Source organism: Centropristis striata, chromosome 24, assembly GCF_030273125.1.
Source record: "Centropristis striata isolate RG_2023a ecotype Rhode Island chromosome 24, C.striata_1.0, whole genome shotgun sequence".
NCBI lineage: Eukaryota > Metazoa > Chordata > Actinopteri > Perciformes > Serranidae > Centropristis > Centropristis striata.
The window spans coordinates 7,336,154-7,801,677 of record NC_081540.1 but is presented as its reverse complement, the minus strand read 5'-3'; the positions used below and the strand labels follow the sequence as shown (position 1 = coordinate 7,801,677).

Sequence of the window (465,524 nt, the reverse complement as noted above, 5' to 3'; positions counted from 1 at the left end):
ATTAGATCTTTTCCTTCCTTACATGCTTCACACCTTAATCGGTAGTCACAATATAAATGTCACAACATCCTGAAGCAGACAGGGGGAGTGAATATACTGTATTAAATCCAATGTGGTGGAATAATAGGAAGGGACTAATGAATAGGCCCTGTGTTTACATTCCTCACTGCTTAGACTCTCCCCCTTAATAGCCTGGCTACAGTCGTATCGCTCAGCACTTGCAAACATCCTCAAGAGGTATCTTCGTTAATATTTTACTCAGTAGAGATAGTAAATAACAAGCAAGGCATTTCCAGAGAACAAGAGCAAACAGAACATAGCGAGCGAGAGGAAGGAAGAGGCAGAAAGAGGGAGAGAGGACGGCTGTCTCCAGGGTGTCAGCCACAATTGCTTTCTCATTTTTAACTTGTCAAGTCGGCTTTATCTGTTTTATCACCAATGGAACTCCAAACGCACCAAAGGCTAAGGCAGCTTGACAGAGCAAATATGGCTATTACAAATTTCGATGGGGCAGCAAAAGGAGATTTGAGGAAAAAAAAAATGCCTGCCGTGCATCAGCTCTTTTTCGCCGCTCCTCAAAGCGAAATAAAAAATACAAAACAGAAAATAAACAAAAGAGAAGTTCTCATCCGGGCTACACCGGTTTCTTGGAAACCATGCTAAATGGTGTTTGTTCAGCAAGGTATGAGGGAATAAAAGGAAGTGAAAAACATCCAGAGAAAAAAACCTTCAAACTGAATTTAAAGTGTCTGCTCCCTGTGACAAACAAATAGAAATAAATAAATAAAGCACAAATCGAGCCAAGGTTGAAGTGCACCTCCCATCCCAGCACAGCAGGTGAGTGAGAGATAAACATTTGTGCAAAGTCGGCCCGGTTTAGTCAAGCGGCTGCTACTCCTGGTTCATTTGCAGTTGCCAGCGATGTGTTAAATGGCCATCTGTGATGGGGTGAGAGCCCCTGTAATGACTTCCTGTCTGGGAAGGAAGACTGGCGTGTAGGGAGGGCTGAAACACACAATCCGTTTGAGAACATGAAAGGTGCAGTTGGGAGCGGATAAACAGTGCAAGTTCATGCTTTTTTATGTGATAAATGGCCAGTTTGTGTGGCCTCTGAAGTTATAGTTGACATGAATTCTCAAAGTGACTTGAAAGAAGTTCAAAAGAGGGCATGCTGATAAAAGAAATCTGTCTTCTCCACCCAAAAATATCAAGGCAGATATGATTCATTTTATATTTCCAATGGATAAATGGCATTTATATGTATTTTTTATAACTGCTTTTAACGGTACAGTCTAAAATATAATCAAAATATGGAAATCAGAATGTTTTGTTAAGTTCACCTTGATCAGAATATCATACACATGCCTCTTATCCAAGGCTATAATTCTTGTGAAATTATTATTATACACAACCCACATATGTGTGTGGGCGATCCTGTGCACTAAAAAGCAATATACATGTTCACACATTCCAAATATATTCAACAACATAAGTGAACAGCACGGATGTGGTCCTTAAGGAGATTATGGCATGATTGAAGTTAAGTTGTTTTATGTCTGAGCTTAGTGGGTGGCCATCTCCAAGTTTCTAATGTTTCTGGTGGATGAGATTTAAGCAAACTGAATATTTTGAGCTGAACATCCAAGAAAAAGAAAGTTATGTTGAGGAGACACAGAGTACTTCAAAGATGCACGTTAAATGTTTGAATGGTGATCTGACGTGGTCTGGATGGGAATGTGTAGAGGACGAATGTTCAGCAGTGATAGGAAAAGGATTTAGATTCTTGATTTATAACTGTTTGTTACTGATTCCTCTATATGACCTACATATGCAAACTGAGTCCCTGTGAAAACGATTTACAGCATGCAGATATGAGGAGGCAATGTTTTCATGTTCCCAATCAAAGTCTGGCAGTGAGTAGCACGTTGGCCAGGGAAAAGAAGAAGATTTTTCTTTAGAAAGTTTTATTTTTATGCTATATTCTGTGGTTTAGGCTGATACTGAGGGAGGAAAACAAAAGAATTAGCACCTGACTGATATGGGATTCTTGAGACCAATACTGATCAATAACCGATAGCCACAAGCTGATGTCATAATTTCTTGAGCTTGAATGAAAATAGACCTTTTTTTTTGTGGATTTGCACCAATTTTTCACCACTCTGAAAATGTACCCAGAGAGCCACAAGCATAAAACTTTATCAAATAATACTTAACATTATTATACATCAAACAAACAATGTATTTCATTGTCAGGCAATTGAATGACAACTGAGAATATCAAGAAAAAACAATGATAGAAAATAGCTAATTACTGTTCAGTTTCAGTCAATTCCTGCCCATTTAAAAATAAAGAAATAATACAACGGACAGTAAAAAAAACTGATCCTGATGTGGAAGGTCTATTTTTTTTTTTTTTTTTTTAAATGGTATTAAACATGCGTCCTTCTTTCACTAACACAGAAAAAACACATCAAGATATCTTCAACATAAAACAGTGCTGCTTTTGTCCACAGGATGTGCCAAAATCAACTGAAAATAAAAGTTCCTTTAGTTGCTTCAAGAAAAAATTGCAAAAGGATTTGCCCATTTTATACAAAATAATCTAATTAATCAATTTTTTCTCATTTTTTAAAATGTATTTATTTCATCCTCAAGCCACTTGCCCCAAGTACCATCTGTAAAATGAAGTTGTCTATATGCAGACTTGATCTCTAAGTATTATATTATTACACATCCAATTATATGACATGTTAACAAAATTGTAACCTTTTTTGTAATCTGTTGTGTTGTGTAGTTCATTCTGTAACAATGCATCATATTTCAAGAACAGATCAGGTGTTTTTGACATCGTAGTGGAGTATAATAATTCCCTCTGAGATGTAACAGAGTAAATGTGAATGTAAGTATACCTCAAAGCGTAGTGCAGTACAGTACAGATAGGTATTATTGAGCAGTAAGAGGATTATGATGCTAGTTATGCAGGAGAGAGTTTGCTCTAAATGATATATAATCTATTATTCTTATACATAACCACTTAGAGATTGTATTCATACGTGAGATATGATAGTTACCATGAACAAACACAGCAGATGCTCGTCTCTATTGCTATTTGTGTGTCCATTCCAGCTAACCTCTGAAATGTGGAAGGTCTCCCCTTAGAGGGCATTTGCTGCTGCATAATTGCCCATAATCATCTTTTCACCCAGCTCGCTGTGTAATTTTATAGCTTGACAGCTCTCTACTTTTGTGTTCTACTTCCAGCACCATCAGCACTTCTGTGTTCAGGTTCTGTGGCAGTAATTTAGCTTTCACTCCAGATCTTTCACGCCTATCAGTGTGACTCATGATCTAAATTTAAATAGGATCTTCGCTGTGACTGAGAGAGATGGACAGCCAATGCATGAGACTCCATCTCCAACTGTGTTGTTTTAGAGTCTGGAGTCTGTATTTGCATATACAAAGTCTCTATTTGCAAACCTATTGCATTTGCATGAGCATCACTTTGTACTTGAGAAGAAAAGAGTCAAGAGTTGTGAGAGTTTTGTTACCGATCACGGAAACGTTTGCGGATGTGGTTGGAATTAAATTTGACCATTTCAGTGAAGATTTGCACTGATATTTAGAGACCGACCAATATGGGACTTTTCAGATAGATGCTGATACTGATTTTAGAGGGGAAAACTCATCATTAACCCATATGGTGGATGATATAATAATTTTTTGAGCTGGAATGCAAAAAAGGCCTTTTTTTATTTGGATTGTGCACCAATTTTTCATCACTCTGCAAATGTACTCAGAGAGCTACTTTCTCAAATAATATTAAATAATATTTAACACTGTTATGAATTATTATATGTTATACAAACAATTCATTAGATTGTCAGTCAATTCTATAAACAGTAACTGAGAAAATAAAGAATACATTGGAATAGAAGAAATAGTCAAATCAACATCATTACTGTTCAGTTTCAGTCAACTACTGACTATTTAAAAAATAATTTTAAAAAATTATGCCAAGCTACATTTTCTGCATTATATATTGTTTAAAAAAAGTTTTCATAATTGCCATATCGGACACGATACAAATAGGCCAATATTGGCTGATAATATCTGTCAACCAATAAATCTGTCACACTCTGTTGATATTGCACCAATATGACTATGCAAAGTACTCAGAATGCTGCTTTCTTTTCCATAAATCAGTCAGGCTCAAACAGCATTTAGTTAATTCATACGGCTGATTTTGCAAAACACAGCAAGCACAAATGTGTTAAATGAACTCTAATGGAAGCAGGGTAATGCAAATCAAATTAACACTGATAACTGAGCTTTTCTGACACTCAAATAACAGCATAAACATTGCCAAAATTAGGTGAGCATATCTTCACATACATCTGTCTGTGCAGCTGAGTGAGTGGGAGGAATCTTGCCTGCCTGACGCTGCCTGGATGGAGCTTATTCCCTCAGAAAGAGGCAGAGTGAGGACAGGCGCTGGCCGCGAGCGCTTTCCACTCAGCCATGAAAACAGCATCGCTGTCCCCGCTGCTCGCCTGTTTAGGAGTCTGCCACCAAATCAGACTTTGCTGATGACACATGACCCCGGGACGGGGCCCCTCAGGGCTGGTCAGCGGCTCGCCTGTCATTTTAAGACCCCACCATGCACCATTATACTATCCATCTCTGCTGCCTCTCACTCACACATACACAACGCTGCCTCTGAGCACAGTGAACCCAAGGCTCACCTGTCTGGCTCGGCCTATTAGAGCAATGTTTTGGGTAATATGCTGCAATTCAGTGGGAGATGGCAGCACGAATGCTGATGCGTTTTTTATGTGTTCTGTGTTATCGGCATTATTCAAACAGGCGATTACACTGCAACCACTGTGGCTGAATTCAAAAGCAAATAATTTCCTCTGGTGCATATTGTTTCACTATGTCTTGTTTCATATCAGTTTTCACTCAGGTTACCCTTTAATTTAATTTATATGTGCAATATTCTCCGTGCAATGGTTGCATCTTCAACTGTTGACTCTGTTCCTTTTGTTTAAATTGTTAATACTTTTTACATTTCTACTTTCTACTACTCTAAATTGTCAATACCTATTTATATGCTTTACTTGTTTAACTGTTAATACCTTTCTTATATTTCTAGTTTATACTGATTGTTTACTATTTATTGTTATTTTTATTGAAGCTCCTCTCTATCTTGCTATCCACTTTGCTGCTGTAATACCTGAAATTTCCTTGTTGTGGGACAAATAAAGGATATTTTATCTTATCTTATCTAATCATAGAAGTCTATGGGAACGCCAACAATCTTTACCATTGTGGTACAAACTCAAAACACTAAATTCAGAGCAGATTCAGAATGCATCGTTGTGGCAATTAATTCTTAATAAATGACACATTAGGTTCACTTCTTCCGCTTCTCCCCATTTACACTTTGTTTTAAAATTTGTCTGGGGTGATTGGATCACAAGTGATCTGTGTAGAATCATAGACTGTATAAAATATAGAATACAGTTAAAACAGGGTCCAAGATGCATTGTGATCGAAACACTCGGACCTCTTTAAAACCAAGTCTAAACAGGGTCTGAGACAGAAGGAAGACATTAACCTGTATCCATGATTTAAAATGTGCAGTCAGAAACTAAAGCATGATGTCATCTCCGCAAAAAGGTCAAAGGATTGCACCAAAATGATAAAAGATAGCAATAGCTTCAGACCTGTCCTATCCTATCCAAGACATTTTTTGTCTCTAAATTAGAAATCACAGGAAAATGTTTTGTTAAATAAGGCAACACAGACTAATTGCCTTCACTGTACACAGATTGATCGTGCCTCATCACCGCCCCAGAGACATATTCTGAGCCAGGAAAACCCTGCCTGCTCACCCAGAGCTCCAAATGACCATCACATATTTGCAAGGGTTGGTGGTGTGTTGATGACTGCCAGCCACCAGCTGCTGAGTTTCTACAACTCACTGTCCTCCCTCCTCTCTACCAGGCAGATGCTAAATGATGTCATGTCACCAGAGAACAAGAAAAGTCATGTTTGCTCTCAAGCCAAAAAAGACACAAATAAGGAGACACTGTTTTTACCCTAAGTATAATGTCTTTATATCTTACTGTACGTAACATTAGATTACATCCAAAGTCAGTTGCAATTCAACTCAAAGCAGAGAGTGTAATCTGTGTTCTCAGTCTGCTCTTATGGAAATGTTACTTCTGCAGGCACCTGCACCTACTCAAAAAATGTTCTGGTATTATGTTAATGGTTGTTTGTCTTTTGTGTATTAGATTGTATTTATTTATGTTGTTCATATCTGCAAACATGTAATTCCACTACAATTATTCAGTGTTATAATAACAGCTATTCAGCAGCAAAGTATGCTAATGTGACATGATGTCAAGGTCTTACAATGCTATTGAAAACTGGTCTTATTTTTTAATTATTATTTTATACAGACTTATAGCTCTCTCTCACATTCACAGTGTTTAATGTTGGTGCATATTTCAGCAGAATTATCGTGAGTGAAAATTTAGGCATAAAATAGGCAATTGATATTTGCATTGCATTGCTTTTTCGACGCTCTATACATGCCAAATAGCTAGCTTTTTTTCTTCCTGGTGGTGTTGTAGCCACATACACCAAATTATGCATTACTAATACATAACATGGTCACACACACACTCACACAAAACATGCATATTAATAGCCTTATCCAGAGAAGACTTGTTAAGCATGAATGACCCTTTTGGTATGCAATCCTAATGAAGTTAGCTTCCCATTTTTATATTTTAACATTATTATTTTCATTATTATAGCATGCCAGCCATATGTTGCCCTCTGACACCTATGCAGCTGTAGCTAAAGTGTGATTGATGTGTGCTTTAGGTGTGTCAGGAGTGTGTTTAGACTAAAACCTCCTGGTTAAGGTGACCTCTGCACCCAACCTCGCGCTGCACAACACTGGAACTGCATAACAACTGAACACTGCCATTTTCTCATTTAGTGCAATAAACATTATTTGCACATTTGTTTGTGGATGACTGTGTTTCAGAGGAAGCAGCAGAACCTTTGCTAAGTGTTTTGCTCTTGATTGCAGATAAAAGGTCAACAGAAAACTAACAATCCTTTAATTCACTTATGTGCCTGTTTGAATGTGCCACGGTGCATTTGCATCTTTTTGGCTCCGGGCACAAAACAAACACCTCTTGCTGACCAGCGCTGGATATAAATGAACAAATATAATAAAATATGAATAATAGTTATAATTGTATGCAACAAAGAAAAAACTTCTGGACAAGTGTTGTCATTGTTTTGCATTGGGATCAAACCAGGCCACCTTAGAAAGGTGACGAGCAAACACAAGAAGAAGAAACGAATTGACAGCCGTGTAACGACGAGCAAAGCCCAAATACAGAAGCGCCTCGTAAAAATATCAGCCTTGTAATTAATAACTTCACGCATATTTAACATCCTCTTTATTCATGAGCACCTGCTTCCAATGACCTAAGGGCCACACAGAACCAACCTGCATTTTAAATATTTGCAGTTGAGAGACTAAAATTAGCAGCCAAACATTTTAGAGTCATCTAAAACAGCTTGACATGATTAGTTTTGACAGTGCCATTACGTGGTGATTTTATTCCCTCAGAAACACATCCCGCTGAATGATGCGCACTCTTTGTCAGTGGTCAAAGACATTTTAATATGCTTAGAGTCCAAGTCACATAAATATCTGAGTCCTTGTAAAGTTCATCCACCTTAAATATCTGCCAAGTTACCACAGAGCCACAATTTTGATGAGGTAGGTGGAACGGGGAAAGTAACACGATGACCCTAGAAAACAAACACAATTCCTTAACTTAATTTATATTCTGGAGACGAGGAAGATTGCTCCTTGGATAAAAGTGCAGACTGTGGGTTCAAGTAAAACTTGTGACCTTTGTTACAAGTAATTCCTCATCTCTGGCTCTACCATCCTGCCTGCTTCTCTCCACTGTACAGTCAAGAAATATTCTTAAAACAAAGGGGCGTATGTCATAGTAAAAACTACACATCCTTGTGTATTTTGAGTCCAACTGGACTAGTTTTCAGGATTTGATCGGGCTCACTCATTTCTCTTGACCTTTCACCACCGAACAAATTGCTTCGCTCTTCTGTAACCGAAAACCTCCTCTCAAGCAAAAATCTAAGCTCCCTCGGTGGAAATATCCAGAGTATAAATGAAATGTTTTTTCCATGCAAAAAACTTTTGGCACCAAAGACTCAACAACAATGAAATAAAAATCGACATATTTGTAAAAAAGCGGTCCCATTGTGCAGCTTTGAAGTGCAGCTGACAGAGAGGTCTCTGATTACATTAGCATGTGAATTTTTCAAATTTGAAATCATGCTGCAATGCCAGAGGGACAAATCTGAAAAAGATTATTTTAATGTGAAGGAGGAAGTCAAGATATTGTTGATGCTTCAGTGACTGTGACTTGATTAAAGAATAATTTGACATTCATTTGCTTCCTTCCTTGTAAAAGACTGACACCGATGTCATGTTTGTGTGTTCAATAGAGAGCAAACAAAGTGACATAGGCTATTGAGGATTCGCCTATAGGGTTTTTGCACTGGATTTTGAAAAAAATCTCTGTGTCAAACACACATTTCTGATGCTTATGGGTTTTGTCCAGCAGGATAATATTCACAAATGATCACCACTACTGTTATTCTTCAGACAATCTCCAACAAACTAACCATCGGTTTCAACAAGCCAGTGAACTATTCGCCTAATAAACTGATATCAACCTGATCTACAATCTACAAGAGTTTGAAAGACCACTAAAAAACACGACTAGAGGCAGTGAGGCGGACAAGTCAGAGAGTTCCTGTCCGTGTCCGGTGTGATGGCGTCTCGGACAACCACTGTAGTCTCATTTAGCCACTTGTTAGCAACTGCCTTTTTAAGGACACGTAAAAACTTCAAATACACAAGTTGGAGTATTTACTAATGTATTTTATGTCCTAAAGCACAATGCAAACATCTCTTCAGCTAATGTAAACCACAGACCTTATTTCAAGCTTCTAACCACCAATCAATTCAATATCCTCACTGAATTGAGAAAGAAATTATTTCGTCCTGTTTTAAAGTTGCTACCTTATTTATTTATTTTTTTATTTTATTTTATTTTATTATTTTATGTTAAGCATCTTTGAGTGTCTAGAAAAGCGCTATATTCATTTTTTATTATTTTCATTTATTATTATTATTATTATTATTATTATTATTATTATTATTATTAACCAATCAAGGCAGTGGTAGACCAACTACTCCCAGTTACCCAGTCGGGAATGGCTGTCTGAAGGTAAAGAAGGTAAAAATAGATTTTAAAAAATAATATTAAAAATAAATAGATACCAATATATCTGGGAGAGACCAACCGATTTACTGATAAACAAATATTTTAGTCTAATAGATAACTGCAGGAAAAGCACAACTGTTACTAATATTATTAATGGCTCTGTTGCATTTAGGTGTCCCATTAAGCCAGCAGGCAAAACCTCAAAACCTTGAAATTTCAACACCTAAAAGGAAGGCCGCCACATTTGTTTTAATTGCACCTGCTCTGACATGTCAAATATGAAAAAGGTCTGCTTAATAATTTAGGATTTAGGATGCATCATAAATGCAAATGAATGTCTGAGGGACCTTTGTTCAGATTTTCACACAGTTTGAATTAAATTTCAACCATTTATTTGTTGCACTTCTAAAACCCTCCTTTGTGGATTCTACAGCTCTGCTGCTTTAAAACTGAATACTCTTATTAAAGCTTATCTGAATGTAATTCTGACAATTAGTGACATTTTCTTCCACAGTGATAACCCTATAGGGAGAAACTGGGTCATGAAAGTGTGATTTATGTAAATGCAGAATTTCTAAGGGATCATTAGATCATCAATCTGAACCAAAGCACTGGTTACTCTCCTATTGTAAAACACTATTTAACTTGAAGAAAATAAGACTGTAAAGGTCATCTCCAGTACTGTGGCAGCAAGTTTTGTTCTTGCTGATCTTATCAGTGTCCTTGGTACCTGCACAGGTCCTTGGATTTATCATTGTAATTCTGGCTGCATGGCATCAAAATGCTGTCTTTCTTTCAGCTCTGTTTGCCCAAGCTGCAGCGACAGATGTTTGAATGTCAGTACAGATGTCTGTGAGAGGAGTTTAGCTGTGTAAGACTATTCCAGTCATGTACAAACACTCCGTCACTGTGTTTCTCATTCTCAGTCGCTTCTCTAACTCCTTGGGACTCAGTAGTGCTGCTTTTCTATCCTCACAGCTCGTTATTTACCGTTAATTACACTCACCTGGCATCCCAGGTGTAAATCAGCCCCTCAATAGAAGGCTGAAGATGAATTCAAAACCACTAATGTAAATCTCACGTTTCACCCAGAGGGGATTAGTCATTCCACAGGAACACGATCCATCTGTGATGTCCAGGGCATTACACGAGCTATTTTAGCATCAAGTGTTGTAACTTACTTTTTTTTGGGACACACAATTTCACTCACTCTGCCTCACATATTCTGTAGTTTTGGATTTTCTCAGCAGTATAAGAAAACACATTTTGTGTTGTGCAGTTCAGGTTCTAGTCAATGTTCTCTAATCAACTGCAATGGTGCATTCAGGTACCTCGGAAAGTCTCGAGATACAAATGGCATGTTTTCAATTTAAATGATACAGTCATGGAAAAATGATTAGACCACCCTTGTTTTCTTTAATTTCTTGTTCATTTTAATGCCTGGTACAACTAAAGGTAAATTTGTTTAAACATTTATAATGACAAGATCAAAAATAGCTCATAAGAGTTTAATTTAAGAGCTGATATCTAGACATTTTCCATGGTTTTCTTGATAATAGCCAAAATCATTAACGAGAAAACCATGGGAAATGGCTAGATATCAGCTCTTGCATTAAACTCTTATGAGCTATTTTTGTTATCATTATATTTAAATTGCCAAGTTCATTAAATGAACAATAAATTGGAGAAAACAAAGGTCTAATATTTTTTTCCATGACTGAATGTAATTTTCTGCAACTAGGGGTGTCTCAACCAAAGCAATAATATAACAATAAGTTATAAAAACAGAGGTCTCTTCCTCCCCAAAACAAACAGAACTGGTCAATAAAAGAGGTAAATAAAAAATAAAAAAAACCCTGCATAAAGTAGTTTCACCTTAAAAAATCAGTGATTCTCTGATGCTGTTCTGCAGACACACGATGTCTCAGAGGGGCTGCCAGGAGCTCACGTTCCCTCAGCTTGTTTCTTTGATAACTTAAGATCTTTCATCCAATTAAAATATATACAACCCCTATTTTAAAAAAGTTGGGAAGCAGTGAAAAACTTAATAAATATCCAAATCCTTTGCGACCTACATTCAATTGAATACACAACAAAGACAAGACATCTAATGCGCAACAGTTATGTAAGTATATATACTTATTGCAGTTAAAACAACAAAATACAACCTTAACAATGCAGCTTAAAACTGTATAAAAAATCTGACACATGCACAAAAATCATGTTTTTACATAACTATGTCACGCCAGCTAGTAGCATCCTCATAACTACTTCACTTCCTGCAGTTAAGTACATTTCTTCTCCTTTTTAATCTCTTTTATAACCACTTTTTTTGCCCTTAACCTAGATCAGTGGCATATTCAGTCATTTAGCTTGTAGATCTTGTTATTGAAGGTGTGATTTCTCAAAGTTTGTTGGAATAATTGGGGACAATGTAGGTACGAAACTCAACAAAATATAAAACATAGGTCTAGTCGTTTTTTAGACATGTTAATGTGTAAAGTTACATATTACACCTTTAGTATCAAGTCAAAGCATGACAAGTTAAAACATGTAGTTAGTAATTGTCCTCTGTGGTATGTGTGTTATACGTGTTATGCTCTGAAACCCTTAGTGGCAGGACAGTATCGTTCCTTCGAAACTGTTACATAACATTTTTGCCAAAATTGCATAGCTAAAGTGAAGTCTTAGGTTAAAAGCAACAGCCAAGACATGTCGAAAGTGCATCACTTTCTATAATAAATTGATGAGATATTCTAACATTCCCTGCAGGGTCGACCTCCAGTGACAGACAGAATCGGGAGCAGAGCTGATTTTGGGTACGCTGAATGCAGCACTGTCTGGGGTAAAATATAGAATGTACTGTGCTATGCAGAGAGACAAACAAACAGGGAGGTCTCTGTAGCTGGTGTCTCTCTGATCTTACTGCTGTAGTGAAGCATCCGAGGCACAGGGGAGCAGTAATGCATCCATTGTTGTTTTCTTTATTTTTGCAGCCATGTCATAATAATAGCATTTTAACTTCCTTGGACCTCTGTAAAGGGCTGTTTCTTCTACAGTGCCAGGGTCAGTAAGCTGCTGTTTTTATTACAAAACCCTCCTGGTTGCACTTTAGAGGACCCAAGAAATCCCATAAATCCCACTTTACAAAACATTTACTTGGAGGAGTGATATTATGTGAGAAGCAGGCATACGAGAGATAGCTTCAAGTTCTACGATTAAACAAGTACGCTTAAACAAAGGAGAATTTGCAGTGATAATTTTGACATTAACTGCAAAACTGTCTGTGATGTTGCATATTTATTTCTCTAACACCAAGCTATGAAATTGTATTTATTGTGATGGCTCAGACGAACAATGTGCTATTATCTTTTTTTTTTCTTTTCTGTAATTAGAGGCAACAAAAAATAGAGTAAGACTCTCCGTCTCTCAAGAGAAACTCCCATTATTTAGGCCAGTACATGTGGGCTCAGCCGGACCGTTTTAATCTCCAATTTACAGATTACAAACCAACACTATATATAACTATGAAAGTGGGTTGGTCACATTTACATATACTGAGTTGCAATCACTGCAATATTACTATTCTGCACTCTTGCATAACCCTAGAGACAAATTATAATCCTATTTAGTACAAACAGCAAACAGAACCAAAATTGCTACACAAAAATGTAGATATCAAAGAAGTTCAAATCCCCAAAGGGCAAAAATGTCACTCTAGATGTCCCTATATGCATAATAAAGTGATATAACAGTTAATTCCTTATTTCTGACAGATAAATTGCACAGCGGGAAGTCTCCATGTCAGCCAACAGCTCCTCACCCTATCAGCCTCCTACTCATTATCTGAAACCCTAAATAGCATTTAAAAATGATTTAATATTCAGTCTGCAGAGTGCCATGGCAACAGCTGTTTCTACAGTGGTATTAACATTGCTTCTCCACTGAAGTCACATGCATGAATCTGATGAGTGACACCGGATGGTGAGAAACAATGCAGCGTGGGCTCCACCTAGTGGTGTCACATGGTAACTCTACACATGGCCAGAGTGGACAAATGATCAATCCATTGATCGATTAATCCAATTATCTACGACAATGGCCCACCTTTAAGAAGCTGCAGTCTCCAATAAAGGTGCTTTACAAACTCTACAGTCCACAAATCAGCAATCCCATCCTACTGATCAACAGCCACTGCCTACAAATCAATCGCAGACAAAAAAAATAGCATACAGATTTGTAAGGTTGGGGGAAAAGCATGGAAATATACTGCAGTTCTGCAAGAAAACCCAGCTTTAAATCCCACACATGGTAAGAAAGCATGAGCATGCACTTGTGGTCTTAAAGGTCTTATGCACAATATGAAATACGTATTCTCCTATTCACTATTAGATGCCTAATAAGAACTTGAACTTTTTATATTTCTATTTATTTATACTGGAAATTGTTAATACTTTTTGTTTATTTGCAAATACCTCTTATATATTTCTAGTTTACACTGCTGTTTGCCATTTATTGTTTAGCTATCCACTTTGCTGCTGTAATACTTGAAATTTCCCCATTGTGGGACGAATAAAAAATCTTAAACTTAATCAGATGAAAACTAACTATAAAACAGTAGATTTAGTTTTTAGATTTAGATTTTAGTTTAGGTACATATTAAGGATTCTGTGAAAAGAAAAAATTGACCAGTATATGAAAAAAACTGTAGTGTCACGCCTAAAAAGAAGAAATTAAACCTATCCATACTCTGGAGTTTAATAGGTGGTGTCAGCTCTGCACAGATAAAGTAGATTCTTTCTGCTGGATGACATGAAAAGAGCATAAACACAGAACACGTTTTCAATATTACAAAAGTAACAACTTTATTGAAATTAGGCATCTATTTTATCAAAAAAAATTCAAGTTTTTTAGGACAAACAGCAACAGTGCAACCAGGGACACAGACAGACGATTCTCAATAAACAAGACAAACATATAAAACAGAACTATTGTCAAAGATTGCGGAGGCCAGTTTCAAGTAACAAGGACATATAGAGACACAAACACCCTTATAAAGCAACAAGAAAGGCCAGTTCCTCAATGCAAACGTTATTCTGTACAAAGTTCTAAAAATATACAATCTTATTATATCATGTCAGCACCAACTGAGAATTTCTCACAATGTGAATTCTCCAAAAACATTTTTCATCAGAGGCTGTTACGTAACGAGCATAACAATAATCAAGGCTAGATTGTGTCGTGCAACAAATCATCTAAACACCCACCTTTACTTTCAAGTCCATATAAAAATGCAATGTGATTAATTTAGAGGTTTCATTGCATTTTTAACCCTTTCGTGTGTGTTTTTTTTTTTTTTCATTTTGAACCCTGCATCATGTGGCTCTCCTGCCCTTTGGAAGAATACTGGAGTGGTTTTTCCAAACAAACACTACCATGTACAATTTTTTTGGCCCTGTACCACATATAAATTATCTAGGTCATCTATGAAGCACACTTTTCACTGGGGTGTTGGCAGCTGCTTAGATAGTGTTTTTTTCATGTTATTTTGTGTCCATGGCGGAGTCATCGGCGCATCCCATAATCCTTTGCAACTCCTGGATACAGGGCACGATTGACTGGCTGTGTGACTGAGCCATATTCAACCTGGAGAGAGAAACACAAGGGTCATTTTCAAGCAGGTTTAAGTACTAAACCAAATAATATAAGACTTATAAACCGTTAAACATCACATTTAAGTCGTTATTATGAATGCCATTGTAAAAAATAAATATATAGCCGCAGAAATCAGTGTCCCTCATGACTGTTCATTTATATCTAGATCATTTAAAGCTTGCTAATTCCCAGAGTAAAGGATCAACAGAGGAATTATCTACCTATAAACAATATATTTATATTCAAGCAAACAACATTGAAGACACAAAAAATACAACTAAGCATTTTCCAAACTTTTAAGACTTTTTACATAATCTGAATGCACCCTTTAAGTTTAACATTTTGGCTTTATAGTTAATGATGTTACCTATCTGCTACAATAATTAAAATTATTGATAAACAGGACACACATTGTATGCACAGGGCTTAATTTAACACCTGGGTAAAGAAAGTGGAACTTATAGAAAAAGAAAGAACCCAAGTTGCCCAGCTGTAGGTGTACCAAGAACTTACATTGAACAGGTAGCAGGACAGGACTCCAGTAGGATGCCCATGTTGCATTGCTGTCACTGGATATTTAAGTTAAAAATCGGCTGCCAAAACGTCAGCATTCAGAACAGAATCACAGTCTAAGCTGCGATTTTTCTTTACCGACTGCGGTGAAAAATGCTTAGGACAGATTTAAGGTAAAATGTTTGTAACGCAAGCTTAGCTGTAGCCTGATTTCCACAGACACCTGAGTGGAGCTTTCTTGTTTAAGGATTTTGGTTGAAAATGATGTAAGCAGCGTGCTGTACACATCTTATTAATGCCACAAAATAAAAACAGGAATTAGGTGACTCAGCATTTGGTTCACTCTGACTTTCCAGCTGTGTGCATCATGGAAAAATACTGAAATAAAGTGACATGCTCTAATAATCCAAAGGACTGAGCAAGAGTTGATTTTCATGATGTTTCATTCTGTGTTCCTTTAACCCAGGGATGGGAAACTTGAATGCTGGAGGGGGCCACAAGTTTTCATCGACACTACCACAGGGCCACATATAGGACCGTGCACTTAACCAGATATGATGAAACTGCTATTTTAAATATGTTTACAGTGCCGTAACTTAACATATTTCATGCTCAAATGCATGTATAACAGTATAAATAGGAATACAAAAGGTTTGAAGCAAATAAAAAATAACCACTTACTGTGATTTTTCTTTTCAGTGCAAGAACAGCAGACCAACATTAATTGCAAGAAGTAATTTTGTGCATTTTTACACTGCACTTTTAAGATTTCATGCTCAAATGCATGTAGTTGTACTGAGGGCCACTTCAAGTGATGGTGCAGGCCGTATGTGGAACCCCGGGCCTCCAGTTGCCCATCCCTGCTTTAATCTGATATGAAGGATAAATGTATGTATAGTTTTGATGTGTGATTATTACCTTCTGAGCAGCTCTCGTCCTCTGCTGGGCTCAGGGTGGTAGTGCTGGAGAGCAGTGAGGCTGTGTGCTGCCAAAATGCTGTAACACTGTTCTCGGAGCGCGTTGTGGTTCGCTGTATCCCACTGCGGCAGCTCGCTGGTGTAGCGCCACGCCATCAGTGTGTGCTCCAGCACGGCGTCCCACTCTTTGTTCCTCAGAAGAACTTGGCCCCACTCCTGACACGAAACCTGAGTGGGAGGATAAGGAGGTAACAGCTCAGGATGACACAATGAAACACTCGGCTTACACAGCCAGGTAACATATGGAGCGGTTTTTAATATATCACTGACAAGGAGAATTCCCTTTTATGAAGACAAAAAGCTCTACAAGAAAAGAATAGCAGGGAGTGCTTTAAGAGCCAACAACTCATTTTAAAATGCATCACTTCCCTGCAAACCAGACAGTAAAATGAAATCTGCAGGTTTCCAAAAAAGTGTCACAATTTGTACAAACATGGTCATACTCACTTTGAATGCCACCAGGTGAGGATAGGCCTTTCTGTAGCAGTGAGCGTCCCTGTTGGAGCCGAACCGGGAGTAAGGTATGGACCGGTACACGTTAGCTTTCTTTAGGTGCAGGTCTTCATGGAGATACTTCAGGTCCGATGCGAGGATCTCGGGCTCTTGACTCTATGATGCAACACATAATATTTTAGATGACAGTGTGTGGGGAAGTCTCAGTGTTGAGTAGTACAGGTGCATCTCAATAAGTTAGAATATCATCAGAAAAGTTTATTTATGTCAGTAATTTTAATTCAAAAAGTGGAAATAACACATTATATAGATCCATTACACACAGAATAAAACATTTGATGCCGTAATTGATTTAATTTCTTCTAATTATAATGATCATGGCTTACATTTAATGAGGACTTAAAATGCAGTGTCTAAAAAAAATAGAATATTACAAAAGACCATTTTTTAAAAGTATGTTTAATATGGAACGTATGTCCATCTATATGACTCAATACTTGGTTGGGGCTATTTGACTTGAACTACTGGAAATGGACTTTTCCATCATATTCTAATTTATTGAGATGCACCTGTATATCGTATTAAACATATTGAGTACTAAAATTCTGCTCAGGATGAAGCCTTGTCCACGGCCAGGATAAATACCTGCTCGACTAAGATGAAGGATCTGATGAGCTGTACGAGCTGCTGTTTGGAGAGGTGCGTGTGGTGCTCGTCCATCTTCTCACACTGCTCTTCTATCCTCCCACTCCACATCCCACCAATGGACAAATCCACTGCAAAGCCAAAAGGATATAATTAGGAAAATAATAAACCAGAGATAGAAGGCCAAGGGCAGAGAAACAGTCACTGGGCTAGTCATGAGATGGTACGTCAAAGCATTTATTTAAGATTTTTATTTGTGGATTAAAGTTGCCAAAGTATTGACTTTTAAATTCAGAAGATATCCATAATTTTTATTATCAAGTAGGTTTTCACATACAAGGAGGAAACAAAAAAAAACAAAGTACTAAATATAATTTAATTTAGGAAACTAGTACTTTAAGTCAAAAAACAGCAGCATGAATAGAAAATATAAAGAACAGAAGTCAACACACCAACAATATCTAAAATATATATATAAAAAAATATAACATGATTTTGATTGAACAAAAATGTATACATTTAATATAATTTTTTATTATATCTATATTATTTTGCCGTGGAATCGAAAGCAGTATGAAGTATGTGTTTTTTTATAACATTAGTATTGTGTCAAAATGTAAAATGAAGAAGCAAAACTGCATTAATTTTATTTTAATTTAATGTTCGGTTTCACATTTAATTCCAAAGAAAAATGGACTTGTAGAAGACAGCACACTTAACACTCTCACTAGGTTTAATTTATCACACACATTTCCGTTTCCATTTCGTTTACTATAAATTCAACCCACAAATTCAACCACAGACAAGATTTACACTAAGACTAATGATAGTTTCACTTTAAACTTACGTGAGTGCACACGCTTTGGGTTTGTATTTGTGTTTCTCCCTCTTGGAAGTGGAGATGGAGCCAAACGAGCACTTAGAATTTCTAGATACGACCTCCTCATTCGAGCTGTGGGAGAGAAAAAAAGGTGTTTCTTACAACTTTATCATAATTTCACATACAATATGGTGCATTTTTAGGGTTCATACACATTTTCAGTCACATTCATGCTTTTACAACACCTTGTCGCAATTTTTTTAATCCATCTATTTATTTTTTTATTATCTTATCTCTGTTTCAGTCTGGCTTTTAATATGGCTTTATTTGTTGGTACATTTGTCTCATTATCTACTGTATTTTACTTTTTAGTGTAGATCCTTAAAATAATAATACTATATTTTATCAATTCAATTGTTGTTTTCTATTGTTTGTCTTAGTATTCAATTTAATATTTTATCAACCTTTTTTAATTTAAACTGTTTTACCTCTACCTACTACTGTATCATATAAAGTCTGATTGATTGACTGATTGAGTCAGTATACTAATGATTTCAGTTCATCACATTAAATTAGATATTAGTTACTGTGCCATGAACAACAGGGTTTTGTTACAGCATTCTGGGTCCACAACAAACACCTGTTTGTACATTTATTTTACATTATTTCAAGTTTTAATCACTTTATTCAGAATCCAAGCACTTGAACAAACCTTAAAAATGCAACATAAAACGTTTAAGGATTTCAAGCCCCTGTATGAACCCTGAATATTACAAAGCGACTGTGAAATGCATTTTAATGTATAATACATGCTTTCAAGTGATTGCTAACAATAACATCGTCACATTGTTAAAATAATCGTCTATGTCATTTTTTTTTTGTCAAAATTGTTTTTTGTTTTTTTGCCTAAATCTTCTCCTCATGACGCCACCTATGGTAAATTCACCTCCATCCTCAGTTGATCAGATCATGTGATTTTACCCCTTTCAGATAATGGCCTATGTCAAGTGTGTGACTTAAGCGGATTTATTATGCCTAAGTCAAAATAAAATGTGACTTAGGCAATTTTTTGAACATGCCTTTGTGACTTAAGCAAGATATGGTCACACTTTATTTTGAAGGTGTCTACATAAGAGTGACATGAGCGTGTCATAAACATGACATGGGATGTGTCGTGAACATTAATGACACTTTGAAGTAACATTAATGCTCATGATACTTGTCATGTCATGTTTCTGACAGGCTTGTGTGACTCTTATGTAGACACCTTCAAAATAAAGTGTTACCATATCTTGCTTAAGTCACAAAGGCATGTTCAAAAAATTGCCTAAGTAATTTATTTCTCTTAAGTTACATCATTTACACACAGTGTTATTACTATGCCAATAGCCATCCTTTTGTTACATCCTTTTTGAGTGAAATGATCAAAAAATGTCATATGTTACAAGTTTTTTGTGTTTCCTGCAAAACTTGAAAAAATGAGTTAGGCGATTATTTTAGCAGGGTGACGACATATAAGCAGCTAACCCGCTTGTTTACCCTGTGGGCGCGCGCTTGTGATATCATTAGCATGATAGCATGAAGTGGCTCAACCTGCACAAAGACCACAAGTTACAGCAAAATTTGCAGCCTTAAATAAAAGCTGTCACATTTCAGACTTACCTGCAATTTTGGGCTGCGGGGCAGGTATCTCCACCAGGGCACGACGTGGCTGCCACACAGCTGCCATTGTGTCCACAGGAAAATGTAAAGATATGGAGCTACTATTAGCTGAACTTTAAACCCCACGGGGTGCCCGACACTAACTTTTCCACGGTGGTTAGTTGTCTTCAGCTGGTGAACTCGGCAGCACCTTCAAATGAGTGGACAGCGAGCTGACTTTTATCCAGGTACAAAGACAGACTTCCTTTTAATTTAACTAAGAAGTAGAAAGCCTGATCTTGTAGGTTCCCTCTGAAGGACAGACTGGACTGGCAACTTTTGTCTGTCCGCCGCCAATACAATGCTGCTGATGAGGCGCGCGGCACGAGTTGCCGCGCGGGCGTGGTTTGCTGCATGCGATGATCTGATTGGTCAACGTCACGCCATGTGGGCTGGCTCTGCAGTATATAAGCCAGATATCTGAGGTTTGTCTCTCTCTGGTGGAGGAAAAGCTGCACTGAAAACCACTGCCTTCAAAAATTAAGCATGTACAGGTGCATCTCAATAAATCGTCACCCTGTTAAAATAATCGCCTTAAACTAATTTTTTTCAAGTATTGCAGGAAACACAAAAAACTTCACCAAAAGTGTAACATTTTGTTCACTCAAAAAGGATGTAACAAAGGATGGCTATTGGCATAGTAATAACACTGTGTGTAAATGATGTAACTCAAGAGAAATAAATGACTTAGACTGTCAGAAACATGACATGAAGTATCATGAGCATCAATTTTACTTCAAAGTGTCATTAATGTTCATGACACTTCCCATGTCATGCTTATGACACACTCATGTCACTCTTATGTAGACACCTTAGAGTAAAGTGTTACCAATATTAGTGTGAGAAACTCTGTGAAAATAAATGGTTGTAACAACATTAATGTTAATATATTTAACAGTGTTAAAAAGCATCCAATACATACATTAATGGAATAAATGGTCTGGAATAAATCAGGTGCCGATGACCTAACATCACATTGACAGCCTTCAGTGTGAAGCACATATTCTCCACAAGGGGGAGCTGTTGTTTCCTGTCAGGCTGTAAAGTCAGCCAACAGCACAGGTCCACTGTCCCATCAATGGAAAAGTGATCTCTTTAACCATTAAAGTGATCACTTTCATAAACCTCTGAATAACAACTTGTGTCCAAACTTTTGACTAATTCATTTAATATCAAGATTTTCCTAATGCACTTGTACTTCTTTGCACTAAAACAAAGGGGGAAAACATGGACTTATTGTTATTTATAGGTAATTATGCTATGATCTTACTGGTCCGGCCCACTTGACATTTTATTAGCCTGTATTAGGCCCCCTGAACTGAAATGGATTTGACACCCCTGGTCTAGATATAGATCCTTTATTAATCCTTACAGGAAATTATAGTGTCAAAGCTGCTTCAAGACAGACATAAGTGCAAAGTTATTTTTGTGCATTATAAAACCTTTTAGCGGTTGGTATAAAGACCTCCTGTATCTCAAATTGGTGCAATTAGTCTCTGACTGAAGGTGCTGCTATTGATCGGCTGCAGTGTGTGGAGTGGGTGTGCAGGGTTGGTCATGATTGTACCCAGTTTGTTGAAGGTTGTGGCCTCTGCCACCTGCTGGACAGTCTGTTGATAGAGAGACTTTCAAGGGCACTGCATAACAGTATAAAAGAATGCTGTAGACAACTTTAGAACGACTCTTTTATTTTGAAAAAGAAATGTTAAGTCACTTGTAGCTTTGCCTTAAACACTATCACCTCCAATTTCATGTATTTTTCTTTTTAATTCCTTTTTATAAATTCGAATGGTATATTATGCATGCAATACCGCATTAGCCGCTTAGGTTTTCATCTTCCACAGAAAAGAAAAAAAGATCAAACACAAAAAATCCCTTAAATGTCCAGATGAAGCTGCTTGGAAAAGGGTGGTTGGAGAAGCCACAGCATGAAGCGATGTACACAGTTTGCGGTTGCATAGTACAGTACATGAAGTTCCTCATTTTAAAACAGCATGCCGTTTTGTATTGCACATTACTGAAACTTTGTATACTGGACCTTGCTGCTGTTCCAAGTGTCCCACATGGGTCGTCGACGTCTCATTTCAGCACATGTATACAGCAAATAGCATCTCTCAAAGACATTATGTACATTTATTTGTTATAAAAATAATCGCCAGCAAATATTCATCTATTACTTTTCTACTGGAATAAATATTTGTTGTTTTGCTTCTTTTTTCCCCTCTTCATCTTTTGTGTGTGTTACCAAATAGAATCCTCCCTAGATGTTCTGTATTTTGTGGCCACATTGAGATTTAAACCTTGAAAAATAACGAGTTGTATTTTGAGCCAAAGGTGAAACAAGAGTAACAGAAAGCAAAGACAGGCAGTTTTTTTGACGTCTGTGAGTGATGTTTTTTCCGATCTAATTCCACCACTCAAGAAACATCTCATCATTTTCATTCACAAAGAGAGGGATGATGGGACGCTGGTCTGGAAATCCCTTCTGATTGTCTCAAGCAGCCCAGCTCAACATTGGTTGGTTTGATTCTGAATGGAAAATGGCTCCCTGTTCAATCAACCAATGGGTTCATGCTATGGGGCAGAATGAGACACGAGTAAACAATAAAACAACTTGCTTTTTTCATTTGCAGTCTTGGAGTTTCAGTCCACTAACAACAAAAGAGATTAACAGGGAATATGGGCAAAGAACTCAACTGATTCTTAATAATATGTGCCCTTTTATCACATTCACATTGTGGGAACAATTGCTCAAAAAACACCTTTGTTTTTTGCTTTTTCTTTTGTGCTATACACGTTTCCCCCCCTCTCATCCAGATCTATACAAAGTGATCTATTAAGATACCATATTTTGCATTTAAATCAATAAATGAAGAGCTGTCGGGATAAAAAAGGAGGAGGATGCTGCATGTTCTCTTTTCAAAGTTGCACTAATTAGGCCTCGCAAATTAGGCCTTTTAAAACTGTGTCAGGCTGTGAGTTTTTCAGTGACAGTCAAATAAATTTTATATAGGACATCTGAAGATTCTGAATTTCTTACACAGGAAAGTTTTTCCTGTTAGCAGCAAATCTTAACTTCTTAGACAGCACTTTGTATAGATCTGAAGCCAAAAAAAAAATCATTATAGCTCATTATATTTAGGGACAATATTAATTTTCTGAGCATTTTGTTCAAAGTTTGTACATTATGTTGGTCAGGAGGGAAGGGGGGCTCAATGACTGTGTTTACATGCACACTAATATTCCACTATTATTCAGAATATTCTAAATTTGACACTTGTTATAAGATATCAACAGGGTTTTTTGGGGATCTGTGTCCACATTTTGATGCCGTAAACATGTAACTAAGCACATTTACTGTACTTAAGTATAATTTTAAGGAATATTTTCCAGATATGAAACTTTATACTTCTACCTCACTACATTTTTAGGGGCAAATATGGTGCTTTTTACTCTACTGAATTTACTTTTCATGTCAAGATTTACATGAAAAAATACAATCAATTTAGAATGACTATGCATGTTTATAAATTAGACCATGTAAAAGTATATTAGGTGGTTAAAATGGACAACAGTAAATACATAAATGATTAAATAATATTGTGAGTAGGGCCATTCTACATAATGAGTACTTTTTCTTTTGATTTACATAGGGAGTAAGGGAAGTGAATACCAGCACTGAACAGCTGCATGTAAATTAGTGGAATATTCATTTTTATTAGCCATGTAAACATCTTTTGTTCTTGTTGGTTTTATGGCCGATAAGAGCAACAAAAATAATATTTTGTGCATGTAAACGTAGTCACAGTTAAAGAGAAGCTTCAACATTTGCCTAAACATGCCAAATTAAAAAAAAAAAAAACTTCTGACAAATACAGTCTCTTATACTGTACAATTTTGATATTTGAGAGCAAATCAGGAGAATAATCCCTTGTTTGGCATAAAAAGACCCTGGCAGTGTGTTTTTGGAGGCTTGAATGTGAAGAAACCTGCTGAATGTTGAATTAAATTATCTTTATTTATGTCAGGTTTGGTCCTGCATGAGTAAAGAAAATAAGTGGAACATTAGGATCATCTAGTGAAAGCAAACCAACGATACAGCACACTTTCCTTCTCATGAACCAAAGACACACTGCCAGGAGGACACATGATTCTGATGACATAAATATTGTAATACCTCTACACGACAAACTGTGTTCTTGTGGCTTTCTTATTTCAACAACTTAACTATCTCATTATTTCAAGATAACGAATGCTTACTTTCTCCTGATGCCTCTTTCTCTCACAGAGGTGAGGAGGAATGACTTTGTGGCTAGACTACAAACTACGGAAGACCTTTTTCATGTGACAATAAGACAAAAAAAAGTAAGCGCTCGTTTCAGTTTAATGCTCTGTTCAGCCAAAGAAGTCTCTTTTAATGCTCAAAATTGTTTGGCTGGAACTGTTTGTTATCTGGAGATGAGATAATTAATCACAAGTTAAGTTGATATCTTAAAGAAATAAGATATATACAGTATATTATGATGATAACAAGCCTTAAAAACATTATAAAGCAGCTCTGCTTCCACACAAAGTACCACGTGCGTTCTGTAAACTCTTCTCCATGTTATATTTAATTAACCTTTTAGTGAGGGCTGTTTCCAACATAACTCTGAATTTATAAAAACTATTACCCACTGAAACTCTTTAAAACTTCCAGAGTGACTTCGTGTATTGAGTTACAAACCGCAGGGATCCAGAGATATCCTTCATCTGTAATTCGGGCCATCTTTTTCTTTTCTTTTTTTTGTGCCCTATACTTCTACAAACATCGACTTGATTACAGTAGGGTTTCTATTTTACGTTTGGAGGGAACATGCTCTGCAGTCAGGACAACATGCCAGCTACACAGAGAATGAACATGATGCAACCGATCCTGCCGTGTCACATTTTTAATGCTTTAATCCCCTAAAACCACAGGAAGGAACTTCCAAGGACTTCGCCACCATCTGTACCTTTGTTTTAATGCGAATAAATGCAAAAAACCTGCAGCAGCAGTTTCTCTTTTAGGTCTATCAAACAGAAAGAAAAGAAAACCCAGATCCAAGTCCTGGTTCTTCACACTGGCCATAAACAGGACATCCCAAAAGGTTCTCACAGCAGTCTAAACAACATCAAACAGCATCTCAAGTAGTATTTCACTATTCTATCCGACTGTCTAAGTGCGAGCAGTATTGCCTTCTCCTACAGTGTAACCGAGATCTGATCCCAGCACCATCAGAATCTGCCCCACTTGTGACGGTGAGGGTCTTCACCCAAATTAAATCCTAAAGCTATGCTACAGAAAAGCTGGCCTTGCTCAAAGTGACTTTCAAATAGCAAAATAGTTTGGGAATGTGAAGCACCAGTTTTCAAAACTAGCAGCCAGTTATCACCAACGCGAACCCCCCGCCACCAGACGCCGTTCCACACAATCAGGTCTTTTAGAAAATTGGACCTCCGTATCTACACCTCATTATAAGAGAATCCAGAATGCTAGGTACAAAATATCAATGGAGTGGATGCGGAGGTTGGTCATCTATCAGCATGCAATAAGCTAAATGGTGAGAGGATTTATACATGGCCCAGGGTGCGGGTCAGCAGCCTTCAGCCGTCTGTGTGCAGTGGACTTCCCTCCGACCGGGTGCGATGTCCCAGGCACTTAGAAGCCCATACACCATCACCATCTGACCACTATCCATAATTAGCTTGCTGACCGAGGCAACAAGCCCAATCTGCGCTGCACGTCTGCTGAGCTTTGTGTTCCCAAAAGGTCCCAGAAAAACAGAAATTAAAGGAATTCATTTTACAGCATTGTTGGCATCCTGAACCTCTCCAAAAAAAACAAAAAAAAAAAAACACCTGAAAGTGATTTAGTTGGAATTTTAAAGAGAAAAATAGCCAGGTAGACGACACAAATTAACTGAAACTAAAAAGGTACAATTTGGGACTGTCTTGGCTCTGTTGCAGCGTTTGTCGTGGTATCTGGGCCGTCTGGGCCCCGGTGATGATGGAGGTGGGCTCAGAGCCGGTGCCGGGAGTCATGGCTGTAGCTGCCGGGTGAACTGCGATTGCGATGTGGCTTGTATGCATCCTGATAGGGGTCCTGGTAGTCCTGGTAGGGGTCCTGCTGCTCTCGGCTATGCTGCGAGCCAGAAGACATGCGGTTGCGTCCCTTGTGCGCCCGCTCGTTGTGGTAGTTTTCGTCCGATGTCATCAGGTTGCGTCGTTCGTTCGGGGTGGAGTGATCTCCCGTGTGGTTGCTCTGTCGCATTCTTTGGCTCTGCTGATCACATGAACACAGCAAGGACACAGTGAGGATCAAGACTGGACATCAGTGCATGTTAGCCTCCATACAGAAGCATTAGGGCCATCTTTATGTTATGGATTTCTTTGAAATTTCAGTCAGTATGTGCTTGCTAATATTATCAGTTTAGACGACATAATTGTGTATCTCAATACAGGATTTTTTTTTTTTTACTTCGTTTTTATTAAAGCTTTCCTGCAGTCATTTCACAGTACAATTCTTCTACTTTTTCAGGTATTTTCCAAAATTATTTATGGAAAAAAAAAAATCACAAAAAAATAGAGTAAATTTATAAAATATATTAAAAATAATTATATAGTTATTATAATTATAATTATAATATAATTAAAATATAATAATAAATAGAATTATAATACATTTAATTGCTGCAGTTAGCAAATATTTGTCGAAGGTATTTTTTTTAAAGCCAACTGAGGTAAATCCCAGCAATGCCACCTTTAAGTCTATTGTGTCTCAAAAAAAGTCAATATATATTTTGAAAGATCGTCATATTTAATTACTGCCACCCTAACTGCAGGAGTAACCAGTGACACAAATTATTACAAAAGCAAAAGGTGAAATTCATAACATTTCTATGAAGTTTAAAATTCAAGAAGCGGTCAGTGTAACGGTTGAATGCATTGCTACTCCAACATGGCCATAAGGGACCCTGGGGCCGGGTGATGTGTACCTGCAGTCCAGAGATGCTGGTGGGGTAGGGGGTGAGGGTGGTGGGGCCCAGGTTGCGTCCCAGCAGGGGGTTCAGGGGCGTCGCCATCGAGGTGTGGGTAGCTTTCCAATAGGCCTCGAGGTATTCGGCGAGATGCTCGCAGGCGTCCTCCAGCTGGTTCTCGTCCAGGATGATGTCAAACATTTCCTGTTGGCAGCAGATGGTCAGAGGGAGGAAGGGAGGTTTGAAGCTACTTGTGGAAATCATCTCCACACTGACATTGTCTGTAGGGTCCTGGTGTGTTACAGGTAAAAACATCCATTTCTTTCATGTACTGGTCAATTTTGAGGTTCTGGGCTATTTTACTTCCATTACACATCTTCTTTCAGGATAGTGGAAAGATCCAAAACAAACATTTAGGTGTATATTTTGTAGATTTTGTAGATTTCTCCTAAATTCACTAAAAGTTAGGTCTGTTGCAACATGTAAGATACAAACTAGAATACAAGGATGGTGACTTACTGGAGGACACTGGGCCAACTTGTCAGCTGCCACAAGCTGGACATTCAGATGTTTGCTCTGGGACTTCCCTCTGGATTTGACTAGCCTCTGCAGAACCTAGATGGCAGGGTGGGAAAGTACATGATGCTCCAGTTACACTGAAACAAAAGTATCGCAACTTTGGATGCAACTCCTCCAGGTCACCCAGTACTCTGCTTGTCTTGTGATGGGTGCAAAAATGAAGGGATGCCAGTCCATAAAGAGCAGTGAGAGACACAGAAAACACCTGATGGTGCAGCTGTGGGTGCACAGATTTAACAGTGCTGGTGAAGAAATGTTGCGCTCACGTGATAGGATGGCCTACTTTAATTCATGTTAATGTTCCAGCACCGTTATTGGTGAATGTCAACATGGCTTGAGGAAAAAAAGTTTCAGTTGTATGATTTTGTTATTGGTTATCAGGGCTGTAGCTACCTCTGAGTTCATATTCTGGGCTTTTAAGCAACCTGACAGGAGTTAAAAGTCTAAAACTTGCAAATAAAATGAGAAAAAACAATCAAATTTCAGGCCAAAATGAATGACCCACTTTATGGCATGTCTTCTAGTTTTACAGGTGATATTGCCATGCCTGATTTTTTCTGCAGACTGGTCAGTTGTCCTAATCAACTTATTGCAAAACAAGCACTTTGCATGCTGGAAGAGGTGTGGTGTAAAACAAGTGTGAAAAGTCACCGGACCGGGTTGTGACTGTATCTGAACGAGTGCACCGTTTCAAGAAACATCCATTCTGATCTGTGGTCGTATTCTGGAGGTCCTACTCTTCCATGCAAAAGGTGCCGTGCTGCAGTTTACTGACTCAAAACGGCAAAACGACTGAAACGTTTTTCATGCTGGTTTTGTGTCTGTGTTGAGCTGCTGCACCAGTGGAGGGGAAATATCAACCTAACATACCTTTTACCTTTTTTGTTACCTTTAACATGTCTTGTTTTCTGTCACCACCAACTGATTGAGCTGTGGAGATCATATCACATGCTTTATATTCCTATACTGAGTTTTGTTTCGTGCACACTTTTCTATATTTTATGCACATTATGATAAGGCTGATTAATATGGGACGTTATTTCAAATTATTAAATAAATAAAAAATAAGCCTATGAAATAAATATTTTTACTTTTTATTTGTATTTTTTAAGAAGTTTTATTTTGTTTTTAGTGGACTTTTATTTTATAGTTACACATTTAATTATTCAGGGGACATTTGATTTAAAAATAAATAAAAGTAGTTAACTTATATTTAATTAATAATATAAATATAAATAAATGAATAAGAGAAATAAACGTATATATTTATTGCCTCATTTATTTATTTTCAGATTTACTTCATAGCCATATTCATCAGCATATTAAATTATTATTTTTTTGTTGTTGCTACAAGTCTTTTTTATTGATGTTTATGCATAAAGAGGTAATGTACAAAGTACATAAATTCAGAAACATAGATGATATGAAATAACAGCATATTAAATTATTGAATGGGAATAGCTGTGTATTAATTTATTGAATATTGACATAAATGGCATTCCACAGATTAGTCTATGTATCTCACTAAATAAAGACGGTTTGAGAATAAATATTTGATGTATAAATAAATAAAAACAGTTAATGTATGTTTTAATAAATAAAAAAATACAAATGAATACAAGAATTAAATGTATGTATTTAACAAATAATAAAAATATAAATTAAATAAAAGTAGTAAAAAAAAATGTTTATAGCCATATTTATCAGCATATTTAATTATTTAACGGGAATAGCTGTGTATTTATTTATTGAATATTGACTTAGATTAGTTCATGTAACTCACTACATAAAGAGGGTTTGTAACTAAATAAAACCAGCTGCTCTGTTAGTATTTGCTATGAAATAAATTATTTTATGTAATTCTGTTACTGAGCTTATCACGGAGAGTGAAACTGATCTCAGATGTATTTTTCATGTTTGGCTGTGTCCTCAGAACACTCGGTACCTTTGGCGAGGAGACTTTAACGTGAACAATTATGGGGGCGAGGGAGGTCTTGAGGAGCTGAGCTGGATGGTTGATGGTGTCAGCGTCCAGCACCACCAGCTGCAGGGAGCGGGCCAACTCAAAGATCCTCTCGATCTCACTTTGCACTTCAGCTGACGAGACAAATCCAGAACACAACACACATTTAGACATGGTTGTAAACCAATTATGGATATTTAACTTTAATAGTTAAAGCTTTCAATTTATATTATTATTGTCATTTGTTTACTTAAATTCAGGCAAAGTTGAATTAGCTTCGGTAATTTTTTTAAAGTTTCTACATGTGTGCCAGTAATAGCAATAGTAACAGTAGTTTTTCCGTTTAAAAGTGAGAGTTTTCTTACCTAAGCTGGAGCGAGTGTTGGATCTCTCGATGATGGCCCTCTTACTGGGGTTGTTGAGAACAGATCTCTTGGCTAATGAGATATCGGCTGTGACTCGTGTGATAGATATCCTGCAGAGGAGTGAGAAAAGAAAAAAATATTTTAAACCTAAAAACAACTTCACTTTGATTAATTAGTCAGATCATCATTGGTGTGCAGACACAAACTAAACTAAATCAAATTTCTCAGTGATGCTTGATGTGATTGGCCCCATAATAAACATTATAGTATATGTGCTATGTTTGTAATATGATGCAATTTAAACCTGCTAAAATACAACTTTATCGTTCAAAATATGACCAATATGTCACTACAAAGACTTAATTATTAACATTTTGTCATCTTTGTCTTACCTGCCATCAAATCTGTGCTTGAGGAAGTCAAACAGTGCTTTCTGCATCATGTCTGTCACCTGCATAGAAAAATAAAAAGGTTAAACATAGAGCCTGACAGACGGATCTGTTGACAGATATTATCGCCTGGTATTTATTCTTTATTTTCTCAGTGACCGTTTATAGAATTGGCTAATTGGCCAATTATTTGTATTATGTGTGACAATGTTGAATATTATTATTTAGTATTTAATAAAGTCTGAGCAAGTAGCTCTCTTAAGTACATTTGCAGAAAAAATAGTGTAAAGAAATATACAAAATATGTGTAAAATATACACCTTAATGTTTGTTTTGGATATTTTTTTCTCACTATTCTAAAATAAGACTTAGAGTTATAGGAGAAAAATAGCCAAAAAAACCTCAAACGTGAGTGTATGAAAAATAACGTCTACATTCCCACCACCGTGACAATCATACGACTGGATATATTTCCTATCAGTTTGTGCATTCCTTGCATATTTCTAAACAGTAATGGAAGCAATGAGACATTTAAAATCCCAAATCTGCCAATTACACAACATATTTTCATCTGACCTCTTTGTCTCCTCGTTAGTCTGGCTGCAATCTGGATGTTACGTGGGCGCTGACACACTCACAATTAACTGCGCCAACAGGGAGCTATTTTGGGGACTACAGGACTCATCTCCTTTCAGTAATCTTGTCCCTTCTGCACTGGAAATCATCTCATTTCTGTCCAACGCTACAAGCGTTCGCAGCTCACCTCATAACCTTTGAGCGAGGGTCCCACCAGCACCACAGGCCTCATGGAGGGAACCACGTCATACGGGGGGATGTGCTCCGTCTGTTCACACAAATAGCAGCAGATTCATTAAAAAATAACACAATGGCTGAAAATACCTTCAAATAAATCACTCAGAGCAGACAGCTGTGATGGCCTGCAGAGTTGTGCTGCCATTAAATGGTACACTTCCACACTTAGGAAAAAATGAAACTATTATTGATGTAATTTATCCCCTCAAAAGGTCAGATTAGTTTAATTGTCTTTCCTGACAACACATTATTAAATGAATTCAGTTTTTTATCATTTACTACATGGAATGATGGATATGATGTTGTAAAACACTCACAAAACTTTAATCTTACAAGTAAATTTAATCAAGTACTGTACTTAAGTAGAATTTTGAAGTACTTTACTTGAGTTTTTCCATTTTATGTAACTTTACACTTCTACTCTGCTACATTTTAAAGGCAAATATTTTACTTCTTACTCCACTACATTTAGCTGACAGCTTTAGTTACTTTTCAGGTCGAGATATAACATAAAAACATGATCGAAAATAAACTCTATCTTTACAAATCTAAAGTGCTGCTTACATAAATGCATTAATATATATATATATATATATATATATATATATATATATATAGACACACACATACATATAACAATCTGCATTTTTCTGTCAATAAGTGGAATTACTATAGGTAATCCCCTTAATTCTGTTGTTTGACATTATTATTTACCTATTTACTGTATTATTATTTGCATCAGATGATGCTGTCATGTTTAGTTTTTCCTGATACCTTATTTAGGTTAATATATGTTTTGATATTTTATATTTATTTTTTTTTAAAATCACCTTGTACAGATCACAAGAAAGATATTTGAAACAGAATATAGAAAACAATCTGAGTGAGTCCATTCTGCATAACGAGTACTTTAAGTTTTGATACTTTAAGTACATTTGATACTTTTGTACTTTTACTTCAGTAAGTTTTGAATGAAGGACTTTTACTTGGAGAAAGTCTGCAGTGTGGTATGAGTACTTTTACTTAAGTATTTGTCCGGTATCTTCTACATTTGGACTGAAAAGTGTCACTCCAGTACTTTGGCATCACAGGACTGGTGACGACTTCTGGCTGAAGTGTAAAGTGACTTCCTGCCACTGGCTCCTGTTTCTGTTTTAATTGAATGAGGCTGCAGAAAGAGTCTAGTGGATGGTCAATGAGTGGGTTTTACCGTCACCAACTTACCACTTTCTGTTTCTGCTTTCCTGTAGGAGGGGAGAGAAGACTGTCGTCAGTAGCTGCTGCCAGAGAAGGCGTCGCCATAATATTTCAGAAACATTAAAAAAAAAAACATGCTTCACATATGCATCATAATTCATAAAGAAATGAAACCTAACAACCGGCATTATGAACATATAAAAAGTGCTTCTATTGTCCTAAGGTTATATTCACAAAGTCACATGAGTGCAGTTCAGGGGGGGTTCATAGTCGTTCATAGTCGTTGGGTTCACACTGTGGTAAGCCCCAGTCTCAGAACGCCTGCAGTCCTCAACTGGAGGAAGAGGAGGATCATGGGAAAATGTACCAACAACTCTACGCAGTGAACTTATGCTCTATGCAGAGACAGGGGAAGGATTTAGAGTCTTATTCTCTATGTTGTTGCGGTTCAGGAAGCTGGGCTCTAAGCTGGCAGCTGGCTATTAACTGCCCTCCCCCCCTGTCTGATGTCCTCACCTGCTGAGGATATGAGGGGTCGGATAGAGGCAGAAACCTCATCCTCTACACTGGAAGAAGAGTTCCCTCCAGACTTACTGGAAAAGACAAGAGGGGATAAAGAAAGACAGAAACACACCTTGGTATTAATGTGGAAAATGTGAAAAGAAAAAAAAAGAAAAAGAAATTAGGCTTAAACTAATTATCTACTGCAGAGGAAAGTTGCAATATTATTGTGTTGCAGGGTTTAATTAAACATGGTGCATTCAAGTCATGCCACCAAATACAAGCTATCAACCACAAAAAATGTTAGTGTAAAGTCAAATTCTCTGGCTTGTTACATCTTCTACTTGGTAGCACAAAATGTGAGGTTTATCCATCTACTGATGTTAAATTATAGTCACAGTAATACTGACTTCAACATGTGGAGACATTCAGTTTGTATTTAAGGAGCATCATGCATGCTCCATGTACGTTAGCGACCCTAACTGGCCGAACACGGGATGACAAAATATGAGGAGCATGCGGTGAAAAGGCCAAATGTAAGTAACACTGAGTTCCAGACAGAAGTTGGTCAGATACAGAGGACCAAAATCCAATAAAATAAAAAATAAAAAAAATTGATTAAGAATGATTTGTTGTTGTTATTTTTTTTAACATTATTTGCATTATTTTATTGCATATATTTTTAATCACATTGTATTAAATTTATCATATTTATGATAATTTTTCTTACATTATATTTTCTTACATGTTTTTGTTTTTTTATTTATTATAAGATAAAAAAACATGTATAAAATATAGTTATAATAAAAAATAAACTTATAGAAACTAGAGTAAGACGTTTTTTATTTTGTATTATTTTATTACATGTTTTTATCAGTTTTTTATTTTATTATGTTATTATTATATTTTATAATGTTTTTATCAGTTTTTAATTTAATTTAATTATGTTATTATATTTTTATTACACATTGTGTTTTTTAATTTTATTATGTTATTATTATATTTTATGCTTTTATCTGTGTGTTATGTATTTATTTTATTATTGTCAAGGGGTGTCTATGACTTGGTAAATACATTTTTTGTCTTTTTATTGGGTTTTTAAAGTCTTCACCGCTTATCTGAACTCTTTTAACTTTATTAACAGAACTCTAATCATTTTTTGCCAAATTCTACCTTCAGCATGCATTTGTAATGTTTTTTCCATAAGGTAAACTTTAATAGACATATTTCCCGATTGGGATTAACAATGTGCAAACCTAACTTTTTTTCCTGTTTATTAATTATTCTAATTTTTCAATCAACAGAAAAAACATTTGAATCATTTCTTTGTCTTGTCTTTTGTCGTTTTTATTTTTAAGAATAAGAAATTGTCTTAGAATTGTATAGCGGGTGTTCTCTTTTTCATTTACTGATGTACATTTGCAATTAACTCTTTTACTTTAAAAAAAAAAAGTCTTATTATTTTAATTTGAGACTTTCCAACATCTCTGGAAGACAGCGTACCTCTCGTGGGGCTAATGGGGTTCAAATGCCTCTCTCTGTCTGTGAGACTCCAAGCTAGTAAGTGAAGCTCTGAGGCCCTCCAGTCTGCTAAGATTAGTGTTAAACTCAACAAAAAGGCTCGAGGAAGTGCATGTGAGTTACTGTACGAACTCCGGATGACAGGACCTTCAAGACACATTACAGACACACGGAAACTACGAGGCTGGTCGGAGCGCCAATTACAGCTACTGACACGGTTTCACGAGTACAGTCGGCACGAGAAGACGTGATGGAGTAAAGAGTCATGAGCAGACCTGGGTCAATTCAAAATAAATCATCGTTAGAAAGCTCCCACTCTCCTGCACAATATCATGCGTTTTACATGTTTTATAGTGTTGTTGCTGTGAATTAGATTCAATATTTAGTCATTTCCATTAAGAATGTATGAAATCTTTAAAGCCTGTTTTCTCAAAATGAGTTTTTTCTCATGCTCTGAGCCATACATCTCAACTTCAGCTCAACTTACAGACTCCAAACTTACCATTTTTAACTATATTCTGAAGGGTTTATCTATATATCATTCTTACCCTGATTTATAGAACATTTTGTAACTAAAAACATGACGAAAATTGTTTTTTTAATGGCTTTTGACACTATTTTCTGACTTATCAAGTGATAAAAGGCGATTTCCTTATGTAAAACTACCAATTAGAGGCATGTTGGACCCTTTTTTTTCTCTGTCAAACAGTCAAAACACCCACAAAGTCACATGAGGATTGAAAATCATAAACGAAGGTGATGGGATAACGTGGTGGGGAAGCTGTACTACCAGTAGCTGCAGAGAAGAGCAAAGCTGGCATTCAGAAGTTGTTTGAACATACAATGGCACAAACTTTCAGCATGGAGATGAAAATAAAGGCAATGAAAGGAATGATTGGATGATATTTATGCTGAGAGTCATAGGGTCAATTTCAGCCCTGAGCTGCTATTTAAAGGCTATTTATAAGCAAGAAAAGTAGAAGTGTGTGTCTTACTTTGCTAGGGTAATTTATTCCTTATTCCTTTTACTGATTTTAATTTTATCGGATTGTTGTTTTTCACATATAAAACTACATATAGTTTGCTGTACGGTTGTCAGTTTACCAATAACCATTTCTTTGTGTTAACATTTAAGGGATAGTTCAGATTTATTGGAGTAGGGAGTTTGGAGAAGTAGCCAGAAATACTGACACAGCAGCTAAACAATGTACAGCTGTGGATTAAAACATATTTGAGGGGGGAATCAATATCAGCTTAAATATGTGCTTTATTTTGGAATATTTCACCCCTTTATCCTGCTGCCTTTCTCACAGAGAAATGAAGCTGTTATCAGTTCAAAGCCACCAAACTCCTTTCACAAAAACAAACCAAAGACACAAAATAATACTAACAAACTAACCGAGCAAGGGTGTTTTTGTCAAACAAGTCTGGTGGCTTTGAAGAGAGCAGAGAACACTCAGTGCAGAAACTTACACAGGCCCATCTGACGGCAAGGTGAAGCGGTGAAAGTATTCTAAATATAGCGTACACTCAAACTGATACAGATTCTTTAAGGTGACCAAAATATGTTTTGCTGCTGCAGTGCATTGCTGAGCTTTTGTGCCACTACTTGGAGGTAATAAACTAAATAGGTAAGGACTTGCCTCTAACTGGTGTGTGTCCATATGAAGCTTAGTTTATGGGACAAACAGTGTGCTTTTCTGTTACTTACCCTTGGACTCGTCCTCTCTTTTGCTCCTGCTGGAGTCGGATGTTCTCGAGCTTCAGAGGGCTGGGGATGAAGCCGATCTCACAGCCCTCCTTCACTAACCGACCGATCCACCAGTCATTGTTGAACTTCTGAACGCGGTGAACAAAAACCACAATGAAAAGTTCATGCTTCACAGAGGCTTGTATTCACAGAGTGGTTCATACAGCAGGTTTAAAAATACACACGTACCTCTTTTATGTGGAGGAAATCCTTGGCGTCAAAGGAGATGGCTGTGGCTGGGACTGGAACATCCTCATCCAGTGCACCACAGTAGCTGACGTTGGTCCTTACAGCAAATGCCACAGGCTTAGTCTGGAGGATAGAAACATATGCACCTACTTAGAATATCTATCAGCCAGTTCTCATTAGTATTTCCAGCATTTAACCCCCTTTAACCAACCTTTTGTTTGATAATGATAGACCAAGTAAACCCAAAGATACAGACAAATATATTTAGAATCAAAATATATAACGAGATGTTATCCTCATCTTACTTCTTATATTTTATATTTGCAGCCTGTGTTCACATTTGCAGCATTTCAAATTCTTCACTGAGCATGATTGTGTTTTGAAAGTAAAACTAAAAAGTATATATAGATTTTTAAAATCAGATTTTTATGTCTTTTTGTTCAAAATGTTGATCCAGTTAGTCAAAGTGAGAAAAAAAATATTATCAGATCATAAAGGTGAGGTAATGCTTAAGAGAATGATACCAATGTTTAAGTATATAGAACCCTTTGGTATCACTTTAATATACTACCCTTCAAGACCATTAAGGACAAAAATGTCCACTTCCAAAACGTCGATAAAAACATTATATATAAATATTTTTCCAGCTTTTTTGGGTTAAATCTTTCAATCAACTTCAGTCAAGATCAAAACTACCAAATATGTTTTTTTAAATTGTCATTTTGACCCTTTAAATGCCAGTTTTAGTACATGATGTCAGTGTTGTTTGTTATGAAATAACAAACAAACTGGCCTTTAAAGGGTCAAAATGCCAAAACTGTTTAAATATTTGGTAGTTTTAATCTGGACTGAAGTTGATTAAAAGATTTAACCCCAAAAAATTGTGGGGAAAATATTTATATACGTATTTATCATCATATCAAGTTTTTGGAAGTGGACATTGGGTAGTATATTTGTACACAGTGTATTAGAGAACCATTAGAACTTAAAAGATGAGAAAAATCAAGCCATATGCGTCCAAAATAAAAGTGAAAAATTAGGGTTAAACACATTTTAGTGGTATATACAGGCAGAATGAAAAGTATTCAAAACAGCCTAAAACCAGAGGGTTAAGCAAAAAACATTACCTCCAGTATGGTTAAAGCTTGCCTGTGTATGTGCCACAGATTAATCTGGCTAAGTAGTGTCACCTTGGCTCTCTCCAGTTGAATGGTGGCCTGCTGCTCCCTCTCCTGGCGGCTCTGTCCCGGTCCTTGGCTCTGGCTTGGGCTCTGGCTCTGGACCTGGGCCTGCACCTCCCGCTCCTCCTCCAGGGAGACATCTGAGTCTGATGGTCTGCTAGTATATGAATCAGCTGAGCCCTGCAGACAGACAGCACACGGTGGGTTATTGAAGCTGAATAACTAGGATGCAAACTCACAATGTTAGGATAGTAGTGAAGGCTCATGCTTCCCACTCTCTGTCCTCACTTCCTTTACTGACATTAATTCATACAACTTAATGTCCAAAATCTTGATCTATCCCTTTACTAAATTACTTTTGCTAAATCTCTCACTTTCTCATACATCAACACAATCAGTTGCATACAACCAGGATTTCCAAAAAGTTGGGCCATTGTGTAAAAATAAATTAAAAACAGGATGTGTTTCCCAGTTTGAGCATTGCAAATCTTGTCTTTGTACTGTTTTTTTATTCTGGAATATGGCTTTTATTTTGTTGCTGCTCATCAACTGCAACATAAATATGATTTGACATTTTTTGAAAAGTTCCTCCAGGACAGGGTGAAAATATGTGTTTAGGTGTTGAGTTCAAATATCTTTCTCCAGAATCACTGACAGTCACTTTAAAACAGTAGCTTTAAAAAAAATGAAATGTTGCATTAAAGAACTGTTTTTGAGCAAATAAACAAAGCTGCATGAACATACTTTGGTCAGAAGATGGCAGTGTAATGTGTTGCTGTATGCTAAACTGTCAATAGGAGAAGAAGAAGAAGAAAAAAAACGGTTGCTAATCAGACAGCTTTGGCCACCCATGAGAGAAAATGGGAAGAAGTCTTGAGGAATTGGATTCAATTGGGCAACTTATAATTGATCTTTCATGTCTGCTGTTCATGCTGCTAATATTTTTGATTCCCCAGTACAGTGGAGCAAAAGGAGAAGACCACAGCACTGAAAATGTGTTATCAACACGGCTAATGCAGATGAACATTTTGCTTCTCATAAGAAGATTCAGCGAGACACTGTTCCAGTATCAGACTTAGTCAGAAAAAGTGTGGACTCAATGACCTAAATTGTCCGTCTGCAAAGACTAAAGCACACAGGCTCTAACATTATAAGAGAAGGATATACTGTAGCTTCATCTCATTGACAACCAAAGGACCAGAACTGCAAAGCACAATGAGGGCCACTTAGGAAAACGCTTCTTTATGGGCCCATTGACTGTCCTGAGTTTTAGGGTTCACATCCACTTGCATTGCCAAGTCCAGACCGGTGGCTTGGCACCCTGAATGCAGAACAGGTGAAATGGATGATGCAGAAAAGAGCCGACTGCCAGGAGCATCTCAGACAAAGTGGAATTTCCATTCCTGTGCTGTCAGCAGTTAGTATGACCACACACAGCCAATCTCACACTTCCAGACAATTCTGGATAGTGACGACTTTGATCACCGCTTTCAGTAAGAGGCAGGCCGATTCCTGCTTCTCCTGGACCAGAATGTTTAATTTTTCTTTCTCTCTTCTCATAGAATCGCTCCATTCGGTTATTAAAAGTGATCGTGACACACGCGGGGCAGCCTGTCCATGCCTTGTGCACATTTTGGCAGTAGTTGGTCATGATGATATGGGAGACCATTTCTGCCATGAAAAGGAAAAATAACTTAGAGATAAAATTCTAAGTTTAGAGTATACTTCACCCACAAAATGATTTGTATATTAATTGTTCACCCTTTGTTGCATTGTATTGTGAAGAAACCTTTGTTTTTCTTGCACGCCTCCACAGTGAACAAAGACTCAAAAACATTTAGATTAACGACAGTACAACAACTCAGTGATTTTACAAATAATTTCATGAATAATATGGATAATATCTGTATTGTAAAAATATAAATATTTCAAGAATAAAAGGTTTTTCTTTGTTTGTTCGTTTGGCAACTTTGCTACCAAAGTTTTACTGTAAGAAAACCGTCTTAATTTTGTGAATTTTTTTCTATTTTGTACAAAGAATTCACTGAATTTAACAATTTTTAATTTGTACCAAAAGTAAATTATATTTTTGCACATTTGCACGAAACAATAAAAACCCCTGGAAAATATTTCTGGAAAATATATATACACATTTTTTTTTTTTAACCATGGAGGCTTCGTCGGCATAAGTTTAGCTGCTTTAAATTTACTTTGAAAGCCTTTTAAATATGATATGAATGTCAAATAATGGAAAACTGTACCCCGATCAATAATTAGTAGCACAATTAACAATATAGGAGCAAGAAAAAAAAAATAGTGTCTTGTATTTACATTTGTTTCCATGCCGTCTATTTCCTTTTAGGCTGTGAGGGATTTTTTAGTGCTGGTAGACATGCTTGACTTGCAGTAGTGCATCCTGCCACAAAGTGAGAATTACAGTAATGCAACTTTTTTTTGCTGGGACATGACTGGACCGAGTGCTTCCTTCTGCTGTGTTAACCTAAACAATCAGCCACTAATGATGATTCAATTAAAGAAGACCATTAGTCTCAAGAAGATCAATCAAGCTGGTCATCACAGCTAAGCACTTTTCAGGGGGTTTTTTTTACAAGCAAGCAGCGGCGAGGTCTGACTTCAGCACACTCTTGGTCTGGATTGTGTGCATTTAATCACAAAGTGGACCGTTTTCGATAACTTCAATGGTCTCTAATTTTAGGTAATATGAAGCTCACAGTGGCAGATATTCGTCACTCTTACAGGTAAACAGTCAAATGATTCTGCTGCTGTTTTTGTCTAATTTTACACTACTCATCCATTCCCATGCTAGTCAGATTGGTTCCCTTTTTTCTGAGTTGGGAAATCTTTCTTCCAACTTTGATGTGTTCCTGAGCTTTCAGTCATAATGCTACAAAAACAATGCATTTATGGGATTTTGGAGACGGATGCCGATACTGATTTTAGAGGGGGAAATTCATCAATAACCGGTATAGTGGCTGATATAGTATTTATATGTGACTTTCACACCAATTTCTCACTCTTTTTTATTCATTATACAAACAATGTATTACATTGTCAGCCAATTCTATACAGAAAAAATAGGAATAAAATAAAATGCTAAATAAACATCATTACTGTGCAGTTTCAGTCCATTGCTGACTATTTAAAATTGATATATAATATAGGAATGAATAAACTTTCAACTTGAGGGGGCGTTCATATGGATTTCTCCATCATTTCTCAGATTATTTGAACACATGAATGCAAGAGAAGAGTCTATAGAAACCGATGTTCTGGAGGAGCTTTGTGAAGTCCATAAGAAAGAAAAAAACCTTGATGATGTCATGATGATGTCATAGTGATGTCATCAGCGTTATCTAAGGTTTTTTAAGCCTGCATGACAAACTGGGGATGTGGAGTTTTAAGGATGTGGGTAATTACAAGGCAGCGAGGGTCTAATGGAAAATGATAGTGAGTTGCATTATGGGAAATGCAGTATTATGTGTTTTTATGGTTTCACCAATACTGGAGACTGAAAGTGAGGACATCTCTGCTTCTGCTGCTTCCAATGCAAGCAGGCTTCTTTTCAGCCATCACAGCTCACAGCTTCAATATGGAAATATAAGACTAAACTACTGAAATGCTGCTTTTACAGTCACAAATCTAACAGATTCCTGCACACATGCATAAACATACAAGAACATTTTGCCTCCATTTTTGTAAATCTTTCAATCTAACACGAGCAAGTCATTCTGAAGATCATTTCATGCATCTGTGTGGAGGTTGTACTGTAGCATCGGAGCTATTATCCAATGGAGTAGCTTCAGCATGTGACTCATCAACATCAGAATCCACTTAATGACATCACGATGCATGTTTCTGCGAGCCTCGGCAGAGCCTATACATCACGCAGTCACACGGTCAGATGAAAAACACCCGGCTGCATTTTTTTTTTTTCTTTTTTGCAGAAATGTGACTGTATCATTTGAATGTGATCATGTAATGGGCCTTTGGGGAGAAATGGGTGAATAACATCTTTCCATCTTCCTCTTTGAATCACGGATCGGTCCATCTCAGAGAGTGTGATGAACACTAAATGGCTCCTGCTGGCTCTGGTGGTCTCCTGACGTCTTATAGGCAGATATTAGCCACATTTACAGCACACACACATACAGATAGAGGGACATTTATGCAGAACTGTGTGAATGTCACACGTCAGAAGCCATCTGCCTAATGTGCACCCCCGTTCACACACAACACCCACCCACCCAACCCCCTTCTAGCCAAGCATAGCCCACGATCACGCTACGCTGTACCGTTGGCTAACCCATCAAAGGCCTCTTATGTGTGTGTGTGGGTGTGTGTGTGTGTGTGTGTGTGTGTGTGTGTGCACAGCTGAGCTACTTTCATCAATAAACACACAACAAGAGACCGCAAAAGCAGATTCTCACACACACATCCAAAACACTCACCGCCTCCGAGTCTTCAAATCCATGCAGGTACAAATTGTCATACATGGAGGTTTGATATTCCAACGAGCGCCTCTAGAAGAATGAGGGGGAAAAAATGAGAGTGGAGGCGAAGGAGGAAGGAGGGGGCACCACAGAGAAAAAAAAGGATGGATGGGGGGATGACGACAATCCCTTCTCTCCACAGCAGAGAAGAATATTTTTTTTTTAAATCTCCCCTCCCGTTGGATCACGCCTGGTCCTCCGGAGGCCCGTAGCTTGATGGATGCAGCTTCTCCCTGATCTCACAGTGCTGCTGGCTGGCTCACATTATAGGATGGAGAGGCTCTCCCTGGAGGTAGCCCAATCCTGGCATTTCATTTCATCAGGCTTCCACGCACACACACACACACCCACACGGACACACACATATACATATACACAACGAGCAGCAGAGGCGGCAGCAGCGGCAGCAGCAGAGCAGCGGATCCTTCCTCAATATCCAAGCCTGATGACAGAGCCAATGTGCAAGGAGCTGATTGGCTGGCTGGCTGTCCACTCAGCTTGGATGAGCACTCTCCTTGATTTTTTTTTTTTTAGCGCGGGGAGGTAGCGGGGATCGGGGGAGGGGGATGGAGGAGTAAAAGAAGGGGAGCAGCATCCTCCATTTCCCTGTTAAAGCTCATCCTCACTCTGCTTATTTATTCTTCATTCAATCTGGTGCTGATAATACAAGGAGGGCTCATTCATTTACACTGGATCTCTGTGTTAAAGAATGCCTATTGTCTATTTTCACATGAGAATCAAATCATCAATCACATTTCTAAATCTATTTCAGGCATCACATGTTTTGGTCTCGAAACATGTGCACATGTATTTATGTTTTAGGGATTTTTTCAAAATTAATTAAAATGGGAGACTTTGGTCCAGTGCCGGAGCAAGGATTTTAGAAATACTGAGACCTGATTCCCCCCACTGCACCCTTCCTCAATTTTTCATTCATACAGTTAACTCATTGACAGATTTTTCCAAATAATGACAGAAAATTAGGATGCTGTCAGTCATTTTCACAGACTAGAAAACTGGGCTGATTATACATTCATAACTAAAGTAATTCACACTCCTGTCCAGCAGGTGGCGTCAGCATGTTAATTATCTGTTGTATTGTCTTTTCTGGATCTCACAAGAAAAGCTGTGTTGTTGTCCAGCTGGCAAATATTTATTCTTTTTTGGCATTGCGGTGTTGACATTAAAAAAATGATTAAAACTGCATGATTAAGGCCTGTAAGATTTTACTTTATATTAATTATAAAAAACGATCAAAACAGATTCCTAGGCTCTTTTTAGGGGCGTGCTATATTGTATTGTTTATGTTATATTTGTTCCACAAAAACTCCCCCACTTCTAACACCAATCACTGTCCTGCTGAGTTCACATCAAAGAAAGAAAGCTACAAAATACCACTACTGTTACTTTATTTTGATGTTATTGTTTTAATTGTCTTATTGTTTTAGTCTGATTTTTAATAGAGCTTTATAAGCTATATATTCGCTTATTATATTATTTTTAATATGGTCTTTAATTAGGTTTTATGATAGACACTGAGTTGTATTATATACCATAAATACTGCACACTCTATATGCAGACTACATTGTGTTGAAGGACAAACACCTCCCTCCTTTCCCCTCGATACTTGGTAATATGAAACACTGACCATCACATCAGGGCACAGTCTGCACACGAGTTGGGCATTTGAAAGAAAACACTAAAAATACAAAGAGTGTTGAAATGAGGACATAAACAAAAAGTCTATCATGTCGTCTGTTTGCAAATTACCAGCCCCTGCAGTCAGCAGTGACGTGCATCACGTAACCTCATGCATGTTGAGCCTGCCCTGAAGAAAGAAAATGCACATGGCTCCGAGAACAACCTTTCTCATGCCGTACAAATGTGTAATTTTTGCCTTTTGCATGTGCATATTTCTGCATACTGGGGTCACTAAACAGTGTTGGAGTTGCATAAATTGGGTATGACTGGAAAGCTGAGACTCTTGTAAATTCAATTACCTCATTTTTGTGTGTGTGATGATGTTAGTTGCCATCGTGGCATTTCATAGTAGTCAGAGCATTTTTTAAATTTGACTTGCTGTATAAAATGACCTGCTGTGACCTCTAGGATAATCACAGCCTTATGAAACTTTACAACCACAAACTAGAGTTTTTCTTTTTTCTATTCCCAGTCTTTCTTTGCATGTCAGTACCTGTCTGAGGATGAAGCTGGTGGAGGTGGTGCTGCCATCCGACCTCTTGAGACGACTCCTCCTGGAATAAGTCCCTCGATTCACCTGTAGGCAAAAAAACAAGATCAGAAATACTTGTGTAGCTTTATTGAGCCACATTAAGCCATTTTGTAATACACAATGCAAGGAGACATTCATATGCATCAAATTTGACTGATCCCATTTCTAGATTGATTTAACTCTCTGAACCCCAACGAGCCTCTTCAGAGTATTTTTTGCTCTTTAGACATTTTACTCACTGTGGCCTTGTGTTTCATTGCAGTATATGAAATATGAATAAAATCTATAAGTCCTGCAGCTTTATGGAATCAGCACAATCATGGCTAGATGTGGGAAGATCTCAAAAATCTTTTTTGTGCAGAATAACAGAGTGAGAATGACATATATCATGAAAAAAAATGCAAGTTGTATTTCTCTGATAATTTTTTATTTTTTTTAATTGGAATAAAATGTCATTTATATATACAACATTTTTCCAAGTGCCCACAAATGTCATGAAGTTTGTAAAAAAAAATTGTGTCTGCACATCCTATACATATTACATTTTTATAACCTCTCCTGTCCTCTCCTCTCTGCTCTGTGTAAATGTCATGTGACCGAATCAATGGCTTCACGGTATCTCTGAGGAGCGAAGAATGTAATGTCAGAATCTAGTTATTCCAAACGGTTTCTTTTTAGTGACATTTTAAATGAGGGTGGAATGTAGAATAAAGTTATTTTGACAGAAATAACACAATTGTAAACTTTGTTTTGGTTACTTTTTCTAATGGAAACTTATGATCCATTCAAGGACTGTTGGAAAGTTCAGACATCGTCGATAAAGTCTGTTTTTTACAGTTTCTTTCTACGATAAACAATGTATTTTTGACGACCTCTTAAAGAAAACAAAGTTTTCATCGGGATGGTGGGGTTCAGAGGGGTTAAATAGTTTTCATGCATGTAAGTTTAAATGCCACAATACCATGACATTGCATGTAACATGACCAAACGTGTCTCATTTTGGTTGTTTTTTTGCATTACCTACTTACTTTTCTCCCCACATCCTGACTTTATCTCTCTTTCTGTCTCTTTCTCTCCCAAAAAGTCCAAATATAACCAGCAGAGCTAATCTCTAGGGAGCTAAATTAATTATCTGCCAGTGATTTGCCCCATTTCTGTTCAAGTCTCCAGAGTTAATGACAATGTCACTGTTAAAAAGTCAGAAACCTACTTCACTGAATTTATAAAACCGGGACATTAATCTGGGTCACCATCTCTCTTCTGTCTCTCTCAATACAAGCCAGCGGCCAAAAGCCAGGAAGAGATATGAGGGATAAAGTTGGCTAACTAAAAATACTCTGCTATTAATATCAGGCTGTTGCCTCCAATGATCAATCGAGCAGAATAAAAAAAACAACTTAGAGTTAACACATTATACACCAGATTTAAATCCTCATAGAAAATGATATGTTTGGCATGAACTGTTGCCCACCTAGCAGCATTTAATGTTTATAAAGTGTCAAATATAAGCAATAATAGTACAATATGACTATTAAAACATCAAGTGTTGTACTTCAATAATTATTTAAATCAAGTCTGTCTTCTGAGTCATTTAATTAATCAATGACATTTTAAATTAAAACCATAATTATCCATCCAAAATATAATAGAGTTTTGATATAGAGATATGATACTACCTCATACATTTACATATTTGACATAATATGAGATCAAATATCACTTCTTTTAATTACTTTTAATTTAAGCATGTATTTATTATGTAGTTATATTGGCTAAAGCTTGAAGCACAAATTTGGGGGAAACTGCTTTCAGTTTTGCAAAAAGACACTCAAACTTAACACAATAGTACCTGCAGGAGATTTAATTTAATGTATTGTATTGTATTCATTTGGGGGAAATGAAGAGTATATTTCCCCCAAAACACCTTTTTTTTTGTTTTAATCTTTTTCCAGATGTATGCAAGTTTAGTAGCATATACATATGGGAATGATTGTATGCCTACATAGCTAGTAGTTAAGAAAGTTTTTTTATACAGCAACTTTCAAGAGTAGAGATGTCATGAAGTGTTTTACAGGGTAAAATAATCAAAAACATGCATATAGGAAACACAATAAAAACAAAAAATAAGCAATGACACAAATAAGCCTTAACAAATAAGCTGTCTACGTGTCTATTATTGTAGAAAATAAAAAACAATTTAAAAAAAATTAGAAAACAAAATTATTTCTGTTCTATGTTTTGTTCAAATGATCCTGTAAAATAAGGAATAATAAAAAAAAAAACAATAAAGAATTAAAAAAAAGGGAGAAAAAACGAGGGCTTGACCTCAATGATGGTTAAGTTAAAAATTCAATTAAAAAATGTTTTTTTCAATACAAACACTTCTTATGTAGCTAGACAAAGTGACTCTCTGCTTTTAAATGCAGAATTACACCAATTTAATTTGAATACTTATTCCAGCTTTAGTGTGAAAAGGTCAAAGGGAACAAACAAGTTGTTACAGGGAGTCGTGGCGTTTTTTCCTGTTAGTAACTTTTAGTCGACGGTGTTTAAAAAGGTTTACACGAAGACTTTCTCTAAAGTACTTTCATAAGCAGGAAACTGTCATATTTCGACGGTAATTTAGTCGCTAGCTCACCTGAAAGATGGGCGCTTGGATTCCCTCGCCAATTTTGTTCCGTATGTAGATGTGTCGGGACATTTCTGCCAGGACATCGGTCCAGAGGGCTGGCTGCTCCGGTCCGGTCCAGCGGAGGGGCGGCGGGTTGCGGGCTGCGTGCTCCAGCTTCACGCCACACAGCAGAACATGAGCGCTCACGAGCCGCTGCTTCCTCTCTTCACCTGTCCGCCTCGAGAGACAGGTGTGCCGCTGGCTCCTCTGCTGCCTGGCGCGCGCCGGGAGGTTGTTGCACACTGCTGCCGCGCGAGCCACTCAAAACCAGATGATGGACGGAACTATTTTAGAAACCAGGAGGGGGGAGGGAGCCTTAAATTAGCCCAAAGAGGAGGACACCTGCCTTAAAGAGGCACATGGGACTATTTTAGACATCGTGAGGAACTATTTCAAGCTCAAACCAGCAACATGGAGTCATTACTTATGCACATTTCACGCACAATTTAATTTAAGAATACATTTTATTTAACTAAGTACATGCACTCGTGCACTGGACTTTACCATCTGAATTTGGATTGGAAAAAAATAGAAAAGTTTTCTTTAAAGGATTGACAAAAAGTACACAGTTTATCGTAGAAAGCAACTGTCAAAACAACAATATTGTTGGATTATGAACTTTCCAACAGTCCTTGAATGGATCATATGTTACTAAAGTTTTCATTAGGAAAAAAGGAACCAAAACCAAGATTAAAACTATGATATTTCTGTCAAATCAATCACTTTATTCTTCATTGAAATAGTTGCTAAAAAAAATTAAATGCTCTTCAGCAACACGAAGCCATGATTGATTCTGCTGAGACAAACGGTCACGTGACAAATATTCACTGAAAATCAGACTTACAGATTTGCAGGCTGTTTACACAGAGCAGAGGGGAGAGGACAGGAGAGGTTTTACACGTCCAAATAGTTCAATATGTATAGCATGTGGAGATCCATTTCCCCCCAGTATTCATGACACTTGTGGGTACTTGGAAAAGTGTTATTCCATTTTTAAAAAATAGTTATCAGAGGAATTCAACTTGCATTTCTTCTTTTTTATTATGTATCTCATTATGACTGTAATTCTGCACAAAAGACATCTATGAGTTGCTTCCACTTCTAGCCATGACTGTGCTGATTCCATAGAGAGAGAGAGAGAATATAAAAAGAGCAAAAAAACTTGAAACTGAAATGAAACTGGGGATCAGGGGATTAAGCCAGGAGTGTCAAACATATGGTCCTCGGGCCGGATTAGACAAAAGGTCCAATAAGTCAAACTAACTCAACTTATTTTCCAATTGAAAAGATAACCCGAGCTGGAAATAATTCTGCATTTGCAAATCTTAATCCATTTTATGTGCCTATTTAACTGATATGAATTATCAGGGAAAATGTCAGTAATTTCCGGCATGATTTTGACCCCAATCAATCTGACTCCGCTAGTACTGAAGCATGCAATTAGTTTATCTATAATTATCTTTTTTGGACTTTTGGATTTTTGTCTGCAAACATTCAGCTGATATTTTACCCTCACCAGGATATTTTTCAGAATGTATTCTTCCCTTTATACATGCACAGTTCTTCCTGTACCACTGGCTGCCACACAAAGCATAACAGATCTATATATAGCTCTATTCCCATGCTTAACTGTTGTGACAAAGTTATTTTAATTAAAAGCTTTGTACAAATCCTGCTTTTCCCCAGACTCGCTGTTGGCGAGAGCGGCCAAAAAGATCAGTTGTTGTTTCATCAGTCCTCAACACTTTGTTCTAATACTTCCAACACTTTTTTGTTTGTGTTGAGATCACTGGTTAAGTTTACGTCTCATGATACTTCCATGCAGATTGTGAAAAACCTTCTGATACCTCTTAGCAGCACTTGGGGGTTAAAGGTGTCTTTATTTTAGTAGCTAATAGAGGACAGCAACACAGCACGTCCTCAGGAAACTGTGTTGTCTCTCTTTTTGCCCAGCAGATGGCAGCATTATCAAAATAAAAGCATCAATAAAAAGCAGCTGAGGATGTTTTGAGGATGCAGGCAGGATGAGGTGTGTTTTCACTGCTGCAGGACTAGAGGGGGATGTTGTTCCTGAAACTGAACCCTTGCAACACTTAAAAGCCAACATGTAAGGCATTGATCTTGCTCAGATTATCAGAAAAAAAACATTATTGTTTTGTTTGTTGGTCTTCCATGACAAAACCCTGATTCAGCTACACAGGGGCTATTTTTTAAACCATGTCTTTACTTTTTCAACCCTTACGGTGGACAAGAATAACCAAGAACACTCTGCTGTTGATGAGGGAAGTTCTTCCATCCATCTCCACGACTCATTCAGACATCAGGGACGATGAGTGCTGAGTGTCTGTGCACTCACCTGGCCAGCAAAACGGTTAGATGGACAGCCTCAAAATATCTTAGTCACTATGCTTTGAATAGCCTTCTCCTCCTGTTGAACCTGTGCATGTGGAGGAATGCTCCACATATAGACCACTTTGTTGCCTAGTGAATCCCTTTAGACAACCTCATGGTCCAGTGGCACGGATAACAAAAGTAGAGGAAAACTTTATCTTAGTCATATTCAAAAGCCACATGATGAATGATTTTTCTGCATTTCTATGCTGAACCCTCTGAACCCAAAATTCATTTCAAAGCTTTATTTTGTTGTTGCTCTTTTTACATTTTTACACACTGTGGCCTTGTATTTTACTGCAATATTTGGCCATATACTGCCATGGCTAGAAGTGGGAACAACTCAAAAACGTCTTTTGTGCAGATTAACACAGTTCTAATGACATAAATCATAAAAAAGAAAAAAGAAAATTGAATTTCTCTGATAAATTATTCTTTAAAAGTTGGAATAAAAGAGAATTTATATATACAACACTTTTCCAAGTGTCCACAAGTGTCATGGATACTGGAAAAATGTTGGCCCCTACATGCTATATATATTGAACTATTTGCATTTGAACAACCTCTCCTGTCCTCTTCTCTCGGCTCTGTGTAAACAGATTTTCAGTTAATATTTGTCACGTGACCTTTAGTCTCAGCAGAATCAATCATGGCTTCATAGTATCACTGAGGAGCAGAATTTAATGTTTTTAACAGGATCAAGTTATTCCAAACTGTTTATTTTGGGGCATTTTAAATGAAACATTTTGACAGAAATATCACAATTTTTAGCTTCATTATGATTAAAACTTTTTGTAATCTGTTCAAGGGCTGTCTGAAACATAAAGTTTCTTTTCATGATAAATGGTGTATTTTTAAGGGTTAAGAAAAAGTACAAATACCACGCTGCCAAATTTATCCACTACAAGTGAAATTCCCACTTTGTTTCATGGACTTATGTCTTCATGTATTCAGAGACACTTTGATCAGATAAATCTTCTGTGGGTGGATTAAAAAGTGGGAGGATTAAGATTTTCTCCCTCTTTCTAGCCAGCATTTAAGCAGAAAGGTCACTCCACTACAACTGCAAAATATTATTTCCAAATATTAAAAGGTTAGGAGGCACACAGCCCAACACTTCAGGAGTTAAATTTGAAGGGGAGCCAGCTTTTACTAAAGGGTATTTTCTTGAGTGCATCTTCTATGTTATGTGTAATATTAATGGCTTTTCCCAGTTGCTAAATGGTAGGGAAAAAGGACATTAAGATGAATAAATAAAATATAGTGCATGAGTGACCCAGTGGTTTTACCAGCAGACTAAAGTCTCAGATAGCAGAGCGGTGCTGCTCACTGGACGATGAACAAAAAACACTGGAGTGCAGTCTGTTCAGGGCAATGATGTGAGAACTAAGTGGTTTGAAATATTTGGCAGTAAATGGGTAGACACTGTGTGTGTGGGTGTGTGGCTGCTAGTGTCATGGTCAGACTGTACTGCTGAACCACCTGCAAAAACACAGACGGGACTACAGCCTCCAAGATGGATTGTAGGATTTCCAAGAACCAAGTCTTAGTTCTTTATCTCACAGACGTGTTAATCTCTAAATATGTTTAACCCTCTGGAGTCTATGATTGTACCGTCTTGATCAGATCATGTGACGTTTAACAAAAAAACTGGGTCACATGGAGCGCTGCTATCAACTTCACTCCAAAGTACAGACTTGAAACTTTCTCTCATTTTTTGTTTGACATTCCTAGGTCATGAAAAACCAAAGATATGATAGTTTTAATTTGATGGTACAGAAATATTTGAGCGTTTGTGTAGCTTTCTGTGTAATTTTGCAGTTTGTTTTGAAGAGTTGCAGCTAACAAGGAAAAAAGCCTATAAATATACATGTTTTTATAGGACTTTTTTGTATATATTTTATTATATTTAAATTTGTACCTGTAATATGTTCATATTTGTATCCTATGTTTACATTTCCAAGTTCCCAAACAGTTCATTGAGCATATTTGTGTTTTTTATTGTAGCAAATAGTATAATTTTTCAACTCTGATTTCGTGATTTTTGGGCTCAATATGTTGATAAAGTAGGTTAAAGTGAGAAAATAATTGTCAGATCATATAGGGGAAGAAAAAATGGATCCCAAAAGTATTCAAAAACGGCCAAAATAGGCTCAGACCCCAGAGGGTTAAAGCTCAGAATTCCACTTATATTCAACATCTGTATCACTTCCTGTACACATCTATAACACAAACGGTCTTAGGCCTTTGCGGAGCCCTTATATTCCCAGCTAAATGAACACCACAGCACTCTCATTGTAAGGTACCAAATGGGCCCCTTGTGTCCATTTGCAGTGGAGTCACTATGGATTTGTTGGCCTCTGTCCCTTTTCTCAGATTGTTTGTGGTATTCATGAACAGGATCTCAAGGTGCAGCTGAGGGGAGGAGAGGTTTCGGTGACCTCCGAATTGCATCTGTTTTTTTACAGATCATGTGGTTCTTGTGGCTTCATCAGGCGGGGACCCTCCAACATACATTGGGGGGGTTTGAAGCCGAATGAAGCTGTCGGGACGAGAGTCAGTAGCTCCATCTGGGTGGGGAGAAAGTTACTGCCCCAATTGATGGAGTTCAAGTATCTCTTGTTCACGAATGAGGTTAGAGATGGAGTGAGATGGACAGGTTGTTTTGCAGGCTTTGTCCCGGACCGTCGTGATGAAGAAGGAGTGGAGCTGGAAGGTGAAGTTCTCAATTTACTGGTCCATCTATGTTCCAACCCTCACCTATGGTATGAGCGTTGGGTAGTGGCTGAAAGAATGAGATTGAGAATACAAGCGGCTGAAATGAGTTTCCTCTGTAGGGTGGCTGGGCTGAGCCTTAGAGATAGAGTGAGGAGCTCAGACATCTGGAGGGAGCTTGGAATTTGCGTTGAAAGGAGTCAGCTGAGGCGGCTCCTGTTAGTGGTGTTCAAGGCACGTCCAAGTTAACAGCCCTGGGGAGGACCCAGGACACGCTGGAGGGATTAAATCTCTCCTGGGAACGCCTCTGTGTCCCCCAGGAGGAGCTGGACGTTGTGGCTGGGGAGTGGGACGTCTGGAATACTTTGCTTCGCCTGCTGCCCCCGCGACCCGGCCCCAGATGAAAACTGACAGATGGATGGATTTTTACATTTTTCCCTACAATCCCAGGCCAACGACGATTTAACTAAATTAAATGAGTGAACAAGTAACTGCACAGGTAGCTTTAGTGTTCTGGTTCCATCTGAGCACTATACAAACTGCCCTTCCCTCCACCAGGTGCTTCTATTATTCATCAGCCCAGATCTCTTGACCTGCCCGCATGAAAAATAGAAACATAATCACCGTGGTATGGGGGACAAAATGGTGAACCTGATGGCTTACCTGCACGACCGTCTTCTCTCAAGTAACCTCAATTATTTAAGACATGAGTGAAGCCAAGGAAGTAGAAAAAAGGCCTCATAACCTGTGTCTTCCTGCTTGTGCATCAGTCAAACCACTTTAAAGACAAAAAAAGGGGAAAAATTAAACAACGTCCGACAGAACAAAAAGGCTACTAGCATTCAACTCTACATTTTTGTTTCCACTTCTGAATACCAAAGTATACATATACAGATTTTTATTCACTGTGGCCTGTTTTTCACTGCAATCTATAAGTCCTGCAATCATGGCAAGAATGGGAAAAACTCAAAAATGTCTTTGTGCAGAATATTTATGTAGTAAATTGGAATTTATATATAAAAACACTTTTCCAAGTGCCATAAACATTGGGGGGGAAATTGTTCCTTCACCTGCTATACATATTGAACTACTCACATTCTTTTTCCAACCTCTCCTGCCCTCTCCTCTCTGCTCTGTGTAAACAGCCTGCAGTTCTTTCTGATTTTCAGTGAATATTTGTCACCACCAAATTTGTCATTTGTGACCAGAATCAATCATGGCTTCACATAATTGCATGTTTTTAACAGGATCTGTTTTTTCCAAACTTTCTATTGTTGGCGATGTTTAAATGAGACATATATAATAAAGTGAATTTGATAGAAATATCACAATTTTAGGCTTTGTTTTGGTAACATTTTTATCACCGATGATGTGTTCAATGACTGGTGGAAAGCTAAAGTTCTAACAATGCATGTTTTAACAGTTTTTTCTATGATAAATGGTGTATTCACTATTGGGCAAATGTGAGAAGTCTGGTACAAAAAAAACAACATATAAAAATTGAAGTTTGAAGCCAGGGCTTCATATTAAAAACCTGATATATAATATAATGCATGATTTTATGCTGTAGTTTTTTGTTCTTAATTTTTGTGAGTGTCTGTATTATAGAAGCTGCGATTTTACCTCTAAAATTTGTAAAAACAAACAAACAAATCAACAACTCACACCCTTGCTAAAAATGCAAAAGGGTTAGATCATGGTTCCATTTTTAGCATGGATAACTAACTAATATTGGCAACAAATTGATTTATTCATCCTTTTTTTTTCTTTTTTTACAGTGTACATTATACAAAAATATAGAGTACCAAAAGTTCACAGTGTCCAAAAGGCAGTGTTAAGTCAAATTCACATCAATCATATTATAACAGCAGAAGTGTCTTATTGGAGCAAAACAAATCCAGTTCAGGTCTTTAAATACAAAACACAGGGGGAGGATTACCCTTCAAAACTGAATATTTTGTCCCGTCAAAAACACATTTGTACAGTTTCAGATGTACTGTTTATCCATGTAAGTGTCCATACATGCAAGCACCCAAATGTGAACATATTATCAGGGCTGTTTGTTTCATGCTACATAACACTGCTAATGGTGAGAAAACACCTGAATTCATGTCTTGGTATTTACAATTTAGAATCACAACATATGAAATATACATTTTACAGCATGGAGTAACTTAAATATGAGCAATACTGTTCTGTTTTAATAGCCTACTTAAGTGAAAATGTAATGTACTTATCTGGAATTTCAGAATAATTTTCAAATTTCGAAAACACTTAAGTCTTTTTAAGTATACAGCAGGTCAGCTGAACATGCAAAAATGTCATAAACGGAGAATTAGGATTCTTATAATAAATACAACATAATAATACATTTACTTTGAAGCATTTGTCTTATAATTTGTACCAAAATTGAACTTTTTCCAGTTTTTTTTGTTTGTTTTTTGAACAGGGAGCATGTAACAAACATAATGTGGCCATATTTCCACAAAAATTTGAAAAACATTTTTATACAGGCACCAGTAATTTTACCTCATATACAACAAATATAGATAGACAGCCATTCACTCTCACATTCACATCTGTTCAGCTAACCTGCTTGTTTTTGGACTGCGAGAGCTAAATAACGTGTCTTTTCTTCTGTTCAAATTTACACACGGTTACTTGCATTCAGAAATGTAAGAAACAAATTCCACCAATGCTTTCCTTCATTGACAACAACAGTGTTAAGCATATTTTATCAAAGGAAAAAAAACCCTCAAAGTTATAACTTACTACAATGCTGCAGAACATTTTCTACACACAAAAAGACGCTTTTTCCTGCCTTTGTGCAGCCATTGTTCCCCATTCATTTCACTACACTGTAAAAAAAAGTGTAGAGACGTGCTGGAACAAGTTCATCCGTCACTGTTATACACATTGTTGAGTTACCTTTCTGTTGCATGGCACTGCAGCTGAAAAGTCTGTGGCTGATTTATTTATGGTGTGTTCATGCTCTGGTGAGAAGCTCTGGAAAATACAAGTGCAGCGGTATTATATTTGGTGGTTTTTGAACAATAATGCATTAATAATATCTGAGAACATGTGAGTGTGACTGACAAAAGAATGCCCCATAGGTTTAAAAAAAAAAAAAAATCAAATAATTTTGTTTCAGCAGATGTGAACACACCTTCAATAATCCATAGAATCTGCTGACTGAACAGTCAACTTTTATTATTAACACTGTACAGTACATAGTGAGGAGAGTCCGTGTCCTCTTCAGTGTTGTTTTTTCAACTCTAAACATGAAAATTAAAGCAAATACGGCAGAAATCTCTAAGTCCATTTCTTCACACACGTGGCATTTAATTTGTCCTGTTTTTATCACAGATGTCAGTCTTTGCTGTGTCAAAGTAAAATATTTTACAGTTTTACTGAGTCCTCTGAACTCACCTGCTGAAAAAGAAGAAAGAGGAAAATTCCCACAACAATAGCCAGCAGATGAGTCTCCTCTCAGTCCGGTGGACATCCACTGTCCAAAAAGTCTACCTGAAGGCTAGTCGTACTGTCCTGAGCACCTCAGGAGAAGCTGCAGGAAGGGGGCACCTGTCCTGGACTTTGGGTACTGGTTTTATTTAGAGAACAAATAAAAACATGGAGGTTAAGACTGCTGCAGACGTCTTGCGTTGGCATTGTGGCTTGCACACAAATGCATCCCAAACAAGGACTGTGGTTGACGTGTTCCTTGTAGATGGTCAGTCTGTGTGATCAGTCTCACTTCTTCTTCTGCCTCAAACAGAAGGAGCAGCCATATTTTGAGGAAGAACAGCCGAGCAAGTGTCAAAACACAGAGGCTAGAAAAGCTCCAGAACATAACACTCACGGTGTGGCAACGACAGCACTAATGTGTATAAATATTCAGTGATTCAAAGATGTGTTTCCAGTTTCGCCATGTAGAGTTCATCTTATTTTGTGGAATATTACACTACCGGAATACAAACTGCAGCAGTAACGTGTGGGGATTTTGTTGGACAGAAGGCTAATGTGACCAAAGTCTCAGGTGGCTAACAAACAGTGTCGATTTGCAATGACAGTAGAATATACTGTATGGGTAATTACTTTTATATACTGCATGTGGGATATGGTCTTAAAATCCCTTGTAAGCTGTAGTGTGATGCTGAAGGGATAGTTCAGGTTTTTTGATGTGGTGTTATAGGAGGTACTTATCCATAGTAAGCAGACAGGAATACCAAAACGGAAAGTAAGCAATGTACAGCTATGGATGATGAAAACAACTAAACACTCACTCACCACTTTTACGAGCCAGAAAGGTGTACCTAATAAAGTGGCTGTGCTGCTGTAGCCCATCTGTGTTGTACATTCAGAGATTCTGCATACCTTGGTTGTAAAGATCAGTTATTTAAGTTACTGTTCGTTTAAATCTGGCCTCAACAAGGCATTGAGGCCCAGATAACTGATGCCTACTGGATATTTTCTCTATCATCGGACCAGATATTTTTTATAACGCAGTTTGTGAAATAAACAGACGTCACTTAAATCACCTTTCTTCCCTGTTCTGATGCTCGCTTTGAACTCCAGCAGCTCATCTTCACCATGTCTATATAACCTAAATGCATTGAGTTGCTGCCATGTGATTGACTGATTAGATATTTACATTAACAAGCAGTTAAACAGGTGTACCTAATAAAGTGGCCGGTGAGTGTTTTTTAACCACATTAAGAATATTTACCTCATCTTCAGACAGCACACTCTCAAGGGGAACTAAACCTGTTATACTGATCTATGCTCTTTCTTTAGAGCAACCAGACTCCATTGACAAAAAGTGTAATTTAACCTCACAGAACACAAGAGTTGTTGCCTTGATCGGTTAGTTTGTTTGTGTTATTGAGTGACTTTGGTGAACCCAAAAGAAACCCTTTTAACCACCAAATTCACACAATAACACAAACAAATTTCTCTTAAACAAAGGAGGCAGACCAGCAACTCCTTTGTTCTCTGAGGTAAAATTATTGTTAATGGAGTCTGGTAGCATAGATGAATAAAACCGCTTCAGTTCCTCATGGGAAATCATGTTAATTTTTTTCATGTGGCTTAAATACGTCTCATCATCCACACTAGTACATTGCTCAGCTGCAGTTTCAGTACTCCTGTCTGCTTCTCCAAACTGGTAACCATAGTCAGTGTATGACCTGCAGTACCTCATACTACAACATTTAAAAAATTCCAAACTATGCCTCAAAGGAAACACTGTTTTCCAATAACAAAATGAGATCATAAAAGATAGTAAAACTGGTCTACAAATTTGTCTGGGACATGAGAATGTATTTTGTGTTAACTGTTTTCGAGCCTGGCCTCCTCTCAGCTGTGCATGTAGGTCCTGCAGGGGGAGTCTGGGTGGAAGTCGTACTTGCTGAGGCTGGGAGGGTAGTAGGTGGTGGTGAACATGTTGCTGGAGGGCAGCGGGGACGGGAAGTGGTTGCACGTCTCGTCGTTCACGTGGAGATTGTTCTTGTTTAGCGTCTGTACAGTGGAGACAGAGAAGGAAAACTGTGTAATAAAGGTGAAAGTGCTTTTAACTGAAGTATATAATGACAATATTAACCCAGCCTTTTTGGGATGATATTGTGAAAACCATACAAAGGATACTGGGACAACAGGTTCCTCTGCCATTTACAACTCTTTTTCTAAGTGATATACCAGATGGGATGGCAGAAAATGATAGATACCTCTTAAAGATAATGTCTGCAGCAGCAAAAAAAGCTATCACCCGTAAGTGGCTGCAGTCAGACCCACCCACAACCTCTGACTGGTTAGAGTTCATTAAAGAAATTCACCAGATGGAGAAACTAACCTTCCTGCTCAGACTAAAAAAAGGCCTGTAATATGCAAAATGGAAAAAATGGACGGCGTTCTTGACAAACGCCCCTTCTACTTTTATTTTATTGTCTTGCTAGTGCTCTGTTTGACGTGGTGTATAACCGCCAGATACTTTCCAAGGGACATATACTGTTTGGACTGATTAGAGCAAAATTTTATATGTTGATCATCCTCAAGTGATCCAGTTGCCTGGCTATGTTATTTTTCATTTGAATGTACTGTGATGTTGTCATGTTTGACTATTCCTGACATAAAAAACTAACAAAAATATATTAAAAAAAATAAATTAACCCAGCCCACCTTAAACTCCATGGGGATGTACTTCTCATTCTTTGGCGTGGTGTTGCCCTGCTTGTTGTAGGTGAGGTGGTTGGGTGTACTGGGGTGGATGACCGCTGACTCTGCTGACGGTCGGTTCAGCTGGTGGCAGTAGGTGAAGGCCAGCGCCGACAGTAACGCCGCTGCAAAGAAGCTGGCCGAACCCACGGCTACTAACTGGAACAAAGTAAAAGCTGGGAAGAGAGGAGGTGGAGGGAAGAAGAGGAAGATGAGACAAATGCCAATTCTTTCTTTTTAGATGTTTATATATGTTTTTGTACAGTGGAAGTGGAAACTGGTACTTTAAGGAGGAGGGGAACATTCTTGAAACGTACTACAAGGAGTTTTATATAACAGCCTCAATTTAATACTAATGCCTCCATATGAACCACATAAGCAAACGAGGCCATCAGCGAGAAGTTTAGCTATTTCTATACACTTTTTCTTAATGCCTTTGCCTGGCTCACACCAGAAGAGCACATTTTTGCATTTTCCCAGGCAAAGCTTCTCAGTAGTCCCTTTCTGACTGCTGTTTCAAGCCGTGATATTTAAGCCTCTGTGACATTTCGCCTTTAGTCTGAATGTCCCAGAGGCGTAACGGGGGACCAGGTGATCCCAGCTCTGTACCGCCTTCAGAGGCAGTAACATAGGTGTTCAACTGGCGAGACTTTATACGTATGTTGTTTGTGCGACCAAAAGAAAGTGGATTGCATACTCAGAAACAGTAATCAAATCATGTTGCACAACAACTTTGCTTGAGTCTGTAGAATCTCTACAGAGAGAAACAGCATGACAGGCAGTTCTTCTGCCATTATTGTTTTGAATGCACTCACACTTTTTTGTAGAAACACAGTATGAAAAAGGCTTGTAAGTGCTACATTAGCTAGTTCAAGGAAAACAGGAGATTTTTCTCTAAAGAATTTCTGTTTTTTAGCTTGTATCTTGCTGGATTATACTGATAAGAGTTAAAGAAAATAATTGCCTGAAGAACAAAAAGAAAATTGGAGGTGATACAGCACTGGTCGGGCATTTAACAGTTGGAGAGACGACCTGAAATGTCCTCTCTCGCTCCTAGACAGGTAGGTAAAATGTCTACTTTGTTCATGAAACAAATTGTGAGACGTGGTTTTAGGAATTTGTAAATTATGCTTCCAAAATAAGTGCATGTGCAGCCAGATCAATATCTAACATAATCAACACAAACACGAGTCCTACGGAGGAGACTTTTCTTTATAGGATTTCTGTTTTTGACCTTATATTTTGCTGGATTATGCTGGAGAAGGATCAGCAAAGAGTAAAAGAAAAGAATTGCCTGAAGAACAAACAAAAAATGAAGCTGAATTGGATAGTGATAGAGCACTGGTTGGGCATTTAACAGTTGGAGAGACGACCTGAACTGCCCTCTCTCTTCCTCCTAGACAGGTATGTAAAATGTCTACTTTATTAATGAAACACATTGTGAGACGTGGTTTTAGGAATTTATGAATGATGCTTCCAAAGTAAGTGCATGTGCAACCAGATCAATATCTAACATAATCAACACAAAATACAATTCCCTTGTAGTTGTTTTAAGGAAACAGGGATCCCAACAACAAAGTCCAGTCCAGCCAGTAAATGCTGAGATTTGTCTCCCGGGACTAAAGTCGAGGAAGGTCAGACTGACATCCTGAGGCCCTGCTTGATGTCACGATCAAACAACCATTACCGCCCCCTCATTTCACCCAGTCCCATTGGGAAAAAGCCACAAACAAAAGTCAATATACTGCCAACTGTGTGCTTCACATCAGGTAAAGAAGAACACAACAATAACTCGACTGCTGCTACGTGTTCAGAGACTGCAATTTAACCGAAGTGACATTGATTTACTGTGGAGGCATAAAACCCAGCAGAATTTATGTGGGGAATTGAAGAGGTGTGTGTGAGCTGGGAACAAAGTATTATCATTTTGAGAGACTAAATAGAGAGAAATCACTTGTTTTCACTCACTTCCGCAGCTTTGGTCCTCCTGTCCGGGTAAAATAACTGGAGAGAGACAGACAGAAATGTAAAAAAAATGAAAAAACATCAATGTGGCGAAGAGAAATCACTCCAGCTCCGAAAAAGATCAAACACAAATGACAAGAGCACTTAATTTCTCTCAAAGGCTTCACTGTTCTCGAGGTAGGCAGAATGCTGACATCTCCATTAATTCATCTTTTTAATTTCTACAGAGTGAACAACTCAGCATTTACTGGGTCTGATTAAACTTTTGTAGAACACAAACTGGATTTTTCCAGCTTATATCAGCAATTTAATATATGCAGCAACTGTGTTTTAGCAATTTATTAACGAGGGTCTGCGCTTACCTGGCACCTCGTGAGGCTGGCAGGGCCTGGACTGGGTGATGTTCCCCTGGCAGAGACCGGCCTCGGCCTCCTGCTCCTCACTGCAGCGCCGAGTACGATGCTGCAGACCCTCGTCATCACAGTCCCCCCAATCTGTCCACTCGCCCCAATCTGAGGACCAAGACAGGACAGAAATAATGGAAAAAGAGAAACTATAGATAAAATATATCACCTTTTTTAGAGTCACTTCATTCGCTGGCTGTTTGCTTCAGAATTGATTTTAAGATCCTTTTATTGGTCATTGAGATGTTTTTAGTGTATGAACAGTATGATAATAACCCTATCATAGTTATATTAGTTGGTTTTCTGTCAAGAGAGTTGTCGGGGGAAAAAAATTGGTTGCCATTGCTTTGCGGTAAATCAAGGATTTGTTTTGGACACAAACCCATTTTTATTGGCTGAGCTAGCAGAAATGTATGGCCAAACTGCCCATTCTGAACAATAAACAAATAGAAACACCATAAATTGTGAAAAATGCCTTTTAATCTGTTGGCAGAGGTAGAAAAGTTTGATCATTGTTAAATATAATGAGCAGTAAATGCTGATGTTTTATCTGGTAAAGATGCAGCATCAGCATATCGCCAATAAATTATTTTAAATATCTCTACTTCAAAAGAAAGCTCCTTCAAAATCATAAAAGGCTTTTAACTAGAATGTGACTGAATTATATAACCAGACGTGATTCATGACGGTTTTCTCTGAAAAAGTTGAGGAGCTGCAGTAAGTAATTCAAGTCCAGCACAGAACTTCAGTCGCCATCAGTCAACAGAAAGTCACAGTTCAGCCGACTGGAGCTCCTTTGTTTTCTGCACAAAAGCTTAAAATTACACCAATTTAATCTCCATTTCTCTTTGTTTTTGAAAGACCAAAGGAATAAAAGGTGCACACAAGCTGCACCCATCCATGTTGGGGCGAATCGTCAAATTTAAGGCTGCTTTATAACCTGTTTTATGTTCGGTTTATTCTCTGCCTTTCATCAAATTCATGCTGGACTAAGCTCCAACAACCTGAACCCAAATATTGATTCACCACTTGTTGTGTGGGGGAGATTTCCCACCAGTGTCCATACAAACACCATTATTTATTGTAGAGCGGCAGGGTGAATGTAGGGAGCTTATTTATGGTGTAACAGTAAAGACAAACGACAATAAACTTGTATAGCCCTTTTGAAAACAAAGCAAAAAACTACTTCACGAAGCAAAAAACAGCAGAACAGGGATTAAAAAGGCACAAAAGTGTTTTACAAAAGTTAATAATGACCTCTACTAAGGCCAACGGGTAATATACACGCTCCTAGATATTTTTTTGCTTAAGTGTTTAAACAATGTGTTGATAGCTTGTGTGACAATAAAGAGCAACATAAACAGATCAATATAGCAATGAAATAAGACCAGGAAATAGATTTTTCCCATTATTCAGACACTACATGAATGCAGCATAAACGCCTTACATGTTTATAGCTGTTTTCAGAATTTGTGTGACAACATTAAGTAAAAAGGAAACAAATCGGGCAAGTAATTTCAGTCAAAGTGAAAATGAATTATTGTAACAGTCCTGTGACTCAAATCAAGTTCTTTCTTGGTTCATGCAAAACCAAAGCTTCATGAAAATTGGGCCAGTAGTTTTCATGCTTACAAACAGACAAACTGCACTGAAAACATAACTGGTTGCTCGTTTTACATAAAAAGCTTGCATATTTTACCTTCACAGGCATGTGTGTTGCAGAGTGCCTCTTCAGTGTGCAGGCCGATACAGATGTCTCCTCCACTGGCTGGCGGCGGGTTGCTGCAGGTCCGAGTCCGCTGGTAGTGTCCGCCCCCACAGCTGGCGGAGCACTGGGACCAGGAGGACCAGCAAGACCAGGCCCCATTCACTGAAACACACAGATAAGAAACTTTAGCCAGATGTTGTACATATTCTGCTTCTGCAGCCAGGCTGACAGACAGAGAGCCTCCCCGCTACCTTGGCACGGCTGAGTGTTGCAGTCCTGATACTCCACCGGAGATCCGACACACGCGTTGGGGTTTGTCCGGCCCTCCGCTGTCGAACAGCTGCGTTTCCTGGTTCGGAAGCCTCTAGAGCACTGCTGAGAGCAGCTGGACCACGTTTCCCACAATCCCCAGCGCACGCCTTGGGGCTGGGACAGAGTTCGCCCGCTGGTCTTCACCAAGTCTTCAACCAGAGCTGAAAGATATAAGAACATTTTCTTTATTAGAATCTAAACAGGTTGGCTTGAGATAAACCAAAAATGTTCGTTTTTTTTAGTTGTTGTAGTTTTTTTTTAATTGATCTGATAGGTTCAGTTATTGCCAAGTGCTGAACAGGCACATTTGAAAAAAATAGAAGATGTTACCTGTTAAATGAACCTTCAAACATACATTTTAGACTAATTTCTTAGCTTATAATAGCACTGGAAGGCCAATATGCATGTTTGAGGCTTCATTTGAAAGGTAACATCTTCTCATTTCTGCTGAGCATGTGACTAAAACACATATTTTGCCACATCAGTTAAAAAAAAAGTTTTTGGTTCAACCCTACCCCTACCAGCCAGTGGGCAGGTAGGTTTCAAGAGGTTAAAATTCACCATAAAAAGTTGTTTAAGATCCCTTTCATATGATGAGAAATGCACTAGAGTGGTGCTAGAAAGAAAAGAAACTTTCACTAATAAAATATGAGTGGAAGTTGATCCCATCATCTTTTGCTCTCCCCTGCTGAATGAGTGAACGGCGCCGAAAGCCAAAACTTCTAAAGTTTCAATGAGTTCAAACATGAAGCGCAGAATTGTATCTTTTTTATTGCCAAACTCTGCAGACAGACAGCCTGTTATGAAGCATTAATTAGTGAGGTGTAATCTGGGCCACGTTGAAAAATGAACTAGTTTTCCGTTACACCCTCCACACACACAGAGCATCCACAATCAGAAATTATTTACATATGAAAGAGGAGCACTTCCTGAGGCTTTCAATGGGGACAGCAGAAATATTTCAGGACGAGAGCAGTTACACAACCGGAGAAGAAACAAAAGATTTTCACCTTGTCAGTGTTACCTATTTGTAGTAAATACCTAAACTGGCATGTTTCTGAATTAAAAATATTCCATTAAGAGAAAGAGACAGAAAGGACTGGACATGTGCTTCCCCATGATGTTTAATCAATCTGCTGACTGATGTCTGCATACAGTTTAGCTACATCCTGCTTTTGATGCGACCAGCTGTGTTTATTGTAGCAAACTGGGAGCTCAGCCACCAGCAGCAGAGCCCAATCAGATGCAGATCTATTCAGCAGGTTTTACTGATGCATTATATTAAACTGCTGTGTAGAGTTAGACCAGGCTAAATGCTGTTTTTTTTGGACTGAAGAGAGCCGACCTCGAAGCCGACGAAGAAGTCTACTGTCAAAGGATGGACATGAGTGAAGATTACAATTTAAAATGGGGAGAAGACCAAATCTACATATTACAAGAGATAAAGAGAAGGGAGAGAAAATGTTTATTATCTATTATATGGATGTACTATATTCATTTATTTACTTAATTTCTTTCCTTATTTCCTATTTAATATATATTTTTTTCTCATTAATTCTAATTTATTAAATTATTTTTTTAAATCTATTTATTATTATTATTATTATTATTATTATTATTATTATTATTATTATTATTATTATTATTATTATATATTTTTTTCAATTCACCTAATTACTATCCAGAGCTGTATGCTATATAGAATGACATTTGTTTACTAAAGAAATGGCAATAAAACATGTAAATTATAAAAAAATAAAGACCCATTTACACTAGTTAGTTTGCCATTTAATCCTCACGTTACAGAGGCATCTGGCACCTGCTGTCAACTGACAAAAAGAGGAAAACAAGGCCACATTTGTGATTTGTTCACAAAACTGCAGAGTGAGACAGTCACACACTCACAGTCAGTCTGGCAGGCTCCAGACCCGTCATTGGGGCAGAACCGGGTCTCCATCTTCTTCTTGCCCAGCTGGAGCTGCTGGGGGTCGGGCAGCAGCGCCCGGCAGGTGTACCTGAACCTCTGCTCCTGCCTTGACCCATCTTGACTGACGTTGACCGGCATCCAGGGGGTCCAGGGGGTGTTGCGGCGCACCTCAGGGCAGGCTTCCAGGTTACAGGCTTTATACTCCTGCAAAACAGGATGGAGGAGGATTATCATGAATGCAGATGAAACAGAGCTACACCTGTCTGTTCTACTGCAGATTCTTTATCTCCCAAAGCTCTAGGACCCCACTGTGTCAGTAATTTACTGCAAACAGTCTGCAGAGACACACTGCTGCCTTGTTCTTGCACAAATAATTAGAGGGAAATAAGAAAATCTTACTTGGGGAATTGGGTTTACTCTTAGATTGGATGGAATTCGTCTTGCATGTTAAAATAACTTGCTGTCAGGTTTTAGCTCCATCTCTGTGGTGAGGTCACATTAAATCATCCCTGTTCAGGTGCTGGTGGGTCGGCACACCATGGTGCATTGCAACATTGTGCAGAACACAGCAGGCTGTGGTTATTTTGTATGTTTGTTCATGTTTGTATAAAGCTCGCCATCCGTCACCGGCCTTTCAGTGTCCTGATAAAGTGCTCCACCAGTGCGCTTCAGTTTAGGGTTATCAAATTAAAAGCTGGATTTCTGTTGAAAGGTGATAATGCAAACTCCAAACAAAAACCCATCGAACCATTCTGCAGTGCACAAGAGTTGCATGCTCCCCCCGGCCAGCGGGACAGGTGTGTGTGTGTCTGTGTGTGTGTGTGTGACCTGATCATCTTTAGTTAATGCAAAAATAGTCAAGTCAAACAAGTCAGCTTTTCTGTGTATCGGTGTGGAACAAATCCACACACCTGAATAAATGGGAAGTATTATAATATAAGTTATTAAATGTGTGTTATGCACAATTGAGGGTCAAATATGTGGCCCAAGAAACACAGTTGGCCTTGTTTGTAGGTGGAAAGTCAGTGAAGGATCATGCCATTTTTGCAGCATTAGAGACTACTACTCATTGGTCCTGTGAGGAAGGAGATGGATTATTAGAGGGACAACATAAATGTGCGTCATCACTGTGAAGCTTCTGACCAGCAGGGGAAACGCAGCAGCTGTGGGACTCTACACATTCGAGGGATTTGGCAGGGCCATCGCACAAAAGAATAAAAATTAGAGAGAAAAAAACTGTCAGAAAGAAAAATCCAATAATCCAGCTAGTTACAACTTGCACAGCACAAGCATGCTCTCAGGGGGATTAATCGTATTTTTATTATCCCAATAATCCATCTTCCAGCAAGTAAAGATTAAACCATCTATTATTTCAAATACAGCTTGTAAATAATGAATTCTCTTCAGAGAAACATGAATGAGAGCAGTGTTTCCTTTAAATAAATGTGAGTAAACTAATTTGTTCTGTTTGAAAAGGCCAATATTAAAGTCACATTCATATATTGTGTTTCAGAATACATTAAAGTGTTTGCTATGAATCAATGTCAGTGCTGGTTTAATCGACTAAGATTAAGCAACAAAAGGGAAGCAAAGCTGTAAATGCCATACAACAGCAGAATGTAAAGTCATTTAAATATTGTCTGGGCTGCACTTCTGGGTTTCTTTATAGTCTTTAAAGTCACGTTAACCTCATTTCTTTAATAAGAAGCACAACAGTACCATGGCGCATCCAGGACAGGTGTTGCCATTCTCACAGGTTCTGGTCCTGGAGTGGACGCCCCCTCCACATTCAGCACTGCAGTGAGCCCAGGGACCCCACACGGTCCACAACACGGGCAGGGGGCAGGGCTTCTTCTCATTACACAGCCTGCAAACACACAGACTCAGCTCACTCTGATCTAAAGTTGTGATATTTTAATTCTGTCGTGTAGATTTCTCCTGGTAAAGAAACTGATGCAAACAATATTCCATCTCACCTCTCCTCTCGACCCTGGCCCACACAGATCCGGCCTCCGTGGCGAGGCGAGGGGTTGTTGCAGGACCGCTGCCTCACTTCAAATCCGATACCACAGCTGCTGCTGCACTGGCCCCACGAGGACCAGGGAGTCCAGCCGCCATTCCTGGGGAACAGGACCAGGAATCAGTGTGTTTTATGACAAAAGAAAACAATAAACTTGCTCTCTACCTTCTGCCAATCACAAAATTGTTCATCTCGTGACTGAGACTCTCATCTTGGTCCTCTTTCTATGATACACTCTCAAAAGCCCTCAACAAACCTGTTGTTGTCAGACCTTTGACCTCTGTTTTTGGTGTCCCGAAAGAGCAAAGTTTTACTTCCAAGAAGAGCAATGGTATTGCTTCCTATTCTACTTCAATGGAAAGACAAGAAGCCCCAACCTCCTTATTCTTTATTAAAAAAAGACTTGATGTATTAGAGGATGCCCAAATATTAAAAAAAACCTTGGGATCCTATTCTCTCCTTTGTTGGAAGATTAACATGATGTATCTAGTATCATAGAGTAAACGACCATTTCGAACAAAATAAAAATCGATATAAATTAATTTATCTTGTTTGTTGGGGTGGAAAAGTTTGTATTTCATACAAGTTTGAGTTATAAAACTGGGTGTCATGTACTTTAAAATGTACATTTCTTATCTTTTAACAACCCAATAAAGATGCAGGTTTAAAAAACAAACAAACTCCGTGGGCAAATACTCGAATCGAAAGATTATGAGCCACATATTTCACAACTAATAAATTTAACTTCGCAGGCTGCACAACTGGCTTCACTGTCTGTTCAACAGTCCGTTATGACTTCTGATGAGGAGCTTAAATCATAAAGGAGCAAGGCAGCATTGATTTACTGCTCGGGGTAACTGACGGATCATCCTGCATAAAGAGACTGTACCTGGAACAGTTTGCCACCTGGATAGTGGGGCCTTTACATTCGACCCCGCCACATCGGGCCAGAGGTCCGTCACACGAGCGGGAGCGACACACGCAGCTGCTGATGGAACCCTCGCCGTCGTCATGGTTACAAGGCTGCCATGGCGCCCAAGGACTGAAGCCCCCGTCCTGCGTCAGGTTCCTCACCTCCAGAGAGGATTGAAGAGGATTAAGAGGGATATATTCTGCTCAATGTGAAGTTCATAATTGTATTTTTGAGGTTTGTACGAAAACATGTGTACACGCTTTAATATAAAAAAAACATTATATGTATGTTAACTACATGTAACTGAACTTGGAGTTAAACTACAATTTGCAGTAGCTGGCTGGATTTATATTTGTGTTGTGTTTCAAGAAGTTAAATTTGTTTTTTGTGTAGTTGTCGACTGAAACTACAGACTAGGAAAGAAATATTTCTTTTATTATTATTATTTTACCATTAATTTTCTGAGCTGCAGCTACAACCACACACTGGACTTCAACTTTGAGAAATGTTATTCAAGTAAGGTTAATATTTTTTGTGGTCAGATGAAACAAAAGCCAGAGTTGTTTACAAAAATGCTGCCGGATTAAACCCTTTTATTAAAAAAATAAAAAGTGGGTTTGTGAACAAAAGACTTTTATATTTTTCTATCCGAAAATCTTTTTTCTAGTTCTAAATGGGATTTGTAGGAAAATACACACAAAGAACAGACAGTTAAAGTATCAACATTAAGATTAAACACTACTACTAAATGGCATGCTATAGGTATAGACCATTTTTCATCAATATACATCCTATATCAGCATCTTTTTATGCTGTTTAACTGATAATTAGCTCAAAAATGTTCTGAACTTGTATTCGGCAGTGTGAGCTTTGAGGTATATTTTGTCAATTGGATGATTTTTTTACTAATTAGTTTGAACTAAATTTTCTAAGTAGCTTTAGTCGATAAAACTAGATTTCTCTCTTGGGTAGCTTTATTGTAATTCATCTTCTTCTAGTGGGAACCTACTGGCTGCTTGCAAACTCTGCTTAAAAACTTGATTATAAGAGTGTAGACAATATATTTTTTTAGCGTTGAACAATAACCGAAATCCAATCAAAGAAGGTATGGATGTATGCTGATTTTCAGACATGTCTTGATAAATAAAGTGTATAAACAGTGGAGACCATAACACCAGACTAACTGTGTGTATGTGTATATACACTCAAAAAAATAACTTGTTCCCAGAACGAAATAAAATTATGGAAATAATTTCCACCTAAATAAAATGCTTTAATTTAGCGAGAAACAGTTTTGTTGAGTGAACAAAATGTAAATATGTTGAGTCAACATGATGTATTTGCGTTACTGTTTCTTAATTACCAGGGGTCAGTGCAACTAGATTTGTAAGGGTAATTGTAACATACTAACGTAATTTTCTTGGGCCATTTAAACTTGTATGATATTATTAAGAGTTACTTTATTTAATAGGGTAGTTACAACTACTTTTTAAAATAGTGAAGTACATGAATTAATGGTGCTGAGCCAACAAAACAAAGTTAGGTTGAAGTGGTTTAGCCTAAAAGATTACCTGAAAATGAACATAATAGCAATTATTCAGGAAATAAATATTTTTTTATGTTCAGCAATTTAATTAGGTTGTTTTAACATAAAGTACTCTAGTAAATTTTAAAGTGTTGCATTTTAAAACTACATGTTTTAAAACTGTTCAACCACAAAACATAATTTTATTTAGTAGAAGCTACATGTTAGACTAAGGACAAGCTAACAGACACCCAGTTTGCTTTTTTTGAGTGTATGTGTGTGTGTGTGTGTGTCTTACTGGGCACTCAGTGATGTTTTGGGTCCACTGGTTCATGTTGGAGCTCTCCTCGATGGTGGTGCAGCGTTTCTGTCTGTGATCCCAGCCACAGTAAGGGTCCCGAGCCTCCATGCAGTGACTAATATGAGAGCAGACAAATCGTCAGAGATTGTTGCAGCTGCAGAATAGTAATGTTTCTCCGAGATTCAGTGGTGTGTTCTGAATCAAAAACTCCAGCAGTCTGCACATTTCCGCAGCGGGCAGTCAGCAGAACGTCTTAAGATAAAAATTGTTTTCTTTGTGTTGAAGGACTTCTTTTGTGTTTGGAGTACAGTAGCAGCGCTGCCGAGACGGAGACGTCACACAACATTTTGTGATTCCCGTTGCGTCAACAAAGTCATTAAATGCCTGCTTATGTAATGTCTGCTCTGAGTCTTGCCAAAATATGGACTGACAGTTCAAAAGCAGTTTCTATACAGGGAAAATAAACTGGGCTCTTAAGATAATCATCTTTGTCAGCGTTTACTGCGTGCCTTTCAGACTTGGCCACCCACACGTGTTTGTCTCTTTTAATGCGACTCAGTTCATCAATCTTTTTAAGTATTTTCAAGTGGAGTTAGTAAATTTCCATATGATCCTACAAACTGAGCTGACTAATGACACTTTTGCCAATTATTGACTGCAAAAGCCAGATTTGCTTTAATATTTATATTGTATCCTTTTTATGTTAAAACAGCCAATATTTGCTTATTTTTGTTCCCCAGTTTCCTTCTATTCTGTTCAATAATAAAATAAAACTTCTGATTACCTGAAAGCTGCAGTTATATTTCAGAGCAATCGCTTTGAATATCAATACATCTGATTATTTCTGAGCATTTCTGTGCAAATAAGAGCCTTTTTTTAGGGCTGATGAGTCAATTAATCGATTATCAGACAATCAGATAATCAATTAATTCAGTTTTTCAATCTCAAATGCTGCACAATTCGCTGTTTCTTGATGGATATTTCTCATGTGGTTATATTGTTAAACCATAAAAAGGATGCATGCTCCAGTCGCTGTATTGAGCAGAAAAATGACTTTTAAAGATGATAGCTGTGTTTATGTAATATTGAGCGAGTTTATTGTAATTTATGGACAAATTATGGAACATTTTCAAAGAAAAGAAAGTGTTTGAGGCTTCAGAATGTGATTTTCTTCCTCGGGGCAGAAATTGGTTTGCTTTTATTTAACCAAAGCACAGAAGTTAACTTGCAGAGGCTTCAGATTTTCTAGATTTCCAGAGTTGTAAAAAGTTTTTTCTTTCCTATCGTTGATGATGGATGATCCTGTCGGCTCAAACCTGATCTAACTGGTGAATCACTTTATCACGTCTCATGATGATAAACTATCGTACCAACCTGCCTGGTTATGCAGACTGGAGTGAAAGCGTTGGAGGTAGAATCTGCCAATATTTTGTTAATTCTAGGTCACTAGTTTCCTTCTATTCCGTTCAATTATAAAACAAACTCATTATCTGAAAGCCCCAGTTATTTTTCAGAACAAATCGCTCTGGAGGCAGACATCATATTCATCGTACCGTTCAGTTGGATAGCTGGAGCAGCGCTCTAATGGGATCTTCACCAGTCTGTCATCCAGCCCAACAATCAGAGATCTGTCACTGTGGAGGATCTGCAGGCTCTTGATTGGTCCGATTTTCCCTTGAGGGAGGAGCCTGAGCTCCTCCAGGTAGCAGCCTTGAAGGCTTTTATTGGTTGTGGAAAGAGACTTCAGGATGGTGCCGTATTCTGATTGGACAAAGGACAAAATTAGATCAGATACTATTTTTATTCTTGCCCAAGCTCTCAGCCGTCACGCTCACCTGTGCCGATGTACATGACGTGGTAGAGGGTGTCTCGGCCCTGCACGATGTCCACCACCAGCTTGGAGAAGCGCAGGTTGTCCTGGGTGAGCAGAGGGTTGACGGTGACCGGCTGCACCACGTCGTTCATGAGGAAGAGTCGCTGGGCGTCCTGGAGGCTGCGCTCTGTCAGGTTCCCCCCGGGGCCTCCCTCCTCCAGCGTACCGCACTAAAGGACCACAGTCAAGTGTTTAGAACATGGGGATAGTTTTCAAACATGTCTGATCTTTTTTTTTTTTTTCAACAAAACACTCCAGCGACTTATTTTTCAACCTGGGAGCAAGGTTATTATAGTTAATGAAAACTAACAAAAATAACGAAAACTAAAATTGAAAAAACATTTTCGTTAACTGAAATCAAAATAAAAACGAGTTTTTTTAAAAACGATAACTAACTGAAACTGTATCTTGTGGTTACAAAACTAACTAAAATTAACTAAAATTATAGTGAAAATGTCCTTAGTTTTCGTCTTTGGCAACTTTTTTCATACATAATTCAGTGTTTCTATTTCAACATGCAGGAACACATGGTAAATATGTTTACTGAGACTGGGATGTCTACACTTCAACCAAAATACAAAACACCCCGAACTGTAAGAGTTAATAACCTTATTGGGGCTGAGATGGATAAACCAAAAAAAACTAAAACTAACACTAAAACTAATAAAAACTAAACTAAAACTAAGCATCTTCAAAAAATAAAAAATAAACTAAAACTAGCAAACTCACTCTAAAAACTAACTAAAACTAACTGAATTTGAAAACAAAAATTCACAACGAAATTAAAACTAAAACTAATGAAAAATCCAAAACTATTATAACCTTGCCTGGGAGCTAAACTAGACTAATGTGCCGATCATACATGCACCAAAATAAAAAACTTTTTGCAAAACATAAAATAAAGAAAACAATGGTTACAGTGATTTGAAAAATATTGTAACTATTTATTGTATATCTATCTTTTATTTAAATGCAAATTGAGGGATACTGAACATGCAGTACTACTGTTTATTTAGGTATTTATTTTATTTATTATTTTTATTTATTCTTTGTTTAAATTGTTAGAAACTGACGGAACTTGCAGTACTGCTGTTTATTTATTAGTGGTGTATTTCTAGAATTGGTAGACAATGTAACATACATTGGAATTTTAATGTATAATTATATAAAATATTTTTCTATTGATATGGTAATTTTGTTTCATATTGGTGCAAAATCGACCAAAACTTTTTGTTTTTATTCCACTTAAAGAAATCACTATATTGGTTGTCATATCGGCAATCTGTGAACCTTTCCCCTTCAAAATCTGGCTCTACTAAAAACAGACCATTGAGTCAAATGCTGCTGTGTGTCAGAACAAGTCTCTTTGTTCTGTTACAGTGCCTTCATAAAGGTTTTTAGTTTTAAGTGGGTTCTTTTGGTTTAAGTAAAAAAAACTTAGATCAATATGAGCTGCAGAACGCTGACTCACTGACAGCAAAAATACATGTTAAACAAATGCAAGTCCGAGATTAAAATAGCAAAACTATTGCATAGGAAGTGCAGAGATTACATACAATGCAATGTCAATGCATTGTCCCTGCAGCCTGATTTGGGATGCATTATGTATATGTGTTGGGAAACTTGCCAGGCGCTTATTGTTGGAGGTATATTTGATGGAGCTGAGCTTGATTTTCTTTTTGTGCTATACTGCAATCTCTGTACTTGGCACACTGAGATGAAATGACTGTCAGTCTTCTGAAAACTACTTAGAGGGACGGCTTGGAAATTATGCAAGGACAGAATTTTCTGTTTCACATCTATCAACATCGTGTTATCAGAGAGAAGCAGCTACGTGGATCCGGTTCATGTAGGTTACCTGGAAATTGGGGATGGGGTTTGGGGTGGAGAGCCAGGCGGTGCGGGGGTTTTCCTGGTAGCGAAAGGGTCCGTTGAAGGCCTGGGTGATGGCGCTCAGATTAAAGGCACAGACAGCAGAAGCTGATATACTGTTCCTAAAGGAGGGGAGGACATGATCCAAGTCAGAACTCAGCAATTTAGAGGGGAAAAGAAAGACTGAAAGAAATAAGATGGCTCATAGATGGAGCAGATAAAAAACCTTTTGTTATAGATTACATTACATTACATTACATGTCATTTAGCTGACGCCTTTGTCCAAAGCGACTTACAATAAATGCATTCAACCTGAAGGTACTAGACATAGACCACAGGAATCAAGTAAGTACATAACTTTAAGAGCTAACTGTCATCGCTACAGGAGTGCTATATGTTAAAGAAGAAGAAGAAGAAGAAGAAGAAGAAGAAGAAGAAGAAGAAGAAGAAGAAGAAGAAGAAGAAGAAGAAGAAGAAGAAGAAGAAGAAGAAGAAGAAGAAGAAGAAGAAGAAGAAGAAGAGCATTTTTTTTTTTTTTTTTTTTTTTTTTTTTTTGTAAATATATATGTTAGGTGACCATGACTTAACCGAGGTATTGTTGGAAGAGGAAGGTCTTCGGCCTGATAGATGAAACTAACCAGTGTTTAATCAGTGTTTTATGAATGAACATTACTCACACGTTAGTGGTGAAGATGCCGTAGATCAGGTCCTGCTCCGGTAAGTAGAAGGTGCTCTGCAGCTCGTTGTAGTAAAAGGGGATTTCTCCTGAGCGTGAGCAGTTGAGTCGGGCCTTCATGAAGGTGGTCCAGGTGTCCTCCAGAAGGAAACGCCCGCCCATGTCGTTCTTACAGACGCGGGCCACGCGAGAAAACACGATCTTCCCGCAGTCGTTTTCAACTGCGGTTTCTCTCAGGAAGAAGTAGGCGAAGCGACCGATCTCATAAACAGACACGAAATTAGGCTCTAAAAGACACAAGAGAGAAAAGATATGAAACCAACAATCAGAGACATTCTTATGGCTGAGAAGTCAGTGTGGTGTTTGGTTTACCGTTGAGCCATTTGGAGTTGTACTGGGCGGAGCGCAGTGGCGGCATGTTGCCCAGGCTCCTGTAGACGACGGGGTCACGTCCTGAGAAGTCGATCACCGTAGCGGCATACAGCTCGCCCCGCTCCGTCACCATGGCGGTGGAGTTGTGGCGCGGGTCATAAGGACATCGGGCGACACCGTTCACTGTGTCCAACACCTGGCTGATGTTAGCAACCTGACAGGAAGTGTAAACACGACACATGAACAAATAATTGTTGAATAACTGAGTACCGGCCCTTTTTTTGTCTAAATGAATACCTTTACTTCTTCCTTTCTTTCCTTGCCAGTTTTTTTAAAAGATGATAATTGTGTTTATGTAATATTAAGCATTTATCATACTTTACATGTGCTTTACATGGACAATTAAAAAATTTTTTTTTTTTAAAGATTATTTTTTTTGGCATTTTACTGCTTTATTAGATAGAGACAGATAGAAAGGGGGAGACAGAGGGGAAGACATGCAGCAAAGGGACCTCAGGCCGGATTCGAACCCGGGTCCACTGCAGCAAGCACACAGCCTTCATGGTAAGCGCTCTACCAGTGTGATGGAAGTGTTTGAGGTTTCAGAACATTTTTTTCCTCCTCAAGGCCGGATTCATTTAACTCAAGCACAGAAATTAACCTGCAGAGGCTTCAGATTTTCTTGATCGAGCTGTTAAAAGTTTTTTCTTTACTATCGTTGATGATGGATGATTCTGTCGGCTTACACCTGATCTAGCTGGTGACTCATTTCCCACGTCTCATGATGATAAAGTGTCGTACCAACCTGCCTGGTTATGCAGACTGGAGTGAAAGCGTTGGTCCCACATGTGAAGAGCGTCCTCCCACTTATCAACAAAACCCGGATGTAGTTTTGACATTCCTCCTGCAGACAAAAGTAAATAAAACCTTAACAATCAAACGGTCATTACCAGATTTTGAATGGGGTGAACAAGTTATACATTATATGACACAACACATTACCTCAGACTTCCCTTTGCTCTGACATGAGCGCTTTGTGTCTTCATCAGGAGCCCATTCTGTCGCCTGGGGAAAAAAACAAGAAGCTTGTTTACAACTAAAATAATATTATGAGCATCTCAGCACAGTGAGCAATTCAGTGCACTCCATACAACATTAATAGTCACTTCCATTAAGAATGTATGAAATTTTTAAAGGTTGTTTTCTCGAAATTAGCTTTTTTCTCACGCTCTGGGTCAATAATCTCAACTTCAGCTCCAATTACAGACAGCAAATTTACTAGTTTTATCCCTAACTATATTCTGAAGGTTTCTACTGAAGGGTTTCTCTATATATCATTCATACCATGATTTATAGAACATTTTGTTCCTAAAAACATGACAAAAGTATATATTTCTTATGGCTTTTTTCACAGTTTCACTTTATTTAATATATCAGCTAAATAAAATAATAACTTTGAAATTTGCTCTATCCAATCTTCAGATTTATGCCCTGGAAATATATGCAAATGTGTGCATATTTAATTAGTTAACACCTCATTTGCCTATCTAAACATAACTTTCAAGAAAACGTAAAAAACAATTTTTTGGCTTAATGTAAATAACAAACTGGGTAAGTTTCATGGTGATATCTATATGTTTTAAAAAATCCTATTCATCTCATATCAAATATTGTTTCATTTTCAATTTTATAAGTATGAAAGAAAAATGAATTTAACCACAAACTGTTGTTACCTGTATAAGCGAGGCATTGCTCAAACTCAGTCTGAAGATAAAGTTTCTGTGAAAGAGATTTCTGGTGTTAGAGGTGAAGCAGCAGAAGAAAGAAACCTTATCATGTACATTCCTGTTAAAACGCTGTGTGTTGAGTTATTCATCACCTTGCTCCCACAATGAGCTGGTTCCTGCTCAGGTCCAGAGCCAGCTGGGAGAAATCCTTCACTCCGGGATGGGAGAACTCTGACATCCACGGCCTCAACGCTGCAAAGGGAACAAGAACAGGAAGAGGCGACTTTAAGAGGGAAAAAGAGGTGCAGAACTGTGATGTGAAGTGCGTGGGAACCTTTCTTCACCAAATGGTACCTGGCTCACAGCTCCAGCTTTTTTTACTAATGTGTCACATTTCTCTCCAGTGAATCACCTGAGCTTGCAGTCTGACAGCTCTGCAACCTCCCATGAGCCTTTCAACCCCAAAACACTACAGACCATAGATGCAGATTTGATTGCCAAAATTGGAGGGAGCAGGATGCAATCAGAGTCGGGAGGTCTGGGTGCAAAAACGCATCAAACCGAGACACTTGAAAACATCTGACAAACAATCCTAAAATACAACAATTTATGAGTGAACAGAGACAGAGATTGATGTTTGTTCGGCAGCAATTTCTCCTGCTTAATGAGCCCTTTGTTGGAAAAAAATAAAAAGGTTGGACGGATGCTCATTTTTCATTTAATTTTCTTGCGGTCAGGGAGTGTAGCTGTTTGAAATAATCAGAAAATTAATAAGAATACTAATAAAAAGCAACGTCCTTGGTTTGCCACGCTTGTCTTATTGCAGTACATTTTATTTGATTTTTTTTAAAAACCTTGTAAAGCATGCTGTTGTTTATTAAGGTACTGTATAAATAAAGTGTATTATTATTAGTATTATTATAATGCATTAAATTAACTGGTATTGATTTAAAACCTTGAGCCAGGCAGGACGACAGCGTTCTTTGGTTGTTTTATTATCTTTGAATGAAAAAAACACAATAACTGAATCTCTCCCAGTGTTTCAGAGGAAATTACTGATGTCAAAATGAATGCTGGGTCCTTTTCTCCTGAGCTTGTGGGACAAATGTATCCAAAACAATAACAGCACGGTTTAGCAGAAGGACACTTTGAGCTGAATGGAAGCTGACATCCTGTCAAAATAATATTATCAGGCCCTTTGACAGTCGTTGGACAAGAACACTTAATGAGGCCAGTCTGCATATATTCAAAATAAACATTTATTTCTGTTAAAATGTCCAAGAAAAGTTCCAAAACACTGTGTTAAGAACTCCATCGCTAACACCATTTTTGGACAGTTTGGAACCAGAAATGGACACTTAGACTACATGAGTATATGACAAAAAATAAGTCATAATGACTGTGTTTACATCTTTTTATTGTTTTTTATTCTTTTATTTGGAATTACCTTCCCTCATTATATCTGCAATTTAAATGGATATAAGAAGATTAAAGGATCGATAATAGAGTGAAAGATTCTTTATAAAAGGGAATCCCCAGTTGTATGCTTTTTAAATTATTATTATTTATTTTTATTATTTTGTATGTATATGTACAGTACCAGTCAATATTTTAGACACACCGTCTTGTTTTTCTTTATTTTCATTGTATTTTTTACATTGTAGATTAATATTAAAGACAGAGAAACTTTGATGGAACACATATGGAATTATGCAGGAAAAAGTGTTAAAATAACTTTTTTTATATTTTATATCTTCGAAGTAGCTGGAAGTTAGCATCTCCATGCGGCCTATTGAGAATTCCCTAATTTTTGCATTGGATTTTGGGTCATTGCAGAAAATAAAGGCAAAAACATTCTGATGCTTGCATCTAAGCAAAAGCTCATTCAAAGTCCTCACTGAGTTTGAGAGGAGAGACCCCAGGGTGCTTACATGCTAACTTAAAGAACTCATTCCTGCAGGAGATCAGACTAATGTTGACGCGCTCACCTTGGTATAAGACAACAGGATGCTCCTTTCTGCTGCACTCTGCCGGTTTGATGTGAGGCTGCTGGGACAGACACACAGAGGAACAGACGACCAGCAGGAGGCCACAGGGGGAGAGGGCCCACGCCCCCCACCCTGACCCAACCATAGCTACAACCACATCCAGTCTTCTCTTAGGACCTCAGGAAACACCTGTTTGAACAGAGGAAACATCTCAATTTAAGCATGTGATCAGCAAGAATCAAAAATATATAAAATCCAAACCAGACTTTGAAAATCCATATGCATTAAACTTCTTCTGTGTGCATGTCCTTGCTCTCTGTCCGCCCGTCCATCCATCAAAATTAGTTTTGCCAGTCCTCTGAGCCCAGCGGTGTCTGTCTGCTCTGGGTGTCCAGCCCCTCAGTGTCAGCAGGACTCGGTCACGGCTAATTCACCTCAAAAGGCCAGAGCCGCCAATCTCTGTGCTGCCGACACTGGAAGCGAGGGCGCAATCAACAGAGATCTTTATGACTGAGGAGACCTATTCACCAACCAGCCTGGGCCCGGAGCCAAACACGGACTGTGAACTCTGAACTGTGAGCCACATGAAGGGTCTTTGTGTCAACATCAAAATCCATTTATGTACATCAAATCTGCTCAGGGATTATCTGCAGATGATGACCAGAGGCCCAGGGGTCATAGCAGAAGCCCTTTGTGTCACAAAATGGCATAAGAATGCTAAAAATTAGCTGATGCCTCGTGTACACCAGTGCCAGCACCTGTGGACCTTTATAGACTTGTAATCACTTTTCTACATTTGGTCGTAATGTCAAACTTCATTTACAGCGAAGAGCTGAGAAAGCAACAATGAGGCCAAGAGGTAAAATACGGCTGACAAATGGAGCTCTTGTCTCACTACTGTGTGAACATATGGGCATCCAGGTAAATAGAACGATGCCACTTTACTGTTACAGCACATTAGTTTACAGTGGGGATGCATGGTTTATATTTAAGAGACTTTTATTGTATGAAAGCAGTTGAACTATCAGCTGAAATCCGTAGAAAACATTAAGTGATAAAAGTACACCTTTTGATCAAATTGAAGGATACACAAGTTGAAAATTGCTAATTTCAAACTTCACATTCACTTCACTTATTGCAGCAAGTAGGGCTTTCCATTAGGACATGGAGCAGCCATTCAGTGGGGAAAAAGTAGCAAGCTAGGGGAGGTTTTGCTGTAAACATTTTGCCGTAAAAAGCCCAAATTTGGTGGCTTTTCACACATTCTAATGCCACTATTCCATCACACATCCATACACTGAGGTTTACCCTATCAAGACACGATCATTCCATGAATGTACTGTTTCTGACAAACATACATTCACTCTTATTCAATCGAAAGTAAACAACAAAATATGTGAATGAGTTGCTTCAAAATAAGATAATAAACTGAATAAACTTTTAGTCATGCTGCAGCCATCAGATGAGTAGCTACTGTGTGTAGAGCGTGATGAAAAATGGAGGAAACTCGGATGATTTCAACACCAACGAAGGCCAAATTGTCTGTACACATAAGGCAGTTTGCCAACTTTGTAAAAAGCAACTACCTTACAGTAACGTTCCCACGACAATGGATGGAGTCACCTGTTAGCTCATCACCCAAAGCGAGCTTAAGGAATCACTGAACTGACAGTTAACAACTTCACAGCTGCCTATATCACGCTAAATAACTTGATTTTGGGAAAAAGTGACAGCCCAAGTCTGCTATTGGGTCTTAGAGGTGAAGCAATGTAAATAATTGGCATTTATTCATTTGTTCAGTCATTAACCTGTTGGAAAATAAATTGCTGAGAGAAACACAGAGCATGTGGGGACTGAAACAGACAGGCAACATGCTGGCATTGTTTTGAAGCAGAGAAGAAAGGGTGTAAAATGTAGGCTACATGCTGTAGTGAATCACAACTTGTTAATCAAAACTATTTTATAGCCTTATACAGTAGCCGGCTACACTTGAGTGTTTATCCTGCTGTTTTGGCGCTTATGAAAAGCTCTGCTAAAGTCCCTCTAAGCCACAGTTCATCAGATTTGTTTAGCTTCTCCCACTCTCATTTAACCCTGAAACCAGTTTCACTGCAGCTGCTACGTGATCAGGAGGACGGAGGCGGTGAATGTCTGCCTGTCTGCTGCTCACCAGGAGGACTGAATGTGTGTGGAGGCAGAGGTTTTTCAACCTGCTGGGTCTGACATTGCTGCTTAATGAAGCGACAGGAGCAGAGCCTCCACCGCTGGCTCCGCTTTTGTTATGTGGCTGTGCTCCTCTCACCGTGCAGAGGCCGGACAGTGAGAGGTCTACTGTTCTGGGACAGTACAATGAGAGGGACGTCAGTCAGATTCTTCAGGGGCAGGAGGAAATGTTCAGATTCTCACTCGTGCTTGTTTAAATAAGGCCTCATATAGAAATAATACCCTCCATGGGCGCTTTCAGATCCACTATCATTTGTTCAGGTTCGGTTCAGTAGCTTAAAGGAAAACAACATTGACTTTTGGGAGAGACGACCTGCAAACTACTGTATTAAACACTTGGGACATGATGGGCACCTCACCATCCACCCCCACTGTCTGCCTGAGGGGTTTCGCAGCATTACGGTGATTCCGCCATTGTTTTTACGAGAGAGAGAGCACAGTCATTACAAGTGGTTGCTTGTCAGGTTATGTAAATTTAGGGCTTCTTAAGAATTTCAACCAAGCTGCAACCTCCGGGTCTAAGGAAGTGAAAGTGTCTTAAGCCTGCATTTTTTCTAATGCCCAGCAGGGGGCGACTCAACTAGCTGTGAAACGAAGTTTATGAGAAAATGACACTACTGCTCACTTGAGTTTTTATTAACTCTGAAAATATTTTCCTAATGACTTTATAGTCTCAATCAAGTCTTTATCAACACAGAATTATTTTAATTTTGTAAATTATGATCCCATTTAGAGTAAAATAGACGATAAAACAGGATAGTTTGAGGATGACAGGTTAAGTTTGTATCCGTTTTAGATCTCCTACTCTTAACTGTGTGTTTTCACTTCTTGAAAGTTAATTGAAATGTCAATACAGGGGATTTCTGGCTCCAAAGAAAACGAGATGAGGACGGCCAAAATGCCAAACTCAAGTCTTCAAATTTAACAAATTTTCGATTCAGTTTATTCTTTGGTCCAGTCTATGATAGTAACAAACATCAAAAAATGTATCTGTGCTGTTGGCACTAGAGTATAATACTGTAGGTGATAAAGTGGTCCTTTGATGATTCAAACTGTGGCCTGAGTGATCACAATGTGTACTTAAAGGTTTTGAGTGCTGTTGAATCAGCCAAAACATAGTCAAGATATTTTAGATTTGACGGAAAAAAATTAGGAAGTACAGGCGGGCTAACATTCAAGTTGTTTTCCTGAAGCAGTGAGCGTCAGAACACACATTCATTCATGTCGCTGCCTGTGTTGGAAAAACACCATAAAGCCTTAACAACCTGTGAGGAGATTAGAAAAACAGAGTCTGCGATTCATGTGACCTGTATGTGTTTGGACTGTGGGAGGAAAACCACAGGAACACGGAGCGAACATGTGACCTCCACATTCAGAAAAACACTGCCCAGGTTTTAACTCGTTCAGGCTGGTTTCACTGTATCCATAAAGCTAAATACGATAAGATAAATAGTCATCATTTAGCATCTATTACAGCTTGAATATAATCTCTTTTACTTGTGTATCTGCCTGGCGTTCTTCTGAGAGTAAAAGGTCTTTATTTTTAAGTTGTATACTTTTTTTCAAATTGTTAAAACAAGTTCTTGAAGCAGAAATGAATTGTTAATGAACAGTGGCCTATTTGAAAGGATAAAAGCTTTCATGACTCACAGAGAGATTCAACACCATGCTTCTCTGCACCTCGCAGCAGTAGAATTACATTGCAAATTTCAGTTTAGATTAGACAGAAGTGGTGGTTACAATCCTCAGACTACATATCTTCTGACTGTCTGAATGAGCCAACTCACTCTGACTGTGTACAGGAGTTGTGTGGACCAAAACAATGTTTACGATTGACCTTTAAGTCATTCAATGCGTCCTTACGCTGAAATGGGGCTTATTATTCACCACTTCTAAAGTCCCAGGAAACAAAACAGCTCACTGCTAACTTATTCTTCAAAACCCCATGTCCATACATAGACAGTTTACACGTGGAATCATCTCCACTAATATGTAGTTTATTAAATTGTATTTATTTCTCACAATCCAGATTATAGCTATACTGATACTGGATTTTTCATGCTGATACTGATCTTACAATTAATTCGGTCCTTTAAATCAGTAGTTGTGTTTCCATTAAAGTCGAAGCAAATTTTTAAGGAGGTTGCATTTAAATAAAATGCAAATTAGGGATGTTTCTATCAAGTGGTTTAGAGCAAATAAACTTTGGCCACCTTAGAGAGAAAATAAAGAGAAGTCTTTAGGAATTGGAATCAATTGGGCAACTTATAATTGTTATTTCATGTCAGAGCTGAAACAGCTGATCAGTCGTGTGAGTTAAATGTTCGATACGTCAGAACTTACTGAGAAGAAAACACCTCAAGCTTGTGTTAAAAACTTTTTTGCACATTTTCAAAATGTTTTATCAAATGTTGTTTTTTTTAGCTTTCCTCATGCAAATTTTCTAAATGTGCAGAGACGTGTGTTATTGGATAATCCTTTTGACTTGTCACACCTTAAAAAGAAGCTATGTGAACCTCTTGCTACAGGTTGATACATCTACTGATGCTAGTCAGTTCATCCAAAAGGTGATTTTTCTTTGAGGTGGGCATTTTTACATGTAATGGGTGTTAATCGGTATTGACTCCCTTTTGCAGCCAGTTGAGGAACTGTTTGATACTTGGCTTCACTTTTCAGCCCCCCGGTGGTTGCAGCTTGCGTCTGGCGAAAATGCTGTGACACATTAAAAAGTGTTTGGACAGCGTAGTGGTGTTCCTGCAGCACCTCATCACAGTTGTACAGAGTTTACACACATGCAAAGGTTTTTGGCACATTTTATAAGACAATGTGCTGCCTGTAAATGGAATTCAGAGTTGGGAGGATTTGTGTCAGCAAGCTCTAGACATACCTGTGTTAAGATTTTAAAGCTAAATAATAATAACGAGTAAGTTCCATCTTACTTTTATTTCAAAGTAAGATGGAACTTGGGTATTTTTGTGAGCCTCCCTTCCAATTTAAAGAACTTTCTATTCAAGCTCTCTGGGCTTTGTCTTCAGAAGCAGAAGAACATTTCAGTCTTTTCAGGAGCCCAAGGGATGGCCCTCCCATGGTGTGTGTCACTTGGATACCTTCAACCCGCTGCCTATATATGAATGAGTTGATTCGATGGAGTGGAGAGTAAAGCATGGATGAACCTCTTTTGTAGCCATGTGACCACTAAGCTTACTGAGTCTGAATGTGCCAACAGGGCAGCCACACTGACACTGTGAAAGTGCTATTTCTTATTCTGTCAGGATGAGTAAAACCTCTTCAGTCATTTCTCACAAAACAGCTATTATCTGGAATTATATGTTGTGATCTGACAACAAAAGATGCACAAAGACCTTGAAAATGCCTAATAACACTTGCGCCGGGATTACACAGGCTACAAAATGAGCATGCTGTGACACTGGGTCTACATGTTAAGTGAGCTTCATTAAAATCCTGACAAATCCTCTTCACTGAAGTGATATATGACAGGGAAATTAATTACAAGTAATTATTTCCTCATTCAGACGCATTGTGAGTTGTTCCTCCGTGGCATTAAAAATAAAGGGAGGGAGTTCAGCATTTGACCTTTGTATATCAGCCTCTTGTCTAAACCTCTTGGACTCCATCCAAATATCACCAAAAGAAACAGCGAATCCCCTCCCCACCTCCCTGCACCAAGAACCTGGAATTCCTCCTGAAATAAAGAGGGCTCACAAAACAACAGCTGCTACCAAAAGCAGCTCTCTAAAACTCTCTCTGACTGTTACAGCAACTTCTACCTGCCCTCACCTATGAAGTAGTAATATTAATTACCAATAAAGTCAGTTCAGTTGGAGCAAACGGACGCAGAGAGGGCATCCAAAGTCTCTCCATCAAAATATTCAGAGAGGACCATTTCCGAGGCAGTGTTCTCAGCTCCTTCCTACCGGGGTGAATGGCCTCTCTGTGCAACCTGCCAACTATCTGCCAATGGCCGCTCTCTTTTACAAGTGAATAGACTGAGTTTAGCCACAGTTAAAAGACACACTAACGTGCCATGGCTGCGCCACAATGGCCGCTCGGGTAATTTGCCAAACCTAATGATGCCGGTTTGGCCCCGGCTAGAGGAGGTAGAGAGCAGGAATCCTAAAGAGGCACACAGCTGCAGCGATCCCTCTCTTCCTATCTCTAGTCTCTCTCATCTCCGTCTCCCTCCGTGCTCTTATCATGAACTCCATTTCTCCTCTGGAAAAAGACACACCACTCTCTGAAAATTACAGGTCTGCTCGACCATTACTGACAACATCCACCTGCAAACAGCAGACACACACAATTAGGGATCAGCCGGTGAACATAGTGCAGCTAAAGAGACAGATATTATTTATGATAAAAGACAAGTAAACATTGGAATTCTGTTCATCAGGTGGCCAGAAACACGACACATGGCTTAAAGATGCTGCTCAGACTGTAATAATCCAGCTTGTAGTTATTACGAGACTGATATCAAGCGCAAAGACAAAGTTCAGAGGAAAAGGATGTCTCGCCTATATTGAAATGGTTGTAATCTATAAATAAGGCACTATGCAGAGGCTATAAGGCCTGTCTCCACAGCACTAAAGAAAGGTCTGGCTGCACCTATTACCATTCTGGATAAAAGACAAAAATGCTCCAGCTTGTTTATATCTAATTAAAGCACAGGATGCATTGCAGTGATGGTGCAAAATAGATAGCAGAGATAGCAGAAGGGAAGGAGAATTCCTTCAGTGTCATTGGAGTCAGACCAGGCTGTCCCAAGCAGCATTTTTGAGGCTTCAGAGCTTCATGAGAATCACCTGCAAATATTGAAGCATCCACAGTGTCGGTTGCATACTTATTTACTTTCAGGAGTAGAACAAATATAAAGGAAAAATCAACAAAATCTGCAAATCTGCAAAACTGGTAGTGAGCCGTGCAGAGGATGAAAACTTGGTCGCAGCCTGAACAAGGTTTAGCTGCACCTGGTACAGTACGTTCTGCATTTCGTCTCCATCACTCAAGACCGGAATCAGGTTTTTCAGTTCCTTCCTTGCTTTGACAGTCACCGTTCTTATATGATTGGACTGAGAGACAATCAAACCGAAAGATGCAGCCTCAAAAACATCTCATGCACTTCAAACCACACCAGGTGTTATTATTAGGAGTAAATATTGTCTCCAAAACGTCTACAGGACAAAACAACCACCTGCTTTCTCCATGAGCCAACCACTGAGGAATGCCATCAGATGAGGTTCAAAGCGCTAGAAAAAACAGTCTTTAACCATAATAAGTTTCACAACGGTTGCATTATGCACAGTTATTGTGTTTTTGTGTTTACAGTGTTATACACAATACTGTCCACCCCTCAAGGAGGCCTCGAGACAAGACAAATATTGAAGCAATTATGTTTAAATGCATGTGATTTTAATGGTTAGCTGCAGAATGCTAATTATATGTTAGGGTTTTATTATCTTAGAGTTCAGAGTAGTTTGTGTTCTACTTGTCAGATTTATTCTTAAATGCACCATTAAGTAGATATTCAGCTTTTTGTTCCCCTGAACTGTACAAAACCTGCCCATCTATTTATTGTTCAAACTATGATGCTCCAGAAAAGTCTGGACATGGGCATCAAAAGAAGAGGAAAGTTGTGAAACACCTGTTGGGACATTCCACAGGTGAAAAGGTTAATTGGGGCACCATTAATGGAGAAAGGTACAGAGATTTTGGAGCAACATGTGCTGCCACCCAGACAACGTCTTTTCCAGGGACATCATTACTTTTTTCAGCAAGACAATGCCACATTATACACATGTTACAACAGCATGGCTTCAAATGAAAAGAGTGCCGGTACTAGACTGATCTCATATTGAAAGCGCAAAATTCAACAACAAGGAAGCGGGACTGCTTAGCAACTGAAGTCATTTAACAAGTTCAGAACTTCACTTATTAGTGTCCTCAGCTCCTGAACGTTTACTGAGAGTTATTAAAAGAAAAGATGATGTAACACAGTGGTAAACATGCTCCTGTCCCAACTGTTTTGGAACGTGTTGCAAGCATCAAATTGAAAATGAGTGTATTTTTACAGTAAACAATAAAGTTTATCAGCTTGAACATTGAATTGATTGTCTTTATACAGTTTTCAGTTGATGTTTTATTTATGGTTTGGACAACATCTAAACTTTCTGGAATCAGAGTTGCAGAATTACGTCAACTCAGGCTGTTTTTGCCTCTGAAACTCTCAGATGACTAACAGTCTAAACATTTTAACGATTAATCCACTGAATGTAATTGATGCTGTTGTCATGGAGAATGATCCCATAAAATCAAGTCCTTAATACAGTAAAGCACATTTTTCAGTAATGGCTCATGCCTCGCTCGCCATAAAAGAGAAAAAACCCATTAAAGATGTGCAAGTCAACCATGAGTCATCTAATATCAACCAGGAGGGTTGCCAGCCTTGTTGGTAGCAATTATTTGTTGAAAAAGGGAGATAATAATTGCAATTTGTACATACAAATTGCGAGGTACCAGCAGCTGTGAGTAGAAAATATTCATCAGCATCCCAAAAATGTTGGCCGAGGTTACAATCAGTGCAACATGTGGCTCTAAATGGCCAATTGCTCATCTATTGAATGGTCAGGCTCACAAAAATACACTCATTCAGACATAATTTTTGAATCCAGACTGAGGCTATTGATTCAGGCTTTTCCCTTGTCTTCCCTCTGCTTTTCTCTCCTAAACCATCCCCATGCCAATTTCAGCACCCATGCCTCAGACAGAACAAAGGAAATATCCACTACACATTACCTTAACACCCCCCCACACCAAATATTAACACATGCCTGTCCGAGCTACTTGCAGCCTCCGCGGGGAGAGACATTTCTGTCTCTGCACGGAGAGGGGAGGGAGAGGTTGAGGGTCATGTTATCGACCGTTAAAGGAGAAATAAGCCTGCAGAGAGGGAAAAGACAAACTGACAGCCACCAAAAGTGGGCGACTAGACAGAAAGGACACAAAAGAATAAGTAATTGCACTGAAAGAGCCAGCCTCCACATGGGAGATATATGTGCATGGACACAGAAATCTACAGCAAAATAAACTTACTTGTTCACCATCACCAAACTGATCCAGGAGACAAACGGGTGGCACGGATCCTTCACATGGTGAGAGAGAAAGAAAGAAACAAGAGGGAGAACTTGTTACACATCGGCACACAGTGGCACGCTGACCAGAGTGTGTGCAGGGAGGTGGAGGGGGGGTGAGAGGGGTGTGTGTGATGGGGAGATGGAGGGGGGCGAAGCATTCCTGTTTGTGCAGAGCAAACTCCCAAAAGAGAGGGATGACTGCCCAGTGTGAGTGTGTGTCGGCCTTGTTATCCTTGTGAGATTCAGTCTTAGATTTTGGTTAAAATTAGGTCCCATTAAGGTTGTAATCAGCTAAACAACTGCCAAAAACACCGGTGTGGAAATGGCTTCAGAATGCCAGAAAAAAAAAAAGAAACATCCAAGGATCCACTTAAAACTTTCAATGACACAAAGATTTCAAAAATGTAATTTGACTTTCGCACCTTGCAACCTTGTCTCCAAACAAACACGTTCACACAAAACGAAACAGCATTCTCAATTTGAAAGGAAATGTATTTCTCGTGGATTACGTTTGCGTTTTTTAAATGCGGTTAATGTTGTGAAACAGTCGCAGTTTGGTAAGGTTTGGTTAAAATAAGTACATTAAGTAAGAGACGTAGGTACACATGTTAAAATAAATCAATGTTGACGTTCGGTTTCACGCAGGACATGAATAGCCGTCTCCTTGATGAAAGTCCTGTGTTTGTTTCACCCTGACCTCCAGCCTGCACTGACTTGCAGACTTTGATTAGAAATTAATTTGTAAAAGGTCAAAAACAAACATAAAGATGGAATATAAAAATTCCAACTGTGATGGAAATGTACAGTATTTTCATTCATATGTATTTCGATTAAAAAAAAAAAAGTTTTGCATGGGACGTATAGTGGTCAAACCAGGATGTGTCGCCTTGAATAGAAGCCATGTGACACTTTGTTGTTACAATTCAAGACCTACTTCCAGTCGTTTATCAACCAATTTGGAGCTCTACCTCTACAACCAGATGTGATGATTTTGCATTGTGAGAACTGCATCTGGAAGTACAGTCATGGAAAAAATTATTAGACCAATTATTAGACCTCATGTTTTCTTCAATTTCTTGTTCATTTTAATGCCTGGTACAACTAAAGGTACATTTGTTTTGACAAATATAATGATACCAACAACAATAGCTGATAGGAGTTTAATTTAAGAGCTCATATCTAGACATTTTCCATGGTTTTCTTGATTATGATTTTGGTTATTACCAAGAAAACCATGGAAAATGTCTAGATATCAGCTCTTAAATTAAACTTGTATGAGCTGTTTTTGTTGTTATCATTATATTTGTCCAAACAAATGTACCTTTGGTTGTACCAGGCATTGAAATGAACAAGAAATATGAAGAAAACAAAGGTGGTCTAATATTTTTTCCCATGACTGAGTTGAATTTCCAGTTTGGCTTAAATTCGTCTAAATTAAATTTAATAATATTACATTCAGTTGAAAGTTTATTGGAAATCAATTCTAACTTGTCTGTTGGCCGCCTATTTCAGAAGTTATTCTCCTCCGCTTCCCCTAACTTGGGTATCTATTTTGCAAGGACACCATCTCTGTACCCTGGGTTTAGCATCACCCAAGACTATTGAAACTGGTTTGAAGAGAAACAAACAACATCCAAATAGAAGGGCACTTTGGGAACAAGACCTTCACCAATGCATGCTCTATATGCTCTAACAGTGTTATGGGATATTTCTCGGTCCATGCTGCACCTTTCCACCAAGTTTTTGTGTCATCATGCTGACAAACAAACAAACAAACCAAGCTGAAAACATTATCTCCTTTGAGAAGGTAAATATAAATTATTCAAATTCAGTTTCTTGTGACACATATTTCTGCCCATATGGCGCCTCCAGCTTCTCATAAATGAAAATTTGCTTTTGTTTTGTAAGTCAAAACATTTTCCTTTTACAACCTTCTCTGCAGTATGAAGTGTGGTTTCTTTCTGTGAAATCTAGCACTAATTGTGTTCTTATAACAATTTAGATGCACTGAGCTGCTGAAGCTAACTTTTCCGCAGTCAGCTTCAATCCATTTAGATAGAAAATGAACATTGAATGTTGGTCGAGCACAGCTGCAGTATCATCAGCGTGCAAATGAACGAGGAGGCAGAGTCAATAGCAAATGCCATTAGCTCAGACAAACATTTTGTTTGCCTAAACAAAGAAACCCAGTCTGGCCTCCAGAGTTACCTGATGGCCAGCAGAAAGAGTCATCCTGTTTACTTCTATATTTAATTGAATGTGACCCATCAATGACAAAAAAAAACACCCACTCCCTGTATGTGTTGGCTCAGTTTCATGATCTTGGGTCCATCCAAATCCCATTCCATAATCTCATTTTTCCCTTGTGACTGAAAGATTTTTGGTTTGTGATACATTTGTGATATTTACTCACTATCCAACACAATTGGTGGCATGCTGACGTTGTGAATCATCCCTAAATGCAGCATTAAAGATGAGGGATAGCTGAAATAAACACCAGAAAGAAGAAGATTTTCTGTCTATTTCCTGCACTATAAGAAGCCTGCTCCTTCCACAACTCAGCGCTGGATTGTTAACTACCCATGTGGTATAGTACCTCAGTCTCAGATTCTAGTTGTGAACTAATTTTCCCTCGTAGTACTTCTCTTGTGTTTTTCTCCCTGATCTCATCCCGTGATTTGTTCTCATGTTTTCAGTTTTTTTCCCTGCAGACTTAGAAACCAGATTACTCACCACCATTCTTATATAATAGTTCTTACATGAAACTGCTCATAGAAAGGTATGTTGATTATCTTGAGTAGCTGGGTCATGACTTCTGGAAAGAGACATTGTTGTTGAGTTTTTCAAATATAAAGTATTTTTTGTCACTTTGACCACCACAACCTAAGTGCCATATAGTTCCATTATAGTCAACAGATGACACATCTTTATGGCCTACATCTCAAACAAAACTCAGACTAAAACAATCTGGGGAAAAAAACGCTACAGGGAAGAGCAAAAAATGTCTATTTTAAATTTTTGGCTGAACAGTCTCTTTCATAAATAAAATGTCAGCTTTTTTCTCGTTATTTCAGCCACCTGTATGATCTACAATACTTACTGCACATAATACATGCAGGATTCCCCAAACATCCTTATTAATAACAGAGGAGATTTATTTTAGATTTCAGAAGGTGAAGCATGAATGAACTTTTTGTGATAAAATATCATAAACTCAGGGAGTAAGTGAACCTTTAGATTGGGCTATTTTCCTTCAAACAAACAGTGTGCCACGGGTCAAGAATGCAGAAATAAGTTTTCTCCCTGTTTTCACCTTTTGTCCTCACTAGTTTTTCTCCCTGAAAACCTTAAACTGTTGGAAAACAATGAGGTGAGCCTGGTCAGGGACCGAGACCTTTACGCAACTGAAAAACTTGAAGTTTTCAAACATATTGTCTGAAAATGTACCGTCTTAGTGTGGACATACTTTGTGTCAACAAGCAGGAAATATGACAGGTTCTCGTACTGTTGACAGCGACACCAGTCAGGCATGGCTACAGAAGTGCCAATCTGAGAAGGCGAAGGGGTGACCTCCTATTCAGAAATTAATGGCACCAATAAATCATATCCAGCGAAAAACGACAGGATCGTTTAGCTTCCCGTGTGCCCAGCAGAGCAGAAGAGACAAATAACACTTCCCGGCCTCATCCCCAACCTTTACAGAGCAGGACATTCATCTCTCTCTGCCTCAGTCTCGCCACAGCAGAGTACCAAACCCCCCTGAGAGGATGAATGGCTCGATCCTGTGCAAACTTCAGGATGACCTCCTCCGGCTCTGTTTTTACAGCCCTCCTGTCACTGCTGAGGCTGACTGATTACAGGCACAGTGAGACGCAGGGGGGTGCTGAGCAAAAACCAAACCATGATCAGTGAAAGATGAACATTACAGAGACCAGTGGACTTCAGGGGAGCTAAAAGACGGCCTCCAGGCTGTCAACTTAACCAGTGAATATGATAGTGACTTCTACATCACCTTGGATAAGTGAAAATGTTTCAGTGCTACTTTAGAGCACATCCAGCCACCTGTGATTGCCTCTAAGTGCCTGCGTCTTTTGAAAAGCCCAAATTATCTGTGGTGCATCCAACTCGGAGCACATTAGCTTAAATTCAAGTGGCTGTTATGAGCACCTTTTTGTACCATCTGCATTGTATGCATTTGATTGCCTGTCTTTTGTAGTGATAATTTCAGCCTCTGAATAATAAAACAGCAAACTTAAATCAGTTTGTCTCCAAATCGATGCTTTAAACCCATGGCTGTTTTGCTCTGTTTGTTCCCCTTTTAATCACAGGCTTTTAAAGTCGCAATGTTTCTTAGTTCTTCATGTTTTTGGACCTTGTGAAGTTTTACGCTTGTAGTCATCGCTCTTGTTTTTGTCTGTTAGACCATAATACCCGCTTTCAAGCGCAATGCAAGCAGAGAACGGAAAAAACTTTTGGCCGATTCAGACACAGGTGAGTCATCTCTGGTAGTTATACATCTTTAGTTCAGGCATGTTGGATTCTTGCAAAGAAGAAGAACTATGAGGAATGAGATTACCTGCCTCATGTATTACTCTGGGGTTTAAGGGTGTCACAATCTCCATTCTGAGTTGAAAATTGATTGAAAATTAGCTTTGCTTTGTGATATATGCCAGAAAAATATAGCAGTTATTTTACACTTGACACTATGTAGCCTATGTAGAATTTAAAAATCTGAATGTTCGGGGCAACAAAAAAAAGAAGTGTTGATCTTTAGGAATAAAGACTTGATAGTCTAACAATGGAATAGACTTCAGTGCTGAAAAAAAAATTGAAATGAAAACTGAATCAAATTAAGACCTTAAAATCAAAAGTCCAATCATGGATTTTGAGAATTGTGACACCCCGTCAGGATATAGAGAGAGTTTCAACAAATACGACAAAAACATATTTATTTATATACAAGCTCCCAACTTCTAGCTTTAACTCCTAAATGTTTAAACCTACATTAACTGTTTCTTTTAGCTTCCTGGGGGCTGGGGCAGCATGCAAAGGTTATTATATTATTGAATAATACAGTTTATTTTCCAAGTAAACTGATCGTTAAATTGTAAAAAAAAAAATAACAAAGTTTCTCAAAGTCTAAGGTAATACCTTTAAATGTCTTGTTTTGTCCATCCAAAACCCAAAGATATATTCAGTTTACTATGATATGAAACAGAGAAAAGCAGGACATCTCCGTATATTAGTCTTTTTTGCATGAAAAATGACTTAGATGACCATTATTTTTCTGCTGATTGACTAATCTATTAGAAGACTAATTGTTGCAACTCTATCATTGGCAGCAGCAACAAATTTCACATTCTAAACAAAATTGATTCGTGCAGCTTAAACTACCCCAACAAGGCTTTTTCTCTCTGTGGGTTTTTAGAGTTTTAGAGCTAAAATCGACTGTTTGTTGTGTCTGGACAACAATGCTAATGAGAGCTGTGCGACTGAGCCATAACACTGTGGCTGAAAGATGCTAAAACCCTCCATAGAGCTGCTCCAATGATTTCTCTTAATCCATGACCAGCTGCAAAGGAGGCCTACAGCGGTTACCCAATAACTCTTAACCCCGAAAAACCAGCTCCCGACCCCCACCCCCCCAACGTCACAGCCCTCAATGGATGCCTTGTGCAGCACATAGCGCTCCACTGTGAAACAGCTCTGTGTGTCACAAAGAAATATTGACTTTTAATGCTTCAAACATTCAGCTCGCTCCGTTTTAAACAAACCTGGCTGTGTTGATTTTTTAAAAACCCAGCAGTCACTGAGGTTTACCTTTCTACTGGAGCAATAAAACTGTGCTTACAGGAGTCACACACACACACTAGTGGAGGAGCAGTTTAGAGGTTAGAGAAGCAGTCCAGTGGGGACACTTAAAAAATCATCATATCATAGTTAAAACCGACTGTTTGACATTCTGGGGGAAAATGCTAATGTGAAAAGTTATGAGAAATATGCTAAACATGAAATATCAATTCAACTTAGCTTAGCAGAGGTCCAGGACGTGCTTAGCATTAGCTCAGTGCAGGGAAAAGCTGCAAGCCTAGCACAAAAAAAGGTGTATAAACCAGTCTTATTTATACTTCCTGTCTTGTTTGTTTACTTATAGAAATAGAAATGTAAAAATGTGAAATGGTTTGAGGAGCAGTTTGCGTTGGAGCTATTTCTTGACCAAGGGTTTGGGTTATCATACCAAACTCTTAACCAAAGCTGTCACTCACTTTTGATTGAAAGGGTGTTGGTTTAAATCCCTTAACGGGTGCTCTCCTGTCCCGCAGGAGTGCTATAATAGCCCAAGGTGAATCTCATACACCAACGTTGGAAGACTGTGGCTTTCCACTGAGTTTTTTATTCAGAGAAAACCCAACTTTCTCTGAATAAATGAAGGTCTCAGAGGGTGAATTCTGGGCTGTGTGAGTGGAGAAAACCTTAACACCCAGCCGCCTGTCCATCAGCCCCTCAGCACTGAACTCCCTCTTTCTCTCCTCATCCATCTTTCTCTCCTTTTCCACTTCAGCCTGACCTCATGTGAAACTGTGGAGGTCTGTGGGTAACACTCTCAGGCGTCCAGTTTAATGATTTAATGCCACTTCCATTTAGGGGGTTATATATTAGCTGCAGTAAGTCCTTATATGTAGCGAAGCCTCTTAACAGCTCTGTTTCCAGTCAGCTGATGTTTGAAAAGTGGCGGAAAATTAAATAAAAAAAAATCTACTTTAACCATAAACTATCAATTAACATGTCTGATATTTCCTTCACAGTTAGTCCTTGTCTGTTCATGAGCGCTTGCTAACTAGATTGCAAAGTTTTGAATGTTTTTCCTATTCAGCCATTGACTTCCATTAATTTTACTGCAGTATGAATAATTCAATAACTGACAAAAAAATTAAACATGATGGATTACAGTTGATTAAAGTTAGAGGTCATCGGAATTTCAAAAGTTCTCATGACCCCTGAGACTAGAACACATAGGTAAATAGTACCCAAATCAGTAAGAATTTCAAATTAAAGGTTTGAATACATGTTGAACAAACTACATTTGTCTGTCTAAAGTAAATAATGTGGTTCAGACAGTTTCATTACTCAGCTTGTTATTCTTTTGTCCACATAAACTGATCCTTTCTGTACAAATATGATTGACAAGGAATAACAATGGATACAATAAGCTTTGTGATTTGTGAAGAGAAAATACTGGAGCAACAATGTGTGTTAGATTTATCAGGATCAGCTCTAAGTTCTTACATTATCATACAAATTACGAATCTTGATTGTGTAATGAATAATTTAGTGTAATCTGTTAATAATAGTTATTGCACTTCTGCAAACCCAACTAGAAGAGTTATGTCAATATCTATCAAAACGTGGCCTGTTTATTTGTTTATCAGTATACAGAAAGAATAAAAGTACTTTATTATATTCATGAATAATTATGAGCCAGCTTCTGCAGCAACCAAACTACTTTTCTTGCAATTCCAACACACTTCCTTCACTGTAATGCACCGTGGTAACCAACAACAAATCAGGTCAAAAAGTAGACACATAAAGCAGTGTTTGCTCGGTGTCTATGCTATGCCGAATTTACCAGAGGAGCCCAACATTTATATTAGACGTATTTTCCCCCACTGCATTAATAGAGCATACATTATGATTTGGTTTACAAAAAATACATTGTACTGCATTGACTTCTGCTTGGTAAATTTAAGCCGAATTATACAGCAAACCCTTACAATGCTTTGATAAATGTTTTAATTTCAAATGTTTTCTTCCAGAGAGTTCCGGACCAGAAATGTGTTATTTTTTTAATGGAGTTTGGTGTTAATTCTTCCAGCGCGCGGGGGCTAAAATGGAAGATAAACGGCAATAAGTGGGCTACTATCTTTTAAAAGCGTACTCATGAGATAAAGTTAAGAGAACTGATTTATTCTTAACCTTACCTTTCACTTTTAATTCATCGCGGGGTTCCTGCTGCTGGTTTAAGTTGTCAGGTCCGGGATGGTGCAGGTTCACGGCAGTCCGCTATCCAGAGGTCTGGACTCTGCTGCGGCTCTGAGAACAGCAAGTTACAGGTTTAATTCAGACCAGTAGGGGTGCTGTCAAGAGCCACAGTGGGCTAAATGAGAAATAAACTCCAGTATTATCTGTTAGGAGTCTCACACACAATGTATGAAAAGTGTGTAACAATCTGTGTGATGATGAAAATCAATCAGTGCGCAAAAACCGGTTAAATAATTCTGCCAGAAATCTACATAAACAATAAAGATGTCCTTTGAAGAAATAGGCTCTAGTTTAATTGAAAAATGATGGATTTAAACTGAAAATATAAAATATATATTATTTTACACTGGATAAAATAAAGCTCAGAATGTATTAGACAGTATTACACTAGTTTGACTAAGAACATTGTTTTTTACTTCTGACAAATACAAAAAAAGTATTTACCATTTAAAAAAAGTAGGGGAAAAATAAATAATCACACATTGATAGCCTATTATATCTGCTTGTTTTAACACCTGATTAAATGATGCTTATATTGACATTTTTTGTATCCTACATATGTAAACACATGTTTCCCACATGGCTTGTATGAGTAAAACAAGTTGTCGAAATCGGAGTAAAAAAATAAAAAAATAAAAATATAATTTGATGAACTGGAATTAAACTAAGTAACCTAGGGAAGAATAATAAAATGGGCAATGACATTGACATTAAGAAAATAAGACAAAAAATACCAACATGTACTCAACTTTTCTTGGAATGAAGGCATTCACTCCACTCCTTTTCTTTTCTGCCCTGCAAACACACAGGTGATTTCACTGGCAGAGGTTTGCTGGGATCATTGGAGGGAAAAAAATCATTGCAAAAAGTCACTGGAGAAAAAAAGCTTGGCTGCCACCTGCTGGGACATTGCCTTGCACAGATATGGTTTGGCTGTAAACAACGTGTTTTACTCATACAATGTGGGAAACATGTGTTTACATATGTAGGATACAAAAAATATCAATATAAGCATCATTTAATTAGGTGTTGAAACAAGCAGATATAATAGGCTATCAATATGTGATTATTTGCTTTTCCCCTACTTTTTTTTAATGGTAAATATTTTTTTGTATTTGTCAGAAGTAAAAAAAACAATGTTCTTAGTCAAACTACTGTAATACTGTCTAATACATTCTGAGCTTTATTTTATCCAGTGTAAAATAATGTATATTTTATATTTTCAGTTTAAATCCATCATGTTTCAATTAAACTAGAGCCTATTTCTTCAAAGGACATCTTTATTGTGTACGTTTTACAAATGAATACTGAAAATTTGTGGTTGTATTTTATGGACTTATGGGCAGAATTTTTTTCCAGTTAAAAAGCATAATAACACCATAACCTTGATCATATCACATATCATATTTACATGTGAAAGAACAAGAATCTAAACTTCACTAAATTCTATATTCTACATCTCCATCCAAAATGTTGATTTAGATAGTGTGAAAAGGCTTTTGAAACAGCATACTGTTTACTGTTAACAATTAACTTAATAAATTGAATATAACCAGTCAAAAAATGTAATATAGTTTAGTAGTAGGCTGCAACTAAAATAACCCGATTTGTTCTATGAAGTCTATTCTTTATATTTCCCAAATAAGCTACTGTCTTTTGACTTAATCTATATTTTAGTACTTGTTGTTCTTATGCACCATTACAATCACAGCAAATTCATTTTATGTGAAAACCTACATGGCAATAAAAACTATTCTGATTCTGTCATAAACAATAGTTACTTTACAGATACTTAAGTACCAATTCCAGTGTTAAAATACTCCTTCAATCCTTCATTCAAAATTAAAAGTAACTAAGCTAATATAATTTTAGTGGAGACAAAATGACAATACTTCCCTTTGAAATGCAGTGAAGTAGACGCCTTAAGTAGCTTAAAATAGAAATACTCAGAACCGCAACATTGTACTTAAGTACAGAACTTGAGTAAATGTACTTAGTTACTCTCCACCACTGCTAATATCGTCACACTGTTAAAATAATCACCTAAGTCATTTTTTGTCAAAATTGTTTTTTTTTTGCCTAAATCATCTCCCCATGACGCCGGCCACCTATGGTAAAATCGCCTCCATCCTCAGTTGATCAGATCATGTGATTTTACCCCTTTCAGATAATGGCCTATGTCAAGTGTGTGACTTAAGCGGATTAATTATGCCTAAATCAAAATAAAATGTGAATTAGGCAATTTTTTGAACATGCCTTTGTGACTTAAGCAAGACATGGTAACACTTTATTTTGAAAGTGTTTACATAAGAGTGACATGAGCATGTCATAAACATGACATGTGATGTGTCATGAACATTAATGACACTTTGAAGTAACATTAATGCTCATGATACTTGTCATGTCATGTTTCTGACAGGCTTGTGTGACTCTTATGTCGACAACTCCAAAATAAAGTGTTACCATATCTTGCTTAAGTCACACAGGCATGTTCCAAAAAATTGCCTAAGTCATTTATTTCTCTTAAGTTACATAATTTACACACAGTGTTATTACTATGCCAATAGCCATTCTTTGTTACATCCTTTTTGAGTGAAATGATCAATAAATGTCATGTTACACTTTTGGTGACGTTTTTTGTGTTTCCTGCAAAACTTGAAAAAAGTTGTTAGTCGATTATTTTAACAGGGTGATGATATGCATGTATAATGCCAAAGCACTGCCTTTATTTTGCTATCACTGGTTCCCGCGCTTTGGTAATTCATTATTAGCTAACAGGAACATTGCATTCACTTTTCTGTGTCGATTTCATCCAATAGGCGTCGGGAAGCCGTGTGAGCCAATGGCGTGCGTTTGACAGGGCTCTCTGGACCAATGAGCGGCGAGTAGAGTTGATAAAGCAAGCCAATGGGCGGTTAGCAGCATTGTGTGACCGAAGCAGGGTCTGCCGGGCTCATTTCGCCGCTCCTTCACCCGGCTGGTCTTTTTGGATCTCACTGCAATGGCGGAACAGCAGCAGCAGTTCTACCTCTTGCTGGGCAACCTGATGAGCCCTAACAACAACATCAGGAAGCAATCAGAGGTGAGAGAACAACAATGTAGCTGGTTTAATGGGTGACAAGTTGGGCGATTGTAGAAAGCAGTGCGAGTAGCTTAGCAACGGCCGAGCTATCCAGGCTGGCCGCGCGCTCAGGGGGCTCTTACGTCAAGCTCGGTAGCCCACGTGCAAAGTGAAGCCGACAGTGAGTTACTAGTCAGCTCGCGCTAACTATCTCCACCATGTTGCGTAGTTGTGTGGACAGAACGTAGAGCACACAGATTCGAACCCAGCCTTGACACTGTGGTAGTGTGTGTCTGTGTTACAAGCATTGGGGTTGGTTCAAAGTGAAATGTCTCCAGCTGACAGTGAAGCTAGCCCTCTAGCTAGTAGAAGAGCCCTGTAGAGAACAGGAAGTAGCATGAAGCTAAGAGGCTACTATAGTGGTGCTAGTTTCATTAGCCGACAATCCAGCGCTGATTAAAGTAGTTTGCTATAAAATAAAAGGTATTCAGAAATGTAATAGCTGCACACATGTCATGTTATGGGTGTTATGAGCAACAAAACAGCAGCGGGTGAGGTTAAAGTTGGAGTCATTCAGAGGCCATGTTAGCAGTGCTATGCAGTGGCCTTCACTCATTTGATCTGAAAGTCAGTTTAACATTACTCTTTAAAACGTGCTGTTGATCCTCCTCGTGTGGTTTGATGTTTCTCACCAAACTAATTATCCCAGTTTCAGACACGTCATTAATAAAGGCTCGTCTCAGTTCATCCCCTCACTGGATTAGTTCTTAGAGGATTTGTTTGGGCTCAGTTTAGCTGGCCTATTCACTTTCCCCACCACGATTAGCCTCTTGTAGCGGCAAAGCATTGTTACCAGTTTACCTCTCCAACACCCGACTCTGGGATGAGTTGGTTGAATCTTATCACACTGCCCTCTCACTGGTGGTCAGCGTTTTTCATTATAAACCACAGACTGTCTGTCGCGATACTAAGCTCATCGGAATTCATCCTTTTATAGAAACTCTCTCTTTCTGTCTTACACGCACACAATAGGAATTGATCCGTCTGTACAGGACTTTAAACCCATATATTAACAGCTACACACTGCAGCTGACGAACATTTGTAGGTGTCCAGATCCCTAGTTGACCCCATTCATTATATGATCGGGGAAGCAATAAAGTACAGTGGACTTAAAGTTATGAAGTGACTAAACAAAGTGTCTGAGGGTTGTGCTGGTTTTGTCTCTTTAGTATTTTGGGAGATTTTACAAAAGTAACTAGACATGGTTTCAAGGTCCCACAGGTTCTGGAAGTCCTGGATGAGCATGATGAGCATTGATTGAAATTTGGGTTATATTGGATGGAAAGTCTATTTGCAATGAAGTGAAACTTTTTGAAACATGACTTTTTTTGTGTTTTTCCATCAATTTGTCACCCTTTTGTAGAATAATGCCATGGATCAAACCTTTGGTTGTTTATAGCACAGTGATATCTACTTTAATGTGACCAAGAAGTACAATATTAACTATACCACATAGACTGTAAATATAAATATATGTATATATATGTTTATCACAACTGTAGTGGTTTGTAAAGCTTCAAATTGCTAGAAAATGCTTAAAAAGTTACTGAAGATGGTAGTTTGCCCTACTTATCGTGTGGGTTAAGGCAGGTGTTACATTTTGTGTTTACAGTTTCAATTTAAATGTTTGTACAGTATTCAGGTTTCTCTGCCACCATACTGCTGCAACTATGATGCTCCTCCCGTCCTGTATTTGTGTTTAAAAGAGTCCTAATTGGCATGACAAAGGAAACAACGTTCCTTGTTTACCATTGACACCACTTGCACATCATCTCATATTTTCCTTGGAGGACACACCCAAGGGTCCACTGCATTTTCAAAGAGTATCAAGTGTGTTTGCATTTCTTTTGTGGCTTTAAAGAAGCAGCTTGCAGACACTGGGACCAAAGTAAATGCACAGAACAACTGGCCTTATTTATGTTAATTTTCAACACTATGTCCCGTGGTGTCAGAGATTTTAAGTGTCCAAGCTGCAGTGAGCACTTCCTGCAGCTTGGAGTGCAGCTTCCTTTCTTCTGGTCTTGCCTTGCTATATTTTAACACAGACTGGCAGATGGGAAGTGTTTAAATGTTAAAGTGATTTTAAAAAAAATGTAAACAAATAAGGACATAAAATTTAGATGCAGAATTGAATGATCGTTCTTATTGCCAGTTCACATAAAGTCTTCTTGTGGCCTGTGGCAAGCCTTAATGTAAAGCAGCCTCTTGGTGTTAGAATATTAACTCAGCAATGAATGCCATTTTAGCATTTGATTGCAGCTAAAAGTTACCCGGAAACCAAACCACAAACCAAATAAAAAAATTATACAGCAATTTTGATTTAATTTTTATTCAATATGTTTTTGTAATTGTCTGTGGTAAATGGTGTTTTTTTTTTTGTATTTATTTAAAAAGGACATCTGTCCCACTTACTTTACCAGTGAATAAAACTGGTGGCCGACAGGATAACCCCAGTGTTTGAGGCTTATATTAGTCAAATCCATAAACACAAAGTGAATAAGACAGGCTTTTGACACGCATGTAACTTCATCCACAAAAGATTAAGGAAATTCTGAAGCAAATTTGGCATCTGTTCCAGCATGGATTTTACAGGTATGTGCGAAATGGCATTTCTTTGTGTCTGCAACAAAGTGAACATGACTCTCTTCCGAGATTCATTTTTCACAGGGCTAAAATGGTGCATCAGTGGCGCTTGTATGTAAGGCATGTCTCACCCTCAATGCTGTCCATTAATTTTCTTTGTAGGAGGCCTATGACACCATCCAGGGCCAGACCAAGATCACATTCTTGCTGCAGGCCATCAGAGATGAATCTGCAGCAGAGGAGGTTTGTAGACTGCACCCTGACATATCTGTGGGACGACATGTTGAACACGTGTTAAACTGAGAGAATGAAGTTAATGCAACAAGGCCTCGGTTTAAAGCCTTGTCATACCAGGAAGGAAGAGTATTTTAAGATAAGAATCTTCATACAATCAGTGTTGGAAAGACGAGAGAGGGAGCATCATGTCCACTTTGCTGTAACAGATCCACTTTAAAAAGGTGCCACATTGATGGCATTTTAAGAATGTACTCCGGCCATCACATGTGGGCCCACACCACAGCCTGACACTAGGGCTCGTTATGAGTCACAGATTTGGCATTAGGTGGTTATGTTTACTCCAAGTCCACCAGCTGCTTGGTCCCTCAGGCTTCCTCTCCTTTTCTTTACCTCAAGGCTGATATTTTTAGAGTCTTGAAATGGGAGCAGGCAGAGAGGTGCTCGGCCCAGGGAGAGTGACTCTGCCTTTCTGGGATGCTGCAGGTTTTGTCAGAGTAGTTATTGACCATTGACTCTAAATATATCGGTTCATTCCACTCAGTCTTCCTGTACATGTTTGGCAACAGCAATCATGCGTTTGTCCAGTGACACTTAACTGATATCACTGTGTAATTAAGATTGTTAAATGCCAAAGTAAATTTTGAAATGGGTCACATTTTTCCCCCCACAATTGCCTTTCTAGTAACAATTTAGAAGTGGCAATAAAACTTTGGGAGTCTGAACATTTGTTTGTTTAAATACATTGAAAGTGTTCAGAAAACTCAAGCAGCTCTGCCTGACTAGAAATGAACAGTCCTGTTAAAATATCATGCTGAGAATCATGACATGACACCAAATGTTTGGTCCACTCAGGTCAAACAGATGGCCGCAGTGCTGCTGCGGCGGCTGCTGTCGTCATCTTTCGAGGAGATCTACCCGGGCCTGACTCTGGAGATGCAGACTGCCATCAAGACTGAGCTGCTGACCAGCATCCAGCACGAGACCTCGCCAAACATCCGCAAGAAGGTCTGCGACATCGCAGCTGAGCTCACTCGCAACCTCATCGGTAATGCTCCTCTTTACATTTTGTAACTGTCTGTATGTTTTATTGTGACAAAATTGTTAAAAAATAGGGTGTATGTTATAAAACTGTTTCATTAATCTTGGTTGTGGTTTATTTAATCCAGATGAACATGGGAATAACCAGTGGCCAGAGGTGCTCAAGTTTCTGTTTGACTCGGTCAATTCAGACAATGTTAACCTGCGAGAATCAGCCCTACACATATTCTGGTGAGCCCCTGTTCACTTTATTCCTAATCTTTTATGTAGCCCAAATAGTTGTAAAAATAGTCAAACTGCTTGTTTGTTCAGTGTGAAGTTCTACATGCTGATGCTTTGTGTTTTGCCCTCTTTAGGAACTTCCCAGGGATCTTTGGCAACCAGCAGCAGCATTATATGGAGGTCATCAAGCGCATGCTTGTTCAGTGCATGCAGGACCAGGCCAACCCACAGGTAAGTTCCAACAAGAGGTGATTTCCAGCAATCCATTTCCTTATTTATGACTGTGCATTAAATTCTTTTTATAATTCTTCAGATTCGCACCCTGGCGGCTCGAGCTGCAGCATCCTTTGTTCTGTCAAACGAAGGCAACACGGCGCTGCTGAAGCACTTCGCTGACCTGCTGCCAGGCATCCTGCAGGTAAGATCCCAGGACCCCTGCGTCTTCATCCTGAGTAGCTTTGTACATTTTTATGAACCTTGTGTGAGACGGCCATCCCTCCATTAGTTACGGATCCTATCTGATGCTTCCTACAAGCTTCAGAAATCACTGAGCAGTATTTTGTGTGATGCCTGTATGTAATCCCTGCACCAGTAATGGCTTTTAAGCAGTCAGGGAACATCTCTAAATTAGTCTATTGAGACCCATTAATGCAAGCTAAATGTTACATGTCCTGTAGTGTGATATGGATGCATTAGCTAATGGCAGTAAAATGTGTTTGACTCATAGAACTCATTTGTGGGGGTCTTGTTACTGTCTATACTGTCTGCATAAATGTATAAATTCAATATGTGGAACGTAAATAAGGAAGTGCATCTGCAAATTGGAGCTGGAATTTCAAAGTAAGAGTTGCACTACCGTACTTACTTGCAGCTTGTTTGCCTTTATTGTGAGGTGTAGCGAGTCTTGTAGTTCTGTCAGGCTGCGTAGAGATGACACTGTTTGCTTTGAGAAAAGAATAAAGAAGTTCAGTTAGGAAACAGCTAAGCTCTATTGCAAAAGTGTTTAGTATTGTCTGGTAGGTGGAGGGTTAGCCCGCAGATTGTGGTGACCATGCGAGTTCGCCAATAGCATGACTGAATGTATTTGCAACACTAATCCCAGCTTCTGTTTTTAATCAGGCGGTGAACGAGTCATGCTACCAGGCAGACGACTCTGTGCTCAAGTCCTTAGTGGAAATTGCAGACACCGCACCCAAATACCTGAGACCCAACCTGGAGGCCACCCTGCAGCTCTGCCTGAAGGTGAATTCAGTAATCTCATCAAGCCCACATGACTGCCTCATGAATGCAAATTTTCCCATGAAAACCACATATCTAATGCAAAAATTAATTCATTTTACATTTGTTTGTTTTGAGTGTAAGCTTGTGTGACCAACATGTTGCCGTGTTTCCCCAGCTGTGTGCCGATACCAACCTGACACCCATGCAGAGGCAGTTGGCACTGGAAGTCATCGTCACTTTATCTGAGACTGCTGCAGCCATGCTGAGGAAACACACAGCCATTGTGGCTCAGAGTGGTGAGGATGTGCTTCATCAACAATTACCTATTGTTAAAAAGAAGAAAAAGGTCCACACGAAGATCTTGGGTAGAATAGTTTAGATGGATGTAATATGCATTTTTTTTGTCTGCAGTGCCCCAGATGCTGGCTATGATGGTGGACCTGGAGGATGATGATGAGTGGGCCATGGCTGATGAGCTGGAGGACGATGACTTTGACAGTAACGCCGTGGCGGGGGAGAGCGCTCTGGACAGAATCGCCTGTGGTCTGGGAGGGAAGATCATCTTGCCCATGATCAAGCAGCACATCATGCAGATGCTACAGAACCGTAAGTCAACCTGCTGGTGAATTAAGCAAATAAAACGTGCAAACATAATCCACGTGTACATGAGATAAACCCAGCGTGTGTTGATCACCAGCTGACTGGAAGTACCGCCATGCTGGGCTGATGGCGCTGTCGGCCATCGGTGAGGGCTGCCACCAGCAGATGGAGGCCATCCTCCAAGAGATCGTCAGCTTCGTCCTCCTCTTCTGCTCTGATCCTGTAAGTAACATCACTTGAAACTTTATGGTTTAATATGAAGTTGCAGCACATGGTCATCTTACCTCAGCACAGTTTAGTCACAGTGAGTTTGGCTTCCTTTTCCCTCCTCAGCACCCAAGAGTACGCTATGCTGCCTGTAACGCCATCGGACAAATGGCCACAGACTTCGCCCCGACCTTCCAAAAGAAATTTCACGTCAAGGTAACTAATATACCAGTTCAGTTTAATGTGATAGACAGGGGTAGGAAACATGACTGGGTTCACATTTCAAAGTAAAGGTTTACCACTGAACTGAAGACTCCTCCTCCCTTTAGGTGATCTCAGCCCTGCTTCAGACCATGGAGGACCAGAGTAACCCTCGGGTGCAGGCACATGCTGCTGCCGCCCTCATCAACTTTACAGAGGACTGTCCCAAAACACTGCTGATCCCGTATCTGGAAAACTTGGTGCAGCACCTTCACGTCATCATGGCTGCCAAGCTGCAAGAGGTAAAAACTAATCTCCACACTAACACACTATAGGGCAGGGGTGGTCAACCTGTGGCTCCAGAGCCTCATGTGGCTCTTTAGGCGGCCTGCAGGGGCTCCCCGTGGCTGACACAAAAATATTATATATATATATTTTTTTTTACATTAAAATGTTAATTTATCAATGGTGTAGACCAAAAACTATTTGTATTCTTCAATTGTAAAATTGTATAGCCTTTTTACAGCATATTAAAAAAGTTTGGACATTTAAGTCAACTAAAATGTGCTTCATAGCTTACGAAAGTCTGCGGCCCGGCGCTTTAACCTTTACGTTTTGCCAACTTTGAGTTTAGTTTTGAGTTCCCCGAGATAGACTAGTTTTTTAAAATCATATTAATAAATGCTCAATATGACTATTAATAATGTTGGTAGGCTAATTTAGACTTATTAGGCTGTTTAATTTTCATTTTAGGCTCAATATTCGCGGCTCCATTCCGCGATTTTCTTTTTTTTTTTTTTTTTTGCCAACAGTGGCTCTTTAGTTTGTAAAGGTTGCCCACCCCTGCTATAGGGGTTATTTTCTGTTGTCAGGAGTCTTAACTGTGTCCTCTTCTCTCCTCCCAGTTGATCCAGAAGGGCACCAAACTGGTCCTGGAGCAGGTGGTGACATCCATCGCCTCGGTGGCCGACACAGCTGAGGAGAAGTTTGTGCCATACTACGACCTGTTCATGCCCTCGCTCAAACACATCGTAGAAAACGCCGTGCAGAAGGAGCTCCGGCTGCTCCGTGGGAAGACCATCGAGTGCATCAGCCTCATCGGCCTCGCTGTCGGCAAGGAGAAGGTCAGCTGCACAGGACGGAAAACTATTCACTGAGATCTTTAATCAAGGATGGCTGCCACTAAAACCGTGCCCTTCTTTTTCTGTTCTAGTTCATGCCGGATGCCTCCGCTGTCATGCAGCTGCTCCTCAAAACCCAGACAGACTTCAGTGACCTGGAGGATGACGATCCTCAGGTGGGAACAAAACTTAAAACAATCCAGTTTTCTTTATTGCCGTCACAGTATAGTCAACCTGTTGTTATGCTTCTGTTGCTTTGTCTTTTAGATCTCGTACATGATCTCCGCCTGGGCCAGGATGTGTAAGATCCTGGGGAAGGAGTTCCAGCAGTACCTGCCTGTGGTGATGGGCCCCCTGATGAAGACAGCCTCCATCAAGCCTGAGGTGGCCCTGCTAGACAGTAAGTACAGCTCCTTTCCCACTGGACAAAATCCCCACTAACATCTAGCTTTTCTGCAAGAGTGCCTCCTTTTTACAATGCAATCAGCGCAGCAAAAGAGTTTTTGAATATGTGCGTCTGTCTTACAGCCCAGGACATGGAGAACATATCAGAGGATGACGGTTGGGAGTTTGTCAACCTGGGAGACCAGCAGAGTTTCGGCATCAAGACTGCCGGCCTGGAGGAGAAAGCCACTGCCTGCCAGATGCTGGTGAGTAGTCCAGTACACTACAACAAGAGAACAGATTTATCAATGTCCTGCTAAACTGTCAGGATCCTGATGGGGTCTGAGGCAAATTTGACACCAGGTTGCAGCATTTAAGTAAATGCATTGCTTTTCTATATCTCAGCTCTATTAGTGAGATAATCTCTTGTTTCCAGGTGTGCTATGCCAAAGAGCTGAAGGAGGGTTTCGTGGAGTACACGGAGCAGGTGGTGAAGCTGATGGTTCCCCTCCTCAAGTTTTACTTCCACGATGATATCCTTTTTATTCCAAACTTTTTTTTTTAACATTTTTTGAATTGTAAATGGTGGCTGATATGTATTTAAAAGAATATGAGGCTTGATTTCCTTAACTGTCTCACGCGTGCGGGTGGCAGCAGCTGAATCCATGCCCCTGCTGCTGGAGTGTGCACGGGTCAGAGGACCGGAGTACCTCACCCAGATGTGGCACTTCATGTGTGACGCTCTCATCAAGGCCATCGGCACAGAGCCGGACTCGGACGTCCTGTCAGAGATCATGCACTCTTTCGCCAAGGTAACTTTAGCTCCATTTTAAGGATATCGGAACCAGGTCCAGTCTCTGAGCTGACTGTGTTTGTTTTCTGTCTGAAGTGCATTGAGTTGATGGGAGACGGCTGTTTGAACAACGAGCATTTCGAGGAGCTGGGCGGCATCTTGAAAGGAAAACTGGAGGAGCATTTTAAGAACCAGGAGCTCAGACAGGGTGAGACCTCATTACAACCATGGATTACACTTTTCCTTTTTCTCAGTCAATACAAGGAAGAGTGTGTTTACACATAATCCTCACTCAACACTTCTTTGTCCTTCACAGCTAAGAGACAGGATGAAGACTATGACGAGCAGGTGGAGGAGTCATTACAAGACGAGGTAAATATTTTTACCTCAGTAAAGGAGCTGTTAGGAAAACCTTGAGGTGGTTTTGTCCAATAAATTTCTTGTCAAACAATCTTGTGAAGGATCTAATCCAAGCCCTTATTTTTCCTCTTATCTTTTTGTTCTACAGGATGAGAACGACGTGTACATCCTCACCAAAGTGTCGGACATCTTGCACTCAGTGTTCAGTAGTTACAAAGAGAAGGTGCTGCCTTGGTTTGAACAGCTGCTGCAGCTCATCGTCCAGCTAATAGTAAGTACTTCAGCGGCAAATAAATCTTTTCAAGTTGTCTGCAGTCATATTATCCACATTAGTATTCATTCTGCCACTTAAAGTCCAATAAAAGGTAAACTGACTGAAAGGCCACCAGACGGATGGTGTCAGTCTGTGATTATGATGCACGTCACATACTAAAGTTGTCTTGCTTGTCTTCAGTGTCCCAACAGGCCGTGGGCGGACAGACAGTGGGGTCTGTGCATCTTTGACGACGTGGTGGAGCACTGCAGCCCCGCCTCCTTCAAATACGCAGAGTATTTCCTGCGGCCGATGTTGCAGTCCCTGTGTGACACGAGCCCTGAGGTCCGGCAGGCAGCCGCCTACGGTGTGGGTGTCATGGCTCAGTATGGAGGAGAGAGCTACCGCCCATTCTGTACAGGTAGGACCCAGCGCTGCTCTCATTGGTGTTTTGTTGGCAGCTCAGTGCTTTGAGTTAACTTGATGTCTTTGTGTTGTTGATCCAGAGGCCATCCCCCTGCTGGTCAGAGTCATCCAGGCACCTGACTCTCGCTCCAAGGAGAACGTCAACGCCACAGAGAACTGCATCTCTGCTGTAGGAAAGGTCATGAGGTTTCGGCCGGAGTGCGTAAACGTCAATGAGATCCTTCCCCATTGGCTCAGCTGGCTACCGCTCAATGAAGACAAAGAGGAGGCCGTCCACACGTTTGACTTCCTGTGTGACCTCATTGAAAGGTAGGGCAGTCTGTCAAAAAATACCTTTTTTTTTTTTTAAATGTTTAGTATTTTTAAAAACTTGAGGATGTGTCCTAATTTTTCCCTTCTATCTTCTCTCCACAGCAACAACCCCATTGTCCTTGGACCAGACAACGCAAACCTTCCTAAAATTTTCCTCATCATCGCAGATGGAGTCGCAAACGAATCGGTCAAGAGTGAAGACGCATGCAGCAAACGGCTGGCAAATGTCATCCGTCAAGTACAGGTGAGCCGTTCTCTCACAAAAACTGATAAGAAACCAAAACATCACAAGCATGACTACAGCACCTGAATCCAAAATAAACAGATTTTGCTGCAACTTCATTACGATAAACAGTTTAAAGGTATACAGATGATGCATCATGAAGCCAAAGTGTAAAAAGTATGAATTCCTGCTTTGTCAGGTCTGTCTGCACAACAAGGAAACAACTTTTAAAAATTTTCTGAATGAAGTTTTGATCAATCTGGCCTTAAGTTTACTAAGTTTAGTCTGACAAAGTTTCAGTTGACATCGTCCTGAGCTTGAACGACTTTTAATTGGGCCTAATTCAACTGCATCAACTGAAAATGAGTCAGACTAACTGAAATAAGCCTGCATTATTTGATAGACTTGCTTTATAAAACATAAAAACAAAGTCACATGAAAGCTGAGAAATGTCATCATTTGTCAACTGACACAAGTCTTGCATTTACACCCTTCTTTGACTTTGTATTTAATTGTGCTAAATAATCTGGATGATAATGTGGAGGTTGACCCTTTTGTCTTGTCCTCCAGGTGTCAGCAGGGTTATGGACACAGTGTGTATCGACACTGAACGAGACGCAGCAGAAAGCCATACAGGACCTACTGAATACTGCCTGAGCCTGAACCCCCGGTCACCTCCCCGCTCTTTAAAAAAATAAAGCCCATGAAGAAAAGTTGAGCTCCTGGATCTCCTCCATACACTCCCTCTTCTTCCTCCTGCTCTGATCTGTAGTGTGTATGGACGCCGGCTTCACCCCCACCATCACCACCCTGACCCCACTATTGTGTAACTCCATCTACGTTAAGCCGACTGGGGGAGCAGGTTGGACATTTAAGACAATGGAGGACATTGGCCATCCACCTCAAAGACTTTCACCCTGTATTCAAGGAAGTGGGAACCAGAGTAAAGTGTCCATAGTCCCCGTCTTATCACAATCTTCTATCTGGACGTTTTTGTTTCCAACCATTCCCTGATGTGTGTCGTCGTGCCCAGAGGGACTCATTCTCCACTTCGCCCAACATAAACTCATTGGACAGTCAGGCTCAGAGGGCCAAAGTGGGGGGAAATGGGGACAGGACATTCTCGTGGACTGAGCAATTGAATGAGATGGATGTGCACACTGGGCGATCACTGCCTCTCTCCTGTGAATTTTTTTTTTTTGTATTTTTTATTTTCTCTCGTACCGTGTTCCCAGTGTTACCTGGGGGGGAAACGGCCTCTGTCTGCCACAGCCCAGAGGCTTTGTTTCAAAAAGTAACGGCATGTTAAGTGGCTAACTCTAGAAAACCTAGTTAGTGAATTTACATCATCGTTGTCTGGGAGAGTTGATTTTAAGCAGCTTTCCTCCATAGCCTTCCCAATAGCTGTTCACAGGATAAAGAGTCTGAAGATGAAATGTTCTACAATGTTAACGGTTCTAAGCCCTGTAGGTAGCAGTGTAAAGACGATGGGGCTCTCAGAAAAGAAGAGCAATAATCTGTAGTTGGTCACGGCCACATGGCGTGTGACAAGTCGGAGGAACATGAATTGTAGAGTATTTGTAAAATGTGTGCTACCATACTCTTAACTTTATGGTTTGACCCTTTGCAGCCCTGCAGGTATGTGATGGAAACTACAACAATAAAATTCCATTTGAGAATTCTGAAACATTCATTTGATTTATTAACAACAAACTGTTGTAAAATTAACATTTATTGTCTAGCCAAGAGTAAGATTAGATATACTGATACCACTTTGTTGGTTTTAATCTAGAGCCAATAGACTGTTTGCTTAGATTACCATAAAGATTGTAAGTGGGGAAATGCCAAACTCAAATGTTCCTACATGTGCCTCTAGAGGTATTTAACACATTGTATGTTTAATTGGTACAAAAACAAGATTGTAAATAAAACAAATGATTAAGTTCAGTACTACAAGTAGTATCCAATCAAACAAGTCATGACTTCTTCATTCTCTGGAAGAAAAACTGGCCTCTGCTTTGCCAGAAAAATTAGTATGGCCCAATACAGTGTGAAATGCAATATAAAGACCAGGATGTCCTACATCTGGTTGCATTTTGCAGTATGCAAGCCAGCATGCTTTTCTGGCTATTCTTACCCACAATCCTCTGCATGTCAAATACAAGCAAGAAAGTCAAAGTGCAAGGTCATGACAAAGTTCATTCCAATTATATGCACACTGCACACAACTTGGAAAGGGCAGCTGCAGTATGTTCTGAAAGTGGCCATTTCTGGGTTGTCTGTCCTCAAATGAACACCATAAATCAGGAATGCCTTGAGGGGATTTCTTCAAATTTGGCACAATGAATTGATTAGATTTCAGTGGTCAAATGTCAGTGACCTCACAAAACATGTCATTGGCCATAACTCAAGTCACACCAATTATGAAAAAAAATTCACATAACTGTCTGATAGGATTAAAATAAAGTGATGACATCATATCCAGAAGGTCAACTTCTGTGACAATGTTCTGCAAAAACAACTTTTCTGGCCATCATTCAATGCCATAACTTGGTAAAGACTGTTTTTAAACTGTTTTTTTTACTGTTTTTCACAGGAATCATAATTTACATTTCACTCCAGAGCTGACTGAAGATTTAACAGTGCCAAATTTACAATTCTGTCAGGCAAAAATCATGTTAATGTAGTAATAACTTATTTTTTCCCCCTTGAAAGTCATACACTGTCATGCATCTGGACAGACATTGATAGAAACTGCAACTTGACTGGTTAAAAGAGGCATAAGCGTGGCTGTCCTTTTTTGTACTGTGGAGAAGGCATAAGTTGTGCTACTTTGTCCTACTCTGCCTCTGATTGGCCTAATCCAAACCACTCACTCCTCATGCCTAATCATAACCAACAAAACTGAAAAAAAGGCAACAAATACCAGACGATCAGAGGCAGAATAGGAAGCAACTGGACTTTTTCAGCCGTCTACCCATTTCCAGTTCATTCAGCTAAGCTAATGACCTTATGACTTGAACCAGTTCTCTCCATGCTTTTTGACCACACACGTAGTAGATATGTGTCCCCCCAGGCACTTGACAGACATCGTTTCAACAGAGCAGCCATGCTTTATTAGGACATCTAGACGAACAGCAAAGAAATGTTTAAATTAAAGCTTTCAACCAAACTCAGACAGTCATGGATGGTGACCCCGGCCCCTTCTGTGGACAGTTTGAAATGTGTTTTCCACTTTTACAAAAACCCCAAAATATACATATGCATGTTGTACAGCCTAGTAATGTAACTACACTCATCTATTGTGTAGTTGCACTAGTTGCTTCAGCAGGGATAAATGCATTCTGTACACACAAGGATAGCATTTAGTTTTCTCTATATTCACTTGGGGCTATTTGAGAATGTTAAAGTTGGCAGTTTAAATCCCCAGACCAGCTGGGAACACCTGGCTAGGGTGGGTGAGAAGCCTGTTCAACTTCCAGGTTGCCTTCAAAGAACCCTCGACTGCTTCTTATACTGATGACTCAATTGTGAGAATGTGAAACTGGACTTATTTATACAACTTGGGCAAATGGAAAGTATCCTACTGTAAGGCAAAGTGCAATTTATTTACCAGGACTAGAAGCAAAAAGCCTCTGACATAAAGAGTACTGGTCTGGTTTGTCAGTCACATTAGCTTAGATATGACCAGAAAGGCCATGCTGGACCTTAAGAGGTGAGTAGTGTTCAGCAGGAAGGGAGGGTGGATTAATTATAGTGAGCTACACTATAACAGTACTATCATGAGTGCAGGTAGTCTGTCCTTGAATTGCATGGCTGTCTAAAGTGACAGAATTGATTGTAATCCTGATTAAACACTGACGACGTGAGCAGATTTGTGCCACATAGAAAATAAAGATTTTTAGTTTAAATTAACACTACCGGACCAGAGAGGGGTGTAGCCAGTGTCTGAGGAGATAATACAGTATTTACAGTGATCTGTACAAGCTGGTTAGGGAGGTGAACGTGCCTGACAGGAAGGTAAGAGGAAAATGTCAGAAATGAGGAGCTTCACATTAAAATATGGTGATTTAGTCTGAGTGATTCTCACAGGACAAACGACTACAGAGCCTCCAGTCTGCTTCTCCCTTTCATTTTTTTTCAGCTTCATTTGCCACCATCCATCTAGTCTCTTCTCACATACAGTCCTTTCTTCTCTTCTTTTTATTGGAGCATGTCCACAAAAGCGTCAAACTCATCGATGTTTTTCTCATAAACGGCCAGTTTCTCTGGCAGCGAGTCCTGCAAACGAGAAAATACAAACAACTGTAAAGACTGATATGTTTTCAGCTTTGCACCAAATTAAAAAGGGTAAAAACAAGAAGTTACCAGGTCATCGGCCATGGACTGGGAGCTGATGTGTAGTGAGAGGCTGGCCAGTTGAGGAGGGTTTTGAAACTCTCTGTAGAAAGTGCCCAGATCCATCGGCAACAAGTCGTCTTTAGAGAAGGCTGGACGCTGCACACACAGGTAGAAAGATAAAAGACAGCTGTGCAAATACAGATCTATATTTACGACAGTTAGAAAACTGTCACTGTACAGTGTGGTGTTTTCCCACAAGCAGATCTTTATCTACATAGAGCTAGACTTAAAGGACCGGTTCAACATGTTTAGGGAAAAGGCCCTCTCATATCCGCCTACCAGCACCTCTAAAGCTCACTAATTAACATGTTGTATACTCCAGCACATAACTGCTGTCTGGAGTTAACAAATGACATGCACTGTGTTAACTAGTGAGCTTTAAAGATGCTGGTGTGTGGATTATGTGAGACAGAGCGAGCTGTTTCCCTCGCTTCTAGTCTTTATGCTAAGCTAAACTACCTGGCTGCTCTCTGGAGCTTCAGATTTTTAGCGTATAGACATGAAAGTGGTGTCGATCTTCTTATCTAACTCTTGGCAATACAGTGCATTTCACAAACACAGAACAATCATTTACATTTGATCCTGACCAGAAAGAGAAAAATGTCTGTTCAGGGCTCCACTTGGATCCACTGGCCAAGAAGCACATACCTGTCCCTCAGCTAAGACAAATGCTGCTGTAAACTGTCTTTATCCTGCCAGGCTGTAACAGACATCTGAAATCTCCCATCAGATGACTTAAAGCAGCTGTCCCTATGAACTCCTGGTGGCTGTCAAAGTCACTGCTGAACTCCGTTTTCACTTTGTGCACGAGAGGATCGTTTGCACGGCAGAATAACACTCACTAGTTCAGACGCACCTCGCTTTTAAAGGGAACGGGAGGTGAGAATCTGATTGGTTTGATTTGAAACACAGCTATGATAATTGCCTCTTGTGGCTAAAGAATCAGGACACATTTGAGACTATAAACATGTCACCTTTTTCAGGCAGCAGTTGAATCTAAAAGTTAATGTGTAGCATTGAAAGTCAGCCCCATGATGCATCATGAAACACTTCTGTGTTGCGACATATTGTGATAATATCTTGTTATACTCAGAAGAGAAAAGAGCAATAACTACGTACAAAGTCGACCATGACAAAGTCATCCTGCTGCCCCGATCCCTCTGAGCCCTGAGAATGGAGGCTGGCCTGCAGGGGTGACGGGCAAGGAGGAGAGTCTGGAGGCTGCACCTGCACACACACACACACACACACACACATTTGTCAACCTAAAACGCTTGGAAGTACAAGACTCAACATGAACATTTTGGATACAATCAACATCTAACAAAAGTGCCCTGCTGTTATAATAGCTACCATGGGGTCATTCTCCTCTGAGTCCAGGCCTCGAGGAGCAAATTCAGCAAACGGCAGGTCCAGACTGGCTGCTGTTATCTACAAACACACACACGGCTAAATTTAGTGTACTCTTCAGCAAAACAACTAGGACAGTTGCCTACGTCTGTTACAAAACGTGGGAAACAAACATAATCTATAGTATGAGTCATGTTTGATTTACTTGTGCATTGGGTTTATTGACAAAGGCTCCAATTTTCCTTGTGAATGCGTTGAGAGACTCTATAGGGTCAGAGGGAGAAGCGCTCCTCCTCCCTTCATCCCTCCTTCTTTCTCCACTGTGCGACAAGCCGTCATCGTCACCACTTGGAAGACAGACAAGTTATTGTTTAGATATTGTTTAACAATCCAACATCTGCTAAGTTTTATGAGTCAGTATTTCAGGTAAGGTATGTAGGAGCTTTGCAGATGCTGAGTTGAAGTGAAGTCAGGAGAGTGTTACCTTCCGCCAGGTGTGTTGGCAGCGTGCTCTACTGTCAGATGGGCATCAGCTCCGTGAGGAGGCTGGGCAGGAACCAACACAACCCCGCCATGCTCCTTCCCAGCATGCAACGCCTGAGGGGGAAGAACAGAAGAGAGTTATAGAAAATAAACCTGGGATTTAACCCTTGTGGCATTTTTTCCTTTTTAATTGTTGGTTTTTCTATCATTTTTATGACACAGCAGAAAAAATAAAGATGCATTAAAATGAATGTTGTTGAAAGTTCCTCCTTGCAATTTTCATGTGCAGAAAATAATTATTTTTTTGTGTTTTTCCCCAACAGTGGTATTATGTAAACACACTGTCATTTAAAGGGTTAAAATGTCTGAAAATTAATGAATAGTTGTTGGTTAAGAACTAGACTGAAGAGAAGGTGAAAAACCATTTAATGGCAGTTTTTTTTTTACATGAAATGGCCCACACACTGCAGGGCTCCAGTGTTATTTATTACTCCTCAGTGTAACCAAGCAGTGTGCGGGCTGCTTATTCATCTGGTTTATGGTCTAATTTTCGCCTCAGCACCTGCCCTTATTTGGTTTGGACGTGTGTGCATACTCCATTTTGAATCAGTTTCTGTGACGTGGACATTTTTTTTTATTGAAAATATGTCTGTAGTTGATTATTGATGTTTTAAAAAATGTTAATAATTTTATGACAAGGCAATGATTTACAATTAAAGCCAAGGGTTTTAGTTTCAGATTATTTTTATTTCATATTTCTATGTGCTAAAGAGGCAGATAAAATTCATTATTTAGGAAATGTTCACAATCCGTGCAGCACCCTCAGGTTTTGGGAGGTGGTTTTGAAACAATGTTTAGGTTTTAGAGGGTGTTTTTTGAGGTGGTCTTTATGGGTTAAAGGGATTTAAAAAGGTTTTAGATTGCCCACTTCTATGTAATGGAAGCACTGTCTCTTAATTACCATAAACAGATAATGTCATTTAGCAGGCAACATATCACATATATATCTATATGTATATGGATGTGGTGTATTACCTGGTTTGGATTGGCAGCAGGGTGACAAAGCTCAGCAGCTCCTGTGAGAGCTGGAGGATGATATGATAACCTGGAAGCATACAGCTACAGGGACAGACAGAAAGAAGAGTTAATATTAATCACAGAACACTGCATTTTTCACTTTGATGACATAAACTGTGTTTTCTCTACTGTGGAACACGTTGTGGAGACGATAAAACATCATGATGAAACAGGTCTGCAGTGTATAATGGTCTTAACACACAGTCAAAGTTATGACGTTAAAATGATTCAGCTCGGACGCAACAATGAGAAACACACAACATGAAACAAATGAAAGTGTATTTCAATGCAGTTTCAGGGTGTATCACACAGTCAAACTCTCACAGTGGCCAGTATAGACTCACAGTGTGAGTGACAAGTCCAGGAGCCAATGGAAGCGGCAGACTGTCCAGAGGGAGGGGCTTGGACAGTTTAGAGGGCGAAGGGCTCAGTGTGCACACACACTGACAGAGTGCAGACACACACACACGCACACACACAGATAAACGTACAATAAGAAGACAACAGGAAAGAAAAGAGAGAAAAGAGAAAGTGAAATAAAAACAGGTATGAAAATGGAGAGAAGAAGTCACAGGTTAAAGAAAGAGACAGTGGAGAGGAGTGAGGGAGTGTGTCCTCTTACTTGTGAGGGAGGGGAGGTGGAGAAGGAGGTGGTGCAGACCTCCTGTGAGTCCTGAACCCCTGCATATGGGCCTCCATCATCCTCATCTGGAGCTCTGAACGCACACATGCACACAATAATTGAGCTGATTCAAGATAATCAGATATGTTGATAGTTGGGATAGTTGGGTTTATTTCCACAGCTTCAGTAGCTACCTGTAGTTGCAGGGGTGTCCCATGTTGGCAGGACGCTGGCTGCTGCCGGGAGGATCCACAAAGTGATCCACGATGATCCCCATGATGGGAGCTGACGGCTCAAACTGTCTGCACAACACCAGATATCAACAGCTGATTAGTTATGCTAATTTTAAGTTTTATAAGGAAATTATATTTATTCACTGACATTTCTTAGCGACTCTTTTTTACTGATTTATTTAAACACTTTAGTATTATATATATTGTATTATACTTTGCCATATTACATAATAGTAAAGTATATAATTCAATTCATACTAACTCTAATACAGAAAAGTGCAGTATAAGTATAGTATGAATTAAATATTTGGTGGAATAGTAATAATAATTAAATATACAAAAAATATTTAAATATAAATGAAATCATTAATTAATTGATAGAACATGACATAAACCACTGTTTCTGTTTTCATATTTATTTCTAATTATTTTACTTGTTTACTTTTTCTGTATAGTTATATTTATATTATACTCATTCATTTATTCATTACCATTAACCGCTTATTTTTCCTTTGCATTTATATTACCATTTATTCCACCAAAAGTTTTAATTTCTGTGATATTAATATAGTTTAGCTAGCTGGTTACACACAGTATATGTAGATATAGATACTAGACCTGCTGCCATTAATCATATGTGTTACTTACCTCGTAACATATACTTATACTTACTTAAACTAGTTGTATATCTATTTATTCATCTTGTTTCACATGTTGCTTGTTAGTTACCTGTTGGACATGAATGCCAGGTTGGTGCGGTAAGCACATGATAGTGTGATTGTACCAACAGGAGTGCCAACAACTCCGACACGCACCGTCTGAAAACCTTAAAAAACAAACAACAAACTTCAGTGAACGAGCACGTCAGCTAATGTAATGCAATGAATTAGATTACATTTAATTATTAAGTTAAGAGCCATTTTTAGTATAACTTCTAGTTAGTATATCCTAAATGTGCGGTTGGTCTCATATTGTTATGCTAAATTATGCTTGCTATAAACAACCAGAATTATGTTTTATGACAGCATTCTGTGACAAACCCTGGAAATGCCACATTATAATTCAAGTGTTTAAGGATTTTAAGCACACGTAGGAACCCTGTAATATTTTATCGGCCTCCTGGGCAATTTGGGAGATATTTTATGTGTTAAGCACCAGAAGGCAAAAAAGACAATTTATTATAAAAAAAGGGAAAATACTTTTATCTTTATTTCACACTTCAGTCAGTAAGGATTTACACATGCAGTGTTTTTTTAGAGCCTTGTGTTCAGTGATTTACGTCATGTCAGTCAGAGTTTACAGTTACCTTCTCCTAATCCACTCAGCTGGACTTCCCCGAAGTAAATCCTGAATATGAGGGAGGACACAGATGGTGACACTATGTCATGCATAAAATAAATGTAATATGAGACGGATCAAAGTTGGTGGAGCTCGGCAGTAAGGCAGTCAACAAGACAGGCAGAGTCTACTCACCTGTATAATATGACATAGTCGTGTCCCTGCTTTCTGGACAGTTTATAGGCGGGTGTTACTCTGGTGATGGCCAGCAGAGACTTCAGAAGGACAGACAGACGGTTGTAGACTGTATAGGACACTTTAATGTCCTTATCACACCTACAGGAGAGAAATAAATGTCAACTCAAGCTCAATATGAAGGCAGGATCAAAGTTTTCTTTTAATGGTTACCCATAGTTTTGTATATATTCTAATGGAAACTGACATTCTGTAGTTATATATTTAACTTAAAGCACCTGAGACACTGTCAGTATCAGCACTTTCTTTACTTAAACTGCTGGCTGTGATTTAAGTCCATTCCAATGATCACGTGTACACAAAATTGTAGGTTACTTTGTGTCAGACAGCAAAGTTTTGGCAGAGAGAAGCTGTTACATGATGAAGCAACCACAACAGCACAGTATTGAGGCCCAGATTCAGATAAGTGGTGCTTGAAGCTATGTGTATAATGTATAATGTCATAGAGGCAAAGACACAGTGCCAGCAATGACAAATGTCCAAAGCTACGGTCAGACTGCAAGCAATAGTGGCCAAAATGTGTATGTTTTCTGCTCAAATGTGACTCATATCTGTTTTTTTATTCAATAAATTCCATACACGCTTCTGTACAGAAGCGGCAGCCACTGCTCAACACAAAAAACATCATTGAAATAGTTGGTGCCCTGAATTATCAACTGATAAATGAAACTGTAAATGATAACCTTAATATTTCACATACGAAAGCATGCTGCATATGATGTCTTTATTATTGTTTTTTGCACATTGGGGACAATTTAGAACTGATCAGTTCACAAAGGAACATGATATTGGTCTTATCAGTGTGAACATATTAATTTTAATCAACATTTCTAACTAATTGGTAAACTAAAACATTGAAAAACAAGAAAAATCCACTCACTTTTCATTCATCTCCAGGCACCACGTCTCTAACTCCATTGAATCCCCCTGAGTGAGACACAGACACAGACAGATGAATATAGGGACATGAAAGTGGACTTAAAACTTTTTGAAACATAAAAAGGAGTAAATGAAAGTCTGTATCATGTCCAAAATGTATAACACTGAAGATATTTATGCATAGGGGTAATTCTTTTTTTGCTCTGTGTTTCAGCAGAATATGTACACTACATTCTGTTGAGAACAAAGATCTAACTGACCTCTCATACTGAAAAATAAAACAGAATGTGATCATTTGCTAATCTTCTTTGGCATAAATTCCACTAAAACTGTACAAAGACAATATATCTAATGTGAACCTCATCATCTTGATGGATTTTTGCATCCCAACTGCTCTGGAATTAGGGTTGTAGAATATATCCTGATACCTGACTTGAATTTTGTTATATTTCAGAGTTTATATCAAAAAGCCTACATGGTTTGAGGTCCTGTGAGTGAAAAGTCATTCAAGAAAAGAAAGAAAATGGACAGCATCAGATGATCTAAGGTAGGTTTTTACCTCTGATGTCTTCAGCGAAATCTCCACACACATGGAGCGCCCGATGCCTGGAAGCTGGCCAGCCAGTGCCTTCTTGGCTTCATGAGTCACCTCTGGGATGTCTTTGATGGCCAAATTAAACTACGGGGAAAAGAAATAACACCCCAAATTATGCTAATTAACAATGAACACACAGTCCAAGCCAGCTACAGAGGTCTACGGCGAAATTTAAATCCAATCAATAATTTCAAAAGGCAGAAGAATGACTAAATAATTTTACCCAATCAGAGCCAGTCGGCGAAGAGGACGAGCGAGTGCAGATCTTCTCTCCAAGACGTGCTTGGACAATCACCTGCACAGTCTACAGACAGGACATAAGAAATCATCACTAGTAAGTGGCAAAAACAGTATCGAAGGCAGTTCAATATGTAAATTAAATGTCATTATTCAAAGCACTTCAACAATAAAATATATCTCCATTATACTGGTGTGGAGGCAGAAATATCAGTGACATAGTAAAAGTGGAAGTAAAAACAAGTAAAGAGAAACCAAAAAATAAAACCAAGACTGTCCGCATGGGTGTACCAATAGAGAAATCAACTCAGGCTTCAAAATGTCCTTTCAGAAATATCCTCTACTGGAAACAGGAGCATCATAATGTTCCTTACCTTCAAGGCAAAGAACTTTATGAATTTGTCCAAGTCTTTTTTATCCTGGGGACTCAGGCCACTGTCCATGTTGTCACGACCCTGCAATAAATGTGACAACCCATTAGAGATTTAACACACATATGACATTTTCTGCCACTAGGGGTCTCTTAATCAAAACATTATCACAATATATACAGTTTCAATATGGGCCAGCTGCAGCCTGAAACACCTGCAGTCACTTCTCCTGGTTAGGATCCAAGCACTGCATTCAAAACGAGAAAGTTCCAGCATCAAAAGTCCTTGATATGCTGAATATCCCTGCTCACAAAAATGTCTAATCACTTCAAATTAATCAAGTTTTTCATGTTAAAACTTGACCAAAAAGTAACTAAAGCTGGCAGCTAAATGTATTGGAGTAAAAAATACAATATTTGCCTCTAAAATGTAGTGGAGTCGAAGGATCAAGTTACACAAAATGGAAATACTCAAGTAAAGTCCACGTACCTCAAAATTGTACTTACTTGGGTAAAATGTACTAAATGTACTAAAATGAAACTTACATAATTTATATTGTAGCATACTAATAACGGCTGGGAACTTATGAATAATTGTAAGCTATAATATTGATTAATTTTCACACAATTCGTTGACTTTTCTGAAAACAAGACACAAAAACTGCCACATTTTGACCAAAACAAGCCATTTGACCTCATATTCAGTCCTTTGCTCCCTCGCAAGTTATCAATTAACGTTACTAGGTGGCAGCAATGTGCAATAAAATGAGATCGCTGCCTTTGGTATAAAGAGGGAATATAATAAAGAATATTTTTATGAGAGTCGTTTTAATGAACCCAAAACCTGTTTATGTTCCAGGTTAGCAAGTTAGGCCTCCACGTTGACATACAATAATATCTGGAGGTAATATTAACCGATAGAATACTGACAACTACTTTACATGCTGCACTACACCACCTGGTACATTAAAACAGCACAATATCTTAATTTAATTGATAATTAATCAACCTTTATGTCTCAGAAAGAGGCACTGGATAGGTGACTCACTGCTCAGCTGCCGTTAGCTTGTGGCTAATGTTAGCCTGAATACCACGCACTTTAACCTCACACAAAACAGCAAAACTTACATTAGCTTCTCCCGGAGCAATGTAGCGTCAATAAAAATGGGATTAATCTTAACAAAAATGCCACAGAACCCTGTTTTCCACAAACATTTACACGACCAATTCGGATGTACACAACGTCAACAGCGACTGGGCTACTTTTCTGTTTATCTTCTCCATGTCGACGTGTTTGGCTAGCAGCACGTTCACACACGCACTTTCGTTCATTTTCTTTTTTATTTATATAAAAAAAATACTGTCACTAAAACACACAATAAACATCATATCTTTGTTGTTTAACTATTAGCAAGTCAAATTATATTTTTTTAAATTAATTTTACCATAAAACGAGAAATAAAACACATTCCAGTGTCGAATCTGCGAATGAGCGTCACCAAGATCCTGTTGTTTTGGTTTTGACAAATGCTGCAGCTCTTCAAAGGTAAGAGTCATTTCCCTGCTGCTGCAAAATTAATTTAAAACGCTTTGATGCAGTTTAATGCAGCTGTTCAGCCACGTGTGTTAGTAGAGTTGTCTCTGCAAGCACACGTACCTGAAGCTAGGAAAGCACAAATGCTAGGTTGTTAGCTCGGTAGTTAGCACGTTGGCTTGATTCAGTTAATAACTCAAGATAACGCGCTTTTATTTAGAATTGGGGGTTTTGTGCAGTGGATTTTTAGGGAGAGATAGCAGGTCAACAATAAATGCCACATAGAAGTGGTGTTTATCATGTGAAAGCTGGGGATCTGAAGTTTAATGTCAGATGCAGCTTCTGGTCATAAATCTCTAACTATAATGACGTAATTATGAAATGAAGTAAACCAACTCTATGCTCAACTATGTCCCATACGTTGTTTTTACAATTTTACTTAATTGCGCAAAATAAATGCTTTTCTCTGGTGAAATTTCAACTGTGGAGTCCGTCTTTATCGTATATATTGTTTCTAATTGTATAGTTCTTATTGTTTAAAGTGTTACTTTTACTTTTCTTTTTGATATTGTTTGTTGTTTTTTGGGGTTGTATTTTTGTTGATGCTTTTTTCAATTTTTTTTGCTATTTTTTTGCTGCTGTGACACTCGAAATGTCCCCATTGTGGGACTAATAAATGAATATTCCATCTTAATTTTTGGGTTTAATACACTAAGACCTTTGGAACAACAGAATGAGAGATTTCTGTATTTTTTAGGATGGGATGATGAGCAGTTCTGTTATATAATAAACCTAAAAAAGCCTGAATGCTCTAAGTCTCTAGTTTGTTGATGTAAAGTTTCATGAGTCACAGCAGCTCATTTTATACAGTGAGGTCAAGATTCCCGCATCCGTAGGGTTATGTAAATATACCATGAAATGTAAAATAACAATATAATGAGAAGCTTGTCATTTATGGAAACTATTCATTGATGTGAATGTGTTACTGCCCACAGCATGGCGATCCCAATAGCGATCTTGGACTGTGATCTACTCTTACACGGTCGAGGTCACAAGACTCTGGACCGCTTCGACCTGGACTCTGTCTCGGACAGCTTCCTCCTCTCACAATTCGGCTTCCCCAGAGAGTTTATTCTGTATCTGGTGGAACTACTCAGAGAGGTGCGGATCCCCAGTTTTGAATAATGACATCCAACTAATTTAAATGTGTTTTGACGTGGATGTGTTCTTGTGTTTCAGGCTCTCTGCAGACGTACCCAGCGGTCCAGAGCCATCAGTCCTGAGGTCCAGGTGTTGGCTGCTTTGGGCTTCTACACATCTGGCTCTTTCCAGACATCTATGGGAGACACTATAGGGATCAGTCAGGCGTCGATGTCAAGATGTGTGTCTAACGTGACCAGAGCCCTGGTGGAGAAAGCGCCCGAGTTTATCACGTTCAACAGGTAAAACTTAACACAAAATCAAAACATTAAATATGGAAGAAAAGGCTTCAATAACACCATGTTTCCTAAATAGAGATCAATCCAGCACAGGGCAGTCCTTCCAGGAGTTTCAGAGGGTGGCTGGATTCCCAGGAGTCCTTGGGGTGGTGGATTGTGTTCAGGTTTATTATATTATACTTTATTAATACTTTTTATTATAGCTTTGTATGCATGTGAGAGCCCCACTGATGTTCTTTATTCTCCAGGTCAATATCAAAGCTCCGAACAGTGAAGATTCGTTGTACGTGAACAAGAAGGGGTTTCACTCTGTGGCCTGTCAGCTGGTTTGTGATGCCAGAGGATTGTTGCTCAGCGCAGAGACGCACTGGCCAGGAGGACTCAAAGACACAGAGGTCCTGGCAAAATCTGCTCTTCACAAACAGATGCAGGACACAGCAGAGGGCTGGCTGCTGGGTGAGATGTGGATTTCAGTCTTTTTTGGCCATCTGTGCAGTCTGAAGTTTCCAGAAAAAGGAAAAAGTCTGATTTCTGTCTGTAGGTGACCGCCGGTACCCTCTAAAGAAGTGGTTGATGACCCCGATAGACTGCCCAGAGTCCCAGCCGGAGTTTCGGTATAATATGTCCCACACTGCTACACATGAGATAGTGGACAGAACCTTCAGAGCCATCCAGACCAGATTCAGATGTTTGGACGGCACCAAAGGATACCTACAGGTACGTTATTCCACTGGTTCTTGGGTCTTCACTGGGTCTTTAAAGCTTTATTTTTATGGTGAGCCACAGAGCTTTTTTGATTCTTAAGGGTGCAAGACAACTTTTAAATCAATATATACAGCTGGCCTGCATCTCAGCAGACATGAACACAAGCTTTGATTCATAAAGCCTTCCCATTCTGCTAAACAGTGTCATCCTGCATGAGAAAAGTACACGGTTGAAACAACTTAAGAGCTGATAGTACATTGGCCAAGTGTCCGAGAAAAGAAAATATTGAATTAGTTAAAAATAAAGCCCAGTAGCTGCCTTCACTATTTGGGTTAATTGTACATTTTATAAGTTGTTTTCGCCTGTTATTGTTATGCATTGAATATACAGTAATAAAATAATATGTCAGGGCTGGTCAGTCAGGTGAAAAGCTAAGCACTCCTGTAAAAAAACAAAATAAATATTAAGGTTATATAAGCTCCTGGGACTACAAACTGAATAAGATCATGGTGAATGCAAGTCCTTGTTTAAAAAGGTACACAGAGCAGCATTGTGCTGACAAATGTGTCATCCATCTTATCCTGTCCTGCAGTATTCTCCAGAGAGGAGTTCTTCCATCGTGCTAGCCTGCTGTGTTCTCCACAACGCCTCGCTGCAGTCTGGCTTAGACGCCTGGACCCTGGAGAGAACAGACCCTCTGGAGCAGCCGGAGAGCCTGGAACAGAGACCGGAGGACCGCGACAGCCAGGCAGAGGAACTCCGCAAACAGCTCATAGTCAACCACTTCAGCTAAACTGCTGGGCGATCTCAAAATCAAGTAAAAAGACTGGGACCAAAGCAAACCAGTTAAACAAATGACATTCACAGTAAAACAAGAAAGTCCACAGACACAGAGTTGCTGATGCAGGTTTTTTATATTTTGCTGGTTTCTACTCTACTGACTACACTAAGATAACATAGTTGTATATGGAGGAACATGCAAGACGCTATACAACAAACCAAGACAACATTATACCCAAACACATTTCAAATAACAGGAAAGTGCCTGATTATTCCCTCTCAATCATATTCATGAAGAGGTTGGAATAATCAGGCACTCCCTGCTGTTGTACAACTATTTAAACTGTGTGCAGCTGCTGTGTTACCAAGGATTTTTTTTTACAAGTGGTCTCCCTCCCTTTATTTTTTTAACCCCTCCCCAATTTACATTATCTCCCAACGATCCAATGATTTTCTCTCGTTATTTCTCTCCACAGGTTAAAATCTTGGACTATGTCACAATACAAAAACAAGGCCCTTATTTACAACAACAACTGCACATTAGGGTGTCATTAGTTATGTACACTGGTGCAATAAGACTGTTACGGGTGAGAATGACAGGATGTTTGTGCAACGGGCTGCAGTCACATGATGTTTTTGTGTACGCACACAAAATGAAACAGACAGAGATGAATAAGAAAAACAAAAAAAAACTTGTTAATTGTGATTTCATGAGTCAGAATTGTGATTATTTCTTTCAGGATTTTGACTGGGACAGCGAATCGTTATAGCTTTTAATTTGAAGGAATTTTATGACATTTACTTGTTTAATTTATTGTTGTTTTTTCTCACATTGTTGGAATAGTGGTGAAGAAATAAAGACCTTTTTTTTCTTATTTAATGTCCCGGTGTTTCTTCAAATTGTGGAAATTACAAAGCTAGTGGTGTTTTACTTCCTGGAATGTATAAGTCCCCTGATTGGCTTCATCAATATATACACACTTTCTACAAACAGGAATAAATACAACATATACTGCTGTCGCATGTTAATGTTTCCTCTGCTGCTAAATTTGAAGTTAAAGAGTGCATTTATTACATAAAAATATCTACATTAAGCATTATGGTTAATGCTTAATCATTTTAAATTCTGCAGTTGATTTGTGGTGGATTTATTTGGCTTTTGAAGTCAACAAACTGTAGCTTGAGGTTTAATTTTACAAGCTAATGGCATTTTTTTAATGATGAGGGTACAAAAAAAGCCCTCCATGCGACAGCAGTGAAACATAAACACTGTATTACAGTTAAACACAAACACACAAACACATCATGTCAAAGTTTTACACTCCAAGAAACGGCATGTAAACGACACACCAACATGTAAAACTTCATCATCCTAAATGTCAAAACACAACATACAATTCCTTTTTTTTTCTTGCATAAAATAAATATGCTCTTTTTTTGATGCTCAGAATATATTATAAGTTGTATTTTTGTTTTGTTTTTTGTAAACATTATTTAGAAAAACAAAAAAGTAACATAAAAACACGTTTGGTATTTCTTCTTTTTTTGTTGCATAAATTAAATATGCTCTTTTTTGATGCTGCAAATATATTACATATACAATTTTAATTCCATAAAAATACTTTTATGTCATGTTTCCCAACCTCTGTCAGGACCCCTTGGTATGAAAATATGCCGCCCCTCCCCCCCAAAATTATGCAGAATATGGACATAAGAAAATGACTTAAACTTCTGAGATGGATTTAAAAAGTGTAAAAATAAAACATATATTTTCTTTTAACTCCTGGCTGCAAATGCATTACACAACTATTTTATAAGCAAGTGTGTGTGAAGTGTTTACGTCCTAATGTATGTGAAATTGAATATTTCCCCCAAATAAAATCTTGAACATTGATCCAGTTTATGATTACTTAAAAGAAACTAAAAACAAACTAACAGTGTGTCATCTATTTGGACATTTCCATGTTTGTAGCTGCATGTGTGGGCTTTCAGTATAAGGCCAAGTTGGTTATATCTAACTAAAGTAAGTGGAAGGCACTTTTAAAAATGGCACAGCTTCCTTTTTAAAAGGGCAACTTTATTTTCCTTAAAAATCACTAAGGGCGTCTTTTCTTTTTTTTTTCGTTTACCATTTTGGCTGTATGAATTAATTCAGCATACATTTTGGAAAGGCTTTTAATTGTTGTTGATTGCTTTTTTAATTTTGGAAGATGAACCTCAGCTCCTATAATAAGTCCATAATGAGCTGTGTAGCCAAATGGAGCCATTCAGACCCTTAAGGACAAAGATGTCCAGTTGAAAACACATTTTTGACCCCTGAATTGCATTAAAATATGTGTTGTTGCTAATCATTGAGATATCAAAAAAAAAGTGAAAAAATAAAGAAATCCTTAGCATTTAGTATAAAGAAAATATATTTTCCCCCATTAAAAACAACAGTGGCATTATTTAAGAAACCAGATTATAATTATGAAAATTCACTAATTTTTTTTTTCCTTTATTTGGATATTTTTGTCCCCTAAGTAAATCAGAGTATTCTTTTTTTACAGTGAGGTACATGGTTTATTATTTTTGTAAATATTAGGAGCAAATCTTGTTTCATTCATTATATACTATTATGAACATCAAGCTGAAACAATTATCCAATTCAAGTGAAAATTTATCAGCAACAATTTTATTGTTACCAAGAAATAAAAAAATCTGTGGCTCCTTCTTTTGTAATGTTAGGATTCATTGATGAATCAAGAAACGTTTAATTGATAATCTAATCTAATGTTAGTTGCAGCCCTTTATCAACATGCTGTATATGATCAGTTAAGAAAGAAAGCACTGACCCGATATAGCGCCTTGTAAGTAGAACACAACATGAACTCCCACAGTGGAGGTCCATCAAGTATCCAGATGCTGATTATGTATTTATGTTCACGAAAAGGTGCAAAGCTGTATCATTGTGTTTCTCTCAAAATGAAGACGATATTTCCCATAAAGCTCATTGCTTACTTTTGTAAAAAGGAAGCTGCTTTCTCTCTAAATAGCAACAATGTACAAACATGTTTTGCAGAGAAAGTGAGGAAACCAAAAGCAGCTAAAAACTGCTTTCAGTCTGTCATGGCATAAAGGGTTAATATTTTTTTTCACATGATAGAGTGGCTCATATCTACCTTTCTTTTGACTAATTTCTGGTGATACATTATTTCTGTTAAAATGCTACAAATGTCTGTCTATGTTTTTAATTCTATCTTTAAAATATTCTTTACATCAGTTTAAACAAAAAATAAGAGATTAGTTGGATAACTAATATTACAATGAGATGGTCCCTTTAAAGTCAAGCATATTCAGGTGAAGCAGAGTCTGCTGAAGCAGAGAAGTGAAGCACCATATACAGGCAGTGTACCGGCTGTGGAGGATGGGAGAAAGTTCTGTCTTGAGGCTCACTCAGAGAGATGATAGTTGGGTGTATATACGAAGCCCGCTGAGTTCAGGAATCTGGAGGTTTAGGGCTTTCTCGGGGTCAGAGGTTAGAAGTCATGGGAGGAGGGGTCAGGCTGTGTCAGAAAAACTCGGAGACTCCTTCTGGTTTTGTTTCTCTGAGGGGAAAAGAGGCACCCATTTAATACTGAAACTATTAAAGTTTGTTGACAATCAATCAATCAGCATCAATATATTGATGTGTCTACCTCCGGTCTAACTCGGGCCCAGTTGTCCTGTTGCTGCTGTGTGCGTCAGCTGTGTATCGGCTCGTCTGGATGCGGCCCTCTGACGGTAGCCTCTCCCCTTCTGATGTCACTAAACTCTCCTCCAATGGAGCCTCTTCATTGTAGAAGAGCAGGCTGCGGGAGCGGACTGCAACACACAAACACACTGGATTTAATGCTCATGTCTTTATGTCCTTTTCCAACAATTGTATATCAGGTTGTAATGAACTTAATAGCCTCTAGGGGGCCCCAGCAGGGCAGAATTTAATCCCCTGATGGGTCCAGTCGAGCAGAGTTTTTCCCTCAGACGATGGATTCTGGCAGAAAGGAGTGCTACTTAATGCGATGACAGCCTAACCGCTGGTTTCAAAAGGGCTTTCCCAAGGGTGAGTGGTTAAAGGAAGTGAATTTATAGGGAAGTGGAATGTAGTGGAGAGTGAAAGTTGATACTGTCCTCTTTACAACACTAAACTTCTGGGATCTTGATCGATCTTCCTTCTTCTTCTTCTTCTTTATTACCTCCACCATGGAGCTCATGTTATCGGCTCGTTGTCTGTCTGTTTGTCAGCAGGACTACAGAAATCTATTGGCATGATTTTTATGTAACTTGGTGGAAGAGTGCAACATGGGCAAGGAAAGAACCCATTTGATTTAGGAGCGGATCTGAATCATGGTGAGGATATACACATTATTATTCACATTGCAAGATAGGGCGTGGTATTGGGATCCCATGGGACAGAAAATTAAAATAAAATCTTGCAGCAGCAGGCAGTTTTAAGTTTGCTGCAGGTGGGAGCCATTGATGCACAGTCCTGCTCTGAGCTGATGTCTCTATCAGAAGAACTCCATTAAAAAAACAAGCAAAATAACAATGTGGCTCTAGTTACCAAGCAAATGTAGTAATAAAGTTAGATTGACCACTTTTTATGAATATATCTAAGCATCTCTTGTAATTTGGCAAGCACATAATCCACCATAAGTAATATTTTAAATGTCATGAGACACGGCAGTGTTTCTCATTAATGTGAAATGGACAGAAAGGAAAAGCAATCCAACAAGATAGACATTTTGTCTTGGAAGGCTCTTGCCTTCTCTTGTAGGAGAGTAGCAGTATGAGACATGGCAAGAGATCCACCTGAACTATTAAAGAGTTGTATTTTCAGTTAATTTTTTATTTTTTACATTAAGTATTCTGTTACTCACTTTGTTATTGCTCCTACTCTCTATCTACAAACTCAACAAGTCCTCAGTCTCTTTTATGGGTTTATGTGTACACTAAAATAGTTACATATTTTTTTATTTGCTTTATCATCATTTTTATAATACGGTTGAATAATAGGTGAAATGTTGGTAGACTTACCCTGAGTGGTGGTATAGAGGTCCGCTGACGGAAGAGGAGGAGAGGAGGAGGGATGAGAGGAAGCAGAGGATGAGGACAAAGAGGAGGTGTGAGTGAGGAAGGAGAGGGGAGAGAGGCAGGGAGAGAAAGAGCCCAACACCAGGACAAAACACACGGCCACCATCTGCATAGAGAGAATAGGAGAATAACAACATCAACAACAGTATCCAAATGCATGTGTGTGAAGAGCTTTACAGGAACTACACTTACCATGAGGCATGTCCCTGTTTGAGTTGAGGCCATTTTACAAGAACGGGGAACAAATTTCCCAGAAACCAATGACTGAAGCTTCTGGAGCTGCTGCAGGAGAGACCTAAAGAGAGAGAATGATGAGATGAGATTTAAAGAAGAATACTTTTTTTATTTCCTTGAATTGAGACTCCTAGCATCTGACAGATCTGTGCAGCAGCTCAAGGAAGTAACAGCAGTTAAATTCTTATATTTCATTGTCAGCCATTGTCCCTTCCTGAGGTAATTTCTCTCCTCTTGTACTCCCGAAACCCCACAACACGCCGACACCTTTCAAAGGCATATTCTTACACAATTAATAATAAAGTCATAAACAGACATTTTTGAAGCTAAGTGAACAAATCTGATGTTCCTTCAGGAAGAAACACCTAATCAAAGCTTAAAACGGTTATATTTTGTTGTTCTTGTTTAAAATTTTGACAAAAATAAACCATTTGCATTAAGCAGATCCTGCAAAAAAAAAATACATTTTGTGCTCCTCAGTGCAACAAGGAAGCCATGAATACCTGAGAACAACAGTTACGTTGCAAAATTAAGTGAAACTTTGACTGAACTGCAGGCTGTGGGAAAACAAAGCCACGCTGAGGAAAATGTGACAGGAGAAACTGAAATAGCTTGGGGTTCTGTAGGGTTATTAGGATCTTTATTATAAACTTTTTGAACTTTATAAACCTGATTTACTGTTGCCGTGTCAATTAGCCAGAGTGAGTAAAGAGTCCCGTGGAGTTGTACAGACTACACCAGTGTAACCAGTTCAATAAAGTGTATGAGTGGGATCTGGAGAGCAGGGTTCTGATGGTATGAGCTGCCACTGGCTGTAGGGACCCACTCTGACCACTAAGTGGAGACAGAGAACCAGTTAGTGAGGTGAAGCAGAACCGTCTAAGCTTCTAATAAGTCAGAAACGAAACCAGACAATAAACCAGCTAATTAGTCATTCAGGTGGCAAACTAAACAGTGTTTCATGTGTCCCTGCAGATGTCTGTCACATGCACCAGACTGTGAGTTGCCAGCTCTAATAAACTTATACGGGATGATACTGACCAGCACCACTCACACAGGACTTTGATGTGAAACCACAGTGATTTACTGTTTAAGTTATTACTGTTTAAAGAAACTGGGTTTCCAAAGGTCATGCTGGCTGACTCGCTGATGACTGTGTGTGTAAATATTTAGCACGAAGATGGAAAATTTAATACATGTATTATGTTTATGCTTTTTTTTTTACTTTTAGGGGGGCTGGGCTTGCATTTTCCCCCTGCTTCCAGTGTTTGTGCTAAGCTAAGGACACAATGATGAAATATTATCAATCTGACTCAACATATTAACATGTTTTTGCGCCTGGTTAAGCTATATATAAAAATGTGTAATACATATTTAATGCTACATTCAGTTGGAGTTAAGTTTATTTTTGCACAACTAATAAGCCAGCTGCACTTCACTCAATTCTGAGTGAATCAAAGTGGACATGCAGTAAAGAGAGAATTGCACAGAGAACAAAGCGACCACTAATAACTGCATTTGGCGCATTTTTAGAAACAAGCAGCTTAAATTTAGTTTATTCGTTCAAAAACTTTTTTTTAGACCTGCACATATTCTGGGCTTTATGTGAGAGTGAGCGTGCTGACTCATGTTTCCCCAGTTTGTGCCAACTCATTGTTCCTCTGTGTGGTGGTTTAACATATTCATCAGTGTGTGTGTGTGGTGGGAAGGGAGGGAGGGGGTTGCCTTACATGATGAAAGCTACTGTTAACTCACAGCTTTAATGACAGGCTCAGGCCGCCACAGACAGACAGACAGACAGACGTAGAGACAGACAGACCCCCCCTCCAACTCTCAGCCCACTACCCCACCCACCCACCGACTCCACGATAATAGCAGATTGGTTTCATATTGTTATAATAACAGGGGAGACAGACGAAGCTGGGTGAGGCTGCACTTTGCCCATGAAGCAGACAAATTTCTGTATAAATCTAAGTCTAACGTGCAGCATATAAACAGAGAATATTATTGCACATGCAGCATAAATACTAATATGTATATTAGGGTGATTTAAAGCCCTTTAAAGACTAAATGACTGCAGCTCGGTCTGCTTGCAGTAATCTAATATCCCTCTAAGAAAGATTAAAGAAAAAGATGCAACACAGGTCATTTAACTCTCAGTTTATCAAGTTGCATTCTTTGCAAATGTGTTTCTATTTTAAGTTCCAGTAATCCAAACATCATTACGTGTCAAGAGTGGCAGGTCTGTGCTATTAGTGTTTGGAGCCAGCTCGCAATAGCTTCAGTTTGTTCAGAGACAAAACTACTAGACTAAAAGTGAAACGATTAGTTGACTCATCGATCATAAAACTGACTGCCAGCTATTTTAAAAATGGCAAAAGTCATTTTTAAAGTCATTTTTGATCCAAATATGTGAGAAAATGTTGTTTTTAGCCTGCTTTTCTCTGTTTTATATCATATAAACTTGAATCTTTGGATTTTAGACAGACAAAACATTTAAACTCCATTTTCTGACATTTATTAGGCCAAACAATTAATCAATTACAGATGTGTATCAGCTAGTGTGTCTGTGTGTGACTCACCTGTTGGCGGTCTCCAGGTTTTCTACTTTTCTCCACAGGTCGCTGTTTTCTGACGTGTAGCTCTCCACCCTGATGCACACAAACACAGATACAGGTTTTGGTCAACATCTTAGCTCTGACTTAACATTTCCCTCTTTGAGAACACACAGATTTATATTTGTGGAGCTTATTTCCTGCAAAAACTAAAACAACCAAAACACGTTTTAATAATGCCCCAAAATTCACTAACGACGTGAGAACAAAGTGTGATTTGCAATTACAAGACTCCATTAACTAACTTGTGCATTTTGTTTTAAGAATACCAAGCATATCTATTCAACTAATACACATATTGTGAATACATCATGCTTCAGAAACAAACACAGCATGTCTTACAAGTACAACAAAATATATCCTGCAGGGACAATAAATATCAAAAGACTATTGGAAAAGGGAGGACGCATAACTCAGCAAAACAAGGCAGAAGGACTGTGCCAAGAGCCATGGGATATTGTTTTGTGTTTCAAAGATATGTTTTTGTTCTTGTCAGACTGTATTTCTTTGTGAAGCGTGACATATTAGAAATATGTTGTGTATTTTTTTCATATCTGCAAAACAAAATGCATTAGTTTCTTAATGGTGTTTTGGATTTGCAAACCACACAGATGTAATATCACTCAACACGGGCTGGATTGGGAACATGCCACAGCTGTGAGATAAACCAAACAATCTGTTTACTTGAGTTGTGACATTTTGAATTCAAATTTTCAAGTTAAATTCCCCAAAAGATCATCTTTTGCACACAAAAGGATTTGCAGGATGAGAGATGTTCTCTTCAAAACTGTCCCCTCATCCCTCTTCCTTTTCATCTCCTGCTAATCCTGTTGATATCTATATATTATCAACTAAACATCTTGTTAATCTTGCGCTCTATTACTCATAATCCTCCTGATCTCCTCCTGAATACGCCTCATTCAAACACGTTCCTTTCAGCAAGTCGTCCTGCTGTTTTCTCTCTGCAGTGATCCTCCAATAATCCTGTCCTCATGTCCAAAAAAGACACGCAAAGAAAGAGAAAGATTTCTGTTGTCACACACCTCGTCCACTTTTCTCGTTCCCTTCTCTAATGGGATTAACAGAACATTTTGTTACCACCTTTATGAACCTCTTTGTGGTACTTTTTGAGTACCACAAAGAGGTAGTGTCATTATAGCAAGCGTCATTATAGCAAGCCCACATTTTCACCTCTGCTTCACTCTGCCTGTCAGGGAATCTGACCCATGTGTTGAGCAGGTTACTGGAGTCCTGCCATAGTGACGAAAAGCCAGAATAACAAAGGGAAGTAGAGAGGATGGAGTATCTGTTCACATTTAGTGATAAAATACATCCTGTAAGTATTATGTCCTTATGTGGACGTTTGTACCTGAACCCACAAGAAGCCATGAGTTTGCTTGCATTCGGTTTATTCGCCTGCAGATTGTGTGTGTTCCCACACTCAGCTCTAAATACAAAACCTCTACATACAATAACTACTTCTTCAGCTGCCAAGTTCATGACAGTATTACACAAATCAATCTTTTCTCTTTTTTTGTCAGTTGCATTTTTTCTGCTTCCTTCTGTGCCAGCGATGCACATAAAAAGCACACAATGTTAAAAAGGCCTTTGGTTAGAGTCAACTGAGGGGAAACCTCACTGGTCAACATGGCTGCGCTCTGGAATTAATGCAACACGCAACATTGTTAGACAGTTTGAGAAGTGGAAGAAAATGTCATTCAGTCAGTTTCATAGACATTGTAACCAGCTGTTCAAGGGTTTCCAAAATGATTATGATCTGATTGAATGAGAAACTGAATTTTAAAAAGGATCATGGATTATTCCAATAACATCAGAGTAAAGTATGAAGCTGAACTTTGTTGAATCTGTTCAAAAGATTTAAGAATTTAAATTGTAGAGCCCGACCGATATGTGATTTTTGGGATAGATGCAGATACTGATTTCAGAGGGGGGAAATTCATTAATAACCGAGATGGTGGCTGATATAATATTTTTCTGAGCTGGAATAGAAATAGACCCTTTTTATGTGGATAATGTACTGATTTCACCACTTTCATCACCGATTCTCTGGGAAAATGTTCCCAGAGAGCTACTTTTTATCACTGTTATACAAAAATAACTGGGAAAATAAAGACTAAAGAGGAATAAAATAAATAGCTAAATAAACATAAATACTGTTCAGTTTCAGTCAGTTGCTGATTATTGAACTATTAATCTGTCAGCCTCTATTAAATTGATTCAGTTTTTTTGACTGCACTATTTTAAATAGTTATGACTACTGGTCAACTGTAATACAGTTTCTCTACAGGGGAGTAATTATGCTTTGCCCTATATTTCCCCTTTAAATGTAATAAAAATAATTAGCAAAAACCCCTAACACTGTGTTTACATTACAGACACTGCTACATGTAGCTGCATGCTAATGTCAGGGAAACCTATATTCTTGTAATATCGATGTTAGCAATTTTTTTTCCCAATTTCAGATCCTATTCCTGCTGGAACAAAAGTAGATTTTGGTTTAGAAGCTTTAATTGGTGATTTTTCACAGCAGATAGTGTCACTCATTTCCCAGTTGCAATAACGTGCACACACGGACCAATCAGCGATTGGTACTGAAAGAGACAGGCGCTCGGATGGAGCGTTTCACAAAGAGGGTGAATACAGGTATAATCAGAGAGACAATATGAGAAAAATAATGTTGTTGTTTTTTTCTTTAAATCGTGTTTACTAGTTCTGATATGTGTGATAAGTGTGATACTAAAAATGAGCACATGTCCCCTTAAATACAATTTCAGGAGACTATAATGAGAAAAAAAGGGTTTGGAAATCTCAATACAACAGCCAGATACAAAGGTAAACCAAAAGGAGTGGAAAAGGAATGGAAACATTGGGACAAAGATTTGTTCCAAGCCTTACTTTTTCTCCAGACATTCCACATACTCTTTCTTCTTCCTCCGACTCTCCTGAGCTGAGATCTGGGCAGAAAAAGAAATATATCAGAAAGATGCAAAAGCTTTTTTAGGTGGCTAAGTCTGTGTCATGATTTCTTTTTTGTAAGCCTTTCTTAGTGTTAATAAATGTGCTCAAATGGAGTCGGGCTTATAGTAAAATGAGATGTTTAATAAGACTGTGAGTTTACCTTATTTTTAATCTTCCTTCTGACCCTCTTCAGTGCCTTCTCTTCACTCTTGGTGAGAGGAAGTTTGTTTGGGACCGGGTAACCCTCAGCAACCAGGGTCCTCTTCTCTTCTTCTGTCAGCAAGAGCGGTCCTGAACCCTGCAGCTTCTGTGCAAAAAAAACAAGAATCGTTATCAACATACCTATACCCATTCTCAAATATGTCTGTTAAAAAAGAATCTGAAGGCAACTGACTAAGCAGCTTTTCCTTTAAACAACACTGAACAACAGAGCCAGTTCAGATGCATCATAAATGCGACAAATCAAACATTTTTGCTGACGTTGAACAGTTCTGTTATTCACGCATAACACTGGCATCAAATGTGGTTCATTTGTTCAGAGAAAAGCAGCTGAATCAGACGGACAATGCTTGCGGAATTGACTGAATTTGATTGAAAAGCTCCTATTGTGTCAGATTATCAGACTTATTTAACCCCATGATGGCAGCTGGTTCATACACTACTTACACTAAGGTCATTTAACTGTACGTATTGTTGTACAGAATCATTTGAAGCTATATATTTATTTGAATGCTGTACAGATTTTTTTTGCATGTCTATATATTGTGTTTAAAGCCAGTATTTCTGCACAGCTGCAGCTCAAGATTAAGCCGCACTGATATTATTATTAAGTATCAAAATACATGGAGAATTAGATTCCAGTAGCGGCTGCAAAGGATTGTTTCCAACTGACCCAAACATTGACAATAAGTCCAGTCCTGAGGCAAAATGTATTTAAAAAGACAGATGTAATCATTTCAATAATTTTTTTTTGAATGAAATATTCTGCTTAATCTTTTGGCTGTTGGCATTTGGTCACCTGTATTAATGGGGCTGTCCAGCAGCAATATAGCAGCAGCATAAATTACATTAATGTAACTACAATAATGTAAAATCAATTTCAACTCTTACATAATTTCGTTTTTTGCTAACTCTCTCATAGCAAAAAGTTGTTATAAGCCTAGGGCTTCATGAAACTGAGAAGTTATTTTATTAAGTCGAGTAAGACAAATTAATTTAATCCAATACAACTGACACAAACATACATTTTTTAGTTAGAATATCTGAAGTATTAGGGGAAGTTATTAAACTGAATAAGTACATATTTTTAAAACATTTGACTTTAAGAATGTTAAGAATACGCTTTTAAGAATACGTCTATTTTGTTTCGTGTTTGAAAATTGTGTACTGTCACTTGAAGAGAGCACCCCTTAGTTTATAATATCCAGCAAGAGGATTCTTTGGATTTACCTGCTTGTGACATATGAGGAATAAATGTTGTTAATTTTTCCAACTCAACAACTGACACTGAATGGATTTTGTAAACTATCTCAGTGGCACATGTGTAGCCCTAACCACTGGCTAAGATGCTTTCTGCAGTAACACAATGAATCACTTAATTCAAAGTAAGGATTTAGTTTGAGGATTTCTTGAGGGGGGTAATGAAGTTATAAAATGTGATGACAGAAGTGCTGAATCAGTGTGGGAAAACGATGGATGAAAGAGTTCAAAAACTTTTGTTCTTTTCTACTCACATGTGGTGCAGTGAGGAGAGGTGAAGAAGAGATGGCTGAAGAAGAGGAGGAGGAGGAAGAGGAGGAGGCCCGACCTCCTGGCCTCTGTTGTGGTTGAGGGGAAGACGGTGGCAGAGGGAGGTGTGGGGAGGAGGGAGGGAGGGAGCCGTCACTGTCCCCGTGGTTACTGCTGGGAGGGGTGGGCGGGAGCTGGAGAGCATCGTCTAAAGGGAGAGGAGAGTGATGAGTGATGAGTGATGAATGAGTGCTTCTATGAATAAATGCACTTCGTTTAAATCTGCTGCATTATGTTTAAAGTGTAAAAGCTGTAGAATCTGCAGTGGTCATGAAAATAAATGTGAGTGCGTGGCGTGGTAAAATAAATAGATTCACTTGTGCAATTAGTAATTTTCTGCCAGCATTCTTCTCAGGCCTTATTTCCTTTTAGCAGTGATAATTTCACTTTTGCTGGAATAATGCTTTTTCTTCTCCAATGTGGGAAATAAGCAGCATGCGATCAATCAATTTTGGGCAATAGTAGATTTAAAGCAGTGTTAGAATGTAACTAAGTACATTTACTCAAGTACTGTACTTAAGTACAATTTCAAGGTACTTGTACTTTACATGAGTATTTCCATTATATGTAACTTTTTACTTCTACTTCACAACATTTTAGGGGTAAATATAGTACTTTTTACTCCACTACATTCTGACAGTTTTAGCTACTTTTTGGGTCGAGATTTAACATAAAAAAACATGATCAGTTTAGGTGATTAAGTGACATGTTTTCCAATTAAACTTCATAACAGTGTATAAAGTAGTTGAAGTGAGACCTGTCTCTCTTATATCACTGCTCATATAAATGCATCAATACAATAATCTAATAATATATTTTGAATATATTAAACAATCTGAGTGGGTCCATTCTGCATAACAAGTACTTTTACTTTTGATACTGTACGTACATTTTGATGCTGATACTTTTGTACTTTTACTGGAGTAAGTTTTGAATGCAGTATTTTTACTTGAAGTGAAGTAATTTTGCAGTGTGGTATTAGTACTTTTACTTTAGTAAGTGATCTGAATACTTCTTCCACCACTGATTTAAAGAGGAGCCTGGGTTATCTCTGATCGTGGCTTTAAGCTTTGTTGAGTAAGCTACGGCAAAGAAAGTCTCTGTTAAACTTAAAGTTCATGGTACACCCCTTTAGAAAAGAATTTGATATTTGTGGGGATTTGAAACATTTGTGTCGCTTCTCGTGAATTGTGATACCACTGTAACATGTGTGTGTCTGTGTACCGCTGGGCAGGCTGAGGTACTGTCCAATCTCTCTGGGTTCATCTTTTATGGCTACTGGCTTCACACTGTCTTGACTGGGCTCCTGCAGAAACACAAAAACAACACTTAATGCTCACCAGATAGCACCAACAACAGCATCATTTGCAGTCTTTCTTTTTTCCCGATGGATGCTAACCGTGTGTTTCCATTGCGACCCTCTGTGTGGGGGGGCGGGGCTTAATATGAGAGGCGGGCCTTCCAGAGGCTGAGGATCTAACCTTTGACCCACATCTGGCTCCTCCTGTTTCACCAAGATGGCTGAAAGGTCCTGACTGAAGCTCCATTCAAATTCTACGAGAAAAAAACAAAGTAACACAAAAAAATCAAAATCAATGTATAAAAATCCATTTTTGTTTTTACACCAAAGCTAAATGCGTCAATTCGGCAGCAGCTGTGTTATTTTGTAGGACCTAAACTTTATCTAAAAAACTCAAACACAATAGTTTGTCCACTGGACGGAGAGTTTAACGGTGTATGGTAAAACATTATGTAAACTACTTGAAATATAAAATGTTCATAACTTTCTGAGCATCTTAAGCATCTTCAAAAAGTGATCCTTATGGTCTTTCTGTTCTGGGACCTTCAGGGAGGTCTTCCAATGGGAAGTAACTGGTAGTGTATAAATCACACTTTCAAAGAGCTTCCCCAAAACATATGAGCACTTCCTGACAAAACTGGTTATTATGGACTGCTGGACGACGGCGCTCTGGCAACTGTGGTGCATAATTTGTCTCCAGTAAGTGTGTATCAACCCTGAAATAAAAGATGGGCTGAACCAACAACTCGTCTTCGGTATCCTTCCTGAGAGAAAACACACTTGCTGCATTTAAACACTGCAGAAAATATGCATAATTGAGTTGCCCGACAATGCAGAAAGAGTGCAATTTTAAAGGAGGTTCCCGAAAACACAATGAGGATATATATATAAGAGCATCTCACAGGTAGTCCATTGTTTAGTCTACTGTGAGCTGCAGAAAGTATTTTTAGGTGCATAAATGCCACTGCAAGGCTGCAGGACAACTATTCACAAGCTCTGCTGGTATATTTGGTTTCTGAGTGGGCAAGTTGATGAGAAGGCTCCGGTTCTCCCTGCCAGGACCAGCCAAATGACCTCCGACAACCCACAGCCCACAGGGATTGGCAAGGCAAATTCATCAGTAAAAACTAAAACTCGCTCATCTTTCACACCAGTCAGTAAAAAAAGTTAAAAGTTCCGCTAAAATGCTAACTTACCTATTTAGAAACTCATTCCTGTGGCGCCCTATTAAGGGTATTTTAAAGGTGAGCTGATTAAGCACTGCTCCCAAGGGAACCTCATTAGGCCACCACACAGTCTATATGAAAGCTTTCTAACTTTACATTTCACTTTAAATTGAAAAGAATCTATGACTTTTGAGAGGTAAATAGTAACAACAAAAGTTACTGCAGGTAGAGACGGCGGATTGTGTGATGAGTCGGCACTTTTAAATTGAGTACCAGGACAGACACTTTGATGTTTGTCACAACACACACACAACCAAAAAGCTCCCATGGTGTATGGAAAGAGAGCAGGAGCAGTTTAACAAGACAAGTGCTGCTGCTGCTGCTGCTGCTGTGTGTGTGTGTGTGTGTGTGTGTGTGTGTGTGTGTGTGTGTGTGTGTGTGTGTGTGGGTGTGTGTGTAGGGAACGTCATTTTAATCACCTCCTGGTTTCCTAGCAACATGTCTGCTGGTAAAATGCTCTGGAGTTTACAAGCTGAGTGTGCTGGGTGGAAGCAGAGGGGGACTGAGGTGTGTGTGTGTGTGTGTGTGTGTGTGTGTGTGTGTGTGTGTGTGTGTGTGTGTGTGTGTGTCCGTCAGAGCTTTATCCTGTCCACCACTACAGCAGGGATCAGCACAGAGAGAGTCCATCCTAAAAACAAAGCCCTGTGGATTTTAGGTACCAGATCATTGCTGCAGTGTGTGGTGTCAATAACAGGTATAAACACTGACCTCTTAGGTATTTTAACTCAATATTTATTGCACAATGGGCACAAATACTGTTAAATTTGAGTCAGTAAACTTCATTGCAATCTGCCGGAAAGCCTATTGTATAAGGACTTGTATAGAAGTGAAAATCATTACTATTAGTTGTGTTTAGCTCAGTTGTTAGACTAGGTAGTATATGAGTACATGGTGATTTGGTTTATCAAATGTCAAAAAGTTCCTCTAATGGCCACTTGAGTCCCAAAGGGAGCCAATCCACATTAGCAGAAATGAAAACCCTGATACAAACCTTGACCGTGACAACTGAGAGAGGTTGAGTTTTAATATAACTCACCCATTGAAATTATATTTAAGCTAAAGTTATGCATGGTTGTGGGTATGGCCAGCTCAGCTCAGCTACAGTCCAACTCTTTGACCGTTTTTGGATTACTCAGGGGATGGTGATGACCAGAGCCACCACACTGACCTTCACATCATCTCTTCAGAAAGGTCTTGGTGATATCATGGAGACTATGTCCATGTTTTATTCTGGCTACTGTATGTCTCAAACTACCCACAATTAAAATACAGTGATGGAGAAAAGTGTGTAGCTGTAACATGTTAGATATGCTTAAGGGACATTTATCACCGCATGGAAAACACAGCTGCAGCTAATAAAATAATAATGTGCACATCTGATTTAATGAGCAAGCAGCTGAGACACGTCATTATTTGGCAACCTAGCTACCAGTTGTCAAGATATCTTGCTCTGAATCATATTGTTGAATAGACAAAACCACTTCAGCACAAATAGTGTGTTATTAACTCCAACCAGCTCATCTGAACCAGCACTATAATGGCCCAGTTTTAGTGCTTTGTTGCAAATATTCCAGTAGACTTTTAATCGTCCAGTAGACCACTGAACGATTAAAATACTCATTAAAGTTTTTTATAACCGCTACCTCCAATATGTCATTTGTCACTGATGAACAAAATCTTTCAGGAAATTACTGACTACCTATTAAAGTAAATTAGAAGTAAGACGTGAATTCAGTTTTGGGGTGGATCCACCATTTACTTATTCCTCACATCCTCTCTGTATAAGACCCTCAGAAGCCTCTCGTAATGAGGCTGGCCTGCTGCTCGTCTGAGCCTCGTTAAGCCTGAAGTCTGCCCTTGTTAAGCCAGGGCTTGATTGGAAGTCCTCTACCAACATTTTTAATGAGTACCAGAAGCTGTAAGCCAATGCATAGGAAGGCTGTCTTGTGTATTTGTGGCTACACTGATAGTAAGACACATCTTTAGAAGGAGGTTTGATTAAAAAGAATCCTTTTGATTGAACAGTGTGTGGACTGTTTTCTGTCTTTCTTTTTTGTTCTGGTATTTCAATAATACTAAAGTCAGTGAAGAGTAATATCCATGTCATTGACTTGATGATAGAGCTTTGATTTGCACATTGACTTCATTAAGGCGTACTTGACAAAAGCCAGATCTTAACATAACTCTGAGGAAAAGGATACTTTCTAAATAACGAAGAGCTCAGAAAAGTATTTGCAGGGGATATAAATGTAATTTTAGACATACTGTTTGTATTTTTGTCCTGGGTTAAGTATATCTAAAAGGTACTTTGGACAAAGTAACATTGTAAAACCTGATCCTCTCCTCTTTCTACCTTATGGGATCTTATTGGATGCTGATGGTAAAAGAAAGTCTGCCGGTGCAGCTAGTAAACCCAGGTGATAAATCCTATCATAGAGTAATGGCTAAGGACCAAAGGCTCCTGGCAGTCGTCACAGGGGGTTAACAGTGGAGAGGTGGCAACTATGTTTGATCTCAGTGGGACAGCAGGAGTATTAAAACAATAGATGGAGCAGCGCCGTAGGAGCGGCAGTAAAACTCACAGTGCCTTTTGGACTGAATGAGAGCGACAAGACCACAGGCTGAGAGGGAAAGAGAGAGGCAGAGATGGAAAAAGTAATAGGGAAAGATAGGAAAGTTAAAAAATCCAAAGTCAAGCAATAACAAGATACGTAATAAGTACTTCAGTAAAGATCTGTAAAACATTAAGTGACCCCTGTCAAATCCAACATATTTGATCCATAATTGACAAAAAAAAAGGGTGAATTCACTGTTTCACACAAGTGGCAACCATCTGGGCCGAAAAAGTGAAGCCAATGCTGCTTTCTTTCTCATGGCCAGCAGGGGGAGACTGCACTGGTTGCAAAAACAAGTCAGATTGTATGAAAGTCTATGAGAAAATGACTCTACTTCTCAATTGATTTATAAGTATAGCATGATACAGTAAAGTAAACATTTTTCTAATGAGTTTATGGTCTCAATCACTGGTTCCCAGTCTTCTATAATACAGCATGAAGTTATTTTTGTGAATTATGGTCCCATTGTGAGTCAAAGAGATGATAAAGCAGGGTACGCTACCTTTATTTGTAAATTAAATAATTTGTTTGCTGAAAAATGTCTTGTTCAGTGTTCAGTTGTAGTAGAATGATCTCCTATCATCTAAATTTAGCTCCAACCTCTCATCCAAATATCGTCACTTCTAGCCAAGATGTCAACCGCTCAAATGCAGTAGTCCACAAACCAATGTGTGACACCCGTCCACAGTCTATAGATGCATTTAGTTGCATTCAAAGAGAACAAACAAGAATCCACAAATTCCTCCAATCAGACTAAATTGGCTTCCTGAAAGGTCAACAGCTTCTGAGATCCCCAGGTGGCTAATTAACCTGACTTATCAAGACAAAGAAGCAGCTGCTTGTGTTGTGGTGCATTGACTGGATGCTGAGAGGGTCTATGAAAAGGCACCAAGTGCAGCGTGCACAAGGATCCTCTGCCAGGGCGCTTTTCTCAAACCTGCACTGTGCGTCACTGGAGATTAAGGTTGAATACCAGGAGTTGAGATCCCTGTATTTATGGGCAATTCTTGCCAGAATCTAAACTCTTTTCAGCATGTGTGCCTCTGTATTAGCAAATAATGTACATCTATTGAAACAAAGTTGCCTTCTTCAAACCTCAAAAAATGGTATGATGCAACTATTGTTGCTAAATAATTTCAAAACTTACAAATACAACCTTAAAATGCCATTATTATGGTGATGGATTAACCTCTCAGCTGCAACAGTATTATCATAATACTTTTAATGCCAAAATGGCAGCAACAGTCCAGCTGTTTCAAAAGAAATGTGAAGTGCTAAATCTAAAAATGAGAACTATGCAGCAGTCACTTTATAACCGTGTCATATGATATAGTTGTATCACTCTGTTCTTTATGACTTATGTTTGTTGCGTCACATTATCATTTTACAAATTGCATATTTTAGCATTCTTATCAGGATCGCCATTATGAAAGTTTTATTTTATTTATGCCCATTACACAAAAGTGTGGAGTGTGGAGCAGTATTCAACAAGTGCTAATGCAGAACATATGACACAAAATCCAACAAAATTAAAGGAATAATAACAAAAAAAATTAATAAACTCCCTTTTTGATTCATTATCTGCTGTTTTTTGTTTAAAATCTTCATTAAAAATACATTTTGAGAGCGATCCAGGAGCCTACTTGAGACCTTATGAGGCTTAAAATCTTTTTATAAATGTGAAAAAAATTTAGCTCAAAAAACTATGATAATGCATGTGTAAACACACACACAAATATATATAAATGTACATATAATCATCCATTTGTGGTGTGGATGCATGCAGAGACATAGAATTGGGGGAAAGTAAGAAGTTTTTAGTCAGGCTTATGTGTAAGAATATGGAAGTTCTACGGTTGAGAAAAAGTAGTGCCGAATGAATCCGCTGTGGATAGCAACAAAAATCGGTGGACATATCAATAATATAGGGTTAATATAAACAGGTATGACATTTTTAAGATGGTCCTATGGTTAGATGGTTAAAATATGTTTTGTTGCAGTCCCCGTCTGTAGCTATGCATTCATTCGTTACCTGCCTGGAGCATCTGGATCTCCAAACATGGAATGTGCAGATCATCATCTACTGCAGGTAATACATTGACTGTACCTCATATAACTGCCACTTAAAAATATCTGAACTATCCCTCTAAGCAGCAGATGCCGTTTATGAAATGTACTTTGGATTAAGTTCAATATCAAATAGACTGGAATCGAGTCAAGTACTGTACATATAATATGTGTGTGTTCCATATGTGAGCTTGAGACAACAGTTATGCAGCTACAGACGGAGGCAATGAACCAGAAAAATATATAAACCACCTTGAAATCAAAGCTGTCTAAATAGTTTGTTTTATGAGGTAATATATTATGTTGATTGGTTCGTGCTTTAATATGTAATTTCGTAGTTTTTATAACATCCTGTTTGCTTTGGCATGAGTGTACATTTACATTCTAAATAAAGCACACATGATTCTTTGGAGTGATTCTAACTGGATCTATTTAGCCGCCGTTATTTTATCCTCTCTAAAAAGCAAAATTTGTAATAAATAATTAACTGGAAACATAAGACAGTTGTTTTTTAGACGCGAGCTAGAATCTTTTTTTTTTTTTTGCTCAATGTGGTATTTTGGCAATCCAGGTAATCTGATCTCCATACCAATAAAGTGGATTTAATTGGATTAAGGGAGAAAGAGAAGGAGAGAGAGAGATAAAAAACAGGAGAGATATAGACAGGACAGAGAGAGGGACAGAGAGAGAGAGAGAGAGAGAGAGAGAGAGAGAGAGATAACCTGACAGAAGAGAGAAAGAGAGTTTCCGCTGGCCTCGGCTAAAGCTGCAGACTCAAAACCATATGCTTGTCATAGCCTTGTGTAAGTTTGTGTGTGTGTGTGCGTGTGTGTGTGTGTGTGTGTGTGTGTGTGTGTGTGTGTGTTAGGTGGGCAGGGCTTAGCTGGAGGAAAACTGCTCAGACTTGGATCCTGCTGCTCAGACAGCAGGATCCCCGGGACAAATGGAGAACAGACAGCATGCAGACAGACAGACAGACAGACAGACAGAGTGAGGAAGACAGGTACAGACAGAGGGAGATAAAGATGGGCAGAGACGCAGACATGAGGAGATAATGAGGACAATGACTCAGAATGATAGACAGAAATATGCAAAATTCTTATATTGCATTGCAGGAGGCACTTGTTCCTACAGGCACTTTTAACATTAAATATAATAGACTACTAATTAAGCCAATTACCAAGCATATTATATGACAGACAGCGGTTTCAGCCAATCAGATTGTACACCATTTGACATACAGCAGACAGGGTCAAACTGCATGTTAAGTATTACATCATACAGACACTGAGTCAGATAACCGGGGGGGACAGCCGGGATGATAAAGAACCAGACTTAACATCAACAGAGTTTTAATTGGCTGAGCAAGTTTCCAGGTTTCCAAAGTTTTTTTTCTTTTTTTAATGAATATGATAACCTACCAGACTCGTGGTCCATTTTGATTGACAGGGCTGGGCTCTGGGGGGCGGAGTCTTCACTTAAAGAGTAGCTGTGCTCTGCTTGAATATCTGTGAGATTCAAAAGCCCTTTTTCAGACATGGAAAACACAATACTGCTGTCGTTATCAATCTGTTAAAGTGATGGCTATTTGTCATTCTGACAGGTGTATGTTATGGAAATGTTACTTACGTCTTAAATGAGACATGCTAGAAAACTGAAATTACTATCACTAACAACATCGAAATCGCAATGATTAGTCCACATGTGCACAGGTAGTTTTAGAAATTAAGTTGGCCTTACGTGCATATGCAAACTGCGCTTTGGGTCACTGAAAATATAGCTTATAGCTTAGTTCCAGGGTGAAGATTTTCAGTTTTTGCTGTAGACAAAGACCCCGTTTACTCTTGGTTTTAAAAATGCATCTTGGGCGATCGGATCAGTGGTCAGCACTAAGTGTAAAAGGGTCCAAAATGCATTGTGATCAGGTGGTCTAGGACGCATTTGACCACATACAATTTGTAAACAGTGATGGGAAATATATGATCAGTGCAGGCCGCATGGTGGTCGTTTTGATGACAGAACACCAACGGTCGAAAAATGTAGAGAAGAACTGATGTACGTGGTTGGGCTGCAAGCGAAACCAGATGTCTAATCTTGATTTGAGCAGAAGATTCGACTTGAGTTGTTGTTGTTACGCGACGTAATAAATGTGCATTGGGCAATTTTACCTTCTAGCTTAAGTGATGTAGGTAGTAAAGGAATCTGAACACAAGTGGTCGGCTGGACTTCTTGGAGACACGTGATACACACAGGTGGAAACGACGAGGTTTCTCATCTGTCCACTTGTTATACGATTTACAAAGACACATTTTAAAAACAAGCTTAAACAGGGTCGAAGAAGAGGTTTTTTTCTTCTAACTTCAGAGTGTGCAAAATTTTGTGCAATGGCGTACATAGCCAAAATAGTGCTAGTTCAAACCTTGCCAACAGGACTTTATTGTATTCACACATCAGCGTGATAAGAACTAGCTAAGTATCTAGGATTATTTTCAGAGGATGAAAAAAAAATGTTTTAAATCCATGTGCATGTGGACTAGGCCGTAGTGACCATGACAACGCCTGTCAGGGACACCAATTTGTCTCAAGTGATGTGTGTGACATTTAGTGCTGCAAGCTGATCGTTCTGACAACTTCAACAGACTGAAATAACCTACAGTACAATAACTCTGAGCGGGAGTATCAGCTCAGTTTGCAATGAGTAGCTGGTTGTAGCACCTGCAAGGTGAGGGGCAGAAGTCTTGTGTGTTTCCGTCTGGTTAAGAAACAGAAGGGGTTTTGGAAGTCACAGACTTTGGCAACAGGAACTGGCTCTCATATGGTGGAATTTGAGCTCTATGGGGATGACTGAGCCGCAGTTTTGGCTTTCGAATCCAACCAAATATTGGGATTGTCTACTCAGACGTTTGCTGAAGAGTGGAACAATTGGCTGCTGCACTGCTGGAGGTTAGCAGGGGAACAAGGTCATCCAAATGTGACGATTAGTAATGGAGAGGAAACTTTTTGGGCTGAAAACCATTTCAAGGCAAACATCTCCAAGACAGTGGTTGGCCCTTGGAAAGGGTTCCACCAACCAGAATTAACCTGCTTCTAGACTTTATTGTAAAATTGGGAACTCTGGAGAAATGTTATTGGAAGGAACAACCACTGCGATAAAGCCACTGGTGCATTTATATTGAACTTTTTGTACAATTCTAACAGTGGGTTCTTTTGTTTAAATACTGTGAGGAGCTGTGAGGAAAGTGGCATGTATATTGGTTTAAGGACAAAATAAAAGTAGAGCCGACCTGGGCTGCTGTCCTCCATGTCCATGTGTAAAGGTGAAGGTCTGTCTGCCAGAATGGGCCGCTCTAATAGATGGTCATCAAAGAAACTGCTGAATAATTCACTGCTGAAGTCGTCCATCTGGTCACCTGAGAAAGGCTGGAAAAACATGACGGGAAACACAGAGACAGAAATAGAAATTGTTATTTTATTCACAATAATAGTGGTTTTCCATTGGAAGTTATATTTTTATTTCAAAGTTAGTCAGTTGCCACTCCAAATAAAGCCATGCACTGTTACTTTCATGTGTCTCCAAGTTTGGTGATTGAAGGATTAGCGTTTACCTTTGTGGGTGAGTCAATTCTCCTACTTCTTAAGTTAAATAAACCCTTTAAAACCCACTGGATTATCTGGGAAAAAGCCACAATGTTTGGGAACTGGGCTGTCTTTCTTAGCTCAGGAAAAGTTTACGTTATAGAGATACAGTTAGCATTTGTGGGTACACTAAACTGTTTGTGTGAGTGAAAAGTTGAGGTTTCTGCAAAACCAATGACTTATTGTTCAGACCTGGAAATAGATACTCTGTCTGTAAAGTCAAAGGTTACCTCTTCAAACAGTCCAAAATCCCAAAAATATATATAATGATCATGATTTACAATGATATGAAACAAAAAGCAGCAAATCTTAACACTAGAGAGGTTGAAACAAGAAAAAAAATAATTTTTTTGCTTGAAAATGGACTCAAGCAAATGTTAAAATAGTTGCAGGTTCATTTTCTGTTGATCAACTAACCAAATCAACTCTTCTGTCTTTTGATCCCACAAAACTACAGACACAGTCAGACACCAGACTACCCAGACTGTGTTGATGGCATGAAAAGTCAGTCAATAGGAAACAGCATTGATACATTCATCCTCAGCCTGGATGAGATGAGTCACTGAGCTGAGAGATGATGCTCTGGAAGCCTGGGACAGCATGGTGTTCTGATTTCACTGGTTTTAACACACACAATCACACATACACACACAATATGAGTCACCCTGGTCTTGAGCAAACATGCACAAAGCAGTATAACAGCACACACACACACACAGATGGATTGGTTGGAACCAATTGAATACACATAACAAGTAAACTCTGCTTGAGGCTTCTCAGACAGACACAGCAACAGAAATAACTTGATTTAATCAACAGTGAATACAGAAATAGATATACATGCTTTTTTTCCTGGAAATTAGCTGAAACTCTTCTCCTAAATCTGCCAGACGTGTCACCGCAGATTAAATCAGTCCATTAACAACAATAAAGACACCGCTGGGATAATAAAAACAGAAATGATTTCAATATTTTTTTCATATCAACAATAGAGAAATTTAAAGCTTTTGGGCCTCTTTGCACACTCTACCCAGCACCAGCACTAATATAAAACATTATTATGTTTCGTCTAGACTTTATGAGGCTAAAAGGGCAAATACTTGTAAACATTTTGGTGTGTAGTTCAATTTTGATAGGTCAAGCTTGATGGATTTTTTTTCACCTGAATTGCAGCTGTTAGGTAGTAATTACATCCATGCATTAACACACGATCTGGAATTTCTAAATGTATAAACGTTGAAGGTTTGCACAGGATGACTAACAGGAATCACTGCTGATGTGCATCATTCCTACAATATTCTTTTATAATCTTTGCACAAGTCAGACAACATTTACAACATTCACACTTTCGTGCACATGCATTATCTCAGTGTGTGAAACTCTGCAGCTGTCTAATGAAAGCATGTGGAGTACACACACTCATACTCACATGCACATGCACACACTGAGAGGCTAGACATACAGATGGTGGGTAAAGTAACAGAAGGATATGACACATGAAGAACTGCTGATGTTTTGAAACTCAACTGTGAACTATGTTAGTTTTGCAGACATAAATGTGGCAGTTTACCAACAGTGAGCTGGGAGGAAGGTTCAGGATTTTGTGGGCATAAAAGGCCTTTTTCACACTGGACATTTTAATTTGTCGTTAGTAGTAAACAAACAGGTTAAACTAATAATTTCAAGGATGGCTCTGTTCCATGTAGATGTTCTTCACTCTCCTACAGTCATATCAGCGATATAAAGTTACTGCCAATTCAACTGATAACTCAGATTGTTACTGCTTAATGTCAGAATCAACTGCTTATAGACTGTATAAAAGAAGTGAACATAGCCACTGGGTTGCCTTAAATCATCTAGTTTACAAAATGAACATCATGCTGTTTTGAGGAAGACCTGAAACTACCGATTGAGACCATAAACCCATTAGGAAAACTGTGACTGAGGTAATAAATCAAGTAAAAAGTAGGGTAACGTTCTCATAGACTTTGATACAATTGGAGTGGAGTCGACCCCTGCTGGTCATTAGACAGAATGCAGGTTTAATACACAATGGCTTCCCTTTTCAGGCCTGCAAAATGTTTGCTTTTATTTTGAAGTAGTCACAGGAGACGCAGAATAACTGTCACAGAAGTTGGCGCTGACAGCAAGCCAGTCAACCATATCAATGTTTGTATTTGAACAAAATCTCAAGGCTCAACAGAGCTCGCTGCAGGATAAAGCAAGTGGCAGCCACTGCTCAACAAGGTGTGTGCAAACACTCAGTAACCATGCTCTATCAAACACAAGTGAATACCAACTCATTCATAAAGTGTGCACCCACAAAAAGAAATAGTAATCCTGACAGAGCAGCCTCCGTTCTCCTGCTTCACTACATTTTGGAACAATATCCCTTTAAATAACCCGGTACTGTCCCTTTAACTCTGCTCCATTTGGGAATATAGGTCACGTTTAAACTGGGCCACTCAAAAATAAACAGTGAAAAGTTTCCCATATGGAGAAATGTGGGTGAAACTGTTTTGATGCTGGGAGAATTTTATATGATCTTAAATTAGCAACAAGTAGCTGAACAACAAAGTTAGCCTTTTTGTTGCTATGTAGGCTACTAGCAGTGCTGACATTCAGTTGAATAGAGTTTAACTTGTGTAGGTCTATTAGTGGCCTTTTAATTCTTGTTTATCTACATGTTAAGTACTTGTATTTAGCTCCAGCTGTTACAGTACAGTAGTAACCTTTAGTTGGAGTTGTTGTTATACACATGCTCACCTCCAACACACCTGCAGCCTGTGATACGGCTCTCACCTCAGCCTTGTTAGCACCTAATCTTTTTCTTATCCATCACCTGGCATGATGATGATGTACACATGGCAGTGTTGATGTTTTTCTTTCACCTAACATGTTCAACTATTCTGGCAGATAAGATCTCCTTCTTTCAGGATTGGACAAGTACAGAATGTTTCACTGACACCTCCTTCCCTCTCATGTTTTAGTTTAATAAAGATGTCAATTAGAAATTCTGCTCACTTTCTGACTGATCCATGTGGCCAAACCCTGCAAGGAGACAGATGGATGATGACACTGATACATGTTTTGTTTTTTATGTCATTACAATTTGTGTTTTGGGAGCTCTCTCACTTCTGTTATCATAAATGAAACCATGTGCCGCCATGCAGCGGCCAGAAGTAATCATTAAAATGATCAGAAGCTTGCAACATTCCTCATGACTTCAGAGACAATGTAGTCCTTTGGATTAATTTTTCTGTCACATTCGTGTACGTACAACAATAATGAGGCCCAGAAACTAAATTATTGTCTGATAAAATGAGCTTATCAAGAAGAAAATGTCAGTTAATCTTCATCCACATTTGCTGCACCTGGCTAATCAATTCATGTATTTAAAGTACACGCACATAGTGGGAGCTGCTTGTGTTGTTATTAGGACAGGAAGTTTAATGAGCACAGTGTCAAACAGAGTTAGCCGGTTGGTGAAGGAACAGCTGCAGTCAGTGTGAACAGAGGACCAGAGGTCTGGACCTTTCATTACCTGGACTTCTCTGCTGGGAAAAGAATAACATTAGGGAGGAAACGCAGTGTTAAGAAAGCAGTTGACAGTTTTTCTAGCTTATTTCAGTGGTGCTGTGTCATTAGGGGGGATGGGGCTGAGATGTAAACCACACAGGGAAAGAGCTGGGAAAGACAGACGCAAGGAGTAATTATAAAAGCAGAGAGCGACTCTGTTATGCCTGTAATTAACAGTGTTGAGTCTCAACATATCACTCTTCTCTCCTTTCATTTGGATTCCTCACTGGTTTCAGGTGAAATAGGCAGAAAAAGACCAAATCACCAATGTTGGTCTGCATGTTTAGATATGTACTTTCCTTGATGCGGTGATGAAGAAAAGCACGGGGATAAACTGGACGGAGAGCCAGGCCAAAAACTTGATGTCATTATGGCATGAACGCTGCAGTGGAAACCATCGTAAACTCCTCAGAACATCATGTAAAAGCCAAAGGGAAATACGCTGAACAACATTTTTTTCTCAACAAGTCATGTAGTCTCAAATTCTGACATAAAGAGCCAACTCCAGTGGCTCTGGTTCAGCTTATTGTAGTTGTTTATATATCTTGGTTTCCAGTTCTCAACATCATAAAGCTTTTTATTTGGCTGCTATTTATAAGGCTCTGTCCCGATACATTTATCCCGTTGACAGGGTCAAAGTGTCAAATAAAGCCTCTGCATTCTCGTTAACTTGTTTCTTAACTGATTTCAACGTTACGCAAGTAAGAAAATTAAGATTTATGCTGCCATAAACAAAGAGTCAACATGTCATATATTACTGTAACTGGAGATGTACTAGCAGTTACTACTGCACCCTCAGGCGTCTAAGTCCAGGCTGTAGAAAACGCTCATGTCATGTTAGAAAGACTTCTTCTCTGCATGCATGACTTTATTTTCACAATTAATTCCACAATTCTGAGCAATAGCTTAATTTCAGCCTTATCATAAATACTGCATTATGCGTGCATATTTTGCTGGACATGCAGATGGTAACAGACAGACAGAAACAAAAGGAGAAAATTTATAAAATATATGTGGAATAGGTTCAATAAAGCATGGCCTTCAATTTCAAACTACAAATTCCTGCACACTTGAACTCACTCCACCACAGTCAGTGGTATCCTAAAAAATTACCATTCATTCAATGAAAATGCTGCAATATGAAGTGGAAGATGATCAGAAAAGAGTTGCAACAATGAGTCAGCTATTCTTCAAAACCTCACAAACTGCTGGTGGGTTTGAAAGGCATGTTTGCTTTTCCTTTTTAATTGCCAAAATTGCCATTTATTATACTCAGAAGCTGTAAAAACAAAAGTTTTCAGCAGATTTTCAAATTTTAGACGGTCCTTGATCATGCGTGAAGAATGCTTGTGTCAGGAAAAAGAACCGAATCTAAGCTAAAAAATAATGATATTTAAATCAAAATAACTTTATTCTTAAGCTAACCAGATCCTGTAAAAACATGAAATTCTGCTCTCCTCAGCGCAACTGGGAAGCCATGAATGACTCGTCTGAGACCAATAGTCACGTAACAAAAATTCAGTAAAACTTGACTGAAATGCAGGCTGTTTACACAGAGCAGAGAGGAGAGGACAAGAGAGGTCATAAAAATGTAAATAGCTCAATATGTGTAGCATGTGGGGGCCACATGTTTTTTTTTTTAACCTAATAATGGTCAACAACATCTATTTTTCTTTCGATCTTCAAATAATGAATCAATGAAATGTGTTCATATGTTTTTTCCTTTTTTATTATTTATTGCATTACATTTAATTATTTTTTATTCTCCCTATGTCTGTTTACATAGAGGTAGGGGACTTGTATATTGCAATGATAATTAAGTCACAGTGACAATGTGATAGGAGCAAAAAAGAGAGTTAATTGAAAATAAGGGAAAGCAAAATATATATTATTTTTATGCTTTTCCTTGTCACACATGATTATAAACATAATATCTTTGGGGTTTTGACTGTTGGTCAAACAGTGGGGTATTATGACAGGCATTTTTCAATTTTTTTTGTTCACATTTTATATTTTTACAAATTGCTGCAGCAAAATGCAACAGTATGAACTGGAAGATGATCAGAGGTAATGCAAAGTCTTCAGGATTTTATAGTAAAGTAGCCTAAAGCCTAAACATGTAAAAACACTAGTATGATCTTTTAACTCTGAAAATCCAAGCAGACTTTACAACTGGTTTTAAACAAGACATTTAAAGTCAATAAAGGACCAAATGGCTGGTTGAGACAGAGATTTTTCGCAGTGTAAACTGAAATTGTGAGAGACCTGAAAACATCATGTCATTATCCTATAACACTGGCTGCCACAGATAAGAAAATGGCAATGTTCTCTACTGTATTTGGCTTCATGCGGTGGTGTGCGGCTGCAGTGGGTTGGCTGTGTTTGGCTTCACTTGAACGGAGAGAGGAGTGAGCTGAGGTTACTGTGTGCATGTGTGTGTGTGCTGAGACTGAAGTGAACTCAAGTATAGTTCTCAGTTGAACAGTAGAAGAGTATTTTTCCTTCACACACACACGGACTGCTGCATGCCTGCTCACATTCCATCTGGAAGCTCAGCAGCCAATCTGCAACGAGCATGCAAATGAGATGGGTGTGTCTTTTTAAAGCTGGAGTACAGGGTCTGAACGGAGTAGAATATAGTAAAATAGAAAGGAGAGAAAAGAGGGAATAGAATATGAATATAGACAAAACAGTACATCGATAGAGGAAATAATGTCCAACTTTGTTTTCTCTGGATTAGGTTTTTGTGCAAATACAGACGAGTAGAAAAGACTCAAATAGAATACTGCACTGTGCTTGCTTGACCTAAACTGAAGATTTCAAGACTCTTAAAGCTCTTAAATCACTTCTGTATTAATACAATAAATGCAATTACTAAAAAAAATAAAGTTTACTGAGTTGCTTGATATGCAAAGCAACTAATGCATATTGTAACTTTGTAGCTGTTCATATCAACTTTGATTTGTGTGATGCCATTAACCACAAGTAAATAGGACTGAATAGGATTCAACCACCAGACTTTGTTCAAAATTAACTACTTTGAAGGACTGTAAATTTGAATTACAGCATTTTCCTAGCCTTGAAGAATTACAGGTAAGATAAAGTATTTTCCAAACTTGCAAGACTGTACAAATTCTGTGTTAATGTATTTTTTAGTCCACTGATCCTTAGTCATACAAAATGAAAAAAATAATGATTATTTCCTCAATTAAATTGCAATTTCACAGAGTGCAAATGGAGTTTTGATTGATAATTGATATTTTTTGAGTTTTGTGACTTAAACGATTAATTGAATAACTGAATAGTTGCCAATTACTTTCCCGACAAATCACACAGTCAATTAATAGACTAATTGTTTCAGCTCCACATCTAAATTAGTACACATGTTTTGTAGGCTGCAGAATTTCCATAAACACTAATGTTCCAATTATACAATCTTATCAGCGTGTTTTAAACTGGAACTCAGATGTGATTCCAAGTAACTGGCAGACGGTTAATGAAAGGTCAACATCGCCTACATCATCATGAGTCTAATCATTACTTGCAGCCTACTCATTTCTCAGACGGTGTGTAGGAAAGCTGCATACAGAGCTGTTGTAACCTATTAGGTGGAAATTATGTTCATCCATTAATGATCCTTGATATTGTGATGAGACGGTTCAATGCACATGATGTACAATTTTAACTTTAGCCAAGGATTTTCACGTTTTATGGGAATTGCCCTGTACAAAAAAGAAAATAAAACAGTTATGTATGCATGTAGTTCAGGAAGCATCTCAGCAGTGCATCTTGAAGTTGGAGGATTTTTTTCTTTCCACTGAGAAATACAGAGATGCCACAATAAATTTGAGATCCCATCCAGCCTTTGTATCAGGTGGAGAGGTAAATCAGTGCCAGGAAAACTTAATTTTACACAGAGAACAACTGTCTTTATCCTCTTGTTAGTAGTTTGCTTCTGTTTGGAGTGTGGGACTGACAGGGATAAATATTTAAGGTCAAAATAATTCATTAAATTAAAAGTCCAGTATACAATTTATACAGTGTATATATAAGCATAGACTATAATGTAATAGATCAGCCCCAACTGTCACCGATACCTGATCAAGTTATTGAGGTCAGTACTGGCCAGATATTAGATATCAGAGCATTAATACTGAATTTTCTCTACTCCTGGTGCTGCCATAATTGAATCATCAGAATATCTTCACAATTCACTTTCCTACTGCTTGATTGCATTCTCTTCTTTTAAAATACTGGGATAGATAGTTAATTCTATGAAAAATAATAAATGCAGCCATTGGTCCCACGATCATGAGGATGATTGTCAATTCACTTTTTTTCTGAAGTAATCTCCATCAACTCTGTCATGCCCACTCCTATTCCTTATCTGCACTGAGTATTTCCTATCGGTTATCTACAGGGCACAGAGTGTACTGAAAGAGGTAAACAAAATACAGAGCAGGAAGTGTGTATATCCCTGCTGTAGGGCACCACCTTAATAGAAAACAATAATCTGATATCCCCCAGTTTTTACCCATCTCTAGCCTAGAGACATCAAAGACAAAACTGCACTCAAACAGTGTCTGAATAGGATAAACGGTGCTCTCCTGTAGTGCACTCCTCACCCAACATTAAAGCTGCTTTCATCAATATTTCATTGTGAACAATGAATGAAATGACAGTGTGTAATGTAATATATTCAATCATGGTCATAAGCCAACACAGAGTCTGTAGTTTCTCTCAGCTCTCTGGTGCTTTTATAGCATCTTTATGCTCCTTGTTTTGGTTTTATGCCTCACAACTTTACTGTTTTGGTTCAGTCTAACCTCTCTCATTACCATCACTTCGACTTCTTTCCACCAAATTTAGTGCATAAATGCAGGGTTTTTTAAAAATATGAAATACTTTTTTCCAGTAGACGAGTAGGCCTCTCTGGGTTTTTTTCTGGTGTGTCACAGACGTGCCAGAAAACAAAGTTAGTCAAGAATAAAAAGCAGCTTGGAGGTCAGTGAAATTGGTCCTGGGGGTCCTTCTTTATTTTACCCAGAACATTTTCAGTTTCTCTTTAAACAGACTAATGTTCAAGTTGCTGCTTGGATGGAGATGCACAGAATGTGTGGCTGAGATGATAGGTTCACACCAAAACTGGGCAAAATTTAGCAAGTCTTGTATGCTGATTTGCAGACGTCTGGGAAAAAGTATTTTTGGTCCCCGGAAGTTGTAATTCCACGGTTTGGCCATTATGTCAAATTGGCTTTAAAACCTTGCGCTGTCTCTGGAGACTCAGTCTACCTGGGTTTTTATGTTGCCATCACTGCCGATCAGAGGAGGAGCTGATAAGTACCTGCTGCTACTGCAGAGTTATTTTTTCCGGGAATGGATGCTGATTGTAACCTTCCCCAATAAATACAAAAGCCAGATGTTAGTAGGTGTTAGTGGGGGTTTTGTCCAGTGGAAAAGAGGCTTTCTGGATGCAGTGGGCAGTTTTCTGCAAAAAATCTCTGATAATGCAGCACCAATGACAGAAGGAAGTCTCTGAAGATGTGATTCATCATTAGCACCTGTCCATACAGCACAGCTGCAAATTTTAGATTAAGGAGAAATTAAAATATATATAAGCATGCCATCTACAGCTAATGAGCCATCCTTTCCCATGTCCACAGTGGTACAGCCCAGCCTAGTGGCTTCACAGCGGAGTGGACTACTTTATTTAGAACAGAGACGGGGGGGGTGTAAACCACAAGCAGACTGCTCGGCTGACTCACTGAATAGAATAGAGGTCTGCTTTAAAAACCTGGTCTGTTTAAAAAAGAAAAGAAAAGAGGGAATGACACAGAGTGGAAAAGGAGACAGCTAGAACTGAAATAGAGAAAGAGTACTTCCTGCTGATATTGTGATATTTATCATTAAACTCACATTGTGCAGCAGTATATCTGCTCTCAGTCTGCTTCCATGAATTAAGAGTGCAAAGCTCGGTCAAGCATGGCGTGCACACACACACACACACACACACACACACACACACACACAGGGTACGGCAGTGCACTTATGGCATTTTGTGGCCTGAGGTGCACCGCACACATGCAGTTGGAAACAGGGTGTGATGAGCAGGAATACATTGTCATACATTAGTTACTTAATTACTTCCGGTTGCACCAGTTTTGCTTCTTCAATGATTATTATTATTATATTCTGAACAAGCCTTTCTCTGCCCTACCACACAGTTTATTACAGCTACAGGTTCCTTTTCATGCAAATTAAAGATTTAATGCCTCAGGTGTCACAGAAGATAATATATGCAGCTATTGCCCCCAGGAAACGTATGCTTTTTGATGAGAATATTTAGACAGGATCGGTGACAACAGGTGGTGTTTAAGGAAGTTCAGTGATTTATATTGCAACAGTCTGAACTGTGCATGTAGATTTTACCGCAACACTGATTATTTTTGCAGCAGCATTGAGCTGTTTGGACAGGATTTAATTACAGTAGATACTGCACGCATGATTTACGATCCAACAGTGCATTTCTGTCTGGGATACACTTCATATAGATAGTTAAAAGAAATCAAAGCTAATTTACAACACATCAATCAATTAAAAAGTGATAGTCATTGGTTTCCAGAGCCAAAAGGCATCTTTAAAAATCTTGTTTTAGTCAGAACAACAGTCCTTAACTCAAAAGTATTCAGTTTGGCGTCATAGAAGATTAAAAGTGTCACAAGTATAATTTTGCCATCTTTTGCCATTTTTGCTTTAACAGTTATTTAAATGATTAACTGATTATCAAAACAGTACGCTTAGATCAAGACTATTTGTAATTAATGTTGGATTAAGACAAACACTGGAACAATTAATTAGAAACTAAATATAGCCAATGTATTTACTGTGTACTGGTGATTCTCTCTCTCTCTCTCCCTCTCTCTCTCTCTCTCCCTCTCCCACACACACACACACACACACACACACACCAGCTGTGCACAAGCCAGATTCTGTTCAGGGCATGCCCAGTCCCACACACAAACATACACACATAATATTAATAGTCAGGTCTGCTGCTGAGGACTGCAACACCTGCCCACCACAGACACACACACACACACACACACACACACACACACACACACACACACATACACATAGTTAACCAGTAACTCGCCAGACTGTGTCGGCGTTCCCAGTCTCACATAATGGTTTGCACAATTAAACACACATACGCACGTTGGTTACGAGCCCCGGATCTCAGTCAGGATCTTAGTAAGTGCACCGCCCTCCTGAGGTCCGGGTCCGGGCGGAACAGGCAGCAAAGGTGCGTTTGATTTAAGGAGCTTTAACTACTGACAGCTGACAAAGAAACAGCACGAGTGGATAGTTTCTAGGTGAATATGAACTGTGGTCTCACACGTGCATGTGTGACAACTATGACAGGTCAAGTTAACATTAATTAAATGCAATAAATAAATAAAAACTCACCACATTAGTGAGGAAATCTCCGTCGCTGAGTTCCTCCAGGTCCAACAGGTTGGTCCCGCCGGACGGATACAGCTTCTCAGCTGTTAAACTGTCTAAGATAGACTCCATCATGACTGTGTCTGTGTGTTTAAAGCTATCTGGACGCTCAGTAGCCAGTTAAATTAGCCGCAATTCTTAAATTCAACTCATTAAAATGAAGCAGTTTGTTGTCAGATGGCTGCAGCGTGCTGTGTCAGTGTCCGGCCGGTTATTTACACCACCTGTATGTAGACCCGGTGAGTTAAGCTGATTCCAGCTGCTGCTTTGTTTTAGTGCCAAAACTTGAAAAATGTGGATAATTCACATCCTTCTCCCAGTGCGGCGGGGACGCTGCTCTCCATCCAGCTGTGTGCGCGCGGCTCAGCCTCTCTGCTCGCGTGCGCTGCCTCCCCCCCACGCGCCGATGAATATTCAGCGAAGCCCCGCCCCCGTAATGTTACGTCACGAACACGCCCAAAACACACAAAAAAACCACATCAATTTTATGTCAAATTCTGTCTTTGCAGCAACATTTATTTGTTGTGAAAAAGAAATAATCGATGTAATGAGGTACAATTTTGAGGTACTTATGCTTGGGTTTTTTCCATTTCATGCAACTTTTTAATGTCTACAAGAATGAAAAAGTCCCAGTTGTATCAAATGTAAGATTTAGTAGTACCTTATTCTATGTTATTGTCCATAAAGAGGACATTTACAATGAAAGGTAAAAGTTATAAGCATGCAAAATGATTAATCAAGAGTTATTTTATATTACATAATAGCTTATTCCAACAAAAACAATGGAGGATTGATATGCATACAATAAAAATAAAAAACAACAAACTAGAAAACATTTAAACTTTCGGATACAAAACTGTGATCGTGATGATGATGACTCAAATGCAGCACCTCAACCAACTATACATTGCATTTGTGATAATAATCCAATTATGTAATAGTACACTTTCAATTGGGGCCATTTTACATGCTGATAACTTTTACCCTTCATTCTAAATGTAATCTTCATAGATAATACTTCTGTATTTTGAATGCAATAAAACAGAGTACATTGTAATTGATGCATAAACTTTACCTTGAGGTTTATTTTTGCATTAAAGGCCCTGCACATGCACACCCAGTGCATGTGCAGATATTTTTACTTATTAGATGCCCTGTCAGGACAGTTGCATGTACAGACTGGTTGACTGACATCTTCCTCACTCTCCTGTTAGCCTGGGGGTAAAAAATTACAGCTTATCGGTACAACAAGTACTAACACAATTGCTAGTACAACCTAAGCAGAGCCGGGGTCTGATCATACAGTCTAAAAACGGCCTTAAAGAGTCCATGTTTTGCTCATTTGTTTTGTGCATCATACTGACTGGTATGACTTCCTGGGACACTTGAATGAAACCGAGCCCTTGTTAATGTGATTAGTTCCACCTGGGCTTTTCTTGTTATGACAAGTCCAAATGTCATTGAAAAAGGTCAACCAGTTGGAAATGGAGATTGCAGGAGACGTAATATTACCCCCTTTAGGTCTGAGGGAGTTATTGCCATTTTGAGTTATATATGTATATATATATATAGACACACACACACACACACATATATATATATATATATATATATATATATATATATATAGTATAGAGGTAAACAAAAATAAGGCAAAAAGAGTTGAAGAATGTGTGTTTGTGTGTGAAAGAAAATACTAACAGACAGACTGTTTTGACATCCCGAGATATTGCCTGCAGTTACAACACACACACTCCCTGCAAAGTGGGAATGAAATAGATATTTCTTACTCTTCCATTATTGCTCAGGCTCGCCCATCTCATTCCTCACCTCTCATCCTGCCCCAAATAGCTTCTCTTATGAGACGCAGAGAGAGGCTGAGACTCTATCCATTGTGTTGCAGGTATCAGGGGTGCATGTGTGTGTGCTGCAGCTCTGACCTGTTACATAATCTGGGTAGATTTCAGTGAAAGAGGCTTTTAAGAAGGGCATCTCCATGTGTTGTTTACTTACAGTATTAAATATCTCAACAAGTGTTGAAAGGAATGCCATCAAAATTGGCGCAGACATTCATGGTGCCCTGAGGATGAATTCTAATGATTTTAGTGATCCCTTAATATTGTAGGGTGTGTGTTAAAGAGTGGTTTTGGCACATTGGACTACAGTGATTACCATCAGGTACTTGTGTAAGTTTTATGTTCCTTTTCAGACAACAGTTACGAACTGTTATGTAATGATCTCCTGTTACTCTTCATCCACTCTCTACCTAATTTTTTCTTATTCCCTTCCTGGTTTTTCTTTTTTTCTGCCTTTTGCTTATCGTCTCCTTTCTCCTTCCAGGTATCAGTTTACGGTGGTATCCCACCTCAAGGGACAGGGTGTCTCTGTTTTTCTCTCACACACATCGGTGTTGGATAACTGTGGTGACCTTCCATTGACAACAATAAAACTATCGAATCCAAACTCAACTTAAAGGTACAGTGTGGATATTTATCCACTATGGGCGCTGTGGAACAATTTATGACGTCACAGCCTCAAACTGTTTTCTTCAGTGCTCTTGCAAACCCTTGTAGATTATGTGAATAAACAGTTTAACTATAGCATAATGTTAGCTTTTTCTTCTGTTGGCTGCATTAACGCTTCAAACATCATTAAAGTGGTGTTCATATGTGAAGATTATCCTGCAGAACAAAGCACGTCAGCATCGGAAATGTGTGTTTGCAACAGAGCTTATTTTCTGCAGTGATCCAAAATCAAATACAAAAATCCCATAGTCAAATTATATATATGACCTGATGGAGATGCTAAATTCTGGGATGACCTACAAATATATGTATCTTTAGCTGTATAAAGATGTAAAAATGTTCCCCAAAAACGAGCCAAAACATCTTGATCGCCCCCTGGTGGCTGGCTACAGTATAAGTCAAAAACTCCGCCCCCTCCATATTAGCAAATGCAACATGAGCCCAACAAATAAAATAAAATTTGGTTGAAATAAATTTCGCCCAAAGATGGTTTCTGTCTCTTGGCGTAGTACCATTACACTGATGTAATGTTCATTTTTCTGATACATTTTTTAAAAATTAGTTATTTACAGCTCACTCTTCTGCACAACATTATGTGTGTTATGTGTTCTATATTGTTATTTTTTATTAATTAGATATAATATTTTTCAACTTCAACCAGGTTTATTCCTAACTATATACTGAGGGTTTTTATAGAGGGGTTTGTCTACATATCACTCATAACCTGATTCAACAAAACATGTTCAGATTTATGTGCTGGAAATATATGCTAATGAGTGTATATTTATAGAGTCCACACCTCATTTGCCTTAATGTCCATATACTGACACAAAGTAAATAACCTTACCTTGTATATAAGCTCTCTGATTGGTTGTTTCTCTGTTGATGCATGTTGTGACAGGCTCCTCTGTGATTGGCTGCTGCTGTGACGATGCAACGATGACTCATCTTCTATTCTGAGCCAAAAAGGTGACTCTGGGTTCTGACCTTTCGTCTCCTAGGTGATCCGTTGTGATGTCATCCCGTCTCCCCACATTCATTGTTGTCATCATCCTCTTCTGTCTCTCAAACCCAATCAGGTTTTACTGGCTGCACAAACAACCATCACAGCATCGAGGTGGACAACACATACTTCACATCTGTCTGTCTGTCGGAGTAAATGATAGATTCGCTCTCCATCACACAATCACGACCAGAAAATTACTATTAGTCCTCACATCATGTCTTTTTCTCCAGCCCTTTGCTGACCCTGTTAAGAGGCCTGAGTGTATGCACTGTTGCACCGACTCATGATGCTGAATATAAATTCAAACTTTGATATTAATGATTTATGTTCCCAAGCAGTCTGTCAGGGCCGACAAAAGACTGTTTGGGTGCTTATAGCAGGAACTTATCACCCCACCTGAAATAAAACTAGTGCCTTATGTGTTGATATATACAGAAAAATATAGAGCCCGACAGATATATTGGTTGACAGATATTATCAGCCGATATTTATATTACATATATTGGTGTATATGCTGTCTGATATGTGCTGTTATGAAAGTTTTTTTACACAATATAGAATGCAGAAAATGTTGCCTTGCATGATTTAGAAATGGTGTAAGCTATCATTATTAAAAATTTTTGTTTTTTACATTTTTCAGTCAGATTTTGACTGAGACAGAACAGTAATGATATATATTCAGCTTTTTATTTTATTCCTATTTATTCTTTATTTTCTAATATGACAATGTTAAATATCATATCATAAAGTTTTATGTGTGAGAAGGTAGCTCTCTGGGTACATTTGATTATTGATTAATTTTCGCCCTCTAAAATCAGTATTGTCATCTGTCTCATATAAAATCAGTATAGAAAGGTTTAATAAATAGACCCTTGCTTGCTTTTCCTGCAACTTTTAAACTGCATCTCACAGTCTTCAGGTCTTTGGAAATAAGCTTTTAGGAGGACTTTTTGTCAAACTACTGTTTTAAAGATGAAATTAAACTTTTACACTCACAAGTGATTTACAATGGACATCCAAATCAGTATATAAATGTTTTTTTGTCTTTTTAAAGAGTGAGAGATGGAGCTTCTGTCCATCCAGCTTCTGTCTATTAAAAGAAAGGTCAAAACCTGATCGTGGCCCGCTTTTTCCGTCCAGCCCCAACAAAATGAGTAGATGAATGGAGAGAAAAGAAGTTTAGATAGAGAGATACACACATTAAAAGCAATGTACAGCAGAGAGGGCTAGATGTTGTAAATTCACTTAATGCAGTATGCATATCAAATTCCACTATATTTGCAACAACTTCAATGACATATTTAGAGAGATAGATTAAAAAAAAAGAAATGCAAAGTAAAAAGAGAGAAAATAGTAATACAATAAAACAAATAAATAAAATAGAATAAGATAAAAAAAAATGTATTGTGTATGTATAGTGTATTTAGGATTAGATCAAACTGGGCTATTCTCATGTTACTCAATGTTGATCTTTTAGTGATGGAGACAAAATATGTTCCGGCTGCAAACCAGACTACTTCTTAAAAATTAAATGCAACCACAGAATTCAAATAGATAGAATTGCAAAGGTTTAAAAAGTGCAAAAGGTCTGCTATAATGAATATCTTAAGGATTGTAACATTAAAGCCCTAATCTGTAACTATCTGCACACTTTCATGCTCTGTGTTTGTACTTGGAGCCCAGTGGGGCTCAGTGGTTGGTAGTCTGGTTAGTGGTAGTTGGGTGGAGTAGTTGATGTATGGTAAACGGTCATGGGGGTGGACACAGTGGTGGGATGGATAGTAATCACACAGTCAATTTTCCCATAATGCCTTTCAGAGTGGCAGTAGCTGGAGCAGTGTCTACAGACAGCAGCTCTTCTTTCCTTTTTCTGATCCTTTCGGACAAACAAGATGCCAAAGAAACCCAATGTTTTCCTGTTCCAGTTATAGCCTCGCTTATTTTCTGTGTTGCTTTTCACTGTGTCTCTTTTTTCAGATGATTGTGAAGTTCAAAAGTTCAGAGTGAACAATGAGGACAGAGAGAGACGTATAGAAAGGAACATAGAGTCAAATAATGCCAAGACTGTAATCAAAGCCAGCTTCATTCTTACACACAGTTATGCTTTTTACACAGTCCTGCTGTGAGCTTCACTGGCCAGAACTATGTGGACACCCATATGTGATTAATCATGTTATTCAAATACCAAGGGCTTCTTTCATTTCAAACTGGACAGGGAGTTCTATATAGTTTTGGACAAATATCTCTGTCATAAGCATTTGACATTCTGTACTGTGGTGCTGTGGTGAGTCTGCACCAGAAGTAATGACTGTACTGCCCTCTGCTGGAGAAAAACACACATAACAGAGTTTTGTTCCCAGAGTTTGTATGTTTAGCAGTGGTGGAATGTAACTAAGTACATTTACTCAAGTACAATTTTTGAGGTATGTGTACTTTACTTGAGTATTTCCATTTTATGTAACTTTCTACTGTTATTCCACTACATTTAGCTGACAGTTTTAGTTACTTTTCAGGTCAAGATTTAACATAAAAATATGATCAATTCAAAAGTATTAGACTAATTAAACTTCATAACAGTATATTTAGTAGTTAAAATGAGCCCGAGCTGAAAAATATTAAAACACTGCTTGCATAAAGTGATCAATAATAATAATAATAATAATCTAATAATATATTTGGAATATATAAAACAATCTGAGTGTGTCCATTCTGCATAATGAGTTCTTTCACTTTTGATACTTAAAGTACATTTTGATGCTTATACTTTATCCACTACTGATTTTTAGCCAGTTTATCTGAAATTGTCTTATTAAACTCGCCCCCAACAGTCACCTTCATTTTTTTATTTACAGGAATTTAATCTTCTTCTTGGAACTTTTTTTCATTTGTACATTTTTCCAAGATAATCCTTTGTTAAACCTCAACAACCATGAATCCAGACAGCCAGAAGCTGCAGCTAGAAAACAGACAAATCAGTGTTGCATTAATACTGTAAACTAGATGCCTCGAGTGTCACTGTCCGACCTGAAAAAGATCTTTATGCTTCAATAATTACTCTTTTAGTGCTGATGTCATAAAATAAGCCTGGAAGTAAAACTGCAGTGTTACTAACACTCAGTTTCCACAAATGTCCCACTGTAATAACTGGTGTCACCACTGCATGGTCTTAGAGCGGGTCAGTTTCCTGGTCAGAGCGTGGCGGACGGTCAGCATGTAGGAGCGGCGGTCAGGAAGAGGTCGCTGCTGGTCCAATACCAGCCTGTCACACAGCAGAAACAAAACATCACCAAACTAAGCAACACATGCAACAGCTGTACATATGCACAGTATGTCCCATTGTATGTCCCAGTATGTCCCATTTTTCCTGTAATTTATACTGCAAACTGCATGAAGAGTGAAGTTGTAATAAAGCTGAATCAAACCTGATGAGTTGTAACACGGCTGCATCCACAGCTAAAACAGCTTCAGCCACCGACAACTCCTTGAAACTGCTCCTACACACACACACAATGATTACATTGGTTATAAAGTGCATATATATATTAAAATATGAAAGAGAAATTAAATATTTTGCAAATGCATGCAAACCTTAAATCCTTGGCCAGTTTCTGTCCTTCCTCTGTTGTCACTTCCCTGCCGATTTCCAAGTCTGCCTTATTGGCTACCAGCACTGTAGGCACAACTGACACACACACACACACACACACACACACACGCACACACACACACACACACACACACACACACACACACACAGAAAAAAAGTCAGGATGATGCTCTGGCATGCAGAGTTGGGAATTTGTATTGCTGCTAACACGTTACCTACAGATCACAGGCTGGCTACCAAACATGGAATATATCTGCTCCATCTGTGTGTGTGTGTGCGTGTGTGTGTGTGTGTGTGTGTGTGTGTAAAGGTGACAATAGACAGATGTCAGACGGAGTTAGAGCACAGACTAACAGAACTTTAAGAGCAAACATAGTGAACACAATGTTCCTGTGGAGCTCATACTGCTGGTTCAGACACTGCAGCTGAATAGGGATTTTAACTTTAAACGTATAGATATCACCATGAAACTTCTCTGGTTTGTATTTTATATTAAGACAATATTATTTGCATTACAAGTTCTCTAAATGTTATGTTTAGATATGCAAATGAGGTGTGGACTCATTGAATATGCACTAATTTGCATATATTTCCAGGATATAAATCTAAACATTGGATAAAGCAAATTTCAAAGTAATTATTAGATTTGTTGATATTTTAAATTATTTTTTTAACAGAAGAAAATTGGGATATCTCCTTTTAATATTGAATAAATCAGGAAATTCTGTGAAAAGCCATTTTAAAAAAAATCAATTTTCGTCATGTTTTTAGGAACAAATCTTTTTATAAATCAGGGTGTGAATGATATACAGAGAACCCCCTCTGTAAAAAAAACCCTTCAGAATATAGTTAGGAAAAAAACTAGTAAGTTTGGTGTCTGTAAATGGAGCTGAAGTTGAGATTTATGAGAAAATCTCATTTTGAGAAAATGGCCTTTAAAGACTTCATACATTCTTAGTGGAAATGACTATTTGAAGACAAAATATTGAATCTAATTCATACCAATTACAGAAGTCAAACCTCAAACATCCCTAGTTATTTACTTACATTAAGACAATACTTTTTTGCATTACAAGTTTTCAGCAAATTCATGTTTAACTTTAATAAAGAGTACCCAGGCTCTGTTTGGTTTGGTCGATGAGTTTCTTGAGTCGAGGGACCTCCAGGAAGCTGAGACGCTGTGTGATGGAGTAGAGCAGCAGGAAGCCGTCTGCCCAGCGGATGGAAGACTCCAGAGAAGCCACAGAGCTCTCCTGGAGGACATGTGTTAGAAAGTTCAACCTCTTTGGATTTAATGGTGCAAACAAAGGAATAGTTTGGGGAAAATAAGCTTACTTTATGTACCTTACAAGCTATATCCAAAATCTCCAGATCAACACTTTCCTGGTCCACCACCCGGCTGCATCTGTAGGTCACCTCTGTGGAAAAACACATACACATTATCTTTATTTTAGGGGGAAAGTAATGCATGGTCCAATTCAGTGGTGGAATGTAACTAAGTACAGTACAGGCCAAAAGTTTGGACACACCTTCTCATTCAATGCATTTCCTTTATTTTCATGACTATTGACATTGTAGATTCATCAAAACTATTAATGAACGCATGTGGAATTATGTACTTAACAAAAAAGTGTGAAATAACTGAAAACATGTCTTATATTCTAGTAAGCAAAGGGTGGTTACTTTGAGGAATCTAAAATACAAGACATGTTTTCAGTTATTTCACACTTTTTTTGTTAAGTACATAATTCCATATGTGTTCATTCATAGTTTTGATGCCTTCAGTGAGAATCTACAATGTAAATAGTCATGAAAATAAAGAAAACGCATTGAATGAGAAGGTATGTCCAAACTTTTGGCCTGTACTGTACATTTACTCAAGTACTGTACTTTAGTAAAATGATGTACTTTACTTGAGTATTTCCATTTTATGCAACTTTATACTTCTACTCCTCTACATTTTGAGGCAAATACTGTACTTTTTACTCCACTACACTTAGCTGACAGCTTTAGTTACTTTTCTACTTTTGAATGCAGGACTTTTACTTGTAGTGAAGTCATTTTACAGTGTTGTATTAGTATTTTTATTAAGTAAGGGATCTAAATACTTCTTCCACCACTTGTCCAATAATTTCCTCCATGTCAATAGTGTTTATCGTAAAAAATATTTACCCTTTTTATGGTCGTATTCGCCGATGAAGCGTTTGGTTATGAAACGAACACACAGTGCTGGAGACACAAAACAGACACAAACATTGTGAACTGCCAGAAACATACACTGACTAATAATCCTCTTCCATACTGTGCACCTTATATCTACACATGTGCATCTGATCTGCAGCCTCCTGTACGTCCATGTGTCATGTTGTGTTGCACTTGCTGTGAGGATTATCCTCTTGGTAATGGTACCTGCCTTGTTTAAACAAATGCAGAAGTGCTTTCTCTGTGTTTGGGTGGAAGCAGTCTGGAGGGTTTGTTTGACGTCGGTGTCTGGTGTTCGAGGGCTCACTGTGTTTCCTTTTGGCAGGACACATTAAAAGGTTATTCAGGCTTGTTCCAGCTGTTATTTGAGCCTTAACAGCTGAAAACAACAACGCCCTTTGATGCATTTATAAGATTTAAAGCAACCACTGTCACATCTGTATGTCGCCATGCAGATATTATTTTTGGTATATTATGTGCTGGGTTTGGAATAATGTCATTAGCTTACATTTCTGATATTTCTACAGAATATCATCAAATATGTACATAATTGTGATCTGCTTGGACGGGGGGGGAAAAAAGGTCCAATAGGTGCATTCAGTGGGGCAACATGATGTTGTTGTTTTTTTGCTTTATTACACTTTCTACAGACACTACATTATGTTTTCTCGAAATGAAGAGCAACTTATCATGTTTTCTCCATTTAAGGACACCCAAGCAGGCAATTCATTAGGTTTTCTCAACTTTCAGGACACCCTAGAGGCCACTTAATCAGGTTTTTTTCAGTGAAAGGACACCATAGAGGACGCTTTATCACTTTCTCTCGACTGGAAAAAAACCTAGAGGTCACTTGCTAAGCCCTAGGAGTGATTTATCATGCTTTTTCGACCATAGTGGTTTGCAAGAGGGCACTTTGGTGGGTTTTATGTTTGTTACCCCACCCCACTAGGCCATTATCTTGGTTTTCTTGATAATAACCAATATCATCATCAAGAAAAACATGGACCATGGCTAGATATCAGCTCTTAATGAGCTATTTTTGTTGTTATCATTATATTTGTCCAAACAAATGTACCTTTAGTTGTACCAGTCATTAAAATGAACAAGAAATTGAAGAAAACAAGGATGATCTAATCATTTTTTTCCATGACTGCAAATCTATTGTAAGGGTCCTCTAGTTTTGCAGTCCAGCATATCAGCAGCATTTAAATAAAGGTTTACACTGGATTTAATGGCCAATGCAAAATATGAATATAAACTTTAAATTGTTTTAATTTACAGTACATAACCTCTAAGTGATAATGTAAGAGGTCCTGTTTTTACCCTGGAAAAACAAACTCATAAGTCACTTAAATCACACTCCTCTTCATATTATGCAAACTGTTTATAATGAAGCAGTTTATAATGTAACCATGTAGGAAAACAAAGCCGTTTCTCACTCTGATCTGTTTCCCACCATGGACGGATTTGACAAAAGCCACAAGGCTTTAGTAGTTTGACATTAAAACAGAGGTGGCTGGCTGGATGACGATACACTTCAGTGATCAGGAAGAGGGGTCAGCTTTGTCCATATTTAGCAAAACCTTTTAATCCGCGACCAAAGTTTCACCCTCAACTTAACCTTACCAACTCAACTATGTGAGTGCTTCTAACCTAAACTGCTGTTACATAATCCACACACATCTTCTTGTCTACATGTGTTTCTCTGTGCATTAATGTTTCTGTCTGTAGTTTGTGATCATCTACCTGTTTTTCCAGTGTTCTGAGCTCCCAGAATGAGGAGTTTAACTGGGACCATTTTCCTGTTATTAGTCCCGTTGTCTGTCCCTGCATGAAAACCCTACAAAGAGGAGAGGATAACTTTAAGTCACAATACACAGTACAATATATACATGCAAAAATAAAAAGTTCTTACATAGGTTGCAATAATACTGACCTTTGAGTCCAAATCTATTCCAGAAATGGAGAGGGGTAAAATCCAGGGACCGGGGATAAAGAGATGGGACTGTCTTCTCTCTTTTCTGTGTCTGTGTCTCTGCTTCTGTTTGGTTATAAGAACTCTCTCTCTCTCTCTCTCTCTCTCTCTCTCTCTCTCTGTCTCTCTCTCTCTCTCTCTCTCTCTTTTAGGGAAAAGACGAGTGTGAATTATCTGGAGGAAATGTGTCCAACTCCAGACACCATTATCTCATTCCGGATCTATTCAAGACACAAATACACACTATTTTCAGGGGTTTCCAATGACTTACAACTATTCCTTAAATCCTGAGCTATAAATAAACCTGCTCACGTTCAATACTTTTTTTAATCCAAATTTTCCTCCTACTACGCTATGTTAGTTTTGAGCCTCGCTGGATAATCATACACAGTTCTGGCTCAACATGTCAAGTAGGCTGTTATTTACCCCAACAAAATCAGGGAGTGTCTCTGTGGCTCGAGTCTTTTTTTGAAAGTATTTTGATGGAGTTGAACACTAAAAATAACTAGACTTTTGTTATATGTTTTGTTTTATTGCATCATATCCCATTTGTTTGTGTGTCAGTGTTGTAACTGTCTGCCAGAAAATGTCATAAATACCCTTTTTTATCTAAAGTTTTTATAAAGTTTATTTTATTTAAATTTTACAGCCATTTTTTTGTGATACAATTTTCTATCTTGGCTGTTTTTAACTATATATTTTAATCAGATGCAGGATTTTAGTCATCAGATGTCTGGATTTTTAAGCTTTCAGAGAAACAGGCCCCAGAAAGCATCAGAAAAACAGTGATTTTTCATGTGAAATTGATTGATTCAATGTTTTTCCAATTTTTAACATGAGGTCTGTTTATTTTGGACAGGAGGAGACGGCTCCTGTTAAAAACTTCCTGAATGACGAAAACTGAAGGAATCCTTACTGGGAGAAGCTGACTGCAATGAAGGCAATTGTGGAAAGAGTGAATTAGAGTCATGGGAGCAGCAGAAATATACATATTCATCAAGAAATCAAATGAACATATCACAGTTTATGTGTTTTATAGGGATCTGTCCTGTCAGTTTATTCCTGAAACTAGAAAATGTATCATAAAGCTTTTTTATCTTTCTTCCTAGAAAGAGCTCTACAACCAACAGTCCAAGTCATTAATTTTCCCAATGATTTACCTCTCTGCTGCTGTGGACCTGATCTGACCTCTGGATTCTGCGAAGACTGCCTTCTTTCAGACCTCCTGCATGTCAACAGGCCTGTGCATGAAGCCAAACCTGAGCATATTTCATGGGAGAGTGTTTGGCAAACGACGCCTGGAAAGTTTAAGAAGCCAGACATTTTAATGTTTGAGGTAAAACAGTTAAGATATTTGTTTTCTGATGGAGGGGGAGAAGTTTGAGGTCTCTACCTAAAGATATAAAGATGGGCTAAACTGCACCGAAAAGATACTATGAGAAGTTTAAGCAGGCATGCAGCTTTCAAAGATGTTTACACATATCTAACCACACACTCACAATAATGTGAGTGTTAGTTTAAATGCATTTGTAAAACAGGAAAGGAATAAGTGAGTGGTTCCCCACAGTCATGTCAGATTAACTTATTAACCACTTCATCGATTAACAATTTTTGTTCCAATTGTGTTTTTAATACACTTTACCATTTGGTTACTTTTAGCTAGTTAAGCTATACAAACCCCTTATCCATTGCTTTTAGCTCACTGTTTGTCCATTTATGCTACTTAACTACTAGTTTTAGCAGACTATTTCAACTGTTTATTCTTTACTTGAAGCTAGCCATTCAACTTTTAACAACTGCTTATCCATTAACCATCCTTTAAGCCATTTCAACCATTTATCAAGTACTTTTTTCTCATTTTTAATTGCAGAAATATACTTAGTTATTCCGATGATGTTCTTTGTGATTGCAAAAAAAACAGCAACTTTATTTCTGCACCCACCCTTCATTTATGGTGAATCAGGTTAATGAAAGTGTACAGTGTTGAAGAAATAATGGCACAACTACATGTAAAGGCTTAAATGTTTTACGTCTTTCCATGTTGATTATGAAGCTTTGCATTAGTTCATGCAGGACACAAAAGTCATTCGCCCCAGCTGACAGCCCACTGATTGAATCATTCCTTATCTGCCACACCAATCACAGCCCATTCTCACAATAAGGCTGTCCTTTTAAAAGGATTCCTCACTGGTCCGTCACACAATGTTGCTACAGCTGCTGCCACTTTGCAAGGCTGCTGCCACTTGCAAATCTCCGTAATTAAAGCTAGAAACCAGTGGTTGTTGATCGCCCCCTGCTGGTGGTAATCTTTGTGCTTCTTTATACAGTTGATGGATTTCACGTACTGTAAAATTACTCAAATTTGCATCAGCAGACGCACGACCCTGTAGTTCAGGTATCCCTAGTTAGTAATCACTAATGTGAGTGATTTGAACCAAAAGTGCAATTAATAAAAAAAACACCCTAAACAGAGTAAAGACATTTGTAAGATTTATTTATATTTCCATAGGTTTTATACGCTTTATTCAACAAAGCTTGTTCACAGGAGTGAAAACGAGTTAACTGTATAGTACAAGCATCAAGGACAACTTTAAATTAAGGAGCGACACAGAGTTTCTTCAGATAAGTGTGTTGTTTCAGCAGAGGAGAGAGTTTATCTGTGTTTGTGTGTTTTTTTTTTTTTGTGTGTTCAGCAGACTGACGGCTCGTCGACAGCGGCGGCTCCTTCTGTCACGGCTTTCACGCATTTGGCCATCGTCTGGGAAGCTCTGCTGATGGAGTCTGAGCACAGAAAGAGGGGTGGAAAAGAAGATTATTCTAAATGTTTATATTGCAATTTTTTCACATGCATTACCAATTAAAAGAAAAACACACACTGACCTGTCATGTAGAAGTCCTTTGCAGATAGTTGAGGTGGCACCAGAGGAGCAGCGATGAGTTCCTGGTTCACAGCCTGAGAAGAGCAGAATGAGGAATTAGAGAGGCAAGTCATGTTTTATCTGCATATTTTGAAGATTAAAAAAGCTTGATGGAGAAAAGAAAATTTGCTAAAACTTCAGAAAATGTGCATAAAAGATTTTCGCTTGAGGGTTTTTTTGTCTTTTTTTCTAAATAGATGCACTAAATAAGAGGTGGAAACGCTGCTATCATCTGACCAAAGTAGGTTTATGCAGCTTTGTTTATTCGCTCTAAACCAGTTGATGGAAACGTCCTTAACATGCATTCGGTTTCATGCAACATGTCATAATTTCAAAACCCAATTTTTCTCTTCCTTGGGCATTAGATGTAACCACTTGTACCCCTCCCTTCTGTCTTTCTCTTTTCACATTCTGACCCCATGCATGCTTGTGTGAGTACCTGAGAGAGTTCATTAGCCTGTTTGAAGTAGTTCGCCTCCTCTACATCATCATAACGGACCAGATTAGGAGACACCTCGGCCAACCTGGATCGGACCTCATCCAGAGAGTCGTAGGGCAGCGTCACACCAGCCAGCTGCAAATACAAAGTCATTACTTTTAGTGCTTCATGGTCACATTAAATGTTAATAACAATAATGAACTGTAGTATGTGCTTCATGAGTGACTTTCTGCTTACCTCAGATACGGCCCTGAGGATCTTCCAGTCCTCTCTGGCCATTCCAGGAGCAGTGACAGCCACACGGGTGTGCTGGCTCCGGCCTTCAGTGTTGACGTAAGTGGCGTTTTTCTCTGTGTATGCAGCTCCGGGGAGGATGATGTCTGCCATTGGTGCTCCTACATCACCATGATGACCTGGGGGAGTTGGAAATTATCTTTAATATATTTTTAGAAAGTAAAATTGTTTTATTTCCTACTGAAAGGCTTCACTTGCCTTTTTTTTTTTTTTTAAACTTTCACGCTCTTACTTCCCAATGTGTGTGTGTGTGTGTGTGTGTGTGTGTACCCTGGTAGATGATGAGGCTGTCTTTCGGCAGGTCTGCTCTGGTGATGCAGCCGGCATCAGCTCCCAGCAGGAACAGGACTTTGGGTGGATTTGCCCTGATGGCGTCCACACCAGGCTTGTAGCCCAGGTCCAAGGCAGCCACCTGACTGGCCACTCTGCTCACACACACAAACACACAAATGAGCAGGAAGCCTCTACTGCACCTCACGGAAAGAGACTGACTGTGTATTGGATCTCACGCGACTCAAATCTGCAGAAAACGTCAACGGTCGTACCTGTGCAGGACGTTGAGGACTTTCCAGCCCTCTTCCACTCCGCTGCTGGTTCTGGCGTTCTGAGCGATGGTGGACACCGCGCTCATAATAGCGGCTCCATCTTCTCTCTGCAGAGCGCTGCTACCCACGACAACGACCGGGCGCTTAGCAGCTGACAGGACCTGGACACAGGGAGAGGAAAAATTCAAGTACAAATTGCCAGAAATTCATCTGCCAAAAAAGGAAAAGTCACAGCAGTTCATAAATCAGCACCAAAGCTTCCTTCAAAGTGCAAATGAGTCCATTACCTGGCAGAAGGGGTGCGTGCCATTCGCCAGCTCCTTCAATATTGAAGCCTCTTCTCCCAGATGGTCGTATGAGTAACTCAGATCAACCTGGTGACCCACCATGGCCACACTCAGCTCATTGTGGAGCCAACTGAGAGTGAAAAAGGAGGAAAAGAGAGAGACAGAAGGGAGGGATACAAGCGATTACATAACCTTGATTTTATCCAGGAAAAACTCAAGAAAGAGTGCTGTATAAAAAAAAAAGTATTTTGCTGCAACAAAACTATTTCCAGGAGGTGTACGAGTTTACCTCTTGCGGATTCGGGCGTTGAACAGCGGGGCCTCGTAGCGCGGGTTGGTCCCTACAAGCAGCAGCAGGTCACAGTCCTCGATGCCGGAGATACGAGAGTTCAACAGGTAGTTGGAGCGCAGGTCAGTGCTGCAGAGGGAGAAAGAAAAAACAGTGAAAACCTGCACAGCATATACTGTGACGGCCCTGCTAGCTGTGTGTCTGTCTTCTGTAAACCTGAATTACTTTATCTAAGCTGTCAGCTGACGCAGCCTGATCTGGAGCACCTGGGCCCGGTGCTCCACAGGAAATAAAAGGCCCAGTTTCCTGGAGCTCTCTCTCTCCCTGATGCTATTTTGTTGCAGTTTTGTTAGCCGTTTATTTGTGCATCAAAACACCACACACACATTTACACACATCCATATGCACACTACTGATGTTACGGAATTTCACACCTCATACTTGCATTTACTTTACTTTATATATATATATATATATATACATATACATACTTTTGGCAATAAACCACGTTGCTTACTGGAATTTTGTGTCTCTTGCTGGTTTTTATCATGACCTAGAGCCAGGTTTATGATTTTAATACTTATTCTGACTGAAATCCATCCCAACAACTGGCACACAGTCTTACCCTGCCCCCGCCATCGGGAAGAGCTCCTCAGTGCAGAGGTTCTCCGAGTCGAGTCTGTTGAGGAGGTCTTTGAGGGAGACCAGAGCTTCAGCGTCGGCCATCCCTCCTGCAATAGCTGCTACCTCGCTGCCCTGCACGCTCTGCAGCTACAAAGACAAAATACACACAAACATTTATACCGACATAATACAACCAACACGAGATGCATGAGGCCTAAACATCACCTGTCTCCTGTGGACATACAGTATCTATAAAAAGAGGAATAAACAGCAGATCCAGTGCAGAAGCAAACACACACTTACTGCTCCAGCAACACGAGTGAGAGCGTCCTCCCAGGTGGTCGGGATCAGCTGACCTGCATCATCTTTCACCATTGGCTGAGTCAGCCTCTGCCTCTTCAGACCATCATATGCAAACCTGAGAACACACGTTTGAGGATTCAAGCTTTATAGCAATATTTCTGATGTTTTTGAGTACATCGAGCATAAAGGACAGATTTTGCTTCTTGATTTCAGTCAGAAACATGTTGATGTTTCTCTGTATTTTACCTGGTCTTGTCAGAGATCCATTCTTCGTTGACGTCTTCGTTCAGCCTGGGCATCACCCTCATCACCTCCCCGCCTCTTGTGCTCACTATGATGTTGCTGCCTACAGCATCCAGCACATCAATCGACTCCGTTTTCCTGCAACGACGACAGAAGATTAAGTTAAAGAAAACAGTATGAACACAACCTGCTGTAACAAATGACTCGAGGAGAAGCTCAGTGACTGTCTGACTGCTCTGTTTTTGATAAATCCCGTCGTACCTGGTCTCCCATGGTCGTGCGGTGAAAGCGTACGGTTTGGAAGTGAGCGCTCCAACAGGACAGACATCGATAACGTTTCCTGACAGCTCTGACATAAACATCTTCTCCACGTATGTCCCGATCTGCAGGTTGTTTCCTCTTCCTGTTGTTCCCAGATCTTCAACACCTGCGATCTCACTGGCAAAACTACACAGGAATGAATAAACGTGCTGTTAGAGGAGCTCATTATTACTTTATTCCTCATGGACATAAATGTGCATGTTTATGATGCACTTACCGGACGCAGCGGGTGCACTGGATGCAGCGGGTCATGATGGTTTTGATCAGCGGCCCGATGTTCTTGTCCTCCACTGCTCTCTTCCCTTCTGTGAAACGACTGCGGTCTGACCCAAACTGCATGGACTGATCCTGAGAGTGGAGCAGGCAAAGTGTCAACATAACACTAAATTATCCTTTTTTCAAAAGTTCAGCCGACCCAATGCCTAACCTAAAGGTAATTATTGATCAGTTACCTGCAGGTCACACTCTCCTCCCTGATCACAGATGGGACAGTCCAGTGGGTGGTTGGCCAACAGGAACTCCATCACTCCCTCTCTGATGAGACACACACACACGTTCATGAAACCATAGTTTTTTTCTGATTTAAGGGGAAATTTAAAAGTATGTGTAAAGTTTTAGAAAAATTCAATTAGTACCTGGCTTTGCGTGTCTTCTCTGAGTTGGTGAGAATGTTCCAGCCTTTCATGACGGGCATGGCACAAGCTGCTACCGGCTACAAACACACACACAACAGTAAGTCTTCAGTACGGCAAGAAGCATTTCTATGCAACGGTATCTAGTCTAATGTTTTGAACTGTTCCGTTTAATGCACGTTCAGCCTTGCAGCTACTAAAGTAATCTGCCTGCTGACCAACTAGATAAACTCTGTTACCTTTGGAGCTCTCTCAATCTCCACCAGACACATGCGACAGTTTCCCGCCACTGAGAGGCGCTCGTGGTAGCAGAACCTCGGGATCTGGACGCCTGCCTTCTCACAGGCCTGGTGAGGACAGAAAACAGTCAAGATCAGGTGGGGTCAAATTATACAAACAAGACAGCAAACAACTGACTCAGATCTACCATATTTCACTTGTGTCCATATTAATGGACTTATTCACTGTCACGACAACACACTTACATAAAAGAGCCTATGTATGTAAAACATACATGAATCACTTGTATTGGTTTACACAAAAATATTCTGATGTTTCTTACCTGCAGCACAGTAGTTCCAGGCTCCACCTCATATGGTTTCCCGTCTACAAACACTTCCACCATGTTGCTGGCAGCACGCACTGGAGTACGAACTGTAAGTGGAAACACAAAGGTCACATTTAGAATTAAATTATACTGTAGTCCTTGAACAGATCATGAGTGAGGAACAGTTAAAAATGTAGTACACTTTATGTATGATGTATAATAATGTAAAATATTCTTTGAAGTTATAATATTCAAGTTATTTATTTAAGATAGCAGCCTCGTGAATGCCATTTCAGTGCATAATTTGTGCACAAAGCACATAAAAAAGTTCTATTTTAATTCCAGATCAAAATTGAAGTTGCCATATCTGTAATATTTGTGTACAAAATATTAAAGTCTTACCTGCGTTTGAGGGAGCCAGGCTGCTCTTGGCAGCTCCGGCCAGAGCCCGGCCGACGGTTGGCAGTCGCAACATGACTCTGTGACAGGAAAACAGAAAGACAACATTCAACATGTGAACCAACTTTATTCTGATATTATGATCGTTTATCGATTATTTGTATTCCTGCAGATTACTCTCCCTTTAAACTAAACTGACTTGTTGTTTAAGCTCAATCCACTACTCAGAAGAGTGTGTTCAACATATCTGTGTGTCTGTTGATTGGAAGAGAATTTCTTCCTACGTTCCCAGCTTTTTCTGCTACGAAATTACTTTAATTTTAAATGTCTGACATTATATGCCTTCTGTTTCATGATATTGTTCATGATATTGTTTCTCATCAAGAATTTTTCTCAACGAGATTATGTTACAATGCATTGTACGATCATGTTGCATATCTCAGATTTATGCAAGGCACAACTGCAGGTTTTAGACATTAATATTTATTTGTTAAAAGTTGTATTCAATCTGCATCTCAATATGCCTAATATTAGCTGCAAAGGAATACAAAACACAATGAAAACATCTCTGCACTCCAACAGTATGATGAATTCAGAGAGATCTCCAACCAATCCAAAGTCAAATTCAAGTATCAAATGTTTGTTACAGCTTTCTACAGAAGGGGGAAATATTAAAAGGAAAACACACCAAACGTTTATACTTAAAATAAATGTCTTGTCTCATTCAAAATCTAAGCACTTTCAGACCTTGGAAACAATGCATTAACATTCAAGTGTTTTCAAGGAATTCCAGCACATCCAGGAATACTGCATGTATAATATTCTTTGGGCTGAGGTCATACATTAGTAAATAAAAACTACATAACAAGTGCTAGCTAGCTTAACATATGTAACTGTCAACAACAACAAGTGATGTTGCCACTCAACCACGTAGTTCACGTTTCAAGGAGACAATGCACAAGAATAAAATATCAAATCCGACAAATACTGACGTTACAAAGTGTTGGGCATGCTTAAGTACTGTTTTAAAGCAAAGTGGACAGAGGCAGATCGGTATCATGGACCTTTCAATGTGGTATCCTTGCTTGCAGGCTAATAGCGTTAGCTTGGAGTACTCAAGGACACGGCCATTGCAATGTTGTTAAGGGTTACACTGGTTAATGAGGTCAAACACGTACTTTTCCACGGGCTTTGCACTTAAATAACAAATAGATTGAAACGTCCATAAGTGCACAATATGTTTCTGGTTCTTACCTTTCGCTATTTGGCCTTCTTGACCAGAACAGCGGGGTGATCCGAGTTCTACTCCCAGTTAAAAAAACTATGGCGTATTTGGCGGAAATAGCATAGAGTCCAACTTCCGTTTGAAATCAGTTCTCAAACTTCACAATAAAAGCATCATTTAAGAGATTTTATTTTGTAGGCTCAACATCACCACTTTTTTGTCAGTATGCCACACTCACTGGCTATGATTAGTCTCACTTTTTCTGGGGATGTCAGAAACTTAACCCATTTTGGGGAACTGTACAAAACATGATTAAAGACATCCTGGGTTATGCAATACCTAAAGAATGTAGTGTTATGTATGTATGTATGTGTGTGTGTGTAGAAGTGGACGTGATGACTGTGTGGACACAGTTGGGAATACTTGAAATGTATCTTATTCACATTCTTTTCTCTTGGATCTGTATCCAGTGAAATTAAATAATGGACGCATGTAGCCACGACTGCTTCTCTTTTCAGTTGTATGTATCTGATATTTTCAGCCGCACCACCCATAGAATGTAATACATGGATCTATATGTATACTTTGATGTTTACATGTGGAGTTCTATAAATAAGTATAAACCACAGTCTTGCTGCATTTATTTAATTATTGATTGTGTACATTCAGTGACTTGCTGTACTGGAAATAAAGTGTATACACAAAATTGGTTTACATCACAGAAAAAAATAGCATACAAACCATATAATCTATTTTTTTAATCATAGAATTTATTTTTTTTAAACTGCTATTACTGTTGTTTGCCTTTTCCTGTTTGGATTTATGTGTTATGTATTTGTTTTCTTTTATATTTTCAATATTTATATACATTATATTTGATACATATTCTTTTTCTTAATTATTTCTAAATTGGGCTTTTTGTGCGCTTTCACATCCGACTACATTTCCCATGATGCACCGGCTGATACCGGAAGTAGCTACGTGTTCGTTTTCGCGACAGTTCAGGAAGCATCTACAAACAGCTACAGAAAAGAGAAAGTTGGTGCTATCTCCTGTATAGGAGTACAGCAAAACAGGTAAATACCATTCAGAGTAAACACGATCAGATTTTTTGCTAAAAAAACCAAATCGTTAATAACGCAGCGAGCGTTTATCAGGTCTATTACAACTAAGCCTGACCAGGCCTCGTCTTCTTATTGGACAGGTTAGCATCGAGCTAACATGGTCAATTTATAAGGAAATTACATATATAAATGCTTGTTGGGGGTAAACCTGTTACTGTGCAGTAGTTTACTGTGTTATTAGTTTAAATATAATGTTACATGTGCGTAATTTAGAGGTTTTTGTGGCACCCTAGTCCAAATGTAGCATAAGATTGTAATAGCATCCTCTGTTTCTGTGTTGTCATTCTTTTTTAAGCTGTTTCAGAAACAATGTTTGATAATTTAAAGTGAATTTAAGTTAAAGGACACATGTAACAAATTTAGAGGGTGTATTATAGAAATCGGAGATACACGATTGTGTTTCTTTTCGTAAAACTGTCATAATGGAGCCACAAGACTAGATAGTGACTTCTCTCTGAATTAGTAGCACAGTTGTGGCACAGCTAAGCAATTTAAAAACATCATGTCAGCTCAACCAAATGTAAGCTATTCTCTTATTCTAGAAACCCTTAATCCCAAAACTGCCAGTGTTTTTATTTTGTCCAAACACACCATACAAAATAATGCTTTAAAGTTTGATAATTACATGCAACTTTTGAAAGGTTATATTGCCTTGCTTATCATAGTTACAGTCATTTATTCAATTCAACTCAACTTTATTTATAGAGCGCATTTCATGCACAAGGCAGACTCAATGTGCTTCACAATGTATATATATAATTACAGTTAAAAAACAAAACAAAACACAGAAAAACAAACAATTAAAAAAAAAAATCAATTTCAAACTAATTGAAGAGTGCAGGTAGACAAGCTATGCCATTTTCACCACATATACACTTACTTACTCACACATGTGCACCCACTCCCACAACCACACATGTACACACACAGTTCAACCGAATGCTGTTGAAAAAAGATAGGTTTTTAATCTGTTTTTTAAAATGGCTACTGATGTGGCCATGTTTAACTGTGTCAGGCAGGGTGTTCTATTTAATATTTGTTACTATTCCTCACTTCCTCAGGATGTGTGCAGCAATTTAATTCTAATCTAATCTAAATTCTAATTTAATTCTTTCTTGTTCTCCATCTTCTTTTCTTTCTCCTTTTTCACCTGAAATCCAGCACCATGTTGCCGACCACTTCCAGCAACGGCGGCCTCGGTACCAGGGATGCCGCGCGTCACACGGCAGGTGCCAAGCGCTACAAGTACCTGCGACGGCTGCTCCACTTCAGACAGATGGACTTTGAATTTGCTTTGTGGCAGATGCTTTACTTATTTACGTCACCACAGAGAGTCTACCGCAACTTCCACTACAGGAAACAAACCAAGGACCAATGGGCGAGAGACGACCCTGCCTTTCTGGTCTTGCTCAGCATCGTGCTATGTGGTAAGTCTGGACTCAGGTGAATGTTTTCACTGATGTTCTCGCTTTACTACAATTACTTAACAGTCCCCCTTTTCCTCTGCAGTGTCAACAATAGGCTTTGGTCTGGTGCTGGATATGGGAGCTGTTGAAACCCTAACGCTGCTGCTGTGGGTGGTCTTTGTTGACTGTATAGGAGTTGGTCTTCTCATATCAACTCTTATGTGGTGAGTAGAAGGTTTGACTAGTTGAGATGGAAATAATAAATGGTATTTTCATAATTTTTTTGTTATTTAGGCATGTTTTTGTGCATAAATGTCTTATTTTCTATAGTTGAAATTGAACTCCAAATGGTAAAAGGACTCTAAGATGTACCCTTTATTGCTTCTGATATATTATTTTGTATGTTTTTCCAGGGTTATCACCAACAAGTACCTGCTAAAACATCCCAGCAGAGAGTACGATGTGGAGTGGGGCTACGCGTTTGATGTTCACCTCAATGCCTTCTACCCGCTTCTCGTCATCCTGCATTTCTTGCAGCTCTTCTTCATCAACCGTGAGTAGCTTGTGACTCTGTCTGAGTTATATCAGCACATCTGAAATGACATCATCCAATTCAAGGCATAAAATGATCTTTTACCACAGTTATTTTATTTGTTAAATGCAAACAGAAAGGCCTCAGGGCTATTCACTGTTCTACATTGTTCATATGTTTAAAATTGTGTGTTAAAAAATGTGATTATAACAATCAACAATTTATAAGGTTTTTATTTAATAGGACATAAATGTCAATTAATTAAAAAAAGACACTAGAGTTTTGTTTGCATGTCAATTGATGGACTGAATTCATTTGGTAAAAAATATGTTTTTCAAAGATTCATGTGTGTCCTTTAAATGTAAATAAACAAAACAGTGTAAAACAAATAGATAATAGATTAATTTACGAGACCTTAATGTTCAACATTTATATTGATCACCCCTTTTCTATTATGAAATATAAATACGAACTGATATATTGATGGTGTAAAAAAAAGCTGGACCCAATATGTGACTTTATTTATTTGGAAAAAGCAAAAGACAGCGAGCTGTACAACCTCTTTAGTTTACTTCATCAACAAAAAATTAAAACTCATAATAATCGTGTGACTGCAGTGAAATTAACCCTCTTTTGATTACACCTGCCTCTTTTTTGTGTGCGTTTCAGATATTGTGGTCATAAACTCCGACTGGTTCGTGGGATACTTTTTTGGGAACACACTGTGGCTGGTGGCCATTGGTTATTATCTCTACATCACATTCTTAGGGTACAACGGTAAGTCCCATTGAAATACACCGAGCTGGATCATTTTTTAAGCATTTTAACTATAAAGTATTGCAGTGAATATACAGTTTCTGGATCTTGTGTTTGGCACATAATTGGGTTATACATGCAGGGAACCTGGTCTCACAGGAATCCGTGAAATAGCCACGGATTCGCTTAACTCAAAATCCGTGGAATAGCCACGGAATCACTCAAATTTCCGTGAAACTGACACGGATTTCGCTACAATGCAAGTTAATGACAGTCATATCCCGTGGCTATTCCATGGATATTTTTTCCTATTGGTTTGTTCCAAGTCACATGACTTTCAAGGTCCCGGCGGTCAGAACAAAAAACATGGCGGACACAATCAATATTTTGACTTAGTTTCTGTATAAAAATGGATTTTGATCACATTTCTAGCGAGAAATATATGTTTTATTTTCTAAATATTCACTCAGTGAATGTACATAATCACTTTGTATGTTGGAATAGCCACGGGATATGACTGTCATTAACTTGCATTGTAGCAAAATCCGTGTCAGTTTCACGGAAATTTGAGTGATTCCGTGGCTATTTCACGGATTCCTGTGAGACCAGGTTGCATGCAGGAGTTCTGGTTTATTTTCTGTTAAGATGGGAAGTTGAAGTAGGACACAAAAAGTAGGACTCTAGTCACTTTATATATCTGTAATGTTGGCACAAAGTCTTTGCTGTCTGTTAGTTTGTTGACACATTTGTCTCGTGTGATCCACACAGCTCTACCCTTCCTGAAGAACACAGTGTTGCTGCTCTACCCCTTCGCTCTGCTCGGCCTCATCTACATCCTCTCCGTCTCTCTGGGCTGGAATTTCACAAAGGGTCTCTGCTGGTTTTACAAGCACAGAGTCCAGTAGGACCAGTTCCTCTCTGAAATTGGACACTACTTGGCTCCAGGCCGACTCAGAATCTGTTTTCAGCTCACATCTAGGTGACAACGAATCCATTTCCAGCTTCCGTCAGTCAGCATCTGGTTGGGAAGGACTCTGGCTGCCTCTCAGTAAACCGGGACACTGGGCTGTTTGATGCTGAGCTGCTTGACTGTTGTTTGACTCTCAATTGACTCTGTTGATTTTCCGTTTGGCTCTTATTTTGAGCTCTGAAGTCAGGGAACAGGGATGTGTTTGGACTAGTTGCAGAAACAGTTGGACGGATGATATACAGCTTTTATTGTTGTTCTTTTTGTATGATTTGTAAATATTGTTCTGGCAGGTTGTAATATATACACAGATGATTGTTTCTGAAGAGGAAAAAAATTTGCTTTGTTTCTTTGAGTTTTCTTATAAAAAAAAGAGACTGAAAAAACCCTGCTTATTGAAGAGAAAAAGGAAAGTGGAGGAACATGTGACGGAAACTTTTTTTCCTTTTCTTTTTTTCTTAAAGTGTACATTCCAAAGCACTTTCAATAAAAGGTTTTATTAACTCAGGCTGCCTCAGTTTTACTTCCCGAAATAATAAATGCCATCCTATCACGAGTCCTAACTGGATGTTGGCTCTTGCCACAACATTATGTCATAAAAGGCCTCACAGTGGCGCTCTTGATGTTGATATTGTTGCACATGATTCTCATTATAATGCTGGAACATTACAAGCTATTATTACATTGATGCTTCTGGTTCATACGACAATGCAGATGCACACGGGGGGCCTCTTTATGAGACTCTTTGTCACTGAAAACTCTTATTAGATGTTTTTTAATTCATGGTGTGATCCTTTGTCTTTACATTCAATTTCTGTTTTTTGTAACATGGAATATAGAAATGATTTTTCCTGACATAGTGAACATTTAACTCCCATGACTGATCAGCTGATTCCTCTTACATGAAAGAACAATTTTAAGTTGCCCAATTGAATCCAATTCCTAAAAGACTTCTCTCCATTTTCTCTCATGGGTGACCAAAATCTATGATAAGCAACCTCTTTTTTTGTTGTTTTCTCTCTTCCCTTCTCTCTACTGATAGATTAGCCTACAGCAATACATTACACTGCCTTTTGCTGACCAAAGTACAATCATAGAGCTTTGTTTATTCGCTCTAAACCACTTAATGGAAGTACTGGGGAGCATTGCATAAACATCAAATCCTACGGCTTAAGTTTTTTAGCTGAAGTCTTTTACAGAGAAATCAGCCCACTGGCTGTTACAGGCAATTGACAAAATCAGGAAAGGAATCCGTTTTTTAGTTATGTTGCAGTCTGTTCAGAAATTGGCAATATAACACATGTAAAAAAGATATACATAGAACCTTTAATCATAGGGAAATACAGAATGTTCTGAAATAATAAAAATATTTTTTTTCAGCTCATTTATTTGAATTTATTTTGAGAAAGAAGCAGTAAAATACATTGAAGTTTTGTACATGCATATACTGTTCACAGATGATGATTTCAAGATTAAATTAATTAATTAATTTGTTATCTTTCATTATTTGATCGTTGCAGGCAGAAAAAAAAACAATCAGTAATGTAACAAAAACATCCCTGACATTAAAAAATGTGGTTCTTAGGATATTATAGAAGCCCAGAAACCAAAAATACTCAATGGTAATTTGGAATTATTACGAAAGAGTGGTATATAAAATCTGTCTGGCTCAGAGATGTCAGGCTATTTCAGTGCATTCATCAACAACTGTTTGAACTTCTCCTGATCAATTTTCTTCATGATGACGACCTTGTGTTTCTTCTTCAGCAGGCCCAAGTAGTCCAGGACCATCATGCCTCGGGTGTGGGTCCCCTCCAACTCTACCGTCACTGCAACCTGGAAGAGGAGGAGCAGAAGTTGTGTTTCTGGTGGAACTGACTGAATGTGTAGATATTAAAGGGAATGGAAGCAGTTTTGTACCTCTTCACTCTCCGTCAACAGATCGTCGTCGATGGCTGCGGCCAAAGCATAAGTGTCGCAGGAGTTGAACCCGGGTCCTGACACCAGCTCCTTCTGATACCGGTCAGTCTGGACCATCTGCAGAGACAACAAGTGAGGCATGCATGAGATTTATCCTGAATTATTTTGGGAAGGGACCAAAAAGATAAAAAATGACTACAAAAAGACACAAAACAGCCATAAAAGACACCAGATGAACAGAAAAGTATGTATAACAACTGCAAAGATGCAAACATTAACAAAAATATATTTTTTTAAAAGACACAAATGACTACAAACAGAAACAAAACAACTAGAAAGGTGCAAAAAATAACCCCAAAAGAGATAGAATTACTATAAACAGCCACAGAAGAACCGAAAAAGACACAAAATGACTATAAAGAGATACCAAATGACCAGACAAGGACACAAAGCAATTACAAAGATGCAAAAAAAAGACACAAAATGACTGACTAATTAAAATGATTAAGATAAAGACCCCAAATGAAACAAAGAAACGCAATACGACCAAAAAGGACAAAAATATACACCCAAAGAGAGACAAAGTTATCAAAAAAAAAAGATAAGATAAAAGCAACAGAAATAAAAAGAGACACAAAACTATTTTTAAAAATGCACAATGACAACAATAAAATGCAAAAAGTGCACAAAGTGTGTGTGCCCAGGGGCCCGTTGACGAACCTTCCTGGTGTGGCTGTAAATCTTCTCCATGAAGCGAGCCTTCTCTGTGTCCTGGGCCAGCCAAGTGTCGCAGAAAGACTGAGCGAGAAAAAAAGACAGGAAGTGAGTCATGCAGTAATGTTTTCAATTATGTGGTCTAGATGATCAATTTCAAGTTGTGTCGCAATCTAAATTCTTCTAACAAACTGATTACAGACCCACGGCAGGCTGTTCCTGCAGCTGAACTCCCAGGTGGCGATGTAGGTGGGGCAGGTGTAGCGGTCCAACACGACGTAGGCCGCCTCAGGGTCAGCCACGAAGTTAAACTCTCCACACACTGTGGTGTTTCCTCTGGCTGCACACACAAACGCACACACAATACATTCTCTACATTTGCACACAGAGTTTAACATTCCCAGTGGATGTTAATAAACAGATACATACATTCAGTGTTTCCTCCCATGATGTAGAGTCCCTTCAGGTTCTTATGGAAGTGAGGGTTGGTTTGCACAGCAACAGCCAGGTTAGTGAGTGGTGCTGTAGCAACCAGAACCACCTGCATGCGGGCCAAATGAGAGAAAAACAGTCAGTGCAGCATAACCTTTAACCCCTGTGCATGTGCCATCTTTCACAATAGCGGAAAGAAAACATCAAAAACAAACATTTAGGTGTATATTTTACTATATTTTGTAATTTTTTCCTAAATTCTCTAAAAGTAGCATTCTATCGCAGCATGTAGTACAGCTATAAACCTCGTCATCACAGGCATCGTTAGAAAGCTCCCATTCTCCTGCACAATATAATGTGTTTTACATGTTTTATAGTGTTGTTGCTGTAAATTAGATTTAATATTTTGCCTTCAAATGGCAGTTTTATCAAAATGAGCATGTTCAGAGCCATAAATCTCAACTTCAGCTCCACTTACAGACACCAAACTTACCAGTTTTATTCCTAAATTTATTTTGTTTTTTACAAAGAGGTTTGTCTATATATCATTCAAATCTTGATACATTTTTTTCCTAAAAACATGACGAAAATTGACTATTTGGCTTTTGACAGAATTTTCTGATTTATGAAAAAATAAAAGGAGATATCCCAATTTCCTTCTGTAGAAAACCTTTTATGTGATATATATACATATATATATAACTTCGAAATTTGCTTTATCCAATGTTCAGATGTATGTCCTGGAAATATATGCAAATTAGTGCATATTTAATAAGTTAATACCTAATTTGTATATCTTAACATTACATTTGAGAAAACTTGTAATGCAAAAAAAAATATTGTCTTAATGTAAATAACAAACTGGGGAAGTGTCACGGTGATATCTGTAAGTTAAAAAAATGACCCTATTAACCTGTCACGTCACTTAAAACACACATTTCCACCATCTACCCACCTCTCCAGGGTTTTGGTTGACCATCTTGACGATGGCCTGTGAAGCTTTTCTTTTCTGCAGCAGCTCCAGGCCAGGAGCGTCTGGATCCGGGGCGTCGCCAAGTCCATCCTTTCCGTGAAAATCTCCTGCATGGCGTTTTCGTGCCAGCAGAGGCTCTGCACAGCCGCGGTACACCGGGATCTGTGGAGCATTACAGGATTATTGCGAGGATTCCTCAACTTCACATACAAGCTTGAACATGGCACCACTTACATCCAGCCTGTTGCAGGTTTTGAGGACACGGAGTGTGTTCTTGCAGGCGTTTTCCACTCCTGTGTTGCCATGTGTGCAGGTGATCCCCAAGATCTCCACGTTAGGGGCTGCGAGGGCGATCATGATGGCCTGAGCATCATCCACCCCTGTGTCCACATCAAGAATCACCTTCCTCTTACCTGGAAAGAAATGGGAAAAGGAGGTTGATGTGTATCCAAAAGATATTTTTTTCTTTATCTTCAGATGGGAACATTTATCCTCAAACACAACCAATAACCGTATAAAAAAAGAATAAATCTTGAATCTTGCTGTGAGCTGATAATTGTGAATGTTGTCCTCTGTAATCCAAACAGCTTTTGGAGTGATTATGTGCCACATCTACACATTCTACTGTTAGCGCATACTTGCTATACTAAGTCAGTCATCTGCATGACTCCAGCTGCTGAAAACACCAAATATGTCGTGGATCAACATATCATGTTGCTCCAGTTTTGCACATTGTTGTTTCATGCAGTCTTGATCAATCATTCTTAAATAATCAATGAAAAACTAGGTTGAAAACATGCAGTGTAGCAAATGCAGAGCAGAGAGATAAACTCACCCATCAGGACGGTCTCAGCAACAAGTTTGTCCAAATACCACAAAGTCTGTGAAGTTAAGTGTCTCTCTGAGGGGAGGGGTTGTTATTTTGGAGTTGTATAACAGTGTGTCATCTCCTCCTCTTCCTGCTACTCCTCCCACTAAAAATCTTTTGTTTTATATACATATATATGGTTCCATTCTTCCATTCTTGTTAATTTGTGCATAAATGAGGTTATTGGGATAAATTACTCTTTATATTTGTACTCTTTTCTTTTGTGCTTTTTTTTGGTAAAAACAGACAAACTATGCCAACTTTGAGATGACTAACATGTCTAAGATTTTCTGTTGGCTGTATTTTCATTACTCTTATCACTGCTCTGCAACATTTGGTAAACGCCCAAAAATAACTGACAGTGAGGGAATCTCCTGCTTTCAATGTTTTGCACATGAAGGCAATTTTTGAAAAAGGAAGTGTTTCTCTGGTGAGACCTGATTAACATCCACACAATGACAATGAGCCACATAAAAAAACAACAACTTAACAAATATACGATTTTTTCACTTTTCCTTTATTTGTTTTTCTCTTTCGTTGCATTCTACTTCAGTGAATTCATGAACATTTTACTGTTTTTATTGTAGCTCGTATGGAACTCATTTGTATGGTAATGGGTTTTTATGTGTGTTTTTTTGTTTGTTATGTTTTTCTTAATCTCAACTATAATAAAAGTTGAATGAAGTTATTTTTATTCATGTTGATGAAACAGTTGCAGTATCATTCTACTTGAGTGAATTCATGAACATTTGCTTCATCTTCTCCAAGTCAACTTTTTTCATGACGTAAGCCTTGTGTTTCTTATTCAGCAGCTCCATGTAGTCCAGCACCATCATGCCTCGGGTGTAGGTCCCCTCCAGCTCCACTGTCACAGCAACCTGGTGGAGGAACACAAGATGTTGTTGTGTAAACATTTGAGCTGACATGTTTTTAAAGGCATAAAAGCAGCAGATGCTCACCTCATCCCTCTCTATGATGAACGAGTCATCGATGGCTGCAGCCATGGCGTACGTGTCGCAGGAATTGAACCCTTTTCCTTCTGTGATCTCCTTTTCATAATCTTCTGACCTCGCTTTCTGCAGAAGAAACATTTAGACATTTTGTGACGGAGGCAGTTAAAGCAACACTTGCACTGCTGCAACCGCAAACACAGATGTTGAACTTCTTTCTCCCACATTTCTGCACACTCTTACCTTCATGGAGACGGCTGTGATCTTTTTCATAAAGTCGGCCTTATCAGTTTTTTGGGACAGCCACTCGTCACAGAAAGACTAAGGGAGGGAAACAGACAGTGTTCAAAATGTTTCCTGAGGTAAAAAATCAAGTGAGAAGTAAGGCAATTTTCTCATAGATTCCTATACAATCAGAATTTTACGCCCTCTGCTTGATGAAAAAAAAAAACAAGACTCTTTTGCACACACCCCTTCTGCTTATGTTAAACAAAAACTTTGTCAAACATGTATTTCAGCCTCACCCAGGGCAGGCTGCTCCTGCAGCTGAACTCCCAGGGGGCGATGTAGGTGGGGCAGGTGTAGCGGTCCAACACGACGTAGGCAGCCTCAGGGTCAGCCACGAAGTTAAACTCTCCACACACTGTGGTGTTTCCTCTGGCTGCACACAGTCAGAAATCTTTAGAGATCACAGAGGCAGAGCTGGGTGGGATAATTGGGTTTGAAATGCAGGTAACATACAGTTAACGTTTCCTCCCATGATGTAGAGCGACTTCAGCTTCTTAGGGAGGTCAGGATCCAGTTGCACAGCGACAGCCAGGTTAGTGAGGGGCGCAACAGCAACCAGAGTCACCTGCACACAGAGAAAATAGATAAGAAACCTCACACCAACATGGCGCTCCACCCGTCAAAATAAAAGCATTTGTCTCACCTCTCCAGGGTTTTGGTTGATGAGTTTGATCATGGCTGGAACACCTTTCCTCTTCTGCAGCAGCTCCAGGCCCGGAGCATCTGGATCTGGAACGTCGCCCAGCCCATCCTTCCCGTGGTAATCACTGGCGTGGCGTTTATTGGCCAGCAGTGGACCTGAACAGCCGCGGAAAACTGGGATCTGTGGAGTGTGACAGATTGTGTCACAGCTGCTGACATTAACTCACTAAATCCAAGTCACAACTGTCAGCATGCCTCAAAAACATACACCAACTTACATCCAGCCTGTTGCAGATTTTCAGAACACGCAGTGTGTTTTGAAGGACGTTTTCCAGGGGTGTGTTGCCAAAGCAGCAGATGATCCCCAAAATCTCCACATCAGGGGAAGCAATGGCCACCATGATGGCCTGAGCATCATCCACCCCGACGTCTGCATCAATGATCAGCTTCTTCTTCATCCTACAATTAACAACAAGAAAAGCATCTTTCGGCTTGTTGTTCTAACTTTATAAAGCCAACAATCTTACTGATGTTTGGTACTCTCAGCTTAGAAAACATATACATTTTAATGATAATGATAGTATAAGAAGGCCATTCCCATGCAACAAGAACAACAAGACACTGATTAAAAGTCCTGGGTTGGTTGGTGCCATCCAACTATCCACCCAGCAGCCAAACTGAGGACCACCTGACAAAAGGCATGTTGCATCACAGTGTTTTATTACAAAGACCCTTTTTACACTTGGTTTCAAAATGTGTCTTTGGCGATTGGATCACAAGTGGACAGATGAGTGTGTATCCTGCATCTCCAAGGGTGTCCAGCTGACCACTTGTGTTCCGATTTTGTTTCTACCTACTACGCCACTTCCTCTAGAAGTTGAAACTGCCCTGCACACATTTAGGTCGGATAACAACAACAACTTGAGTTCAGTCAGACAACTCACGTTCTGCAGTAAATGTTGACAACAGCAGAACATGTCTCACTCCTTGAGCAGTTACATGAGGTATTGAGGAGTGATCGGCAATACAGACAGCAGCAGCAGCAGCATTGGCAGGCAGAGGGAGTTCTTGAAGATTATTCTCATCTTAAATAGATAAAGATTGGATAGAGGCTGTGTTGGGTGGAGGATGTATGAGGAGTGGGGGCATATCATGTTTATGGCAGCACAGCTTGAGTTACCTGCCTGAACTAGCTTGCAGGCATTGCTTCTTTCGCTAGATGCTCTCTTGGCTTGGTAATGATACGAGTCCCACCCACGCAAGCACCCTAACCACATACATCACTGCTTCTCTCCATTTTCATGACCGTTGCAGCTCTTTCAACAAAACGACCACCACATGGCCTGCATGGTTGATGACTGCATGTTTTTTCATGATGCATCAGGATGCATTGGTGTTTACTCTACAAAACGCCTGTGGTCGAATGCGTTCTAAACCACCTCGGCAAGTGGTTTGAATGATCCGATTTACACTTGTATTTAGCCCTGACCATTGTGATCCGATCACCCATAATTTATTTTAAAACCAAGTGTCAACGGGGTCAGATAATCATTTCATATCAACGTTTCTGTGGAAATAATAATAATATATAATATATATTATTATTATTATTATTATTATTATTATTATTATTATTATTATTATTATTATTATTATATATATAATATAATAATTAATTTTATTTAATAGGGCGCCTTTCAAGGCACTCAAGGTCGCCTTACAGCATGGAAAAAAACAAAAAACAATGCAGAACATCATACACATCATACAATCTAAACAAATCAGAACATTTACAAATACAAATAAATAAATAATAACAATAAAGGAGGGGAGTTTGTGCGTAGGATCAGATGGAGTGAGCGAGTCTGAACAGGTAAGTCTTGAGTTGTGATTTGAATTGATTGAGAGATGTGGTGTTGCGAAGGGAAGGGGGAAGGGAATTCCAGAGCAAGGGAGCAAAGCGACTGAAAGCCCTGCTCCCCATGGTAACCAGACGGGCAGGGGGGACGGAGAGGTGGGTGGAGGAAGAAGATCTGAGTGGGCGGGCGGGTGTGGCAATGTGGAGGAGGTCAGAGAGGTATGGAGGGGGAACCTGGTCTCACAGAAATCCGTGAAATAGCCACGGATTCGCTTAATTCAAAATCCGTGGAATAGCCACGGAATCACTCAAATTTCCGTGAAACTGACATGGATTTCGCTACAATGCAAGTTAATGACAGTCATATGCCGTGGCTATTCCATGGATATTTTTTCCTATTGGTTTGTTCCAAGTCACATGACTTTTAAGGTCCCGGCGGTCAGAACAACAAACAGGGCGGACAGTTCTCTCATTTTTAGTGAAAAAATCAATATTTTGACTTCTGCATAAAAATGGATTTTGATCACATTTCTAGCAAGAAATATATGTTTTATTTTCTAAATATTCACTCAGTGAATGTACATAATCACTTTGTATGTTGGAATAGCCACGGGATATGACTGTCATTAACTTGCATTGTAGTGAAATCCGTGTCAGTTTCACGGAAATTTGAGTGATTCCGTGGCTATTTCACGGATTTCTGTGAGACCATGTTGGGAGGGGCGAGGTTGTGAATGGCCTTGAAGGTGAGCAGTAGAGTCTTGTACTGGATGCGGTGTGTGATTGGGAGCCAGTGGAGCTGCTGGAGGATTGGTGTGATGTGGTGACTGGATGGGGTCCTTGTGATGTGGAAATGTAGAATGCCAACATTTTTTGCCGGCAAATGTGCTGAAAAATCCATGCTGTGATTTGATATAAAAAATAGCTTTGGAGGCCCCTTTCTGAGGGCAGAGATATCATGACATGGTAGGTATCAATGGATGCATTGGGTGTCAAAGACTTTGATCTTTTTCATAAAGTCGGCCTTATCAGTTTTTTGGGACAGCCACTCGTCACAGAAAGACTAAGTGAGGGAAACAGACAGTGTTCACAGTTTTCAAAATGTTTCCTGAGGTAAAAAATCAAATGAGAAGTAAGGCAATTTTCTCATAGATTCCTATACAATCAGAATTTTACGCCCTCTGCTTGATGAAAAGAAAAAAAACAAGACTCTTTTGCACACACCCCTTCTGCTTATGTTAAACAAAGCAGAAGGGGTGTGATAGTATTTTTAATACTATCATTTGAATAAAAAGCACCAAATAGTTTCGAAACTGTTTGTTATGAACCTCTCAGATAGTCTGGTAAATAAGTTTTCAAACTACACATGAAGACCCAGCGTTCAGTTTCTGTGCAGCACATGATCTGGGACACACTCCAAATATATTTGAAGTCTGCTGCAACAAAGCTTTAAATAGTAAGCCACTGCCTTTAATTAGAATACACTAGGTTTTAAGTATTTATTCATATGTTGCACTTAACTGTCATTTTCTATGTGTTTATTTATTCTGTTTTTATTACATTTTAGCTTAGTTTTATCATCTTTGTCTTTTGAATTTTTATTTCTTATCCTACAAATGCATTTTTATATCTAATAAAAAACAATTTGAGATGCCTTATTGTTGAAATGGGGCTCCATGAATAATCTTATCTTCCCCTGTCTGTACAACATCAGCCCCAAATAATGGAAAATATTAAATAAATTAAAGGTTGTTCTTTGTAGTTTAAAGGTTGAGTTAAATATGTTGACATACTTGATAAAGCCACAGTCTTACAGTCAAAAGCCCCTGGTTTGAAACAGAAATAACATTAAAACACTCACCTGGTGATCGGAGCTTGACTGATGTCTACTGCTGTCTGCATTGAGAGCTGCTGGCTGCCGTTAACTGCAGAGCAGCCTTTTAAAAGCCATTAGGGCATTCAGGGGCGTCGCTTATGCAACAGGCAGGAACACATCCCCAGCTGGATGTGTTCCTACAGAAATGTCGTAAAAAAAAAACCATATATATATATATATATATATATATGCTTATATATATATATATATATGCTTAGTATATATATATATATATGCTTATATATATATATATATATATATATATCTTTTTTTTTTAATCTTTGGTTATAGCAGCGGTTGTTGACTTCGGGGGAGAAGATGGGTACATTTCAAGTGGTAGTTTAAACTTTGAAGTAGATTTTTGACTTTACAACAATGTATGTTTTGTATTGTAAGATGTAATTATATGTGCCTCTAAGGCTGTCTGTAATGGAAAACACATTGGTTACTGCTTTAAAAGGAACAACAGCATCAGTCCACCAGTCCATCTAGTATTTACAAAATACTGTAGTAATAATCAACAAGAACCTTTTTTAGCCATCTAATAGACGAGTAATGGTCTGTTGGATAAAAGCTTACATCCAAAGGGAACAGTGAGTACGAAACAAACATCTGTAAACCATCTGTACTGGTTTGAATGTAATCTCATGCAGATTTTTGGGATTCCAGTGCATCAATAAAATGTCTATCCCTTTATAAAGCTGCATGTTTGTGTATTTTCTGGTATGTTGCAATGATAAAAACCGAAAATACTGCAAAGGGAGAGAAATTGTGTGCTCGCCCTTAATTGCTTCGATTTATGACCTATTGTATGTGAGCCAGCACCCAAAGCAACACACATTAAAAGTACTAAGAAGCAGCTCAGGCAGGACTCGAACCAGTTCTTTGCATTTTGACAGCAAAAGAACTGGCTCTCTGCCAGAAAAACTGGTTTCACCAATTCTTTGTTTGTCTTGAACAATGAATTGCTTTTGTCAAGGGCTGGGGGCGGGGTTATTGACCTAACAAGACCAATAAAAAAATTGTGACCGCCACTTTTAAAAACAAAGAATGTGAAACACAAAAACAATAAATGTCCATGCTTAATAATGAGTACTATATAAACCCTTAGAGGCCAGTGAGAAAAAATAATTATTGTGATCCATTTATTTATTGTCCGGAATGTAAGGGTTTATTGTTGTAATACTCATTTCGGCCACAAGAGGCTGAGGCGCACCATTATCTCACATTTAAAACAGGACCAAAGGCATTCAAATTCTGCATGGAAAGATTAAAACTCACCTGGAAGAAAACATGGATGCTTTTAGTCTATAGGGTAGTGATGCGATTCAGTACCTTGTGTGCCAAAAATGTAGAAACATAAAATTATTCAATAACAAAAAAAAAAACATTGCAAATATGAAAAGACACATTTCAAAGTACTGTTTTTATTGTAGCTCGTATGGAACTCATTTGTATGGTAATGGGTTTTTATATTTGTTCTTTTGGTTGTTATGTTTCTCTTAATCTCAACTATAATAAAAGTTGAATGAAGTTATTTTTATTCATGTTGATGAAACAGTTGCAGTATCATTCTACTTGAGTGAATTCATGAACATTTGCTTCATCTTCTCCAAATCAACTTTCTTCATGATCACAGCCTTGTGTGTCTTATTCAGCAGCTCCATGTAGTCCAGCACCATCATGCCTCGGGTTTGGGTCCCGTCCAGCTCCACTGTCACAGCAACCTGGTGGAGGAACATAAGACGTTAATGGGTCACCATTTGAGCTGACATAATCGAAAGACATAAAAACAGCAGATGCTCACCTCCTCACTCTCTGTGATGAATGAGGCATCGATGGCGGCAGCCACGGCGTACGTGTCGCAGGAATTGAATCCTTTTCCCTCTGTGACCTCCTTTTGATATTCTTCTGACCTCGCTTTCTGTGATAGATGCAATATATCATAAAAGAAACAGGCTGTGAGGAGGCTGCTGCCACTAGAGGGCCTGTTATTGTCGTAAGGATTTAACATTCTAGATTAGACTTTCACAGGATTTTCATGTCAGATGCTCCAACAGTGATTAAGACGAATTTCTGCTTGAAAGCATCCTGCAGGGTCAGAGCAAGTCTCTGTTAATGTGCACCTAACATTCTAGAACTGTAACTTAACATTCTAGAACTGTAGCTTAACATTCTAGAACTGTAGTTTAACATTCTAGAACTGGAACTTAACATTCTAGAACTGGAACTTAACATTCTAGAACGTTAACTTAACATTCTAGAACTGGAGCTTAACATTCTAGAACTTTAACTTAACATTCTAGAACTTTAACTTAACATTCTAGAACTGTAGCTTAACATTCTAGAACTGGAACTTAACATTCTAGAACTGGAACTTAACATTCTAGAACGTTAACTTAACATTCTAGAACTGTATCTTAACATTCTAGAACTTTAACTTAACATTCTAGAACTGGAACTTAACATTCTAGAACTGTAGCTTAACATTCTAGAACTGTAGTTTAACATTCTAGAACTTTAACTTAACATTCTAGAACTGTAGCTTAACATTCTAGAACTTTAACTTAACATTCTAGAACTGTAGCTTAACATTCTAGAACTGTAGCTTAACATTCTAGAACATTCTACAACCCTACCTACTATTATATACTTGTAGTTCACAGCACAGTATAACTCAAATTTAACATTCCAGTACAGACAATTCTCAATGGCAACTTAACATGACATAAGTGTGACCTAACATAAAACACTTGTTATTAAGCATTCTAGAATGGTGACCTAATGTTCTAGAATGGTAAGCTAACATTCCAGAATTTTGGCCTACCATAAATTACTTGTCATTTCTTAATTTATCGGTCAAGAACGCAACTAAACATAACATTCAAATTTTGTGACCTGTCATTAAATACCTCTAACTATTCCTCTGTGTTCTAGAACTCTGTAATTAGATTTTTTTTTAAACCAAGTGATTTACTATTAACAGTTATACATCTGAATAATAATATGCTTATCAGTGCTTTTTTTGTTGTGTATATTTTCACTTTTGGCTTTTGGTTGATTTTAGCTATAATAGATTTAGCTGTTGCCAGCATGATTTGAGGTGATGGTTGGAGGGGACATTCTGTTCGGTGTCCACAAAAAGACTTGTGGCAGCCATGTTAAACACATATGAAATGCTGTATAATGATCAGAAAAAACTTTTTTTAACGAGTACAGAGCATTCAGCTGAAAGGGTGTGGTGCACAACAACCCTTCTTAGAACAATACATAGCTTAACTTGTGCAGACATGTTGTTGGTGTTAATTAGATGTACATTCTTACCTTCATGGAGAGGGCTGTGATCCTTTTCATAAAGGCGGCCTTCTCAGTGTTTTGGGACAGCCACTGGTCACAGAAAGACTGGGGAAAGACACAGACAGTGTTTATTTTAATTCTCTATCAATCCAGATACACCCTGTGTATAAAAAAATGAATAATGTTTAGACAAAGCTAATTGCAAGTGATTATATGTAAGTGCTGTTGAGCCTCACCCACGGCAGGCTGTTCCTGCAGGTGAACTCCCAGCTGGCGATGTAAGTGGGGCAGGTGTAGCGGTCCAACACGATGTAGGCAGCCTCAGGGTCAGCCACGAAGTTAAACTCTCCACACACTGTGGTGTTTCCTCTGGCTGCACACACACACATTCATCATTCTCAGTAATAAGTGCAGAGAACAATATAACAGAGATTTGAAAATTAACAACAGATAACATACATTCAATGTTTCCTCCCATGATGTAGACTGACTTCAGCTTCTTCGGGAGGGAAGGGTCCAGCTGCACCGCCACAGCCAGGTTAGTGAGCGGTGCCGTGGCAACGAGAATCACCTGTAGATGGCAACAGCAAAGCAACATGTGCAGTCTTGTATGATCCTTTTTTTGTCCTAATAAAGAAAAAATATGTATCATGTATATACAATGTAGCATTTTTGTAAGCCAACCCAGAAGTTAGCATCACCATGGGGTCTATTGAGAATTGGTTTTTGGGATTTTTGCATTGGATTTTGGATCACTGCAGAAAATATGCTCTGTGGGAAAAACACACGTTTCTGATGCTTACATGTATTGTTCTGCAGGATAATCTTCAAACATGAACAGCACTTTTTATTATAATTGAAGTGTTAATACAGCCGAAAGTTCATCCTAAATATTAGCAATGATATCATCATAGTTTGAGCCAAAATGTATCCAGCCTGAGTAACTTTGGATGAAAATTAGTTTCGTTTTTTGGTGTGAACACACCACGAGAGTACTTTTTCCTGAACTGATTCCACCATGAAGTTTTAAATGCTGGTGTGACTGGGCCTTAAAAATGATGATGTTACAGAGTAGACTTCTCATATATATTTTAGAGATTCCCAGTAGCTTGTTATGAGCCAAACAAATAAACCTCCCACAAAGGAAAGTCCCAAGTAGGGTTAAGGTGTTTGCCTCACCTCTCCCGGGTTCTCTTTCACCATTTGGATGATGGCCTGTGGAGCTTTTCTCTTCTGCAGCAGTTCCAGGCCTGGGGCCTCTGGATCTGGGACATCGCCCAGTCCGTCCTTCCCGTGGTAATCACTGGCGTGTTGTTTACGGGCCAGCAGGGGCACAGAGCAGCCACGATACACTGGGATCTATGGGTCATATTTTCATTACTTTACCGTAATAAAACCCCTTACAAAACCCCAAAACAGTGAGAACAACAAACTTGTATGGATATGGGCTCCTTCCACACACTTACATCCAGCTTGTTGCAGACTTTCAGGACACGCAGGGTGTTCTTGAGGACGTTCTCCAGGGGTGTGTTGCCATGGCAGCAGGTGATCCCCAAGATCTTCACATTGGGGGCGGACAGGGCCACCATGATGCCCTGAGCATCATCCACCCCAGTGTCCACATCCAGAATAAACTTCTGCATCATGAAAAGAGACAAGAGCCCCACAAGTGTCCAGCTGAAGGACAAACCACAGACGCCAGTCAAAAAAAAGTTTTGTTATTGTTTTGGATGAACTCAAAGCACTGGAAACAGACACATTTAGATGTTTTGTGAATCATTTTTAATCGATTTTCTTTATAAGATTTAAAATAATTAGGATATTTAATATGGTTAGATATCACAAGTATGGCCCATGCATTGAACATGTTTTTCTTTCTGCCGTAGTTTTTCAATCTTTGGTCCTCTGGAAAATATATTTTATCAAATAATAAGTATGTTATGATGACAAACTGTCAAATCCCTTGTTTTCTACTGTTTCACAATCAGCTTTCATCTACATTTTAATTTCCTCACATCTGTTTTAATACGTTTTTTTTTATTTTTTTTATTTTTTTATTTATATTTTTCAAATAACTTACTTACTTACTTACAATTGACAATTTAAATTTTACTTATTTATGCACTTATATTGTTTTATTATACAATAATTTATTTATTTTTTCTTTTAAAAATACTGCCATTGGACATTGGTATCCCTTTGTCTTGCTTCATTTATACTGTGTAATGAAATGAGTTTGCATCATGGTGAACAATATAAATTTTAATAAAAAATATCCAGACTACAAGTAGAATACATTTGATTTTTTTTCCTGCTACTTGCAATATAATCCTTTCAGGATGTAAGTATTCCTGAGAAGCATACCTGCGATATTACATGAGATGGAAAAATGTAGATATTTGTTTTGCATCATTAGATACTAATTACAGTCCTCTACTTTGTGTCCAAACAATGTTTGTTTGCTATGTATCATTCGGTTTAGCAGGATTAAGAAATTATTTCACACTAAAAAGACTTCATGCAAACATTTTCATGCAATTCAGACCACTTTAAAAGTTCAATTATATACAATAACAGAAAAGTGTAAAATCCTCACCTGGCTTGCTGATCGTGGTGGGTGTTGTGTGTTGACGGTGGAGGTGTTGACTGCCTGAGCCAGAAGAGCTTCCTCGTAAATAAATGTATGTAGACTCTTCAGGATGGTGCAAATGATGGTGCCGTTGTAGACACGCCTTTAAAATGGTCTGGTCTCATTTTGGAGAACATGAGTGAATCATCAGTGTTCTTGTTGTTTGATAAGACTCAGAAGTGTCAGCTTACATTGATGTAATTATATATTATAAGACACATTGTGTTGAAAATAAAACTGCATTCAGCTTGAGGGAAGAAAAAGCATCACTAAACATGCTGGGTTGGGCGCTTTTGGTTACCAAGATGAAAAAAACAACCAAAACAGGTTAAAGCAATGTAAAATTGATAATAAAGCTGAATGGGTGCATCAAAGCATTAATGCTCATCTTTAAATTGTGGCTAAACAGAACAGAAACTTGCATTAAACAAATGTGGATGTAATGTGTGCTCATACTGTAAGTCTCTAACTGACTTCACAGATTATTATTGTAATTATTGCTAAGTCCATAATTCCTTGTGTTTAATCAAGTATGTGTGGGAAGGCGTAGTCCAGTCCAGTCACCTGTCTTGACTCGAGCAGTGATTGAAGAAGTACTCTCTCACTTCAGTTAAAGTATACGACACTGTGAAATTACTCCACGACAAGTAAAAGCATTCAGAACAAAAGTACAAAAGTACAGTAAAAGTACAAAAGTTTCAGCATCAAAATGTACTTAAAGTATCAAAAGTAAAAGTACTAGTTATACAGAACCCACTCAGATTGTTTCATATTTTGTAAATATATTATTGATGCATTCATGTAAGCAGAATTTAATTTTGTAAAGATTATTATTTATTTCATTTTTTTTCTAATTTTAACTACTTTCTATACTGTTTTGAGGTTTGATGTTTGCAGTCAACGATGGGAATTCAACAACTTCCAACTTCATTGAACATTTAACAGATGGCAATCAGTTGCACATTATGACTTGTTTAGGTCTTGAAAGTCAAACTTTAGAACTTGGGACTGCAAAAGACATGCAGAGTCGTCATTTTGTCCAGTGACTCTTTGCTGCTTCCTTTTCAATAGGATTTAGATCAGTGACACTTTGGCTGTTTGCTGCATACTTTTCAAACCTGCTAGAATGGTATTTATGGCATCTATAGGTTTGTTATTTAAATTAAATAACTGTAACGTAATGCTCTCGACAGAGGCAAGAAAGAACTTGAAGATCCAGTTTCATGGATCTGTAAAACTAAAACTGGCCCAGACATGATAGTAATATCTAATTATTACCCACATACCTGATGACACTTCCTGTCACTCACATCTTGCTCCAAAAGATCTGGAAGCGTGTCACTGCAGATGCAGGAACTGAGTGACAGTCTGCAATTAAACTTGACAGGTTTGTCCTCAGATGCTCTAAAATGCAGAACAGAGTGTCCTTCTGCTGAGCTCCATGTGTTCTTGGCATCTGTTCAGATCTATAGTCAGCAGATAGGCGATGCTTTTCATAATCTGTTTAAGCATTTCTTATTTAATGACACACATAGATAAAACAACACAGAAAGTGTAGCTTGTCATTGTCTTTAATAGTAAAAAGAATAAAAAATATATAAAATGTATTTCTTCTCACCATTGTGGTAGTTTGATTTGTTCAGGAAATGCTCATTTTAACTTAAGATGATTTTATTTGAGAAAACACAAATATATTATGACATCTTTCATCAGCATTAGAACAGGACGCATCGCACACTTTCATAACTCAACCGGAACATGTCCTTGTTTAAAAACCAGAGTCCGTTTGATTAGCAGGGAGCTTAACTTTCTAACTCCCCGGCTCCCTCTGCCTTCTCTGCGGCAGGTTTGGGCTTGGCCAGGTTGGCTCTGACTCGAGCCTGGTCCACAGCATCCAGCAGGTTTTTGGAGTCCAGTGCCAGAGTGTGAGCAGCCGCCAACATCTGCCGCTGACATTCCTCCTTCAGAGACGTCACGGCGTTCTGCTGGGCCAGTCGCATCTTATTGATCAGCTCTCCTAAGTCCTTGTTCAGCAGCCTTTTAGTGCCCTCAATCTGAGTCGGAGAGAAGATCACATGATGCAGAATGGTTAAAGTTCAGTTTGTCTGTTTTAAAACTCACTGTATGCTGTGAAGGCAACCATTGGTTTGTGGTTTAGTGTTGAATGTCTTTAGTTTTGCATTTTGCATGTCATCATCTTGGGGTTTTTTTCGGGTTAAAAAACATATACCGCACTTTATCTGCTATTTTTCTCTAAATTGGGCCATAGAAGAGTCTGTATAGATGAGGACTTGAAAACTAGTGACTGAGACCATCAACTCATTAGGAAAATGTTTACTGAGATAATAAATCAAGTGAGAAGTAGTGCAAATCTCACATTTACTTCTATACAATCTGGCTGCAGTCGCCAGAGAGGATTTAGGAAAACAGATGGATCTCCAATTCAACATCTAAAACAGATAATAGAGCTCATTTAAGCAATGATGCAACCATCTTCTTCTTCAAGTTCAGCACACAGAAAGGGAAATGATAGCATCACAAAAGGCAAGAATGCAGCAGACAAAGCAGCCAAAAAAGCAGCTAAAAGGCAGATAGCGATCCTAGAACCAGTGGTTTCACTACAGCCAGTCATAACCCCAGAAGATATCATTTTAATGCATCAGAAAGCAGGCTCAAGTGAGCACAGTGTGTGGTAGTAAAAAATGTTGATGTCAAAGAGCTGTTGCACAAATAGCATGGATTATCATGTTGATTTCTGAAGTGCACAGTGTGGATCAGTGTGCAATAAAGGAGGAAATAAAGAAACAAGACAGGAGGGTTATTGGTCACTAAGCAATGGTGGATGAGATGTTGGTACAATGTAAAATGTATGTGCTCCAAATAATGTGAGGAAGGAAGGGAATGAAACAACCAGGGTGGAAGCTACATCATCAAACGATTTGGTATCTGAAACAGTTCTTAAGTTTCTAATAAGAGAGGTGATTCCATGGGTTGGCATACCGTCAGAAATAAGTTCAGATAACGGAGCAGCGTTTATACAAAAGGTACTCAAAGAAGTATCTGGGATTGATGCTATGATATGCATATTCTGCAGTAAGAGTTAATGTCCTGAATTACTTAGCCATCTAGCCATCAGCTGGAACAATGACTGTGCCAGTGATAAGATCTGGAAAGTTGAAAGTTCCCAGAACTACTGTGTCAAAATACCTTGGTGGCCAAAAAGGACACACATGATTGCACACACACACACACACACACACACACACACACACACACAAAGGAAACTAACTATTAGTAGTTATTTCAGTTGTTTAATTTGAATTACAACCTATAGATGCCATAAATACCATTCTAGGTTTGAAAAGTATGCAGCAAACAGTCAAAGTGTCACTGATCTAAATCCTATTGAAAAGCAAGCAGGAGCATTGCAGAGTCACTGGACAGAATGAGGACTCTGCATGTCTTGCAGTCCCAAGTTCTAAAGTTTGAATTTCAAGACCTAAACAAGTCATAATGTGCAACTGATTGCCATCTGTTAAATGTTAAATGAAGTTGGTAGTTATTGAATTCCCATCGTTGACTGCAAACATGGATGTAATTAAACTTCAAAACAGTATAGCAAGTAGTTAAAATTAGAAAAAAATAAATTAAATAATAATCTTTACAAAATAAAATTCTGCTTACATGAATGCATCAATGATATATTTACAACATATAAAACAATCTGAGTGGGTCCATTCTGCATAACGAGTACTTTTACTTTTGATACTTTAAGTACATTTTGATGCTGATACTTTTGTACTTTTACTGTACTTTTGTTCTGAATGCAGGACTTTTACTTGTCGTGGAGTCATTTCACAGTGTTGCATCCACATCTGCCACTACAGTACCATCTCCATTCAAGCTACAGTGTATCTGCATGTACAGGTGAAGGAAGGTGAATGGGGCCTACCTCTGTTGTGACAGAGCTGTGCAGAGACGGCAGGATCTCATCAACACTCTGGATCAGGCTGCGGAGAGTGATACCAACCGTCTGAAGGGAAAATCAAGAGATAATGAACAACCTTAAAGGAATAACTTCGCAGCTTCTTGGAGAACAGACTTGTTTAAAGAGATGTGAACAGGTGAGGTACTTTGACAGCGCTGGGATACTCGGATGCGGGCAGTGTGTTGACATCATTCTTGAGCTGGACGACCTGCTTCACCATCGCCATGACGCCGGTGTAAACCTGATCACCTGACCGGTCCAGCTCAGCTGTGGGCCGAGGCTACAACAACACAACACAGAGCTTTAAAGACCGAATTTAATATCTATTTTCAAAAATGTCAGCTATTTTAAACCACTGGAGCTTTTGTAGTTGTTTATAGAGCTTTAATGGTATATTTTAAACCAGATTCAAGACAGAATGGTGTTTTTCTGCTACCTGTGTGACTGACGGAGGCATCGGGGGCTTCTCTGGAGGACCTGAAGGAAACAGAGAAAGCTGCATATCTGTATCTGCACATTCTGTTGACCCACACAATTTCAACATTCTGCTGAGTTTCAATGTGAGCACAACATTTCTATATTCCATATACAATATATGGTGGAAATGATGCATCTTTGTATCTAGTTTTTATATGTTATGTCTTTGAATGTTTGTATGATGGTGTATTTGGGCCATTGTAGGTAAAAAAAATGTAAAAAAAAAAAAAAAAAAAAAAAGGAGCCAGGGGAAATTTACGAGAAAAATCTCACAAATTAACAACAAAAATACTCACACATTAACAAGGAAAAAAATCTCACAAATTTGCAAGAAAAAACTCACAAACTCACTTTTTTTTAACCTACATGGAGCCATAGTGAATGTCTGACTAAATGCAAACTACTATACATGCTGTTTTTTTTATATTATGAAGCATAGCATAGCTGTTGCTCTTTACTGTTTTATACTGCTGCATTATGATGCATTAGATTGCAAGATATTTGGAACAATAAATGTTTAAGAAAGCTTTTCATCTGGACTCACCATTTTGTGGGCTTTTTTCAGGAGGCTGCAAGAAAAAAAAAGAAAAGTGAATGTAAATTTATCAATTAAATGGGTTTGAATTTCAAACTGCAGGTCTGGTTAGAGGTTGGGTTATTGGAGAGGTAGAAAAGAATAAGTTGTCAATGGTGCTGCTGTTTTGGACATCTGCCTTTCACTCTTAAGTTATTATACAGTACTTGTCGTAACTTGAAGCATAAACATCATTCAGAGTGCTTTTAATTTGGACTAATTCTGGCAAAAGGTGTGTATCTGCCCCCTAGTGGTCAGAAAGTATTCAATACATCTTTAATCTACCTCTCAAATAAGCACAAAATGAAATAAAAACAAAAAAATTTACCTTGGTTTGTGCATCCACTCGACTGACGGGATCCTACATTAAAAAAAAACAGAAGTCAGTGAATGCAGCATGGTCTGTGTTTGCATAATGTAGGTAAGGTGGTGATTTCTGTGTCATGTGCTTGCCCAAGATCTTCCGCTTTTCAGACGTGTCCCTTTGACTCTTTCATCGTTTCGTCACACTGCGTAGGCCACAAACTACTTCCTGTTCTGAGCAGCTCAAGGCCTGATAGGGAGTGTGTGTGTGTGTGTGTGTGTGTGTGTGTGTGTGTGTGTGATCCCTCACCAGTTGTCTCTCCTCCTGCTCCAGCCACTGTTTATCCATCAGCATCTCTCGTCTTTGTCTCTGTAAAGTGTCCTCCACTTGCTCTTTCTCTTTCTCCCACACTGGTTTGGTGTCCGTGTCTTTTCTCTACATGTACACACACACACACACACACACACACACACACACACACACACACACACACACACACACACGCACACACGTATATGTATGAACATGTGTAGGTTTTGTTCAATATGTTTTTTAGGAAGTCACAGCAGGGGTTGAAATAGCTCAGTTAAACCCAAATTTGGTCAGAAATAAAACACAATGCATGTCTTTGTAGCGTGTGTGTTGAGTGTGGATACCTGTGCGTGTGTGACCCGAGGAAGTGTGTTGCTTTGTAACCTGGATGGCTGGTGACAAAGAAAGAGAGAACATGTGTTTTTTTAAACGGGTGTCAGGTAACATAATGGAGTCATTAGTCCTAAGAAGTTCCTTAAATCTGCATTGTTTCGAATGGCCAGCAGGGGGCGACTCTACTAGCTGCAAAAAGAAGATTGTATAGAAGTTTATGAGAAAATGACCCTACTTTTCGCCTGATTTATTACCTCAGAAAACATTTTCTGAATTAGTTTATGGTCTCCAATTGCAAGTTTTACATCTTCTTCAAAACAGCATGATGTTTATTTTGTAAATTAAGGTCCCAATTAGAGTAAAATAGACAATAAGGAAGTTTTTTTTAACCTGATAACTCTGACAGCCCCACCCTCTTGTCCAAATTTTGGTTATTCATTATTCTTCAATTGGATCCCCCTTAACCACAGAAATGGTGGCCTGTGGTCCCTGGGATATTTTTTTCAAATCATGATATCAAAATGAAACAAGATAAAGACTTGTAACATAAACAGCAGAAAAACATGTGAACATGCAAAATGTTACAGTTACATAATAAGCTAATTATTAATTGTCTTATTAAGTCATTAAATCATCACTGTTTTGTAAATATAAGCGAGCAGATACACATGCTGATACAAATGAAACTGACTTTTGACATTTAAAAGAGAAGGAGGTGAATTTCCCATTCACTTGACTTGACTTGACTTGCCCCAGTACAGTACGACAACAATAACTTAATTTCGGTGTTGGCCTGGTGGTTTGGTCGTACCTTGGGCGGAGGCTCTGTCTGGTTTGCCTTACATGTTGATGCAGCAAAAGGTAATCTGTCTCGCCTCCCCTCCTGCTCCAACTCCATCCTGTGGATGTCACTGTCAAACATATCAAACACACGTCGACAGTTAGTGTGTGAGGTTGAATAATATTTACATTTAATAAAATATTATCTTAAGTTAATTTCTGTTCTTCAAGATGAACTTCTGTATTATTTGACATGACGCCAAACCCGTAATTTCACATATTTAGTTGAAAATTCATTTACACACACACACACACACACACACACACACACACACACACACACACACACACACACACACACACATATATATATATGAATATATTTATCTATCTATCTATCTTTATCTATCTATCTATCTATCTATCTCAAAAAGGATTGTTCAGAAACTTTGTCTTTATTTATTTATGTACTTTATTTATTTTTTATTTCCCTTCATTATCATCAAGATTATTCTAATTTTTGTAAATAAAAATTCAATGTTTTTAATTTTTTTATTTAATTTAAAATTATTATAATTTTAAAAACAGAATCAGAAATACAGGAGTACTTTATTTTAAAAAAATGTTCTCACTTAAAAGTATTGATCTTGGACAAAGTTCATGTATGGATGAGTAAATAAATAAAAAATATTTTTTCTCACTCATTACTTTCACTATTAAAACATATTCAAGATATTACCAAATGCAAATCCTCACAAAGAAAGAGAGTTAGCAGTAAATGAAGTGTTGGGTTCAGCAGTGATAGAAGAGGATAAATCTGTGATTGTACCTCAGGGAGCAGACGAGCTGCATGAAGGTGGGCCGGCCGTGTGGCTCGTAGGCCCAGCAGCGTGTGAGCAGGGAGTAGATGGTGGGCGGGCATGCCTGCGGCTTCGGGAGTCGAATCCCAGACTCCAGCTGGTTGATCACCTGCCCGTTCTCCAGCCAGAAGAACGGCTGCTGGGCCATCGAGAAGATCTCCCACACACACACACCTGGTCGAACAAACACCATTGTTATTCAAGATGTGGAATTAAAAGAGCAGCATTGTTCTCGCATGTTCGCCCCCACATTATAGCATCAAAAATAAATAAAAATGTAATTTATATTTTGCTCTGTTCTTGAACAAAATGTTATTGTTATACTTGACTGTTTATATGTTGGAGTGTATTTTAGTACAAGTAAATGTTGAGCGAGACATTTATCGGCAGCCAGAATGTTGAATTACTTTCATGATTTGAAAGAAAACCTCTGGTAAAGGATATAAAAACACATTTCTTTAACATTTGAATTATTTTGCAGCCAGTGGAGTCGCCCCCTGCTGGCCATTTAAAAGAATGCAGGTTCAAGGCTCGGAGGTTGCTTCTTGGTTAAGACACACGTGTTTATGTGCACACAGACAACTGTATTTCTCACCATACATCCAGACATCACTCGCTGTGGTGAAGCGTCTGAAGTTGATGGACTCAGGTGCCATCCATTTGATTGGTAATCGACTGACTGAGGCTGCACACAAGAGGGAGTTATGTTAGATTGGACATTTATATTTGCTTTAACAAAGATTAAAATAATGTGAGATTATGATGGATAACAATTACTGCCCGAAATAACTCTTGGAAAGGCAAAAATATGTGAGGTTTGACACACTTGAATGAATTTCCTCTACACCTTGAAATGTTAACCACAGACATCTGTGTGCAAATGAGTGTGAATGTGTGTGAATGTGTGTGTGTGTGTGTGTGTGTGCGCTAACCTTTATAATACTCTTGTTCATCAACGTAGCGTGACAGGCCAAAGTCACCAAGTTTAACACATTCAGGTGTCGCCACCAAGACATTTCTCACTGCTATATCTCTGCAGGGCACAGACAGAACAGAAACCAATGCAAATTATCATATTTTTAAAAAAAAAGCACCACTTTTAAAGACAGCAGAGTGTCTCTAGTGCTCTAGGTTTTCTCTCAGGTAAAATGTGATTAATGCACAGGGCTCTGTTACCTGTGCACCATGTTGAGTCCTTCCAGGTAAGCCAAGGCTTTGCAGATTTGCAGACAGTACAGGATTAATGTAGCATTGGTCACAATGTACTTTTCCTCCACCAGATAGCTCCCCAGCTGTCAGGGAAACACAAACACCCACTTTTTACAGGACAGTGTATAGTTTGCATCCTTGCATCACAAACTTGCAATTGTATTAACTTCATAGAAGAGGCATGTTCCCAATTTATGTTCTTATGATTATATTGTTAGCAGGCTAACAATAAACTAAATAAAAGTAGTGAATGCAGCCTGAAAAGTGAAGCCAGTATGGAAGTGCCTTAAACCGTCTTTTCAGTGGCCAGCAGGGGCAAATCTACTGCCTGCAAAAAAGAGTCTGCCTGCATAGAAGTCAATGAGAAAAAGACCCTACTTCTCACAGGATTTATTACCTAAGTAAACATTTTCTTCATGTGTTCCGTCTTAAACCGTCTTTTCAGTGGCCAGCAGGGGCAAATCTACTGCCTGCAAAAAAGAGTCTGCCCGCATAGAAGTCAATGAGAAAAAGACCCTACTTCTCACAGGATTTATTACCTAAGTAAACAATTTCTTCATGTGTTCATGTTCAATCGCGAGTTCAAGTCTTTTAGAAAGTATTTTCCTCTATTTTTCTTGTAAGTAAATCTTGTTTGAGGCATGTTTATGGGTAGCTAAAAAAGCATCCCAATGATCAAAGTTAATGTGAATTGTGGATGCACCTTGCTACCAAGACAGGGAGACAGACTCTCTAAAAAAACAAAATAGCTATGGCCTAAATATGCAAAATTTATGGCTTCAAAACGATAATCCACACACCAATGGGTGACATCACACTGTGCACCTTTAACAGACAGTCTATGAGTTAAACATAAACAAACAAACACAACAACAACAACAACAACACACCTCTCCATGTTCAAGGAGCTCCATGACGATCCAGACCGGATCGACCTCGATGACTCCGATAAGACGCACAATGTGGGGATGATCCAGGTTTTTCATCAAGCCTGCAACAGACACAGCAGCTGAGATCAATAAAATAGCTCATTTAAATCAGAGGAAGAGAAAGGAAGAGAGAAAAGACCGAGAGGAAATGCGTGAGGGGCTCAGTGGGAATAAAATGAAGCGTTCCTCGGCTCGAGAAGAAGCCAGTCGAAGACTAACCACAAGCTTTACGATTTACTTGACAGGAAAACCATTATCAAAAGATCAAATCTAACCACTGTGTTTGTGTGGCAGAGTTAACAAGAATATTGTTCTTTAAGAATAGCTCTCACTTACTTATTCATACTTTTATCAACCAAGAGCAGTTGAGAGCAAGTTCAAAAGCTCTAACATCCATTAAAGAAAATTAGGTACGATTCCATCAACACATTTAAAAAAAAATTAAACTTCATAACAGAATACTAAGTAGTTAAAATGAACTCTATCTTAACAAAAAGAAAAATGCATCAAAATCCAATAATTTATTTTAAATATAGGCTATAAAACAATCTGAGTGGGGCCATTCTGCATAACGAGTACTTTTACTTTTGATACTTTAAGTACATTTTGATGCTTTTCTTGAATTAAGTTTTGACTGCAGGACTTCTACAACTGCTCCCACTCTGAGTTCTTCTATCTGAGCTTTTTTTAACTTTCAGTTTTCATTTTACAGACTGACAGACTAAAAAAAAAGCATGACTTGCTTAAAAAGCATGCTGTGAATTCCCCTTTATGTCCACAATGTTCCCAGGAATTGTAGTTGTTTGGCTGTTGTCTTTCGAAACAAACAACTTGTAAGTGACTTTTGGGAAAATTTAAATCTCAAAATCTCAATATCTCTTGTGTCACCCTGTGGATAAAATAGCCGACAGCCACAACCAGGCAAAAGGAAGTGGCCTACAGCAATCTTCTGTCTGATGAAACATGTAAAAGTCTGAAATTTTCCAAACTCAGATTCTCCACTCTTCTGTCATACTTTGAAACGGCTTCCTTCTACTTCATACCAAAATTGACTCTACGTATTGTAGTTTAGGAAAAGTTTTTCACACTTCCTGTTATGAACATCTGCCACACTAGCAGTTGCATCACACACACAAGAATCACTGCAACATACTCACCAGCTTCACTCAGGAACTTCTCCTTTACTTCAGCTGAAGAGTCTTTGCAGGTTTTGATGGCCACATGGATCCTCTCTTCAGTCTGCACACACACACACACAACACAACACAATTTCAATTAAGAATGTATAAAAACCTTTAAAGGCCGTTTTCTCAAAATTTGTTTTTTCTCATAAATCTCAACTTCAGCTCCACTTACAGACACCAAACTTACCAGTTTTATTCCTAATTATATTCTGAAGGTTTTAACACCTTTATATGATGATACTTAAACAGTAGATGAACTCACTGGGCTTTTATAAACGCCGTCGTGAACCTCTCCGAAGAATCCCTCGCCCAGGATCCGACCCAGAACAATGTCGTCTCTGGAGATCCTGTGCTTCTCTGAACACACAGTTGTTGAGAAACAGACAGGAAGTTTAAATATCTGCTCTGTTAGAGACATGCTTTCAAATAGGATACACTAAAATACATCAGCAGTGACATTTATCAGCCTTTAGATGAAACTCCTCTCACCTCCAGAGTTGTCTGTGCCCTCTGGAATCTCAGCGTAAATATCCGAACCTGAAGTTAAAGAAATGTGAGGAAATTAAAGTTTTTCTGTATGTGAATTTGCAGCTGTGTAGTTGTAAATCATTTAATAGACTCATACCTCTGCTAGGACCACTGGGAGCACTACTGGAAGAGAGAGAGAGACATTTTCAATGGACTTGTGTTAATGCATATGGAATATATAATATATGGATAGACCCTTCTGTGAGTCTGAAATAAAGATTCATAATGATGATTCTATTATATCAGTCTTTATATCTAGAGCTGTGGCTTCAAAATTGTTCTTGAAAAAAAAAATGTTTCAAGCAGATTGAGACATTTTCTCATATAAATACATGCTATTTTTTCTGGTTTCCATTAAGGTTATTGCTGGTGAATTTGGAGAACTTCATTAGTACTTTGTTTAGTACTTCCTTAACAATAAAACTTATTCTGATTCTGATATTTGGTAGTTATAAAAAGTAGTGTATTGTATTTTTGATAATGTTTTTTATTTGGACATTTTTGTCCTCTTAAAACTTAAAGAGTGACTTTTTTAAAGTGAAGCCGAAGAGTTAAATTTCTTCTGTAAAGCAACTACAGCTTGTTTTACAGCATTACTTAAACACCTGTGACCTTTTAGTCCAACAGACATAAATATGTAAATATGACCAGAACATAAATATAAAGGAGAAGAAGGTGTGAAAATGAAACACAATGTATATTTCCGCTGTGTTTCTTTCCATTGACTCATTACACTCACCATTTAGGGATATCAGGTAATTTTGGTCGTGCCTCTCTCGCTAAAACAATCAGATAATTAGTTCAGTTGTGAAATATCACTTCATCATTCTTATCAGGTGTGAAAATGAACGATAAAATCTTGTGAATTTGCAGATTGATGTTGTAAAAATATCAGATATGCTTCCTGTGTTTTCTGCATTTTGACTCACATTTACCTTTGCTGGGCCGGACGATGAGCGAGCTCTTGGAGCTGCCTTCCAGCCGACAGTAGCCGTCTATCAGGTCGGCCATGTTTTCTGCCACAGCGAGAGAGGAGGCGTGCACTGACAGCGGCTGGGAGGGTTTGAAGATACGAGATGTTCAGAGTTCAGAGTGTTTCCACCTGCTTTGCACTTTCGTCTTTAATCTCAATTGACTCTTGTATAAAGATGCAACTTAGAGGCCAGAGCACATTTAGTATGTGTGAAACTGGAGCCAGACAGACCCTGTGTAAAGGTTCTCTAAGGTCGATGCACTGTTTGAAAAAGAGTTCCAGCATTTAAACATTATGTCACATGCATGTGTGTGTGTGTGTGTGTGTGTGTGTATGCGCGTGGCTGTTTGTGTGTGTTTGTGCGAGTGTCATTGTGTGTGTGTGTGTGTGTGGCTGTGTGTGTATGTGTGTGTGTGTGTGTGTGTGTGTGTGTGTGTATTCGCGTGGCTGTTTGTGCGAGTGTCATTGTGTGTGTGTGTGTGTGTGTGGCTATTTGTGTGTGTTTGTGTGTGTGTGTGTGTGTATGTGTGTGTGTGTGTGTGTGTGTGTGTGTGTGTGTGCGTGTGTGTGTGTGTGTGTGTGTGGTCTGTGTGCGTAATAATAATAATAACAATCATAATTATTATTATTATTATTATTATCATTTTAGAGTTATATAGAGTTATTTTAATTAAAAAAACAATTCAACCATTTTTTCATTGTCTTATTAACTGTCTTATTATTGATTTCTGACATACCTGCAGAGCACTTCTGTACTCACCTGTATAAAAGGTGCTTTTAAAGTAAAGTTTGACTGACTTTTAACTGATCTTGTAAGTTAAGGTAAGTTACCTGCTGGGCTCCCTCGATGTGCACGGTGAGCAGAGCCCGACCATCGGTCTCCGCAGAGCAGGAGATACTGCGCACCTGAGAGGGCGTGGCCAAACAGATCGGCTGCAAAAGAGACACAATGTTAATCACTGTCATCACTACATAAATACACATTATAACAAGCTCATTTTAAAAATATTTTCCCCTAATTTTCAAAGTGCTACATACTGTGTATTTTTGTGTGGAAAGTGTTTCATCTGGCTGCTTACTCATCATGTCATACATTTACTGTATGATGTAATCCAGTGTTTCATACATTTGTGCTATTTATACCAAGAAGCTTTCAACAAAAGTGGAGAGACAGAGAGTGTGAGCTCACTGTGGAGTTTTCAGTTTGCTGGCTGATGCCTTCAGGGCCGATGACCAGTTTCATTGTTAGATTCCAGCCGTGCTGCAGACACAGGACACACAAACCAGAGACGTAAGAAAATATTGGTACACTCGAGTGTCACAGTGTGAACTGTGAAGTAACTGGTAGCTTCAAAATATTGCAATATATCGGCTTGTTTACAGTTTCACCAGATTCTTACCAGCTCTGACGCACAATATTAAGCTTTGAATATGACAGGAAATAACCCATAAAGTCTCACCACCAGCTGGCAGGCGAAGCTCTCCTGTGTGTAGCTGTAGCACTGAGCCAGAGTGGTGAAGAAGCGGCTCATGCACTGGTCCTGCTTCAGGGTGGAGTAGCCCTGGAACGTCTGCTGGATCAGCCGACGCAACTGTTTGGACTGATACGATGCACACATTAAAACGCTGTAAAGTCACTGCATCATGTGTTATACTGTGGTTGTTTTCAGCTTATTACCTTCATGCTGTCAATCAGCTCTCTGGGGAAGAACAGGTCCAGCCCTACGTCCTTCCTAAAGGAGGGAAGTCTTGATGTAAACCTGCTGTTGCACTGAATAGATTTAACATATATCATCATGCGTTACTTACTCCAAGAGTTCAAAGTTTGACTTTTTCTCCAGCCCGTTTGGATTCATGTCCTTGTAGAATCTCCTGCAAACATTATGTATGAACACAATAAATGTTTTGTTGGATCCCGAACACGTTGATCCTTTTTTTTAAGAGCTCGATGAGATTTATAGCCGTAATGTTACCTAATTTCCAGACAACCGAGCTGTAGAGCCATCCCATCACTGACTTTTGAGGCGTACTGCTGCATGTAGTCACTTCGTACCTGTGGAGAAACACACACACACACACACACACACACACAAATTTGTTTTAAATCTCAACTTCAGCTCCACTTACAGACTCAAAACTTACTAGTTTATTTCCTAACTATATTCTGAAAATGTATTTTCTTTTATGGCTTCTGACAGTATTTTCTGATTTATGAAATGATAAAAGGAGATATCTCAATTTCCTTCTGCAAAAAACTTTGAATCTAATATATCAACAAAATAAAATAATAACTTTGCTTAATCCAATGTTCAGATTTATGTCCTGGAAATATATGCAAATTAGTGCATATGAATATATATTTTTTTAAGATTATTTTTTGGCATTATACTGCTTTTATTAGCTAGTGACAGATAGCAAGGGGGAGACAGAGGGGGAGACATGCAGCAAAGGGACCTCAGGCCAGATTCGAACCCGGGTCCGCTGCAGCAAGGACACAGCCTTATTGGTACGCGCTCTACCAGTGTGAGCCACCGGGACGCCCCCATTAGTGCATATTTAAGGAGATAAATATAACATTTCAGAAAACTTGTAATGCAAAAAAATATTGTCTTAATGCAAATAGCAAACTGGGGAAGTTTCATGGTGATATCTATAAGTTTAAAAACGACCCTATTCACCTGTAATGTCTCACTTTACTGTGTGTTTATATATTGTTACCAATTTGTTTCTTATTTTTGTACATGTGACAGACCTGCTGGTAAAAGTAGAGCATCGTGGTTCTGTCATCATTGAATTTCTCCATGAAGTCTGCTGGGATGTATCTGATCCTCAGATCATATCTGTACAAAAAGAAAACACTTTTACTTCACTTTCTATGCGTAATAATAAACCTATACAAAGACAAAGCCTGAAGTACCGACCTCCACTCAGCCTCCAGGTGCTGCTGCTCGTAGCGCTGCGTCAGTTCGGACATGGTCAGGTCCGGGTGCAGCCAGTGGATCTCGGAGGACTTGAGGTGTTTGAGGAGGAGGCCGTAACAGAGGCTGTGATTTATGTCTGGACCCACACAGCCGCTGGACAGCACCATGTTCACAACATCCTGACACAGAAATATACAGTCATGACTTGTGATGCTGGCTTGTAATGTGACTGTGAAAATGAATTGATAAAAGATAATTTACTATGATGGAGCAAGTCTTATCGTTAACTGGCAGATTTCATTATCTCAAATATCTAAACCTGACTTCCTTTTTCATGTCTGTGAGTTTAACACATTAACAGCCCAGTGATGTGAAGTTCAGAACAGAATAATTACACACAGCAGCCCTGTCAGATAACACTATATAAAATGGATATTCTTAACTTTTCATACAATAAAACAGTCAATATTTAGCTTGGTTTTATCAGCAATTGTCGGCTACAGTTCGACTTGGAACGAAGCACAACTTAGAGCTAACTATTTCTACTGTTTTCCTATATAAGCTAATGATTTTAACGGTTTAGTCAGTATTTTTAGCTATTTTTTCCTCACATTCATTCATAACCTCTAGCTACCTGTTTACTTCTGTTCTTACTTGCCAGCTAGTGTTACTACTTAGAGTGAAGCAGAATGTGACGCTACCTTTAGCTAATTATTTGAACTGTTTAGTCAGTACTAGTCGCAAAATTCCAACCTTTTTCTTTCAGCTAACTATTTCAACCGTTTTGAACTGCGTAGTCAGTATTTTTAGCTGGTTATTTCTCCCATCTATTCATTACTTTAAGCTACCTGTTTACTTCTGTGCTCACTTGTCACACACTCTATACTTATGTGCGGGGAAAAAGCAAAATAAAAAGAAACGTTATTTCAAGTCATGTTGTGGGCAATGTGTTCCTTCCTTTGGGGACTATGTGTGTGACAGTTTGAGCTTTATGTTTTTAGATGGCCTGTTTGGCAAAGTGGATTCTAAATTTTTGTTTAGGGGATAAAGACGGTATCAGACTGGTATCTGCAGATACTCAAGGTTGCCAGATCGGTATCTGTAATGGACCGATAAATTGGCCTGTAATAGTATATAGCATAATGTTGGTTAAGTAGAGCACAGTACAGTATAAATACAGCTGTAGAGACAGTTTACCATACAGTCAGTGGTGGAAAAAGTATTCAGATCCCTTACTTTACTTGAGCAAAAGTACAAAAGTATCAGCATCAAAATGTACTCAAAGTATCAAAAGTAAAAGTACTTGTTATGTAGAATAAACCATCTCAGATTGTTTTATATATTCTAAATATGTTATTGGATTATTATTATAATGTAAGCAGCATTTTCATTTCTCATTACAGAGAATTCATTTTTTGTTGTGTTTTTAAAACTCCATATAGTGAAGTAAAAAGTAAAATATTTGCCTCAAAATTTAGAGGAGCAGTATAAAGTCGCATACAGTCATGGAAAAAAGTATTAGGACAAATATTTTTCTGCAATTTCTTGTTCATTTTAATGCCTGGTACAACTATAGGCACATTTGTTTGGACAAATATAACAAAAACAACAATTTAATTGAGACATTTTAGCCATTTTCCATGGTTTTCTTGATAATAACCAAATCATTATCAAGAAAACCATGGAAAATGTCTAGATATCAGCTCTTAAATTAAACTCTTATCAGCTATTTTGTTGTTATCATTATATTTGTCCAAACAAATGTACCTTTAGTTGTATCAGGCATTAAAATGAACACAGAATTGAAGAAAACAAGGGTGGTCTAATCATTTTTTTCCATGAGTGTATGTAGAAATACTCAAATAAAGTACAAATACCTCAAAATTGTACTTAAGTACAGTACTTGAGTAATTGTACTTTCCACGTACAGAGTAGAATAAACACTAGAGTACCTTGACAGTCCATCCCTCCTCACAGCGGACCAGTTTGAAGTTCTTGCCCAGGTTGGAGCTGTTGCTGAGAAAACACACTTTGATGATCTTGACGTGGGAGATGGGGTCCCTGGGGACGGTTGTAGAGGGAGACATATCCGAGGAGTCTGACTGGCTGGTGGGAGACATGCTCCTCCAGGACAGGGTGCTGGTGTCTCCTGACATCACACACTACACTACTGCATACAGACGTACATCTCACTGTGTGTCTTCTCTCTCACACACACGAAGGGACGCATCGAAGCTGGGGACAGACAGGAGTTGGGTATGAGTTGCATGCTGATGATCAACTTCTGCTGCGATCTCTGTGTACTCACCAGTCTTGCACACGCTCCTCGGCCCAGCACCAGAAACCTGCTGTCAGTCTCTAAAAGCAAAGACAAACCGGTAGCAGCTCCACACTGCAGTCATGTTACTCTGTTAGGTGCAGATTTGGTCTTTTTCTTTGGCGTACTCGAAGCTGTCCCCTGAACAAGAACTGCATCAGTAAGCAAAAGAGGAAACAGCACTTAAGGGCAAATAAGGAAGTTGAAGAGCAGAAAAACTGACAGGACTGATGAAACCGCCGTGTCACCCCCTGTTTCTCATGCAATGGCACAGTCCATCGCCAAACCACAACACACCCACAACTGTACAAAAGGGGCATGGCCTCCAGAGCGCTCACTTCCTCTTCTGCACGTTTTGATGAGCAGAAACACAGAACAGGTGCAAAGTGTGCCTGAAGGAATGAATGATACAAAAAAGCACTTTTTTCTCATTGGAGATTAATGTCTGTAAGGTTACCATTAATTAATTATTCTGTACTAATTATAATTTAGTACAGATTTTTACTGCTTTGCCAGCATGAACCAAGCATTTGGCACAAAGCAGGGCTATGCATCAGTAAAGGTTAAAGGCTACATAGGCAGAGTAAATGTCATTTATTCATAATTTAGGGCAGTGGCACTAATACCACACTGCTAAATTACTCCATTACAAGTAAAAGTCATGCATTCAAAAGTTACTTTAGAAAAAGTACAAAAGTATCAGCACCAAAATGTACTTAAAGAACCAAAATTAAAAGTATTTGTTATGCAGAGTGGGCCCACTATTATTATTTGATGCATTTATCTAAGCAGCGTTTTTATTTTGTCAAGGTAGGGCTCAATTTAACTACTTAATATACTTTTTAAGGTTTAATAAAGACAAAATGCCATAATCATGTTAAATATATCATGTTTTTATGTTAAATCGCAACCTGAAAAGTAACTAAAGCTGTCAGCTAAATGTAGTGGAGTAAAAAGTACAATACAAAATGTAGTGGAATAGAAGTATAAAGTTACATAATACTCAAGTACATTCCACAACTTGTTTAGGGTCATATCTTATTGTTACTTTGCACATCATTATTCTTAAATAAAAGCTGCTTTCTCCAATATAAAAAGCATTGTTGCAGAGCTGCAGCATGACTGCAACGTCGCTGTGGTGTCAGTGAGACCGCTGCTGGAAAATTCTGTCTATTCTTTCAGATTCAACCTCAGTGGTTTTTTGTTCTGCCTCTGTTGACTCTGAGTTAGCGTTAGAAGGCGCTTTTTGAGAATGTCATCTGGGTCACGGAGGTAGAAAGAATGTGCGCAGGTAACCACTGCCAGAAACAGTCTGACCTCTGTCACTTTCAGGAAACAAAAAGGATTTCTATATTCTAACTTTAAACCAATTTGAGGCTAGTAATTTGCATGTAGATTTTGCATACACTGACAGTAAGAAAGACAAATATCACACCCTGGATTACTGTGCTACTGACAACCATTGCACATTAAAGTGACACTTCTCTTCATATGAATACCGAAGAGTGTGACATCCTGTTATCAACAATGAATACTTGTTTCTCGCTCAAGAAGACCCAACCTATTTTTCTACTAAACACAGCATGAAAAAACAAATTCCCTGAAATGGCTTCAAAGGCCATTTTCTACCACAGTATTGCATATTGGGAGATTGCAGATCAACAGTCTGTTTCTGCCTCCTAAACCTGTTTTTATCAAGAATTTAGGGCATCTAAACTCAACTCAACATTTGAATGCATATATTGGTATGTAATAGTTAACAAAATTCTGATATTGAAAGAGTATTTTCAGTTTTGCATGTAGCAAAAATTCTACTCCTAATATCTCTACGTGATTCCAATATTTTATGGGTTTACAGTTAAATTAAATATTTTCCACTTTTTTCTCGTAATTAATTCAATATTTACAACTTTATTCTCATAATTAATTAAATATTTTCAACTTCATTCTCGTAATTATTAATTTTTTCTAAATGTGTCCCTAGTACTCGTATGTAATAACTAATTTACTTATTTTTATAAGGTTCACACTCTATCTGTAGTCTTTTCTTGTGTCTTTGTGGTCATTTTGTTTCTTTCCCTGGTTGTTTAATGTCTCATGGCAGTCTTTTCATGTATTTTTGTGTCATCTTTGGTCATTTTGTGTCTACCTGAGGTCATATTAGAAATCTCCAAACTGACCACTGCATGAAAAAAAACCAATATGTTTTTGCTGCGAGTTCTCTACTATCAGCAAATCTTATAACCTAGACTACCCGACAGGGGGCGACACAGCCCACTTTAACTCGCTATAATAAAGGTTTTCGGTCAATGAATTAATAATGTCATGCCCTTGCAGTCACAGGAAAACATCGACTTAACACGGAGGTTATGGTTCATTGAATACACATGTGCATTGGCACGATTTAATCTCACTGCTGACATTTTATGAACACAAATAAGCCACTTCTCATGGTAACTATCATCAAAACGACGCTTGTTTTAATTAATAATATGTTTTAACTGATTGTTCCTACAATAATAATTTTAAAAAATGTTAAAACAAAACGCAGCGGTTGTAAAAGTTAAAATAAAAAAAAGCATTCATGAGATTAAATGTGACTGCAGTTGGTAAGTGTTAAATAAATTAGCCACATGTTTAAATTCGTAGATTTTTCAATGGAGTTTGGCGCTGCGCACCTAATTTATCTGTCCATCATCTTTCTAGAGGAACATGCTGAATATATAAATACATTTCATTAAGAAAATACTGAAATGTTATGGTGTGTTTGTGTCTCTGACTTTATCAAATGATGCCCATTGTCCATCTTCGCTGCGTGGGTTTATTAGCCTGTTAGTCATCAATGGGACGGTCCTGAGAGCTGCTGCGTCAAACTCAACAACGACAGCAACACTTAAAGCGGAAGTAAGATGGATTTGTCTTCAAAGTAGAAGTTAAAAAAAAAACTAAATAAAAGCAGTGTTTTCAATTGTATGTGTCAAGAAAGAGAAGTCAGTTTTATAGCTTTGTATATATCTGGATATGGAAATAGACTCATGTCCATATACAGATGCCTTATTGTTTCCCTTTATACATTTCAAAATAAAAGTAGTTCTGCAAAATCCATTCTGATGACTCTAAATTATCACTGATAATGAACACTATTACCTAGTTTAGGCCCCTTGAAAAGTTCAGAAAAAGACACAGGAAAGATTTACATCACTTAAAACATTGTGATTGACACGATATGTATAAACATAAACAACATAGCACAATGCATGGTGCACGATACAATAGTTTTGTAGATAGTATGCATCATTACATAGAAAGCAGGTTGTCTTACAATAGGACAATGCAAGTCAAGACAAGACAAGACAAGATAAGATAAGACATGATAAGATCAACTTTATTTATCCCACATTAGGTAAAATTGCCCAAGAGTCAAAAATGAGTAGTAAAAAAAGATTTTTAAAAATAAGACAAAATGCAAATAAAATATGACCAAAAAAATCAAATTAAATGAAAAAAAAAAAGCTGTATACCCTATATAAAAGACAAAAACAACGAATTAAAACCGTTATATATTCTATATAAACCATTTAAATTTGGTAACTACATAGAGAAATACATACACAACATACAGTACATGTTGTACTGTAATTATAGTTACAAAAAATGGTCATAATTTTAACAAAAAATGGTGTACAAATAAAAAATAGAGAAATAGCGACGATACTAGACTGTACATATATATTTTATTTTGAAATCTATCAAAGGAAACAGCGCGTGACGGTGCCTCTCTTCACTGTTTGTGCTGCTACAGTTGTGCACAGAACCAAAGGTGATGCCAACATCCGCTGAGAGAGAGACAGAGAGAGAGAGAGAGAGGGGAAGAGAAAAGCAGCTGTTAAATGAAGGAAGCACCTTTCTCATTCCCAGATCTATTTTTATGTGTTTTGGAACAGCGGTGATCCAACCAGTGCGCTGTGACTGTAATGTTGAAACAAGGCGGGGCTGACCCTTCCTGTCTCATTCTGGACGGACCACCAGTAGGATAACACGGACCGTGGAGAGTGCTGCTGCTGCTGCTGCTGCTGCTGTTGTTTCAGGACATTAGAGATCCAGGGATGAATTCTGCCGAACAGACGGTAACGTGGCTCATCACGCTGGGGGTCCTGGAGTCTCCCAAGAAAAGCATCTCGGATCCAGAAGCTTTCCTCCAGACCTCTCTGCAGGATGGAGCGGTGCTGTGCAGGCTGCTGGAGCGACTCAGACCCGGGACGGTGGACAAAGTAAGTGCATGGAGGGCTAGAGGACAATGGAAGAACAATGGGATGAAATTCAATTATAAACATAAGCAAAATAGGAAAAGTATACCCCAGACATAGGAATTAATAAACCTAATTATTTCATTATAACAATAGCATACTTCATAATAAAATATTCAGTGGTTTAAGTGTTTTTTCTGTTCATAAACCTATTGAAAGTGAAGTTTTTGCCACTTGTAAATAATAAATTGTTTTAATAGTCAGAATCAGATTCAGAATTTGTTGGCATCAAACACAGAATAAACTGAGGAATAAGTTAAATAAAAAGTGCGCAAATAAACAACAAACAAGAATGTACATACATACAAATAATGATTAAATAAACTATTTATAAAAGTGTTGGATGATTGGTCCAGTGTATATTACTTATAGACCCACTACCACTTGCATAATGAGTTATTATACCCTTTTTGTGCTCTCATCATAAAAAATATAGCCGACATGCTTATTTGTTATTGTTATTTTAGGTAGAAAGATAAAAAGGAAGAGAGTATGGCCTATGTGGCATGCATGAAAAATATACCCCTGTGCTACTAATAAATTAATTCTGATAGAAATACTTAAATTCAACTACTTATAGGTTATTGAATGTAGGTTCATTCTAGTACTAGTGATCTTCCTACTTTTCTGTTTATGTCTACCATTGCTTGATACTGCTGCTGGGGCTCAAAGTAATTTGAATCTAAAATTTGAATTTCTCTCTCTCTCTCTCTCTCTCTCTCTCTCTCTCTCTCTCTCTCTCTCTCTCTCTCTCTCACACACACACACACACACACACACTCCATACAATGAACCTGTAAACGTCATATCCTCCATTGGCTTATCCAACTTCCCTGTAAGATTGTAGATCTTAATCAAATTGGCTTCACTGGCTTCAGCTCAACACACAGTGAGGGAACTGCTTCTTTCAAAATAAAAGCATAATACCAGTCAGCAGCGGTGGATTATCCCCTTCAGTATACATTTTACCTATAGGAACACCTCTGCCATAGCCTGTCCACTTCTGTGATGGCATCAGACATAATTTTAAGTTATAGCACATATATTTGTCGCTGACTTTTTTCTTGTGGGCTCGGAAGTCAAGATAAAAACTGTAATTACACCTCAGATATAACTGACACAATAAAGATACCCTAAGCAAAACAACTAGGTGTATTTCTATTTGTTGTAATAGTATAAGGGTAAATATTATTAGAAGAATAAGTCCAATTTTTATTGCATATGGAGAAGGTTCGATATGGCATGATGGACAGTCTTAATACATTTTCAGAGATATGGCAGCCATTTCTGGCTCACCTTGATAAATGCAACACTGATCTTGACTAACAAGGGAGTTCATAGAGTGCCATCCACCTTTGACATCTCTGTTTAGTACTTGTGTTAAAATTCTAATGTCAGTGATGCAGCAGTGTACTTAATTATTATTTTTTATTTATTTATTTTAAATATGCCCTGTTTTTTTTTATTGTGTTATTTTTTGCTTGTTGTTTCTACTCTGTCTTATTTCTGTGTCCGTTTTCTGTAACTTGTCAAAAATACAAAATTCCAATAAAGATATATTTGAGAAGAATTAGTCCAATTTTAAACACAAAATGCTTGAAAATATGTAAATGACTGCCTTATTTTGAAAGCAGAAACCGGAAGTGAAGCTTATTTTTATAGCCAGCTTGATACAGTAAGCAGCAAGTGGCAAGTGCACTAGCAATGCCTGGAATAAGATTGTTTTCATGATGAAAAAAACCTTTTAGACCTTCACTAAGTCTTTATTAATAATTCGTGTAAGTATTCGAAGCTAATTTAGTCACTTTTTGTGTGTAGTTTTTCCAGGAACCGAGGGGCGAGAGCGAGTGTCAGAGGAACATTACCGAGTTTATTAAAGGCTGCGGGGCTTTCGGTGTGGAGGTGAGTTAACATCAATAATGTATTAATTAATGCACTTACACAGTATGAAGCCTGGAAAACACATTAACACAAGCATGTTTGTTGTTATACCACCTATCTAAGTATCTTAATGTTAACAGTGAAGCCTCTAATACTGTCACGTTTAGCCATTACTCCTGTTTACGTCACGAGCAACAGGTATTGTGCTCACGAGCATATTATTTATAGATAAATATGACCATGACGGGAATTACATTTTCAGATATTTCTTCACGATTAGCAAGTATAATACAAGTACTTTCGTCTCTGTATAGTTAATTAGATTTAAAAAAATAATAATTAGCCATTCAAATATATAACCACATACAGTGGTAAACACAAATGTGACCTCCTATGATGAGTTATTCAGAAGACAAATAGACACTAATGTAAGCCAGTGTTAGAAAATTTTAGTTTTTCTGCACACTTCTCATAGGTCACACTTCATAAGGGGTTTATATAAATCATGTGCCAGTTCTTTATCTTTGGCTGTTGGTATGTTTGTCTAGAAAAGATCTCTATTGTTCTCAGAGTGCATAAGGGCGTGTGTAGGTACATGTGTCTGGAAATATGCTTCGTCAGGTGTCAGCACCCTTCCAGGTTTGCACCAAGCTCCATCCAGCTGAGAGAACTAGCCTGCTTAGGAGGATTTTAAAAATAGAATTTGTTCAAGAAAGATTTCAGGAGAAAGCTAATAAAAGTGGACCAGTTTTAGATGTGCAGTCAGGTGTGACCTCTGCACAGTTTGGTGTTGGTGGAGGGGAAGCAGCTTCAGTTTAAGAGCACTAGCTCTGCCTATAAGCAGAAGGGCATTGCATACACATTGATTTGTAAAACTGCTATCATCTGAGCTAATTAGCTTGCTTTTTAGGATTTTAGAAAATATTTTGTTGTACAAAACTCGTTCCAGAATAATTCAGGGACAGAACAAAACCCTACAGGTTAGTGTTTGTCTCTACTGCTGGGTTCACATATGAAAGTTTCCACATTTTTGCACAAATAACCAAAACATTATATCGTTGTTGCAGGACCCACTCCTTGCATGATCCAGAAGTTTGTTGCCAAATGTAGCCTAATGGATAAAGTGTCTGACTTTGGATCTAAAATCATGGGTTCAAGCCCGTTCTCGGTAGAAATCTCTACCTCCTGGTCAAATTTTGTGAGATCTTTGTTGGCAAAAATGCTTCGTTCCAGGTTAGCTTCTGTGGAGGGGAATTGTAAACTGCTCCGTTCCCATATAAGAGTTTGTGGAATTATTTCTCACATCAAAATCAACATACTCTATATCATCTCAGTTCCCAAAACATTAGCTTAATGCGCCAAATTGCTTCCACCATGATTCCTCATATCCAGCTGGAGCTTTCAACCACAAAGTGACTTGAACTCTCAATCTTCTGATCTGAAGTCTGACGCCTTGTCCATTAGGCCACGTGGTCATATAATGCATCATTTTCACAATTTGATCATTGCATGTTTTTCTAAATAGCAGAGCTCTAACCTTTATTAGGCTCTGTTAGGTTTATTAGCTTCCAGGTTAGCGCCACGCTGTAACCATCTGAGCGAATTGATCTGCTATTGAAGGTTTTTTAAACAGTGACACAACAGACATTGTCACAGAATCAGGTACAGACTGAACAAAAAGTTAATGTTAATCAGGGCTGTTTCAAGCTATCTAGAGTTCAAGTAAGAGTAAGATTTTGTGGAATTATTTCTCATATTGTCCATAATATATGTTTCTGCAGACCAGAGCAACATACATATTTCAGTTCCCAAAACAATGCACAAAGAACCATTTGGCAAATATGCATCCTCCACAGTTTCTCACAGCTGGCTGGAGCCTTCAACCACGAAGGGACTCGAACCCTCAATCTTCTGATTCGAAGTCAGACGCCTTATCCGTTAGGCCACGTGGTCTCTGAGTCTGACTCACTAGTGTGATCATAATGTTGATAAGTTGGAGAGCACTAACCTCAGGTCAAAGGTTTTTTAGTTGAAGATACTCATTTTGTGTTTGGCTGTAAAAGATCTGTGTTGTTATCAGAGTGATTGGGTTTGTGCTTGTGTCTCTTTGTTTGCACAACAGTGTGTTAAGCCGGGTTATTTCCTTCCCCACAGTTGGTGTGTAGAGAGAGCCTGTGAGTGAGTATCTTGTGGTAAAAAATGACACCACAGACTCTCTCTCACTCACACACACACACACACACACACACACACTATTGATCTTAGCCGTGGAAAAAGCTATGTAACCATAATGGGAAAAAAGCAGATTATGCAACAATGAAGTCCCAGCCTGTAGACCTATAACAAGGTTTTGCAAGTCAATATTGACAGGGCTGGCTTTGAACTGAATCCTGAATCTGCCAAAAAGTAGAAATGGAAAGAAAGGATGAAATATAGTGCAGGAGAAGAGTGCGCTGATGTAATGCAACACGTCAGGCAGTCAGTGGATTTTCCAATCAGGTTGATTAGAAGCATGTCAGCCATGTTGCTGGAAGCCAAGGCCTCCATTACCAGCAACCTGACTGACATCAGCGTAGTAATTCTCCCAGACACTCATCGGACGGGCAGAGGACGAGTCAGACCGGTCCAATAGAGCCGGATTACTGAGTGGTCGGCATGAATGCGGTTGAGTTCTGACTCCTTTAGTAACCAGAGCTGCACAATTAATCAGATCATAAATTTAGCTTCTGCTTTTAACTAAACTTAATCGGGTGGGATATTGATTCTTTACCGTCTCTGCTGCATTAAATCAAGCGATCCCTGTTAGCAGGTAAGCTGTTTGACCAATCACAAGCATGCAGTGGTTATGTGCTCGCTGCTTCTCACAGCTTTTTTTTTACTATAACCTGCAAAATTAACATAACTGTACTTACTTTTTGCTTTCTAATTGTTGCAGCTTTACTGTTGTAGTTTGTCAAATTGTATTTATATTAATGCATTTCTTAAAAACTATGATTTGAGAGTGTTAAACTACTAATTTGGAAATAAATACAGACTCTTGTTACGGGAAAGAGAAAAGTTAAGTGCAGTAGAATGTAATTTATTCCTAAAGATGAACAAATAATCTACATTATATATATGTATTATTTAAAATTATACTGGCTCAGACATCAGTGGCAGCTCATGTATACTGTATAGGATGAGATGTCCTTACTGAGCCTGCCATGTCATTGCTTTAATTATGATAATTAACTTATATGTCATGCAAAATCTACCATTTTTTCTGCCGGAATGCATAAAGTGCTATTTAATATTTCACTATCAAATGGACTTTTTTTTTATCCATCACTGATGTGTAAGATTCTTCTGCAAGTGCTTTTATTTTTGGAAAAAATTCAGTTTTTATCGTTTCTATTTCTGTACTGGAACAGCAATGCAATGTTAGCAGTGGTACATTTCTACTGCGGCAGTGACTCAAAAGCCTCATCATGTATCTTGGCCCACTGCCATTGGGAGAGATGGAAGTGTGTATTAACTGTTGGGTCCATACTGCCCTGACTACTAATCAGCCTGTGTATATAAATTAGCCTCAGTGGGTTCTTAAAAACAGAGTACATTGATCAAACGACTCCATGTTGTTCCGTTTTTATTATATTAAAGAGACCAAATCTATAAAGTAAAGTAGATTTAGGTTTTTAGGAAATGTTCAATTATTCTGAATTTGTTTTAAATCAGGATGTTTCCGCTCTGACCTGCACGCCTCACAATGCTCCACCTTTGTGCCTTGGGAATGTCGAAGTTAGTCAGTGTGTGGTACACAAAAGATTAGGGGCTTCAGGGGTACTTTGATTATAACTGTGTGTGTGTGTGTGTGTGTGTGTGTGTGTGTGATGGGGAGATTACCAGGAGAAGCTCAGACTTTGAGTAATCCTGCTCCAGACTGCAGTTGGAGCAGGGATGAAACCCCCACTTAACTTAGCATTTCTTCATTTTGAGGTTGTCATATGTTTCTATTATGCATATTTGTGATGACAACTGTTGCAAGCTAAATAAGCTAAAACTTATTTTTCCACCTCATTTCTAAAAATTTGATTTTTGCAACCGGTAAGCCGTATAGTTACAGTTTGTTTTAGAAAGCTATCTTTACTGTTGTTGTTATTGTTGAGATCAGATCTCTCTCTTCTCTTTGCCTCCACATCTCTGTGTGAGATAAATGCCTGGAAAAGTCAGAAAGGACGCTCTGTGTCCGTGTTGACATCCAGCTCTATAAATTTATTATGAATGTATCCAGCTCATACATCTCCTCTCTGCTGTATTGCTCTTTAAAAATGTATTTTATATATTCTTTATTCTATTTTCCTTCCTTCAGCCTTTTGAGGTCAATGACCTCCTGCAGGGGTTGAACTTCTCCAAGGTCCTAAACTCCTTAGTTGCCCTCAACAAAGCCACTGAAGGTAAGATCATTGTGTTTGTGTGCATGTGTGTAAGTAATTTCCCCCCATTTCTTTTTCTAACTTTTCATATTACAGTCTTTTAAATTTTCCCTTCTTTATCTATTTTTTTTATCAAACTTATTATTAAAATTATTGTGAAAAGTAGTCCTAATTATCTAAGTATGAGTTATATTGACATGTGATATTGTTGTCATATTTGTACAGATGGTCTTCTATAATAAATTTTAGCTTTTTTAACTGTTTATTGAACCACTGTGTGCAGATTTAGGCGTTTCTGAAGACAGTGTGTGTGTGCCCCACTCCTCCCACTTGAGGATCAAGTCATTTGACTCTCTGAACACTCAGAATCGCTCTTCTAAAGTGCTGCAGCCTCAGTACCGCAGCCTGGTGAGTTACTATCTCATGAGTATTGACAGTAGACAAACACTGACTGGAACCAGATGCACAAAACTGATATAAGTCTGTTGTGAAAACTCTGTTTTTGTACAGTCTTTGCCTCAGTGAACAGCTCCACCAGATGAATATCTTGTGTTCATGCACACAGGCAGCACATTGTACATGCACTCAGTCCGCTCTGTGCTCCTTGTTCTCTTCCTCAGGACATGTCAGAGGGCAGCGGGAGTGGCCACGTGCTGTTCAAGGCGCGCTTTGCTTTCCAGAAGACCAATGAGGACGAACTCTCTTTCTCCAAGGGCGACATCATCAGCGTGAGCCGGCAGGAGGAGGGGGGCTGGTGGGAAGGCTCCATAAACGGCAACTCTGGGTGGTTCCCCAGTAACTACGTGCGGGAGCTGAAAGGAGGCGGTGGGTGCAGCTCTTATTGCTCCTACATCATTTTTCAGGGAAGTGGGGGAGTAACTGAAATGCACAATATGCATAGAGGGGGTCGCTCTAGCAAAACAGCAACAAAAGACGGAGTTTGGTGAAAATGTTCCGTAGCGTGGGATGATGGGAGTTGTCATCTTGTCGACAGCTTCTCCTGGTTAGGATTCCTTCAGATGTCAGTGTTCAGGAGGTTTTTACTGGAAGACAAATTATCTGCAGACATCTCCTCTCCAAAACAAATGGACTTGTGATTAAAACAGTGAATAAAAATCAGTTTTTTTTCAATGCACAGGACAGACGAGACAGTGACATAATAAAATCCTTCATCTCGTTAACGTTTTTATTTAATAATGACTGAGATCTTAAAGTGTGTTGTAGACAACTTCTGGAAGACAATGCATGCAGAAAGAGGATATGATGCCAATAACAGGCAACTCAATGAAAAGGAGTGTAACATGATTTTAATTACAAATTTCTCTGGTTTGAAAATATTCCGAAACATTTTAGATAATGTAAGTTCACAACTCTGTCTGCAATCTTCTTCAGCATACAACAGCTTGTTCATAATACATTTTGCATGTGCTGTCATCAAGACTGCATAAGAATTCTTAATAATATATTTGAAAATTTTAATCTAAATTGCAGTTATTTAACCTTGAACCGTACTGGAACTGAGTGCTGACTTGTGTGTAGCTTTGATTTTACTTCATAAGATCAGAAAGTCCTCACTGGTGTAACTCCTAAAACATAAATGTAATCCTGCATAGAAATGAGGGATTAAGCATTTTAATAATTTAATGTTTGAAGGCAATTCATCCGGAGAGTTTATATTAAGCAGTGAGTGGATATACTGAGAGAAAATGCAGGCATTTCAGCTATTTTGTGGGTTTGTTAAACATCTGAATCAGCAAGAATTTAAATATATTTTAAACTTATTTTGATTTATTCACAAACCTGATGTTTTTTGGGGAATTGCGTTTTTTTAACTTGGTGTAAAGACTTAACGTAGAGCACTATTTCCAGGGTGTTTCTTGAGTTTCTCTTAAGCCATATCCTTGGGGTTTGACTGTGCTTGTTGCTTTCTGAGGAGGGAAGGCAGGAACGGAGGAAGGAAGCTCCACAAGCACACAAAGACAGGAAGTTCCTGAGTTGCTGTATAGAAAAGAGCTTCCTGACTTGAATCTTTCAGCAGAAAACAGGGACGATGGTAACAGTGCAGCGAGGAATGGCATTAAATTCATATGGCCTGTGGGAGTCGTTCGATATGGGAGATAGGAGGCTTTCTGTGATTGTTTGTCAAGTAAACCGTTGTGACTTGAAGGGTGCACGTGCCTGGTTTACTGACATAAATCACTTTTATTGAGACTGACACATGAGAAGCAAAAAAGGTTACACAGCAAGAAAAAAGCAGAAAAAAACCTCTTTGTATCTTTCGTAGCATCCAGATTCCACTTTACTTTCTCTTTAATGAGTCAGATAAGTCTAAAAAGTACATTAAATTACCCATTATCCAGAAAAAGCTTCTGGCTTTACATTGCAATGTCTGCAGAGGACAATAGTGAACTGAAGGATATGACAGCATGCACTATTATAGGTCAAACAATGCTGAAAAACAATAACCAGGTCAGTGAAAAGACATTGTGAAGTAAATGAAAGCATTCAATCATTGGTTGTCTCACATTTAGTAGGATATACGGCCTCAATGTTGCCCTGGAGTCAGGAAATGCTCATAAAAGAGATGTTTAACTTTACTGAATGCAGATGACAGTTTCACCATGAGAGTTGTTCTCATAAGACACACCACAATGAAGTTAATGTAGTCATTTTGCTGTTGAATGTACCCATTGTCTTTTTTTCAGACCTACAGTATTTAAACTAACATATATGTTGGTGTATTCAGTTTTCATGCCAGTGAACTAACCTTAAAGAGCTTTGATATGGTTTAATCTGAAATTACACAAGGTGAGCAGAACGTTTTTTTTTTTTGTATTTTCTAATTTTAAAGTTTGAGTTTTAGAGGCTCCACTTTATCATTACCTATGCTGGTTGCCGCTGATTTAACTGACATACCCAGTACTTTTATACATTTTCTTTTTTAAATCTACACAAAACAAAAACATGCAATAACAGTAACTTACAATGAGGAGCAAAACTTACACTTTAAAACAAAATACAGAAATGAAGGTGCAATGGGTGACATTCCCCTTAACTTGACTATATGAAATAGAAATTGACATTATAATGTGCAAAAAATGACGTTTAACATGTTTAAAATTGACTTGTTAATGCATCAATTTTCACATTAAGAAATTCTGTTTTATATGTCACAGCAAAGTGGTTGTTCAATATTAATAAGGGTATTAGAAAGGAAATCTGAGGCTCATGGATAGTTCTGGGGGGTCTAATTTGTGGAGAACACAAACCAAAATATTGGGCTCAGCTACGGTTCACCATGACTTACTGTAGTTAAGGTTGACACGCGTCCTGTTTAGTATTTGATTTTCCTGTATTTAAAATAAAATGCACACTTTTAATTAAAGTGCAACTTGATGTAACTTGCTTGCATCTTGTTTTTGTGTCCATCTGGTCTTTGAAATTCTTTTTTTCTCATTTGGCAGACAAGACGTCAGACAAGTCAAAGTCTGGGACCCTGAAAAGCCCCCCCAAAGGTTTCGACACCACCATCATCAGTAAGACCTACTACAACGTGGTAAGCATAATTAAATCTCTATCACTCTGTGTGTCTGCCTGAGTTAAAACTGTCTTTTTTCTCTCACGATGACCAAATGTTCAATCATGTAAAGAGGAGGAAAATCTCCCATTTAAACCAGAATAGCTTCGGGTTAGGACTATTTTTACGATTTTAATTTGAATTAGTTCAGTTCAGGATACACGTCAGATTTCTGGGTAATGTTATCTTTTGCTCCAAAAAATAAAATGTTCTGTCTCTCCTGGTTTAGACCGATGGAGTGAACTGAATAAACAGTTAAGTCTGCTTTTGTGCAATCAATGATTTCTCATCCGCACAGCCAATTAATGATTGTGTTGCTGTGTATGTGTGTCTATACAGCACATGTGATCGTGTGTGGACCCCGCGTGGCACCCCTGTGTGAGCGTGTGTGTGTGTTAGAGTGCAGCAGATGAAATGTAGGTTATTTCTTCCACCCCAGTGGTTTCTGGGGCAGCCTTGCCGCAGGGTTGGATTCTGCCGGTGTGTGTCTATGTGTGTGTGTGTGTTTTAATAATGCAACAAGCTGCCACAATCTCTCCAGACTGTCCATCCCTGGTTGGGGTCTCTCTCTCTATCTGTATATCTCAGTCACTTACAGACACTGCCTGAAGTCAAAGCTGTTCCCAGACAGAAATGCAAAACAATTTTTTTTTGTCTTTCTGCTAATGGACAGAACAGAAGCTTGTATAAGTCGAAGATTCAGACTTTAGGCTATTTCCTTTGTGTTCTTTTTGTTTCTTTCTTCAAGGCCAGGCTTGTGTTTCAAGCTTGAAATTAAAAAAATATAATGAACCATAAAAATGTATTCCAGATAAATAATTTGAGTTAATTTTACTACCTGCAGACCTGAGGGGAGACACAGCAACGTGTGGTTAAAATGCAACATTTCATTTACAGAGCCCTCATTCTGAGAGGTTGTGGTGTTGTGGTGAGATTAGTCAATTAGCCAGTGGAAAGCTACTGGAGCCGCTGTTACAGCTCCCAGAGGGTCTGATATCTCTCTCCATTTGCTTATTACGATATATCTCCTGCATTAAAGCGAACAGCTCACAGTCATTTTAGATAGTGGTCTGACATAAATCGAGGACAATGCGGAAGCTGATATTAAAGACATTTTTATAGAAAGCTCCAAAAGAAGAGTCTATTAACCCATTTTTAACTTCCAAGAAGCGCTTACTGATATTAATATATTCTAGGGTTGCACCAAATGTGATTTTTTTTCTTTTTACACTCAAAGCTTCTTCTAAGGTTTCTGAAAGAAGCTTTGCATCAAGTGACTCAATTGATTTCAGGAGTAATATTATCTTCTTTTTACTCCATTACAAGTAAAAGTCCTGCATTCAAACCTTACAGAAGTAAAGTACAAAAGTATCAGCACCAAAATGTACCTAAAGTATCAAAAATAAAAGTACATCTTATGCAGAATGGACCCACTCAGATTGTTTTATATGTTCCAAATATATTAATAGATTATTTGTATTCATGCATTTATGTAAGCAGTGTTTGGATTTTGTAAATATAGAGCTTGTTTTAACTAGTTAATATACTGTTATGAGGTTTAATTAAAACAAAATAAATCATGTTTCATGTTAAATCTCCACCTGAAGAGGAACTAGCTATCAGCTAAATGTAGTGGAAAAAAAGTACAATATTTGCCTCAAAATGTAGTGAAGTAGAAGTATAAAGTTACATAAAATGGAAATACTCAAGTAAAGAATTGTACCTAGTTTTTACCTAGTATCTTAACATTTTACGTAAGTACAGTAATTGAGTAAATGTACATTCCATCACTGTTCCATAATGTGCTTTATGGTGCTGTTGTATTGCTGCTCGCCCACCTAATTACTGCAGGTTCATGCTTCCCTTTTGTGTAGTGCAAAAACAAGAGCAAACATTTTTTTGACTGCAAATGTGAAAATGTTGTTTTATAAAAGCTAATAGCCAACAAATATGGATTGAAGTAGAATATCACTTGCAGAATTTTGGAAATAATTGCATCTATATTTTTAAATTAATTTGGATTTTGGACTCGGCAATGCTGGAAAACGTGAGATACAATTCGAGGTTGTGAGTCCAGAGTTGAGAATCTTTAAAGAGACTTTTAAAGTTGTCTTTGAGAGAGCTGCAGCTCTGCTCAGACAGGGTGCTCCACTGATTTGTGGCGTCTACAGAAAAAGCTGACTGCCCAAATGCAGCGCAGCGAAATGTTATAAAACTGCTCTCATATTCTTTTTCATTACTTATACTTTATATCACTCACTGTAATTAATTTAAATATGGTCTCTGTCAGGTCCTGCAAAACATCCTGGAAGCAGAGAATGAATATTCGAGAGAGCTGCAGAGTCTCCTGGGCACATACCTGCGCTCCCTTCACCCCACAGACAAGTACAGTTATTTATACACTTTTTATTGTTTTATTCAACAGCTTTTAGAGGTGGTGGAACATATAATAATGTTACCTCTCCTCTCCTCTCCTCCTGTTTGTGCAGACTCAACAGCATTGACATCAGTCACATTCAGGGAAATCTGGAGGAGATCTCAACCTTCCAGCAGATGTTGGTTCAGTCCTTGGAGGAGCACACAAAGTCAGTGCACCAATCTGTTAACCCTCTGTCTGCTGGAGATGCTACTGACATGTAGTGTGATGATGAACTAGTCTTTTCATGTCAATAACTACCTAAAAAGGCTTTTTTATCATGCATTGTTGTAATTTTTAAGTGATAAGTCGTACAGTATTAATAGCAACGCTAAAAGTTGCCAAAAGCAGTTATGGAAGCAGCAGCTATAATACAGCAATAACAAGTTTATTGATTACATTAAATTAATTGACTTTAATGAATGTATTAATTAATTGAATGTCTGTTTTTAGCTTTTAAAATGTGTGCATTTGCAACTTGTATTTGTCTTGTGACACCAAATTTTCCATCAATGGGTTTTTAGTTAAACAAAGCAATAAATCTGAGATTATTTCTTGGTTTCCTGCCAATATTTTCAGCTTTTTTCCCCCAACACAGCAAGGGAAAGAAAATTGTTAATAAGAAATGTTTTCAAGAAAAAAACAAGATTTTTCAGTTGATTTTTCTGACAGGTTAGAGACCACATAACTTATTGGTAAGTCTAGAAAATAAGTTGAAGCTAAATCAATAATGAAAACAACTGGTTGCAGCTTGAGTTGTAAATTTACTGAATACAGTTTTACTTTTATTACAGTGTAACAGTGTGTTCAGGAGTTAATGTTATTGGGGGTTTTTTTTACTTCCAGGTGTGAATAAACTCTATTATAGAGCCTTTAATTTTCAGAAACCTGCACAGAGCCCAGATGGGTTGTTCAGGCTAACATCCTGTATGGTGCAGAAAAACTGTAGAGCTACAGTGACATCTAGTGGTAGAATAAAGTAACAGCAAGCCCCATAAAGATGCAGTACAGAGAGATACAGCAGGCAAATTCTTACAAATGTATGAGTTTAACATTGACTATATACATTTTTAATCATTTAGGATTGGCTGATGTTCCATAATTATAATTATGTGTGGTTAATTGCCAACATTGGCAGTTCTTATCCAGTCTAACATGTCATTTGTGTGTGTAGACTCCCAGAGAACCAGCAGAGGATCGGAGGGTTCTTCTTGAATCTGATGCCCCAGATCAGGATCATCTATGTGGCTTACTGCTCCAACCACCCGTCTGCTGTCAATGTGCTCACTCAACACAGGTAGTCAGACTGTGTTTGAATGGTTTGAAGGCACATGCGTGCTCTTTTATAAAGTATGTGAATGTATTCTGTGTGTTTGTCTGCACCACAGTGAGGAACTGGGGGAGTACATGGAGTCAAAGGGGGCGTCCACTCCTGGGATCCTGACTCTGACCACCAGTCTGAGTAAACCCTTCACCAGGCTGGAGAGATACCCGACGCTGCTGAAAGAACTGGACCGACACATGGAGGTTAGCCTGAAACCAAATAAACCAACAAACCAACAGGATGCTTATCTCCATGTGTGATATTGAAAAAAACATTCTTTTAAATTAGTCTTTTTCTTTGTCTTTATCCTAGGACCAGCATCCTGACAGAGCGGATCTCATTGCTGCAATGATGGACTTTAAAAGCTTTGCAGTAAGATGAAAAACACACATAGACATTATTTATAGTATATTAGTTGGATGGATCTTAGTCAAGCTTATGAGTTGAGTCTCAAAGGCAAATAGATGTGTCCAATTTGTGTCTTAATTAACACTTAAAGCTCCCTTTAAGTCCCCCTCGACTCAAAAATGTGTTTGTCAAGGTGTTTTCACATTTAACTGAAGGGGGAGGTGTCCCTAAAACCTGGGATTAAGACTCCAAATGTCTCAGAGTCAAAAGTACGTCTGTGTGTGCGTTTAGGCTCATTGCACGGAGGTGAGGAAGAAGAAGGACCTGGAGTTGCAGATTTTAACAGAGCCAATCAGAAACTGGGAGGGCGATGACATCAGAACCCTTGGCCCTGTCCTCCACATGTCGCACTGCACGGTCCACACACAGAACTGTCAGGTAAACCTCAGAACTATTGACCTGAACAGGTGTCAGTCATTTGAACGTGTCCTGAGTGTCTCTTTCTGTTTTTCAGGAGTCAAATGAACGCTACCTCGTCCTCTTCCCTCACACTCTGCTCGTTCTCTCTGCCAGCCTGAGGATGAGTGGATTCATCTACCAGGTAGGTTTACAGTGCATTAAAGAAACTGACATAATGTTTAAATACCATCATAATCAAACAAAGTGTGTTTCTGTGTCTCTGTAGGGAAAGATGCCACTAACAGGAATGCTCATCTCCAGAATAGAAGACGGAGAAAACCTGAGGAATGCTTTTGAAATATCTGGTCAGCAATTTAAACAAAATCAATATAAGTTCAAGTGTTCAAGCTATATCTAGAATATTTTCACTGCTTTACTTACAGACACAGGCAGAAACTGAAACTGAGCTCTATTCAAAGCTACCAGAATCCCTTGACAAAACCTGCAATTTTACCTTGAAGAACATGAGAATTGCTGGTTTCTTTGTGTTATGTGCGAATTTGGTGGTAGGGTAGACTTTAGTGTCTTTACACCGGATACCTGAAAGTTAACAAGTGTAATTTGTTCCTAAGAGCAGTTTCCAAATGACTGTGCTTACATTTGCAGTCCTTTATAATGTAAAGGAATGGAATGGAATGGAATAGAATAGAATGGAATGGAATGGAATAGAATGGAATGGAATAGAATGGAATAGAATAGAATAGAATAGAATGGAATGGAATGGAATGGAATGGAATAGAATAGAATGGAATAGAATAGAGTGTCTTTAAAAAGCAACAGTATTACTGAAGTAAGAAAAATCCCTAAATACTGTAAAAAGGCACCATGACTTTAGACACAAAGTCAGAATGGTGTTTAATAGTAGAAAAACTTTGTTGTTTGTCTGTACATTTAAACATTTGCTTTTGTGTGTGTTGCTGTTGTTCAGGGGGCCAGTGTGACCGGATGCAGGTGGCTTGCAACAATCAGCATGAGCTGCAAGACTGGCTGGATCTCCTCACCCAACACACACACACTCCGGCCGCCCACACCCTGTCACACAAGCATCTGTCCGTCTGTCACACAGTAAGTCAGTGGATCAGTCCCCTCATGCTCTATCTGTCTCTTCCTCTGCGTCTATCTTTAACCTCTCCTCTGCTTCTCCTAGCTGCCCTCTCATCCCGCCACTCCCACCAGACACTCAGAGTCTCGGGGAGGGAGCAGTGGACACACCTACCACACCCTTCCCCATCCCTCTTCATATGGGATCAGTGGAAGCCCAATGTGGGGGCCCCTGGAGCCGCCAAGTACCCCTAAACCCTGGAGCCTGAGCTGCCTTCGCCCTGCGCCTCCTCTCCGGCCCTCGGCGGCTCTCTGCTTCAAGGAGGTGCTGCTTATCATAAAGTTTTCCAAGTCCTGTTAGATATAAGTAGAGCTACATTCACACTTAACATATTCTCTGTTTGTGTTTGCAGGATATGAGTAAGAGTCCCAAAAACATGAAGAAACTACTTCCTAAGAGGAAGCCTGAGAGGAAACCTTCAGAAGAAGACTTCACTGTCAGAAAAAGTAAGGCTGCAACTCACACACTGAAATATGGAGATGTTCTTTAAATGTCTTGGTGCAACACAATTCAAGTGATAAGTGGCGAATGTTGAGTCAAGATGTCAGACCTTTGTTTAATATGTGTTCTATTAAGTACCAAAAGTTGCAAAAAATTGCTGCAATGACATTTAAAACAGTAGGCTAGTTCATTAGCGATAATAAGCCAGTCACATATTATTTGATTAATGGTCATAATAAACTTAAATGAAACGTGTATGGTTTGCTTTAAACTTCACAGTAGTGGTCCAGTTTTAGTTCCAACTCAAAACTACTTTCAGTGAATGCATTATTATTGTTATTATTTTAAATAAGGCTTTTATTTATTTAATTATACACAAACAAAGAGTATTATGACATTGAGTTATAAAATAACTCTTGATGAATTCACATGTTTAGAACAACCAACACAAATAAATATACAGCAATTTTAGCAGTAAAACCAGATCACGACAGCAGGAAAAAATGGTCCCATGACCTCTTTAAGTTCTCAAATTGACTTGTTAATTCATAAAAATAAACAAATAAAACAGCATGTGTCCACAATAAAACCCATGTTTCAAGAACACTCTATAAACTTCACTTTCACTACAATGGTGAAGTTCATCTTCGGGCAAACTTCATAGTTGATTCCTCACTGCTGAGTTGAAGTTATAGTTATAGTTGGGTGTGTAGATAAATGTCCTGTTTGCAGTATTGAGGGAGACTTTGTCTTTGTCTCTCAGGTACAGCAGCTCTAGAGGAGGACGCTCAGATCCTCAAAGTGATTGAGGCCTACTGCACCAGCGCCAAGACACGACAGACGCTCAACTCCAGTGAGTACAAAAACATACGCGCGCACACATCTGTGTGCTAACACACTGCTCGCTGTCTTATTGCTAACTACTGTTTGTTCTCTTCTTTCAGCTCTAACAATGTTTTTCTCTCTCCTCTCTTTTTATGTGCACTCCTCTGCTTTCCTCATCCTCCACACTCTGTTTTTTTCCCATTTCTTCTGTTTGGTTTCATCACCCTCCCTTTATTGTGAATGGCGTCTTAATCTTGTTTTTCTTAAATGTTACATTGTTCTTCCCACACAAACCATTTTGCTTTTATTTCTGGTTGCATTTGGTTCAAAACTCCTATTTATGTTTTTTGCATACAAACCCTCATCCTTTATCCGATATGGTTTATTTACACTCCTCCCCTCATCCCTCCAACATTTAATTTGGTTTGTTGGAACCCGTCTATTGCTGGTTACTTTATGGTACAGCCTGGCAAGGGACTGACCTCATGCACAACCATGTGCTCGCTGACACCAGCCTCACCGTTGCTGGTTTTCCCGGCAACCTGCCTTGTTCTGACCAATCAGAGGACTCGGATTATGACAGTCTCTGGACCGCCCATAGTTACAGGACTGCCTCGTTTTCTCGTAAGATATCGGTGTTGCAAACCACTGACATGCTAGCAAAACAGCTAGCTTGTAAGTAGGGATAGATGCATATCTATAGATATAAATATATGTATGTATATCTTCCCAAACCCTTCACCTGCTGTGTGTGTGTACAGTATTTGTGTGTGAATCTGTGTGCATCCCCATGAGTAGGTTAGGTAAACATATATCCCCTAGTGCAGCATAATTAATGGCTGTTTGTTTAGAGGTGTATGTTGTGTGTATGACTTAATAATTCACCTTGTTTTCCCTGTTTAATCAGGTTCCAGCAGGAAGGATGTACACATGTTGTTCCCAGAGGAGGAAAAGATCATAGTGGAGGAGACCAGGAGCAACGGACAAACTGTGGTGGAGGAGAGGTAAGAGAGGAGCGATGAATGTAGCATAAAAATGTGAGGTACTAATACGAAAAATAGAAAATGGTAAGTAAGTAAGTGGACAGTAAGTGGAAACTATCCAAATATCAAAAGAAAACTTAATATGATCTAAACTAAATAAATAGCATATTCAAACAAGCCACATTGTGAATAAGAGAAATGATGATGTGTGTCTGTATCAGGCTGCAGTGAGAGTGTGTTGAGGTAAAGTTGTGTTGTTCCTGCAGGAGTCTGGTGGACACTGTGTACAGTCTGAAAGATGAGGTCCAGGGACTCAAACAGGTGAGTCTGCAGTATTATTATTTTTTAATGTATTACTAACCTGCACATCTGTTCAAATATCCAACTTTATAGGGCTTTTATTTGGATGCAAGGACCTGTAGAAGTATTGAAGGGATGCCAGAGGAAATGCATCCTCTGATGGTTAAGAAAATGAAATTATTATTGTTGTTCTAGTAATAGAATTTCTGCTAATAGCACCACCTGCAGCACTTTAACACAGGCAATTTAACAAAACACATTTTAAACAAACAGAACCTAAATGTGCAGAAATATGATGACATTAACAATCAACTCCTGGTCCAAACATTCAACCTTTGACTGAAAGTGTGTTGTTGTAAACAAGCTGAAATAAAAAAGCTACCTGTATAGATCTTTTTTTTTAAGGAAAACTCGCCAGCAAACACAAACAACAAACTTTTTTCCATGTTCAAATAAAAATGAACATTATAAAATATACTGATAGCATTCAGTTAATATTTAAAGCATTCAGTTGATGTTAAAATTATAGATGAAAGCAGAGCAACTTATTATGTAGTTTACAGTTGTGTGTGTTGGGTCTGTTCCATGTGCACACCTTTTTTTACTCTGAAGCCAGTTCATTTAATTGCTCCTAAATTTAATTTCACATGGTATTAAAAAAGTCAGCTGGGAGCTCTTTCCTGCATGTCTTTCTTTCTGTCTCACCCTTTCACTCTCTATCTCTACCAGAGATCTGTTCTATTGAATAAGGGCAAAAAAATGCATCAAAAATGTCTTAAATCTAACTTGGCCGATCCTGTAGAAACTCTATCTCTTATCGGTTCATCCTGCTCTCCTCTTTCTCCTCATGTTTCTCCATCTAGGACAACAAGAGGATGAAGAGGACCCTGGAGGAGGAGCAGCGAGCGAGGAAGGAGCTGGAGCGGGTCGTCAGGAGAGTCCTGAAGAGCATGGACGACCCGACCTGGGACGAGACGAACCTCTGAGACCAAATTCTGACTTTTTAAATGACCAAACGAACTGTTGTTGAACCTGCGTGGACAGAAGCTGCCAATCCTTCATTCAAAATGTCTTCACCGTCTCCACTGGCTTTGAGCTTCACAGTGACCTGTGGACCAAACTGTGGACCAGGAGAAAATGCCTGCCAGACATCAGCGAAACCATCCCAACCGACCGTAAAGCTGTGAAGCCAAATCAACTGGTAGGCATGATGACATCACTTCCTGTCATGCTCCTTTACTTTACCAAACAGCCTTCTTTGGAGCCCTGACAAACAAATCAATTCTTCTCACCTACTTGTGTATTTATCTTTAATCCATTGTGCTTATTTGCATTACTTATGAAGTCTCACCATGCCAGGACAGTATTTGATTGACTGGCCGAGTGCATGAATAACAACACTACGTGGTTTAGACATTTCAGACAGACTGAAACTTGAAAAATACATTTTTTTCCACGCTCCTCCTCTCATTGGCAGCATTGTTTTTGTATTTAATGATATGTTATTGATTCTAACCAAGTGGTTTTATTTATTATACCAAATGTAGTTTAAAATAGACTTTAAATTTACCAGCACGTCTAAGCGACAGGTTGAAGTTATAGTGATTATTGCAGGACATCATCATACATTGCCTCATGGGATATGCAAATATCTGGGGTGATTATTTTCAAGAATATGATATTTTTGGTATTTTAAGCTTTTAAACCCAGGTAAATAAACTACAAGTGAGTTCTAACAGAAACAGACAATATCAGAGAGATTATTATTATAATTTTTGCATCTACTAGGACAGTTCTTCCAAATCCGCATACAAGAGATTTGTATGTTGCATGTATGTTTTGGAGGCAAAAGGCTAAAGACAAACAGATAATTATTTTTTTTTACAATTAACTTTTTAGTTGTAAGTGAAGTTAAGACACGTTGTTTTTTTAACAAAAAAACTCACCAACAAGCGGCAAGATTAAGCACGATTTTCCTAAACTTTTACTAATTTATGTTTATTTTTTAACCAATTTTTTTTTTTCTAAAATTGCTCCTTAATGTTTATTTCACATGGCATTTAAAGAGTCTTGAATCTGAAAAGTGGAAGCTGGAGGGAAAGTTTCTCTGAAATAAACTATGAAATATTTGTATTTTTTTCAGTCATATTGAAAGTTTAAGGAAACTTACAATCATACTTGTGTCAATTTATGTTGTTATAAATAAAGTATGGGTGTTTCTATTCTAATAGATACAAATAAAATCAAGACAATGGAAGAAATAATGCAAATGACCTCAAAGATGCATAAACTATGCTTTAAATTAATGAAATCCACACTGCCCCCTTTTTATTGGAATAAAGTCCTTGGAAGCTAAATGTATGTGTTTCACCTGTAGAAGTCAGGGTGTTTTGAGTTTTATATATGTTGAACTTGTTTTTTAAACTTGTGGACCTACTGTATTGTCATCTTGTTTTGCTCCAGCTGTCAATAGTATTTGGTCAGAAGGATAAACTATTATTACTATTAAACTGTGTAATGAGATACAATCAAATACTGCACAGCACTGACACTGAGGCGTTGATTTGCAAAAGAAAATATCAACATTTTTGAGTTTATCTTAACTTCAGGAGATACAAGACCAAAGTCCAAGCAATAAAACACTGGAAAATGTTTTTATTTAATGATTTTTATGATGTCAATATGCAACTTACTGTAGAATGATTTCTTATTTTTATATTTGTGTTTTTATTTGATTTGATTTGTAACTTTTTTTCTACTGTCCTTGACCTGTTTGATCACACTCAAGATGATTTGTACAGAAAACCACATATTTCTCATGAACGTCAGGAGACGTGCCTTCCTTGAAAAGAGGAACATTTCCTTTGCTAAAGTTATGAAGTATAAAAACTTCACCTACAGCTGAAATATGACTGAAATTAGAAACCACAAGATTGCTAACTTTGTGATACAGTATGTCAATTATTGAATCTAACTTATGTATTTAACGGAAAGTGACTTATGTAATTGTATTGTGTGTTCAAATGTTACGGTGATGAAGGTGATTACAGTAGTTACTATGACAACAATCATCCCCCCTCTATTTATTTTACCCATGTGTCTGTGAATAAAATGTTGAATCAAACCGTTGAATCTAATGTTTTTAATAGATCTCTATATCTATACATCTATAGCTATCTGCAGCTAAAAAGCAGTATAGTTACACCTACATGAAGTTACTTTTTTTTTAAACTTTTTTTTTTTAATATTAAATATCTGAGGAAAGCTCATGACAGTAAACATATAGATATTATATTAAAAGATCCGGGATGAAAATAAAATTAATTAAACAATGCCATAAAAGACAAATTATTTTTCAAAATAAGCTAAAAGAAGAAAATAAATAGTAAAGTAATTTTAATATGGACAAACATTAGAAAAGAGCAATTCATTTAAAATATTAAATTTGGAAAAAGAGGGAAAAAAGGTGGTGAACCATAAAACTTCTGTTTATGAATTTTCACAATAAAATAAACAACATAGGACAGCGAACATATGACATATTTTAAGTTATATTAACAGTAAATTACATTTGTGATATTAGAACATGATCATTCAGATCAGACCAAAGTTTAATTGTTATCTTCAACTGAAAGAATAAATTGTATGTATCTTTTATATATATATTTTTATTTTAAAACTTTTATATATTAATTGTATATCTTTTATATATATATGAATACATTTTAAGTAAAATTAGTGTCACTAAAACTAAACTAAAATTGTTTCTTTCTCTTTACTTCTTCCATACTGCAATGAGTGAAACAGCGCCCCCGTGTCAGTGGTCAAACCAGGTATTACATCAACTAAAACTCCGCCAGGTGTTTGTTGTTTCTGTTGATTTCAGTGTTGTGAAGTATCAGACAAACAAACGCGGCTTCTGTAAGGACACTAGTAAACTATGAACAGACACCTCGCTGGAAAACAGACAATTAAATCATGTTTGAAATTTCAATATTTACGTTGCACTTGAGACTAATTACTAATGATAGAAAACAGCGTACTGTTAATGAAAAGTAACGACCTTTAGTTTTTATGTGCTAGCTGATGCTTCGGCTAACGGGCTCAGCCTGCAGCGATGACAAGGGGACTTCTGTCAACAAACAAACAAACAAACAAACAAACAAACAAACAAAGAGGATGAAGACTTCTGTCAACAAACAAACAAACAAAGAGGATGAAGACTTCTGTCAACAAAAACAAAGAGGATGAAGACTTCTGTCAACAAACAAAGTGGAAGAAGATTTCTGTCAACAAACAAAGAGGATGAAGACTTCTGTCAACAAACAGATGAAGTGGAAGAAGACTTTTGTCAACAAAGAAAGAGGATAATGACTTCTGTCAACAAACAGATAAAGTGGAAGAAGACTTTTGTCAACAAAGAAAGAGGATAAAGACTTCTGTCAACAAAGAAAGAAAGTGAAAGAAGACTTTTGTCAACAAAGAAAGACGATAAAGACTTCTGTCAACAAAGAAAGAAAGTGGAAGAAGACTTTTGTCAACAAAGAAAGAAAGTGGAAGAAGACTTTTGTCAACAAAGAAAGAGGATAAAGACTTCTGTCAACAAAGAAAGAAAGTGGAAGAAGACTTTTGTCAACAAAGAAAGACGATAAAGACTTCTGTCAACAAAGAAAGAAAGTGGAAGAAGACTTTTGTCAACAAAGAAAGAGGACAAAGACTTCTGTCAACAAAGAAAGAAAGTGGAAGAAGACTTTTGTCAACAAAGAAAGAGGATAAAGACTTCTGTCAACAAAGAGGAAGAAGACTTCTGTCAACAAAAATGCCTGTCAGTTGCAGTTGGACATCTCCTTGAGTGAACTTCGGCCACACGTGAGTAAGATTTACTTTCTGTCTGTCTCCATATCTGTTTGTTTGTTGATGTTTACATGTCATGCTGTGGCTGCCTGCATGTATTTAACTCTTAGCAGTGCACTTGTTGATGTTATATAGTTTATATTCGTTTCTTTGCTTGAACTTTGTGTATACGAGTGGGTAAAACATGTATTTAATGGATGCACTGACACTGTCGAAAATACAAAAGTCACATATGCATTGTTTTTGTTTTGAATGAAATGTTCTATAAATCCAGGTATGAATGATACATAGACAAACCCCTCTGTAAAAACCTTCAGAATATATATGAATTTGAGATTTATGGCACAGAGCATGAGAAAAAACTAATTTTCAGTAAATGTCCTTTAAAGATTTCATACATTCTGAATGTGGATTAATATTTACAGACACAATATTGAATGGAATTAACAGCAACAACAATATGGAACAAGAAAAACAATCACAAACACAAAACATTGTGGTCAGAAATGTTGTGATATTTGATTTTATCCATATGGCCCAGACTTACTGCTTTATATTCATACCTTTATTCATTGTCAGTCGTCTATAAAGAAGTTTTTTCTTGCATCTGATCTCCACACATACATTTGTGATGTTTCACAGTGCATCACTGACAGTTTGATGGCTCCCATGTAAGCTGTCTGTTATCAATGCAATCAATAGCATCACGTGGCTAAATTGCCAACAGGTTTTGGCAGGGCACCAGTGAAAAGCATTATTCCCATCACAACAGAGGAGAAAGGAGTCTTTGTGGAGTTGTCCTTACTAAATTGACAAGGCCTTTTACAGCCTTTGATACAGGGCTGGCTGCCTCACACAATAGAAGGCATATAAATTTGCAGATGTCGTCTGGAAAGCTCAAATGTCAACGCTTTTCACAACAGCACCAGGGCCCTGCAAGAGGAATAATTGATTGGTTCACCTTTTGTCTCGAGCCAAATATTCATCCACGAGAACAAAAACAGGAGGCAAAGCAAAAGATGAAAGAGCATCTTCTGCAGTCAGCGTGTGCTGATGCTATTCATCTTTTCTCTTTTAAGAATAGTTTTCCTCCATATTTTACAGGCCACTCAGTGTTCATGTAATACATATGCAGCAGTCTGTCCACCCATTGGACTCCAGTCAAAGCTTTTAAGCTCATCATTGTCCTAACAGTGTCCCTCCTCCTCTGCTGCTTGACTTATTTTTATATGAATAATAAGTCATCTCTGCATCAGCATGTGCTGTTAGATTCAGATCACATGTTAATAACAGAAATAAACTAAATAAGTTGTTGTAGTTAGGTGATTGGTGAGGTTTTCAGTAACTCTTGTTCTCACTTGTCATACTAATATTCGTAGAAGGGTGTGTTTTATTGATAATTGAGTCATCTTTTAATTTGCAAGCATGTATTTCTTCTTTCAGAAACCTTGGATACATGTGTGCTTAGACTAGAGCTGCACAATTAATCAGGATGTCATCGAATTTGGAAGATAAAGAATAGAAAATACGTGTCAAAATGACGTTCTGAATGAAGTATTCTGGTACTTTAAGATGTCTCAGCTAAGAAATCAATTCTACAGACCTGAGAAAAATCTTTGTTTGGTACAGATCCTTGCAAAAATGATCATAAATCAAGTAAAGTTCATCTTTTGAAAGAATAGATTTCTTTGTTTGAATAATGATGCAAAAATGCTAAAACCCTCAAATATCGTGAATCATATCACAATTGCAATCTCAGTTAAAACAATTACAATGAGATATTTTTCCCAATCATGCAGCCATAACTGTATATAACCATTAATTTAATTGTCGACTAATCTGCTGATTATTTTCTCTATTATTCGATTTGTTGTAGAGTATATACATTTTTTGAAAAAGGCGAATCAAATCAAAAGTACGTTCTTAAATGTCTTGTTTTGTCCACAACTCAAATATAATTATTTTACTGTCAAAGAGGAGTAAAAAAACCCTGAAAATGTTCACATTTAAGAAGCTGGAATCCCGAAAAGAAATTGCTCTATCCAATTAATATCAAAATAGGTGCCGATTCATTTATTAAATGTATTAATAAACTGGGAAAAACACCTCAGTTAAGTTAGGAAATGTAGAATTTTTGACCTGAAAAAAAGTAACATTTTTAAAAAACTGCAGGAAACAGATCATCCGAAGATAAATAACAGCATTTATATAGTTCTCACATGAAATAACATCTATAAAAAATAAAATAATGTAAAAATGAGACCCGGGGTCTGAGATGCAATCGTTATTTCTGCCAGCATCCCTCTCCAAACCTGCAGCACAGTGAAATGGACACTCACAGACTATCGACAGGCTCATTGTAGATGCAATGACAGTGAGTCACTGGGGTTGTATTGTTTTGGGCCATGAACCCAACAGGTGTCTGTGTTTTTGTGAAAGATACTCCCACAACACACACACACATCCTCTGGAGCCGTACAGTACCTTTCTGTCACTTCACTGTGTTCAATAGCTAGTGATAATTTAGATTTGACTTGTATTGTTGCATTGTGGCTCCCTCTCTTTTCTCTCTCTCTCTTTCCCTTCAAAGCCCTGCCATGAATTTTCAGCCTCTGCAATTTTCCTCTCCAGTAGCAAAAAGGAGCAAAAGAAAAGAGAAAGAAAAGATGACAAAGACAACACAGGACTCCTCTCTTCCCCCGGCCCTGTTATTGTACAAAATAGCCAAGCAATAGTTTTTTTGTCATTGGTTTACTCCTAAAAGCCCATTTGACGTCGGCCATGAAAAGAAAGCAATAAAGAAACCTTTTCAGTGGCGTTGAATGAGCGAGAGAAGGAGGAATGAATCCCTTTGGGACGCTGCGCCCAGAGAGGCCTTTTTATTGTCTTTGCTCTGGTAATCAAATGGAGCTGAAATGAAAATGGAGTTTTCTATGAAAATAGGGGCCTTTGTTGGCTTTGGAAGGCTAGTAATTCATAAACAATAAGCCGGCTCCTTTTGTTTGGGTTATAATATATTCCTGCTGCTCTGAAAGAGGTCTCTCTCCGCACACACATGCACGCACACACACACACACACACACACACACACACACACACACACATTGAAGCCAGGGTAAAAGCCAAAGCGAGGCAGCAGGGGAAGAGAGAATATAAAAGGAGGCAGAGAGGCAGTCTTTTCATTCATCCTCCTGGCCGAGAGACGGCAGGATGCTCCACTCCTCACTTCTCCACCCTTCAGCTCTCTTTCTCCCCATCAACCTCTCTCCCACTGTTATGACTAACACCATCATTCCTCTCACACCTCTTAGTCCCTTTTTCCCCCGCTGCAAAAGTCAAACTTCACCAACAGGTGTGTATGGATCACTTCTCTTTTCTTTTTTTTTTCGCCAAGGAAAGGATTTCTCCTCATTCGGAAGATTATGGATTACTTGAAAAGATCAAAGCTTCTCTGATTGACCTTTTTTTCCCCTCATGCCATCTCTGGTTTCTCTCAGTATTGGAAGATGACAAGAAAAGAGAAAACACAGAGGAAGATAAGTGATGCAGGTCGTGAGGCAACCTGCAACATCAGCAGCATGATGGGATTACAGCAAAGTCCCACTGGAGTCAACAAACAGGACTCTTTCCTGTCAAAATCATGGACATTTCACTGTTCTAACACCTCAGTATGTGGAGAGTCATTTGTCTGATTGACAGAGGACAACTTCATAAGATGACAACTGCTATTTATGGACTTTATGGACGCCTGTGGGACAATTTGCAGTTCGTTTACGGCATAAAAAAGGAATATAACTTAAAAAACAAATCTGAATGAGGTTGTTCTGCCCATAGAAGGAGCTCCTGACCATAAAATGTTCCCCTGGTGACTGGAAATGGACCCTTTTATTGTCATACTGAGCTCCTTTTAGACCAAATTAACTTTGCAGATGCACTTTTTTCATGTAAAGACATATGGATATTTACATAAGCATGGATTTGGATTGAGACAACATGATGTAAGTGCAGCATTTTACACATTTCATGCTGTATATACATTCCCTGTCAGTCTTTAGTCACCAGATAGACAGAGAGAGAAACTGATGTCCACTATGGAAAGTTTTTAATTTGAGATGATCACAAAATTAGCGCAATTTCCATGTAAACACTGGCATTTCCATTATTTCTATTTAACCTGTTGGAACCCAGTTAGACCAAAATATATTTTTTAGCAAAATCTTATAGCAGAAGAACTGTACGGCCAAAATGCATGTCTGAGGCTTCATTTAAAAGGAAACATCTGGTTGTTTCTGAAAATGTGCTTGTTAAACTTGTGGCTAAAACACAACCTAAACTGTAGAAGTTCAAACAAACAAGTTTGTTTGTCATCTTGGGACACAGCTTTTGTGTTTTTCATCAAATTGATCAGATTTAAAAGCCATTGTGTCAGCTTATTGGTATAACCACCATACAGCCAATGTTGAAGGTCACTTAAGTTTTTGCCAAATATATTATGGAGGATATTTAATTTTGTGTCGAAGTGGTCATAGTGAGCAAGTAAAGAACATGCTTCAAGTTTCTTTTTTTCTGTTTTTTTTAATTGAAATTCAACATATACATATACATCGACATACAAACATGCAATATAAATTCCCCCTTGTACGGTCACATATTCACATAGACCAAAAAATTAAATAATAAATTAGTTAAAAATGACAAAATAATTACAAAATGATAAAAGATTATAAATTAACTGAACCAACTTAACAATTCATTAAATAAATATAATCAGTAAATAAATATAATGGTAAAATATTAATATTAATAATAATAATGCTTCAAGTTACTTATTTAATCTGGATGAGTTGCTTCAACATCAGGATGAACATATTCATCATGCGTCAGTTGCCACAAGGTGTATTTTAGTAAAACAAATCAAAATCAAAATGACTATTCATCCCCGAGGGGAAATTCAGTAATGATAAATGACAGTTTAGCAAAAAGTTTTAGAATGAACAGTTTTGTATGTCGAGCTATTTGCTTCCTCACTCCGCCACTCTGCAGTCACGTGACCTTTTGTGCTATGTGGGCGTGTCTTTGCTTGGCTTTGCATCAGCCAGTTGGACCGTTATAATGAGGAGGTGATGGCTGATGACACATACCTTACTCATTTCCCAGACAGAGCCTGCGCCAGGAATAAAAAGAAATGGGAGCATACTTTCAATTTCCCTGCATGATTACACTGTTACCTAGGTTTTACAGCCTGCTGAATGGGAAAGGGTGTATCAACCAGAATATTTAGTTAATTTAATGAAAAATTTAAACTTTATGGGTGAGTAAAAGATGTTTGTCTTGACAATTTTAAATTCATAGAGGGTAGAAACACAAAACGACACTAAAAAGGGTGAGAAAAATGTGCTAAATTGACTGAAACATTAACAGCAGCAAGCAAGGGCTGATGTAAGTTGAAACTGTTTTTTACTGTAACAAACCTCCACTTCTCCTTGTCCTTGTTCACTCTTTCTTTAGTCATCCATGGTCACTTTACACGGCGCAGAATGATCCGTTATATAAGTTGCTTTCAGTTGGTTTTGAGATCTTACACTCATTCTGTGAGGATTTGAAAGAACCATTGGCATTTTTTAATCAGGCAAAAACTTTGCTGTAAATGCATCTTACTGCTCTCCAGTTTCAAAATGTTCCTTTTTTCAATTGATGCTAGGAAATTCACAGTTTGGTCTTGTCACTTTTAGTATTTATCCCTGAAAAATATATTTTAAAAAAGCTTAACTGTCATATCTAAGTTTTAGAAGACTGGTGGCGTTAAACTTTCCTAGTTGGGTTGTTATTTATTCATTATCATCTGAATAATGAATGAATGAAAGTTGCATTGTTAGAATTAAAATGATATCTTTGGCATCCTGTAACTGAAGTCAGCTGAGAGGGAACCGGCCCAGTATTTTAGATAGTCATAGTTCTGTTTTTTATGATAAAATAGCTGTTTATGAGAACACGTTTAATGACGAGCCCAGCTGGGATCAGACTTAATAACTGGTTCAGCTGGTGGGGAAAATGCTAAAGAGGTCATCTGGTCACAAAAGGCAGATGTTAACAAATGCCACTTACAGTAATTGCTGCATCTCTGCAGCCTTTACCTATTTATTATTCTAGCCCCATTTAGAACATATTAACTAGCTTTTCTAAAGAGCTGTATGTCTTTAACCTAAACATGTCTGACATTTACTACTTGGGGAAAAAAGTAATTTATTTAAGAGTTGAGACTAAAGATAGTGAGCTATATTCATGCCTTTTACCTGTAACTGTATGTCATTAGTCTGCAATCATCTTTGAAGTAAGTGCAGGTCAAAGCAGTTAGCCTGATTTGAGTCCGTGCAAATGCAAAATGCAGATCTGATATGTAGTTACTGCTGGGAGAGGTTTTTCTCTTCAGCCACGTTTGTCTTGAAACATCCTGTAAACCACTTGAAGTCTGACCTGACTTTCTACTGTCATTTGAACATATATTTTCACACATTTTCTGACTATTGTGATCTAGTGAGTCTAAAATATTTCACAATTTCTGCAGGATAGTACATGCTCATTCTCTGAGGCATGGTAGTTTTTATTTAGCAATAAAAGTTTGCATTTAACAGATAGTTATGCTTGATAATGGCAATATTAATAGTATTAATATATATATAATATAATATTAAGTTTGGTATTATTAACACACTTTCTCACTGACTCTGGAAACATGATTTTCTTGAATTTTACTAATATTTCAACAACAAAAACAGATGAAAACATTGATGAAAAAAAATTATAAATAAAAAAAAAAATATATATATATATATATATATACTTTTTATAAATATAGAAAAATATATACTTTTAAATCAACAATATATATATTTTATATATATATATATATATATATATATATATATATATATATATATATATATATATATATATAGACGAATGAGATAAAAACAGCTTTTTTGTAATGTAAGTGCACTTTCACCACCACAGAAAATGAATATAATAATGATAAAAATAATGAAAATATTAATAGTAATGTGAGACGTTGAACAGAGTCTGGTTCCAGCTTTAGATGCAGTTTGCTGATGTTTTTGGACTTATCAGATTTAAAGTCATGTCCTATACATTCTGTCGTCAATGGTATACAATCTTAAAAGAAAACAAATACAACAAATAGATTTATTTTCCCTGCTTGACATCTGAATGTTGAAGACAGTGCTGGTGAAAAAGAAACGCTGTATGTTCTGATTTCACCACTAGATGGCAGCACAGTCTAACAAACAAACAGTGATATTGGTGCGACGCTTGACTTCTTCAGGCGGAAGCTTTGAATTTGTCAGAATAAAAGCCTATTGAGTATGTCTAATTGTTAAAAAATACATAACTAGAATAGAATTGTATTCATAAAACTCTCTGATGCAACATTCACAGGAAATAATTGGCTTAGAATGAATCCAAATCACTCATCTAAACAAACCTCCTGCAGTTGTGTTCACTATTTTAAATAATAGAGAAAAACGTTTTAAACCGAGATAGAAGATATTACTTTTTCAAAATTTAAATTAAATTCACAACTTTGATTTGTTGTTAAATGTGCTGTAAATTAGATTCATATAGTCATTTCCATTAAAAATGTATGAAACCTTTTCTTAAAAAGAGTTTTTCTCGTGCTCTGAGTCATAAATCTCAACTTCAGCTCCGCTTACAGACACCAAACTTACCAGTTTTATTCCTAACTATATTCTGAAGGTTTTTACAGAGTCGGGGTCTGTCCATATCTTATTCATACCCTGATTTATAAAACATTTTGTTCCTAAAAACGTGACAAAAATTGACTTTTTTATGGCTTTTGAGACAGTATTATCTCCTTTTATTATGAAATGGTTAAAGGAGATATCCATATTTCCTTCTGCAAAAAAACTTTGAATCTAATATATCAACAAAAAAACCTTTGAAATTTTCTCTATCCACCATTCAGATTTATATCCTGGAAATATATGCAAATCAGCGAACATAACATTTCAGAAAACTTTTCTTAATGTAAATGACAAACAGGGGAAGTTTCATGGTGATATCTTTTAGTTTTTTTTTTCTTCATTGTTTTTATTGCAGTTTTTGTTTCCATTCAACAAAACAAAATTGTCTACAAAACTAGACAAACATCAAAACAAACACAAAACATGACAGCTCTTACATAAAAGATGAACATATGGCATTATACACAAGGTGGTGGCAGTCTTACATTACACAAAGTTATTCAGGTGCACATCAAATCTTTTAATAGAGTGGAGGAAAGGCCAGGTCAGATATAGTCCAAAAATGGGCACCACACTCTGTAGAACTGATCTACACTGTGATCTATGACCTTGGTAAGATATTCTAAAGGGATCAGATCAAAAATTATTTTCCGCCAAGCACACAGAGGGAACCTTGTCACTGACCCATTGCAAAAGGATATTTTTCCTAGCTGCAAACGTTAGAATATTGTACAATCTTTTGTTGACTGCTGTTTTCAAATAGTCACTTGGAAGACCTAGAATCAGGGAAATGGGGTCCATTTCTATGTCGATATCTGTTAGTTAAAAAAAAAACCAACCTAATTCATCTGTAGTGTCTCCCCTGAAGATGGTCCTGCGATAAAAAGCTCTGCTCCTTTAACTTCAAATTGACTTGAGAAAGTGATGTTGTTTTCTTTGGTGCAGACATAAATGATGTGGACTCTCCACTAGAGGGAGCTTGATATCCATCTTAAAACTGCTTGTTTAAACCTCCGGGAGGCCACAGAAGTCCTGACAACTATAGTCCCCTGTGAACACAAAGTCCCGTGTTTATAACGTCTGCAAACAGCTGTTTTCCAGACACTAAAAATCAAAGACTGTCCCAGATTTGTCTCATGTGATTGTCTGTCCCACTTTACTCTATCAGTGTGCTGTAGCAAACAGCTGGAGGACAAATAATGTCACATCAGGAGGACATGTGATAAAAAATAATTTGAACAGCGCTAGTTTTCATGATGAAGTTGAGAAATAAAAGCTTTTCTTTTCACTGGCTGTATGAAAGATTACATTAATTAAGGTCACCATTAAAATGTATTTTTTTATTTAGAAATGCATCACATTTTCAGAGAAACTGTTAATGTGCAGCCGATTATTTTTCTTGAATACATTTTATTTTAGGAGAGGACATTTTAATTTTATAACATTTGTTCTGCACATGTTCTGATTAGTTTTGTAATTTTGGCTCATTTTGACAGAAAAACTGGCATTCAACATGTCCACAAACCTTTTTTTATTTCTCTCAAAGTGCATGAAAACACATCAGAATATTGATTGATAAATGTCCACACCACAGGGTATTTGGTTTATTTTTTAAATCCTACAGCTTGCAGTTACTAAACATGCATACTGCTGCATTCTGGTCGCCCACTGTAAAAGCAGAAATCTTCTTCACCACAGACAGACTGTATGGGCTGTTTTTTTTTTTTCCCAGAAGCGGAGAGATTAAAATATGAATAGGCAGGTATCACTTCCTCACACTATGCAGGCATTATGCCATTTGTTCGGCTGTTATTTAGACTAACTGTACCATAATGGCCAAACAAGCTTGAGTGGAATAAAGACTGCCATTATGTGAGCTCAGAGTCTCGACCTGTTGATGCTCCATTAGCTTCACTTCTCAAATGGGACGAGACTATTCGACTGTGTATTTCACTCCTCGCAAAGACTTAAGGTCAACCGGGTGTAAGGAGAAAAATAAGATGGGAGATTGTGGTGTCGCCCAAGACGCTGCAGGAAAACAAAAGGAGCTATGACTCCTTTTATGTGGAACTAAACTGTACAATTAGTAACTTTTTGCAGCATCAGATACACGGTCTTGCCTGCAAATAGCATCAATGCAGCTAACATGTTGTGAAAACAGGCAGATTTGAGCGTTTCACGCCAAATGTTGCCAAATATGCTGCAGGAAAAGTCTGAGCTGGGACTTTCTTTATGTGGAAATAAACTCTACAATTAGTAACTTTGCAGCAAGAACTCATTAGGGTAATTTTAAACAAGTTAAATTCAAAATCAACTGAAAGATGCTAAACGTTTTGGTAAAATAAAGCCAAATTGTAAGACTTAACTTGAACTGTAAAAGTAAATTAGTAAGGTTCTTGACTGCAAATGGCATTATATTAACACTTTATAAATGTTTCCTTGCACCACATAGAATCAGTGCAGCTAACATGTTATGAAAACAGCCAGATTTGAGTCATTTTAAGCAAATTAAATTCAAAGATGCTTAAAGTTTTGGTAGACTAAAGCCAAATTGTAAGACTTTACTTGAACTGTAATGTGAATAATAAAACACATAATTCAAAGGCAGCTTTAAAACCTTAGTAAATGTGTTAGAAAATCATACATACACTTATTCGATTGATGAAAAAATGGAAAGGTTATATAATGTAGCATGACGCGTTAAAGTTGTTGCATGTCTCGGTCCAAATTGTTGAGGTCAAACCAGCCGATCAAAAGCAACACAGTTAATGTTTAAATTAGCTGACGAGGAATATATAATATTAGTCCTCCGAGCCTGCCACAAAATGTAACTCTGTAATGAACATTTACATAGTGTAATAAAAATCCAGGTCAAAACCTTTATAGATTTTCTTTTAATCATATCAATGCTGGAAGTCACAAAATTCCCAAAAGCTTAATGCAAATCTTATTAGATATGTTAGAAGTCTTGGTGTACTGTGATATTCTGCTTCCAGTTTGGATGAAAGAATATACAGCCTGTTATTTAAACTTTACTGCTGACTTTTATGGCTTTAATGGCTGTGCTCCAACATAAACCTCTGATCCGTTGACCGTTAAAGCTATTATTTAACTTGTTTGCATTAAAATTATGCTCTATATTTATTATTAGGTCTTGGCTGGTTAGTTATGATGTATTTTCAGTAAAAAGCCCCTATACTTTAACTTTAAAAAAAATATGTCATCCTTTTAATAGGAAAAACTTGGTGAAAATCTAATATGCCTCTTTTAATTCCCCCCCTTCACTCATTTGCTTTTTCACTTTGTTGAGAATAGTTCTATTGAAATAAATTGAATATATTGGTCCTTTTTGATACAGCGTTGAAGTTGATGTTCATCAGTTCATGATGCCAGTGGTGCCTACCTGCAGAATATCATAATTTTGCAACATTTAGTTTGTAGTTTCTTTACACAGGGCAACAACGCTCTCCAAGCCCAAGTTGATATTTCACTAAAAGAGGTAAGAGCAATGGTTACAAAGCCAAAACAAACAGCTTTACTGTAGAAATCAATAAAACAGCAAAATCTACCACCAGCACGACGACGCTGGGATTGTTTTTAAGTGGCGTGCAGCGTTCAGAACCATTTGCAGAAAAGGCAGGGACCAGTGGGATACGAGAGCCTTCCTGTGAACTGAATTGCCTCAAAGTGCCAGGCTGCTATCAAACCGCATTAATGTGATGGATATCCGGCATTCTGCATTCATTCTCCACGCAGTAAATGTGGGAGCTGACAAACAGATCCTGGTGAGAGGGCCTCCAGCACAGAGCAGCCGCTCAGGCAGGAGCTCTCTGCCTCTAATGCATCGACAAATATAGCCTGGGTTCAAGTACATTTTATGTAAAACTCACACAAATAGGCACACTTTTCCTTAACCCGATGATTGCAGTTTCCTAAGAGTAAGCAGCTCAGTGCTCTACTTCTCTTTCTGGTAGTCTTTCATAGGCGGAAGAGAGGAAAAGATCCCTTTTCCCAAACAGTTTTTATAGGTTACCCTGCTGGATGATGTTTTGTGAAATACAGTGAATTCATATATATGCACACATCCATGTTTTGATTGCTGTATGCCAGCATATAATTCAGTTTTTTCAGGCATGAAACTGTGTAACTGATTATTTAGGGGCTGTAGATTAGTGCTTAGGGATTTAAAGTAGAGCCCGACCACTATGGGCTTTCTGAGACTGATGCAGATACAGATTTTAGAGGAGGAAAATGCATCGATAACTGATATGGTGGCTGATATAGTCATTTTTTGTGTGAATGAAAATATACCTTTTTGTGTGGATTGTGCACCAGTTTTTTTTTTTACCACAATGTACTCAAAGAGCTACTTTCTCACACATAAAACTTTATTAAATAATATTTAACACTCTCACACATTATACAAACAGTGTATTGCATTGTTTACATCCTTACACCTCCTATTTGTCAGACTTGGAAAGCTCTCTCCGGATGTGTAAAAATGGTGGTAAATGCTTTTAATTCTAAGAGAAAATACGAAGATCCTCTTGGTTATTCTGTTGATCAGCAGTTACTCTGTTTGGTGTCTAAAATGTCAGTAAGTGGTGAAAAAATGTCCAATTTAGTCTCTCAAAGTACAAGGTAATGTCTTTAAATGTCATGTTTTGAGAGTCCAAAACCCAAATGTATTAAATATGATATAAAAAAGGAGAAAGCAGGGAGTTGCCTGAGTCTGAAAGCAGCATTTTCTGCAAATTTTGCATGAAAAACTACCTTTTTTTCACTCGACTAACTGATAAGTCAACTATTTGTTGCAGTAGTATTCTTCTATCTATTTCGGATCAGAAAAGTTCTTACTCTAAAGCATCAATTGCAGAAGCAGAAGAGCTCGGTTGATCTGCTAAATGACACGTCACCTCTCAGCTGCCTGGTTGACGAGCATCACGAATGCAAATCTGCCTCTGTATATATTTAAATAGATTTCCCAACCATTCACATGTCAGTGCTCCTCCCATTATTCAGACCGCCTCACTATAGAGGAACTACGCTGCCATCATCACACCACTACAAGCATTACACAAGATGTTCAGTCAGACTAAATGGTCCGGCCAATTACATTGATTTTAGTGGAGTAATGTTGTTTGCATTAGCGGAGGAAAATGGACTGCCATTTTCCATGTTGTTGGGTGGAAATTGAGAATTGAGCTCTCGTCAGGATGTATAATGGATAGAATACCAATCAGCCCGCTTTTTGACCGCATATAGCATCATATACTTACACCATTTGAACGTCTTCTCAATGCATTTTGAATTACATGAGGTTATTTGTTACATTCAAGCATTGCGTGTAGAGATAGTTTGAATAATGTGGACTTGAGGTGAAATAATGAAACTATTTTCTCATAGAGATACCTCATAATGCATGTGTTTAGACTGAGTTTGTGTAAGAAGTCTCAAGGCATTCATTTTTGTCTCTTTATTTGAATGAAAATGTATCTTTTCTGAAGATCAGATCTGAAATTTGCTGTAGAAATGCATCTTATTTCAGCACGAAAGACCCTCACACAGAACTTGAATATTACTTGCAAAGAACAAAGCTGTATTTTTATATTCTTTATGAAAAAAGGTCTGATTTTGCATCACGACATCAACCAATCATGTTTTGATCTATGAGGATATAAAACAACACAGAGGCTCTGTAGTCCAAAACAAGACAGCAAACTTTCCGTTGTTACCTTTCACAATAAAAGCCTCTGGATATATACACTTTACTAGAAGGAACTCATATTCACACAGAGTAATTTGCTCAAAGGAAACTCAATAAAACATCAGGATACGCGGCTGTACAACATCTATTTAGACCTTTTATTGAGCAAGTGTCGCACCTGTCGCAAATCTGCATCCCTGAAGGTTTAAATATTTGCAGGCAAGTTTTTGAATTTTCATGCAAATTTCAATGAATGAAATGGAATTCACTGCCTCAAATTTATTCAAAATATTCTGTAGTTCCAGCCTCTCAAATGTGACTATTTGCTTTGTTTGATAAAATTGCAAATTGAATATCTACTGGTTTTGGGCTGCTGTCCGGACCAAAGAATAAATTGAGGGGTGTTTTTATGATAAATCGAAATATAATTGACACTGTAAATAATTGTTAGTGAATTCTCTTGAAGTAAATGTTGCCACTATGAGCAGTTAGCATCTGATTATGTTTCCAAATGTCAAATAATAGACAACAATTGTACAGCCAGCCGCCACTTACACGGTTAGATCTCTCTCTGAGGCAGCCCCCCCTCCTGACACGCAGGCACACTCACACCTAAAGCAGAGTGCCACTAAGTAAGAAATCAAATGTCAGTCTTGGGGCCAAGTCGATTTCAATCTCTATTTTCAGCTTTTTCCAAAATCCATAAACGCGGCTCTTTAACACAGAGCTGGGTGAGCAGAGGGTTAAAGGAGGTCCGGGGCTCTGGAGGGCTCGGGTTAACTGCTGTGTCAAAGTGGCTTTTGTCCTCCGAACAGCGCGGGGATGATGATGCGTGGCAGACAGAGAGTTGCTGGTTTTAATCTACACAGTAAACGCTGCTCAAGAGCCTCTGATGTGGCTTTATATTAACCCTTTTCATAGGAACAAAGTTCTTTTTCATTGCTTTAAAAGGAGCAGAGGGGGTGTTTTATAGGTCTTGTCACTCACTAAAGACAACTATTTGGTTGTATACGTTGCTGTTGTATGATCAAAATGCTTTCGGGACTTATAGCTGGCAATAACCACAACAGAAATGCCTCTCCAGCCACGTATCATAGCTGTCTCACAACAAGCCTCGCCTCAAAATAATTTCTTAATCCATTAATTGGCGTGGAGCAGCATTCGGGGCAGGGCTTTTTGTTCAATATGTTTTTCAGAGATGCATACTAATCATATAAAGTGATCCTTTGTACTCAGGTTGACAGCAGCGACGAGGGCTTTTAGACGCACACACACACACACATACACACACACACACACACATACACACACCAAGGCATGTGTCTGGGAGCGCCAACGGCAGAACGAGTGTATTATTTTCCCTGAAGAGTGTTATTTTCCTGTCAAGGCTTGATGGCAACGTGCCAACAGATGTGACAGGGAGCGATCATCCCTCCTTCATACTGTACAGAGAGAGAGAGAGAGAGAGGGGAAGCAAAGAGGGATGGGTGAGGACAGAGAGAGTAAGACAGACACACAAGCTGGGTTTCCATCCAGGCAAATTTTTTATGCAAATTACAATGTATCGAATTTGAAAAGCATCATGGAAATGGCCAATTTTAATGAAATATTCCTCACAAAGTTTTTCACTGAAGCCTGGAAGTTTGAAATTGTAATGTCATGCTGATGCTCATCTGTCCACCCCTATCTCCCAACAACCACCAGCTGCTGCTGCACCCACATAGGCTTCTGCACATGTGTTCATTAGTTACAGCATTAAAATGTAAAGATTTCATGAGGTGAAAGTATAAAATGTGTCCAGCATTCATTTGGATCCAGTCGGTTCACCATCAATGCAAACGATTGGAGCTCATTCGCTGTTTTTTTTTTTTACTTCTGGGGACCAAATATGAAACCATATCGGTTATATTTTAAGAACTCAATGGTGGAAGAAGTATTCAGATCCCTTACTTCAATAGAAGTACTAATACCACACTGTGAAATTACTCCACTATGAGTAAAAGTCCTGCATTTAAAACTTACTTCATTAAATGTGCAAAAGTATCAGCATCAAAATGTACTTAAAGTATCAAAAGAAAAAGTACTCATAATGCAAAATGGATCCACTCATATTGTTTTATACATTCTAAATATATTATTATATTATTTTTATTGATGCATTTATATAAGCAATGTTTTAATTTTGTAAAGATAGGTCTATTTTTTAGTCTCATCAATGTGTAATTGATGAGACTAAATTTTTTAATGTTAAATCTCGACCTGAAAAGTAACTAAAGCTGTCAGCTAAATGTAGTTGAGTAAGAAGTATGAAGTAAAGTACAACTACCTCAAAATTGTACTTAAGTACTGTACTTGAGTAAATATACTTTGTTTCTTCTTATCACTGGAAGAACTCAACAACTTCTTTTCAGAGAAATGTGTGAGATGCTCACTCTGCAGCCAGACGAAGGTACGAGCAGGAATCCTGTCTCGAATATTTTGTCACTAAAGATGCAACCTTTTGTAGATACTCCCCATCGTCTGGACCATACAGCCATTAATATAAGTTTCAAGCGAAATTATCCACCTTATTCCCAGCCCCAGTAATACCTGAATTATTGTCATGACTTAGTCTGCACCAGAAGCTGCTTCTTACATGGTACCGTAATCCTTTTTCATAGAACGATTAGGAAATTAAACATGTGAAAACACCACCTGTTACACTAAGAACGGGATAATGTGATCATACTTCTGCCTTCTATTATTGAGGCATCGGAGGACGACCTGAATAAGCGGCCTCAGATAACGTGCACTAGCGTAATTATTGGTTAATGACTCGGTTGCCACAGAGCGTAGAGTAACAGCGGCCGGTATGAAGAAGCAGGCAGGAGTAAAATGTATTTTAGCCACCTAAAAAGCTAAAAATCAGTTTATTTACACTATATTTTTCACCATTTTACCTTGCTGCTAGACAGGCCTTAACCACAAGGAAAGCCGCCAGACTCTTTTGACCAAAACAGACATTTTACCTCTCAGAACACACAGGAGTCTCTGGTCTCTCACTGCAGCGATCAGCTATTTTGTAACTTTGTTTTGTTAGTTCTAGACCTCTTTAAACACTAAAGTCACACAATAACATACAAATGAACCGATCGAGGCAACGGTAGACCAGCAGTGCCTTGCTCAAGCTTTTAAAAGTTGACTACCGGTGCTCATTTCTTCTCATTTTTTATTTTTTTTAACTGCAGTTGTTATCTTCGGTGTGTAGTACGTGTGAAAAGTATTTATAGTGGGCACATTATGCTTGAAAGTGACCTTCAAATGCCAAATGTCCAAGCCCAAACCTGTTTATTTCTGATAATCCCATACCCCACATATACATAATTAAGCACACATTTCGCCCCAGCAACATTTCTGGTATTTCTTTGAAAACCGCCTTCTGTAACCTTTTTTTGGTCCAGTTTTTTTGCTCACTAACTACCGAAAATTATTATTTTTCCCCCAACGGTAGGGGTTAATTATTGACTCTTTTGCTGAATGTTTGGTTTGGGCATAATGGAGTGTGTCTGTGTTTGAGGTGACTGACAGCTCAAGCTGTATTTATGGTTCTGGTTTAGAGATGCTGGTTGGGATTATTGTGAAATCTACATTAAAGGGGAATCTCAATGGTCATTTTTGTTCGCTTCCTTCCTTTGGTTCGGACTGCATTCTCACCTGCAGAGAACCAAACTCTGGTGCACTTGCAAGACAACTGAGACACCCATTTTTTTAGCGGACCAGAGTTTGGTTCTTTGGTCGCACCAGAGTTGGTTTGGGCTTTTACAGCAGCAAAAAACAAAAAAATCTTGTATTTTTGCTCGAGACTTCATCATGTTATAAGTACCTGTCGTTAGTTTTTGAACAGGGTGATAACCAGTTGCTACAAATCCACAGGACTTCAAGTAATGGACTTGAATCACAGTTAGATGTTTCTCCTGCAGACTAAATTTGGATTTCCACTCCACACCCTGTCTGAGTAATCTGATCTCCTGAGCCAGCTCCTCCTGAGAGGCAAACAGTGCCTCGCAGATCAGCGCTGCTATTCACAGCTACCTGATAAATAACAGCCGCTGCAGATCAGATTATAGTGTGTGTGTTAATGGCACTGTTCTCTTTTGTCATGCGGTAAAGTCTGTAAGTAAACTGATTCTCTCCGTTATCTCCCTCTCTTTCTGTCTTCCTCAATATCTCTCTGACTCTGCTCCTTTACCCTCTTCATTTACGTCTTCTCTGACTGAAAAACAAAGAAAAAGCAAAACAAAGCAGAGGAAAACAAAAGGAAAGCAAGAAGAACATGTCATTACTGGTTTTGTTTCTACAGCGGCACAATACCCTGACCACCCTCATCAAATGATAGAGAGAGATTGCTTGCATGCAGGCGAGCAAGAGAGAGAGAGATAGAGCTCCTGTGTGACGAAAGGCAGTTTAATTTAGATAATTATCTCGCAAATTAACCACAAACTCCTTCCCTGTTAATTACCTGTCTTGTGGAGCGGTGCAGGAAAACAAAAAGTAGAGCCAGGGAGGTCTTTGTTCAGATCTTCTTGGGGGGGCCGTAAATTGGTTACGCCCCTGCTGAAAGGCCAGATAACCCTTTGAGGGAACAACCACTAAAGCATTTGATAGGCTAATGGGGAATACTGTTAGCATCCGCGTTTGTAATTGGACGTCATAAATCTGGAACAGGTGATGGGGGAACAAAAGAGGGGTTTTGTGTGGGTGTCGAGGCCACGGTGCGACTTGTAAATCCTTCCCTCTGCTGAATGGCGCTATCTGATGGTCCACATATGGCTCCAGCAGGATCTCCCACATCGATCCTCTGTGAGTGTGTGGAGTATTTATGTGTGCCCATATACACAACCACAGTTATACGTACGTGTGTGAACGAGTGTGTATCTGCCCCGGCAGTGCTAATAAAAAGACATTTTCTTATCTTGGTGTCTGCTGAAGGTGATTCTGTCAGCAGCTATTAACCTTGCCTTTATAATGACAGCTCGTCTGATTAGTTTCAACACTTAAAGCCTCGACATTTTCAATTCCACTCCGGTATTTCTCTTCTTCAGGTCTTTGTCACAGTCTGAAATACATTCTGTATACCTTTATCTTCACTAATAATGACTTATTAGTGTTGTTAGTGTGCCTCATTAAAAAACAACATTAAAGCTTTATTGTTTTTACCTCTTGTTTTTGGTCAAGTGAGGAGTAGCAAACTTTAATGAGTAACATTCAACTTATTTTCAATGTGCTTAGAAGTAGAAAATCAAAGGGTGAAATAAGCGTTTCATTAAATTTGAAAGTGTCCTTTTAAAGAGAAAACACAAAGAGACACAGTAGGTGGTCAAACCACTTAAAAAATCTTGGAAACAGATTATATTTTTCGCTTGTGTGAAGAACTTGACAAGGTTAGTGGTTTGACACAAACTCCTCGGCATAATTTCCCTCTTAAGTGCTAATAATCTTTGGTCAGTGTCAGGGAGGTATTTTGTTATCTCCTGATTTCAATGACTTTGGAGACACAGTTGAATACCATCAAGAAACTGGGATGTTTGAAACCTTGAGTCTCTTTAAGCGAGAAGGACACATTTAATGGCGTCCTCTTACAACACCTGTACAAGGTTACTACCTCTGTCAGGTGAAATGTGTTCATATTGTCGTGCTCCTCTATCGGCTGAATCATTTGGACCCGTTTGAAAGCCCCCTCAAACTAACAGGAAGTTAAGATAGAGAGAGAAAGCTGCCTTTGTGCCATAAAAGCTGATATTTAAGATATTTAAACCAGGTGTCGTTTACCTTGAGAGGACGTTTGCACATGTGTTTGGTTAGGAAATCTCATCATTCTCATCTCACAGCACTGTTGTTAAAGTTTGATTATATTTGCCATAAACACATTGCAGTCTGGATTGAAATGACAACACAAACTTTTCCAGGTTTGTGGCTTAATTTGCTTTATTTCCATGCATAGTTCTAGTGTGCATTTTGAAGTATTGCATTTAAAACGCTGACTGGGAAACTGTGCAAAAACGTGTTTTTTACTTTTGGCCAAAAAGAGATGATGCACTAGATGGAATATGGATGTTTCCATTTCCAGACAGCATGAAACTTGAACTTATTGAACCAAATGCCTAAAGACCTCTCCCTCTTTTTCTCTTTTAGATGGGTTAGACGGCCAAGGCAACCAGTTTTATTCCCAGTTTGCAACCTTCCCTTCTTCCACTCTGTACTGGTGGATCACAGCGGTGAGTCACCTATTGACCTACAGCAACATCTACATCAACACGTTCAAAAGATTGCTCAAAATTTGCTCAAAACTCTGGACTATATGTTCTCTTTTACTCCAGATTGCTCCAATTGCTGACGGTGGAACTGAGCACTTCTCAGGACATCTACTTTTATTTGCTACCAACTACTTTTATATCAGGTAAGAACTGACAGTTTACATGCATATTCGCATTCACAACCCAAAGTTTAGTCTGTTTCAATCACACTTTGACCAAAACTAGCGGTCCAAGACCACTTGCACCCATCTGGGCCGAAGAACACATGCAGGAGATGCTGAATAAGGTCCACAAAAACAATGACGTGCATCAAGTCTTTCTGTGTTTATATTCTCCACCGCCAACTTTCCAACCAATGAGAAATAATACTGCATGTATATTTCCATCTTCGTTCACGCCCCTTCACAAATCAATTTTATTTTTTTGTCAGCAATGTGAACGCAAACAAGGCTAAATCCAAAAAAAACCCCAAAAGTTTAAATTTCACTCTGATTCGGACTAACCGGACAGACTTGGGTTGTGAAAGCGCCAGAAATAAGATGTTTCCTCTGGTTTATTGTACATCATTTGTCCCTCAATCTATCTGTGTTTACTCTGCAAAATGTTGGAGTTTACCTCCACAATTCAAACTTTTTATGTGTCATTATTTGCCGTATACACGATAAAACAACTGAGGAGTGTCGTACAAAGAAAGTTGCGAAAGAGCCAGGCTCAACAAAACTTTTCCATGGGCTCTGTGTTATTTTCCATAAAAGAGGATGTTTTTGTTGCGTCATGTAACTCTTCTTCTGTACATAATGGGCAAATTGTGCGCTGCCAATAAGGAATTTTTTTTTTTTAAATCATAGAAAAAGTAACAATATTGCTGCAAATAAAGCAAGAAAGGGAGGCATAAAATGATGATTTGTGTTAAATAACTAAAAAGAGATAACGTATGTTATCTGTGATTTAAGCGCTTTGTTAGACAGCACTGTAATGTGACGTTACAGCTTAAAAAATGGGCATAAATAATGTTTTCCCTCAGCTGAGAACCTGTATTGCTAATATTACCAGACAATGACGCTATTTCCAAAAGGGTTGATCAGTGAAAGGTGCTTTTTTTTAGCAGATTTTAAGCTGAAACTCTATCCTTGTGGCGATAGAAAACCACACACACACTCATTAACACTGTAACGGTGACGACACTGGCTTTGCAAAGCTTTAGCCACGTTCTCCAAACCAGGTGTGAGACACATGAGAGCACACACACACACACACACACACACACACACACACACAGACACAGACACACACACAAACACACACACACACACACACACACACACACACACGTTCTCTCTCGCCACAGTGAATATCGGAGCTGCACCAATATTTGTGTTTTGTGGCTGTCACGTATTTGTCCAAGTCCTTGTCACTGCTCTCCACATCTACCGGCAGCAGGTGTGAACAACTCTTGTGCTGAGAGGGACACACTCTACTGCCACCCTGTCAGAGAGCGAGAGAGAGACATAGACACACGGCCGGGGGAGGAGAGGGGGAGAGGGAGAGGGAGAGATCAATAGTAGTGAGTGTGGAGTTTGGATAATTACAGTTGTTAGCAGGGAGAGGAGAGCAGCTATAGTGGCCTCTCCACTCAGAGTCTCTTATCACTCTCTGGCCTGTCATTACAGCTTTAAATGCTGCCGAAGCAAAGTGGCAACTCTCTGTGTGTGTTTCTCTCCTCTCCTCTCCTCTCCTCTCCTCTCCTCTCCTCTCCTCTCCTCTCCTCTCCTCTCCTCTCCTCTCCTCTTTTACATCTCCTCTCCCTCTCCCTCTACTTGTCTACTTCTCCTCTTAAATCTTCTTTCCTCTCCTCCTTTCTTTTTCTCTTTGTAAGTAATCTCCTCTTTTCTTGTTCCCTCTCCTCTATTTACCTCCTCATCTCCTTTCCTTGTTTCCTCTCCTCTAAGTACCTTCTAATCTCATCTCCTTTCCTTGTTTCCTCTCCTCTATTTACATCCTCATCTCCTCTCCTTGTTTCCTCTCCTCTATGTACCTCCTCATCTCCTTTCCTTGTTTGATTTTCTCTATATACTTCCTCATCTCATCTCCTTTCCTTGTTTCCACTCTATGTTCCTCCTCACCTCCTTTCCTTGTTTCCTCTCCTTTATGTTCCTCCTCATCTCCTTTCCTTGTTTCCTCTCCTCTATGCACCTCCTCATCTACTCTTTCCTTGTTTTCTCTCCTCTGTGTACCTCTTCATCTCCTTTCCTTGTTTCCTCTTCTCTGTGCACCTCCTCATCTACTCTTTCCTTGTTTTCTCTCCTCTATGTACCTCTTCATCTCCTCTTCTCTTGTTTCCTCTCCTCTTCTTTCTTTTCCTGCTTTCTTCTTCTCTTTTGAACTCATCTCGTCTCATTTATTGTATCTCCCCTTTTCTCATTCTTCTTGCCATGCATCTTCTCCCCAAATAATCTGTTTTTTCTCAGATTTGTATCTTTGTTTGTTGCTCCTCTGCTCTTATAAACACCATAACTTTTCTAAAACTGTACACTGTTCGTCTGGCTGTTCTCATGTTGCCATGTCTGAACCAGGTTCACCCCGAGACAGCTAGAAGTCTCTGTTCAAACCTCCCACAGAGAAAAGCAGTGCAGATGTCAGTGAAGTGTATCGTGCATGTGGTTAAAACGGATTGTAGAGCAGGGAGTCACTGCGCTCTCTGTCACACTGAAGAGACTCTCTGTTGCAGCTCTGACTCACTTGTTTTGGTGACAGATTTTGTATTTCTGGTCCAAAATATTGCACAGTTCATGTTTGCCTCGTCAATTTTCTAATGGCAACACAAAGCATCTGGCTCAGCAGAAGGAACAGAATTAATGTTTTCTTTATAAAAATGGTGACTTAGTTTATACTTTTCTCCCCATCACCTCCTCTCCTCTTAATCTCTCCATTCCTTGACTTTGCTCTTCTCCTTTCTTTATCTCTCCTCTTGCTCTTCACCTCCTCTTATGTCTTGAAGATATTTTATTTGTATCTCCTCTTCTATTTATCTCAGATCCTCATCTTGTCTTTCCACCACCTCCTCTCTTACGTCTGCTCCTTCATCCAGTAATCTCTCCTTTTCCTCACCTGCTCTCTCCACTTTTCTCTTTTCCTCGCCTCTCATCTCCTTCACATCCTCTCGTACATCTCCTCTCTTCTCTCATCCACTAATCTCTCTTCATCTCTTATCTCCTCCTTCTCGCTCCTCTACCGTCTTTGTCTCTATCCCTTCTCCTCCTTTCTCCTTTTCTGACACCACCGGTGGTGCCAGGAAGGGGAATTTATTCTGGAGATCCACGCTCTAAATTTCTCAGAAAGAGACAGAGAGAGGTTTTGACTGTCCAGCCAGACAGGATTTTCTTAGTTGTTGAGTCTTGACACGCGACACTAAAATAGGCCCAGAGAAACTGGAGTTAAATCCCCTTTGGATGGCTGTTTCACCATCTCTCTCCACACACACACACACACACACACACACAGTTGCCGTTCTGTTGATCTCCACTGATGTTGAGGAGCCTTGTCAGACATAAGAAGGAGATGAGAATGATGGAGAGAAGGATTAGATGGGCCCAAAACAACGGCGGTTTGTCCCCCCCGGGCTGTTTGCTCTGATTTAGATGGAGCAGGATTAGCTGAGGATGAGGAGATCAGAGTAGTGTGTGTGTCAGTACGTGTGTGTGTGTTGAAGAGAAGTGGGTTGGTGATACGTAGACGCTTGAGGCAAAGCTGTCAGATATTCGACCGATTTTCTTGTTCCGTAGGTGGTGCGTCGTACACCATGAAGGTTGCACACACACAGCTCATGCACTGCATCGAGCGCCGCAAAACATGGCAAAAATAAAGTAGAAATAAAGTTGCAAAGATGCAACTCGGCTGACATTTTTGGTGCAAATTCTGCTCCTTTTCTCAAAAACACGACAAAACATTCATAAAATCTGTCAAAGTGAGTTAAAATATTCACATCTTGTGGCTTCGGTGCACTCGCAGATGGTCTTAAACTATAAATGAGTGAATGACGTGCAAGTTATTGAAGCCGATCAGGAAACGGAACTACGTGAATGTGGTTTTGATCGTCAGGAAGCGCTAACATGGCGGCACATGGAACCAGACTGTCAGCTGTCTCTCAAACCCCGCTGTGTGTTCAAGTGTGTGTATGTGTGTGTGGTTGTGTGTGTTACGAGCATTGAGTCGAGTATCACAATGAGACAGGAAATCACTGCGCGGATAAAAATTCTCTCTCTCTCCTCTCCTCATACAAAACACTCACAAATAACCCGCTAATCTCTGCCTCTGCCCGCGTGCCATTCAAGGCTTCCTCCAATTAAAAAGCATCAGGGAGTCGAACCCGCCATCTTATTTATCATATTAATTAGAAACTCCCCTGACAACAAAGAGAGGCCTACAGCTGTGGAGCAGAGGAGAGGCCTGGGAAATGAAGGACGGTTTGATTTGTTGTCTTGCTAATGTGACACCTATTATACAGGTTAGGCCTCAAATACAAAGACGCCACAACAACATATGGTAATTGTAAGTGTACACGTGAATGTGCAAGTGTGTGTGGCAAAAAACGCTGGCATCAAAGGATCTTCTTTGACTAAGTCGTTTTTGCATTTGGTTAACCACAGCTTGCTGTATTTCAAGTTGGCAACCCATCACTCATAGAGCCTCAGACCAGCAGCCTGTACCTGAAGGTTACTGCCATGCAAGTATCAGTGCAACATGTGAGCTTTATGTCTAATTTAACATACAGTCATGGAAAAAATGATGAGACCGCCCTTGTTTTTCTTCACTTTACTGTTCATTTTAATGTCTGGTACAACTGAAGGTACATTTTTTTGGACAAATATAATGATGATGAACAACAAAAATAGCTGATAAAAGTTCAATCTAAGAGCTGATACCTAGTCATTGTCCATGGTTTTCTTGATATTTACCAAAATCATTATCAAGAAAACCATTGAAAATGTCTAGATATCAGCTCTTAAATTAAACTCTTATCAGCTTAGTTGTACCAGGCATTAAAATTAACAAGAAATTGAAGAAAACAATGGTCTAATAATTTTTTCCATGACTGTATATACAAATGTTAATTATTATTGCTTAAGCTCAACATACATTCTACAATTTTAGATGCTGTTGTTTTATTCCAACTCATTCTGTATGAGTTAATTATCTGCACCATAGTTTGTTTACTAGCAGAGGTCTTTGTTATACTAGTCGTGTTTCCATCTATTCATTTTGAAGATTCGCATGAGAAAAGCTTGATGGAAACACCAAAATTCAGTAAAACTTTCAAAAATGCGCATTAAAAGCTTTTACCCTCACTTGAGGTGGTTTGTGTCATTTTCGAATAGTTAAGGCACTTAACTGGAGATGAAAACACTCTGACATAGCGAACATTTAACTGATCAGCTGTTTCCGCTCTGCTGGAAAACCCAAAAGAAGAAGAAGAAGCTGTTTCTGTTGTCTACGTCATCCGGCGCCTCCTCACAATGCGCAAACTCTTTTTTGTTGTTTTCTGGAGGCTTGGAAGTTGCATAGATAATGGTTCCAGTTTCCACTATGGAAAAAAACTGTGAATTAGTCTTTTACTGTCCGATTAAAGATTATAAATGTCATAAGCTAAAGATATTTGTCTATGTTTTGGCCAGGAATATTTTGAACTAACTACTTCATATGGGAGTTTAACATTTCTTTACAAAGAAAAGAGAGAAACTTTCCATTCTTTACTTACTTTTCATTAATGTAATCAATGACTATAAGTCTTCTGGACTATCTACTAGTGTATATTATTTGCTCATATTGTTACTCAATTTTCCCTCAGGGAATTGAACGTCACTCTGACTTAATGTTATGTGCATATTTTGCAATAATCTATTTTAAAAGGTCTGACCTTCTCTGTTATGGTTCTTCAAAATATTTGGTTTTGCAGCTAAACACATTTCATCTCATTACCAACCACCATCACATGACAGAATCTGTCTACAGATGAGTCAAGACTGACAAACTGTAGATGTACAAAAAAAAACCCAAAACATTTGATTTTATTGATCCATGAAACACAGGGTATGGCAAAAGTGGAGAAACACACAATACTTAATAAGTTGTTAATAAATGGATTTTTATCCAGATTTTTGAAACCTAAAAGTTGTTATTTTAGTGGATTTTAACTGATTTATAAAGATTCAGTTAACTAATTATTTACCATTAATGAAGATAAAAAGATTGCACTTATGTTGTCAGTTAAAGTTTTTTCCCTTGTTTCCACCCTTCAGCTGAGGTGAGCTTATGGCTCCTGGCTCCAGTTTCATATTTAGCGTACAGACGATCGGTCTGCCCTTATATCTCTTATCCCGTATTTTCCAAAATATCAAACCGTTCCTTTGTGTCTTTGTCGCTTTAGTCTAACCTCCGACTACAGTGACCGCACATCTGTCGCCTTCTAATGATGTGAAGAGAGAGGGCCAAGAGGGGAGGCAGAGAGCTTTAAGACTGATAGACGGAGAGCAGTGGGGTGATGTGCTCTGTAATCATGGGTCTATTAGCCTGCTCTCTATATAGCTGTAATGGGGCTGGAGCGCTGCCCTATGGGAGATAGATGCTCGGCATATTTAACAGCTGACAGGTGTGTGTGTGTGTGTGTGTGTGTGTGTGTGTGTGTGTGTGTGTTGCTGGGGTTGTTTACGTGTGAATCTGTCTTTGTTTGTGTGTGGCAGGATCTCTTTTTCTGAGTGTGTGTGCTAGTCTTTTTTCGCCTTCTTAAAAAACTACTCCTTTAAACTGTGGATATAACGGCCAATCACAGATAGGATACTAAGCAGAAAAACTTTTTTTTACAGACAATTCATTTTTGATACTGATCATGTTTGAACTTCTGCCTCTTCATTTTATATTTATTCTTTATTTTCTTTATTTCTAGAAATTGTAAAATGCATGTTAGGGTTACAGTCATATCCCATAACAGACAGGCTTTAACTTTAAACTTTAGGACTAATTATCTGGTTCAGTTTTTTCTCGGTGATGTGTTGGATATGATAACATTCAACTGATGAATAATTTCAATTGGATTACTCAGTACCACTTTTCTAGGAAAAACCTATTACCAAACGTAAATCAGATTTGTTGGTTGGAATTTGGCTGATATGCAAGCACAAATATGTGTTATCAGTTGTGTTTCCATCATTCGTATTTTCTTATAAAGTTCTGATATTTACCTCACATGACTGATCAGCTGTTTCCTTTGACATGAAAGAACAATTATAAGTTGCCCAATTGAATCAAATTCCTGAAGACTTCTCTCCATTTCCTCTCAATTAGCAACCTCTTTTGTTGTTGTTTTTTCTCTCTTTTGCCGCTCTCTACTTCTTCACCTGTTTAATGACGGATTAGTCTAGAACAACACATTACACTGCCATCTTCTGACCAAAGGACGTTACTGCAGCTTTGTTTATTTGCTCTAAACCAGTTTATGGAAACTTCCCTAATTCACATTTTCTTTAATGCAACATTTCAACATTTTGATTAAAATTTGCTTCGACTTTTATAGAAACACGGCTAGTGTCATAAGTATGTGTTTAAATATAAACCTTTACACATAGAATTTCTGTGGAAAACCCTGAATACATGTAGTACTGATGCTGTGTTTTTTTCTTTCATTGTCATTCATCTGTGGATGCAGTGCATAAGTGCACTGAATAAAGTTTGCATTTACCTCACAAATATTACCTGAACGTTTGCCTTACTGTAGCGACAGAGCAAGTCTGATTTCTTTAGAGAGTCCCTTTCAAATTCATGTTCGTATGAAAATCTAACATTTGCAACAGAGCATCTTCTGGGCCTGGCTCCCTAAATATGTGCAGAAAATCAGGCCTGCAGAGGAGGAGGCAGATGTGTCTCTGGCCGTGGTGCTGGAGCTGAGACTGTCAGCAGCGTAGGAGCTGTCCACAGTTCTGAAACTTCATCTCAAGGCATGTATGTGGGTCTGTGTCACCTCGGTAGCTGTCAGGACGAGCAGCAGGCAGGAAAGGAGAGAAGAAGAGAAGCAGATAAAGAAATGTAGAGAGGGAAGAAGACAGTGTTGAATGGATGGAGGTAGAGACGACGATAAATCATTCTGTCTCTCCCTACAATATTTTTCTTTTCAGCCACACGCTATTGAGATTTGATAGGCACTGTCAAATGTGTGTGTGTGTGTGTGTGTGTGTGTGTGTGTGTGTCAGTCCAGCCATCTGGTTACCAGGGCATTGTTTACTCTGTCACAACTCAATATTTGCCCATCCATCTCTCATCGCACTGCAGAACGTGAGTGTGTGTGCTTGTAGTAAACTGTATGCATGTGTGGGAGGGTTCGTGTTGTATGTTGTTGTGTATCGGACAAAATGTGAATACATTTAATTTTTGTCAGTTTTGTGTAAAAAAAAACAAAGCCCACAGCTTTGCTGCCAAATTAAATATTTCAAATGTTTTAAATAAATTAAGGATTTACGAATAATTCAACTTGAAGCCAATGCAGGAGGGCCTTAAACCTGCAGTCTTTGACCAGCAGGGGGCGACTCCACTGGTTGCAAGAGGAAGTCTGATTGTATAGAAGTCTATGAGAAAACGACCCTACTTCTCACTTGATTAATTACTTCAGTGAATGTTTTTTTCTACTCAGCTTTTTGTTTTAATTGCTAGTTTCAAGTCTTCTTAAATACAGCTTGATTTCATTTAGTACATTATGGTCCTATTTAGAGTAAAATGGGCAAGGGTTTGCTTTAGATTGAGTTTCTTACCCTATAGCGATAAGTTACACTGCCATATTTGCTCTTAACCAGTTAATGGAAACTTCCCTAATTCACATTTTCTTTCTAAAAAATATCACATCAAAATTTGCTTTGACCTTAATGGAAACACGGCAAATGTAAGTCAAAGGAAAAAGTCTTTTTGCTCTAATGGCATCACGTGACAGACCCAGAATTTGTAAATCCACTATCTGCTTGGCTTAAAAAACAACAACATGGGGCTTTAAAACGGTGACTACTTGCACTTATTTATACAGTCTATGGTCCGAACATGTTGTAGGTATAAGAGTTATATGATTAGAGATTAAGGACTGAAATTATCCACTGAGGGGTCCTTGTAGCAACAGTAATACAACGATGTGTGTGTATGTGTATGTGTGTGTGTGTGCAGTGCAGAGCCAGTTCCACGGTGTAATTTTCCATTTGGCTGCTGGACAGAAAGATGCATGTTGGCTAGACAATCTACTCATTGTGGTAAACACACACAAACATCGCCATGGAGATTCCTGCTGTTATGTAGTTTTCTTGTGTTTGTGTCTGTGTGCATATAGCACAGCACCACATGCACTGCTTTCACATTCCCCCAGCAGCAGAGCACTTGACACAGGAAGGGAGATGGGACTTCATCTCTGTCCTACTCTTCCATTTAGTTTCCTTTCTCTCCCCTCTCTTTGCAATATTTTGTTTCTCTTCCCTCCATTCCCTTTCTCCATCTGACCGTCTCTGATCTCCTGCTGCCGTTCAAGCATCAAAGGTCTTGAAGAGGTGTGCCATCTCACCTTCTTCCCTACAGATCCCTTCATCTTCTTCAAACAGGGAATTGCAAAGGCTAACTGTGGGTTTCAGACATCTTCTATTCTATCTCTCTCTCCTTCACCCTGGCCTTTGCTATTTCTCGACAGAAATACTCTCCGGGTGTGGAAATGGTTGATCTTTAGATTGAGACTTACACGACCTTAGCCCTCAGATCTACAGAGTCTCGATTTGTGTTACAATTGTTGCTTCAAAATGAGACTTTAAGTTGACTTTTTCAAGATAGAAGTTGTTGTCTTTTTTTTCTTTAATACTATACGTTTTCCATTCGGGAAAAGTCTCTAGGATACTGATTAACAGCCCAGAACAGTCTGTTCTCATTAATGAATAAAACCCATAATCGTGAGTTTATGATGCTCCATATTGTGTATAGTGGCTGTATTAACTTTTATAGGAGCAAGACGATCTAATAAAGAGCGAGTTTGGAGAACCAGGCGTTCCAGGCAGGAAACAGAAGAACAGAGACAAACCAAAAAGGTCCTGATATTTTAAATTCTATTGAGTTTTGGCCTGTCTTTCTTTGGGATGCAATGTGCTGCACTAAAACTAATAATTTTCAGTGTGTTGGTGTGTGTGTGAGTAAGTGATGAGCCAGTGATCCTGGCAGCTGCTCTTCACTGTTTAAACACTCACACACCTGTACACACACAGTGGACAGAGCAGTCCTGTGTGTTTGCTGACTGTACAGTACGAGCACTTATCTGCACATCCACAGATAAACACTTTTATCGTGCTAAATGTTAAAGTGGAAATCCTTTAGATGCTCGGTTTTTCTATTTAGTCTCCATCTGTGGCGCTGAGAGCTCATTGCAGTGGTGCTTCTGAACAGCTCGACCAGCTGTCAATCAAACAGTGGGGGGGGGGGGGGCAGTGTTGACTTTTACCTTTAACTTGTGATCGATACTTGAGGTGTAAATCACAGGGTTCATCACAAAAGGAGATTATATCGATTCTGTGGACATTGATACAATATTTTCTGGCACCAAAACAGTCTGAATGTTGATTAATTTGTAATTCAGGGGCAAGCTCTTTTTTTAGGTCTATTTGGGCATTTTACTGACAAGAATATAAAGGTGGAATTTCAAAAAAAAAAAAAGTGGCATGTAACAATATTTTCACTTTGCATCGATGCTATTAGATCATTTATTTGATAAATTGATACAGATCGATGTATTGTTCGATACTTTGTCTTTCTGTTACATCTGAGGTACGTTATTTCCTTCCTATCCTGTGAGACCGCTTTTTCTTTTCCTTTATCTATCTTTTATTTATTTTTGGTATCTGTTGTGTGTTTGGTGTTTGTATGTTGTGTATGGACTCTTAATTTTACTGTACAAGTGTTGCATCATGTCTTTTGATACATGTTTGTCAGTTTCTATGATTGTATATGTGTTGTGACTGTATTGACGGTTGTTGTTGTTGTTTTGTTGATGATCTTGGAGAATGGACAATTTGATTTAATGTTTGGACTCCAGGAAGAATAGCTATGCTAATGTGCTGGTGCTAATGGAGATCCAATAAATAAATAAATAAATAAATAAATGTCAGACATGGATTAAAATTGGAGGAATTATATAGATACAATGTATAACATTAGCATCATTAGTTTTATTTATGTATTTTTATAGGATTATAAGGGATTATAGGACATTTGGTGGTGATAAAACCCCTTGTGTCTGTGATGTTCCAGAGGGCCCAAAGGTCTAGACCTTACATGCTAAACCCCAACAACCCCCCCCCCCCCCCCCCCCCCCCCCCCCTCCACACACACACACACACACACACACACTATCCATCCTTTACCCTAAACCCATTCCTCATCTCAGCGAAAGCGGACACTGAGTGAATGGCCTCGCTAAAGGCTTTTTAATAGACTGCTTTGTGAGCGGAAAACTCCGGGTGACAGGGGTGAGTCCCAGGGGAGATATGGGGGAGGGGGGAGAGAGAGACTGGGAGACAGAGTGAGAATGGCTCATTGAAAAACTAACAGAGCAGAGAGAGAAAAAAATGTTTGCTGCATTACTGATCCTTAAACACCTTATTAATCCAATGAATTACAACTATATCTGTGATATTTCATTAGAATAAAAGTCTGTGCTCCCCTGTAATCTGTTATGACTGACACAGCACAAATATGTAATAAACACTCTATTACAATGCAGAGATATTCAATTTAAAGGCCAGATAAATATTTAATTATCCCTTGCACACAGGTTTTCATTTGGCGTTTACCTTGGTTTGAAAGCGTCACTCAAACACTTTTTAAATTCAACCTTCAGTTTGTTTCAGTTCTGTTTTTGCTCGTCAGAGATTATACAACATTCAGGCTTTAGAGAGATTTGAAATAGCTCCTCTAAAATGCACCCACACACATACACACTCAATGCCCTTTTTGGGAAGAGTGTTTTGGATCATGTTAAATGAAATTAAATCCATTGCATTCATACTGTAATGTAATGATAATGATTGTATCTAGAGTGTTTAGGTACCTGTCTGAAACCATTAATATACTGTACGCTGAAAAGGTTCACCATGTCCTCAGGAAATTTGTCATATCCAGTTCGATGGTGTTCAGAATAAACATGTTTATTTGTGATAAATTCTGAATCTCGGCTAAGTATGCTAAGAAAAAAATAACTTTACTCGTATGTTAACTCACCTACAGGACATCATGTTCTACATCATGTATCTATACTACACGTGATGTAGAAGTACTTATTTTAACCCAAACCATGATCCTTTTTTTCTAAACTTAACCAAATAATTTTGGTGCCTAAATCGAACTAAGTAGTATTAGGTCATATTTTGCAAGGTATCATACAAACATAGCTTCTAAAATATGGATGTTGTCTCTGTGATGTCACCCAACCACATATATTTTGTAAACGCAGATGGGTCCTGTTTGTCCCCTTGAAGGATATAACAGCAAAGTGAAACCAGAAGTTAGGGCCGATATAGCGATATAAAAAAAATATTGATATATTTTTAAATGTGATATGGAATTAGACCATATCGCATATATTTATATAGTTAAAAAAAAAATTATTTTATATATAGATGCTGCCCTTACTAGGGTTTGTCATATTTAGTTATTTTTTAATGTTCGTTATTCTTTTATCAAATAAATATATTTATTTCAGAAAAAGATTGGCCTATTTTATTTCATAGGCTATTTTTATTTAAGATTTTTTTTTATTTAAATGTGCACGTGTTTATGTTCACTTAAATAAACGGTTTCAATAATTTGACTCAACATTTGCTCTCACTTTGCAATAAAAATATCAGGATATATATCACATATCGATATTCAGCCAAAATATATCGGGATGTGACTTTTGGTCCATATCGCCCAGCCCTACCAGATGTCTAATCTGGTTTTGAGCAGAAGATTCAGTCCAAAGAAAACTTGACGACTCATTGTTATTGTGACTTTTACAAGGGTATTTTTTTTAGCAAGATAGCAACTAGTGACTCGACTTGTAATGAATGTGTGTGGGGATTTTTCACCTTCTAGCGGAAGTGGTGTAAGTAGGAACGAAATCTGAACACAAGTGGTCAGCTGGTCACCCTTGGAGACGCTGATACACAAAGGTGTAAACAGTGATGTGTCTCATCTGTCCACCTTCTTACATGGAGGACATGGTGCACCATGGTGTGTGTGTGTGTGTGTGTGTAAAGCATATGTCCTTCTCCTACAAATGTATTCTATTTATATGCAACATAGCAGGGATGTAAATCATGAGACTGGTATGAAATAACATTTCTTTGGATGCAAATTAAGTGTCATCTTTTTGTTGCTGTAACTGCACCCAGTGGTGAATTATCACAATGATGTCAATCAGAATGTTTTACTTTATTAAAATAAAAACTTGCCTTGACTTTTCATCGGATGTTAAAGGTAAATTTGAGTATTTTTAGTAGAGAAGGTGTTGATTGGTCCAAGACGGATGCTACAATTTCAGGTCAATACAAGGTGACATGTTTGACTGCATCATCCTTGGGAAGGCGATATGTTTGCCGTTGCCGTGTATTCCTGTCCCCTCTCTGCTGCGGAGTGTGTGAATGAAGACATTTATTACAGCAGAGACACAGAGGATTAGCAGAAGGCTTAAACCATTCTCATGGTAATGCGTGGAGCTGGGAGCGCGTAGATAAACACAAACACTCACCTTATCAAAACACCCAGACCTGAAAGACTACTCCTTAACAGCACCGACAGACTGGCGAAGAGACACTGACAGAAAACAGGAAACAGACAGACAGAGAGAGAGAAAGATGTCAGTTAGCTGTCGCAGATTATGGCCTCATTGAAAAATACTGTTTGGACAATGAAATCATTCAAGGGTACATTCAAAAACACTTATAAGCAAAAGGTGTGACACCATTGTCCAAGTTAATGCAAAAAACTAAATAAATCATGTGGACTCCATGGAGTTAGGGGGGGGGGGGGGGGCAAAACTGGACATTTAAAGTGGAAGTGGTGGTTTTCAGCATTTTAGATCCATGCTACTCACTTGTGCATGAGTTCAAATGTGAAAAACTTGAATGTGCAAGACATGCTCTTGTTCTTGTACTTTAAATAAGACATTGATTGGGAATTTGAGTCTTTTTTTTTGTCACTTTTTTACCATCTTTGTGGAACTTTGGCCAAAATGCAATTTTGAGTTGTTTGTTTGGTGCTGTCCCCACACAGCGTATAATGGTAGGGAAAACCCTGTGCCCTTTTGTGCTTTCTGATAACTTATTTGAAGAGTTGGTTCTCCGGGGTAGACAGTGTGATGTTAAGAACATGGAGAGACAACAGACTGGCCCGATGTCATTGTGTTTGTGTGATTGGGAGAGAAAGAGAGAGAGAAAGCTCTTTATTGAAATATTTTAAATAGTAAAAAGAAAAAGAAAATCAATATGTGTTGGTCAGTGTTGATATTGAGGCCACAAATAAATCAAAGTATGGGGAACTCTGGTGCAAACACAGCCTCACCCTTTCATTCCCTCGACCACTTTCTTTAAAAGATATTAACTGTGTCACAAGTCTGACACGTCCGTCTCCTCGCTGTAAAACCCATGGGTGCTGCTGTTTGTACGGGTGTAAATTGGACATTTGTGGGCAAGCCAAATTAACATCACCATTATCACCAAATCCAGGACCTTACTTCTGTCCTTCACAATAAAATACAGTACAGTGAAAATACAGTACAATACTCACTTTTTACAGCTGAAAGATTGTACCCAAGCATTCTTTCTGCTTTATCTCATCAAAGTTACTTTCATATTGTAATTAGAAGATTAAATCTCCGTGTACATAAGTGAAATTTCACAGTTAGATTGTTAAACATGTAAAATTCAATTATACATACACTGGTGGTGGTGATCTGTTTTTAAATGCCCGCGAAACACTGGAAAGTGCTTCATTGTGGATGTGTCCGAATAGGGCTAAAAGTACCGAACAGAGTTTGACTGGTGAAATAAATAGCTAAACTCTTTGTTTAGCATCTGAAATGTGAAGATTGGAGGTATTTCTTTGTTATTTAACATGGTCATGCATTTAAGTTTGTCAAACTAAACAGACATCCGTCCTTTATTTGTACTCAGGTCTCAGTGGCATACATAAAGACCATTCCCACTCTTATGGGAAAGAATTTCCAGTTCACCTAAGCTACTGATCCACTGTGCTGCCTCATGCTAAAATATTCTTATTTATTTCTTTTCAGGACATTATATGTTTTTAATTTAACTATCTGATGAAAGCTTTTTTAATTGACTGATTGGTTTGTCATCTCATGAGAGAATCATCCTGCATAAGGACCGTAAGCTCTCTGCCACTGTAATCCCCAGTATCCTCTCTGCTCCAGGCGATCCACTGCGTTCACTTGTACCTTCTCAACATTGTAGTCAGACAACAATCTCAGCCACCAAATCCACGGCTCTCCAAATCTTCTCTCTTGGCGTCAGGTTTGTTTTTTGGCTCCTTCAAGAGAGGACGGGAAATAAGCTGAGCTCTGAGGATTTTTATATCCCTCTTTTCAATAGATTGTTCCTCTTTGAGCATCGGTGTAACCAGCCATCATGTTCTGATAAAAGACAAGTAGAGCTGCTACATGTAGAATCTGACACTGATGATTTTAGCAAGCAATATTTTTGTATTTTAGTGTCATGAAAATGCCTTGACAGAGTCTGTTGTCATCACTGATTGTATTGACAACTTAAGGGGCAAGTCCGAGTCAACCTCAAATCTTTTTGGTTAAATCAAGTCTTTTAAAAGTCTAGTCTCAGGTCTTGAGGAAAGTCCTTTGGGTCCAAGCCCAGTCTGTAGTGTGTTTAAGACAAACTGTGTAAATACATACAAATCAACGCCAAGATCAACCAATCAAAAATCTAATCAAATCTAATCAAATTACTTTATTTATCCCTGAGGGTAAATTCAGTGAGTGTGTTATCTCTGTTAGAATGAGACAGCCTGATGGCTGTAGGAGAGAAGGATCTCTTGTATCTCTCCGTCCTGCAACAGAGAGAGAGGAGCCGTCCACTGCTGTTTTTTTGGTCCATAAAGGTTTTGTGTAGCAGATGATCTGGTATTTCAGGATGGACTAGAACATGTTGACAGGTCATCTCTCCACCACCTCCTCCAGTGTGTCCAACCTGGCTCCAACCACAGAACCAGCTCTTTCAACCAGTCTGTCCAACCACCTTGCATCTCTGTGTCTGATGCTGCAGACTGCAGCATAAAACAACACACTACCACCACAAAGATGTGAAGAGAAACAAATTCTGAACATGTAAATTTGTGGAATTTACGTATCTGCGCAAATTGAAATTGTATAATTTAAAGACTCAAACAAAATCTGTTTATTTAGGATTCACACTGCTCTATTTGTGTCGAATCCTCAGCCATCCAGATAAAGTTCCTGGTTAACAGAAGGAAAATTCATCGAGCTGTGTGCAGTATGCATGTTGCATGCAGTGTGCATGTTCATGACTGAAGCAACAGTGAAAAGAGTCTGTATCCTCACCAGTGCATTTTGCACAAGTAATGCAAATAAACACAAATGATCCTAAAGTTAAACTCATGCAGGTAACACAAGGACAAGTCATTTTGGGCAGGTCTATATAAAGTCTCAAGTTTGAAGGTTTGAAATAAGTTTTAAGCTGTTTGAGACATGCCCAAGTCTTTCCATGAGGATTCATATAAAAAATGTAAGTCAAGAATCAAGTAATGTGAGTCTGCAGCTCTGTGAGGCATGGGGCTTCAAACAAGTGACATAAATGTTTGTTCTTCAACTCTAGAAAGGGAAGCTTCTGTTAGGTGTAATGAACTTACTTACCACCTTCCTTGTCATCATGTGCAACAGTTTAGGAGCCCTCTGGCCTTCCAAATGCCATCAAGAAGAGTACTTTGTACTGAGCTTCAGTCCAGTCCTCGGGGGACACAACCTTCACAGTGTCCATGCCAGAACCACAGGATAACCAGCACATGGACACATGCTCCTCTTCCTCTGTCCGACAGCTCGTCCTCCCCACAGTGACAGAGATGTAGCTTCCAGATCTCTCCCCTGCCACCTCTGATTAAGGCCGGCGTGGGCGAGACACACCTGTACAACTGATGGGAGACAATGCCGCCGCTTCCTCCCTGAGATTGATTTTCTCCATTAAAACGGGCCCTTTGTCTAAAAACCCTGCACCCCTTTTGTTATGCTAAAGAGAAGATGGAAGATTTCCAATTCAATTTGGGCTGAGCCGAGGGCCGGTCAGCTATATGGGCCTCCATTGTTCTGGCCGAGCCCGCTGGGACGATGCTAGCGTCTCCCAAACGCCAATTAAGCCGGACGGAGAGACGGACAGGGGGATAATTGACAGGCAGGAGAAAGGCCGCCTTCTTCCTCTCTGTCTCATCATTGAAAAAGAAAATCAAAGAGAAAGAACAGCAGAGAGGAGGAGAAGTAAAGGGATGAGAGGGAGAACAAGGAGGAGAGGAGTAATGACCCGTAATATGTTGCCCAGAGCAAATTCAGATTACATGAAGTGTTTAGCTCACGTACGTGGCCAGCACCAGCAGGGCCAAGAAAAGACAATCAGAGCCGTGATTAAGAGCAGAGAGAAAGCTCTGATGTGATTTAATGTTTGTGGAAAGTTGGCATAGCGGTCATCTCACTATCTTCATCCTCCATCATTAACCTGTCACAGGTCCACTCGTGTTAATTACCTTAAAATGTATCTAATTAAGACTAATTTAACCTAAATTGTTACATACTTCCTACTATCTTTCTGATGTCTCAAAGAGAGGACAGAAAACGTGTTATCTCAATAATCTACAGCACACTATTATGAAATCTGTCTACTTAGCTTTTCAATGATGCGATGGAGCCACTTGTCTCTCTGAGGTGACTGTTCAATCAGCAACACACTTAAAAACATCTTTTCTAATATTGATTTGCACACTTAATTAAAAATGCAATCTCAGTTTATTTAGCTGTAAATACCAGTGACTGTTAACTCTATTTCCATTTCAAAAAGCACTGTGTTGTAGGGCTGAACGATATGAAGTTAATATATCATCAGAAAAATAGAAAAATGTCTATTTTACATAAGTTTACATATCATTTTTACATTGAAACAACAACAGCTGAACTGTGTTACAGCAACATTTCATCATTTGGATGGCGCTTTAGGAAATGTAGGCATTTTAACATGGAGTTCTGTGGGGACTCACTCCCTTTTGGAGCCAGCCTCAAGTGGCCATTCAAGGAATTGCAGCTTTTGGCTCTAACTCATAAGGGATGCACGGATTCAATATGGAATATTGGTATCGGGCTGATATTGGCCAAAATCACTGAATTGGATATTGGAAGAAAAAACAAGTATAATCCGATCCATAAGCTTAAGCTACTACGTAGATGCTTCACTAAACTTTGGGCAACTTGCGGTAAAGATAGGTGAGCAGCATGTAACAATCGAACAGTTTTATTGAGGTATTGTTGTGGGCAATGTATTTATTCCTTTAGGGGAGTAGTTCTTTCACAATTTGAGCATGATGTTTTCAGATGGCCAGGTTTAGCAGAGTTCATTCTTAATTTAATTAAATTTTTTTTACAGCGGAGTTGTTTAAGGGATAAAAAACATTTGTATCGGTATTGGCAGATACTTAAGGTTGCTATATGGGCATTGGACCTGAAAAAGTTGTATCATGCCACCCTTTTTCCTCATGGGCTTCATTTTTGATTGGTTGCTGATTGGTTTGTATATTGATTTTGAGATGATGTACTTTGGTGTTGTGATTTATTGGATCAACGCGGCTTTGCTCACAAATTTTTAAATAATTTTTTTATTTTTTGCTTAGTTTAGTAATGAAGTCATGAGGTCATGCAATAGGTTAGACTGCACTGTAAAAAAAATAATAATAATTTACAGTAAAATACCATCAGCTGTGGTTGCCAGAACTTCACCGTAAAAAATACAGTGAGTGGGTTTTCTACTGTAAATTTAGATATAATTCTTTAGCAAGAACTGTAATTTAGACTGAGTAGTCCCTTCATTTTTAGCTTAGTAATTGTGTCCTTGTGACATTTTGGTTGTTCTCCTTTAATTTTACATGAAAAAAACTGTGTTTTCTACATTTAAATCATAAAACATTATTGATTTACCTTAATTATTAGCGTCTACTACGGTGATTTTCAATTTTTAATTTAACGCCCTTTTTCTGATGCAATTTGACAGTGTTTTACTGTAATTTCTACAGACATTTTTTACAGTGTCTCACTAAGAGTTTTAAGAAATCCCTCTGCTGGACCACAAGGAAACACTACATCAAACTGTGTTAATAGAAGATTTTTGAATGTAATCACAGTTTGAATATTTGCTTCTCCACACATGCACTTAAAAGTTTGAATCATACAACTTCAGCAAGTTTTTTATATCATATAAAAGGAATGTAAAACTGGAACAGCAGGTTGAATATATGAGATTTTCATCTCAAACGTTGGTCACACTGTGTAATGACCCCGGCCTTCTACCTGTGCATGTCCGTGTATCAGGAGCACCTGCTTTGTGTTGAAAAACGGTCAAATCCAAAGTAAAAAAAGCATTTCGTTCATCGCTTTCTTTCCTCCAAACATGCTTTTTCTCATTTCTTAAATCATAATGTCTCTCCCTCCCTGCCTCCCCCCTTTCCCTCTCTCCCTCTCTCTGCTGGCTTGTGACAGACGGCCTAATAGGATTTAATAAGCCCCATTTGCATGTCAACCTTTTAGATTTTCTGTAAGAAAAAAAGGCGATAGGAGGGATGGGGGGTGGACAGGGAGAGAAAGGGAAGGAAGGATAGAAGAAAGAAAGAAAGAAAGAAAAAAGAAAGAAAGAAAGAAAGAAAAAGAAAGAAAGGATGTAGTGGTATAAATGAGCGTGGCGATGAATGGATTGAATTTACGACCCATTTTTCTTTTGATTAAAGTAGAAAAGCATCTTACCAACTGTTTTAAAAATATACTGGAGCCAGTATTGGCCTTTTGCCTCATGCATTCACACTTCTTCTTTTCTTCCATATTGTGAGCAGAGAACTCACTCCAGTATGCACTGGGAGTTATAGCAGTTTCATTATTGTAGCTTTCAGTGTGTTTTATGCTCTAAATGTAGTTTCAGAGTTGACAAATATCAGATTTTGCTGAAGCCAGCAGCTTCGTGTCTCTTCCCCCAAGTGGCTTTTGTGCCCTTGTTTCGCTTTGGAAAATATAAAAATATAGTCCAAAGTCAAGTTTCTCATAAATTGACCACTACTAGACAATGAGCTATCTGGTTATTATATGACAATCAAATGTCATCATGTTGGAGGAGCTTGTTGTTCTTGTCCACGCTGCAATAGCCAATCACCATTTTCAGTCTCAACCTCTTTTGAGCTTTATTCTGGTCATTTGTTCCCACTAGAAAAACAATAACGAAAGTTTTTTTGCCTGAAACCACACGTTTTTCTGACTAGTAAATATTAAATAAAATAAAAATAGTAAATATTTTTAGTTGCCTAAACCTGAAGCTGGGCTTGCAATTTTTTTTAATCCCAGACCATCACAAGAGAAACTGATCAGGGACCTTGGTCGATACCAATGTTCAGCTCAGATTATCTGGCAATGTAAGTCATAACTCTCCCGAACTGCTTGCAGACTCATCAGGGCCGCCACAATAATTTCAAACATGTTAATATCTGCCAACATTCAAAACCAACACAAAAATGAAGAAGACAGACGGGACAATGATAAATACAACAATGTTTCGTTTCAGCCTATTTGCAAAACTTGGTAAGAAATAGCAAAACCGGGACTTCAGGTAACAAGGGGTCCAATGATTGGACCCCATGTACTTTCAAATTCTTCAGGAAAACCATGTGTGTTACTTCAAAGCCTCTCAAGATGTCTCCCTGAGTTCCCTGAGCAATCTGAGAAACAAGGAGCGCCAGTAGCCCCCCATCCTTCCTTTAACAATGATCCTCTTTGCTATTAACATACCAGTTATAAAAATCTTTTGTACAGTATGTGGCAATCTTTACAACAAAACAAAGCAATTAATACATCAGTTTAAATCTGGACGTCATAGATGTTGCAATACCAAGTAAAGCTGCCCTGCCAGATATTAACAATCTCCAGACAAAACCAGAAAGTATGACCTCAAGTGCCTTTTGGGAGTCTGTCACAAATATCAGATACGTTGGGGTACATTTTATTAATCTCTTGTCTGGAATAATGTAATCTATGCATGACTTTGAATTTGGCATTAATTGAGCTTAAGGATCCTCTCCAATGCCTCCCTCCACACCTTCTGAGCCAACTCCACACCATCTTTTTTTTTTTTTTACATCTTTTGTTTCTGATGCCAAAAATGACGCCCAGTATCCTTCATTCTGCCACAGCACACTGCAGTGAGTTCATGACCAGACAAGTGCCTTTGATTAGTTCAAATGTCTGGAAAACAGCAGGACAGTCAAGTGTCTATAAACTAAGAATATTTGGTTTAAACAGATCGGTGATGCTGTTTTCGGAAGTAATGTTATGTAGCCCCCTTGACTTTAATGTGGAGTGAGCACCGCTAGTTAGTTTATGCAATTAAATCAACTAAATATGAAATAAGCCCTTCAGCTTTTTTGGTACAATTGCTTCAGGGAACAGGCCCCAGGACGGTAAACAAAGTTAAAATATTTTCACTTTTTGTGATGGAATTTACAAGGTATTATGTGACAAAGTTTCCTCACACACGGGGAAAGTACAGCCAATTGGACAATTAGAAATAATTTTGGAATAACAGCAGAATTATATAGTCAAAGCTTGAATCTTACCAAGATATTACAAGTAGCTAGATGCATTATGAGAATATTTACGTAGAAAAAAAGACATTCCATCCTTTGTAAACAATACAACATCACTGAAAAAGTGACTAAAAGAAAAATGTACCTATTTTATGCATGTGCTCTGATAAAGATAGAGAGACTTGTTTGGCATAAATTTGTGATAAAAATCACATATGCGAGTGGCTGTTGTGCATTGTTTGCATCATCTGATATCTAATAATGAATTCCTTCATGATTTTTATGTGTTATAGTTTGTCAGAATGAGCCTTTTCCTAAACCGTTTCATTTTGTAGTACAGTATTTCATGCTTCTCCTGTCCTCACATGGATAGTAATACAAACAAACGGATGTGTGTGTACATAAGTGTGTTTTTATGTGTGTGTGTGTGTGTGTGTGTGTGTGTGAGAGAGAGCGACAGAGGGAGACTGTCGCTCTGTAAAGGAGGATAAAAGGTCCAGCCAAAAACCATGAGTGTTGCGCACATCTCCACACACACTCACACATTCAGTAATCCCCATGTTGGTAGCTGATGTTTATTGCCGTGTAATAGGATCAGGATGAGGCAGCGTCAATATCAGAGCAAACATCTCACACACACACAACACGCACACACACACACAATCGCTGATCAAACATAGCCCAGGAAACATTGTGATCCAGGAGAGATGAGAGGACTAATCCTTTTAGCCTTCTAAGAAGACTCTCCTCCTCCTCCTCCTCTTCTCTCTTTCTCTTCCAGGCTCGCTTCCTCAATCATTTTTCTTCTTTGACTCCCTGCCTTTCTTTCTCTTCCTCTCTTTCGCTTGACAACATTGTTTTCCTTCTTCCACTTTTTACCGACAAGGACAAGGCTAAAGAGAGAGAGTCACTGAGCTAAATATACATCCCATGCTTGTCTGTGTGTTAAGAGTAGATTGATCTGCTTGGTTTGCTCAGAGATTAGACCTGATAAATCCTCCTTTTAAACCAAACCCACCTCCCTCCTCAGCCTCCTCCCACCTACACTCTGCATCCATCTGCGTGTGCACATTCCTTCATATTTGCACAATGAGGCCCATCACATGTCTAAATTTCAGGTCAAGCTATTCAAGTTCTGAAGGGTGAAACCAATTTTAGAAGCCATAGCTGATATTTAGGTCCTGTTTTGTGCCAGAGGATGGGGATGTCTGTCCAACAATATGATACAGAGTTAAGATATCTCTACAACCAATGCACATATTCACATCACATTTTATTTATATGCACAAGGCTGACAATAAGACTGATTCACAGAGTTTAAAATGTACATTTTTGTCTCAACATATCTTTATTTTAATAGCCGACAGTAGGGAGATGGCAGCATTCAAGGGGAAAGAGAGATGGGGATTAGTGCTAAAATTTTTTTCAAGAAAAGTTGGAATAAAAGTGGAATATATATGTACAAATATAGATTAATGGAGCTATACATATTGAATTAGTTACATTTTTACACCGTCTTGTCCTCTCCTCTCTGCCTGCAGTTCAGTTAAAGTTTTACAGATTTTTTTTGTCCCACGATGGTTAGTCTCAGCCGAGTCAATCATGGTTTCAGCACAAAATTTAATGTTTTTTACAGAATCGGGGTAGTCCAAACTGTTTACTTTGGGCTTCAATTTTTTTGAGGCAAGTAAAAAAAAAATGTTTCATTAGATACCACTACTGGAGATTAAATCTGGTTATTTTCCTGACAGAAGTGTTCATTACACATTATTTATTTTAGGACCAAGGAAATGTGACAATTCAGATTTTCTGTTTTTACAGTTACTGGCTTTGATAAGTTGTAGCCTAATTATGGCAATTAAATGCTGGTTGTGTGGTTCAGAGGGTTAAAATAATAAGATTCAAACTGAGACGTCTTATTGGAATTTAGTTTTTATTATTCTAGACCAGAATATGAAACATATACATATAAAGTATGTGTACACAAATTAAGAAGCCCTGATAAGAAGAAACCAAAAAATATTTCCTCCTGTATAATTTAGTCAGTACTTTGTACAGTAGTAGGGCTGTAAACTCAAAGGCCTGATCAAACCGTCTTCTACATAAATGGTTATTTCCCACTAATGTGACTGGACTTCTTCCACATAATATTATAGTACTTTCTATATGTTATATGTTGTCAATATATCTTCTCTTCTTTCTGTCTCCTGCTTTTCCTTTTTGCATCCTGTTCAAAGCTCAAAGTCCATAGTAGGTGATTTGTTGTGCTTCTTTCTTCTTCCTTTTTATTTTATTTACTCAGAGTGCAGCAATGCCACTGAACATAAATATAACATAAAAATGACAGCGTTATTAGTGAATATCACATTCATAGGTTCATGTAAATGCTCTCTGCTGCATACAGTACATGCTTGTGAATGTGTGTGTGTCTTCAAACAGAGCTGTGAGTGCTTAATGAATTTACTTTGCTCTGATTGGAAATTAATTAAAACAGCCTCAAACAGACAGCCGCCCACAGGGAGCCACTGGCAACACACCGACAGACAGATTACTGCTCTGTTGGGGGAGAGAGGGAGGGAGGGAGGCAGGGAGGAAGAGAGTTTACAACTATCTGATGCACTTCCTACGACCCCACATGTCCTGGATTAGAGCAAACTTAGCCTGGTTATTGCTGTAATATTTGTCTTATCTGCAGCATCAGTGAGCGAGTGGCTTTCTCACTGAGGTTTAGACCGACATGATTCAGATTTCAGAAGAATACTCAGGTTCTGATTTCACTCAACAATGCAGGAAAAATATTTGAAACTCTGCATATTAGACCCTGCTTCGTGTTTTATGTGTAATTATAAGTTAATTTAATTTAAAACATTGTGCAATGGTTGATTAAAGAAAAAAAACACAATATCTTGGATCATAATTGAAGAACTTTTCAACTTTTTCTTTTTTTGTCTTTGTGTTTTATTATTACATGGATTAGTTGAATACTCTTTTCTGGTCAGTCAGTTAAGGCCCTGTACAGTCTGTAACTTCTCAGTAACAGACTCCGCAGAAAGAAGTCCGGTAGATTTAATTTGAGCTGTGGCAACAACAAAAAAACAGAGAAGGAAAAATCTAGGCAACAGCAGCAGATCTGGTGAGCGCCTCTCCTCGTTGCTGCTTGCTTCAAATGATCACAATAAGCAGTAGTGATAATAGTAGATATGGGATTTTTGAGACTGATTTCAGAGGGGGATCAATAACCGTTATGGCGGCTGATAAGGTCATTTTTTGTGTTTTTTTTAAAGTGGATTGTGCACCTATTTTTCAACACTCTCAAAATGTACCAAGTGAGCTACTTTCTCAAACTTTATTAGATAATATTTCACATTATTATACATGATACAAACAATATATAACATTGTCAGAGAAATCTATACATGATAACTGAGAATATAAAGAATAGATAGGAATATGGTAAATAGCTAAATAAACATAATTACTGTTCAGTTTCAGTGAATTGCTGACTACTATAAAAAAAATGAATAGCACCATTTCTAAATGACGGCAAGCTATATCTTCTGCATTATATATTGTGTAAAAAAGTTTTTATAGCGGCACATATCAGACAGCATATACACCGATATATCGGCTGATAATATCTGTCAGTCGATATATCTGTCGGGCTCTAGATTATAGTAATCAATTCTTACATTAGTAACAATCTTATTTCCAGAGCAAGAAGGTTAATAGAAGGCTACAAAGTCTATTTGTGGAAGCAGTGAAATCCTTTAAAATCCTTATAAGTTCCAAACTATTGATAATTTTCTTGAGTAGCTGTGTAATAGCTGTAATAATGTACAGTGAGCCCCTTTATCGTGAATCACTGACCCACTCACTGTACATCATCACTCACATGTTGCACAAGCTATTTAAAACAGCAAATAAATGCTTTTAGTTCCTTCATGTTATAAATCTTTTCCTCAACAAACAGAAGTAAAGATTAAACAGTGGTGACATGAAACAGTCAGTAGTTTTGCAAGTTTTAGAAGATAATAACATGGGAGGCTGTTATTACAGTTGATTAATCTGTGAATGCCAAAAGGATTGAACAAAAGTATTTGATTCATCTGTGGGACAGCTGGAGACTGTCAGGGATGATTTCCCACCAGCCCCTCGGGGAATGTGTCGAACACAAAAGGCATAGAGGAATAAGACACACTGTATATTCAGAGACAAATAACAGACACATCAATGATGACAAGTCATGGTAGTGAAAGACTTTGTCAAGAGCGACCACATGTCAGCCTCTGTGAGTGATTTCCTACCTCCACTCAAATCAAACAGTCCTTTTCAGTTTTTGAAAATCTCTCTTTTCTACTGGATATCATTGTTGTCTTGTTAAAAAAAAATGAGAAGTGTTGAGGGATGTTTTTTTTCTTTAGGAAAGGAGCTTTGATCTCATATTCAAACATTGTGTTTTGGAGACTTTAAAAGGTTGTCATGAACCAAATATTCATCCAGTCTGTGCTACGATTAACAGGTTGTTCCAGCAATTTAATCGTTCACAAAGTTAGAGACAGATTTTAATAACAGTGGTTAAAATTGATGCAGCAGAGGCCAAAATATCCTGACTGTTGTGCCTCATCCGTGTCGTACCAAAGTTATTGTAACCATGTCTAAACTCCAACTTGTTTCACTATTCAGAAGCAAAAAACTCAGCCAAAGTCTGTCAGTCAAGGAGAAAACATCACTCATCTAACCCTGCAATCACCCCGCAGTTTCATCATCTTTAATTGTTTCATGATGTGAAAGTTTACGAGTCTTACACGTGGAAATCCTTCCCACTTCTGTTTTGCATCCTACTTGTTCTATCATGTGATGTGATCAAAAGCTCTGGAAAAGATACTTAATAGACCTTGAGCTAAGACTGCAGACTCCAAACTAGAAAATAAACTTATAGTCTCCACATCATGACATCCTGGATGAGAAGTCCTTAAAGTGCTCGGAGAAAGAAAAGGTATTACTATTACTATTATTGTCATAATAATAATAATAATTATTATTATTATTATTATTATTATTATTATTATTATTTATGGGCTGGCCATTTATTCATTCCATTTTCAGCGTCCTTGGGTCTATTGAAAGGCGCTTATAAATATAATGCATTATTATTATCCCCATCTTTCTCTCTTTCTCATCATCCCTCCTCTTCTTCTCATCCATTCACCATAGAAACTTCACCCAAGACTGATGGCACACACACAGACACACACACACACACACACACAATATAACAAATATAACCTTGTTGTATTACTTCTTGAGGATCTTTTTGCTTACCGACCTGTATTAGTGTTTTTGTCCTTGCCCTATTTGTTATTTTTTTGTCTTTTTTTTTTGTCTTGCAATAAAAAAAATACACAAAATTATGGAGGGAAGTTGGGCTTAAAGGCCTCTGCAGTTAAAGCAAATCACAGTTTGTCTGCTTCCCATGATGCTCTGCAGCAGAGACGCTATATTCCATTAAAAGGAGCCGAACCCCAACTGTTGATGCGTCTGAACCTCTCCGCTCCGCCTCTGGTTCAGGAAGTGTTAACCGGTCCAGCTCCCTCAGGCAGACAATGATGTTAAAGACTAATTGACGAGCACTTTAAATGAGTCCTAATTAGAGCACGGCTGGTAATAATTGGGCAGGCGGTCTGAGCACTAATTAGCGGGTTTTTTTCCCTTTAAAAAAAAAAAAAAAAGCCTACTGTGTGTGTGTGAGTGTTACCGTGTGGATGAATGATCCCTGCAGGGGGGCTGATGAAGCCCATACTTTCAAAAAGCAGACAGAGCGAGAGAGAGCAAGTGGGCGAGAGAGGTAGAGGGAGAGTGGAGCAGAGAGAAAGAGGGGAGATAAACCGTCGCCCCTCCTCACTCTTTTGTGATGGCGTATGGTTTGTGGGTGGCCCTCTCTGCATGGGAGGGACAGGGGGGGAGGGCAGGTGTGTGTATGTGTGTGTGTGTGTGAGCTGAACTTACTCCTAACAAGACTAATTGATTCTGTAGCCTTTCTTTATCCTTCCCCATCTTCCCCTCACTCTCTCTCTGTTTTTTCTTCTCCTCTCTGCCTCTAATTGTTTGTGCTGAGAGGCGTCTAGAAAACAGCAGTAATAGATTTCCCACCTGCTGCAGAGACACATTAGTAACACACTCAAATGACTTGTTTGCCTCTCGCTCCCTCCCTGCTGGTGTCTATTCATTGCTTGCTGCTGGTCCTTTCAGCAGGCGACCCAGGTGTACTGATCCCCCCTCTGGTTGTCAGCCAGGCTGCATATTAAAACACAGCCAAGGTGCCACTCATCTCAATTTTTATTATTCCTTTTTGATCTTATTTCATTAGTGTCACATAGTTTTGGAAGGAGGGTTTCAATTAATTCAAGTACTGATATTGGAGATTTGTCTTGTCAGTTAAACCCAGATGTTGTCCAGTTGTTGATTCCTTCATATATAGTACTGTATAGTTTTGACAACAGACAGGTTGTGTTTTTTATGTGCTTCAACATTTCCCCTGCTCCTCATCTCTCTACCCTGCTGTGTGCAGCTTGGTGTGTCCATCTGACCCTCACACACACACACACACACAAACACACACACACACACACACACACACACGTAGCGACACGATGAAGCTCGAAGAAAATGTAAAGTGTGGGTTTGTTTGTTTGTGCTTTAAAAACGTAACTGCAGTGAAACACATGAATGCCGTGTGTTTACAAAAACACCAACCAACGTTTGCTACAAATTATACCTTTTCAATTAGTTATTTATTTATCTGGCAGATTTCCATACACATATTTTATCCATTGATGTTTTTGTTTGACAACTTTACGCAAAAAAATGGCATATGCCAGCGAACAAACTCTGGAGCTGTTGAAAATTATAATTAGATTACCATATAGTTTGGTCATAAACCAAAATATTGGATGCATTTGAATTTTGGATGATTGTGCTAGATAAAAGTAAGAAAACAACTAAGTTATGACAACTCTTGCAAGCAATCCCTCCAGTAGTTGTTGAGATATTTCAGCCTGTTCTTACTCACAAGTAGTCAAACATGGCAACTATGTTAGTGGCACTGCACTTCAAATTATAATGCTGTGCATGGCTTTAGTTTTGGCAAAAGTAAAGGAGGAAGTATGGGGAACTAGTACAAAGAGCAACAAAGTCCACATAGTGAGAAAGTCGGTTGGATGGTTGAGACAAAAAAGACCAAAAGTCAAAACTCAGACCACATTCTTTTCCTAAATGTAACCAAGTTGCTTTCATTTTAAGTTTATTTTGAAAAGACAATGTATGCATGCAACAAGCGGAAGCTGATACATGCAAAACTGCGTCTAGAGGGGTAAGTAAAGAGTCATAGTTAAAAGCATAGCACCACTGACCTCACAGCCATACTTGACTAGTTGACCTTCTGGATATTTCAGCTTTAAGTGGTGGACAGAGTGAATGACAAGAACTGTTAAATTCATGCTGACCAAAAAGCAATACCAGTGCTTAGAAATGGTAGAAGTGGACTTTCAGAGTTAAACTTTTAATATTTTTTGAACCACACCCAAGTCCTCCTCAAAAGTTGCAGGTGATTCTGCTGATTAAGCCCTGAAGTGTGAAAGACTGTCTGACTGGCAACAGCAGGATTCATCACAGATTTATCATTGAAAATACAAATTAATGGCACTAATTGCACAGCCAATCTAAAATTGGCTGCCTGGTATGAACATGCTAGCTGTACAGTTGTTGGTCTCTAATTGCTGGTTAATTAATTAAATATCCAGCGGATTAGAGGAATTACGGGCAATTGTCCCTTAACGACCCTTAACAAGGCCTTGATTAATGTCTTCAGCCATATCCTGTGGCTAAAATGATCCTTCAATTAGTGATGGAAAGCTCATGAAGAGAGAGCGTTGGTGGATGAGAGGTCACATGGTGGACAGCAGACTGGAAAGAGATTTGCAGTTATTCAACCAAATGAGGGAAAAGAAAAGAAAGTTCTGACAGGGATTTAAATTTAGTGAACAAAGGGCCGGTGGGTTGTGAGTTTCAATGTTTTGAGGCAATCTCGGAGAGATTCTAGTTACTTCCTGGTGAGCTACGAGACTAAAAGAGCTCATCAAACTCACACCTCATTATTCTGGAAAACACTGACAACAAACCCATCAGCATTTAGTCACAACTTTTATATTTTCCCTGAGCTCTGGGGTTTTTGGGTGATGAAGATTTCATTGAGCTGAGCCATAGTGATTTTCATATTTGATTGTAATTTCCGTTCTGCACGAGTGAATAGAGGGATATGATTTTAATGTGGGATAAATCACTGCAAATACTTAGTTTCACCAAAAAAAGAACATATTTCTGTATTTTCTGCTCATTCATGGCCCAGAAAAAACTGACCCATTTGGAGATGTGTTCAGGGAAAGTGTTGTTTTTTTTGTTCAGAATTCTAGGACTGGATGAGGGAACAAATTGTGCATCATTTTCAATTCGGCCTCTATTCAGGATAATGGATTTTACTCCATTTGTGCAAGACGTTTTTGTTGCTCTACATTCACCGAACATTGATGTAAAATCACTTGCTGCTGAGACGTTTTACTTGATTTTGGTAGGTGGTCCGTGTGTTTTTAAACATTTCCCTGGAATATTGTGGACATTAACCCCTTCCACTCCACCCCTTCTTTTTACTGTCTTTTTAGTCGGGACAGTGGATCTTTAGGGGGACGAAGCAGGTCAACAGTAGATGCCGCATAGAAGTTGTGTACATTATCTGAAAGCTGGAAATAGTCATAGTTCCTAGTAATAAATATGTAATCAAAGTTCATTATTTAGCAATTATTAATTAAAAATTAAAAATCACACAAGTGTGTTTTTCAAAATAAAAGCCCCACAGGTAATTATATCTTCATAGTTATGTATAGTAAAAGCCTGAGAGGTAACTGGCTCAACCGGAAACCTAGGATGAGGCTGTTTTTCAAAATAAAAGCCCCACAAAGTAACTATATCTTAGTAGTTTGATAGCATAAAAGCCTGAGAGGTAACTGTGTTTGGACAGGAAAACAAGAACAAGCCTATTTTTCAAAATAAAAGCCCCGCAAATTAATTATATCTTAGTAGCTTAGTAGAATTAGAGCAGCTGCATTCATCCAGAATGCAGCTGCTCGATTGGTCTTCAATCTTCCCAAATTTTCACACACAACACCCCTCCTCCGCTCCCTCCACTGGCTACCTGTGGCTGCGTGGATACGCTTCAAGACTCTAGCTTTGGCGTACTCTGCTGCTAACGGTTCAGGTCCTACTTACATCCAGGACCTTGTCAAACTCTACACCCCTGCCCGTCCTCTACGCTCTGCATCAACCAAACAGCTGGCGACTCCCACCCTGCGTGGGTCAACTCGCCTCAAAACCTCCTCCAGACTTTTCTCTTTCTTGGCTCCCAAATGGTGGAACGAGCTCCCCACCGACATCAGGACCTCAGACAGCCTGGACATCTTCCGCCGCAGGCTGAAGACCTATCTCTTCCAACAATACCTCAGTTAAGCCATGGTCACCTAACAGATATATATAAAAAAAAAAAAAAAAAAAATCATTCTCATTCTTTTCTCTTCTTTTCTTCTTTAACATATAGCACTCCTTAGCAATGACAGTTAGCTCTTAAAGTTATGTACTTACTCGATTCCTATGGTCTATGTCTAGTACCTTCAGGTTGAATGCACTTATTGTAAGTCGCTTTGGACAAAAGCGTCCTGAGAGTTAACTGTGGCTTAGGAAACTCAGGACATGTCTGGGTTTTTTTTTTCAAAATAAAAGCCTCACAAAGTAAATATATCTTAGTAGTTAAGTAGAATAAAAGCCCAAGAGGCAACTGTGGCTTAACATGACACCCAGGACAAGGCTGTTTTTCCACATAACTTATTCTACAACTTTTTCAAACAACGTCACTACAACTGAAAAGCACTTTTTGCATTACTAAGCTCAAATAGAGACCTTGTACTTACAGCTGCGTGGTGTGTGAGTTCCTCCCTGTGTGTACGACCCAATATTTCATAATTCTGACATAGTGATTGGGAGATTTCCCTGGCCTCTGCAGGCTTGTCAGACAGATAAATGTTGTAGACCCATCATGCACACACACACACACACACACACACACACACACTGGCTGTATGGAGATAGGAAGGTGGCTGACATTTGTGGTGCCTCGGGTGAGGACATGGCCTTTTCTCCTCATTTCTTTTGGCCAATCACCCAGACTGAAAGGGGAAAGGAAGATAAGGCCTTTTGTTTGGCCTGACAATGTCCTACTGATACTGCCATGGGAGACCATTCAGTGTGTGAGACAGCGTGTGTGTGTTCGGTCTATCCCACCCCTTTAAGACAGGGAACCCCTCAGAGAAGTCATTATTAGAGGAGAACATTTACCATGAGAGATTCAGACACTCAGTTACACTAATGCATACACACACACACACACACACACAGACATGATCACAGAGCTTACATACAGATTAGTCTTACAACCACTAAAGAATAAATTAAAGCCACTAACCTTTCATACAAATGGTCACCAACATTTTTCACTTCTATTCATTAATTACAACCCTGGTTCCAAAAAAGTTACTAAAATGCGCATGAAAGTTTTTCCAATCACTTGAGGCGTTTTTTGTCTTTTTTGCGAAAAATAATTAATGCGCTAAATGGGAGATGGAAATGTTTTTTCCGAATATGTAGCGACCATTTAACTCTCATGACTGATCAGCTGTTTCCTCTGACATGAAAGAACAATTATAATTTGATCAATTAAATCCAATTCCTAAAGACTTCTCTCCATTTTCTCTCGTGGGTGGCCGAAGTTGTCCAATCAGCAACCTCTTTTTGTTGTAGTTTTTTCTCTCTACTTCTTCTACAGTTTACTGACGGATTAGCCTACAGCAAAACATTACACTGCCATCTTCTGATCAAAGCACATTTATGCAGCTTTGGCTATTTGCTCTAAACTAGTTGAAGGAAACGTCCCTAATTTGCATTTTCTCTGATGCAACATTTAAGAATATCGCTTTGACTTTAATGGAGACACGGCTCGCGAGTTGTGTTTTAAAACGCTCTAATCTAACAGATTTGTCTTTTGTTCAAGACTCGTTATTCTTTCTGAAGGCCAGAGATGGAGCGTGTATACACTAAACTACAGGAGAGTTCAGCACATCACGTCTCGGGACACCATGTTAGACAGGTGCCCATATCATATTAGATAGCTGGATATTATTACCTTGTTACAAGTAAATGGTGTTAAGATAGTGTCAGGTGAGAAAGGGGAATGCACTCATTTAAGATGATATCACTCCCAGAAAAAGGGGCAGCAGCCAAATGCAGGAGGATTGATAATTTTGTCAAATTGCCTGTAGCACTTTGAGGCCTCGCCATCAGCTGCCGAACATCTTAAAGAAGATCCTGCTATAATATATGAAGCCATCTTCATAATGTACCAAAATTGAATGGCTGGAATGCCACTTAAAGTAGTGGTGGTGTAATTGGTACTCAAAAAATCTTAATAGTATCATATATCTTGAGCTGGGCTTTTAAAAGGATCTATTGTGAGATCTTGCCTTGATCTCTCTCTCTCTCTCTCTCTCTCTCTCTCTCTCTCTCTCTCTCTCTCTCTCTCTCTCTCTCTCTCTCTCTCTCTCTCTCTCTCTCAGACACACACACACACACACACACACAAGATAATGCATTCAAGCCATCACTTCATCTCAGAATTCCCAAGCGTGGGACACCACATGCTATAATGATCCTCTGTAAATGGCTTGGTTGGACTGCTAACTTGTGTAAATAGTGCAGGCAGAGACTAATGTACTGTCTTGTAATAGGGGGAAATTACTCGCCTATTACAGGTAGACCCTCCGAGAGGGGAGGAGAGGAAGTGGAAGGAGAGGGAAAAAAAGAGGTGGAAGATGAGGAGGAGACGGGAATGAAAAAAAAGGGAGGGTGATGAGATTGATGAGGAAGATGAAAGGAAAGCTGAGAAGTAGCAGAAAATGAAAAGTTTCTTGTGAGGAAACTTTTGATGTTGACTAAATCTAATGACAGCAGTTTAATGGCTTTGAAATAATGATGAACTTGCATATTATTTTAATCTTAACTATATTCTGAAGGTTTGTTACAGAGGGGTCTGTTTATATATAATTCATACCCTAATTTATCCAATAATTTGTTGCTAAAAACATGACGAAAATTGATTTTTTTAAATGATTTGTGAAATGATGAAAGGAGATATCCCGATTTCCTTATGTAAAAAAAATATATCAACAAAATAAAATAATAACAAATGACATTTGCTTTATCCAATGTTCAGATTTATGTCCTGGCAATATATGCAAAGTAGCGCATATTTAATGAGCTCATGCCTCATTTGCATATCTAAACATAACATTTCGGAAAACTTGTAATACAAAAAATCATTGTCTTAATATAAATAACAAACTGAGTGATATGAGTAAGTTAAAATAATAACCCAGTTCACCTGTAGTGCCTTAAAGTTAATGTTTAATATGTATAATATAATGATTAACTACCACATTGTTAAATAAGAAAAAAAAATCAAATGAAGGCATATGGGAGACTTGAAATGTATCTTTTGTCAGCAGTTTTAAAAAAAATGTTTTTAATTGATGATATTTACAATCATGGTCATAAATTTTGAACTTGACATTGTTGTAGCTGCATGAGAGTTAAAGTCCTGTTCTTCATAATGTTCATGAACAAAACTTAAGGAGGCTCCATTGGTCGAAAGTGTTGGGTGAAAAAACTATGTGAATGCAAGTTCCCATAAAGGCCTTGAAAGTGTTAATTAAACAGTTGCAAAGGGCCATTCATGGCGTTTCGGTTAATTTGAATCACATTCTTAACAAAATATGAAGCTTCATAAATCTCCTTTTCAAATCTGGATTTTGTTTGCTGACAAAATTCAGCCTCTATAATATCAACACCATGTTTTGTCATGCTTGTTTAAGGAAATTAATTGAAAATCTCTGCAGAGCCAGTTGTAATGCACGCTAATTTCCTTCAGCTATTGGTGAAGCGTAAATTGGCAAACATTCGCATAATGTGTTCATGTGAATAGACAGTTTAGATCGCTGTTTGTTAACAATATTTGTTTGCTTAGTTATTGTATTCATGGAGCCAAATATGAGGCATGTCTTTTTATGCTGCTTCATTTCTTGTTAGTTGTTTGCTATTATGATAACAAGGATCCATTTGATGTCAGCAGGCCTTTTATCTTCAAATGAGCCATTTAAATGTCATTACTGTAGGGATGTGTGTGTGTGTGTGTGTGTGTGTGTGTGTGTGTGTGTGTGTGATCAGTACATTTACAAGGCCCATTCATGTCTCGTCATTTTTCCTACAATGAGAAATTACCAGCATTCAGTCTCTCTGATGCTGCAGCAGGAACATTATTCAGTTCTTAATAGTTATTGTTCAGTGACATAAATTCAAGCTCTTGTCTATTTCGCTGTCCACAGTTGTTGACTGTTTATGCAGCAGGACATAGCATAATGACACAGGAAATTAAACTCATTATACACTTATTAAGTATGGTAGATATGCATTTTGTGATTTTTCAGTTTACGTTACACATATGATGTTTAGAAAGATAATATCACAAATATTTTTTGTGATGGAACTTACTCATCTCATCGTATATTTTTTACTCCAAAAGTATTGTTTTTTATATTTGCATGGAGCACATTTTTACTACTTTATACACAGTACAGTAATTTGATTGTTTAAATCTCCCATATTATAAACATGTAACATAACTGAAATTGTCACTATAGTTGCAGGCATGTAGTAACATACAAACATACTTTTAGGCATGGCACAATTTAAAAAATTTCATGTCCTGATTATCGTAGCCAGAATCATTGCGATCCACAATATAATCATCAAAAAATTAGACCAATTTTATGTAAAAATTAAATATTGTTTACTTGATTTGAACTGTTACGACTGGGCTGTGGCCAAATTAGTGTTAAGGGTTTGAGGAAAAGCTTTTGTAAGTCACTCTTGACTATATTCATGATTTTCCCATGAATGGAACTCATCATGATTCATCCACCTTTTTTTTGTGTTTTTATTGTAATCTGTGATAAACTCATATATTGTCCCACCCCTAGGAATGTGACAATATGAATTTTTTTTATCACCATGACGAAAAAGCAACGTTCCTCTGCGGTTAACCACAAATGCCTCTCTCACCGTCGCCAACTGTCCTCCACCTGAGCAGCAGACAGTGATAGCGCCTGTGAAACAGAGCAGACAAGTGCAGCAGTAAGTTGTCACTCTGGCAGTAGATGTGCACTTCAGGCTACAGTCTTGTAGTGTCAAGTGTTGCAGCTTCACAAACCCAAATCTTGTCTGTTGTTTCCTAACTTCTGGAATAGTGAAGGGGGTTAGCTGAGCAGGCTAACAGTATAATTGTGGCATTCCAAGGAGGTCTGTGGTGCTACGTGAACCAATCAGAAGCTTTAATCCAGCATTGAACTGTGGTGTCCTTTTAAAATAAATCCATAATGATAAATCCAACACTGAATCTGTTATTTATGCATTTTCTATATTGAAAACAGATATTAGCAAAAGCATATTTGAAACTAAACTTTGAAATGAAGAAAATTTGATAACTGACTAATCATCAGCTGGTTTAGAGCGAATAAAGAAAGCTGCATAAATGTGTTTTGGTCAGAAGATGGCAGTGTAATGTGTTGCTGTAGGCTAATCTGTCAGTAAACAAGAGAAGAAGTAAAGATTGCGTGAGAGGAAAAAAAAACACCTCAAGCAAGTGTAAAAACTTTTATGCGCAGTTGGGAAAGTTTGATCTCCATCAAGCTTTTCTCATGCAAATCTTCAAAATGCTCAGAGATATTGGTTGATGGAAACATGACTTTTGTTAACCAGTGATTCTCTGCTGAACAGAACAATGTAGGTGTCCTTGAAAAAAACCTTTTTCTACTATATTTTGTTTGCTTTATTTGCTCTTCTTGCCATGATTATTCATTCTTTGTACTTGCTCGAGTCCTGTTTAGTTTACAGACTTGTCTCAAGTGTCACTAAATAAAGTGAAGAAAAAAAAAAAGGAAGACATACTTAACCCTTTATGGGGCACTCAATAAAATACTTAGAATTTGAAAATTCCAACCCTAAAGTTTCAAGACTTACATTTGTGACTTTTTTTGAAAATGTTTTCATTTTTATGTTGCAAATAAGGCTCAATTGAGTTACCATTATTATTATATTGTCATTACTATACTGATTGGTGCGATGCGATGGTACTGTGACGTAGCCTGATCTTCACTGATTAGCTGGAGAAATCCATGTGGTTCTGTGACCTCATGGGGACCCTATTTCAGATGTCCGCTGAAGTTACCAAATAGGAGTCTTTGCCCAGTAAAGGGTTAAAAGTATTTGAAAAGTGTACAGAACTTCACTAAGTGTATGGCGTTAGGATCACGTCTGATGCCGATGTTGAAGGTGAGACTGCCTCGCTGCCTCTCTGACTGGATGATGTGCTTTTTAAAGAAAAGCTGATGTTGGCTCCATGTCCTGTCTAACCTTCATGGAGACAGTGCTGTCTCTGTCTCTTTGCTGGAGTGGCAGATAAGCTATAGGGCAGCGCTCCCAGTGCACTACTGGTAATTTAGGAAATCCTTACTGGCAGGTTGAGATGACAAGGCCACTGTGTTTGTGGCAGTGCTCTGTAATTTGCTTGTTTTCCACTCCGCCATAGAGCTGACGCACTGCAGGAGCAGGCAAGCCAAGGAGCATTTCTCTCTCCCTCACTCTCTCTCCCCCTATCTCTTTCTCTTGCTCACTCGCCCATTTGCTCCGGGTTCGCTCTCTCCTATTGTTGTCATTGTGTTATTCAGCTCAGCTCTGTGGCCTCCGAGTTAAAAGAAAAACACAGGCTGCAACCACCACAGAAATCAGAGCCTAATCTCCTACAGCAACAAAATACACTGCAGGAGTGAAAACACATACAGCCATTTATTTGTGAAATACTTATATAATAAAAACAGGTATATAGAACATCCTGAAACTACCAATCAGCACATGCATGTCATTTTAAAAAAGCGTCTAAATATGGCTTCCCTGCAGTGCACCAGTGTGGTAATTTCCATTCTTTAAAATTCTCATAAAATGTTTCCCTCTCCGTTGGCCTGGAGCATTCTGGAGATATTTAAACAGGTTAATTTTCTTTAACTTTGCAGAAATTATAAATTTTACTTAAATAGAATATGTGTATTTAACATTTTCTGGTGGCTCAAACTGACATCTCAATCTCAGATTTTCCTAGAAATAATTTGGAAAGACGACTTTATTTGGAAAGAATATCCAATTCTGAACATTTTGACTGATCGTTTTTATTGATAAATATATATAAAAGGACCCTGCTGTGATATTTTTTAAAGTTATTTTATTTTTTGCAAGGATCTGAACCGAAGAAAGAATTTTTCTAAAGTCGCTGGGACACAATTTGAAGGCTGAAACGTCTCTGCAGCACCACAATAATCCCCTTCAGATGGTATTTTGTCACATAGTTTGCCTTTTACAAGTATTGCACCTTCTGCGATTTGCCAAAAAGTGAACTTGTTTGGTACAAGCTCATTCACCTTTTGGGAAGACAAACAAATGAAATGCAACCTTCAATTTAAAAAAACTCAATCACACCATAATTTCAGTTTCAAATAGTTATATTAGAACACAAGATAAAACGGACCCTTACTTTTGTCCATTTTCATGTTTTCCAGTTCAATCAAGCAATAAAATAAGCAAAGAAATTAATCACTCATGACTATATTCACAATTTTCCTACATTTACATATCCCTATTTACTTTAGACTTGTTGCATTTGTATTTTATATTGTTTTTTTATTTACATACTTTCTTATTACTCTTTCTTATAAAGCAGCGACTGTAACAAAAGCAGCTCGCTCCTACAGCACCATTGTTTTATTTCAAAGAAAAATTGCCATAAAGTGAACTGAATTTGGTATAAGCTCATTCCTCGATTTCTTTTTATGAATCATGAATTTTCCATGTTTGCACAGTGTATCGTTTCCTCTCGTTGCCCTGGAGCATCATGGGGGATTCCCCGCTGCCACAGCATGCAGTTTTCTGCTCTTTATCTACATTAGTCTCTGAATAAAAGTATTCAGAATGAATTGTAATTGTTTTCTGAGAAAAGCAGCGTTGGACGCAGACTATACTTGTGCATGTGTGTGTGTATATGTGTGTGTGTGTGTGTCCTGTTTACCATGGCGACGCTGTGGCCTGTGTTCTCTGTCTCTACGGTAACCGGCCCTGAGCTCTGTGATTGGCTCAGCCATTGAACTCCCAGTTAGAGACAAAAGAGAAGGACCCGGCGCTGGTAATTTCTTATCACCAAATCCCATTAGGCTCAGGGTTTTTCAGGTTTTTTTTTTTTTTTTTCATTAACCCACACAAAAGTAAAGTGGAAATCACCATACCCAGTCAGCTCAGCCCCTACTGTGAGCCTGACTGGGCCCCCTAATAACATCACTCTGCTCTATGCAAGAGATACTTACAAAAGTGCATTAATAGAATCAAGACGACATGAAAAAGAAAATACTTGGGTTACATTTTAAAAGAACAATACTCCATTCCAACAGCAATCCTAGTCTGTCCTTTGCTCTTCCATCACTGTCTGGTTTGGATCATGAACCTGTGGTGGAATGTAACTAAGCACATTTACTCAAGTACTGTACTTAAGTTACTTTAGTATTTACATTTCATGTAACTTTATACTTCTACACCACTACATTTGAGGTAAATATTGTACTTTTTACTACACTACATTTAGTCTACAGCTTTAGTTACTTTTCAAGTCCAGATTTAACATAAAAACATGATCAATTTAGAGTGATTAGACTTTTTTTTAATTTTTCATTAAACCTCATAGCAGTATATTAAGTAGTTAATATGAGCCGTACCTTTACAAAATAAAACACGACCTACATTATTGCATCAATAATGATACTAATAATAATCACATAATACATTTGGAATATAAAGTCATGGAAAAAAAATATTAGATTAGATATCTAGACATTTTCCATGGTTTTCTTGATAACGATTTTGATTTTTATCAAGAAAACTATGCAAAATGTCTAGATATCAGCACTTGAATTAAACTATTATGAGCTATTTTTGTTGTTATCATTATATTTGTCCAAACAAATGTATCTTTAGTTGTACCAGGATTCAAAATGAAGAAGAAATTGAAGAAAAAGGGTGGTCTAATCATTATTTCCATGACTGTACATACATAACATTCTGCAAATCACATTTAAGTTTTTTTTTTTTTAGATTTCATATCAATGTAACTGATTTTGTTAGATGATCATATGATATGACACCATCTCATTGGTTGCAGGCCCCTGAATTGAATCATGTCTCACCTACCACAAATAAACTGCAGGGTAAGAATTCTGGGTACCCACAGGACCCATTTTCAATTAGGTACCCTAAGGTCAGAGGTCAAAAGGCGATAAGAGGCAACCACAACATGGTTTGTAAAAATGGATTCCTTCAGTCTTCTAGTTTCACGTGATATTTTACTAGTAGTTTGAGCCTAATACAGCAACTGAGTTAAAAATGTTAGTAAAAAAGTCCTGATGGCTCACCGGCAGGCCTTCAGAACACTAAGGGTTAAAAAAATAACTGCGATATACAGTTTGCAATATAATGTAATATGGTGAATCATAACCCCTGTATCATGATACATATATCACCAGATTAATGCCAATACACAGTATGTTGTTTTATAAAGTTGTTTTTACAGTCAATTCAAACTTTAAATGCACTTTAAAATCTTCATTTTTTAAAGTGATCTTGTTCTTTTAGAATAATTATCCAAATATCTCAAAAATGAATAAGGTAATGGCCCACCAGTTAAATTAAACCATATTTAAAAATTACTTTTTACATAAGAGGAAAATGCTCAGAAAAAAGAGCAGCTTGCACATTCAATGAACTGTCTAAAAATCCTGCAAAAACTCCATCCAACAGTTTGTTTTTATTCCCATGTTTCCTGTTGCACTAAAATGTTGACGCTGCAATTGATTTATTAAAGAAACAATGCAAATATTTCACTTTTTCCAGAGAGAGGTAAGCTGCTGCAGTAATGGCAGTGAACTTCTGAATACCTGCAGACGAGCGTCTTTTTGACATTTGGCCTCTCAGTCATCATTTCAGCTCAGCACACCACTAAATCTGACACCTCTCACGCTGAATGGGCCCGATGTACCTACGACCGTAATCACTGCACGAGTGTGCGTGACAGTAGGTGGTGGTTAGGTGTATCTGTGTGTGTGTCTGATAACCGCCTCTATGAAGTCGGATTGACAGACAAAAGCCTAATCGCTTCTCAGCTCCTGCAGCCATACAGCTCAGAGGAAGTATTGACCCAAAAGCACCGTAATCCCCTTCACCTAACGCGGGCAATTTCATGTAATACCTGTAATAACACACATTTAGCTCAAAGTAGTCATCAAAAGAGCTCAGAGCATCTGATTTTGAGAGGTTAGCTGTTTGAATAAAAGGGACCTGAAGAGTATATCAATTTGTAACAACAACATCGCGGCCCGGACTTACTTTCTTTTCTCCTTATCGCCGCTCCTCTGAATCACTTTCACTCATGTTCGCTCACTCTCTTTGTCTCTCTCTGTCTAAATGTGTCGCTCATGTTGCTTTAAAGACTGAGCGTTCAGCTTTTTGGAGTTGTTTTAAAGAAACATATGGAGTATTGCATGGTACAGAAAAGCCGTGTCAACTAAGGGGTTCATTTTCTTTTTGTGCACGTGCGAGCAAGTTGTCCATTCCTTTCTCAGGTTTGACATTTGAAATGCTTTCTTAGGTACCGTTTGCATACTTGTCATTTTTATGTTCACTGCTGTCAGTAAAGGTGTTGTACCTGCGCTCAAACATCGTGTTAATGCAGCAATGTTTAGATTACTGCAGAAGGAAACCCACAAGGGAGGTGATGGACGTCATGTGATGAATTATAACAGTGTAATCCCACTTTGACCCCTTTATACAAACCCATTACATGTGACTAATGCATGCAAAAACAGGAAATTTAAACATTGTTTAGCTGGCTGTCAGTGGCTTGATGCCACTATAAAATATTTAGCAGTGAACTTTCTATCAAAGCTCACAGCTGAGATTTTTGTCAGCGCTCGTGTGTTTTGCTGCTGCACACAGAGTGTGTATAATGTGAGGCTTAGCTTGGAGAAGTGGTGCACATGATAGAGCACATGGCATTTTCTGTTTGTGTTGGGCTACACACACACACACATGGCAGCAAAGATCAAGAAAAGAATAACTAGAAGGTTTTTGCTAAAACGTATCTAAAGAAAATACACAAGGGTGCACGCAGGATCAGTTATAGAGAGTTTATAAGTTTGAAGACTAAATAATTAATCCCACAGACAAGTTATTAAAAGTTATCATCAGTTGTGGAAGAAATATTTTAATCCATTACTTAAGTAAAATTACTAACACCACACTGCAGAATTATTCCACTACAAGTAAAAGTCATTAGTAAGTTTAGTAAGCATTTTACTGTTGTCCAAATAGAGCTAATTGTAGTCAAAACTATAATATTTGCCTCTAAAATGTAGTGAAGTAGAAGTATAAAGTTACATATTATTTAGAAATGTACTAATTCTGACTTGTTGGTTCTTAATATTAATTATATATTGTGGAGTAAACCTTACAGGGATAATTGGCTTTATTGACGTGATGTTACATGAGGTATTTATCTCTAGTCAGTGTACAGTAGATGGCTATAAAATAGGGCCACCTAAAAACATTTCTATCAGTTTAAGTTTACATGCGGAGAACTGAAGCTTTTAATGCTCTTGACATTATGTGATTCTTGTATTTAAAAGGGTTAGTTCATCCCTTTAAAGCAAGTAAAAAAATATCCCATTCTGTCACAAATGGAAAGTTGAATTCACCAGCAATAAAACACACACAGAATCAGTGTTTAGGAAAGACTCTCAGGTTTGTCTTAGCGTATTTAGACCTTTTTATGTGCAGAAAAGTCTAAAAACCTCATCTGATCGACTGTGGAAGATGTAGTTTTTCTCATACTGTGTACACACACACACACACACACACACATTTCTCATCATCAGCGTCATCATTGCTGTTTATATTCACTCACACACACTTTTTTTTTAGCTTGATTTAGTATTCATGGCGCATCGATTAATCAACCTTCTCATCCCCTTTTACACACTAAAACACACACTCCAGTCACATGCTGTACCTGCATCTAGGTTTGTGTGTGTGCGTTTGTGTGTGTGAGGGCCTCTATCACCAATCTGCATATTAGCGCTGGACCATCCCTTTAATTTCCTACAGCTGCTGATAACCATCGCCTGCTCTCGCCCTTTTAGCTTCTCACACATCGCTCTGAGATTTCATGAGTGTGTGTGTGTGTGTGTGTGTGTGTGTGTGTGTGTATTTGTGTCTGTTGACTAATACCATCAGTTCTTTCTGCTGCCACACACACACACAGGAGGACTGTCAGACAAGCATTGACATCCTATTGATTTACGTTTCTCTTTAATAAGTGAAATGATCTGTGAGATATTAAAAGGAACAATGGAGGAGGAGAGAGGAGGTCAAACACGCTCTGGAAAGCATTTAGTGACAAAACAGCTTTTAAATGACTTCTGGAATAGTGTGCAGGCCATCACATGACACCAAACTCTCCACTGAGTCACAGGTTAATACTCACTTGTGTTGAATCTGATCAAATCCTTAATAGAATCAGCTCTTTTGTACTTTTACTTCAGTAACTTTTCAATGCAGGACTTTCACTTGTAGTGGATTCATTTCAAGAACTTTTACCCTAGTAAGGGATCTGAATACTTTTTTTTCCCACCACTGATCAATTTGCAATAAAATGTGATATCATACATGTGTTGCTGACATTGTACCAGTGTCAAATAGAAGTTTCAAGTTCACCAACACTTCTGTCCACAAAAGGGAATTTAAAAAGTTATTGGATTTCCATTAAATCTACCACGGCTGTTCATGGTCTGAAGAGGAAGATTTGCACTGTATTTGGTTTTTTAACATCAAGGTAACAGTCATTTTACACATGAAAAAGTAACATTCAGGGGGGAAAAAATGAGTCGAAGCGAGGACTCTTCACTGTGAACTAAACCTGTGTCGATGATAATATTGAACCTTTTCAGTGTCGACCAGCCTCTCTGTAGGTTTAGACCACAGACGAAGCAACTTAGGAACTGAATCTCAGATTAAAACACGCTGAGGGAACCTGGCTTTATTCTCTGCTCAGGACGCCATTACTCATTTTACCTTTACATAGTGAAGTTTTACTGCTGTTTTAATGTTGTGTACAGCCCCTTCAAAGCTTTAGAGAAGCGTGTGAGTCTACAGCGTGTGATTGGTAAGTGTTGGTGTAGCTTTTACTGATTTACCTTTTGGTTTGGTCATGAGAAAGATGTTTTGAGTAAAAAACTGATGGACCTAATATTTATGATGATGTGACCATCCATTGCACAGTTTATAGTCTTTCTATAACTGTTAATGATAAACAGTTGAGATATGTGACAAAGTGTGTGTTTGGACTGATGACAATTCTACTGGAGCTGGAAAGATATATATGTGCCTGTATGAAAACTTTTATTACACAATATATAATGCAAAAAATGTTGCTTGGCGTGATTTAGAAATGGTGCTAGCATGTCATTTTTGTATTATTTTAATTGTCAGCAGTTGACTGAAACTGAACATAAATTATGTTTATTTAGCTATTTTATTCGTATTTTTTTCTCAGTTATCATTTATAGAATTGGCTGACAATGTAATACATTGTTTGATTAATTGATAATGATTTTTAATTTTTAATTACTTTATAACATCTTTAATTAAAAGTTTTATGTTTGAGAAAGTGGCTCTCTGGGAACATTTGCAGAGTGGTGAAAAAAACGGTGCACAATCCACATAAAAAAGGTCTTTTTTCATTCCAGCTAAAAAATTACTTTATCTGCCACCATATTGGTTATCGATGAATTTTCCCCCTCTAAAATCTGTATTGACAAAATCGGTCAGGCTCGAAAGTAATAACTGAGAGTGCATTAATTTCACTTGAATCCTATCATTTATTTCATTTTTATTCTTTTGATGTAAGTGATGACTACTAGTTTTATATGTAATCTAACTAAATGTAACGCATGCATCCGTACATTGTAGCGATCATCACTCAAAACTAAGAAGATCGTGTGTTTGTGTGTGTGTGTGTGTGTTTTGCATGCTACATAATGTTTGCGTAGGTGTTTTTGTCTGTGCTACATATGGTCACATAAGTGTGTTTGACAGCTCCACACTAATAATTGCTTCACCTTAATTAACTCTGTGAGGTCTAGGCAAGTGGCCTTGCAGCAGCCTGTGTGTTTGTGTGTGTGTACTGAGTCACACCACATCGCGAGGAGGCGAATGCTAATCTGCTCTCTGCTATTATTCTGAGAGGCCTTGGGTGAGACGAGAGGATGGAGGTAGAGATGGGGGGAGCAAGGCAGCGGGGGAGAAGGAGAAGAGGCAGATAGGGAGGTTATGAATGAAGCCTTTGTGTGTGTGTTTGTGTGCGAGTGTGTATTGGTTGTAGCAAAGAGAGGTAGTGCAAATTAGAGGTAGAGGAGGAGAGGGCGGCTGCATGTGAGAAAGAAGAGAGGCATCATGTGTCTGGTTCCAATAAATACATCTGCAGCCTATCAAGGTCGCTGAGATACACAAGAAGAAGTCTGGGAAACTTTCTTTTAGCAGAAATATGTTTGATCAAGTTTTTTATTACGAGTAGTTTTGCAGTTTTGTGAACACATTTGATTGATGTTTGATTAAAGGGATAGTTGAGATTTTGAAGTAGAAGTGAAGTGAGGTTGTATGACGTACTTACCCACAGTACAGGTGCATCTCAATACATTAGAATATGATGGAAAAGTCCAATTCCAGTAGTTCAAGTCAAACAGCCCCAACCAAGTATTGAGTCATATAGATGGACATACTTTCAGAGGCCAACATTTCCATATTAAACATACTTTTTAAAATTGGTCTTTTGTAATATTCAAATGTTTTTGAGACACTGAATTTTAGGTCTTCATTAAATGTAAGACATAATCATTATAAATAGAAGAAATTAAATCAATTAAGACATGAAATGTTTCATTCTGTGTGTAATGGATCTATATAATGTGTTATTTCCTCTTTTTTAATTTAATTACTGACATGAATAAACTTTCTATGATATTCTCATTTATTGAGATGCACCTGTAGATATATTACCTGCAGTAGATGATGGTCTGTGTGTGAGAACCAGACGTTCCAGGGCGGAAACATACTGCAGACGGGGCCTGTCACAAAACGTATTTCAACCACATAAACAAAGACCCGCCCTAAAGATGTAACACCAGTTGTACGCTATATTAACAATATGTCCACCGGCTGGTATTGCTATCCACAGCTGTTTCATTCGGCACTGCTTTTTCCCACCATAAAACTTCCGTGATCCTATGCATAATCGCCACAGATCAGCTGTTTTGAATCAAACAGAACCAGGTCCCTCTCATAGCAGCATTAGTTTTCCAGGTCTGTAGGCAGTTTAAAATTTACACAGCAGAGCCACCAGGTAGCTCGGGCTCTTTCTCTGGCTTCATCTTGGAGTCTAGTTTCCACAAAAGTTCCCCGTCTCTCTCTCTCTTACAGCCTGTTCAGTCTCCATCTGCAAAAGTTTTTCTTCTGTATATTCTGGTTCATGAAGATTTCCCTTTGTCTCCATACTGAATGGCATTTCAAGGAGCATATGCATACCGCATGCAACAAGGCATATTTTGTAAGCGCAGCTGCAATATGTACTGAAAGGAAAAAGTAAAAAATGTGAGATTTGGAGCACGGCATTTACTTTATTTCTAAAGAGAAATTACTCTTTTTAGAGGTCCTCATTTTTTCCTTCACATTCATTATGTTCAAATGAAAGATGAACAGCTTTCAAAAGAAATAATTTTTACACATACTGCATTTTCAAAAAATGTTTTTGACTTTAGTATGTAATATCCTCTTTAGTTGTATGAGGAAAGAAGTTTCTTTAACTCATTGTCTATGAAAGACAAAGACAAAATTTAAATTTCTTTGCAAAACTCATATCCCTTTTTTAATATGTTCAAGTGAGTGAAAATGAGAGCAAGTAAAAAGCAGACAATTTCATCTGTTTGGTGTATTTGACACATTTCATTGATATCATTAAATTATTTGTTCTAGCTGATCAAAAGTTCCTCTTAACTGCTTCTCTACATTTACCAGTAGAAATCACAGAGTGAGTATCCATCTTTGTGCTTTTATTGTTCTATCTTCCAGGACAAACAACACATGGTGACTGGCACCGAAGTTGACAAGAGACACACAACACCTCTGAAAAAGATCCTTCCACCAAGGTAAGAAATGCAAAACCAGTTAATATCTTTTTTTTTTTTTTTTTTTTTTTTTTTTTTTAAAGATATTTTTTTGGCCATTTTTCAAGGCTTTATTGATAGTGAGACAGATAGAAAGGGGGTGACAGAGGGGAGGACATGCGGCAAAGGGAGCTCAGGCCGGATTCGAACCCGGCTCCGCCGCAGCGAGGACTGTAGCCTCTGCACATGGGGTGCCTGTGTAACCCACTACACTACAGACCACCCCAACCAGTTAATATCTTGATAATTTACAGTATTAATTTACATCTATCAGTTTGTTTAACAGTCGGTGATGGTTGCTCTTTATAACTGTTATAATAATAATACTAAAAGCTACTCAAAGACACTATATCATAAAAGACAATAGCAAGAGACAGTGTAAACAATCAATTTCAGTAACGAAAGTAAAAGAAAACCACAACAGTGAAAAAGGAGATTATCACCTTTTTTTCTTGACACCAAGTCAAAAGTTTCAGTTTGAGGTGATGCATTCAGACACTGGTGCACAGGCTGTAACTTTTTCCTTTATTTATTGCAGAAAAATTATTATTTGCCTCCGCTGACATTAAAATGGTAAAAATTTTAATAATGACAGCTTTTTAAGTTTAGTTATATCTGCCTTGGGTCATGCGTTGCTTGGACCTTCCCACTTTTTTTCATCTCTTTTCAACCTTCCCAAGGCTGATACTTACAGTAGTGTGTGTGTGTGTGTGTGTGTGTGTGTGTGTGTGTGTGTGTGTGTGTGTGTGTGTGAGTGTGTCTCAGGAGCTTTCAATAAGATAAACACTTGAGCTACGGATTCTGTGCAGAGGAAAATGTATAATGTTTAATGCCAAGGTTAGAGTTATTGTTTCTCTCTCTGTGCCTGTACTCTCTGCCACAATAGGCATATTTTTCTCCCCGCTGAGAAGAAAAGTTTTCCAATCAAACCGTACGGTTGAATGCGTGCACGCAGCAAAAGATGAGGTGAAGTGTCAACACCTCCATCTGCACCTTAAATCAGCAGCTAATAACAAGAAACCCCTTAAATATGGCCTTCTCTTTGTAGTATTCGGATAAGGCTGGAATTTGTTTTGTTTGACTAGAAATGTAGGACTTTTGCTGAAGTGAATTAAACCAAAGAACTTTGAAAACACACTCAGACAAGTAAGCTTTGAAGGACGATTCTGGTGATATTTTGTCTTTTTTATTATTGTAAAAAAAATCCTATTAAAACAGCTATACTTTGGTCCAATAACTATTTAAAACAATTCAGATCTACTTGGTAATATGTTCCTTCATTACAGTATTATACACATACACCGCTGTGCTCCACTACAAGTAAAAGTCCTTCATTCAAAACTTACTGAAGAAAAAGTACAAAAGAATCAGCATTAAAAATGTACTTAAAGTATCCAAAGTAAAAGTACTTGTTATACAGAATGGACCCACTCAGATTGTTTAATATATTCCAGATATACGACTGCATTATTGCATTTATGTAGGCAGAGTACTATTGTCCAGATAGGGCTCATTTTAACTACTTAATATACTTTTATGTGGTTTAATTTATAAAAATAAGTGATCATTTTAAACTGCTTGTATTTTTTATGTTATATCTTGACCTGAAAATCAAATGTAGCGGAGTAAAAAGTACAATATTTGCTTTAAAATGTCGGGAAGTAGAAGTATAAAGTTATATATGTGAAAATACTCAGGTACAAATACCTCATTAATTGAGTAGTTACATTCCACAATTGTATCATAAAATGATATAGTGTAATATAGGCAGTTAGATATTAAAGTTACTTTTGTAATATAACTTCTGTGTGTAGCTACGTCCCGTTTTACTCCACAAGTTCAGAAAATTCGCAAGGGAAAACCAGGAAAAGAAAACAATTCTGATACCCAAATTTTCAAGGATATCCAGTCTGATATCACAATATCAATATAATATATTGGCCAGCCCTACCTCACAGGGATCCTATGAGAGATGACAAAGGGAAAGAAAAGAGTGTAAACAATCACAGAAAACAAGAACAAACAGGTGTGCAGGGCAGTAGGCTGTAATAGGACCAGAGCATCACATGAGAAAAACATAATTGTTCCATTTGGCGAGGGCATGGTCCATCAACAGGCGCTGCTACAGTGTGTGATGTGTGATTTTATGTTCCTAAAAGTACGCTTATGTTGTCTGTCAGACCGAAAGAAGCGTAATGGACATCTTATCAGTGCAGAGTGACAGTATGTGCTACTACACAGAAGGAATCGACTGCTGACAGCACAGTGATGAGATGATAATGTATGTTCTTGGTGCTGGAGACAGGCAGAATGATGGACACGGCCGTTTCTTGCTCTTATCCTGATCATCTGTCCAGTTCGACTGGCTGAGCAGTGAGTCAACCTAAATACCTACCTGCCACACACACGGAGGAAGGTGTGTGAAGGGGTGGACGATGGTTGAAAGAAACTGAAAATAACATGATGTCAGATTCAGATCTCAGAAACATTTTTGGACTTGCTCTGAAAAGTCTGACCCACACAAAGAGTGAAGTCAGGATATCTGGCTCTCTGAAGTGCAGATGCTATAAGTATTGAACTATTTACATTTTACAACCTCTACTTATAACCCCTCTTGTCCTCTCCTCTCTGCTCTGTGTAAACTCCAGTTACGTGACTTTTGGTCTCATTCATGGCTTCCCACATGCATGTAGAGCTTAGATTTGGTTATTTTTCCTGAAGTGTTGCCCAAGGACAGTCAGAAATGTGGAAATCTGATGATATTTTCTGTGTCTACAGTTTTTGGATAGATGAGTGGTGTAATTGGCTTTTTTTTAAATAGAAGATATGCCTTTCAAGCATGCTGGCAGGTTGTGGGGTTAAGAGGGTTTTGCTAAAAAATGAATACTTAATAGCTGGAGTGCTTTTTTTAAGGCGGCACCTTTATTGATGGTCTCTTCAGCGTTTCACTTTCAACCTGGATAGAGTCAAGCCAGGCCGAGTTTAGTTCAATCACTCCCCCCTCACCTCCTTACTCCTCCCGTTGTCCTCCTGTAATGCTCCTGATCCCTCCATAGCTGTCATGTCACTGCTTTTATCTCGTCACCCGAAGCAACCTCTCCATCTTATTGTCCCGCTGCCGCTATCTGCCTCTTTGTCGCTCTGATAAGGGTCAGAGGGTCAACTGCTGGCCTTGTCATTAGCAGGGAGTGTGCACGTAGATGTGCATACACGTGAAGTGTGTATAATAAGGTGCTCTAATGACCGCTGCCAGGAAATTGTACTAGAAAGAGAAGGTAAGCATTTGAAGGGGATATATGACTATGAATATATGACTGTGTACGGGAAAAACATACAGAAATTGGAGTATGTACAAATCTGCAACTTATTCCCACTAATAACGCAATAAAAAAACAACAACTATAAAAATAGAAAAAGCAATAATTGAACACATTGAAAGAATATTATTTTATTTAATATTAACATTTAATATTTTATTTAATAGTATGAATAATATAGCAAATTATTAATAATCTTAAGATTTTTCCCAACTATTTCTGATTTAATTAATCATCATTAATCATTTAATTTAACATACATTAGACATGAGCATCACACAAGTGAGATTTTCTTAGACACAAAGTCAATGGCTGTTACATTGAGAAACATTAACATTTATTGAAATATTCAGCATGATACATTTTTGAGTTTTTTTTTCTATTTTATTAAGACTATCATATTAAAGTTGCCTCAATGTAGCTACAAAAACATGATCCAGGTTTCATTATATTACTGTTGAATATTATTTTTTAGGCCTGATTATCCTCAAACTCAAACTTTACCCATTAATGAAGAAATAGAAGAAGTTATTTTAATGCTATTTTATTTAACAGCTAAAGGGCAGCACAGGGATAAAAACGTCCCCACAGTAAGAATTTAGCAGTAAAAAGAGAAGAAAATGTACTCCTTAAATGTAACATGCCATATAAATGTGAATATGTAGAGTTTGAGTTTAATTCCTGACACATGGAGTAACACGGCCAGGCTTTTCCTTCTTTCTGTTGCCTTCTATGCTGACCAGCTCAGTCTCTCTCTCTCTCTCTCTCTCTCTCTCTCTCTCTCTCTCTGTGCTTTATCTATGTCAGCCCAACAAAAGGCCCCAATAGGAAACTGCTGATGTAGGAAACAAACAGCATCCAGAGCTGTCCACCAGCCTCCCATTTTATCATTTACCGCTCTCCTCTCTGAGTAAATTTAGCACATTTCTGTCTGCAGTGAGCCTGTTAGAAATAAAAACCTATTTACAGATATGAAGTTGAACCAAAACACACACAGCTATATGGAAATGAAAGTAACGTGGAGGTGTTGGTGTGTGTGCTGAGCTCTCGCGGAGTATTGACCGTGTGGCTCCTCTGTGTGTGTGTGTGACGATAGCTCATTGTGCTGGCTGGTAATGAGAGCTGCTTGGCGTGTGCTGCTTCCATCGCTGGGCCTGTTTGTTTAGGTGCTTTTCTGCGTGTGTGTATTTACATACATGTGTACACGTGTGTTTGGATGCCATTATTTGTTCAGCTTCGTCTGCTTTCTCAAGGTTGCCTCACTGCAGCCAGCAGACTGTATAATAGTGGTGTGTGTGTGTGTGTGTGTGTGTGTGTGTGTGTGTGTGTGTGTGTGTGTGTGTGTGTGTGTGTGTTTGCCTCGGGGAATAGAATCTAGAGTAAACACACTTGTCCGTCTCTTTCCCAGGTGGAGCTGGATGAATGAATGGGCCAACAGTGAAATTGAAAAGCTGCCCACTGCTCATGAGTGTGTGTACGTGTGTGTGTGTGTGTGTGTGTGTGTGTGTGTTGCCCTAAAACATGGAGTAAAGGCAGAGTGGTTTGAGTAGTAGCTTGTACACACTGTTCCTTATTCCACAAGCAACAGTTGTCAGTTTCATAGTTAGAAATCCACTAAAAAGAGTTTTGAAGACCATTTCTCTCCAGTTGACTCTGCCAGCTACTGACAAAAAAACACCCTTTAAAACCCTTTAAATCTCCCAAAAACCCTCGGCTTTAACTGGAAATCATTGCCTTTGCCCTAAAGTGCACTAACATTTTTAAAAACATTGATAAACAACAACAAGAAAATAATATTACACTGTGTGGCATGGCAAGAAAAAAGTATGCAAGTGACATATTTCCAATAAAACAACTAGTAGAACAATAACTATTGCAGTTAGTGTGCGTCATCATCCTACTGTAACTAGAGAGGTCGACTAGCTGGTCTGTAGGCTCAACTTTATTTTCAATTCTTCTGTGTGGAGGTGTGGAAGTTTTTCTGTTGTTTATTTCCCCTTCGCCTTCCACACGTGTACGTCACTGAATCCTGTTGCATTTAATTGGTTACGTGTCTTAAAAACGACCAGATCATCACATCACCTCTGATCTTAAGGGTAGAAGTGTACATACGTCTCTCCCAGTCTTAAAGGTAAATCTCTTTTCTGTTGCTGCTCCTGTGCTCCCTGATGATTATATATATATATATATATAACTTGTTGATGTTTTAAGTTTTTAGTTTTAGAATGCTGTGTGTATTTTATTGTCGTGTGGAAGTGATTGTGTTGTTGTTCCGTGTACTGCATTGTTTTTAGTAGTTGCACATATAATTTCCGTTGTACTGCTGGTATAATGACATTAAAGATTCTATTCTATTATATTCTATATACAGGGCTGTGCAAAGGTTTTAGGCAGATGTGAAAAAAATGCTGTAAAATGAGAAAGTTTTCAAAAATAGAAATGCAAAGTGAGTGAACAGAAGAAAAATCAAAATCAAATCATATCTGGTGTAACCACCCTTTTAGAGATAGACATATCATAGATACAAATGTATAGTCTCCTATAAATAAAAAAGTCAATCGTGAGCAATAAAATGCACACTTGGTGTGATATGATCAGTAGTTTAAGGTGACTTAAATAACTAACATTAACAAGCTTTAAAAGGATAATGTCTGGTTTTACTAAGTCAGTCACTCATTTGTGTATTTGTCACTTGTGGCCATTGTTCAACAAAAGTTGCACTGGCTCACTTTAATGCTATTAACCATAATGAAATCAAACAGAAATTCCATTAAAAAACAAGAGCCAAACATATTTAGAATCACTGATAATTGCTTTAACGAGTGCTGCGTAATGGTGCTTTGAACGCAAGTCAAAAAATGTTGTTAGGCTCATTAAGATCGAAGCTTATCAAATTTAGACGATGAATTCTGCAATTAAAACCAATTAGAAGTTGCTTAGTGTAATAAACAACTGCATGTTTGGGTCTAAAGAGCAAGCTGATAATATGATGTGTGGTTTAAAGTGAAAAGTAGCTTTTTGTCCTCATTCCAAAATTCAGAAATTTTAAGCTGAGAGCGACAGGTCGAAGCTGAAGCAGTCAACAATTTGTCTGATTGCTTGTGTTTCTGGCTACATTTTAAGTCTTTTTTAGTGTATTTGCTGTTTTGTCAAAGTTTAGCAGTAAATGATGAAAATGTTCGCCAAAACTCTGAAAACTTGAATGGCATTCGGAGAGTGCAGACCCCGCCAAGGCCAGGGTGCATTCACATGTTCCTGGGATGGTTCCACATCCTGAGTCGCTCTTCAGACTTTAACTTGTAATGAGAAATCAACAAAGACACAATCAGGTGTCTGATCGTCCCAGCTGTCCGACCTCCTGACCATTCAAGGCCAAACATGCATAGACCAGCTCAGCCATCGACAGTATAGCTGTGTCTTATATCTGCATGACAACAAAAAGCAAAGCAAATGGATCAGGTGAGCCAGGAAATGTTCACCAAAATTTTAACCAAATATCCTGAGATAATGTTCTATTTTAGGGGGGCGTTCACCTGAATTTTCCAAGTTGGGGACAAATTTTTTCCAAATATTTCGACTAGGTTTGAGCCTATTGACAATGCCATCATGTGCCACCAAACACTGAAATCAATGTGATGATTTTTTAAATATACTTCAGGATTAAGAAGATGACAGTCAACCTTTTTTGTAATGATGAATATAGCTCCTGTAGCATTTTTTTTTTTCAGATATGATTTGATTAGTTTGTATGACTCACACTCACCAGAGAGGAGACAATAGGCCTATACAGATGAGCAGCAGGAGTGCACTGGGAGCAAGATAACTTGAGTATTAATTCATTAATATAAATGAAAAAATCATGAAAATTGAGCCAGTAATTTTTCCATAATCCTGCTAACAGAGACATAAAGAAACCAAGTCAAATGGACATAGATACAGCAGATATATCTATGTATCAGCTGTATCTATGTCCATTTGACTTGGTTTCATAGATACAGTCGCTAAATCGATTTTCAAGACAGAAGAATATGTACTCATTGTTCCTGTTGTTGCTAAAGGGTTAGCATGTCGCACTGAAACCAGTGATCTTTTCTTTAGACAATCTATCAAAGTCTAACAGGTTAAACAGGAACATGAGAGAGAGAGACATGATGCATCGAGCTGCTGTGATAACATCTCTCTCTCTCTCTCTCTAAAAGAAAGGGATAAAGGGCCTTTTCTCCATTCCACATGCCAGCCAACTCCCAGCGGCCTCTTTGTTGACACAGTCGCCACAATGGGAACTAAAGGCCTCCCAATGCTTCCCATTATGAGGCTAACCCAGGGCCCAGTCCCTGCGCTGCAGGGTTATCCAGTGCAGGCCAGCCAGCATTGGCCAAAGCCCCCTTGAATATTAGCCTGGATATATAAGACTACCCCCCCTGCCCCCTGCTGCATTGTTCAGCGTTATTCTGCTCCCACAATGGGACATCACACTTTGGAAGTAATTTTCAAAAAGGGGAAGCCAATCAAAAATAATGGCACTTATTGTTTCTCTTTTAACACACATTGCTGAGCGCCCTGCCCCTCCCTCGTCTGTCGCTTTCTCTGCCCGTGTAGCCCTAAACCCCGGGCTTCATTCACGTCTATTATACGGACAAATTAAATAAAACCCAGTATGGGTCAGAGGGGAGCGGAGAGCCACGCTGGCCGTCGGCAGTGGTGTTAGAACGAGTCAGGGATGGGAGGAACGCCATGGAAGGAAGGGAGAAGTGGGAAAGCTGGAGGAGTGGAGCTACGAGGGAAAAGCAGAGCTTGAGGAAGGCAGGAAGGGATGCAGACAGCCACAGGTGGAGGGAAGGTGGAAAAGACATGGCTGCTGAGGGTAGGGACAGATTCCAGTTGTTCTTATTGCAGCAGTGATTCAATTTGGATTGTAACTAAAGCTATGGGACCATCTCTGTCACTGATAGGCTGAGGCCGTGAGCATTCTGATGGGAAGGTAGTGGAAAATAAACCCATCTGGAACCAACAGGAACTTAGAATAAAGGAAGATCACTGAGAAGTTGTACACTTGGCCTCCATTTCTTTTTCCTCCATGCTCTTCTCCTGCAAGGATCCAAGAGGAAATGGAGAAAAAAGTCTAATGAAAGAGCTCGCCTCATCCTGGCTGGACTGATTGATGGATAGATGGATATATCTGCTGCTTTCTCCCATGGATAGATGGATGCCTGGGAAAACGAGGGAAGGTATGTTGCCACTTATCAAAGAGGGGAGGGACCTTTGAGGCATGAAGCTGCGTTAGACAGGTGGTTCACTAGCTAATGATCGGCTGCATTTATAGTAAATGTTGCAGTTTCTTTAGGTCAAATCGTTGCTTTACCTGGAGTTGATCAAAATCAGGCTTGACTTTTGGCAGTGATGCATTTGAAAAAGTGGTTGAATTATATTTTGACACAAAACAATGGTCTTTACTACTATAGTGTGTGCAAAACTATAAAAAGTATTCCACATCAATTGAATATTGGTTAAAAAAATACAATTGCATCCACTTTTAGCAGCAGCAAGGCTCTGCACAGAGCTACTGTACCACTTAGACCTGCAGCTGGAGAAATGTCCTGCTGGCTGTCTGCAGTTTTTGATCGATTAGCTGCACATGGAATTGGAAAAGCACTTGTCAGTCAGGTTTATATGTGACTTTTTGCAACTCTGACACATATTGACTTTAGTAAGCTTTCAACCTTACTGGATTCATATGAGTGGATGAAGTTTTATGTCTTTATTCTGGTTTCAGTGGAGATTTTCGCGTGAGGATTTAAATCTTGATTTAAAGGCTTTTTGAGCATGTGATAAGCAGTTGTTTGGTGATTTGCTGGGCAAAACATGTCGAGACTTGGTTCCCAACTTGTGTAGCTTCTTCCCCTTTTCAGGCAAGCCATGCCTCCTTGTGACCTCTCATCACAGGTTGCATATGAGCATTGAACAGTTAAATTAGAGATCTTTGCTTGCTATATTTTAAGAGGTAAAACTCTCTTGCATTTGATTGCACACACACAAATCACATTTTTGCTTTCATGTGACTTCTTTGGGGGGGAAACAGAGAAGAAGGCAATGTGAGGGGCAGGAATGGAAAGAAATGACGAAGAAAAGAGAAAGAAAAGGTTGCTGAGGGAGAGAAGGAAAGGGCAGGTGGAGGAGAGCTGCTCTTTGGGGTCTTTGAAAGCAGCAGGTCCTGGCTGGTGGCTTGACCCCATTTAAGATGAGTGAGAGACTTTGAGAAGAACTGCGAGTGAGAGAGAAAGAGAGAGACTCCTCAGCAGTGCACTTAAAGGCCCTCCCCAGGAAGTCCTCATTCTTCCCAGAGCCCGACACCCCCCACCAACAGCAGAGAAAATCTAGGAAAAAGCCCTCATTTAGGACGAGTGGAAGAGAGAGAGAGAGAGGACCCCCATCCTCCTCTGAGGGGGTCCTGATATCAAAACTTCCCCTCAGCGGGATCGAGAGAAATGTCAGCAAGAAGGAAAGGTTTAGTGTCTTTTATCGTTTGATTTGGATATTGATTTGTGTGTGTGTAAAGCTTGTAATCAACCCATTCGACCTTTCCTGCTTTTTTCAGTGTTTTATTTTAAATTGAGGGAGCTATTGTTTGTCTCAAAGACATGACCTACATTTAAAAAAACAACTCAAGTACAACAGAAACAACAACAGGATTTCATTAACTTCAGTATTTCCATTTTCTGCTTCTTTATACGTCTCCTGCAACATATTTCAGATGAATACTTTTGTCTTTTACAGATTTATATATATATATATATATATATATATATATATATATATATTTATATTTTATTAAAAAGCTTTGGCATTAACATATGCTCGTCTTCTCCTCATCTTATGAAATATGTTGTAGTGTAAACAGATTAAACCACCCAACGGAGTAGAGTAGTTACCTCAAACATCAAAATGCTGCATACGATACATATTTATGCATTAGCAATAATAAATAATATTTCTAAAAAGGCCATCTTGCTGCATTATTAAGATACTATATTGTTGTATTGTATTGTTATTTTTTCCCATCATACATCTTTACTTAATATGATTTGACAAAAAGCATAATGTTATGAATCCAGTCTTATAAATGCTGTCATTGTATTTCCAGGTTATTTCAAGGCTCTTTCCATCAAACAGTTGTGTAGTTGTGGGATGGATAGTTCAGTAGCATTGTATCTGTGGTTGTGTTGGAATTGTGCAGCACAGAAGCATTTTTCTCGCAACTTTCATTTCAGTCGGTCTGAAAAAATAGTCTGATGCCCTTATGAAAAGACTGTTTTGAAACAGTTTTTGCTTGCTGTAATCTTTCCTCCTAATGAAAATACTGTTGACTATTGCTGTAGGAACAATTGTGAAGCTATCCTTAAAATGTCAGCACCATAGAAGGTAATGAACACAGGGCTGACTGGATGACACACAACTTTCTTTTCCCTGCAGAATGGTTTCTGATGTGTCGCTTACAATCAGCTGTGATGCTGCTGATGGTGGTGGTTGAGTGGGATTAGCTGTTCTTAGCCACTGACCCCAACTACACACACACACACACACACAAACAGAGGTGTCAGCCGGCATGTTGAACCTCTCTAGTTGACAGTCAGCTGTTTTCTCTGCTGTTTTGCAAAACTGGTAGAATTGTCGGGGTGTGAGTGTGTGTGTGTGTTTCTGTCTGTGTGTAAGTAGGTGAACTTGCATGATGACATGATGCTTTCCTGTTCTCTCTTTATTCCAGTTGGCAGTTGTACCCATTTCTCTTTGTCTACACTTATCTGATCAATGCAACATCTGATCAGATAGAGATCGGACAGATTTTCTTTTGTTTCAAAAGTTGTATTTGGTAGAGGAGAGAGTTGTCTTCTTTTCTTCATATTTTGCGAAGTTGGCTGTACAATACTTATGGTGCTGATGGAAAATGGAAAAGTCCAGAAAGTTTTTAAAAGTCTGTCATATTATTTTGTCGTTTACAACTGAATCTCTGTGGATAAGTTTAGTTTCTCTCCTGTGTCACTGTTTTTTTTACGTTCACTCTCAGCTGTGGGCCTCTAGGAAATACGTGAAGTAACTGCTGACGAAAACATTCCCTGATTTTGCTGTTTCATAATTAAGACGAGCTGAGGGCTGAGCACTGATTGTGTTGGGAGTTCTTCCCGGGGATCAGGAGGGCTCGCCTCTGTGTATGCAAGTTGCTAAGAGGAGGTCTCTGACTGTTTGCTCCTATCAGCAGCTCAGAGGACCCGGACGTCTTGGAGTCTCCGGGTGGTGTTCGGGAAGAGATACCGACTGTTGACTCTATAGTTCCACTGGGGGACTTTAACATGATCGAGAAACTTTTAGGGGGGTGATTGGGAGGACTGGCCTGCCTGATCTGAATCTGATCATGTGCTGTTGTTAGATTTAGTGGCCAGAACAAACACCATGTCCTAGCATGTAGTTGTTCATTAGTGTACCAGAGCACTCCAGGTCTAAAATCTGTGATCGACTTTGTTGTCGTTTCATCAAATCAGCAGTCATATGTCTTGAACCTTTTGGGTGGAGAGGAGTGGAGCTGTCAGCTGATCACTGCCTGGTGCTGAGTTGGATCAGGAGGCTGGGAGGCTGCTTGATAAGACGACCAATAAGATGGCTGAAGCCAGTGAGACAACAAGTTTATCCATGTGGTGACTACACAAGAGCTCAGTAATATGCACATACCAACTGGACAGGGGTGTGAAATTCTTGAAGTTATGGTAGATCACCAACAGTTTTTTTACCTTTTGAAATGGCAGACAGCCGTTTTGTGTCACTGTTAAAAAAATCAGCCAATCTCGGAAAATATTCCCAACCCCCTGAAAGAGACTGACCTCAAAGACAAACAACATATGTTTACGTTCAATTGCTGAAGCCCTCTGAGTCATAGCAATTGTGACTTTTGTTTATCAGAAGCAGAGCAGGAAATACAGGTGCATCTCAATACATTAGAATAAAGTGCCACTTAGTCCACAGAGGGAGAGCAGTCGGGGTATTTGGTCAACAAAATGCTGAATGTTCATTTGTTTCCTGTTTCGTTCAGACAGGTTGCGTCAGTTATTTTAACGCTGACCTCCATCGTTCCCTAGCATTTTTGTCTAAACCTGAGCAAACCCTCACCACATTGTTGTCACATCAGAAGCTGTTTCATTTGACTTGTATGTGTTGTTGTGGAGGGCAGGACTTGCTCTTTAACACAGGCTGACATTTGAATCTCTTTGTATAGGAGTCTCATGTTGCCATTTTTCAGAAATATCCCAGATCTCAAATCTCAAACATACAAAGTCATATTAAAAGAACGAAAAAGAAACATACTATTTTAAGACACTTTCTTAGTAACAACATATGTCCACAATGAAAACACTGGAGCTTTTCTCAGCAGCCTGAAAAAAGGTGTTATTTCAGGTTAACATCCCTCTGTTTGGTTGTTTAAACTTGAACAACACAGTTGCATAAATGTGGTGGAAATGACTAATGTACTGTGCTGGAGTACATTTACATGTTATGTGTGTGTGTGTGTGTGTGTGTTTGGGTTAGCTAGACAGGTTACACTGATCACTTTGATGTGTTCATTATGTATGTGTGTGTGTTTGCGTTGGCTGGGACTGCCTGCTCCCTCAGAGGGACTATCATTGCTGGTAATCCTCTTCATGGTCGACTAATCTGTTTTCGCCGGGGTCATTCCATCCCAGTCCTCCCTGCCTCCCTCTCTCCTTCCCTCCCTCTGCCTCTCTCTAAACACCTCTCTTTCTCTTTTCTTTTCACCCCTCCTCAGTGGGGTTCCTCCCTCTCTCCTTACCTCATCCTGCAAAGGTCACATCTTCATTCTTTCCTCCTTCTCACCATGTTTCCCTCGGTCCTTCCTTCTCCTCCCTCTAGCTGCCCTTCTTCCTTTAATACCACTAATCTTATTACACAGAGAATCAAAGCTTTCATGTTTGCCTGCTGTCCATCTAAAAATCTAATTGATAATGAGAGGTTGGAGAACTTCAGCCTCCTCTCCTCTACATACCACTTCCTCTCAGCTCCTTCTTGTAAGTGTGCTACTATGGAGACCTATATCATTTTTTTTCTCAAGAAGATCCTTATACTGATACTTATACTTAGAGACTTATACTCAGAGATTGACATGATAAAATATGCATTTTATGTCTGCTGGAATCAGGACATTGGTGGCTTAGCTTAGCATATAAAGACTGGAATAAGGGGGAAAAGCTAGCTTTGCTCTGCCCAAAGGTTTGAAAAATCTGCCTGCCAACAGCTCAAAGGCCATTAATTAACATGGTGTATCCCATTTATTTAGTTCATACCTGAACAGACAAGTTAAATAAACAATTTGTGATTTAGAGAGATCTGAGAGGCTGTGGCTATGTCCAAAAATATTTCCGATTTTGCTGAATTGTGCACTATAATTTACTTCCCGTAATTTTTTTAGTGTGACATTTATGCACCCTTTGGTGCCCTCAAAAATTCCACCAATGGAGTGGAAGAAAAAAACCCTAATCTTTCAATGCTATTTAACAAATGCAAATTGTCAAAGGATATGAATCCTGACTTTGATACATTCTGTTTTATTTATATTTTACACAGTTTACTAACTTTTCTATAATCAGAGGTTGTAAATAGGGAAAAGTGAATTTTTAAGCAAAACTAGGTGAACCACCTCCAGACTGCAGCTTGGTATTTAATGCACAGATTTAAGATTACTATCAATGTTCTCAATCTCACACTTGGAAAATTTTCCCCAATATTTCAAAGCCAAATTTTAGAATGAACTCATTCTTAGGGCCAAATTGACACCATGAATCATCAGATTGATATATCAGCTCAGTCCTCCTTCCCCCATCTTTTCCTTTCCTCTTGTATCTTATATCAAATCATCTCCTCATCCTTTTCAACCCTTCAGCTTACCTCTGCTCTCACCACTAACAAAACCACAATCAGATTTCCTCCCACCTCTGACACACACACACACACACACACACACACACACGTAAACAGGCGAATTCAGACACGTGGTCTAATCATATTTCTTCCTATCTAGAAGCAATCAGTGATAGTGTTGGCTGCTCCCGAGCGCCTTGACAATACTGGCAGAGAGGGAGGCTGCACATGCTCTAATTAAATTAAGAGTGTGTGTGTGTGTGTGTGTGTGTGTGTGTGTGTGTGTGTGGAAGGGGGGAGTTGTGATGGAGGGAGGGGGAGGCACAAATAAAATGTAGACGCTGCATCAACGGCGCTTGACCTGCCTGTAGCAGATGGAAGAATGATGGGAAACAAAGGTTTGATGTGAAGAGCTCAGCTGTACGTATAAAGGTCAGAGCAGGATGCTGATCAGCTGTACATTAACATATCATTAGTCATTTCTTATGAATCTGTTTTAGCACAGCAGTACTTATACATCTCTACACAGTCGGTCCAGTCAGGTCTGTATTTTTTTTTAAATAAATCTATTAAAGCTTACCAGTTCCGAGCCCTCGGTCGCCTCGGCAGCAAAGAATAATCATACAGGACAATCCTGAAAAAAAACAAATACTTTGAATGATTAATGCATTTTATTATGTACAATGCCAACCTTTTTTTCACCTTCTACAAGATCCTTGTTATGGTAAATAAAATAAACTTATATGTGGTTAGGGTTATGCAACTAATACACATGTTAAGAAAAAATTATGGTAATAATTGGGTTGTAGGATTACTGGTCTTTTTTTGGTATCGGTGTCACATAAATTACACCAGTGTTAGTGCCTAACTCCTAGTGTCATAAAAAAGTCAAATCATAGTATGTTGTTAAAATGTCATCAGGACTGTTATAGTATACTATGCTATAAAAAATGTCACAGTATACAACTGTATCATGTCATCAAAAAACGTAATGAAAAAGTCAATTTATAGTCTGAGAAGGAATGTCTTAAAAAGTTGTTGTAAAGTACGCCTTAAAAAGTATTTTATGCCATACTAAAGTCACGTTAAAATGTCTTAATTTTTTTTAATAATAAATGTCATAATGTGGTACAATTTTCCTGTGCAGGTAGTGGTTATCATCATTATTGCTGGAGTAGACACAGATGTGAGGCAAATTCTAACATTGTCCTTCTCTTCTTTTCTGCAGATGAGTGAAATGTTTCCGGATCAAAACTGAGGTCCCCCAAATCACTAACTTCAGTTTAGGGTTGGGTGATATGACGATATATACTGTGCAGCTGGTTGAGATTTAGCAATACTGTTTCAGCAAGAAATTAACATTTATTATTTTGTAAATGTTGCATAAATATCTCTGTTTTCTATCCAGACTGCTGAAAGAACAAAAAGACTTGAAGGACCTGGAGGAGACGAGTACTGGAGCATATGATGGAACAAACATTTGGTAACTATCACATCAACTAGTAGTTGTTGAAGTAGCTGTAATAGTAATTGTTGTAGTAGAAAGCTAATTGTACAAGCAGTAGTAATTGTTGTTGTACAAAATGTTCTACTTTAATACACTTTTCTGTGTACACTGCGATCATATGCTAAACTTTGAAAACATTGTTGTAGAATTAGTAGTAATCACACATGCACGTGATACAAAGTCTTACATTGTCCTTTTCTTCTTTTCGCCAGATCAGTTCTGGATCAAAACTGAGGAAAGACTCAGCGGCCACGCCCCAGGTCCACGCCCCATTTGAGTGTTTGACGCATTTTTCAATTAATACAATTTTTTTTTTTTTTCGAAAATGTTGTTGCATAACCCCCACTTTGTATTGCTCCGAAACCCGGGGAGGAGACTCATGTCTCAACTCCCTTTCTGGACATTAGTGTCCTCACAACGGTGAGGAATCGAACCCGGCCCTGGCGCCTTCAAACCCGTGAACTAACTTCAAAGCCACCATGTCACACACTAAGACCTGTTCTCTTCGCATATTTGACTTTTTCATTTCAGGTGTTAGACTTCAAAACTCACTGTAACACCAAAGGATTGAACCCACAACCTCCAGTCTTCAGACCAGTCTTCTACCACCCCGAGCTATCTGCTTTGACACTCAGAACCATCTATTTTATGCATATTTGACTTCTTCATTTCAGGTGTTAGACCTCAAAATCTGTGTTCCTAAAGGTTTGAACCTACAACCTCCAGGCTTCAGACCAGTCTTCTACCACACCGAGCTATCTGCTTTGGTGGTCTGAAGACTGGTCTGAAGACTGGAGGTTGTGGGTTCAAACCTTTAGGAACACAGATTTTGAGGTCTAACACCTGAAATTCAGGACAACAATATGGTCTCAATCGCTAGTCAGAAAACTGAGCAGCGACTCCTTGGAGTGTCTGTTAGTCCAACCAAACACTGAACAAGACATTTTTACTGAACAAAACGTTCAAATAAACTGTCATTAAGTGAAAATACAGTGTGAAATGGTCCATATTGAGACCATATTGTTGTCCTGAATTTCAGGTGTTAGACCTCAAAATCTGTGTTCCTAAAGGTTTGAATCCACAACCAGTCTTCAGACCAGTCTTCAGACCACCAAAGCAGATAGCTCGGTGTGGTAGAAGACTGGTCTGAAGCCTGGAGGTTGTGGGTTCAAACCTTTAGGAACACAGATTTTGAGGTCTAACACCTGAAATGAAGAAGTCAAATATGCATAAAATAGATGATCCAGAGTGTCAAAGCAGATAGCTCGGGGTGGTAGAAGACTGGTCTGAAGACTGGAGGTTGTGGGTTCAATCCTTTAGGTGTTACAGTGAGTTTTGAAGTCTAACACCTGAAATGAAAAAGTCAAATACGCGAAGAGAACAGGTCTTAGTGTGTGACATGGTGGCTTTGAAGTTAGTTCCCGGGTTTGAAGGCGCCAGGGCCGGGTTCGATTCCTCACCGTTGTGAGAACACTAATGTCCAGAAAGGGAGTTGAGACATGAGTCTCCTCCCCGGGTTTCGGAGCAATACAAAGTGGGGGTTATGCAACAACATTTTCGAAAAAAAAAAAAATGTATTAATTGAAAAATGCATCAAACACTCAAATGGGGTGTGGACCTGGGGCGTGGCCTCTGAGTCTTTCCTCAGTTTTGATCCAGAACTGATCTGGCGAAAAGAAGAAAAGGACAATGTAAGACTTTGTATCACGTGCATGTGTGATTACTACTAATTCTACAACAATGTTTTCAAAGTTTAGCATATGATCGCAGTGTACACAGAAAAGTGTATTAAAGTAGAACATTTTGTACAACAACAACTACTACTGCTTGTACAATTAGCTTTCTACTACTGAAACTACAAAACTACTAACAACAATTACTATTACAGCTACTTCAACAACAACAACTTCTAGTTGATGTGATAGTTACCAAATGTTTGTTCCATCATATGCTCCAGTACTCGTCTCCTCCAGGTCCTTCAAGTCTTTTTGTTCTTTCAGCAGTCTGGATAGAAAACAGAGATATTTATGCAACATTTACAAAATAATAAATGTTAATTTCTTGCTGAAACAGTATTGCTAAATCTCAACCAGCTGCACGGTATATATCGTCATATCACCCAACCCTAAACTGAAGTTAGTGATTTGGGGGACAGCTCTGCAGTTTAATGTAAAATTGATATGGAATAGATATTTTCCTGTGCGGCCCTCAGCCCCCTAAATGGGCACTCAGTCATCAAACTTTGAGAAACCTGGTCGTAGAGTATTAAGAATATGCAAAATTAATAAAGTGTGATATGCAGCACTGGCGTTTGGTACCTCTCTGCACTGTTTTTGAAGACATAAAGCCTATCTGTCTAGCACTAGTTGCAGACCATTACTGCCAAGGCCTATTAGTGATGAGTGATGTGGCTGCTAATTTTGAAAGTACTCGCTGAGAGATACTGTTGAAAATGTCTGTAGGCCTTGTTTACATTATAAGCATAATGCTGAATTTTCCATTTTGTTGCTTGATCGAAACTGATGTGAACATGGAAGTGCTGTCCACACCAGGAACAATGTATTGTTGGGCTGGTATTGTCTCTTAAGACTGCTTTAAGTATGTTATATCTGTGTGAGAAATGATAGAATAAATAGTCTTGCAGCTCTGGTGTAAACGCAGACTTCTCTGCCTGAAGCCCAGGCTGTCTGGCAGACAGGCAAAACCCATTAGCAAGGCTCTGTTAGCGATCGTCTTGTAAACCGAGACCCCGGGCATTCATTAGGCATCAATCAAAGGACGAGGTGCGATGATTAAATGATGAGTGCAAATGCTTAACAGTGTTCGGTACACCAGGCCACTTTACTCTGACACTTGAAAGTGGGGGGAAATGGATGGAAGAAAGATGATGTTCGTCTCCATGTAGATGGCTGGAACTGGTTAATTTATTCATGGGAGTTATTAAAGAAAGTGAATTTCACAACCCTAAAGTCAAAGCTTGATGATGCCTACAAATGCTGTTGGAAAAAAATGGAATTCATTCGCATTGGCTCCCAGTAATCATTGTTAAATTACACTTCATTTAGAAATTCACAGACTTTGTTCCTATTTCAAAGCGCAGAGAGTATCAGTCGACACCAGATGAACCGAACCCCAGAACCAAGTTTGGGATCTGTAATGCACAAGAAAACGTGTCCATTTTCAATGACGCTCATATGATTAAAGAGGCTACTCACTCACATTATTTACTGAAATGATAAACTCTTGTGTTTTTACCAAATCCTGAGGACCCATATAAAATGTATTTATTTTTAAATGTATTTAAGCTTATATGGTGGATTTTAAATGTATGCCTAAAGTTTAAAACCATAAATTGATGCATAAAAGCACCAATTAGAGCATACATATTGACTATAATGTAGGAAATTAGGTGCCCATGCAAAAGGTCTATGGAGCGCCATAGAGTGGGTGTGGATGAGGGGCCCATTAGGAAAATTTTCTCCCCGTCTGTAATTCCGTAATGGCTGGTCGGCAATTGCTAGACCCCCCCTGCTTTGTTTAACTTATATATATATATATATATATATAAGTGGACTAAAAACTCTACGGCTTTATCTCAAGACAGTTCATGAAATTTGATGAAGTATATCATGAAACAGTAATTTATGAAATCCTAGTATGGTATGTCATAAAAATTATGTTTTCCATCAAAGCATACCATCCAGGTCCAGTCGTTGGTGCTTTCCTAGGTGTACTAATCCTGGAGGATGGTCTTCATGTTGGACTGCTTCACCCAGCGATGTTTACCTCACCTGCAGAAAACACAGTGCAAACACATTAGAGCCATGTTGAAGCTTGTCTGCTACAACATTAACAAGGACTTTCTACCACAAAAAATCACCAATAAAAGCTGGAAACTTGAGGTTTTTGCTACAATTGCTAATATTTGAAACGTTGGCCATATTTAATATTAATTGGTCACCTTTATACGATTCATACAAACACTTAACGTGATTCGAATTGACTGGAACATAATCAGAGAAATCCCAAGAGATGCTGCTTGAAGCCACCATCTTTTTATTCATACATTTATTTCTCCATTTTTTTAAATTGTCATTAAAAAGTCTAAGCATTGTTGCTTCTGCACTACTTTTATCTCAAGCATTCAACAGTTCTTTCACAGCAGAACAAAGTGTGTTGAAAGCATCAATCATTATATGCATAAAATGTGTATCATTCCTTTATAACTGGAGAGAAATGAGGCATTGAGAGAAAACAGCACACACCCAAGACATTACAGATATGGTGAAAAGTTGTTCTTTACAGAAGGACAAACTTTCAATAGCAAGAAAACACTGTTAATTACTATTTTCATCATCAACTGTCGGGCAATTTTCTCCAGAGTCAGGAAGGCTAAACTGTTTTTCAGAGTATTTAACATGACATATGTCATAGCTTGCTGTTGTATGTATGTACTGTATGCATGCATGTGTGTGTGTTAGTGTACTCCCTGCCCCGTCTGTCAGGCTGAGCTCCAGTAGAGCTGACAGCTTGCTGTGACAGAGAGCCTTAAACAAACCCACTGGGTCGGCGGCTGCACAGGAGATATGCCTTTGATTCTATTAGGCCTGTGTGTGTGTGTGTGTGTGTGTGTGTGCGTGTACATGTGTTTGTTGGTTTAGAAATTTCAGGCCTAATAGCAGTGTGAAGGTGTGAAGTTCTTCAAGCACTCTTTGATCCTCAGCTCTGTCCAGTTGTTATATTTTTTATGCATTAGTTAGTATATAAAATGATCATCAGTGGTCATTAAAGTTGTGGCGTCCACACTGATGTGGATTTATGGAGAGTATTGAGCTTCTAAATATTAAATTTGCCCCTTATTTTCTTTTCAATATACATTATTAGGGACGTTTCCATCAACAGGTTTAGAGCGAAAAAAACAAAGCTGCAGTTACGTACTTTGGTCAGAAGATGACAGTGTAATGTACTGCTGTAGGCTAATATGTCAGTAAAAAGTAGAGACTGAGAGAGAGAAAAAACAATAAAAAGAGTCTTCAGGAATTTGATTCACTTGGGCAACGTATAAGTGTTATTTCATGTCAGAGTGGAAACAGCTGATCAGTCATGTGAGTCAGATGAACGCTAACTTATTTGGAAAAAGCATTCTCACCTCCGGTTTAGCGCATTAATCAAAAACCACCTCAAGCAAGTGTAAAAACTTTAATGCACATTTTCAAAAGTTTTATCAAATTTTGGTGTCTCCATCAAGCTTTTCTCATGCGAATCTTCAATATGCACATAGAAAAAAATAGTATTTTATGGCGTGTGCAACACCATGCTTTTTCGGGGCACATATACTTTTATATCGCTTGTTTTCCCCCTAAAGGGAGCGTGGTGACGTATGCCTGCTGTTTTGAATGATTTGGAGCTTTAAACCTCCTCTCATGGTCCACAGCTCGCACATTTGTATTTATTTATGTTTCATTTTTTTCAGATTCAGATTTCTAAATCTCCTGCTCAGGAACATTTGTGTCCAACATAATTTATGATTAAACTTATCTTTGCATAATCAGTATAGTTGGTTATGTTGTATTTAATCCTTCACTGTGGAAAAGTAGCACAAGCAAATACACAAGCATTGCTCTACTGTATGTCTGTTATAAGCAGGACCAACTAAGTGTGAACCAAACTAACCAAGCTGAGCACAAGTGCAGCCAGCGTTTCCAGCATTGTCCCATTGGTCAACTCTCTCTCCTGTTCCACACAATAATACCTGTTACAGTACTCTCTGGGTATTTCCAGTTAGGCCACGCTGGCTCGACACTGAAAATCTACAACATGCAGGTTACACAGGACTAAGAAGGTGAATTAAACACTATAGGTAGTTAAGAAGTTTAAGTAATTCACATTTTGCTTATTGTAAGAGGTCAAAGTATCTGATATTTTCCTTTCTTTCTCTCTAAAAGCAAAAAAATGTGTGAGATGTGGGAACAAACAAACCCAACCAACCCCAGAATAACCCACTCGCAGTACTCTTGATGCTTTAATGCCATTTATTAACCCGTGTTTGTCAGTGTGTATTTAGATAGAGAGAGGAGGGAATGATCATTATTATTATGTTGTTAGTGGGGTTTTTTGTGATTGTGTTTACATCCCTGTTGCCATCCACATTTGTAATCTGCTTTATAAAAATCATTCTTTCTTGCAGATATGGAAATCTTTGGAAGCTCAATAGAAAAGAGGAAGCAGCACAGCGTTGTTGGGAACAGTTGGGAGCAATCAGTCCTGCAGACTCTCGTTGATCTGGAGTGGAAACAGAAGCTCACATGGAGCTTGATGTCTGACACCATCCATCTAACTCTACTGAATGGGCAAACTGAGAAACTGTGCACACAAATACCATCTGTACTTCAGTAAAACTAACTTCTATTTAAATTACATGTCTTGTGTTCTCTTTTGACAGCTAATCAAACTTCAATTTCAATCAAGTTTTGTTTTCAGCTATGTTTGGTTAACACTTTCATAAGCCGTGTTCCCATCAACAAATTTCTCTGCACATTTTGAAGATTTGCAAAAAAGTAAAAAAAAAAAAAAAGCTTGATTGAAACACCAAAATTTGATAAAACTTTTGAAAAAGCGCATAAAAGTTTGAAAAAGAGTTAATCCACTAAACAGGAGATGTAAACACTTTTTCTGAGAAAGTTATGATGTATAGAACATTTAACTCACATGACTTACCAGCTGTTTCCTCTGACATGAAAGGACTATTATAAGCTGCCAAATTTAATCCAATTCCTGAAGACTTCTCTCCATTTTCTCTCGTGGTTGGCTAAGGTTGTCTGATTAACAACCCTTTTTTTGTTGTTTCTCTTTACTTCTTCTCCTGTTTACTGACAGATTAGCCTACAGCAATACATTACACTGCCATCTTCTGACCAAAGTACGTTACTGCAGCTTTGTTTATTTGCTCTAAACCAGCTGATGGAACCGTCCCTAATTCACATTTTCTTTGATGCAGTATTTCATAATTAGCCCTCATTAGGAGTACACGTCATGTCCTGCACATGAACAAGCCACCAAACAAACACTAAAGTACCAATTAGCTGCGACACATTAAACATGTAAACAAACAAACCCTTACTTCAGCACCACTACTAACAACACACTCTGCCCATGTTTTTTTTTTTTTTTACTTAATATCAGTATGACTTTCATTTATTTTATTTATTCTTAAATTAAATGGTCATCAACTGACTGATACTGGACTGCGCTTGTGCTGATTGGCAATCAGATCCGATATCAACAACAACAGTCTTCTGCCAGTAAAGGGGGCAGGAGGTTAGCCAAACATTTAACACAGTGAGCAGGAGAGAGCAGAGAGGAAGAAGCCATCATTCACTGCAGCATCTCAACAGCATTAGTAAAAAAAAAAAAAGTAGCAAAAAGAAAATAATGGGTTGAGTTAGAGAAGCAAGAATACACTATGAGGCAGTAAACACAGATTGATTTGAAAATACAAGCGATAAAGCAACCCTTTACTGCACACACACTGATGTTTATTCAGGTTTCTGTTTCATTTTTACTTTGTCTTTATTTTCTCAGTTTTGACAATGCAGTTCATTGTATTTATAATGTATGTTAAATATTCTTTAATGAAGCTATTTCTTTAAAAGATCAGCCTTCTGAGTATCTTCAGAGTCATATCGGTACAGAGAGAAATAGGAAAGTGTAGACTTTTTTCATTTCAGCTCAGAAATTCACTATGTTGGCCACCACAATAGTAATTAGTGGGGTTTTTCCTCTAAAATGTATGTTTAAAGAGTTCCACATTAGGTGTGCCTTATAAAAATTGAAGCACTTTTTTCTGTGTTATTGCCTTAATCTTTTTTAAATCATAATTATGCCGAAACACTGCACAGTTGGTCAAGACTGTCAAAACTACAGTGATTTGTATGATCATGCTACGAGCCAACCACCTGGTGGTCTAAGTTCAAAAATAGCTCCAGTAGACTGAGTTTATTTGGAGCCATTTGAGAGGCCCTCGTTACATTGAGAGCAATTCACCTGCAGTCAGTCAGCAGGGCACAAAAAGATCACACACAAACCAAGAAACCATCAAATAACAAGAGCTATGATGTGACAGAGCTGCTGATGGTTGGGTCCGTCTTCCTGTTCACTTATCTAACAAAGCCAACACACAGGCATCGTCTCTCAAAGGTCACCATGTCCAACACACTGTTGTAAATTAAACCTCCCAAAAAGTTGATTCTTCTTATTGGCTGCCATCTATAAAATACCTCAAAGTGAGAGTGAATTCAATGAACAATACAATGTGATTAAATCCCTCCACATGTAATCGATACATGATTTGAAGAAGATATTATTCTGTGGTTAATGTGAAATATTTCTGTGACTTTGTGATGCTGAATATCCTGCGTTTGTCTCTGTGTTTCTGTGCTGGATGCAGAACGGCAGAAAGAGAGCAGATTGTCACAGTGCACGTAAAACAGATCATACAAGCCACTTAGCAGCACTATAGCTGACTGGTACAAGGCAGCGAGAGGAAAATCCAGCCATCCCAGCGTGCCAATATAGTTTAGCAGCGTGCTGAGAGGCGGGCAGCACCTGACAGATGCCACTTGGGAGCATAATCCCAGAGGGCTGAAAAGATCCTCCACATGACGGGAAGCCAGCGAAGCAGGAGACTGGAATACCAAACAACAAACTGCATCGTTAAATGAAATATATATCTAGTCCTTCCCTTTTCACTTCATGGTGCTAAAATACAGCCAAATGCACGTTTCTACGAGGCATCTATTAACTGACCATGTGAAATATGGGCAAAACATTTATCTTTGATTCATTATTTTCTTTTTAAAAACTCAGCAATTGACTTACACTTAACAGAATTATGTTTATTTAGCTATTTATTTCTACAGTTCTACAATGTCGATGTACATATTTTATTCCTTTTTATCCTGCTTATTCGCAGTTATCATTTATAGAATTGGCTGAAAATTAAATATATTGTTTGTATAATGAATAACAATATATAACAATGTCAAATATGAATGTTTTATGTGTGAGAAAGTGGCTACCTGGGTACACTTGCAGAGTGGTGAAAAATCGGTGCACAATATCACATAAAAAAGGTCTATTTTCATTCAAGCTCAAAAACTGACTATATTGACCACTATATCTGTTATCTATGTATTTTTTCAGTATCTGCACCTGCCTCAAAAATCCCATTGATACATTAAATTCAGTCAGGTATTGTTTGTTTGAAAAATCCTAATCATGATTAGAAGAACAGAAGCATGAAAGCAATCCGGGCCTCTTGCACCAGGCCTGCAGCTTAAAGACGGCCACATCATGTTTCATTAGTTCCTTAAAATGTTAAAAATTAAAAATCTGTATTTCTAACATTTATAATGGGCTAACAGTAGTTTTTCTCGGAGGGTTAAAACCTCTCCCTCTTTCTCTCGTGCTCTCCTGCAGCTTTGGTGAAACAAACAAAAGGGGTGCTTTGAATGGCACGTGCTCCGGGCGTCAGTCACCTGTTTCCTAGCAACGGGCACAACAGAAAAGCACCTGTGGCTCTGAATAGGCGGCGGTGAAGCCCTTAGTTTGACAAAAACCAGGGAGAAATTAAAAAATATGGTCCTGGGCTTTTTTTTCCATTATAGGTCATGCTGTATAAAAGAGTAATTTGCCCCTAATAATCCATCTCAAATTCATAAAGGCTATTTCTGATTTGGTAAGGCATGTTAATGAGCTTAATAGTCTGCTTCAGTTATTATAAATCAGTTCTAAAAGTAGACTCCTTTTCATTGTGAATACAAAATTCTAGTATTGTTTGGTATTTTTTGTGCTTATTCTGTTGTGATGGTGACATAAGAGGCGTATTAAAGCAATCATGAATCATTCTGCTGATTTAAAAAGCTGTCCAATTCATTTTGATTTTCATCTCAGATTTTTTTGTACCACCTGTTTTCTGCTAATTTCCCTATCACTATAGTTCCAATTTTTGTGACGTGCATTTTTTTTAAATTCTTTGATATTTTACAAAAAGATATTATAATATATCAGAGCGCACAGAGTCGATTCAAGCCTGCAGAGGACGTGCGCAAAATGATGGGAATTAAACTGTTTACATGTTGTGTGTGTTTTAGCGACACACACCAGCTACACACACAAAACAGATGACAGAGGGAGTAATTTTTAGGTGCTCCGACGTCACCAGAACCTCGAGCCCCTGCATGCAAATCACGTCTCCACTCGAGCCTCTCCATTGGCCGTCCCTCGCTCATTTAGCTGCTGTCAAAGCGCGCGGCCTGGGCACGCTCCGGTAACTTTTCTCAGTACAGCTTCAACCAAAGTAAGCTCAAACAACCGCTTTCTATTCTTCTCAGCGCTCGCGGATGACAGGAAAAAGGCGAAAGGGGAAGTGCGGAGCAAGTTTACCTCTGAGTGGATTTCATCGTGAGACGACAGCACCTTTTCATCTCTCTCTCCGTTTCTTTATCTCTCTCTTCCTCGGAGGTTTAGCTGTGCGCGGGCCAGCCTGAATGTTTCTGTGTGTTTGACTGTTGTCCTACTAAGACGAGGTGAATGTACAGCATCATGATGGAAACGGACTTACATTCCCCCGTGGTCCCCCAGACCAACCCATCCAACCCGGGGGGACACGCGGGAGGAGGAGGCGGGGGGCCCGGCGGCAAAGTCCCCCAGGACAGAATCAAGAGACCCATGAACGCCTTCATGGTGTGGTCCCGGGGCCAGCGGAGGAAAATGGCACAGGAGAACCCCAAGATGCACAACTCGGAGATCAGCAAGCGGCTGGGCGCAGAGTGGAAGGTGATGACCGAGGGGGAGAAGAGACCGTTCATCGATGAGGCGAAGCGGCTCCGGGCCATGCACATGAAGGAACACCCGGACTACAAGTACCGGCCGCGGAGGAAGACCAAGACGCTGCTGAAGAAGGACAAGTACTCGCTGGCCGGCGGGCTCCTCGGCTCTCATGCAGGTGCAGGGATGGGCGGCGGGCAGCGGCTGGAGAGCCCTGGAGGGGGCCACACCGGGGCCAACGCGGGCTACGCCACGCATGTGAACGGCTGGGCGAACGGCACATACTCGGGCCAGGTGGCGGCTGCAGCGGCGGCGGCGCACGCTATGATGCAGGAGGCGCAGCTGGCATACACGCAACACCCGGGCTCCGGGGCTCACCCGCACCACCCGCACCCGCATCATCACCCGCACCACCACCCGCACAACCCGCAGCCCGTGCACAGGTACGACATGAGCGCCTTATCTTACAGCCCCATCTCAAACTCTCAGAGCTACATGAGCGCGTCTCCGCCGGGCTACGGCGGGATCACCGGCTACACTCACCAGCACCAAAGCTCCGGGGTCTCCCCAGTGTCCGGGGCCATCGGGGGGACTTTGGGGTCCCTTGTGAAATCTGAGCCAAGCGTGAGCCCCCCGGTTTCCACGGCGCGCGCACCGCCGTGCCCTTCGGGGGACCTGCGGGACATGATCAGCATGTATCTGCCGACCGGAGAGGCGGCGGTGGACTCCAGCGTTCACAGCAGACTGCATGTGCTCCACCCGCAGCACTACCAGAGCAGCGGCTCCACTCCGGTAAACGGGACGGTTCCTCTGACTCATATTTAATCTCTAAATGTACTAGAAGCACTACCAACCACAACCAAATATTTAAAGTTAGATGTGGGCGCAGGCTGCTGATGAATTGTAAATTATAGGCGGTTATAGCCATAAAAATGCAATCACTTTGAACAAACTTTTTTATTGTTATTTTTATTTTCTTTCAGTGATGGATTTTTGTCTGTCCGAGCTAAAGGAAAGCGCATCCGATTTACTTTTGCTCTCTGGGAAAGAGCATGCCAAGTTTTGACACGATTTAAATTATAATCCGTGAAGGCTGGTGCATTTTGAGGGTTATTTTTTCCGACTTTTCTGTGGAATTAAAGGCACCAGCTGTGTGTTTGAGGGATGTTGAAAATCTGTTTAAAGAGGGAACCGTATAATAAATGGAGGGCGGTGTGGAAGATGTGTTTTTAAAAAAGTTTCTAGGCTGCAATTTAAATTGATTTCCAGTTTTAATGCTTGTAAACATGTGAGTCAGTCGGTGTAATTTGAATTTGTTTTTGTTGTTGTAAAATCTTGTAAATTGTGAATAAATAGGCCTACTGAAAACACTTTTATGCAATTGTGCATAATTTACAGAATATCAAGCCTCATTTTAGGGTTGAAGACGAAACTATTTTCGCGCTGCAGTTTAACACATTTTACAGTGTTCATTTGTTTGTGAGGTATTTATTTAATTTTATTTTACTATAGCGGGGGGAATTGAAAGTATCATGTAAACTGTACCTCTAATATTTAATGTCTATTCACACTGATTCCATTTCTGAAATATACTTTAAAATGCTGACGAGCTTATTGTAACGTTGTAATGAACACTGTCCCCGGCAAACAGTAACAATCTGGTTAAAATGCAAATGGCAACAAAAAGAATAATTACAACATTACACGCAGACATGTTGAAAAGATCGTTATCAGTCGTGCCCTTAATTAATTATTTCTCTTAGAATAAAAAAAATGAAACATTATCATATTTGGCTTTTCTTCCCCGAGATAATAATTTTAAACGTTTTCAATGACCTTGTCTTAAGCTGGCAGAAATCTGGAATATAACTTCATGTTGGACATTAAATGGGTATTATGTCATACTAAGGTGATGTGAGAAAAAATAATATATGATTTTAATAGTGAAATAGAACATGACAATAGGCCTACATTTTTTTTTCCTGAAATTACTTTCTGTTTTTTGTTATTTACATTTGAGTTTTCTGTACCAATATTATGTGTAATTGTAAATTTATATAGTCCAATAACTGACAACATATCTATATATTATCTGACAGCCTGGAATTAAACACTTGTTGGTTGAGTTTTACTCCACATATAATGTCCTAATTTTCCTTTTGTTTATCAATTCAAATTGAGCCACATTTTTTTGAAAACTCCCCACTTTAAAACTCGATTTTAGAAAGTAGATTTGTCTGATTTGATCTGATTTGTTAGATCTTGCATGTGCTTTTTCAGGTAATGATAAATAATAAACATTATTTATCATTACCAGAAAAAAACGCATGCAAGATCTAATAAATACCTCCAGTAATGATAAATAATCAACATTATTTATCATTACCAGAAAAAAACACATGCAAGATCTAACAAATCAGATTGCAGGGATATAGGCTAATTGTGTGAGGGTTTTTTAATATTTTGATTTCTAACTTTCTGTCTGATTTCTTGCTAAAAAAAATGTCAGGCCTCTAAAATATGTTCTCAGCAGAAGGAGCAGGCCTGTCTAATCCCAATTTTTGTTTGTTTTGCTCAATTTTCTGCTTGATTAGTCTGAAATTTCCTTCACTTCCTGCTGTAGTTGTGGTTCTATCTGTTAGTATAATATTACACTAACAGGACAAGAAGTTTTTTTTAAATCTGCCTCAGGGTCACGACCCCAGTAATCTAGATCTGAAGCAAAAGTAAATCCGACAGCAGGAGTATCCAGTGGTCAGTGAACTGCTAATTCCTTAGCCCCGCCTCCACCTGGGTCCCTGTGTCTGCCTGTGTGTTGTTACATTATTTCCTTCTTGAAATGTGATGGCTGAATCAGTGGAGGCTCGGGCTGGGGCAGGACGGGGGTAAGGAGGGAGGCATGAATGAGCGCAGAGAGGACGAGGAGGAGAGAGGAGGTTTTTGTGTTGGAGGAGAATGGGGATTAGTCGTGGTGTAAGCTGGGGCAGCCCGGGGGTCACCCCCAACAAAAAGCACGGCAAACAACACCCCTGGTTTTATCAGACTAATTCCCACTCGGGTCTGGACTTAAAAACAAGAGGGCAGCGTGAATGCAAATCATATATAATAAAGCTGTTTCCATGGGTGTCAGCTGTTTAAACTGGAGGTATTTATTAGTCCTGAATGTTATTTATTCTCCTTTAAATTCACATTTATTGACATTTATTGGGATTGCTCTTTAAATTTGAATTATTTTCACAATTTGATTTACTACTCTGATACATAAAACAGAAATTTAAATGAAAAGCAACAAACAAATATGACATTAGGGTAATTTTAAAGAAATAATGCATGGATATGTTTTTCTGATTTTAAGAAGAGGCATGTTTTTATTTGCATTTTAAGACTGCATGCCAAATTAATAAATGTGAATTTTTATTTCTCATTGTTTTTCCGTGACTCCGTCTCCAAAGCAACTTTAGTGGCCGTCAGTATTCATGTTTATTAATCCGTAAATGAATTCCACCTTTACAGCTGAACACCTTAAAGTTTATTTATCAATGTTTGAATAATTGGTGTGAAGGAAAACGTCCAGCACGATTGAAAGGCTGTTAAAATGTGTTGTTGAGGCTTCATGATACGTAAAGTGACGCTAAAGAGTGTCAGACAATATTTGTATAACTGAAAATACAATTAAAACGGCTGCCAGCAGAAATCTATCAGAAAACGCTAAGTGTAACCTGTAAGTTAAACAAAGTGGCAGAGATGTTAACAGATCATCTCTGTTCATTTTTAAAGGTTTTTGAAATACTTTTAACGTTCAAGCGTGTTGAGGGAAACAATGGAAATATTAAAGATGAGCACATTTTCAAAAAGTGAGCAAAGAAAGCATGAATATAACAGGGAGAAAAAGTAATAATTTAAAGAAAACGTGTGATCAAGCTTGAATTACTGCCTCTAAATGTAGCTCTAGTTGGACTTTTTCATCAATAATCTTCAGTATGATGAAAACAAACTTGAAAATCAAAGATGGACGGATTTGCCACAAAAACAAAAAACTGTACGACTACAATGAGGAGCATCAGTTTACAAAACCTCCAGGTACGTCCAGAGATCTTCCTCTAAATACACCCAAATAAACCGATGAAAAGATATGATAATCTGAGAAGTGAGAGTAATTAAATATCACATACATCAGGCCTCACTGCAGGTAGGAAGAAATATACGCACATGAGGAACATTAGCAGCACTTTGAGGCAAGAATCAGAGTTTGTGATCAGATATTTGGGATTGATGAGTGACAAATAAAGCTCCACTGTCACCCTGAGGCCCATCGCTGAGGCTGGACCCGTCCACAGCCATGTGTCTGCAACTTTTCATCCTCTCCTCATGTTCAGCTTGGCACATGCTTGGACACCGCTGCTCTGGCACTTCCCACTCCATAACCCTGTGCAACCCGCCCCCCCTCCCCATCCCGCGTGCTCCCGGTGTCCTAAACGTGGCTAATCGGCATCAGTTTATCACGCCTTCGCATATTTCCCTCCCTCTCCTCCTATAAAAACCCTCACCTCCGACGTTGGACCCGGTTCTGTCATGGGAGATTACGGGGGACCGATTGCACAAGACCGAATGTGGCGCGAGGAGATTAGCCGGGACGCCATAGAAAATAGCAACGGGGCCAACGGATTCCTCGCGAGGGGGCCTTATCGTGCAATTACACGTTGACACGTTTTAACCATTTTTCAGCCTCTTAATCCGAGGGCCCCCTCCTCCCCTTCCCTTCCCCTTCTCTCTCCAAAAGCAGACCTATTGGTGCTGAGGGAGCCTCGCTGCTCTGTCTGACTCTCTCCATCACTCTGAATTCTCTCTTCTCCTCTCTTTATCAGCCACTGTTAATATTTCATTTCAAAAATATACCAGAGTTTGCGTCTGTCTATCTCAATTTCAAAAACTTTAAACGCACAATTAGTAAAAAAAATAAATATATGTATTGAAAGTTTGCTCAGGCTTAAAGTTACAAAGTCACTGTGGAAGAATGATAACTAAATTAATAAAGGGGGAGTACACAGCAAAATTAAACATTCACAATAAAGAGAAAATCTAAATAAAGGAAGGAAATAAGCTTTTTAATACATCGTCATTAACTGACTTTGTTCCAATCAGAGTCCAAACATGAGCATCTTGTTTATTTAGCCTTGTAGCAAGTGAATTTTACTGAAATCTACTTAAAAATCTTACTTTAAATGGGTTGTGGTAGGGACGGCAAAGAAAGGTCTTCGCTATAAAATCTCTGCAGCCATGGCCGTGCTTGCCACAAGGTTATTTGTACAAAAATATGTCTTTTTAAAAAAAATTAATAAATAAATGAATAATTTCTATGGGCTTAGTTTATTGCTGCTTGTTTACAAATGAGTTCTTCCTCTGTTTTTTCCGAACAAGGTTAAATATATCGTCAGTCTCTCCATAGACAGTAAGGAAATTGCATTCTTTCGATGCAATGATGCACATAATAAAAAAAGGTACAAAACAGGAAGATGATGATGTGCTAATTAGATCAAGTGCAATGATTGCTAAAGTGCAGTTGCACAAAAAATAATGTGTATAAGTTCTTTATGGGCAACTGAAAGACATTACTTGAACGGTATAAGATGCACTTTTCCCAAAGAGTGAAAGGTGCATTTTGTAATATTTTTTTGCACAAATGACTAAAATATGTCAAATTTTTTACCTGCTCAAACAAATGAACAAGCAGAATTACTTATTGGCTTCTAACCATTCATTTCTGATGATTTTCTCCTGCAGTCTGTAAGAAGTGATCTGTCAATTATTTTGCAACATCTTCGTGTCTTATAGCAGTCAAAGCCAGAGATGACTCAGTTCTGCATTTGTTGCGGCTGATGTAAAAACTTTTCCCACATAAATCTTTATGCAGACTTGACACCGTAGCCTGTGCCTTGAGTTTTTTTTAACACCAGGCATCAAACGGACTACATGGTGTGTTGTTCCACCATGCTGCTCAATTCAATTAGGACCTTTCATGACAATCAATTAGGGAGTACCCCCTGGATCTCCCCGGGGGCCTATAATCATCACACACCGTCTGCTCAGACAGGCACTGGGGAGCCCCGCCCACCAGCTGCAAGGACGCCTCAGTGCAACGTAACAGGGCCACTGGGAGCCATGAAGACACAGTTTGTGCTTTATTTTAAGGCATTTACTTCACATTATGTTCTTTTTTTCCCTTCATGGCTGTGTTGAATGTAGATTTTCCCCCTTTAAGTTTTCCTCCTCTGCACCATTTTTCTGCATATAAGGGGTTTTACCAGGAAGGTTTTCTGCCTGTTTTTCCTCTGCTTTGGCTTTGTGATAATTGGTAAAACACATCCAAAGGTTAAAGCTTCGACATAGTGTGGGTTGCACTTGATGTTGGGCTTGCAGACTACCAATTTTTAGAGAAAAGTGTGGAGTGCAGATGTCTGTCAGGCAATCGATCCAAACTCACAAAACATTTAAAAACTTGTTTGCTTGTCCTCTTGCAAACAGACCTGACAAAGCATGAATTCAGGCTTTTTAACACATCAGGATCATGGTCTAGTTTTGTCAGCATCCTCTAATGCAATCACAACAATTTGTGTTTATACTGCTGTATAAGAGGCAAAAAACAAGCATTTTAGAAGTTGTTTGCTTGTCGTCTTGTGGACAGACAAAGCATGAATTTAGGCTTTTACACATTGGCATCATGTTGTAGTTATTTTTGCATATTGATGTGTTTATTGCAGTTAAATCACAGTAAAATTGATATATTGATACAATATTTTGGATACTAAGCAATAGCAAGTTAGATGTACATCCTAGATAATATTATTAATTTAGACATGTTGGCGTTGGGTTTTCCAAAGTACCTGGGACTTCCACAACAGGTACAAAGCAGCAATACTGGTTATTTCGGCCACGACTGATGGGGCTAACAAGTCAAATTCTTCCAGAAAAATAGCAATCACAAGACAAGGGGGCCCTTTTTTTCTGCTGAGGATACAAATCTGCTTGTGCGCAAAGTGAAAACACAGAGCGACAGTAACTTTGACAACAACTGGGAGTTATAGGGACAGCTGGTATTAGTCTCCAAATCCGGAGATTACAGATGTCTGTTACAGCCTGGCGGGGTAAATGAACATACAGCGGTATTCCTCTCTGGCTGAGGGACAGGTATGTGGTCATTGGCTGGTGAACCCTCTAGGTCTGCTAGCGGGTTGGGATCCAGCCATTTTTCCACTCAGACCCAGCAGCAGAAACAATAAGCGCATCTCCAGGAGAGACACGGGGCCCGTTTACACACGAGGACAGCAGCATAACCTTGTAGAATTATAATTCTCCAGCAACATAGCAGCCATCAACAAGGCTGCTTACATACGTGCATGTTCAGTTTCACTGTGCTGTGTATCACTTTGTGCCAGGGTACTGAAGTAAATTATCTATTTTATAATCATAAATCTTTAAAATAGATATTAGGGAACAGAAATAAGGAGTTAACTGGAGCTGTCCAGGTGCTGAAATGAACAAGGCATGATCCTTTTCTGTTTTCACTATTGGAAATTATATTTTAACTGCTATTGGAAACTGCTTTATAGATATCTTTAACTTAATTTCAGTAATCGCCTTTTCACCAGAAAGAATAAAAACTACAGATCTATACAACTGAATTTCCACATGTTGAAAAAAAAGGATTGTGGCTAGTGGATATATCTTTCTTGATATCGAAAATTCAATTACATATTCTGATATTTCAAATATAATTGTTACTATGAATACAATTGTAACTTATTAAATTGTATTTCAGATCTAAGTCTGAATTTCCAACAGTAACTCTTAGAAGTCAAAAGGCAGTTATTAGTTAGTTATTGTTGTTAATATTTAAATGACTGTGTTCTTATGGAACATTCCCTCCACCGGATGTTTAAAGAATTATAATTTTCATTTACACCTTCATTCATTCCAATTAAATATATTCAAGTAATAAGGAATATTTACGTTTAATGTCATGAATGCAGCAGCGTGTCTTCTACCAGACCAGCATGAAAAGCGAACACTGGACAATGGAAAGAAAAGCTTGAGTGTTTCTACTTTTAAAGCAATTACAAATGCAGGAGCAGAAGTGAGGTCTCCTCAAGCCAATTACCTCAAACACCACGGTACTTTTTCTTCAAGGGTTTAGTCACCTGGAGAAGAAAGAAAGAAAAGAGAGGGAGAGAGCAGGAGGAGGATTGGATGAAAAACAGGAAACACTAACATGATTACAACTGAAGCTCAGGCTCAGGTAATCACTGGAGTTAAAAGGTCTCCTGCCAGCCCAGAGGCCAACCAACCGCTCTTTCCCTTTCACCTCTGCGGAAGGGAACTCTGTCATTTGCAGATTGCAGGTGAGATCTGGTTCACGTCTCTCCAACCTCCCACCAGTCTGGCCGCCAAAAACACTGGTCAATTAGTGCCAATCATCAGCAATGGTGCCGTAATTATTTAGTGATGTTTGACATGGAGAGACCTGTGCGTGTATGTTTTTAGATTTTACAGAACCGTGTTTTTAACAGCCAATGCAGACAAATTCTGTCTCGAAACAAAAAAAAGCTACAATTCAGTGACTACAGTGGGTAATTTTTTTAAAATTGTATGAGTCTCAAAGGCAGACATCTCATCATTTAGATAAACCCTCGACTGAAACCCAAATTAGTTATATTGTCTGTGGTTTTAGGCTTCTTAGCAGGGTTAACCTCCACACCTACTGTACATACATATGTATAAGCAAAGATAATCAGTCTATCCATTCTTTTGTGGACAAAGCTGATATTTGATTGTTGTGTTTATTATATACAGTTAATGGCAGGAGAACTGACACACAGGCTAGACTATGTTCTGCTGTGGACAGAGAAAGCAGCAAAACATTTTTTAGACACCTAAAATAAAATAAAAAATCAGTTGAAGTGCATGCTATATTTGGAATATTTCAGTTATCTATGCACTTCTCAATGCTGCCAGACTCTCATTGACAAAAACTGTTTTTACCTCACAGAATAGAGGAGCTGCTCTTTGTTTCTGTTATTGTAGGTCTTTTTTGTGATTCCAAACTAAACCTTTAAGGGTGCTTTCACAACCAAAAGTTTAGTCCCTTTCAATCAAACGCTTACACTGATGCACTGTGAAATTTATGCGCCCTAAAACGCCAAAGTCACACAATAACACAAACAAATTAAACCATCAAGGCAGCAGAAGACCAGAAACTCCCATCTTCTGTCAGGTGGCTTTTAAACTGGAGACGTGGCAAACACAATCTACTATAGACAATACACTGGATTTATTGAACTGGGGTTATATGAGGTCCTCCACAGTCAAACTAACCTTTCAAACTACCAAATACCAATTCAACATTAATGCATTGATTAATATAATGCTACATTATTGGAATGGAGAAATCAAACAGGTTGTAAATTAGCTAACTGTTTATCCAGATTATGTAAACCATATTATTTGAAGGGAAGACTAAAAGTTTACCAAAAAGACAATAGAGGAGAAAATCAAATGCAGGTGAGTTCAGACAGAGTGCTGCTGTTAAAGAATTTGCTGAATTTTCCACCAGTGACCACAGTGACTCCAGCTAGTCAATTGGGCCATGCAGCTTCAAGTGTTCATATAGTAGTGTGTGTGTGTGTGTGTGTGTGTGTGTGTGTGTGTGTGTGTGTGTGTGTGTGTGTGTGTGTGTGTGTTTGGGTAAGACAATATGCTAATCTCCGGCGTGGAGCAGAGGGATTTGCTGTATAAAGGAGAGAGAGAGGAGCATGCTTGTTAGCGATAGCCTGGCTGAAGATTCCTACACACACCCACATCCCTGATCCACTTCCATAGGCCGTGTTGTGCATGTGTGTGTGTGTGCATGTGTGTATGTGTTTGTGCGAGAGAGAGAGAGAGAGAGAGAGAGAGAGAGAGAGAGAGAGAGAGAGAATGATCTGTCAGAATATAACGTTTCATCTATACGTTTCCTGTTTCTGTGTCATTTGCAGATGTTTCATATCGAATGATATCATGTGTTTGGTTTGTGCATGTGGATGTGTGTCTATGCATATGAGAGTGCGTGTGTGTGTGTGTGTGTGTGTGTGTGTGTGTGTGTGTGTGCGCGTATGTGTGTGTGTGTGTGTGTGTGTGTGTGAGTACAGGAGGATGATCTGTGTTGGCAGCCAGTAGTTGTGGACTCAGATTAAACATGGAGAGGGATTCAGTCTGAGGGTATTTACCGATTCTCATTATAGCCTTAGAATATGAGTGCACACACACACACACACACACACTAATCTTATCACCTATACAGCTTAATCTGTTTACTGTGATTAGCCCAAATTTAAATGTAACATAATTTTACTTTTTAACCTGGTTTCTTTGCTAAGTCCAATGTACATAACACGACATTCAAAGGTAAAAACAAGTTCTAAATATTTAATAGAACCCTGTCTGACCTCTGGCATCAACACTTACATTTCATAAGTGACTTATGTATGACAACTTTTATCTTACTAACCATGTTCTGATGGCCCACCGGCAGGCTCAGCCAACTTTTCAATTCCAGAGGCTGTAGCAGGCCTCATGTCATGCTTTCTTTCTGGAAAGAGTGTAAACAGTCCAAAAGTCAAAAGTTATTAATCGACATGACTATTTTCAAAGGAGTCCCTTGACCTTTTATCTCAAGATATCTACCCACGAGTCTCCCCTTTACAGACATGCCCACTTCATGTTAATCCCATTCAGTTTGGGCAGAAATCATGCAGTAAACTGTGTTAGAAATGTGTTAAAGTTTCCATTTAATTGCAGTGAGAGTATTTTTTTAAAACTTGACTTGCTGTGACCTCTAGGATAATCACAGCCTCATGAAACTTTACAACCACAAACTAGAGACCTAGAGCATTCAGAGGATGGATGGCTTAATAATAAGGGGGTTTCACACCATCCAATCGCCAAAAAATGCTGCGCAAAATGTCAAAAGCTTTTGAAACCAATCACAGAACGGATTTCTGTATGGGCTTGCTGTCTTAAGTGAGGGATTTTTGTCTTCTTTTACTCTTTCAATCAATTCTAGAGTGGTCCAAAATGGTAAAAAAAAACAATTTAGCACCAAATAGCCACCTCTGGCTCACTACTGCCCCTCTGAAAAGCTGGCAGAATGCTAAGGGGTTAAATTTAATTATTTAATCATAAATATAATTCAATAAGAAAAGCTTAATTACTCAATTAAACCTATAATTTCGCTTTCAGTCCGTTTTTTCTTCTTTCACTTCACTCAATTATAGTTTTCATGTCCACAAGGTTGAGGGTCTAAGTGACGTACTTTCATCATTTATTCATGGTCGAGAAGTGCATGTCAAGTCACGAACACATTGCCCTCTGAAGACATGCCGTGAAATATAAAGAGAACAGCAGGTACACATCAGGGCTTTCATAGTACTCATGTATAGGCCAGCAGCAGCAGCAATGTAGGAATGTATAGAGGAGAATCAGAATCAGTAGAGCTAGCCCTCAACCCGCATTTATATCATTAATAAGGTTACCAGCTGCAGTGTCACCATGTTCAGTTATGATTCATCTACAGTGAATAAAGTATAGACGCAAGTATGTGAACATCACCACCACAGCTTCTTTAATAAATGAATGTACAGGACTAAAATGTTCTTTTATCATGTTTCTTGACTGCTTCAGTTACAGAAATGCTGTTTTTCCACTGCATGGTATAGATCTGCTCTGCTCTATTTGATTTCCTTTTTTTTTTTTTAGTTATCCAACCTCAGTCAAGGTTCTAGGCGGGCTGAGCTGATAGTAGAAGGTGGAGTTAAAACACTGCACACCTCTGTACTTGATGATGGTCTGCACGTTCCCAGTTTGGATAACCAGATGCTCCAGACAGAACCATGGACGTTCTACGGTTGATGAAAAGTAGTGCCAAATGAATCGACTGTGGATAGCAACAAAAATCGGTGGACATATCATTAATATATCATAAATGTATAACATTTTTAGGGTGGGCCTTTGTTTAGGTGGTTAAAATATGTTTTGTAACAGGCCCCGTCTGCAGTCTGTTTCCTGCCTGGAGCGCCTGGTTCTCCAAACTGGGAATGCACAGACCATCATCTACTGCAGGTAATACATCGACTGTGGGTACGTACCGCATACAACCTCACTTCAATAAATCTGAACTATCGGGGTGGTCCGTAGCGTAGTGGTTTACACAGGCGCCCCATGTATAGAGGCTACAGTCCTCGCTGCGGTGGAGCCGGGTTCGAATCCGGCCTGAGCTCCCTTTACCGCATGTCCTCCCCTCTGTCACCCCCTTTCTATCTGTCTCTCACTTTCAATAAAGCATGTAAAAATGCCAAAAAAATAAATCTGAACTATCCCTTTAAGTCCATTGGTAAAAAAAAGAAAAAAACGTCAAACAGTCCCAAACACTACGGGGTTTATATATTCACAATTGTCAGTTTTCTAAGCCAATATGAATTAAATCCTCTGAAGATTGAATCAGTTATGATCAGGATTTAAATGCCAGTGTAAAGTGAATAAGGAAAAGACCTTCTGATAGATGAAACCCAGCTCACAGGCTCTACACTCATGTCAAACATCCTCAGGAGGAAACTTTACACAAAGCAGCCGCTGTTTAGACAAACTTTTTCTTGTTTTTTTTTTAAGTAGACAAGTTGGTCGGTGGAGAGGAGAGAGGAAAGGAGAGAGCGATGGCGAGGGATGTGGAAGGATGAGAAAAAACAGAGGGAGGGTAGAGCGGTGCTGAAACACAACGGGAGCATCCATCCTTTAACCGGTGGGGAGTTATCGCCCGACGACAGAGCCTTTCCAAACGCTTTAAAAAGCACATTTGAAGATGTATTAGTGCATCCCTGAATCCACTTGCTGCCAATAGGGGGCTGTTCGCTGGGCTTTGTGCACGTCTCTGTGTATATATATATGTGTGTGTGTGTATGATTTTTTTTTTTTTTTTTGTAGCTCCCTCCAAATTCCCTTAGCGAGCGTTGCTAAGGTGCTTTAGGGATGGGATTAGCTGGAGGCTCATCACACATTCCATAACAGAGAGAAAAAGTACGGAGAGAAAGAGAGTGATAGAGAGAAGGAATTAAAGGAAGAAAGCAAGACAGAGAAATGGAAAGACCGGGGAAAAAGAAATGATGGAAAGACTGGGAAAAAAAAAGAAAGCAAGCAATTATGAGGGGAGGAAAGAATAACGAGAAAAGGAGGGAGGGAAGAAATAAAGGAAAGCAAGAAAAGGAAAGAAGTGGTTAGAGAGAAATGATGGAGAGATTAACAAAGAAAAGGAAGCAAGAATGAGAAAAGGAGTGATAAAATAAAAGAAAGAAGGAAATAAAGGAAGGAAGCAAGGAAGAGGGGTGAGTGAGGGAAAGAGTGATAAAAAGAAATGGTGGAAAGACGGGAAAAAAAGAAAAAGCAAGCAATAAAGGAGGGAACGAAGTAAGAACAAGAGAAAGGAAGACATAAAGGACTGGAAGAAAATAAGGTGGAAGGACAAAGAAATGATGGAAAGATTGGAAAAAGAAAGCAAGCAATTAACGAGGAAAGGGAGGAGAAAAGAGTAATAAAAAGAAATTATGGAAAGAAAGTAAGAAAGAAAGAAAGAAAGAAAGAAAGAAAGAAAAGTCAAGGCAAAGGAGAGGACTGGAGTAAATAAAAGAGCAAGGAATTGATTTGTAGGGAAGAAAAGAAGAGAAAGAGAAACGGATAAGGAAATTAAGATGAACAAGAAAGGTGATGAAGGGTGAAATAACACAAGAAAGTAAAGAAAGTTGTAATGTAAAGGAGGAGAGGCGGAGGATGGGAAGACGGGGTGATGAAGGAGGTGAGGAAACGGGAGAAGAGGGGAGAAAAAGGAGGGAATGGAGGAGTAGGAAGAAAGAAGAAAGAGGAGGGGAGTAAAGGAGTGAGCTTGCTGACTGTTGCATCAGCCTGTTAACCGAGGGCAATATGATGAGAATAAGCTGCATAATGAAGCGTGGAGGCAGCTGTAGAAATGTGTCCAGGAAGCCACCTTGTCTCCTCCGCTGTGATGTTTGAAAATCCATCAGAGCAGCAGTCTGGCAGGTTTTGGCATCCCGGTTCACACGACACTGGAGATTAAACACACGCAGGCAGATGAAACTGCTAATCTTCGAGATCCTGCGTTATTTTTGGTGTCATGTTTCTGAACTGAGCTTCCTAGAGATCACCTGTCAATCAAACGGTGTGGGCGGCGCTGTGAAGTCTTTGTCTGCTGCTGGTGCTAAATAGTTCTTACAACAAGGCCTGAAAAAGTTAAATGACAATAAGTGACTTCTGATCTTAAAAAGTGTTTAGTGTTGCTCTCCTTTTACACTCACACTGGACACTGTGGGCACCTCTCCTGCATCACAAACTCTCTACGGGAGGGGGAGGAAGGATAGATCAGCCAAGTGTGTGACTGCTGTTTGAACCCTGTCAGTGTTGGTTACATTTAACCATGACTGCCATTTCCCCTGAACATTAAAGAGGTACTGCACACTTAAACATGCTGAGACTTAAATGATATAAGTTTACTGTGGAACATTAATACCCATAACGTCACATAGATGAAGAAATAGTGCAGCACAAGTCATTATACATACACGCACGGCTTGAAAAAAAGGCTGCAGTTTCATTGAATTTAGGCTACAAAACCACTGATCTAGGTTTGGAGTAAAAAACACCTGGTAAGGTGTTATAAAAGACAGTTTAATCAGTAAATAAATGTATGTAAATACCAGAAGTTAAATAGTTTACATGGTGACTACCAGAAGTGATAACGTGCTGCAAAACAACGTGACGCACGGAAGTTCAGTGATGTTTGAATCACATCATTTCCTTTTGTTTTCACATGGGACACGAACGCCATTCTCCTGGGTGAAAGTCTGACGTCTGTTCGGAGTTTGTTCAAGCAGTAAAAACAACAAAAAGATGCTTCAACTGACAACATGAGGTTCAATTTACCCTACAGACTATTCAGGCTACAGTCTGGTTTGCATCTACCTTGAAATGCCAAAAATACACATCATATATCTGAAAAAAATCAAAAATCAGGACCCTGGAGAGACTTACTAGCCGGAACTACCAAAGAAGCAGAATTTTCTTATTTTTCTTTCAAAAACTGAAAAAAACGAACAGCTCATGAATGAGGAGGAGAACTCTCCCCTCATGCCGAGATAATAATACATGCAATAACTCAGCACTGGATAAACTTGTTTTCTACTTTAAGCTACTATTGGTCTAATTAACTCCTGCCTCATGCACTAGGAAACACACTATTAGCTGCAACTCTGACATGTGCCTGAGAAATAAGAGAAAAGCATCTTAAACCATTATGACAAGGACAGAAAGTCCAAAACCATTTTTCACCTGCTGGCCAATGAGACTGGGTCACGTTGGGATCATTATTTATGAGGCAAATGGATTTCCATCTGAAGTTTGTTATTTTCCAACCAGATTGTAAAATTCAACGCACTAAGAGCTGCATGATTGTCTGTTTTAATGGACACACAGTGTAAGAGTTAACAGTCTATACATCCAGTGTGTGCATGTGAAGCTGGGGGATAAGGATAATACCTGTTGCATAGGTGTGGTCTGTTAGATCTCCTGTTACCTGGCCCTCCACTGCAACCTGAGCCTCCTCTGTTTGGACAAATTGACATAGTGAACCGAGCTGACGGGCAGCCAGATTTCCCTCTCTGTTTATCTCCATCTCTCTTTTTCTGTTTACCTATCGCTCACTTTCTCTCTACTTTATCTGATGATGAATACAAGTAAAGTAAAGATATTCATATGAATAAATGAAGACATAAGTAATAAAGGAATCATGTTTTTTTTCTAATATTTGTAAAATGTTTAAGTGTTACTTTTTGATTCAGGAATAATAATGGTTTTAGAATTTGTAATAATTGGTTTGCCATCTCTCTCTCTCTCTCTCTCTCTCTTTATTTCTCTCTCTCCCTCTCTCTGTCTTTCTCTCTCTCTCCATCCATCCGTTTAGGGTTTCCATGATCTCATTATGTGTCTATGAAAAGGGACAGGTAATGCAATCTGGCATGGCGTGGCACGACTTTGTGTGTGTGTTGATTACCTGAACAACAGTCAACAGAGTCTCTATTTCATCCACTTATCTCGTCTAGAAATAATCATCTAATCAGGCGTGCACACACACACACACACACACACACATGCAGGTAATGTATATTAATGTGTGTGTGTGCGTGTGTATGAGCACAGCTTACCTGAATAAAGTGCATGCACAGAGCCAAACAGGCATGCCTACACAACACACACACACAAAAAAACATTTTGTTTAACTGCTAACTGTTTTGAATTGACTACATGAACTCCCTGGAGACTTTGCATAACATATACAGGCGCTAGATGGCTAACCCAGCCTCTCAGAATAAGGCTGGTGATATTCAATATTTTTCGCACTGTTTGAACAAACTCTATGAAAAGACCAGTATTCAGACCCCTTACTTCAGTAAAAGTACTAATACCAGACGGTGAAATGACTCTACTACAAGTTAAAGTCCTGCATTAAAAAGGTATGTAAGAAAAATGTCTAATGTGTCATGATTTTATGTTAAATCTCGACCTGAAAAGTAACTAAAGTTACCAGCTAAATGTAATGGGAGTAAAAAGTCGAGTAGAAGTATAAAGGTACATAAAATGGAAATACTCAAGTACATGTACCTCAAACCTCATACTTAAGTAGAGTACTTAAGTAAATGTACTTAGTTACACTCTACCACTGGAAAAGACCTAAACCAAAAATGAGGACCCAAATATTTGACTATTCAGACATTCCTTGTGTATGTATTCAGTTGCAGAGGTAATGTCTGTTTCCTTTGAGGCGAATTTATACAGCAGCACTATGTCGTTCATCTCAGCCTGGAAAGTTTATGTGTAAACATAAAAGTCAAGTATGCAGGAGAAGAGCGTTGATGCAGTGATCTGGCTATACCAAGCCATAAAAACATGCACTGGAAACAACAGCCAAATGTGCATTCATGGTTAATAGACCCCAATCTTTAAAAAATGACAGGGTCCATCTGTTACAGCTGAGCCAGATAAATAAAAAATATCTGTTTTAACCAAAAAACAAGTACATTTCACCTGGTTTACATGGGGTGGAATCAGCTTTTTACTCGAACAGGAGTGTGTTTGTCTCATGTCCCCACAACATGACTAACACAGGTAACACACACACACACACACACACACACACACACACACACACACACACACACACACACAAAGATGTACTTCAGCTGCCACTGGCCTTGCAGAGAAAGCCTAATTTAAAAACATCCTTCATTTCTCTCTGCATTATATTCAAGACATAATAAACAGCAAATGATTCATAGAATTTCATTTTTCAGCTACTTAAAGAGGTGTGTGTTTGTGTCTCTCCAACATAATGCTCAATTGGCAGCTGCCTATGATATTAAAAATCACATATTGAACTGCGGTACACACGACAGCCAGAGAGCTGAAAAATAGATCAATCGCGCCAATGGGAGAGAGTGGAGAAAGCGATGAAAAGAGAAGGAGAAAGAGGAAGGGAGGCCGATCGACTGTAGCTTTGTCCTCTCAGCACACACAAAACCCCCTCCCTCAAAAAAAGGGAGCATTTCACTGTATCAACTGCCCCCTGCTCCTGCACCCTCCCAGCCACCCAACCCACATGGTTGGACAGCCGATAAGTTGGAGCCGAGGACTAAAAGCTCCCACAGGGCGAGCAACAAAAGGACTCCTACAGCCAAGAAACATAAAGTGCTCTCTCTCCTCTTCCTCACTTTCTTCCACACTAACTCTCCCTCTCCTTCCCTGTAGGGACACATTATAGAAGTCATTATTCTGGCCCTCCAAGTTGCCACTGAAGCTCGGGGCTTTGACCTGGCCGTGTCTGCCCGTATGCGCACATGTCTACATGAGCCGTGCGGGATGTCTGTCCAGCCCCACACATTTTCTAAGATTTTCTCTCAGTCCTGACTTCTTTTCCCCCACTGAGGAGTAAAGTCACACATTTTACATTTCTCCTGGACACACTTCAATATGCACACATAAACACACCCATAGTCTTTCCTTGTATGAGGTAAACTAAATTGTTTCTAAATGAAAACTGTGCCAGTCCGCACTCTGATCTTATAAACACCTAATATTTCATATCTCTTATTGTGAAATAATAATGCATGACAATCAATAGTTAATCAATTGGAAAACCTAGAGATAACAGAGGCTGAGGAAGAGCACAATTAATGACATGTTGCTCAATATTTCTCACTATATGGCCATAATCATCTCTCACAGTCTATACAATAATACATCAAAGTAACTATATATCACAGATAGAGTAATTGTCCTGTAAATTCATGAGAGAAATTGAAAAATACATGTACTATACTGTAAATTGGATTATATTTGAGACAACTATAGCCTGATGCATATGGGATTTTTGAGGCAGATGCCTCTACTGATTTTAGAGGGGAAAATTCATCGATAACCGGTATGGTGGCCAATGTAGTAATTTGGAATGAAAACAGACCTTTTTTATGTGGATTGTGCACCGATTTATTGCATGTTGAAATGGTCACAGTCCTTTTTTTATTTCAAAGTTTGGTTGGTCTCTTGGTCACTGATGGAAACCATTAGAGCTGCTATGAATCCAAACTGTCTAAAACTGCCAGTAAGTTAATATTTAACTGATGGATGCATCTGAGCCTTACATACTGTATATGTTATTTGTGTGACTGTGACACTGAAAGTGAGGTAAAGATTGCGTTGGACTTAGAGGATGGCTGAATAAGAGAGCTGTGATAGTACAGTTTAGTCCAGCACACTTCTGCAGTGGAAGCATGTGTGGTTCATCCAGGTAAGGTTATCTTTGAGTTGGTTGGTGCAGGCTGCAGCTCTGTGGAAAGCTATTCCTCCTTTGCCAAAAATTCCAGTTTCAATACCAGTATAAACCCCAATTGGTGCAAATTAATAGGCAGCATTAGCATTCAATCATTTTCTAATGCACAGAATTTGACATGGAAATCACAGAGTCGAGCAGTTATTCAGAGGGCCGATTCACATGTCATGAAAAATGATGTAGTAACTCTGTAAAGGACTGGCTTCATCGTAATAAATTCAGAGGCAGTACCAATAACAGCCACCTAATCTAAATGTTACAGCCAGGTGAGGCTGGCATAAAGCGGCTGAACCAATCTGCATGCTGGGTATCTGTTTATATGTTTGCCAGAGAGGCACACATTTAACATTTTGTTTGTGGATTTTTAGATTTCAACTGTGCCAATCCCAGAATAACTTTGTGTGGATCCATTGTTACCAGGCCTTGCAACATGGCGTGCGGCCTTGTTATCGACTTTCTTGAACTAGTTGAGTAAACACATTTTGACCCTTTTGTCCGCAAAATCCACCAAAACTTGACAATAGCTATTACCTTTCAAACAGGCAAAAACTATTTTGATGCAGCAGATTTTAGATTTGAAAAAAATATTTAATCTAGCTCAGATTTTCTATATATGTTGGGTTTTTTTTTCACTTTTTCTCCATGTGGAACATGCAATAAAGTCTGAACTAGAATGGGAATAAATTGAAGTTTTATTAAGGACTATTTATCAGAAACTCTTCTTTCGTTTTGGTCCAAAACATATATCATTATAAATAATCTGTCATGTTAAACGTCATCATCAGAGGACCATGATCTCCTCTGCCATCGTCATGATTACTAGCACCTTCCTGTCATCCTCCTCATCATCACTGCTTCATCATTCTGACCTCGTCCTCACTTTCCTCTTCAGGGCATTTGATTGTTCTGGACCTCTTGTCTCTTTTTAGCTAGTGTCTGGAGAGGGCCTCTAGCTTTTAGGCTGAGCGGCTGATGGTTAGAGAGAAAAGGGGATAGAAAAAAAGGAGGCGAAAGGGCGGAAGAAAGAGGGGAATCAGGATGGAGGCTGTAATAGGAGACACGCAGCAGGAGGGCTGTTTACTGTCACTGAAGGAGGAGAAGAGAGAGCTGGGGGGGTGAGATAGAAGGATATGGACCACGAGAGGGAAAGAGGGAAAATTAGGGGGAAATGAATAAAGAAGACAAGAAAAAGACTGACTGCACAGCTTCCATACAGTGACAGAAAATGTTTCTTTAAGCTAAAAATCAATTTATACTGTAGCTTCTGAACTTTACAGCAACAAAGAACCTTTATGTATGTCCTCTACATCTGTCAGTTCTGTGTTTTGTAAGCAAACTATAAGTGGGCACCATGATGGTACATTATGTGCTGTGCCTTAGGTTTGTAACTAAATAGCACAAAAAAAGATAATGCCAGTAAATTGACTGTTTGTCCAACTGATGGATTAAGAACCCTGGAAACCATGTTCCAAGATGACATTTCATTCATTTAAGTAAAGGTTCAAATTAGGCACTTATATAGAAAGATTTCTGTGTTCATATGCTAAAAGCTCATGCTCATTAGAGTAAACTCTGTAGGTTTTTATTATACTGGAGCACTGAACACAATTCGATTTGGATCCAAGTCCACATGGCAGCAGGCTAAGCAATGTACAACCCAGATCACAATGAATTTATCAAAGAAGAGTGTAAATATGCAACCACAAACATATCAGTTTGAACAGGGTAGGGGGAAAGGTTAGGATAAGGCCCACAAAGCTGGCCAAAGTGCATGTATGAGACTTCATTTGACCGTAATATCTTCTAGTTTCTTCAATTCTTCTTGATAAACATGTGGCTAAAACACAACCGAAACTACATCAGTTAAAAAATGTTTTGGACTAGTTCATCTCACAGGACTGGTGGGGTACCTCAAACTAAAAAGGCTGGAAACCGCTGACCTCGACAACTATTTCTTCTAGAGTTCATTTGAACTTTAAGGTTCACTGTCCATGTACTTCCATAAATTGGCAACACACAGTACACCACCTCTCTCTCACTGCCTTCCCATCGCCAATGGAAACCAGTAATTAAGTCACCAGCTGCCTGCCAAGGAGCAGTTCTTTGCTCTGAACAGGAACTTGCACCTGGCTCGTTCAAAAATGATATTGAAGGACTTTTTGAGGCGACTGTGAACCAAAATCCAAACCAATTAACCTGTGTATTCAGTACAACTGCTCTGGCATCAGGAACTACACAAAGCACTGCTGATTATAATCACATTTGGAGCTTTTTCGGTTTGCCTTAACTGCAATAAACCTCTCTACCTAACCAGCTGACTTGGGGCGGCATTTTCTTTTTCACTATTTCTCAAGTGGAATTTAAACAATCTTCCCACCACAAATAAACCGAGAAAAATTAGATATAAAGTCAAGAAAAACATTATTAGACCACCTTTGTTTTCTCCAATTTACTGTTCATTTTAATGACTGGTACAACAAAAGGTACATTTGTTTGGACAAATATGATGATAACAACAAAAATAGCTTGTATGAGTGTAATTAAATAGCTGATGTCTAGATATTTTCCATGTTTTTCTTGATAATGCTTTTGGTTATTATTAAGAAATCCATGGAAAATTGAACAATAAATGGAATAAAAAGGGTGGTCAAATTTTTTTATTTCCATGAATGTCAATGTTGTTGATCAAGTTCCAATATTAAAAAATAATGGACTAAAAGAAAGCCTCATCGGGTGTTTCCTGCAGTTTATTATGATTGAGCTGTGTGACGAGGGAGAAACTGTAGGTTTAAATATTTGTTCATGAAGTTACAAATACTTGTGTCTTCTTCTTTCAAGCCTCGAGAGAGAGAAACAAAAACAAAATAACACTTCGTACTGATTTGGTGATGAACACATTTCCAGTTCTGTATCTGGAATTAGATAATTTGTGTACCAACGCTCTTTAGCAAATGTCTCCATGCTGCATCTCTCTCACACACACAAAAAAACCTTGAATGTGTCTCCCAGATGCTGTTGGGAACATTCACACACTGACACTAATGTATGCTGCTACTTTGAAGATAGCTGAGCAATAGAGTAGGAGGGAGGAGGGAGAGAGAGAAAGAAAGGGAATTTGTGAGGGTCTTACTGTGCTTTCTAGCAATCAATAACAAAAAGTCTTCCAAGGGTAATAGGAGTGGTTACTGACATGTTTAGCTGGAGCTTCTCGGTTAAAATAACATCAACTGTGTCCATTTAATGCTGAAGATGACAAAAATTCGACATTCAATAGTGTTTACTCTGTAGAAATAGTCAAAATCATTTTTATTGTATGTGCTGTATCTGCCCACCCGTATGCATGTTCTCATCTTCGGCTGTCTGTGTGCAGAGCTGCCTCACAAACACAGCACTGTTGGAGGCACAGAAGTCCCCCTGTAGACGTTTACGTGTACGCTATATTAACGATATGTCCAGACCATCATCAACTGTGGGCAAGTACCTCATAATACCCCACAAAAAGATGCTTTTAGCAGACACAGGTGAATTTAAAGCACCATAGATTACAACATTTCCTACTTGTTCACTAAAACACTCCTCTAACCTCTAAAATTGTCATCAGATAACGAACCCTGCACTGTACTCAGGCCTCACTTGTCCACACAAATACATCCACTCAAGCTCTCACCTGTCGAGCTCTTCCAGCGTTCTTTACCTGCCACTGGGATCGGCTCCAACAACTGTCAATTATCCGTAAGCCAATCCCACAAGCGATTGACAAGCCAGTAGAGCCAGGGATCGAGTTCGGTCTCTTGGGGATCTGTGTGTGTGTGTGTGTGTGTGTGTGTGTGTGTGTGTGTGTGTGTGTGTACGTGTGTGAGAGTCAAAGTGTGTGTGTGCGTGCCTGTGTGGAATCAACCAGGGACACTACTAAGCTCTGACTTCAAGCAGCTCAGGTTGACTAGAAGTCGATGGGCTGATAAAACCGCCAAGTGTGTGTGTGTTTTTGAGTGTGTTGTCTGAAGACGGAGAGCTTGGGAACACATGGACACCGCTAATCCTTTAACTATTATCGAGAAAACCACATAAAACACACACAAGAAGGCATTCTAGCACACACATGTAGCGTCTCTTTTTTCACATGGTAAGTTACTAATGTTGTCTTTGTTAAGGCTGATCATTGATGTAAAATAATGATTAAGTAAGTCATATCATTCAGAAAGAACTGTCCTGAACACCTACAGGATAAAGGGCTCATTTGTCTCAAAACAAAGAGATTGTACTTATCAGAGAAAAACAGTATTGTGCATTTATTCAAAAGGCCAATGCTGTTGTTTCAAATGTGGTTGCTTTAGCAGGAAACAGCCAACGTAGTGTTAAAGTTATATATGCTGCAAACAGTCTTAGTTTGTGGTGGATAGCTGTGTGAACTTCTACACCTTAAACTGTAGTTCACATCCTGTTTTTATGTTGCACAACAAAATGTCTCTAAGTGTTAACCACAGACCTCACTTCATGCAAAATTCTCATTGAGTTTGAGAGGAAAGATCCCAGGGCACTAAAATGCTGACTTGCGTCCAGATTTCAGAACTCGTGTCTGTGGTGCCCTATTTAACCCGGCTAAAAGAAATAAGCACAAGCAGAAGATGTGACAACTAATGGAGAAAATGAATGAAAGAAATCCTGCAGTAGAACAACCTGAAGATGAAGTATTGAAGAATTACAAAATTATTACTGTGAGTATAAGAAAAGACATTGCCACGCAACAAAAACAGGTGAGCTTCAATAAAATGATTAAATAAACATTAATATGAGTATGTTATGGCTTGGCGAGCAACAAAAGTGCTTGTGCAAACATTAACGCTACCAGTGCATGTAAGCATATTGTATGCATATGATCACCCTCTGTGCTTTAATGTTAAACCTGGGAAATGGATCAATTACAGCAAAGCAGAGGAACACCTGACTATCTCACACTTCTAACATGTGCTGCGCCAGATTTCATGGAGGTTTGGAACGATGTAACACTGGAACGATGCCAAAAACAAGACAATATCAACCTGAAGAAAGGATGGTTCTTAACCCCGTCTTACAACTATTGTAACTATTGTATTTTGTGTGTGTGTGTGTGTGTGTGTGTGTGTGTGTGTGTGTGTGTGTGTGTGTGTTTGGGGCGTGGGACCGTATTAATGTCCTGAATATAACACTGTAATTATTCACCTTTATTGTCTCCGTAATACAGGCCTATCAATCAGAACATGACAGTGTGTGTGTGTGTGTGTGTGTGTGTGTGTGTGTGTGTGTGGGGCAACTTTCAACTCCTATCAGATGACTGCTGGGAGCAGGAGGGGGAGGAGGGAACGGGATGATGGAGATTATTTAGTTTTCTACTTTGTTCATTAAGTTGTCGCTGCAGATAAAAAAAATAAAGGCCCACAAATTAAATCTTGGTGCAACTTGACACAATATGGCAACTAAAGAGAGTAAACAAAGTGCCTTTTGATTAGTGCACTTTTTTCAGCTCAGTGTCAGGTTGGATAATTATTTGGGGCATTAAAGAACACAAATTTATACAGTTTTTCGACAAGGGTTAGCAGCTCTAAAGTGGCCTATTACTAAACCACAACTTTGAAGCATATTTGAATTTTATGTGCCAGGAGAAAGTAACAACTTTGGTTGTGTGAAAGAGGTTCGATAACATTAACAAGGAACTTGTTCAACTGTACACTTCATCAAATAGATTCTTGTTGACATATTATGTTAATACAAGGGATGTTAATAATGCACCATTTAACAGTTAACTGACAAAAAAGCTGTTATTAGTAGTAGTACTATAATATTAATATTAATTGGAGGTAAAAAAAAAAATCGGCAGAGGTCCCAAGATATGATTTCATCCCAATATTTGAGTCATGATACGATATTATTGCGACTTTAGGCCTTTTGCGATATAGTAAGTATTGCGATACAATATATTGCGATTTAACTGTTTAACTGCATTTTATGTCCACAAAATTGAATTCAATCAAGAATTGTTTTGTTAAATAAGAGAACTCATCTTACTTCAGTCTTTTTATTTCTCCACAATGAGAGTCAAGCCCACAGACTTCCTCAACTTTAAGCTTCACTGCTCTGAATTTTTTTTGAATGAAACATAAAAAAGCCTAACTTTACAGCATTATAGACAACTTCCCAACACGATATGTGACTACCATAGAATCCTTAGATCTTCTAGTTTCTCCAGTATATTCCTAAAAGTGAGCCTGCTACAGCCTACGGAAAAAAAAAAAAAAACTAATATCGATACTTGGCGACCATGAATCAATATAATACCGCATGCAAAATATTGTGATACTATGCTGTATCGATTTATTTCCCCACCACTAGTAGGAGTATTTTTTTTTCATTATAATGGGGATGACACAAACAGCCTAAATACTGTAAGACAGATGAAATTGCGAGTCAATCACAGCTATCAATCATGACTTTACACTCCCTTTATAAAGCTTCAACCACCAAATTTAAACCAAACGTGTCAGAAAATTGTAAAATAGCATAACAAGAACAACCTAAAATGACAGAAACTTAAAATAAAGTAAAATTAGAGGACAGAGACATGGCGCAATATGACAACGTGATGAACATAGTATGTTTGTTTATATGGACTGTATGTTGGATGGCTTTCTATCAAACATGTTTGAACATTATTAGCGGCCTGACCCCTAGTTCTGACATATATTTAAACAATAACCCTTCAAGTTTTTCTTGAGTTTACAGTGCATTATATACTGTAAATATTTTCAACCTTGAGCATCTGTGAAAAAAACAAGCCGAAGCAAAGTTACAATGATGGTCGATGAGTTAAAACACCGGAGACAAGTTTAAGGACCTTATATTTAATCATTTAAGGCCGCGCACAAGGTCCAAACCTTTTCAGTCAGTTTAACCTTAAATTAAACACTCATGCACTCGTGTTTAACCTGGTTACTGCTGTGGTCGATTAGCTCGACTGTAAATATTGACCCAACTCATTTTAATACTGTTTTCATCTCCACAATCCTTGAAAACTCCCAGAGGGGTTAGAAAACTTCACCAAGTACCACGGCTTCCCAGACATGTCCTATTGTCAACAGAATAACTGCTCTCAGAAGCATCCAAGGTTGAAGAAGAAGAGAAAAAGAGAGAGATGGAGAGGCAGTGAGTGGAGAAAAAGAGAGAGACGAGGAAGAAAGACGAGAATGAATGCTAACAAAAGTGAATACAGTTTTCCAAGGCTGCTCAGATTGGATCAATTCAGCAGCGACTGTGAAGAAAGGTAAACATGTTAGATGGTGTGTGTGTGTGTGTGTGTGTGTCTGTGTGTGTGTGTGTGTGTGTGTAGGAGTTTGAATTCAGTCAGTGAGGTCTTTGTCTTCAAGTGAACCCCGTTGAATGGAAGGACGAGGACAAATATGAATCCTCGGTCCGAACAAATTGATTACATACAAGGTTAGCTACAGTAACAGTAAAACATTAGCTGGCAAACAACGATATTAAGATCCTCCATGTGTCCTTGCTCCATCTAGTCCTCTCTACGTATTGCGCAGTATTATCTTTTCTTTCTCGAGTTAGGATCATTGTGTATAAAGGAGTTGAGAAATTCCACTGTATTCACAGGATCTTCTCCTTTCAGGCACCTTTACAAAGAATGTATAAAACCTATTTTATCAATCAATTAGGTGCTTTTGTGTTATAGGGAACTCTAGAAACTTGACTTATTGGCCCTTGACTCGACTCTTTTATGGCAATTTAAGAACAAGAAGCTCGAGCCAAAACATTGGAGACACGATTTTCTCTGCAAGTACAGTTAGAAATCAATCTTTACATTCAGAGCATCAGGACGGCCAAAACAAGCTACTTGAAGCTCTTATTTTTAAGGTCACATGTTTGACTGCTGACTAAAGTTAGTAGATGTATCATGAAGTTTTTCAATCAAAGACTCCATGTCAAGGCCACAGACACTATAACAGGCTAGCTCATTCTCAAGATCTTTCAAATATGGCCAATGGAGACTACCAATCCCTCACAGCGGCTGAATGTTCAGGTGAGGTTTACTTATTTGACATGAACTGGACCGATCAAAAGCCAGAGAGGCCTTTCATCACTATACAGGCTTTTACTTTCCTTAGAAATGTTTCTCGGTTTGTCATTTTGGGAAATACAAGAACTCACTTTCCTGCAGAAACATATTTGAGAAGATCGACATCAATCTCATCAGTCTGCACCACAGACTGTTTAAAGGAAGTTGCCTAGCCACCTTGACATCAAACATTGGCTTGTGGAGTACAAGTTTGGCATTTAGGCCGCCATCTTGCTTGTTTTTGGAGATGGATGTGACCAACAAGAGGGTGGAAGTGGGGAGTTATCTATAACATGGTCTCCAACCTACACTAGTGCTTAAAAGTTTGGGATCAACCTGAAAGTCTGTGTGATTTTCCATGAAAATAAACTGTTTTACTCATGAAATGACTTACAAAAGAAATTGAAAATATAGTAAAGACATTGGCAAAGGTAGAAATAATTATTTTAACCTGTACAAATCTCCAACTTTACCTCTAGATACTTAACAGCCTGAGGAAGGATCATTGTGTTGCTTCTCAAATCAGCACAAAACACTTTTCAGGTGTGCTAACATAATGCTCAGGTGTTTTAATGATCAATGAGCCTTTCAACACTGTAAACGTGGATTAACACAATGTGCCACTGGAACACAGGACAATATATAATAGATAATTCATAAGAAAATCAGCTGTTTACAGCTTTAATAGTCATTCACGACATAAACAATGTCTAGACAGTATGACTGTTATTTAATATTTTTAAAATTGTGCTTTTCTTTCAAAAAGAAGGACGTTTCTAAGTGACTCCAAACTTTTAAGCGGTATTGTAAACAACAGAAAACGTCGTACGTCAATACCACCCATAACAACCCGTATAGTTTACCCTAAATGGGACAATTCATTTACAAAATCATGTTGTACTGAAGAAAACTAGTGATTGAGACCATAAACTCATTAGAAAGATGTTACCTGAGGTAATAAATCAAGTGAGAAGTAGGGTCAGTTTCTCAGACATCTCTTTCTGCAGCCAGTTGAAAGACGATTAGACCTTTAGTTTCGCAGCTTTTTTCTGCTTTGCATCTTTTGTGTTGCTCAAACAACACAAGCCATTCGACAACTTAACCTCAGGAAGGTTTGATTGGCGTTGACATTTTGTTGACTAAAACATAAATCAATTAATTATTTTTTCATTGTTCTCATGTGTGGGTTGCCAAGTTCAGAACACTCTAGTCCTCAGTTCTGTGAAAGACAACATCTCTAACTAAGCGTATCCTCAGAGCGACAGGGCATCTGAAGAACACAATAAGCACGTCTAGCTATTAGAAGTGTTTCCTGTGAAGGACACTTAATGGCTTTGAATATTGTTGAACTTGCTGAGGTTGCAACTTATTGATGACTTAACCATTCTTTACATAACATAAGATCAACTGTGTGATCCTGAGCTTTCATATTCATGATGCAGAAGGATCATCACCATGAACTATTTCAAAGTCTGGAGAGCATTCTGGACCTGCAATGCCTACTGACTGATGCTTTAGTGACATACAGGACAGTATTTTACCATTCGTCACACTGTCAAAATGGTTTTAAATTAATGAGTTTGGAAGGTTTTTGGCAAATCATATTCAGTATGGCTGCCCAAGCTTGTCAGAATGAGTTCAATATTGTAATTATATTCTGTTTCGGGGTACCTCTTCATTCATAAATCAAGAGAGTGACATTAGACTAAACAAGAGAGGTTTGTGTCTTTCACTCATTCTATGCCTGTGTGTGTGTGTTAACGCGCACAACTTACATTTTTCAAAACCGGTATGATTCAGACAGAGGTCCCCTTGAATTCATTGGAATTGCTTTCTTGCTTTCTTCTTTCTCTGGTTGACCTGGCCTAATTATCCATGTAATGATATAACCCTGGGGGGAAATGGGATCTCCCTCTGTCTCCCAGGCGCGCGCACACACACACACACACACAAATAAACTGGGCCTCCCCATTCCCACAAAAAGCCCAAAAGCCTCTTGCTGAAAGAAGCGAAGGCAGGGAATGAATTTCACCCGCTAATTAGACTCGACCCTGCCTCTTATTCAGAGTGGAAACAACCTGAGAACAAAATATCACAGAATAGAAAAGTACAGTGTGTCCAAAAGAGGACTTCATGTCTGCATGAATGAGCAGATACTTTAAAACTGGCGAGATATGATGAACCCAGATGTGATGGACAAGTATTTTTCAACTTATTTCATGCATGAACTAAATGTTTTAATCAGAGGGGTTTGGCCATCCATTCAAAACTTTGGTCCTGAGCAAGATAAAGCCAAAATGTCAAAAAGCCCTTTTGATTTCAATGACCTAAGTTTCTTGTGGTTCTTTAAGGCGGGACCACCTTTTGATTGACATGTTACATCTACAACAGCTAGCTTTATTTAAATGGTCACCAATTGACTGATAATGAACTGGTATTTATTTAGCTATTTATTCAATTTTTATTTACTCTTTATATTAAGAATAAGTTACATTTTTCTATAAATGATTGACAGTGTAATACATTTTACACTAGCACTCAAAAGTTTGGGGTTACCCAGAAAATGTCTGGGTAAACATTTTTAAGTTACCCCAAACTTTTGAGCAGTAGTGTATCTTTAATTTAATGTTAAATATTATTTTTGATTAAGTTACCAACGATTTCAGCGCAAAAGTGGTGCACAATCCATATTTTAAAAAGTCTATTTTAATTCCAGATCAAACATTTGCTTAATTAGCTACCCTATTGAATTTCTGTACTTTTGTTTTCCTCTAAAATTGGTCTCAAAAATCCCACATCAGTCAGGCTCTATTATAAACCACCGCTCAGTGTGTCTCATAAGCCTTCAAACTCATGGATCTATTACTCAAAGTGGATTTCATTGTCTCATAAGCACCTGATTCAAACAGCCACGAATTCAAATATTTCAGATTTGTCATTTGTAGTGTAATCTGTGCAAAAGTTGACGTGTGTTCCCGTACATTTGGATCTAACTGAAAGACAGAAAAAAAGAAACATTGTGTGACATGTTTGGCATCGAAGCTCAAGCACAGTTTGTACTCCTGCCTGCCCAACACACACATCCATCAGCAGGTCTCTGACAGCTCAGGCCTTTGAACAGTGAGGCGGGTCAGAGCTATTATATGAGATCGATAGCAGCTACACTTAAACAGAGAGAGAGAGAGAGACTGAAAGAGCGCTCAGGGACAGAGATGGTGTATCTCATGTGTCTTGCTTTAGTGTCTTGGTCTATTCATCATCTGCTTGTTTGACAGCAACTGTGTAGTGATGTTTGAAAATTAAGTTGAGCTGTGGTAAAAAGTAGAGCCCGACAGATATATCGGTTGACAGACATTATCACCTATACTGGCCTAGAAGGCATATTGGTTTCAGTGTATATGCTGCGGTTATTTAAAGTTATTTTTACATAATATATGATGCAGAAATAGAGCTGGGCGATATGGACCAAAAGTCATATCCCGATATATTTAGGCTGAATATCGATATGTACGATATATATACTCTGATATTTTTTTTGCGAAGTGAGAGCAATCGTTCAGCCAAAGTCAAAGCCAAATATGACATGTCACATGTCAAGTAGTTTTATTGAAACAGTTTATTTAAGTGAACATAAATACTGTACAACAGGAGCACCTTTTTAAAAAAAATTCAAAGCTCCATGAAGTGCACATTTAAATAAAAAATATCTTAAATTAAAAAAACCTATGAAATAAAATAGGCCAATCTTTTTCTGTAATGAATATATTTATTATAATTAAATTTAATAATTTATAAACTAAAACTCACTAAAATGTATTATTATTTGAATTATATGAGAAAAGAATAACGAACATTACAAAATAACTAAATATGACAAACCCTAGTAAGGGCAGCATTTATATATAAAGGAAAAAATTTTAACTATATCGATATATGCAATGGTCTAATTCCACCTCACATTAAAAAAAATATCGATTTATTTTGAATATTGATATATATCCCAGCCCTATGCAAAAAAAACATTGCTTGGCATGAATTAGAAATGGTGCTTACCATGAATTTTATGTACAAAAAAGCACAAAAATTACTCTATCAACCATCATATCGGTTATTGATGAGTTTTCCCCCTCTAAAATCAATATCAGCATTGGTCTCAAAAATCACATATCTGATCACTTTTATGATCCATGACAATATGCAACCTTTTTATCAGTGAAATTATGTCTTATATTTTGACAACTCTCTGAATCAACAAAGGGCACTTTAGAAAGTCAGATCACAGTTTCTGCAGCTTGGTAGGTGACTCTCAGCATGCTACTCTTTTTCTTTGTCACATTTTTAAAATGCTGTTATACCTTTTGAAAGGCTACCACCAGGAAAGTAATCCACAAAAAAAGACAAAGATTTCTTTTTTGCCTTCTGTAGTTGTGTGAAATTGAGGAAAAACCACTGGCAGGAGAAACAGTCTGGCACACTGTCAAATGGTAAAACATCTGAACTCATTTCAATGACAGTGGAGAAAAGAAACAGAAACATACGTCACATATTTTAGTCTTGCTGGCTCCATTTAATATTATACGAAACCAAAAGATGTGATTTATCTCTTGTGTTTGATCAGAGAAATTCAGAATTAGTAAAGTGACAAAAGCAATAATATCAAAAGGAACCCATGTGGACTCCTAATGAGTTTGGAAAGCAGAAAAACCTGAACTGCTCACCCTGTGTGTGTGTGTGTGTGTGTGTGAGAGAGCAGGGACAGAGGACAGCCGACATTTATTGACAAAGGCTGCTGCGCTCGATAAGAAGAGGCATAAAATCAATCAACCTGATTAGTAGAGAAGAGGGAGGGAGGGTGAGGGGACTGCAGAGGAAGTCTCACTGCACAAAAAGAGGACTCGATATAAAAAATGAACAGCGGAGGAAGAAGTACTCAGATCCTCTACTTTAGTAAAAGTATTAATACAAACATAAAAAATACTCCATTACAAGCAAAAGTCCTGCATTAAAATCCTACTTAGTTTAAGTTTCTAAAGTTAAAGTAGCTGTGCAGAAAATAAACTACATTATTAATGCTGATGCATCAATGTGTAAGCAGCAATTTACTGTCATACTGTAATTCTTTCTGGGCTTTTTAATATAGGATATTAAAGTAATTTTTATACATTGAATAATAATATATGTTAGTATTTAAGTGTATTAATGTTACAACACTGTTGATCTTATTCATTTTTATCTCATTTATTTTTACATTTTTATAGTATTTATAAAAATATAAAATAAATATTGTATTAAATTTATAATTACATTATATAAATAATATTAAATATAATATACTACAATATATAATAATAATATAATAGAATTATATTTATATACATATTTTTTTTAATTTTTCTAAACATTTTTAAATATTATATTAAATATTTAATGTAAATATATCTATTTTTTTAAGTTCATGATGTTTCTTCAGTCCATTAGTAACCATGTTAAATAATTGTGTTGTCAATATTGACCAAAATAGTTCCGTTGCATAAATCTGTATTCATTTTTCAGACTTTTCACTACTTTCTTCTGTGAGTATGAGTCAGTATGTGAGATGATTAAGAAGAAGCTTTATCAGAAAAGGAGGAGGAGGAAGAAACTGTTTCTCTGTGTTACTTTACAAGCACTTCAAAATGTTATTTAGTGTCTGAATCACTGATTGTGATTCAGTTAGTGGTGAGAAAAAAGGGAAAGAGTTTGGAGCTAGCAGCGCTGCTTGGAAGAACAGCAGGAAAATGTCAGCTTTCTGCCACTGGCACTTGGACTCCAGTCAGCATTGAGAAGGGGGATACACACTAATCAGATTAGTTTGTTTCTGCACTTGTAAGAGGAGACAGTCAGCAGTGTGATGCAGTCTGTGGCCCATATTTAGCCTCCGCCAACATGAAACAGGCGATCACCTCTCGTCTTTTCATTTAAACCACAGGGGCCAGACCGAGGCCAGACCGAGGCCAGACTGGGGCCAGACTGGGGCCAGACCGGGGCCACACAGGGGCCAAAATGGGGGCCAGACAGGGGCCAGACCGAGGCCAGACCGGGGCCAGACCGGGGGCCATACCGGGGGCCAGACCGGGGGCCAGCCCAGGGCCACTCTGACACTAAGTGCTCAGTTTACAAGTTGATGTTCACATCATTTGTGAGGGTCAGTTGGTGTAAGCAGTATTTTTTTCCCTATAAAAATCTGATTATGTACAAGAAAACAAATGTGGACTAAAATGAGGAAAAAATACAATCCATGTTTACATTGCAACACTATGGTAACAAATTTTACATAATTTGTCAAAACTTTAGAAAAAAATGGTTGTTTTTAGAATATGTTCTGCTTAATATTGATGAAATGTGTAAATGTAGAAATACTCCAAAAAATTAATTTTATGGGTTTTTTTTTTTAATGAAGTAGTTATATGTATAAGTCCACTTAAATTCAGTGTAGGTGGATGAAGTATTTAATATTTATCATTTTTTGTGGTTACACCATTTTGACATCTTGCCATCCCTTATTTGTCACTGACCCATGTATATTCTCTGCGAACAAAACAGAACTACAGCTACAGATATACTGAGAAAACATTTGTTCACTATAAATTCAAAACCTAAGAAATGTCACATAAGCCTTGGTTGGTTCTGCAGACAGAAACAACAACGAAACCGTTTCCAACAAAAACAAACAGTGACTATATAACCTTCAAAACATCAACAAGTGCACTGCAGAGACTAAAATAACCACAGGCAGCAACATCAGGACATGTAAACAAACAAACAGATATGGAGACAGAGAGAAAGTAAAGTATCTTACTCACGTGTGGCCGAAGTTCACTCAAGATGTTTGACTGCAACTGACAGGCATTTGTTTGTTGACAGAGGTCTTCTTCCTCTTTGTTTGTTTGTTGACAGAGGTCTTCTTCCTCTTTGTTTGTTTGTTGACAGAAGTCGTCTTCCTCTTTAAAAGTACTTTTATTTCTCAAAAGAACTCTTTTTCATGGACAGTCATTTTGTTTGTTTGTTTCCTCCTTGTTTGTTTGTTGACAAAAAGCTTCTTACTCTTTGTTGACAAAAGTCTTCTCCCTCTTTGTTTGTTGACAAAAGTATTTTCTTCTCTTTGTTTGTTTGTCGACAGAAGTCGTCTTTCTTCTTGTTTGTTTGTTGACATTAGGCTTTTCCTCTGTTGTTTGTTTGTTGACAGAAGGCTTCCTCCTCCATTTTTTTGTTTGTTGACATGAGGCTTTTTCCTCTTTGTTTGTTGACAAAAGTCTTCTCCCCCTTTGTTTGTTTGTTGACAAAAGTATTTTCTTTGTTTGTTTGTTTGTTTGTTTGTTGACAATTATTCCTCCTTAAAGGTACTACTGTTTGTCAAAAGACCTCTTCTTCATGGACAGTCATTTTGTTTGTTGACAGATGGCTTCTTCCTCTTTGTTGAATGAACTTTTCTCCCTCTTTATTTGTTTGTTTGTTGACAGAAGTATTCCCATCTTTGTTTGTTTACTGACTGTTTTTCTGTTTGTTTGTTTGTTGACGATGAAGGCCGAGAGCTAGCTCGCTAACGCTACAGCCTGTTTAATTTAACTTTCTCTTATTTGTCGTGTAAACAGTGAGCGACATAAACATAAACATGTACTTAATTGTTTGTTTTCCAGCGACGTGTCCGTCGTGTCGTAGTGTCTTTACAGCCGCTTTTGTTTGTTTGATACTTGACAATATTTTAATCAAGAGATACAACTTTCACCTGGCGGTTTGCCACAGGTCAATCAGAGCTGCAATATTCTTTTTGGCCACACACTTTTATATATAATCTAGGGGGGCGCTGTTTAGCTCAATTTTATTAAATTACAGTCATATTGAATTGTGAAAGAGTCGTTGTTGCATACACTGTAAAAAAAGAAAAACAATAACTACTCAATAAAATTGAGGCAACAGATTGAACGTAATATTATTAATTAAATCTAACTACGTTACAAATTGAGTTAATAACAACTTAACAGGAAGTGCCTGTGAATTAAAAATGGACTTAATCTATTGTGTTTAATTCATTCAAACTTCTCTTGATTTAGAATTACATACACATAAAGATTATATTTAATGTTGTCAAAATAAGTAGATTCTATCTCAAACATTTTTATATGAAAGTTACTTAAACAACTGCCTCAAAATTAAGGATGCATTTATATTTAATACATTTTATCAAATATATTTAGTAAAATGAAATGACTACAGAATGATTTATTACAGTGTAGAGAAATTGTCCAGCTGCTTATTAAAATGAAAAACGTGAATAAAGTTGAGTATTCTGCCATCATACCGTTATAGACACACATAACTATATCTCCCAGTTTTATTCCCATTAATGAAAAACACAGCTCTTGTAACTGAATGGTAAATTACAGAATATGCAGTAGGCTATTTAACCATGGCTTATTTTGTATATACATTGTTTGGATGTATTTAGATTTATTTGTTCAATATTATATAGTAAAGTTAAGTTTAATATTGTTAATGAATGACACTTACATGTGTCAAGTGCCTATACATCCTGCAGTGTTACGTTAAATTAGATTTCTCCAGTATTCACTGTCATATGTACCTTATTCTCAATGTGTGTATGAGATCCTCCGCAGCCCTCAGGTGAAATAACATAATTCATCGGTGGCCTTGAGTGAGTTGTGTGCCCACAGTTTAATGTAATGTCTATTTGACGCCTACAGCCCTAAGGCTTTCAGTTAACTAGAAGTCTTTAAGGCTCAGATCGTCTTGTATTGTGTTGTATTTGATTCGGTGTCAGGACATTGATGAGAGTGACAAAGAACTGACAAGACTTCAGGACAGATGGAATAAAGTTTCTGCACAATTGCCCTTGTTTGAAGAAGATGTAGGCTGGAGGTGAAGGGACAGGAATATGAGATATTATAAAAGAAAAAGAAAAAACAAAATGTAGAGACATTTTGAATTAAAGCTCACAAAATACTATCAAATAAAATCTCCCAGTCAGTGAGTTTGTGTGTGCGTTAATTTTCCCCTTTAAAAGCTAGGTCATAATAATGAGACAGTCCTTTGTGCGGACAAAAGAGGAGCCCAAAAAAAACAACAATGTGTACTGAGTCATAAACAATTGTGGCAAATAACAGCAATTTCACAGCTAATTCGTAGATTTCACGTGTGGATGCCTCCATCACCTCCCTCCATTTAATGCTGTGAATAGAGACACACGCTGACATTACAACCACGAGATGAGATACAGTGTGTGTGTGTGTGTGTGTGTGTGTGTGGTGGGTGGAGGTCTTAGGTCTAATGATTTAAGCCTAGCTTGAGTGTCAGACCCACTGCTGGGCACAGACACTCACACACTCTCTGTTGTTACTACAGGTGTCAAAATGATTGTAGTTGAGAGCTGACTGTTAACTGGCAATCCAATAAAATCCACACAGATCAATCCCATTTGATTCTTTAGATTGCCAGATGATGCACAACTATTATACAACACACATCAGCTTCTAAATGTCAGATTTTCAAACGCATAGAGCCTTTATATTAGGCTTTACTACAAGCACACCTAATATCACCTGGTGTGCATTTGTAAATTACATTTCTACTTTATGGAAGTACATACAAGGGTTTTAACACCATTTTTAATCCTGTCTGTCCTCCTCTGTTGCTCTCCTGAGGTTTCTTCTTCTTTCTTTTTTTTCTGTTAAAGGGTTGTTGTTTTTTAAGGAGTTTTTTAGGGACAAAGGGCTGAGGGTGTCATACCATGTGTTGACAGAAAATTTGTGATTCTGAGCTATATGAATTCAATGATTTGAATTGAATTACACTGTAAGATCTTAGCTTCTCCACTCTCTATGCCAAACCACTGAAAGAAAAAAGTCCAACATGTCTCAAAGTTAGCCTGCATTTTAACAAGGGGCAACATTTTTCTTTTAGCCTTAATCGACAACAAAACCAGTGATAAACAAACCTCCACAGGATTGGTGATGATGACCCAACTACAGTTACTCATTTTGCTGCAGTGGTGAATATAACTAAGTAAATTTTTTTCAAGGATTCTTTTGAGCTTGTACTTGAGTACTTCCACATATTTATAAAACTTCTACTTCTACTTCACTATAGGGGAAAATATTGTACTTTTTACTCCACTACATTTAGCTGACGGCTTTATTTACTTTTCAGGTCGAGATTTAACATGAAAAAAAGCATTAATTTAAAATGATTATGCACGCTTACAAATGAATTAATTAGCTAAAATAAACTAATCTGGACAACAGCAAAATGCTGCTTATATAAATGCATCAATAATAATAACAATCCAATAATATATTTGGAATATAGAAAACAGTCTGAGTGGGTCCATTCTGCAAAACGAGTACTTTTACTTTTGATACTTTAAGTACATTTTGATGCTGATACTTTTGTACTTTTACTTCAGTAAGTTTTGAATGCAGGACTTGTACTTGTAGAGTAATTTCTCAGTAGTACTTTAACTTAAGTTATGGATCTGAATACTTCTTCCACCACTGCTTTTCTTGTAACCTGGCACCAAGTCCCAGATTAATATTAACTTGGTATTTTCTGATAAAACTACTTGCAAAAAAAGGGGAAAAGCCGCGCAGAACTTTTCCTTTCACCCTGCTCCCTAAACGGAAAAGGATTTTGTGCACGGCATTTTACAAGATTACTATTGAATCCTGATATTTTTAACAGTCACCTGTTGCTTTATTGAAGCTTCAGTCACTCTTAACATGACGGAAAATGAACCGATATCTCCTCAGTGCCTTTGATTTCTCTGCCAGTCCCATTTCTGTCTCGATATGTTGAGTGTTTTCATACGATTGGGGGTGTGAATTCATCTTAATCTAACATACTCTGTTACAGCACTTACAAACACCTACCTTTAAAAAAAAGTGTTATCATGTTGTACTTTTCTGCTTCAAGCAATTTAACCTCAAGCAGTTTAAGACGAAGGAAACCTAAATTGGTGGTGAAGAGGTTGTACTTGGTTACACCTTGAATTACCTCCCACCTCGCTATATATTTTAGTGTCTATACTAAGTAACACACCATAAAAATGTAATTAAAGGTAAACACATTTAAGTTTGATGAAAAAGGTGGCAGGTAAAACATTAAGACTTTGCTCGTTCTGCTTGCTTTTAAAAACGATTGAATGAGTCACTGCAATTAAGCTGCTGAAAAAAAAATCTTAGGGGGGGGGGGTAAAAGAGGTCTGTGCAGCCACAATGAAAACGCACAGCCACTTTTCACCATCTACTTTTCATATTTCTTCTTCTTCTTCTTCCCCAGATTTCACCTCTGACAGTCTTGCCCTAGATATTTCTCCATCCCTGTCAGACACAGTAGCAGGTCTCATCGGCTGCCAGCTGTGGAGGAGAGGACGTGGAGATCAGCGCAGATGAGAAGTGAAAAGGATGAAGAGAATCCAATCGATCCAAAACCTCCATCTTAATCTTGTTGACGTCCTCAGATGGTGCAGACGGCAGCCCTGGAGCAACTTTAGGGAACACGTTAAATCTAAAAATTGTCATTTTTTAAAACCATTTTCTCAGTGTTATTTACAACACAAGTGGCAGTGTAGAACGAGCAGCTAATGCCAGCACAGATTGGTTGTTTACTGTACTCATGAAGTATCCTTTTCATTGTATCTCATCAGATTCAGATGATAAAACTCTTCAGGTGCGTTTGATTTGTCCACAATCTTTTAAAAAGGCCTCAGAAACTATTAGAAATGCTCTACTGCATCCTGGTGGTGGATGCAGGAAGTGCAGCTGCAAAAAACAAATTCATGAGAAAAAAAAGATCACATTATTGCAGTTTTTTCTTCACTTCTGGCTTTTATTTTTGAAAGCAAATGTACAGTTGTTTGCCATTGATAGCTACAGAAAGGTTGGCAAAAATCCACAAGTAAATTTTGATATGACTCTGTTAAAAACTGTATATAAAAAGACCCCAAAACTGTACATCAATTAACATAACTACATTTATATATCGTATGTATATATATATATATACTGTATCTGAGGGTACAGCGATGTATTGATACTGATGGTTATGAGAAATATCACACTATACAATAATACGTTGTAAAAGATAACATTCTGTTCGAAGGCTGTCAGTTAAGGTGGTCTTGAAAGATCAGGACAGTTAGGAGAGGAGCGATTGTTACAGTAACACCTTAAATTCACCGTTAATGGCTCTGAAAGTTTCTACAGCAAAGTGTCAATAATCAGACAAGACGGTTCAGTGCAGGGGTGTCTCTGAGCTAACACCACACCAATCTCTTTCTTTAAGCTTTAAAGCTATGCATACGTACATACATACATGTCCAGTGTTGGTTTGTTTGAATATTCTAATTCATAAATAAGACACACATCAAATACTGTCTCCAGAGTGTAAAAAAAAAAAGGTAACATACATACATACATACATACAAAAAGCACTACAGTAACTGTGGATATCTTTTTGGAATTCATTCATTAATTTATGTGGATTGCAGAGATACAGGAGCATCTCTTTGACAGATGACCTCACACAGAGAAGACGGGTTATGGCAATAATAAGATATTCTGATTAGAGCCCGACAGATATATCGTTTTCACAGATATTATCAAAGGTTAATTGATTTCGGTGTATATGCTGATTGATATGTGTTCTGCACAATATATCATGCAGAAAATGTTGCTTGGCTGGTAGCTTTTCATTTTTTAAAATTATTTTTCAGCAATTGCCTGAAATTGATCTGTTTATTCAGCTATTTATTTTATTCCAAATTATCGTTATCATTAAGAATTGGCTGACAATGTAATACATCGTTTGTATTATGTATAACAAGCTCTATGGGTACATTTGCAGAGTGAAAATCAGTGCAAAATCCACATAAAAAGGTTTATTTTCATTACAAATCAAAAAATGACTTTATCAGCCACCATATCTGCATCAGTCTCAAAAATCCCATATCGGTCGGGCTCTAATTCTGATGCATGTAAGTGCCAGTGATTGCTACGATGAGGTTTTACATGACTTTTGAATGCAATACTAGGAATATTGTAGTTCTAATGCTCTGAGGCCACATTTGTTGCAGTGGGTCATTTACATGCAAGGCAATATTTTAACTAGAGGTATCCAGCCATGCAGATAGTTTTGGTTTTATTTGTCCAGTTTGTGAGCTCTTATTCTCCACTCAGTTATCCACAGAATTCACTGTGGAAGGTTTCTGGACTACTTCTTCAGTAGATCGTAGTTCCACTCTGCATGCCTGGTTATAAAGGTGACTGAAAAATTGTTTTGTTTGCACTGGTAGTTTATTAAATTGGATTTATGGAAGTGGGATTGTACCTCATACAACCCCACTTCAATAAATCCAAACTATTCCTTTAATATGCAAATTGAGTTCAGGGACACTTCCTGTGGATTGTATATAAACATTGAAATAAAAAAACAGAACTTTGAGAAGCGAGAGATGTTAAATTAAAAGGAAACGTAAAAAAAAAAATCCCAGTTTCTCATTAAAACAAAGACTGATATCTTTCCAGTGTGTGAGACCTCCACTTACTCTTAAAGTGGTATTTGTTTTTTTACACATTACACATCATAGAAAACAATACAAATTTCAGAGACCTATGCCCTTCTGGACATATATAAAACATTTGGAATAAAAACAATAAAAAACAGATAATAAACATAAATGTTTTGGTGCATAAGTAATTAATTTGTTCATTTATCACTTGTAATATTTCAGTGTTGTGTTTGTTCTCGGTGGATTTTTACATTCACTCGTTCTCTCAGTCCACACATCCATCATCTGCATCCATTTAAACGCCTATTATTTAAATTAGAATAAAGCAAGCGAAGACAGTTCAGCAGAGACAGAAACTACCACAAGGCACCTAATGTAAAGCAGCTATATGTATCTCTAGCAGCAACAAGGCTTTGGTTCATAGAAGTGCTATTAAAGTAGAAAACATCATTTCTACCGTGTCTCACAATGACAGATGGATTAGTGGACAGATGGACAGATGGATGGCCGAGGAGACGCAGGAGGAGACAAACGAGAGGACGATGAGACGGGTGGAGGCGGCTCTCACAGAGGTAGGAAAACTTCCACAGCAGCATCACGTCACCACAGGGAGAATGAAAGAATGAGAGAAGGAGAGAAACAGCTAGAAAGAAAGGATGAAGCAGGAAAGTGTCAAAAATGCACTGAAAAGATCTTTTATTCAGGTAGAAACTCCCATCATGAGAGCATTAACACTGAGCTATTAGAGGCTTTAAACTACAATAATTAAATAAATAAATGAATGGTACCTGGAGTTTAATTTCCTAATATGATAAAATAGTTTGATATTGAAGAAAATATGCTTATTTTCTTTTAATAAAACAATATGTTAAGCTTTGCTGTCTCCAGCTTTACACTGTGTTCTCATTAATAATTGGCTGTGTTTGAAATGATTAAATCTGCAAATCTGATCAAAAGCTGCATATTTATTTAAGGCATGGAATAGTTCTGGGGCACTTGATAAAATCCTTATGTTGTTCTCTGATTATCTTATTAAGACATGTTACTTATGTTCATTTTTAAGGTGCTGCAATGAAATGAAAACTGTCATAAAATAACTTTTTATCTAGGTTAGAGACACATTTTTACCTATATTTTAACTGGATTTAGTCATTGGACATATGGATCTTAAAGCTGACGAACCGTGTTGGAAAAACACAAATTCAGTGTTTTATCTGATTTTAATCACCAGGTTTGTCTGTCTCAGAGGAGGAGACCTCTGTGGTTAATTAAATCCTCCTGAACGATGAACACTGAAGATATCCTCACCTCATATCCTCACTGACCAATAGATCTGACACCTCACGTAGCACTACAGTCGTACAGAATCTTCTCTTTTTGTTTCTTTGGTAAAAAGTCTCAGTGGAAGATTTACACGGTGACATTAAGGCATTGAGAGACAGCTAGGAGGCCATCATGTAGCCATTTATATTAATTCTATTATAGACACATATCAGGGGGTCCACAGTTAAAGTGCTTAAAAGACTGTAAGACAGAAGGGCATCCTGCAGAGATGAATGTAACACACACTAACACTAACACTCAGCACACAGATACACACACATCTGGCCCACCAGTGACTCTACACTAGCTACATGTAAAGCATAAGGATGGGATGTGCAGCTAAAGAGCGACTCTCCAACACTTAGGCTTTACAGCTCTACTACGCCACTCCTTACAATGTTGTAGAGAGTCCTAGGGAGTATTTCGGGATAATATGTTTGCACACAGGCAACACCAGTTAGTCCTGAAAAGAGGCAGAACAGACAGAGAGAGAGAGGAATGAAGAAAAGAAAAGGTTTGGTCAGAGAAAGCTCCAGCTGGCTTAACTAAGCACTGTTACTGTCTTCATCAGCAGCACAATCACACCGTAAATGTTTTTAAAAAGTCGTACAAATCCTCGTAAAGTACACTTTTAACCGCCAGCTATCAGAGGCCAACTTAAAGGGCCAGTGCACGTTTTATTTGAAGTGATTTAAGAAGTTTGCTGTGACATCGATACGCTGAGCCCTTAGTGGCGGCGAGCGAGGCCCTGTGGGCGGAGTCCTTTCCAGAGCCGTCCCAGAGTGCTTTGCGCCATACTTGGCTGCTGACTTGGGCGCATTTGTGAAGGTCACTTTCACTGTAATCCCTTACCGCTGGATTACAAACACATCTAATTTGTTCCAGTAGCCAAATAAATAAGTTACTTTTAGGTAACTTTGTGTTCCTGGTCAGCTTCTGCACCAATTTATTCCTTCGTTCTGGATGCCGGATATCACAATATAAGAATAATAAAACCGGACAGAAATAAATCAGACTGAGGTCTCTGGCCCCGCCCCGCAGTAGGCGTATCCCTGCTTGGAGTGGCGGGAGCCGTCAGCGAATCGGAGCAGGGGTGTGAAGGTGCAGTAGTCTGGCGTTCTTTGCCAGCGCGTGAACATGATTTTCTTTTTAAAGGGTTCAGACCTTCGAGGGTTCGGGGCGTTCCTTTGGTTGCCCGAGCCTCGCCGGTGTCTGCCAGCCTTGGACGGGGCATGGAGAGACGCCAGGGGGGTGAACTCGGACAGCTGGCCCTTGTAGAGTTTATCAGCATTCTGTGTGAGAGGACAGCAGGAGGACAGGAGACGGAGAGAGTTAGACACAGAGGAAAGACATGTTGACTGTCCTGAAGAGGCAGGAGGAGGAGATATTGTTATCACAGCTGGACACACATAAATCACTATAGCTATATTTTACTGAATTTAAAAAAAAAATGTAATCTGATTAAGCCATGTCAGGCGTTTAACTACATGTTGTTGTGTCTTTAAATAGTAAGCCTTTTCAGTTTGTCTCCTTATAAGAAAATAGTAATTTGAAATAACAAAAAAGTCTAATCGGGGTCAAATAGTTGTTTTAAAATGCAGCTGATTGAAGCAAAGCCAATGTAATTAAAATTTTTACGAAATATGGAAAAAATAACTGCATGCATTGTCAATATGTTGCATTTTTTATGATTTTTTTCTGTCTGAATACACGTTGTACTAAACTATTTTTAGTGATAATACATTTACAATTTTTTAGAAAAAAAAAAGTGTTTATTCTTGTAATTTCCCTAAGGAAATTAAAAAAGTTTCCTTAGTGATGCCATTAAAGGGTTAAACTCTGGATACATCTGTGAAGTTCATTTTTGAAGAAAGTCATTTATAAAGTCATGCTGATATAAAATTGGTACATAATTGATCTATTTTTATTCTTTATCAGTATCTGTCTTTCCTCTGTCAGTAACCTGAACCTGATCACAATTCTGCCTCAGCAGACAATTCAATTATTTAATTTAATAAATAAGTATTGTATTGCCTTTAATCTAATAGGCCAGCTGGGATGATAATATCTGTCCATCCTGTTTAGACCTCAGACTGTATATTTATGCTTTTATATACAATCTCAAAGGTTCATACACAAGTGATGCAACCCAAGCAAATAAAGTACATACACATGAATATGTAAATAAATAATTATGCCATCCAACACCATAAAAAAGACCAAACCAAACCATGCAAATGAAACATGATAAATAAACATGCATAAAAAATAAGTCCCACTGTGTGTGCAGTCTTCTGGCTCTGCAGCGAGGCTGAAAAGTGCCACTAGAGGGCGCCACAGCTCCAAAAACCAACCTGTCTGTTTAAAAGACCCCTTTTCTAGTGACATATTCTATGGATAATTCCCATTATATTCAATGCATAACAATAACAGTAAGAGCAACTAATAAACTGTAGAATTAACCATTAACTATAGTGAATGCAATAACTGCAGGACGTTTGTGTAAAACAAGGGATTTGAACAAGTTTTTAGCCAATTGTTTCCTATAAAATGCTGCATCAGAGAGTTTTTCTGTTATTTTTAGGAACTTTTAATATAATTCTCTGTTTGTTATGCTTTCTTTTTGTATTCTTAACAACCACATATACCTAACAGGCTTCTGTTGATTGCTTGTCCATTGTTCTGTTAGCTCTTTGGTTGTTTTTTACTGAAAAGTTTTCTAATGTTTGACTCTGAAAGGGAAAGATCTGTGAATAAAGCTTCACTGTGCCCTTATCCTTTGAGGGGTTTTATTTTATTTATTTAAATCTTACTTAATAATGCAACATGAAAAAAACAATTAAATTATTCTGTGCAGAAATGAATAAAATGCTGAAATATAGGCTAAAAAAAAACTTGTCTTATGACCACTTAAAATTAAGAGTCCCAAATGAAACTAGGGCGACCTCTAGTGGTTTGGAACATCTAGAGGACTTTCTGCTCATCAAACTTTTTAAGACCCACACACACTACACCCATGTGTTAGTCAGGTACAAAACCACACACCACGGCTCCGTGAACCCCGTCACTGCAGGATGTTAACATCACCCAGTATTACCCAGTGCCACCATTACACACACACACACACCCACGGTGGCACGGTGTGTGTTTTACCGTGCTGAAGCCCTCTAGGCTTCTGTGACAGCTAGTCCATCTAGTAAGGAGTCAGAACTGTGGTAGGTCAGGGTCCTCTCAAACCCTTTATTATCCCTCACACGCTGTGGACACGCACACACACACATTCAAAGACAAACACATTAAAGCTCTTCTACATACACATGGAAATACACACAATCTAACTTCAATGACACAGAAAACAACATCAAACAATCCAGATGTACATGCACTGGCATGCAATCACACTATTAAACAACAGAGTCCCCTTGTGTGGAGTAAAAAAAAGACAAAGATGTAAAATAGAGAGAAAGAGGGTTAGAGAAAAAAGTTAGAGACAGTGGGAAAGGCAGAGGGTCACCTCTAGGAGGGGTTGGGCTAGAAACTCATTCTGCTGGAAGTCTGAGACAGCATAAAGATGGTGGAAGGCTCGGAGGCAAGGCACCGACGCTTATTCTGCCACGGAGGAAGGAAGAGGAGGAAGGGAGGTGCCAGGAGGTGAGCAGGAGGAGAGGGAAGAGTTAAAGCTCGGAAGATTAGTCACATCATGATTTAATTATGCTTTACAGACATATCTGCACAGGTTTCAGACAGATATAAGGAAGGTTAAAAGAAAGAGGAAGTTTAGGACAGTGGTGGAAAAAGTGTAGATCCCTTCCTTCAATAAAAGTACTAATACCACACTGTGAAATTACTCCACTACAAGTAAAAGTCCTGCATTCAAAACTTACTTGAGAAAAAGTATAAAAGTATCAGCATCAAAATGTACTTAAAAGTATCAAAAGTACTCGTTATGCAGAATGGACCCACTCAGATTATTATTATTGAGTTTTTCTGATTTAGAAATAGAGAGGCACTGCACACAGACAAAGAGAGTCTTTCTGACTTACATCCAGCAGAGTAGGGACGTAGCCGAAGCCAGAATACATCTGCTGGCCCACAGTCACCAGTTAGACATTTGACACACTGCATTATTACAGTTAATAAGTGTAAGATATGTCTAGAATATTTATGCTGCTCTAATATGGCGGCAAACCTCCCTGTTTAAGTTTTCACAGGAAGAACTTAATCAGTTATGTGCTTTCTTCAAAGCCACCAGACTCCATTGACAAAAATATGAAATTTACTCTGCAGAACACACTTGTTGCTGGTCTTCCACCACCTCATTCAGTTTGTTTGTTTGTTTGTGTGAATTTTGGTGTTTTAAAGGGTTAGTTCATTAGATCTTCATGTAGAAACTGAAGGATTGATGCAGAAGTGTGTGTGTTTTCTTGTGTTTTGCAAAGTAAAATTAGTGTTTTTTTCAAAGGAATCTGGTGTCTTCGACAAGAGCATTGATACCGGCTTCAGTTCCCCCCTATATAATAGGTAAAAATTAGAAATACTCTTAATGTAGCATTAACTTAAATTAATATAGATTTTTTAGAATATATATTAAATTGCATGGAGTAATTGGCCTGCCATCTACAGTAAGTAATACAATGACTATGGTTAAGTACCTCATACAACCACAGTTCAATAAATCCGAACCATCACTTTAAATAGACACCGTTACTTTATATAATTACTCCAAAATATATTTCATAATTTTGGCAAATTTAGATTTACCCAGAGCAATTTTATACATTCATGGGTGTAATTCTTAGCCATTTCTCAGATGGTTAGAGGTAAATATATACTAGTCAGTATGTATGTGTATAAACCGACCTGTATGCGTTCAGTGGTAGTGGGCCACAGAGCCCTGCAGATCACCTTCTTCACCACATCTGGCAGCAGACTGGCTGATATCAGGAGGATTATGCTGAGCCAGGCTGGACCACTGGACAACATCTGCATGAACACGTAGTACATCCTCTGGTAGTTGAGGAAGGGCCTGGAGGAGAGGAGAGGAGAGGAGAGGAGAGGAGAGGAGAGGAGAGGAGAGGACAGGAGAGGAGAGAAGAGAAGAGAAGAGAAGAGAAGAGAAGAGAAGAGAAGAGAAGAGAAGAGAAGAGAAGAGAAGAGAAGAGGATATAAATATATATGTCTTTTATTAGGTTTTTAGGTTTCAAGCTTCTATGTTTAAGAGTTCTAAAGTTATTTATTTTTTCCAGATCTTACCAGATGATTCCTCCCCACAGCAGAGAGAAGACCACAAAGAAAATCAGCGAGCCCCAGATGACGAAGTGGTTGATCCAAGTCCAGTAATGAGTATCCAGAGCCAACTACAAGAGAGAGGTAAGACCTGTCAGATGTCATGGCTCACTGTAATGATACCACTGAGGCTTAATCCAGCCTCGCTTGGTTGCTCTTGTGAGTCTCGACTGAATGTGTGTGTGTGTGTGTGTGTGTGTGTGTGGATACCTTAAATGTTACAGTGAAGACTAACACAGTGAAGACCAGCGTGCCAAATGTCCAGTTTCCAAACATCTGCAGAGGAAAACAACAGATGCTGTTAGTGAACCATTTCAAAGAAGAAGAAAAAAAAAATCTGTTTTTGTTGACTACAATGATGTTTGAATGCCATTCATTTCAAGAATAAATGCACTCAGGTCATTTGAGATCACTCTACGACCTGGTGGCAACACAGAGATTAACTTAAGTGCACGTGTTCAATTAGGAATCAATCAATCAAACAGATGGCAGGGTGCTCAGACAGCCACATTCGGGTAGATTGTCACATGACTGATGGGTGGGGAACAGGTGGCATGAGGTGACGTAGATAAAACCAGGAGAAGTGATGCATGTGTCAACATGATAGGGAAACTTTTTAGAATGGGCTGCATGTACTATTTTATTTATACATGAGCAGGAAAAGAAAAAAGACATTACACTCTAACTTGTTGTTCACACTCATACAGTAATATAAAAATTATTTACAGATTTATTGGAACAACATAGCCCCCAATACTATTAACATAAGACTTACAGAAGACATTGAGATAACCATATGATAACATATGATTATTTTTACTGCTTTAACTTGCTGATAAACCTCCCTGTTTAAGTTTACACAGGAGGAGATGAAGCCTCCAGACTCCATTGACAAAAACAGTAATTTTACTCTGCAGACACACACATTGCTGGTCTTCCACTGCCTCGATTAGTTTAGTTTTTTTGTGTTATTGTGTGAATTTTTAGGTGTTTTAAATGGTAAGTTTAGATTTTTAAAAAGTCACACAATAACACAAAGAAACTGAATGATTGAGGTGGAAGTGTGTGTTTTCCTGTGTTTTGCAAAGTAAAATTACTGCTTTTTTCAAAGAAGTCTGGTGGCTTCTGTTTCCCCTGTGTGTAAACTTAAAACAGGCGGTGAAATATTTTAAATGTAGCAATAACTTTTACTGACATTGATTTTTAAATATAGTATATTCCATGTAGCCCTCCTATTCCTTCCTGCTCCAAATGTTCAAAGGCTAGCCCTAAATGTTATTTAAAACTAACCAACAGTTAAATGTTTACCTTTATCTTTGCGCTCTTTAGCTACTAACTTGTGAGAAACATTTTAATATATAAAACTTGTTTTTGCTGTTTCCTTTAATGTGTTGAATTCATGAAAAATAATGTGACAAATGAATAAATTAAGTTTTAAAAAAAGAAGAAAGACAAGCATGAAAAGATAGAAATAAGCCTTACCGAGTCCATGTGAATATGTGGTTGTAATGTTGATGTGATAGTGACATATTCAATAATGACAGCAATGACATTTTTTTTTTTTACCTCAGACTGTGGTTCAGTGGTTAACACTATAAACTATCAAAATTAAGGCTATTATTAAAAGTAGAATTACAGAATTTAAATGTGACATGTTTTTTTCCTTTAAATGTGAGGAAAATGTTTTTCCCAGAGTCTCTAATGCAAAATGTACATTTTGATAATATTCACTCAAAATACTTACAGGTGCATCTCCATACATTAGAATATGATGGAAAATTTCCATATTAAACATAGATAAAAGAAACATAGTACTTTTGTAATATTACTTTTTTTGAGACTCTTAATTAAATGTAAGCCATAATTATTATAATTATAAGAAATTAAATCATTTTAGACATGAAATATTTCATTCTGTGTGTAATGGATCTATATAATGTGTTATTTCACCTTTTTGAATTGAATTACTGACATAAATGAACTTTTCTATCATATTCTAATTTATTGAGATGCACCTGTATTCTATTTCTTTACAAATCAGCCTGAAAACAGTCCTGATGGCTCAGTAATGTACTGTGTTCTTCTTCTGCCATTAACTGAAGCAGAATTAGATTAGAAAAGTGGTTAAATGTCCTCTAATGGATACTTTTTCTAATTGATCCCCTGCTTTTCACTGAAGTTGTGACACACAAAATGCACACAGAATGTATCGTAAAAAGCGGGTCGCTACACAGAAGCCTACAGTCGAGTGTCTACAGCGAGCACTAAGACATGAGGTGAGCAGCGGATGGATGATGGTGGTTTTGGTGTCAGGCTGTGTGACGGGACCAAACAGGAAATTGGAAACTGAAACTAGGGAGAGATGACAGAGAGACAGGGACAGGCTTACCATCTGTGTGTTGGTTGTCATTAGCTGGGAGGAGGAAAGAGAAGCAAAAAGAAAAAGCAACACAAAGGTAAGGGGAGAGGAAGAAGAAGAGGAGAAGGCCAGAAGAAGAAAAAAATCATAATAAAATAAACAACAGTTTTGTGGCTGGAGAAGAATAAAAAATTTCAATGAACAGAAAAAAGTGAAATCAAGCAACTTAAAGCCGTCTGGGAGAGAAACGCTGCTTGAAAATGAAAGGAAACAAAGAGACAGAGAAGATGGAAACCCGCCATGCTGTCGCCTCTTGGAACTCTATTATTAATATTATACTTATTATTATTTATATGTTATATTATGTTCTTTAAATGAAGTCTAAATTGTTTTCATTGTTGATTTTAAATTACCTTCAAGTTAGACCATTTTCAGTTTTAAGTTACAATAAAAATAAACAATAAAAAAGGCCGTAGACAAAAATAAATCAGTCAGATGCTTCATCTTAAAGGGATAGTTTGGATTCATTGAAGTGGAGTTTTATTGGTACTTTTCCATATTTAATCTAATATCTAGATGGTGGTCAGCACAGCAGAAGAACACATTTAACCCTCTGGTATCGCTTTAATATTCTACCCTTTAAAAACTTTGATAAAAACATTTTATACACAGTGCTTTAGAAATGTATTAGACCACCGGTATGTGCAACAGCTGTCCGAAATTAACAGAAATGGTAATTACTGAAATCAGTCTCTTTAACCAAAATTATATTTTTAATGCTAAAATATAATTATTATTGTTATCCATGGATTTTCAAATTTACTGTTTTACAAAAAACCCTGTAAAAATAGTAAAACACATCATTATTTATTGATTAAAAGTCAAATTACAGTAATTTACTTGCATTCATGATAATTAATAACAATATTTTTGTAGTTTTAAACAAGCTTTTGAAATATTTCTAAAATATTTTTATGACAGGTGGTCTAATCAATTTTTTAAGCACTGTAAAAAAAAAAAATGCGTCATACCACTTAATATAAAAAACAAAATCCAAACTATCCATTTAAGAAATCAACTGTCGGAACATCGCTGTGTCTTTGAATAAAGGCTGCATTGATTTAAAAAAAAGAAGAAGCTGAGTGGGTTATTTGCATTAATAAACTTAAGCGACTTCAAAAGGAAAAATGACAAGCAAAATTATGAATGTGGTTTGTAGAGAATTGAAAAAAAAGGCGCAAAGTCGGGAAAAAAATTATGTCGTCGTGAAGCAGCCTGTGGATGCTTTTACTTTGAAAGAACCAGTACCATAAACCTCATCAACACTGAATTAAAGGAGCTGTCTGTGACACTTGGACGTTACCTGTCCGTTGCTGGTGAAGGTGGTGTTGTCGAACAGGAAGTAGGCCCCGAAAAACATCACGATGGCGTCGTACACACCCAGGATGGTCCAATATATGAAGATAGGCCACCGCAGCAACGAGTTCTTAGCAATATCTCTGCAGATAAACACAAGATGACAGTAAACAGAATGACTCATATAAGAGATTGCACTTATTGATCAGTATTGCATTAGCTCTTTGGGAGGACCTTAACCAGAAATGACTGTAATGAGATATTTAATTTGATTTAGCATTCACATGCAATGATTCATGAATACATCAGTGATATAGGTGCATTATAGACACACAAATACCAAATTCAGAAGGAGAAATGTGCAGTTGAAACCTGAACCAAAACCAAATCAAACCAAGTTAGATTGAGAGGTTTCTGAACAAATCTCTCCTTTGCGTGGATGTGAAATCAATAGAAAACATCTGCAGTTTATTAGAGTCAAATTGAGTTAGTGTACTCTCTAACGTTGGAAAAAAACTCAATCTTCTGCTATTACTTTGTACATTAACTATCTGGTAGATTACATTAGACCTGTGCCGATAGGAGATCAGATAATATGTGGACAATTGGAGGGATGATGATTGTTTTTTCCTGCGCCGACATTAAAGCGATGTCAACAAACTTATCAACCAGTTTGTCGTCTCTTTTCCACAAACCTGACAACCTGTTCTTCATATTCCTACTCACCAAAACTTTGTTCTGTGCTCCATGAAAGTAGTTAAAGTTATGAATATTATTTGGATTGTGATACTGAAGTTAAGACAATAATGTTAGATAGAACATGAAGTGGTGATATTCTTGCACCAAGCACAGAAACGTGGGGTTTTAAAGAGAGTTTAAAAAGAGAATACACTGCTATTAAATCCTTTAAAAAAAAAAAAAAGTTTTAATTAAAAAAAAAGGCCTCATAACTTGCTGTTCGGCTACTCAAGCAACCACAATTGGATGATGATAATAATAATAATAATGATAATAATAATAATACAATAATATAAATATGATAAGTTATAATAAAAAGTAAATAATAATACTAAAATAATATAAATAATAATAAGTAACAATAAAAAAATAAATAATAATACTTTATTAATATAAATAAAAATATTAATAACAAAAATATGAATAGAATAAAAAGTTATAATAAAAATAAAATAATAATTAAATTAAATAACATAATAATTAAAATAATAACAATTATAATGATAATAATCATAATCATACATAAAATAAAATAAGAAAATAAAACCCAAGTGTTTATTTTGCTAATAAGGCTGAATTAAACTGTGAGCTTGTTGGACGATGTCTCTGAAAGAATCCAACTAAACCCCAGTAAACTTCAGAATAAAACATTCCTTTACATCATAGGATTGTTTCATGAACATCAAGCTTTATTGATAGAAACAATTTATGTTGACGACTGAATGAATATACTCCAAACTTTCAATGGCTTGGGAGCTTAAGTCTGTTTATCTTTTGCACAGGAAATGTGCAGAATAAGAAAAGAGCAGCAGGTAACAGTCGTACATCACACACACACACACACACACACACACACACACACACTCTGCAGATTTTGTATTTGTGCATTGCCAGATTTGGACACTAACCTGTAGAGAGACGGGTCCTTCTTCAGGATGTCCATGTTGATGTGCTGCTCGATGAGGCTGTAGAGCAGGATGGGGAGCGAGGTGAAGCTGATGTTGTACAGAGTCAAGTAGGCTGTGTCGTACAGCGGCTGGGAGGACAGGCAAGCATTTCACTTAGCAATGTTTTAGTTTACTCTGTGTGTGTGTGTGTGTGTGTGTGTGTGTGTGTGTGTGTGCCTACCTGTTGTGAGAAGCCACAGAAGAACTGGTAGAGGAACTGGGGGAAGATGAAACAGACATTCTGGAAAAGAGAAAGAAAACAAATGACAGATCTAAAATGGACAACAGACGACAGGAGTTGTAAAAGTGTTTTGCTGCGGAAAGTTGTGGGCATTAATTATTCGAACAGTTTTGTTTTTTTACAAAAGACATGTCAATCTGTTGATCATTTCTGTTCAGTTTCTGGCTATGATAAATTATGTAATTTTGGCAATTTTCTTTTAAGAAAACATGCAAGGGAGTTGCAGCTAAAAAGAAGAAAAAATACACAATACAGACACAAATGTAAAGTATATTATTAAGTTGCTCTGCAGCAGAATTTATTATATATATTGTTTACTTACATTTTAAGAATTAAATTCTTTCAATATGTTTTATTATATTCATTCTTACTTTGTGCTGAATTTCATGTATGTAAGGTGCTTTATATACAAGTTTATTATTATTATAATTATAATAATAATAATAATAATAATAATAATAATTATAATTATTATTATTATTATTAATAATAAAAATAATAATAATAATAATTCCTTTCTTACCAATTTAACCTTAATTAAACTAAATATCAGAAACTGAATTATCACCAAACTTTAGGCTTCAAACAATAAAACTCACACGTGCATGAAATGAGCAGACAAACCTTGTAGAAGAAGTATTGCACGAGTTCAGAGATGCGGATGTAGTAATAGTGTCCATGGACGAGCAGCATCTTCTTGAGGTGTTTGAACTTTGCGATGGCGTAGTCGCTGTTCCTAGCTGCCTGACGGCCCTCCTTACCCATAATGCCTGCAGACACAGATAAAGTTTTACAGGGAGCAGTAGGAATGTTAACATGTCCAGTTATCTCCTCAAAACTGCTGCAGCACTAACCGATGCCAACGTGGGCCTCCAGGATCATGCTGACATCATTCGCTCCGTCTCCAACAGCCAGTGTGATCGGGTGCTCCTCTGAAGCTTTGATCAGCTTCACAATCTAGAAAAAAATGGCATCAAAGCTTTAAACCGTTAGCATTCAAACAGCCATGTTAGGCTTTTTTCCTCCCGCATGTCTCCTCTTTACATACATTTCTACTTTATGCTGACAACATGCAGTTTAAGGCAAAAAACACCTAAAAATGTGCAATTTTCGCCTACTGTATTTGATTATCCCTGCATACTGGGGTCACTAAACAGGCTTTGAGTAACATAAATTGGGCATTACTGGAAAGCTGAGACTCTTTTGGATTCAATGAGCCCAGTTTAATTTGTGTGGGATGATGTTAGTCCCTGTAGTGTAGCCAGTTCATTGTAGTGAGGGCATTTCTTAAGTCTGGACCTCACTGTATAAAATGAGTTGCTGTGACCTCTAGAATAATTACAGAAAAATGTCTAAAAATGTCTAAAGTTCTTAAAACAACATCACAGCATGGATTTTTCTATGGTGATCCAAAGGTCTTGGTGTATTGATGTTATATTCTGGAGGTTTTTTTGACCATTTGTATCCATTTTCAAAATCAAAAGAATAGCCTAATTCAGCAGCAAATGTGTGTAACAAATGGGATCAAACCAAAAATTGCTGCAACTACTTACGGGACATAAGTAGTTGCCAGTTGAACTGGAAATGGACTTCAGAAATAGAAATATTAATGATCTGAACCCTTATACATCTACAAAGGGGGGCTAACTCCTAACTCCTTACTTCAGCAAAAAGCATCACTCAGGATGTGGATCTATATATATTTAGGTCCATACGGAGTCTTAATGATATGACGGAAAGCCATAAACTGATACACCGCAACTCTTTCTAATGGCCGGCTGTCTCTAACAGGAGCTCCTGTGTGGCGTCTATTTGGTACCTGAGCTTTCTGCAGCGGCGCCATCCGACAGCAGAGCACGGCGCTGCAGTTGCGGCAGATTTCTAGGAAGATCTCTTTGTAGTTCCCTGAGTTGGAGTCCTCCTGGGCGGGCCTCAACACCGCAGAGAGAGTGGCTCCGTCGATGATCAGCCCGTAGTCAGTACAGTCGCCTGATAAACTGCACAAACACAAGATGTACATATGTCATATATAGCACAACTACCACAACAATACACTTTATTCTGTTGCTTTCTTATTAATAAAAAAATGGATCTTATGCTTATTTTAAAGTAATTAACCCTAACATAATTTATCATAGCCAGAAACTTTAGAAACGTAAATTATTGTCAGATTTTCCAATTTCAAATGCTTTCATCAAGAAAATATATGCGCAACTACTTATAATTAATCAAAATCACCTTATTCTACATGTTTCATCTAGAAACAAAGCCAAAAATAAACTATCTGCACTAACTAAATCCTTATTCATAAATTCATAATATTTGATCAGAAAAACAATATTTAGCTTCTGTTTTTCAGTATTTAACCCTCTGAACCCCACAAGCTGCCGTTGAATTTGAAAGTTTTCTTGAAAATAAAAAAATAAATCACCAATATTACATAATTTATCAAAGGCAGGAATGTTAAAAACAGAAATTATTGGCAGGTTTTAAGCTTCCACATTTAAGCTTAAGGTAGTGATATTTAATTGCAATCTTTATTCTAAATGGCTCATTTAAAATATTTCCAAAAATAAACTATTTACACTAACTAAGATTCTGTAAAAAGCATTAAATTATGAGTTCCTGAGTGCATCTTGGGGATCCATGATTGACTCGGCTGAGACCATCAGTCACCAGGCAAAAAATCAGTAAAATTTCGACACTTCTAGTCATGATTGTGTGTTTCCATGGCGGTGCAGTCTCTCACACGTACCCAGAGAAGGTGTCCCTGACCATGCCCCCGTGCTGCCTCAGGACGGTCCTGCTCAGGTCAAACAGGACGTCGTGGAGGCTCTGCTCCTCGGTGCGTTTGGTGGTCAGCTCCAGGATCTGTGTGTTGCGGTGAAACAGCTTGCTGGCGTAGCAGGTTGCTGCTGCCGTCTCCATCTTGTCACCGGTCAGCACCCACACCTTCATGCCTGCCTTGTGGAGAGACTCGATGGTGTCCGCCGCTTTTTCCTGGAGCCTGATGTGAAGGAAAGCAGGGAATCCATAAATACAGGGTTCGGACACTTTTATAGTGGTCAAATTCAAGCACTTTTCAAGGACTTTCAAGGTCCATTTTCAAGCTTTTCCAGTATCTTTCAACAATTGTAAATGGCATGTTTTAGATGAGTACTTTGATACTAAAAGGGGTAATTTCACTTAACCGTACCACCAGCAATGGAATTTCCCTTTTAAAAACTAAAAGGAGTTTGCTAATCTCATAAAACATACTGGAAACTAGGAGGAAAGCCCCACAAATAAGCTACTTCAGGAGCCCTCACATCCACTAAGAGTTAGAAAAACTCCCTTCAGTAAGAAGATACAGGGTAGAGCAACAAGAAACATCTCAGAAACAAGAAGACGCAGGCTATAGGCTGTTCAGTTTATATATTTTTTTCCATTGAAAATGCGGTTATCAATAGTCAGATTGCAAGAGAAATACAGTAAGAATTTCAAGCATTTACAAGCACTTAATCCAAAATCCAAGCACTTTTCAAACCTTGAAATTCAACATTAAAATTCAAGCATTTTCAAGGATTTCAAGCACCGTACGAACGCTGTAAATACCACAGCAACAACACAGTATAACAATACTTTTCATTCTGCCTCTTTCTGCACAGAGTTGACTTGCAATGGCCTCTGGGTTAACAATCTCCTTTAAGCCTGCACTGTAATTGCTTTTGCAGCGAGTGTGCCCTCACTCAGTTAGTCTCACTGAGAAGTGGGCCAGCGCTTGTCAGGGCCGCAGCACGCACACATTTAGATCCAAGAAGTGAGAGCATGACAGCAAAACTCGACTTGATTTGTGTATAATTAGCAGCACATTAGAAGAGATGCTCGACCTGTCCTCCACAGCAGTGGCTCCCAGCAGTATCAGGTCTTTCTCGATGAGGTCGTAGGCCTCGGCTAGTCGTTTGTCCCGGTCCTGTAGTGCCAACTTGGCCCCGTTCAGCAGGTGGCAAATCTCCTGGTACTGTTCGGGGCTGAGAGGCCGATAGGCAACACAAAGTGTCCTCAGACCCTCCTGGAGGAGAGGAGAGTCACACACAGTTAGACCGGCATATTAAGGACTTTTTCTTGTATCTGAAGCAAGACATTTCTGCACGAGATTCCACACAAATAGATTTTTGCATGAGTTTTTGGTTTCGATGTGAGTATGTGGTGTGTGGGCAGCAACTCCTCTCTCTGTTTGAACCTCACCAGTACAACTCCCACATACACAGCTCTATCGGTTTGCACTGAAAGCTTTGATTAATCTGCAGCTGCAACTGTGACAAACAATGTCTTACTGACCTCGTTTCCACTGCGGTTCACTTTATTTAGTTCATCTTCTAAAAAACTCCAGATACTAAGAGATTTCTGGATTTTGGGAGTTGAAGTTTTGCAGTTAGCTGCCTTATAATGTGTGCTTCCCTGCAACGTGCTTACTTATTCTGCAGTTGGTTATGTCTTTAATGCCCCAGGATTGAATAAAGAGAACAAGATAGTCTAATGAAACACATCTTGTGGCCGTTTAGAGTCTCATGCTTATGATTCATTTAAGTGTTTTAGAGCGGAGCAATTAGATTATGAAATACATGTTAATCAGCTGCGATGTCGAACAGCTGACGGGGAAAAAACGCCAGCCAACTGTTTAATGGAAGTGCTGCACTGGTCCAACTTCCTTTCAAACTAACCATGAAAACCATGAAAACCACGGCCATGCACTATAACTGTGACAACTAAAGTCACACAACCTTTGAAACTCACACAAGGGGAATCCTGTGAATAATGTTCCAGTAGAAAAACACTTTTTTTTATGAATATATAGTATGAGAAAAGTTGTGCTCTCACCACAGCGTTGTGCTCCACCCGAGCTCTGACCTGATCCACCTTGCCTGATATCACCCTGGGGAAGATGGAGGAGTCTGCACCTTTACAGAACAGATATAACTCACCTGTTCATACACACACAGAGGCAAAAAAGAAAGTGTTAGAAAGAAACCATACACACAGTTATACACTGCACATGCATATTAACAGTTAATTACCAGAGCTGGACCGGACAATGACACTCATCCTCCGTCTGACTGAGTCGAATGTCAAAACCTCCAACAGCTCAAACCTAAAAAAAAAGACACGAAAACATTGAAATTAAAGAGAGCAATGAGGCACAAAACGATCAGTTTCAGATCTGTAAATAAAATCTTTTCATACATTCTTACTCGATGAACTCATACAGAGATGATCTTCAGTTTGAAAGCCAAAAACAATAATCTCTCTTCATCACTGTTCTATAATTATCGTGCCAGAAGGCTGCTTGTTTCAGCAGTTACTCAGCTGCTCCCACTTGTTGCAGTACTGACATCATTTTACAATAATATGCACCCGTTTTCTTTGCAGCAGTGCTCTTTCTGGGTTGCATATGCTCAATTTCACATTGCATGACAACAAATTTGATCTTATTCTTTTTTGTGGTCTAATTTATTTTTATTAATTTTATATTGAATATTTATATTTTAATAGATAATGGTAAGAGCACTAGCATAGTTGATCTATTTATTAAAATTTCTTTTTGTTCATTTATTTAACTTTTTTAAATATTAATTTGCTTTTCTGTTACATTCTGCTTAAAGTTCAAGAAAAAAGTTGTCTTTTTTCAAGAAAATGTTTTTTAGTCTTCATAAATTCCAAATTATTTAATCTATCTAATCTAATTTGTTTTGGTCAATTAAAAAAAAAGATATATACATACATATATTGAATACTTATACTTTTTTAAGGTGATGGTAAGTGCACTAACATCATATCTTTTTTAATTAAGTTTCCTTTGATTTATGTTTTTTGTTGATTTTTTTAGGTTTGTCATATATTTAGCGCATAGTTATGACATAGTAAGATACATGGGAGACACAAATGGAAAATATATATATAAAAAAAATAAAAAATAAATAAAATGGGTGCATATGTATTAATGCTGTTTATACGGTACATTTTCAAAGCCCATATTAAAACAAATGAAAACATAAATAAATAAAATACAAAAATAATACAAAAAAAAAAAAGCTGAAAGGAGATTTATTGCAGAGGGTTAAAGAGATAAACTAAATAGTTTTAAAGGGACACACTCACCTCTCAACCTCATCCTCCCTGTTCAAGATCTCCATGTGACTGTCCTTGAGTCTCAGATAGGTGAAACCGAGCCTGCAGCAGAGAAGAGCACTGTTACTGCAAACAGACAGACTGAACTGAATGTGTGTATATCCAAAAACTAAATGTTTGTGCAGCTGGTTCAGTCTGATTATCACTGGCATTGTATGTGTGTGTGTGCTCCACCTCTTCATGCCCTCCACCAGCGCCACCTCGTCTGGAGAAGAGGAGATGTAGAAGGAGGTGGACTTGCCCTGGTGGATGCCGTGTTTGATCCCGTCCACTGTCTCCTCCTCCTTCACCTGCACCGTGTGGCACAAACACAGCGCCCGGAAAAACAGCTCCTCGTGCTCCTGTGGTCGACAGCCAACATGGTGTCACCCTCACCCAGAAAACACACATACACACACACACACACACACACACACACACACACAAATACAGCTGATGCTCACCCTGGCACCGGGACCTGGAGACGTGTCGATCATGTCCATACCAGTTGAACTATGCATCACCTGAGGAAAACGCAAATTAAGCCCATTTAAATATGACGATATTAACATAAAGAGAGGAAATGTGGAGTTTTGTCACAGCTATCAGTAACCCTGGAATACAGGGCTGAGAATGTTCAGTTTGTGTGCAAAATGACACAAAAAACAATGAATTATAATGATGAAAGGGAATTATGATAGAAGATTTTTTAAAAAGAAAAAAATTGTCTCTATAACAGAATAATTCAGATGCTGCCAGATTTTCTCATTAGGATTATTTTAAACATATTTATGAATTTCTTTCTTTTATTTTTTAAATTATATTTTAATCAATGTTACGTAGAGTCTCTTACATTTTTAACAAATAAGAATGGTATTTCAGTAACTAAAATTAACTGAGAGACATTTGTCCGAAAAAATCAGGATGTATTTTTCTAGTTTTTATTACTTTATTTTACTTTTATTTATTTTATTTTTATTCCTTTATTTTATTTAACTTTTCTTTAATTTGTTTTTTATTACTTTAGTTTACTTTTCTTTATATTTTTCTCAATTTGTATTACTTTCTTCTAACTTTATTTTATTTATTTATTTATTTTTTATTACTTTTTCCTTTACTTTTCTTTATTTTTTTACTTTCTGATGTTGGTATTTTTTTCTTTCTTGGTCAGTTAAACATCCTTATAAATAAGAAAAAAGAAAAAACACAACCCACTGACTGGTTTTAAAGCAGTGTTTTCTTTGAAACATTTTTTTTAAGGTTATGAGGTCAGAAATGAAGATATTTGACCAAATAAAGAGGATGTTGTTACCTGTCCGTTACAGATAGCATGAGGTACGTAAACATGTCCGTCCACACAGCACTCAATGAACTCCATGTTGTTCTCTGTCAGAGTCCCCGTCTTGTCTGTAAACACGTATTCCACCTGAGAGAGAGAGAGGAATAAAAGTTAGTCTCTGTATGACTCTGGACAGTACAATAACATTTGCTTTTATATGGAATTCATTTAACATCTGTATTCAAGAGCAGGAGTTCAGATCATTTTTCGTTACCTGTCCCAGCTCCTCGTTCAGGTCGGACGTGTTGACCACAGCTCTCTCTCCCAGCTCCTCGTCAAACATCTCATCATCCCACATGATGAAATAGGAGCCCAGGAACTTCTGCATCTCCACGGTGACGTACATGGAGACAGGGATGATGTAGTTGAAAAGAACCATGAAGGCTAAGAAGTCTGTGAACGCCCTGATCACCTGAGGAGGAGGAGGAGGAGGAGGAAGAAAAGGAGGGTGAGAAGGTAAAGATGGAATAAAGAAGTTTTTCCCCCCAGAGTGAGTAAAGGGATGAACAGACTCACGATGTGTCTCTGTCTCTCTGAGTCTGTCCTGTCGTTGTACCACGGCTCGTCTCTGTTGGGGTCCGCCTGCCACACGTATTTGAGCACAGTGTTGATGAGGGCCTTGCTGATGAGGATGCACAGGTAGACCACCAGGTAGGCATTCATTGACCTATGAACAACCAGAGGACACTACAGGTGAATAAGGTTTTTTTTTTAAACTAACAGATATCACCATGAAACTTCCCTAGTGTGTTATTGACATTAAGACAATCATTTTTTGCATTGCAAGTTTTTTAAAAGGTTGTTTATGTATGCAAATTAGGTGTTCGCTCATTAAATATGCACATATTTGCATATATTTCCAGCACATGAATCTGAACATTGGATAAAGCAAATGTTTAAGTTTTTGTTTTGTTTTATGTATTGTTGATACATTAAATTAGATAAGATAGACAGAATGAATGGGGATATCTCTTTTTATCATTTCATAAATCAGAAAATACTGTCAGAAGCGATAACAAAAAATCTATTTTCGGTATGTTTTTTAGGAAAAAAATGTTCTATAAATCAGGGTATGAATAATATACAGACAACCCTCTCAGTAAAAACCTTCAGAATATAGTTAGTAATAAAACTGGTAAGTTTGGTGTCTGTAAGTGGAGCTGAAGTTGAGATTTATGGCTCAGAGCATGAGAAAAAATTTCAGAGAAAACTGACTTTAAAGGTTTTTATACATTCTTAATGGAAATTAATGTTTATAGACAAAATATTGAATCCAATTCATAGCAACAAGACTATAAAACATGTAAAACATATAATATTGTGCAGGAGAGTGGGAGCTTTCTAACGATTACTTTTATTAAATTGGGACAAATCTACAAAATATAGTAGAAATACACCAAAATGTTTGTTTTGGTTGTTTTCTTTGTACTATTCTGAAAGAAGACATTTTATGTGAGAAAAATTGCCCAAAACCTCAAAATTTAACTGCATGAAAAAAACATATTTTTGCCTTAACATGAGAAATATCTCCACAGATAGAAACTAGGCAAACAAAAGTGTGTGGATTCAGAAAGAAGGCACTTTGGATGGAAACACACTGTACTTAATAGATGCTTGTATTAAAGGGAACAGCTGAGACATTTACTCTGAGCCAAGTCCATTTTGGCAAAAGGAAGACAAATGCAATTCCAATGAGCTAATCAGACCCACAGTGATGCCAAGTGTTAATGTAATCCACCTACAGACAGTCATATCTGCAAGCAATCTGGATACAAGACGCATGTCAGCGCCAGATGGAAAGAAAGTGATCCAGTTAGTGCAGGCAGACAGCGAGACACAAGGACCCTCAGCCAGTGACGGAATGAAGAAATAAATAAATAAATAGAAATTATTATCTAAGTCTGTGTGAACTGATGCTGCCAAAGACTGTAAAGCAGGGATGGGCAACTTAAATGCTGGGGGGGCCACAATTTTTCATGAACACTACCACAGGGTCACATATAGGGCCGTGCACTTCACCAGATATGATGAAACTGCAATTTTAAATGTGTTTACATTGGATTAACTTAACATATTTCATGCTTAAATGCATGTATAACAGTAGTAGTACAAAAGGTTTGAAGCAAATTAAAAATAACCACTTACTGTGATTTATTTTGTTTTCAGTGCAATAACAGCAGACCAACATTAATTGCAAGAAGTAATTTGTGCATTTTTACACTGCACTTTTAAGATTTCATGCTCAAATGCATGTAGTTGTACTGAGGGCCACTTCAAGTGAGGGTGCGGGCCGTATGCTGCCCCCGGGCCTCCAGTTGCCCATCCTTGCTGGAAAGTGTGTAAGTCAATCAACGCTAACAGCTTCTCCTCCAGACACAATTCATAATATTTTCATCAGCAAACGTACTTCTCCACTGCAGACCGTTTCTGGGACTTGGACTGGTAGTTGAGAGCCATCTTGGTTTCCATGCCAGTGTAGATGGCAACCGCTAAAGAGGGAAGCAGAATGAATGGGAAAAAGTTAATTTCTCTCCATTAACAAGCTTTTCTTAGAATTTAAATCATGTTTCAGCAGATGGAGATGTATTTGTGCAGCCTTATTAACCACACACGACCACCTGTGACCCGACTTTCATACTTGAATCAACTGAAGATAGCTGAGCAAACTCCATCTGCTGAGGAGGACAGTGAGAAACTGGTAGGCGGACTTCGTTTGGCAAAAAATAATTGAATGTGGGGAGAATACTTTTTTTTTCTTGCATATTGGTAGGGCTGAACCAAATGTTTTTTGTTGTTGTTTTTTTTTTTCATTCAAAGCAGCTCATGAGGTTCTGAATGAAGCTTCAAGGGCGTCAGATTCATAGAAGGCAATTTTTGCATTTTTTTTTAAGGGGAGAAACTACAGGTGAATAAGCTCATTTTTTAAATGTATAGATATCACCATGAAACTTCCCCAGTTTGTTATTTACATTAAGATACTATTTTTTTGCATTACAAGTTTTCTGAAATTGTATGTTTAGATATGCAACTGAGATGTTAACTAATTAAAAATGCACTCATTTGCATATATTTCAAGGACATAAATCTGAACATTTTTTTGCTGATATATTAGATTCAAAGTTTTTTACTGAAGGGAATATGGATATTTCTTTTGATCTTTTCATATATCAGAAAACACATAACCATAAAAAGCCAATTCTTGTCATGTTTTTAGGATCAAAATGTTCTATAATTCAGCATGTAAATTATAGACAAACCCATCTGTTAAAAACTTTCAGAATATATTTAGGAATAAAACTGGTAAGTTTGTTGTCTGTAATTGGAGCTCAAGTTGAGATTTATGGCCTTTAAAGTGTTTTATACATTCTTAATGGAAATTAATGTTTATAGACAAAAAATATTGAATCTTATCCATAGCATTCATAGTTTTACGTAGAACATGTAAAACACATAATATTGTGCAGGGAGTGGCATTCCACCACTAGAATAGCAATGTTATAAAGCTTAAAGTGTATTTCAGGTGACTTTACCATAGATGTACTCGGTGTTCTTGAGTGTGGCTCCTCGGAGCAGCAGGTTCTCTGATCCTAACGGCCTGCAAACAGAAAACAGCTCATTTAATACTAAGCCTTTGCTCAGTTAAAGAGACACATTTAGACACATTTTGCAATATTGTACTGAACACTCAAAAGTACATTTCTATTTTACTGACATCCAAAAGAAAAAAGAACTAAAGGAAAAAACACAAAAGACAACCATAACCCATTTGTCATAGTGTGAAAAATGTGAAATTCTGAATGTTTTCACATCAAAGAAATCATAAAAATAACCTGTTGAACATTTCTCTGCTTAACTGCCTCAGGCTCAATATGATGGAAAACATTGGTGAGTTCATACTAACATTGGTGAGTTCATATCAAGAAAAAAAGATCTTATTCCTCTGATATATTCGGGTTTTGAGTTACCTGGCCACTGGCTCATTTTCCATGTAGATGTTAACACGGCCAACGAATCTGTGACAGGAAAGATAATGTGTTAGACATTTATTTGTCCAGTTTTTAGTTATGTGTGCCATGCATGTGTGTTGTACTGACTTGTACAGGTCCGGCTGTGGTTGTTCACATTCTATAGTAGCGTGAATGGAGTCCACCTCCTTCTCCGTGTTGTAAGCTTTGGTGTCCTGAACTGCATAGTATGTCTGGAGAGGAGAGAATGGATGGGTGAAGAAAAAGAGCAGTAGGAAAAGCAATAGAAACTGGTAGCCTTAACCTAAAAATCAAATATTTAGGTTGGATGAAAAGAGCTAACTGGGATAGACTCTTAAGACTCTTATAATGGTCTCTTCAAAACCACCAGACTCCACTGACAAAAACAGTAATTTTATCTTGCAGGACATGGGAGTGTTTAGCCTGTGATTATCTCGATTGATTGTTTTTTTTGTGTTATTGTGTGACTTGGGTGTTTTTGATAGGTTTGGATTCACCAAAGTCACCAGACCAATCAAGGCAGTGGAAGACCAGAAACTCTCATGTTCTGCAAGGTAAAATAACTGCTTTTGTCAATGAAGTCTGGTGGCTTTGAAGAGATCATAGCTGGATTTAAGGGCTTCAGTTCCCAGTCAGAAAGTGGTGAAAACATTAAAAATATAGTGTACCATTAAAGTCATATAGATGTTTTTCGGCAGTTAGAATATGTTTTGCTGCTGTCAGCATCCACAGCAGTGCATTACAAAGCTTCTGATAAATCTAAACTGTCCCTTTAATACACACACATATTGTCCACACCTTGTGGCTGCTCTCTCCATCCAGACTGGCTGTGGTGACGTAGCAGGTCCCATCATCTCGAGATGTGGAAAGGAGGATGAGGTCGCAGGGAAAAGTCTCATTTTCTTTCACATAGACGACATCTCCGACCTGAGACGGACAAACAGATTCAAGTCATCCTGTTTTTATTAAAAAAATGCCCAGAGTCTGGCACTCCGTCTATGGATGTAGTGTTTTCAAGGATGACATGTCGCTCATCCCGTTAGTATTCCTAATGCAATTTCTACTAATGCAGTTTGCCTAACAAGCTAACCTTCTGCTTTACCACCTGTAAACATTCAGTTCAGCCAACAGTCACATGCATTTATTCTCTCACGGGACATTTGATCCTGTAACAGATCCTCTGCATCTGTTATTTTAGCTGCTCTGCTGTATATATTACATAACATACATTAACATAACAGACTTTTGAAAAGCTGAATTGCTCTCAAATTTAGGCCTACACACACACATGCGCACACACAGCTTAATGTCAGGAAAATCCCTCGGCACGCGCCGATAAAACAAAAGCACCAAAGCCCTCTTCATGTGTTCATTTGGGGTGAGAGAGCTTTATCTCGTGACACACACGTACCCTGAGCTTGCGACTTTGTTTGCGGACCACTTTCCCATGCTGCACCACGTGGACGGGACACTGGTTGACCGAGTTGTCTGCTTTGTGTCTCAACCAGTCCTCGTAACCCTGACAGAGAGGAACGGAGACAGACAGGCTTGTAAAGGTGTATTTCTTTCTCTGGATGTTATTTTTAATGTCAGTATCCTCACCTGTTTAATGGCTGTGACTGTGATGACGAAGAAGAGCGGCAGCCCGCTGGTGATCGGACTGGTGGGCGTGTCGATGATCAACTGAAAAGACACACAGACAGACAGAATTACAATAATATAATAATATATCACAGTGACAGATGTGACTTCTACAGGCCTTTAAAAAAAGTAATAAGAAGGATACAAATACTGATGGACCTAAAATGCAAATAATGGTTCCTTAATTACATTGGGCCAAGCTTAAGAGCAGCAAATCTTTTTATTTTTAATGTACAGTGGATTAAGTGAAAAATGTCCTTTTTATCATTATTTGTTTTGCAGGTTCCTTAAAATTGTTTCTTGCCTAATTGTATAATAGGTCAATCAGAATACATAAAATCAGACCTTTAACCCCTTCAAGGATTCAATGATTCAATGATTCAAGGATGTTTGTTTCCATTACCAACGACATTATTTCAATTGATTTAGAAAGTTTAAAATATTTTGAAACCAAATCACAGCATGACTTTTTCTGTGGTGCCCCTCAAGGTCTTGATGTCTTAATATGTTATTTTTGGCTTAATTTTTGCCTTTGACAGGGTTTAAAGTGGTTACATTTAGAAACAAATCAAATGGTATCAACCCAGACATTGCTGCAACAACTCACGAGACATAATAAAGCATGAGAATGATCTTATATTCATATCATAATGTTTTAAACCCTTAACTTTCCACATTTGAATAGGCGCCTAAACAAAACACAATGTTTATTTATGAGTTGGAGCACATATCAATAAGACAAAGAAAATGCAATAATCAGAAAGCAATTGACTACTGCATACTGTATTAGCATGCTTTGCACAATAAAATATGCTAAAAGATGAGAAAATATATTAGAAATGTCTGTAATTAATGTAAAAAGAGAAAGAGAAAAGGCTTTTACCTGAACCAGAAATATGATGAGAAAGTAGAAGTTGGCGACTCTCCTGAACTGCTCGAACATATTCTTTGGGATGAAGTTCCAAAATGTGTACTGAAAGACAGATCAGTCAAACAACACATTGAAAAAAAAAGTTAAATGAATGATTCCATTATTTTTCTATATCTTAACCTTCCTGAAACACCTTGTTCTGTTAAGAATAACTCACTCACACAATAATAAACTTTTCCTGTCATGTCTTTCTGTTGTTCTATGCTGTTTCAGTATGTTTGGATCCTTGTGTGTGTGTGTGTGTGTGTGTGTGTGCTGACCTTGGAGGAAACTATTCTGTTGTCGGGGAATCGCTGTTGTATAAATGCTTCTGTTCCTGGAGGAGGCTCTTTCTGTCCGATGTAAATCGTCCTGCTGTCCACCCAGTTCTCCTCACCAACACACTGCAGGGGGAGAAAAACACATGTTTGAGTGTGTGTCGGAGCATTACATGCACATGTTTGTCATTTTAAAGTATGTTTCTAAAAGAAGTACAGAACATATAATGCTAAAAAAGTATGCTTGGGGTGATTTAGATATTATGTCATATATACCGGTACCTTTTTTGTTGATAACATGCAATTCTGATTTTTATTTAGCTTTTTAAAAACTATTATCATTCATTTAAATTGTCAGAAATTGACCCATATGGTACTAACGTATCTTTATTTGGCTATTCTTAAAATGTATTATTTAAATGTATTATATTATTATTTTTTATTTGAATGATGTGCAATTTATTAATTTACTGATTTTTATTTAGCTTCTTTTAATTATTATTATTATTATTATTTAAATTGTCAGAAATTGACCGATATGGAACATACAGTGCTTATGTTTAATTAGCTATTTTTTTTCTTAGTGTTTATTTCTGGAACTGGGTGTATTATAAAGTAAAACATTGTATGTATAATGTTTCATGTATAATAACTTTTAATTTTCTTTAATGTTGTTTCTTTAAGAAAGCAGACTTCTGAGTTACTTTGCAGAATCATATTGGTGAACAATCCACATAGAAAAGGTCACTATCAAATAAAACTTTTGATTTTCAGGGGAGGGAAGTATGACAGTTCTATACATTCTCTCTCTCACACACACACACACACACACACACACACACACACACACACACACTATCAACACACTCCTACACGCTATTAACAGAATACTTTGTGACACACTGAAACAGATCTGCAGACGTTTACAGAGTCAGAATGAATGAGTAATTTCTCCTTCATGAATGGGAGCTTTTGTTACCACGGTTACACAGACCTGCATGTGACTCAGACTGGAATGCAGAACACACACACGCACACACACACACACAACACACACACGCATGCATGCGCGCACACACACACATATATATATATACAGACTGATAAGACAGAGCTTTTGCTCTTCTCTTTGTTTTTGCTCAGTTTTCCTGCAGCTGGCAGACCTGTTGTGTCATTTAGGATAACCGCAGACTCATGAAACTAAACAACCACAAACTAGAGACCTATTAAATCCAAACTTGTAGTGTCTCCCCTTGAAGTATTTCTTGCAGGTCTGGACTTGCATTAGACACACACACACTCGCCCACACGCAAACATTTCATGACCAGCTTAATTTTGGAAACACAGCTTATTGCACGTTTATTTCTGCCATTCTGCAAATTTCAGTTGTTGCTGTGTTTAGAGATGAGACAATCAGCAGCAGCTTCAGTCAAACACCACACTGACCTGCGTGTTAAAGCACGCTGCAGCCATCTTTGACCACCTGGTCATTTTGACCTGCAGTGACCAGAATGTGGGTCAGGCCTGGACAAGACACAGCCAATCCTCTCTCACTCTCATTCTCCCTTTTCTAATCATGTCTGTCAATCACAGCAAATAACCCGGGCTTTAGTCGTAGAATTCTCAACTAAATAGTCCGCCTGGACACACACACACACGTTCACACAGGCTAACAAGAAGTGACAGTAATCTGCGGCTGGTGAATGAGATTGAGTGTCAAGATGCTGCATGGCCCACTTTGCTCACTCTCTCTCTCTCTGTCTGCTTCACACACACACACGTTCACACACAGTAACCAGTTAACTCACTGCTCTAAGATTACCTTGTTTAAGATGGACGGCTATTTTTATCCTGTGACCTCCAACTATTTATGGCAGGACAAAGAATTGACATATAGATAAAAATTGATATCTTCAAGACATACATCCCTACATCGTCACTGCCGGTTTGTTTGTGAAGGCCAGTATTGATGACTGAACCAACATCTCATCCATCAACACACTAACTGACTGATATCTGATTTACAGAGAAGGAGGAGATGAAAAGCAGATAGCTTGCCAACTCTGTCGCCCACACAGTGTTACTGTTCCTCCTCTTCTCTCCCACCTGCCTGCTCCGTCTGCTTCACCTAACACGTTTCTTACACACATCCCGTGAGTCGTCTGCATGTGGAGCACAGTCATGCAGATACAGGAACACACTGTAATAGAAATACACTGCACATTGTGCAGATGCGTACATGATAGCACGACTTTTTGCACAATGTGCTCGCTTCAAATCTTTGTAAACTAAAAATCTATAGTGTTTTTGAGAATCAAAACATAATATCGTGGTACACAAGTGGATCAGTATTTAACTCAATTAAAACAATGGTGAAAACATTAGTTAGGCCGACCGATATGGGATTTTTGAGACCGATGTCAATACTTATTTCAGAGGGGAAAATTCATTGATTATGGCACAAAAGATTGTGTTTTTTGTATGATTTGTTAACAATAATGTCATCAGTTTTGTGCCTGCAGTGTAAACATCTTGTTCTTCTTCATTTTAGCCTCATTTTGCCTGAAATTTAACCAAGTTTGGTTCTATTTATTGCTGCAGGAAAGGGTACTAAAACCCCCAAATCAGTTTGCAAAAAGTGTTTATAATGGGTTCTTGGTTAGAATCCTGAAATGAGGTGCGTAGTTAACACAACTTTCTCAACATGAGATTTTATCATTTTGTACAATGGCATAAAATGTGTCAACGCCAGCTTTGTGGTGGTTGTTAACCTGAAGACATGTGACTGTGTTGTAGTTATTTTTCTACACATTTATGCATCAAAAACCACAAAAGAAGTGTTCATTTGTGATGATTATCCTGCTGAACAAGTATCAAACTTTTATTTGCCAGAAAACTTTTCGTTTTATCGAGGGCAAACCTGAGTGACAGTAAATGTGCACAAACAGGGACTGGTGATACTCAGACTGAACTGAAAGGAATTCCTACTGTGTCATATAAGAGCGTTTAAATGAATTTATATGAACATTATAATGTGACTCTGTGTTGATGGAGACAGATGGCACTAAGGGAGAATCAGTAGGCCTCCTCTCTTACTGTCATCTCTCCCATTTTGTCCTTAATGCGGCTTTATTGGTTTTCTCACCTCTTTCCTCTCCATCTCTAACCACAACCTGGATGGCCTCTAAGCAGAGAATCTCTCCGCTATCGATTACGTTTCGCTTCCATCCGGATTCAAGCTTTTTACATGAAAGCCTGTCTTTGTTTAATCAAATAAAACGGCATCTTCGCAAAATAAAAGCTTGGCTTATAGAATAAAACTGCCCTGTATTAGCTCGGGCCTATAGCCTTTGGATGTAACGGGAGACTTTGGGCTATTCTGGACCCTGATAATCACTTTTAGAGGCGTTTCATGTTACAGGACGCGGCAGGTTTCAGGGGTGTATTTATAGTTGGGAGGGAAACATTTGTGGTCAGGAGAGAGGGATGGAGAGAGCTCGCAGGCTTTGTTTCTATCGCTCTCACTCAGCACCCACATCCATTTTCCTTAAAGCCACATTAGTAGAAAGCCCAGGGAGCCTTTCAGGGATCACGCACACACACAAAGGCACATGCACCCTGCAGCATCAAACATGTATGAGAGCAGGTATACACCAACAATGACACACAGCGTTGCCTCTGTAGTCACTGGTCTACGGGATATATTTAGCAGACTCCCATTCTTCTTGTCAATTGTGTGTGGGGTGTGTTTTTCTGTGTGTCTTTAGGGAGACAGAAAGACGAGGGAACTTATTCAAAGTGAGAACAATACAGCTGGTAATGTTAGAGTTAGGATTTTAGGGAAGGATGGGAGTCTGAATGTTCAAACAGGTGCACGCAGGTTTTAAAGAAGTGAAACTAAAACTTTGAGTGCTATTTTAAAATGAATGATTCCCTTTAAATGGTCTCCTATGTAAAATAAAAAAAGCGTTATTATATGGAACATTTCTTAATCTTTTCATATCATAAATGGAAAAAAATATATGTGAAACTGCATTTTTTCAGCATTTTTAAGTTCTTTTTTTATTTATTTTATTTTTTATATATATTTCAAGTTCCTCATCAGAACATAATTATAAATGAATATATGAACATAAATCCCTCCTCATACAGTCACATTCCCATAGATAAAAAATAAAAATAAAAACAACAATAATAGCAGATTAAAAATTAATTGAAGCAACAAAATGATTAACTAAATGAACATAAGTAAATAGAATCAGGAAATAAGTAGAATGGAATAGTTAACTAAAATAACAAGCCTCACAGTAATAAAGTAAAATAAGATATAATAAATTAAAAATTAAAAAAAAAAAAATAATAACTAACTAACTAAATAGTATTTAGGGTTGTTTTTTGTATCTGTATTTTGTATAGATAGATATGACGATAAGTTTGTGTAAAAGTGACAGCTACCTCCCAAAATAGTTCAGATTTGTTGAAGTGGGGATGTTTGAGGTACTTTTGCTGCTGTCTCCATCCACAGCAGTAACAAACTGAACTTGTGTTTCTGTGAGGTCTCTGTTCCTCATGTTTCTCTTCTGTGTTTCAGTTCTCTATTAATATCAAACTTCGATGATTACATCTTAACCCTCTGAACCGCACAACCTGACTACCAGATGGTTTGAAAGATTTTTATTTTGAATTCCGAACAGTCCATGAACAAATCATTTGAGACAAAAATACTTCTGTCTGGAAAAACAACCAAATCCAAGCTTAAAATTGTGATATTTAACTAAAGAAATATTATTTTAAAAGATATTTAAAAAAATGTTTTATATAAAATTATTTGGAAAAAAACAAAACCACTTGCACTAACAAGATTCTGTAAAAAGCATTAAATTCTGCGCCCCTCAGTGCAAATGGGACCCTATAAATGCTTTGGATTAAACACAGCAGTCAGGTGGTGAAAAATCAGTGAAACTTGGGCTGAACTGCAGGTTGCTTACACAGATCAGTAAGGAGGGGACACATTTCTTTTTTTTTTCAGTTTAAAATGTGCAATGCTATATGTATAAACAGTATAAAAATGAACAAATGTAAAAAGGCTATGTTTCACCTGTTGGGATGTATATAAAGATATTGTGATAAAAAAAGAACAAAAAAGGTTGTAGAGTAGAAAAAGTAGTATATAATGAGAGTTGGAAGAATGTTGTTCGGATAGATTTTTATTTTTATTTACATTTTTGTAAAATAAATTAACAAAAAAGTTCAACTTTGTGGGTTTTTTATTTTTTTTTATTTTTATTTTTTTATGATTTACGTCATTATAAAAGGTGTTATGCTTGACAAAAGACATTCTGAGCTCTCACTATGTATAGCCATGATCGTGCCGGACTTAAATATTGCAGTAAAAATTAGGCCACAGTGACTAAAATGTGACAGGAGCAACAAAAAAAAAAAAAAAAACAGCTTGCAGTTCAGAGGTTCAATGGCTTAAATCTATAATTAAATGTGTCAGTAACTTGTTGTTTTAAAAAACACACTCATCACTCCAACAGGAAGTAAACACAGCATTACGGAGCCAGAAACCAAAGCCCCACTGTGATCAGCAACAGAGGACCATATTGTAAACAGGAAGAGCTGGACCCACCCACTCACACACACACTTCCTGAAACCAGCAGCCACCCACCACCCCCTCCACCCCGACCCCACCGAACCACCAGAGAAACATTCAGGGATGAGAAGAGGAGAACAACATTTGATGTGAGGCATCAAACAGAAGGTGTGCACTTAGTAGACAGGCAGAGAGGGAGAGCAGCACTGATGATATTATAAATATATATATAGATGCCATTTTGATCAAAGAAGCACAGAAAACTTTGAAGACGTCCTGAAAATATGCTTTTCTCTATTTGATTAGGCACATGTCTATGTTTGTGCTCATGGAGGAAATTCATTTCCACAGCAGGCGAACACAGATGCATCCATTAAAAACCCATTACTACACCAGCACATGACTCAGAAATGACACACATGTGACATAACTGAGAAACCAGCGGTGGGAGAAGTATTCAGATCCATTATTATTTCAGTAAAAGTACTAATACCACCAAATTTGTGATTTAAAAGTGGTGTTGAGTCTCTGCAGTAATACTGTAGTTAGTGGTGTATGATGCCTGGCAAGTAAAGATAACATTTACAGAAAACTGTGAGCAGGAAAGATGAATCACGGCAATACACACACACACACTCACAAAACACACACACGCGGATGACTATTGTTTGTCTGCAGCTTTAAAAGCTGAGCTGTTGTTCGACTGATGACCAATCCCAAAGTATTTTATCTCCTACTGCAACAGGCGGCGCTGGAAATAAGTCTGCAGGACAACAACCTGCTCTCTGCGATACCGCTGACACACACACACACACACACACACACACACACACACACACACACATCTAAATACTGTGTCATACATCAGGGTTGCATGTGCAAACAGGATCGAATGCATGCACACATAGTAAATGTGTTATCTGTGTGCTGCCACTGAGCTGCAGAGATAAGAGAAATCCTGTCCCCTTCACTAAATCACCAGGCATTAAATACAGACATATAGTGCCTGTTGACTACTGCACTTGAGATTATGTTTTGGCTAAAAGGGTGAATAAATAAATGCAGGGGTGTGGAGATTGGTAGCACTCCCTGTTTGTTTCCAGAACAGTAGAGTACTTTACTTCTGCAAAGCGTTTTTCCAAAGTCACCACTTTCTTCATGGCCGCTCCCAGTGGACTCAAAGTTTAAAAAAGGCACTGGGGCAGGTTGAAAATAGCAGCGAGCACGTACTATCTTGTGCTTTTTATGCACGTGGAGATCTACAGGAGGCCGGGGGGGAAATGATGAACTGCTGCAGTGTGTACATCCACACTACCGAGAGATAAAAAAATGACATGGAGGATTAAAGATTGAACCCGTCTGCGCTGTGTGTATCGTTATCTTTCTATGTGATATTGGGATAAGCGTCCTGATATCTGTGTGTGACAGTCTGGGCGTGTGTGTGTGTGTGTGTGTTACCTGAGTCACAGATTAAATACCAGCTGTGCTCCCCATCTGTCACCATGTCGCTCAGCCTCGCCCAGGCCAACAGGCCAGACCAAATAAGATAATGACAAATCCTCATCATCCACCTCCAAACGCCGAAGGTGAAGGATACGTGGACGCTCAGAAGCTCTCAGGCCTATGGGCCAGCTGTTTGTGACCATAACTGTATGCAAGAATTGTGGTTCGATTCATAACCTCGTTCAGGAGTCACAGGAAAAATATCCAGTATTTTCAGTTTGGAATAAGAACCATTTCAAACACTTCTGTATTATACTGCACAAACTCTCAACAAGCTCATTTCTCGAAGGCAACAAGTCAAACTCTATAACTCTATACTCTATAAAACTGACCTCAAAAGTACAAAATAAAAAGTATAATTAAAATAAAACTTGTGCATTAGGAGGAGTGTTTCAGTCAGTGGTGGAAAAAGTATTCAAGTCGCTAATTTAAGTAAGTGAAATTACTCCACGACAAGTAAAAGTCCTGCATTCAAAAGTCACTGAAGTAAAAGTACAAAAGTATCAGCATCAAAATGTACTTAAATTATCAAAAGTTAAAGTACTTGTTATGCAGATTGTTAAATATATTCTAAATATACTATTGGATTATTAAGCAGTGTTTTAATTTTGTAACAAGAGCGCTCATTTTAACTACTTAATTCACTGTTATGATGTCATGTTTATCATGTTTTTTAATGTTAAATCTTGACCTGAAAGTAACTTAGGCTGTTAGCTAAATGAAGTGGAGTGAAAAGTACAATATTTGCCTCAAAATGTATGGAAGTAGAAGTATAAAGTTACATTAAATGGAAATACTCAAGTAAAGTACCTCAAGATAAAGTACTTGAGTAAATGTACTGTGCGTCAAGTCAACACACCAACTTATACACAACTCGATACAATAACGCATACACGAGTAGTTGAGATTTTTGATTCAAATAATAAAAATAAATAACGTTTTTTTATTTAAAAAAAAAGGCAATCCAGTTGCTGTTTGATGAACAGTTTGAGTTCAACTTGTGAAGTCTGGCTCTTTAATTTTCCATGTCACCCAAAGCTTCATCCTCTAATCACCAACCACAACTGAAAATTCCAGAAAATAGTGTCCGACACGGTGGTTTCACATCTGTGAACCACAAAATGATTACAGCTGTGAGCAGCACAAACAGGGAGGGGCAGGGAGAGACAAATCCCCTGCAGTGACACCTCTGCTGTGTGTCCCGACAAATGCCTGTTAGAAAGCCGGTCACATAGACCTCCATGCATGTGTTGCCTTTAAAGCAGAGACGATTAGTTAACTAGACAAAACACAAGAATAATCGCAAACTATTTAAATCAGTTTTTTTATTAGTTTGTTATATTGTCAAGCAAAAATGGCAGGAAATGCTGGTTTCAGCCTCTCAATATGGAGAATTCCTGTTATTTTCTTTTCACACACACACACACACACACACGCACACGCACACACACACACCCATAGTGTTATAAATAAGAACAGCATTCAATAATAAATAAAAATAAGAACTGAGGAAACTCCATGTTAAATTCACTGAGTAAACACATGAGGCAGCAATAGTTAAAAATAGATTAAATTATATAAATAAACAACAGAAAATAATAAATAGTTAAATAGATTAAATAAATAAATAAATACATTTTAAAAAAGAAAGACACAGTACAGCACAGTCGACGGATATACAAATAAATAAAGCTATATTAAAAGCCAGACTTAAATTGTAAAAATAAATAAATAAATAAAATGGATGGATAAAACGGTTTTTAAAAGTTTAAAGCAAGTCTCCAGAAGTCTTGTGCACCAAATGATTAATTGAGAAAATAATCAGCAGATTCATCGATAAAGACAATAATTATTTGCAACACCTGAATACTGATGCTCCTGGCTTGCAGGTAAAAATGAGCTGATATGCAACTCTGAATCTATCAGATAAAACTAATCTACACACTCACACACACACACACACACACACACACACACAGTAACACATTATAAAAGCCGATGAGACTCCAGAGAAGAGTGAATCCGGTTTGAAAAAAATGTTTGTTGTTGCCACTCTGAGAATAGAGGACAGAATACTAATTAGTTAAACCAAGCCAGTCTATAAAGCAAACTGTCTGTGTGTGTATTGGTGTGTGTGTGTGTGTGTGTGTGTGTGTGTGTGTGTGTGTGTGTGTGTGTGTGTGTCGGCGGAATTTAGCGATCTGACCCCTCTAGTCCTCACTGTGTTGTAACCCTCTACACACACACACACACACACACACACACACACACACACTGATAGCTCGATCACATGAGAGCACTGCGTGTATTAATCAGAGTCGGTCAGACTTTACGATTCAGCATTTGTGCTAGTGTGTGTGTGTGTGTGTGTGTGTGTTATTATAGAAGTGTGTCTACACCTGCACCTGTCCTCACAAGCCCTACATATCTGGGAAAAAGCAGCAAAAAGAAGTAAAGATACACACAGGAAGGATGATTTAAAGCAAAACTCTGTACTGGATTACTGCTACTATAACAATAATATCACTGCTATAATCACTGCAATTACTGCTATAATTAGTGATACATCTACTTAACATAACAACATAAAAACACAGCTAATATCTGAGTAATCATAGTCTCAATCATCGACACTTGAGCTTCCATTAATTCTTATTTTTGAGTGACACACTCAGTCATTAATCACAGTGACAGACTGTTGATCCAGCCCTCACTGTGGAATGCCACACACACACATACCACAACACAAAATCATGAGAGGGAGTGGCAGTTAGAGGTGTGATTCTTTGGATAAATAAATGAAATCATCTGAGTGTAAACAGCAGCGCTGCAGACTCTCTGGAGTCTCACTGAACGGCTGTGTGAGTGTGTGCTGGTTTATTTTGTGGTCTGAGGAGCCAAAGTGCAGTGAAATTGGTAATTTGTGTCCATACTGTATTTATCAAGTATGATGAAGCAATAGATCTATATTCTTTTATGTTTAAATTATGATCGCCATTATTAATCTGCATAAAGTGGAGTGTATGTTCTTTTCACAGTAATATATTTTTTTTTTTGTGCAGTGAAACTGGGTTTTTGAAGAAGAATTTTATATATATTACACTGTGAAATATATACAGTACTGTCCAAAAGTGTTAGGCAAGAATTGGTGCTACTGGTTTAAAGGGAGAGGAGAGGAGAGGAGAGGAGAGGAGAGGAGAGGAGAGGAGAGGAGAGGAGAGGAGAGGAGAGGAGAGGAGAGGAGAGGAGAGGAGAGGAGAGGAGAGGAGAGGAGGAGTAACCTCAGTGCTTTCGTCAGCTATACAGAGAAATTCATTAGCCTGGTTTTCACAGAGCACATCTCAGTAGGGAGCTGGAATAATGCGCCTGCTTTACCACACTGCACGCACGACTTCTACCTGGAGATTAAACTTCTACCTCCTTAATGACCCAAAATACCCAAAATTCTAAATATGCAATGTTCTCCCAAGGAATGTATCTGCCTCGTCTGCGGCAGCGTTACACTAAAGCTATTCTAATGGCATTGCTTGTTGTAAGCTGCTTTAAGCAGTTAGTGCACTCAGCGCAGCGGCAGATGCAGAATAATGCAGGATGGATGCAAGGCGGGAGGCCGATCGGCTCACAGGCTAAACGCTGTGCTTCTCCTCAGAGCTGGATAGAAGACCATTGTTGTGGATTTCCTGAGGATAAGCAGTCATTCTTTGGATGTCGAGGGATATAAACTTACACACTGACTGTTCATACTTGCTTCATTGTGTCTGCTACAGAGTGTATGTGAGCGGCTGTGCTGCTGTTAGTCACATGCTCCCCCATGACTTGACCTAATGCTGCATTCAGGGCACATAGGAAGAAATGCGGTAAAGGCTCCCAGTTGGAAGTAAGTTGTCAAGCAGTGGCCGAATATAGAGCTGAGGTGGACAGACTTTTTTAAGTCCCTGCAACAATAATGTCACCACAGTAGGAAGCTGTTGTCATCTTTACTATTTATATTTTATCAATCTGCAGTTACTATAGATTAGATTAGATTAGATGTAGATTACAAAATTCCAATAATTCACCTCACCATAAATGCACCTCAGCTCTCAAGCATAAAACATTACCAATCTAGGCTATTGTGCTTGTATATATCGCTTAATATCACTTATATCATGCCATGTTGATATATTTCTTTCAGCAGAACCTCACCTATATGACCTGATAATTATTTATTCACTTTGACTTGCTGGATCAATATTTTGAACCCAAAAGAAACTGTGCAATTGCTGCAAATGGGAACACAGGCTGCATATATCACATATAAGAGCATATATGCATATATATAAATGAGTATAACATATATGGAGTAAGATAGCTATCATAAAGATGTGTGCATGCTTCTAACCATTCGTATTCGTAATGTTCTATGTCAATAAAATAGTTGTACTCTAAATTCTGCTTTCATATATGCAAGTCTGAGAAATTGTTTGAGTTAGGATTGTTTTTATGTGAGTATGACTGACGGGTACGAAAGCAGAATTTTGTGTACAACTAATTTATTGACTAACAAATGTTTAACATTACGAACATGGATGGTGAGAATCATGCACACATCTTTATGACAGCTATCTTACTCCATAAACATCTAGTTCTATATTTTTATACTAAATATATTTGACCTCATCTCCGTCTGCAGTGAAAATGAACAGCTGGACATGAAACACACTCACTGAATCCAACAGATTCCAGCATATACGCAATCAAAAAATAATAAGAAAGTGATGAAGTAAATTAATTTTAAACACATCTATAACAGAGTGACTGATCCAGTCCCCTCAGCAAACTCTTCAGTTAAACATGTCTGTGTGTTTGGGTGAGTACCCGGGTCACACTAAGTGCCTGCATTGATCTGTGGACACTCAGCTCGCTTTAAATAACTCCAACTCTGCCACTGAAAGGCAGAAAACACCACTCAGCTTTTGCAGGCGTCCAAAAGTTTTACATTACTTATGTCGAAGAGGCATCAAATATTCATTGGATTAGGGATGTATCGACTGTCGTGTTTTAGAATTTAAGCTTCGATTGAGGTTTCTGAATGCCATCACCCTCAAAAAAAATTAATAAATAATAACTTTAAAAATAAAGTTAAGGCCAGGAGACAGTTAGAAGCAGAACTTTAAACTTCAATACAAGACAATAGCTCTCTATAAATCTTCACTTGCTTCCCCATCGTTTTATCTGATTGAATCTATTGATGTCAATTTAAACACGTTTCGATACTTTTGACAACCTTACTATCAAACTAACTCCATTAAACTTTAATGGACAGAAATTCATCTTCTCATTCTTCGACTGTGGTGGATACATCAAGGCAGGATTTTTTTTGTGTGTGTGTGTTTTTGTGCGTACAGATTTTTCCTTAATATTTGTGTTTTTACTGATATCTGATGGACTCATCTACCTAAAAGCACTAAGGTAAGAAGCATTTATATTATTGGTAGAACCTGTGTTCCTGTGGGGTTTCATTATATGACTGTTTTATTTTCCTCGGAGTGACAGTGCCATTAGTCTCCTGTCCACGCGTTTTACCTCCCTCTGTTAGTGCTTTCACTTCCTGCCGTAAAGTAACGCTGTCTACTCGTCTCCCAGGAGCTCAGAGAAAAGTACCAAAAATGCTTTTAATACTTTGAATCATATTCCAATGTGTTTATTCCCAACTTTCCATTCTCTCCGTCTCTCTTCTTCTCGTTAATGGGAGCACTTCTCGGTCTTCCCTAATGTTTGTCCTGTCGGGACGCTGCTGCTTAATGGTGTTCATTACACTGTTTGTGCTGTCTGTAATCAGACACACACACACACACACACACACACACACACACACACACACACACACACACACTAAAGGCTATACAAGAGCTGTGTCTTCTGCAGAAATTATTATTATTATTATTATTATTATTATTAACATTCCCAAACCCAAAGTTATCCAGTTTACCATCATATATGACCAAAAAAAGGATAAAATTCTCAATTTTGAGAAGTTGAAACTGGCAATTTTACTTTAAAAAATGACAGCAATGATAAATTAATTATTAAAATGGTTTCTAATTATAGTCAAATATTAAGGCTGGTGGACAAACCGACAAAAATAACTCCCTTTTTAGAGAAAATAAACTTGTTAAAACATCATTTTGTCCAGCTCTACTGGAGACAGTTGATTTTCCCCCAGTTGAACTCACTGGTGAGTCAGTCCTTCTGGTTGGTCCAGACTTTATATATCGCTCACATGATGATCAACTGATGAAAAACTGCAGTCAAATCCTAATTCAAGTGTGCCTCTGGAGCCCCACTCTCTCAGTTTGAATCAACTTCAACATGCTGTTGCTCAATTAGCGTCTACGAGAAAGTGATGTTTGTTTCGGCTAATGTTACCCAAGACCAAAACATACTAATGCATTTCAGAAGCTAATGGCTACTTTATACTCTTCATGAAACAACAACACATGCAGTAAATCTTTTGGTGAACATTTGGAGTACAGTTCCAGTGAATTTAACTGCAACACAAAAGGTTAAGATAGGTTCAACTTTGAAGTATAAAAGCCCTGAGAAACAACTTTCCTGCGCTCTGTTCTATGATATTATTCCAGACCAATTTGTTCTCATCTTTTTGCCGTTTTTACTTTATTTTCCTTCAGCTGTTCGGCTCAGTTTAATTTCCTCTGTTCAGTTCAGTTGAGCATCACTGTTCCCGTTTCTGTTCCTTTCACTGTCACATGTCCCCATGAATCCCGCTGCCCTTCCATGTCACCTAAGGAGACAAATACACACACACACACGCTGGATGTGCAAGAGGGTGCAGGAGAGGAGAAAATTACTATATGGTCAGTTTGTTCTTCATTATCTCCTTGACAGCCATGAGATTAACAATCTTCCTCTGTCCCTTTCTTTGCTCTCACTTCCACCAGTGACTATTATCTCACTGTCTCAATTGTCCTTTCTTTCTTTAGATTGAATCTCTTATCCATTGATTCTTTTTGTCCGACTGTCCCTCCTTCTCGGTTCCTTCACTGACATCTCCCACAGTGTAAAGATGGAAAACGGTGATATTTTATGGTTTTTATGAATATGTTTTCATCCTCCGATTCTGAAACTTCTTGGCAACAAGTGTGACCATCACATCTAGGTGGGAGGGTAAAAACCACAGGACAAATCAGAGGGATGAGGGGAACCAAAAGTCATCATGTGGCCCTCATGAGACCAGTCACCTGACTTTGGCCGAGCACCAGGGAGCAAATTGATTCCTATTAGATCTCTGTAAGATCTTTACTCTTGAGCTGCAGTCATGCACATTCACAATTACAGCTGTATGAGTGGTAACTTCAACGACAGCTTCTTTTTATCGTCTGTCGCTGAAGGATTTCATTTGCACTGCTGTTAAATGCACTCGGCGTGTGATACGGCTGCAGGACAAAATAATTGATCGTAAAACAAAGTGAAATCATTCAGTGAACAGCATGCAGTCAAAATATACACAAGTGAACACCAAGCAGGCTTGATGCACAAATCCTGGAAGAAATCCAGCCCTCCCACCAGTGTAAACCTCAACTATTTATAAGATGTGGCTGCAGTTGACTGTGTGTGAATTTTTAAGACTACAGACCTGACCGATACATTCATCAGGCGATTTTATTGGCCCATGATGGATCTTTTTCTACTCTCTAATAGCAGTAGCAGCATCATTTTTCATCCTTAAATATATAGAAAACACAAAGAAATTCACTGGTTGAATATAACAATATAAATATAAACAAAACTGTAAAAATGTCTATTTTGTTGATGGGAGCACACTTACAGCTTCTGTTTCCTGCCTATAAACAACTACTTTTATAAATCTACTCACCCTAGTGCTGCCTTATTTCTGTTTTTAATGGAAAAACAGCATGTTACTCAGAGTTTGTGCCATTTAAAGCTACCTCTGCTCTAAATCAGTCTTGCAGATTTAGTACTGGTGGCCTCTTTTGTTTGTGGCAATTATAATCAAATATTAATGTGGTGATTATTTATTAATGCTAAAACGCTACACAAAGCACATTTAAAGGATTTAGTGTTGTCATTTGTCTTCGCTGTGAATGTTGCTGCACTACTTTTCTCCGTTCTTATATATATATATTATCTGGGACGGATTTCTGCCAACAAAAGTCACATAGAATATTTTCTTTGACTGCAGCCTGACAGATATACTGGTTGATGGATAATATTGGCAGACACTGACCTCTATATTAGCCAATTGACCAGATCGATGAAGCCCATTTTGGCTCTAATGTGACAACATGCCATCTCAATTCTATCAGAGACATTTCCACGTGCACTGATGTGTAATCTCAGTATTATATCACTATTCTCTGGCAGCCTGACAGAGTTAGAGAGTCCTCTGCTTCATGGTTGCTGCCACAGAGCATTGATAATGTTACAGAATAATCAATGTTTCATAGAAATCACTTGAGTGCTCAGTAGTTTCAACTTAATCCTGAATATTCACATGCAATCTACCGCCAGGCAATAAAAATAGTGGTTTGTATTTTGCTGCCTGGCAACAAATGCACCTTCAGGAAGAGGATCTTTTAAAAGTTGTTGTTCTACAGATTGCTGAAAAAGTGGCTTCACAAGTGCTCCATTTGGATGCCATTGAAAAGCTTTTAACTCTGCCTCAGGAGCTCCATTTTCGGGAATAAATCAGCTTTTTGTAAGAGAAAACACACAAATGTCAGCAAAGATAAGATGCATGCAAACAAGTATGAATTTATCCGATGACTACAAAAACCTTGTTACTATTTAAGTATATTATTGTGTCGTTTGATGCTAAATATGGCTCCGTCACTGCCAAAAGGTAGAGGGGAATATTATGAAGCATTTCTCTTAAGTCTCATATATATAATGAATAGGACAGAAGGAAGGAAAACAGTTTTTGTTTTTTTAATTGCAAAAATTAGACCATCTAACATAATTAGGTGTAAAAATATCACATTTCTGAACTAATCACTAATCAAAAATAAGCAACTCTAAGCTTAATAAAGTGATATTTAATCGTGACATGTGACAACATTGATGATACTTGTGTGCACTATGAAAAATGTTCTATAAATACACAACCAAAGGATTTACAAAATGCATCAGTTTGAATCAGTGTTTTACTGAAAATATGTCATAAAGGATTTATCAAAGCAGTTATCAAAGAAATTCAACTTGCGATTCACTTTGTTTGTGATTTAAGGTATTTATAACTTTCTTACTGCACACTTCTTCTTTTTTTTTAGCTCTCCCTATTCTAGCCATGATTGTGCTGTTTCCATAGAGGTGCAGTACTTTTTAAAAAATAGGCCATCGTGAGTAAAATGTGAAAGGAGCACAAAAAAACCCAGCTTAAAACTGCTGGAACAGGAGCTGACTGTGTTGGGGAAGCAGAGGCAGTGTGAATTCATACAAAGTCAGGAAAAAGGACAAAGCAAGATGGACAAAACTTCACTCTGCGGTAGGTTGAGCCAACTGAAGCATGAAGGAATTTGTTCAAGGTAATATCGCTCAACCTGAACCAGAAGTTTTACCTGATGCACTGAAGAAACACAGATAAAACACAGAATCCTCATAAAATGCTGGAGGTAGGGCTGGGCGTTATGGCCCTAAAAGAATATCACGATATTTCAGGCTATTTTTGCGATAACGATATTCTTGACGATATTACGGAATACTTAAAGATATAGAAAATGTAATTTTTTTAGTCTGTATAAATAAATAAAAATCTAAAATGTAGTGTGAAGTGCAAATCTCAACAGTTGCTAAAAAAAAAAAAAAAAGTGTATGAGCAAATAATAAAAATAACCATTTAGGGGTTTCGGGGGCATATTTTAATGACATTTTGTAAAGGAAAATAAAGGCTCTTAAGGCATCTTATTTTGAAAGTCTTCTTGTAAGTTCTGTGGTCTGTTAACACACTGAGCTCTTATTTTGAAAGCTGCATGTGTTTAGCGAAAGAGAGTAAGTAGCTTTTAGTGATTAAAACAACTTTAATTGTTAGTTAATATTAACCTTACGCCACTACATCAAGAAGTAGGAATATTGCCAATATCATGATATGCATTTTTTTCAACCAAAAAAAAAATACCGGTATTATCGTGAACGATACGATATGGCACACCCCTAGCTGGAGGAGTTGCTGTCATAATCTCAAGCAAGACAGCTATTCATAACCGCTTTATTATCGAGAGATGTCCATCAAACTACGGTCTTAATGGGGCTAATGGGAAGAGGTCAACAAAAAGCGATCAATTTCTTGCAAGTAGGCAAAATTCAGCTTCACTTCCTGTGTGAACGACGTACACTAAGAGGTGAGTGCCTCGAACCAATAATCCAGATAATCAATAGTTGTACGATGATGCCTTGGAGCACACAAAGCAAAGAAGAAGAGAGATGTCTGCAGAGTGCTCCGTCAGCAGGTAGGAAGAGGGGGGGTACACTCCCGCTTCACTTTTCTCCCTCCCTCTCTCCCTCTCTCTCTGACAGCAGGGCCGTGGGGAATGGTGTGTTCCAGCAGCGAGTGGACCAGCTATCATTCCCTCAGATAGGGAGAACATTAAGGTGTACCTGCCCCTCTCAGCACTTTCACCGACAACCCGGAGCAATGTTATTATGATGACCCAAGTTCAAACAGCATCTCTCCCTCTCTGCATCGGTCTCTCTCTTTGGATAGAGGCCTCCACGCACCATTAACCCTGGGCTATCCATCATCTGTCTCCTTGTTCAATGGGCTGTAATACACTGTTAATGTTACTGCAATGACACCGATACAAGCCCTTAATGGAGCTCTTCAGCAGGTTCTGTTTGGGCAATTTGAGAAGGAGATAACCTGTATCAGCACATTGCATCATTAAAAAGGAAGTTAAAGCTTTAAAAAAGCAGCTTTAGATTTTGCATACTAGTGGTTCTCAACGCAGGGAGACCCCAGTCGGTCACAATGTTAATGTGAGGGGTCATAACATGGTTAGGAAAGGGCCCAAACTGCATTGGATTAGCATTAAGTGACTGAAATTAACTAAAATCACTAAATCACTAATTTATCTTGACTTCGGAGTGTTAGCAGTGGTGGAAAAAGTATTCAGATTCATATTCAGTATTCATATAATGAAAATGTACTTAAAGTATTAAAAGAAAAAGTACTCTTTATGCAGAATGTTATGGATATTCCAAATGTATTATTGGATTATCATTATTGGTGCATTTATGAAAGCAGCATTTACATTTTTTTAAATTTACTTAAATTAACTTAATGTACTGTAAAAAGGTTAAAAATAAAGGTCTAATCCCTTTAAACTAATCATGTTTTTTTTTCATGTTTAATCTCAACCTGAAAAGTAACTAAAGATGGCAGCTAAATGTAGAGTTAAAAGTGCAATATTTGTCTCAAAATGTAGAGGAGTAGAAGTATAAAGTTACACAAAATTAAAATGAATGAAGTATTGTCATGCTTGAGATGTCCCGGCTGACAAATCTTATTTTACAGATTCTCACACACACATTTTAATGCATTTTTCGATGAAAATGAGAATAATGATGCAGAAATGATCATTCCCTCTAATATGGTGAATCACATCGTAACTGCAAGTTAAAAAAATTCCAGTTAGATTTCATTCATAACAAATCCTGCAGTCCTTCTTCCGGCGCCCGAGCTCGGACAACACCCATCTTTGAACTCTGTCTCCTTTTTTTTCTCAACTATAAACTTGTAATGTTTCGTTTCTGCTGCTTGCACAGTTTTGAGACTTGCATGGTGAAAACAATACCAGCCACATAGTACTGTGTTCCTCTGTTCTCTGTTCTTGTTTTTCTTGTGAATTATTGGATAATATTGAAACTTCAGAGACTAGATAACTATTCTAATAATAGAAGAAAAATGTTTCCACTCTCTTACAAAATGTGCAACTGGTGACAATGAGTCACAAGTCACAACAAATTTCTTCATTTTTTTAAAGGTCACAAGTCAAACCCAAGTTAGGAACTACTGCATATATAACAACAAAATGTTTCAGAAACATTTATGATAAGACGGAGATGCTGCATCACATCTTTTAAATACATTTTTATCTTATCATCAGCCCAAAACCTGAAGATTTTCAACTTAATGATATCAAACTAAAGAAAGCTGCAAATCTTCAAATCTGTGTTTGGCATTTTTGCATGGAAAATAACTTAATTTATTTAATCTATTATCAGAATTGATGAATGACTTGTGTCAGATCTGCATGGAGCCTGTGCTGCTGTACATCACATGACTCTTATTGTGTCTTCATGTAAACAAATGTGAGTGAAAAGTGAAGCAGTGGAGCAGTGAAACAATCCAGAGAGCGAGTGGCTTAGTGCGAGCCTGTAAATCCTTCAGGTAAAGAGGTTAACCCTGGTGCACTTTGTGGATTGTGGGCAGTATGTTGGGGCAGGTGTTAAATGATTAGAAGAGGTGGAGAGAAAAACCTGCCACTGTTGACACACACATGAGCACGCTGCAAAAGCTATTATACAACTTAACAATAACACGGGTATCCTTCAAAATAAAAGATCCCTATTTAATTAACCTAATTATATAACTTTTGACACACATTCACACATGAAGCCATTTATATACTAGTGAATTTATCAGTCTGCATCATTACATTTGTAATTTAAGTTATTTGAGTATCTTATATTCTGATGACTGACGAAATTGCACAATTATGGCTAAAACTATGAAGAACTTAATTTGTTTAGGTTCAGTTTGACACAGTTATAATGCTATAAATCATAAAAACGCAAGTTGAATGTTGATTTTTTTCACATTTTAAAATGAAAAAATTGAATTTATATATAGATTTTCCAGCTGTTCAAATGCGTTACCGATCTTGGAAAAAAAATGTTGGATTGACATTGTTTACATATTAAACTATTTACATTTCTTACATCTGCTTACAACCACTTTTGTCCTCTCCTCTCTCCTCTGTTGTTCACTTGTTTCACTGAATTTTTGTCCCTTGACTGTTTGTCACAGCCGAGTCATTAGTCGCTTCCCATTTGCATTGAGGAACGCAGAATTTAACGATTTTTACAGGATCTTGTTTGTTCAGACTGTTTATTTTTGCCGACACATTAAATAAGACATATAGAATAAAGTTTGATTGATAAAGATAAAGATTTGGTTATTTTTTCACATAAAAGTGTTCGTCACACATGATTAATTCAAGAACCATCAGAAATTTGAATATCTAACAATAATTTTAGCTTTTACAGTTTCTCGCTATGATAAATAGTGCAAGTTTGTCCATTTTTTTTTATGAAAACATGCCTTTAAAACCTGCTGGTGTATTGTGTTTTTGTTATCCTAAGTGCCTTACAATTAACTGTTGCCTGAAGAAGTTGCTTTTCATCTCTAATATATTGCATGAAAGCTGTAATTATGCAGTTTTGTGGGATTCAGGGGGGGCAGATACAACAGAAAAAGCACCATTTATTAATAAATAATGAAGAAAAAGACCTGAAAAAACACTTTCTGGATCAAATGGCTTTTGGGGCATTACTTAACTTTTTAATTTACCACCACATCAGTATTTTCAATATTAGTTCACACTGAGTTTTACAACAGTTTGGTGATTAAACCCAACCTGTGATTCTGCAGTCTGTAGTTTAAACGTAATTCTGCTAATTCTGCTATAAGGGCCCCATGGTGTCCCCTCAGGCACCCCTGGGCTTCCCTGGACCCCACACTGAGCAGTCTGCTGTGGGACGACTCCATAAGAAGCTCCGCAAACATCAGCTCACATTATCAGCCAGTCTGCTTATGAATTATTGACAACGAGACAGCGCCAAAGAGTTCATGTGATCCGCTGCCCTCTGCGTCACCTGGCCACTACTGAATTCCACCTGCCCGCTTACTAGCCTGCATGAAGTAACAGTAACACTGCAGCGACAACAATATGTTGCCTCATATGCACAGATCACCTCAGCTGCTGCTGCTGCTGCATTGGAACTAAAGGAAAACCTGCAGCAGGTGGAGAACGAGCAGGAGGAGATAAGTGATTGGCTTAGATTTGAAAGTATAGCTGTAAAATGGATTAAGTGTGTGAGGGTCTAGTGAACACCAGTAACCCTTTAATCCATGAGGTGAGGGCAGGAAGCCAGACAGAGAGAGAGGAGGGACATTTCCCGTCCAGGAATCCAGATTCTTCAGCAGCGGAGGAATGCTGCCTGGCAGCTTTAACTCCACACAGACGTTACAGCTGGAGTTTGTTTCATTAAAAGCTGCAAACGAGCACCGCAAAAGTGTATTTTACACCCAATATTTTAGCCAATGTTGCAAGGATTCAGTATTAAAGTATCTCATACAATATTTTGGGATACATATTGGATATATTATGGTATTTTAAGATAAGATAAGATAAGATATTCCTTGTTAGTCAAAGCAGCAAAAGTGAAAGAAACATCGATAAAATAGCAGTGAATAGAGAAAAAATATTCATATATTAAGGGTATTGCAATGGGTTTTACTTTAATGATTCAAGTGTCATTTGTATTTAGACGTCATAAGGAAAGAGGCAGACCAAAAACATCATCCGGCTAATGTTATTGGCGGATATTATGCTTTAATTTGGTGATATATTGGTATTTTTTTAAGACCGTGATGCAAAAAAAACCCACTTTGTTATTCAAGTCGGGAACCAGAGAGTCACTGTGATAAAATATAACTTGTGTAGAGAGATGTAACCACCACCGGACTCATGGTTAAAGGGTTTCTTTAATCAAATGTATATTTCCACAAGAAGAAATCTGCAAGGTCTGAGGTCTGAAGCTCTGTTTGAATAATTTTTCCCTTGCACAAATGTTGCCCAGCCACAAAATCAGTTTTTATAAACTTGAACGTGAATATTTTAAGGACCAAAATCTGTTTTTAGCTTAAAAAAAAGCTTTAAAAAATCTCAATTACGGACACAAGGTACCGTGTTCACTCAGGAAAAGTAAAATTGCATCATGGAAGATAAAACAGCAAACTTTTTATTCCCTAATATCGGCATCAGCCCCAAAAATTTAGCCGTGGTCGGGCTCTAAGAAACAGGAACATACCTGCAGCAAGAAAAGTGATGCATGAGGACACTGAGGACTGCAGAGAGGCTACAATTTACAACAATAAATTGTCCCCTTAAAACTGTGAGAGCCTCAAAGTACCCCGAGAGGAGAAGAAAGGCAGGGAGGCGAGCCAGCAGAGCGGGTGAGTACAGTACAAGTACACTAGGTCTCAGTGCTCCGACATGTCACTGTGATTACATTTTGTTCTCATTCAGCCTGGACAGGAGCGACAGCCACAAAGAGCACGAGTCTACATGTTACTCTTTAAATGATAGTTATATTCTTACATAACAGCTCCGCCGCCTTTCCTCAGCAGAGACGGCAGCGACTGGAAATTACCCTGCGACGCTACAACTGGTACAACGTGGTTACAGCTGAACTTAGGAGAGTAATGTGTTTATATCACGTCATAATTAAGTTGATTTAGCATCGCTTCCTGTGATATCTGACAATCTGTTTTACAGAGTTTGCAGAAAAGGATTACGTGGAAAAAATCTGAAAAACGTAAAAGTAAATATAAATGAAATATAATAAATATAATAATGAAAATAAAATATAATAAATAAAACAAATTTCTTGCAAACTGGTCTTAATTTAATTATTATTTCTGCGCATATATTGAGCTTCCTAATTGCTTTATTTTAAACACATTTTTTTAAAAATATTTAGTATATTTGGGATCGTGAAGATATATTTCTGATATATTTCAGATATTTAATTTATATTTAAAACCTTAAAAACACATTGAGGGAAACCCTTATTTCAGTTGTGCCGATGTAAATAAAACTCAACTGAAATAAAATAGATAAATGAATGAAATATATATATTTCATAAAATATAAATATTTAAATATAAAATATATGTTTTATAAAATATAAATATTTTATAAAATATAATCAATTAATTAATAAATAAATAAATAAAAGAAGAATTAACTGCATATCTATCCATTTAAAAAAATTATTAATTTAGTTTTTTAAATTAATTAAAATATGGTGATTAGAGGTGTTTCAACAGAGTAAGCTGGACTCTATTCAGCTTCAGTTATTGTGAAATCACCTACATATTTACAGCATCGCAGCAATGCTGTAAGCGGTGTATCACAGCCATTTAATCTGGTCATATTACTCGTAAAAAAAAACAAATCTCAACATGCCCAAAGTGTTATGGCTGCACAGAGCCACAAGTGATTTGAAATGCTCTCATGATGAAAAAAAATTCTCAGATGCATTTTTCTTTTTATTCCTAAGAACAATAAAAAATATGAAATCTCCGAGAATGATTTAGAGCAAGGCGAATGGAAATATTACGCTTTTAAATAAAGACAGAATTTCTAATGAATGTGGTCAGAGGGAGAATCCTCCATCATTGACTGATGTATTTGATAAAGGCCTAGTATTGACGGCAGATAGATGTTCCTAACCCTCATCTCAAGCATTCAGCAGTCTCTCTTTGCATCCGGGTTTTTGCAGCAGCAGTGCAATCAATTTAACCCAAAGCCATTTGTCTAAAGCAGTTATCCAGATCAATTACAGCAGCAGACCTCATCAGCATCCCACATCCTCCCAGTCCCCGGCTTGTCTCTGCATGTTTCTGACTACACTCCACCCTCCACACAGCGGGGGTTTCATCTAATCATTTGCAACAGTTGGGTCTGTGTCTAAGCCTCAGCTGAGCATGCAGCCGGGGTTTATAACCCTCGCTGGCTCTCACATGAGCAGGGTCTGCTTTGTCTGCTTTATCGTCAAACACATTACTGTGGAGACTAATGCAACTCGCAGCCATATAGACCGGCTGCTCCACTGCAGGCCATTGATTGGACGAGCATGGAGAAAACAACTGGATTACATAATTCATGTGATTGACTGTTCCATTTGTAGTCTTAGTCAACTGGGAGACGTAGCATCATACATCAGAGTGAATAGCACACAAACAAGTTTGTCTATCTGATGCAAAACTATGCAAAATAAAATAAAAGTGCACTGATTTCTTGCCACTTTTTTATCTGTGACTTGTGCAGTTTAATGATAATTGTAGTGTGTCTGCAGCTGTCGGCATGTCCTGTCATGACTTTCCACAATCCTGCATTACAACTGGTGATAATGATAGGTGACTCCACCTTTCACTTATTTCAGCACCGTTTCTGATTTGCTGACATAAGGAGAATGAGGGTGTGTTTGAACAAGATATGCTTCAACGCTCGAATTACCATCTCCAGATGCCAAATAATAAGTGATAAAATGGGATGGGTGTGTTTTAGAACATCCTCCGCTGTCCAAAAAAGTTCAAAATACTGCACCAAATTAGAGTTTAACAATACATGGGTATTATATTAGACGAAATAAGACTAAAGGCTAGATATCATCTTAGAATGTTGATATCTTAACATCATGAGTGCTGTCTTTTCCTTGTTTTTAAAGGCTGCACTACAGTAAAGTCTGTTACTATATGCCTTAGTCAGTATATACACATTACTGATAAGTATGTATCACTGGATTATAATCACTTTTATTCTGTAAATACTTTGTGAAAGCACCAATAATACGCCCTGTGATGTCTTCTCAACATTGATATTGAGGTGTTCCTAAAGAATATTGTGATATTTGATTTAATCGCCCAGTACTCCACAAAATATAATTTATGAATAAAGTTACATTTTTAAATAGGTTAAGATTGTAGGTGATGTAATTTAAAGATGTATAATCCACTGTACAATTAATAAAAAATATTTTTCCATAAGGTGTATTTTGAGGATGTTTTGAGGCATTGCTGCCAGTGTACTACCTTGAAACTGGCATTACTTTATGCGGAAATAAACAGACAAAACTACAACTTCCTTATAAAAAAAACAAAAAAAAACAAAGTCTGGTTGATGGTGTTTAAAACGTTTCCCAATCACTTCCCACCGAGCTGCTTTCTACTCCCTTTCGTGAGTGAAACTTAATCCGGATGAGTAGCCGCTTCGGCGGAATTTGAAACCAATAGTGATAATAAAAAAAGAGAGCGAGAGAGAGAAAAAAAGCTCAAACGCTTTCTGTCTTGTAAAGAGAGAACAGGAGATAAAGCTAAATTGAGAGCCCTACACACACACACATACACAAAGGTTGTTGTAAAAACTTACATATCTGCTGATGAGGGTCCGAAGAGTGCTGAAATCCATCCCCATCCTGTTCCTCTTTCCTCTCCGGACACTTCTTCTTATTCTTTCTGAGTCCAAAGGTGGCTTTACTGTCGGCGCTAACTTCTTTTGAATTCTCCTCCTTTGTCCATGACTTTTACTCCCTTCTTTTCTTCCTGAAAATTATAAAAAAAAAAAGGCTCGGTCCGACGGAAGACAGCAGCTTAAACCTGGACTCACCTACGGGGGGCTGTAACAGGCTTTACTGGTATCAGGAGGAGTGGCACTTCATACAGGCACAGACTAGTGGGCTGCTCCTCCTCCCAGACCGGGACCAAACCACTCTCCGTCTCTGCTCCTCTGCGCGTGGACTAATAATCTCCTTGCCTCGCGCGGCGGCCAAAGGAGCTTTTCTCTCATCTACGTCACGAGGAGCCAGGTGCCGGCTCTGGCTGGGGGTGAGCGCATGCGCAGCTCCAGTGTTTTTGGTGTGTAATTGATTGGACGTTTCAGTTAATTAGGATATTGATTTGTTTTCTCGGGAGACTCGTAACGGTGCACCAAAGACAAAATTAGAAAAAAACAAAAAACACGACAACTTTTAATTAAAATTAGCTAAATGTAATGAGAGGTCAGTGAATAAAATTTACATGATTTGTGTGTGTGTGTGTGTGTGTGTGTGTGTGTGTGTGTGTGTGTGTAAGACACCCCGACACCCCAGTGGTGCTGTCCATGCCAGATGGTGCTGAAATAATTAAAAAACATGTTTTCCCCCCATGCACTGGTCAATTTTGAGATTTTGGGTTATTTAAAAAAAAATGATATATGTATTTTTTATTGAGCATACATTACACATAATGCATTCAAGAGTCGTTTTCACAACCATTACTTTTACACTTTTACATATTGTGCATGTAATTCTAGAATACTGTAATTGGCATAAAGGAAGCTTTTTTAAAGGAAAATAATAATAATCATCATCATCATCATCATAAATAAATAAATAAAATGCAATAACATGTTATACAAAAAAAACAAGCATTTCTTCAAGAATAGTGTAAATAAAACATTCAACAAAACACAGAAAAACAAAAAAACAAAAACAAAAACAAAAACAAAACAAAAACAAACAAAAAAAAAATGTATATATATATATATATATATATGTGTGTGTGTGTGTGTGTCATAAACTTTTTAAACAAAAATAAATTGTCCTTATGTAGTTTCTTAGTGATAAGTAAATGTTTAAAATGATTAAATATGAGCTTATCCCTAAAAACATGGCAAAAATTTATTTTTTTATGGTTGTTGAAATAATGCTTATTTATGGAGTCATTTTGAACCTGACTTAAAACACTGTTTAGATTTCTGTTCAGGGATTTTTTTTTTGCAAATTAGCACATATGTGATCAGACAATAACTCATTTGCATATTTAAACATGCATTTTCAGAAAACTTGTCACACAATAAATGATCTAAAACCATCAGTGTGCAAGTGTGAGAAGGGCCAGAACTACACATCACGGTGCTGTGTTTCCGGGGGGGAATGTTTTCATTCGTTTGTCCATCCTCGGTTTCCTGGAGACGCTTTTCGGCGGGTTCTGTTGAAACACCAGCGTCAAACTCACCGCCATGTTAACGACATGACTACCAAGACTTCCGGTTGTTTTCTTCAAAATAAAACCCCTCAAGAGAATTAAACGTTTTTCCTTTAAAAAACAAACAAACGTAAAATTAGTCGAATTTGATTGATTAAACAGCCATATATTGATTTGTTTTTTGTCACATGTATCATTTTTACATCAATTGAATTGAATATATTATATATATTTATGACAATGTGATATGATTATTCTTTGTTATATTATTTTATAGTTTGGCTGCTTTACATTTTCAGCCCTTCTAAAGGAGCTTTTACACCAGGATTTTAATTCAAACCAATAGTGCTGCAAAAGCCAGCATGCACAAAATGTGTGAGTCTATGAAAAAGTGTTTTTTTTTTGGATCACGAAACCTGCATCTCAATTTAGTGACCGATTGTGAAGTTTATTTTAAAAGCTGATGGTTTGCAGTGAAGACCATGAGTGAAAGACCTGTGCACACACAGTATATTAGTCAGTTTTCATAGTTTTTCTTAGCCTAGTTTTATCTTTTTTTCTACGTAAACTGCATTTAAGTGCATATATACCATATATTTTTAATATATATATATTTTTTTCTTATTTCTATTCCTTCGTTCGGTAACAAAAGCCAATGGGGTATTGTCAGTATTAATTATAGTCAATTATTATAATACTAAAATATCTAAACATTGTGATTGCTTCTGTAGTAATATATCAGCAAGTGAAAATTGAGCAACTGATTTAATTTAAATTGAACTTTGTTTTATAATTCAGCTGAAATCCTCAACTCACATAACTGGTAACCTACTACAATATGAAATAATTTCTATGCTGTCAGTCTTTGCTAAAAGTACTTCAAGATAGCTTGATATTTTATTCTAATATATAAATCCTTTTGGACAGTCAAGCAGGATAAGAAAATGGAAGCTTTTATTTTGAAGGAAACACGGCGCCCATGCGGTCATATTCTTCCTGCGTCGCGTTAACTTGACTCAACTTGTCAAAATGGCGTTGTTCGTAATAGGAGACCGGAGTTAGTTCATATTATTCACTGCCATTTATTCCGTTATTGGGCAACAAACGCAGCATCAGCCACGACAGAATGGCGACCCTGGATCAGAAATCACCCAATGTGCTCCTCCAGAGTCTCTGCTGCAGGATCACCGGCAAAAGTGAAGGTACAGCAAATGTCATAGCGAACCTCATTGAAAAAATCTGCACTTTATCGTTTCTCTCTCTATTACTGATCGTCCACGTTGTACACATGATTTAAAGTCATGGACTGAATTCTTATCGTCTAATGTCAAATACGGCTTATATTTTTCACACCAGGGTGTAAACATTTTGGTGAAAATAAACAAAACTATTGACGATGCTTGCGCCGGTCTAACCTACTGGGGATTTTTTTAAACAATATTTTCATTTGTTTTCAAGTTTTACAATGAAATTCAAACAAACAAAAGTAAATGATAACATACATAAAGAATGCAGACCTTCATACACACGAAATTATATATGTATACATCAACGCACACATGCATGCACACGTATGCATACCTAAACATGTACATACATATATTCTTATAGACACACCCGCATACAAACTTTTACATATATACACGGTAACATATACACATAATAATAATAAAGATAATTTTAATTTCCTGCTGTTTTTTGTGACGGAAAGTTGCAGAAAACGTGAGGAATTTTGCAGAAATTCAAGATGCCTGCTCTTTTGGACATATGCCGAATTGAAGAGTGGCAATAAACAAGCACAAATCCTATTATTATACTTGTTAATAATTGAGATAAATGGATTTTGGTTTTAGTTTAGCTGTGTTGCACGTAGCAGGGCTAGGTCCCCGTAGCTGTCAGCCAATGGGCTTGGCTAGATGCTGCACATCCCGCTGAACAGCTTCACGGTCCCTCCAGCTGTCACTATAACACACCGTTAGCATTGGTTTTATGAAATGGTTAGCTATGCAATTCAGATAAGTTGACTATGAGCATGCTAGCTAGTTAGCTTCCATAAACAACACACTGTTTGCATGGTTATTGGATGCACTTGTGTCTTGCTAGCTGCAGGCCTCTGCTGGATGCTGGCATCTCTGCATGCTTGATTAGAGGAAAAATACCAATATGATCCTGTGTTTTTCAGTCTATTTGCAGCTTTAACCCTGTGATCAAAGAGACCAAAGCTTTGAAGGCAATGTTTACAGACGTGTTGGGCTGTATTTCTAACAGAGAGTTAGCCATTCTATCATAATTAACATTTATTTTTCATATCCCAGTATTTAAGTTAACAGTATTTTATTGTGCATTTTAACTTGATGATGGGGGGGGGGAAACTCCTGGTGACAACTGTTGGTCTTTTCTGCCATACTTTAAAGTGATGCTCATATATATCATGACCTTTTAGTTATTACCTGTTATTTATTTCTCCAGCTGAAGTCGCCCACCAGTTCCAGTATGCAGTACGAGTCATTGGCAGTAACTACGCCCCCACTATTGAACGGGATGAGTTCCTGGTGTCAGAGAAGATCAAGAAAGAATGTAAGTGCCTTCTGGACAAATATTGTCCCCCAATGAACATACATTATTACTGTCAGTTTCTGGAATAACACAGACCACGAACTCATTTCCATAGTTCACCTGCAGTGTTTTGTTCTGTTTAGTCTTCATGGCGTTTTTCTAATCTGCCCGCCTCTTTTGCTGTCTGTTCGGTTTCTATGAGGTCCCTATTTGCCTTTCATGTTGGAGCCACTCCACAAAAAAGTCAAAAATCTTTATTGCACCATCATAGCAAATCCCAGTAGACTTTCTTAGTAGCCAAGATAGCACCATTAGTGGGAAAACATCGATCCGAGCTTTGACGCAGAAAATAAAACAAAAATAGTGCAGCACTTACTGTACAGAATCTTTATTCATCCCAGGTCTGCAGGTTGACTTATGGGAATTTTGTTAAAGCATTTTTTAATTGTTATGGTGATGCCATAAAAATGATGGTCCATCTCTTAAAATCTGTGCTTTTAAGACATCCTAATGATTTCCCAGGCACAGTGGAAGGACAGGTTTGAGAGAGAGCTGTGCATCCTGTCTGGACTCTGCAGTTTAAGTCACCATGTTCAAATCCTAAATAGGCTGTTTTATTTGTGAAAAGCTTTCTTTTCATTGTTGTGTCTTAATGCTGTTGCAGTGCTGAAGCAGAGGAGAGAAACAGACGCTGCTCTGTTCTCAGAGCTGCACAGAAAACTACAGACGCAGGTTGGTGTTTGTGTCTCTTACAGAAACAATGAATGTACATATTATTTATACATTATTTAAATATGGATTAGCTATTAAAGGATTAGTTTGGATTTACCCAGTGGTGGAAAAACTATTCAGATTTCTTACTTAAATAAAAGTACTAATACCACACTGTAATTACTCCACAACAAAGTAAAACTCCTGCATTCAAAACTTACTTTACTACAATATTTGAGTAAATGTACTTTCACCACTGGATTCACCTTCATGTAATACACTAACTGTGAAAATATATCTCCTAAAATCCCACTTTAATTCATCCACACTGTCCGTTTAATGTAATTTTCTGTGCTGTGTTTGTCAGAGTGTTCTGAAGCATCGCTGGTCTGTTCTCTACTTGCTGCTCAGCCTCTCTGAAGACCCTCGCAAACCATCCAGCAGGGTGAGATGCACACACACTCATGTTTTTCTTTCTTACTAATAATAAAGGTATAAAAATTAAGCGTGAAGGCACCTCACCTCCTCATCACGTCCCTGTCCTACTCAGGTCGGGAATTATGGAGCGCTCTTCGCCCAGGCCCTCCCCAGGGACGCCCACTCCACCCCGTTCTACTGCACCCGGCCCCAGAGCCTGGCCCTGGGCTACGGGGAGAGGAGCGCTGGTCTGTCAGCCAGTGTGGGGACCAGCGGCATCTCCAGTCTGGGAGTGTACACACTGAACGGGCCCACGGCGACGCCACAGTCACTGCTGGCTGGGTGAGCATCTTTAGATCAGCTTCTACACACACACACACACACACACACACAATGCCAATGACAGATCACTGCAGGTGAATAGGGGAATTTTTTTAACTTAAAGATATCACCATTAAACTTCCCCAGTTTGTTATTTTATATTCAGACAATATTTTTTTGCATTCCGTTTTTTTTTTTAAATGTTATTTTTGGATATGCAAATGAGGTGTTAACTCATTAAATATGCACTAATTTGCATATTTTCCAGGACATAAATCTGAACATTGGATACAGCAAATTTCAAAGTTATTGTTTTATTCTGTTGATGTATTAGATTCAAGGGTTTTTTACACAAGGAAATTGGGATGTCTTTTTTTTTTTTTTTTATCATTTTATGAATCAGAAAATACTGTGAAATGGGATTCAAAAAATCTATTTTCTTCATGTTTTTAGGGGGAAAAAGTTCTATAAATCAGGATATGAATGGTATATAGACCAACCTCTGTAAAAAAAATCTTCAGAATATAGTTAGGAATAAAACTAGTAAGTTTGGTGTCTGTAAGTGGAGCTGAAGTTTTATGAGATTTAAGAGATTTATGGCTCAGAGCATGAGAAAAAACTCATTTTGAGAAATCGCCGTTTAAAGATTTCATACATTCTTAATATTTGAAGACAAAATATAGTAAAATATACACTTAAATGTTTGTTTCGGATTTAAAAATTGCATGAAGTGTCTCACCATTAGTAATCAGATGGCACATTAACAGAGAGATAACCAACATCTTTCTAACGTGTGAGCTGTGTTTAAGCAGATTCAGCTGGGAGGCTCTGGGGAGAAGTGGGTTATTTATCTGATGCTCGTCCTGTAAAACCACTCAGCGCCAGATAAAGGAAGCATCAATTAACACCAGAAAATAAACTTGCCTCTCAGCTCCAACCTCTTATTAATCATTTTTATGAGGCATCAGAAGGCTATTTAATTCCATTTATCCTTATTAATAATGCAGGAGTCCTTCAGTTACAAATGGTCATTGAGCCGTCCGAGCTCATCTTTTGAGTCAGGAAAGAGCAAATCCTTACAACCAATTTATACTCTGAAAACACACAGTAGTGGTGCTTTAATTTGCAGAAAATTTGCTTTCAGCTTGTTTTCTTCCAAGTGCATCGTCTGATACTCAGTTAACCCATTAAGACCTTAAAAAAACCTCTAAAACCTTTAGCATTGTTTCAAAACGACCTCACAAAACCTGAAAAACTGTTTCCTAAATATTAAGTTTCTCAACCTCTGTAGCAGATAGAGACATTAAATAAAAACGATCTGAAAGCTTAAACTCCTGGCTTTAACTGTAATCATTGCTTAAGTGAATTAATATTTTTTAAAACCTTAATAAACCACAACAAAAAAAGCCATATTTTCAATAAAACGAACAGTTGTTAGTAGTGCAATAACCGTATCACACTGTTCAACCTTATTTTCTGTCAATTATTCTGTGTGGAGGTACGGAATCATTTTCTTTTGTTTTGTTTTTTCCTCTTTTGCCTTTCACACATGCATTAAGAGAGTCCCGTTGCATCTTATTAGTTACTCATCTTTAAAAAAAACCCCGACAAAATCAACCAAAACATGCAGACATCTCATCCGGTCTTAAAGGTATATACACACAAACGTTGCATCTGATCTAAATGGGTTAAACAGGTTGTAAGAGCCATTTTGCTTTAATTGTTTTTTGTTTGTGCCTCCCACCACCGGGTGGAGAAGAGCGCTCATTATAGGTCCTGATGTGATGAGTTAATATAAGGCACCGGTGTATGACTGATTGTTGTGAGATGCCTGAGAGGCACACAGTTTTTTGACCACAGAAATGTGATGTATAAGTTGGAAATATAACTTTATTTGTTTAAGAAATAGGAATACCTTTGTTTGGAAATATTACAATAAACTCAGTTAATTTATAAAACACTATAAACAGGAACTCATCATACTAGTGGCATTTTTTTCGAGTAGCAATCGGGTCACTACACAGGTTATTGGAGCATTTGCTCATGCAGTCAGATGGAGTTGTTGGTGGACAGAGGAGGGGAGACAGTGGAGGCAGATCATGCCAAATCTGTCATTTAAATAAGGATGCTTTTAAAGGGAATGGGAAGAGATTGGTTGGATTGATTGGAGACTTAATACACCAACTTTGCACCTAGATTATGTGCTATTTACCTTGCAAAAGTGGAATTGGACACATCCTAAATGCACTTGCACCATGTACTTAAGATCATGCACTTTATATTGTTTAAATAGGGCCTAAGTCTCTGTGTGTGTGTGTGTGTGTGTTTCAGTCAACCTCCTCAGTCTGCAGCAGCAGGCGGTCAGCCTCTGGGCTCTCGGCTGGCCTGGGCTCTTCCTGTCAGCTGCTCTCCGTCCTCCGCTCTGGCGCCAATCGCCACTCGACCGCCGCTCGGACCTCCAGTTCCCTCCTCCAGACTCGTGCGTCCTCGCCGAGACGGTGAGCGACCTGTATAAACTCAGAATGATGACATACGAATGTGCAACACAATAAAGAATCCAAATTTTATGAACTTATAACAGTGTTTTAGCTCAAACTTTGTGTGAGAGCTCTGACTGTGTCCCAGTAAATCCTCCGTCCTCTCGTCCTCTGTGGGTTCAGGGGAGGTGAGCGAGGCGTCGCTGGTGCGGGACATCCTCTACGTCTTCCAGGGGATCGATGGGAAGTTCATCAAGATGAGCGCCCAGGATAACTGCTACAAAATAGACAGCAAGGTACGTGAAGCTGCATCCAGGCTTGTAAAGCTTTTAATGGACAAATCAGTTCAGCAGGTTGCAGCAGTGCAGCTCAGGTCACCGTCATCCCACAACCACTGAGACACTGCAAACGGTGGCTGTTTATAGCATGAAAAGCAGCTTTATATACCATATTTCTTTTCTTTTTTAAATAGAAATTGTCATATACTTAGCACATTGTTATTACAAACTGGTAGAGTAAGATAAATGGTGAGAAAAAAAGTAAATAAAATAAAATGTGTGCATTTGATTAATGCTGTTTATACATTTTCAAAGCCCAGATTTAAAATAATTAAATACATAAATAAAATACTTTATTAATAATAATAATAATAATAGAAATTAGAGCATATACCAAATATAGTCTCTCAGCCTCATTTTGTATAATTTGAGTCAGTCTGCAATTTCGAAAAGGACAAAAATAGTTAATGAGCTGCTATAATGTTCTTGTTTTGTTAGTTTTTTTTCATTTTGTGTCCTTTTCCGAAATTGCAAACTGACTCAAATTATATAAAATGAGGCTGAGAGACTATATTTGGTACATGCTCTAATTTCTTATTTTCTTATTATTGCTACATATTTTTTCTTAATTACAATAAATTAGGGTAAAAAGAGGCGCTAAAATAACAATAAGCTGCTACAAGCGTTTTTTTTGTTACTTAAGCTGCATTTCTTCCCCTTAATTTATTTTAATCAAGAAAAATATTAATAATAATTTCTTTAAGTAGGAATTTTAGATGCTCCGTGTCATCAAACATCTAAAACACTGAGAATTTAAAATCTAAAAGTAGTTCTTTATCTATTTTTCTGACGGGGCAGAGTTAAAGCAGTGGCCACCACATTATCCAGAATATGATATCAATGCTGCTGTTGTTGATTGGACTGTAAAAGAAAGATTCAACAGATCAATATGAAGCTTTTTGGCTCCGTGCCACATCGACCTCTCTTTTCTCTTTTCTTTTCTCCGTCCTGTCAATTTCTTTTATTCCCCTTTCATCCTCCTCTCTGGTTTTATCGATGGGAGCCCTCAGATGTAACCTGTCCCGTATTCTCTCAGTGCTACTAAACATAGACTTGTGGTCAATGCGCTGCTACGGTCCTGATGGAGAAGGAGCCACTGAGAGCAGAAAATAAACGAGTCAAGGATGGAGATATTTTGGACTCTTCTATGGCCACTTAACCTGCCTCTGTAAAGCTTTTGGGATAAAAGGTTTTGTTAAACGCATACAATTTTAATGCGTCATTAAATTTAAATCTTCCTTCACTGGAAAAAGTATCCGCTGCCAAATGATGGCCAAGCCAGTCATAAAAGCTACATTATGTAAATTACAGGAATCTCCATGACGTAATTCTGTCGGTGTCATTTCTTTATTTAACATTAACTCATCAATGTGTCTTATGAAGGTCGATTTGCACCAAAAAGATCCTGTAAGTCATTGTGAGAAACTCTCAAAATAATTACTTTTTTTGTGTAAATATTCACACTAAATAACAGGATTTGCTCAGCCTGCTTCCCCCGCGATCCGGTCCCAGATAAGTGGATGAAAATGGATGCTTTCTGTTTTTATTCACGTTTTACACAGCACACATAACTTTTTTGGGATTGAGAATCTTTCTATTAACTATAAGTATTAAAACAAAGACTTAATTATCTCGAAATCATGAGTGGGTACCTCAAAATAAAAATTAAATGTTTTTTTCTTTAGAAAAGGCAATATTACATCATGCACACAAATAATTTCAATGATTTACCAATTAACCATTTTCCAGTTTTTCACAAACACGTATACAAGCATAATGCATAAGGAAGCAAACATAACTCAGATCTGTTAGTTTGGCACGTAAAGGGCTACCACATATCAACTTATGCATCATTCTCACTACTACTAATATTGTGCAGCTTCTGCACTTAACCTTCATACATATTCCCGTCACACACATTGTAAGTTACTAACTATAACTATAACTATAAACAGTTGAACCAAGGGAGCTCACGTGTCTGTTTCTGTCTTATTTCTTTTTCTTTTACTGGTGGAAATGTTTCCAGAGTTTATTTCTCCAGCATTTTAATTTCTATAAACTACAAGCATGGAGACAAATTAAAACCATCAAAGGAAACCTGTGCATGTATTGTTTCTGAGCAGAGCTATTTTGCTTTCAAACTGTACAAATCTCAGCTAAAAGCACCAACATATGCAATGTGCGGCTGTTTTGTTACGAACTTAATTATAATACAAAATAGATATCAGTGACCCAGTATAGATAAATAATTAATATACAATCAGTATTGTTTTGTTGAAACAAAAATCATCATATGCATCATTTCCTTTCTGTTTTATCAAAGATAACACACAGAGGGGTGTATGTGTTGTAATGTGTGCTGTGCCTCACCAGGTGGTGCTGTGCAAGTCCCTGAGAGACACCAGCAGCAGACTGGCCGAGCTCGGCTGGCTCCACAACAAAGTCAGGAAGTACACCGACGCCAGGAGCCTGGACCGGGCCTTCGGTCTGGTCGGACAGGTGTGTGTGTGTCTGCCAGTGACCTTCTTTTTGATTCTAATCCTCCACTGACCATCGTCTTTCTTCTTCTCCCCTCAGAGCTTCTGTGCCTCGCTGCACCAGGAGCTGAAGGAGTACTACAGGCTGCTGTCTGTCCTCCACTCCCAGGTACTCAGATCAAACAGGACCAGACAGACTGACACTGAAACTTATTGTCACAAAAAAAAAGTGAACAATCAAACTGCTGTAATCGTGTGTGTGTGTGTGTGTGTGTGTGTGTGTGTGTGTGTTGTAGCTGCAGGTGGAGGATGAACAAGGTGTGACTGTGTGCACGGAGAGCAGTCTGACTCTCAGAAGGCTCCTGGTCTGGATGTACGACCCCAAAGTACGACTCAAAACGCTGGCGGCCCTCGTCGACTTCTGCCAAGGTGTGTGTGTGTGTATTCTTATATGTCATACAAAGTGAGGACCGAGACAGGTTTTTAACCAGCACAGTGAGGACATTTTTGGAATGTGAGGACATTTTGGCCGATCCTCAGGGGCGAAGGAATGCATTAAGTCAATGAGGGTCCTCAAAAAGATAGAACCACAAGGATGTGTTTGTGTATTATTGTACATCATACATAGTGGGGACCAAGACCAGTTTTTAACCAACACAGTGAGGATCTTTTTGGAATGTGAGGACATTTTTGAATCATTTCCAAAGTCCTGTCTGAAGATAAAGACCTAGTTTTAAAATTAAGACCACAATGAGATTTAAGTTGGGGCTAATGTAAGGGGCTAAGCAATGCATCATGCCAAGGAGGGTCCTCAAAAAGATAGAACTACAAGGAGGTGTGTGTACACCTGGACATAGGATATTTTTGGAGTGATCACTTCTCCAAAGGCCCATTTGAGGGTTAAGACCTGGTTTCAAATTTCAGACTACAATGAGGTTTTGAATGAGGGTCGTCAAAAAGATAGAATTATAAGGATGTGTGTGTGTGTACAAACTTGTACATCATACATAGTGAGGACCGAGACAAGTTTATAACCAGCACAGTGAGGACATTTTTTGTAATTTGAGGACATTTTGGCTGTGTGTGTGTGTGTATTATTGGGTTTTTGGATAGGAGGGTCGACACACTACATTTAATGCAGAATTTGAGCATTATCGCATTTCATTCTGTGTTCAGGTCGGAAAGGAGGCGAGCTGGCCTCAGCGGTCCACTCCTACGGGAAAACAGGAGACCCACAGATGAGAGCGCTGGTTCAACACATCCTCAGCCTGGTGTCGCACCCCATCCTCAACTTCCTGTACAGGTGGATTTATGACGGCGAGCTAGAAGACACCTACCACGAGGTACACGCACTTCTCTGTTGATCTTTTCAGCCCTAAATACGGTGTTCAAAGCTTAATGAGCTTCCCTGAGGTCCAGCAGGATTTATGGGTTGTTTCTGGGACATTGTTCCGTTCAACTGCTCTGACCCCAGTGAGAAAGAACATTAGTGAGAGGAGGAGGGAGGAGAGGAGTAAAGAAAGAGGAGAGGGGCAGGACAGCTTCTTCAATGAGGACTGATGAGAGGAGTGTAATGGAGAGCCTGGTGATGGATGCTCCTCCTGTACTTCCTCCTGCCCTTTTCTCTCTCTCTGTTTCTCTATCGCACACAGTATTTATGTGTCCAGCATTAACTGTTAGTCATCGCTGGACTCTGGGCTTAAGTGCTGTGTTTAAGACCGGAGAGACAAAGTTATCGCACCTATCAGGAGGGAAATTACCCTGAAGATCACACGCGTTAACTCTCTGAACCCCACAACCTGCCGTACTTCCATTCAAATCTAAACTTTAAATAGGAATATTTAATCAAAATACATTTTTTTACATGTCTTATTTAAAATTTCAGTAGAAATAACCTTTTGCATCAACCAGATCTTGTAAAAAAAAACCCCAACTAATTAATTAATTTCACACTCATCAGCACAACTGGGCTGAAATCAACAGTAATCAAAAAAATTGAAAAAAAAAAGTAATCTTTTGGCATTTAAATTGTATTATATTGCACAAAATAAATTTTTCAGTCCTCCCTACTTCAAGCCATGAAGTAGGGAGAACTCCATAAATGTGTAGAACTTGTATATATTGCAGTATACATTGCCACAGTGAGTAAAATGTGAGCAAAAAATGGCCTGAAACAGCTTGGGGTTCAGAGGGTTAAACAACACCTGCAAATATGGAGTAAATATGAGATATTTCTAGATTAATTGAGATTTGTTGTTCAGCTGCCTAACAGTACATGTTTTTAATTTCTTGCTTTACGTGTTGGTGAATGTTTTATTTACCTGTAGCACATTGAGGAAAGCTCCAATGGTCGGGTTTTACTCCAACAGAGCTCTTTCTTACGATATTGCCATTTTCTTCTGAAAGATATGAAGCCATTAAACATATCAGTTTTATTAAACAAATCCTGAATGAATCCTCTTAGTCATATTACTGTTACTTGGGGTTGGAAAATGATTCAAAGGCCGGTTGCACAAAGCATCTTAAGATTTCTCCATAAGTATAACACTTTTTCCTTTGCTGAGCAACTTATTTAAAGGTGTTGCACAGAATCTCTGAACAAGTTTCCTTAGTCAAGGAACTGTAAGGGATTTGCAGTAGTAAAAGTATTGTTTCCTTTTTCTAAGTCGGCCTGAGAAGTTGCTAAAATGGAAGAAGGAAAGAATAGAAAACCAAATTGGTCGGAGGAGGGGAAAAAAAATCACATTTCTAGAAGAATTCATAAAAGAAAGAACATACTAAAAAGTACTAGTTGTAGTTTTAAAAGTATTTTGAACCAAAATAAACGAATGTGGAAGGAAGCTGGAATAAAATAATTCCAAAAAAATTACAGTTCTGAATAGAATATATTAATATAATCGAATGATCTTAATCGTCATTGCACAAGACAACAAAATTTAGTTGGAGCAGTCCTCTAGCTGTGCAGCAATATATAGAAAATAAGTTAAAAAAGAAATGTAGAAAAATATGTACATGCATGTTATACAATGAAAGGCTCCTGAGGAGAAGCTTCTGGCTAAAAAAACAACTAATTACAACTGTTTCACACAAATTAAGCAATTCCTTCGGTATTAGACCAAGACGAGGAGGAAAACTTAAGACTTGAGGATGTTTTGTGTAACAGATTTTATTTGAAGGAAACCTTAACTTGGATTTAAAGGACATTTTTTAAGCTGCTTTGTGCAACTGGCCACAGCAGTGAAACTCTGTAGACTTTTATTCCAGATAATGGCTTGTGTGAAATAGCTCAGTAGAGATAGATTCATAGCAAAGCTGACAGTTGGAGTCGGTGTACTTGTGGTATGAAGCCTTCAGTGTGCCCATTATAAAGTCAGCTGGAGCTATTGTAGTACTCTCTGAAGTAAGTGGACAATCGAAGCGAGTGTGACAAAGGATGAAAACTTCTGTCATCGACTGCACACTCAGTCTGCAGAGCTTTTTATTCAGCTCTTAACTTTGCTCTCTTCAAAGGCTCTATTCAGGTTGTCGGTATCATCGGTTCTACATTAAATAAATGTGAAATTCTTTTTGTAGTTCTTTGTAGCATCAGATCCCAACGTGAAGACGGATCGTCTGTGGCACGACAAGTACTCCCTCAGGAAGTCAATGATCCCCTCATTCATCACCATGGACCAGGCCCGCAAGGTACACACACACACACACACACACACACAGACACAGACACATTGTTGTACTTCTATCTTTGTGAGGGCCCTCATAGTTTTTATTAGTCTTGTTGTTATTTTTAGTTTTTTGTATGGGGTATTTGTTGTGTGGGAGATTAAAAGAGGTCAAATAAAAATTTTGCCTTTATTTCCTTTGCCTGATCCATCTTCATCATGTATGAAAAACGTTTACATAGACAAAAAGAAAGGACATTTTCACTATGATTTTACTTAGTTTTAGTTAGTTTTGTAACCACAAAATACAGTTTCAGTGAGTCATCGTTTTTTTAAAACATAAGCCTAATTGTAACCTTAACCCTTAAAAAAAAAAAGTCTGAAATCTCAAAAAAGCCTTTGAAGAAGTGAGGATCGGCCGAAATGTCCTCATTTCTCAAAAATGTCCTCACTCTGTTGGTTAAAAATGTGTTCTGGTCCTCACTTTGTAGGAAGTACAAGAACACACACACACACAGTCTCACACACACACACACACACACACACACACACAGAGAAAAGACCCTTTAATAGCTAGCTCACATCACACAACTTTTGGCCTTGATCTTACACTTGCTGTCAGCAAAATACACTCACTGGCCACTTTATTAGGTACACCTGTTCAACTGCTTGTAGCACAAGTATCTAATGAGCAGCATGCACATGGCGGCAACTCAATGCATTTAGGCCTGTAGACATGGTGATGAGGAGCTGCTGAAGTTCAAAGCGAGCATCAGAATCAAAATCAAAGGAAGAAAGTTGATATTAATGACTTGGCATGGTTGTTGGTGCCAGGCGGCGGGGTGTTTCAGAAAATGCTGATCTACTGGAACTTTCATGCATGTAGTGAAGTAGAAGAAAAAGAAGTTGCATATGCGGAAATACTCAAGTACTTAAGTACAATACTTGAGTAAATGTACTCAGACATTTGATTAGGTACACCTTGCAAGCTAATAATGTGGCTGGTGAGTGAACAAAAAACTTGTGCATGGTATTATTACATCATTTGTCACCTCTCACACATGCTTTCATAACAAAACATATTTTTAGTCCTTGGCCATTCCTCCTGGTGAAAGATCCTGCAAAAACGTGTGAGTTTGTGTGACCAGTACAGAGATCAGGGCTGAAACGGACATATCACCTCTTTCTGTCTCTCCTCTCTAGGTTCTGCTGATTGGTAAATCCATCAACTTCCTGCATCAGGTTTGTCACGACAGAACGCCACCAGGGAAAATCACGCCAGCATGCAAGTCTGCAGACACACCAAAAGATGGTAAGAGTCAAACAATTTCACAACAAGCTGATATCTTTATATTAAAAGTATTTGCACATAATGGGACATCTTTGAAAAAGACGATTAATAACATAATATATGCTGAAAATGTGATATTTGCTGGCTTTACTGGGACTTTATCGGTTTGTTTTCTCATCGACGTCAGTGACCAATAAGAGGTCTCTCTTTTAGTTTCGTCCTCGTCGTATTGATGTTGTAACATTGACGTAGGCTTAGTGGACAGGCAGTGATCGATGCTCTTACCACTCGCTGTCCTCGTCTCTATTTGACGATGAAGAGGAAAGAGGTATACTTAGCCATATTCTATTGATTCAGTCTGTAGGACTTCATCTGACCAGTTTGATCTGTAGCTTTTACTGTACAGCTGAAGGACACCACGCTGTCCTCTCCCTCACCGTCCAGCAGCAGCGGTCAGGTTCCACCAGGAGAGGATATTTGCGCGCTTTACCTTGACTCTAAAAGAAAAGCATATCATGCAAGTGATGCAGAACATATGCAAACAGCAGCAAGTACCCATTCATGTTGAAACCAAAGGCAGGTTTGGTAGGTTTTCTTCTTTTTAAAAATCGCCAAAATTTCAGCCTTTATCAGAGTCAAAACTTAAAGAAAAAAGGAAATACAAATGTCACATTTTCACATTTCATTTCTGACAGTCCTTGAATGAATTATGTGTGACGAAATAAACAAATCTAAGCTTGAAATAGTAATATTTTGTTCTATATTTTTGCCAAAAATGAACCAATTGCACGAACCAGATCCTGCAAAAAAAAACTAATAAATTGTGCGTTAAGAATGACGGTAACATGACAGCAATTTACTGAATCTTGAGCTGAACTGCAAATTGTTTACACAGAGTCGAGAGGAGAGGACAAGACACATAGATTCCAATTTTAATTAAAATTATATATATAATTTTACCATTTGATGGCATTATAAGAACAAACTTCAAATTTCTAGCCATCATTGTATTATTTCCATAGAGGTGCAGGATTTGTATATTCCAGTGAAAAAACAATAACAAGAAAAAAAATGAAGACACAGTTTGAGGATCAGAGTTCATCACCTTTTCATCTGTCTCCTCATAGCTGCTGAGCTGCTGTCAGACCTGGAGGGGGCGTTTCAGGAGAAGATCGACGCCGCCTACTTTGACACCAGTAAATACCTGCTGGACGTCCTCAACCGCAACTACCTGCTGCTGGAGCATCTGCAGGCCATGAGGAGATACCTGCTGCTGGGACAGGGGGACTTCATCAGACACCTCATGGACCTGCTCAAGTTAGAAACACACATTTTGAACACATGCTGAGCTGCTGCGTTATATTTCTAAAGATGACTTTGAATGTCAGACAAAATATTAATCTATTTCTTTTTGTCCCAGGCCAGAGTTGGTGCGTCCTGCCACCACTCTGTACCAACACAACCTGACTGGGATCTTAGAGACGGCAGTCAGAGCCACAAACGCCCAGTATGACAATGCAGAGATCCTCAAGAGGCTGGACGTACGCCTGCTAGAGGTAATGTGTGTGTGTGTGTGTGTGTGTGTGTGTGTGTGTGTGTGTGTGTGTGTGTGTGTGTGTGTGTGTGTGTGTGTGTGTGTGTGTGTGTGTGTGTGTGTGTGTGTGTGTGTGTGTGTGTGTGTGTGTGTGTGTGTGTGTGTGTGTGTGTGTGTGTGTGTGTGTGTGTGTGTGTGTGTGTGTGTGTGTGTGTGTGTGTGTGTGTGTGTGTGTGTGTGTGTGTGTGTGCTGCACATTCGACTTTTGTGTTCTGACATTTGTCCTTTTGTTGGCTCCAGGTGTCTCCTGGTGATACAGGCTGGGATGTTTTCAGTCTGGACTATCATGTTGATGGACCGATTGCTACGGTAAAACACACACACACACACTTTCAGAACTAGAGCAACAGATTTATCAGTTGACAGATATTCTCGGTCGATTTTGGCCTATCAAAGGCATATCATTAATGTGTTTATACTGTCTGATATGTGTCATTATGAAAAAGTTTTTTACACAATATATAATGCAGAAGATGTTGCTTGGCTTGAATTAGAAATGGTGTTAGCCATTTTTTTTTTTAGTTCAACAGTTTGACTGAAACTGAACAGTAATGATGTCTATTTATCTATTTATTTTATTCCTATTTATTTTCTCAGTTATCATTTATAGAATTGGCTGACAATGTAATACATTGTATAATGTATAATAATGTTAAATATTTAATATAGTTTTATGTTTGAGAAAGTAGCTCTCTGTGTACATTTGCAGAGTGGTGAAAAATCAGTGCACAATCCACATAAAAAAGGTCTATTTTCATTCCAGCTCAAAAAAAATACTATGCATTACTATGAATTTTTCACCTGTGAAATCGGAATCAGCATCGGTCTCAAAAATCCCATATGGGTCATGCTCTCTTCACAACATATTGCCTATGTATTGGTGTTGTTACATTTATATATCTGTGTGTTTCAGGTGTTTACAAGGGAGTGTATGGGCCACTACCTGCGTGTGTTTAACTTCCTGTGGCGAGCCAAGAGGATGGAGTACACACTGACGGACATCTGGAAGGGACAGATGTGTAACGCCAAGCTGCTCAAAACTATGCCTGGTACATAAACACACACATTTGTGAAGCACGTGTACATGTTTTTACAGATTTTCTTTCAAATGCTAGTTAGTATTTCTATAAGGGCACACTTGTTTCCCTTACCTGTGCCTTTCACCCTCCAGAGTTGTCCGGCGTGCTGCATCAGTGTCACATCCTGGCCTCCGAGATGGTCCACTTCATCCACCAAATGCAGTACTACATCACCTTTGAGGTCAGACCATTAGCAGAGCTGTTAACGATCACGGGCTGTAAAACATCAGTAAAACACAGCAGTAATTACTGCAGGAGGCGAGCTGCTGCGGCTGTTAAATGCAGCGCTGCATGACTCTGATTTACTGATTCAACTGTAGCCTTGAATTTAGTGAGGTTAACTCAATTTAAGAATCCAAACCAGCAGAAAAACTCTTCTGAAAGTCGGATTAAAGAGGTTGTTTTATAGATGGGTGAGCAGTTTTTTAAGGCAGACTGGTGCTGATTTAACTGTAGCGTTTACTGTTAATAAAAGTTGTTGTTGTTGCTGTGTGTGTAGGTGCTGGAGTGCTCCTGGGACGAGCTGTGGAACAAAGTGCAGCAGGCTCAGGACCTCGACCACATCATCGCTGCACACGAAGCCTTCCTTGATAGCGTCATCTCAAGATGCCTGCTGGACAACAACAGCAGGGTAACACACACACACACACACACACACACACACACACACACACACACACAGTTCAGAGTTTAGAAATTTGTGTCCAGTCTTTGAAAATTCTGCATTTTCAGCATCTACTCAACTACTAGTGTCAGCTAAAAATATTTTTATATTCAAAATAAAACATTTACAGTCCAGGTACTTACTCTGTACAAAAATAACTGTTTTAAAACTCATCTCAAAACCTATTTTTATTCCTTGGCTTTCAAACACGAATGAGACGTTTTTAGTGTTTTATGGTTTGCTTTTATTTATTGTTTTTTAAATTGTTTTGTTTTTTTAAAAGCAATGAAACTATTTATTTTAGTGTTTATTCCTGTTTTATTTATTTTATTGTTCTTGTTCTGTTTGTTTATGTACAGCATTTTGTTGCGACTGTGGTTGTTTTAAAGTGCTTTACAAATTGAGTTGAGTTGAGTCCAAACCCTGTTCCTGTGTGTCTCTCAGTCTCTGTTGAACCAGCTGAGGGCCATATTCGACCAGATCATCGAGTTTCAGAGCGCCCAGGACTCCCTGTACCGCTCGGCGCTCGAGGAACTCACCCTCCGGCTGCAGTTTGAGGAGAGGAAGCAAAAGAGAGAGGAGGAGGTAGGAGGCGTCTGGGCTACAGGTGGAGCAGGGTGATGGCAACGTAGTACATGTGTGACACTGTCCTGTCTGCTGGTTCAGGGTCAGTGGGGAGTGACGGCCGAACAGGAAGCGGAGGAGAAGAAGAGGGTTCAGGAGTTCCAGGACACCATACCAAAGATGCGCTCCCAGCTCCGCATCCTCACACACTTCTACCAGGTACTAGCTCCAGACGTCATCTGGCACTTCCTTTGAAGCAGCTGTTTCTACTTTTCACTTTTTCTCTTTGCTTCCACTCCTCTCTCTCTCTCCTCTCTCTCTCTCTCTCTCTCTCTTCAGAGCATCGTCCAGCAGTTCCTGGTGCTGCTGATGACCAGCACAGATGAGAGTCTGCGTTTCCTTAGCTTCAGACTGGACTTCAATGAGCACTACAGGTTCGTTTATGACAACTCAGGAAGTAAAACTGGAACAAACTATTTCTTGGAGGACAAAGAAACAGTCTGATTATAGACCCTAAGTTCTTCACCATAGGTGTGCGTATGTTTTATGAAGCCTTAATTGGCTTAAGGGGAGATGCTACAGGTGGTAAGGATTTTTTTTTTTTAACTTTCAGATATCATTATGAAGCTTCCCCAGTTTATTATTCTCATTAAGACATTATTTTTCTGCATTGCAAGTTTTCTGAAATGTTAAGTTTAGATATGCAAATTAGGTGTGAATGTGTTAATTTGCATATATTTCCAGGACATTGACACATGAACATTTGATAAAGCAAATTTCAAAAGTTTGGTTGATACATTAGATTCAAAGTCTTTTACAGAAGGAATTTGGGATTTATCATTTAATAAATCAGAAAATATTGTCAATTTTCGTCATGTTTTTAGGAACAGTGTTGTATAAATCCAGGTATGAATGATATGTAGACAAACTACTCTGTAAAAACCTTCAGAATAAAATTAGGGATAAAACTGGTAAGTTTGGTGTCTGTAAGTGGAGCTGAAGTTGAGATTTATGGGTCAGAGCATGAGAAAAAAACTTCAGAGAAAACGGCCTTTAAAGGTTTTTATAAATTCTTAATGGAAACAATTAATGTTTATAGACAATATATTGAATCTAATTCACAGCAACAACACTATAAAACATGTAAAACACATATTGTGCAGCTTTCTAATGATGCTGTGATGACGAGGTTTAGACGTTCACAGTGCTACACGCTGCAATAGAACAATAACTTTTAGTGCATTTAGGAGAAATCTACAAAAATCTGCACCTAAATGTTTGATTTGGATGTTTTTTTTTTCCACTATTCTGAAAGTTTTTTTGCCTGTAGTGTCTGGCCTTAAAATAATAATTTTATCCCTCTTCAGGGCCAGAGAGCCGAGGCTGCGAGCCTCACTTGGCGCCACCAGGGGGCGACGCCCATCAAACATCTGACCTCATGACATCGACAAGCGAGGCTTCCAGTCATTGGAGCGTGGGGTATGACATCACAGTGGGCAGTCGTGACATCACAGAGACGGGCCCGACGAGCAGACTTACAGCGCTTCATGTTGAGATGATGTCATGCCTTGGAGGAGCGATCCAGCGCTGTTCTGGTGGCGCAGCCGCCGCCGCCAAGTGATGACATCACAGCAGACAGCTCCAGTGAGGTCGGCTGCGTGGGATCACAAAGGAATAAAGTCCAGTAAATCAGTCAGAGCTTGTCGTGACATGAAGAGTAAACACCGTAAACAAGCTGCGAGAAATTCAGCAAGAATTCTGCAATTTGGGCAAACTGAGTGTTGGGAGGTAAATAAAAGCAGCGGTCGGACTGAGCTCCCCGAGTCACATGGCATGCCTTATTAATGAGAAAACAAAACTTTTTCTCAGCGTGGTTGCCAAATCTAGTCCCAACACACACAATGTATGTACATAGAGTTTATGCAAAAATGTATGTATGTGTATAAATGCATCTTCACCTGTGGCTTTGCATCTTCTCACTAGGGTTCAACCGATATGGGTCTGATATTGATATTTTTTCAATTTTGTATTTGCAGCAGTTATTAAAAATGATTCAATTTGTGCATTTTTAGTACAATTATTCCACACACAAAAGTGCAGTGTTTCTGCTGGAGATGTGTTGTCGTTCAGGTGGAACTTCAGCGTACTGAATATTTAATATTTACAGTCAGTATTGGGACTCCAGTATATCGGTCTAACCCTAGTTCTCCACTCACCACTCCTTAAATCCAGGGTTTTATAGTGTGTCGGGTCAGCTGTCCAATAACAATCACACACACACACACACACACACACTCTGCTGACAGTACTGCTTCCATTGACATGAAGACAAACCTGGCTCATACAGACAGAAAGCCCCTTTGTTTACACCTTATAGGAATAGAACTTTAGTTGTTTAATTTAATGTTTAGCATTAATATGGAAGCCCCTGAGTGGCTGGTGATTTTTTTCTAAGTCTGATCTGAATTGTTTTCCCTCCTGTGTTTGACTGAAAAACTAGTGAAAGAAAGTTTTACCTGGATCATCTTTCTGTGTAACTGTCACGTGTTTCTTCTAATGTATTAAAATGTATGCTAATTAGTGCTAATGGCATATTAGGTGATAGTAAGAAAAAAAAATACCAATTATTTTTTTCCCACAAGTTTTCACAGATGGGGGAAAAAAACAAGTAAATTAAAAAATTTCTGGATTTATTTTTTCCACCTGTCAAGAAATTGTGAAAAAAGTGATCCTTCCAAAAAATAATAATTAAAAAAACCTGCCAAGCCTTTTTTCCCCCACCAGTTTTCACAGTAATGTAAAATAAATTATCTACTTTTTTTTTCAACAGATTAAAAAAATAACTTTGGGGAAAAATTAATTATTCTGGAAATCTTTTTTCTGGGATAATTTATAATTATAATTAGGAATCCTAACAAAAAAGAAAAAAAGCTCCCCCCCCCCACCACACCTTTTGTTCACTGCTTAGATTAATTATCCTGAAAAAAACTGTTTTTACTTCACCTTTTGCACGGATGGAGAAAAAAAAGAATTTGGAACAGAAATCCAGGCAAAAACTTTTTTTCAAGTCATAAACAGGAGAGAAATCTATTTAGATGAAACAGAAAATTGATCACCAGAATATTTTTTTTATCATTTCCTTCTCAGGCGAGGCAACAAAATAACATCAGGCTTCCCATCGACTGATGTCAAGAATGTTGTTAAGAGTTAAGTGTGTTTTTCTCTGCTTAGTTTACACTTTGTGTTGAGTTTTATGTCCGTATGAGAGACGGATCATGTCAAAGAAACAATCCTCACAACAACCACAACAACCTCACTCTGCTCATAAACAACAGGAACTATACATGTTTAACAAATGTAAATATTTCTAAGTGAAAGTCCATATTTAAAGAATTTAATGGTTATAACTTGGGCAGTTTATTTTCTGAAAACAAGTTATAAAAAAGCAAGAGTGTTGTTAGTCGTGTTGAGGTTTGCTCCGTGTGCATATGAGATGAAGATTGTTCACTTTTTATTAATTGGGCTTAACTATTTGCTGGATTTCCTTTCGGAGTACACAATCAAATTATTTTTGCTCTAAAAAAAGAAGTAGCATTTGAATCATCAAGTTAAACAATCATTTCCATATGAACAGCTGTGAGCAGTGATCTCACCTTGTACTGTAGGAGATCTGATCCTGGGTCAGTTTCTACAAGCAAACAGATAAAATCATCACACAAAGGATGTAAAATTACAGATGCACAGGCTAAAAGTCTAAGTTTCATATAATGACTGGACCAGCTCTCTAACAATTCCTTCATGTTTAAATATTTCAGAAATAATCAAATTAATTGGAGAGAAGTGAAACTGAACCAGGGTCAGCACTCCTGCACTGTCGGTCCTCCTCATTGTATAGCACATAATGTATAGAATATAGGGAAACAAACCATCCCGCTTCTTCTTTAATAAAATGTTTTTTTTTATTCATGTGTTGTGCTGTTTGTTGGTTGATGTGAATGTTCAACACATCAGAGATAATGTTGATCATTTTCCAAATTAATCTACAGAAACAATCATTACTTTTATTTACAATATTCAGAATTTAGATATTAATCTGCAATGAGGTGAACATTAGTTCTACTTTTAACATGTTTTCTTTAAAACTTTGCCAATAATACACCGATTATTGTAGAAAGAAACTGAAACTAAAAACAGGCATGATAATCGAAAATTTGATCTTTCTGACACTTCTTAACCCTCTGGGCCCACTAAGGACATTTTCAGCCATTTCAGAAATTTTTCACTTTATTTTTGGCAATAATTTTGGCTGTGATACTGCAAATGACATGATTTTTGGAAGAAGAATTTCTTTCTTGATATATTTTGAAATTCTAATTGAATTTTTTCTAATGGCTCTATAATACACTGTGTACAAGCTTACTACCCTTTCGAGCCCTTTCGGGCTGAAAATGTCCACCTCCAAAAGAATGCTATAAAAACTTTACAGATTAATATTTTTTTCTACTTTTTTCTGCATAAACCTCTAAAACAACTTCTGCCCTGCTCAAAACTACCAAACATTCAAAGATTTTGAGAATTTTAACCCTTTAAATGCCAGTTTGATTGCACAATGTCACTGTTTTTCAAAGAAAAAACACAAAAAGAATAATAATAAAAAAAAAAAAAATAGATAATTTTTGGCTGGGGCATTGGTTTTTATCACAGCCTTGGGTAGGTCAAAGATTAAGAACAAAATTGATTTTGATGCATTTTTAGTTTTTGTGTAGTGTCAGATTTAAAATGAAAAAACCCCTTTTTGGCCACTTGATAGCAGACATGTCCATTTCTAAATAACGCTTTAAAAATATTACTGAAATATGTTTTTCCAACTTTTTGGGGTTAAATCTTTTGATCAACTTCAGTCCTGATAAAAACTATCAAATATTCAATTATTTTCAGGATTTTAACCCTTTAAATGCCAGCTTGATTCCATGATATCACTGTTTTTCAAATAAAAAACACACAAAAATTGAGTTATTTTCCCTATAATAAATAATTTTTGGCTGGGGCATTTATTTTTTATCACAGCCTTGGCTATGTCAAAGATTAGCAACAAAATTGATTTTGATGCATTTATAGTTATTTGTGTAGTGTCAGATTTAAAATGTACTACCCTTTTATGGCAGACATGTCCACTTCCAAAAACACTATAAAACTATTACTGATATATATTTTTTTCAACTTTTTTGGGTTAAATCTTTTGATCAACTTCCGTCCTAATTAAAACGATCAAATATTAAACAATCATCAGGAATTTAACCCTTAAAATGCCAGTTTGACTACATTATGCTAATATTTCTTATGAAAACAAGATTTGCTGTGTTTTGTTAGATGTGTGTGTGTGTTTGCTGTTTCATGTGTCTAGACCTCACTGTAAAACTTGTAATGTCTAATAAAGTTACTCCTGTCATACAGAGCCATATATTAACTCTTTCAAGTCAATAAAAACATGGTCCCTCTTCTCTTACTACACTTCAAAGAGCTCACTGTGGAGAAAACAAAAACCACGGTTTGTAAGTTTCTGCACCTGGCTGGAGTCCTGTCACAAACTGTCTGGAGCTTTTTTTTTTTAAGTGCCCATGTTTTTATTGACTTGGAAGAGTGCATATATGGCTGTATATGACAGTTGTAACTTTTCAAGTTTTACAGTGAGGTCAAGACACACGAAACAGCAAACACACACACACATCTAACAAAACACAGCAAATCTGCTTCATAAGAAATATTAGCATAATGTAGTCAAACTGACATTTTAAGGGTTAAAATCCTGATGATTATTCAATATTTGATGGTTTTGATTAGGAATGAAGTTGATCAAAAGATTTAACCCAAAAAAGTTGAAAAAATATATATCAGTCATAGTTTTATAGTGTTTTTGGAAGTGGACATGTCTGCCATAAAAGGGTAGTACATTTTAAATCTGACACTACACAAAAAAACTATAAATGCATCAAAATCAATTTTGTTGCTAATCTTTGACATATCCAAGACTGTGATAAAAAATAAATGCCCCAGCCAAAAATTATCTATTAAATGGAAAATAACTCAATTTTTGTTTGTTTTTTCTTTGAAAAACAGTGATATCATGGAATCAAACTGGCATCTAAAGGGTTAAAATCCTGATAATAATTGAATATTTGATAGTTTTTATCAGGACTTAAGTTGATCAAAATATTTAACCCCAAAAAGTTGGAAAAAATTATATATCAGTAATATTTTAAAGCGTTATTTAGAAGTGGACATGTCTGCCATCAAGTGGCCAAAAAGGGTTTTTTTCATTTTAAATCGGACACTACACAAAAACTAAAAATGCATCAAAATCAATTTTGTTCTTAATCTTTGACCTACCCAAGGCTGTGATAAAAACCAATGGCCCAGCCAAAAATTACTTATTATATGGAAAATAACTCAATTTTTTTTGTGTTTTTCTTTGAAAAACAGTGACATTGTGCAATCAAACTGGCATTTAAAGGGTTAAAATCCTCAAAATATTTGAATGTTTAATATTTTTGAGCAGGGCAGAAGTTGTTTAAGAGGTTTATGCAGAAAAAAGTAGAAAAAAATATTAATCTGTAAAGTTTTTATAGCATTTTGTTTGGAGGTGGACATTTTCAGCCCAAAGGGCTCGAAAGGGTATTATATTTTAAATCTGACACTACACAAAAACTAAAAATGCATCAAAATCAATTTTGTTCTTAATCTTTGACATATCCAAGGCTGTGATAAAAACCAATGACCCAGCCAAAAAATATATATTATATGAAAAATAACTACATTTTTGTGTTTTTTTCATATAAAACATCAGTGACATCATGCAATCAAACTGGCATTTAAAGGGTTAAAATCCTCAAAATATTTGAATGTTTAATATTTTTGAGCAGGGCAGAAGTTGTTTAAGAGGTTTATGCAGAAAAAAGTAGAAAAAAATATTAATCTGTAAAGTTTTTATAGCATTTTGTTTGGAGGTGGACATTTTCAGCCCAAAGGGCTCGAAAGGGTATTATATTTTAAATCTGACACTACACAAAAACTAAAAATGCATCAAAATCAATTTTGTTCTTAATCTTTGACATATCCAAGGCTGTGATAAAAAACAATGACCCAGCCAAAAAATATATATTATATGAAAAATAACTACATTTTTGTGTTTTTTTCATATAAAACATCAGTGACATCATGCAATCAAACTGGCATTTAAAGGGTTAAAATCCTCAAAATATTTGAATGTTTAATATTTTTGAGCAGGGCAGAAGTTGTTTAAGAGGTTTATGCAGAAAAAAGTAGAAAAAAATATTAATCTGTAAAGTTTTTATAGCATTTTGTTTGGAGGTGGACATTTTCAGCCCAAAGGGCTCGAAAGGGTAGTAAATTAAAGTGGGCCCAGAGGGTTAAACAGATCATAAGTTGCAATGTTTCCATGAGATGAATTAACCAAAACGAAGCTAAAAAAATAGATATTTCTGTCTCATTTAAAACATTGCCAAAAATAAAGTGTTTGGAATAACTAGATCCTGTTAAAAAAAATGCTCCTCAGCAACACTGTGAAGCCATGATTGATTCTGCTGAAACAAACGGTCACGTGACAAATATTCACTGAAAATCTGTTTACACAGACCGGAGGGGACAGGACAGGAAAGTTTGCAAGTAGAGGTTAAAAAACGTACATAGTGACAATGAAGACAATTCTCTAGCAAAAATCTAACTCAACTGATTCTTTTCAACACTCAAACATACAACAATATACATATTTTCGTAAACAACCTTCATTTCAATAGATAATCTTGTTTACAAGTGCACCTGGAGGAAAAAAATAGCATTTATATCCCCCCAATATTCAACACTTGTGGGCACTTTTTAAACCTTTATTTAACCAGGAAAGGTCCCATTGAGATTAGAAATCTATTTTTCAAGGGAGTCCTGGTCTGACTTGGTAAAGAGTTGTATGTTTTGATTCCATATATATGAATAGCTTATTTTACTTCAACTCTTACTGCTCTGTAAAAACAACCCTTTTGATTTTCGCCTGTACGTGAACTCTAAAATCAAAGGTCCACTTACTGTGGTTTCGAAACTTGTAAACACATCTTTCAGCATTCTCGAGAGTTCAAGTAACTTCAGTCAATCATTTTAAACACATTTCAATATATTTATATAATATATGATATCTAGAAATAAATATATATATATATGTATTTGTACGTATGTGGTATGAAAACAATATTTGAGGGAGAAGGGGTGGGCTTTAATAAGCTTGCACTTCTTCCCACTTCTTTTCGGACATTTAAACTGATTTATGATTATTTTGATACTGCTACTTTTCCCTTTCTCCTTGTATGAAAATATTATCCTTTTACATGTTCAAAATAGAATTTTAGATCCCAATAATCAAGTGGATGTGTACTGAGGTGTTCAGCATTTTCTACTTTAGACTAAACTGTACAAGAGAAGAACCACTAGAGGGAGCAACAGCTTCTCTTTTCTAGCTTCCACTACACACACACACACAAACACAAACACACACACATCCTTGCATTTCTGTCTTTGTGAGGACCCTAACCACTATAACTAAATGCCCCAACACCTAACCTAAACGTAACCTTAAAAACAAATCTTAACCCTCAAACAGGCCTTTGAAGAAATGTCCCCACTTTCCAAAGATGTCCTCACTATGTTGTTTAAAAATGTACACTGGTCCACACTATGTAGGCAGCACAAGTACACACCGACTTATCCTGGCCTAACGAGGATATATATATATATATATATGTATATAAATAAAATCAGACCATTTGAGTGTCTTTTATTTTGTACTCACATGAAGTTATTCTGTGGAGCTGCTGTAATTCATACGTCATCATGGATGAAAAGCGGGCGCTTTTGTTCTCTTGTTGGATGTTCACACAGTGCAGAGGCAGGAAGGAGAGGAAGGTGTGAAAGTCCTGTCACACACACACACACACTGTATCACCATGGCCTCTTTTTCCTGGAGAAATATAGTCTGTCTGCCTTCATCTCTGTCTCAAAAACCAATCCTTTCATTGTGCAAATTCTGTGTATGTGTGTGCGTAAATACCTGTTTATTTGTCCAGGGAGACATCTCTTCAGGCTGATATATAACAACCTCTCAGCTTTGTGGATAACACTTTGAGAAAATTGTCAATTTGGAAAGCCGGAGCACCGAGAGGCTGAGAGTCCTGACTGCTCAGCTGGAACAGACAGACTACGGGGATCTTAATTTTTCTTTTCTTCCATCTTCTTCCCCTTCATTCCTTTCCAAGCTGTGTATGTATGTAAGAGGTGTTTGTCTCTCACATCCAAATGGTTTCTGATCACTCAAGACATTCTTCCCAGTATTCCCCACACCCCTCATGTCATTTTCTCTCAACAGAAATAGCATTGCTCTGCTGACCTTTATATTGAGCAAAACCTCCCCATCAAACTGACCTGGTATCAGTTCATTCTGCATGTGTCAGTGGTCTTGAGTGTTTGACAGCCTTGGACGTGTTCACTTGCTCTCAGTGGCTTGCAGAATTTTTTATTATCATTTTTTTTCACTCTCACTGCTCTCATTATTTCACTTGGAAGTTCAACCTCAGCTCTTTTTATTTTAATGAGGGACAAAACTGTCCACATTCATTTTTTTTTATCTCACTGTACAAGAAAAATGCATCCAGATCATTGTTGTCCTTGATAATTCCGAGTCCCAGACTGTGGAAAAACCCAACATTTAGTACAAAAAAATCATCAATTTTATTTAACACATGTATTACACAAACAAATTGGCATTAAACCCTCTGAACCGCAAGTAGTTTCAGTGCGTTGTTTTACTCTTTTTACATTTTACTCACTATGGCCTTGTATTTCACTGCAATATAAAAGCCCTGCACCTCTATGTATAAGTCTTTTGTTCAGATATAATGCCATAAATGATTAAAAAAAACAAAAAACAACCTCTACTTGCAACCTCTCCTGTCCACTCCTCTCTGATCTGTGTAAACACATTTTCAGTGAATATGCGTTACATGATGCGTCTCCGCAGAATCAATTAATGTTTTTAACAGGACAAAGTTATTCCTAACAGTTTATTTTGGTGATGTTTTAAATGAGACATGTAGAATAAAATTATTTTTGACAGAAATATAAATTTTAAGCTTTATTTTGGTTACTTTTTCTAACTGAAACTTCCATGACCTGTGATTTGTCAATTCTTTCTACAATAAATGCTCTATTTCTGGCGATTTCTCAAAGAAAAAACATTTGTTTTCAGAGGTTTAAAGGGTGAAAATTCTAAAAATAAATAAATAAATATGATGAATGTAAAAAAAAATGCATTCAAATAATGTCTGTTGTTGATCCTTGGTATGTCCCTGACTGTGAAAAAAATCCAGTACATAAACTCACATCATCAATCGATTGTCAACAAAGATTTAAAGTGTGAAAAATCTAAACATAAATTGAACCTGAAATTGCGAAATAATATAGTTTTATGGCAGTATTTTTAGGGAGTATTGTATGTTTTACATCCTTGGTGACATTCTTCATATCATGATCTATTTCAGATGTGTGTTTGCACTCTGTCCTTTATCTCTGTGCCCTCGTGCAGTGAACCTTCAGTAATACCTGAGAAACCGATCCAGCTGCCCCCACTGCCACATCTGCCCCTTCAGCAGCCGCGAGGCTCGAGGTTACTCAGCGGTGACAGAGGGGACTTCCTGCAACACACAACAGCCACCACTGAAGGCATATGTTTGGATTTTTTTCAGGACATTTATGCATTTTAGCAACCTTGGAGTAGTTTACATTCTACTGTGATAAACCTTCATATTTTTTAGGCCTATTTTAGATTCAAATATGACATCTTTTAGGCTGACATAATAAATAAATTAAAGATAATGTACTTTTTGGACAGAATTCTGTTTCTAGCAGCTGCCTGCTTTGGCAAAAAAAAGCATTCACACCTTTATGATGAGAAATAAAACAGTCATGTTTTAATTTACAGCTCTGCCGTTTCAAGTTTCCTGGAATAATTATGTTAATTATAAGGAAAAAAAGAGACAGCGTTACCGTAAGATGTGTTGAGTTCCAGAGCTGCTGTTGGTTTGCAGAAGAATTTGGGAAGATCAAAAGGAAGTTGAGCATTTACGCTCACGCACAATGATGCAAAAGCTACATGTTTAACAGATATGAACACTTGCTGCTAATTGTTGGTGCAACTACTGTAAAAGAATAGTTGTCATTTTAGGAAATATGCTTATTTGCTTTCTAACAAAGACTTAAATTAGAAGACAGATACTGTAATGGTTAGCTTAGCTTAGACTTATGTCTGCTGGCCTAGCTCTGTCTAAACCATAGAAATTAGTTCTTATAACCCATTCAAAATGAGGATTTTGAAACGGTTTTGAAAGGTCTTTGGTTAAGACAAACTGAAGAGATGTTTGCGTTTTGTTGTTTTTAAGGAACCATAAAAAGGCGGTTGCTAATAAGTGGCTAAATGAGACTACAGTGGTTGTCAGGTACATTAAATGTCATCATGCTGGACACGGACAGGAACTCTTTCACTGGTCCACTTACAGCCTCTAGTCATGTTTTTCAGTGCTCTTGCAAACTCTTGTAGATTAGGTTTATTAATTAATTAATTTATTTATTTATTAGGCTATGGTTTCACTACCTTGTCAAAACAGCTGGTTAGCTGGTCGGAGAGCATTTGAAGCTAACAGTAGTGACGTTCAAGTCATGAGACCATGGTGTAGTTTGCTATAGCATAACGTTATCTTGTTACTTCTGGTGGCTGCATTAATACTTCAAACATAATAAAAGTGGTGTCATTTTTTTAATATTATCCTGCTGAACTGTCAGCATCAGAAACGTGTGTTTGTCATGGAGTTTATTTTCTGCAATGATCCAAAATCCCATAGGAGAATTCTCATTAGACCCCATGGAAATGTTAACTTCCTGTGACCATATTTGGACAAGAGGGCGGGGCTGGGGAGGAGGATGCTACGTTATCAGCTAACGCTAGGTGAAGTACATCTGTAATTTTTGTCAACTTCTGACAAGACAGACGGTTAAATTTAAGAGAATAAATGCCTTGTTTCCAGCCACAGCAGGCTTTTTATTCATCTGTTTAACCTGCTGATATTAAGCAACAAGACCAACTGTCATATCCCATCATGCATTAGCCATGCTGCAAAGCTGGAGAATAGTGGGCCAGCCATTCTGTCCTCTCACTGTTCCCCATTATATTCTCTGTGAATGTCATTAAAGAAAAGCCTGGTTCATTTCCCTGCGACTGGCTCAAGCCCTGATCCTCTTTTGTATGACCTTCTAACACTGCTTTATAAGGTGAGACGGGGAAAAAATGTGTCTGTGTGTTGCCAAGCCGGGAACAGACAGCTGACATTCAATGGCATTTCTGGCTGCAGGTGTATTTCAGAGAATCTTATCAAAAGGATGAATTCTTGTTACTTCTTTTCATCTCTCTTGTCTCTCCGTCGCATGCCAGCTGTACATGCACTTTGCTTTGGTTTAAAACAATGCAGTAAAAACACGCTGAAATACTATATTATGAACTCAACAAAACAGAGCTACATCTTTACATTCCTGCTCCATCAAGGCCACAATCTGAACAATCTCACATTGTGTCCGAGACCTCCACCTCCTTTGTTCACAGTTTGCTTTAACAAGAGTCTTGAGGATAGATGTGCTGCATTAATTGGACATTTGCATTTATGGGATTTTAATGAGGCTAATTAGGCCACAAGATCGTAGTTAAGTCTTATAGTTCTGCCCAGATACTGAACAAGGTGTGATAAGTACTCTCAGCTGTGGATAATTGTCCCTCATCCAACTCAAAACTTCACCTTTTGAAGTGGTTTCCCAGGTTACGTTTTCACTAATTGTGACCGTCTAATTAAGTGTGAGACAAAGCAAGGCTGAGTACTTTTTGTTGCTGTTCTTGCTCTGATTATGATTATGATTATGAAGGCTGGTTTTCCAAAATTAGCCCAGATGAAACAATGACCATGTTGCTGATATGCAAATCGTGTCCCACACTTTTGTGCCTGCTGACTATGAACCATTGTGTCCCTGGTTTGATTCTGGCCAGGAGCCTGTTGTGATTTCATTATATTATGATTATATATAAGAAATATGAAGTACTGGGCAGAGGTGGCTGTGCAAAGTGCCCTATTGTTCTCGGTTAAATCTACCATTTTACCCTTTCTTGTCCGCTCAGGTAGAATTTTCTGAGAACTAATTTAAAATAGATGGCCAACAATTTTTATAATCGTTTATAATTCCACATTCAGGCAGATAGGCAGCACCTAGAAAGGTTTATCTTTAGAACTCAGAATAAAAAAAGACTGACGAAATGGTTAATGAAAGG

The 465,524-nt window shown here is 38.2% G+C and overlaps 18 protein-coding genes, 2 long non-coding RNA genes and 1 other non-coding gene across 25 annotated transcripts; 7 read left to right on the top strand and 14 right to left on the bottom strand.

Annotated features, from left to right (window-relative positions):
• Positions 1 to 14,195: 14,195 nt before the first annotated feature.
• LOC131962940 (uncharacterized) lies at positions 14,196 to 20,411 on the bottom strand. Its single transcript, XM_059328055.1, has 6 exons — positions 20,082 to 20,411; positions 18,447 to 18,551; positions 17,600 to 17,730; positions 16,949 to 17,110; positions 16,443 to 16,669; positions 14,196 to 15,002 (listed from the first exon to the last, which is right to left on the bottom strand). Exons 1-6 carry the CDS (start codon positions 20,146 to 20,148, stop codon positions 14,900 to 14,902), a joined length of 795 nt encoding a protein of 264 aa, XP_059184038.1. The 5' UTR covers positions 20,149 to 20,411; the 3' UTR covers positions 14,196 to 14,899.
• Positions 20,412 to 25,242: 4,831 nt separating this feature from the next.
• On the bottom strand, positions 25,243 to 47,012 carry LOC131962761 (voltage-dependent L-type calcium channel subunit beta-4-like). Of its 2 annotated transcripts, XM_059327818.1 has the most exons (14): positions 46,950 to 47,012; positions 44,273 to 44,356; positions 37,576 to 37,746; positions 36,386 to 36,508; positions 36,158 to 36,285; positions 32,941 to 33,017; positions 32,452 to 32,471; positions 31,178 to 31,258; positions 30,418 to 30,476; positions 30,026 to 30,135; positions 29,643 to 29,794; positions 27,638 to 27,733; positions 27,137 to 27,322; positions 25,243 to 26,424 (listed from the first exon to the last, which is right to left on the bottom strand). In XM_059327818.1, exons 1-14 carry the CDS (start codon positions 47,010 to 47,012, stop codon positions 26,161 to 26,163), a joined length of 1,614 nt encoding a protein of 537 aa, XP_059183801.1. In that variant the 3' UTR covers positions 25,243 to 26,160. The 2 variants fall into 2 exon arrangements, with proteins under 2 accessions (XP_059183801.1, XP_059183799.1); XM_059327816.1 differs by lacking the exons at positions 44,273 to 44,356; positions 46,950 to 47,012 and adding an exon at positions 42,036 to 42,424.
• Positions 47,013 to 57,090: 10,078 nt separating this feature from the next.
• Positions 57,091 to 95,329, bottom strand: LOC131962872 (semaphorin-5B-like). Its single transcript, XM_059327966.1, has 23 exons — positions 95,232 to 95,329; positions 87,212 to 87,261; positions 77,882 to 78,070; positions 76,046 to 76,145; positions 75,900 to 75,945; positions 75,169 to 75,231; positions 74,972 to 75,070; positions 74,167 to 74,380; positions 73,796 to 74,081; positions 73,105 to 73,240; positions 71,209 to 71,416; positions 70,927 to 71,134; positions 69,371 to 69,488; positions 67,524 to 67,708; positions 66,591 to 66,734; positions 66,334 to 66,481; positions 64,593 to 64,818; positions 62,627 to 62,848; positions 62,367 to 62,537; positions 60,626 to 60,775; positions 60,267 to 60,302; positions 58,263 to 58,474; positions 57,091 to 57,605 (listed from the first exon to the last, which is right to left on the bottom strand). Exons 3-23 carry the CDS (start codon positions 78,024 to 78,026, stop codon positions 57,444 to 57,446), a joined length of 3,279 nt encoding a protein of 1,092 aa, XP_059183949.1. The 5' UTR covers positions 78,027 to 78,070; positions 87,212 to 87,261; positions 95,232 to 95,329; the 3' UTR covers positions 57,091 to 57,443.
• A 2,887-nt stretch (positions 95,330 to 98,216) lies between these two features.
• Positions 98,217 to 110,282, top strand: kpnb3 (karyopherin (importin) beta 3). The gene is made up of 25 exons (XM_059327813.1): positions 98,217 to 98,374; positions 101,160 to 101,240; positions 102,087 to 102,279; positions 102,401 to 102,503; positions 102,629 to 102,725; positions 102,808 to 102,912; positions 103,614 to 103,736; positions 103,891 to 104,011; positions 104,127 to 104,321; positions 104,413 to 104,537; positions 104,649 to 104,738; positions 104,852 to 105,025; positions 105,629 to 105,847; positions 105,937 to 106,020; positions 106,112 to 106,244; positions 106,373 to 106,494; positions 106,665 to 106,761; positions 106,868 to 107,040; positions 107,118 to 107,229; positions 107,338 to 107,393; positions 107,530 to 107,652; positions 107,836 to 108,055; positions 108,141 to 108,369; positions 108,475 to 108,616; positions 109,166 to 110,282. The coding sequence occupies exons 1-25, from the start codon at positions 98,294 to 98,296 to the stop codon at positions 109,250 to 109,252; spliced, it is 3,285 nt and encodes a 1,094-aa protein (XP_059183796.1). The 5' UTR covers positions 98,217 to 98,293; the 3' UTR covers positions 109,253 to 110,282.
• Positions 110,283 to 112,289: 2,007 nt separating this feature from the next.
• atg13 (ATG13 autophagy related 13 homolog (S. cerevisiae)) lies at positions 112,290 to 121,668 on the bottom strand. 2 transcript variants are annotated; one of them, XM_059327814.1, is made up of 18 exons: positions 121,504 to 121,668; positions 120,380 to 120,460; positions 119,992 to 120,072; positions 119,733 to 119,852; positions 119,175 to 119,221; positions 118,235 to 118,375; positions 118,068 to 118,108; positions 117,491 to 117,587; positions 116,723 to 116,830; positions 116,529 to 116,622; positions 116,251 to 116,349; positions 115,865 to 115,948; positions 114,831 to 114,943; positions 114,552 to 114,693; positions 114,350 to 114,427; positions 114,116 to 114,223; positions 112,964 to 113,092; positions 112,290 to 112,876 (listed from the first exon to the last, which is right to left on the bottom strand). In XM_059327814.1, exons 2-18 carry the CDS (start codon positions 120,446 to 120,448, stop codon positions 112,799 to 112,801), a joined length of 1,629 nt encoding a protein of 542 aa, XP_059183797.1. In that variant the 5' UTR covers positions 120,449 to 120,460; positions 121,504 to 121,668; the 3' UTR covers positions 112,290 to 112,798. The 2 variants fall into 2 exon arrangements, with proteins under 2 accessions (XP_059183797.1, XP_059183798.1); XM_059327815.1 differs by lacking the exon at positions 116,251 to 116,349.
• Positions 121,669 to 121,782: 114 nt separating this feature from the next.
• harbi1 (harbinger transposase derived 1) lies at positions 121,783 to 125,708 on the top strand. Its single transcript, XM_059328229.1, has 7 exons — positions 121,783 to 121,921; positions 122,905 to 123,070; positions 123,149 to 123,351; positions 123,425 to 123,512; positions 123,597 to 123,804; positions 123,890 to 124,065; positions 124,646 to 125,708. Exons 2-7 carry the CDS (start codon positions 122,906 to 122,908, stop codon positions 124,844 to 124,846), a joined length of 1,041 nt encoding a protein of 346 aa, XP_059184212.1. The 5' UTR covers positions 121,783 to 121,921; position 122,905; the 3' UTR covers positions 124,847 to 125,708.
• Positions 125,709 to 125,979: 271 nt separating this feature from the next.
• creb3l1 (cAMP responsive element binding protein 3-like 1) lies at positions 125,980 to 159,780 on the bottom strand. Its single transcript, XM_059328228.1, has 13 exons — positions 159,455 to 159,780; positions 148,054 to 148,189; positions 146,191 to 146,277; positions 138,961 to 139,115; positions 138,786 to 138,867; positions 137,507 to 137,709; positions 135,934 to 136,080; positions 135,711 to 135,769; positions 132,762 to 132,830; positions 130,138 to 130,240; positions 129,889 to 130,051; positions 128,511 to 128,676; positions 125,980 to 128,420 (listed from the first exon to the last, which is right to left on the bottom strand). Exons 1-13 carry the CDS (start codon positions 159,563 to 159,565, stop codon positions 128,384 to 128,386), a joined length of 1,518 nt encoding a protein of 505 aa, XP_059184211.1. The 5' UTR covers positions 159,566 to 159,780; the 3' UTR covers positions 125,980 to 128,383.
• A 6,116-nt stretch (positions 159,781 to 165,896) lies between these two features.
• On the bottom strand, positions 165,897 to 170,854 carry zgc:110699 (uncharacterized protein LOC325371 homolog). Its single transcript, XM_059328272.1, has 8 exons — positions 170,767 to 170,854; positions 170,577 to 170,670; positions 168,801 to 168,857; positions 167,973 to 168,046; positions 167,743 to 167,881; positions 166,610 to 166,703; positions 166,444 to 166,515; positions 165,897 to 166,280 (listed from the first exon to the last, which is right to left on the bottom strand). The coding sequence occupies exons 2-8, from the start codon at positions 170,626 to 170,628 to the stop codon at positions 166,172 to 166,174; spliced, it is 597 nt and encodes a 198-aa protein (XP_059184255.1). The 5' UTR covers positions 170,629 to 170,670; positions 170,767 to 170,854; the 3' UTR covers positions 165,897 to 166,171.
• Positions 170,855 to 173,282: 2,428 nt separating this feature from the next.
• On the bottom strand, positions 173,283 to 180,006 carry LOC131962868 (NADH-ubiquinone oxidoreductase 75 kDa subunit, mitochondrial-like). Its single transcript, XM_059327961.1, has 19 exons — positions 179,901 to 180,006; positions 178,650 to 178,726; positions 178,263 to 178,354; positions 177,940 to 178,047; positions 177,704 to 177,780; positions 177,521 to 177,602; positions 177,286 to 177,416; positions 177,009 to 177,194; positions 176,751 to 176,885; positions 176,505 to 176,619; positions 176,203 to 176,348; positions 175,578 to 175,706; positions 175,289 to 175,418; positions 175,002 to 175,162; positions 174,727 to 174,881; positions 174,400 to 174,575; positions 174,163 to 174,297; positions 173,686 to 173,758; positions 173,283 to 173,586 (listed from the first exon to the last, which is right to left on the bottom strand). The coding sequence occupies exons 2-19, from the start codon at positions 178,720 to 178,722 to the stop codon at positions 173,495 to 173,497; spliced, it is 2,196 nt and encodes a 731-aa protein (XP_059183944.1). The 5' UTR covers positions 178,723 to 178,726; positions 179,901 to 180,006; the 3' UTR covers positions 173,283 to 173,494.
• Positions 180,007 to 180,855: 849 nt separating this feature from the next.
• Positions 180,856 to 185,163, top strand: unc50 (unc-50 homolog (C. elegans)). The gene is made up of 6 exons (XM_059328036.1): positions 180,856 to 180,947; positions 182,157 to 182,422; positions 182,505 to 182,625; positions 182,815 to 182,954; positions 183,603 to 183,710; positions 184,458 to 185,163. The coding sequence occupies exons 2-6, from the start codon at positions 182,161 to 182,163 to the stop codon at positions 184,592 to 184,594; spliced, it is 768 nt and encodes a 255-aa protein (XP_059184019.1). The 5' UTR covers positions 180,856 to 180,947; positions 182,157 to 182,160; the 3' UTR covers positions 184,595 to 185,163.
• An 870-nt stretch (positions 185,164 to 186,033) lies between these two features.
• LOC131963030 (nucleoside hydrolase-like) lies at positions 186,034 to 189,561 on the bottom strand. The gene is made up of 8 exons (XM_059328162.1): positions 189,531 to 189,561; positions 188,930 to 189,108; positions 188,678 to 188,857; positions 187,720 to 187,831; positions 187,494 to 187,630; positions 187,297 to 187,374; positions 186,577 to 186,693; positions 186,034 to 186,492 (listed from the first exon to the last, which is right to left on the bottom strand). The coding sequence occupies exons 1-8, from the start codon at positions 189,532 to 189,534 to the stop codon at positions 186,340 to 186,342; spliced, it is 960 nt and encodes a 319-aa protein (XP_059184145.1). The 5' UTR covers positions 189,535 to 189,561; the 3' UTR covers positions 186,034 to 186,339.
• Positions 189,562 to 190,165: 604 nt separating this feature from the next.
• Positions 190,166 to 191,901, bottom strand: LOC131963058 (inosine-uridine preferring nucleoside hydrolase-like). Its single transcript, XM_059328192.1, has 7 exons — positions 191,722 to 191,901; positions 191,445 to 191,624; positions 191,255 to 191,366; positions 191,038 to 191,174; positions 190,757 to 190,834; positions 190,523 to 190,639; positions 190,166 to 190,441 (listed from the first exon to the last, which is right to left on the bottom strand). The coding sequence occupies exons 1-7, from the start codon at positions 191,899 to 191,901 to the stop codon at positions 190,289 to 190,291; spliced, it is 957 nt and encodes a 318-aa protein (XP_059184175.1). The 3' UTR covers positions 190,166 to 190,288.
• Positions 191,902 to 196,621: 4,720 nt separating this feature from the next.
• On the bottom strand, positions 196,622 to 200,320 carry LOC131963050 (inosine-uridine preferring nucleoside hydrolase-like). Its single transcript, XM_059328184.1, has 7 exons — positions 199,941 to 200,320; positions 199,654 to 199,833; positions 198,934 to 199,045; positions 198,711 to 198,847; positions 198,502 to 198,579; positions 196,985 to 197,101; positions 196,622 to 196,904 (listed from the first exon to the last, which is right to left on the bottom strand). Exons 1-7 carry the CDS (start codon positions 200,118 to 200,120, stop codon positions 196,752 to 196,754), a joined length of 957 nt encoding a protein of 318 aa, XP_059184167.1. The 5' UTR covers positions 200,121 to 200,320; the 3' UTR covers positions 196,622 to 196,751.
• Positions 200,321 to 202,674: 2,354 nt separating this feature from the next.
• LOC131962789 (protein-tyrosine kinase 2-beta-like) lies at positions 202,675 to 219,058 on the bottom strand. Its single transcript, XM_059327868.1, has 30 exons — positions 218,784 to 219,058; positions 218,428 to 218,710; positions 216,476 to 216,654; positions 216,307 to 216,394; positions 215,528 to 215,607; positions 215,364 to 215,426; positions 215,233 to 215,287; positions 215,015 to 215,155; positions 214,744 to 214,815; positions 214,386 to 214,487; positions 213,517 to 213,634; positions 213,321 to 213,360; positions 212,679 to 212,704; positions 212,543 to 212,590; positions 212,316 to 212,410; positions 212,027 to 212,108; positions 210,831 to 210,931; positions 209,908 to 210,023; positions 209,664 to 209,764; positions 209,327 to 209,416; positions 208,701 to 208,905; positions 207,903 to 208,002; positions 207,103 to 207,150; positions 206,756 to 206,881; positions 206,471 to 206,503; positions 206,113 to 206,137; positions 205,528 to 205,568; positions 205,237 to 205,371; positions 205,056 to 205,136; positions 202,675 to 203,157 (listed from the first exon to the last, which is right to left on the bottom strand). Exons 2-30 carry the CDS (start codon positions 218,629 to 218,631, stop codon positions 202,906 to 202,908), a joined length of 2,847 nt encoding a protein of 948 aa, XP_059183851.1. The 5' UTR covers positions 218,632 to 218,710; positions 218,784 to 219,058; the 3' UTR covers positions 202,675 to 202,905.
• A 3,649-nt stretch (positions 219,059 to 222,707) lies between these two features.
• Positions 222,708 to 243,965, top strand: arhgef7b (Rho guanine nucleotide exchange factor (GEF) 7b). Of its 2 annotated transcripts, XM_059328188.1 has the most exons (22): positions 222,708 to 223,063; positions 224,918 to 225,001; positions 229,329 to 229,413; positions 229,676 to 229,800; positions 230,013 to 230,217; positions 232,857 to 232,948; positions 235,260 to 235,354; positions 235,459 to 235,554; positions 236,560 to 236,682; positions 236,774 to 236,912; positions 237,022 to 237,081; positions 237,349 to 237,495; positions 237,572 to 237,658; positions 237,743 to 237,821; positions 238,445 to 238,581; positions 238,664 to 238,882; positions 238,971 to 239,064; positions 239,823 to 239,912; positions 240,350 to 240,508; positions 240,792 to 240,888; positions 241,134 to 241,188; positions 242,031 to 243,965. In XM_059328188.1, exons 1-22 carry the CDS (start codon positions 222,899 to 222,901, stop codon positions 242,151 to 242,153), a joined length of 2,556 nt encoding a protein of 851 aa, XP_059184171.1. In that variant the 5' UTR covers positions 222,708 to 222,898; the 3' UTR covers positions 242,154 to 243,965. The 2 variants fall into 2 exon arrangements, with proteins under 2 accessions (XP_059184171.1, XP_059184172.1); XM_059328189.1 differs by lacking the exon at positions 240,350 to 240,508.
• trnar-ucg (transfer RNA arginine (anticodon UCG)) lies at positions 226,861 to 226,933 on the bottom strand. The gene has a single exon. It is a non-coding gene; the product is annotated as a tRNA-Arg (tRNA).
• A 1,080-nt stretch (positions 243,966 to 245,045) lies between the features above and the next one.
• Positions 245,046 to 335,425, top strand: LOC131962951 (uncharacterized). The gene is made up of 5 exons (XR_009389979.1): positions 245,046 to 246,036; positions 265,678 to 265,760; positions 265,863 to 265,942; positions 313,173 to 313,249; positions 335,199 to 335,425. It is a non-coding gene; the product is annotated as an uncharacterized LOC131962951 (long non-coding RNA).
• LOC131962952 (uncharacterized) lies at positions 331,963 to 373,942 on the bottom strand. The gene is made up of 3 exons (XR_009389980.1): positions 373,752 to 373,942; positions 332,709 to 332,802; positions 331,963 to 332,162 (listed from the first exon to the last, which is right to left on the bottom strand). It is a non-coding gene; the product is annotated as an uncharacterized LOC131962952 (long non-coding RNA).
• Positions 339,337 to 341,208, top strand: sox1b (SRY-box transcription factor 1b). The gene has a single exon (XM_059328065.1). It carries the CDS (start codon positions 339,602 to 339,604, stop codon positions 340,661 to 340,663), a length of 1,062 nt encoding a protein of 353 aa, XP_059184048.1. The 5' UTR covers positions 339,337 to 339,601; the 3' UTR covers positions 340,664 to 341,208.
• Positions 373,943 to 378,768: 4,826 nt separating the features above from the next.
• Positions 378,769 to 432,890, bottom strand: atp11a (ATPase phospholipid transporting 11A). The gene is made up of 31 exons (XM_059327953.1): positions 432,359 to 432,890; positions 407,025 to 407,147; positions 406,717 to 406,806; positions 405,795 to 405,875; positions 405,604 to 405,711; positions 404,991 to 405,119; positions 404,301 to 404,404; positions 404,172 to 404,219; positions 403,737 to 403,801; positions 402,614 to 402,695; positions 400,723 to 400,873; positions 400,421 to 400,618; positions 400,180 to 400,293; positions 399,332 to 399,391; positions 399,063 to 399,229; positions 398,859 to 398,930; positions 397,778 to 397,851; positions 397,581 to 397,684; positions 396,590 to 396,771; positions 395,476 to 395,727; positions 394,540 to 394,717; positions 393,575 to 393,677; positions 393,345 to 393,490; positions 392,661 to 392,720; positions 392,441 to 392,568; positions 390,802 to 390,937; positions 389,469 to 389,492; positions 387,290 to 387,355; positions 387,047 to 387,150; positions 386,654 to 386,819; positions 378,769 to 383,085 (listed from the first exon to the last, which is right to left on the bottom strand). The coding sequence occupies exons 1-31, from the start codon at positions 432,401 to 432,403 to the stop codon at positions 382,804 to 382,806; spliced, it is 3,642 nt and encodes a 1,213-aa protein (XP_059183936.1). The 5' UTR covers positions 432,404 to 432,890; the 3' UTR covers positions 378,769 to 382,803.
• Positions 432,891 to 434,855: 1,965 nt separating this feature from the next.
• tubgcp3 (tubulin gamma complex component 3) lies at positions 434,856 to 456,067 on the top strand. 2 transcript variants are annotated; one of them, XM_059328180.1, is made up of 23 exons: positions 434,859 to 435,155; positions 436,423 to 436,530; positions 437,174 to 437,241; positions 437,588 to 437,665; positions 437,771 to 437,979; positions 440,290 to 440,456; positions 440,619 to 440,731; positions 443,147 to 443,272; positions 443,351 to 443,419; positions 443,547 to 443,679; positions 444,427 to 444,593; positions 446,824 to 446,934; positions 448,113 to 448,221; positions 449,328 to 449,517; positions 449,621 to 449,756; positions 450,035 to 450,103; positions 450,708 to 450,843; positions 450,966 to 451,054; positions 451,373 to 451,504; positions 451,982 to 452,122; positions 452,204 to 452,320; positions 452,441 to 452,535; positions 453,469 to 456,067. In XM_059328180.1, exons 1-23 carry the CDS (start codon positions 435,080 to 435,082, stop codon positions 453,533 to 453,535), a joined length of 2,706 nt encoding a protein of 901 aa, XP_059184163.1. In that variant the 5' UTR covers positions 434,859 to 435,079; the 3' UTR covers positions 453,536 to 456,067. The 2 variants fall into 2 exon arrangements, 1 of the variants encoding a protein (XP_059184163.1); XR_009389995.1 differs by lacking the exons at positions 451,982 to 452,122; positions 452,204 to 452,320; positions 452,441 to 452,535; positions 453,469 to 456,067 and having other exon boundaries at positions 434,856 to 435,155; positions 450,966 to 451,286; positions 451,373 to 451,497.
• Positions 456,068 to 465,524: the final 9,457 nt, after the last annotated feature.

What these genes read in the sequence shown, in the direction of transcription:
- creb3l1 (XM_059328228.1), bottom strand. Translation starts at nt 159,565, where the DNA reads ATGATGGAGTCTATCTTAGACAGTTTAACAGCTGAGAAGCTGTATCCG. An exon ending in CATGGAGGACAGCAGCCCAG is followed by an intron (nt 146,278 to 148,053) that starts GTCGGCTCTACT and finishes TGAATCTCACAG; the next exon opens with ATATTCAAGCAGAGCACAGC. An exon ending in GTACCTCAGCCTGCCCAGCG is followed by an intron (nt 137,710 to 138,785) that starts GTACACAGACAC and finishes CTCTCCCTTTAG; the next exon opens with ACGATGCTCTCCAGCTCCCG.
- arhgef7b (XM_059328188.1), top strand. Translation starts at nt 222,899, where the DNA reads ATGAATTCTGCCGAACAGACGGTAACGTGGCTCATCACGCTGGGGGTC. An exon ending in GCGGGAGCTGAAAGGAGGCG is followed by an intron (nt 230,218 to 232,856) that starts GTGGGTGCAGCT and finishes CTCATTTGGCAG; the next exon opens with ACAAGACGTCAGACAAGTCA. An exon ending in AGGTCCAGGGACTCAAACAG is followed by an intron (nt 241,189 to 242,030) that starts GTGAGTCTGCAG and finishes TTCTCCATCTAG; the next exon opens with GACAACAAGAGGATGAAGAG.
- LOC131962868 (XM_059327961.1), bottom strand. Translation starts at nt 178,722, where the DNA reads ATGTTGCGACTGCCAACCGTCGGCCGGGCTCTGGCCGGAGCTGCCAAG. An exon ending in GAGAAGACACGCAAAGCCAG is followed by an intron (nt 177,603 to 177,703) that starts GTACTAATTGAA and finishes GTGTCTCATCAG; the next exon opens with AGAGGGAGTGATGGAGTTCC. An exon ending in GAGGAGAGTGTGACCTGCAG is followed by an intron (nt 177,417 to 177,520) that starts GTAACTGATCAA and finishes CTCCACTCTCAG; the next exon opens with GATCAGTCCATGCAGTTTGG.
- zgc:110699 (XM_059328272.1), bottom strand. Translation starts at nt 170,628, where the DNA reads ATGGTCCCAGTTAAACTCCTCATTCTGGGAGCTCAGAACACTGGAAAA. An exon ending in TTTTGGATATAGCTTGTAAG is followed by an intron (nt 167,882 to 167,972) that starts GTACATAAAGTA and finishes CATGTCCTCCAG; the next exon opens with GAGAGCTCTGTGGCTTCTCT. An exon ending in AAACTGGCCAAGGATTTAAG is followed by an intron (nt 166,516 to 166,609) that starts GTTTGCATGCAT and finishes GTGTGTGTGTAG; the next exon opens with GAGCAGTTTCAAGGAGTTGT.
- harbi1 (XM_059328229.1), top strand. Translation starts at nt 122,906, where the DNA reads ATGGCGATCCCAATAGCGATCTTGGACTGTGATCTACTCTTACACGGT. An exon ending in GGGTGGTGGATTGTGTTCAG is followed by an intron (nt 123,513 to 123,596) that starts GTTTATTATATT and finishes TTTATTCTCCAG; the next exon opens with GTCAATATCAAAGCTCCGAA. An exon ending in GCACCAAAGGATACCTACAG is followed by an intron (nt 124,066 to 124,645) that starts GTACGTTATTCC and finishes CCTGTCCTGCAG; the next exon opens with TATTCTCCAGAGAGGAGTTC.
- LOC131963030 (XM_059328162.1), bottom strand. An exon ending in TCAACCAAAACCCTGGAGAG is followed by an intron (nt 187,832 to 188,677) that starts GTGGGTAGATGG and finishes GCCCGCATGCAG; the next exon opens with GTGGTTCTGGTTGCTACAGC. An exon ending in GCAGGAACAGCCTGCCGTGG is followed by an intron (nt 187,375 to 187,493) that starts GTCTGTAATCAG and finishes TTTCTCGCTCAG; the next exon opens with TCTTTCTGCGACACTTGGCT.
- LOC131962940 (XM_059328055.1), bottom strand. Translation starts at nt 20,148, where the DNA reads ATGGCAGCTGTGTGGCAGCCACGTCGTGCCCTGGTGGAGATACCTGCC. An exon ending in CCTTCATCTTAGTCGAGCAG is followed by an intron (nt 17,111 to 17,599) that starts GTATTTATCCTG and finishes GTTGCATCATAG; the next exon opens with AGTCAAGAGCCCGAGATCCT. An exon ending in GGACGAGAGCTGCTCAGAAG is followed by an intron (nt 15,003 to 16,442) that starts GTAATAATCACA and finishes TTCTCTCTCCAG; the next exon opens with GTTGAATATGGCTCAGTCAC.
- LOC131962789 (XM_059327868.1), bottom strand. Translation starts at nt 218,631, where the DNA reads ATGTCAGGAGACACCAGCACCCTGTCCTGGAGGAGCATGTCTCCCACC. An exon ending in CATCGTCCGGCCCAGCAAAG is followed by an intron (nt 213,361 to 213,516) that starts GTAAATGTGAGT and finishes TGATTGTTTTAG; the next exon opens with CGAGAGAGGCACGACCAAAA. An exon ending in TGAACAAGAGTATTATAAAG is followed by an intron (nt 209,417 to 209,663) that starts GTTAGCGCACAC and finishes TCTTGTGTGCAG; the next exon opens with CCTCAGTCAGTCGATTACCA.
- LOC131963050 (XM_059328184.1), bottom strand. Translation starts at nt 200,120, where the DNA reads ATGATGCAGAAGTTTATTCTGGATGTGGACACTGGGGTGGATGATGCT. An exon ending in GCAGGAACAGCCTGCCGTGG is followed by an intron (nt 198,580 to 198,710) that starts GTGAGGCTCAAC and finishes GTCTTTCCCCAG; the next exon opens with TCTTTCTGTGACCAGTGGCT. An exon ending in TCACAGCCCTCTCCATGAAG is followed by an intron (nt 197,102 to 198,501) that starts GTAAGAATGTAC and finishes CATCTATCACAG; the next exon opens with AAAGCGAGGTCAGAAGAATA.
- kpnb3 (XM_059327813.1), top strand. Translation starts at nt 98,294, where the DNA reads ATGGCGGAACAGCAGCAGCAGTTCTACCTCTTGCTGGGCAACCTGATG. An exon ending in CCCTGCAGCTCTGCCTGAAG is followed by an intron (nt 103,737 to 103,890) that starts GTGAATTCAGTA and finishes GTGTTTCCCCAG; the next exon opens with CTGTGTGCCGATACCAACCT. An exon ending in AGCTCATCGTCCAGCTAATA is followed by an intron (nt 107,653 to 107,835) that starts GTAAGTACTTCA and finishes GCTTGTCTTCAG; the next exon opens with TGTCCCAACAGGCCGTGGGC.
- atp11a (XM_059327953.1), bottom strand. Translation starts at nt 432,403, where the DNA reads ATGGGGATGGATTTCAGCACTCTTCGGACCCTCATCAGCAGATAT. An exon ending in CCACAGCCGGACCTGTACAA is followed by an intron (nt 404,220 to 404,300) that starts GTCAGTACAACA and finishes TTCCTGTCACAG; the next exon opens with ATTCGTTGGCCGTGTTAACA. An exon ending in AGGGAGGATGAGGTTGAGAG is followed by an intron (nt 397,852 to 398,858) that starts GTGAGTGTGTCC and finishes CTTTTTTTTTAG; the next exon opens with GTTTGAGCTGTTGGAGGTTT.
- atg13 (XM_059327814.1), bottom strand. Translation starts at nt 120,448, where the DNA reads ATGGACAGTGGCCTGAGTCCCCAGGATAAAAAAGACTTGGACAAATTC. An exon ending in TAAAGTTCTTTGCCTTGAAG is followed by an intron (nt 120,073 to 120,379) that starts GTAAGGAACATT and finishes TCCTGTCTGTAG; the next exon opens with ACTGTGCAGGTGATTGTCCA. An exon ending in GGACACCCCTGCAACTACAG is followed by an intron (nt 116,623 to 116,722) that starts GTAGCTACTGAA and finishes GTGTGCGTTCAG; the next exon opens with AGCTCCAGATGAGGATGATG.
- tubgcp3 (XM_059328180.1), top strand. Translation starts at nt 435,080, where the DNA reads ATGGCGACCCTGGATCAGAAATCACCCAATGTGCTCCTCCAGAGTCTC. An exon ending in AGTACTACATCACCTTTGAG is followed by an intron (nt 451,055 to 451,372) that starts GTCAGACCATTA and finishes CTGTGTGTGTAG; the next exon opens with GTGCTGGAGTGCTCCTGGGA. An exon ending in TCCTCACACACTTCTACCAG is followed by an intron (nt 452,321 to 452,440) that starts GTACTAGCTCCA and finishes CTCTCTCTTCAG; the next exon opens with AGCATCGTCCAGCAGTTCCT.
- LOC131962872 (XM_059327966.1), bottom strand. Translation starts at nt 78,026, where the DNA reads ATGGTTGGGTCAGGGTGGGGGGCGTGGGCCCTCTCCCCCTGTGGCCTC. An exon ending in GGCATCTTCACCACTAACGT is followed by an intron (nt 73,241 to 73,795) that starts GTGAGTAATGTT and finishes CCCCTCCTTTAG; the next exon opens with GAACAGTATATCAGCTTCTG. An exon ending in GGCCAGGGTCGAGAGGAGAG is followed by an intron (nt 66,482 to 66,590) that starts GTGAGATGGAAT and finishes GTGTGTTTGCAG; the next exon opens with GCTGTGTAATGAGAAGAAGC.
- sox1b (XM_059328065.1), top strand. Translation starts at nt 339,602, where the DNA reads ATGTACAGCATCATGATGGAAACGGACTTACATTCCCCCGTGGTCCCC.
- unc50 (XM_059328036.1), top strand. Translation starts at nt 182,161, where the DNA reads ATGTTGCCGACCACTTCCAGCAACGGCGGCCTCGGTACCAGGGATGCC. An exon ending in GCTCAGCATCGTGCTATGTG is followed by an intron (nt 182,423 to 182,504) that starts GTAAGTCTGGAC and finishes TTTCCTCTGCAG; the next exon opens with TGTCAACAATAGGCTTTGGT. An exon ending in CTCATATCAACTCTTATGTG is followed by an intron (nt 182,626 to 182,814) that starts GTGAGTAGAAGG and finishes ATGTTTTTCCAG; the next exon opens with GGTTATCACCAACAAGTACC.
- LOC131963058 (XM_059328192.1), bottom strand. Translation starts at nt 191,901, where the DNA reads ATGAAGAAGAAGCTGATCATTGATGCAGACGTCGGGGTGGATGATGCT. An exon ending in CATGGGAGGAAACGTTAACT is followed by an intron (nt 191,175 to 191,254) that starts GTATGTTACCTG and finishes GACTGTGTGCAG; the next exon opens with CCAGAGGAAACACCACAGTG. An exon ending in TCACAGCCGTCTCCATGAAG is followed by an intron (nt 190,640 to 190,756) that starts GTAAGAGTGTGC and finishes TTTCTTCTGCAG; the next exon opens with AAAGCGAGGTCAGAAGATTA.
- LOC131962761 (XM_059327818.1), bottom strand. Translation starts at nt 47,012, where the DNA reads ATGTCCCGACACATCTACATACGGAACAAAATTGGCGAGGGAATCCAA. An exon ending in ACCCCTCATATCCTCAGCAG is followed by an intron (nt 32,472 to 32,940) that starts GTGAGGACATCA and finishes CCCCTCCTACAG; the next exon opens with GAAAGCAGAAACAGAAAGTG. An exon ending in TTAAAGTCTCCTCGCCAAAG is followed by an intron (nt 27,734 to 29,642) that starts GTACCGAGTGTT and finishes CCTGCCATCTAG; the next exon opens with GTTCTGCAGAGGCTAGTCAA.